The 494314-nt window shown below is 44.5% G+C and overlaps 2 protein-coding genes across 3 annotated transcripts; both read right to left on the bottom strand.

Moving 5' to 3' along the window:
- Nucleotides 1-60228: 60228 nt before the first annotated feature.
- CACNG3 (calcium voltage-gated channel auxiliary subunit gamma 3) lies at nt 60229-144361 on the bottom strand (the record flags this gene model as incomplete). The annotated part of the gene is made up of 4 exons (XM_082644938.1): nt 60229-60740; nt 65038-65178; nt 70804-70887; nt 144151-144361. The coding sequence occupies 4 exons, from the start codon at nt 144359-144361 to the stop codon at nt 60229-60231; spliced, it is 948 nt and encodes a 315-aa protein (XP_082501064.1).
- Nucleotides 144362-176049: 31688 nt separating this feature from the next.
- Nucleotides 176050-487291, bottom strand: PRKCB (protein kinase C beta; the record flags this gene model as incomplete). 2 transcript variants are annotated; one of them, XM_082600409.1, is made up of 17 exons in its annotated part: nt 176050-176641; nt 203105-203245; nt 208055-208162; nt 208444-208524; nt 212827-212965; nt 218100-218162; nt 219904-219995; nt 232624-232797; nt 253793-253939; nt 260870-260966; nt 267186-267320; nt 268504-268660; nt 315657-315785; nt 318524-318635; nt 353459-353541; nt 486053-486084; nt 487119-487291. In XM_082600409.1, the coding sequence occupies 17 exons, from the start codon at nt 487289-487291 to the stop codon at nt 176489-176491; spliced, it is 2016 nt and encodes a 671-aa protein (XP_082456535.1). In that variant the 3' UTR covers nt 176050-176488. The 2 variants fall into 2 exon arrangements, with proteins under 2 accessions (XP_082456535.1, XP_082456534.1); XM_082600408.1 differs by lacking the exon at nt 176050-176641 and adding an exon at nt 181183-182797.
- Nucleotides 487292-494314: the final 7023 nt, after the last annotated feature.

Raw genomic sequence — 494314 nt, forward strand, 5'->3', positions numbered from 1 at the left:
AGCCATCTAATCACTTGGTCTTTCAGGTAACCAACCCCGCCCTGAGGCTATCTAGGGGCCACAGCCTAAATCACCTTGTTAGTATAAACTAAGGTGTGCTTAAACAGGCTTCTTATGCATGACAAAAGCCATTCCTATCACTCAGGAAGTTCCAAAAGTTTTAGAAGCTTTGTGCTAGGACTGGGGACAAAGACCAGCTATATTTCTATTTCTTTTTTTTTTGGCTGCTCTGTGTGCTGCCCGGCATGCAGGATCTTACCCTGCATGGATCAAATCCATGCCCCCTGCAGTGGAAGTGCAGAGTCTTAACCAATGGACTGCCAGGGAAGTCCAAATATATTTCTTACACAGGACCAAATTTAAGAAGGGCTTTGTCTATCAAAATAAAAATATTGAACATTGGGACTTCTCTGGAGGTTCAGTGGTTAGGACTCCTAGCTTCTACTACAGGGGGCTGGTGTTCAATCCCTGGTTGGGGAACTAAGATCCCTCAAGTCACGGGGCATAGCCAAAGAAACTAATTAATTAAAAAAAAAAAAGAATATTGAACATTAACATGGGGCCTTAAGAAGCCCCACATGGATTATTTTAAAAGTTAATATATGCTCTTTAATAGAAAATGCTAAAGGAGTGTTTGAATAACCTCATGATTGGGGTCATATGCCATGTATATCTTTCCTAAATATCATATAATAGATATATATTATGTCACAGATATTGTTTTTATAATAAAATGTTATTCATCTTAATTTATTCAAGAAAAATTCATCATAAAATGAAATCACAAAAGAACTATGAGAAAATGTGTGTGATTATTTTATCAGATCCTAGGGAGGAAGAAAGGCTTTTTTGAGCATAACAGCAAGAAGAAAACCCGTAAAGGAGAATGCCCTTGGGTTTTACTACATAAAAATTCAAAACAGAGTTTAGAAAAATTACAAGGAAACAAGGATAACCTTGATAAACATAAAAATAATGGAAGAAATTGTGAAGGAAATGGTTGATTTCATTACATTATTCTTCAAGTATCTGTGAATCAAATATGTGTTAAACAAAATGAAAAGGCAAAAGGCACTGTAGGAAAAACACTTTAATATCGAAAATAGTCTTCCAATTCAAAGAAAATCTCAATTATATCCAAATATGAAAAATCAGCAAAGGACAGAGATTCGTGGTGTGCACATAAATAGGTAACAAACAATGAAATAGTTTAACCCTGTGATGAAACAAAATTCATATTTTATGGCTAGATGAAAAATTTAAACATAAAATGTTTCTTTGCCCATTTGGGCCTCCTCTCTCCCCTTTAGTGTGCTGTGTGTGTCTGTATTAACCAGACCTCCTTAGGAGATAACATTCCTTCTTTTTTTTTTTTGCGATATGCGGGCCTCTCACTGCTGTGGCCTCCCCTGCCGCAGAGCACAGGCTCCGGACGCGCAGGCTCAGTGGCCATGGCTCACGGGCCCAGCCGCTCCACGGCATGTGGGATCCTCCCGGACTGGGGCATGAACCCGTGTCGCCTGTGTCGGCAGGCGGACTCTCAACCACTGCGCCACCAGGGAAGCCCTAACATTCCTTCTTAACCTCATCAAGGGTCACAACTCCTTAGGAGATAACCTTTCTTCTTGATCTTGTAAGGAGCCATGATGACCCATGACCCATGGCTTCCTTTGTATGCCTGTAGATCTGGATTGTGTACACTGTCAATAACATGTCATTTACTGTATGGCCCTCTGTCTCAAAAACTTACACTGGCTCCTGTCTGATGTCTCTTCATCCCTTCTCAGCTCTGACCCATCTCGGGGGTGGTCATCTGAATGATTATTTCCCTTGTACTTATCCATGTCTATCTTTTTATCATACCTGTCAAGCCAAACTCAATTCAAATCCCTCAGTGAGGCATTTCTGCATCTCCTCTGGAGAAAATCACACAACTTGAACACTGATGCCTTGCAAATCCATGGCAACAGATGCTGGGCCCCCAGAGCCGCTCATAAGTCCTTTCACTTGTCTGCAACCAGTTTCTTCTCTAGTTCCTCTCAACCTGCATCCAGTGGGCCTGAAGCCAAGTCATGTTTGGACTTTGCAGTTACAAAAACAAATAATTCCTCTCCTGCCTAATTTGAATGTTTATTGAATCTGAATTGGGTTTCTGCCACTTGAAATCAAAAGACTCCTTTCAAATAGAATTAATGACCCTGAGCTCAGAGAAAGTGCTGGGGGAAAGGGAGGGGAAAAAACCCCCCTTCTGAATGGATATTATGTTGGGAGTAGCTATTGATTCACCTTGGTGTCTAGTCTCTGGAAATTCTGAGGACAAGTCTGGTTGTCTGGGAAGCCCAGGCAGATCTCATAGAGAATATTCTGGAAGACAATTGACAAGAGCAGCTCTGCCCTCTTCCTGTCTTTGCTCCAAATCCTCCTTAGAAAAGCAGAACTGCCTGAGGTTTGAAATGGACAATCAGACACTGCTAACAGCTGCAGCCCAAGAACTTCGGTTCTTGGCAAAAGGATCCTGACACAAAAGTATTTCTTTGTGGAAAATTATGCATTCATCGGGCTCATTTGAAACAAAATATGATTTGCATCTTAACTTCCTGTAACAAGCTCCAGTTCTTCTGTGGATTTCATAATGTCTGATTTCGTTGGACCAGATTGGTGGGGCACATGCTTTACCAAACAGTTTAAATTCAAGCCCAGGTTTTTCTTATTTTAAATAGCAACAGCTGCTAAGCATGATAATTATTGTATTTCATCAAAATAAACTCACTAAGTTGCTTCTGACTATTCCTTGGAGCTGCTCTGCTGGGGACTGGGGGTCCTCAGGGCTGTCCAAGATGGTGCATAGTTTTGATGTGAAAAACACAGGAGATGAGGCTGCAGGCTGGGAGGTGGGGGGCGTGGGAGATGGATGGACAATTCCAGAAGCAGAGAAAGGGAAAATTCTCTAGCTGGAGGCAGAGCCCGTGAGAGTCTTGCCTCTCAGTGTCTGGTTGGGCTTTCTCTCTGCCGTGTTCAGCAATTCCAAGTTTCTAAAAGATTGAAAGGATATGAGAGGGAAGGAAGAAAACATCAGAGCACTGTCATGGGAGCGTTATATATTCATAAGGCAGCCAGCGTGATCTCTCTTAAAGAGAATTCAGACCATGTTACTCTTTTAATTGAAACTTTCCCCCAGTGGCTTCTTCATCCAGCAGGCTCCACCTTGGCTGCCCATTAGAATCACTGGAGAGCTTTAAAAAAAACCCCAACTGCCCAGGCTGCACCCCAGACAAATTATATCAGAATTAGTGGGGTGGGGCTCAGACATCAGCATTAGTTAAGTTTCCTCGGTGGTTCCAATGTGTAGTCAATGTTAAGAACCACTGCATTCGATTCTGAATAAATCCAAATATCTGACCATAACCAGGGAGGCCCTGACTGATCTGGTCCCTGCTGCCTTAACTCAGCTTAAATTACTGGTCTTTTAGTTCTTTGGTCTCTGTGGATCAAAGAATCTTCTATACTTTTCATCATGGAAAGATCATACTTTCTATGTCCTGGATAACCCTGTGTGATATGGCCTCTGGCCACCTCCCCAGGCTCTCCTGGACCTCCTCTCATTCCTCCTACTGCCCTTCCTTCTGTTCTTTTCTGTTCATTAAATGCATCTCTCTTTCCAGAACCCCTGCACCTGCAGTTCCCTTTGCAAGCCTTCTATGACATCACACCTATAACCCACCTCTTGTTTAGTTTTCATCTCATTACTGCATTTGTTTCCTGTATAGCACATCATCGTCTGAAGTCATCTGGTTTGTCTACTTGTTCTTTTATTTATTTATTTATTTATTTGGTTGTGCTGGGTCTTATTTGCGGCATGCAAACTCTTAGTTGCAACATGGCGGATCTAGTTCCCTGACCAGGGATTGAACCCGGGCCCCCGGCATTGGGAGCGTGCAGTCTTGACCACTGCTGCACCAGGGAAGTCCCTGTCTACTTGTTCTTGATCTCTCTCTGAGAAGGTAAACTGCAGCCTTCTAGATATTATTCAGTTGATATGTAGCAGGTGTTCAGTAAATATTCACTGAACGAAAGAATGAATGTACAGTAGGTCACTCAATAAATATCGGCTGAATTAATGACCTCTTAGGATCCTTCTAACAACAGGTGTTGTTAGCACCATCTTGTATCGATAGATAATTCATCAGGCTCAGAGGTTTGGTAACTTTTCCAAAATCACAAATCATGGCATAATGCCACTGAAGGAGAGTGCGTGTTGGGGAAGCAGGGGAGAGGGATTATGGATTTTGGGGGACTCTGCCATCACTGGAAATGGCACCTCCTTCACTAATTGGCAAAGATATGTAATTAGGTTTTTTTTTTATTAGTTTCTGCTTTATAACAAAGTGAATCAGTCATACATATACATCTGTTCCCACATCCCTTCCCTCCTGCGTCTCCCTCCCTCCCACCCTCCCCATCCCACCCCTCCAGGTGGTCACAAAGCACCGAGCTGATCTCCCTGTGGTAATTAGGTTTTAATTGTGGGCTTCTGAAGGGACTATATTAAAACCACATCTGTGGCAGCCTTTGGTGGAGTCTGACTTTCTGACCTTCTAGAGGGTGATGGGAGGGCAATCACAATGACTTGGAAACCGAGGGAGAACCTCATTATTTGGGGGTGACATGCTCTCAGCAGCCGCAAAAGAGCTGGGGGCTGGGGAATGGAGCAGGTCTCCAAATCTCAGGGATTTCCCTGCCGTTGACTCATAGCAATCATTAGCTGGTCTATAGAGATCTGCACCCTGCACAGAAATCAGAGAAGGCCTGAGTCATACCGTGGTGGTCTCCGCAGCTGGTCAGTCCACGTGACAGGGCTGGAAGGAGTGTGGATTTTGGCTTCCTCTGCACAATTGGCCTGGGAGCCTTTATCAGTATGGAAAACCAAGGGCACCTTGCTTCTCAGCATCTGGATTTTAAAATAATAACAACAATAGGGGATGCATTAGTCTGCTCAGGCTGCCGTAACAACATACCACTGGCTGGTGGTTTAAACAATAGAAACTTTATTTCTCACAGTTCTGGAGGTGGGTGGTCCAAGATCAAGGTGTCAGCAGGTTTGGTTTCTCCTGAGGCCTCTCTCCTTGACTTGTAGACGGATGCCTACCTCGCTGTGTCTTCACGTGGCCTTTCCTCTGTGCACAGACATTTCTGGTGTCTGTGTATCCAAATTTCCTCTTCTTATAAGGACGCTAGTAAGATTGGATTAGGGCCAACCTAATGGTCTCATTTTAGCCTAATTACTTCATCAAAGGCCCAAATATAGTCATTCTGAGGGACTGGTTTAGAGCTTCAACACATGAGTTTGGGGGGGACATAATTCAGCCCATAGTGGGTGACATTTATTGACTGTTTATTGCATGTTAACTTCATGCTAATTATTTTGGAAACATCAATCACCTCACATAATTTTCCTACCAACCCTAAAAGTCCATACTATTATAACTCAATTTATTTAAAAAAGGAAAAGAAACTGAAACAGGGAGTTTAAGAAAATTATCCAAGTTTTTTTTGGGGGGCGGTTAGAATGCAAGTTTTATTTTTGAATCCCCATTGAAATAAATATGTTAATCTTTGAAAAATATTTGGTTATATGCCACTAAAATTATCCTTAGAGCCCCTAGTGATAGTCATGCCCCATTCTGGAAAAAACTACCATAGGGAATTACTGGAGATACCCTGGGGAGGTAGGATGAGGCCACTGTTTGTTGAGCAAGGGTCATCTGTGTCCCAAGTAAGCTGCTTGCTGCTGTTCATAATTCTCATCTTTCCTGGCTGGCAACACTTTGGTGGCTCCCTATCCTCTTCTAGATAGAAGAGTAAATGCCTTAACATAGCCTACAAGGTCTTTGGGGATCCTGGGATAATAGGCCTACCATGGCCCCATCAGGCTGGTGAAGAGAGGGAGACAGGAGACAGGGAGGATCCCCTGGAGGAAGTGGAAAATTGTCCAAGTTTACACAGTTAAAAATACCAGAGCTCAGATTCAAGCCTGGGTATCTCTGATTTCGAAGTCTGTTCTCATAAAATCTGTGCTAAATTGCTGAATGCTGCAATTCTGGTTTTTCTGTTCTCTCCATCTGAAATAGCTATTACATACATTTTGTGAATATCAAAAATCTAGCTTTCATATCTCTTAATCTGTCCTTGAATAGTTTTTATCTCTTTATTCTAAAAAAAAAAAAGAGAACTCCTAGGAGATTTTCTTGCATAAAAAAATCCACAAATGAGGTTTTCTCGCTTCCAGGTCATTTCCTATTCAAGGTATCCCTTTGCCATGGTTGCCTCTTCTTGCTTTTGCAAGAACACTAAGAAAGTGAGTATCAGCTGGGCACTATATATGAAACAGACATAACAGTCATGCAGCCATCTCTTCTGAGGGGAAAGGAAGGCCATCTGCTTTAGAAATCATCTCATGTAAATAAACACACAAACCAGGAGCTGCCTGGGGAAGCTGCCCGCCCACCCACAGAAAACTTACCCAATGTTCCGGGCAGGGCAGTGTTGGCCAATGAGGCCATGCTTGCTTCACTGCGTTCTCTGTACTGTTCACCAGCTCTCTCACTTTTACCCGTCTCTGATATTCAATCTCCTGGTATGAGACCAGAAATCTCCTCTAACCTGCAGGAAACCTGAAGGGCGGTGGGTTAGGAACACTGTAGGGTTTGGCAGCGTGGAGGTGGAAGAGAAGTTGAGCATCACTCTAAGGTTTAAGCCCCAAGGCTGAGAACTTAAAGCTCTGAATTACCTTGAACTTGAAGCACCAGTACAACGGCAAGGACCACTAAATTTTCCCTTCCTCTAAATGATCTCACGTCCTGTCTGATTTACTACAGAAGGAGGGGTTGCAGGCTCTCCTCCTAGGTAAAGAGAGCTGTCCTGTATGGAGCTTTCTTTGGCCTTCTCTGGAGTCCCAGACAGAAACAAAAAAAAAGGAGTGGTTTGGCTTATTTCCCTGCTGGAGAAGCAGAGGGTGGCTTGGTGAAGGTCTTTGAGCGCTCTGACCCTTGCCAGGATCCCTTTCCTCCTGTGGTCCAGATGTCTTCCCTGTCAACCAAGCTCCCCCTGGGAGGCATTTCCATTGCCTCTGGCTTCCCCCCCCCCCACTTCCCTGTGTGTTTGTTTAGATTCTAAAAAGGGATTTATTGCAGCAGCCTCTGGGCATATGTTCAAAAACACCCAAACCAGGAGGAGAAATTTGCCCAAGTTCACATTATAACCATCCACGCAGAGCTGCCTCCAGCTATACTGGGGGGGGGGGGGGGCGCTCTTCACAACAACCTGAAGGACAGTAGAGTCATCCTTTGCCAAATCTGAGCAGTTCAGGCCTCAGATCACTTTCTGAATACTCAGTGAGGTGGGTTCAGAGAAACAATGCTAACGACCTCCATCCAAGGGTGTGCGCATGGCTGATGATTACACCGGGATGACTAGGAGGGGGGGCACCTCCGTCACCCCCAGGGGAGATAGCCCACCCTCCAATTCTCCTTGATATTATTCATGCTGGTCCTGTGCTTTTCCTTTCAGTCCCCTTCTCTGCTGCCAAATTTTGACTACTCTATCTCAGTTACAAATTTTAGAAATCATCTGTGGTTTTTTTGTTTTTTTGTTTTTTGTTTTGGCGGTACGCGGGCCTCTCACTGTTGCGGCCTCTTCCGTTGCGGAGCACAGGCTCCGGACGCGCAGGCTCAGCGGCCATGGCTCACGGGCCCAGCCGCTCCACGGCATGTGGGATCTTCCCGGACTGGGGCACGAACCCGTGTCCCCTGCATCGGCAGGCGGACTCTCAACCGCTGCGCCACCAGGGAAACCCTAGAAATCATCTGTTTTTATGAAGCTTTCCCCTGTCATTGGCATTGTTTGCCCTGTTCTCAGAATTAACCTCTTTCTCGTCTATGCTCTGTTAGCATTGTGTATACACCTTTCACTCCTACACTTGATACATATTTATTCACCAGTTACTGGGTGCTGGTCTTTTGTTAGGCAATGGAGATATAGTGGTGTGTGACAATATGTGGGAGTTTAGCCTTCATGGAGCTTACTTTCTAGGTTGTAGAGACAGACCCAAAAACTCTCATTAAATATTTATCTCCCCCACTAGATTATGAACTGCATCACCATTGTAGTGGGCATCCTCCTCCTCATCTTACCAAACCCCGTATACCACTTGCTGTGTGCCTGGCTCTTCAGACACCACATATTAGCTCCCGTAAGGGAGGCACCACGCCTCACTCACTCTGTGTACTGTCCCCCACCCCTGCCATGGCCCATCATGCCCAGCATCATGCCTGCCACATGGTAGACACTCAATTCATCTCTGTTGAATTTGTGATTCATCTATATTGTCATGTTGATTAATTATAAAGAAGCCTGGGCAGGTGACGTTTATAACAGAAACCTTCAAATCCAATGGGAGCCCATTAGGAACAGATGTTTCCTGTTTTCCCTAACCCTTATCTTTCAAGCACATTCAAACATATGTGCAAAGTCTAACTAGGGAAACTATAATGACTTCCAGTACTTATCACAGAGGAAGTTTATGCAGGGGCTTGGTTACACAGGTGATGGAGAAGGTAATGGTAAGGTGTGGTTGATTTCAAAAATGGCCAGAAATTTTTTGTCTCCCATTTAGAAATGGAGTCTATTTCTTTATGTATTGAATTGAGGCAGGTCTCGTGACTTGCTTTGGGAAAAAGCAACGTTGTGTAAGTTCCAAGCTTGGGCCTCAAGAGGTCTTTCCTATTTCCCTTCTCTTTCTTGGAACCAGCTGCCAACTGAATATATCTGGGCTAGGCTGTTGGATGATGAGAGGCATATGGACCCACCATTGCCCCAGATGACAAGCAGCCAGCTCCCAAAGTGGAGCCCCCTGCTGATTTGGGCCGTGTGAGTGTGCCCAGCCAAGACCGGTGGAAGAATTGCCCAGCTGATCCCAGTCTAAATTGCTACCTCATGCTTTGTGAGCTACAAATAATGGTTGTTGTTTTAGCCATTACTTTTTTTTTTTTAATTTTTGGCTGCGTTGGGTCTTCGTTGCTGCGCGGGCCTCTCACTGTTGTGGCCTCTCCCGTTGCAGACGTGCAGGCCCAGCGGCCATGGCTCACGGGCCCAGCCGCTCCGCGGCATGTGGGATCCTCCCGGACCGGGGCACGAACCCATGTCCCCTGCATCGGCAGGCGGACTCTCAACCACTGAGCCACCAGGGAAGCCCAGGGCTTTCTTTTTTAGTTGCGGCAAGCGGGGGCTACTCTTCGTTGCGGTGCGCGGGCTTCTCATTGCGGTGGCTTCTCTTGCTGCAGAGCACGGGCTCTAGGCACGCGGGCTTCAGTAGCTGTGGCGCCCGGGCTTAGTTGCTCCGCGGCTGCGGGATCTCCCGGGACCAGGGATCAAACCTGTGTCCCCTGCGTTGGCAGGCAGATTCCTAACCACTGTACCACCAGGGAAGTCCAGCCATTAAGTTTTGAAGCAGTTTGTTTCAGAACAAAAGCAAACTGGTACATGGAGTAATCCAGAGATTAGCAACAGCAGGGAGTCACTACTATCAGAGGCTGTAGAGACAAAGGGAGGAGGCCATATAAAATGGGGCCCAGGGTAACCAGATCACCCAATGGAAGAGGAATAAGGGCAGCAGTGTCCCATGGAGGCTTAGAGGCACAGAGCAGCTGGAGTTGATTGAGGCAGAGAGGGGGGAAATACCCTGGCTTCTCTCTTCCCTCTGCCCTCCAATCTCCCACCAGGGCAGGACAGCAGCTGAGCTCAGCCGGCAGCCAGGAGGAACAAGAGCCTGGAGATGCAGGCTTCAGGGGTCAGCCCTTCTGCAATGCAGAGGAGAGGAGGGGAAGGGCTGGGAATGGATCCAAGTGCAAATAGGCCCAAGACTGATCTTACACATCCTTTGGGAGAAAGAAAAAGAAGTGGGATTACTTCTTTTTTATTTTATTCCCTATTCAGGAATTTAGCCCAAATTAAAAATGAATTCTAGCTGTTGGAAAATTGTCATTGCAAGTGTCTCAACTTGTTCTGGATGCACAGGCCCAGCGGCCATGGCTCACGGGCCCAGCTGCCCCGTGGCATGTGGGATCCTCCCAGACCGGGGCACAAACCCGCGTCCCCTGCATCGGCAGGCGGACTCTCAACCACTGCGCCACCAGGGAAGCCCAAGTGTCTCAACTTTTGACAAAATATTCCATCAGACTGTATTAGCTTACTTATAAAATGTTGTACCCACATTGGCCCATCAAAAACACATCATTAAAACATAGCCTGAACGATGCTCTTGTTAGGTCAAAAAACACAGACGTTATAAAACACTAATTTGATTAATTTCAATTCATTCAGCAAGCATTAAAAACTTTTTGTATGCCAATCAAGCACAGTGAAGGATGACACAACATATATGCACACACATATAGACACAGACAATTGCAGTAAAGTACAAATGTTGTCACTGAGGTACAAACAGAGTGGGGTGGGGTCATTTAAGCTGGGTCTTGAAGAATGAGTAAGAGTTCACCAGATGGAAAAGATAAAGAATAGTGTTTCAGGAGGAGTGTGCAGAGGTTCAGAGATAAGACACAGATGTCATATTTAAGAAACTCTAAGTAGTTAGTGTATTGTAGTTTGGTGTGGCTGAAACATTGACTGTGGAAGGGATATGGAGGGAGATGACGCCAAAGAAGTGGCAGGGGTTAGACCATGGAGGCCTTATACGTCAAGTTGAAGAGTTTGCCCTTTCAGGGTAATTGGGAGACATTTTAAATTTTATTAGATTTTTAAGAATTCAAATGATACATGCTTATTTTAAAGAGTTAAAAAGTGATGTAAAAGAAAAAAATGGTCACGATTTCAGTGCTCTCCTATATGGGAGGTAGCCAGGGCTAGTAATCAGGAGGGTATCCTGACATACTTTTCTCTATTTGCAGGTTGGTTGGTTTGCTTATTTGAGCTCACCTGGATTGCAAAAAAGATATACAGTCATCCCTTAGTATGGGGGAATTCGTTCTAGGGCTCCTGTGGATAGCAAAATCCAAGGGTGTTCAAGTTCCTTATGTAAAATAGTGTAGTATTTGCATATAACCTATGCACATTCTCCCATATACGTTAAATCATCTCTAGATTACTTATAATACCTAAAACAATGTAAATGCTATGTAAATAGTTGCTTGTGCAAGGCAAATTCAAGTTTTGCTTTTTGGAACTTTCTGAAATTTTTTTCCCCCAAATATCTTCAGTTCAAGGTTGGTTGAATCTGCCAATGCAGAGCGCAAGGCTGCAGAAGGCCAGCTGCAACTTATCCTGCAACTTGCTTTTTTCCCTTAACAATATATGGACATCCCTCCAGATGAGTTAGATTTAACTCATTTATTTATTCAACCATTCTCTTACTGGTGGACAAGTTGTTTTCCATTTTCAGCCATTACAAAAATATTGCAGTATGCCTCCTCAAGATGAGTCTGGGTATACTGGGGCTTTCATTTCAGTAAAACAGATTCTCAAAGGCAGGATATCTGGGTCAATGGATGTTTGCATTTTTACTTATAATGGATGTGTCCAGATTACTTTTCTAATAGGTTGTAGAAATTCCTATTCCTCAATTCTGTCAGCCGGAACTGGACATTATCACTCCTCCACTTGTAAATTTTGGTAAATATAATGAGTGAAAAAAAGGCTGCATTGGTTTAATTTGCATTTCATTGACTTCTACAGACATTGAGCATCTTATGTTTATCGACAATTTGTACATTCCCGTATGTGAATTGCCTGCTTATTTTTCTATTCAGTTGTCTTTTCTTAAAATCATTTGGTAAAAGCTTTTTGAATATTAGTAATTGTTCATCTTTATCTGTACGTTTTACAAAGGTTCCCTTTTATCCCAGATTATCATTTGTATTTTTTTAAAAAAAACATTTTATTTGGAAATATTTAGAGACTAACATGAAGTTGTGAAATGGTACAGAGTCCTATGTACCCTCCACCCCACTTCTGCCAAGGGTAGCATCTTAGGTAACTATAGTACACTATCAAAACTCCATTTGTCTTTTGATGCAGTGTATGGTGCTATTTTGCATTCAATAATTTTCTTATAAATTTTATTATCTGTTAAGGTAATTCCCACCACTTCATGCTTTTTCTTTATTTTCTTGGCTATTCTCAGATTCTTATTTTTTCCACTCAAAATTTAAAATAATTTTAGCTACTTACTCCCCTTGTCTTCCACCTAAAATTCTGATTACAACTCAAAGTTATATATTAGTTGGTGAAAGATTGACAATCCTGATTACAACTCACTTAAAGTTATATATTAGTTTGTGAAGGATGGACATTTTAAGATATCAATACCAAGTTTTCCTACCCAGGAATGTAATATTTCTCTCCAGCTATTCAGGTCTATTCCCTTCAATAAGAATTCAGTTCTCTTCATGTAGATCATGTACTTTCTTATTTATTTATTTATTTATTTATTTATTTATTTATTTATTTATTTATTCATTCATTTGGCTGCCATTGGGTCTTCGTTGCTGCACGTGGGCTTTCTCTAGTTGCAGCAAGCAGAGGCTACTCTTTGTTACGGTACTCAGGCTTCTCATTGTGGTGGCTTCTCGTTCTGGAGCATGGGCTCTGTATGCGTGGGCTTCATTAGTTGCAGCATGTGGGCTCAGTAGTTGTGGCTCGCAGGCTCTAGAGCACAGGCTCAGTAGTTGTGGTGCACAGGCTTAGTTGCTCCATGGCATGTGGGATCTTCCCAGACCGGGGCTCGAACCTGTGTCCCCTGCATTGGCAGGTGTATTCTTAACCACTGTGCCACCAGGGAAGCCCTAGATCATGTACTTTCTATGGATAATTTGTTTATAGGCATTTTACAATTCTTGTCACTGGTATAAATGATGTATTAGTTTTCTATTGCTGCTGTAACAAATTACCACAAATTTAGTGGCTTAAAACAACACAAATATATTATCTTACAGTTCTGGAGGTCAGAAGTCATAAAATCTGCTGTCAACAGAGCTGTGTTCCTTCTGGAAGCTCTAGGAGGAGGTCCATTTCCTTCCCTTTACCTGCTGTCAGAGGCCACCTGCATTCCTTGGCTCATGGCCCCTCTCTTGAGTCATTCCTACGTCTGCTTTCATCTTCAGATCGCCTACTCTTCCCTAACTCTTCTTGCCTCTTATAAGGGGCCATGATTACATTGGGCTCACCTGGATAGTTGAATAATCACTTCATTTCCAGGTCTTTAACTTAATCACATCTGCAGTGTTCCTTCTGTCATTTAATGCAACATATTCACACGTTTTGAAGATTAGTATGTGGACATCTTTGGGGGAGGATGTTATTCTATTCACCACAATTGAGGTTATGTTTCATGTCTTACTGTTTATTGCTGGCATGAAGAAAAATTTATTTATTTTTGTATTTTTAACTACTATCATTCACCTTACCAAAGTTTAATTACTTCAAATAGTTTTGGTAGAATCCTTTAGATTTCCTAAATATACAATTATATCACATGAAAATAATGTAACTTTTGTCTCTTTTTTCAATATTTATTTATTTAAGAATAATTAATAATTGGCGTATCACATTAGTTAAGGTCTCCAAACTAATGCCAAGAATGATGATTCTGACAGAAATGACCTCAGCTTTATATTATAGTTGCTACTAGTTTGGGGTAAATAATTTTTTTTTTTTTTTTTTTTTTGCTGTACGCGGGCCTCTCACTGTTGTGGCCTCTCCCGTTGCGGAGCACAGGCTCCGGACGCACAGGCTCAGCGGCCATGGCTCACGGGCCCAGCCGCTCCGCGGCATATGGGATCCTCCCAGACCGGGGCACGAACCCGTATCCCCTGCATCGGCAGGCGGACCCTCAACCACTGCGCCACCAGGGAGGCCCTAAATAATTTTTATCATTTTAAAATAGCTTTCCTTTTTGTGTGTTGGTGGGAAATGAGCTCATAAATGCTCTTTCCTCCATAGGGGGTTCAGGAGGTGGTGGCTAGACTCTCAAACCTCTGGGTCCAAATGGTTTTTTTTTTTTTCTTTTAATCACTCAAACTGAGATAAAATCAGAACAACTAGATATTTTCATTTCAGTCTACTGGGGTCAGCAAGATGGGGCAATCCCACTAAGGACCTCCCAGGGAACACCAGAGTCTATCATACATCTCTTCTCAGGGAGCCATAAAATCTTTCCCTCAGCCCATGAAGGAGAACTCTCAGAACAACTCCTGGCCTCACACACTGTCCAGTTTCCATCAGAACTCTTATTTTGGTATTTATGCTGCTGCAAAAACAGATCGCAAAGGGGAGGGACTGGGGATGTTCACCTAGTTTGTCATCTTCCTAGAATCTCCATAATTACGTCACACTGAAGTTTTGAAGCAGAGTAACATGATTAGATTTCTGTTTTAAAAAGTATTTCTGGAAGAAGCTTAAGTGATTGCTTTGAACAGGATCCCAGTTTTAAAAAAATATGACAAGGGGAACTGTTATATAAAATATGGTATATCCACAGAGGAGATTATACCAGGCTGTGAATACAAGGAAACAGGTCATCTTAGAGGGAGCCTGTCACACCATGGAACACTATGTAGCAGTCCAAATGAGGTGGTTCTGAATATACTGACATGGCAAATCTCCAAGACATATTAAGTGGAAGAAGGAAATAGCAAAACCATTTATGGCACCCTTAATGGTTTTTAAAAAAAAACATACAAAAAATAGTAAAAAAAGTTTTCTTTGTAGATATGCATAGAAAATATACAAAACACTCCCAACTGATTACCATGGTTAAATTTTGAACTTTTGATTATCTGTATTGTTTACATTTTAAAAAATGATAATATATTCATATTTTGTGCAATTAAAAATGTTTCAAAGAATAAATAAAACAGACTATTGTGAGTGCAGAAGAGAAATGAAGTAATATGAAGCTGGAAGTAATATGGCATTAAGGGAGATGCAGAAAAATGGAGAAGGGAGAGGTATTTAGGAAGTAATAACCAAAATATTTTAAAGCATCTGATAGAGGGAATTCCCTGGCGGTCCAGTGGTTAGGACTCCATGCTTTCACTGCCGAGGGCGTGGGTTTGATCTCTGGTCAGGGAACTAAGATCATGCAACCTGCACAGCGTGGCCAAAAAACCCCAACAACAAACAAACAAACAAACAAAAAACAAAACACAGCATCTGATAGAAAGGGAGGCATCTAGGATGACTTAAGGTTTTGAGCTTAGGTGATGGGGTGGATGAGATTTTGGGGGAGCTGGTGTCAGGGTAAATGTCCAAACTCTTAATTTCTTTAATAATCCCTTCCAAGCTTAAGGCATATAAGGCCACTGATACCTGTTGGTTCTGTATCTGGGGAGATGATTAAGAGAAAGCTGAGAAATAAACCTTCACCTAAATTCTTGCCTACAGTGCTAGATTAACCTTGCCACTCCCTAGAGGAAAATGCCAGGGCAATTAGTTATTATTACAATGACAGCTCTGGCCAAAGACTCCAATGTCATCCCCTTGTTGAATTAGGCTGGTGGGCACATGAGCCTAGAACGCATGACTTGCCTTGAGTGGTAAAGCCTAAATAAACAACTTCAATCTTCCTTTTCCCCCATCCCACTCTGAAACCCCCTTGGTTCTCTACCTAGAAGAAGCCTTGGACCCTTTCCTACCCCAGAGTGACCTGGGATCAAAGAGAAATGAACCAAGGTTGGAACCCATAAATAAGAATCCAAAGAGAAGAGACAAGCACCATGAGGATGCTAGAGCTTCTCGCCTCTCTCAGCTTTGCGCTAAAATACACACACACACACACACACACACACACACACACACACCATCCCCAACACCCTGGGGCTTGCACTACCCAGGTCTTAGTGCATAAAACTAATCCTCTTTAGGTGTGTGTGTGTGTGTGTGTGTGTGTGTGTGTGTGTGTGTGTATCTGTGTGTTGGAGCTGGCCTGGGATGAGGGTGATGGTTGGTGGTACTTAGAATTCAAATATCCCTTCCATAGTTTGTTCTCCTTTAGCTGGAGTTAGTTTGCCAACCAGACTGTGGACAACAAAGAGTGCTGTTGTTTTGATCACTTATCAGAGGAGATAATGCTCATGACTTCAGTCATGAAAATTTCTCCCAGCTATTCATCTGGAACCAATGGGAAATGACCACTGGATTTAACAAGAGCCCTTTCCAAATATCTCTTTGGCATTGGCCCCAGAAGCTGCTGAAAAATGTCAGAAAGGAAGTTAATAAATTAACCTCAAGGTCACACTCCACTGGACCTAGGAGCCTCTCTGGGTTAATTATCATCTCAATGGTGTTCGGTTATAGTGTCCAGTCAGGCCCCTGAGTTTAACATACTAAACAAAGTCCAAACCATGCACCACTTGTCACGTAAAATCTTTAGACATGCCACTACTTCACATTTTTCACACTCCAAATCTTTCTTTATCAACTTAATCCCTTGTTTCCACAGAGTAATTAAATCTCCTTTTCTACTTTTTCCACTTAAAAAAGCGAGCAGGGAATACCCCCCTCTCCCCCTACCCCAGGTTCACTGGCTGGAACTTGGATTCTTCTGCACTCACAGCAGGGACTCTCAGTCCAGGCCACACACTGGAATCACCTGGGAGCTTAAGAAGCCCCATTCCTAGAGACTTAGACTTAATTGCTTCAGGTAGGGCCCAGGCACCAGGATTTTAAAAACTTATCAGGTGATTCTAATGGGCAGTCAGGGTTGAGAATGACTCACCTACAGCCCAGACATGCTGCTCATGGACTAAGCAAGATACAGCTCTTCCAAGTGGATTTTCTCTAATTCCGAATCTCTCTTGGTTCCACTTTTCTAAAATTCTAATCTGATTGATAGAACATTCTGTGATGCTGGCGTTAACCTAAAACAAGAAAATAGCCACTTATTTTACCAGCAAAACAAGTTTATTTGGGAACAGCAAAGAAATGAAATTTGGGACATGCAACTATGGTGAACTACATGCAAGTCTAGTAAAGCAAAGGAGGGGAAACCCTTTTATAGAAGAAGGGGAAGTTGGGAGGGGCTGTTATGTCCACTGGAGGAAGCTGGGGGCTTGAAGTATAGTGGTTTTCCATTGGCTGACTTGTAACAGTCTCTCATTGGCTGACCTATTGCCAGGCAAGGAGATCTTTCTTCCTCCTGCTGGTGGTAGTAAAGTAGTGTCACTTCCTGCAGGGGATGCAAGGTAAGTGTCTTCCTGTTGGGATCTGTATTGATGTGGAATGGTACATGCATGAGAGCTCCCCCTTTGGTTTCCTGACTCCATTGTAATAGGTTTCTATTATTTATTTATTTTTATTGGAGTATACAATGTTGTGTTAGTTTCTGCTGTACAGCAGAGTGAATCAGTTACACGTTTACATATATCCACTCTTTTTTAGATTCTTTCCCCATACAGGTCATTACAGAGTATTGAATAGAGTTCCCTGTGCTATACAGTAGGTTTTTATTAGTTATCTATTTTACATATAGTTGTGTGTATATGTCATTCCCAATCTCCCAGTTTATCCCTCCCCCTCTTTTCCCTTTGGTAACCATAAGTTTGTTCTCTACGTCTGTGACTATTTCCATTTTGTAAATAAGTTCATTTGTACCATTTTTTTAGATTCTGCATATAAGTGATATCATATGATATTTATCTTTCTCTGTCAGACTTACTTCACTCAGTATGACAATCTCTAGGTCCATCCATGTTGCTGCAAAAGACATTATTTCATTCTTTTTTATGGCTGAGTAATATTCCATTGTATATATGTACCACATCTTTATCCATTCATCCATCGATGGACACTTAGGTTGCTTCCATGTCCTGGTTATTGTAAACAGTGCTGCAGTGAACACTGGGGTGCATGTATCTTTTTGAATTACAGTTTTCTCCGGATATATGCCCAGGAGTGGGATTGCTGGGTCATATGGTAGCTCTATTTTTAGTTTTTTACGGAACATTCATACTGTTCTCCATAGTAGCTGAGGTTTCTCTTTATTAATTTTCACAAGGGAAATGCTCATATCAGGACTGGAACTAGAATGAGGCAAGTGAGGCATGTAGGGTGCATGCTTTAAGAAAGCTCTTACTTTCAGATGCTGACCCTTCACTTGCACAATCCTGGGATTGAGTGCTTCCTTAAATTTTGAACATAAGGTGCCTCACCCTAATCTTGGACCTACTTCATATAGCATGTGCATTCTTCTTTTTTTTTTGATCACATTTTTTTTATACAGCAGGTTGTTATTAGTCATCAATTTAATACACATCAGTGTATACATGTCAATCCCAATACCCAATTCATCACCCCCACCCCCACCCCCGCTGCTTTCCCCCGCTTGGTGTCCATACGTTTGTTCTCCACATCTGTGTCTCAATTTCTGCCTTGCAAACCAGTTCATCTGTACCATTTTTCTAGGTTCCACATATATGCGTTAATATGCGATATTTGTTTTTCTCTTTCTGACTTGCTTCACTCTGTATGACAGTCTCTAGATCCATCCACGTCTCAACAAATGACCCAATTTCATTCCTTTTTATGGCTGAGTAATATTCCATTGTATATATGTACCACATCTTCTTTATCCATTTGTCTGTTGATGGGCATTTAGGTTGCTTCCATGACCTGGCTATTGTAAATAGTGCTGCAATGAACATTGGGGTGCATGTGTCTTTTGGAATTGTGGTTTTCTCTGGGTATATGCCCAGTAGTGGGATTGCTGGATCATATGGTAATTCTATTTTTAGTTTTTTAAGGAACCTCCATACTGTTCTCCATAGTGGCTGTATCAATTTACATCCCCACCAACAGTGCAAGAGGGTTCCCTTTTCTCCACACCCTCTCCAGCATTTGTTGTTTGTAGATTTTCTGATGATGCCCATTCTAACTGGTGTGAGGTGATACCTCATTGTAGTTTTGATTTGCATTTCTCTAATAATTAGTGATGTTGAGCAGCTTTACATGTAGCATGTGCATTCTGGATGAGGGTGTTACTGCCTCCAAGGGGACAAAAGTTGGTTCCTGGTTTGGGGGGGACAAAAAATCTTGCTGATTTTATATATGAAACACATATATACATATATGTATTATAAATACATATAATACATCTGTGTTATTAAAATTTCATGGGGGTGGCAACGAGGCAAAAAAAGTCTGCTTTTAGAGGAAGCAATAGTGAAAAAAAGGTGGGGAAACACTGATATAGAACATTGAGCATAATGCTGTTAAGTGCTTGAAATGGAGCTAGTGAGACTGAGAAACTGAATTTTAAATTACATTTAATTTTAATTCATTTCAATTTAAATACCTACCTATGGTTGCTGATTACTATGCTACACAGCTCAGATTGAGAGAATGGACAAGACAAATAAGATTATTACAATCCGTGCTCTGGTCCAAAGCACAAACATCCTGGAAACAAACAGGATCTCCCTGGCAGTTCACAGTATAAGCACTGATCCACTCACTCACATAGTATCTCAGAACCCAACGCATATTACCAGCCATGCACCAGGGAGGGGCAGACAAGAAACAGAGCAGAGGAAAAAGAAAGATCAAACTCAACAGGGATAAATGCACTATAAGAGGATAATGGGGGCAGTGTTTGGGAGGAAATGATCTCCAAGACACATGACCGACCTCATTGAGGGGTGCTTGAAACATACCCCTCACCCTCTCTTACAACCAGAACACCTTGCGTTTATACTTTTTTTGGCTGTACTTTGCGGCTTGTGGGATTTTAGTTCCCCAACCAGGGATCAAACCCGGGCCCACAGCAGTGAAAAAGCACCGAGTCCTAACCACTGGACAGCCAGGGGATTCCCACGCTTTGCATTTGTAAAAGGTAATTTTTCCATAAAATGTCCTGGCTTTGCCCTCCCCAAAGTCCCAGTCTTAAACTTGTATCCCTTTACTTGTCCATTGTCACCAGGATCCCCAGTATGCCTGATGCATCTGTTTCTTATTCTGGAACTCCCTGGGCCCACACATTCTGCTCCAAAGGTGCCTCCTGTTCCCATAGTTGTCCAAACTGGAGACACCCCTCACCAGTTCTCCAGCCTAAATCTGCTGTGCCCTCAGGAGCCCAGGAAGAACAGTATGTTTTCCAACAGTACTTTTCCTTAGCTTTTAAAAAAAATTAACAGTAAACATTTTTATCTCAAAAGTGTCTGTGAGTCAAGAGTTCGGGATCAGATTAGCTGTGAGGTTCTGGTGTGGGGTCTCTCATGAGGTTGCAGTTGAGATGTCAGCTGGAGGTGTTGTCATCTGAAGGTTCGATGGGGCTGGAGGGTCCACTTCCAAGATGGGTCACCTCATTCACACGGCCAGCAAGTTGGTGCTGGCTCTTTGCAAGAGGCCTCGGTTCCTTGCCACATGGACCTCTACCTAGGGCTGCTTGAGTGTCCTTCAACTTTTAACTCTTCAGTAAACTTTTTCTATTCTGAAAGTACTAAAAGTATTTTCTTTTACCCACCATTCTTCCTGCAGCAGAACTAAATGCTACTTCCTCTGGATTTCTAGCCCCCTTCCCCTCGGGTGCTTCCCTACGCTTTTTCAAGTGGATTGGTGAGGTGCATTTGTTCCTTTCTCTTTTACCAGAGTAGGGCTGATACTCTGCAGATCCAGGTGCCATCTTCCCACTTCCTCTTCCAAGCCCACAGTTCCTGTCCTGACTGCGAGATTAAAACCTGTTTGTCAAGCTAATTCCATTCAGCCTTGAATTTCTGATGTTCTCCTTTCAAATCCCAAGCAATCATTTGTTCTCCAGATACCAAAGTCTGGAGCCATCTTTCCTCTTAATAGATGATCCTGAGAAAACCTGAATTTTAGAACAAAATGGTCTTTTAAATCCCTAAAAGAAACTCCTGGGTGTGCAACAATTTTATTGAGTTTTCCTTTCACTTCACCTGAAGGAAATAGCACATCTCTTGTAAAGTAAGATCTCCCTGCTTCCTTATCTGTCATTGATGTTTGAACCCAGTCCAAGGGCCCCTAACCCCATGCCCATTATCTAGGCTTAGGAACGGCCAGCTCTGGGTGAGAAATAGAATGGAAACAATATGGATATTGCAGACCATACAATTTACCAACCTCCAAATCTGCACTCTGGCTCTTAGCCTGCTTTTAGCTGAGCCTGCACTGGTCCTGTAAGTGAATAAGATCTGGAGCCTCTCACTGTGTGACTGGGGTTTCCATCCCAGTGTTGAATCTGTCTGGTGTGCACTGGAGCTCAGAAGAGATGATGGTTAAATGTTCAGGATTTTTGCAAGCTGACTGTTAAGTACAGCCTTTATTAAAAATGAAGTTATACAAAGCAGTGGTTACCAGGGGAGAAAGGGCAGGGGGCACGGAAGAAGGAGGGCAAAATGGATAAAGGGGATCAACTGTATGGTGACAGATGGAAACTAAACTTTTATTTTGATGAACACATGATATGTCATACAGAAGTAGAAATATCATGTTGTACACATGAAACTTACATAATGTTATAAACAAACGTTACCTCAATAAAAATCTAAAAAATTCAGTCACATAAACTTATGATTAACTAAATTACATTTTAAAAGGTAATAAGTATTCAAACCTCATTGCTTCCAGATAATTTTATATTTTACTATTTTCTATACTCTTGAAGTATATAAATGCATACATACGTATATGTGTATCTATCTATAACATATATGCTATACAGTACTTAGCATACGGTCACAGAAATACTGTGAAAATACTACATAACAGGCATCTCTTTCCAACTCCCAACTCTGTTCAGTGACATCAGATTGATAGCTTGAAATCAGCTGCAGTTGAGTATTTGCACCATGGAAATCAGCCAATCCTTCAAATCAAGTATTGATTTGTTTTGTTGATTAGATGTCCAGACTTTAGAAAGTGATAAAAATTTTAATAATGCAGATTAAACATAAAGTGTGTTACATCTACAGTGGTTACGTTGTGAATACTACAAAATATTGTGAAATCATGATTGAACTGTAGCCATAAGTTGACTATAGATAACAAGATTTCAGCAAAATTCAACAAAAGCATTCCATAGGAATTAATTGCACAGTAAAGGAAACAATCAATAGAGTGAAAAGGCAACCTATGGAATGGGAGAAAATATTTGCAAGCCATATATCTTTTAAGGGGTTAATATCCAAAATATATAAGGAACTCTTACAACCCAACAGAAAATAACTAATAACCCAATTAAAAAATGGGTTAAGAATTTGAATAGACATTTTTTTCCAAAGAAGGCATACAGATGGCCAATAGGTATATGAAAAGATGCTCAATATCAATAATCATCTCCCTAAATGCAAATCACAACCACAAAAAAGATACTACCTCACTCTTGTTAGGGTGGCTATTATCAAAAAATCAAAAGACAGTTAAGTGTTTGTGAGGATGTGGAGAAATTGCAACCCTCATACACTGTTGGTGGGAATATAAATGGTTCAGCTGCTATGGAAAACAGCATGAAAATACCACAAAAAATTAAAAATAGAACTACCATATGATCCAGCAATCCCATTTCTGGTATTTATTCCAAAGAACTGAAATCAGGATCTCAAAGAGATGATCACCCATGTTCACTGCAGTATTAGTCACAATAGCCAAGATGTGGAAACAACCTAAATGTGCATCCATGGATGAATGGATAAAGAAAATGTGGTCTGTATATATAATGGAATATTATTCAGCCTTAAAAATGAAGCAAATCCTACCATATGCAGTAACATGGATAAACCTGGAGGACATTATGCTGAGTAAAATAAACCAGTCACAGAAGGACAAATACTGCATGATCTAACTTATATGAGGTACCTAAAATAGTTAAAGTCATGCAAGCAAAGAATAGAACTGTGGTTGCCAGGGCCAGCAGGAAAGGAGATGGAGAGTTTTTTTTTTTTTTTTTAGATGGAGAGTTTTTAATCAACAACTATAAAACTTCAGTTTTGCAAGAGGAGTAAGTTCTAGAGATCAGCTGTACAACAGTTGTGCCCAGAAATAACAATGCTGTGTTGTACACTGAAAAATTTAAGAGGATACATCTCATGTTACATGTTTTTAACTGCAATAAAATTTTGAGAAAGAATTAATCAGCTATGTGTAATTTATAGCAGAGTATTTTATATTTCATTATTATTTGCAAATTGTGTGATGCCCTTTCTTTATATCTGCAAAATGTATAATAAACTTATGTTTGTATAGACACACATGCATTTTTTTCCCCCTCAGAGCTGGTTGTTAAACATTTACCAGCACTGCCGAACCTGGCTGTCCACGCAGGACTTTGGGAAAAGGAGTGCTGCTGTGCGGTGCCAGCTCGGTCCCTGCCAAGTTCAGATTCCCGCTTCCTGACGGCTCTGTCCCATGGCAGGAACCGTACTTCCTCCACCTGGGACTTTGCCCAGAAGTGCAGTTTGGCTCTGACAGTAAGGCATCCTCCAAGGAGCTGGCCACCCACATCTCTGCCTTCTGCACACACTCGCTTCCCTCTGCCAAATCACCAGATGTGAGACGTGTCTCAGCACAGGAAAGAAACAGGAAAGATGGCGGAGATCCTGAGCCCCTCAGTCCTCAGCCTCCTGCTCTCTACCCAGATGTCAAGGGACTTGTATACAGACAAAAACAAAGGTTTTCTTTCTCTGAGAAATGTTTCTTCACATGTGGCCTCCAACTATCTCCTTTAGAACTGCCCGGTACATGTGTACTTTCCTGGACCCTATCCAGGCCTTCTGGGTTATCATCTCTAGGGTAGAGTCTGAACTTTGAACTGCTCTACTCATTCGTTCATCTACTGAGTGCCTGCTGTCTGCCAGGCACTGTTCTAGGATCTGGATATACCAGGGAACAAAACAGACAAAACCCCTGTTTGCATGGAGGTTATACTAATGAAGAAACACCAAATAGACAAGACATGTATGGAAAACATATAGTATATTTGTTAATAATAAGTGCTAGGGAGAAGAATAGGGGGTAGGAAGTATGAAGGGGAAATTTGAGTAAAGATCTGAAAGAAGATAGTGAGACATGTGGCTATCTGGGAGGAACAGTGCTCCAGGCAGAGGGAACAGCAAATACAACAGCCCCAAGGAAGGAGTTTGCTTGTGTAACAGGGAAGAACAAAATCTGACTCCATGTTGAATCGTTTCTCTTATTTTTATCCTTTGCTCTCCATTGCTTTTTGTTACTATAATCACTAAAAAGATGTTGTCTATAGGTATTGACATACATAATGGCCTCCCTCTGGGAACCCTGCCCCTCTGTGTAAATGTTAAACTTAAGTGCCTTTGTTCAGCTCACAGGGAAGCATCCTGACCCTGTTCACCTGTGAATGGCTGCAAGAAAGAAGAAATTAACACATCCCCTCCCCGAGGCTGACCAAACCAGGAGATGTTTTGCAAGACTTATGGCCTTATTACTTTACTTCCTCACCTCCTCCCCCTCTCTGTTCTATAAAAGAAACTAGCATCCAGACCCCGATAAGATGGTACTCTAGGACATTAGTCTGTTGTCTTCTCGGACACCCGGCTTTCTGAATAAAGTCGTTATTCCTTGCCTCAACACCTCATCTCCTGATTTATTGGCCTGCCATCCAGCGAGCAGAGTGAGCTTGGACTCAGTAACACTTGGAGTGATCAAGGAAAAGAGGGAGACCAGTATGGTTGAAGAATTCCCAGAGATTCTTCTGCACACAGAAATGGAGAACTCCTAGCAGAGCAAATGCCGCTAACTTTTTCATGTAAAGTCTGTCATCCTCTGCGCACTTGTGTTTCCAGACTGTTCCTCCAGTTCATTTGTTTCTTTCACCAAACATTTATTGAGCACTTACAAAGTGCCTATATTATAAGGCTGAAAGTCCTTCACTTGTAAACATTTTCTGGCATCTTTGCCTGTCAATCCAACACCCTCTGATTCCAGCTGGATTTCATTCTTCAGTTTCTTGAACCTTAAGTTACGAGCCTACTGCCATCCCCCAAACTCTCTGCAGTTACCCTTTATTCTCTGCTTGTGGCCACAGGATAACATTAGTTCCCCAAACCTGGGTCCAGTTCCCAGAACCTCCCTGTCCCAGCAAAAGGTTCAGGTCCTCCACTGGCCTGCAAGGGGCATCAGGAGATTGAGTTTAGTCTTGGACATTGAGCTTGAGGCACCTGGGATGCACATAGGAGGCCATGCACAGCAGGTCATTGGGTTGGTAGCTGTATGGCTCAGAAGAGAGGGCAAGGATGGAAGTAGTGATTGAAGTCACCATAATCATGTGTTGAACTGCTTCCATGTGCTAAGCTGGTGGTTCTCAACCCTGACTGTACATTCAAAGTGTCTGGAGAGCTTTAAAAATATATAGATACAAGGGTCCTACTGCAGACCAATGAACACCAAATCTCTGGGGGTGGGGCCCAGGCATCTGTACATTGTAAAAGTGTTCCAGGTGATTCTAACATGCAAGCAGAGTTGAGAATCACTGTGGTACATGAGCGGGACCAGTGATTCTCAACCTTGGCTATGCATTGGAATAAACCAGGGAGCTTTAAAAAGTGTTGCTGCCTTGGTCCCATCCACAGAGGTACTGCTGTGTTAAGTGGTCTGGGTGCAGCTGGGCTTGGGGAGTTTAAAAAGCACCCACGGTAATGAAGTCCAGGTTGAGATAAACCTTGGATACTCTCTTCCTCCATCCACTGAGCTAGGTGATGGACACCTGGGATGAGAGGATTACAAAGATGAACCAGAAATCGTTCCAATCCTCAAGAATCTCAGTCTGTCATAGAAGACACCTTAAACCAAAAGTTAACCATGGTACTTGGAAAACTCCCATCACCCTTTTTCTATGCACCTTGTTCTAGCTCTGAAAGTTCAAACTCCAATAGTCTATTTTGATGACATCGTCTGTCCTGCCAACCATTCTACCCAGTCAATCCCAATATACATGCTGTTTGACCTATTTGACCTTTCCATCCTTCAGTCTTTCCCAAACAACTTCGCTTCCTACCTGGATCCCACAGTCAGTCACTTAATGACACTCTCACCAGTCCTCAAATCTTTTGTCTCCTTGGCTTTCTGTCACTGTAATTCACCAAATCCTATTGAGTCTGGCTTCTTGCACTTAGCCTATTGCGTTTGACATTCATTCAAATTGTTGTGTATATCAGTAGTTCATTACATTTTATTGAGTAGTATTCCATGGTATGGATGTACCACAGTTTATTTAGCCATTGAACAGCTGAAGGACATTGGGTTGTTTTCAGTTTTGGTTAATGTGAACAGATCTGCTATAAACATTTGTATACAGGTTTTTGTGTGAATATAAGATTTCATTTCTCTTGGGTAAATATATAGGAGTGGGATTTCTGGGTCCTATGGTAAGTATATGTTTAACTTTATAAGAACAGCCAAACTGTTTTCCAAAGTGGCTCCACCATTTTGCATTTCAATGTATGACAATTCCAGTTGCTCCACATCCTTGCCAATACTCACCATTGTCTGTATTTTTAATTTCAGGTGGTCCAATAGGTGTACCTCAGTAGTATCTCATTTGCATAAATCATATATTTGATCATGTTCCTCCCCTGCTTAAAACTGTCTCCAACTCCCCGTTGCTTTTGGATGAAGCCCTAATTTGTTAGCATGACTTGGAAGAGCTAGTTGCAGGGTCCCTGCTGACTTCTGAGCCCAGCTGTTGCCATCCTGTTGCCCTCTTTGCATTTCATGCTCTAGCCACGTTGCACTATTTTCCATAAGCTCGATGCTCCTCACTTTTGCATCTCTCTGTATGCAATCATCTCTTCCTAGAACATTCCCCCCTCTTCTTTTATGTGGTCAATTTCTACTTATTCTCCTGTCTTTAACTTAGAGGTTACTCCAGATGTCACCGACCAGTTCTCTCCACTCCTAATCTCAGTCCTAACTTCATTTCCCCCTCCTACTCAGTTTCACCACCTGCAACCTGATGCACCCCATTCTAGCTGTTTCCAACTGTGGTAGATTTCAAAATCAGCCACCACACTTTGCAGCCATCAAGGGATGGAGTTTTTCTCAGATCCCTCGAATACTTACATATAAGGTAAGTATACTATGCCCGTTTTATAAGGAAACTGAGCACAAGATCACATAGTTTGTAAATAATATAGCTGTGTTCAAACCCAGGAGTTCTGGCTCTAGATCCTGAAGTTCTTACCACCATGCTGGGGAATCTGGCTGCCATGGACATGCCCATCTGTAGCTTTGCTTGCCCTGGACTCCTTTCTCACTGGCAACATCACCTTCCTTCTTTAGGGGAACTCCTCCTACTTCCATTCCAACAATATGGTCTTTAATGGACATTGCCAACCGTGACCTGCCCTGTTCCTTTGGCTACAGACCTGAGCCAGGAAAATCAGAACCCTCCTTGCAGTTTTCTGAATTAAAACTATGGGAAGTGGAGTGAAGCTGAGGAGATATGAACCTGGCAACCACTGATTGCCACGCTTTCAGCTTCATGGAGAAAACAAGTATGAAAAAGAGAAAGTACCACGCACCCAACAGGGAGTTGTGTGTGTGTGGCGGGGATGTGAGGGTCAGTGGGCAGATTGCGTGCTACACAGGAGCAGGGAGTATCTGAGTTCCCAGTTTTATTGTCAATGAAGGCAGCTGCTTCCTCATCTTCCCAAGATTTAGTTACCTTGGTCAATAAATTCCCCACTTTGCCTCAGTTAGTTGAAACTAGGTCACATGAAACAACTTAAAGAACCCTCACAACACACAAGCCTTGGAGGAATTAATAGAGGAGAAGGATTAAGGCATTAGGTAAAACCAGCCCCTTTGAGCTCAGGGGTAGAGTTGAGGGAGGGTCTGTTGATGACACAGGTGAGGGTGTAGCCTTGGACCCCCATCTAAAATGAAAGTCCTCAGTCAAAACCTCAACTGGATTACAAAGGCATTTAGGACTTGGGGGAGAAATGAAAATGTATTCTTCTATATCAGAGGGAAAAAGAGTGTCTAAGAGGTTGTGAATAATTCAGATTTAATTACTAGGAAAATGCCTTCTTTTTTTTTTTTTAATTCCTTCTCCTGTCTGATGCTTAGGCAGCAGGTTTAGGAGGTATTTTTGTTCCAGAAATTCTCCTTGAGAACTAGTGAGCCAAGTCCTCAGCTTTCTTCTTCTTGTGTGTGAAAGCCGGGGTGTTTGGATGTGGGCAGGAAGGAGCTGCAGGTATCCTGTAGCTCTTCCTACTGAATGCTGCCTGGCATGGTACCCACTCTGGGGGTCCCACTCCAATGCCTGGGACCTCTGAGCTTGTGGCTTATAAACTAGACGGTACAGGTGTGAAATTCTCCCAGCCATGCACATGGGTGCCATTACGATTCTGTGGTATTTCATCTCAGACACGGCCTCATCACTGCTCAGCAATCCTATTACACACCTACTGCCGTCAATTTCAAACCTCACTGCTCACTTGGAGCCCTCAATACTCTCTATTCCACGCCCACTCTCCCCTCCTCTCCAGGAGATGAATTTTAAAAATAACAGCTTTATTGAGATTTAATTCATATGCCATAAAATTCACCCCTTTAGAGTTTACAATTCAATGATTTTTAGTATATTCACAAAGTTGTACAACCATCACCACTATCTAATTTTAGAATATTTTTATAACTCCAAAAAGAAGCCCCATACCCATTAACAATTACTCCCCATTGCCCTCCTCCCCACAACCCCTGGCAACCACTAATCTACCTTCTATATCTACTGTCACAATAGGATTGCCTAATCTGGACATTTCATGTAAATGGAATCATATAATATGTGGTCTTTGTGTGTAGCTTCTTTCACTAGCCTGATGTTTTCAAGGTTCATTCGTGCTGTAGCTTGTATCAGTACTTCATTCCTTCTCATGAGTGAATAATATTCCTTTGTATGAATACATATTTGGCTTTTCCATTCATCAGTTGATGGACATTTGGGTTGTTTCCAATTTGGGGCTATTATGAATAATGCTGCTATGCACATTTGTGTACAGGTTTTTGTGTGGACATACTTCCAACTCTTTGGGGTGTATTTCTAAGAGTACCCTTGCTAAGTCATATGGTAACTCAAAGTGGTAACTTCGCTAAATCATATGATAACTTTTGAGAAACTACCAGACTATTTTCCAAAGTGGCTTCACCATTTTACAATCCTATCAGCAATGTATAAGGGTTCCAGTTTCTCCACATTGTTGCTAACATTTGTAATTGTCTGTCTTTTATATTTTAGTCATCCTAGCACGTGTGAAGTGGTATCTCACTGTGGGTTTGATTTGCAAAACCTAATGATTAATCTTTTCCTATCGAACTTACACACTTTGTCCATTGTAAAATTAGGTTTTTAAAACTTATTATTAAATTGTAATAATTCTTTATATAATCTGGATACAAGTCCCTTATTATATATATGATTTCCAAATATTTTCTCCCAGTCTGAGGGTTGTCTTTTTGTTTTTTGTCCTTTGAAGCACAAAATTTTAAATTTTGATGATGTCCAATTTATTTATTTTTTTCTTATCACTTTTGCTTTTAGTGTCATATATCTAAGAAACCACTGCCTAATCCAAGGTCTTGAAGATTTACTCCAGTGTTTTCTTTTGGAGGTTTTATAGTTTTATCTCTTATATTTAGGTATGATTCATCTTGAGTTTATTTTTGTATGTGGTGTGAGGTAGGGTCCAACTTTGTTCTTTTGCATGTGGAAATCCAGTTGTCCCAATATCATTTGTTGAAAGACTTCTTTCCTCATTGAATTGTCTTGGCAACCTTGTTGAAAATCAGTTGACTACAAATGTAAGGGTTTATCTCTAGTCTCTCAATTCTATTCCATTCATCTGTTCACCCTCTTGATAGTACCACACTGTCTTCATAGTGTAACTGTAGTAGGTTTGAAATCAGGAGGTACAAGTCTTCCAACTTTGTTCTTCTTTTTCAAGATTGTTTTGGCTATTCTGAGTTCCTTGAATTTCTATATGAATTTTAAGGTCAGCCTGTCAATTTCTGCAAAAAGGTTGCTGAGATTTTATAGGGATTGTGCTGAATCTATAGATCAGTTTGGGGACTATTGCCGTCTTAACAATATTAAGTCTTCTGATCCATGAATGTAGGATGTCTTTCCTTTTCTTTAGGTCTTCTTTAATTCTTTCAACAACGTTCTGCAATGTACAAGTCTTGTACTTCTTTTGTTGAATTTATTTCTAAGTACTTTATTCTTGTTGAGGCTATTATAAGGAGAATGACTTCTTAATTTCATTTTTGTATTGTTCATTACTACTGTATAGAAATACAATTAATTTTTGTATATTACTCTTATATTGTACAATGTTGATGTATCTGTTTGTTAGTTCTAATAGTTTTTGTTTGTGTGTGTGTGTATGTGTGTGTGTATTCCTAAGAATTTTCTATGTTTTCTGCAAATAAAAATAGTTGCACTTCCTTTCCAGTCTGGGTTCCTTTTATTTTTCTCTTGTCTAATTGCCTTAGCAGAAGAGTTTTGGAATGATTGAATATAGTTCTAGTGTGGTTCATGGACTTTGAAATCAGTCAGATATGGTTATGAATTCTAGCTCCACCACTCCACTCACTTTCTGTGTGATTGTAGGCTGGTATCTTGACTTCTTTGAACCTTGATATATTTTTTAAAATTTTTATTAGAGCATAGTTGGTTTACAATGTTGTGTTAGTTTCAGGTGTACAGCAAAGTGAATCAGTTATACATATATCATATATCCACTCTTTTTTAGATTCTTTTCCCATATAGTCCATTACAGAGTATTGAGTAGAGTTCCCTGTGCTATAAGGTAGGTCCTTATTAGTTATCTATTTTATATATAGCAGAGTATATATGTTAATCCCAATCTCCTCATTTATCCCTCCCCCACCTCCCCTCACCCCCAGTAGCCATAAGTTTGTTTTCTACATCTGTAACTCTATTTCTATTTTGTAGGTAAGTTCGTTGTACCCTTTTCTAGATTCCACATATGAGTAATATCATATGATATTTGTCTTTGTCTGACTTACTTCACTCAGTATAACAATCTCTATGTCCATCCATGTTGCTGAAAATGACATTATTTTGTTCTTTTTTATGGCTAAGTAAAGAGCCCTGATATTTTACCTGTAAACCCAACTTGCAAGATTTTTAAAAATGTATTTTTTTTTTTTTTTTTTTTTGCGGTACGTGGGCCTCTCACTGTTGTGGCCTCTCCCGTTGCGGAGCACAGGCTCTGGACGCGTAGGCTCAGCAGCCATGGCCCATGGGCCCAGCCGCTCCGCGGCATGTGGGATCCTCCCAGACCGGGGCATGAACCCGTGTCCCCTGCATCGGCAGGCGGACTCTCCACCACTGCGCCACCAGGGAAGCCCCTAAAAATGTATTTTTTAAAAAAATTATTTATTTATTTGGCCGTGTCAAGTCTTAGTTGCAGCATGTGAGATCTTCGTTTTGGCTCACGGGCTCTCTAGTTGTGGTGTGCATGCTCTAGAGTGTGCAGGCTCAGTAGTTGTGGTGCACGGTTTAGTTGTCTGGCAGCATGTGAGATCTTAGCCCCCCGACCAGGGATCGAACCTGTGTCCCCGGCATTGGAAGGCAGATTCTTAACCACTGGACCACCTGGGAAGTTCCTAAAAATATATTTTTTAATTAAAACATTATATATATATGTGTGTATATATAATAAAATGTACAGGTCTTAACTGTTCAGTTTGATGAATTTTGACTATTATATACATTTGTGTAACAACATCTGAAAATAAGAAATGAAGCATTTCCATCACCCCAGAAAGCTCACTTGTACCCCCTTCTAGTCAATCTATTTCTTCCATCATCATAGATTCGTTTAGCCTGTTTCATGTAAGTACAACCATATAGTATGTTCTTTTTTGTGACTACCTTCTTTTGCTCAGCATAATGTTTCTGAGATTCATCCATGCTGTTATGGGTATCAATGGTTTACTTCTTTATATTGTTGAGTAATATTCCATCGTGTGGACATACTACAATTTGTAATACATCCTCCACTTGATGGACATTTGGAATTGTTCCCAGTTTGGGACACTATTATGAATCAGGTTGCTATGAACAATTGTGTGCATGCCTTTTAATAGATATATGTTTTCATTTGTCTTGGGTAAATACCTAGGCACGGAATTGCTAGGTCATACAGTAGATGTATCTTTAACTTTATAAGAAACTTCCAAATAATTCAAAATGGTTGTACCACTCTGCATTCTCACAGCAATGTATGAGAATTCCAGTTGCTCCATATTCTTGTTGACATCTGATTTTAACCATTCTAATAGGTTTGAAGTGGTATCTTGCTGTGGTTTTCATTGGCATTGCCCTCATGGCTAAAGATGCTGAGCAACATTTCTCGTGCTTGTTGGTTAATGTATATTTCCTTTTGTGAATTTTGTTCATGGCTTTTGCTCACTTAAAAAAAATTGAGTTGTTTGATTTTTATTGTTAATTCATAGGTGTTTAAAATATATTTTGGATACTCTTCCCGTGATATATGCACTATGGTTTTCCCCAGTCTGTGTATGTAGGTTCGTTTTGAGATTCAAATGAGGAATGATATGTTAAGGACAGTGGTTGGCACATAGTAATTATTCAAAATAAAAAGAACAGAGGCTACCAGGGTATGATCTCCCTCAATTTTCTGACCATCTACCCTGAAACTCAGCTGCATCTCTACCCATCCTTAGCATTTTCTCCCTTGTTTTAGAGGAAGAGAAGAATTTCTCAACCTAATCCACCTCAGCAGAGATCTTGCTATATGAATTATGCCCTCCTATAACTTTTACATCTTTATCCTGTACTCATACATATTCAAAAATCTAAAGTTTCTTCCTTTAAAAATAAAAACAGGTGGGAGGAAGATAAGGAACAATGATCTTACGTGACCTTTTTCTTCTTTCTGGAAATTTTTAGGATTTTCTCTTTATTCTTGATGTTTTGCATCCACGTATGAGACTTTCAAAATTCATCTTACTTCTCAGTGTTCTTACCTGGTTAGCTTCTCACAGGCCTGGCGTCGTTGTTCTATCTCCCCAGTTAATCACCTTGACAAGTACTCCTGGGCCTGTCCTTCCTTCCTGTATCCCTTGACTCTGAGCTTGGAGCCCCTCTCCATACATTCCTACCTTCTCTGGAGATTCTCCTGCAAATTTTGGGGTGATGGTTCCTTCTAGTTTTGTTTATCTGTAGTGTGTATGTTGTCTGCTTCCCAGCTTCAGCTTTGACTTAAAATTTCTGACCATCTGATGACACTTTCTTGCTTTCCCATGCCTTTATGAGTTTGTTTCATGGGTTTGGGGGTAACAGAGATATAGGGGCTTATATTCAGTTCGTCATAATAGCCAATCTCCAAAGGAAATTTCTAACATGCTACTTATATGTTGAGTACGGAGCATGGTATTGGCTTATTGTAGGCAGTCAGCAAGTTATTTGCAGAATGAATCAAGGGACAGGTGTGTGGGAGAGAAGCTTCCAGACACTGTAAAGCCCACTAGCCTCCCACTCCTGACCTCCATATATAGTGTTCAGGAATATATACTGTAGAAATAGATGGACTAGTTAGGGGGCTCTGAGCAAGTTATTTTGCCTCTCTAGGCCTCTCATTCCTCATTCATAAAATGGAGATGGTAATAATTCCTACCCTGTGGGATTGCCATGAGGATTAATGCAGCAATGCACATAAAGTGCTTAGAATGGCATCTGGTGCATATTAATCAATAAGGATTGAGTTTCTTTTAAATTAACAATGAAATATTTCAGGTTCGAAAACATTTCTGAGTCACGTGGTCTATGTTACTTGCACTTTTACCAGCAGCCTCCCTTCCCCGAATCTGTGTCCTCATTCACCTTCACCTTCCTCTGCTTTACACCCATCCCACGCCCCCAGCATCTATGTGCAGTCTCTCCTTTCCAAGCAACCCAGAAGCTTGTCACACAGTCTTCCCTTTAATGGCCCTTAGTAAAAACCCTTAACCAAGCCTGTCATCACTGTCAGTAGGAGGTGAGTAAACCATTAGCATTCCTTACTTAATGGACCAGTATTTCTTTTGGGGGTGCCAGTACCAATAAAGAGATGGAAATAAAATTTTAATCTTGTTTCCTGATGGACATAGTACAATGTGTGGTAAAACACCTTCTCTTCAAGGCACCACACAGGTGAGTTTGAGAACACCTTTGTCTGGGGTGTCATCGGAGCAGTGACATAGAGGTAATCATCTTAGAAGTCAGACTTTAGAAATACAAATGCTTCCTGGGCTCAAAGAGTGGCCATATGGATCCATCTGGGCTAGGTTGAAAGGCATGAAGGTATGATTCTAGAGAAAGTGTTGGATAAAAAGGAACACAGGGGATGCATCTCTGACAATTAAGACAGCACCACATACCAAGAGATGCTTAGAAATATAGAGGATGTATTTCTGGTTGGATAAAAAAAAGCGCTCATTCATTTGGTGACTGTTTATTGAGCACCTACTACATGCCAGTCACTCTTCTAAATGCCAGGGTTACAACAGGAAAGAAAACAGACCCAAATCTCTTCCCTCATGTTACTTACATTCCTGTTTAAGTGTAACGGGGGACCACGAGGCCAGAGGAAAAGGAAAGTTTGGTTGGCAGATTGGAGACTTTTTGAGATGATTGATGAGCGTGATTAGAATTCTTTGAGGTAGAAATGCAGGGACAGATGAAAGACCTTGGACCTCTGATCTTGTGGGAAGAGGAGTTTAGAAATTCCGCGAGCTCATTCTCAGGGAACATGTGGGGAGGGGCCTGGGCAGGTCTGTGGAGGGCTGAGAGACAGCAAGAGGACTTGTTAGCTGGTTTGGTGATTGGAAGTGGTTCTGGAAGGAGACACGATAAAGTGTTGGCGGGAGGGGGTGATGTGAACTCACAAGCAAACTTGCCTTGCTGGGGTGCTGATGGTGAGAGGAATCCAGGGCTTTGGGAATGAGAAAGACATGGAATAATGTATTGGTTATGGGCATGTGCCTTGAGTCGGGGTCTGCCACCTGCTGTGTACATGACCTTGGAAAGTTTTCTACTTTCTCCTTCAGTGAAGACCTTAGTTTCTTCATCTTTAATGGGAATAATGCTGTAGTTTGTTGTGTGGATTTAGCAGGCTAATGCGTATATATGTATATTAATATATGCCTGGCATTATTATCCTGTTTGTAAAGTTGTGTTTCCACGGGCTGATTCATAGCCATGTCTGGAGGGTGACTGGAGGAAACATGTCTCTTTTTCCTGAGACCACCACAACCATCTTGCGGGGGTGAGGGGCTCAGCCATCTAGGGTTACTCTGGGTCTACTCCAGCCGGGCAGGGGCTCCTGGCTGCCTCTCTGCATCCTTGCACTTTGAGGCTTCTTTTCACTTTGTTTTAAAATATTTCCCGAAGCTCTAATTGCTACACTTCCTCAAATGTTTTTAATACAGGCAATCAGCAACTACTGCAATTAGGAGGACCTAATTACCATCGGCATTCTTTCTCTTCCCTCAGAAACCACCATTGGAACAGTCACAAATAAACCTTAATGAAGACCAAAGATCTTTCTTCAGTCTAAAGCCATTTGTAATCATGATCTGTTATTGTCAGAGCCAGCAGGCAGAGGAGTCCTTAGAAGGACTGTTGCATATTCAGCAGTGGCAGCAGCCAACGGCAGCAGCAGAGAGAGATGTGCTGGGGCCTGGGAGGGGGTGAGCAGGCAGGCGTGGGGCTGGGGGTCTGTGGCCCAGGCCTGAATGGGTTGGCACTCAGTCTATTGCTGTGCTTTCACTGAACCTTAAGAATAAGGTTTGAGGGACTTCCCTGGTGGTCCAGTGGTTAGGACTTCGCCTTCCAATGCAGGAGGTGCAGGTTCGATCCCTGGTCGGGGAGCTAAGATCCCACATGCCTCGCAGCCAGACTACCAAAACATAAAACAGAAGCGATATTGTAACAAATTCAATAAAGACTTGAAAACGGTCCACATCCAAAAAATCTTTAAAAAGAATAAGGTTTAACTATACTCCCATTTAAAAAAAAGGAAAAAAAAAGAATAAGGTTTGATTAATTTAAAAAAATATATACATATAGTCCCTGTGTAATCACGTCCCAGCTCAAGATATAGAACATTTCCAACATCCTGGAAGGCTCCCTCCTGCCCTTCTGTGGTGTGTCCATCAGGGTAAAATCAGAAAAGCAGAACCATGATGAATGTTAGGTTATCAGGGATTAAAAGAAGTTGACCGTACCCAACCGTGGGAGGAACTGGGAAATTAAAAGTTCAAAAAAAGGGCATAGAGGGATCAGAAAAGGTGCTCACTTGAAGCAAGGACAGAGGTGAATGAGTCAGAGGTTGTCTGGAAGCCTGGCAGCGGGCCATGTCCAGCTGTAGGAGTGAGACCACAGAGGAGCTGGTGTAGAAACCCATGGGAAGCTGTTGGTTCTTTAGCTGCTGCCTCTGTGCATTTGCAGTGAAGCATCCCGTGGTGATTGTGTCACTGTGGGTCAGCAGAGCCAGCATTCAGCAGAAGGGCTGAAGACGGCGTGCAGAGAGCAGAGCCAGGGCAAACTGGAACCTAGTAGCATCTGTTTCTCACCGCCGTGAACATTCAATGGGGGCTGCTTCACTCTGGGCAGCTCTAACCTGGAACCACTCAGGGAAGGTGATTCTGGGAAGCATGGACCCCTACAACCAGGCTAATAGAATAATCTGGCACAATGGAGAAATGTTCACATCCACTAAGTGGCTGGTGAGGTTGTGTCCTCCGGCTGTGAGGTGGCAGGGCTTTTGAGGGAGAGTCTGTATATTCCAGCTGCATGACACCAAGAACGGTATCTTCCCCAGAGCCGGTGAGGGGAGGAGGTCTCTGGCCCTCTTCCTTCCTGTCCGCATCTCTCTCCAACAGAAGGCAATGCTGATGGAGTGGGGTCAGATTCTTGGACAGTGGCCAAGGTCACTGTGCTTTAATGTGTGGGTGTGGCCTATGTCTGTAGGGTTAAGAATAGTGGTTCTCAACCTTGGCTGCCCAGTGGAATCATCTGGGGAGCTTTACAAAATGCTGATGCCTGGGCCACCCCCAGAGAGTCTGGAGTGCAGCCTGGGCCACCCCCAGAGAGTCTGGAGTGCAGCCTGGGCATTGGGATTTTTCAAAGCTCCCCAGATGATTCCACTGGGCAGCCAAGGTTGGGAATCACTGGAGAGGCAAGACCTGCAGCTTGGTAGGCTGGTTCTTCTCTTTCCAGTGCCTTTCTTCTTTCCCATGCAACAGAAAGGTTAAATGCCTCTGAGGCTGGCTTCCTGGGGGTAGGTCTCCTCTGCCTTCATTGCTTTGCCTAAGTGATTAGATTTGAAACACAGTGGAGTGAGACACTCTCCTTAGGCATTAAGGCCAAGTCGCTGACTTTAGTCCAGTAGACCAGATTCCTGCATGGGCCAAAATGCTCCCCCCTTCTCCCTACGATTGTAAGGGTTCTCCACAGGGTCAGAGAAAATCTATCTGAGTGTAGGTCCACTTATCTGGGTCAGAATTCTCAAAGCAGGCTGTGTATAAAATGCTCTGGTGTAATGTACAACATGTCACTATGGTTAACAATACTGTATTGTCTATTTGAAAGTTGCTAAGAGAAAAGATCTTAAAAGTTCTTAAACACATACACATGTTACCGAGTCCAAATACGTACTGCTCGCTGTGTGACAGGCCAATAAATTGAGAGACGAGTTGTTGGGACAAGGAATAGCAACTTTATTCAGAAAGCCATCAGGCTGAGAAGGTGGTGGACTAGTGTCCCAAAGAACCATATTGCCTGAGTTAGAATTCAGGCTTCTTTTATACTAAAAGGGGAGGGAGTAAAGTCAAACTTTTCCTGGTTCGAGTCACCTTCCAGATGGGATGTGCTAATTTCTTCCTTCCTGTAGTTGTTCACAGGTGGGCCTGGTCAGGATGTTTCCTGTGAGGTAAACAAAGGTATTTTAGCATAATGCTCATTATCTGGGATGCAGGGTTCCCAGAGATGGGCCACTATGTAAATTGCCCATAGCTTATGGGCAACAAGTTAGTGATTAACTTGTAATAGTATACAAAGGTTATTCCCTATTACACAGTTGTAACTGTATGAGGTGTTGGTGAAAAATTAATCTGTCAATCTAAGAAAGAAATGGAAAATTTTATTCAAGCCAAATTGAGGATAATAACCTGGGAACAGCATTGCAGAAAGCTCTGTTCTGCCTGTTAGAGGTCAAAGCACGGTTATATAAGTTTTTTGAGACAGAGGGCTGTACATTAAATGACGTATTATTGACAATTTACACAATCCAGATCTAAGTGTCTTGTGACCCCTTACAAGATTGGGAAGGAACGTTATCTTTTTTTTTAATTAGTTTCTGCTTTATAACAAAGTGAATCAGTCATACATATACATCTGTTCCCACATCCCTTCCCTCTTGCGTCTCCCTCCCTCCCACCCTCCCTATCCCACCCCTCCAGGCGGTCACAAAGCACCAAGCTGATCTCCCTGTGCTATGCGGCTGCTTCCCACTATCTATCTACCTTACGTTTGGTAGTGTATATATGTCCATGCCTCTCTTTCGCTTTGTCACAGCTTACCCAGGAACGTTATCTTTTAAGGAGTTATCTTGTTGGTGCTAGGAGAATGCTGGTCTTTATTGTTGAGCAGGTATTTCTGCTGGTGGGAAGGTCTGATTAATGCATAATGCAGATACACAATGCTCAGTAAGGGGGAGAGAGGAGGCTAAAGAGCAGAGATCATTTTTTATGTTTAAATTTTTCTTGTCTTGCCATAAAATATGAATTTTATTTCACAAGGTGATGGATGTGTTAATTAACCTTATTGTGGTAATCATTTTGCAACATATACATATATCAAATCATTACATTGTAAGCCTTAAACTTATACAATATATATGTCAATTATATCCCAATAAAGCTGGGAAAATGATCCCTATGAGACTCTTAAAATACCCCCTTGTCTGGGCCCCCCTCAAAGCCAATTGAATCAGACTCTCAGGGAAGGAGGGTCCTGGCTTAGGTATTTTGTATTTTATAAAGTTTTGCTTATTTTATAAAAATTTGTACTGAGCTATAGTATATTACAGGAGATTACACATATCTTAAGATTTCAGGAGAATGAAATTTTACATAAGTCTATACCCATGTACCAACATCCTGATGAAGCTATAGAACTTTCCAGCCCCTCCAGAAAACTCCTTCATGCCTCTCCGAGGCAGTAACTCCTCCCATCTCCCCATGATAGGGTACTTCTGTCACCTGAGATTCATTTTGCCTGTTCTTGAACTTCACAGATAGAAATGGGGCCAGGCAGCATGTGGTCTTTTGGATCTTAGCTTCTTTCCCTAAGCGCAGTGTCCGTGAGATTCATCCACGTTGTGGGAGTCAGCAGTTATTCATTCCATCAGCTGAATGTGCCACAATGTATGAATCCATTCTATTTCTGATAGAAATGTGGTTGTTTTCAATTTTTGGCTATCATAACGAACCTCCTATAAACCTTTTTTATGTGTCTTTTGGTGTACACACACTTGTCAGTGAACTCATCTTTCTTAGGCATATAATTAGAAGTGGAATTGTTGGGATATAGGGCAAATGTATGTTTAGAGTTTCTATATAGGGAATAGGATTTTTTCTTTTTTTCTTTTTTAAGCTCCTAAGGTAGTTCTAATGTTTAGCCAGCATTGAGAATAACCGATCTGGAGGGTAAGTAGAGGCACAAGTAGAGGCACTTTCCATAAACGTGTGGCTTCACTGTAATAAAACCCAAGTCAAAAGAGGGATTGCTGTGCCTTTAACATAATAAGGCCTGATTTGTTATTTCTCAAGGGATAAGGTCAAGGTCAATTCTTTTCTTAAAATTAATTAATTAATTAATTAATTTTTGGCGACATTGGGTCTTCGTTGCTGCATGTGGGCTTTCTATAATTGCGGCCAGTGGGGGCTACTCTTCATTGCGGTGCACAGGCTTCTCATGGCGGTGGCTTCTCTTGTCATGGAGCACAGGCTCTAGGCATGCGGGCTCCAGTACTTGTGGCACATGGGCTCATTAGTTGTGGTTCCTGGGCTCTAGAGCGCAGGCTCAGTAGTTGTGGCACATGGGCTTAGTTGCTCCGCGGCATGTGGGATCTTCTGGACCAGGGCTTGAACCCTTGTCCCCTGCATTAGCAGGCGGATTCTTAATCACTGCACCACTAGGGAAGTCCAAGGTCAATTCTTAAGAGACAAACACATTTTTCAGGTAGCCTAAATAGGAGTGGTTTACAAAAGGGAAATTAACCTCACATCTGATTTCAATTACCTTAGGAGATAGCAAGCCATTGCCTAGGGTGGAAATACCTGCTGCCCCCATCTTTCCCTGCACCCCTCATCCATGGGACCAGGACTCTTACTTCTCACCACCTGGAAAAACTAGAAGAAAGTATCAAAGCTCACTCTTTCCACCAGCATACGGAGCCGGGGAGAAATCTCTTCATATTCAGGAGGCACTTGAGATGGCACATTTTGTAACACATGAGACCAGCCTGGGTCTCATGGGGCTTTATTATTATGGGGTGGGGGTAAGCTATGCTTGAAGAAGGGGCATGTGGTATATTGGACAGACTCCAGGAGGAGAAGGAAAATAATACTATATAATATTATAGCTAATAACTAATATAATTACAATTAATATAAATATAATTAGTATATAATAATACATAATATAATAATAAAATAAAGGGAGTATTAGTGGACAAAGGAGAGGAATGCTTTCTTGAGACTTAAGCATTTGTGCTTGGACTGAGAAAACATACATCTGTTCTCCCCTCCCAGTCTGGTTTCCACATTAGTTGTTTATCTCCCACTGGCAAGTGAAAGACTTGGTTTCTATCCTGTTGGAAGGGCACAGAGAGGGTGAAACCTACGGAGTAAATTCCCTGCCAGGCAACTGAAATCCTAACACACCCAAGGCTGTCTCTGAAGAGAACTCAGCTTTGGTGTATGTGGCAGATGCCATGCCAGAAATTAGGGTCATTTTCTCTGCCCTAGTGGGAGAGGTAACAGAAGGTCATGCTATCACTCTTGGGCCTTTGTATTGTGATGCTCTGGGCCCCTCTGGAGGAAATCAAGTTCTATTCTCTGGGAAGTGGAAGTAATCACAGTCTTTAAGGAGAAGCTTCCAGGTGACTGGGGACCTTCTAGGAATAATCCAGGTACCTTTAAAGGGTGAATTGCCCCATCTTCCTGGAAGAGTGAAAGAGGAGCTCTTAAGGGCTCAAAGGAGGTAAACAACTCTTGGGTAAATCCCTGGGATGGATAAAAACACAGAACTTCCTGGGTGCCTGGTAACTTGGGGGATGGATTGAGGGGACTCTAAGTGGAAGATCTCCCTTGGAACTGTCACTGCTCAAAGGGCTGCCTTGACTTTGAATTGTGACAGCTGAGGTCGGTAATGGACAGCAATGTGGGCTGTCAAGGAAGGGTGTCAACAATGGGTAGGTGGTACACCAGGACATGGATGTTGTCTGTCCCCTAATCTTCTCCTATTTTCCCTCCCACTCTGAAGCCTGCTAATGTCACCAAATGTCCTTTCCTTAAAATTTGCTATCCCTCTGTTAGGGAACCATTCATTGACTGAAACTACCTGGCCCTGGCCAGGCAGGATAATAACCACTTGCATGAGTTGTCTCACAACAGGAGGTCCCAATAAGGAACATGGAACTGACAAGCTACTGTCAGCCAAAAGAATTCGGGGGGGGGGTCCAAAAGGAGGGAGGGAGATGCCAGGCCATAATATGTCCTGCCCACCTCCCAGAAACCCTCGCACTGGAAACTTGACTGACTGAGAGAGCCACGTGCCATCAGGAAAGGCCTTAAATCGGACCAAATATGGGTGCAGGTGATGCTAAAACTTGGCCTCTGTGCACCAGTGCTGAATCAAATCTCAGAGTTTTGGGTGAAGTAGAAAACAATAGCTTTATTGCTTTGCCAGGCAAAGGGGGACACAGCTAATACCCTCAAAACTGTATGTCCCAAACCAGGGGGATTTGGTGAGGAGTTTTATAGCAGTGGTTCAAGGGCAGGGTTGCTGATAAGGATCTGGGTGTGTGCAGGGCCTACAATCCTTTAATCTGGCCTCAGGTGGTCTCCTGATGAGCTTCTGTTGTTCTCAAGGTTATCGAACTGTGACCTTCTCTCTGGGATGAAGAATGCTTCATTAGGTAGTTAACACCTTCCATTTGTCGGGGGATTTATTTATTTATTTATTTGTTTGTTTATTTACTAGTTATTGGCTGCACTGCACAACATGTGGGATCTTAGTTCCCAGACCAGGGACTGAACCCATGCCCCCTGCATTGGAAGTACAGAGTCCTAAGCACTGGACTGCCTGAGAAGTCCCTGTTGGGGATTTTAATTCTGCAGAAGAGCTCAAAGATACTGTTATATATGTCCCTTGAGGGGGAACCAGGACCCTGCCCCGAGGCTGCACTATTGTTTCTTTTTTTTTTTTTTTTTTCTTTTTGCGGTATGCGGGCCTCTCACTGCTGTGGCCTCTCCCGCCGCGGAGCACAGGCTCCGGACGCGCAGGCTCCGGACGCGCAGGCCCAGCGGCCATGGCTCACGGGCCCAGCCGCTCCGCGGCATATGGGATCCTCCCAGACCGGGGCACGAACCCGTATCCCCTGCATCGGCAGGCGGACTCTCAACCACTGCGCCACCAGGGAGGCCCTGCACTATTGTTTCTTGACTGTTCCTCCCTTGTCTCTACATGTCCTCCCTTCCCTGATTAGCAACTGTTTGAAACTGCCCTTTGGAACTCAGGGAAGGTCATGGAGGCTGAAGCCTATTTCCTACAAACAAGAAATGGGGGACACAGAAAGACTTCCATGCCCAGGAGCCCCATAGGGTCCTGCTCAGTTTCACAGGTAAGATGATTGTCCAGAGACAACCTAGAAAGCTAGCCCCACCACCATAAACCCTGAGACTACAAGCCACATGGCAGAGAGGTTCTCCTGGGTTCCTGTATCCTACTGCTCTCTGCCCGGGGAACCCCATCCTAATAAAGTCTTTTGCTTTGTCAGTACATATGTTTCCTCTGACAATTCATTTCCAAGTGTTAGACAAGAGCCCACTCTCAGGCCCTGGAAGGGGTCCCCCTTCTGGTAACACCTCTACTGTCCTCTGCTCTCTTCTGCTGATGGGAGGGATGAGCTCTGATCTCCATTTCTCCTGGTTTCTCCACATGGAGAGAAAAAAGAGTGCTTGTCCCATGGAGGAAGGGTGCAAGGGTAGAGGGGATATTTTCCAATTCCACTGTGCCTTTGAAACGGAGCAGGACCTTGTGGTGCCCTCCTGGGTATATATCCTTTCAGTGTTCCCCCATTTCTTGTTTGTAGGAAATAGGCTTCATTCAGCCTCCTTGACCTTCCCTGAGTTCCAAAAGGGCAGATTCAAACAGTTGCTTATCAGGGAAGGGAGGGAATGCAGAAACTAAGGAGGAGAAGTCAAGAACAGTAGTGCAGGGGCTTCCCTGGTGGTCCAGTGGTTAAGACTCTGTGCTTCCACTGCAGGGGATATGGGTTTGATCCCTGGTCAGAGAACTAAGATTCCTGCATCCCACATGGCAAGGCCAAAAATAAAATTTAAAAAAAAATGCAGGGTCATGGTTCCTCCTCAAAGAATATACATAACAAAATACCTTTGAGTTCTGCAGGAACTAAGCCCCCACCTTGGTGGAGGATGGTGACTTCAGGCTGAGCACAAGATTCCTGGAACACCACCCTGTTACCTCGTCACCAACCAATCAGAAGAAAGTCTGTACACAGTGAAGGATGTCGAAGACTCTGTCCCACTCCCCAAATGATTCTCCTTTTAAAAGCTTTCATGGGCTTCCCTGGTGGCGCAGTGGCTGAGAGTCTGCCTGCCGATGCAGGGGACACGGGTTCGTGCCCCGGTCCAGGAGGATCCCACATGCCGCGGAGCGGCTAGGCCCGTGAGCCATGGGAGCTGAGCCTGCACGTCTGGAGCCTGTGCTCCGCAACGGGAGAGGCCACAACAGTGAGAGGCCTGCGTACCGCAAAAAAAAAAAGAAAAAAAAAAGCTTTCATGGTTGAGCAGAATCTTTGGAGATGGTTTTTGGACACAAGTCTACCTTCTCCCTAGGTTGCCATCCTCCTGAAAAAAGCAACTTTCCTTTCCAACCAACACTCAATACTCAAGTATTGGCTTTTGAACGGTGCCTTGAGTTCAGTAACACCTTGCTTTCTCCTCCTAAAGTAACTGAAATCAGAGAATGGATTCCTAGCGAAGATCCCCTCCCCCCCATTTAGTAGCCCTCAAAAGACTATATAGGGGAAACCTACAAAAAAAGAAGAGAGGTATGGGCTCATGCCAGTTTTGAGTTATTTTGTAGAAATATAAGACTGATGACTGTACTGACTCCTGCCCAATTTTGTGAAATATTTAAAATCTAATAGAGTGAATACCAACATCATTACTGGGGAATATGAAAGTGTTAAAGTATCGGAGCCCTGATGCTACACAGGCCTAATATTAATCATGAGGAAGCTTAATATTTGAACAGAATTGGAATGAACTGGGCTGCTTTAGAAGCCTTCCTTTGTGTTCGAAGAGGACATTATCTTCTGAGGGATGGAATGGGCTCCATTTGCATAATGTCTTTCCCTTTGTTCCTTCTGTTGTCCCAACTAATTGCTTTAGAATATCCGACCTCTGCTATTTCCCCTATCTTTCTTACCAATAATGATTTCCTCTTCCCTCTTGATATGTAAAATGTAGGTAAGCTGGGACACTTCAAAGCACAAGACTTCTTGTGAATCTCCTACAGCTGGGATGGCAATATGGACACATTGACCACGGGGTGCCCAAGGGTGGCTCAGGCTTGGGAACTAGAAGCCAGCTCCCTGGGGCTCCCTGCTAAAAGGAAGTGTCTTGGGAATTCCCTGGTGGTCCAGCGGTTAAGACTCAGGCTTAACCGAGTTCAGTCCCTGGTTGCGGAACTAAGATCCCACAAGCCGCGCGGTGTGGCCAAAAAATTTTAAAAATTAAAAATAAAAAAAAAAAATAAAAGGAAGTGTCTCGTTACGTGATGGGAGAGGGTAGGTTTGAAGAAAACATTATCAGATTTAGGTTGTAGAAGTTCCCCTTCTTGAGAGGTATTTGGAGTGGAGATTGCCAGTGTGAAATAAAATTCATATTTTAGGGCAAGACAAGAAAAATTTAAACATGAGAAGTTTTCTCTGCCCTTTGGCCTCCTCTCTCCCCCTACTGTGTGTTGTGTACCTACAATATGCACTGAGCAAACCTCCCCCATCGGCAGAAACACCTGCTCGACCCTAAGGAGCCATATTCTCATAGCACCAACAAGACAAGTCCTTAAAAGATAACATTCCTTGTGGATTTTATAAGGAGCCATAATGATGCTTACATCTGGATTGTGTAAACTGTCAATAATATGTCATTTAATGTACAGCATTTTGTCTCAAAAAACTTACATAACTGTGCCTTGACTTTCAATGGTCAGAACAGTTCTTGGAGATTTCTAGGATGCTCTTCCCAGGTTATAATCCTCAATTTGGCGTGAATAAAATTTTCCATTTCTTTCTTAGATCAACTGATTAATCTTTTGTCGATACCAGCTTCCTTGTGGTTAATAAAATTGGTTAAGTTTCTGTGACTCAGCTGTTTTCCCTTCTCAAAATTGTCCTGGGACCTTAAGAGGCAAAGATACCAGGACTGGGGATGGAGGTGCGGAGGGCTAATGATGAAATAAAATTCATGTTTTATGGCAAGATGAGAAAAATTTAAACATAAAATGTTTCTTTGCCCATTTGGGCTTCCTTCCTCCTGTTTGGTGTGTATTGTGCATCTGCATTAACCAGACCTCCTTAGGAGATCACATTCCTTCTTAATTTCATCAAGGGTCACAACTCCTTAGGAGATAACCTTTCTTAGCCTTGTAAGGGGCCATGATGACCCAAGACCCACTACTTGCTTTGTATTATACGTGTAGAACTAGATTGCATAAACCGTCAATAATACATCATTTAGTGTACAGCGATCCCTTTGTCTCAAAAAATTACATGACTGAGCTTGGATCCTCAGTTTGGCTGGAATACAATGTTCCATTTCTTTCTAGATTGACTGATTGATTTTTCATCAACAGTAGTATTGGTAATTATCTAACAAGTTCTCACTTATTAAGCACTGACTATGAGCTGGTCATGTGTTAAGTGCTACACAAGCATTTGCCTGTTTAGTCCTTACTGTAGCCAGTAAGGTGGATTCTATTGTGATTCACATTTTGCAGTATAGGGGAGGAAAAAACTTTTCCTCTACCCTATTCGATTGAGTGGATGGGGCTATGCAAATTAAACCGACAAAATACAGGTAACAGAAGAAGAGGCTGTCAAGGAGGAATACATTTTTCTCTTCCCTTCTAGGTTCTTCTGGCTGGTCTAAGAATTAAACTGACATGAGACAGATTAATAGGAGAAAACCAAACAAAGGGACAGACCCAGGAAAACTGAGTAATTTACTAAAATGACTGAAACCCTCACCTTAAATACAATCTTCAGTTTAAGACAGAAGAGGATGTTAGGGGTGGGGATCTTGGCCTTCAAAGGTAAGGAAGGCAATTCACATGGAGATGGAGAAGCAAATGTTTGGTAAATAAATGTTTGCTGGTCCAGGCAGAGGCAGTGGGACACAGATGAATCTTAACAGATGTTGTTATGTTCTTCCCTGTCTATATACTTACCTATGGTGATAGCTCCCTTCCTAGAACAGGTCCTCTATCTACATTCTTTAGGCAGCTAAGGGGTAGGTCAAAGCTCCTTCCTGAGTCTTCTGTTTCGTACAAATAATCAACCTAGGGAATTCCCCTGCAATCCAGTGCTCAGGACTCTGAGCTTTCACTGTTGAGGGCCTGAGCGCAATCCCTGGTTGGGGAACTAAGATCCCACAAGCTGCATGGTGCAGCAAAAAAACCAAAAAACAAAAAACTAATAATTAACCATTAATCCTCGTGCTGAAGAGACACATTTTGGGGTGGCAAATTTTGCTCCCTACGAGACATACAAATTTTATTTGATGTTAATATTTTATTTTTTTTACACGTACAAGGGAATCTCGCAGAAAGGAAGTAAAAACTCAGAGAGGTGGTTCGGTCTGAGAGTTTATATACCATTTTAACAAAGTGCAATACATTTGTAGAGAGGAGACAAGACAAAGGAAAAAGGTTTGGGCTTCTAGGGGCAGTAGATCGTGGGAAGGTAAATATATGGGGGGAAACAATGAAAGATAAGGGTTATTTCAGTTCAATTTCTTTATGCAAATTCAAGTTGGTGCCATCACCAGTGACAAGAGTTGGTTCCTCTTCCTGGTACAGGATCTAGGAGGGGGAAAGGGAATTTCCCTTTCCTCCCTCTTACCTTCACAAAGGGAAATTTATGCCTTGCCTTTAGGCAGAAAGGGGGAGGATAAAGAGCTTTCCCTGCATCTGCTGTTTCTTGATTGCCTTCAGCTCAAAATAATCCTTATGCCAAAGTGGCATATTTCGAGATGGTACATCCTGATTCCCTTCAGCAGCTGAGTAAACTGAAGCATGGAAAGCAACTTGCCTAAAGTCACAGAGCTTGAACTTGAACTGGGTCTGCTTTAAAGATAGGGAAGGCGGGGCCAGGGTAGCAGACAGAACTCCACCTGGCAAGGTGGTCATGGTCATTGTCAGGGAGGGGGAAATTTATCCCTCTCCCCTTCTTGAGTTCTTGTGGCTGGACTAATAAAATGGACACAAAGATGAACAGGAGAAAAAGAAACAAATTTTAATTTATGTGCACAAATTAAAGAGGCCTGGTAGAAATGGGATCTAAGAAGTGGCCAAAGCAAGCAGCTTTTATACTTTGTAGACAAAGAAATGATAAACGTATGAGGAATTGACAGGACAAAGAAAATTAGGCTTTGGGTTCTTAATTAGTGAAGAATCTAAACAGAGTTTGAGCTTGGGGTAGCAAATTAAAGAAGTAACAATGTTTGTTTAGACAGTTTTCTTGCCCCAATTCCCTTTCTCTGATGTAAAGGTGTCCTTTTATCTCCAGATGCAGGGAGTGAATTTTCACATGGGAAATTTAATGATTGATTGATTTGCTTTGACTTGGGGATTCTCTGCTCTCTTCTTTCTTTTTTAAAAAAGTTTTTATTTATTTTTATTGAAGTATAGTTGATTTACAATGTTGTGTTAGTTTCAGGTGTACAGCAAAGTGATTCAGCTATACATACATATATATCTTTTTTTTTTCAGATTCTTTTCCCTTTTAGGTTATTACAAAATATTGAGTATAGTTCCCTGAGCTATACAGTAGTAGGTCCTTGTTGGTCATCTATTTTATATATAGTAATGTGTATCACATGGGAAATTTATTTTCTGCTTCCAGAGAGACACAGAGGAGGGTCAAACTGTCCTTCTTACATCAGCTGTTTCTTAACTTTAATTCAAAAATAATCAATATATGATTGAGGCCTATTTGGGGAGACAGCCTGCCCTGGGCCCCAACATCATGTGGTTCAAAATTTGTGCTCTTTAGCCTTCAAGACACCCAACACAGGGGAAGAAACTGCTAGACCTCTAAGGAGGTAAGTGGTAGCAGGAGACAGAAAGAACCAGGGAGATGAGGACAAACCTGGAAACTTCCACCAGGGAGGCTGGGGAGTCAGGACAAAGGGGTCAGAGACCAGACATGAGTCATCACAGAAGTGGGGAATAAACCCTAACACTAATGTCTTTTAACAAGGTGGTGGAAGAGGAGGGGAGGCAGGAGCGGGAAGATACTGAGGGGAAGACTGTAAAGAGATGGCAAGGCATTGGTTTATGTGATTGTGGGGCAGGCTGGGCAAATCTAAGCTCTGTAGCACACGCTGTTAGGAAGGGCGGCTTGGAAACTGTTGGGCAGGAAGTGGTGCTACTGCCCACAGGCAGAATTTCTTCTTCTTTTTTTTTGGCTACGCCATGTGGCTTGTGGGATCTTAGTTCCCCAATCAGGGATTGAACCCCATGAACCTGGGCCCTGGCAGTGAAAGCACTGAGTCCTAACCACTGAACCACCAGGGAATTCCCCAGAATTTCTTCTTCTTTAGGGAAGCAGAACCATTCTACTCTTAAGGCCTTTCAACTGATTGCATCAGGTCACCCAGATTATTGAGAACAATTCCTTTTACTTAACGTCTACTGTAGATGTTAATCACATATGCAAAATTCCTTCACAGCAACACCTAGATGAGTGTTTGACGGGACTACTAGGATATTGTTACCGAAAGCTCAGATCTCTGTGCACCGGTGCTGAATCGAATCTCGGAGACAGAGTTTTGGGTGAAGTAGAAAAGGATAGTTTTATTACGTTGCCAGGCAAAGGGGACCACAGCAGCTTCCTGCCTTGAAAAACTGTGTGTCCCAACCCCAGAGGCTTTGATGAAGGGTTTTATAACAATGGTTCAAGGGTGGGGTTGCTGACCAGATTAGGGTGTGTGCAGGGTCTCAGGTGGTCTCTCCTAATCTTGATGAGCTTCTCTGGTCCCTTTAATCTTGCCTCAGGTGGTTTCTTGGCTGCTTCTCCCTTGATTAGCAACTGTTGGAATCTGCCCTTTGGAACTCAGGGAAGGTCATGGAGGCTGGAGTCTTGCCTACAAGAAATGGAAGACAAAAAAGGCCTTCTATGCCCGGGAGCCCCACAGGGCCTCGGTTTCAATATTCACATAAAACTGACCATCACAGTGCTCAATAAACACTGGCTGAATTAATCAGTAATAATAAGCCAATATTTATCGAGTAGTTAATAGATGCCAGACACTGTTCTGAGAACTTTGTATGTATTAATTTGTTTACTCTTCCCAATAAATTTACAAGGTCAGTGTCCAGCATTAGTGCTGTTTAGCAATCAATATTTCCTCTTCTCCTTTCTCTGGGCACGTGATAGGTTTTCACTTTGCCATCCCCTTTAAATTCAGTATAGCCACGTGACCTGTTTTGATCAATGAATTATGAGCAGGAATGATTTCTATCATTTCCAGGTAGAAATGTTTATGAGCCAGTTTATTGCTTCTTTCTTTTCTCCTTGTCATGTTGACCAGCAATGTCCAGATGGTGGGCCCTCTACCAGCTTAGGTCCCCCAAAGTGGGCAAAATGAGTGAAATCCTAGCTGACCACATTGGACACATAGCATGTATTTTAAGCCACTGATATTTGGGGGTTATTTGTTTCCACCTTATAACCCAATTTATCCTGATTATCTCCCTTTACAGATGAGGAAACTGAGGCATGGAGAGATTAAGTAACTTGTCCAAAGTCACACAAATAAAAATGGTGGAGCCAGGATTCAAACTCAACCATCTATTAGTTCTTGCTGTCTAGAACCCTACAACATCTCAGACTGATGCCAAAAACTCAGCCTCTGTGCACTGGTGCCGAATCGAATTTAGAGACACAGTTTTAGGTGAAGTATTTCTTTGCCAGGCAAAGGGGGACACAGTAGGCTCATGCCCTGAAAAACTGTGTGTCCCAACCCGGGAGGATCTGGTGAGGAGTTTTATAGCAATGGTTCAAGGGTGGGGTTGCTGATAAGGATTAGGGTGTGTGGAGGGCCTGCACTCCTTTAATCTGGCCTCGGGTGGTCTTGTCTGGAATGAAGAATGCTAACATCTTCCATTTGTTGGGGGTTTTAGTTCTGTAAAGACCTCAAAGATATTGTTATGTGCATCCCTTAAGGGGGAACCAGGACCCTGCCCCAAGGCTGCACTATTGTTTCTTGGCTGCTCCTCCCTTGTCTCTGCATCCCCTCCCTTCCCTGATTAGCAGCTATTCGAATCTGCCTTTTGGAACTGAGGGAGGGTCATGGAGACTGGAGTCTGTTCCCTACAAACAAGGAACGGGGGACACAGAAAGGCTTGGTCATGCTAGGTTTCAAGATTGCCATCTTTTCTAAGGCTTAGTTCTTCAGCTTTCCATTGAGAGTGGCTTTTAATCCCTCCTTCCCCCACCCCAAACCTTTGGTAATGTCTGGAGACATTTTTGGTTGTCACAACTTGGGGGGGGCAGGGCAGTTGTGCTACTGGCATCTGGTGGGTAGAAGCCAGGGCTGCTGCTAAACATCCTACCATGCACAGGACAGCTCCACAGCAAAGAGTTATCCAACCCCCAATGTCAGTCACACCGCTGTTGAGAAGCTCTGACTTACACGAAATTCCTCTGGTAACCAAAGTTAGCTTCTTTTGCTTGTCACTGGAGACCTGGTTGGGTTGTTATGAGTTAGTTAATTAATTAATTGAAAACAGCAGGGTGTCAGTGCTGGGCCTGGTCTTCGTTGACATTTGCCTGACTGATCTGGAGGAGTAACTGGTGAGAGCGCCGCATGTGCCCATGACACTTAGCTATGCCAGGGAGTGAAATGCCAAGCCGCTGGCGATACATCGCAGGAAGAGCTCACCAGGCTGCGTGAGTGGGCAGAGCAGTTGCCAAGGACAAGCTTCAGTGTGGGCATCTGCAAGGTGCTGTGTTTGGCAAAAAATAATCCAGGCTATACTTAGAGGTTGGAAGAGGATGGAACAGGATAGAAGATGAATAGAAATGGAAAGAATTCCAGAGAGTGGTTCCCAAGCCTGATTTTAAGACTTACCTGAGCTCCAGCTAACGACACTGATGCCGAGGCCCTTGCCCTGGATGTACTTGATGAGAGGTCTGGGCACTACTATCGGATCAACTTTTTATCTTCTGCAGGAATATAGACCCTGTTTCCCCAGATTTTCTGATTTTCAAGAGAAGCCCAAAATCCTGGCTTTTATATGTAAGTTCCCATCCCGTCCCCCCTTTCTGGTAACTTTTTTGATATAACGTCAAGCCTATAGAAAAAATGTCAAGAATGAAAAAAGAGCTCCTTCCCATACCCTTTATCCAGATTCACCAGTTGCTATCTCTTTGTCCCATTTGCTTTATCACTCTAAGTTCCCAATTTTTATAAACAACCTATGTATCAAGCTAAACAATAATGTGAATGGACTTTGTTCCTTAAACTGTCATTGGTGACTTCTGAAGCTCAGGCTCCCTTCTGACGAATTAAGTAAGAATCTCTGCTGGGGCACCTGGACATTTATATTTAATAAAATCTCCTCCAGATGGTGCTAATGTACATCCAGGGCTGAGAACCACTGGTCTGGGTCCCTCATGGTAATTTTATTCCCCTTATTGGTGACTGGCTTAATGGTAGACATGGAGCCTAATTCTGGCCAAAGAGCATAAGGGGAAAATCTAATGGAGTAACTTCTAAGAAAGGTTTCTTCCCTCTTACATACAAGAGGGACTTCCTCGGTGGTCCAGTGGTAAAGAATCCACCTTCCAATGCAGGGGATGCGGGTTTGATCCCTAGTCGGGGAACTAAGATCCCACATGCCGTGGGGCAACTAAGCCTACGTGCGCCAGAACTACTGAGCTTGCGTGGCTCAATGAGAGAGCCCGCATGCTGCAAACTACAGAGCCCACGTGCTCTGGAGCCTGCGAGCCACAACTGCAGAGCCCATGTGCCCTGGCACCGGGCGCCACAACTAGAGAGAGAAAATCCACACGCCACAACTAGAGAGAAGCCTGAGCACCGCAATGAAGAGCCCACACACCACAACAAAAAAGATCCTGCGTGCCTCAACGAAGATCCTGTGTGCCGCAACTAAGACCCAACGCAGCCAAGAAAATAAATTAAAAAAAAAAAAAGACACACAGGAAAGAGGCAGCTTTTGTGCTGGATATTGCATCTGGATATGATGGGATATTTAATCTTGGTATGATGGATACTGGCCCAAGGATGGAAGCGTGGAAGTATGGAAAGACTTTGGTTCCTTGGATTTATCTTTGAGCTGCTGAATTAACTAACCTGTGAGCCCCTTTATCTTGAGATCTCTTTTTACAGAGGAAACATTTTTTCATACTTAAATTGAATGGCAGAGATGACTAGTCACTTGCCAAATATCAATGAATATCTCATATTATGTAGAGATATTACTAGGAAGCAACTCTTCAGCCATGGATGATGTTTTCAGCATCACTTCCCCTGGAATCTAGATGGAACCATGTGACTACTCTTACTAATGGAATGAATGGGTTACTTCTGGGTCAAGGTAATTAAGTTTAGGTGCATGATCCTTCCCTTCCTCATCACCACCCCTCACCTGTCCTCCTCCCCCCATCTACCAAGGTGGATGATAGCAGACCACCCTGAAACCACAGGAGGGCAGAACTACAAGATAGAAGCAGCTTGGTTCCCTGAGTTACAGCTTGGAGCAGAGCCATCCAGGAGTGTTACTCAGCCAGAAACACCTACATTGGACTCTGTGTGAGCAAGAAATAAAGGTTTATTCGGTTAAGCCCCAGAAATTGGGGGGTTTGTTATGATAGCTTAATTTACCTGATAAATACAATCTAGTTAAGTTAGAATTGGGTGTTACTTTCAGACAAAAGGTTCTTACTTGAAGTGGGAAAGAAGGACCCATGAAATCCAGACCACCATCTTAAAACTGTTTTTTGTTTCTTTGGGTTTTTTTATATTTACAAAGAGGGAATCAGTGTTCCACAAATTTAATCTAACCTCCAGGAGTTGCTTGCTTTCAGCCTAGTAGCTTGGCCTTGCCATTGCCTTTATGCTTTATGGTAGCTTTCATTCTAGGCTGATGATTTACTAGCCCTCAGACACTGCCATGGTTTCTGGTCCCTGGTTCTTTCTCAGTCTTGGCTCTTTCTGAACTGAACTGGCTTTGAGGTTCTGATCTCCCTTCTGTAAACATCCTGACTAAATACCATTCTGGTCCAGCTGTCCTGCTGTCCCTAAGAGGGACTCTCAGCTGCTCCCATATGGCTGAGTGTTCCCCAGTTCTGGAAGCTTCAGAGGTTCTAGTCAATGTTCATTTGGTAACTAGGAGCAGAGACTCACTCAGGCTTGCTCAAGGCAAGGGGAGATTGTTGAAGGAATTTGGAAAAAGTCTCCCAGAGATCTGAGGACTACACCTGCAATATAGCTGGGCCTGGAGGAAATGGGACAGGGAAGCTATTAGAACCCAAGGAAACCACTCTCTTCCTCTCTTTGTGATATTTGCTTTCCCCTAAATAGTACTTAATGCATTCTCCTTCTCTCTTTCCTTCCTTTGGATAGCTGAGCACTTACCAGATGAGTAGCTAGAACGAGACAGTCAAGTACACCGCTCTCACAGAACTTATCTCCTAGTAAGTAAACAAACAAGCAAAAGATAAAATATTACACCCTTCCGAGCTATCAAGAGAATAAGTATGGACTATACTAAAGAATAACAGGGGATTTGCTTTTGAGAGTTGGTAAATGAAGAGGTGACTTGTCAGCTCAGACCCGAAGAATGAGAAGGGGACAGCCACATAAAGAGAAGAGAATTCAGGCAGTGGGAACAGCAGGTGCAAAGGCCCCGAGGCAGAAATGTGTTTGGCTGGATCAAGGAACTGAAAAGGGAGGACGTGTGACTGAAGTGTAGGCCATGAGATAAAAGGTGGCATGGAACAAAGATGGATAGGTTAGTATGATTTTTTTTTATTTAATTTTTTGGCCTAGCCACATGGCATACGGGATCTCAGTTCCCTGACCGGGGATTGAACCCATGCCCTTGGCAGTGAAAGTGCAGAGTCCTAACCACTGGACTGCCAGGGAATTCCCGTTAGTATAATCTTTATAATGCAAGACATTGGAGACCAGGGCAAAATTTGGATTTTATTTAAGTATAATGGGAAGGCTTTGCAGGGTTGTCTTCTCATGACTAAACAGTTTTTTATTTTTTTTAAATAACTTCAACTTGCATTTGGCCTATTGTTGCTGCCTGAGTCCCAAGGCTTCCTTATATCTTTTCTGTTTTGCTCCCTCTAGCCAACTAGCAACCTATTTCTGTGTCTCTTAGTTAAAATTCCCAGCAGAGGTCATCTGATTGTCTCAGTTTACCTTTTTTTTTCTCAGTTTACCCCTTTAAGTCAAGTTGCAAGTCCCAGGCCACTGGCCACGCTATGAATGGGTTGGCTAGCCTTAGATGAGGTGCAATCTATGATCTAATCAGCTGTGCCTAGGGACAAGGTCATGTCCAATTCATGATCATGTCCACCTACCAGAGACTGTGGATAAAGCAGGCAATGTGCAAGCTCTTAAAGAAGTACTTCTAAAGATAATATTTATGAAACTAGTATTTCACTGGGTGCCTAACATATAAAATTTCTGAAAATACATATTAGATTGTCTCTAATGTATCCCTAATTAAAACTCTTAAATAGCTTCTGAATGTACTTAGGATCAAAATTCAAGATCTTTAACATGCCTGTAATTTGACATCCTCTGGATCCAGCTTTTCTTTTAGTCTCATCTGATGCTACTCTTCCTGCATGTGCTCCAGCTTTACTGACTTTTTTGGAGGAGGGGTCTTTCCAGTCTCAGGGCCTTTGCACACGCTGGGGTTTTTTCTCCCTCCATGTGTCCATCTTTTATTTGGATAATGTTAGCTCTACCTTTAGGTATAACTGTAAATGCCAACTCCTGTTCCTTGACTCTCCATCAAAATTAGAGCCCTCTGTTTACATGCCTGTGTACTTTTTACTCTCTACCTTCCCTTTATGACACAGATCGCAATTGTAAATGATGTTGATTTGTGTGTTTACTTGTTTAGGACTTTAGTACTTGTTTAGTACTGAACTGGGACTTCCATGAGGGCAGTGGTCATATCTGTGGGGATTATGGTTGTTTCTGACACATAGTAGGTACTCAGTAATAAGTGCTAGATGAATGAATGAGTGAGTGAGTGAATGAATGAATGCCACGAAGTGAGAGATTATGTGGCCCGAGAAATCACTACAGACTTCATGGAAGGGATGAGGCTTAATCTTGGCCTTGAAGAATGGAGAATTTGGAGAATTTGGAGAGGACAAGGGAAAACATTGCAGGCAGGGATAATACTCATTGACAAAGCTAGAGAATTGGGAATAAGTATGTGGACACTGGCTTGATTAGAGCAGAAGAGTGTCAACACAATCTGGAAAACAAGGGGGAAAGGGCCCAGGAGGAAAAACGTAAATCTGTGAACAGTATTAAGTAATAATAGCTAACATTTATATGGTGATTATTGTGTTTCAAGTACAGTTCCAAATGCTTTATGAAAATAAGCTCATTGAATCCTCACCACAAACCTATGGAGTGAGGACTATTTTTGTGTCGATTTTACAGCTGGGGAAGTTGAGGCACAGGGAGATTATCTTGTGAAAGTTCTCATGGCTGATAAATGCAGAGTTGGGATTCAAATCTGGGCAATGCAGCTGCAGAGTTTACTTGCTTGAATGTTATGCCCTCTAGAAAGGTAGAGAAGAACTTGGCAAAAGATCAGCTCTCAGGGCTGCAGAATAGAGAAGTATAAAAGAGAAACCCCAAGGTTCTGGTCTTGAGATTGGCCGTAGGATGCTGCTGGTCCAGAAATGAGTGGGCTGGGAAAGGGAGCTGCATTGTGGGGAGAAAGAGGTTGGGAACTCGGCGATGGAGCAAGAGATTTGAGAAGTGTGACCAGAGATGATTAGTGAGTGGCTATTGCGTAGGCTTTGGAATTAGGTTGGAGTACCTGCTTTGCTTTCTCTTTGCAAGTTTCAACATCTATCCAATGGGTTAATAATAGTACCTACCTCGAATTTTAGGATTAATGAGACAAAATAAGAGAAGTTCCTGGCACATTGCTTGGCACACACAGTGGGAGCCTAGTGAATGTGAATACTCTTCACAGGGGTTTGAATGGCCAGGATTGCCCGGGGTCCTGGCTGTGGACCACGAGTGTTGATATGAATATTTATTTGATGTCAGCCAGCTGGGTCCAGCTGATCAGTCTTCAAGCAAAGGCACTCTGACAGCCCATGCACCAAAACCTTGCAGGGAGCAGACCTAGAGGTACGGGGGTCCTTCCAGGCGTCGGGTGCCTGCTTTCCTCCTCCTGCTCTCTGGCCTTTGCAGAAGGCTCCATACTGGGTCTCCAGAGCAGACACCCAGCTAGTTAAGCCCCTGGGGCCTTTCTCCCCATCCCCGATCATCTCCCCAGATGCCTTGTTTTTGACAAACTCGTAGTTCCCAGAGCTGCAGGTCGCTGCTTCAGAGTATTCATCACCTATTTACTCCATCTCCCAGATCCTTCCCTCTCCAAGGGTGCCTGGAGCCACTTTTCCCAAAGTGTGGGGTGAGATAACTTGATGTGACACACAGCTGCAATATTAGAGACAAGTATTAGTGAGAAGGTTTTCCCCTTTCTGGTTCTCCTGATTAAGCCAAAGCAAGTGTCTTCTCTGGTGCCAGAGTATCTTAACTAATCTTTCTAACATTTTGGTTTTATCCTTTTTACAAAGAGCAGGCAGCTGGCCTTCGGCTTAGAACAGGCAGCAGCTAGAGTATGGTGTGATTGTGTTGTTTTTACTGTATTTATTTTCCCAGTTACCATTTGCTTACGGCAAGCAATTCCAGTTTTCTTTTTTTACAGTAGTGGTATAAAGTTCACTTTCAAGATGTATTTATTGAAGTAAAAAATGAGTCAATTTAAAGAGAAACATCAAATAAATCATGGTTAATGTGGTATGTGGATGTGAAACACTTCGCAACGGTTGAACTCAGATGACTGAGATTTGGGAAATGCTGGCAGAGGGAGGAAATCAGTCAAATTAGGAAGCAGAGGCTTGCCTCTAAATGCTGGCTCTGTTCATCAGCCCCTAAGATACTCTTCTTGAGCCTCTATTTCCTCACCTGCCAAAATGCAGATGATAATTCCTACTACATGTGGGGTTGTCTTAAGGATTCAATGAGGTAATTTGATGTATGGGTGTAATTTGCATACAATGACTCTCAAGTGTCAAACAAAACAAATTGTTACTAGTCTGCGCTTCACGAGGGTGTGAGGGTAGGCACGTGACTGGCTTCCCAGGACTTCGAGGTTGTAGCAGGGATGAAGTGTGGGCAATCACATACCCTCTCTGGCCTCAGTTTCCTCCTTGGTAAAATGGGGATATTTCTAGAGGATTAAATGGTACAATATGTGTAAGGTTGTAGAACACAACCAGGTACCAACAGTGTCAGGTAAGCATGAGCTCCTATGACCATAACTCTGCCCCCTTGAGTGACTGAACCCAGAAGTGGGAAGCTCCTTGGAGATGTGACGAGCTGGCATGTGCCACAAGCACCCCAGGAGTCACTGTGGGCAGAGGTGACATCCATTTCTCATGCTTTTATTTATTTATTTATTCATTCATTCATTCATTTTTGGCTGTGTTGGGTCTTCGTTGCTGTGCGCAGGCTTTCTCTATTTGCAACGAGCAGGGGCTAGTCTTTGTTGCAGTGTGCGGGCTTCTCATTGTCATGGCTTCTCTTGTTGCGGAGCACGGGCTCTAGGCATGCAGGCTTCAGTAGCTGTGGCACGTGGGCTCAGTAGTTGTGGCTTGCCGGCTCTGGAGCTCAGGATCAGTAGTTGTGGTACATGGGCTTAGTTGCTCTGCAGCATGTGGGATCTTCCCAGTCCAGGGCACAAACCTGTGTCCCTTGCATTGGCAGGCAGATTCTTAACCACTGTGCCACCAGGGAAGCCCTTCTCATGCTTTCTGATATCAATTTTTCAAAATATTCAAATGTCCTTCCACTTTCTACCCCCCTGCCCCCATGCCTCTCAGAGCCTGTGCAAAGTACACCCTTCCCCCCAAAAAAGAATAGCTCCCATTTGGCTTCTCTCTTCCTGCTATCATGCTTGCTGGGGACTGAATGGGGTCCCTCCCCACCATCCAAATTCACTTATCGAAGCCCTAACCCTTGATGTGGCGATATTTGGAGATGGGCCCTTTGGGAGGTAATTAGGTTAGATGAGGTCATGAGGGTGGGGCCCTCGTGACGGAGTTAGTGGCTCTGCCAAGTGAGGACACAGTGAGAAGGCAGCTGTCTGCAAGCCAGGAAGAGAGCCCTTGCCAAGAACCAAATCTGCTGGCACCCTGATCTTAAACTTCCCAGCCTCCAGAACTGTGAGAAATAAATGTCTATTGTTTAAGCCACCCTGATCTATAGTATTTGTTATGGCAGCCCAAACTCAGATAATGCTCACTCTACCCAGAATTCATCCAAAAATTAAAAAATATACATATTGATTATTTGCAGTGTGCTTATCATTTTACACATGAAGTTTTATTTAAGCCTCACAACTCTGTGGAGGAGAATACTGTACCATGCTCCATTTTACAGATGAGGAGACTGAGGTTTGAAGGTCAGGTGGGTTTTCCCAAGGTCCTAGAGCTTCTGGGTCCCAGAGCCAGATTTTTGAACACATGCTTGCCCCCAGTAGCTTACCGGGATTTAGGTGAGAGACACACAGGCTCTGACATTGGTAGGAACACCTTGCTGGCCTCAAGAGGTAAAGGAGGATCCTTCCTAGTGGCTAGAGTGTGGATGAGCAAAGATCAGCTTCCAACACATACATGAGGCAGTTTGAGGGCAGGGCAAATGAATTTGTAAATCTGTGCAGGAATTACCCAGAAGAAACAAAGCACCCCAGCTCGGTTGGTTCCGACAAGGCAAAACCTTTAATATGTGAGTGCTTATTACAGTAGCTGCTTCAGGGCTCTGACATCTTTGATTTCTGGCCATGTTTTTCTAACACAGAAAGGTGAATGCCTCCCTCAGGGCCACCTGGGCTGTTGGTGTCCTGAGGATTTGGAGTGGACAATGGGGACAACTATGCACAAGTCTGGGGATTCGGAGATCCCCCCCACCCCCACCCCCCAGCCACCACCTGTGACTTTGAGTAAAGTCCTCTTCCAAGGAGGGAAGAATGTGGAGGTCCTTCCAGTAAAGAAGGAAGAAAGGAAAACATCTGGCACAGATACACAGAGAGAGACGTCATGGGATTGGCTTGAAAAGTCGGGGAGGGACAGAGGGTTAGGACCTGGAGGGAGAGGGGCGAACTGGGGGAGAGGGCTGAGTCCATTTGGTTTCAGTCTTTGTAAAAAGTAATACCATCACGAGGACCATGCCATGCAACCTCAGAGACACCTCTGTCCACTTCCCACCGGGCTGTGCTGGCGTGGAGGGCAGAGGGCAGAAGTCAGTTCAGACGGGCGTGGTGCGCCTGTTGGCCGGATTATTATGCAACGACTCCTTGAACTCTTTGGGCGTGGAATTGTGGAACTGTAGAAAAGCATGGTCCCGGTCGGAGTTGAGGAGGGTCCCCATGGTGATCTTTGAGGGGTCCCGGGAGAGGGTGAACATTGAGATGTCAGTGGAAGGGATGGTGTGGAAGCCTTTGCTGATGGGGGACAGGTCTCGGGATCTGGGCTCTGTGGAGCGGGAACTTGACCGCCTCCGGAATCTATACCTGTAGGGTGGAAGGCGAGCAAAGGTAGATTTCTTCAGGAGCTCCGAGTGGGATTTGGCACGTAACTGCTGATGTTTTTCTATATAGATGTGCACAGCGACTACTCCTACAATTTCCGCGATGATGAAAGAGAAGGCTCCGAAATAAAAGGACCAGCCATAGGAGTAGCTCTTTTTGGAGTCACGCTGCCCGGGGTCTCCAGCATTGGCTGATATATAAACTATGATGCCGATGATGTTGCTTAACCCTAAGAGAAGGGGAAAGAAAAATACATCCTTTATAAACCACAGAGGTAACTGTCACTTTTAGGCTGGAAATATCTATTTTAAAAAATGTGGAGTCAACAGGGAGAGAGGAGAATGGATTTATGGCCAGGAAATCCAGCTGCTGAGCTCTTCTTGCAGGGTCTGTCTCTTGGGAAATGAAGAATTCTGCCGCTCCATTCTGGGTGGGAAGCGTTCAGCTAAAGAATTCACCTTACTCTTTCCGCAAGTGCAGTAGAATTCAGAATGCACGTACTTTCCCTTAGAAGCAGTTCATTCCCTCAAAGCTTTATCTTCAGCAATAAGTCCTGTTGACGGTAAAATGAACCAGATGCAGATCCCTGCCCTTGAGATCCTTACCATTAGCAGAAGAAACTGACATGAAAATGCAACTATAGCAGAATATAGTAAGCGTTCTTCCAGAGACACATATGAAATTGTTCAGGAGCAAAGAGAGAAAGAGAGAATGATTAAACCCCCTTGTTCTGAAGACAAGGTGACATTTAAGCTGGGTCCTGAACATCAGGAGATGAAAGGTGATTGACAACGGAGTTGAGAGTGACTTATTAGTAGGGTTGTAGCTTGGATGAAGGGGAGGTTGATGGTATCTTGAGCTAAAATAAGAGGCAGCAGAGAGAATAGGCTTAGAGAAGAGGAGGTGGGTTGGAAGTGCTTACTGAGAGTCGGAATGTGGTTGCTGAGTGGACATATATGGGTCTGGAGCTGCAGTTTGGGGAACGAATGGGGAAGGTGCAGTAGCTAAGTCTTTTTTTTTTTTTTTTTTGCAGTACGTGGGCCTCTCACTGTTGTGGCCCTTCCCGTTGTGGAGCACAGGCTCCGGACGCGCAGGCTCAGCAGCCATGGCTCACGGGCCCAGCCGCTCCACGGCATGTGGGATCTTCCCGGACCGGGGCACGAACCCGCGTCCCCTGCATCGGCAGGCGGACTCTCAACCACTGAGCCACCAGGGGAGCCCATAAGTCTTTTTATCTGCACAGGATACGATAATGCTTTAGATTATCTGTTGTTCAAGCATCAAGAATTGGGCAACATGAAGCTGTTGTCCCCAGTAGACAAGGTCTGCCGACTGAGTCCCCATGTGCCAACAGAATAGCCCTGGAAAGAGCTGACTAGTCACTTGGAGAGAAATTGATTCTCCAGGGAGTAGTAAGAAGAAACAATAGAAACTGAGGGCCTGGGGGGTTGCCCTCAGTGACTACTTCTCTCACATTATTGCTCCAAAGGTAGAATGTCTCTTTGTGTCCTTTGCTTTAAGGGTCTCATCCGGGCCTTGTTACCAATAATGACTCAGGGAGGTTGGTACCTGAAGTCTCCTTGCCTCCAGATCCGGGCCACCTGTAGGGTGGTTCTGAATGGAAGCTGTTCCTCATTATAGTTCCCAGTACCAGTTGGTAAATAACCATTTCCAATGGCCTCCTGAGTATCCTCTCCATTCCTTGAATGCCCCATACTCTTCCTGGGGGTCCCCAAGATCTCCCTGGAGTCCAGCAACCAAAGGGTTAAAGCTTGGCATAGCAAGGGCCACCCCCACTCTGCTCCAGTGCTATCGTTCTGATTGGCTGGTGTTCATGCATTAAGGGGAATTCATATTTTGAATACTATCTCTGGCCATATTCCATCTAGGACTTACCCCTTAGAGGGCAGGGCCAAGGTCTGTTTCTTCCCTGTCTCCTCTTGGCCTTCCCCAGCGCAGGCCCTCAGCAGGTAGGTAGCGAGTTCTAATCACTGAGCTATTTCTTAATATGGGGGTTGACGCAGCCAGCGCTGTGTCAGGCTGCAGGAAACCACAGGATGAAAAACGGCTCCTCTTTCTAGAGTGTCAATTTGGCTTGAAGATGAGTAGGGAAGACACATTCTTTTATATTAAAATGAACATGAATATAATGAGGAGAGAGCAGAATTCACATGAATTTTTAAGTATAAATGGGAGACAGTCTTCAAAGACATTTCAGCTCATGGAAGGTGGCTTCTGGTGATGCCCCCTGACTTCCCAGGGCCCCATTTTCGCTCTCCTCTGCCCACAGGTAAATTTTGGTGGCAAAGTTTGAGAAGCCCTGAAAGGAAGTCTTGCTGGGAAAAAACAAAAGAAGCTCAAGGAGAGGCTCGGATGTCAGCCCAGGTTAAAGGAAGCGGCAAGCCAAGTGAGTTGCCACTTATTTCTAGGGCACTGGTGATGTGCCGGGCACTGGTGATATGCCAGGCACTGTGCAAAGTCTTTATATGCATGATCTCAATTAATCATTGCAACAGGCCTGCTTAAAAAAAAAACACCCCTCTTTTACAGATGAGGAAACTGGGACACAGAGAAAATAAATAACTTTCCAAGTCAACACAGCTGGGAAATGGCAGAGGTGGGATTTGAACCCAGGACTGTCTCTTGGCCATGGGTGGATTTAGATTTCAGTAAAAAAGCTTAGGAAGAACTAGATGTAAGTGGGTAATCACTTTCTCCCAACCATTAGACGGTAAGCTCCCTAAGGGCAGACCTAGGCTAGGTTTGTTCATTACTATGGCCTCCTCTCCTTGCCCAGAGCCTGACCCAAACAAGAGCACTGTGCATATTTGTTGAATTGCATCAGCATGAGAATTAAATGGCACAATGTGTATAGTAGCAGTTATTATGCATCCAGCAGTTACTGCGGGCTAGATGCAGTTCTAGGCTCTTTCCATATACCCTCTATTTAATTCTCTGAACAGCCTTAAATGGTAGAGCCATTATTATCCCCATTTTTCAGATGAGGAAACTGGGGCACAGAGTGGTTAAGAGACTTGCCCGAGGTTACCCAGCTGGGAAGTGGTGGAGCCATGATTTGCACCAGGCAGCCTGGCTTCAGAGCCCATGGTCTTGAGCATAATGCCCAGTGCCTGGCACATAGTAGGTACTCAATAAAGGGTTGTTGACTGCTTGCCTGAAACCACAGAACCTTAGAATAACTGAGCAAAAAAGAGACTTAGGGAGTGCTGAATCCTCCCAAATTTTCACTTTGTAGATGGAGAAACTGAGGCTCTTCAGGGTCCTCAGGGAGACCAGTGGCAGGGGATAGCTAGGATGAGACCCGCAGCTTCTGGCTTCCCCTCAGGGCTTTGCTGCTGCTTCCCCTCATGTTCCCCGGTTCCCATGTGTCTAATCTACCTGCCATCTCTCACAACACCCCTTGTGAGAAGAAGGTTGCTGGTGACACACTCTCCCTCAACAATCCCCTTGGGGGACAAAATAACGATCTTCTGTTTAGGAAACCCTCATATCAGCACAACCCAGCATCCTCTGGGTCAGTCAGAGCCCAGGAGGTCTGGAGGGGGCCACCAGCAACTAGAACGTGTCTCAAAGCACCACAGGTCCCTGGGTTTACCAGCTATTACCATCTGTCCACACAGAGCATCACCTTTGGGCTAATCTTATTCTCCTGACAAAATGGTGGCTTTCCCCCTGGTCTGTTGCTTGAGTTGGTTCCCAGAGACTATTTTATAGGGTTGTTGGAAGGAGGTTGAACATAAAAATCACAATATTATTTTCTAGCATTGGAAAAGCAACACAGTATAGTTCCGAAGTTGGAAGCCCAGCATCCCGGCCTCCTCCGAGATCTTGCTCAAGTTTCCTCTCTACTGTTTTCCCTTCTGTGGAATGGGAAAGGTAGATGGCATCCAGCTCTACAGTGAGAGGCCCGCATACCACAAAAAAAAAAAAAAAAAAAAAAAAATCACACTGAACCCATCTCTCAGGTCACACATTATACACACCATATATGCCCCCTGCCCACTATGTGCAGACATATACATGCACACTCTTTTTTTTTTTTTTTTTTTTTTTGCGGTATGCGGGCCTCTCACTGTTGTGGCCTCTCCCGTTGCGGAGCACAGGCTCCGGACGCGCAGGCTCAGCGGCCATGGCTCACGGGCCTAGCTGCTCCACGGCATGTGGGACCTTCCCGGACCAGGGCACAAACCCGTGTCCCCTGCATCGGCAGGCGGACTCTCAACCACTGCGCCACCAGGGAAGCCCATGCACACTCTTATTAGTCATTCTCTGCCTCTCTAAGCTGACCTTCTCATCATCTCCCCTCTGTGCATTCTCAGCTAGAATGTCAGCATCTTTGGTTCTCATTCTTTTTTTTTTTTTTTTGGTTCTCATTCTTAACACACAAGTTGAACGTTTTCTTGTTCCTTCCCTGGAGGGAACCCTGAATAGCATTGCTTTGTCCTGGTGGCCCTGCCTTGGGTTTGGTGTCTGTGATGCTCTCAGGGCTGAGACCAGATGCTCACCTGCAGAGACAAAAAAGATGCCCGCGCTGAGGATGACATTGTGTCTGCTGCGGTGGAACTCGCTGGCTGCCACGCAGAGTCCGCCAAAGAAGAGCAGCGTGACACTGAGGATGGGGAAGACGCTGGACGCCCTCACAGCCCCTGCAGAGAGAAAGAGAGAGGGTTCTCCCTGCACCCAGTCAGCCCCGGGATCCCCCCCTCCACGGGCATGGGGGTGCCTGGTTGGAGGACAGCCCCTGAGCAGGAGGACAGAGCCTGCATCTAACATGGGTGCAAGACCAGTTCGGTCGCTCAGGGCCCTGTGCTTGAGGTTAATGCTCTTTAGTCACCATCCTGAAATTCTTAATAGCCTTATCTTGAATGTGTGTTTTATAAGTAAGTCTGATGGGTCAATGGAGCATGTGCCCTGGGCTTGGAGCCTCTACTCATGTGGCATCCCACCCCCCATCACCTCCACACCTCCCGTTCTTCTTGGGATGGGTCCTCAGCTGCTCACTCCCCTGCCCCAACCAGAGACCACTGTCACCCTTGGCTTGTGGTGGGGGCCTGGGCATGGACGCTGGGAGAACCAGGGTTCTCTGAAAGCCCTAGGCACCTGCGAGGGTAGGCACTCACCCCTTGAGTGTTCCCGTGCCGGAGGGAGTGTGACATTTCATAGCAAATAAAAGACACCATGACAGATGGAGAGATGGCAGAAGAAAGGAGATAGCTTTTTTTGCCTGCGTTTTGAACCAGGAGCCCGGGATTTTCATTTTGCACTGGCCCCTGCAAATCATATAGCCGACAGGGCATCCTGGGACTCCCATTAGATCACAAGCTGTTCACCGACACGCAGAGTCTGCCCCAGTACACACCTACATTTGCATAGTACTGAGTCTGGTAATGCCCATTTGATACCCATTTAGTCACTGAATAAACAAATGAAGTTAGTTATTCATTCAACCATATTTTCGGGCACCTACCGAATGCCAGGCGCTGTGCTGTGTCCTGGGGTACTGGTGGAAATGTTTAACCACCCCAAGGGTCAAATGCTGCCCTTCTAAGGGGAGGAAGGGGACGCTGGTTGAGGGCTGGAGCAGCAGCGTCCTAGAGACCCATGTGTTAACTCTTCAGCTGCTGGATCACAGAGAGGCCCTAAGGCTCTGGGGTGGAGGGACCTTCAGGTGGGGTATTTACCCAGCCAGTATAAGAGTATTTCCTGGAACACCTGGGCCAGAATATCAGTTGGATAAATTCCGTGTCCATTGAGGTACGAAAGAGCTAAGGTCCTGCCCTTATGGAGCTTACATTCTAATAGAGGTGACGAGCAGGACCCGCTACCCAATTTGCAGGGCCCTGTGCAGAATGAAAATGCAAGGCCTCTTGTTCCAAAAGTATTAAGAATTTCAAGAAGGCATGGTAACTAGACTTATCATGGTGATCATTTTGAAATGTAGAGAGGTACCAAATCACTATGTTGTGTAATGGAAACCAACATAGTGTTGTACATCAGATATACATCAAAAACAAACAAACAGACTCATAGAAAAAGAGATCAGATTTGTGGTTACCAGAGGTGGGGCTGGGGGGAGGGGGAATTAGAGGAAGGTGGTCAAAAGGCATCAACTTCCAGTTCTAAGATGAATAAGCACTAGGGATATAATGTACAACATGATAAATATAATTAACACAGCTGGATGTTATATATGAAAATTAAGAGAGTAAATCCTGAGTCCTCATCACAAGGAAAAACATTTTTTTCTATATCTTTAATTTTGTATCTATGTGAGGTGATGGATGTTCACTAAACTTACTGTGGTATCATTTCATGATGTATGGACGTCAAACCATTATGCTGTACACCTTAAACTTATACAGTGCTGTATGTCACTTATATATCAATAAAACTGGAAGAAAAAATAAAGGATGACCATCAAAAGCAAATTAAAAAAAGAAGAAGAAGAATTTTAAGCTAGTGAGAGCAGAGCATGGAGCCAGGTGTGGGGCTCTTGAAGGATGGTAAGAACCCAGGCCTGAGCTGACTGTGCCTTGGACTGGGGTGGCAGACAGGTGGGGAGAGGTGTCGGACTCAGGATAGATCCTGAAGGTAAAGCCAACAGAATTGGGGGTGGGATGTGAGAGAAAGCGTTGTTGAGCACCATGCCTGGTGCTTGGCCGCTGAGCCGGCAGTGGCATCTTTAAAGTCCCGGCACGCGTGCAGGAGAAGCAGTGGGGCAGCAGGCAGGTGGTTGGTTCATCTTTGGCGTGGAAGTTCAAAGCTCAGTGTGCAGAACTTTATGTCCCTGCATTTATTGTGTGTTTTCCTGTGGGTTCAGCCGCAGCCCTTCCTATTGCTACTGCGTGGCGGTGCTCACGCTCCGAATGCAGAGGACTGGGTTTCCACAGCACCAGGACTGTTTCTGTTTGTTTGTTTGTTTTTCATTTTTATTTATTTATTTATATATATATATTTTTGGCTGCATTGGGTCTTCATTGCTGTGCGCGGGGTTTCTCTGGTTATGGTGAGCGGGGGCTACTCTTCCTCGCGGTGCGTGGGCTTCTCACTGCAGTGGCTTCTCTTGTTGTGGAGCACAGGCTCTAGGCACGCGGGCTCAGTAGTTGTGGCACGTGGGCTCAGTAGTTGTGGCGCACGGGCTTAGTTTCTCCACGGCATGTGGGATCTTCCCGGACCAGGGCTCGAACCTGTGTCCTCTGCATTGGCAGGTGGATTCTTAACCACTGCGCCACCAGGGAAGTTCTGTTTGTTTGTTTTTATGGGAAAAGTTTTCTGCAAGTTTGGTAGCTGACTTAGCCTATGGGGATTGCCTGGGAGGGCCAATGGAGAACGGGGGTGAGGGGTCGACGAAAGCAGACAGGGGTGAGGTTCTCTTCATGAGGAGAAGAAAATGAAAGAGTTCTAGCTTTTGCTTAAGGATGGCCACCCCAAGTCCCCCACCATTGGGGCTGGGCAGATCAGGGCCCCAGTAACTGTCCCTGCTGCAATGGGGAAGTTTTGGAAGGGGCTTCAAACTGCCTAGAAACCTTGATGGGAGAAGTGAGGCGTAGAGGGGGTGGATTCTGGCTGCCCTGACCCTTGGGAGCATGACTAAATCAGTCCCCATCCTAGCTTCAGGCCAGTCAGTCACAGTCCTGGCCCAGGCCCGGCTTGCTCTGTGCTTCCCTGCTCCCACACAGACTTGTAGGAGGGAGAGCTGGCCCCCTGGTTCATTTAGCCCCCAGGTCAAGGGGGGGATCCCTGGGAAGTAGGCGCTGGGATCTTGGGTGGCCATAGCTTATTTATAACTTCTAAATATTTACACATATGACCTACGGGTTTCCATGTGAACCTTGGCCCTGGGACCCACAAATATTAGGGATGGGTCTGTCCCCAGTGATGTCAAGCGTGCACAAATCTTTAAAGCGATCATTTGCATTGTGTACTTGATGGGAATTGCTCGAATATTCAATGTGATGAGTTCAACTGATTAAAGGAGAGCACCTTTAAAAATTTTTTTTAGTTTCAAAGTATGATTAAAGTATGATTATGCCTGAAGATGATTGGAACATTGGAAGCTACTGAACTGTGTTGGTTGTGTATATTTGAAATGTGTGGCTATGAGATATGGGAATGTGATTGTTTCCCATGTGGTGCAGGAACCACTTGGCAACCAATTGGTGGCCAATCCCACCTCTACCCCACAAGTGAGATAAGAGCAGCTTCTATAAACTGAGGCTACAGGTGTCGGTCTCACACAGGACATGCTCTGCTGCCATTTTCTCCTAACTCAGTTTACCCTGGATTGGTTCTTTTTTTTTTTCCGGCTGTGCCACGGGGCTTGTGGGATCTTAGTTCCCCAACCAGGGATCGAACCCGGGCCCCATGCAGTGGGACAACCAGGAAAGTCCCTGATTAAACCTTCTGCTGTAGGTTTAAGCTGCAGCCTCCCTAACCACACATGAGAAAGAGGAAATAGCAGAATAATCAATGTGCAGAATCCCACCCCACCAGGGTGTGGTCGCAACAGGAACTGGCAGCACCTGTGCTGGATGGGCCCGGAGACCCATGCAGGAACGTGACCCTGGCGCCACGTGACTGGCTCGGGGATTCCAAAGTTCCCGGCAGGAAATTCGTGTGCTCAGGAAGGTCCCGCCTTAATTTGGTTCTGTGGCTGATGGTGAGGACCTCCACCTTCCCAGAGGGGAGAAATATATTTTGTCAGAAAAGCGATGGATCTCTTGGAAGAAATTAAAATCAGTTTTGTAAGTTGTGAAATAGAGGTCACAGTTCTGTTTCGTCCCCAACAGGGCAAACATCAAAATAGGAAAGAAAAACAAAAACTACAGTCACTCTGGTAAAACCCCACTGGAGATGACTTTAAAATCATCTTCAAAAGGAGGTCCAAGTAATCTACCCCAAACTTTGGTCAAGCTACCTCTCTAAATGTGGCCTCTATTCCCACATCAAATCCTTTTAAGCTGCTCATATACGTTCTAGTTGGCATTTGGGTAAATCCTAGTAGATGGATAAGGACTGAAAAAAGAGAAATAATATGTTTATGTTTTAAAAATTAGCTTAGAAATGACTTTCTTTCAAATTGACCCCTCGCACCACTTCCATTGTTATGCGATTAAAGGCTCATATATAGACCCACTGCCCATCTGTAGACTAGCAAGCATAAGTAGAGCTAACAATGATTTTCATTGTAAAAACACTCTTCTTGAGCTACGAGTTACAAGCATAACCCGAATAGCAAAATTTCTTGAAGTTTTTATGTATAATAGCAGTTTTTAAAAATGTTACATTTAACACTAATAGTAAATTAGTCAATGCCTTAGAACTTTTCTTTTGAGTGAACTTGACACACCTCCCTGTTGAAGAAATTCTATCTAAATTACATTAAATCCCCAGTCCTCTCTGTGCCTGGATGAATGTCAGGCCTGTGGCTGCCACTGGGCCTTGACCATTGCTCATCCCATGCCCCAGAAAAGAGCCAACACGTATGGCTTCGTGAGTACATGTTGGCCCCGGGCGGAGTGTAATGTGCATCAGCTTATTTAATTTTCATGACCCTGTCAGATGGATGACATTATCATCTTTATTGCTGACTATGAAGAAAGGGGAGAGATGAGAGGTAAAGCAACCTGGCCCAGGTCCAGCCCAGCTAGTAGGGAGTCACCGGAGTAAAAGCCCGAGTCAACCGGGATCCAGAGCCCTTGCTCTAAGCCAGCACACTGTTGCCTCCTACGTGCTGCGTTTGTGACAGTTCCATGTCATATCCGGGTTACTGACCTTGGGACAATCTAGGGGGAGACACTAGTCCTGCCCCAATGAGATTGAAACTGAAGAGGGGTGAACCTTGGTTTGCTTTTATTCTCCCAGGCCTTGCCTCTTAGGACCTCGCCCATTAGCACCTCACCCATTAGCACTTAGCCCATTAGCACCTCAAATCAGCCCTCTGGGGAAGGTGAAAACTTGTATTCAAGTTGAAGAAAATCCTTAGATTTCCTCCTAAGCAGACTAAAAAGAACTTTTCAGTTTTGACACAGCTCCCGTTTTTGTTTTTGTTTTTTTCCCTATTTCTATTTCATTGAAATGAAAGAGATTCAGATGTCAGAACCACCTGAATGTCTCTGTCTAGTAGCAAAGATTTTCCTGAAGCTTCTTTGCACGTATCCATTTCTGGGGCTGGGTATTGGGGGGCCTCAAACTCAGAGGCAGCTGGACAACCTCAGGGCAGCCCTCCTCGCCCACCCCTCCCCGGGAGGACCCACGAAGGGGGAACTTACGCAGGAGATACTCAGCCGTGTCCTGTTCGTAGTCAGCATCTTCGGGGAAGTGATCAATTTTCTTGCACACGCCTCGGAAAGCCCCTGCGGAAACAAACGTGGCCCTGAGCTGGCGGGGGAGGGGTGGAAAGAGCCCCTGGGGCCCAGCCTGCATCCTCACCCCCACAGTGAAGATGCTTTATGGTTGTTGCAGGCTCTGCCTCGGTTGGCCCCTCAGCGTCTTTCTTAGGGCACTAAAAGGAGATCGGTAGAGGAAAAAAATAAAACTGAAGCCGAAGATGGAAACTTTCTGCTTCCTAGATTTTGCATGATGTTGGGATCTATTTAGAAGGGCAAAGAGCTATGAAGCATAAGGATTCATCAAGAGAACTATCTTGTCTTACCTTTTTCTTTTTTTCCCAATTAGTGAGGGGAAAGAGGAAAAGGAAGCGGAATATATATGTATACACACATATTCATATATACTTATATATATATTATATATATATATATATATATAAATTTATCTTCCCATTTTGCAGATGAGGAAGCTTGAGGCAGCTGGCCATAAGAATTTTGCTTGAAGTCATACGGGTAAGTAGTAGAGCCAAAATTCCAATCAAGGTCTGCTGACTCCTCGGTGTGGATTCCAGGCATGGATTCTGGAGTAACCCGCTCTCCCTGATTGGATAACGCTCATATCTGACACAGGACCGCCCCCTTCCTCGCTCCCCTCTCCCAGGACCACAGCTTGCTGTGCTCTGTGCCTTCAGGGGGCACAGAATTGTGCAGGTGCACCCTGGGGAAACTGTCAGCATTTTCTTTCCTTTTCTTTCTTTGACATCAACCTGACTTAACTTGTTGTGGGTGTTTGATAATCGCTGTGGTGTTTGTTAACTAGCCAATTAACCAATCTCTGGGGCAGCTAATGGCTCTGCCAGTTCTCATAAATGAGAAACAATTTCAGAACCTCTCACCACAACGCAGCATGAAATTATGCCTCATTGTTCTTGTCTCTGCCGGCAGAGCCGGCCTGGAGGTGAGGGGCAAGGTGGTGTCGTGGACAGTGGACAAGGTTTATGTTCACACATAGCTGGGCTTATATTTCAGAGCAGTTACTGTAAGAATTAAATAAGGCCATATATGAAGATGAGATAATTTTCGCAAAGCTCTAGGCACTTCATGATAATGGCCAGCACTTTTTAAGTGCTTCTAGTGGGCTAGGCACAGAGCTGAAACCTACATTCTTCTCTCATTTACTCTCATCCACTGCCTTAGGAGGTAGGGACTATTCACACTGATATTTGATGATAAGACAACACAGGATCACAGAGGAAAGAGAGTTGTCACAGCTGGTGAAGGGAAGAATCAATATTTGAATGGGCTTTACCATTACAATATGAAGGTAGCCGTTATTATTATGCCTATTATTAACTCATAATAATGAGTACCATGTATTTTTTAAAATTTATTTTATTGAAGCATAGTTGATTTACAATGTTGTGTTAGTTTCTGCTGTACAGCAACATGATTCAGTTATACATATATATACATAATTTTTCATATTCTTTTCTATTATGGTTTATTACAGGATATTGGATATAGTTCCCTGTGCTATACACTAGGACCTTGTTGTTTATTCATTCTGTATATAATAGTTTGCATCTGCTAATCCCAAACTCCCATTCCATCCCTCCCATACTGCCACCCCCCCACCCTTGGCAACCACAAGTCTGTTCTGTGAGTCTGTTTCTGTTTTGTGGAAGTTCACTTATGTCATATTTTAGATTCCATATATAAGTGATATTATATGGTGTTTGTCTTTCTCTTTCTGACTTACTTCGCTTAGTATGATAATCTCTAGGTTCATCCATGTTGCTGAAAATGGCATTATTTCATTCTTTTTTATGGCTGAGTAATATTCCATTGTGTGTGTGTGTGTGTGTGTGTGTGTGTGTGTGTGTGTATCACATCCTCTTCATCCATTCATCTGTCAGTGGACATTTAGGTTGCTTCCATGTCTTAAAGAGTGCCATGTATTTAACACATACTATAAATAGCCTCCAAACCAGAGGCATTTCACAATAAATGCAATGTGATATGAGCCAATCCTCTTGGTTCTGATTCTCTGCTTACCAGGCAAAGAATGGACTCAGAACCAAGAGGGTGGGGTCTTGGAGAGAAGGCTTGAAGACTCAAGGAAATTCTTGGAAGAAAAACAAACTCAGAACTCCTTCCCTGATATTGAAAGAAGGCCTTCATTTTTCTTGTTTGGATTTTAGACTTTCATTCACAGATTCCTGTTTGCTTTTAAGCCCCATTGCCTTCCAGCTGGCTGGTAACAAATCAGAATAAGTCACACACATGAAGCACTTACCATCTACCACGTGCCATTCTAAACACTTTACATGTTTTATCCTCTCTAGCTCTCAAGACAGCCTGGGGAGGTACCTGGTATTATGAGCCCTATTTTACAGATGAGGAAATCTGAAGTAAGTGATTTCCGCAAGGACACAGCTATAAGTGGCACACTCAAGGGTAAGTCTTCCAGACTCCAAAGTCAAGTTCATAGCCACTACTGTGAATTGCACTCTCTTCAACACATTTTAGAGTTGTAAGCAAAATCCTTTGCCAGATGGCTTTATGATAATTTCACGGTCCATCCACTGCTATGAATGGGACCAGTTGGTTTTTCCATCCACCGTGCTTTTTCCATGATGTGCATCAGGGGCCACAGAGCAGGACAAGGATGGTGGTTGTGGGACCACCTATCATTAGCTGTTTTACATTCTCCACAAAAGATTTCATAGGAAGGAAATGTTTAGCTAAAGATTAAATGTGAAAGCTACTGAAACAGACCAGTCAGAACCACGTGGGGATAAGGAACTACACACATGCTCACATCTGCTTGTGAAATGGGCCTTACCTAAGGTGGCTTAAGGCAGCCTGAAACTAGGATGTGGAGCCAGCAAACACCAGTAGCTCCTGGAGAAACAGTCACGAATTTTAAACGGTCTAAAGTGTCCCACCACCTCTTTTATATAACCCACAAGCTAAGGCTGGTTTTTGCCTATGTAGATGATTAGAAAAAAATTAAAAGAAGAATACTGTTTCATGACAAGTAAAAAAATAGATGAAATTCAACTTTCAGTGTCTATAAATAAAATTGTATTGAAACACAACCATGCCCATTTGTTTATGGTTTTCATGCCAAATGGCAGAGCTGAGTAGTTGTGGCAGAGACGGCAAAGCCAAAAATATTGACTCTCTGGCTAAGGAAAATTTTGCTGATCACTGTCCTGGAGATTTCTGTCCTGGGAAGTAGCACACACTCTGGGAGCGCAAAAGTGGAAAGCAAACAGGAATTTGGGCCTTTTGGGACTGGAGGACGTACTCCAAGCTGGTGATTCTAAAGCAGATAATGCTCATCTATGGCAAATCTGGACTGCAGAATGGCTTGTTTGGTGTATTTGTTTTGTTCTGTTTTTTACTTGTAGTATTTTATTGTATTTTTAAAAAATTAAATATGCTGCTGCAATTTAAAATTCAGGATATGTCACATGAATGCTGATTTGCAGCTTCTCTTGAAAAATGGGGCTCTCTGTCCCACATTTCCATGGGAGAACAATCCCTAGCAGCTGGGCATCAGCAACACCCCCTTTGGACTGGGTGCCAGCTCTCTAGTTGGCCAAAGTTCCCCCCACCTCCCCAGGCCCTATGTCACTTGAGGAACCTATGGCAAATTACCTCTCCAAACCTCAGTTTCTTCTTCTCCAGGATAAAGATAATAACAATAATAACTGCATGCGGTTGTCATCATAATTAATTGAAGCTGTAATAATAGTTACAGCACCTGGTGCTGTACTCAGCACTTTCCACAGGACTCTGTTAAAATCAGGTAATGACGTAAGGCCCTTAGTACGGTTCCTGGCATGTGGTAAGAACTCAATAAATTATAGCTATTCCTACCACTGGTTTTGGTAGGTATTTTAGGACCAGAAGAGACACATTGGTGCCATGGTGAGATTTTAAAAAGCAATATAAAAGGAAAGGGAGGGCTTCCCTGGTGGCGCAGTGGTTGAGAGTCCGCCTGCCGATGCAGGGGACACGGGTTCGTGCCCCGGTCCGGGAAGATCCCACATGCCGCGGAGCGGCTGGGCCTGTGAGCCGTGGCCGCTGAGCCTGCGTGTCCGGAGCCTGTGTTCCGCAACGGGAGAGGCCACAACAGTGAGGGGCCTGCGTACCGAAAAAAAAAAAAAAAAAAAAAAAAGGAAAGGGAATCAAGAAGTTCCCTGAGGAAGACTCCACACTGAAAATGAAGCTGCTGGCACAAGTCATACACTCATCAAAAAGTGAACTTGGCCATTCATATGAGTAGCATATTGCCAGCTCCCAGAAATAACCAGTATTTAGCATTTCTGTATGTTTCCTTCCAGGCTCCCCTCACACCCCCTACTGCTCCCCCTACCCCCAGGCTTTCACACACAAATTGTTTTATAAAATCAGGATCTTGCTGGTCTTCTTTTCACTTACATTTTCTCATCAATATTTCCCCACATCAGTAAATCTAAGAAAAAAAGGATGGGATTGGACTTGCCAATGAACTGCAGAGGCTGGAGCCAAAAGAGATGCTGAAAACAGGTACCCTGAAAGGATGAAGTCAGGATACAAAGATAAGCACTGTCCTAGCAGAGTTTAGGCTAAGGCACTGGGACAGAGAGAAGCAGAAACCAGGAACGTGGTAAACCAGGAGAAGGATCAGTGGTGGTTGGTCTGGGGGACAGATCCAGTGGTGACAGGTGAGAGGTGATGGGAACCCAGAGTAGAGCATGTAGAAGAGCTAGGCTGTGAGAATCCACAGACTCCAGGACCCCAGGAAGAGGTTTGGAACGGCAGATAGAGCCAGGAGAGATTTCCCGAAGTGTTGAAGTGTAATTACAGAGACTGGCTATGGGGTGACAACAAGCCTCATCCTGGGCAGAGAAGATTGTGCTAATGGTTCTTCTCTGGCTCAGACAATAGAAGGATACTTCCTTCCTGTGAGGAAGGCGCCTCCTTTAAACCAAAAATCCTTCTCAAAGGTCAAACCCTAGAAATAGTCCCATTACAGTCAAGAAGGAGATATGAATGCCCACAATTGCCTCTATTATGTACCATGATTCTATAAGCTCCAGTGCAAGAAGAAATAAAACGGAATTAAGAGTTATACGCAATAGAAAAAAAAATAGGGTAAAATTATCATTTTTCCAGGTGATAGAATAGTCTATTTGGGAAGCTGGAGGCAATTTGCTAGGAAAAAAATAGTAGAATGAATGAAAGAACTCAAGAAATTGGCTTCTTCTAAGACATTAAACCATACAATAAAGCTGTAATAATTAAGTCATTGTGGCACTGACATTTAAAAGGAACATATATTAGGATATTTTTTCAAAGAAGAGAATATTACAAAGAAAATAAGAAGCAGTCCATTATCCTGTATTCAGAGAATCCCTGTTAAATTAAAAGAATATATGTATGTAGTTAGAAAATTCAAACAGTATATACAGAATGGCACAAGATTAAAGTAAAAGTACTTCCCTCATCACCAAAAATTCTCTCACTTGATAACTTCGGAGAGTGATTTTTGTTAACTGAATGTTGAATGAAATCATGTCTAAGCTGAGATCTGAAGGTTAATTAAAAGTTAATCAGAGTAAGGGAGGTGTGTGCCTTCAGGCAGAGTGGAATAGTGTGTGAGGTGATGAGGGAGTGAGTGAGGTGATGGGAGTGAGTGAGTCCCCATCTGGGGGGTGGGGGTAGTAGTTCAGGGCTTTCAGAGGATCCGTGGTGGTTGGTCTGGGGGACAGATCCGGTGGTCACTGGTGACAGGTGATAATGTGATGGGTACCTGGGGTAGGGCAGATATGAGAACTGGGCTGTGAAGACTGATTGATTCAAACTTCTTCTCCTCTTTCCTTCCTTCCTCCCTCCCTCCCCTCCCCTCCCCTCCCCTCCCCTCCCTTCCTTCCTTCCTTCCTTCCTTCCTTCCTTCCAGCCTTACCCCAAATTTATCAAACACCCACAGTGTACCAGAGTTGTTTTAAGTCCTAGGAATTTGACTAGTGGCCAAGACAGAGAAGATTCAGGTCCTCAGAATTTACATTCTCACTGGAAAAGAGAGTCTATAAAGTCAATAAAAGAACAAGATAACTGTGCTCTGAAGGAAGCCCACAAGATGATGTGGTGGTGACTGTGCATTGGGTGGGGGAGATGGTGGGCAATTTGGGGCAGGGTGGTTCGGGGGGACAGGTGAGCTCAGACATGATAAAAAGCAAGAGTCAGTTGTGTGAAGAGCCAGGGAAAGAGCTTTGTAGGCCAAGGGCACTGCAAGCACACAGGCTCTGGAGTTGGGAATGAGCTTGGTTAGTTTGGGGGACAGAAGAGAGGCCAGTGGGTGGAAGAAGGCCTATGGTGGCGGCGTTACCGGGTCCCTCAGCTGCACTTCTAGCTGTCCCTTCAGGACTGAGGTCTCTGGAATGTCTAGGAGGTTGGGTTGCACAAGGACCAATGTCAACTCCATCTCTTCCTTAGGATCAGTGTAACCTAAAGGACCTATGTGGTCCTGAGTGGCTTCCAGACATGCAAGGGAGGCAGCCAGGGTGGGGAGGGAGCCCCTAAAATGGGACATTTTTGTTTTTAACTGTTAAGGCCCTTGTCCCATATCTCCAGGGAAAGTGGTGCTTCCACATCCCTGGGCTCAGTCTCCATCCTGAGTATTTCCTTTCAGATCCGAGTACTGCAGGCACCCAGCCTGATCCTGGGAAATGGCCATCAATGGTCACGAAGTGGGGATTAGGCTGTTTTGCTGTGAATTTTTACAAACAAGTCAGATTCTTGCAATCTGGAGAAACAGAGCCTGCCCCCTCTTCAGCATGTACATATTTGACCTGGAGAGAGGTCGTGTGGTGCAGTGTAGGAGCAAAGCTTGGAGCCCTCAGGCCTGAGTTCGAATCTCTATTCCACCACTTACTAACTCACTAATTGGGCAACCCTGGGTGAGTTATTTATTCCCTTGAGTCTTTGTCTCCTCATCTGTTAAAATATCAATAATCTGCAGATGTTAGGATTTCTCAAAGAAGTAAGTACATTATCTGCACTTTGTTTAGATGTACTCTGGGCCAGGCATTGGGTTAAGGGATCTCTGGGTACTGCTTACCACCCCATGGAGCAGGCACTCTTACTGGTCATAGGCTGGGGTGAGGCGTATGGATTCTGGAGCCAGACTGCCTGCATGTGAGTGCCAGCTGTGCCAGGTATTAGCTACAAGTTACTTAACTTATGTGTGTCTCAGTTTCCTCATCTGTAAACGGAGAATACTAACGGTATCTAGCTCGTGGGTTTTTTTGTTTGTTTGTTTGTTTGTTTGCTGTATGCGGGCCTCTCACTGTTGTGGCCTCTCCCGTTGCGGAGCACAGGCTCCGGACGCGCAGGCTCAGCGGCCATGGCTCACGGGCCCAGCCGCTCCGCGGCATGTGGGATCTTCCCGGACTGGGGCACGAACCCGTGTCCCCTGCATCGGCAGGCGGACTCTCAACCACTGCGCCACCTGGGAAACCCTGTGGGGTTTAATGAGGATTAGAAGAGTTAATATTTGTCAAGTGCTTTAGAGAGATGGTAAGTATTGTGCGTGTGTGCTAATTCAGTCAATCCATTTCTAGATGGGGAAACTGAGGCCTAAAACCAAGGTCTGTCTAACTAACCTCAGAGCCTGAGATCTTAGCAAAATCTCCTAAGTGGCACTAACACAGTGCTGGGCACCAAGAAGAGGGTTAACAAGGGACAGCTCTTAATGTTATTTGCGAACTCTGTTTCGAGCGTGGGGGGAGAGGAAGCCAGGGGGAAGCTGGAGATCGTGTCTCCTCCCTGCCACCCTCACATGGACATATCTACACATGGGTAGACCTGTGTGTGTGTGTGCGTGCGTGTGTGTGTGTGTGCACGTGTGTGCGCATGCGTGTGTGCGTGCGTGTGCACCCATACAGGGCTGGGCCAGGCAGGCAGCCTGAGGAGCTGGCCCACCCCAGCAGGAATAGGCCTAGACCACCTGCTGTACCAAGTTTGGGCAAGGGCCAGACAGAGCTTTTCTGGGTCAGCTAAAGACAGCTCTGCCTTTAGGAGTTTGGGCCTCAAGTCAGGAAATACTAGACCCAGAGCGGAAAGACCTGGGGAAATGAGAGAGTCATCCACAGCCCAACCTTTTCAAGTTTGCGGTCCTGAAGGGAGACCCTGAATGGGGAGCAGCTGTCCCCAGGATGTCCCTCCTCGGATGGGAGGAGGCCCCATTGGCAGAGCCTCTCAGTGGTCTTCAGGAGGAGCCCCATCCGCCTCCCATGGACAGTGAGAAGCCCACATTGACGGTCCTGGGCACAATTGGGTGGCTGTGGCACCACCCAACCTGACAAAGGGTTACTTCTGAGCAGTCTCTGGACCGTTATCATGTGCTCAGAATGAGGGTGGATCCTCCTAACCAGCCCACCGAGCCCAGCGTCAGTGCCCAGAACCTGGTCCAGCCCAGAAACACAGCTAAACCAGTGCCCAGAGCTTGGCCGCATCTCAGCCACGAGTCCAGCTGAAATGCCAGGCCCCTGAAATCCAGCTCAGAATCAAAACCAAGGCTTACTGGAGACCAGGGCTCTGGGTCCAGCGATATAGGTCGTTTAAGTCCCCATTGTGATGAATCCGCCTTGAGAAATCAGGAAAGAAGAACAAACATCAAGTTTGTCTGTGCCCCGGACGTACTTGTGTTAAGAAAGCAAAAGTCACCACCTGATTGTAAGAATGTTTGGTTTCCTGGTGTTAAAGCAGTGTTAAATATCCTCTTTATTACAGAGCATAAGTTACCTTAAAACGGTGGTTCTCAACATGGGCTGCAAATGGGAATTACGGGGGCTGGGGACACAGTAAGAAAATACCGATGCTCTGTTCTATCCCTGGAGATTCTTACTAACTAGTCAGGGCATCTGGAGTTTGCAGAGCTCCCCAGATGAGTCTAACTGTTCAGCTAAGGTTGAGACCCACAGCCTTTAGGGGAGTTCACTCATAAATATGGACCATTATTTCACAGAAAATAATAAAGTTCAAAGATGTACTTCCAGCTTTATCTTGAAAATGGAAAGATCATTTATGAGAATATGTTTATTTTGTCTTATCTTTTCTTACTATGCACTAGGGTGAACGAAAAAGTAAGTTATGTGGATTTTTGGTGGGAAGGGGCATCCTTTGTCTGATAAAATCACATGATGGTCCAGTATGAAATCTTTCACTTTCCCAGCTGGATTATAAAGTCTGACTTTCAGAGCAGGATCATAAAGTGGGTCATTTCTGCAAAAAATATTTGAGCATGTCATCATTTTCTCAAGGGCTTCTCTCAATCCTTTAACATTCAAATCACTGGATGCGCCTATCACGTCATCCCTCTTGTCGGTTTGCTCTTCTCCCACTGTTAACCAGTGCCCCTCTGCCAAGCTCTCGGCCGCCCACAGCTGGCATGTCACACCACGCCAGCAGATCTTCAGTGCCCCTCACATCCATCTCATGAAGTCCTGTGTATTTTGCGAGATACGCAATCTCACCTTGCAATCATTTTTGCCTCCTGTTTGCATTGCATGGTCACATGCTGACAAGAGCTGGCAATCAGAGAGAGGCTGCCCGGCAAAGACTGTGAATTGTAGGGTATTAAACGGGGGTGGGGTGGGGTTGGAGGTGTGTTTGAGTAGAGACTGGCTTTATAAATGGTCAGGTGATGAATCACATATGCACATTAAGATGGAGTTTGCTGGCTTGTCTGTGCAGCTGCGCATGTGCAGGGATTTGGATAATGAATTCACGGATAATGAGGACCCTGAACTACACTTGGTCTCTCTGAGCAAGATGAAGCACTTGGGGGTACAGCAATTACAGCCCACGGCTCCTAATAAGAGCACCACTGGAGTGAGTGAGCTAAGGAGGAATAAACATCCTCTTCTGAGGTGCCTGAACTGCTGTCAATGCACATCTGAATTCAGTCTTGTTCCACAGATGTCTACTGAGGTACCTGCTTTGCATTAAGCAGTGTCCTGGGCACGTCGGATTCATCAGTGAATGAAACAGTGTAGGTTCCGGATCTCAAGGCTATTACATGCTAGTGGGGGAGAGACCGAGAGTGAACAAATAAATGAACAAAACAAAGGTTTCTGTAAAAAGGAAGAGGTAATTGCAAATAGTGATAAATGCCATGAAAATAATAAACCCCAGAGAGAGAGAGTGACCTGGGGGCAGTGGGGGAAAATTGTGAGGTTGGGTGGACAGGGAAGGCCTCTCTGAGAAGGTGACCCGAGTGACAAGATGAAGCCACTCAAGGGAAGATTTGAGGGAAGAACTTTCTAGGAAGAGGGCATCACAAGTGCAAAGGCCCCAGGGAAGGATAATACTTAGTGTGTTTCTGGAACCAAGGGGAGTGCAGGGAGCAGAGTGAGTGAGGGGGAGGCAGGATAAGACCAGTTCCACGAAGGAGCCAGATGATGGAGTCCCTTCCAGGCCAGGGCTGGAAGCTGGAGAGGCGTGTGGTCCATGCTTTTGGAGGGCTTTACACATGTGAGAAACACAATCTGATTTATAGCTTTAGAAGATCTCTTAGAAGATGGCAGGGGCTTGCAGAGGAGCAGGAAGGGAAGAGCATCTTCAGAGGAATCACTGAAAGCCATCCTGAACCTTCTGAAGAAGTAACTGCCGATGGCGGAGGAATGGCGGTCCAGCCAGAGTCCAGCCACATCCACCCAGAGAGAGCTGCTCCGTCGAGAGAGTGTCCTGCCTTAGAGCCAAGCGCAGGAAGTGGAGCTCAGAGCAGGGCACTGTGGGTGCTACCTGTCCTTCTCTGCACCCAGTTCTAGGCCTGATTTATTTCTGAAGAGCCTGGTGTTGGGCATTGTGCTTCATCAGCCCCTCTGCTTGGTTTGGGGTAAAACCTTTCCCTGGTCCTTAATTATTTGGTTGATTGCAGGCCCAACTGGAACACCAGCCTAGCCCAAAACCCAGGTCCTAGCCGGTCCTGGATCACAGAGCCGAGAGCCCGGCCCATCCTAGCCGAGACGGCAGTTCTATCCAGTTCTGTGTTCTAGATCCCCTTTGCAGCCTGGCACCCAGCCTGGCACCTGGAACTTCACAGGCGCTGCTGTAGGATTAACCAACTACGCAGAATAAGCCACATGTTTGGGGTACCAGGAAAGCAGGGGTACAGAGAGAGAGAGAAAAAAAATGAGAATTGGAAATTAATTGATATTTGACTTTTACAAAAGAGCATTAAAATAGCACAGAAAAGACTCCAGAAGTGTGTTGATCTTTCTTATTTAATAGCTTAGTATTATTATTTTAGTATCGGATTATCTGTGAGGGTGGGGTGGCCACCATAATCATTTTAGTGCTTCTAAAAATCATCTTAATCCTGCCTCGGCAAGCATTGGCAGGAATCGAGAGCCCATCCATTTCCAGACCACACAGGTAGCTGTGGCCATGGCAGGGGCTCTGGGGAGAAGGCTGAGGCCCCTTCATCTCTGCTGCTTGTAAGTGGTGACATTTTTCCTCCAGAGGTGCCTGGAAATGTTGGACCCACCTGCATAAGAATCACCTGGGCTCTTAGGGAAAAAAGCACATTTCTCGGCCCCCTACATGACTTAGTGATTTAGGGAGAGTCTGAGAAACTGCTTTTTAGCAAGCTCCTCCAGGATTCTGATGAGCACCGGAGTTTGAGAGCCACATTCTGCAGCCAGATGGATGCGTGGTCATGGTCACACACACAGATGACTCGGCCTCTGTGGGTATGTGAGACCTTGGCTGGGGAACAGGTCCAGACAGGGTTTTGGAGGGTTTGTGGAGAGCGATTCCCTCTTAGAAGATTGAGGTTGAGGCCATACAAGACTTTTTCTCAACGAATGAGCATCACACAGTCCTGAGTCCCTGCCCCCGGCTGTGAGCTCAGAGCAGCCCATTCTTTGGACTTGGCCTTCACATTCCCAGGCGCTAGAAGTTCCCAAAGGCAGCGCCACACATGGTCACAGAGACACACTGACAGACCTGAGGGACATTCACTGTGTGACTTGGAATCTACTCCTCATTACTGGACCCCTTCATTTGTTCTTTAACTGCTGTAAGCAGCATGTAAATGGCACACTTACAGTATAACAGGTGGAGGCATGGTGTTCAAAAGGTTATTGTTTTTTGTTTTTTTTTTAATTTTTTGCGGTACACGGGCCTCTCACTGTTGTGGCCTCTCCCGTTGCGGAGCACAGGCTCTGGACATGCAGGCTCAGCGGCCATGGCTCACGGGCCCAGCCGCTCCGCGGCATGTGGGATCTTCCCAGACCGGGGCACGAACCCGTGTCCCCTGCATCGGCAGGCGGACTCTCAACCACTGCGCCACCAGGGAAGCCCTTATTGTTATTTTTTAATAGACTTTACTTTTAAGAGCAGTTTTAGGTTCACAGCAAAATTGAGGGGATGGTCCAGAGATTTCCCATATCCTCCTCCCCCAACACATGCATAGCCTCCCCCGTTATCTGCCTCCCCACCAGAGTGGTACCTTTGTTACAACTGATGAACTTACATTGATACATGGTTATCACTCAAATCCATAGTTTACATTATGGTTCATTCTTGGTGTTGTATATTCCATGGGTTTGGACAAACGTGTAACAATATGTATCCATCATGATAGTATCACACAGAGTAGTTTCACTGCCTTAAAAAAATCCTCTGTGCTTCACCTATTCATCCATCCCTCCACTGAACCCCTGGCAATCACTGTTCCTTCTACTGTCTCTGTAGTTTTGCCTTTCCCAGAATGTCATATAGTTGGAATCACACAGTATGTGGCCTTTTGAGATTAGCTTCTTTCACTTAGTAAAACGCATTTAAGATTCCTCCACGTCTTTTCATGGCTTCATAGCTCATTTTTTTAGCACTGAATAATATTCCATTGGATGTGCTACAGTTTATTTATCCACTCACCTACTGAAGGACATCTTGGCTGCTTCCAGATCTTGGCAATTGTGAATATAGTTGCTATAAATATCCATGTGTAGGCTGTTGTGTAGATATAAATACCAAGGAGTATTTGGGTAAATACCAAGGTGTGTGATCCAGAGTACAGTGAGAGGGAGGGGTGTGAGTAGGACAAGGTGGGACGGGAGAGGTGAGAGGAGGTCAGATGGGCTTTACTCTGAGGGCCTGGTTTTATTCCAAGTACAGCACAGGTACACATATACCAAAGCATCCTCCAAAGTGGCTGTTCCATTTTGCATTCCCACCAGAAATGCATGAGAGTTCCTGCTGCTTCACATCCTCGTCAGCATTTGGTGTTGTCAGTGTTCTGGATTTTGACCATTCTAATAGGTACTTGTAGTATCTCACTGTTTTAATTTGAATTTGCCTGAAGACATGTGATGTGGAGCATATTTTCATATGCTTATTTGCCATCCATATATCTTCTTTGATGACATGTCTGTTTTGGTCTTTGGCCCATTTTAAAATCAGGTTCTTTGTTTTCTTATTGTTGTTTTTTAAGAGTTCTTTATATATTTTGGGTAACAGCCCTTTATCACATGTATCTTTGGCAGATATTTTCTCCCAGCCTGTGGCTTATGTTCTCATTTTCTTGACATCGTCTTTACAAAAGGTTGTTTTTTCAACCCTAATTTGGCACTTTCTTCATTAAAAAAATAATCCAGAAAAGTTTTGTTTTTTGTAAAGTGGCATCTTTTAAATCGTGAGGGGCCTGGGCTCAGTTTCCGCCCCCCTGCAATCTCTGTGAACATGTTGCAGGATCAAACCCACAAACCTGGAGTCTATGTTGAAACTGTCCATATAGAAAACCACACTTTCGACATTTTGTGCCATTCTGACTCCACTAACCTGAGAAGGGGGAGAGAGAGTCTCCTGCATCTGTTTCCAGCTCCCTTGGACTGCTCATTTCAACCTTCACTGGGCAGCTCTGCCCAGCACAAACAGATTTGCTCCCAAGCAAATCCATCCTGGGCCCTGACATTTATCCAGCATCTTTAACTCTTTTCTATTCATTAAGCATGGGTGGTGGCCATGGCAACCATTAACTGCACCTGACATCCAGGAATAGTTCTGGCGTTTCGAGCAAACACCATCCTGGGATTTAGTTCTGCAAGGTACAGAGCCTGGCTGCCTCCCTGTAACCTGTGCGGACGTCATGGTTTCTCCCCTGAATCTGAGGTGCCCTCCAGGCCTCTTGCCTGTCTGGGCAGGAGAAAGAATGTGGGGCCTCTTCCTCCAAATCCCCCATTCTCACTGCCCACTCACCCACTAGAGTCCTTTTGAGTTGCAGTATGATGGGGGTGAGGCAGGGGGCATCTCTAGGTGGGATGAGTCTAAGGGCAGGTGTGTGTGTGTGTGTGTGTGTGTGAGAGAGAGAGAGAGATGGGTAGGGATGCCCCCACCTACCCCCAGGGGAGCATCTGGAGTTATCAGAGGTGGATACAAATATATTTTAGAAAAGCAGAGAAGGTAAATGGGCCTGGTGCCCAAGTGTGGATATGACTGTTTGCCTGTGTGCTGGCCAATGTGTGTGTTTTGGGGTGTGGTATATGTGTACCTGTGCTGTACTTGGAATAAAACCAGGCCCTTAGAGTAAAACACATCTGACCTCCTCTCATCTCTCCCATCCCACCTTGTCCTACTCACACCCCTCCCTCTCACTATACTCTGGATCAGCTATTCTCAAACTTTAATATGGGCACCTTGTAAAAATGGAGATTTGAAACCCGCAGATCTGGGAAAGGGGCTGAGATTCTGCCTCTTCTGGGATTTCTAACCAGCTCCTAGGTGGTGCAGATGCTGCTGGTCTGTGAACCACACTTTGAGTAACCAGGTCTGGCCCAGGGGCTCTCATTCCTGGCTGACCCCAGATCACCCAGAAGCTCTTAAATAGTACTGGTGCCTACATTGACAGACGAATGGATAAAGAAGATGTGGCACATATATACAATGGAATATTACTTAGCCATAAAAAGGAATGAAATTGAGTTATTTGCAGTGAGGTGAATGAACCTAGAGTCTGTCATACAGAGTGAAGTAAGTCAGAAAGAGAAAACCAAATACTGTATGCTAATGCACATATATGGAATCTAAAAAAATGGTACTGATGAACCTAGTGGTAGGTCAGGAATAAAGACGCAGATGTAGAGAACGGACTTGAGGACACGGTGGGGGGGGGCGGGGGGAAGGGGAAGCTGGGATGAAGTGAGAGAGTAGCAACGACATATATACACTACCAAATGTAAAATAGGTAGCTAGTGGGAAGCAGCCGCATAGCACAGGGAGATCAGCTCGGTGCTTTGTGACCACCTAGAGGTGTGGGATAGGGAGTGTAGGAGAGAAATGCAAGAGGGAGGGGATATGGGGATATACGTATACTTATAGCTGATTCACTTTGTTATACAGCAGAAACTAACATAACCTTGTAAAGCAATTATACTCCAATAAAGATATTTAAAAAAATAGTACTGGTGCCTAGACCCCAATGCAGACCAGCGGAATCAGAATTTCTGGATGTGAGGCTCAGTCTTTTTAGCTCCCCCAGGTGATTCTATTGTGCAGCAGATTGAGGAACACAGCTTTTTGCCTGGACCACTCTCTCCCGGCCCTTCACAGAGCTGTCTTGTCCTTAGGGTTTAGATCTCTACCTGCCTTGAACACTTTCAGTCACTTCCTTCACAAAGCTTATGATTATATGTGAGTGTGCTTGTTATCTTGTTTACATTTATTGCCTTGTTTAATTTCTGACTTCTTCACTAGAATATAAGCACCACTGTGTCTCAAACATCTTCTACGAGGCCTGATACGTAGTAGGTGATTCATAAGTATTTATCGAATGTCTGTTTGTTGTGTGTTGTATCTGAGGGAATTTTAGACAAGGTGGCTTTCTGTTGGATAAGGACAAAAGTCCTATGCAGTCCTCTGTGATCTGGACCTTGCCCATCGCCAGATTCTTCTCCCCACACTCCTCTTGCACTGGCTTTGTTTTTCTCACCTGCCTCAGGACATTTGAATCTATACTCTCTCTGCCTCATACATGCTTCTCTATCCATTCCCCATTTGATTAATTCCTACTTTTCCTTAAGATCTTACCATCCACACATCCTCAGGCTGATGCCATCTAATTATTTGCTCTCACAGCACCCCATGCTTTTCTTTTGGGGGACATATTATAAATAATTAATTATGGGTTTAATTATATGTCTGTTTATTCTATGCTACTATAAATTCCAAGAATGCATCTCCTTCTTTTTATTTATTTATTTATTTGTTTGTTTGTTTATTACTTTTGGCTGCATTGGGTCTTCGTTGCCGCAGGCAGGCTTTCTCTAGCTGCAGTGAGCCGGGGCTGCTCTTCATTGTGGTGCGTGGGCTTCTCATTGCAGTGGCTTCTCTTGTTGTGGAACATGGGCTCTAGGTGCGTGGGCTTCAGTAGTTGTGTTGCACGGACTCAGTAGTTGTGGCTCGCGGGCTCTAGAGCGCAAGCTTAGTAGTTGTGGTGCACGGGGTTAGCTGCTCCGCGGCATGTGGGATCTTCCCGAACCAGGGTTCGAACCCATGTCCCCTGCATTGGCAGGCAGATTCTTAATCACTGCGCAACCGGGGAAGCCCCACCCACCTCCTTGTTTACTGCTGTCTTCCCAGTGCCTGGTGCACAGTAGGTCATTAAATAAACAAATAAGTAAATGAAGGGATGAGTATTAAGTATCTCCTCCAAGTCTGAAGTCTTTTCTAAGCTTCTTGTGTTAGCATCTCTTCACTGCCTGAGACCCTCTTATCCCAGAGCCTTTCGGAACCTGAGCCCTTGAATTGCCCACTTTCCTTTTCCCTCTTCCTAAGTCTGTGGCTTTTTCTCTTTGGGTCCTCAAGCCAAGCCCACTCCTTAAATACATGCATCTCTCTCCAAGCGGGATGCTGAAGCTCACAGCACATCCACTGCACCCCCTTCAGCTGGCAGTGCTGTCCCCTGGTTGTGGCCAGCCAGCCTCAGACCTGGAGCCTACAGTCAGCTGTCACTAGCTAGGCTGTTCAGGATCCAGTGGCAGCGGGGAGAGATCATGGTGTGTCTCTCTGGTGATCAGGGAGGCTGAGGTCACTGATCAGTCCCAGCACTCTGGAGGGGACATCTGTTCTACCTGCCTGAGGTTTGTCCATTTTCCTATCTTCTGATATCAGCACCCTGGTTCCATTGTAGGAAATCATTTCTCCCTCACTTCAGTCCATCTATCGGGGTTGTGGGGGGAGAAGGGTGATGCCATTATTAGCTTAGAGGCGGACATGTGATGACCAATCAAAATTCTAAATTGGCCTGGCTGTTGTGGTTGGCTAAAGGGGGAGCCCATGACCTAGATGTGACCAGTCAACACATTCCACCTCCCTGATCAGAGTGATTGGCTCAGGGAAGGGCAAGTGACCAAGCTGGTCTATTGAGGATAGTCCTGGAGCCTTGGCTAAAACTGTTAAGGAAGGAAAATGTTCCTTCCCACTGTGTTGCTAAGGTAGTAAGCTGGAACTGGAGCTTGGCAAGGACCCCTCTTGGAGAGGGCAAGCCTGAGGGTGAAACTGAGATGAAAACGTATTGCTGAGAGGGGTTGACGGTCTGAATCTTGATGACATCATTTGAACCCCTGGATCCAACCATGCCTGAATTAGGTAAACCCTTTGGTCTTTCAGTTACATAAGCCAGTAGCTCCTCAGTCTGCTTATGATTATTGGAGATGGGTTTCTGTCATTTGCAATCAAGAGTGTTCACAAATATAAGATCACCTTCTTGGAACAGTAGTCTCTACTATACATTAATATATTTAAAATCCTGTTATTTGTCAATCCCAGTTCTAAGCACTTTTGGGTTTTTTTGTTTTGGGGGCTTTTTTTTTTGCAGTACGTGGGCCTCTCACTGTTGTGGCCTCTCCCGTTGCGGAGCACAGGCTCCGGATGCGCAGGCTCAGCGGCCATGGCTCACGGGCCCAGCCGCTCCGCGGCATGTGGGATATTCCCGGACCGGGGCACGAACCCGTGTCCCCTGCATTGGCAGGCGGACTCTCAACCACTGCGCCACCAGGGAAGCCCGATGATGGTGCCTTTAATGAAGCAGTTAGGTCAGGAGGTGGGAGAAGCTTTTGGCTGATTCTGTATTTTGAAGGCAGAGCTGACAAGATTTGGATGTTGGATGTCGGGGGAGAAAAGAGGCATCAAGGTGTCTAAGTTTTTGGCCTGTCCGAACAGGGTAAGTAGTGGTGCCAGGAAACGAGATGGGAAAACTGGACAAGGAGCAGGTTTCAGAAGGAAATTAAGAAACCAAATTCACTCTCAGAAAAATACAGTTGTATTCATGCAGACTTGGGTTTGTGGGCTGAGATCTGTATTCATTAGAAATACAAGCAAAGAAGTTGGAAGAAGTTGTGTTGGAATCGAGCTCCCCCACTTCCTGTGTGACCTTGGGCCTGAACTTCATTTTTCTATAAGTGAGGACACTAGTATGTTTCTAAAAGGCTTTACTGTTGTTGTTTGTCTTGGGGGGAATTCAATAAAATAATGTATATAAAGCATCCAGCAAGGTGCCGGACACATACTGGGTGCTAAATAAAAGTCGGTTTTAGCTTTCTTCACTTTGCCTTTCTAGGTAGAGGTCAGGTCTCTGTTTGTGGGTTGATATTTATCAATAACAACCTTGTGGAGGTGACGATCTTGACCCACACTCAGTATCAACTGCTTTACATAAACATGGAGTCAGAGTGACCTGGGATGGCATCCTGACTCTGCCACTTACTAGCTGTTCATCCTTGGGCAAGTTATCCCACCTCTCTGAGCTTTAGTTTCCATAGTTTAAAATGGGTATAATAATGTCCTCCTCAGAGGGCTGCTATGAATATTAAAGGGACTACGTAAGAGCCAAAAAGTTTGGAAATATCTTAGATGACTCTCAAGATGGGAAGGGTTGGATTCATTGAGGTGTAGTCATACTATGGACAACCAGGCAGCCTTTGCTCTGACTATATGGGTTGATCAGGAAAGATGTCCATAACGGATGCATTTTTTTTAAGTAGCAGTTTAATATGGAAGGTGTCATCTCATTTTTGTAAGGCAAAAAATAAGTGTGAGTGGATTATAAGGCAGTTTATCTGAAGAGTGGCTCTAGGAGTTGAGCAGTGCACCACCTGAGCAACTGTATATAGGTTATTTTGTGGATTGATAGCTAAATATGTACCTACTGATTTAGACATAGAATAGTCATGGATATAGATCTGGACATAGATTGTCTCAATAAGGATAGTAAAAGACTGAGAAGGTTACTTTCAACAGCGGTTATGTCTGTGGGGTAGGGAGGGACAGAATTTGAGTGGCAGAATGGGGGGACAACTTTTGCTTCTTACTCTATTTCTTAAAGTGGACTGAGTTTTACATTTTTGGTTCCATTTCCCTATATTTTTCAGATTAAACACACTCCAAAAAACAGAGGTTGTATGTAAGAAAATGTTTAGCTGATCACTGTCTGGGGCTTGTGTGTTCAATAAAAATGGCAACCAAAGGGGAAAAAGAGGCAATCGAGAGTGTGTTTGATGAGGAGGGGCAGGTCTGAAAGCTAAAAGAAACTGTGGCCATGAAGCTCACAGCTTGTCTTGGCAGTTTCTGGCAGGTACCCAAGAGTGACCAGGGCTCCTTCGAGGTGCTAATGAGGTCATAGAGCTGTTCTCAGGAGCTGGCTGGGCTTGTTTCTCTGGGGATTTGGAGACAGTGGCTCCTTTTTCTCACCTAGCTAAGGAGTGATGCTGATGTGAGAGCTTAAGTCCTAGTAGGAGAGTGGGAGCCATCAGCAGGGCATGGGGTGACTGTGGGGGTGGGTACATCTGAGTTCCAGGCCATTCTGCCCTCCTCCTCCAGCCAGTCTGGCTTCCAGTTCAGGTCCCACCATCACACTAGCTGTGTAACTTTGGCAAGTGAATTAACCACTTGAGGCCTCAGTTTCCTCATCTGGAAAATGGATATAATCATAGTCCTTAACTCTGAGGGTTGTCATGAGGATTAAATGAGATCACATAGGGGGAAGTATGTCACATGGTGAAATACTCATGAACCCCCAGCTAGAATTCGCATGAGTATTATTTCCAAGGTCTGCAATCTGTTTTCCAAAATTCTGAAATCTAAAAAGCTCCGAAAAAAAAAAAAGAAAAGTTCCTTGTTATTTATTTGGGAACAAAGCTGTGAGGTCATGACATGGACTCAGCTGATGGCAAAACCTGACCTGAGCTGACTTGAGAAGGTATCCATGGTCTTTATGGATCTCGCCTGTTGGAACTATTTTGAAGTTTTGCTGCAGAGTGATTAATGCATCTGATAGCAGGGTGCTGCCCAGAGGCGTTAAGCCACCTACGGTAAATGTACCCTAGTCCCTTTCTAAAATCCTAAACATTCTGATTCCTAAAATGCATCTGAGTACAGGTCTGTGGGTACAGCTACAGCAAAACACGTGTTCCCCAGCCTTCATGCCTTTCTCTGTATATTTATACCAGCTGTTAGTATTTGTCTGATAGGTCTCTTTAAATCAACTCGCTTTTTAAAAACCCAAATTTATTTAAAAGGAGACTTTATAACTTGACTGTAAATGGAAAGCTAGTATCACTGGCCATAAATAGAAGGCCACTTAGAAAATAAACACAATAAAAACAGAGTGATGTTGGGGCTTCCCAGGTGGCGCAGTGGTTGTGAGTCAGCCTGCCGATGCAGGGGACACGGGTCCGTGCCCCGGTCTGGGAAGGTCCCACATGCTGCGGAGCGCCTAGGCCCGTGAGCCATGGCCGCTGAACCTGTGCTCCGCAACGGGAGAGGCCACAACAGTGAGAGGCCCGCGTACCGCAAACAAACAAACAAACAAACAAAACAACAAACAAACAGAGTGATGTTATTAAATTCCAGCTAGACACTGTGAATTGAAAAGTAAATAGCTTTCTCCACATGTGGTGAGATGTTATTTAATACCATATCAGGATTCCAGGCATTAGCCATGGTAGGTGCCCCCTGAGGCATGGGGGCATGGGAGCTTCTGCTATGGGAGCTTCTGCTGGTGTGCTGTAATGTAGCCCCCAGGTAGAAGGAAGGGGCTAGGTAACCTCCCTTCCATCTGGGTTGGGTGGCACTGATTTTCAATGCTTCAAGGAACAGCATTAACAGGGGCCCTTCATGTGATTACAGCAGCCAAAATTTGCCCAAAGCCACCCTACCCCACCTGTAATAGGCAATTTCCTCCTGATCTGTAAGGCCTGTGTTGCTGAGACTTTGTGTTGAAGGGGCCACCGTATAATAACCAGTGGGTAGCAAGCCTAGAAGCTGGTGCCAGGCAGGTAGCTGGTGGTATTCATTCATTTGTCCATAAAAGGATCTACGGAGGGCCTACTATGTGCTAAGCACCACACCTGGCTCCAGGGAGGCAGAGGAACATTAGACTATCAAAATCTCCGCCCCTGTGGATGTGGGAGAGAGAGAGAGAAGGAAAAAGCTCGTTACTGCGGGGGTTGGCGGGGGCGTGCTGTGAAGGAAATCATCCAGGTGCCGGGACAGCCAGTCACAGTGGGAGGAGAGGGAAGCCTCCGGAAGGGGCATCTGAGCTGAGGCTGGATGCTGAACATGGACCAGCCACACCCAGAGCAAGAGGAGAGAATCCTCCCTTGGGGCGACCAGCAAGTGCAAAGGCCCAGAGGCTGGAACCCTTGAGGGCAGCGCTTCCCAAACTTCAGGGGGTGCAGAATCCCCTGCAGGGCTTGTTAAAATGCAGATTCCCTAGAAATCCTGATTCAGCAAGTCTGGGGTGGGTCCAAGGTTCTGCATTTCTAATGAGCTCCCAGGAGATGCTGATGCTGCTACTGTGGGGTCTTTCTATTCTGCATGCCCCACCCCGTCCCCACTTACAGTGCCCTTTGAGGGAAGCTCCTCACCTTCTTACAGCCACTGGTTTCATCTACAAGCACAGATCCCCCTGCCCAGGGTGGTGGGGTGTGCGGGCTCTCCAGGCATCCAAATCTGGACTGCAGACCAGGCTGTGTGCTCTCCAGCCCTCATTTTGCCAGGAGCCAGCCCTTGGCCCAAGTGGAAACAATGAGACTCATTTTCTCCAGAACTGTGGCTCCGGGCTCCACGGTAGCCCTGCCTGGGCCCCAGGGTTCACGCATCCCTGTGAGCAGTGGCTCTTCCAAGTTCTCCCTGGGGCCCCTGGAGCAGGCTGAGAAACACACCCATCCCCTCCACTCTGTCCACCTCACCTCCCACCATCGGTTTCTGCTACGATGCATTGGTGGAATCTAACAGCCTCAGTGACAGCCAGCCTGGCAGCATAACTCAGTGGTTAAGAGCTCAGACTCAGGCATAGCCAAGCCCAAGTTGAAACCTGTCCCTGCCCCTTCTTGCCCGTGCAGCCTTGTTCAAATTTCTCAGCACCTCCAAGCTGCAGTTTCCTTAACTGGAAAGTTGTAATGGCCAATTAAATGAGATAATATAAATAAAGCATGTAGCATGTCCCTGGGACATAGGCTATGTGGGCAATTAGGAGGATGATGGTTACTCTGCAGCTGGAGGGGTCACTTGTGGGATCCTTTCATTCTTGTTCCTTCATTCATTCCCTAGTTTCAGAAGCTGGTCCTACTTGTTGTGTGATGTCTGTGTCCTAGGTACTATACAAGGCATTTCCCCTGTTATGTTACTACTATGTTATTACTTGTGCATTTTTATCCATATTTCACTGGTGAGAACACGACAGGTCAGGGAAGATAAGGAATGCCTGATGAGCCAGCCAAGTAGCCAAGCTGGAATTTGAACCCAGGTCTGTTTCCACTCCCCATGGGGCTACCATACCAGAACCTTGGGGGGGATGCCAAACTGTCCCTCACCCACAGGAGCCAAGGGCAGACTAGGCACAGCCTGGAGCGAGTTGGGGGGGGCTCCAGGACTGCTGGGGGTGGGGTGAAGTCTTGGGTATCTCAGCCGGGCTGCTGGGAGGAGGTCTAGGAAGACGGCCAGAGCAGAACAAAACCACAGATGGGTCAATCCGTTGTCACCGCAGCGAGCAACATGGCTGCCTGCTCTGTGCTGGCTCTGTGGGGATGCAGGGAAGCAGGCCAGGACCTTCCCACAGGAGCTGTGTCTCACTGGGGCACAAGAGCACAGACTCGCAAAGAGGGAATCCAGCTGGAATGAGTGCTCGGTGTTCAGAGGAGCTCCCAGAGTGCTGGGCATTCGGGCAGGGGCTTGAAGAAAGGCCGAGACTGGGCCTCAGCTGGGGTGCTGCTGGGGGAAGCCTGGGGCATGTGTCGGGGGGAGCACAGCCCAGACAAACAGGAGGGGCTCCTGCCAGGGATTGGAAAGGAAGACGGTGACTGCTCTTGATGTCATGCAGGGTCGATAAAATCCAAAGGGTCCCTGAGATCCTCCAAGTGGGCAAGGTATTGCTCTAGCCTGGCTCCTGGGCTGTGTGGCTTTGGGCGAGTTACACTCTCTGAACCTCCGTTTCCTCCTCTGTAAGACAGGGATAATAACCATACAACCTCCCTAGGATTAGATGAGACACTCCTGTGAGGCACATAGCACGCTGTCTGGGTCATAGTAGTTGCTCAATAAATGTTATCGATCCGATGATACTGCTGATGATGAGGGTGGTGATCAGAAGAGGAAGAAGTGAAGTGGCGGGTGTGTTCTGACAGCTGAAGAACCACACCTGAGAAGCCCACATGTCCCTTCCTTGGATTCGAAGACCTTTCTCTTGGGATGGCTGGGAAAGATAAAAAGGTGGGTGAATCTTGGCCAAAGATACAAAGCGAGTTGGTAGTCTGACAATGTGGCCTGGCCCTAGATAAGCATTCAATGAATACCTGTTGAATAATAGAGTTCCAAAAATAATTCTGTGAGGTGTGGAGGAGAGGCCGGGGATGCTGAGTGAGGGAAGCACCAGCATGAGCGGGGCAGGGGTGGGGGGGGGTGTTTTAGAAGCTCCCAGATGGAGCCATCTCCTTAGGATCTTCAGGTGGGCAAGGCCACTCCCATGTTCTGGGAGCTTCCCTAAGAAAGCCAGCAGAGAATAAAAATAGCCCGCTCAAACCCACAGCTTCCTTATACAGCCTTGCAAATCTCTGATTTCTCAATCATTTAATGCTCAGACCACACGGCTCCTATTTTCCACTCCGTTCCTACCTGGATTTCCTGATTGTGGGGGGCTTCTGGATGGCGTGAAGATGAGGGAGGTTGGGTGGGGGGATGCAGGAGGGGAAGGAAAAGGAGGAGGGGGAGAGAAGGGGAGGGGAAGTCCTTGGAAAATTTGCCGGTTTTCAGAATGAAGCTGCCACAGGGTGCTGGGGAGTCAGTGGGAACACAGAGACATATATAAATGTCCATACTGTGAGGACCTGGGCGGCCTGTACAGGCAGAACATTTTTTTTTTTCCTGCGGTACGCGGGCCTCTCACTGCTGTGGCCTCTCCCGTTGCGGAGCACAGGCTCCGGACATGCAGGCTCAGCGGCCATGGCTCACGGGCCCAGCCGCTCCGTGGCATGTGGGATCTTCCCGGACCGGGGCACGAACCCGTGTCCCCTGCATCGGCAGGCGGACTCTCAACCACTGTGCCACTAGGGAAGCCCCAGGCAGAATATTTTGATGGCTAATAAATCCTGAGAAAAGAACTGGGCTTTGGCTCACACCAAGGAAGAGTCTGTTCTCTAGATTCATCCATGAGGGCAGGGCTTCCTACCTTTTCCACATCATGGTGCCCTGGGGCAAAAGGTCAAGGCCACTCACAGCCCTGAGGCATCAAGGTTCAGCCAGGGCCACTGGGCTGCCCTGAGGGCTGAGGGGATCCAGGCCAGGGCCAGCTTCAGGAGTGGAGGAATGGAACGGTCTCACAGTGTCCCATGCTCAGAAGAGTCCTATGCTTGGTTGAATGCTCTGCTCTTACTGTCTTGAAATTCTTAACATTTTTGGAAAAATGAAAAAATTTTTCATTTTGCACTGGTTCCATTAAATTAAGGATCTACTCCTGTTCTACACACCGGTAACCCAAGGCACATCTGGAGAGGAGCTCTGTTTTAAGGCATTGAGACATGCTAGATATACCTTTTTGGCCAGTTTCATCTTTTTTTAACTAATCCTGAAAGGTGTAGAAAAATGAAAGTTTTTTAAAAAATAGATGTGCTAGAGAACAAAAGGAAACAAAAAACCCTCTTAGTGTGGTATTATGAGCTTTGACTCTGGAGCCAGAGTGCCTGGGTTCAAAGCCAGATCCTGACAGTTCAAGCTGTGTAACCTTGGGCAAGGTTGCTTAACTTCTCTGAGTCTCATTTTTCTCATCTATAAATTAGAGATAATAACACGATTTATCTCAAAAGGGAACCCTCCTACATTGTTGGTGGGAATGTAAGTTGGTACAGCCACTATGGAAAACAGTATGGAGGTTCCTCAGAAAACTAAAAATAGAATTACCATATGATCCAGCAATCCCACTCCTGGGCATCTATCCAGACAAAAATCAAATTCAAAAAGATACATGCACTCTTATGTCCATAGCAGCACTATTCACAATAGCCAAGACATGGAAGCAACCTAAATGTCCATCAACAGATGAATGGATAAAGAAGAGGTGGATATACAATGGAATACTACTCAGCCATAAAAAGAATGAAATAATGCCATTTACAGCAACATGGATGCAACCAGAGATTATCATACTAAGTGAAGTAAGTCAGAAAGAGAAAGACAAATACCATATTATATCACTTATATGTGGAATCTAAAATGTGACACAACTTAACCTATCTACAAAACAGAGACAGAGTCATAGACATAGAAAACAGATTTGTGGTTGCCAAGGGGGAGGGGGTGTGGGGGAGGGATGGAGTGGGAGGTTGGGATTTGCAGATGTAAGCTATTATATACAGAATGGATAAACAACAAGGTCCTTCTGTATATCACAGATGACTATATTCAATATCCAATGATAGGGACTTCCCTGGTGGTCCAGTGGTTAAGAATCTGCCTTCCAATGCAAGGGACACAGGTTCGATCCCTGGTCGGGGAACTAAGATCCCACATGCTGCAGGACAACTAAGCCCGCACGCTGCGACTACTGAGCCTGCACGCTCTGGAGCCTGCATGCCACAACTAGAGAGAAGCCCGTGTGCCACAACGAAGAGCCCATGCACCGCAATGAAAGATCCCTCATGCCACAATTAAGACCCAATGCAGCCAAATAAATAAATAAATATTTTTTAAAAAATCCAATGATAAACCATAACAGAAAAGAATATTAAAAAAGAATGGATGAATATGTATAACTGAATCACTTTGCTGTACATCAGAAATTAACACAACATTGTAAATCAACTGTATCTCAATTAAAAAATAGGATTTATCTCAGAGGGTAATGAGAAATAAATGAGTTCATATAAAGTTCTTAGAATAGCCAATGTTTTAGCTACTATTATTTTAAAAAAGACAAAATGTTATACACACTGTGATTGCTATTTATTCAGGGCTTACTGGGTGCTAGAAGCATACTTTCATTCAGTCCTCACTACAACACCGTAAGATACATATTATTATTATCACCCAAGTTTTTACAGATGAGAAAACTGAGGCACAGAGAAGGTAAGTGACTTGTGCAAGGAAACATTGCTAACAAGTGGCAGAGCTGGGCTTTGAACCAGTCTGGCTCTGGACTTGTACGCTGTACTCTTCGTTACACAACTCACCTAAGCTGGGGCAGCACATAGATTGTTTTGATGGGAGGGAAGAGACACTGAGCTGGGTTCACACTCCGATCCGTCTTAGACCTGCAGCCTCCCAGCCAGGGGGTTGTGTTTCATCGTGTAAACCATATTTTCCTACTGCCTAATACAGTCCAGCCCAGCCATCAATGTTTATCTCCCTATTCCTTCTTGTTGACTTTGATTTCATATTTAGAGCAGATTGGTTGAAGGCTGACTTTAACATCTTTCCAAATCAACCCCCAAATATGTCAGTCCAGGGACAGACATGATGAGTGATCATCTTCGTCTGTGGACGATGGTCTTGGCTTAGAGAAGCATCACTTCTCCCCAGTGTGCCCTCACCCACTACCATTTTATTTCTTTAGCACACACTTAAAAAGCTCTTAGAATGTGCCAAGCACTTTTTAATAGCAATTTATATATATTAACTCATTATAACTTCATGGGATACTAACATTGTCCCCATTTTACAGATGGGAAAATTGAGACACAGAGAAGTCAACTAATGTGCCTTGAGTCTCTGTGTAGAGCTTTTGCTCTTAACTTTTGCCCCATATTGTGGCTAAAGGAGACAACCCAAGTGTCCTGTGGCTGGCTTCCTGCTTCCCAACATAGAAAAGGGAAACAGCCTGAAAATGCCCTAAGGACTGGGTCCCTTGTGTTTATGCTGGAGAGCTGGTCAGGAAGCAGAACCTGTGGAGTCTCTGGTTTTGTGCCTTGCCAGGACATCACCTGGAGTATATCTGGGAGGAGTGTCTGCTTCCATTTGAACTCTAACAGCCCCAGGAGAACAGCTATTCATCTGTATGTACTGACAGCTCACAGCAGGACGTAGAGAGTTCAGAAAGTCCCCTGCTTTGTGAACATTCTTCTTTGAGGAGAAGAATACATGGTGAAATGTCAGTGCATGGATTCTGGAGCCAGACAGCCCAGGTTCAAATCCCAGCACTCCCATCTACTAGCTTTGTGACCTTAGCAAATCGCTTAAACTCTCTGTACCTCAGTTTCCCCCATCTGTAAATGGGGATAACATTACCTACTTCCTAGGGTTGTTGTGAAGCTGAAATGAGGTATTACTATATGGTAAGAGATTAGAACAGCACAGAGTAAACACCATCTAAGTGACAGCTATTTTCATTGTTGGGTCTTCCCTATCTCAATAGTTGACTTCTCGATATCTTGCCCTCACTCTCAAATGTCCAATTTGTTAACAGTGTCTGTCAACTCAATGTCCAAAGCATGTTACTGTTCGGAACGCTTCTTCCTCACACTGGTCCAAGCCACCATCTCCTCTCACCTGGATGTCTCCTCCTAATGGTCTCCCTGCTTCCAGTCTCATTTACTTCTTTCCCACAGTGATATTTGACAAAGAAAACCACTTCATGTCACCCCTCTGCTTTAAAACCCTCCAATAGTTTCGCACCACATTTAGAACTACATCTGAAGTCCCCACCCCTTATGCCCTCCATGATCTTGTCTCTGTCTACCTCCCAGCCCTCATCTCCTACCATGCTACTCCACTGGTCACTGTGCTCTGGTCACACCAGCTACAAACACACTGAGATCTTTGCTGCCCCAGGGCCTTAGCACACCATTAGCATGCCATTCCCTTTGCCTGGAATACATCTCCCCTGTATTTTTTTAAAATATATATATATATTTTTTAAATTTATTTTTGGCTGCATTGGGTCTTCGTTGCTGCGCGCGGGCTTTCTCTAGTTGTGGCGAGTGGGGGCTACTCTTTGTTGCAGTATCTGGGCTTCTCATTGCAGTGGCTTCACTTGTTGGCGGAGCATGGGCTCTAGGCACGCGGGCTTCAGTAGTTGTGGCACGTGGGCTCAGTAGTTGTGGCTCGCGGGCTCTAGAGCACAGGCTCAGTAGTTGTGGCACATGGGCTTAGTTGCTCTGTGGCATGTGGGATCTTCCCGGACCAGGGCTCGAACCCGTGTTCCCTGCATTGGCAGGTGGATTCTTAACCACTGCGCCACCAGGGAAGCCCTCCCCTGTATTCTTACATGGCTGGCTTCCTCTTCAGCTGAGACTCAGGTCTCAGCTCAAATGTCACCTCCTCAGAGAGGCTCTCCCTGCCATCTTGTGGTGGGAATGATCTGATTTACTCTTTAAGAAGATCATTCTCGCTGCTTTGTGGAGAAATACTTATGCATCATGTCCTTCCACTGTTTCTACCAAGCCCCATCAGGCACCAGGCACCCCTGTATGAAAGTATGTGAACTATAATTCATCTGCTCATTCAACAGGCATTTTGCTAGGAACTGTGTGCAAAACCAAGACAAATGAGTAATATTCATGCCCACCAGGAGGTCACGGCCCGAGCTAGAAGCTCATCTGGTGGTTTTTGCATGCTGAAAACATTGTTTCTATAAAGAGTGAAGTTGCTCTAACAGGTGTCAGGAGGCCTGGGTTTGAATGCAGACTGACGCTTGCTGGGATGACCTTGGGCAAGTTACTTAAACTTTCTGAGCCTCTCCTAGCTCACTGTGCTGAAGTTCGGAGAAAAAGACAAAGTATGAGAAAGTACCTAGCACTAAATAGCATTTGTTTGCTGACTTCTTTTTTTTTTTTTACCCTACCTATCATTAGTCCTTTTTTCTTTGTCCAAATGCCCTAACTTTGTGCGCATTGGAGAGATATAAAGTGGTGCTTAAGCGCTTGTACTCAGAGGCTGATTCCACTGCTTGATTAGCTGTGTGGCCTCAGACAGGTTGCTTGACATCTCTGTGCATTAGTTTCTGCATCTGCAACATGAGAACAACTCATAGAGCTGTTGTGAAGTTTAAACGAGCTCATTCAGGAAAGGTAGTTAGGCCAGTGGCACCTAGTAAATGCTTCAAAACTGTTGGCTTTTTACCACTGATAATATTAATCGATTAAGTGCTTACAGTGAGTTCAGGCCTGGACAAGAAGATGCGGGAATCCAGACTCAGGTAAAACACAGGCCAGCTGCAAGGACAGCTGGTAGAGATGATGGATGGAGTGGAAGATACAAGGGCCCAGCCAGCGAAGTCGTACAGGCCGTTCAGATTCTCAAGTGCAAAGGAAGGAAGTGGGCGTACCGCCTCTGCCCTGGCCGCTGCAGACATTGGCAGAGCAGATGGCTTCAGGAACAGCCACACCCAGGCACGAAGCAATGAGGCGTGGATCTGCGCCTGCTCCCGAGGGGCGGGGACTGTGATAAGCGATGGTACGAGGACTGCATTGGGGCGATCCACCATCTACCCCCCAGCCTGTGAGGTCATTCCACCTTGATCGGCCTTCCTCCTGGGTCCCTGGCTCATCTGTTCATTCAGGCAAAGTTTTCTGAGTGTCCACAAAGTCAAAGGCCCTGTCCGATACCCAGGAGTTTCAGGTGCAAATAAGGCCAACTGGAGAGTTCAGCATGCAGCAGCAAGATGCAGATCAGAGAAGACAGGTCTCACACGCCTGGACCGACAAAAGGAGATCTTTCTGTTGCAGGCCCGGGGCTGCTGGAGGGATCATGACCTCTCCACCCAACCCCTTATTTAGGGAGATGCCACCAACTGCCCAAAGTAGAGCCATGAGTCAGAAAGGCAAACAATGCAGTGAGTCCTCAGGGGTTGAGAGTCCCTTCCCATCACACACCAGACAGGATTTCTTCCCTGCTCACATGGTTCCCTACAACCATTTTGTTGAATGGGGGACCTCCAGTTCTTCTAAGGGGTGCATGGAGAAGAGGCCGGCTTGGGTGGTCTTCCTGTCTCTGTCTGCTGGATACTGGGCTGGGGAGACTGAGGGTATAGTTTACAGAAGAGTTTGGAGTTTAGTGTGTGACCTGAAGTTGTCTTAGCTTGTATTCCTAGGACACAGATCCTAGAGGTGTGCACGCCAGAGGTTTATTGGGATGGGCTCTTGGGAACAATCCCCCAGTGGTAGGGGAATGAGGGAAGCAGGACTGGCCAGAGGGCGAATGGAACTGTGACGCGGGTGTTATGTGGCCTCAGCCCGCAGGGACTCTGGAGCTGAGATGGCATTTAGAGATGTCCTGAATGAAAGCAAGACCTATGTACCTCTACCTTGAGCAGCCAGTGGATGTGGGATGCCCCTTGGGAAGGAAGTGACCTCGGCTGAGGCAGCTCCTTATGCTGAGGGGAATTTCCAGGGGGGGCTCAGCTCTGAACTGGCTGTGTCAGCAGGTGTAATCCAGCAGCTGGGAGATGACGGGACCCCAGCATCTGTCAGTCAGGTCAGACAGACTGGGGTGATAGTCTTGGCTCTTCCACTTACTAGCTGAGACACCTTGGGTAAGTCAACCTCCAGGAGCCTCATTTTTCCCATTTGTAAAATGGGGATGAGGCCATGAGGGGCTTCATAGAGCTGGGGTGAGGGTGAGGGTGAGGTTCTAGCAGGGGACTTGGCACTGTTATGAGAGGTGTTGTTATGCATGAGCTAGTGCAGGATATCACATCTCATGCAAATTGTGGAATTTGTGTGTGTGTGTTTTTGAGGGGGGAGGGGCAGGAGTTGGGAGTTGGGGGGGACTGTGTCCAGGAAAGCCTCTCACAACTGAGGACATTGAATTTTTTTTTTTTTTTTTTTTTTTTTTTGCGCTACGCGGGCCTCTCACTGTTGTGGCCTCTCCCGTTGCGGAGCACAGGGTCCAGACGCGCAAGCTCAGTAGTTTTGGCTCACGGGCCCAGTTGCTCCGCGGCATGTGGGATTCTCCCAGACCAGGGCTCGAACCCGTGTCCCCTGCATAGGCAGGCGGACTCTCAACCACTGCACCACCAGGGAAGCCTGGGGACAATTGAATTTTGAAGGCACTGTGGTACCTGGCCATATAGGCAAAGGTGTGGAGTGGAGGAGGGGGGCAGCAAATGGCTAGAAGGAATAGTTACTGGGCGCAGTGGTGAGAAAGAGGCCACGGACTGCCGGTGGTTCCCGTCTTTTGGGGTCAGTGCCAGCGGCCTCCTGTCTTTGTCCCACATGCCTGCTGCACAGGAAACCGTGGCTTAGTACCTCTCTGCTTCTGAAACTGCCATTCAACCTTTTTACCTTGCTCAGCATGGCTGCTTCACCAGCCAGAGGGAAAAAACGAAAAGCCCACAAGCAAGAAGCGGAGCCCCGAGCTTCCATGTGGCGAAATACAAGCCCTAGTCAAATGCAAAGAAACCCAAAGGGCAGTGACCACAGTGACTCCAAGAAAAGCCCACCGGTGTGATAATTCCCACTCCTGCTGAGGGGAAGTGGTGCAGTCACCACCGGGAGGGAGGTACCAAAGCAAACCCGCCTCGCTGATTCCATCAAAAGACTCACACCAACCGGACCTGGGAAATGTGCCATCGATTGCCTGGCGTCCAAAAGGTGATTGAGGTCAGATCTGAGCCTATCGCATTTTTTTTCGTTGTTCAAATTAGACGGTTCACCCTCTGAGAGCCACCCTCTCTGGATGCCTCAGCAAGGGTGTGCACGGAGATGATAGGAGGAAGTAATTAATCAATGAACCGATTCGTTTGTTCAGCGAACACTGATCGTCCAGTATTTGCCAGGCACTGCTCTAGTCACGGGGCCACAGAGAGGACGATGTTGGATTACAACTTTCCAAAAACTCAGTCTGTGCTGTTAGAAGTCAGGGCTGGCAGTGACCAGAAGGAGTATGAGAGAAGCTTCTAGAAGCAGATCAGGTGATGGTTACACAGCAGTGTTCAGTTTAAGAAATTTCATTGAGTTTAGGATGCATTTCTCTGTGTGCATGTTACACTTTAATTTTTCTAAGTTTAAAAATTTAAAAGCTCTAAGTACTAAAAAGATGATTGGTATCTTTTCCCACGTGCAAATTTTTTTAAACTACCTTAAAATATGTATAAGGAAGTACAGCAGATTCTAATTTTATTTCCATGATGACTAACTTTGGTCAGTTTTTGAAATATCAAATCTCATTTAAAAAAAGCTTTTCTCTCTCTCACATCCCCCCACCCAACCTGTTCTTGCCCAAAGCACATGCTTAGTTTACCATGAATCCAGCCCTGAGGGTAAATAAAACCTGCAAGGTCTCGGTCTTCCTGAAACTGAAATTCTAATGAACAAAAGCAGCCATTTCACAGGCAAATAAATATAGAAGCACATTAACTGCAGATGGCAATAAATGTTATGAAGGCAATCGAACAGGGCAGTGGGGTACGGATCCGGTGGGTGGTGGGACTAGCCAGGGAAAGGGACCTGAGACGTTGATGTTTAAGTAGAGTCCTAAACGGTAAGAGGAAGACGACCACGAGAAGAGCTTTCTAGGCAGCAGAAACATGAGGGCTAGGGACTGGGGCATTTGTTAGAGAATGAAAAAAAAAAGATGGATGTGGGTGGGGGGTGTTGCAGGGATGAAGCTGGAGAGGAAAGGAAGGGTCAGGACAGGCAAAGCAGTTTTTTCACCTCCAGTTGTACCTTATAACCACCTGGGGAGCTTTTAAAAAATACCAGAGCCTGGAACCCACCAAAGTGAGGTGGGGCCCAGGCAGGGGTGTGTTTAAAAGCTCCCCAGGTGACTCAGTGTGCAGCCAGGGTTGAGAACCTCTAGTGTGGCACCTGGAAGCCCAGAGCTTCTTCAGCTTTGATGTGCAGCCCAGTCATCAGAGGATCTTGTGAAAATGCAGATTCTGGTTCAGTAGATTGGGTTCAGAAGCTGCATTTCTAACAAATTCCCGGATGATGCTGATGCTCCTGGTCCAAGGACCACACTTTGAGTGGCAAGGTTTGGGGCTGTGATTAGGAAGCTTTTTTTTTTTTTTTAATATTTATTTATTTGGTTGCACTGGGTCTTAGTTGCGGAAGGCGGGCTCCTTAGTTGTGGCATGCAAACTCTTAGTTGCGGCATGCATGTGGGATCTAGTTCCCTGACGAGGGAATGAACCTGGGCCCCCTGCATTGGGGGCACGGAGTCTTAGCCACTGTGCCACCAGGGAAGTCCCAGGAGGCTTATTTTTAAAGAATCATGGGAAGTTAGTGATGAATATTAAGCAGAAGGAGAGCTCGACTTTATGGGTGTTTTCAAAAGATTACTCAGGTGACAATGAAGAAAATAGATTGGAGGGAGAAAAGAGTGGAAGCCGGAAGATAAGAGATGAGGGAAAAATGGGGAAAGTTGGGTGCCTTCTCTTGCTTTCCATGTTGCTTGAAGCCCTAGGGATTCTGGGCATTGGGAGAGCAGGAAAGAGATTCAAAATTGACAGTGTCCCATGCTTTAATCTAGAATCGCTCTCTATGTCATCTCGCTAAACACTCAGAACTATTCCATGAGGAATGACTCGCCCAAGTAATGACTTTCAAACCCAGATCTATGTCCCAAACACAGGGATCTCGGAGAGTAGAAAGGAGGTGCAGATTTAGGGAAGTACAGAGGACCAGAAAAACATGCAGTTGTTTGAAAATTTAAGAAAACGATCATGAGCATCTCCACTCTTTGTTGCTAACTAAACGGGTCCTCTTGGGTGAAAGAACATGGTCTGCCTGCCCAGATGAACAAAAGAAGTACGGTTTTCATTTGGAGGCTGAATCTTGCTGGATAGGTAATAATTCCCCCAGCCCCATTCCCTGCCTTGCGGGATGCTTTCAGACCAATCCCCACAGCCCTGAAAGAGTCATGAGTCAGAAAAGCAAAAGAAGCAATGAAGACCACAGGGGACAGGGCATACACCTTTGCAGGGCGAGCAGAGGTCCCTCCCAGCCCACACACTTGTTGTGACCATGGTGGGCAGTGGGGTGCCACACTTCCTGCAACACGGCACGGAGAAGTTGACTTGGCTTGTCCTACCGCTGATGGTCTGCTACCTTCCAGTCTTAATCCCTCACCCTCCAGAGAATCTGGATTCTAACTTGTCTGGAAACTCATTGACCCAGGAAAGAAAGAAAAGTGAACATTTTTGCAAGACACAGTAACCCAGTGTAATTCAAACTTTGTAGTATGTGGGACCCCTTTATAATATAAAAAGAGGGTCATGGATTCCCACATAACTGAGTTGTTATGGTTTTCCTATGAACAGGAGAGTCCGATACCAAAGTCCCAAACAGGGATCCTGAAGGTCATATTATGCCAGAGGACATATTTTGGTTGGTTCTGACAGCGTTTTGGAAAGATCACCAATCATAGCCAATATTTTAAAACTGCAGGGGTTCGCACAAAAATCTAGATTTCTGGCTTCTTCAGAAAAATCAGAGGACCTGATGACAATGGGTCCACATTTCTGCAACAGGCCATGAGCTTTCCAGTTTGCCAGTGCCCCTTCCCTCATGTGTAACCCACCTGGCTCTGTAGGCACCTGAGTTTTCATGACCCTTTATACAGATTCCATAGTCCATTGTTTGCCCCATGAGGTCTCAGGTCCACAAGTTAGGAATAAAAGACTAACTCTTTATCTGGACTTAAAACCCACTTGGAAGCCACTCAGATCAAAAGATCTTGGTCATGGCTCAAAAAAAGCACTCTACAAAGTGAGAAATAAGCGTAGAAATAACCACAGCTTTCTACCTGGAGTGCTTCTCTGATGTCAGTGATCTCTGGTTCTCAAAGTAGGTGAGTTGTGCACACAAGTACTTTCAGATTTTGATCTCTTCAAGCAAAAAGGACTGCCAGTCCTTCACATAGCACAAGAAATGTTATCTTAGCATGCGTCATTCTATACTGTGTGTGTGTGCAATCAACTTTATTAAAACCTGATTGGCAGCAAAGAGGTTCAGGGCATACTTCTCTAACTCCTGTCCTCTCCCCCAGCCCTCGAAAAAGAAGTTCATGGAAGGCAGTATGGCAATATAAATCAAAAGTCTTTAAAATATAGCTATCTTCAAAGGAAAAACACTAATTCCAAAGGATACATGCAGACCAATGTTCATTGCAACAGTATTTAAACTAGCAACCTAACTGTGCATCTACAGATGAATGGATAAAGAAGATGTGGTACATATATACAATGGAATATTACTCAGCCATAAAAAGAAACGAAATTGAGTTATCTGTAGTGAGGTGGATGGACCTAGAGTCTGTCATACAGACTGAAGTAAGTCAGAAAGAGAAAAACAAATACTGTATGCTAACACATATATATGGAATCTAAGAAAAAAAAAAGTCATGAAGAACCTAAGGGTAAGACGGGAATAAAGACGCAGACCTACTAGAGAATGGACTTGAGGATATGGGGAGGGGGAGGGGTAAGCTGGGACAAAGTGAGAGAGTGGCATGGACATATATACACTACCAAATGTAAAATAGATAGCTAGTGGGAAGCAGCCGCATAGCACAGGGAGATCAGCTCGGTGCTTTGTGACCACCTAGAGAGGTGGGATAGGGAGAGTAGGAGGGAGGGAGACGCAAGAGGGAAGAGATATGGGATATATGTACATGTATAACTGATTCACTTTGTTATAAAGCAGAAACTAACACACCATTGTAAAGCAATTATACTCCAATAAAGATGTTAAAAAATAATAATAATAAAATAAATTTTAAAAAAAGATGTGGTACTACTCAGACATAAAAAAATGAAATCTTGCTATTTGTACAACATGGGTGGATCTAGAGAGTATTATGCTAAGTGAAATGGGTCAGATAGAGAAAGAAATACTATATGATCTCACTTATATGTGGTATCTTAAAAACAAACAAACAAACAAATAAATAGAATAAAACAAAAAACAGACTCATAGATACAGGTAACAAATGGGTATTTTCCAGAGGAGAAGGGGTGAGGGTTGGGCAAAATAGGTGAAGGGGATACAAACCTCCAGTTATAAAATAAGCCACAGGGATGTAATATACAGCATAAAGGGTATGGTGAATAATATTGTACTAACTTTGTATGGGGACAGATGTACTAGACTGTGATTATTTCACAATGTATGCAGATGTCAAATCACTATGTAGTACACCTGAAATCAACATAATATTGTATGTCAACTATATTTCAATTAAAAAATATACATAGCTAATTTCAAAAAGGAAGAAGGCTAGAGCAAACCATGTCATACTGGATTAGAATTGGAGACATGATTATGAACTCATGTTTAGCTTAATATAGATAGATAGATAAATACAGATAGGTAAATACAGAAATAATTACAGATATGTCCATACACATGGCTTAATACATACACATACATTTCCAAGCTCTGTCTGCCAGGAGGGCCTAGAATAAACGGCAATGAGCATAACCAGCACCCAGTCTTGGTTTCTAATCCCATTCTCCAGTAAAAGGAATCAGGAATCCTTGGAAAAATGACTTCTTCTAGGTCAGGGAATATACAAGATGAGCCCGGAGGATCCTGTATGCCAGAAAATGCGGAAGTTCTCAGATACAAACGATGCGGGAACGTCAAAAGGACACAGGAGCCAAGTGAAAGAGCTCCCAATGGCCAAAGCTGGGACAATTGGAGGAACAAAATAAATAATGGCATAATGGGTTATAATCCAAAGTATAAAATGTCTGTGAGTCCATATGGATATAAATGAATAAATGAATGAATGAATGGGGGAGAATGGACAGTTCTCCTCTACAGAAGGAGTCCAAATAATTTATGTAGGTACTGTCCCCTCAAGGAAAGGGAGCATAACCCCTCACTCACTAAGTATGGGTTGTGCAGAGTAACTTCCTTTCAAATAGCACAGTACGGAAGGTGGGGGAACAACTCTACAGTGGAGGAACCTGATAAACACAACCTCAGCCTGGTGATCAAGGTCAACATCCAGTGATGTCATGTGGACAACATGTACACTTGATGTGATGTGACAAGAATGGCACTTTTTGTGGTTTTCCTCTCAAAACTCCATAATCCTTGATGTGATCATGAGAAAAACATCAGACAAAGCCAAATTGAGGGACATGCTACAGAATTAGTATGTCACAAAACTATCAAGATATCGAAAACAAGGAAAAACTGTCACAGCCTAGAGGAGCCTAAAGAGATGTGATGACTAAACATAATATGAATCCTGGATGGGATCCAGGAACAGAAAAGGGACACTAGGTAAAAACTAAGGAAATCAGAATAAAGTATGGGATTTAGTTAATAATGTATCAATATTGGTTCATTAGTTGGAACAAGTATAGTAATGTGAGATCTTAACCACAGGGGAAACTGAATGTGGGGTATACAGGAAATCTCGGTCCTGTCTTTGCAGCTTTTCTGTAAATCTAAAACAATTCTAAGTAAAAAGTGTATTTAAAAATATGCTCGTCTCTTGACCCAGTAATTTCCGTTTTAGAAACTCTATCATAAGGAAATTATGATGAATGTGTGCAAGAATTTATTCACCACAATGTGTGTGTGTGTCTATTGCTTTTAATTGGAAGCAAACTAAATACCCAATAATAGGAGATTAACTAAATAAGTTATGGTACAACATACAATCAAATACTATCCAGTCATTAGATGATGCAGGAAAACATTTGTTGATATAGAAAAGGTGATCATGATGTTTTAGTGAATGAATAGTACGTTACAAAAAATGTACAGTATAATCCCATTTGGGTTAAAAATAAGGGATAACTACATAGAGTAGAAAATGTAAATATATATTCAATGGGGGTTATATCTGGTATGAGAATATGGAGATAATTATTGTGACTTTCAAACTAATTTTTATTTTCTAATTTTTCTGTAGTAAAAAAGAAAAGCCATTATATATATAATACAATTATATATATGTATATATATACATATATGTAATATGTATAATTATATATGTAAAAAACTACAGGCTTCCAGGCCCAGGCCGTGGACTCCCACTCAGCCCACGGTGTCAGGTGGCTATGGGGTCAGATCCAGTCTTTCCCTTTCTTAAGGTCACTAGAAAAACACAAGATCTTTTCAGTGCAAGAGTTTTGTGGCTGAACATGTCTGGGAAACAGAGCAAAATGGCCCAGGTGGGGTGGAGAGGCTCTAGAACCTTCCAAAGACCTTCCAACAGTCACTTCCTGTCCATCACTCTGGGCTCCTTTCTTGGGTGACTCTCAAGAGCCCTTAGACTCAGAGAGGTCTGCTCAGGCAGCCGAGTGCAGGGGACTCAGCAGCCTGCCCTGTGCATAGTGGGTCCTCAATATACACTTGTTGAGTAAACGGAAGACGTGTGCCTCCTCCCTCGATTATGGTTCGAATTGAGAGGATTGTCCTTTTGGCTTTTGGAGGACTTAACTCCCCTAGCACAGCAGTCCTCATCCCAGCTGCCCACTTCCATCCCCAGAGCAGCTTCCAAACAAGCAGGTGCTTGGGATTCTGGCTTAATCAGCTCTGGAGGAGTAGGCAGGCATCAGTACTTTCAAGCACTTCCCAGGTAATTGCCCGTGCGTCCAGGACTGAGGATGCCACTGCTGGCTGTGCTCTCAGCTCCTGTCCCTGTCTGAAGTCTGAAGCCCATTTGCAGACCCCAAACGACGGGCAGCCTCTGGATGAAGGACACGAAGCCCTTTTTAGCCCAGGCATCACCTCCTCGGGACTTTTGTGACTCACATAGGCACAAAGCAGCCTCTCTCTCCTCCCCTAATTGTATTCACAGAATTCTGGTTTTATAGCACAGTAGTAGTTGTCATATACAGCAAGGAATGAGGAGGGTTAATGGTTTAATACCTTCACTTAAGCGGGGGGAGAGAGAGAGAAAGAGAAAGAGAGAGAGAGAGAGAGAGAGAGAGAGAGAGAGAGAGAGAGACGTTATGGGGGAAACTGTAGATCTCAAAACATTCACCAGGATGAGCACACATCCCCAGCAAACCCAGCCTCCATTTCCAGAGAATCGTCGAGGAGTGTCTTCAGAGATAACAGCAGTATCACCACAGTCCCCTGAGCTTCTCCTTTGCAGCTCTTATCTCAAAAGTGATTGATTAATCTTTTGTGCACAGCTGGGTGTCTGGTGAGGAAGAGGTTTAATTCTGTTTTCTGCAAGAGAAACAGTTGATCTGTAGTTCTGGAAGAGCTGCACGTTCAGAGGACAAATTCACAGAAGGAGACCAAGACGTGAAGTTGTGGAACCCTGTTCAGTGCAAACTGGCCCAGCTGATGGTGCAGGAGGGCAAGAGGACCCCTAGATGGAAGTGACCCCAGAGCGGGGTGGGGGCAGGGCAGGGGTGGCGGAGAGGAGACAGGACCAGGACTGAGGTCATCAAGTGGGAAAGAGAGTCAGGAATTGGTGGACATGGGGAGCACTCCTGACCTTGCCATCCTGAGGGCAGACTTGAACTTGAATCTAAGATCTGTATGTTTTATTTTGGTGTGATGCAAAATTCTCCTCCTTAGCTCCTCCAGTAGAACTTGGTAGTTAGAGGTGATGGCTCTGGTTCGAATCCTGGCTCTGTCACTTAGAGCTGTGACCTAGGAGGGTTACTTAACCACTCCAAGCCTCAATTTCCTCCCCTGTAAAACGGGGATAATCCTTACTTCTCTCTTAGAGTTGTTTTAAGGATTCAAAGTGTTATTGTATGAAATATGCTCAGAATAATACCTAGTGCATAAACTGCTAAATCACTCAATAAAAGTCAGCTTTTTTTTATTATTCACACCTTAAAGGACCACAGCAGCCTGGGTAGAAATTGCACCGTCTCTGGAGACTCTGATCTAGCTGCTGTCAGTGCCAGGAGTAGCAGGTTGAGACTCTATAGGGGATTTCCCCCTCCCAGCAGCAGGCTGGGTGGCTTGGCTGCAAGGAGGTCCATTTTGAAGCTGGCGTCTCAGGTGGCAGCTGTGAAACACCGTAGCCTCCAGGGAGCATATCTGGGCTCCAGTTCAGGCTGCAAGTTTGGAGAAAGCTGAGTGAACATTTGGACCCCAGGAAGCGACCTGGAGACTTAGGAAGAGACCCAAGGAAAGAAATTGGACTTCCAGTTAACCTGGCAGGTGGAAGGCTAGGATTTGGCCTCTGGAGGGCGCTCCAGAAAAACCATTCCTCAGCTCAGACTGCAGTGGCACACCTGCCTTCCTCCACCTGCATGTGAGAGCAGGTACCACCTAGGGCCGCCCTATCCCCAGCTCCTGACGTCTAGTGAACACTCAGCATCCATCATTTGAATGAATGAAGAAGTGCAATATATTTCCCCAAGTCCTTTAATACTTACTATCTCATTTAATTCTCATAACGGCCCTAGGAAATATGCAAGGCAAGAATCATTTATTTAATTTTGCCAGATAAACCGGCATAGGACCCATAACTGGCCAGATTCCAGGTCTCAGACCCCTCATTGTTCTCTCTACTAGAGCATGCTGCTTCTAAAATCTCTCTCACTTGTTTGTTTTGCCAGGAGTTAAGGACAATATGGTTTCATCACCATCATCCACCTAGACTTTGGGGGAGTGTATAAAGTCACTTAACCTCTTTGCCAAGCATCCCCTGGCTATAAAGACAATTATGTCCTCCAGTGCCCTGGAACCTGGACCTCCTGCCCGTCAGGGCAGACGGACTTGTCTTGCAGCCTGCGGGCAGCATTAATGAACAGCAGCTGGGAACCGCTCTGGCACAGGTGGCTGTGCTGCCAGCAGGGATGGTGTTATGTCCCTTCACACTGACTAATTCAGGGGGTTGCTCACTCCCAAGCCAGGTGGATGCTGGCCCAGCTGCCTGGAGGGGAGATGTTTTGGTGTCTTCTTCCAACGTCCTTCCTCTCTGTTAAGAGTTTGCAGGTAAGCCGAAGGAAGCAATTTTACTACCTAGATTCGCCTTCTTGCTCCCGCATCTACCATCAGGTGCACAACACTAAGCTTGTGGGAAGAATACATCTTTTCAGAGGCAGCAAATTTTCTCAGAAGAGAGATAAGGCAAGCATAGTTTTCTATGAGAACACATTCCTGCAGTGGAAGACGAGGCTGTAGATCAGATGGATGGGAATAAGAAGCAGGAGGATTGGAAAGCTCTTGATTCAAGGGTTTTTGTTTTGCTTTGTTTTGTTTTTTGTTTTTTTCCTCCCACCCATAATATTTCCAGTACACACCCCAGAACCAGATGCAGGGTTTAGGAGTGAGAGAGGACTTCCCCTTTCTAGATCTCCCTTGGCACTTTGAGCAGGCACACAGAAACATCTGTTGGCTGATGCTGGGCAGATAGTTGTGCCTCTCTGGTCCTCAGCTTTCTCAAGCAGAAACTGAAATGGAACCAGATCAGAGAAGCCACCAAATCTCGGCTGCAGAATATTTCCCTGTCAACTGTAGAGGGTATCATGAGAATCTTATTACCAATAACAGTGTAAGTTCTGAAATGTGCAAGTGATGTACTTTTTACTTTTATAAATCAGAGCAGGTTCTGTTCTCACTCAGTTGCTTTCTGATATGCTCTGTTGAGTGGAGTCGGGAAAAAAAAGTGGAATGAACAACCCTATTGTTATCCATTTTACAGATGAGGAAACTGAGGACTCAGAGTTCAGAGTAACTTGTACAGATTCACAGCTGCTAGGGATAAAGGCAAGATTCAAATGATGGCAGTGTGGTTCCAAAGACCACACTCTTAACTGGCTGTCAAGTGGAGTGACAAGGTCAAAGAGAACCAAAGACTGAAGGTGGCAGTTGGAGTACCCTTGAGGTCATCTAGTCTAATTCTATCTTGTTAGGAAGGAAATAGGCCCCCAAAGGGCATGGTTTATTCCATAGCACAGAGCTGAGGGACAGAGCTAAGACTAGAGCTAAGATTCTGACTTTTCCAACAGAGAAGACTTCAATATTTTCTTGACAGCTCCAGAATCTTTAAATCCAGTGGACAAGGACTTCTGGACATGGATGGGGTCCCACATCCAGAGTGGCCAAGATCTGAAAGTCAGGTCTACACAAGCAATCATCCAAACGTTTCCAAGAGCCGGATATTTGACACAGGATGGGCTTGACATCCAAATGATTGAATAGATGTTTTACCCTCTCCCTGCTGACTTTCAGGTCTTCTGGTCAAGCACCTTGGTTCGGTTGTCTCCAACACACCAGGGTGCCATCCTCTCTGTCCTTCCCCATTCCCCATCCTGTCTGGGGAGTTTAGGCTCTTTTCCCTAATCCATTTCATTTTTCAGGATTATTGTTGGGTTCATTCTGGCTTAGCTTGTACCCAAATTTCTTAGGACTGACTCAAAGGAAAAACCATTTTGTTAAAATAGATGCGTTGCTTTTAAACAATTTGTCCTCCTACTCACTTTTTCTTTTTGGGAGACAGAAACTGAATATAGATTTGTGGGAGAGAGATAAAGAGGGAACTGGAGAAGAGGGGTAGAAAGGAAGAAGGGGAGAGGGGAGAGGCGGGGGAGGGGATGGGATGGAGGAGGGGAGGGAAGGACGGGCCGGTGAGCTCCAGGGATGATGCCAGGAAGTGAGCCAGGACCCTTCCCCATTTCTGGTTGTGTACAAGCTTCGACCCAAGACCAGGCCTCTTTTATGTCAGAAAGGAATCCAGGGCTTCCCTGGTGGCGCAGTGGTTGAGAGTCCGCCTGCCGATGCAGGGGACGCGGGTTCGTGCCCCGGTCCGGGAAGATCCCACATGCTGCGGAGCGGCTGGGCCCGTGAGCCATGGCCGCTGAGCCTGCGCGTCCGGAGCCTGTGCTCCGCAACGGGAGAGGCCACAACGGTGAGAGGCCCGCGTACTGCAAAAAAAAAAAAAAAAAGGAATCCATGCCCAGCTCCCTGCTGATCCGCTGTCCCTAAACGCCTAGTTTCATTGGACAAGGGGAAAGAAGGCCCCTCTCTGGTCTCCTAAAGGGGGCGGGAAGCCGGTGGCCTGAACCCAGGAGAAACCGGCACAGAAAGCCCTCCACACGGGGATTCCTGCTGACTCTGTTTCCCCATTCATGACTCCGCAAGAGGGCTGTTTGAAAAACCCAGCCGAAGGGCACCGCGGGAGGACAGTTCATGCATATTCAAATCCCTCCCTTCCAGCGCTAAACTTAGCAGCCACCTTGCTCATCCTGAATGCCTTCCACCTCCGCGCGCCCGATTATCTGCTCCACCTGTGCCCAGGAGCCCCGTCTGGTCTGTCGCCCCCATGTCCTTACCTCATCAATAGCCACCCCTCGTTTACCCGAGTCTCTCTGGCTGTCGGCTCACCCTGAAAGTCCACTCTGCCTCTCTTCGGAAATACAACCTTCTTAACCCTTTCCTCCACTGCCATACCGTCTTCAGGTTCTCACCTTCCGCTCACTCCGCGACAAGAACGGCGAACACTTAGGCTGGTTTTACCGCGTGCCCCTGTTCAACGCATCTTCCGGGTACCAATTCGCTTAATCCTATCACAATCATGTGGGGCTGGTGCTCTTATTGTCCCTCCCCTTTTGTTTAACAGATGAGGAAACTGAGGCACAGAGGGGTTAAGTAACTTGTCCCAGGTCACACAGCCAGTAAGTGAGAGAAGCAGATCTTGAACCCAGAACAGTCTGACCCCCAAAGCCATGCTCCTAACCATGAAGCCATAATAACTCAACCCTGCACAGCCGGCTTTCACCAACACGACTGGTCTAAGGAGGATACTGAAATGGCCTCTTATTCAGGCCCAGGGCCTTAGAGGGCACCTTGTCTTCTCCTAAAGGATCCTTCTACCCGCACGTGATTATTTAAGCCTGTGTGGTTTGTCCTCAGTTGACAAGATAAAAGAGCTGAACGTTTGCCTGAAAAATGCAGTCTTCAAGTGCGTCATCACACAGAGCAGACTCCCCAGCAAGGGCAGCAGGATGTGCAGACCACCACCCACCTCCCGGGTATTCCGAGTGTCCCTCTGGATGAAGCCAGACCAGCAGAGATGAATCACAGTGCTGTCAACATCAGCAACAAACAACAACACGGCCACAGAATGCTACCTACATGCCCAAACTATTCCAAATACCTTATCAATTATCATCTCATTTAATTTCCACAACAACCCTATATAAGGGAGGCACTAGTGTTCTGCCCGTTTACAGGCGTAGAACCCGACTCCCAGGAAAGTGAAGCGATGGCCCCAAGGTCCCACCACCATTAGTGGCAGAGCTAGAACTTGAACTTGTACTTCCCGTCGTGTTCCTCAGCGCCGTGCACTGTGGCTTTGGGGACTTTGCCATCTGCCCACGTTGAAGATACCACGTTAGGAAGGGAGACAGTCCTTTCTGATCTTGGTACCAAAGAGAGTGGTATGTATCTATATATTCTGAAATTTATTTATTTTGAAGAGTTACTAAGTGGCTGGCACTGTGATAAACGCTTTACGTCTATTATTTCATTTTACCCTCAAAATAACCTCATGACTACAATTAGTATCCCATGACAGGTGAAGGAACTCCAACTCAGGAAGGTTAAGTAATTTGCTCAGAGACAAGCCTTGGAGCCTGTCTGGGAGCCCAGCTAGACCTGACCAGAGGTCTGCTTAGAGTTTGCCTGCATTCTGAGTGCTGCAGCTGCACACTTGACCAGGCTTCCCCTAGTCCAGGGGCTTCAAGGAAGCCTGCTTTACAGGCAGCCTATGAACCTCCTCGGCAAGAACGTATTTCGTTATGAGATGCATTTTACTCTCATTCTTGGCTCGGTCCTGTCCCCATATTTTCTTTCTTAGTCCAGTTAAAAAATTGGACCTATCTTTTCTTATTTTGTGTACCTAGAAACTGCCTTAAATTCTTTCTGGAAGACGATGAGTATAAATCAACAAATATGTTAAATATTAATTTTGAATCCCCATAGAGCGTCTGACACACAGTAGGTCTCGATTATATCTATGATGATGTTTGTCATAATCTCACTCCTGACTGGCTAGATTCTAAACTTCTCTAATCCCCCAGCATCAGGCTTCCCACTGTTCTTGCCCCGATCCCAGATTTTTCTTTGTGGTTGAGTTTTCTCTGCTACATAATAGCCAGCATGATTTAATGTTTCCCATGTACTTGGTACTGTTCTAAGGCGTTTTCAAGACATAATTCAGCCCCCACAGCAATCCCATGAGACAGATATTGTCCGCATTTTACAGATGAGGAAACTGAGGCACAGAGGAATCAAGCAACTTGAATAAGGTCCCACAGTTTATAGGTCATGGAATCAGTACTGCAAACCCAGGTGGTCTGGCTTCACAGCCTGAGTCCTTAACCACTATGTTGTGCTCCCAGTTGTTCCAAGGGCAGCGGGGAAGCCTTGGTGGACTGAGCCGAGAGAGCCCCTGAGAATGAGTTCTGCAGGAAGCTGGAAGGGAGGCAAGGACCCAGGCACAAAGGGCTCCCTGTGAGTGGGTGGCCACCCATTGTGTTGATGGCTCAGGCCCACAGGCTTCATCAAATCCCTCTGAAATGCAAGGCTCCCACTCTTGTCAAATTGAACGGGCTTTGCAGATTTCAGTTTCAATCCTGCCAACTTGAAAGTTTTAGCATTTCAGCTGTTTCAGAATTATAAAAGCCTACAAATGCTAAGGCGCTTTTTTTAGAGTTTAAAAAAAATGTGTCTTTTCCCCACCATCACATAACAATCTGAAGGGATTTTTTTTCAGATTCTTGCCAAATGTGTATTTTTAAAGATTGCATTTGGCCAATGACCAGAAGTGAGACTCTGGGAGGAATGTTGAGGAAGTTCTAAGACGCGTTCAGAGGGGAAGCTCTTTCCTCTCTGCAGAGCCCCGGTTCTGCTGGGGTGGATGCTGTTTGTTTCAGCTTTCTCACTCCCTTTGGTGACAGAGTGTTTCCCTAGGACACTGACACTTCAGCTAGTTGGGTGGCCCAGAGGACATTTGGACTGCAGCCCTGGTCAGGGAAGACCACCATGGCTGCATGAAAATCTTCCGGCTCAGCAACTGTCACCAGGAGCCAGATGGCCCTCAGTGGACAAAGTTACTGCACCAGGTACCAGCTCAATCCCCACTAATTAAGTGTCTCATGCCTGTGTGTGTGTGTGTGTGTGTGTGTGTGTGTGTGTGTCACAGACTCTCCCCTGGTGTGAATCAGCTCAATCATCATTTTGCAGTGTTTCAGCTTCAGATTGCAAACATCCAACAACAAATAGGAGCCTTGCTGTCTAACGAGCTGGAGACGTGTGGAAAATAGAATCACAGTAGTAAGGAGCCACAGATGTTCCAGGGAGGCAGCGGGCTGTGCCAAGCACAGATGGTACGTGTGGCCATGAGACAGGATGCAGAATCTTGTGATGAAAGTGATGCCCACACAACCCAGAAGATGAAGGGATGAAGACGGGTGGGATGGAATCTGGTTCCTTCTTCCAAAGGCCTGGCCTTCTGTACAGCAGCATGACACTACATTCGGAAATGGTCCAAGAAGCTGAATGTTTAAATCTGAATAACTTCACTACCAAAGGAAGGGCTTCTAAGGAATCTGAAAGACCTGGGTTCAAATCCCAGCACCCACACTTACTAGTTGGGCGCCCTTTAAAAGTCACTTAACTTTTGGGGGCCTCAGTTTTCTCATCTGTAGAAGGGGGATAATCAAAGGATCTACCTGCTGGGTTGCTGTTAGGATTAGATGAGAGTACCAACAAAGCTCTTGACATGGTACCTACTCACAGCCGATGCTCAATAAACAGTAGTTATCATCAGCATCACCACCACCGCCACCACCATTTCTAGCTCTGCCATCCTAGCAAGATGATCCTGACTCTGCCAAGTTCCATTTTTCTCCTTTATACAATGGGAATAATGATGCCTATTTCACAGAGTTGAGTTAGTGTTTATCAAGTTCCAAGACAGTGCTCAACACACAGGCCCTCAAAGTTGGATTCATTTTCCTTCTCCCATTATTAGCCTTCAGCCTTACTATAAAACATCATTGCATTTAATTATCGAGAATCAATATTTGCCGGGCATAATGCAGGTTCCCTCAGGACCTGTAAACCAAGAGGCATGGGCATTGACTGGACCCCAGTGAGATGATGCTCTAATAGGTAAGACAAGATGCTGAGTGGGGGCTTCCCTGGTGACATAGTGGTTAAGAATCCACCTGCCAATGCAGGGGACACGGGTTAAAGCCCTGATCTGGGAAGATCCCACATGCCACGGAGCAACTAAGCCCGTGCGCCACAACTACTGAGTCTGTGCTATAGAGCCCACGTGCCACAACTACTGAGTCCGCGTGCCATAACTACTGAAGCCCATGCGCCTAGAGCCTGAGCTCCTCAACAAGAGAAGCCATTGCAATGAGAAGTCCGTGCACTGCAATGAAGAGTGGCCCCTGCTCGCCGCAACTAGAGAAAGCTGCGCGCAGCAACGAAGATTCAATGCAGCCAAAAATAAATAAATACATTTATATATATAAAAATAGTGCTGAGTGGGATGGTTCTGCTGCCCGGGAGACCAGGAGACTTCGAGAGTCTCATAAAACTTGCTCAAGGGTAGATAGCAGGTTGGTTTCCAACCCAGGTCATTCTGACTCCAGAGCCTATACTTTTAACCATGACTATCTGTTGGCTATCGTGAGAGAATGGAGAGAGGTCAAAGTTTCCCAGTTTCTCTTAGTTGCTTCAGTTTTTCGTTTTGAGAAAGAAAAAGAAAGAAAGTGGGGAGGGGAGGGTAGAAGAGAGAAGAGAGAGAGGAGGAACAGAAAGCTGGCTTTGGAGTTGTGTGCAGGGCAAACAAACGTGTCCACCTAGTATTCTGGGAGCCCACTTGCTCACTCAGCTCCCTCTGAGTAGGAAGCCCTGCCTGGATGTCGGGCTCACTGCTGTGTTCCTCCTCCCCATCAGGAGGCAGGGCTTGGCCTGTTCAAGGCGAACGTCAAAGCTCACTTTGTTTGACGTTTGCTCACAAACGTCATTTTGGGGCTCTGATAAAACAGTCTCAGCAATGGCTTGAAAGAAATCCCACATGGTTGAGAGCACAGATCTTGGAGCCATGCAGAACTACAGTCAGATCCCAGCTACACCACCTACTAGATGCATGACCTTGAGTCAGTGACTTCAACTTTCTAGGCCTCAGATTCCATTTCTGGAAATTGAGGATGGTAATGAACAGTGTCTCTCTCTTCCATGGCAGCGAGAGTGAAATGAAAGACGTCCACTTAAGGCAATGGCTGATTACATGGGAAATACTCAGTAAACGGCTTTGTTGTTGTTTTTACTGGTCTCAGAGCAGTGCCTCCTGAAGGCCAGCATGGAGATGGCAACAGCCAGAGCTACAGACAACTCAGGGCTATTCGTGTATCCAACCCAATCTAGAGAGTCTCCTTTCAAAGCAAAAGTCTTTGAATTTGTGTGTGGGGGTGGGCGGTCTTTTATTTTTAATAATTACCTGATAACCAACCCCCCTTGCTAAAATCTATCAAGATAATAATCTGTCAATATCTATTAAGATTATAAGACCATATCTCTATTGATCCCAGCAATCTCACTTTTGGTAGTCTAAAGTAGAAATAAAAACACCAGTACGTAAGGACATATGCATAAGAGTGACCAAAACCAAACCAAAACAAAACTGGAAACAAGGTGAATGCCCATCAATGGGGAACTGGTTGAATACACTGAAGTGATTCCATTCTGTGGAATATTATTTAGCTATTAAAAAGATTGAGTTAGATCTGTGTCTATCGACCTGGAATGATATCCATAATATATTGAGGGAGAAAAGCAAGTGGCAGCTAATATCTCCAGTGTGATTCAGTTTTTAAAATCAAACAATGTCCCCTCCCTTGTGCATGTACGTGTGTGTTTTGAGGGTGAAGAAGATATGGAGGAAACACAGCTAGCTGTTAACATTGGCTACTTTGGAGTGGGATGGCGTGGGGACAGGGTGGGAACTGAGCAGGGTATATTACTTCTTTTTCTGCTTTTGGAGAGTTTCACTGGTTACAGTAAACACATAACTCTTGTAATTTTTGAAGAGGGAACTTTATCTGTGTTTGCAGATGTAAGAAAAAAAAATGGTGTGAGGTAACCCTGTGAGATCACATAACTAAGAAAGTATTTTCTTCACAGCCTAAGTGCCTGAGGAAAGGGGCCGCATCTTTTCAGCTTTGTACGTCTAAGACCAGCAAGGTGCCTTCCTTACCCAGAGAAAATACTCAGTGAGTGTGAAATATATGAGTGAGTAACATTTACTCAGCCAGCATTAGGGGCTCTGGCTTTTCAGTGAGCTCACTGAACTTGAAGTGATTTTATACTCAGATGAATCTTCTGATGATGACTTTGCTGAGCTAATTCTTTACCACAGAGCTACGTTCTTGAACTTTTCCTTTTCAATGGTTTTATCAATAACTCTGTGAGAATTGCAGTGGCAAGCTAGTCAATCACATTGGCAGGGAACTTAACTGGGAACTCTAGTGCCTTTGCTGGATGAGAGTTGGGATCCCCAAAAGGACTTCTTTGCATTAAAACCTGCCAACCTGAATAAGATGAAACTTTAAATCTGGGTTAAAAAGTCCCAAGAGCAAAAACATGTTGCTTGAAATGCATTTGGCTAGCTGCCTTCAAATAGCTTTTCCCAGCTTCTTAAAAAATACATAAAAAACCAGAAAGAGATGAAAACTCAAAGTTTAAAAATTAAAGACTGAAAGACAACTCAATGGCACAATCTTGGAAGAAACAGCACCAACTATAAATGCAGTTGGAGACAAAATGATAAAATAGAGAAGAAAAAAGATAGACTTGGAAGAACATAATTTTTGAGCAATCACACTGTTCAACTCTATACCAAAACATTTATACGTTCCTATGAAGTGAATGATTTTCGAGGAAACAAAAATGACTCCAGAAAAAGGCCTGTTATAGACAAATAATACATGAAAGAAGTTGTCAAATAAATATTTTCAAAAGGCCCCAGGCCCAGAGGGTTTTACACGAAAATTTCCATGTTACTGAATCAATTTCAGAGCAGAGAAAATCATTTTATTAAGCTACTACAACTCTGATATCAAAACAACACAAATAACATATTGAAGACAGACTACAGATAAATTTTATTGACAAAATATAGAGAAAAGTCCTAAATTACATAGTAGCAGACCTATATCAGCATTATATTATCAAAAATAAAATATAGCCCAAAAGGATTTATTACAAAAATGAAAGATACTTTGTACTATGAAAGGTATTAACACATCTTATCCTATTAACAAACTAAAGAAGAAAAAGAGTGCAATCTCGGTAGATATCCAAAAATGTAAACCTCCATACCCACTTAAGATTCTTAGTTAGCTAGACATTGATAGAAACCTTCCTAGTATGATAAAGAAAACCTTTCTAAACCAATAGCAAATACCATGCTTCTTGGTGAAATCCTGAAGAGCAGGATTAGGGGAGCAGGAATCACCCTAGGAGTTTGCTAAAATGCAGATTACTGGGACTTCCCTGGTGGTCCAGTGGCTAAGACTCCACACTCTCAATGCAGGGGGTCTGGGTTTGATCCCTGGTCAGGGAACTAGATCCCGCATGCCACAACGAAGTTCCCACATGCCGCAACTAAGACCTGGTGCAGCCGAATAAATAAATATATTTTCTTAAATGCAGATTACTGGGTTTGCATAAGTTCTGGGATTTATACCTAGGTCTGTAACCACACTTTGAGAAACACTGTCCATAGACATCACAATTTTAGTGAGGAACAAGGCAAAGGTGGTTTTTAAGCACCACCACTCTTGACCACCATTCTCTAAGGCTCAGTCAAAGAAAAGAGAGTAGGAAGGAAAGAAGTTCTATCTATTATTTGCAGATGATATGATTGTTTACCTGGGAAACCAAATGAAATTAATTACCATGCAACTGGCACCAATAAGAAAGTTCAAGCAGCTTATAAATAGATAACTACAGATCGATAGCTTCCTCACATACCAGTAATATGAAATATATAGAAAATATCCTGGAAAACATACCCATTAACATTAGCAACCAGGAATATAACAGCTACCTGAAAATAATATACCCAATCAATGCACAGGCTTGAATGAGGAAAATGGCACAACTTTTCTAAAAGACATAAAAGGAAATATTAATACACGGGAGATTTATTATATTTTTAAATGAGGAAGATTCAATATTCTGAAGATGTCTATTGTGCCCAAATAACTTTATTAATTAAACTTTTATTAATATTCCATGTCTCTGGCAAGTTGACAGAATGGTCAGAAAGTTCACTAGGAAAATCAAAAGAACTAAGAACATGTTGGTAAAGAAGCATATTAAGGAAGCACATAGTAAGGAAGCACTTCTGGTATTAAGAATCTTAAAACCTATGGTATTAATTCAAACAAGTATGATAGAACCTCAGAAATAGAAGTATAGATTAAAGAATAGAAAGTCAGATACAGATCTATTATGTGTGTGTGTGAATTTAATCAAAGAAAAAGGTCATAATTCAATCCAATGTGGATGAACTATTTCATAAATAGCTTAATTTGTGGTTTAAATATTGAGGGAAACTTTGTGTCCAAGTTCTTGAGATTCTCATATCTGCCAACAATGAAAGACAGAAGGAAATTAACATGGTAGGGGTAAAGTGCACAGGTCTAGCCTGCAATGGACTCAATACGAGTCTCCAGGCCCATGTGGCTTCTTAAACATTTAATAAATTCATAGGCTACATTATTACCAGGTCAGAAAGGATGGATGTAGGATTTTAGTCCCCATTCCATTATTTGCTTGATGTTTGACCTAGAGCAAATCACTCAATTAACCTGAACCTCAATTTTCTCATCAGAAAATGGGGATAATGCACACAGGTCCTGATTCATTCATAAAGCTGTGAGGGAAAATGAAATCATATAAGAAAGCCCTCTGTAACTGTGAAGTGCTGAGCAACAGTGGACATCTGGTAACCCTATTCTAATTTAGGCTGGTGTCACAGCACAGGGGTTAGGAGCCCAGGCTGTGGTGAAAAGCTGCCTGGGTTTGCTGCATTGTGGCTTCGTCATCTACCATCTGTGGGATTTGGAGAAGGTTCCTTCACCTTTCTGTACCTTGGTTTTGTCATTTACCAGCTGTGGATCCTTGGGCAAATTACTTAACTTCACTGTATTTTGGCTTTCCTCATCATTAAAAGGGTAATAACAATAGTACCTACCCCAAAGTTTGTTCCAGGTAGCAAATGAAAAAGCATGTATACTGCTTAGACCAGTGCCTGACATGTAGTAACTGATGCTTGTTGCTTATCATCATAATTATCTCTGGGGATCTATGCTTCTTCTACTCCAAGGTTAGAGCACATAGGCCAGTCCACCCTTTGGGACCCCTCATCTACAGTGATTGGTTCAGTAATAGACATAGACCTAATCAGAGCCAGTGAAATACTATGAGACTTACACTTGCTGGGAAAGAAACTTATATTCTTCTGTTGAATTCAAGCAGAGAAACCTATAGCCCTGAGAGCTGCTGTTATGTATCTGTGTCTCTGAGCCTCTCATCCATTACTCTGAAATGGGGTCAACAAGAGAGGAAGCAGGGGAAAGGATGGTGAGAGAAATAGTGTATTTGTGAATTTGATACATCAAGTCATACCTTTACTGTCCAGGTTTGTGAGCCAATAGACTCAGTCTCTCTCTCTCTCTCACATCTATCTCTATGTCTCTATCTCTTTTTCTCTCTCATTCTTTAAGTCAGTTAGAATTGGGTTTTCTGTCACTTGCAATTGAATGAATTTTAGGTGATACAACAATATTATTGTACTATTATGACATCAAACAAAATGTTCCCCAATTCTCCAGAACAGAACAGATTGGGTCTTGTTAACATAAACTCTGCACTTCATAAATTTTTCATCCTCAGTGTGTGGTCACACAATTATGAATGACAATCCTTTATCCAAATGATGGGCCTCTACAAGATAAAAAACAACACTGCCCTTTTCCAGTTCTGGTTGAGAGCACAGTGCTAGAGACAAGTCAAGAGCTTCAAGCTCATGACCTTCAAGCAGCAGCCCCAGGGCTGGAATGAAAATTAACCAGAAACCAGCATTTCAAATTTCAAAAGGTCACCATTTATGAAAATATTCTTTAATGTTCACCCCAAACCAGATGATAAGTCAGAGATGGAAGGAGGGGGGCTGAAACAATGGTTACACACAACTTGCTTTCCACGACCCAGTAAACTCTATTTGTGCCCAATTAGACTGGCAGTGACCTCCTGATGTTGCATTCAGACTTTTAACATCAGTTAATCTGGCACACCAAACCTCATCTAATGACCTGTCACTGGGTGTCCCTATTAGAATTAACAGAGTTTGGAATGTACATGTTTGTTTTCTGATCAAAAAGCATAGCTACATATATGGGGAAGCAATTAGACAAGACATCTCTTACGAGTTCTGGATCAGTGTATCCAATGGCCCTCTTAACACCCGCACTTGAATATTAGATGAGAAGCTATAAATTCAACATGTTCAAAACCAAACTCCCCAACTCCCCCTACAAACTTTCCATCAGTAAGAGGCATCACTGCCCATCCAAAGGTGAAGCCAGAAACAAAATAGTCCCCTGACTTTATTTTTCTTCACTCTTGACAAACAACATACAGGAACTTCTCTGGATTCCAGCTTTTACACACCTCCCAAAGTGATGGCCTATGTCTCCATCAGCACGGCCACCTCCCTAACAAGGGAATCCATCATTGCTCCTGGATTATTGCATTAAAGCCTCTCAACTGGCCTTCAAATATTCCTCTTCTATTCCCACATCCACAGTCCACTCCATCTGCAATGAGCCTCAAAAATGAAAACTTTATCATGTCAGCTTTTTTAACTACCATTTTAAACTTTCTAAAGGATTCCTGTTGCCCCCCAGGATAAAGTCTGACCTAACACACTTTCCACGGATCTGCATGACTTGGCCCCTGCCATTCTCTGCACTCACCCCACCTATGAATGTATACTTTTCTACAGCCATTACTGAGTGTTTTAGTTCCCCTATTATGCCATGCTCACTTCAGCTTCCAGACATCAATATGTGCTGTTCTCTCTTCCTGGAACACTACCTCATCCCTTCATTTCTCTAACTCACATTCATCCTTCAGTTCTTGTGAGAGTTGTAGTTTTTTTTGTTTTTGTTTTGTTTTGTTTTGTTTTGCGGTATGCGGGCCTCTCACTGTTGTGGCCTCTCCCGTTGCAGAGCACAGGCTCCGGACGCACAGGCTCAGCGGCCATGGCTCACGGGCCCAGCCGCTCCGCGGCATGTGGGATCTTCCCGGACTGGGACACGAACCCGTGTCCCCTGCATCGGCAGGCGGACTCTCAACCACTGCGCCACCAGGGAAGCCCAAGAGTTGTAGCTTTTATTTTGGAAAATTCTTAGTCCCGGGATGCAGCATGGTGTTTAAGGAGAAAGGCTATGTAGTCATATCATTTGAGTTCAAATTCTGTCTCACACATTAGCTAGCTGTGTGACCTTGGGCCAGTTACTTAACCTCTCTGTGCCTAAGTTTTCTTATCTGTAAAATGGTGAAGATAAGCATTGTTAAATAGGTTAAATGTGATCATGTAAATGATTTAGCATAGTGGCTGGTACATAAACTGTCAGAAAATGTTAGGTATTTTCATTATTTTACATGCCATACATGGATGCTTCCAAAGGCTCTGTCTTTGATTCCATTCTCTTCTTTTTCACAGCCTTATTGGAGGCTCTTATTCTCATTCTCTTATTCTCTACCCTTTGCCACTGATGATTTGCAAATGTGTATTTCCAAATCAAACTTCTTTCCAAACTTCTAGAGTCTCTCACTGAGATTATTGCAGTAGCACTCACCACCCTCCTCTTGCGGCTTATCTCCCTGTTCCACTCTTACATCTCTAAAATCTGTTTCCACATGGCACCTGACTATAATTTTAAAAACGTCAGTTCAGATCACATCACTCCTCTGCTTAAAACCCTTCAATGGCTTCCTATTATCTTTTGGCTATCAACCCCGGCTCTGTTGACATGTGGGACTAAAAATTCCGTTGTGGTGGCTTTCCTGTGCATTGCAGAATGTTTAGCAACATCCCTGATGCCCCTAGATGCCAGGAGTACTCCCCAATGCCCCTACCAAGTTGTGACCACCAAAAATGTTGCCAGACGTTGCCAAATGTCCCATGGGGGGCAAAATTATCCCATACTGAGAACCACTGCTTAACCTAAATTCTTGATATCTTATGATAATTGTCCAGGTCACTCCTGCGCATCCTGAGGACCAGACTGGAGTCAGTTCCACTCAAACCACATGGACAGAGGATCGAGTGATAGGGTGACATAGTAACCCAAAAAGAAAGTCAGAGTGCTGTTACCAGAAGAAGGGGGATGGATGTGGGGCTGACACAACAACACACAAACAGGAGCAGACATTCCTGGCAGCATCCCCAAGCCTCCCTTCCATTTCCCATTTCTCTCTGTTTCCCAGTGCCTAGCACTGGGACTGGGCATGAGAAATGTTGGTTCAGTGGCTGCCCCAATAGTCCCTTCCATTCCCTAAACTTTTCATCTTCACACTCAGTCTCTCTAACTGATCATTTGAGGTAGAAGGTAGACAATTTGTAAATTTAAACCCCTATCCACCAAAAACTTGAGAACTCACAGCTCAGTTTCCCTACCATCTGCTTTGTCTCACATGTAAGGAATCTCACCACAAATCCAGAGTTTGACCTCTTCGTAGGGACATAACTAAGCTTTGTCGGTGTTTGTGAACAAAGACACAGGACACGGTGAATCCTTCAGGCCCTGTCAAACTTGATACCAGCAGGGTTGCATTTTAATCCAAGACACCTCTTTCAGCACCTGCCAAAATCTCACGTTGCCTCTTACATTCCAGTGATGGGGGAACAATGGCTGAGCTTAGCTGCAACTAAAGAGAACTCAAAAACAGATGGGAACCCGCCAAGGGACCGTGTTTCAGCTCCCAATGGAGAAGAAAAGACAGAACTAGAAGGAAATCTTCTGACAGAAGTATGAAAATGGCTTCTTTAGTTTCTCTCCTCAACCTCTTGAAGTTTGTCAACAGAGTGAAAATTCAGCTATCGAGAGATTCTCCAGTTTTGGGGTCTCAGGACTGCTTTACACTTGTGCAAATTATTGAGAAGTGTCTATGGGTTAAATCTAACAATACTTACTGTGTTGGAAAACAAAACTCAAAAAATTTTTAAATATTTATTTTTAAGTCATTTGAAAATAATGATAGACCCGATAGCATGTTAACATATGTAACATATTTATACAAAAAATAGCTATATTCTCTAAAAAAAAAAAAAGCGAGAAGAGTGGCATTTGGTTTTACATTTTTGCAAATCTCTGGCTTAATAAGAAGGCAGATAAATTCTCATATGTGCTTCTGCATTTGACCTGCTGCCAAATGTTTTGTTGAGGTATATGAAGAAAACCTAGCCTCATACAAATATGTGGTTGACAAAGATAGATGAATCTGAATAGCCTTTGAAGATAGTTGTGGATAGTCTCCTTTGATATTACACCAAAACTCGACAAGCGGTAGTTTCTTAACAGCCAGTTGCAATGTGGAATTTGAAACCATATTCATTAACTTGTTATGCTCTAGTACATTAAAATCCCTTGCTCTTTCTAATTCTGCATCTTGAATTAATCTTTTACCCAGGGATCATTTTTAACATCATGCATCGGTCATTTGGAAAATATCAGCTGAGTTATACAGATCTTCCAAATCTGGCACATTACACAATAGAAAAAAAATTACATTCACTCATGGGGGCAGATAGGAGCGAAATTGTAATTTTTACTTGAAACCTTGAATTTTTCCCTTGGCGATAAATACTGTCAGTTGTTTCGTTGAAGTGACAGGCTCACTTAGCTCATTTTCGAGAAAATGTCTGCCAAATACCCAAGCCTGAATAACCATAATTTGCCTGTCAGTCATCCTTTCAAGTAAATGTGGTGTTTCATGGGAAAAAAGCAGCTAGTTCAGCTCGCAACTCAGTTGCAAGAATGCCTTTGCTGGAGACCCACGGTGGCCTTTGGTTTACGACGGAAGTGCTTTACGTGTCTTTCCCATTTTGTTACATACAAGGTTCAGGATTTAATAAAATTAATACCTTTTTGCTGCTTCACCAGGGATGTTCCAAAGTGAAACTAGCACTTTCTTTCACTGTGAATGAGTGGTGGTGGTGATGAATATGATGAGAGCTAGAACCATTTGGTTCCATTGCTGTTATTCATGCTCAGGCTCCAGGAGTGTTACCCACCTTTGTTTTTGCATCATCTGTGCAAGTGTCAACAGAGTGAAAAAGGCAAATCACATCTTATTAACACTATGCAATAGTTTTGACTTTGCAGACCCCCATGAAATGGTGTTGGGAGGCTTCCCTTACTCCTGGGCTTAACAGAACACATTTTGAGAACACTGGGCTATGACATCAGCATTAAGGACATCAGTTTTCAGACTTAAAAGACCTGAGGTTGAATCTTCCCTCTACCACCACTCACTAGTTATGAGAATTTGGACAGTTACTTCTCTGAGTTCCATTTGCTCATCGATACAATGGGTATAATACCCCATAGGACTCCTGAGAGGACCAAGTGAGATAATGCATACAAGCACTCAGTATGCTCTTGCTACAGTTATTTACTGAGTGCTAATTGTTCCCCAGTGTGGCTCAGCTGGGGGATATTCTAGAATACATATTCCCTAAGGTTTTGACCACCTTCATCAACAAGTATGAAAGGAATCGGGCAGAAGATGTATCACCAAAGATCATGAATCTTGTTTCCTGGTAAGGTCTCTATCAGCTATGTCATTGGCTTTGCCTCAGGGAAGCAAAGACTTGTGAAGATTCTCGGGGACTAACAAAACAGTGGTATCCATGGCTGGGATGAATCCTTGCTGTTGGCAGAACAATGCAGATGGGCAGATTCTGTCTGATCTGTTTATCACAGGAAGATGGTAAAAACCAACACCAAATTAGTTCTTACGTGTGGCAGGCACTGCTCTAAGTGCTGTACAAAGAATAACTCATTAAATCCCTATAACAACCTTATGAGTAAAAATCCCCTTTTTATAGATGAGGAAATTGAGACACAGAGAGATTAGGTAATGCATCCCAAATCGCACAACTGTATGTGGTTGACCTGGGATTTGAGGCCAAGCAATCTGACTGTATAGGCTGAGTTCTTAACTACTACACTGCACTGAGGAAGCAGGAAAAAAAGGGAGGGAGGAGTGATTTTTCCAAAAGGCTCCTTTCCCCACCACAGGGCTTATGTTTAAAAAGCCTGATTTTGCTCTAAATGACCTGTTCAAAAAACCCTTTGAATCAATCAGAAACACCAGGAAAAATGAAAACTGTACAAAGCAAATACATGGCATGATTTTGAACAACTAGTTAAGTGTTAGAAAGGAGACTCCATCTTTGAATGACTCAGAGATTTCAATGACATTGAAACCAGAAAGAAAAACATGTAATCCTAGAAAATAACTTAGCTTTGCATCAGACATTGTCTACATAATCATAATAATGTTCAGTGGTTTTCAAACTCCAGAATCAATCTATAGCTCCAGCATGGAAGACATTAGCATATTTATAGAATAGAATGCAAAAGGAGTGAATCTTGACCATGAAGAAGTAAAAATATAACCAATAGACATGGGTAGGTGTGTGTGGTGGGGGAGGGTACGTGGACATCCTTATTCTACAAAGTGGGAAGCCAAGACATTCTACCCAAGGTGGTTGGGAAAAGAAATGAAGATTAATGTTATTTTTAGAAATTAGAAAGGTAATCAATACAGAGGGTGGAGTGAGTTAGCTAAATCCTCACCTATTATGGCAGGAAGTCAATAGATTATAAATCAAGAAATAGAAGATAAACATATTCTTTAGAGATGTGGATGTAACCACCAGAGGAAATGAATCAGAAATGGTTCTAAAAAAAAAAAGAGCTTGCTCTGAGGAGTAGGATTTGGAGTGGGGAGGGGTGAACCCCCTTGAGGTAGATGCTTGTCATTAAAAGCCCTTCCATATGATTTGATTTTTTAAAATAGTGTGCATGATTAAATGTCTTAATAAATTGTAAGATACTTTTTTAAAGCTTTTGAGTAAGTTATGAGTAATTTGACCTGGAAGAGAAAAACATACCCTTTCTAATCTCCTTGACAGAGTAGAGCAGAAAAACAGGGAAATGACATATATTAGAGATTCACCAAACTGGGAGTAGCAGTAGTTCTGGGGGTTAGGGGATGAAAACTTGCCTTGTCTATTTTACTTTAAAAGTTGGTATTAAGAATATGTTTTTGTATTACTTTTATGTTAAAAGTGTTTTAATTAAGAAAATACAGTAGGAAAAACATGACAAAAATCAAATATCCAGGATTGTCTGTAAAAAACAAAAACAAAAACAAAAAAAAAAACAGTTCAAAAACTTAAAAAAGAGAGAGAAATGTGTCATCACTCAGTTTGTCTCCATGGATCTCTAGAGGTAGGCTGTTTTCCTGTTCTCTTTCCCTTCTGCTTAAGGATAAGAGACCAGGGGGCTCTGAATTCATGTCCACTCCAGCCCCCAACACATGGGAGAGGTCAGTTCTCCTCTGTGTGCCCTACACAAGCCCTCCTCGTGCATTCGGCAAATGTGTTTTGAGCACCTATTGTAGGCCAGGCACCTTGGGGACACACAAGCCCTAAGAGAACATTTCTGTGGTGATTAGTCCCCCTGACTAATCCAGGACCCCCTGCCTTATGCACCAGGAGCATTCTGCACTGTTCGCCTGGGTGCACTCAGCTTCTTCCCTACATAATTGTGAACTTACCAAAGATGGGGCCGTGTCTACTTTATTCTCTGCTGAATCCTTGGCACCTAGCACAGTGTCTGGCACACAGTAGGTGCTAAATAAGCCCTCATAGAGCAGGAGGACCAGGTTGGAGCTCCCCTCAAGTGCAAACCACTTACTTCACAGCTCCTACTGCCTCTCCAGACTGAGAAGAGGGACCAGCATGGGAGAAGATGCCAGCTTGAGAGGGAGAAGGGGGTGAATCTGTGAGTCAGGAAGAGGTTGCCCTACAGGAATGATGACTCCAAGAGCTTTGTAAGATCTGGTAAGCATTAGAAACTTCCATGTCATTGTCATTTCGTTTAAACCCCGTTTCCCCATAATGAGAAATACACTACTGAAGACAGTAAGGGACCATGGCTTGTTTTCAGGGGAAGAAGGAAGGCAATGCTGAAGAGATGCTATTCCACTGTGCCCAGCCTTAGAGAAGCAAGAGGGCGAGGTGAGGCAAAAGCTTTAACGATTAGAGCTGAAGTTCTTGCCTGGGGGAAGCAAGGAAGGTCACAGGACAAACTTCTCTTTCTATCAAGCAGCAAATAATTCAGATGAGGAGAAGACTGAGACATGGCAAATTCAAGAACACATCATTCCTGGGATTAAACTCTTTCAAAGGCTTCCAGTTCACTCTAAGTCCAAGTTCTTACAGCTTCCTTCTGGCCTCAACACCCTCACCTATTCTCTTTTCCTCCTCACTCATCCTGTTCAACCCCACTGGCTTCCTTGCTCCTTAAACACCCCAGGCACCTCCCCACCTCAGGGCCTTTGCACCTGCTGTTCCTTCTGCCTGGAAGGAATGCTCTTCCCACCTGGCTTGGTTCTTTACCGCTTTCAGATTTGGGATTAAATGTCACCTTCTCAGGGAAGCCAAACTTGACCACACTGTTTAAAATTTCATCCCCTTTCCCCTCCCTACTTTAAGAGAGTTTGGAGAAAGTCCATGGTCTTGGGCTAGGACTCTCCATTTCCTATGCTCAGCCCCAGGGACTCCAACTGGAAAATCATCGTTGGGGGTGGCCCAGATTGAATTTTCCTTGGTTCAGACCTTATTATCTCTTAGAATCCAACCCCTGCCATTTTCCCACTGCTCAGAGCTAAGCCATCACTCACCACAGAGTAAAAAAGCAGAAAAGAGCAATTATTATGCTGTGCAGCAGACCTTTGACTCAGATTAACATCATTGCCTCTTGATTTGATCTTTTTATTTTTCTCTAAACACTTAGGGCATTTTGACTGCAAGCCAGATTCATCTTTGGTGAAAAGTAGTATTTTGAAAAACCAGAACTTACTCGATAGTACATATTTTAAGACATTTTAAGCTGATAAACAGCTAATTGGTTCTGCTGTCCTGTGATTTGCAAAAGGTCAAAATGATTTGTTGTAAATGTGCATCTGTATTAACTGCTCAATGCCAAAATCAATTTCCACAGGTGACAGCAGAATTTTATAATAGATGAGGTGATGGAAGGCACCTCAACAGTTACCTGTGAGTTTTTGAATCACTTTAATTTAGCAGGTAGGTATTATTGTACTCCAAGGAAGCTATGCATGATGCCGAATAGCATATGCTGTAGAATATAGAGCGGTGGAAATTCCATTTCTTAAACATGCAGGTATCCAAATATATACAGAATCTGAAGCACAAAGAATAGAAACAGCGCCTGCCAGATCTGTGCACAATATATCCCACACAACATGTATTTTCTTTTTTCCTTCCCCAAGTTTGCACCCAGGGTATTGAGGGAATTTTTAAATGAGACTGTTAAACTACTCTGGATCATTTCTGAGGGGGAAAAAATGGAAAATAAGTGACGGACAAACAATGTTGAGATCTTCAAGTCAGACTTGCTCAAAATACAGGCTGCTGAATTACCATCCATTGTGGCAGGGATTATAGGATATATTATTTTAAAAGTAGTTTGTAAGCACTTAATGGCAGAACAGTGATTGTTAGGGATTAGCATGGATTCACTAAGAGAAACTCAAGGTAATTAAATTACCTACTCACAAGCAATAAATTCAACGTATATTTATTAAGAATCGACTATGTGCCAGGCTCTTGTTCTAGATTAGTGGTTCAGGGAAATGTGGTGGATAAAGAGTATTTGGATGGCAAAACATATGTGATAATATTTCTTACAACATGCAGGTTAAAATATGGATAGATGGTGTTAAGTCACGCTGCCCCAAGCTCATCTCAGCTGCCCATTTCTAGCCTACTCAGGCCCAAGGTCACTAAGAACCAGACCTGGTGGTACACTATCTATTCCATGTCTGGTGTGGGTTGGGTGCTCTTCCAAGATGTTTTTGGCCTTGGCTGCTGCATGAGAATCAGGCTGCCGAACCCTAAGTACGAGAATTATCCAACCCAGAAAACTTGACTCCTGCCTGACACAGAGTATAAAGCTCAAAGAAGTCAAATGAATGATGTGCCCAAGTCTAGTCCTCAGGAAGTGGGACAGCCATGAACATAATGGCACCCTCAAGTTTTCAAACACCCCAAATCCAATGTAGAAGATGCAAGAATCTCCAATAGTCTGCTCACCTGCGTCTAGTTAGACTCTGGAAAAGAAACACTGTTCTTCCAAATGATTGGTGTTGCCTTTTATTTTTTATTTACATTTGATCCAGAGGTGGTGCTTCTTCACAACCTACTGCTATAATGTCTAAATCTTGCTAGCTTTACCATATCTTTTCCTTGACCTTGCTTTCTGGATGTGGAATAAAAATTGACATAGGCTGGGTTAATTATTTTTCACAATAGTTCCAGTCGTTGAATGGTTCAGAGCCAGTGACTGACATCAAACTCGCCTGGATATAGGAGTGGGCAGGTTGGAAAAACCCAGCCCACCAGCCCTGGGCCGTGCAGTGTGTGGTGATTAAGGTGAAGCTTCTGGTTCACGTCCAGCCCTGCCACCACCTAGCAGGTGATCTTTAATTCTCTAAGCCTCAGTCTCCTTCTTGGTGGAACAGCCCTGCTAATTGTACACTGGGCTATTATGAGAATCAGTTGTATCTGTTTATACTAGTGCTTATCCAAGCAAGTAGAGTACAGTAATGAAAGACAGCATAGGGTAGGGTTGGAAACCCAGCTCTGCCTCTTACTAACCACATGCCCTCTGGGTCCCCATTCCTTCATTTGTAAAATGGGGATAATAATAATGTCTACCGTATGAAGAAGGCACAAGGATTAAATGACGTTTGTCAAGTGCTCACGTAGAACAGTGCTTGGCATACAGTATGTGTCTGTTAAATAAATAAATAAATGCTCAGGAGTTAGCCCAGAAATGAACGTGCAATCTGCCCCAGTAATTGTAGCATGGCACACAGAAGGTGTTCATTAAGTGTTAGCTAATTATTATTTTTCTATTTCCTTGGCACCTCTTTCTAGGGTTCTCATGACCCATTCTCTCTTTCTGCAGCTTCCTTAGAAGCAGCCCCCAGGATCCATATTATCATCTCACCTGCTTACCGATCCCAGGAGGAAAGGCAGATCTACCCTGGAAGCAGGCCCTCTTGCACAAACCCAGGAAGTAGCCCACAGATGATGTAAGGAACTTACTTGTAAGGAACTGTCTTAAGCCAGAGAGCTTCTAGTGCCAGACATTTCTGTTCATCTGTGTTATTTTAGAGCAAGCCTCAGTAGACCATCAAAATGGTATTTAAATCCTGAATTCTTTCTCCTCCTTCATCTCTGTTTTTGTTTCTAGTTTTCTTTTCTTTTTTTTTTTTTTTCAGTTTTCACAGGTTCCTCTGTTCCTTGCCCCATAGTGTTAAGGTTACTTAGGGTTCTGTCAGTTTCCCTCTTTGTAGTCATTGGGGTTTCTCTGGCACTTCTTGTGTACTTCCATGTCTTCAATTACCATCTATGCTTGGATGATCCTAAGTGTCAACCCAGGTTTCATCTCTGTCCTAAACTCTATATTAGTGATTCTTAACACTTATGGAGGATGAGACTCTTTCTATAAAAGTGCCCATTCACATCATATTTTTCATGAAGTTTCATAATCATACAAACCTCATCTGTGGAACTATATGGATGAGTACCTCTGAATAGACTCCCAATACCAGCCGCCTGTTGTGGACCTCAATTTCTTCACCCTCACCCACCCAGTAACCATGTCTGATAGAGTTTACCTTCAATCTGTCTCTAGGGTCTTTTTTTTTTTCATTGCCATCAGAACACAGGTTACCAAAGCTTTCTTCTCTTGCCTACCGCAACAGATATTGTTCCCTGCGTACCTGGCCAGGGGCTGACTTCCCTAGAGACCATCAGAGGGGAAGATCTCATTGACTTTCTTTCAACCTCTCCATGGCTCAGAAAGAGGACAAGGACTGTCTGGGCAAAGAACTAAGTGAGAGTTATTCAGGAAAGAAAAGAGAACCCAACAGAATACCTGATCTGAAGAGTCTATGATAAAGGCAAAAGGTGTAAGAAAAAAAGAAAGCAATTCAACATTCTTGGGAAAACAAAGGGTACTTCTAGAAATAAAATGTTATTATCGATTCCTGCAATGAGATATAGCAGGGATTGGCTAACTTTACTTTTTCTGTAAAGGGCCAGACAGTAAATATTTTAGGCTTTGTAGATCAAGTAGCAAAATCAAGGATACTATGTAGATATTAATACAACAGTAGAGAAAACAAATTTCCATAATTTTTAAATTGACAACATTCAGAATTATAGATGCTGAAATTTGAATTTCTTATCATTTTTATGTGTCATGAAATATTTTGAGATATTTAATTTTTTCTACCATTTGAAAATGTACAATATATTCTCAGCTTGTGGGTTGCACAAACATAGGCAATGGGCCAAATCTGGCCAATGGACTGTAGTTTGCCAACCCCTGAGATGTAATTATGTATCACAGTACACATACATCATTAAGTTTTCAACTTTTAGAATTTTAGAGACAAAGCATGATGACATATATCCGTTTATTGGTAAGTCTCAACTAAGTGATATATAAACAGGCACTTGTTTTATTTTGGCTTTCAACTGTGTTATGTCCAATCCCTCATTTTCTTAGTGATATTTTGGGCCGATTTCATAAATTTACAGTCACTTTTGGTTGTTAAAACTTCCAGTTGCATATCTGATTGCAAAGCTGTATCCCTACTCCTCCCTCGTTTATTTTATTTTTCTCACTGTGTTTACTTATTTATTACTCCTCCCTCTTTTAGATGGGAATACCTTCAATATGCTGTGGCAGGGAACAAGAAGGAAAAAAAGGCCAGAAGTGCCACTTCACTTAGCTGGGTGAGGTTGCAAACCATTATTGTTCATTGCTACTGTTCCTCCAGCTGACACTAATGGTCCGGTTCTCTGCACACAGGAGTCTATATGTTGACTTTCCGCTGGAGGCACATGCATTTTTTATTGGAGGGCCCTGTGGGGTCTTCCCACTGCAACTTCCTTCCTGATGTGAAGTGCCTGAGTCTGGTCAGTCTTTTCCATCCCACCTTGGCTCCCATCACTGGCAACCCACAGCCCCATGCTGCTGGGTCTGCAGTTGGCCCATACAGTACCCTGTGAACATTTTTACAGGCCCTCCTCCGTTTGGATGGACTCAGTTCTGGACCAACATGCATGGTTTGGGAAGTGGAGCATGAGCTGATTCTCAGCTCCTGCTTGACCCCTAGGCCAGTTAGGTCTGTGCAAGACAACACCTTCATGAACATCATGTAGCCCTGTCTAGGGTCTTCTTGCCTAACAGCCTGCTCTCTTGGGTGGGCTATTGACAAAATGGCTCAAGCTCTCAAGTATCCACCATAGATCCACTCAACTCAGAGACCTCTCTATTCTAAACAGGCAGACCTGCTGCCATTTCCCTCTCTCAGCCCTGGTCTTGCCTCCCAGCTTCCTTGCTAAAATATGCACATGAGCAGATGAGCAGTTGTGCTGCCTAAGCTAATACCCAATCCAGGAATGAGATGCCAGTCTCTCTTTTTTCCAGCCACCCTCAATCTTTATGAATGATTCTTCTTGGAGCCACAGGTAAACTCACTGAGGAACTAAAAGTATTGGAAGAAAGGGTAGTGGTATAAGAAAGTGAACTTATCATTTGTCTTAGCAAATGGATCTTGTCTAAAATGCATGAATCAAGGACTACTGGTCAACATATTATTTAGAGGTATGAAGGAATGAAGGAACCACAAGACACAACTAAGAACTAAGGCAGAAACAGATGAAAGTGCTTGCTACTTTTGCTTCCTCATTGTGTAGGTAAGGAAACTCATGCTCAGAGGTTTAGCAACTTCCAAAGTCTTGTAGATAGTAAATGGCAGATTCAGGTAAGAACCCAGTTCCACCTGACCTCAAAGCCCCTCCTACTATCTGATATCCTTTGTGGCCACACATAAATTGTTAAAGGCCCATTTGCTCCTACATTGAAAAAGTAGACTCTGGCAGGGTCATGGGATGAAGGAAAAGAAAAACAACCTTGGAGTTTTTTAGGCTTCTTTTTAACCTCAGAAACATTGGTTTTCATTGCAGATAATTCCACATGTCGGAGTATAATGTTCAAATCGTTAAAACCATAATTCTCCTAAAATACACAGTGAGCTTATGTCAAGTTTTATTCATCAGTGAGGGAACCAGCAGAATGACAAAGCTGGCTCAAAGGAAGATGTTATGTACTCTTTTTTCAAAGAAAAAAAATCTGAGGGTCTTCCCTGGTGAGTCAGTGATTAAGAATCTGCCTGCCAACGCAGGGGACACGGGTTCGAGCCCTGGTCCGGGAAGATCCTACATGCTGCAGAGCAACTAAGCCCATGCGCCACAACTAATGAGCCTGCGCTCTAGAGCCTGCAAACCACAACTGCTGAGCCCGCGTGCCACAACTACTGAAGCCCGCGCTCCTAGAGCCCATGCTCCGCAACAAGAGAAGCCTGAGAAGACTGTGCACCGCAACGAAGGGTAGCCCCCACTCACCACAGCTAGAGAAAGCCCACGCAACAAAGGCCTAACGTAGCCAAAAATAAATAAAATTAAATCTTTTTTTAAAAATCTGAAATAATATCGTTACGTTATATATAAAACTGATTAATGTACTAGAGGGTGAGCAATAGTCCACAACATTTGAGGTTATCTCCTCTAATGAACAGAAATCATTTGTACCTCTACTGAACTAAAAAATATATGTGCATCTTCCCAAGTTTTCGACAAGTAAACATCTAACTATACAACTGGGCCTGAATCTGTAATAAAAGCTAAGTCAAACAAAGGTACATTCCCCCGGAGAATTAGATGACCACTTAAGTAAGCTTGTTAGATACTGCTCTATGACATTAAACATTAAAAGGACACACTCATCTTTTTGCCTGATTTCTTGTTTTATTTTTTTCTTGATGTGTGCTGGTTACCCACACCAATCATCCATGCTAATAGCTTACATTAGTCACCCAACCTTGGATGGCCCGTCATTTGCCTTTATTCCAATCCAGAGATAACATCTCAAATAATTAAGCAAAAAAAAAAAAAGTATTTCCAAGCTATCTACTTTCTAAGATGGGTAGAATCCTAGGGTCAGAAGGCTGGGTTTGAGGTAGAAAAAAGAGGAGTGTTTTCCATCAAGGATGACGCAGCTAAGAGTAAGATTCAAAACTATTTAACCACAAGTAGGACACAAGACGAGCCAATTAGAATGGATGCTTCCATAGGGCTGGAACATGATCGTGATGGCCCTGCTGGGCCAGGTTTTAACCTCTTACTTGGTGGATCTAGTGGATGTTTGAGAGGTTCCATGAAGGGCTTAGGGCTAGTGGTGGGGGTTTGGTGAGGGACTTGGACCAGTTGTTGTTTATCAACAGGGAGGGAAGTATTTCAACATTTTAACGAACAGTATGGCTATACAAACATGTTCTGGCTGAATATTAGTCATGCTCACACCTCAACCTCTGCCACCTTCCCCATCCTGACCTGCCCCCAAACACAGTCATGGTCAGTCTCCCCCATCCTGTCTTAAGACTCCAGCCAATTTCTCTCTTCTATCTGCCTCATGGGCTTTAGGGTCAAGGAGAGTGGAGAGAAAGGAATAAGGAGAGAGTCAGGAGTAGGGAAGAGAGTAAGAGTGTTCTAATGCATTCTGCACCCATGTCCAAGGGAAGGTGCAGCATTAAATCTAAGACAGGGGGAGCAGAAGTGACTACTTGGTACTGTTTCTAAGCTCTAGGGATATAGTAGTGCCCCAAACAGACAAGAATCCCTGTACTTATGGAGTTTATATTCTGCTGGGGGCAGATAGGAGATGTGAAAATTATGAGTTAATATATGTGAAAGCACCTAGCATGGGCTTGGCACATAGAAAATACTCATGTCCTTCTCCCAGCCTTGTCCTCAACCGCGCCTTTGAAGCTTCCCCGAAGGCTTCTGAACACATAAATAAAGCTGGAACCCCATCTGGCTGAAAAAGTCAACCATCTGGAGATTTGGAAATATGGGGGAATTTCTAATGACTGGCTAATTTTTTTTCAGTTTTTCAGCCAGATGTTTGATGTCATCCAGGCCCATTGTAGCAGAAATAGAAGTTTATTGAATCTCTTTTTCATAATTTTAAGTTCCCTGTCCTAAAATCCTAAGTGGGCTTTCTTTTCTTAGTAGGCAATATTTTAATGAATTGAATAAGTGATTATTGACTAATAAAGAGCAATTCAGGAATCAAAAACGAAAATATCAGAAATTTGGATTTAAAGGGGCTTTTAGATAATTTCCAGGACTCAAAAGGAAGCCCATGGGTCAAATGCAGCCGTAAAGTGAGTTTGGCTTGGCTGGCACTGCATGTTTAAAAAGTTAAACTAGTTGCCCACATTTTTAAAATCAGGAGATTTAACATCTAGCTTTTTAAAATTTGGAATATTGGGCCAAGTTTGCTATACATTTCCCCAGAGTAAAGATCGACTCAAGCCACGTAGTAATTGTTTCCAATGTGCCACAGTCCGCACCACTCTCTGTTGCCCACACACTGAGACCAGGTTTCAGTTACCTTATATCTTCTCAAACACACTCTTACTCCTTCCCCCACCCCAATATAACTGAGGTAAGAGGACTGTGAGATGTTTGTTTCACACTTTACATTACCTGCCGAGTCCACAGGGACCTTTGGATTTGTTACTTCCTAATCTTATCTGAAGCTCTCATTTTAGAACTGGGTAAACTGAGGTCCAAAGGAGGAAATAGCGTACACAATTCACATAACTATCAGTGACAGAAATGTGATTAGCACCCAGGGTTCCTTGCTACTAGGCCAGTGGTCTTTCCATGATCTAAACACATCACTTTGATTATAACTAGGACTTCAAGAGGTTTCTTAATGAGAGAATCACATAAACATGTTCTCATTCAAATTCACACACCGCCATTGAAATCACGCAGCAGGTAGGGGCACTGCTTTGTGAATGCCTTGCATGTTTTCCAGCTAATGAGTCAGGCATTCATTCTGGCTTCTCAGTGTAGATGTCTCTACATAGGTCGATTGTTTTTTCATTCAAAGAGTGTCCTTTGCTGCCTCTGAGTTTTTGCCTGTCTGGTGGCTCCTGCCCCCATGCAGAGGCAGCATAGACATGCTGAGTGTTCTGGGATCTGGGGCTTCTGAATGGAAAAATCCATGTGTCAGGGCATTCTCACAAGCTAATATTTGTACCAGTAGCAACCTATCCACTAGAGCATGAATTAATGCTCCCTAGCAAGTGCTCAGTGAAGCAACATGGCTTAGGTGAAGCAGTATCTGCTGAGTTTAGGTATGTGACCTTGGGCAAGTTATATAACTTCTCCTGGCCTCAGTTTTCTCATCTGTAAAATGAGGCTAATACTTTTACCTGCATCATTGAATGCCTTTGAAGATGAAAGTTATTTTTTCAAAATTCTTAGCACAATCCTAGCACATAATAAGTGCTAAATATAAATGACTTTCTGGTGAGTTATAGAAATGAAAACTGGAAACATCTCTTCTCTCACTTGAGAGACGTGATCCTTCCTAACACACATGGTCATTCCCAGACCCATTGTAAATACTCAGCATGTGTTGGCTTTAATATCGTAATTGCTTGGAGGAGTTTTAGAAAATTAAGATTCCAAGTGATCCACCACAGACCCATGGAGGCAAAGAACCTAGTTGTGGGGGCCTGATAATCTATTTTTTAAATCTCCCCATATGATTCTGTTGACTAGTTAAGACTGGAAACAACTGATGTAGTTTTCTTATACTTGAATATCTTTGGTGATAGACAACTCATAACTTCTGAAAGCTCCCCATGCCATATTAGATAGTTACTTATATTGAGGTAAAACCTGTTTTCTTCTAGCTCCTACTTTTAACCCCTTGAGGCCACATAGAACATTTCGAATCTTTTTTCCATATGACAGCCCTTCAGGTATTTGCAGACAGCTGTCATGTCCCTCTGGAGCATTCTCTTCTTTTGTATGAAATAGCCACATTTTCTCATGACTCTTGAAAAAGTATGGATGCCCGCCCCCCCCACCCCAGTTATCCTTTAACACTTAAAGGACCAGAAAAATGAGGATGCTAAGCCTTTGGGAGACAGGACATACTGAGCAGGAGATGGCTGTATACCTTCATTACAGCAGAGGATGGATGCTGCCTACTGCGTGTGTCTTCCCATGCAGAAAGCAGAGGTTCCTGCAAATTCCTTGAACACTTGATATGTTCATTACATGAAGGAAAATCTTGGCTTCAGATTTCAGCCAGGCCTATCTAGGTGTTGAGTATATGGGTGTAGACATAGCTAAAATTTTCTTGTGATTCATTAAAGTTTATGCATCTTACTGTATTAATACTTCGAAATGTAAAAAAAAAAAATAGCTGGGCCAAATTGCATGGAGACTGCAGGAAATTTTCTCAGAAGAATTCACCTGACCAAGAACATATCTTAGATTAATCTAATTTCTTCTTGATTCAAATTCTCACTTCTCCCACTAAGCCCACAGAATACCTGGGTGGGGTTCCAATTCCTTGTACAAACTGTGGGTGTAGGAGATGATGTTGGAGAAAAGAGAAACCATCAGCTGAGAAATTCTGAGCAAGGATTCAGGAATTTCAGGCTCTAAGGGGGGAGGTCAAAATTGGTGATTAGTTGTGAATTCCCAGGTTTAGGTCAAGGGGGCAGAAGAATTGGAAATAACTGAAACTTGGTCTACGTATGTGCCATTTCTGGATTGGGAGGCACCTCAGATTTTTTATGCCAACTCTGGAACCATGTAAGCATCAAAACATCCACCAAATCTCAACTTTATGAAAGATGACTCAATTCTTTATTGTTAACATAGGAAAGGGAATTATGATATTTCCTTAAGGTAAATGACTTCACCATATCTGATCACAAATCATCACAGATATTAGATTTTTGTCAATGTTTAGGAGAGAATTTCCATCAGTACCTTGTATACAATAAGAGCTTTGGAGAGTGCTAATTCATGACCACCTATTCCAAATTAATTATTTACCAGATTAACATACTGAGGGTTGGATGGGTAAATGTCTCAGCCAAGGTCACACAGATAGTTTGCAGCATTACCCAGGTGTTCAGACATCAAATAAAGTAATCCTTGTTGCATTTAAAGTAGTCCTTTCCTACCTGGGTTTCCCACCAGTTGCAAGTTTGCGATGGAAACAGAATCAACTCTAGTAGCGCTACAGTCAGGAGAGCAGTTGTTCAGAGTGTCGGAACATGGGAGGAAGGCCAGGCAACGAGGCAGCAGTACCCTAGCAAGTGGTGTAACAGCCTGATTTCCGAAGCAATTTACATAAATGCAACTTCTCAAGAAGCCCTGACAAATGCCAGCCAGTAGGAATGCAGTCATGGAGAACCAATGGCAGGCAGGGGCGGAGAGCACATAGGAAACACAGATTTCCTTGCTCATCACTATGACAAGCTTCACAGATTCCTCAGAAGCCTGAGAAAACTCCCTTCTGCCCCTCTAATCCAGTGCCTTCCCTCAGGCACATAGGCTCTAAAGAGCTTTGGTTTCCTTCTCTATTTTCCTGGTTACTCCTACTGACATCCAGGCATTGCCCAATGATGCTGAGAGTGACTCCTGGTGTACTGAAAGCAAGTTTAGTAGTGAGACAGGCTACCTAAGAGCTTGACATTCTAAAATTGGTCTGTCCTCTTCATTATAATTTAGAATGAATCCTCAGTTTTTTGAATGAGAAGTGGTATGCTGTGATTCTTGGAGAATCATTCTTATGCAAATGTCATAGAAATATATTTGTTGGGTTTGCAGATGCTTTAGGAAAGAAGACAGGTGGATACCACATACCAAGACTTCAGTTTTGTTTTATGATCTCAAATGGAGATGTATTAATAAGTTTTCTTAAAATGTGTGTATGTGGGGTGTGTGTGTGTGTGTGTGTGTTTAGAGGTTCATATATGTTAGTCTGGAACTTGTTGGCAATGGAAGTTCATGAAAATATCTAGTTAGACCAAACTCAGAAGAAACTGATGAGACTACGTTGAGAAATAAGGAAACAGCGCAGAGTGTGCCAGGCTAGGTCAGAATCAATCTGTCTCTCTCTCTCTGTCTCTGTCTCTCTCCCCCTCCCTCTTCCCTCCTCTTCTCTTCCTTCACCTCTCCCCCACTGAAATGCAACTTAAGCAGAGCCAAAGACCCCATCTCAAGCCAGAGATCAAAGCAAAGCAGTTCACAATATACCTAGAGATTTTAGATTTGAAGACATTTTCTCAACTGCAGAAGCTGCCTAGAGTGCCACAAAATCTCATCTCATGAAGCTTATACCAAAAACAATCAACAAGACCCAACCCTTTTATCCCACACAGCATTAGTCTTGCTTGGAACAATCTGGACATCTGCACATTCTCGGCAATAATTTGAACTAGCTCTCTTTCCCCATCACTGCCTCCATCTCCCCAACGACACACGGGAATAGCAGAATATCAGAAACTGGATTATTTAGGGCCATTGAGAGGAATTTGTAAATACCTTCTAGGCAGCAGGTCCTCCACAGCCCTGAATGGGTCATTACTTCTTCATTCTTCCTGCTGGTTTCATTATCACTTGTAGATTTAGTCCTGCACACACCTCTGGAATATAACCAGTAGTCCGTGCCCACTGCAATGGTCATTAAACTAAAAGCTGCGAAGGCTCCCACAGTAGTGATCAACATCTGGATTCCTCTGTCACACATCCTCATACTTCTTCATGGTACTCTAGATGGCTGGGGGTTGGAGAGGGAGGTTCAATGCCAGAGGGGAAAATCACTCTGCAGCTGGGTAACCTAGGACAGGCCCTTCCAAAAATTCAGGTCTCCTTTTGTCAGCATCCACAGGGACTTTGGGAAAGCTGGGATTTCCTGTCTGGAGCTCTCTCCAGTTCCCTGGGTCGCCTATGGCCCTCGGAAGGGTGCAGGCTCCAGGGGGTTGGTCCACATCACTGCTGCCTTCTGAGGGTCCCTGGGTTCCTTTCATTCCTCAGGAGCTTGGTGAGCATGAGGGTCCGTGCAGGGCATGGCTCTGGAGCCTGGAGCTGCCAGCTCGGTTTGAGATGCGCCTGGTTCCTCACAGCCCCGGGAGACTCAAGGCAAAGAAATCCAGAGAGGTCTGTGTGTGTGTGTGTGTGTGTGTGTGTGTGCGTGCGTGCGTGTGTGTGCGAGCGCGTGTGCTGGGGGTGAGGGCGGATGGCAAAAAATAGCGCTGCTGGGAGGCGAGTCTCTGAGAAGAGTGTTCATTGCTTCCCCAGCCTCCCAGGAAAGCTCTCCGCCAGCTCCCGACACCCCCGCTCAAACTGGAGAAAAGACAGTCCCGGGCGGGGGCCGAGAGGTTGCCTTGGAGGGCAAAGGTCTGCGGTGCTGAAGGGACAGCTCCCCGCCTGTTGCCCCGCCTCCGCCTTCTTAACGCCCAGTTTTAAGCCCGTGGTGCTGAAGGGACAGCTCCTCCGCTGCGGCTGCACCCCCCGCCTTTCCACCGCCCGGGCCAGAGACCTGGGGTACTGAAGGGTCTGTCTTCCCCCCGCCCTTCCCAGGCCAGCCAGCCTGCTCGGCTCTGCCTAGTCAACCCACGCTCCGCGCAAAGTTTCGGGAGACCAGGGTAGTCAGCGCCCCGGCTCCGTAGCGCTGCAGCACGACCCTGATCCTCCTCTCCCGCTCCCGGAAGGGTTAAGGAAAGGGGAAAGGGAAAGGAGCCCGCAGCGCACTCTGGCGCTCTCGCCGCTCCCACCCGACGCGGCATTCCCCCCCAACCCCCAACCCCCAACCCCCAACCCCCAAGGAGCCAGGCAAGTTTGCCTTTTGCTGCGGGCGCCGCTGGAGCCCATCGGGGAAGACCGAGTCTTCTTAAAGGGGCCGGCGATTCCGGGCGACGGTTCTATGGCTCACTTGGGCGGGCAAAAAGTGTTGTCATAGGCACATCTGTGGATAGTCTGTCTCAATTTGGTTCCCCAGAAAACAAACCAATATGTCTACCCTCCTTTCTCTGGAGCTCTGGTTTACACTGGAGACAACGTGCTCAGGCCAGACCCGGAGCTGTTCATATACATATGGTCATATATTACTAAAAGACAGAAGGAGCTAGAAGTATGTAGACTCTCTTATATACACATTAGGGATTTGGGCCGAGGGGGTGTGAGATTGTGGTCTCTGAAAACATATATTTTAACAACCCTACATTTTGGGGTTGGCAGTGGTGATGGATTCAAGGTGGCAGAGTCGCTGAAAATGTCAGATTCTCTTCAAAGGTCCCTGGGATGTTCATTTGTTAACATCCTTGTCTAAGTTAGACTAGGAGGCAGGTTAAGTTGGGTTTGCTTTCCTTGTTAGTCCAAAGTGCAAATGTCAGTTCATACCTGAAAGCTAGTGAGATGCTTCCTTAGAAATAGCCAGTGCTGCAAAGGATCAGCATTTAATTTAACTAGCTTTTTGTTACTATGTATTCTGAGCACACCGAATACACTAAGGACAGTCCACAGAATGCCCTCATTATTTTCTTTCCTTTGGCATGATGGTACAGATACCCAGAGGTCAGGTGTTTGGAATTGAGGCTGCTTGGGTTGTTTCTGCCGTCCCTGAGATGTGTTCATAACCAACTGTCATATTTGAATGTTACTTAACTGGACAAAAAAAGATAATGTGCCATCTCTGGCTCTCCATCTGAGAGCTTCTATCTAGGTGAATGAGTTAGCAGCAATGCATGGAAGAGTTCTCAAATGCAGCTCACAACTGCTTGGTGACTCTGCTACTTTTTACTTTTTTTTTTTTTTTTGGTTTGGTTTTGGTCTCAAGTTCACTTAAAGGCTTGGTTCTTGGTGTTAGATACACCTGCGCATGCATGTGTATGTTTGAATATATAGTCGTCATGTGACTGTGTTTGAATGTTTACCTGTGCCGTGTTCAATTTAGTTATGAGTTCTGAATGACTGGGAATTTGTTGTACAAGTAAAGCAGGTGTGTAAAGATATGTCTGTACCTGCAGCAAACTGCAGTAAGCCTGTTTGCTGCAAATGCATAGCTGTGTGCATTTGTGGGTGTACATGCTTAAGTATAGGTATAGTGTAGGTTTATGCACCTACATGCACTTACTTGCATATGCATGTGTCGTGGATCACAAACACTGATTTGTGGGCAGGAAATAGAAATACTGAAATTTTGCCACATAACCAAAATAGAACAGATAAACTTGGGGCCAAAACCACAGCTAGTCATATCCCAGAAGAATGATAGGAGGTAATGGGGAAAGATGTACAAGGCCTTCTATAAGTTACTTATTGTTTTTTCTTTCCTGAAAAGAAAAATTGCTTCTCAGTAAATGTCCTTTTTTTTTTTTTAAAGGAAAAAGCCATATGTAACATGGAGGTGAAGTTGGTCTTTCCTGAGAAGTGTTACTAAATTAGTGAAATTTTCTTTCCCCATCTCTGAAACTTAAATAATATGAAGTAATTAATAATGACCAAAGCAGCTGTTCCAGGATCTGTTTGTTTCTTCTCTTCTTCTGATAGGAGTGAGAAAGGTCTTTTCCCAAAACAGGATCATGTGATTGGAAAGTCAATGGGCTTTGGGCTTTGGAAGAGTGTGCTCCAATCACTCCATTCACCAGACGCACAGTAAAACAAAAGCAACTCCTGCTCTATCTCCTTGGTCTGTAATATAAGCCCAATAGACAAGGTATGGTTCCCAGAAGGTCCAGAAGAAAGGAATCAGGTATCCAGGTAGACAGTGTGGGGTTGGGGAGAAGGGTCAGGAACTCAGGCAGATGAAGGCGACAATCATGGGTCAGGATGTGGACAATTTTTCTGAAGGAGAGAAAGGGCTCAACATAACAAGAATGAAACTTTATACTGAGCCTCTGGCTTGGTTTGGCAGGATTATCCTTTACAGCCCCTGCCTAGGGCCAAAGCTGATCACAGAGAATGGGAAGACCTGAACCTGCATCTGGAGAGAGTCAGAACACCTGACTGGAGTGGGAGTGCAGAGACAGGGAAGCCGTCAGTTAGTTCCTGATGATGCCTCCCCACTTACTAGGGGGTGACCTCATCCTTTCATTCAATTGAATGTGTGGGTCTGTGTACATGTGTGCGTAGAATAGGCATCTAAGCCTAGATGTAATTGCTCATTTTCACCACTAGAGGGCTCTTTCACCAGATCCATAAGGGACCCAAGAGATTGAAAGCACATCTTTCCTTATAATGATGGAGCCAGGCTCTTTCTCTGTGTTTGCAGATGACCTTCTTTGATCCTACTAATGTGACAGGAGACTGGGAGGCACTTAAGCAGTTTGAAACTGATGTTTGATTCTCTTATTAAGGCTACTATCCACCCCTCCTCCATTGGATTCTTAGGTAGTAGAGTAGCTGGCAAGGTAGATTTGTGCGTTTTTCTGTTCATCCTCTCATAGTTCAGAACTACCCTCACGTCAGAAGGGGTCAGTGCCCCTGAAAGTGGCTGTGTCATTTAGGAATGAGTACCGGCAGCTGATTCAATTCAATAAATGCTTTGTGTGAGTGCCTACTATGTACAAAGCATTCTGCTTAGCAGTTTGGAGAATACACAGATATAGTTCCTACCCCCCAAGGAGCCCATTACATAGTAGGGGATTTTTTTTTGTTTTTTGAGGTACGCGGGCCTCTCACTGTTGTGGCCTCTCCCGTTGTGGAGCACAGGCTCCGGACGCGCAGGCTCAGCAGCCATGGCCCCCCGGCCATGGGGTTTTATGTCTCCTCTATCCAAGAGATCCAACCAGACTCAACTGGGCAGTTTTAGCCTCAATTTAAAATTTCCAGGGGAGACAAACTGATTGTGTCATGTGCCACTTCCTGGCCCATACTGCTGTGGTCATAGAGATAGGGTCGTGTAGTATAGACATGGCTATTTGGACCCGCCTCTGTGAGTTGAGGGAGGGAGAACAGTTCTCAAAGTAGGAGGAATTTTCGAGACATCTCAAAAGACTGCTATGAAAAGTCCATGTGATTCACTTTTGGAGCCACTCTGATGATGCCCAGGGACTCAGCAGTAAAACATGGTCATGAATGAGAGACAACATGGGAGGGCTCTGAAGATACCAGAGTCTCTGCTAGAGGTAGAACTGGGCTGGGAACCAGCTTCACCTTTGTCTATGCTCTTCTTCCAAGGAACATAAGTTGAAAGAGAAAAACTCTTCTGCTGTAAAGTCACCCACATGAGTGTAAGTTAAGGAGATGGTGAAGACCAAGCAGACACAGACCGAGGCTGTACTGTTTGCCATCCCGTAATTCCCCCTTGACTGTGTCCTCACACAGTCTAGTTATTAGTTTTCTACTTTTATTTATTTTTTATTTTTTCAGTACGCGGGCCTCTCACTGTTGTGGCCTCTCCCGTTGCGGAGCACAGGCTCCGGACGCGCAGGCTCAGCGGCCATGGCCCCCCGGCCCAGCCGCTCCGCGGCATGTGGGATCTTCCCGGACCGGGGCACGAACCCGTGTCCCCTGCATCGGCAGGCGGACTCTCAATCACTGCACCACCAGGGAAGCTCCAGTTTTCTACTTTTAGACTCAACCTATATAAAAAGCATTGAAAATGAAATATGGTTATAAAACATATCCTCATTTTATTACTTAAAATTTAGCCTTACTGAATTTCTTTCAGTAACTGAAATCCCCTATTCTCCCTGTCACACCCAAATACTTGAAAGTTAGGTCCCTACTGCTACAACAGTGATAGGAGTTGGATGGTTGAAGGAGGGGAGGAATGGTAGGAATGCAACATCCCGATATTATAAAGACAACAGCCAAGAGATACTGTCTATAGTTGATGGAAGCACTAGAGGCTTGTTATTGAAAGTTACAAAGATAACCAGTAGAGGAACCATAAATATTCAACAACTGTATTTGGAGTGAAATAAGTTAAACTAAGACAGAAATGGCTAACTGTGGTAACTTTTGGGGAGGGGGCTGGAGTGGGACGAGGAACTGCTTTTCATGACAGCCCCTTTGATCCTATTTGATTTTTTAAAAATCTTGTGCATATATACTTTGATAAATGTTTAAAGTCAATTAAAAAATAAATGAAAACAGTAAGCAACATGCCACCTGTCCATCTTTCCAGCCACCTCCTGCCTTATCAGTATAGAAATGCCAGGTGTTTCCTGTGATTCATCCATCCATTCCCTGTGCCTGGAATGCTCTCCCCTGAGATATCCTTCTCATAAGAAAACATTTATTTTGAAATGATTTTGAATTTACCCAGATGTTCTTTCTCATGATTCAATCCCTCGCTTCATTCATATCTCAGCTCAAATGTCGCCTTCTCAGAGAATCTGTCTTTAACTGCTCTAAAATAACACCTCGTACTTCTCTCTGTCCTCTCCCTCTTCTTTGCTTTTCTCCATAGCATTTATCAATATCTGACATCATCCTATGTACATATATACATAGGTACATATGAATGTATATGTGCCTGTGTGTTTATTGCCACCTCCCCAACTAGAGCAAGAGAATTCACATCTAAATTACAAGACATTGTTCTTGATCACTTGGAACTCTCAGTCTGATGGAGAGAACAGAGATAATTGAACAAATAAGAAAAATTGTAGTAGATGCTGCTAGTATTCCATAGATGCCTGGATCCCCTTTGCTAGGTTGGTGTATTTGCAGCACCAACCTTCCCACCCCCTCTGCCAGCCTTTGGTTGCCCCTTCTTGGGAGAATTGCTCTCAGCTGATAGGAGCTGCCTCACCCAAGGGATCCCTCCCCCAAGGGACAGCCTACCGCCAATGAGTGCTGATACAGAGATGCAAAATCTTCCCTCTTGCCAGAGGCAGGGACAATTCTGTGGTGCAGTTTATGCTTCAGAGTCCTCCATGGATCAGGACAAGGCTAGATTTTACCTGGGACCACATCCTTATTTTTATTTATTTATTTATTTATTTTTTACATCTTTATTGGAGTATAATTGCTTTACAATGGTGTGTTAGTTTCTGCTTTATGACAAAGTGAATCAGCTATACATATACATATATCCCCATATCTCTTCCCTCTTGCGTCTCCCTCCCACCCTCCCTATCCCACACCTCCAGGTGGTCACAAAGCACTGAGCTGATCTCCCTGTGCTATGCGGCTGCTTCCCACTAGCTATCTATTTTTCGTTTGGTAGTGTATATATGTCCATGCCACTCTCTCGCTTTGTCACAGCTTCCCCTTCCCCCTCCCCATACCCTCAAGTCCATTCTCTAGTAGGTCTGTGTCTTTATTCCTTTCTTGCCCCTAGGTTCTTCATGACATTTTTTTTCTTAAATTCCATATATATGTGTTAGCAGACGGTATTTGTCTTTCCACCTCCTTATTTGACTTTGTCCCCTTCCCCTGTGGTTCTCAAACTTAAGTGTGCATCAGCATCACTTAAAAGCCTGGTTAAACAACAGCTTACTGGTTCCATTCCCAGAGTTTCTAGGCTGGTTCGTGGAGTTTTTCACTTCTAGCAAGGTCCCTGGCAAAGCTAATGCTGCTTGCTCCTCTGGGAGGTCACAGGTGGAGACTCACTGCCTTTCATTATGCTTGTTCCCATACTCCCTTACAGGTTTTTCCTAAAGAGCACTCCTTCTAGAAGTTACATGTATCTGACTCCCTGCCTCAGGCTCTGCTTCCAGGGAACGCTACCTAAAATATCATGGAGGTCTGGTAATTACTCTGCTAGGGAGGTGCAAGTGAGGGACAATTAATATCACTGGGGGTCATCAAGAAAGGCTTCACAGAGGAAGTTCCATTTTAACTGAACCCTTAAGAATGAGTAACCAAGTAAGGATGAGGGAACACTGTGTTGCAGGCAGTTGGACCAATACATGCAAAGCCCTGGTACATGATGAGCTTGAGGGAATGACAGTATCTTAGTATGGCTGGAGTGTGATGTGGGGTTAGTGTGGTAGATTTTTGTGCTTGAATATTATGTATAGATGAGATATTTGTCCATGAATACTCTTCCAGAAAATATTTGAAGCTTATTAGATTTTGGAGGAACTATTTTGCCAAATATGACCCAAACTTGGGTAGCAACCTGTGACTATGACACCTCTAAACAGGTAAACCCCTGAAAGATTCTTGAGCCCAAGAGGAAGATTGTTCTCCCCCAGTTCCACCTCAGATGGATCCAGGGAGAGAGATGGAGAAAGAAGAATCTTCCAGAGGGCAGAGAGAAGATGATGGAAAATAATAGATAAGGGAGTTCCTCCTTGCTAGCCAGGAAACTTCTTCCATTCCCAGGAAAGAGAAATTTTGTTACTCCTGCTCAGTTGGGTTGGATAATTTCTATGAATGTGTGGATGCTCTGCGTAGCCCAGTCTCTGCATTGAAAAGAAGCTCTTAATGGTTATCTGGTTCCATCTGCCCAGTTGAATAATGGGTGTGCTGGTAGCAAGCATGTTGTCTTTTAGTTTAGACCAAAAGAAGACACACCCAGACCTGATGAAGAGGACTACTCACTGTTCAGAAAGCCTACCCTCTCAGGGGATGTCTTGGGATTGTTTCCTTTGGGAAAAGGTGAGTGTGTTCTCCATATGGAAAGACTTTTGCTGGCAAAAGGGTGGACTGTTGCAGAGGCTGCTAGTTGCTTCCCTAATGACCTTTCTTCATTTCTTTTTAACTAATAAAACTCCAGTTGTAGTTGGGGATGCTCTTTGTCTGCTTGAAAGAAAATTACATCTTTCAGTTTTCTGTGAAGAGAATGGTGGCCCTGTAACAAAATTTTGACCAATAAAATGTAATTAAAAGTTGTTTTGTGGACAATAGCCAGAAGGTGCAAACAACCCAAGTGTCCATCAACTGATGAACGGATAAACTTATGTGTTCTATACATATATATATAGAATATTATGAATATTTTTCAGTCAGGAAAAGAAATGAAGTTTGGATACATGCTACAACAAGATTGAACCTTGAAGATATTTTGCTTAGTGAAATCAGCCAGGCACAAAAGGACAAATATCATATCATTCCACTTATAAGAAGTATCTAGAATAGGCAGATTCATAGAGACAGAAAGTAGATTAGAGGTTATCAGGGGCTGAGAGAAGAGGGGGATGGAGAGTTATTGCTTAATGGTTAAGGAACTGTTTTGTGTGATGAGAAGTTTTAGAAATAGATAGTGGTGATGGTTACCTAACATTGTGGATGAAATTAAATTGTACACTGAAAATGGCAAATTTTATGTTACATAAATTTTACCACAATTTTTAAAGTGGGGAAAAAAAGAGTTGTCTGTGGTGTGTAAAATCTCCTTCAACGGGGCTGGTGGTCAGACTTTGATAACCCACAGTGTGTTGCCCTTACCTTCTCTTTCTTCCTGCCAGGAACTGGAACTCTGTGCCAGAGGTCAACCAGCTGACTTGTTACCGTAATGTGACAAGCACATTTTTAAGATAGCTGAAAATAAAATAAAATTGGAGAAGCCTGGGTCCCTAATAGCATTATGGAGCCACCATCCAAGGCCAGGATTGATTATCTCCAAAATCATTATTACATGACAAAAATAGACTCCTTAATTTATTTCACCCCTTTTCAATTTTAGCAGATGAAAGTGCACTTGACTCTCGACCAATGGAGGGGCTAGGGGCGCCACCACTCCGCTCAGTCAAAAATCCACGATTAACTTATAGTCTGCCCTCCTACACGTAGATGCAATTCCTCTGTATCCGACGTTCTTGTTCTGCATCCGCAGATTCCACCAACTGCAGGTCGTATAGTACTGTAGCATTTACTATTGAAAAAAATCCCCATGTAAGTGGAACAGTGCAGTTCAAACCCTGTTGCTCAAGAATCAATGGTAATTCCTAATTTGTACAGATGAAGAGAAGTGGAATTAGGTAGTCTATTGGTCATGAAGCTTCCTTTTAAAAAATATTTTATTGAAGTATAGTTGATTTACAATGTTATGATAATTTCCACTGTACAGCAAAGTGATTCAGTTATACATATATATGTATGTATATATATTCTTTTCCATTATGGTTTATCACAGGATATTGAATATAGGTCCCTGTGCTATATACAGTAGGGCCTTGTTGTTTATCCATCCTATGTATAATAGTTTGCATCTGCTAATCCCAAACTCCCAGTCCTTCCCTCTCCCACCCCCCAGCCGTGAAGCTTCTAGTCAGAGCTGACAGAAACCCAACTCAAAGGGTATACAACAAGCAAAAGCAATCAATCAGTGCCTGTGATTTAAAAGTACAAAAGTAGATAAGCTCATGAGCAACTGGACCAGGGCTTCCAACAATGGCATCCAGGATCTGCCTCTCCATCTCAGCCCTGACTCCATCTCCACCAGCTCCATCTTCAGCCTGGCTCTCATCTCAAGTACCAAGAACTACTGTTCTGCATTCTACCAGTTGAGCAACCTTAGAAGAAAGAGGATATGTCTCCATCAAGAGTTACAACAGGGCTTCCCTGGTGGCGCAGTGGTTGAGAGTCCGCCTGCCGATGCAGGGGACACGGGTTCGTGCCCCGGTCCGGGAGGATCCCACATGCCGCGGAGCGGCTGGGCCCGTGAGCCATGGCCGCTGAGCCTGCACATCCAGAGCCTGTGCTCCGCAACGGGAGAGGCCACAACAGTGAGAGGCCCGCGTACCACAAAAAAAAAAAAAAAAAAAAAAGAGTTACAACAAATGTCTTGGGGATGGTTTCTCATTGACCCATTTGGTTCAGACCTACCTGAGTCAATCGTGGTGGCCAGGAAATGCGATTCACTGACTTTCAGGTCTGTGCTATCATTCTGTCTCCAGACACAGAGGGAGGAAGATCAGCCTTACCTTAATCCGTGTGAACTGAGAGTGGGTAAAGGGCTGATTCTTTGAGGAATTTGAGGGTGTTACCAGAGGAAGGAAGAAGAAAATGAGATATTCACTGTGCACTGCAGATAGGTCAATGCCAGATCCTGCAGGGCCTTTTCAATGCTAGATCATTCAACAAATATCTATCAAGACCCACTTGTTTACCAGGCCCTGCTGTACGCACTGAGGATGCAGTAGTGAGCAGCACGGGTTCCCTGCACCTAAGGAACTTGGTGAGGGGCTTACCAAACAAACAAAAAAATGCAAGTAATGATGAATGCTGTGAAGAAAAGAAAATGAAATCAAGTAATTCGATAGGATAAGAGCAGTGTTGGCAATGGAAGCAGGACTGCTTTAGGGAGCACAGTCAAGGAGGGCATTCTGAGGAGGTAATTCTGAGCTGAAAAACGTCAAAGGTGGAGGAGGAGTTAGCCCGAAGAAGGTCTAGGGAAAGTATTCCCAGCGGAAGGATCATCAAGCGCAAAAGCCCTGAAAGGAGAATGAATGTGTCCTTGTTGAAGGACAGAATGGATACTGTGGCAGGAGTCCCGTGAACAAGAGGAAAAATGACAGCCAAGGAGGTCAGGGAGGTAGGCTGGGGCTAGATTACATAGAGCAAGTGTGCCAGGGTAAACAGTTTGGGTGTTCTTTAACAATGTGAAGCCATTGCACAAGTTAAGCAGCAGAGTAACATGACCTGACCTATACTTTGGAAATTTCACTCTAGAAATAGACTCCACCGGGACAAGAGCGAAAAACCAGGAGATGAATCAGGAGGCTATTGCATTTACTTGGGCTAGAGATATGGGCGTCCTAGACTAGGGTTGTTAGGGAATATGACTTTTTTCCTGAGGGTGGTGGGGAACAGTGAGAGGTTTTAGCAGGAAGTGAAGTGATCAGATTTGTATTTTTTTAGTGGTACATCAGAGCCTTGGTTCTGCTCCTCTAATTCTGAACAGAGTTGTGGGACAGAACCTTATATCTATGGAAACACCAAAAACGGTACTTGGGGCATGGCCAAAAGTATGGGGTTTGGAGTCAGTGAAACCTGGATTCAAGTCCTAATTGCATCACTTGCTGTGTGACCTTGAGAAAATTACTTAATCCTTCTTTGCCTCTCTTTCCTCATAAACAAAATAATAGGACCTATTTCTAAGGTCAATAGCACCTCCTTATTGTATAATGAGGATTACATATGATAATTCACACAAGTGCTTTACACAGTGCCTGACACATATGAAGTCCTCAATAAATGTCAGCTGCAGCTATAAATAAAATGATGCCAAAGAAGCCAGCTCTCTTAATGAGATTTGTTTTAATCTGCCACCTTCAGAGTAACAAACAGCTGACTATTACATGGTAAATCACTTTCCACAGGACTTGTGCACGAGGAAATCAAAATGACCCAAGAGGCAGTTAGAGATTCAAAAGGTGTCTTTATTGAGAGATGAGATAAACACCTCAATAGTCAACGAAGAGGCTTACAACTACTTTGGAAACCTTCCTAACTTCAGTAGAACAGGATGTGGTTTAGGGCTTCACCTGTTGGCTTGGAATGTTGGCCAAAGCCCCAAAGCTGGAAACAATAAACATGAAATATTCCCACATCCAGAGCCAAAGAGCTGCCAAATGAGTCCCCAGGGCTCCCCAGGGCTCCTGCGGTCCTCCCTCTGATAACTTCTGTCCAAATTATATGGACTGAGGATTGGAGTTCAATGAGGTGGGGAAACAATGAGCCATGAGCCTGGGGGAGGGAGGTGCTTTGGCTCTGGGTGGCTCTTCCCCATCAAGTCAAGTGAGAAGAGGTCCAATCCACTCATTGATGGGATGAGGGACCTACAAGAAGGGAGACTGACACCTCACTCCGTGGCTGGTGCTTGCTGATGTGGCCGCTCTAGGCTGGCACCTGGAACAAAATGGTGGGCGGGAGCCAAGCACCGAGAGGAGCACTTGAGAGAAACTAAGTGTCATCAGGTGTTTGGAGCATGCATGAACACATGAACATAGAGGCTGTGTCTGGTTCCTGCCTGGAGAACCTTGAAGGCAAGAGGCTGGCTAGAGCAGCCCTCGATTATAGGGTGAGGAGAGAGGGCACCAGGAAGGCAGCCTCGACTTCCAGCATTTGGTGTTGCAAAGATGCACATGCACAGTATCCATGTGGATACTGAGGAAACTAACTCAGCTCAAACTCTCTCCATGGGACCATACTCACAAGAGAACAACATTTGAATGCCAGCAATGCAGAGGGCATTGGCAGCCAAAAGAGAACCACAGATGGCATCATCTAAGTAAGAGAAGTTTTACCTCTTACCCCTCTATCCACCCCACTTCCCCCTCCTCAACCCCAGAGGAGCCAGCAGCAGGAGAGGAGGGGAAGCAGAGAAGGACACCCCAGTCACCTCCCCCTCCTACACGGAGCCCCTCCACTCATGATCAGGCCGGGGCTGGAGAGAAGGAAAGACTTTGAATGCAAGGTTCATATTTTGATTTCAACTGAATTGGACTTTAAAAACATTTTCATTATGAACAATTTTCAAACATGTATAAAAGTGGGGAGGAAAGTGTAATGAATGAATGAATGCCCTTGTACCCATCACCAACTGCAAGAGTCATTGACTCATGGCCAATCCTCTTTTATCTCTATGTCCCATTAACTGCCCCTCCCCACTGATTTATTTTGAAGCAAGTCCCAGATCTGATATTATTCCTAGATTGGGCTTTTGAATGCCTGTGAGTCCTCATTACAAAACTAAAGTTCTTAACATTGAAATTGACCAGAAGACCCTGAGTTCTGCCCATTGTTTATTTTGTACAATCTCTAGAACATACAGTTCACTGAGGGCAGAGAATTTTTCTATTTTATTCACTGCTCTACCCCCATACTTGTAAGAGCACATGACACATAGTAAGTGCATACTACGTATTTGTTGATTAAATGAATGAATAAATTATTTTTTCATAATTGTCCAGTCTTCATTTATCATGGCCTGAGAGGTGCTCAGATTGAGGCAAAAGATGACATTTTTAGGGTCTTCCCTGGTGGCGCAGTGGTTGGGAGTCCACCTGCCGATGCAGGGGACACAGGTTCGTGCCCTGGTCTGGGAGGATCCCGCGTGCTGCTGAGCGGCTGGGCCTGTGAGCCATGGCCGCTGGGCCTGCGCGTCCGGAGCCTGTGCTCCGCAACGGGAGAGGCCACAACGGTGAGAGGCCCGCGTACTGCAAAAAAAAAAAAAAAAAAATGACATTTTTATTCTATTTTATTCAATTGGCTTGCCTCGTGGTTACCCAAAGTTATTTGGTGAAATGTCCCACCTTGAAGGACTGACTGGGGTAAATTATCTCTTCTGAGAAACAGTTTTCAGAATGATTCCAGACAATGGTATAGAGGTCATCTCTTCCTAAATCCTATGTATTTATACATTTCCAGGAGAAACTTGCAAACTGGTAGCTCATAGGTTCTGTCCATTCTGCTGATGTTTTGCTTCACCACCTGACTTTACAATTTGCATTGCACTGAATTAAATTGTGGGCCCACATTTCAGCCAGCCACTGGTTGGAGGAGAGTAGCATCTGCCCCCTTCACTGAGGCATGCCTGCTTCATTTTACCGCAGTCTCCAGTCCTCCCTATGATCCTCCACCTGAGTCACTCCTGAGTCACCTGCCTGGCTCCAGTCGGACCTCTGGTTTAAAACAGAACAGAGACATGGAAGTATAGATTCTGCCAACTCCCTTCAGTTTTTTGTTTGTTTGTTTGTTTGTTTTGCGGTACGCGGGCCTCTCACTGTTGTGGCCTCTCCTGTTGCGGAGCACAGGCTCCGGATGCGCAGGCTCAGTGGCCATGGCTCACGGGCCTAGCCGCTCCACAGCATGTGGGATCTTCCTGGACCGGGGCATGAACCCGTGTCCCCTGCATCGGCAGGCGGACTCTCAACCACTGCGCCACCAGGGAAGCCCGAGTATAAATATTTTAAAGTTTCAAATATATGGATGGAAGCCCTCCATAATTGTCAGCACAGATAAGGCTTTACCCCTCGTCTTTAAAAACTAAAAAATACGACACAAATGAATTTATCTACGAAACAGAAACAGACTCATAGACATAGAGAACAGACTTGTGGCTGTCAAGGGGGCAGGGGGTTGGGGGAGGGATGGATTGGGAGTTTAGGACTAGCAGGTGAAAACTATTATATATAGAATAGATAAACAACAAGGTCCTATTGTATAGCACAGGAAAATATGTTCAATATCCTGTGATAAACCATAGTGGAAAAGAATATGAAAAAGAATGTGGATATATGTGTATAACTGAATCACTCTGCTGTACAGCAGAAATTAACACAACACTGTAAATCAACTATACTTCAATAAAATAAATTTTTTAAATACATAAATATATATAGCATATGTATATATATGTATGTATATACATATATATGTTTAAATATATATATATTTAAATATACATATAGGAGAAAGGAGGAGCAGATAAACCTTAGATGCCTGTGATCAAGTGATCAAGTTGCCTTCTTACCCAGAACTTTGTCTAGATTTTTTATTAGTTTTAATTAACTTTTAAATTATGTTATACTCTTTAATCAATCTGGAATTTAGATTGATGTATAGTGAGATGAAGGTTTAATTTTGCTTGTTTACCCCCCAATAGTAATCAATTGTCCCAGTGTCATTATTGAATATTTCTTCTTTCTCCATAATCTTGGATGGCCACTTTCATTATCTAATAAAGTCAGGTACATGAAAGGTTGTCTCAGAACTATCTGCCTATTCCATTGATCTATGTTTCAATATTTATGTACTAATGCTATTTTGATCTTTGAAAATTTCTCGTCCATTTTAATCCCTGTAGTCAGCATGTTCCCTAATTATTCCTCACTTTCAGGTTGTTCCTGGCTATTTTGCCCATTCATTCTTCAGGTTGAATTTTAGAGTCACGTCATCAAATTCTCCCCCTTCCCATCAAAGGAACACAAATATAACAAATATAAAAGTAATTGAATGGGGATGTTTATTAGAATTATATCAAACCATATGTTTATTTAAGAAGAACTGACATTATTAAGTAATAATACTTTGATTCCATTCATCTGATCTTGTTTTAAATCCACTTGATGAACTTTTATTATTTCTTCACATACATTCTGCGCACCCCTAGTTATATTTATTTCTAGGCAGGGACTGTTTTTATCCCCATTTTAGAAGTGAAGAACTCAGCCATAAAAAGAATGAAATAATGCCATTTGCAGCAACATGGATGGACCTAGAGATTATCATACTAAGTGAAGTAAGTCAGAAAGAGACAAATATCATATGATATCACTTATATATGAAATCTAAAAAACATGATACAAGTGAACTTATTTACAAAATTGAAATAGATTCACAGACAGAGAAAACAAACTTACGGTTACTAAGGGGGAATGGAAGGGAGGGATAAATTGGGAATTTAAGATTAACAGATACACACTACTATATATAAAACAGATAAACAACAAGGACCTACTGTAGAGCATAGGGAACTATATTCAATATCTTGTAATAACCTATAATGGAAAAGAATCTGAAAAGGAATAGATGATAGATAGATGACAGATAGATAGATGATAGATAGATACATAGATACATAGATAGATGATAGATAGATAGATAGATAGATGTCTAACTGACATATACCTGCTGTACACCTGAAACACTGTAAATCAACTATGCTTTAATTAAGAAAATTAAAGAAATTTAAAAAAGGGGGGGGAAAAAACAAGTGAAGAAACTGAGTGTTGCCTAAAGTCGCACAGCTAGTAAATGATGGAGACTGGATTGGAATACAGATCAATCTGAAAGCAGTCTCCACCCTAAATCACTATGCTACTTCATTTAAGATGATAAGATTTTAAGTATATTATAAAGATTATATTATACTTAAAATATATTATAATATTCTGTTATATAAGGAGTTTTAGTAATTATTTTCCAGAAAAGCATCATCTTCATCAAGATTTTCCAGTTTGCTAACAAAGAATTGTACATTGTACTTTCGCTTTTTTTTCTAATTTCTTGAGTTGGATGCTTACTTCATTTAATTTCCTTTTTCTTTTTTTTAATGAATAGAAACCATGATGGCGGCCCTCTCCTTTCCATGCCCCCTCCCCACTCTCTCTTCCTGAATTCAGAACTTCGTCCTTTGCGTTCCTCTGCATACTGTCTTATCCTCCAGTTGCTGGAGTGGAGAGATGGCCGCTCTGGATGGATAATGCTCTTGTCAGGCCAAGCAGGTCAAATCTTTGATCCCAGGGGTTGGATGTTCAGTTTAGTTCAGGGTTATATGGTTCAGCTCTGTGTCCTCAGCCAACACTGAGTAGACTCTCCCAGTCCACCCATCTCCTCCTTGGCTTAGTCCATGGAGCAGCCAGAAATGACACATTTTTTTTTTTTTTTTTTTTTTTTGGCGGTACGAGGGCCTCTCACTGTTGTAGCCTCTCTCGTTGTGGAGCACAGGCTCTGGACGCGCAGGCTCAGCGGCCATGGCTCACGGGCCCAGCTGCTCCGCGGCATGTGGGATCTTCACGGACTGGGGCACGAACCCGTGTTCCCTGCATTGGCAGGTGGACTCTCAACCACTGCGCCACCAGAGAAGCCCCAGAAATGACACTTATAAAAAGTTAACCAGATCATGTCACTATACTGTTTTTTTTAAACTTCCAAATTTCCCATTTTTCTTAGAATAGACCCACATTCTTTACCTTGGCCAACAAGGCCATGGGTGGTCTGGCCTCCTTCCCTCTTTGCCCTCATCTCTTACTCTATTTTTTCTTGTTGACTTCAAGGCTGGCCTCTTTTTTGTGTTTGTTTCTTGACTGTGCCAAACGCTTCCCCTAACCCTGGCTTTCCTCTCAGTGTTTCTGCCGCCCAGGTTGTACCTCCTCCAGAATCACATGGCATAGATCTCACGTCTTGTCCCTCAAAGGCCACTTCCTCAGCGGGGACTGATGGCAGTGCCTTAACTACTACCAGTCTCATCACTATTTTCCTTATAGCACTGATCACAATCAGCAATGCTGTTATTTATTTCCTTGCTTGCTTATCTGTTTTCTTGTCACCTGTCTGCCACATTGGAGTCTGGGGACAAGAACCATATCTGTCCTCTTGCGATGTCTCCAGGGCCTGGCACAGTGTGTGGCACATAGTGGGAGCTCAATCAATATGGTACAAGTCAACTCAGTGAATCAACGAAAACCCAGCCTTGCTGCATCCTAGCTGGGCGACTTTGGACAATTTCACTCCTTGAGCTCAGTTCCAAACCTGAAAGAAAAGACAATACCATGGGGGTGTTTTGAGCAAAAAAAAATGAAATCATGTGGGTAAAGCCCTTTGCTCTCTGTGTGGCACATACAAAGCTCTCAAGGAGGAGTAGCACAAATCATCATCACTATCATCATCATCATCGTCCCAATTGTTTAAATTTAAGAGCACTGTCAGAAAGGTAGGTGGAGAGTTGCCCAGACATGATTTTGTGGGATTGGAGTCTATTCAGTTTGGAATCAAATCATACAAGTCAAGAAGCTCATTTTTATTTTATTTTATTTTATTTTATTATTTTATTTTATTTTATTTTATTTTTTGCCAAAGTCCAAGAACTGATCATTTTTTTACAGGAACTAATTCACACTAACTGTACGTAATGACAATCATTTATTATTATCTCTCACTGTTCTGGGAATTGACTGGATCAGCTATGTGGTTCTTGTTCAGGGTTCTTCTCTGGTTGCAGTTAGATGGTGGCTAGAGTTGGAATCATCTCAAAGTCTTCCCCACCTGCACATCTGGTGGTTGATGCTGGCTGTGGCCTTGGACCTCAGAAGGAGCTTTCACAGGGAGCACCTTCATGTGGCCTCTGAGTGGCCTAGGCTTCCACACAGCATGGCAGCTGGGTCCCAAGAGTGAGCATCTCAGGACATGGAGCCCGGCAGAAGCTCCATAGCTCATTCTAAACGAGCCTTGGAAACCACAAGGCATTCATTCCATCACATTATATTCGTTAGGAGCCAGCCCAGATTCAAGAGGAAGGGAATTAATTCCATCTCTTGATGGGAGGGCTGTCAAAGAATCTGTGGACATGTTTAAGATCATCAAACTAGTCATATTGAGAGGAAATTGATGTATGGATCAGATGATTCTTTAATAATTAGCAAAAATAAATGCAGTTGTCAAAGGGCTCAGAACATTCATGTCAGCTCATCAATGCATTTTATCTCCTGGTTGGCATTTCAGTATGGTGATTCAGTTAAAGTGCTAGATTTATAGCCATCGAAGTTCAAATTCTGGTTCTGTCACCTATTAGCCTTGTGACTCTGGGCAAGTTTGTTAACCTCTCTGGGCTTCCTTCTCTGTAAAGCAAGTGTGATAAAAGTATAACATACGACAAATGCTGGTTCATGGGGAGCATTCACTGTATGGCGATGACAACCCTAAGCCCCACCTCCTCCTCCAAGTCCTTTACTGTTACAGACATTCCAACCAGACGCGGGGCATGCTCCTTTCAAAAGAGTGAGCTAGCGTGGAGGGCACCTTGCCCACACCCGGGTCACTTCTGGCACTTGAGTTCCGCTCTCCTCACGGTTCATGCAGCTCTCAACTGAGCGCCCCCCCCCAAAGGCTGGCTTCCAGGCTGCTAGGGTGGGTGGGCATAGCAACAGCCCCATCGCAGCCGGCGCGTGGCCAGGGACTCAGATCTGCCAGTGTGGGCGCAAACACTCCCTCCCCAGAAAAGCTGCTTGAAGGCATAGACTAGGGGAAGGGAAGGTTAAAAATAAAGAGTGGTCATGTTCGGTTTTGAAATTAAGGAGAGCCTGGACTCAAAGAACCCTTCGACTCTCTTGCTTTGGGAGAAGCAGAGTGTTGAGGTGGGGGGTGTCATGGTGCTTAGACCCCGAATTCATAGGAACACCTTAGAATTTGGCAACCACACCTCCTGGCTCACAGCCACGGTCTTGTCTGAAACATTCATGTTTCAACTGTTTTCCGGGTCCTGGGGAAATAGTAGCCCTTGTCCTTATTTTGCTTGTCCCTTACAGAGATTTTAAAATTTGAAGTTTGAATGTTTTGGAATCAGGCTTTTGCCCTCCCGGTATCTCCCAGCCCTCCCTATTATCTGTGTCCAGCAAGCTCAGCTACATCAAATACTTCCCTGGCTCTGATAGACACTCAATTTTAGTTTCCATCCCACTTATTTTGGCTTTTCCTGCTCTCCCAACAACAATAAAACTTACATGTATGATGCACACATGGTGTCCCCAGAACTGTGCTCAGTATTAATCAGTTATAACCTCAATTACTATCCTGGAAACCCTGCAAGAAAGATATTTCCCCTCCATAGAAGAGGCAACTTAGGATCAGAGGGGTTAAGCGATTTACCCAAAGTGACATAGTTTGTAAAAATGGCAGGGCTGGTATTTGAAGCCAGGTAGTAGCAATTAGTTAGGCTTTTTTTTTTTTTTTTTTTTTTTTTCCGGTATGTGGGCCTCTCACTGTTGTGGCTTCTCCCGTTGTGGAGCACAGGCTCCGGACGCGCAGGCTCAATGGCCATGGCTCACGGACCTAGCCGCTCCGCGGCACGCGGGATCTTCCCGGACCGGGGCATGAACCCGTGTCTCCTGCATCGGCAGGCGGACTCTCAACCACTGCGCCACCAGGGAAGCCCAGTTAGGCATTTTTTTAGTTGCCAGTGACAGAAAATCCACTTCAAATTGGTTTAATTCAAGAAAAAAATGATGGTGATCGATTGGCTCAAATAGAGTATGTCTGGGTGCTGGGGCTCAAATTCCATCTCTCAGCTCTGGTTTCTTCTATCATTTTTGGGCCAGCAATATCCTTGCAGTGGCAAGATGGCTTCTAGCCTTGCCCAGCCAACAACCTACCCTCTCACCAACCCCAGTCGAAAAGAAAGAGCTTTTCTTCCCCAGTAGTCTTTTTTTTTTTTTTTTTAACGCCCAGGATATGATGACTCTGATAAGAATCAAATCACACAATCATCTCAGAACCAATCATATGGCCAAAGGTATACGATGGGTTTAGGTTACAGCTTTATGCTTAAAGACTTGGGTGGGTGAGCCCCATTCTGAACCATAGTGACTGAGAATGAGGGATGGATAGAACCACAAGGGATATTGGCATGCTCTTTCCAGAAGGGGAAATGTCCATTACATATGCTAGCAAAGAAGTTTATTGCCTTTCTTACAGGCTTCAGAGACACTGAGAACCTCCCATTGAGTGACAGGTAACACACATCTAGGGACTAGATGGATCTATGCCTATAATCTTAGCATCCAAAAGTAGGTGACCCTATAGTCTGAGCTTTTAGGAGACACCTGTTATTATCTCTCCATTCCCCTTTCTTTTTAAAATTATATTACCATTTTCTTTTGGGAAACCATCCATCCCCATGTGATTCAAGAGGACTCTCTTACCTCCACCCTACTCCAGGGGCGAGCATGTGACCCAGGCTTGGCAAATCTATCCCTCTAGCTAAGATAATTAAGTTATACATGGATATTCAAGCCAAGCCAGTAAAACTCAGTCTCATTTTTATTGGGACTATTAGAAAAATTAAATTCTTCTCCCACTAGTATTGCTAGGCTCTGGGGGTAGTGACTGGAGCTTCTGGGGGCCACCAAGAAAATTAAGCCATGGAGAACATTAGATGAAGTCAGAGAAGGACAGCTTTCGATATGGTATGAGTCCCTGGACACATCTGTACCTGAAGCCAGACAGCCCAAGGCTCTTTTAGTTACCTAAACAAAAAAAGTGATTCTTATTCTTTTAATTACTCCAGTTTGAGGTGGGTTTTGCCACATGTAAACCTAAGAGGGTCCAACATGCAAGTTCAATATCCAACCAGGTTTGGGGTTCCAAGAGGTAACAAGGCAGAAGGATGCTCTTCACATTTAGCCAGAGGGAAGGGAAGGGTCTGTGGTCCTCTGGTTTCTGGGAGCAGGGTGTCTGTGGGCTGGGGTCTGTGGGGTGTCAGAGACACTCCTAGTGAGGCTCTATCCCAAACCTTCCCCCCTCAGGCACCACCCGGTCATGTGGACTTTCTCTTTGGAAACTCCCTGGAAGTTACTCCCTGGCTGATAAGCAATTAGTCCTTATCCTAGTTTTTTCCACCTCCCTTAGCAGAAGCCATTCTGGGAGAAACAAGCGTCTGAACATTTTAATGTGAGGCTTAAACACACAGCCTGTAGGGTCTGACAGACCTGTGTTCATGCCTTCATTTGACCACTTAGCAGCTATGTGACCTTATTCAAACCATCTCTGAGTCTCAGCTTTCTCATCTGTAAAATGGGTGGAATAATAACATCCAGCTCCTACAGTTTCCAAGAGGCTAATGTGAACTTAACACTGGTGGAACCTAGGAATAATTCCCTCCCAGAGCTAGCTATTGTCATCATTATAAAGCAAACTATATCCCCCCAAACCCCCACCAATGTTCAGTTTTGTCTGCAACTTCATTTGAAATCTCTCTTTGCTGTGTTCTTTCTTGCTCATGGGCATTTTTGCAGTGGAACTAACCACAGGTAATTGACATTGTCAATTGATTTATGAACAAAATGTAGTAGCCAAGAGCATAGACTCAGGGACTGAACTGCCTGGATTCAAACTCTGCCCCAGTTCGTGGCTGTGTGGACTTGGACAAATGGTTCCGTCTCTCTGTGACTCAGCTTCCACATAAAATGGGGATGATAAGAATAGTATCTGTCTCAATGGGATTAGGTAAATTAATATTTGTCGGGTGTTTAGAATAGGGACTAGCACATGGTAAGGGCTTTATAAAGGTTTGCCATCATCTATATGATTAATTTAGTGCCACGTCAACTACAAATATGGTTCAGTTGTCCCGTACTGACTTGCGGTGGGCACAAGCAACTCTGTGTATGTGGCACGGCTTTGCTGAGCTCTGTTTGCTTGGGTTCTCTCGTGGTCCTGCTAATCCCAACATCACTCAGTGATACACACCTTTATAAATACACACTTTGGTGACAGCTCTGGCCGTGCCAACATTCTGTGTGGGTTTTAAAATTTTTTATGTGATCCATAACAAATTGTTAAAAGCCAGCTTGCATTAAAATCGGGCTCTACCACCTGCTCTTTTGTCTTGAACAAGTTACTTACCCTCTGAGCTTCAGTCTCTTCCACTGTAAAATGACAAAAGTAATAGTACCTACCTTATAGGGCTGTTGTGAGGATTGAATTATTATTATAAAGCCCTAGGATAGGGCTTGGCACATTATAAGTGCTAAATTATTATAAATAATAATGTCCAGTTAATAAGTTCTGCAGATGAAATACTTTCTCCCTCAGATATCCTTAGAAGACTCTTAAAAGAGCTGAAAATGTGTACCCGCTTATCTTGAAGCCTGCCTGACAAATGTATTAAATGGACATATTTTATTTGCACAGCCCAGAGTTTCAAAAAATTAGAATTAGTGGTCCATATTTTAAAATCAGGACATTTTATATAAAAATCCAGATTTCTAGCTTCTTTTAAGGAATGGAAAATACAGCACTGTTGGGCTGCATCCTTGCAGGTTGTCTCTTGGAGAGGATGCCACAGTGGCTGCTCACATCAGACAGGAGGAGGCACTCTCCAGGTCAAAAACTCTTAGCTCACAACCCTCTTATTTTTCTACTCCTAGAATGCTTCATGCATTTGCCTTATCTGCCCAGCTCCTGTAATAAAGAAAATAATAGCTGACACATAAACGAAATAAACTATATTCCAGGCACTGTCTCACTCAATCTCCACAACAATTCTAAGGAAGAGTATTATTGTCCCCTCCCATCTTAAGGATGGGAAGCCGTGGCTAAGTAACTTTCCAAGGTTATGCAGCTGGTACAGAGCAGAGCTGGGAGTTAAATGCTCTGGATGCAGAGTCTGGGTTTTCGCCACCCCACTGTACTCTAGAGTAACCCCTTTATTCTAACCTAGGCAAAGTTTTCTGCAGTTGTATCAATGAAATGGGAACGTGTTCCAGGGGGTCGATATTCAGTTCTCATGGTCATGTTGGCCAAGAGGGCTTAGTTATGGGTGCCTAGGGTCATGATTTGGGAATTAGCTGCCTAATTTCCATGATACCCAAGGACTTAGAATAAGTCCTTGATACTCAAGCTTCTACTGAGAAGCTCCTGCTGGAAGGTATTGAAGTTGGAGCGAGAGTCTCTTCCAACCTGAGTACCTCCCAACTCAGCCCCTGAACTGTAGGGTATGGAGGACAAAACTCATGCCCGGAAGTTGGTACATTCTGCTTATCCTTTACATCCACTGACGCACCCCTTCCTAGATGGCTGTACTCACTTTCCAAACATTCTAAGAATCAAGTCAAGGTGACATATCCTTCTACTGAAGGTGCTACATAGCATTTTTTTTAAATGTGCCCCTTTTTGATAAACATAAAAATCTCACCATGGCCAGGAAATTCCAATAAATCCTCATCCCAGAGCCTGTGATTCTTGACTGAAAAACTCCTCCATTTTCTACACAGCCTTTCCAGCAAAATTTGGTCAAGCTTTCTTTCCTGAAGTCTGTATTATAGAAATAAGACATTTTCCCCTTTTCCGGTAATAAAGTTATATGATAATATTTGAAGATGTTGTTTCAAAATACAACTCATCCCTTATTCCAAACCCTGGAGAATCACTGATCTATGAGTGATTCTCCTGGATTTTTTTTTTTTTTTTTTTTTTTGCGGTACGCGGGCCTCTCACTGCTGTGGCCTCTCCGGTTGTGGAGCACAGGCTCCGGACATACAGGCTCAGCGGCCACAGCTCACGGGCCCAGCCGCTCCACAGCATGTGGGATCCTCCCAGACTGCGGCACGAACCCGCGTCCCCTGCATCAGCAGGCGGACTCTCAACCACTGCACCACCAGGGAAGCCCTCTCTTGGATTTTTAAAACAATGTCTTTACCCAAGTGGTAGCTTTTGAGATAATGTCTGACAACTGCTATCAAATGCTTAACTTTGAAAATAAATTTGCAAAACACAGAAGATGAACAGATGGTCTGTGAGTTTTGTCCATTCTCTGTAGCTTTCCACCACTCTCTGCAGCGTCAGACATAGAGGCATTTGAGCCAACCCCAAGTGGGTGTATTGTGAGGGGGAGGCAAGTTGTCCCCAGGCCTGAACCATACAAAGCAATGGCTGGCTGTCTTCAGGGGTCCTCAGCAGAAGGGCTGCCCCATAAATGGGGTTCTTGCTTCCGGTTTCAGCTGGTGAGGGCAGCACCAATGGGGAAGGGGTTTAAAGTCATCAGGGTCCCCTAGCTGTCAGAGTGACATTAGTTTCTTCTCATCTTGTTTCCTGGGATGATTGGGACTGAGATTCCATCTTCGACTTCACTTGCCTGGTGGCACGCCCACATTGGAAGGGTTTGTTTCAGAATTCCAGTTTGGCCCATTTATCAGTAGTTGAGTCAAACTCTACACTACGATCTTGTCCACACCAGGTGTATTAGCTTCTTAGAGATGCTGTAACAAATGACCAAAACTGGATGGGTTAAAACAACAGAAATTGATACTTTCATGGTTCTGGAGGCCAAAATCAAGGTGTTGGCACGGTCTCACTCTCTCTGGAGGCTCCGGTGGAGACCCCATTCCTCACCTCTTCCAGCTTCCAGCAGCTGTCGACATTCCTTGGCTTGTGGTCACATCCTTCTCTGTTCCTTCTTCATGCCACCTTCTCTGTGTGTATGTGTTACTGCCCTTTGTGTCTCTTTTGTAAAGATACTTGTGATGGCATTTAGGGCCCACCCTGGTAATCCAGGGTAATCTCTTCATCTCAAGATCCTCAGTGTAATTACATATGCAAAGACTCTTTTCCCAAAGAAGGTGAATTTTACAAATTCCAGGGTTAAGACTCAATACTTGGTGTGTGTGTGTTGGGGGGGGCAGTCCTCAACTTACTACCCCAGGTTTTCCCCATCGCTGCTGAAGCCCTTCCCCCACTCATCCCCATTCTGGTTCTTTATTCCCCCCAGTCCTTTATCCCAAGCATCACCCCCGCCCCCCCAGAATGGGGACTAGCCCCACCCTGCTTATGTCACTGGAAGGGATGTTTCACTCCCTTCCAGTCCAGGCCTCTTCCCTTCCGAAAAGCCACACAGACCCCAGAGTTCTCTAAAGAGACTGATGCTGGACTGGTTGAGCTTATTCAGCTGGGAGTCAGCACACCTGTTTGGCTAGATAGTCCTTCTCTGTGTTTTTCTCTTTCATCTCTACGAGGACCACAGCGGTCCGGCACCTCTGCTTCCCCCTGCGCTACTGCAATTGTCTCCGTTGAGCTTCCTTTCTCCCTCTCACCCTTACAGATCCATGTCTCTAAGGTAAATCAGATCACGTCAGCCTGTTGCTTCATGTCTCTGCGGGAGACAGAATAAAGGCCCTCTAAAGGTGTCCCCTCCTCATCCCTGAAACCTATAAATATATTACCTGACGTGGCAAAAGAGATTTGAAAATGTGTTAAAGATCATGAGATGGGGAGATTATCCTGAATTATCTGGATGGGCCCAATGTAATCACAAGGAAGGCAGGAGAGTCACAGGTAAAAAAGATATGACGACAGAAGCAGAGGATGTAGTGATGTGTTTTGAAGATGACAGAGATCTACAAGCCAAGGAACCCAGGAGGACTCCAGAATGTGGAAAAGGCAAGGAAACAGATTCTCCCCTAGAGCTTCCAGAAGGAACCAGCTCTGTGGACAACTTGACTTTAGACCAGGGAGACTGATTTTTGACTTCTGACATCCAGAATGACAAGAGAATACATTTGTGTTGTTTTTAAGCCACACAGCTTGTGACAATTAGTTACAGCAGCAACAGGAAAGTAATACAGTGTCCAGGGGATTCTCACTGAATTTAGAATAAAGTCAAACTTCCCATCAAGGTCTACGAATGCTTACAAGATCTGGCCCCTGCTTTGCTCTCTGGCTTCACCTCCCCCACTTGGCCGAGTCTTGCCTTTCTCCAGTGACATGGGCTATTTTCTGGTCTTGGGAGGCCAGGTCTCCCGCTCTGGAACTTGCTGTCCCTTCTGTCTGGAATGCTTTGTTCTGGCTCCTTATTACGGACCTCAAACTATCACCTTCTCAAGGAGGTCTTCCTTGAGTGTTTGGGTTAAGTAGCTGAGGACCCAGCCATCCCCATCCCTGCCAGTCTCTACCCACCACTCTGCTTTGTTTTCTTCATAGCAGGTACTGCTATCTGTAATGTTATTCGCTGTATTTAATATGTATCCCTCTCAGCACATCAGCTGCATGAGAAGAGGGCCCATGTTTTGTTCCCCATCTGGAATAGACATTAGTCCTAAAGAGAGATTTAATGAATGAATGAATGAAATATATTCAATCATATTCAGGTCTAATGATTTCTCTTTGCAGTGCAGTCATGGGCTGCCTGACACAGTTTCAGTCTTTGTAGCATAATAATGAGGAAGATGGGATCTGGAGGCTTGTTCTGCTTGCTCCTCTCTTCAATCAGAGTTTCCTCCCCCTTTACATCATTTTAAAATATTTTCACCTTCTTTCCCTGTAAGCCCGCCCCTGGGCTCTGTTCACTTACAACTAGTAGAATTTCCTGACAATGATCTCGGGGTCAGATATCCTTGGGGGCTCCTCAACTAAAGTTCCATGGTTCCTTTCAGCTTTCTGTTGCTTAACTAGGGCAGAGATATGAATCTAATGCCACTTGTCTTTAGGGAGGGTTCAAGGAAACTCCTCTGTTTTGAGACCAAGGGCCCTTCAATCTTGTGGGATTAAATAAATGCTGATTAATGTTCTATTTAGGAGAGGCTCAAATCTGTTGATGCAAGAAAAAAGTAATTTCCATTCAGATAAATGGTGTCAGTCTGGCCACCCACACCAGCTCAGAAACGCCCAGTCAGAAAAGGGATGATCACAGTGCCTCCTCCCCACCTTCACTTCACCTCTGAGGATGGGGTTGATCTGGTTGATCAAGATTGAGCACATTCATTGAACACAGTGGTGAGACCCCCCTCTGTCTCCTATACCCCATCCCATATTATATCTCTTAGAGGATACCCTTTACACCTATGCGGTAGGCAGCTTCTGATATGACTCCCAGTGGTCTCTGCCTCACTTATTTATGCCCTTGTGTAATCCCTTCTCCTTAAGTGTGGGCTGGACCTAGTGATGATTCATTTGCAAAAGAATGGCACTTCCCGCTTACTGGTATTCTCACTGTATTGCCTTCTTAGCTTGTACAATTTGATGAAGCAAGCCGACATTTTGGAAAGACCCAAATGGCAAGCAACTGAGGACAGCCTCCAGCTAAGAGCCAGTGAGGAACTGAGGTTCTCAGTCCACTACCTCACAAGGAACTAAATCCTGCCAACAACAATGTAAGTAAGCTTAGAAGTGGATGCTTCCCTAGTTGAACCTTCAGGTAAGACCACGGCCCCTGTCAATACCTCAATTGAAGCTTATAAGGCACTCTGAAGCAGAAGACCCAGCTAAACTGTACCTGGACTCCCAACCCACAGAAATTGTAAGCTAATATGTCTTGTTTTAAGCTGCTAAATTTTGGGGTAACTTGTTAACAGCAATAGATAAGTAATATAACTCACACAATATCTAGGAATTCTCCATGCAATCTAACCCACCTTGGGGTTAGGATCCCACACTGGGATGTAAAGTCAAATCTTCAAATATTGATCAGCTTTTCATTTACTAGGCACTGCCCTCTATGCATTATTTCCTTCTTGCACCTCGTGAGGAAGAGTGACTGGTTGAAAACAGAATTGAATGTTCTTGCATCTTTTGTTTAAACACCATTGTAATCTCAACCCTGACATCTGGCCTGGTATCAGCAGTCCATATGCCAGGGAAACTAGCATTCTATGGGACAAAATCCATAGTGGAGGGAGTGTGGTTCAGTCATTTGGGCAAGAAGTCTAAAGTGCAAACCTTTATTGTTTTGGGAAATCAGGATTCACTTTTGGAGCCACCATTGCTTGTTTAGGAAGTGATGAGCAGCAGAATTCCATGTAGGTCAAAGCAGTTCCACATCAAAATCAGGAAAGATATAGGACCTCAGCTATTTGGCTTTCGGGCTTTTAGAACCAGATATTGATAGGTGGTACTGGATTGGGTGTCCCAGATTTGGTTATTATTTATCTTTTCATTCCTCCCTGGTTTTTCCAGCATCTCAGCTTGTATGTGCGGTGAGAAAAAGAACCATGGCAGGAGTAACAGGTGAGGATCTCAGAACTTTGTCTTCAAGAACCTATAGCACCAGCTCTCAAGTTGACTCTTGTTATCCCACTGGCAAGCCTGAACTTTAGCACCGTATCTTTGTATGTTGAGATTGAAGAGACAAGTAGGGTGACTGACTTCTGGTGATCTATGAGACCTGACCATGGGGCAGCCCAGGAGGTTCCTGGAAGTTTCTTTCCCGTCTGTCTTATTTCTTTGATGTCCCCTCAGTTCAGGAAGGGTGCCCTTGTTGGACTCCGTGGTAGATATAAAGTTGGTCACACATTTTTCCATCCCTCTGTCCATTTGCCTTCGCAATGTGTTTTTACAGTGCCTCCCATCCAAAAGTAGAGTCCATTTCTCCACCCCTTGAATTTCTCTTATGGGAATGCAGCAACCATGACATAAGCTGAGGTTTGAAAAGTGCTCGTGCACTGGGGTTTGATTCGCATTGCTGCTCTTTGTAGTCCTCAAAACCACCACACGAGGAAGCTTATGTTCTAGCCTGCTGGAATGTAATAGAGCACATGGAGTAAAACCACACCATCCCAGCTGAGCCTTCCCTAGACCAGTCAGTCTTGCAAACTCTGTACATGTGAATGAGGCCAGCCTAGACCATCCAGTCACCAGCTGCCCTTCCAGGTGACTGAAAGTACACAGGCAAGTCTATCAGAGAAGCTGGGATGGCCAAGCCAGAAAAACCATTGTGAGTTAAATAAATGGTTGCTTTTAAAAGACACTAAGTTTTGAAGTGTCTTGTTACTCAGTATTAAATAATTGATGTAGACTTATACATATGTTTCTACCAACACATCTCCTTGGTGGATTCTGAGTCCCTGAAGGCAAAGGATTATAATTCCTCTGAACGTCAAATTCAGGCTCTTGCCTTTGGTGGTGAACTTGGCAATGAAACGATGGGGACTCTGTGGATCAAATGCAATGACAAGTGAGTCATTCCTTTAATTGCTTCTCAGTATTGACCTGTCTCTCAGCCTTAAGGAATCTTTGGGGTAACCCCAAATTCCCATCTTCAGAGAACCCACCATTGTGGTTTGCTTCCTCAACATACATTCCCCTTGTTCCGAGAACAGCTTCTGATTTTTATTCAGAGCGTGGTCCCTCACCCAGTCTCAGTTAATGTGGTTTGGGTGGCACTCTACCCCTAGCTCCAGAGGTGCAGCTCCTGATGTATGTAGTAAGCAGTCTCCAAGATGGCACCTAGAGGCCCCCACTACCTGGAACTCTCACCTTGTATAATTCCCTCCCTTTGAGTATGGGCTGGATTTACTGACTTGCTTCTAAAGAACAGAAAACAGTAATAGGATGGGATGTCACTTCTGAGACTGGGTTACTACTGAGATTATATGGCTTCCAGATTAGACACTCTCACTTGATTTATTTTCCCCCAGGGAAGCCGTGTCCAAAGACAGTTCTATGGAGATACCTATCTTGCTAGGAACTGAGGCTGCCAACACCATGTGATTAAACTTGAAGTGAATCCCATCTCCCCCAGTCGAGCCTTCATGTGTGACTGCAACCCTGGCCAACAGCCTGATTGCAGCCTTATGAGAGGCATTAAACCAATGAAGCCACACCACCCAGATTCCTGCCCACAGACACTGAGAGGTAATAAATATTTGCTGTTTCAAAGTTTTAGAATAATTTGTTACACAGCAGTAGGTAACTAATACAACTTAGGTCTGGCCAATCAAAGTGCCTCACCCACCATTCCTCTCCACCCCAGATACAGTGCTTGGTTCAGGGATGTACATGGGACCAGGCTGAGCCAGTCAGAGGAAACTACAGGGCTCTTACAGGAGCTCCCACTCTGTCTCACTGGACATGATCCCAGGAAGATAAGTGGCTGGGACTTCTGCAGTCTTCTTGTGCCTATGAGTGGAAAGTCCTGGATTTTGTTGGTCTCTATATGCCCAGCACCCAGAACTATGCCTGGCTCAGAGCTGGTGCTCAATATTTATGAAATGAAACTGGTTTATATCTAGCAGAGGGAGAAAATATGTGGAGCTGGCATGAAAAAGGGAGGAATCAGAAGTAACAATAGCAACCTCTTTTCTAATATCATCTTAAATGGAACATGCCATCACACATCTAAAGAAATCCACGTATTTTTGTTTTCTAAATGTGATGCATTGAATACACAGTTTCTTCTTTTAAGTTGGCTTTACCCAATTTTAACTGGCAGAGTTTCTAAAATTCTGCAGAGTACACTAAGATCAGTGGCTTCACTGTATCTGCCCAATGCCCATTTCCTGGGGGTCTTCCAAGGAGGGAGGAGATGAATAAATTCTGTGGAGTCATGATGTACTTGGTGTGACAGAATTGCTCTTTTCTGCTACCCTATGGCATTAGCAGCTACAAAGCCATGTGTTACCAATTGGACTACTACATCTTTCAAAAAGAAAAGAGAAGCATGATTTCATTCAGAGAAGGTGTCAGGCTCACGCCCAGTGATTCAGTAACGTGACAGTCTGATCTCAGAGAGAATTGGGCTCCTTATCATGCCATCAGCTTTTAGCAGTGATCTCCCTTATTTTCCCTTCCTCTTCTGACCTCCTTGGGCAAGTATGGCTGTTGAGAAAAGGGTAAACCCCTGTTTGTTTTGTTTTGTCTGTTGCAGATACTAATTTGGGAGAAAATAGTAAAAGGTAAGTAGTTTTACAAATATGAGTGATATCCTCATAGACCATGGAAAGGTTCTTTGTGTCCTGACTCCAGTCTCCTTGCTGACTTTTGTCATGGCAGCAATGAAATTATGTCCTGTACTTTGTGCTTGAGGATTTAATACACACAAACCACTCAAATGGATGACTGAGCAGATACCCTGATTATGGGCACAGGAAAATATGAAGGTCATTAAGCCTGTGACTTGCAAATGGCAGAGGTCTCAATCTCAAATGGCTAGAGAATCCAGAGAAGTGGATGAGAGCATAGTACAATAGGGGGTGGTGGAGACTGTGGTAAAATAAGAGGATGCACTGCTTTTAAAGGAGATAGCCATTTTTCAGTTCTGTTGAATTATTTCCACATGGAAATGTAGGCCCAATGCTACCAGTCTTCTGATTTTTTTTTAAAGTGAATCTGAAAGTCTAGAAATTTACATAAAACTTCCATTTTTTAATGTTGACAATGATTTCAATTAAATGAAATTCTGTGCAAGTGAAACGAAATTCATCTACGCATCAGCCTATGGCTCTCCAGTTTGTAACCTCTGTGCCAGACTCTATTTAAAAGCAGACATGTAAACAAGAGTTTGCATATATTAACTCAGTTTAATCATATCAATTTTTAAACAAAAAATTTCCTCCAAGAGACAATAGTTCACAGTAACTGCAAAGCTTACTCACAATTTAAAAATACCAGTCATGCTTAGCATTCAAGGGGGATATTATAGAATAACTGTAAAAACTTTTACCAGGAACATTAGCTTCTGACTTTAAAAATTACAAATGCTGAAGCATTTTGGTATCAGACACAGTAGTTCTGATACCGTCTGTTCATTTGATGAGTTTCTGGAAGTTTGGAAAATTGTACCTCTATAATTGGATAAAGCGCTTACTCTAAACTAAACATTTTCAGATGTAGAAAACAAACTAGCAAGCTACACATACAAAGAAAAGCCCTCTAGGACAAGCTCTCCACGTGTGGAATGCCAGCATATGCACCATGAATCCTGGAAGACTAGAATAGATACATACACTTGCCCTGAAGTCTTATACTCCAGGCTTACAGTGGAGTTTGCATTCACCTACACATTAATGACAAACTCTGGGTTAGTATAGGAGAAGCCAGCAAATTCATTTTGGTCCAAGTTCATGATGAAGAGTTTATCAGTAGGCGTGAGTTCCACAGGCTGTCTGGTGAACTCTTTGTCGAAATTGGAGGCGTCTCGCTTGTCTCTCTGCCAAATGGAAAGCAAACACATTAACACAGCATAAGAAGAAGGAAACGTGACCAAGACGTGCCAGTTATTGGGAAGCTGATGACGTCTCATGGGCAGAGTCAGGAGGAGCCCTGTGCTGACAGGGTTTAGCAGCTGTATTGCAATACTATCCCCTAGCTTCCATTTCACATTGTATGTTGGCTTCAGGAGAGAAAACTTGGTGGAAATTTTCTAAGAAAAGAAATGAGACCTTGACTTTCTTTAAGGATTGCCAGAAAGTGAGGTGTCTGTGTGTGTGTGTGTGTGTGTGTGTGTGTGTGTGTTGTTTTCCTTGGCTTTGAGATGAATTGAGTTGGAAACTACCTCTGACCAGGTATGATGTCATAGAATTAGTCATGCAGTAGAGAGTCCAGGAGGAAACGATCCAAGAGCGCCCCCTGTGGCTAGGAGGCTTCTTTCTTTAAAGAGGAGCGGAGCCACACGACCACTCAGCTCCCCAGAAGGCAGAGTGGCAAAATGGGGACATCAGATCACTGCTCAATGAAAGGAACAGATCACTATCCACCCCACATTCCCTGGTGCGATTTAGGCTTTGAAGGGATGCTCAGAAATCCACCCACAGACCAGAATTTTGGTCTTCAACAGCCAGAGTTTCTTCCAAGGATGTTTACAGCAATGTATCTAGTCAACAAACTCCTAGTCTGGAAGGGCAGCTTTAAAACATTCTATTCTAGTTAGTCTGGCATTTTCTTTTTTGGGGGGTGGGGGTGGGCATCAATCCCAGTTTACTAACTGCAGTTTGGGGCAAGTTTCACCAGGGAATGTCAGAGCGTGGGCTCATAACAAGATCTCACATCTGGATGATGCTCTCACCTCTTCAGGGTCCTTACCAGCCTATGATCTTCCCATCCTTACCACCCACCTAGGGGCAGGTAGAGGTCCTCGCCCCTGGTGCTTTGACATATGAGAAAACGAAGGCACCAGAAAGTAAAGTGACTTGCCCAAGACTGCACAGTGGGGCAGTGATTTTTACCCAACCACATCGCACCTAATTCTGCTTCATCTCGGCCTCTCTGACTGGGGGGAAAGCTTGATGGCTGGTTTATTGCAGGACAACCAAGGATAACGTATGGGTTTCACAGGTACTGGGCAGGTTACCTGGCTGAAGCCAGAGTGGTGTCAGATTGTAAAGAGGGGAGGGTCGGTGAGGATTGACTGATTTGCTAGAATTTGGTCAATGGCCATCCATGCTTTAGGTTTAACCCCTAAAGCGTACTGACTGACAAGGATTTCTCATTACTGGATTCATCTCCCTTTGCAAAATAATTCTCGCAAGAAGGCCTTCTTTTTGGCTGCTCCCCTGAGACAGGTAAAATGTCCCTAAGAAGTGCCTCAATTACTCTTCTGTAATGTGTATGTGTAGGGGTGTAGGAGTTAGGGGGACATGAATAATGCACTTCAGTAAGTGTGGCCAGAGGGGAGTGGGCTGAAGATGCCAGTGGAGCTGTTTTCTGGACGGTGGACCATCTCTTACCACGCCCCACCTACTCTGCTTTGTCTTGTCCTGCCTGCTGTCAGCCTGTCTTGTGTTGTCCCAGGCACTGAATGTGTTATTTTGCGGTGTTCAGAGAAAAGCTTGAATTCCACGCCATCCTTTCCTTTAATATTGCCTGTGCACCCCTCTCTGGGCCCCACAAGTCCTACTTTAGCATCTTTTTAATTGTCTTCATTGCACTTGCTGCTGTCAGGAACTGTCCTTATTATTTATTGCCTCTTTCCAGGAGGGCAAGGTCCTTGTCTGTATATTTCCAGTGCCAAGATTTGGCACATGGCAGGCCTTCCACAATTATTTGTTGAATGAATGAGTCAATGAATGAAGACTTTATGAAAGATGAGCCTCTTTGCTTTCTCCAACTTACAGTTGCCCCGAGGGCTAGAGATCATACTCTATAACAAAACAATGGAATTTGTTCCCGTTGATCCTATGGGTCTCTCACAGGGGCCCCTGTCCATTGTGAGCCCCAATATGGACAGAACTGTGTTAGGTTTCTTCGAGATCTGAGAGCTCCAGGGCTGGGTGTGGGCCCTGGGTATATCTGGGGCTAGAAGCAGGCAGCTGTCTCCTTTCAGGTCCCCCGCCGTGGCCTTCCCTGCCTGTGGGCATCCAGAAGAGGTTCCCTTCCCACCAGCCCCAATATTGAAGGCCCTTCCCCATGTGTTGTTCTGGTGATGACTCAGGCTTCCATCGTTCACATGGTCTAAATAGGACTGGCCATTATGGGCAGATCGTCATAGAAAATACCCCTGAATTTTATCCTAGCAGTTGGGAAAGAATGGGCCTCTCTGTTGGGACAATTCCTTTCTGGGTTGATAGTATCTGAAGCCACATGAGAATAGTTTCACTCCTCCAAGGAGGGTTACTGATTCCACTGGCTTCCTATTAATTCCCCAAGAAGGTCACTGCGACCATGGCCCTGTGCTTTCTTAGAAGAGAAGCAGGTTAGTGAGAAGTCCAAGAAATGAAAAGAGAGATTCTAAGATCCTGGTAGACAACTAGCCATGGCTGACCTGGACTGTGTTTTGGTTCCTTTGGATTATCTTTTTAGTTTCTTTTTAAAAACTTCTCTAATTTAAGGTCTTTTGGAAAATATCACCCTGTCTCATCTAGAAGAACCAGGTGGTGTTAAGCCAGGGGCAGTGTCTCCCTGAGGGCCAGAAAAGGTAATGCCTGCAGGAATCTGAGTGATGCAGCCCAAAGGTGAGATTCAGGACTCGGAACCGAGCTCTGAAACCAGTTCCCTCTCTCCATACAAGCATCTCCATACAGGTATCTCTGCTCAAATCTTGGTGATTCTGTGAGCTGTTCAAGTATGGAGACTGTGCCTTTGGCCTTCTGGAAGGAAACTCACCCCAGTTACCCTCTTGCCTCTCTTTCCCCACCATTGCACTATATGATTGTCCCACAAATCTGGGTCAAGAGGGCACTGCTGCATCTCCTCCTTTAGCCTCAAATGTGATGTCCAGAGAGAAAGCAGAGCCCCATAGGCTTTGGATGGCTTCTTCTTTCTTAAAAGAAGCCTTCCCTGATTAACCCAGAGACTAGTTATCTCTAGATTACATCATGCTTTTAATTACTTGTTTAATGACTGCCTTCTTGGATTGCATCTTCATGGTTCCCCACCATGCTCCTGGCACCCAGAATAGAGCCTGGCACAGAGTCGGTGCTCAATAAATGCTGGTTGGGTGAATGAATGGAAGGTGGAATACATGGGCGGTCGCAAAAATAAATTCAAAATCTTCCTTCTTGGATACCTTTGCAAAGTATTCCCCTGGGATTATACATGTTGAAAGCTCTGTTTCTCAGTCTCCTCTGCACTTGAAATGTTGATAGAAAAGGCAACTGCAGGAATTCTGACTAATGATCCCTCTCTTTCACAGAAGGCTTCCCTGACCAACCCTCAGCTCGGTGTGTTAGGGGAACAGAGACTTCAGCTCGAGTACCTATTTCTGCAAACTATTAAACTTTTGAAAAATAATGGCAGCAATTTGGAAAATGTAGAGTGCAGTGTGTGTGTGTGTATATATATATATATATATGTATATGTATATATATATATACATATACATATATATATATATATATATATACACACACACACACACACAGAGTATATTCTTTCTATTTATCTCTATCTATCTATCTAGTTCTATCAGTCCATCCATCCATCCTACATTGTTCTCTAAAGTTGTCTGTAAGCTTTTATTGATGGGCCAATATTTCTCCATCATTTTTAATCTTCCTGAGAGCATATCCAAGGAAAGGCCTGGTGACCCAACAGCCAGGTGAAGGACCTCAAATAACTTGTCTGTTGGTGGGCACAGCTCAGAGATGGTAGTAACAGAGCAGAAAGAGGCCTGCACCGAGAATCAGGAAACTGGGTTTGCATCCCAGCTGGCTGACATTGGGCAAGTCACTTCCTCCCTCCAGATGCTGGTTTCCCACCAATAAAATGAGGAGGTTGTGCCCCGATTTCCCTCCTTCTCTTGCCACCTGAGTTTGTCAGCCAGGACTTCATGTATGCGTCCCCTGACGTCTAGATTGCTACCACCGTGGCGGCAGCAGGGCTGGTCCCAAAGCCCGCATCAGGGAGACGAGAGCGGGCAGAAAGCAGTGAAGAGCAGGGGGCTTTGCCGAAGTGGAGATCAAATCATGGTTTGTTTAAAGATGAGAAGTCTCACTTCAAGGACATTTGTCAAGTCTTTCAAGTTCCCTTGATGGTCTCTTAGAAGCCTTGGCACTTCCAGAAATCACTGGACTTGTGACAAGAGTTGTCTTTAGGGCTGCCTGAGGACAGCAGGGGACAGGAGGCAGGGATGGGGGACCACCTGCTGTCCTCATCTGCTCAGATGGGAATGGGATTTCTTCCACCCAAGGGGTTTCCTTGGGCCTCTGGGGGCTCATAAACCTACTTGCTAGAAAGGTTGAGTGTGAGCTGGGAGGAGTAGCAATTTTGACAAGAAAATCAAGAGCCCCAGCCAGGCTCCCAGCTGGACCCTAAACTTGCCTCTGGTGGGAATGTGGGCCTTGAGCTCCGATATTGCTGGAGGTTCCCCTCACCAGCTCACCTCACCCCATCACAGGCCCCCAGGAGTCCCTGAATGGTCCACAGTCCCAGCCTCTCTGACCGGCTAAACACTGGGGCCAAGATTAAGTTCTGGGTTTAGTTTTTTTCTGTCGTGAAGCCTCAGGAGGCCCCATTTTGTAGTTTGGGTCCACGTTTTTCAAAGAGAGCCATTTTCCTTGAAATAGTATTTCTTCTTTCTTGCTTTTTTTTTTTTTTATTGTATCTCGATGCTAGAAGAAAAGTGGCACATAACAGACATCCAGATACGAACATTTCCACAAACATCTTGCAAAACAACATCAAAGTGAGGAATACAACTGTCTATGCTTTCAAGAAATGGTTTTTCTCAGAGCACTTAATTAGCTTTCTGAAGCCAATAACAAACCTAGACAAATCCCATCCACACAGGCACGGGTCTGCCAGGCTCCAGAGCAGTCTTCTTGGTAAATCAAAGCAGGTCATTGTGGTTAATAACATTTGGACACGTATTTCAAAGCATGTGTAACAAGAGTAATTTTTTTTTTTTTGGCATTTGAACAACAACAGAAATAAAACCCCAAAGCAAATAAACTTTGAAATGTAATGTAAAACCATGGCCCTTCAGGACCTTGCTAAAGTGACCATGTCTTTTCAGGGAGTGGGTCCAAATGCCCTTTTCAAGTAGTTTGGGGATGAAGGTGATTGGGGACACAGGGAATCAGAGCTTACAGCGTCGAGGTAGCACCCAAGCTGGTTGCCTTATGACTCCTTGAGGTGCCCTTAGATTGAAACTGTCTCAAAGCACAGTCTTAGAATTTTAAAAGGGCTTAGATAATCTTCTGAACTTTGAGTTTTAAAAAACAACAAATAAAATTTTATGTTTAGCGTGTTCTTTTCAAAGCTCCCAGTGCCTCCAAACCAGGCAGAACGGAGGAAACTCCCTCTAAGTCAAAGCAACCACCTACTTGGATACAAGCCAAGCTCCTAGTCCAGAAGTGGAAGAATACTGCTAGCATCCGATTATCCACTCATTTGGCAGGAAAAGTCTAGATTGGATGGTTGGGATTGGAAAATGTGTGAAAATGGCAGCGCAGGAAAAAAGGAAAGAAAGCAGGCATGTTCTGTCCCCACTGGATCTACTTCGCTGACATGCTGGGGAAAATAAGTGCTAAAAGGACTTTGATAATGTGCTAATTATGCAGCCACATTTTCAACATGCCATCTGCATAATCCCATCTCACAGAGATGCTCCAAACTACCTGAGGACATTTGGGTCCTGAAACATGGTCACTCTAGTTTCATCAGCAAATAAAACATGGATGCAACTTTGCAATAAAAAAAAAAAAAATGTCACCACAATAGCCGTTGAGCTTGAATGACAGAAATGAAGGACGGAAATCTACACATCTACTTAGCTCTTGACTTCAGGTTTTAAAAATTCAGAGTTAACAAAGGAAAATCCTTCGAATTCTGATTGGTCAATATTCCTGATGACTTCCTGGTCAGGAGGTGTTAGGACTGGTGGATGGCGGGTGAAAAACCGGTCGAAGTTTTCAGCATTTCGCCCACACTATGAGAGGGGAAGAGAAGAATTTGTGGTGGGTGGAAAAAAAAAAAAACAACCAAAACAAAACAGAACAAAATAAAACTGGGTGAGGTTTTCTCCAAACCCTTCCCTTTCACTACCTCAGAGAGGTTGTTTTGATGATCAGAAATGAAAGCAACATAAAATGCAAAATTTTCACGACCGTTGATTGGCACATGACGCTGGGCTCCCGACCTTCAGTTCCTGTAGCTCGTGAGCTGCCTCTGGTATCCTTCTGGGCAGTCAGGAGCTGGATGGCAAAGGCATGGGATGGTGGGGCTGGTGGCATGTGGCATGTTCTCCCGACCCCACCCCAAGGAGTCAGCCAAGCTCATTTTGAAGGAGATGTGATTAAGGTGCCTGAGATATTTCTTGGGCACAAGATGCAAAGTAATGACACATTTATACATCACCTTGGAGATCCCAATACTAAGCAGCAGGTCCCTCAAAGCACTGTCCTCTGGCTCTCAGTCATCTCTGGAGATGTCTCCAGTCAATGGAGAAAGAGCTCAAGACCTGGGTTTGGTGCCTGCAATGGCTGGGCAACCACCAGGCGTGATGTCACCGACCCTTAATTACAAGGTGCCAGGAGGTAAACTCAGCCATTCTCCCTCCAGGTGGGAACAAGGGGTGTGGGATGAAACCCAACCCAGTGCTTTGGTGAGGCAATCCAGCTCTAGAGGGAAAACCATCGCCATTTCTCACTCATCCTGCTGTCCTTCTCTATGAAAAGGTCCTGGTCTGAGGCAGAGTGATAACATATGTGTGTGTACGTACATGTATACACTCATGCGTGAGTGCACACACATGCACACGCCAGTTCTCATCTAATGAGAAGAGATGAGTCAGTAAATCTGGCCTTCTTTGTTCTTCACCAGCAAACCCGTTTACATGAAACCTCTAAGTGTTTCAGCATCTACAGGAGGCAACCACAGCCTAATAGCATAGTAGCGGCAGTAGTAATAATAATAATTATGATAGTTAATATTTATTATGCATCTGCTATGTTCTGGGCACCCTGGAATGCCCTTTCCTTGTATTATCTTATTTCATCCTCCCAATGATCCTATGAAGTGGGTATTACTGTCATCCCTATTGTACAGATGAGGAGACTGAGGCCAAGGAGGTGATGTCATTTGTTCAGGGTCCCGCTGCTAATGAACAGGAGAGCTGCCACATGAGCCAGGTCTGTCTGATGTCAGAGCCAAGCTCCCGGCGCCATGTGGCAAGAATGGTTGTTGGCTGGTGACTGACCGCATGGAGTGGGGTAGGGGTGGGGGGCAGGGGGGAGAAGCCAAGGATGGGGATCACGAGGTCTCTGGTTTGAATGACAGAGAATATGCTTATATCAATCACCAAGAGAAAGAATGTGGGAGAATTCAGAAAGATGACTATTTCCATTTTGGACATGATGACTTTGAGGGGCCACTGAGATTCTCGGAGATGATCTGGGGGAGTCAGAAGTATGGGTTCTGGAGCTCAGGAGAGAGGTCTTGAAAAAGTTTTTTTAAAGGACAGACTATGGAGGGTAGAAAAAAAGATAATAACAATAGTAATTAAAACCACTGTGCACTTTTTAGACAACTGACATTTGCTAAGCGTGTTGCATACATTAGCTTTTTAATTCACATAACCACCCTGTGAGGTAGGTATTTGATTGTCATTTGTCAAAGGGATTATTGCCCCTAACACTTAAAGCGGTAAGAAGAGAATCAGGAGAGAGCTGAAGCAGACAAGCTGAGGATGGAGAGGAATCCAAGGAGAGGGCACTGTTACAGCTGAAATATCTCCAAGAGGTCAAGCAGGAAAGTTATTGAAAATGGGCCATGGCATTTGGTAATTGGGAGGAGACTGATGAGAAAATGCAGGGCTGCTGCTGAACTTCAGTCCTCGGAAGAGGGAAGATAAGCTGAAAAGCCAAGCAGTACAAGCTCCTCTTTCAAGCTTATGATCAAGGGAAGCAGAGGTATTGGATATGTGTGCAGGAGACCGAGTTCTCAGAGAGCCTCGGCTCCTGCCCGCTTCCTATTGGGAGAGAAGGAAGCCCACGCACCTGCAGACATGGGTTTGAATCCTGCCATCACTGACCGCTAGTTGTACAACTCCAGTCAAGTCCCTTCAAGTCTTCGTTTCCTCTTTTGTGCCCTATGGGGACAATTCTGACTTACATTTAAGCAGCATCATTGGGGCTGTGTCTAAAATAGACCGATGGGTGGACAAGGGGAAAAGGTGGAAAAAGTGAGACCAGTCAGGAGGCTGTTGCATAATCCAGGCAAGAGATGATGGTGGCCTGGAGGAAGATGACAGTGGGGGAGATGGGAAGATGCATTTGATTGGGAGGGGGTCTACTTTGAATTTAAATTTGACATGATTTGCTGATGGATCGGACATGGGGTATGAGAGGACTTGTGGTCTGAGTTACTTGGTGAGTGGGGGACACGAGAGGTAAAGCGTGTTTGTTGGAAGACATTGAGCACTTGGTTTCATTCATGATAAATTGGAGAGTCCAGTGGAGGCGTCAAGGGTCAAGGAGGGAGTCCCCTCGCTGCGGTGTGGGGACTGAAAAGGAACCAGCGCTAGACTGATGGCAGAGGCAGCGGGGAGGGTAGAAGATGGTTGCGATCGATCATCCAGAGGAGAGAGATGGTGGATGGGAAAAGAGGGTGGAGCAGCAGGGATGGAGCTGGAAAAAACAAAGAGGTATTTGTGGCAGGGATGGAGGAGTGGGATGGCATGTTACGAGGCAGCCCGGCGGGTGTTTCTGGGTGTTGGGACCTCAGCCAGCCAGTGCAGGAAGCCTGTTAGCTGAGACACAGAGAGTCTTCAGGGGCCATTTTTCTTTAAAAAACCATCCATTTCCTATCCACACCAGAAGGCTGTTGCTCTGCCGGGGCCTCCCCAGAGGCTGTGATGGGAGACAGAGAAACAGCTTCTGGAAGCTCCGCAGCCTCCTCTCCCATCACTCCCCGCCCCTGCCTGGAGAACAATGAAATCTTTAAGTGAGATAGCAGAGAGGAGATGCAGGAACAGGGGTTAACCAAGGGGGCACAATACAGCGGGAGTGTGATTTCCTTGCTAATAAGCAGCTTACGAGGCTGGCAGATCACAGCCTCCCTAAGTGTTTCCGTGTTTTTCAAATGGAGCTGTCACTGCCCATTAGCTTCAGGAGCGCTCCCTAAATGGAGACGTCAGCCCTTGGGAGGCACGGCCCTGATCAGCTCTGCGCCTGCTGTGTCCTTGGAGAACAGGCAGCTCAGCGGCTGGGATCTAATTGCAAATGCAGCGTGGACCACACCTGCTTCTCTGGCTGTCTTGGGTGGATGCTTCAGCCTCACTCAGTGGTGAGAAGAAAACCCAACCCCCTTGTCATCACTGGGGCTCCTGGAACAGGAATGGGGGCCAAAGCCAACTAGGTTATTTAAAATCACATGGAACCCCTTCCCGGGTTGGAGAGGGGAGTGAGGATCGTGACTTGTTCCCTTGTGCCTCCGAATTTAAGAGCCAAGACCGTTTGAGAAGCTTATCCGTGAGCCTTTACATGTGAGCTCTTCTTTTCTTTTTCTTCTCTTCTTTCTAATTTCTGTTTCATTGTGTTAATAACACCTCCAAGTCTAGCTGTCTAATGTGGAGTTGGCTCGGTCACAGCAACCACAGGGATCTTTCAGAGACGCCAACCTGGATATGTCACTTCCCTGCTCTAGTCTGCGATGGCACCCCACTGCCCAAAGCCACAGTCCTCAGCATGGCTTACAGGCTGTTTAGGACTCAGCCCTGGTCACCTGGTCAACAGCCTCTTCGCTGCCCACGGTCCCGCAGGCCAACTTCTCCCACCACACACACCCACCAGCTGTCCTGACGTCCTCCCAGTTCCTAGACCCCTCATACACTCTCACCTCCGAGCCTTAGCACAGGCTGTCTCTTCTGCTGGGAACACGTGCCTCCCACCCTGTTCCCCATCATTGTCTACGCGTCCTCCTCTGTCTCCAGACACTTCCTCCAGGAGCTTTTCCTGGACTCCTGCTCTATCTATACCCCTGGGTTTATCCCATCAAGGTATAGGATGTTCATCAAAGGATTGTTAGAGGGAAAAAAAAAATTTTAAATCAACTCTCGGCCAATAGGGAAAAGAGTTAAATAAGTAATGATCCATCTATTTTATGTATCGCCATGCAAAGTGCTTTTAAAAATTAAAATAAGATGTAGAAGAATATTAAATAACAGTTATATATAATTAATGTCAGTGTGTACGATATGTTCCCATTCAATAAATTATTGACATAAATGTGTATGTACTATCTGCAGGCATATTATATATGTGCTTCTAGAGATTGGGAGAGTTACAGATTGTTTGATTTTTCTATCTTTTATGCTTATTGTGTTTTTGAAAATTTAAATAATAGTCAAGTAGTATTATTTTTGTGTACAATAAGGACAAAAACTACAAAAGCTATTTTAAATGAGGGAGCTATTACAGTGGAGGAAAGGGGGAAATAGAAATAAAGGGAATGGGAATATTTAGCCAAATTGCCAAAATCTGCCTGGCGCTCTTTAATGTACTTCATCTTAGTTAAAAACTCTAAGATCTCCCAAATGGCTGCCCTAGTGTGTATTTGGGGATGATGACAAAGGCTAATATTTAGGTTATCTAAATGGGCATCTTCTGTCCATCAGTGTGCTGGGCACCAAAAATATGATGACACATAAGACAGACCTTGTCCTTGCCATCATTGAGCTTACAGTCTAGCAGAGGAGACAGATGCACACACAGGCCATGGCATGGTGCCACGTGACAAGAGCTGCCCTTGAGCACAAAGGTGAGGAACGTGAGAAGGGCCAGGGAGACTTTCCGAGGAGATGACATCTAAGCTGAGTGGGACCAGAAAGAAAGACACTGCTTCTTTGGAGGAGGGAAAGGAAGAGCCCAGGGAAGAAATGGAGGTGAAAAGAGGTCAGGGACAGAGCAAGATGCTAGAGAAGGGGATAAAGGTCCACCCCATACTTCTCACTGATTAATCAAGTTTGATAACATGAGGCCAATGGCACAGGGGAGATTCCTGCCCAGCCTCCATCAAGACACCAGGGACTAGGTCACAGTGAACCGAGACTAGGTCACAATGAAAAGATACCCAAGTGATATGGTCCGACTAAAAGACAAGGGAGTCTCTCTCTCTCTCTCTCTCTCTTTTTAATGTGCAAATTCAGTGAAATTCGGGATCCTTTTTATGCCTAGGGTCCTCTGCAGCAGGAGAATGCAGGAGGGACCCACCCAGGGAGAAGCAGCCAGCCATGCCAGGCACACGCATTTGATCATTTTTAAAAGTTGTCTGTGGACCAAGGTGTTTCTCTGGAGCAGAGTCAGACAGTACTCCGCATGGCCTGGACTTTGGCAAAGAAGCAAAGATTCAAGCCTCCTTTCCTGATAAGGAAGGTCCCTTACAATCAGGAATATTTGATCTCTGTGTCTATTAAGGAGGAAGCTGGCAAGAGAGGGGGTCTTTTGTGCTTGACAGCAAGCTTCATTTTAAAAAAGATTTTCATTTAAAAACAACACGCAATGTTTTGTTTTCTTCCAGATCTCAGGTTAAATGCTACCTCCTCAGAGAAGGTGAGGTGATCCTCTGGATCACCTCCAAGTAAAGCAAGTTCACCCTTTCTCCTCTTGTTATTCTCAGAGCAATCTGTTCATTTCTTCCACAGGAAACAAAATACGTGAATATCTCAATCTACAATTACATGTTTATTTCTTTGCGTATCTGTATGGTCTATATTCCCATCTAGACTGTAAGCTCTATGAGAGCTGAAGCCACATCTGATTTGCCCACCCCTGAATTTCCAGGTCCCAGCACAGAGTAGGCACTCAATGTTGTCAAAGGGATGAATAGTAGCATATATTAAGTGCTTATTATTAGCCAAATACTGTATAAGTGCTTTACAAGCATGATCTCATTTAATCCAACAATTCTATGGAGTCTGCTCTACAATGAGGAATAGATTTAGAGCTTAAGTAACTGACTAGGATTTGATCCAAGATCTGACAACTGATCCGTTTATGCAGAAACAAATAACTTGTTCACAAGCACCAAGAAAAAGAAACAACAAAACCCTTTGTAATTCCACCACCCCAGTACCTTTATTATGTTAACATTTTGGTCTGTGTCCTGGACGGCTGGATGAATTGACGGCTGGATGTTTTTTACTTTAAAAAATGTAGATTCATCACTTTATTCTTTAGCCTGCTTTAAAAAAAAACTACATGAAATATATTCTAAGCTTTTTCCCATGTCAACAAAGTATCATATTGTTCTTATCTGTTCTTCACCGTTCATCCTAAACCTATGTTGCTGGCTTCAAATTAACTGCCCTCAAATAGTAATTAATCCTTTCACTTGCTTATGTTTTTATAGCTTTGATTCTCACAAGTTTGTAAGATAGGCAGGAAAAGGATTATCTCCACTTAACAGAAAATGTGAAAAGTTAACACTTTGGTCAGGGTCATACAAGGTAAAGGAGGAGAACCACGATTCAGAGCTTGCTTTGCTTGATTCCAAAGACCACAGGGCAACAGCGACATCTCACCGCCTAACAGACTGTATCCGATCATGTGGCATGGACTTAAAAGCTGACCTGGGGGGCTTCCCTGGTGGCGCAGTGGTTGGGAGTCCACCTGTCGATGCAGGGGACACGGGTTCGTGCCCCGGTCCGGGAGGATCCCACATGCCGTGGAGCGGCTCACATGCCGTGAGCCATGGCTGCTGAGCCTGCACGCGCAGCAGAAGAGGCCACAGCAGTGAGAGGCCCGCGTACCACAAAAAAAAAAAAAAAAAAAAAAAGCTGACCTGGGTACCAATCTCAGCACCATCAATCCCCAGCCCTATAATTTGTAAGCAGTTTAGCTAAATTCCCTAAGCCAGGTTTTCTGTTATGTCAAATGGATCTATCTTGCAGGATGCGGTGAGGTTGATTTGACAAAATGCCCATAAAATCTCTCACATGGTAGCTGGTAGCTGCTGTTGAGTGCTGGCTTACCGAGTCCTGTCCAATGAGCTAATCTGATGCGTGTGGCTGTACCCTGGCAACTGAGGGATCCTACAGGCCCTGCCACACCCCAGCCTATCCTAGCGAGGTAGAAGGTAGATGGGCCCCTGGGCTGGACAGCTGGAGTTTGTCCAGCAGAGTAAACTGGAGCTCTGTTTTCCCTAGACATTCCAAGGACAAAGCTGGTGGCAGGGGCTGAGCTCTGCCAGAGTAAAGAGATAAGACAACCACATCTATCACCTCCCCAGCTGCCCAACTGCACATACACAGGAAGGCTGCTCGGGGGTCAAAAAAGGAGAGGACGCCACCCCGTAATAGGTGCTGTCAAACCTCCCTCAGGCCTCTGCGCTGGAATCCATCTTGGCAAAGAACACGTGCACACATATTGGGGAGGGCCCTAGGACAGGTCAGGTGTGGAAAACAAGTGAGATAATTGGCCAAAGGTAAGCAAAGACCCGGAAGAACTGCCCTATATAAATGATTTAACCACCTCTTCACTGCACTTCTCCTCATTAGGGAGGACACCCACACCCTTTCTCTCAGGGTGTGTATTTCTGCCTTGCTTCTGTCCTAAATAAACAAGCTGTTTTTTGTGTGCTCTCCCACATGTTATGCTGTCTCTCTGATAATAAACTTTGTACATGTTCTTACAGTGTTTGCCTCTTTGAGAAATTCATTTTTCAAACAGGGCAAGAGCCATGGCAACTTTGCTTCTAGCCTCTAGCCCCTGGTGGACTAACAGCTAGGATTTCTGGTTTTCATCCACGCTACCCAGGTCTGATGCCTGGGCAGGGAACTAAGATTTCTCTTCTGGACTGCTCACCGCTGTCTCTCTGAGATCACGAGGATATTATCATTCACAAGTTACAGGCGCTTAAAACACGAAATCTTTCCCACCAAGTCTGGCAGGATATGTGCGAAGCCACAAGGTGAAGCCAGGCCCTGGGGCTCCTGGTTAGAGAAAGTGAGGAAAACGTGGGCCCAGGCACAAAAGGGACACCTCCCCTCTCCTGTTCAAGCCTCACTTCCTTGGAAAGACATTTCGAGCAATTTCACACACCACCTCTGAGCTGCTGTTTTTCATACCCTAATTGGAGGGCATTTTGCGATTGCTTTTAAGAAACTGCACTTGTAAATAAACAAAAAATACACTTTTGTTCTTTCCCTCTCTGGGTCATGGGCATGTCTTGATCCTCCAAGTTCAATTGTCATCAGAAGTCTTCATGCAGTATCTCTGCCGGGAGTGGTTATGGAGACAGGAGGAAAATCAGTCAACTCAGTGCCATAAGAACAAGGGAGATGAGGGGCCTGAAAAGGAGGGAGAGACTCTGAGCTTATCCTACAGATATACTCGCACATATAGGAAACTAGGAAGCTACTGAAAGAATGAAGTAGATTTAGACGTGCTGATAAAACCCTGAGAAAACCATAATTCAAAAAGAGTCATGTACCAAACTGTTCATTGCAGCTCTATTTACAACAGCCAGGACATGGAAGCAACCTAAGTGTCCATCATCGGATGAATGGATAAAGAAGATGTGGCACATATATACAATGGAATATTACTCAGCCATAAAAAGAAACGAAATTGAGATATTTGTAGTGAGGTGGATGGACCTAGAGTCTGTCATACAGAGTGAAGTAAGTCAGAAAGAGAAAAACAAATACTGTATGCTAACACATATATATGGAATCTAAGAAAAAAAAAAAAGGTCATGAAGAACCTAGGGGTAAGATGGGAATAAAGACACAGACCTACTAGAGAATGGACTTGAGGATATGGGGAGGGGGAGGGGTAAGCTGGGACAAAGTGAGAGAGTGGCATGGACATATATACACTACCAAATGTGAAATAGACAGCTAGTGGGAAGCAGCCGCATAGCACAGGGAGATCAGCTCCATGGTTTGTGACCACCTAGAGGGGTGGGATAGGGAGGATGGGAAGGAGGGAGACGCAAGAGGGAAGAGATATGGGAACATATGTATATGTATAACTGATTCACTTTGTTATAAAGCAGAAAGCAACACACCATTGTAAAGCAATTACACTCCAATAAAGATGTTAAAAAAAAACAATGATATCACTTATGCGGAATCTAAAAACAGTGATACAAATGAGCTTATTTACAAAACAGAAACAGACTCACAGACTTAGAGAAGGAACTTATGGTTCCCAGCAGGGCGGGGGGCAGGGAGGGATCGTTAGGGAGTTTGGGATAGACATGTACACACTGCTATATTTAAAATGGATAACCAACGAGGACCTACTGTAAAGCACAGGGAACTCTGCTCAATGTTATGTAACAACCTAAGTGGGAGAAGAATTTGAAAAAGAATAGATATGTGTATATGTATAAATGAATCACTTTGCTGTACACCTGAAATGAACACAGCATTGTTAATCAACTATACTCCAATCTCAAAGTTAAAAAGAAATAGAAAACAGCCTCCACGATGGAAGGGAGGCGTAGAGCCTGGCATGGGAATTGAACACGAGCACTAACGTCCTTGTGTGTGACGTGGAGGACTTCTGTACTTGCACACAGCATCTCCAGACGGTCACCCAAGGAAGCCGGTTGCAGTGGGTGGCTCTGGGAAGGAGAGCCAAGGAGCCTAGTTAGGGGTCTCTGGGGAGGTACTTAATTTCACTGCATAGCTTTTGATGCTGCTGGAAGTTTTTACTGTTTCAGATTTTTTCTTAAGGAAGGAAGATCCAAGTGCCCAATTTGATGAGGTCAAGAAAGATAAGTCCACGAGAGGAGACAATTTTGAGGTCATTGCTGACTCAAGGAGAGACATTTCAATAGAGTGGTGGTGGCAGAAGCCAGATTGCACTGAACTGTAGAAAGAATGGAAGGTAATCAAGTGGAGAGAGCAAGAACTCCTTCCAAAGTTTGTTTGTATGAGAAGATAGGGCAGTAGCCCTAGTGGTAGGATGGAGGGATACAGGTTTGAGGCAAGGGATTTTTAAGATGAGAGACTTAGCATGTTTCTGTGTCGAGGAGAATGAATCAGAATTGAGTCAGAGTGGATATCTGCTGGGCTTGCAGACACAGTGGCTTTATTTTTCTTGGAGGACCCACTCCTTCCCCTCTGCAAGGTGTCCACTTTAGATAGGGGCAGACCCAGTCACTTGGCAGGTGACCCGGGCCTGGCCAATCAGAACATCCCATCCCCCCCACCCCCAGGCCCAGTGATTGCTTTAGAGATGACCATATGACCCAATATCTTCCGAGAAGATTGAGTTCCAGGCTGCTGGGAAGTTTAGGAAAAGGAAGCTCTTTTTTTCGGCAGAAATTGCGAAAATAATGGGACGTAGTAAGTCTGGAGTAGCTATGTGCCCAAGAAAGCCTTCAGGGAATGAAGGATGAAATCAACAGACAGGAAAGCAATCCCAGGGAGACAGAGAAGTGGATGGCTTTTGATACTGTTGAGACCCTGGATCCAGCCACAGCTAAATACTTGAAAAAAATTTAGTCATTATGTCAGTTTGAATTGGGTTCCTATTTGTAACCGTAGGAGCTTTGATTAATATATAGAGAAGCTGTAGGCACAGACTGGCCAGAGTAGATGTGCAAAGGACATGGGAGAACAGGGGTTCAGAGCAGAAGGGGAAAGTCTTCACGGGGGGCGGGGGGAGGCACATTTTTGCTGACACACAGAGGGAAAGAGGTCAAAGAGGTCAAGATGACTCTACAGGAGCAGGAAAGCCACCCACCCATGGGCACCCATGGGCCTCAATTTCCCCCCGACTTAGGAGATGGGGCTATCAGTTGAGACCAAAGGGACTGGAACTTTAGTAGGGGGACCTTCAGAAAACAGAAGGTTTGGGGACTTGCCCAGGGGACTCAGAGGGATTGACAGGGCAGGCTTAAGAGCCCGACTGAGATTGGAGAGCCTGCGATTGTGGAGGCTCATCTTTACTCAGCTGCTGAATAGCGAGTCTGGTGTTTTGGGGGGTTTTGTTTTGTTTTGTTTTGTTTTTTGGCCACGCCACATGGTTTGTGGGACCTTAGTTCCCTGACCAGGGATTAAACTCAAGCCACAGCAGTGAAAGTGCTGAGTCTTAACCACTGGACAGATAGGGAAGTCCCAAGGCTGGTGTTTGAATCCTGGCTCTGTTGACTCTCTGTCCACATTCCTTCTGCTTGACCCAGTCTCCCTGGATCCATGTGTTCATCTCCTGAAGTTCTCCCAACCTTTGGTCAACAGCTTTCTGGGGCACGGTGACAAGAATTACCACCTGGGCAGGGTTGACGGGCAGAATCTAAGGAGCTGAACTTCATGGACATTCATTCAACGGAGCCCATCCCCCAGGAAAGTATTTAAATGCGGGACTGGACCAAGAGCAGCTCAAATCCCACATCTGTGCAGCTGAGTTTGGGAGATGAGAGAAGAAACATCATGGAGGCAAGAGTATGGGCTTCGGAGGTAAAGAAATAGGACTTCACATTAAATTGGCTGTGTGACCACGGGCAAGTTTCTTAACCTCTCTGAGCCTGTTTCCTTTACCTGTACGGGGGAGGTAATAATACCATCTATTTCCTGGGGTTGTTGTGCAGATGTCATGAGATCTATAAATTACAGTGCTTTGCTTTCTAGTGAAACTGAATAATTTCATAGAACATGCCTGACCCATTTTATTGTTACTGTTGTAAATAGCGTTATTAATAAAGTCCTTCATGCATTAAACGGAGGGCGAGTTTTCTTGTCCCGGTTCTGTCATATTCCCTGTGTAAGTCACTTGGGGAAATCTCTGGGCCTCTGCTTCCTCATCTATAGAATGGAGGGGTTGAATTCCACTTCTAAGGTATCTTTCAATTCTTGACCTCTGTCACATTTCAGTGGTTATGGCCAGACATATCCTAACAGATTCATGCTCTCTCTCAGCATGTGACCTTCCCGCCTACCATTTCAATCAAACCGTTGGCCCCCCTGCCAAGGGACAGCTCAAAGTCACGCACCTGGCAAATGATTTAGGAACCTCACTTGGCCCAGGAACCTGTCAATTTGAACCATCTTTCAAAGGGAGCCTGGCTGAATCCACAGTTTAAGGAGGCTCTCCATGGATGGATGGAAAGGGAGATAAACAGATACACAAACTCCAGGTTACATGTCCTAAACAACCCTTGGCTATTTGTTAGTCAGTGTATGGATGTAGCCTAATTTTTTTTGTTTGTTTGTTTTTTCCTGTACGCGGGCCTCTCACTGTTGTGGCCTCTCCCGTTGCGGAGCACAGGCTCCGGACGCGCAGGCTCAGCAGCCGTGGCTCACGGGCCTAGCCGCTCCGCGGCATGTGGGATCTTCCCGGACTGGGGCATGAACCCGTGTCCCCTGCATCGGCAGGCGGACTCTCAACCACTGCGCCACCAGGGAAGCCCTAGCCTAATATTTTGATTATGATCTCTGCAAACTCCACACTCTGGATAACCACTAGAACAAACAGAACTGGGTGGGAAAACGTCTACTTCTTAACGAGCCTGCCTTGAGTGCCTCATTTCGGATGCTGCCATGCCCTGCTTCCAGGGGTTATTCAATGTCTGCTATCTTTGCCAGCCTCGAAATCAAAGCCTTAAGGAACAAGTGAGATTTGCATCTTTTAAAAATCCTGCTAGTGAATTGTAAAAGGTGTGAATATGCTACACGTTTGTTGCAATATTTTAAAATAAATTTTAATTCATTTGAACTGTAAGAATACTTAGTCTTTTTCTATTATGTAACAGACACCATTAGATGGTGTTATCATGGTCCTCTCCCATCAGTGCTATTACAAACCTTATTAAAAGGGGCTCCAGGTACTTCTAAAAATCTTTCCAAGATACTGAGCAGATAAAATCCATGGTTCAAGTCCTGGCTTGGCCACCTCCAAGCTGCTGGACCTTGAGCAAATGTCTTAACCTTTCCAAGTTTCATGCCCTCATCTGCAACACAGTGACAATGACACTTACCTCATAGGGTTGTGAGAATTAAATGAGGTAATGCCTGGAAGGCACTTAAAACAGTGCCTGGCACAGACAAGACCTCAATATTTTTTCCAATGTATTTGAACAGTACAGGTTTTATGAGAATTATTCTAAATCCCAATATTCAAAATAATATCCTCGTGAGCATTTGGTACTTTGGGGGAGCTAGATTCTATTCTTAAATAAATCATATTAAGCAAAAGTTAGCTCCCTTTCTTAAGCCTTGAATTTTGAGTTTTAATAGCAAACATACAAAGGTTATGCTTTGTGGCTTCAATTCAGAAATGTCAGCACATCAAACACACGTTCAGACACACACACAGAGACACTTACTCATACAGTGTAAAGGGCAATTGGGTTTGGAGGAGAATGTCACATGAACAGAATTGCAGCCCATTAAAGCAGTACTTGAAGCTTCTGACCTCAGCTACATAAACAATGTTTTCAGATGACAGAATTACCAAGAAACCAAGTCCTGTGAGCAGTTCGGCATTTAGACACCCAGAGGATGCGAGTAATGGTATGTGATCCAGTAACCTATGCAGTATTTTGGAAAGGATATTAAATGAAAGGCTGAATAAAGTAGAATGGGGAGAAGGGGCTCTGTTTTTTTAGTTTGCAAGATTCCAAGAGTTTCCAGATGTGCAGATGCCTCAAAATTCTACGGGACTTTATGTAAAGTGATGAGAACAGAGAATAGGTAACCAGAGCAGAAATGATTGGCATCAGCCTATCATATGGGTGGGGCTGGAGTCTGTGAGCCTGACACCAAGGCTGGAAGGGAAGGAAGGAGGGGTGAGCACGCTGATCATGTCTAGACAGTGTCAGATGGCTGCCCTCGATGAAAGGATGTAGGGAAAGAGATGTTTCTTAATGACTAGACCGCCCTTGATGAAAGGATGTAGGGAAAGAGATGTTTCTTAATGACTATGTCCCGTCCAACTGTACTCAACCCCTGCCCAGAGTGAAATGACGATCAGATGATCGTGTCTTAGGACAAGAACAGAGCCACGCTTGCTAGTGGGCAGGTCTCTGTACACACACCCTAGCACTGCAGGCTCCGTGGACTGTAATGAAACGGCATCCTTGTCGCCTTGTTACTTTTCTCTCACTCTTCAATTTGCTGCATCTGTGCTGCCCGTTGGGTGAGTTGATCCAAGGGCTGCCTCCATGGGGCACCTGGAGCCTTGAGCCCGAGGTCTGTGTCCCTACCTCATTTTCAGGGCGAGCCCTGCGTTAGGTGTCATGGACACCACTGGACTTCACCGAGGCAATTCATACTGATATACGAACACCACTGAAACCTCAATCAGGCGTTTTGATTTAAACACCTTATGCTAGCCTACCGTGCCCTGTGACATTACAGAACCACATACCACAAGTTCTCCTGTAAGACAAGCTCACCCACAGTGTGGCCTCAACACACCCCCCACGGCAGCACAGCCACATTCCAAGCTGATCACCAGACAGCACCTCCCATCTGGATTAGCGCAAGAGTCTCATAACCCATCTCCTGATTTCACCCCTCCCCCCATAACAGTCAGATCAAGATACTTCTCTGCCCACCTTAGCTGCAGTAAAAGCCGCAGATCCTCAATGGCCTGTACCATCTGCCCCTCCTGTGGCCTCTCTGATCTCATCTCCTTTTACTCTCTCCCTTGCTGGCTCAGCTCAGCCACCTGGACTCTCTGCTCTTCCCTGAACGTGCCAGGCCAGCTCCTGCCCCAGGGCCTTTGCACCTATGACTACCACCCAAACCACTCTCTCCCCCAGATATACACATGGCTCCCTCCTTCCCTCACCTTCTTCCCATCTTTGCTGAAATGTCACTTTCTCAGTGAGGCTTTCCAACGACCCTATTTAAAACTGATGTCTCTGTGACCCTGCTCTCCCAATCCCCATCCTTCCATAATGCTTATCAACTTCTGACATAGTCACGGATTTCTATGTTCATTATTTGCCCACTCCCTCTAGAATATACAGAGATTTTAATTTTTATTGCTGTGTCTCCAGGGCCTAGAACAGCACCTAACATCAATAAACACCTGCTGAATGGATGACCCATAACGTCCCCACTAGAGGACGGAACCAGAACGCGCTGCTTCTCAACCCACCACTCCACCACATGCCCAGCCACATACTCCGCCCTTCAACCACAAACCAGCACCTCCCACCCACCGCACACTGACCTACAGCACCCTGCCACGTGTCCTAAGCCACATTCCAAGCACATTCTGTACTAAAACATATACACCCCTTCAGCACAGCCCTCACCATGCCACACTGCACACTGACTACAACAGGATCCACCAGTCAACTCACTGGCTGGTGGGACCCCACAGAACCATGATGTAGCCCCTGCTACACCGTGGTCCAGCAGCATCCTCTCACCTGGGATCATGCTAGAAATGCAGCAGCTCAGGCCCTACCCCAGACTGGCTGAATCAGAATCCACAGTTTAATCAGATGCCCAAGAGACTCTGTATGCACATTAAAGTTTAAGAAGCTCCGCTAGGCTGCATCATGGCACCTGTAGCATTGGCTGGGCAACGACAGACTGCGGAAGTCACAGCCCCCTCCATCCAAAGTCCAACAATTCATGCATTGCATCATCAGATCCTTCATCACACAACCAAACGATGCCATGACAGATACAACTCAGCACCCAAATTATAGCCCTTTATAAATAGGGTAGCTTACACAACAACCAATTTATTTGAGACACACTGCTGTACATGAGAAAAACACCCTGTGCTCTAATATATGTCTCTAAAGAATCCAGTATGTTCCTCAGCACAGTGCATTGCAGCATCCTATTTGACAGCCTTTCATTTAATCACTCATTTATTCAGTAAAAATGATTAAGCACATGTTATGTGCTCAACCTTATGCTAAGCACTGGGATCCAACCCTGAAAAAGACAGTCGCAATCTTTTAGTCTCGCCAAAAAGACAGACCTTACACTGAACAAGTAATTACGACAAAGTGTGATGAGTTTGTTGATGGGACACTAGCAGATGATCCCTACTCAGGAGTCGATAAGAGCCTCCCTGCGTGGGTGACGGTCTACCGATTTGATGAGGAGGAAGGAGGGAGGCACCAGGAGGATGGGGGATGGAGGGAGCATGGGAAGGCTTTGGGGTTTCCAGGTAGCTGGCTCCACGTGGGGAAAGCCAGGAAGGGAAGGGAAGGCACTGCATGTTTGAGGAACTGAACGACACTCAGAAATGCCAGTTCTCGAAGTAAGGAGTCTGGGGAGGCAGCAGAGACTGGACCTGGGGAGACTCTAAAAGCCATATATGCTAAGGAACAATAGACATTATCCCGGGGCTGGCAGAGAGCCATCGGGGGGCTTTAAGCAAGAGAGTGACACGATCAGATGCACGTTAAAAAAATTACTCTTGTACCTGAAACAATACATGGGGCTAATGTGTTTCAGTAGTTTCCAATGCTACTCTGCGAAGAGCTCTTGCCACAATAAACGAGAACGACTTTAAAAATCCATTTAAAATTATTTTAATGAACCTCCAATAATAGCACCCTTCACTGATGTTTGAATATAATCCTCTGTTATTGCCCCATGTTTTTTCTTTCTCTTGCTGCACTCTATTTAATAGCATGCGTGAATCAGGAACACTGACAGATACATGCATGCCTTTTAATATCCCGCGAGGCACATGGAACTCTGCACACACTCACCGCGGGCCTTTCAGAAGGTGTGGGGAGGGGGAAATGTGAAATCCGGGCGGGGGGGAGGGTGCGGGGGGAGGGGCTCTAAGGCTGGCAACTGCTGTGTGAAAGGCATATGCCCAGATTGAATCAGATGAGTGGGTGGTGTATTCATTATTATGTTTATTTCTAATTCACCCTCAGAAAATCAAGGGCAGTGCCTCTTCCCCTCAGAGCTGGTTGTAGAACATCTGGAAGTCTATAGCCCAGTCCAGTCACTGTACGTTGAAAGTCACTGTTAAACCCACATGAGGCATTTCAAGACATTGGCTGGTTGGAAACCATATCCAATATAGAACAGTTGAAGGATCCTGTAGACCATCACTAACTGTTGTAATCTTTTTGTATTATCAATGATAAGAGCAGCTTATTTTTCCTGAGCACCTCCTCTGAGCCAGGTTAAATATTCAAAGTATTTAACCAGTCAAAATGGGCTCTGGTTGTCAGTAGCCAGTACTAGCCGGCTAAACTTCAACCTGACTTTGAGTGATCATTATCCTAGAGGTTATAAACTGACAGCCACATATGGTTCATGGGTGTGTTTTATTTGACCTGATTTGTGTTTAATTTTTAAAACTTGTTGCTGACATATTTATAAAAATAGTGAGATTTCATATGAAAATCCCAATGAGGATGGAGCAATGCAGAGCCTGCATCCCCACAGGACCAATCTGGCTAGCCCAGTGCCTGGCTCATAGAAGGTTCTCAGGAGAAGGTAGCTATTATTATCATGGATAATATAAAAAGAATACAATAATTAGTAATGAGCCACAGGATCCTACAACTGGTCCGCTGGAGATGAACACCCACCGAGCCCTTGAGAGCCACCAGCTCCCCTGTCTGCCCCTCTCCCCACTACTCCCACCTCCCTCACTGACATTACCTGCCTGGCCTCTGTAGCTACCTGTTCCTGGAAGGTACCACCCCTCACTCAGACTGTGTGAGAACCAGTGTCTTCCTCTTAAAGAGATTTCTCTCCTTGCCACATTCCTTTGGCCTCTGTCTAGCTTCCCTCCCTGAGCAATTTTTTTTTTTTTTTTTTTTTTTTTTTTGCGGTACGCATGCCTCTCACTGTTGTGGCCTCTCCCGTTGCAGAGCACAGGCTCCGACGCGCAGGCTCAGCGGCCATGGCTCATGGGCCCAGCCGTTCCACGGCATGTGGGATCTTCCCGGACCGGGGCACGAACCCGTGTCCCCTGCATCGGCAGGCGGACTCTCAACCACTGCACCACCAGGGAAGCCCCTGCCTGAGCTTTTGACCATGAACTCCACAGCGGTGATTCCCAGCCTGGAGTGTTTATCAGATTCCTCTGGAGAGCCCCACCCCCAGGGTTTCTGATTCAGGAGGTCTGGGGCAGGGCCTGAGAATTTCATTCCTAAAGTTCCCAGTGATACTGCTGGTCTGGGGACCACACTTTGAAAAATCACTGCTCTACACGTAAAGAAGTAACCTCAAATGTCAGTGGCTCAATGCCGATGGGGATGGGGGCATTTGCATCTTTCCTCTGGCCAAGTGAAGAGAGATCAGTCCACATTTTGAGACCTCATGAAGAGCCCCACAAAACCCAAATGGGTTCTGTGTGCCACCTTCAAATTCCCAGTTTCCTGAATGGAGAATCCACTCTTCTCTTCCAGATTGCTTTTTGATCTTTTGTTATATAACAAAAGTGATGATACTGCCTATGACATGCAGGTGTACACATGAACCCCAAGTGTACACATGGACATTATCTTAGGGACTAGCACCAGCAGGACTCAACACTGTTCTGCCCCTCAAAGACTCTGCGCCCAACACAACGACCAACGTGTGACACGCCGCTAACAAAAATCATCAACTACCCCAGAGGGCCTACTGTGTACCGGGCACGTACTGAGTGCTTTATGCATTATAAGCCTCCTGTGATGGAGAAACTGTTATCATCGCTGTACTACAGACAATGCAGCAGAAGAGCAGAGAGGGGAAACGACTCGTCCAAGTTGTACAGATGCAGAATAATCAAGGGATGGTTTGTTGGACCCACTGTATTCACTGAGGGTCAGACACTATTAGGAATATTGCGCTCAATCCTGTGTCTGTATTTTAAGATGGATGTTGATTACCTGGAGGACAACAGGCACCCGAGGTGATCTCACACGGGACATGCTTGCAGGTGGAGGAGGGGCGTGCTTAGCCTGGAAATCACAGGATTCAGGAGTATAAGGATGTGCTACAGAGAAAGAGGCTCTGGTTGATAGAACAGGACCCAGTGATGGCAATTCTGGGGAGGCTGATTTGATATCAATATACATGTTGGCAACAATTAGAAGGACCACAATGTGGAACTGGCTGCCTCTAAAAGGACCCTGTATCTGAACACCAGGAAGTGTCCAGAGAGACACAGGATTCATCAGGGATGCTGTGATCCTAACCATTTGGGATGCGCAGGACCGGCGAGATGACAGAAGCAGCTGGGAGGCTTCCTTAAGCTACATGTCCTTCGCCCCGGGCATCCTGGTTTGCCTCTAACGGAGTCAGACTCTCTGAATCCTCGCCTCCTCACACACTGGCTGAGTGACCTTGGACGGAGTACCGAACCCCTCTGTGCTTCCATTTGCTCTTCCATTACATGGAGGCACTTGTATAATAGGTTGTTGTGAGGATTTAATCAGATGCTATGTGTGAAGTGTTTAATATGGCCAGATAAGTGGCCAAGAGATTAATAATAATGGTATCAAAACAAGCACCATTATCACTGTCATTTTCTTCATCTTAACATCTGAGACCCTCACAATTTCAGGTTTCAATGACAATGTTTATGCTCACTTTTCAGCCTCAGTGGGTAGTTTTACAACCCATAATAAAGTCACCAGGTCTCCGCTGTACTTAATCTAACAAAGAAATATCCTCCCAGTAGAACCACGGTTCCGATTAACTCAGGGGTAAACTCCTCCTCCCTGCCGAGTCTTTGGAGACGGAAGCACTACCGTGTGCACACAACTGCAGGAAATGTGAGACCTTTACTATTCTATTCTGACAGTTCTCTGAGAGCTGTATCTATGCCCAGAGCCTCCAGGAGGGCTACCAGCACGTCACTCATTCTGGTTCGCCTTGGGTGGGAGCTGGCTGGTGGTTCTGTCTTCTTTACTGACTCAGATGGAGTGTATATTTCAGAATTAAATTTAAATACTGTTGAGATAAACAGCATGCCCTTTTCAACGTCAGTATGAAGAGAAAATGACACAGTCGAACCAAGGAAAGAACGAGAGCAAAATTAGATTCTTTATCGCTGTCCAAGAATGGATCTGAACTCTGCTCACCCGAGAACCACTCCCCAAACGTTGCCAGCTCAGACAGTTACAATAATTCAATCGATAAAACAAAAACTTGATGTCCATGGTCTTTCCCACATTTATAGAGGCCGTGCGGATGGAAATCTCCGTTTTTGTACCCACTGCCTTTGAGTATAAATGTGAGCACTCACAGATCGAGGTCCACTCCTCGGAGGATACCGAGGGCACACGCATCGGAGAGAGAAAGAGCGTGTTATGACGTGGACCCAATAACCAGAGAGAACGGTTTACTTACGGCTTTCGGCTTATACGGGGGTTGAATCTCTTTGCGTTCAAGTTTCTCCCAGTCAATATACCGGAAAAACGCGTGCTCTTTGATGTCACGTTCACCTTCAGGTCCACAACCCAGACGTTTGCCCGGATGTTTGGTCATCAGCTTCAAAAGAAAGAGAAACGTGGAATTTAATGAATTTCAGAACAGGAAACGTGGGACTCTCAGAAATGATCACTCCTATGAATTAGGGAAGACAGTGCGAGGAAGAGTCCCAACTAATCTTTATTTTTTGCTTTTCATCCCAGCAGTAATTTCCTAGCCAGGTCTTTTTTTTTTTTTTTGCGGTACGCTGGCCTCTCACTGTTGTGGCCTCTCCCGTTGCGGAGCACAGGCTCCGGACGTGCAGGCTCAGCGGCCATGGCTCACAGGCCCAGCTGCTCCGCGGCACGTGGTATCTTCCCGGACTGGGGCACGAACCTGTGTCCCCTGCATCGGCAGGCGGACTCTCAACCACTGCGCCACCAGGGAAGCCCCCAGCCAGGTCTTTCTAATAGGAGGACCCGACAGTAGTGCCTGCTGCCCCCAGTCCCAGAACAAGATCCCTTATGGTTAATCAAACTTCAGCCTGAATGTGGCCCTGAACTTCAAGTTAGAAATGTCACATGATTCATTTTGATTTACGAATGAGGTTTACGCAGTTACTGATGCATTTAATGAGCACAGTTTCAATATCTTCAAATTCCCCTCCTGCCACCACGAGGAAACTGGAGTTTGACCAAAGCAAAGGGCACGTTCATTCAGATAATATTTGCATTTCTTAGTGAAGCACTTGTGAAAATGACAAGTCAGAAGAAAAAATATTAGTCAAATGGACCCAAGTTTCAAGTAATTACTTTCCAAAAGCTCATTAAATAGTCAAAACCTAGCCCAGCTCATTTCTCTTGTATCACACATTACAGTAAACTCCGCTGAGGTTTCTTTGGTGTCCCATTTAAATTACTTAATTATCAAAACCCTCCATCTTTGGGTCTCTGAGCCAGTGCTAAATAACAAGATGAATAGATGCTCCAAGATGAAACCAGACAGGCTTCCTCTTGTAAATGAACCCAAAGCAGCATGAAAATATCTCTGATCTCAAGACTTCAGCAAATGCACAGAGAGTAAAGACCGAGGAGTTGATGATTAATAAAAAAAAAAAAAAAAAAAAAAAAGATCGGCAAGAGGCCATCAAAAGAAGAAACAAAACAATTGGAACATACAAGACCAAGAAGCTTCCCCATGAGCTACCTGACTCCAAGTAGCTCATGACGGCACTCCTTAGATTTTTGCCCAGGGCTTCAGGATTATGGGGGAAGGGATGAATCCAGCAATTCACACCTACTCTGTTGTACATTTAGCTCAGCCTGATTCTTGCTACAGATAATTTGTCATCAGAAGCTACCCTCCTACACACACACACACACACACACACACAAGCACGTACTTTCCCTATATGCTTTACCTTCCAGGGGAAAAATAACTGGGCACTTAAGTTCTAAGCTACTTCTTTATTTATATATTACATGCCTGGTCTTACCTGATTCTCACAATAACCCAATGAGTTGGGTGTATTACTTTTTACCATTTGAGTGACAAGGCAACTGACACAGAGAGTAGATGGCAGAGCTGGGACTGGATCTCACCTCTGGTGACCTCTGAACCTTGAGTTTTTAGAGAAATAGATTACATGTGGTTCCCCAGGGATATTTGTGGCCTGGCTTGGTCAGGAAAAGTTTATGTAGGGCAAGGAAATTGGGCCAAGCCTTGACATTTGTATAGGATTAGGATGGCAGGAAAGAAAGGGTTACGAGGTCTTGGTTAGCACAACCAGTAACCCTATCAATAACGGCTTCCGTGTCCTGAGCACTCCCTGTGTGCCCAGGCTCTGTGCCAAAGGCTTCTCAGCTGTAACATATCACTCTTTCATCTCCACAACAACACTTTCAGGCCTCAGAAACTATTATCCTCATTTTCCACATAAAAAAACTAGGTCCTGAAAAGTAGTCACCTACTCAAGATCACACAGCTAACCAGCAGAACTATGCTTCGAACAGATCAGCCTGACCCAGAGTCTTGAAGCTCCATCTTACAGTTTCTTCTTGTTTTCACCCTAATGTGTGGCCAATTGGGGCATCTGTCTGCTTTAAGTTTGTACAAAGTGGGAATGGTGATCTGAGCAAACGTATACTAATTTTTTTTTTTTTTTTTTTTTTGCGGTACGCAGGCCTCTCACTGCTGTGGCCTCTCCCATTGCGGAGCACAGGCTCCGGATGCGCAGGCTCAACAGCCATGGCTCACGGGCCCAGCTGCTCCGTGGCATGTGGGATCTTCCCAGGCCGGGGCACGAACCCATGTCCCCTGCATCGGCAGGCGGACTCTCAACCATTGCGCCACCAGGGAAGCCCACTAATTTTTTTTTTTTGGTGGAAAATAGGGTCTTTAATGGGATGGAAAATAGGACATTTTCAATTGCAATGGCACTGTTTTCAAAAACCTAGCTCACTTTCCCTGTAGGCAGGAGAATGCCAGGCGAAAGAAAACCACTGCAGAAAACACCCAGCACTAATGCGAGGCTCTGCTCAGCTCTTGCACACTGAACTCCTGTGCCCAAAGCCAGCCATGCAGACAGCTGGATTTAATCACTCTTCCGATCTCTGATCACCTCCCAGACAGATCCCCTGGGGCCCGCAGTTCAGGAGGAAGCATTTGGCTGTTCACTTGAGCATCACCCCTTCTCTGGAGCATCAACCTTGAAGAAAAAGCCCACACGGGCCTCAGCCGACACAATTCAGAAAGGTCCCCAAACCCAATAGTAAGAAAGTCACCCTCGTTAATCCTGAAGGTTATGGGTCTGAAATTAATAGAAATCTGCTCTACCAGGGAAACTGCTAATTGGAGCTGAAGCTGAATGCAGCTGACCTGGAAAACCCTCTCCTCCATGACCCACTTAGAACCCCAGCTGTCTAAGCAGGCAGAGCTGTGAAGGGGAAGGTCTTGAGCATGTATCGAGCACCTACTATTGTGCCAACACCACGCAAAACGCTTAGCTTTTCTGTTACCTCATTTAACACTCTCCAAAACTCTGTTTAATTAAGGATTAATATTCCATTTTTGGAGATAAACAGAAGCCCACAGATGCAAAGTAATGTGCTCAAGACCACGCACCTAGGAAGTGAAAGGGTTGAAATTTGCAAATGGTCTTGAGCTCCAAAATCTGCCACTTTAAAAATCCCCGTCTCCGGCTTCCCTGGTGGCACAGTGGTTGAGAGTCCGCCTGCCGATGCAGGGGACACGGGTTCGTGCCCCGGTCCGGGAAGATCCCACATGCCGCGTAGCGGCTAGGCCCATGAGCCATGGCCGCTAAGCCTGCGCGTCTGGAGCCTGTGCTCCGCAATGGGAGAGGCCACAACAGTGAGAGGCCCGCGTACCGCAAAAAAAAAAAAAATCCCCGTCTCGGGAGATGCAAGCTCAAAACACAAGAGGAGGCTAGCATGTAACATAGCAGTTCCAGAATTAGTACTAGTAGGAGTAATAACCCAAGGGTTTTAGAGCAGAGTGCCAGACTCTCTTCTAAGTGATTTCCTTGTATTAACTCATCTAGTCATCAGAGAACCCTATGTGCAGTCCCATAGGTGTGTCCTCAATCTGTAGACGGAGTTGAACAACTTCCCGGTCATCATAGGGCTAATAATGCTGGAATTTGAACTCACATGGGGATTTTTGTCCAGAAAAATCAGGATAGGAGAGGGCACATTCTATCTAAAGAGACACTGGCTTCCAATTCAGCTGACTGATGTCTTACAGGAATGACGGACCAGGATGGAGAGATCAGATTTTTCAAGAGAAACTGGACAGCTGAATGTTTATGGGAAATCCCCTGATCTTTAAATGTTGGCAATTCTTTTTTTTTTTTTTTTTTTTTGCGGTACGCGGGCCTCTCACTATCGCGGCCGCTCCTGTTGCAGAGCACAGGCTCCGGACGCGCAGGCTCAGCGGCCATGGCTCACGGGCCCAGCCGCTCCACGGCATGCGGGATCTTCCCGGACCGGGGCACGAACCGGCGTCCCCTGCATCAGCAGGCAGACTCTCAACCACTGTGCCACCAGGGAAGCCCAAGGCAGTGGTTTTCAAGCGACTTTTTTTTACAATACAGATGCCCAGACTTACTCTCTGGGGTGAGGCTGAGGTATGCGCTTTCTGAAAAAGCACTTCGGGTCATCCTGATGGCACCAACAGGGAGGACCACTGGTCTCCAGGGACTCACCCAGGTCACTGTGAGCACATCCTGGCCGAACACAAGATGCATAACAAGCAATCCTTACCCCAAAACATGTGTCCTGCTTTGTTCACAGGTGCAATTTGCATACATCACAATGTACAAATGTGCGAATTTTTCAGCCATTTGTGGGTTGGGGAGGGAGTGCGGGTTTGGGGACACTCAGTTTGGGTCAACTTATCTAGAGAATTCCTTAAACTCAATACTGCTTGATATTTTCTTAGGACAAAAGTCACACACTCCTAGTATTAACTAAACATGTAGGCCCCAGTGCAGAGTGAAGCTGACGGATTCGTGCCACAGAGCTCTTGTGTACCTTCCCCTGGGTTCCAGCTCTTTGGCAAAGTCTCTGTGCTTCCTACCTCATTCATTCCATTAGCATTCCCCTGTGCTGGCTTAGAGCCTGGAGCCCAGCCAGCAGCAAGATGCTATTGCAGGCAGTCCTCCACGGTGCTTCTGTGCAAATTAGAAAAAAGCTCCCTTTCCTCTGGGCGGTAGCAGCTCTGTAGCAGGCTCACAGGCTGGCAAGTGGGTGAGGGGTGGAGTTCAGCCTCCACTGCCCCTCCCCCGCCCTGGGCAAAGCATCCTTGTGCAGGGCACAACCAGCACCCCTGTAGGTGGTGGTCCTGGCCGCAAGCTGTAAGGGGCTCACTCACCCCTTTGCAGATGGCCACAGCTTCCTTGGACATGGACTTTGGATAAGCCACGTTGTGTTCCATGATAGACTGGAAGAGCTCATCTTCATCCTCCCCTTCAAAGGGTGCCTGTGGGACAGAGGATAGGGCGGGAGAAGGAGTCCTTCCTGAACCTCCCCCAACTGCCCCAAAACAACAAGCGCTGCTCCCTGGGGTCCACAGCAAGGCCACACTTCCAGGGAGAAGATAAGGAAAACTGGTGAACAGACTAGGGTAATAACCCCAAGGTCATGGAAGTCATAGAGGTTCAGATCTATGAGCTGGTATCAAGCTGACACTTTCTCCTAAAGAAACCATGAGGATGGCGATGGGGGAGGACTTTCCTTACAAATCACTTAAAATTCAGTTACCTGCCCAGCCAACATCTCATACAGCAGGACTCCGAATGCCCACCAATCCACGGACTTCCCATAGGGCTGATAAGCAATTATCTGGAAAACAGAAGCCATCTGTCAGGGAGACTGCAGGTTCTTGCAGCGGCTGAGACTGAATATGCGGTTCTTTTACAATAAGAGTGGAGCATCCCTGGGGGCAGGGTGGTGGGGGGAGAGCTCCTCCTTTGCCTGTCACCTGCCTATTGTGAAAGATTAAATTGACTGTCGCAGTCCCAGATGTGGGTCTCTGTCTAAAAGAGTCAGCAGGGAGCCCAGTGTCCACCCAAGCTATTTCTTTACCTAGGAAGATGGACATCCTTTTGCAGAGATACGCGCAGGCGGGGAAAACATCTGTGGATGTCACATTGCCTTTTTAAAGCACCTAGTATGGTTGTGTTATTTTCAATTTTAATACAGTGAGCGTGGCATTTTAAAGAAGAAAACCCATCTTCGTTTCTCATTCCTAAAGTAATAACATTTACACAACAATGTGAATATATTTAAGGCTACTGAACTGTATGCTTAGAACTGGTTAAGATGGTAATGTGCTTTTTTGCCAAAATTAAAAAAAACCTTTTAAGTTAAAAAATGTAATAGCATTTATTACTCTTTTACTATTTATTTAAAAATATAGATAAGCTACGAGAATGTAATTAAAATCACCCATAATCCTTTATCAAGAGAGAAATTATGATTGACATTTGGTCTATTTCCTTCTAAGTTTTTTTCTATTAATATATATTAAGCTCTGTTTGTAGGTATGTGTTTTACATAAATACTTTAATGTGGAATTTTAATAAAGTATTTTATTCATTTAGAATTTCCATGCTAATATCTGTACATCAGCATAATCAGCTTTTACCTCTGCATAATGCTCCATTGGATGGATATACCAAAATCTATTTCATCAATACCCAACTGATTAGGTTTCTTCCACGTAATTAGATATCTGGACACTTGTTCAATTTTTTTTTTCCTTAAGATAAATTCCTAGGAGTAGAACTGGTGGGTCAAATGGTACACATAGTTTTAAAGATTTTGCTATTTATTACCAAATTTCCAGAGCATGGCAAAGTCTAGAACAGCTGTGTGACCATCCATCAGGATGTAGGGGTGTAAAACTAACTGTATCAAAGGGATTAGAAGGTGATACAGCAAAGGTTAAGGGCTGAGGATTGAGGGCCAGACAGTCCAGACTTGGAATCCTGACTGCTGTTTCCCAGCATGTGACCCTGGGGGAAGTTACTTAACTTCTCTAAGTCTCAGTTTCCTCATCTACAAAATGAAGTTTATAATAATATCTCTGTCATAGGGTTTTGTGAGGATGAAAAGAAATATGTGCCTCTCACTTATTATGCCCTCGAAATGTCAGCTATGACTCAAAAATTCTCTAATTCGGTCATGGTTTGTTTTACTCAACACATGTGTCTGAGCAACCTTGGCTATAAAGTAACTGTCCGTTTATCCAATTCCATCTCCCACCTCGGCTTCTGCCCTGAAATCAGAGGTGTCCTCTGAGGAAAACTGACCTCAAGGGATGAAGAGAAAGCTTTCTGGGAGAACACCTATTGCAAGTGTTTTCACACTTTTTTTTAATATAAAATCAATTTAATAAGTCTATTTAATAAGTATATGCAGCACACATTTAACTGTTAGGCATTCCATTTTTCTCCATTATTAGGAATAATGCAATACATACTCTTGTATGTCTTTTACTACACGCAGGCACTATTTGATTAAATACTAATTGAATAGAGAGGTGATCAGGTCGTTAAAAATATGAATCTTAAATTTAAGAAGAATTAAGAAGAAGAATTGCCAAATTAAACTCTCAAGTGGCTGTGCTAATATATACTCTCAGCGCTTGTGTGTTAGAGGATCTGTGTCCCCACACCCTCAACACTTTTAAAGTACTTCATGTCTCCTTCGATTCTCATGATAACCTAACAAGTTAATCCTTTTACAAAGGGAAATAGAGCCTGCGCGAGGTGAAAGAAGTAGCTGATACACTACCAAACGTAAGGTAGATAGCTAGTGGGAAGCAGCCGCATAGCACAGGGAGATAAGCTCGGTGCTTTGTGACCACCTGGAGGGGTGGGATAGGGAGGGTGGGAGGAAGGGAGACGCAAGAGGGAAGAGGTATGGGAATATATGTATATGTATAACTGATTCACTTTGTTATAAAGCAGAAACTAACACACCATTGTAAAGCAATTATACTCCAATAAAGATGTAAAAAAAAAAAAAAAAAAAAAAGAGCAGGGTGAAAAAAAAAAAAGAAGTAGCCAGAGGCAATGGGGTTAGTTATTGGCAAAGCAGGGGGACACCTGACCTGAGTTTATTCCCCTCACCAGAGGGCTGCGGGCTGTGAGCTGGAGGAGGATGCAGCTTCCCCAGTAACACAAGTCGGGGCTCCTGCTTGCCGGCATCATGAGCACCCGGGAACTTTTGAAAAGCACAGATGTGGAGGCCCACCCTGCAGGGATTCTGATTCCATGCATCTAGGGTGACGCCTGGACATCCTCATTTTAAAAGCTCCCCAGGTGACTGTTAAGGGCAGCAGGACTTGTGAACCAGAGATCACTGAACTCATGGCAGATCAAGGAATTGTGTCTGATGTCCTAATCAGCGAAATGATAATAAAGCAATGTATGTCACATGGGAATAACTCCATTGGGTCCTAATAAAGGATTAAGTGCTTAAAGGATTACTTTCCAATTCCTCAAGTAATATACAAATACATTTACCTTGTGAAAAATTTAAACAGTACACAGATTAAGCTAAATTCCCCTTTACGATGGCCTTATCCTCAGAGGTAACCAATGTTGTAAAATCAGTCTGTAATCTTCCAGAGTTTCTATACTTTTGCATGCATATCTACATACTCATAAGAAACATATAGCAGTGTTCTGTGCATTAGTGTTATTTTCCAGAAATGGTATCATATTGTATTTATCATTCTGTAACTTGCTTTTTTTCTCTCAATGATATTTCCATATCTGCATATACAGATGCCTAATAGTATTCCATACTATAAATTATTCAGTCTATTGCCCATCCCTTAATCAACAAACATTGTTCAAGGTAGTGCAGACAGGTGTGCTCTGATCTTTGTAAGGGCTGAACAATATTCCTTAATATGAAATGTAGCACTGTTCCTTTATTGATCGTCTTTGAGGTTGCCTTCCGTTTTTCATTATTTTTTTGTTAAGGTTTTTTTGATGTGGACCACTTTTAAAGTCTTTACTGAATTTGTTACAATATTGCTTCTGTTTTATGTTTCAGTTTTTTTCTTTTTTGGCAGCGAGGTGTGTGGGATCTTAGCTCCCCGACCAGGGATCGATCCCTGCACCCGCTGCGTTGGAAGACAAAGTCTTAACCACTGGACCGCCAGGGAAGTCCCTATTTTTCATTATTAAAAACAGTGCTGCAATGAAGAAAGGACTTTGAACACATATCCTTCCACGTATGGAGTGTGTGTGTGTGTGTGTGTGTGTGTGTGTGTTTTGCAAACCAGATTCCTAGAAGAGGAACAGCTTTGGTAACAGAGTATGCAGGTTTTAAATTTAGTGCCAAGCTACTTAGTGACATGGGGCCTCCCATCACCATTGTTACATATGAAGCCTTAACAGTCAAGAAAAGAGGAATTCTAGAATGTCCATTTCCAAGACTCTATGCCAAGCTCTCAGTTCCTTTCCATAAAAATCCAGTAACAGACTGCAGAATGCCACCTTTCTGAGCACCAATTCAGAGAAAAAGGAAGGCTATCATCTGGCACAAATTTTTGTACCACGACATGTTGGGGAAATCCATTCTGCAACTGACCGTTTCCTTTGGGAAGGAACGGGGAGGCGCTAAAATAAATCTTCACACTTTCATTTATATCTTAATCATAGGAAGAAAAATTCTGAGTCTTTTAGGATTTAGCACAACTGCTGCATACCTATTAGTACACAGATCCTGTGTCATAAGTCAGTCCAGAGAATCAATCAATCCCTTCCCCCCTCCCCTGAACAAATGTTTCAGTGTCATAATTAGGAGGTATCCTATGGCCATGAGCCATAGCAGCTTGATGAAGAATTTCACTGATGTGTGGTGGATGGTTCTTTTGAGTTTCATTTAAATTTTCTCCCAAACCTTGATGTATTTTGGGCCTGAGCTTCTGGATGTGTGCTAAGCTAATTTTCATGTGTGATAGCAAAGGAATAATTTAGAGGACAGGAGAAGGACCAGCCTGCGGTTTGCTTGTCAGGCACCTCCTGAACCTTTCCCAGCTCCTATGTGGCCACCTCGGGCCCCGGGGAGACATCAGTACATCAACACAACACAGACACACCTTAGGGGCTGGCACCAGCTCACCTCAGGGGCGATGTAGTCTGGAGTGCCACAGAAGGTCTTGGTTGTCACTCCGTCCCAGATGTTTTCCTTACACATGCCGAAATCAGCGATCTTGATGTGACCCTCAGAATCCAGCATCACATTGTCAAGTTTCAGGTCTCTGTGCAGACAGAAGATTTAGAGATTTAATTAAACGCTATTCATTTCAAGTCAACCAACAGCCACTCATTATGCGCCAGACACTACAGCAGGGGTGTTGGGGGCGCAGCCATGGGTACGACCCAGCCCTTGCCCTCCAACAGCTTATAATCTGGCAGGGAGATACAAGGGTGCACAAACCCCTGTGCTTTGCTTTTCCTACAGAGCCAACTGTGCCAAGCATCTCAGAAGGACACGGCGAGACAGCAGCTCTGAGAAGGTGACCCACAGACAGCTAAGTCAAGGGCAGAGCATCCACAGAAGCTTCCTGCATCCAGGAGCATCTCCAGAGTGCACCTCTGCCACTTCAGGACCGCTTAACGTTTCGTAGGAAGATATGTTTTACACAAAATGTTTATTTTTACAAAATCTCTGAAGATCATGGAGAAAAAAACGGATTGAGAGCATCTTATTTAACACCAAGTGCCCCAAGCTCTCCTAAGCCAGTTCCTAGGCCATGAACCCAGGAGTTTCTACTGATTCTTTCAACCAAAAAATATGTGTTGCACACCTACTATGTGACAGACACTATGCTTTGAGTGAGGTATATACTATGAACAAGATAAACAAGCATCCTGCTCTTGTTAGGATTAAATTCTAGTAGAGGGGAAAAGACAAGTACCAAGTATTCAAATCTATAAGCATGCTTATTATAGCTTCTGATGGATGGTACGAAGGAAATAAAAAGAAGGGTGAGATGGACAGGAACTGAAGGAGGTTACTGTAACAGAGTGTCAGGAAGGTGTCACCTCCATGGAGTGATGTCCTAAATGACACGGGCTACACTCCTATTCTTTTATTTCATCCATGTTGATGAGGAGAGTTTGATGTCTGGGGACCCCTGCACACACCCAGTGTATCCAAAGACTCCAATATCATCACACTTTCCTCCTCCCTAAACATTGACTCCAGTGTCATCACTTGGTGTTTCAGCATCAATGAGTAGGGACGATCTATGGGCCAGACTTCCTTAATCCCATTAGAAATCCAACTTCCTCAGAGGTAAAGGGATCTACTGTTCAGTTCTGATCTCTCCTTTAAATCGTCTTCACTGGGTGGTGGACATCTGTGGCTTCTGCCTATTCTAGCATCCTGGGGTGAGAGCATCCTATTATTCCTTTGAAGAACCACCTTCCCTGATTCTCAAGCCATTCTCAAGCATCCTCATATTCCTTTAAAGAACCATCTTGCCTGATTCTCAAGAACCACCTTCCCTGATTCTCATGGTTGGTGATGCTGCTTTTAACTTCTAGTTCCAGGAGTGGTCATGTGGCCCTGTCCCGGCCAGTGGAAATCCTGCTGGTCACAGTGACTGGTTCAGGAATGGCCATGTGACCCACTATGAGCTACTCAAAGCCTCTGAACATCAACATCAGCCCTGGCATTTTCGCTGATACCATCAGGAAAGAGATGAGCTCTTTTTACACTGGGATTGCTCAGGTGGTAGAAAGTTAGTCTAGAAGTGCCAGGGGTCACAGATGGAGAGAAGAAAGCTAGTATAGATAAAGCAGAACCTAGAGAAAGAGAATAAATGCTCATAACATCATTTGAGCCACTGGATCCATCCAGGCCTGAAGTGAGATCTGCCTCCTGGACTTTTCAGTTGTGTCAGCCAGAAAATGCCTCCTTTAATGTAAGTTAGTTTGAATGGAGTTGCTGTCATCATCTTCAACTAAACAAATACAACCTGAAAATATATCCTGGCATCTACTGTCTGTGTCTGTGAGGTCTCTTCATCCAAGGGGAAGCTCACTTGCACCCCTGTTTACCAGCAGCAACATTCCACAATCTCTGGTGCTGTCCATGGTGCTACCCACATCCAGCCTTCATGCTTCTCTACAAGCCACAGAGGTCTCTGAAGGCCAGCTTGGAACTTAGAAAAGCTGACTTTGCAGAAACTTGTTTCACCTAAACATACCAGGTCTGCATGTGATTTGATTGACAGAGATCCATGACATTCCCCTCAGCTTGACCACATGCCCCCAGAGAGGCAGCTGGGGCAACTCTGGAAGTGAGGACACCTTCATCTATAATAGAAAAGGAGCTTCAGGTGCTAAGGGCCAGCAGGTCATGGGGCTAGAGCACGCCCTGGTCATATTCTCTGTCACATAATAGTGTTTTGATAGTCCACTCCATTCTTTTGTTTAATGTAATAAATCCTCATTTCTGCTTCTAAAGGGGGCTGGTCAGATGTTTCATGTTCACAAATCCATCAAGGGCAAAATCAACACACATTCCAGAGACGGCAATCTACAAATCAGGCACTAAGTTTGGAAGGGTCGTTTGTCCTCCCCACAACCAACATCTCCAGCCATGGTCCTCAGAGAGCGCAAGTCTAGCATGATTCCTCATCCTCTTTACTTGAGAACTGTCCAAATAACTAGAGATCCAAATGAAGAAGAGGGGGATTTATAACATTTAAAGACTTTACCAACATGAAACCAATCTCTATGAAGTTAAAAAACCATACATCTTCTGTCATGTACATTTTTTTTACAGTTTTCACTTGATTATCAATTGCAAATACTGTCTCCACTGAAGTTCCTGATTGTGAGCAACAAAAACCAACTCTGACTATTTCAACCGGAAAAGGAGTTTTTTAAAAGGGAATTGGGGAGCTCAGAGAATCTCCAAAAAGGTGGAAGAACCAGATTTGGAGGCTACACAGCCAGGAACAATGCCTAACTGCGGCACAGAGATGCCCCAGAGAAGATGCCACTGACGTCACCACTGGGCACAGACATCCTCCCTTGTTCCATGAAGCCCTAACACTGGGCTCTGGATGCTGTTGCTAAGAACTGCTTCCCCTCACGCCTCTGGAAACCAGACATAGCTGATTGACTATGGCCCCTCTTGATTCTACAGCCTCTGTTTTCTTGGTCACTAACTTCTGATTCAAGGTCTTCAGTGAGTGTGATGAGCATCAGAGCCTGAGTTGTGTGTCTGCTCTTCCTACAGAGAGGCTGTGAAAGTATCTGGCACACTAAATCTTTAGAGGAGGATATGGACTCCATTACTACTCACAAATGAAAGGGGTTCAGATGTTGAGTGGCTTAAAAAAGTGATAAATATGCCCTAAATGTATAAATAATGGAGGAAGGGAGAATGTGTCGTTAGCAGAAAAAGCTTTGCATTTAAGCACGGTCTAGCACCTAGAATGTTAATCTTTGCATTTTATGACTTGGACCAAATGGACCCCAGATCTCAATCCAGCTCCCTGCTAGACTGGAAACCTTGCCTTCAATCCCAACCCTGTTGGCAAGGACTCTAATCATTTCATCTCCTGTTTCCTCCACTGGGATTTTCTTCCAATAAACTTACAGTCCACTGTTTTATCTTCTCAGCAACGCTTGAGTGCCTTGATTCTATTCTGGTGGAGGCCCATCTTGTATAGGAGTTAGGTTCAAATGTCAGCACATAAGGTGAAAACCATGTAGAGTGAACAATTACCCATGATCCCCGTTTTTTTGGTTAAGCACCAGCTGAAGTCACGGCCTTGAATTTAGGGGCCACGTCGTATGGAAGATAATGTGTACCTTTCAACACCAGAATTACATTCAGCACAAGATGCTCCCACCATGACGGTCAAAGGAGAAACTGGGGGAATTAGAGGCTTCACAGGTCCGTCTCATGCATACGTGGTGACACATATTCATGGAGGACAAGCGTGGGCTGAATGACCACACAATTTACAGTTTAAATTATTATGGTTACTCTCTGTTTCTATTTCTTCACTGAGATCACACTGTACCACGTAAAGCCACTTGGCTTCCTGACCTTCATTCTTCCATTCGGGAGCACACAGGCAGAGCGGGGACTCAATGCATTCCGGATTTGCTACTTCATGGAGTGAAAAAAAGCCCCAGGACTCTGCAGGCTTCTGGCAAGGCCCTCACCTTCCATCCCTCCATCCCACCAGGGCCCATAGCCTCACTTCCAGTTTCTGCCTTGAGATCACCAGGGCTGATCTCTTTATGCCTTTTAGTCCCATATCCTTCAATTGCTTTAGGAAGACCAGGCCTCTGAGGGTCTTCCCTAACTCTTCAGACCCTAATCTCATGCTCTGTACAGAATGACAGGCAACCCACCACCACCCAGCCCACACCAGCCCCCTCCCCTGCTTGACTTTCCTCCATAGTACTTCTCACTACTCGACAGACTGTATTTGTATGATTTACGTATCTGTCTTCCACCACTGGAATATGAGTTCTACAAAGGTGGGGCTTTGTCTGTTTTCTTCACGCTGTATCCCCACCATCTAGACTAGAGGCCAGCACATGGTAGGCTTTCAATAAATGTTTGTCAAATGAATGAATGAATGAATGAAACGGACTTTGATGACTCTTCAGGATCTTTTAAATAGACCCTCGCCCATGCCAAGGGCCCTTTGGAAGCCCCGTGCCACGCGCCAGCCTCCCTTGCATAACAAACCAACGCAAGCCTGCACTGTAATGCCATTTACATCCGTGTAGTGTAAGGAGAACTGTACACCCCGGACTCACTGACAAATAGCAGCCCCAGGCTCCATAGTTTGCTTGCATGAGATATAAAATGGGATGACTCATCCGGCTATGATCATACACCTGCTCCTGCAAAAACGGGCAAATGCCAAGTCCTGAGCTTAATCCTGTCTTTCAGGGCAAGCTACTCAGAGATCCATTTCCGAATTGTAGTTACATAGCAAAAAAAAAAAAAAAAAGAAGAAAAAAGGAAAGAAAGAAAGAAATTTGTTTCCTAATAATATGATCCAGCACATTCTGCCAGCCATGATTCTTCAATTGCTCCCCAAATGTGGGGTCCACGGGTGAGAGAAAGAAGGGCTGGGTCCCCAGGGGTGAGTTCCCTCCTCTGAGCAAATGGTCTCACATTCGAGGCTCTGAACCATCACTGGAGGAAGATCTTCTGTCATTGTATAGAGCTGCCCAAACTTTGCCAGGGCAGTGGGCAATGCTGCCTGGCAGAGCACATGCCCAAGTTAGCACTGGAGGATTCCTCCCCCACCGTGGGTTCTAATTTTAAAAGCAGTTGAAGAAAGAGGCAGGGAAGGGAGGAGCTTAGGAACCAAGGAGACGGGAAGTAGAGCAGGGTTCACTTACCGGTAAATGATGCCCTTGCTCTGTAGGAAGAACAGACCGATGGCAATTTCTGCAGCATAAAATCTGAAATTAAAAAAAAAAAAAGCAATGGAGAAATTCAAGGACACCATATGCTTGGCAACTCTCAGAACTCAATACAATATTGAACTGGGCATAGGACATTAATGTTCCACCATGGATGGTCAACCGTACGTCTCATAAAACGAAGTATAAGAGTTTGGACGGATGAACAGGGTTTAGAGAGCTGTGAGGCTAAGGACAAAATGCGGTGGGCAGAGGTTCAGCACCTGCTTAGCGGGGCGGAGGCCACGGGATATGATGAACTGGCTGGAGAAGGATCATTTCAGACTCCAGCATGATAACGGCTAACATCTGCTGAAGGCTTACCATCGACCTTGCATCATTTCAGGTTATCATCTGATTAAATCTAAATAACAATCCTATAAGGTAGGTGATACTACTACTTCCCTGTTCCTCAAATGAGGAAACTGAGGCTTAGTGACATGAAATAACTTGACCAAGTTATACAGCTAATGAATGGCACAGCCAGTATTGGAAACAGCATCTGGCTAAAGCGTAAGCTCTTCATGAAGGCCCGGAAAGAAACAGATTTTTGAGAGAAGCAGAAAGCCCCGTTACAAAGGTTAGGTGGGCCTTTGGGGAACTCTGTAAAATGTCCTGACACTGTGTCTTGTGTGATAATGGAGTGAAGGTCAGTGGTCAATTAAATGTCAGAAGTACAAGAAGAGCCAACCCATTAGGACTGTGCCAAGATACACAAATGGCACGACCTGGAAGCACGAGAATGCGAACCCTACCAGAATTAGTGCTCATGACCTGGGCAGGTGGGAGGAGGGGGGCAAGGCTGAGCTGAACAGGAGCCAGCAAGCCTCTGCAATGATGGGATGGCGCCTTAGATGAGCTTCCAGAGCTTTCTAGCGGGACGATAAGAGCCTGGCAAACTCCCTAGGAGAGGTTAGCTCTGCTGATCCTATGACTGGCTGTGCTCCTATTCTCCAACAGCCGGGAGAAACAGGATGAAATTTGTGTTCTAAAGAGAAGAGACCAGCTGCCTTATGGACTGAAGGGGACAGAATGAACTCAGCAGGGGAAACAGATTTCCAAAGACCCAGAGTCAGTCTCTCCACCCCAAGAGCCACAGAGCGTAGTCTCTATGCAGCTTGAGCCTTCATCTCCCTGGAACGAGGGCATCTAAGAGGGAAAGTGGTGTCAGACAGAGAACGTGAGCAAAGAAGATCTGGGTCAGAATTCTGGATCTGCCTCACACTAGCTCTGTGACCTTGAGCAAGTCTCTAAAAACTCTCTGGGCCTGGCACATAGGAAGCTCTCAATAAATATCAGCAAAGGAATACACAAAACCTACAATGACATTCCCCAAGGAAGCTATAGGGCTTTCTTTATGAGCCAGGGGCAAAACTTAGAGATAGGGACTTCCCTGGAAGTCCAGTGGTTAAGACTCCGCGCTTCCAATTCAAGGGGCGTGGGTTCGATCCCTGGTCAGGGAACTAAGATCCCACATGCCATGCAGTGCAGCCCCAAGAATCTTAGAGATAAAGAAACAGCTGTGGCTTTCAAGCTTCAAGTTCTTAGCTGGTGTCAAGAAAGAAAGAAGTATCCCATCTCAGCAGAACACCCTTTGCTCCAGCCATGTATTTCTCAGAAGCCCAAGATGTTTAAAGAAAAACTCGAGATGTTTTAAATCTCTATTCGACTAAGAACCCCAAAGAACTAACAACCCACCCATTTATCCCAAGGGAAAAGCACAGCACCAGTTCTCACTTACACAGCGTGAGGTTCCTTGAACCGGCCCACTTGTTGGATGTGGTACATGAGGTCGCCACCATTCACATACTCCATCACAAAGTACAGGCGGTCCTGGGAGAAGACAGCAAAGAGCAAAGTCAGCCTCTTACAGTTCCTTGGGTTCCAAATGGAGAGCAGGTAATAGCTGGGATTTATGATCAAAACCACCAGGACTCTATGACAGGTTGGGTGCACTGTTTCCCCAAGTGGAGTATTTGTGCCACTGGAAGTATGCAAATGACCACAGGCAGCATGTGAATTGTTTTTTTAAATTAATAACGCTAACTTTATACTTGTCGGTACTGGAAAATATAATTAGCACATTAATGTCGTGACTTAGTGGCTATCATTGTTTAGTAAATCTTATTTTAATAAACAGTGGAGTCTATTAACTGAATCATATACCCATAATAGGTAAGCTGCAGGAGCCAGTCTCCACCATGTCCCCTGTGGTTTCCACTGCCCGGTGTTCACATCCTGGTGTAGTCCCTTCCATCTGAGAATTGGACTGACTTGTGTAACCAATAGGATATTGTAAAAATGACAGTGTGTGGCTTCCGGGACTGGTCGCGTTGTGAAATATGTGCTTCTGTTTTACTTATATATTAGGGTGGCTGGGTCACTGTGTAAAAGGGGGTTTGCTGTCAAAAGTCGCCAAGCTATGGTACGGGGCTGTAAGACCAGGAGGGGGGTAGCAGAGAAGTGATGTGTAGGGCAAAGGGTCCCGATGAAATCAACATAGGATTTGAAGTCTCTTTCCACTACTTACTAGCTGTACAACAGCTGTTACTTAACCTCTCAAATCTCCAGCTGTCTCTCTACCTGTAAAGTGGACACAACCCACCTGCCCATAGAGTAAGTACCAAGATGACGTATGTAAAGTGTTCTAACAATGATGGCGGCCATACAACAAAGGTTTAATCCACCACTAAAAAAAAAGTCTTCCTTACAGTGCACAGAACTTTATCTTACATATAACAGTCATGTGTGCATTTATCAAATGTGTATTGAGTGTATAATAATTAGAATAAAAACAATGAAACGAAGCTACCACCTTGCAAGCACTATGTGACTAAGCTGAGCGCTTTACATATTTTGTCTCATTTATCTCTCTAAACAACCCAACATGACAAACATTACGTTTTCCCCCAGCAGGATTTGAACCCCGGGCAGGTTGGTTTCAGAGTCTACACTTGTAACCTCGTATTATGCAGCTTCCCGTGTAAGGTTCTGACCCAGACATTGTATTGGATGTGTGGGTGTGTCCTCCCTTCTGGGAGCTTCCAGTCCAGGCCAGAAGAGAAGGGATGTCAGAAAAAGCTGGCAGACCACAAGGGACGGGTACAGGTTATTCAATTATTTTTGAAATGTCGAAGGACTTTCTCAGCCCGACTCTACTTCACCCTCTCAGCATCTCTAATGAGAGGCAGAACCCTCCACTCCAAGGCATATGAGGTTTGCAAAAAGGTCACTTACAAGTTAGTGGCAGAGTGGAGACAGTCAGCCAGAACTGCCGACACCCTGCCCCTGGTTCTTTGGGGGTTTTCTGATAGAAAACAAGCCTAAAAATAGCATCTGTCTTTGCTGCATGTTGAAGAGAACCAAAACACTTGCTTTTAAAAATTATTTTTAAAACTAGCAGATGGCATCGGCCACAGAGAGAGAAGTAAGTGAGGGAGAGATTTCAGTTGCTTGCTTTCTGCTTGGAAGAACTCAACTTGCCCCCCCAGACTCATTAGTCAGAATCCCAACATCAGGGAGAGAGCTCCACAGTGGGTAATGCCACGCTCTGTAGTCTGTTCCTACCACTCACTGTATTTGGGGCAACCCTGAGATCTGTCATCTTCGAACTGTACTGAGCGTGGCGTTGGCACACCAGTTCTTCAGCTATTAAACATTATGGTTGGCATCTTGCTGTCCTTTCATTTTCCGAGCAAATACTTAATGATGCCCACTCTTTGCCAGGCTCTTCTACTGCCAGAGATGCTACTGTGAATGATCCATGGTGCCCGATGTTAAGGATTCCCCCAGGCAAGTGGGGAGACCAGATAAACTTCCAAATGGCAATGTTTCCCCAAATGGGGTGGGAGATCATTTTAGGTGGGCTATGTTTTTACCTTTAGAGTTTTGTGTTTATTTTAATGCATATTATTAAAAATATAACTAGCACCTGAAGCCCCTGATTTGATGGCTATTATTGCTGAGGAGGGAGAGTAGAATGCATGGAGTTACAAAAGAGGAGGTGTGAGCAAGACATGGCCCTATGAACTGCATAAGGCCATCCACCCAAACGTCAGTCACCTCACTTACGTTAAGATCTTTACCATGTTGTTCTAAATCATCTCCTAAAATTTACTTATTTTATAATGTTTTTTATTAACTTACCTTTTTTTTTTTTACTTAAACACAGTTATTTAAAAATTTTAAAACTTCATACCAAAGTCATAAATGGAGATTGTCTCTGTAAAAAAATAAATGCCTCTCTGGAGTCTATTGACTCCATGCTATCACCAGTCTGGCTTTGGTACATCAATCCCTTAAATGACTTATTTTTAACATAAATGCAATTTGCCCATGTACTTCATCTCCCACTCCAATGCAGGGAACATCAAAATTTGGAAAACACTGCCAATGACAACCTAGAGCCCATCTTGAGCAGAGAAGTGAATTTTAGAACTTTTATTGAGCATTTATGTTTGCAATTCATGGTATTAGGTGTTAAAAGGGCAAAAATGATAAGGTACAGGTCTTGTCATCAGAAAATTCAGAATCTTGGTTAATTCCATAGGAATTCAGAATCATGGTTAATATACAACTAACTAAAGCCATCATTGAAAGTAGGATGTGTTCAGAGAAATTTCATGAGAAGGACTTCAGCTCACCCACTACCTCCAATTCTGACATAATTATTCCCCCCACAGTGCCCTGAAATCTGACTTTGTTCCCCACGCTTCCTATAAAATTATTCCAAGGCTTCACAGATCTTTCTCATAGTCATGTGCAGTGGGTTTGGATCAGGACCTACTTGCTGGCCTCTCCTACATGGACATCAGAAAGTATGTATTGAACATGGACTCCAAGTCCAGATTGGCTCCTGCTACTTGCTCTGTTTTCCAAAGAGGACTTGTCACAGCTCAAAACATCAACTCTCATCGTTCTAGGCTGATGAATCTCGACTTCAATTTCTATCCTCTCCCTTTCTCCTGAGCTCCAGTCAGCTCCAGCTGGCTACAGGACGTTTCTACGTGGGTGTTCCACTGTCAACTCCAATTAAAAGCTCTGAAAGGCAAGCTCACCATCTTTCTCTTCAAACTAGCCAGTCTGCTCAACTTTCAGTGTTTCTTCCAAATTATCACCGTTATTGCGGTTATTCTTCATTTACACACTGCCCTTGTCTCTGAAGCGTGAAACGACTTCAGTTAATTTTAAATTTCCTTTCTCCGTGACCCCTCATATTCAATCAGTAAATAAATAAAATTAAATATCTGTCACCGTAGCGTGCAAAATGGTTGGATAGAATTTTTCACATGTGGAGTGTGAATATGAGGATAGTCTGATTTAAAACGATGGCTGGATTGCATGTGCAGAATTCACCAGGGGAGGCCCTGGAGAGGGCAGGGCATTTAAAGAGATAATCACTGTGGCTCCAAGAGAGCTGAAAGTGGGATGTGACACAATGCCCGTGTGACTGCCAGGAGGACATTTGCCCCTTTTAATAAGATACCATGCACAGAGAAAATCAACAATGTGGGCAACTCTAAGTGTGTACCCTGCTCTAAGGTGAGTTGCATAAGCGTTAATCTATTCAATGATCTTTAGTGATTTTCCAGGCTGGTCAGTGAATCAATCCTGTCTGTAAACTGTTCCTCTTATTGCAAAGACCCATCTGTTTCTATCAAGAAGCTGTGCAGTTAAGAGCCTTAGCTGTGGCGTGAGCTAGTACTGGGTTCAAGTACCGGTTACCCTGCTTACTTACTCTGAGACCTTGCATCAGTTACTTAAACTTCCCCTGCCTTCCTAAAGGGGCAGGAATAGCTTCTCTTCCATATGGGTTTGCAAAGATGTAACAGATAATGCATGGAGTCCATGCAAACTCACAGAGGCTCACTCAAGTGAGTGTGTGGACACCTTCTTTCCTCTGTATTCTATAGCCTAAGAATCACTATCTGAATCAAGCAACTTGATGCTCCTCTAACTGTATTTTCTGCTTTCTAAGCTTTGCCCTTCCACATAGAGAGCAAAGTTCTCAAGGGCTAGGGCCATCTCTCTTCTTCCTTGGAATTCTATGGACCTTTGATTATTGAATGAATATGCAAAGGCCACCATCAAGAGGGCAGAGAGAACCAGGCTGTGTCTATTCCTCCCCACCCCAGCTCTATATGCCTGGGTTGCATTCCTAGGTCCTTTGCTGCACTCAAGATTCTTGGATGGCTTTAGTTGCCTGAGGCCCAGACACCTATCAAGTTCTCTCCAGCTTCCTCTCCTTGGATGCATTGAATACCATGTTTGCATTGCTAGCGGCAGGCTATGTCCTGCTCCAACCCAGTTGGTCTCCTTGGATTCAAGGTGGCGTCTCCCACCTGACAAGAGCGCCAATTATTCCTTTCCTGTAGATACAACCCCTTCTTAAAGGTTCCTGCTGAATTAGTAGCCAATTACTAGGTGATTGGGCTAGGAATAAAACAACTGACCTATGCTGAATCAATCAGATTCTCTTTCCTGTGTATGAATTGGAATTCAGGGAATTTGGTGGATAGGCAAATTGCAAGGGACTAGGGAAGCCATGTTACCATGAGCAGGGGAAAAACAAAGAAAGCAAGGAAAAAGAAACAGAGATCTAGAAAGTCTAGAGTCTAGAGAGCTTTGATGTTACAGTTTCTAGATCTTCATGACGCTCAGGTACATCTTTGCCTTTGGGTTGTTTTTCTTCCAATGATTCTTTTTTTTTTTTTTTTTTAACATCAGCTAGTTTGGAAGAGGTATTCTGTTTCCTGCAACTCAACCATGGCCAACTGAGACTACGGCCAAGAGTTTCCTATAGCAACGCCCTTACATTAAACTATATCCTTGGATACTGCTGCCAACCCAGAGTTGACCCCGAGTTACCAGGACCCCTTGGACACTCTCAGTGCTCAATGGACATGTCGTCAGGGGCCAACTCTACAAGTGGAATCATCCTCAACCCCCTCCCTGTCCCTTTTTGCATTCTGGGTTGACGCCCCTCCCGGCATGCCTTGCAACTGAGTTCTTGCTGGGCTACAACAGCAAATTTGGGGAGGAAGTAATTCCTGTCCTTCAATGACTCATAAAATCTAATTCTATTTAAAAAAAAAAAGAAAAAAGAAGTGCATATGTTCAATTGAAAAGAAAACATTTAAAATAGATGTTTTGCTTAGGAGACTTAACTGCCTGTGCCCACTGGCGGCTGGGAAACTGCATGAATGTGCTGGGCTGACAATTGTACCCGGGAAAAACTGCAAAAGGGCTGGAGGAAACATAATCCTTTTGTGCCCCTCCAGCCAGGTGCCCTTCCAGCCCAGCTCAAATAATGCGGGTAGCCTCCCTTTTTGTTTGTTCTGCACTTTGTACACCACCTCTTTTAATCCTCACTTCTTATGTCACTTTAAAGATGATGAAACGAATATGCAGATCTGTTAAGTGACTTCCTGGAGGTCACACAGCCAGTAATCATAGACCCAGATTTATCTGACTGAGAAGCTGGTGCTTATCCCTTTGTGCTTCTAGAACAATTGGCCTAAACCCCATTCTCCGAAGATCAGTTCCTCTAATGAGCAATTCTCTAAAAATTCAACCCCCTTCTGATGGCTTTTGTATCTGTGTATTTGAATATTAACTTTTGCCATCTTGTGGCACATTCAACACTTTTAACGTGTTTTATTATCGACTCTCCTGAAATAATATAAATTCAAAATGAAGACAATTACCCACTGGCCCCTCCCTAAATCAAATCAAAGTTTCGATTTATCTTATCTGTGTCTCTGATTCTTTTCCATGTGTAGATTCAATTTTAACACATTTAGAATAATCTCTTAAATAGAATGTAATATCTTACATTTTCTGTTAACATTGCACCATGCATACTTTTCAAGGATCTTTAAAATCCAGTTGTCTAATAATACTTCTGATGTAACTTTGCTTTTCTAAACAAGTTTTTAGAAATTAAATTTGTATCGTTTTAAGAATGACAAAAATTGTTTTGTATATTGGTAGGGTGTCTTTTTCCTTTTTATCTATTCTGACCACCTTCAAGATTTTTCTGTTTTATCAAGGATCTTTTATCTTCCAAATTCTAAGTCTCTAGCAAAAAAAAACATATCAAATTTGCAGCATGTTATAATAAATTTGTCATTTTTTAAAGGTAGCTGATTCATAAAAGAATTCTGGGTCACAAAATACAAAATGACGCTCCACTCAGGCTACACTGGCCTCCTTGCTGCTCCTCAAATACGCCGAGCATGTCCCTGCCTCAGGCATTTACACTCACTCTCCCTGCTGTCTAGAACACTTTGCCCCTAGACATCCACGTGCCTCGCTCCCTCATTTGCTCTGGTCTCTGCTCAGATGTCATCCTTATCAGAAAGACCTTCCTTGATTATCCAATCAAAAATAGCATCTCTGTCTTCATCCATCTCTCCCCCCTTTATTTTTTGTTATTATTGTTTATTATCTGTCTCCTCCATTCGAATGTAAATTCCAAAGGAACAGGGGACTTTATCTCTTTTGTTCACTGATGTACCCTCACAGGGATGCAGCTGGGTCCTGACACATTTATGTCAACAAATAAATATTTGTTGACAGAATCAATAAGCCTTAGTACCCCCTGTAGACTGGCAGTAATGATCTGACTTTCAGGGATGCTGGCTTTAGGGATACTGCCTATTCCAGCCAGGACGCCTCCACCTCTAGAGCACCAATCTAGGGGTCAGGGGATATGCAACTCCAGAAGGTGAGCGTGAGACGATGACCACCTTCATGGGCCTTCCTGCTCACCTGAGCCAGGTTAACAATGGTTTGTTTCACCTATAGGCAGGGCTCCCTAAATTTGAAAATCACTCCCACCATGAAATCTTTCCAATCATCGCAATATCCTTGTGGGGGTAAGTAGGTGACTCTTTCATAGTGAAAAGAACACCTGAAGGGGCATTAGGACACCTGCCACTTACCGACAGTGTAACCTGAGGCATTTCAAATTTCTGAGGGTTCGTTTCATTTGCAGAAGTGTGGACAGTAATACGTGCTTGTGGTGTTCTTGTTAAAATTAAATGTGATCATGACAATGAAGATAATTTCTAAACTAGAAAAAGGAATCTGGAAGTAAGGCAGAGGCAGGATAGCAAGGCTTTGGGGTTTGGGGTTCTAGAGTCTTACAAAACAAATGCCAATGCCATCCCCTCCCTCACTGTGTGTGGCATTGCTCAAGTTACTGAACTTCTCTGAATATCAGCGTCCTTATCTATACATTGGGGGTAGTCACAGGGCCCACCCAGTCAAAGTGTCAGGAGGATAAAATGAGAGGTTACCTGTAGAGCACTGAGTACAGTGCCTGACACAGGCTGACGCACTAAGGCTGCTGCTTTTTGTGGTTTTGATCATCCCTGTTGAGGCCATTTTGGTAGCAACTCAACATAATCTACTAGCAAAAGCTTGGGCTCTGGGTTCAGTGGGCCTGTGACCCTGTGCTGTGTCTGGGGAAAACTACCTGACATTCCAGTTCTTCAATCCATTCACCTGCAAAGTGGGGTGTCAGATAATCCCTTCCACCCAAGAGGTTTTGTGAGGCTGGAACGAAACAGAGTTTTCAAAGGCCCACAGGATGGCAGCTGCGCAGACAGAAAGTCAGATCCACTCCAGGGATGGGAAAGCTGAAGGAGGGAGTGCCAGGTGAGGGATGCGGTCGGGCCCCTGCTGGAGCCTGGAGACAGGCTGGCTGCTGGCAGTTCTGCCCCACGTGTGTCAGGTAGAGTGGAAATCGGGTAACGTACACTCAAAAGACCTCATAGTGCAGTGATTAAGTGTAAAGCCCCTTGGAGCCAGGCTGCCTGGGTTCAAGTCCTGGCCCTGAAATGTACTAGCTGTATGGCCTCAGTGCCCGTCTGTGACATTGGGATGATGTCAGGACCCATGCAAGGGCTGTCACGGATGTGGCTTATGATGGTTGGTCCTGTGCCTCACGTACAGTAGGCATTATTAGGTCTTTGAAATAAATTTATGTAAAATTAAAATATATGTGCTTAGCTAAAAGAAAAAGTAAATGAAAAAAATTTTCAGTGGGGGCCTTTTACTCAATGAGCATCTGCTGCTGAGTGGACGTGAGATGGGAGGGTCTCTGCTCTCCCCTCAGCCAACCCCGCTCAGCCCCCAAGGGCCTCGAGCTCAGCTGGCAGTGAGTGTATCTCCCCAAGCCAAGCGTAACTCTGCTACCCTGGCCTTGCTGGAGTGGGAGACCGTGGGTTGGTCTTCAGTAGGAGGCCTCCATCCCCATACAAGACTCGAATGCACTTAATTCTCGTGTTTTACGTTCTCTCGGTTCTTAATCTCTCTTTCCTGGCAGGTGACAACTCCTGGAGGGGACCCAGGGTGCTGCACAATTTCCATGCACACCCAGACGTTACTCTCCAATTCCAGAAAGCATAATGAAATACAAGGCTCAATGTTCAAAGAAGAGCCTCACATCCACTCTACTCTATCGTGTTTAAAACAGTAAATTACAAATGAAGATACTGTACTTAATGAATATTAGTCACAAATGACCAATTTCCCCCAATCTCAACACACCCAACTGAAATTGAAAACTGCTGCTCCAAGTTAGCCCAGCCTTGAGAACAAGATCTCCTTCTTGTTTACCACTCATTCTGTTTACCACTGAGACTGTCCTTTATCTGGTGATGTCCACGAGTCAGTTTGGGAACCACCCATGGAAAAAAAGAGAAGATGTGAGAATGAGAGAGTCTAGAGGTCTAAGAGTCTAGTCTAATCCCATTTCTGTCACTACTTGAATACCTTTAGGCCTTAACTCCCCAAGGTAACACCAGGGATTTGGACTTGTAAGATGTATGCCCTTCCCAATCTTTGCCAAGTCCCATGTAATGTGAATTATTGCTCACTTAATATTTTTCTTTACAAGGACTCTATTCTTTTTTTTTTTTTTTTTTTTTTTTTTTTGCGGTACGCAGGCCTCTCACTGCTGTGGCCTCTCCCATTGCAGAGCACAGGCTCCGGACGTGCAGGCTCATGGGCCCAGCCGCTCTGCAGCATGTGGGATCCTCCCAGACCAGGGCACGAACCCATGTCCCCTGCATCAGCAGGCGGACTCTCAACCACTGCGCCACCAGGGAAGCCCAAGGACTCTATTCTTTTACTCAGAAATTTTATTTTAAAAGCAAGCTTTTGTCACCTTTGGGGCATAACAGTGAGCCAGTTCATGAAAACTGTCAAATAACAAAATAATGTGTCATGCATCTATCCTGCCTTTCCTATATGAACTGTATCACCAGGGGACCAAGCAACAGATGAGGGAAGTCTCTCTTTATAAAAGAATTCCAACTAATAAAGAAAAAGGAATGACAGAATTAGGATATCACCATCTCACAATCCTTAATGAATTCATGGACCTAGGCACAGAGCATCACTGGTTGCCAACACTTTACAAAAACAGAGACAACCGGACATCATGTGACTTTGGATGAAAAAATACACAGCCATCTATGGTCTTGCCAAAGGGATCAAACCTGGGTCTGATGGAACCTCTAGGTCCAGCTACCAATTTGCAGAAAACACAGAGGACAGAGGAAACATGTGGAGGGGCCCCATGACTATGCACTCAGCAAAATACAGACTGTGAAAACGCTGTGGGTCAAACAGCCCAGGATCTTTAGCAGATAAAAGAAAGGGATGGAAGGAATGGAGAGGGAAATCACCCTATTAAAAGACAAATCAAATTTCTACAAATGGGAAAGAGTAAACTGTCTTATCAAGGGATGATAAAACTTAAGTGATAAAACTATAGAGACAGGCAAGGAAGTCAAGCTACCATTTGGGGGGAGATTGAGATTGGGACGCAGAGAAGCTTCTAGAGTGGCTGCCAAAGTCCTTTCTCGACCTGGATGGTGGTATGAGGAACTTAACATTGTAATAACTCATTATTAAAATATCAACTGTGTGTGGTTTCTCTATATTTGTCTTATAATATCTCAAAATTTAAAAATGAAAAGACTTTATATTGTCATAAATGAAAGAAATCTGTAAAAATATATAGAAAATAAAAGCAAAACAGCGACTTAGAAACTGCTATTTGCCAAAGCTCAGAACCTGAAGCTTGGTCCTCTTTCTTCATTAAAAAGTCAAGTGTTTGGGCTTCCCTGGTGGCGCAGTGGTTGAGAGTCCGTCTGCCGATACAGGGGACACAGGTTCGTGCCCCGGTCCGGGAAGATCCCACATGCTGCAGAGCAGCTGGGCCCGTGAGCCATGGCCGCTGAGCCTGCGCGTCCGGAGCCTGTGCTCCACAACGGGAGAGGTCACAGCAGTGAGAGGCCCGCATACCGCAAAAAAAAAAAAAAAAAAAAGTCAAGTGTTAGAAAGATGTTAATGGCCATGCTAGCACCGAACAGAAACATTCTCTTCAAGGTATCAGAAGAAAAGAAAATGAACTGAAAAGAATGTAACTTAAAATCCATCACCACCCAAAATCCCCCTTTGAACTACCCAGGACCATTCTGCATGGTGGTGCGCGCTCTATACTTTGGCAAACACGATTTCAGCTCTTAGCCCTGCCTGCAGTGGAGTGAACAATGTTCTTGTAGCCCCTCATCACCAGCAGACCCCAACAAGAGGCTGGTGGGCCAAAGCCCCACAGGGGAATACTGTACACGTTTGCCTAGAATGTTCCTTCCCTTGATGACCTGTGGTAGGGAGATTGTCTGGGATTCAGGGAATGGGCACCAGCAGAAAATCATCCCTGCACCCAAAACATAGATGCCCCTGTGGCGATCAGGCAACAATCTCTCCAAGTTCTGCTATCACAGCCCCCCACTGCATTGTTTTGTAACTATCCCCATGTCTGTTTACTTGGCTTTAAGAGCATGACCTTCTCAGAAACAGGACCCAGCTTACCCAGCACTATACCTCAGTACTTGGTCCAGGCCAAGGCCAATGCTAAATGTTTGTGAAGTGAATAACTGGCATCTATGAGCATTTACCAGGTACCAAGCACTGTGCTAAGTGTTTCTCATGTATAATCTCATTTCCTCCTCATAGCAACCTTGGACGTAGCTTATTCACAAATGAGGAGACTGATACCAAGAGGTTTTGTAATTTTCCCAAGGCCACTCAGCCAGAAAGTGACAAAGCTGGGATCTTAACCCCAAATGTATCAAGAGGCTACTTAGAACAGGGAAGGGGCTGGGTTCTGGCTCTATCCCTTTCCCAACAGGCAGTTCTATGCCTGGCGTATGGTCTGCACTGAGAAAACCCACCCCAAACCCAGTTCTGCGTCTTGCTAGGCTGGAGGGACTCAGTCTAACTTAGCAGAGCACAGGACTTGGTGATGTTGGAGGAGAGAGCAAGTCCCAAGCTTTAAGGTAAACGCAACTTGCAATAGTGTCCCATCTCGCACAGGGGTTGGGCTCTACAATCAGGATGTAGGGTAAGAACTGGAGAGAGTCAAAATAATTTTGAAAACGCCCTTAAAGCATCTTCAAGACACTCGGCCTTTGGCCCTTAGAAGCTCCCAAAGCAAGAATTAACTTTGTATCTCTTTGCCTTTAGGCTCTGCCTCATCTCCCCCCTGCCCCCTGCCCCGCCCCGCCACAGTGCCTGGTACCTGGGAAAGGCTCATACATGAGGTATAGAGCTGAGTAAGCTGGGTCCCGTTTCTGAGAAGGTCATGCTCTTAAAGCAGAGGAGACAGACATGGGGATAGTTATAAGACAAGGCAATGGGGTCTGTCATAGCAGAACCTGGAGAGGTGAATGAGTCCCCAAATTGTTGCCTGATCGCCACAAGTACCCCCCTAGGTATGGAGACCAAGGTCTAGTCTGAACAGGGGAAAGGTAAGAAGTTGCTTGAAGGGACATCTCTTATTCTCACAGATAGAGGTAGAATCGCAGTCAATAGCAGATAGTGCACAGATGCCCCCTTCTTCTTAGGAGCCTGGTTCTGATCTCACTAGTCGCTGCCCAGGCTGTGTCCCCTGCCCCGGGAGTCCTCTGAGGGCTGTGTTCTCAGGCAACCCCTCCTCCAAGAAGGTCCATGCAACCTGCAACGTGAACTCGTGCATTTATCTGAAGAGTCCAGAGGGCCGACTGTGACGCTCTGGGGGCACATAGGAGGACCTTTTCCCTCGTCCCCATCTGTAAGTTCTGCTAGTGCATCTCAGACTGTGAGTCCTGAGTTCCCGTCCGCAAGTCACCTCTTGCTGCCAGAGGAAGGCCCTGCTCCATTGGTTATAAAACCAATTGCCTGAGTTCTTTATCTTTGTTGAAACGGCATCTGCCTCAGGGGAGAGTGCTTCTCAGCAGCAACCCCAGAAATTCTCCGCGGCCAGCTGTCCCTGGGCCCTGACAGCTTCCTGTCTCTAGGAGGGGAAGGGCCCGGGTGTCTCTTTGGGGTGGCCGCTGCCAGGACAGCTCTGGCCAAAGCCTGAAGCCTGGAGATGGAGTGGCCCAGGCCCCCAGGCGGTTACCATGGTCTGGAAGCAGGAATGCAGCTGGGTCAGGAAGGGCGGCTTCCCGGGCAGGGCCAGCACCCGCTTCTCTACCATCGTGCATTCCACGTCATCATCTTGAATCACCACGTCCTTCTTCAGGATCTTCACGGCGTACAGCTCATCTGTGCCCTTCCGCTCTGAGAGCATGACCTGCAAGAGAGCGGGCACGTCAGTGTAGTAGTCAAAGGGGCCCCGGGGAAGCCATAGGCGGCTGACGGTCACTCAGATCCGCTCCAAGCTTAGTCCACGTGCCCTCGGTGGATGCTCATATGACACATGAAGTTTCCCATGGACCTTGCACCTTGAATGGCTGAACCCAATCAACAGAGGATGGTTCCAAAATAGAGACAGACCCACAGACGTAGAAAACAAACTTATGTTGACCAAAGGGGAAAGTGGTGGGGGCAGGGAGGGATAAATTAGGAGTTTGGGGTTAACTGATACACGCTACTCTAAATAAAATAGATCAATAAGGACCTACTGTGTAGCACAGGGAACTCTATTCTGTATCTTGTAATAACATATAATGGAAAAGAATCTGAAAAAGAATAAAGGTATATAAACTGAAGCACTTTGCTGTACACCTGAAACTAACACAACATTGTACATCAATTATACTTCAATTTTTTAGAAAGCATATCGCTAAAAAAATTTTATTTTAATTTTTTAAAAATAGAGGATGGGGCCAAGAGTGATGAGCAAGTATTCGGATATCCCTTTGGGATATGTATCAATGCCCAGCCAAACATGACTAGAATATAAACCCCATGAGGGCAGGTATCTTTGCCTGTTTTGTTCACTGGTATAACCCAAGAGTCTGGAACAGTGCCTGGCACACAGTAGGTGTTCATGAAGCATTTGTTGAAGGAGGGAATGAGTGAATTCCTGAAAGAACTGAATTTGGGGCAATTGTTCCCTTATTCTTTCAGTTGTTTAATATTCATTAAGAGCCTGCTAAGCACCGGGGAAGCAGCATTAGATGAGCAGGCACGTTCTCTGACCCTGCATTCCAGGGAGGAAGGAAGACTTTGGACGTTAATTACAGGGATGATTAATGTAATATTTTAATATCCTCTCCTGTTGTCCTGGGGCTTCCTTTCATGCAGCTGTGGTCACAATCTGAGCATGTTAATCAGTGTGGCTTGTGACACATCATTATTTTCACTGGCTGTGACTATGCCAGAGAGAACAGTGACCAGCAGGTACCATTCTCAAGAAGCCTCTTAGGGAGCATGGGGCGGGACCACATTGTACAAGACCTAACTTGGTCTGGGGGCTTCTGAGATGGCTTCCCGGAGGAAGAAGCAATCAGACTGAAGTAACTATATACTGCGTGTACTGTGTCAGATATTTTGCAGGCAATAATATCAATCACCACAATATTTTGAGCACTTACCAGGGTGCCAGACAATGGTTTTCACTTACTATGTCTCATTCACTTTGCCTAAGACCCTAGGAAGTCGGCACCATTAAGAACCCTATTTCAAGGGGGGAGGAGCAACGGGGTGGGGGGTTAACAGGCACAAACTATTAGGTATAAAATAAGCTCCAAGGGCATATTGTACAACACAGGGAATATGGCCAATATTTTATAATAACTATAAATGGAGTATAACCTTTAAAAATTGTGAATCACTATATTGTACACCGGTAACATATAATATTGTACATCAACTACACTTCAATAAAAAAAATAAATAAGTTTAAAAATTAATTAATTAATTTCATAGGAGCCCGGGGCTCAGGGAAGCTAAGTGACCTGTCACACCACAAATTCAGTTAGGGACAGAGCCAGGATTTGAACTCCGGTTTACCTGATCCCAAGGTCTCTGCCTTTATACACTCCACTTGAGAGAGTTCCAGAAGAATCCTCAAGGAGTTTAGGTGGCTGAGGAAATGAAATGCTCGTATCTGACTCAGCTGGAGGACCAGAGAGAGCAACAGAGGCCCGGGGCCAGAGGGAGTGACGCACAGAGGGAGCCCCGAGGCAGGAGGGCAGCTTGCACACTCCGCTCGACTCCTGCCCTGATGGTAAGAGGCCTGACTGGACTCCTGCACAGCAGCTCTGGGCTTCGCTCACCGCCCCTCACAGAGGCCCGTCTCCTGCCCGCACCACCTTCTCTCTCATCACAGCCAGGGGTGACCATGGGTGATTCAGGCCTAGGAATTTAGAGCACTTAGGGAGAAAGTCCCTGACGCACACCTCCGCATCAAGAGGACTTCTCTGACTGCTTTCTCCCCCAGCCTCACCATAGAAATAGGAGCTGTCCAGGAAAAAAAAAAAAAAAAGGGCTTCCCTGGTGGCACAGTGGTTGAGAGTCCGCCTGCCGGTGCAAGGGACATGGGTTCGTGCCCCGGTCCGGGAAGATCCCACATGCCGCGGAGCGGCTGGGCCTGTGAGCCATGGCCGCTGAGCCTGCGCATCCGGAGCCTGTGCTCCGCAACGGGAGAGGCCACAGCAGTGAGAGGCCCACGTACCACAAAAAAACAAAAAAACAAAACAAAACAAAACAAATATGAAGGATAGGAGGTGTCTAGAAGTAAAACAGATAGAATCCTTTTATTCTGAGTGTCCCAACGCTTTCTCCGCAGTCGTTACCAGGGGTGAAAAGGGAACTTTGGTCTTAATATTCAGATCAAGCTTTCCTTTCAACAGGAATCTCTCTGCCCTTGGAAAGCTTTTTGAGAGCTTCCTGAGAGCTTTCCCGGTATCATGAAAGAAGTGATATTCTGTGGTGGTTTCAAAACATGTCTGTAAATATGTGACACTCCTCAGTCAAGGGGCAGAGTCTGTGCCTTCTGCTCTTGAACCTGGGCAGCCTCTGTGACTGCTTCAATGAATGGAACACAGTGGAAGGGATCCTGTGTGACTTGGGAGATAGCAGCTTCTGTCAGTTTCTCTTGGGACACCTGCCTTTGGAGCGCTAGGCCACTGTGCTAGTGAGGCCACAGCATGAGACCATGTGGAGAGGCCTGGAGACCACACAAAGAGCTTGCTGCCTAGACAGCACTGGGTGCTCCAGCCCCAACTGTTCCGGCTCCAGCCACTGCAGGACAGAGCCCAAGCCACAAGCAACCAGTGAGACTTCCCAATCTCCTGACCCACATACACCATGAGAGATAATAATATACAAGTGTTGCAGTTTTAAACCTCTTGAGTTTGAGGATGATTTGTGATGCAGCAACAGGCAACTAGAACAGATTCTTCTGAGTTCATATGTGCCCTAATGCAACCCAGCCTTGTCAGGTGTGACCCCTGTTACCTTGCTTTATTTATTTCTTGTGTTTGGTTATGAACACTCTTTTTAATCAAAAAACTTTTAAGGCTTCAATTGAGATGGGCAACAGAGATGGAATTCAGTCTGCCTTCCAAATGTGTCACCTTTCCTAGTCTCACCCAGGACTTGCAAGTCTGGCCAATTCATTTATTCATTCAGTAAACATGAATTAAGTGTCTGGGATGTGCCAGGCACTGGCGATGCAGAATGACAATCCCTTCAGGAGGCTTACACACTGGCACAAATGAGTCCAATTCAATTATGATTAAACTCCTGAAAGAGAAGTTCATGGTGCCCTGTGAGTATTCACATGGAGGACTTAACCTGATTTGGTGGGCCAGCAAAAGGTACCCTGGGGAAGTGATGGTTAAGCTGAGACCTGAAGAATGACCAGGACTAGCACAGTGGACATGGGGGAGGCATGTTCCAGCCAAAGGGAAGCGAATCATATTCCCTTAGGATTAAACTACCTGGATCCACAAACCTTGGTCTAGAATCACTGTAGGAAGTGAGCTCTTAAGCTCTAGAACTCAAAGTCCAGATGCCAACTCCCAGCCCTCTGAGATGTCTCCAGCAGAGAGAGCAGCACTGGCACCAGGTCAGGTGGCTGGACAAAGAACGGGTGACATTCAAAGGGAATGGGCCAATGTGTGTGCCAGGGAGAAAGAAGACCATGTTGGGATGACCAGCATGTGAGAGAAGGTGGCCAGTTCAGGGCTGATATGATAACCACCCCCATTTCTTACCTACTCTGGGCATTATTTCATTTAATTCCACACAGATGGGTAGTATAGGTACTGCTACCATCCCCATTTCACAGGAGAGGAAGCCAGGGCTTAGAGAAGTTAGGTGAGTGGTCCAAAGTCACTCCTACTAGGAAGTGACCCTTCTAGGTCACCTATCTCCAAAGTCCATGCTCTTAACCATCTGATTCTCTGAGCCCTAAGCACCAAGTGTTGGGTCATGAGGCTGTACTGTCTGCAAATTATTGCTGAAGTGTTTCAAATTCGACTCCAGATCCTGGCCCTGTTCTCCTTTTCCTACCCATCCTACCTGTTGAGACTTCAGCCCTTGTGGCCTAATTCATGGTCAAGAACAGAACACTTATGTCCTTTCTCCATTTCTTATACAACCACTAACAAGCCACTCATCTACTTGTCGAGATGAGCTTGGTCTGAGTTAGTGCTGTGGTCGCGACCCCAGTTCATCCATCTAGTCCAAGAGCTCTATTGGGAATTGTGTGCCAGGCATGATGCTAGGCACCGGTGATGCATCCACGAATAGGACAGACGTGGCCCTGCTTCCAAGCAGTAAGTGGCTTGAGAAGATCTTACTCCCTCCATCTGCGCCCTCAAGTGTTGGTACGAGAGAGAAAAATGACAGAAAAACAGCCATAGCACCAGCAATGGCAATGGCCATGATCTAAAATGCTCCTTTACGTAGACATGATTTTTTTATCAATTGTCTCTCGCAGTTTCTGGAACTTCCACTTCAGTTAATACCAACATCGAGGGCATGGGCTGTTTGTTCAGCTCCATCTCTAGGGTGAGGATTCCAAACAGATTGAAAGGCTGTCTTGAAGTGACGTTCTTATCAAATTCCAAGCCACATCTGTTCCCCAAGAATCTTCTGGTAGAGATGTGATCAGCAGCAGCAGCTCTGGTGACAGCAGATAAAATGGAAAGTAGCCCAGGGACTCCTAGCCAGAAAGCTGATGGAGATGAACTTAGCTGGCAAATCCAGATGGCCAAATGTGCCTGGAACCTTGGCCCTTGACCATGGGACAAGATGGCATCATGGTTAGGGCAGGGACTTTAGAATTAGGAGAACTGGTACATATCCAAGTTCCACCACATTCTAGCTGCATGACCTTGGGAAAGTCACTTAACTTTTCTGAACCTTAATTTCCTCGTCTATAAAACAGACACACTAGCAATGCTCCGCTTTGGGTGGTGCTAGGGGAACTTTGGGGAATAAAGTATGCAAACTGTACACCCTAATTCAGCTCCGTGCTGGGCAAAAGATGAGTACTTAGGGACTTGTACTACTTATAATAACAAAGAACCAGAAACTGTGTGGCATAGAACAACAGAAATCTATTCTCACGGTTAAGAAGACCAGAAGTCCGAAATCAAGGTGTTGGCAGGGTTGGTTCCTTCTAGAGGCTCTGAGAGAGAATCTATTCCATGCCTCTCTCCCAGCTTATGTGGTTGCCAGCAATTGTTGGTTTATGGACACATCATTCCAATCTCTGCCTCTGTCTTCACAAGGCGTTCTTCCCTGTGTCTCTGCCCCCATTTCCTCTTCTTATAAGGAGACCAGTCATTGGATTGGGGCCCACCCTAATCCAGTCTGAACTCTGAACTTGATGACATCTGCAAAGACCCTATGCCCAAATATGGTCGAATTCACAGTATCAGTAGTTAGAATTTGAAAATATATATTGAGGGGAGACAATTCTATCCACTACAGTGGTTATCATCAGCTTCATCTTTTCAGAGAAGGACCAAGGGGACCACTTGTGATCCCTGTACACAGCATCAATTTCCAGCTCTCAACTGGCTAAGGAGATTTGCCCCGAGGGACTTGTGTGTCCATGTGCTTACTAATGGGAGAGGGCAGAGATAGTTAGGGACCAAGGCCCCGCTCCCCACTCCCCCAACTTCAACAGACACCTGTCGCAAGTCCAAAGCCAAACTGAGCCTCCCTCAATTCATCTCTCTTACATCTCTCATCCAGTGCACCAACAAGTTTTGTTAGCTCTGCATTCAAAGTACATGCCATACCCAACCTCCTTCCTGATCTAAGCCACCACGATCCCCACCCTGGTCTCCTGCAATTGTCTCCTAGATAGTTGTTTCTACTCTACTTGCTCCCAACCTCCACGTACACTCTGTCCTGCCTGCAGGACCCTTCCCCCAGATACACCCAAGAGTTTGCTCCCTCACCTTGTTCAGTGTGACTTCCTTGCAGAGATCCTCCCTGACCACCTTCTCTAAAGTTGCAGCCCCTTTGTCACTCCCCATCCCCTTCCACTACTTTGTCTTTCTTCCCACACCTGGCATTCTATTAACCGCCATTTGTTTCTTTTCCTCCCTCCCTAGAATGTTAGCTCCAGGAGAACAGCTGTTGTTTGACTGGTTTGCTGTCACATCCCCAACGTCTAGACACTCAATAAATATTTCTTGAATAAATGAATGAAAATATCTGAGTGAGGGTGAAGTAGTTTAAAAAAAAAATCCCTAGATCTAGGTCACCAACGATCTTTAGTTACTTGGTTCTCAGCATTGTTTAATTTATCTATGGCTACATCCAACCTATAATTCACAATGAATTTGAGGTAGCATTCAACATTATATAATATTAAACACGTAGATTTTATGATATGTAAATTATACCTTGATAAATTTGGTTAAAAATGAGTATATAGCATATAGTGTGTATGTATATGCATATATTATAAATATAGTGTGTGTGTTTGTATGTGTTGTACTATCAGCTTCCTAGAGGCCAAAGCAACCAGAGATACATGAAATGATAATGGAAGTTCATATTTTCTATAGGGAAAATCACTTTTTTTTTTTTGCGGTACGTGGGCCTCTCACTGTTGTGGCCTCTCCCGTTGCGGAGCACAGGCTCCGGACGCGGCCACGGCTCACGGGCCCAGCCGCTCTGCGGCATGTGGGATCTTCCCGGACCGGGGCATGAACCCGTGTCTCCCGCATCGGCAGGCGGACTCCCAACAACTGCGCCACCAGGGAAGCCTGGGAAAATCACTTTTTGAGGAGAAAAATAAGCTTTCCCTAGAATTTAGGTCTAAAGGAAATGTCTCACATGGATCCTGAACACGCGTTGCCGCCGTGGACAATGTTCTTAATGACATCCCTATGACGGGGTCAGAAGAGGAGGAGGAGGAGAGAGCATCCATCTAGCACTGTCGGAGCCTGCAAGCTTGACTAACACACGGGTGTCTGGAAAAGATGCTAACTTGATGAACTCAGATGGTGCATCTAAAATAGAGACAGAGAGAGACACATTTGGGGCTCAGAGCGTCCCCAAACACTAATTTGAGAGGAGAGGATCGGTAAGGTGCAGGGAGCTGAGGGTGCACGGGAGAGGGATGGAGAAGCAAGTTAAGCCGGGTGTGTACAGTGCAGGCCTCCAGGGGGACCACAAGCCCCTCTCCCTGCCTCTCCCACACCCGCCACACTAGGGAGCTGGCTTGTGGACAAGGTGGGGTGCGGGTCTGATCTGCTGCAAGGTGTGTACCCTCCTCTATTTGAGGGTTCTGTCTCTTTGAGCGTCCCCCGCCTTCTGGGACTGTCTCCTGCTTGGGCTCCACCCAGTCCCTCCGAAGACCTGAAGAGCAGAGAGTACTTTAGATCAGCTCAGTTCTAAGTCTTAAGGCAAATCCGGTCTCTTCCCCTCCCCCACCCTTTCCTTGGGTTTGCCTCGCCTGGTCGTACTGAGCTCCTGTTTCTCCAGGCAGCACATGAGAATTCTCTGCGGAGCTTTTACAGGCTGATGCTTGGGCCACACTCCAGACCAATTACATCGGAACCTTCTAAATATCTGGGACCTTCCTGTGTGGCCTGCCCTGGGGGAGGACGAGGTGATGAGCTGGCCAGAGGCCATCAGGATGGCGTTGTAATCAGGGGCTGGAGCGCTGGGCAGACACTGGCCGCTGTTCTTCCAAGGGCGTCTGCTCACTGGGGAGTAGGATTTTGAGAGAGACTTGGGTGCAGCCAGGTTACTAAATGAAGGTGAGTGTCCACATCCTCATCTCTTTACAACATGGCAGGTATCCTGACAAGCTGTTTAACATAAGAATGCGATTTTGACCTTGACAGAATCTGATAAGCTGGAAGTTCCTATCTAATTAGAACTGTAAAATCACAGTAGGTACAAGTTCATCTCTGGAACCACGAGTTCAAAGTTTAACTCTATCATGTGCTTGCTGTGTGATCTTGGGCAAGTTACTCAGCCTCTCTGAGTCTCAGTTCCCTTATATGTAAAAGGGGCATAATGATAGTTCCTCCCTCAGCAGGCTGTTGTCAGAGTAAGTGACATAACGCAGGTAAAGCTCAGAGCCTGCACACAGAAAGCCATATTGTTAAAGTGAAAGAATAAACACAGAGAATAAGAGGAATGGTGGGTACAGTGGTTCTTTCCCCCAGTCTCCAGGTGGCAGAAAGTGAACTAGAGCAATAGACCAAAATTTCTGCAAAATCTATTTCCCAGGAGATCCTTATGTGAAGCCCAGAATGAAAGGCAAGGTCGTACCATCTGTGTTTAGAGGTGGGGCTGGCACGAGCCCTCCGGGAGAGGCTAAGGGGACTCTCCTGCAGGGAGCTACATGCTCAGTCCAGACGGGACTTCCCTGAGGAATCAGCAGACCATCTGTCATCTTCTGAAATTCTGAATGGGGAAGCGACAATATACCGTGGATTCCAGGCCTTCACAGACTCATCCTCTCCAGCAAAGCCCTCCTTCAGACTGAGCCGGGGATGAAGAGATGGCTTAAGCCACCCAAGCCCTGATAACCAGAGGCCTGGAATGAGGGGCAGAGCCATTCCTACCAGGAGACCTTGTAAGTGGATGTGGGGATAAATATAGACAAGAGTCCACCGATTCATAGGGCCATGACGATGCTTCAATGATACGTGTCATAAGTGCTTAACATATAGACAGAACTCAATATACTACGTTCATCAGAGTTGATGAATTCTTTACCTTTTGAGGTTCTCCTAACTTTCAACTTTCACCAGACACGAAGATGTCCTAACATGTTCTAGGTTATCTTAAGGCCCTAATTTTAATCCCCCAAAGTGTATTGTTACTGTTCAAACTTTGGGTCAGGTTTTCTAAGCATATGTATCCACACATATGTGTGTTTAAATTTTATATTTGATGGTGGACACACTAATCGAATATGAAATCATGTGGTTTGGGGGAATCAAATGCATTCGCCTCTAGCAGCAAACTGGAAGTTAGCAGTCTAGAAATGGTTCCTGGCTTCTAATAGCTTGCTTTGGAGGAGCAACTGGGTGGACTCGCAAATTGAGGAAGTACATCAGGAAACATTGAAAAGTGGTATAGTGGGGAAAAGGTGCTAATTGGGAGTTCATAGTGTGGATCTGGGTAGGACTGAATCACTTTGCGGATACAACCTTCAAGTTGGTAAGACAAAAATAAGAGCAGTGATAGCGTGCAGATCAACTGGGTTATTTCATGATTTATTATGTAAGGTTTTCCATATTTAAAACAAAATCTCTTTATATGGTTACATACTGTATGATTCCAACTATATGACATTCTAGAAAAGGCAAAACCATGGAGACTGTAAAAAGATCAGTGGTTGCTAGGGGTAGGGGGTGGGAGGGATGAATAGGCAGAGTGCAGAGGATTTTTAGGGCAGAGAAACTACTCTGTGTGATACTATAATGGTTGATGCATGTCATTATACATCTGTCCAAACCCGTAGAACGTACACCACCAAGAATGGACCGTAATGTGAACTGCAGACTTTGGGTGATGATGATGTGTCAGTGTAGGCTTATTGACTGTAATGAATGTACCACTCTAGTGGGGATGTTGATAATGGAGGAGGCATGGAACTGGGTGGCAGATAAATTGAGTTTTCAGATCAGAGGTCAGGGTGACACGTGTTATTAAGATTTAAGCCTCTTAAAATGATGCCATGTCACACATTAGATTTAATCAAGTTGAGTTTTTGCCCACTAGCAGAGAAAGCCAGTGGAAGTGTGAAATGAAGTTTAGAATGAAGGTACTTTCAGCCGAGTCATCTCCGGCTCATGTGGACTTGCTATTGTTAAGCAAATGTCACCACTACACCCATGGAAGGAATGACTCATAGTCACTGCTGGAAAGAGGGAGGAGAGGGAATAAGAAGGTTTAAACTTGAAACGCTGAGCCCTGAGTTTTAAATGAAGAGGCTTAGCTGGATTTAATAAGAAGTGTTTAATTGTTTGATTGGGTTGTAATAAGAAATGCAAAAGAACTATTATTTCAAAACTCTGGGTTGTATCACTTCTAATTATTGATATCATAGAACTGATATGGTGGAATCGATCGATAGGTATCCATTCGAGTTATTGAAGTGTTCTCTTGAGCTCAAACCAATGCTGGTGTCCTGTAGGTTTGCTTAGTCAATTTTCTTTGAATCACATGTTATATTTGACAAAGTTAGATGGTTAAAATAAAAGCAGATTTAATTTGACTCTTTTTTAAACAGTTCCTGGGAAAACAAACCAATAATTGATGCCTTTTACCAAAAGAAAACGCAATGAAACCCTTAAGGGTCTGTCATTCATTTCATCTATTAGGCGCACAAAGGAAGTCTGTTTCCCTATAATCTGATCTGCTCTGTGCACACAAGCCTCCCTTTGATTGGTGTCACAGACTAATGGAGAATGGGTTTTCTCCAAGGCAGGAGTGGAGCATGTTGAGGCTGGGTGGCACAGTGGTCATGTGTTCGGGAGCCAGACCCTCTGGGTTTGGACCTGCATCCACCACTGCATGAATCTGGAAGTCTCTCAACTCTCTGAGCCTCCATTCCCTCATGTAAAATGGGGATAATGACAGCACACACCCTATAAGATCGTTGTGAAGATTAAACAAGCAATGCATATAAAACACTTAGGTTCTCAGCACTCAAAATACATTACCAATCTCTGCAGTGATTTTTCAATGAGGTAAATACATAATATGAAACAGAGCTGAGGGGCGGGAAAGGACTGAAACAAACTATGGCATGTTTAATTATATTAACCATCCGTAGGTGTACGTTCAAAATATTTACCATGGGTATTGGATGATTAAAATCTTTAGGTCTCTGCTATCACGTTTGTTGTAGAAAAGATTATGGGTAATGTTGTTAGTAAACAGGGATTCAATATCTTAACAGGAAATTTTAGAATTTCTGAAATAGCACATAAAGATGCAGTTGAGATGGATGTGTGGAGGGTGAACTATGACAGCACAATAATTGGACCAGAGGCCGTGAATTATCGCCCAAGACACAGCTTCCCTGTTAATAGGCTCTATGTGGCCCTTCAGTAAGAGGACTAGATTTAACTTTGTATTATTTTTCCCAAAGAGCCAGGCAACGTTTTGAAGATATACAGACTTAAAGGAAACACTGGCCTGTGTGCCAGACAGACCATATTTTCTTCCTTCTCTTCGAGGAACTGCCCACATCACATTTGCTTTTCAGAGAGGCTGTTCCTGTTGTCCTTCCTGACAGATGGCTGGCAAAGTGACCTGTCCCTTTGGCCACAGCTAATTGGATCACATGATCACTGAGCCATACTGGTCTATCAGTCTCTTTCCTGGGGTTTTAAATTCTAGACTATTCTAGGTTTGGGAATTAGACATTGAGAACTGAGAAGTGACATAAGGCTGAAGGAGGTAACACTGATGCACATCCACAGTGAGAGATGTCAGTCAGAAGCCAGGGTGACAGATTGGGGTCTCCAGGATGGAGACAATGAATGCTGGGCTCCTGGAAGCTTTCTGGTCCCAGCTGCACTTCCTGCCTTTGGATGTTGGGAGATACACAGGAACATGCCATGTCTGTCCAATAAATCCCCCTTTACTCCCTGTGGCTTGACAAGAAAACTTGAATTCCAGACGTTTCACTTTCCTTGATATAATTAATTCTATTGGGAAAACAGAGCCTTACGCTTTTTTGTTCTGTAATTTACTATCCTCTGAGGGGTGAATGTAGGAGCTACAGAGAAGCAGTAAGTCACTTCATTGATGAGAGACCTGGACGAATTCAGGAAGTGGAAGGGCCTCACCGTGACTGGGGAAAATGAGTTGGCAAAAAAAAAAAACACAGCAGTCAGAATTGCATACGAGAGACTGGAGGCTGGGAGGAAGGTGCCATAATTGGGATAGAACCAAAGAGAAGGCAGGAATCCAAGATCAGACAGCAAATGTCAAAAGGTTCTCTGGAAGAGGATTAAGGGAACAGGTAGCAAAGACTTTGAGCTATCTGTGAACCATATGATAAAGGACTCACCATATGGTGCAGGAAGATAGCAAAGCAGGTTGAAGTAAAGGGAAGAGCTTTTGTCTGTAGGATTATATAACCACCTCTAATGTGTGGACGTATATGTGTGCATGTGAATCCACACTACTAATGAGATTAAAATTAGGATAGACTCCCACAACGGGAGTTCTGAGACTTCAGAAAAGGCCTTTGTTACTGGTAGAAACTAAACTGCCTTCTTATCTCCTCAGGCAATTTCTTCCTGTGGTAATTCAGTGCTGCACTTGGATCCAGCAGAAGACACTGGAGTCTGGGGCTTGGAGCTCTGGATTGTTCTCTTGTGCCCAAACTCAAAGCACACACTAGTTAAGTACCCCAGTGGCTTTTGGGGAGACAGCTTGGAGGTTGTGCTATTGGGGAACTAGTGTTAGCAACCAGGGCCAACTTCAAGCGCACTGGGGACCACGATCTCTGTAGGGGCTCATGAAAGTGTTTTAATTTCTTTTAGAATCACAAGAAAAAAAAATGAACTTTTAGGCTGAAGAAACTGCTTTAACATGCAATATTAATACATTTGTCCTTATACCAAAGCAGTCGTAAGATACAGTTTTCAACTTTTTTTGATGGTGTAAGGAAGAACCCACAAAAGTCTCCATAGCAGTTTTGAAACTGTTTCAAAAACGAAAAGACTAGCAGTTTGGTGGAGATGAGTGGACCCAAAAGTAGAGAAGAGTGCTGTTAGAGATGGAAAGAGGCAACTAGAATCACAACACCTGATTTCAAATCCTGGTCCTGCCTACTCCCAGCTGTGTAGTCTTGGGGAGGTCACTCAATCTCTCTGACTTATAATTTCCAAATAGGTGTAATAGGGTTAATATCAGTAGCTACCTTGCATGACTGTGGTAAGAAATAATATGATGTGTGATGCATATAAATCCATAGCATGATCCCTGGCATTTAGTATGAGCTCAAAAGTTGGAGGCAATGGAGATGGGCAAGTGGAATTGTAGAGGGTGGGGATGGGAGATAGAGCTGGTGAGGGTTAGAAGAAACGGAGGGTGACGGTGGAAAGGGAACCAGCTGAGGAACCACACACACTAGAGGTGCCTCCAAGACTTGGAGGACCCCATGAGCTGAAGCCTGTAGAGGAGGTGAGAAGGGCAGGCTCTAGAAGAGAGTAGCCCATCCTCAGGAGCCCTCCCAGGAATCCCTGTTGATGGCTCCCAGTTCCGACGGGTGTTTGCACATGCATAGGTAATTGACAAACACAGAGTGAGGAGGGAGAACAGAAAATCTGGAGGCTTCCATCACCATGCACGTGGCATTTGTCTAATGGCAAAGGCTCAGAATGAAAACAAGGCATGCAAACTCTGCTTACGCTTATAGGCAAAGAGCAGAGAGGTGGAAATGAGAAAATAAGAGGGGAAAACAGTTAACCTTCTAGAATATGTTTGTGACATGGAAAAGGCGACCACTGTTGAGACTAGAAATGCAAGTTTTAAGTATCAAGGCAACCAAGAGCCTAAGATCACATGCATCTAAACCAAACCTGGTCCGTTAAATGCCCCTGACGAGCTCTGTGACTTTACCAACTTATTTCAACTTCCTGCATCTCCTTTCCTCATCTGTAAAATGGGGATATAAGTAGCTACATCACAGCATAAACATGAGCCAAAACATACAAAGCACTTACAACAAAGTCTGGCATATAGTAAGGACTCAAAATGTTAGGTGACATCATCATCTTCATCACAACCGCCACCACAAGAATATACGTTCCATGAGGGCAGATATTTTTGCTGTTTTGTTCAAAGCCATTTCCTCTGCACCTAGAACAGTGCCTGGCACATAGTAAATGCTCAATACATATTTGTTGAATGAATAAATCCTTACTCATGCTGTCAGTGGGCAGTTATTATAAAAGTGATACTCCTCCCCTGTATGGGTTCCAATCTTAGTCTCAATTCCTTTCCCTCATGTCTGCCCTCTGCTGTCATAAGCAGCCACCATGCCTTGTGCTCAGATCTGGAGAGTTAGGAGCTACGAGATCACTGATAACCTGGGAGACGGGCGATTCAGAAGTAGCTGAGAGTAGAAGTCACAAGGCAAAAGGATAAGGCACAGGTGAGTGGGGAGGAAGTGTAGGCAGCAAATATCAAAAGAGCAGTTTGATTCTCTGGATATAGTCAGTGAGTAAAGGACAGAGAAGGGAGAGTCAAGGTCACAGAAAACATCTTTAAGGATACGGGAAATGCTGAGCATGCTTCTCATCTAAAAGAAAGGAGATAGGGGAGAGGGAAGATCAGAGACTTTCTGTAGCTTCGACATATACACAGAAAATGTAGCAAAAGACTTTATGTTCTTAGGAATACAATGGTAATTGAAGTACCAAACTGTCATGTGACTGTAAGATCTTGAAGGCAGTTTTTCAAAAAATGTGGCACTTCTACCATTGGCAATACAAGGACAAAATTATTTTTCTTTTAATAAATTCTCCTAAGAATATATTAAAATAAATATATGACTGCTAGATCAAGCCTGTGATTTCAAATACATTATCACTTAGGGCAATGCTAAGAAGAAGAAAAGGAAGTCAACTAAATCAATTAAAAAAAATATTTAAGGGGAATTCCCTGGCAGTCCAGAGTTTAGGACTGCGCTCTCACTGCCGAAGGCCCGGGTTCAATCCCTGGTCAGGGAACTAAGATCCCACAAGTCACACAACGCGGCCAAAAAAGAAAAAAAAAAAGAGAGAGAGAGAGAGAAAATATTTAAGATAGTATAAAGGAAGTATGTACATGCTTAAAAAAATAAACAAAAAAAATAAAAACAAGTGCATAAATAGGTAATAGTTGGGAAACTTGGCCAAGGCTATACTCAACCCTTTTGTACAGTCTGAATCTTGAGCCAAGGGAGTTGGTGTCAGCACCTTGGAGAGTGGCACCCAAATGCTGAGTCTCTGCGGTGCCATAGGAAAGGGGCCACTGGTTAACACTAAATGGCCTCCTTAGTGACACTCAGGCACTTAATATCATCAGCCTCTTGGGCATTATTCTAGGAAAGTCAAACACCAGAAGAGGAGGCTTAATGGTTTTGTCTCTCACCTCTCAGCTTTTTATTTTTGATCATCTTCAATGCATACAGAGCAGCAGACCTGAATGGGACTTTTTGAAGAGATAAATGTAATACCGGGACACTCAGTTTCTAAAGACTTGCCACTTTTCCTTTTAATTTTATAAGCTGCTGACTTCTTCCTACTTGATTTATTCCTGGCTTATGCTATGCTTCAGGAAAAGCAGCACTAACACCTGGCACGTTCCATGATTTGAACACAAGGAAATGTCATCGAGAAGAGAAGATTAAAGTTTTTTGCTTGTGGGGCATGAAAATTGGGAGTTCTAAAGGTTAAAGTCAGAAGGTCTTTCATGTCACCAAGAAGAATTCCAACCACAGCTGAAAAGTAGGGCATATGGCTGAGGCCACTATCTTTCCATCAAAATTGTTCTCCCAGCGTCCCTTGCACTGAGTCATGTGACTAAATTCTCTGTAATAGTGTGTAGGCAGAAGTGATGGGCGCCACTTCCAAAGCAAGGCTTTTATGAAGCAGCTTGTGCCTCCTCTGTACTCCTTCCCCCCCGCACTCTGAGTATAGACAAAAACAAGGCAAAAACAAGGCTGTAGGGATTGATGGGGCTGCATAAGATGGAAGGAACCTGGGTCACTTAATCACCATATGGAGAGCATGGGTGAGGCCAGGAACACCCATCTTGGACTGTTACATGAATAAACATTTAACTTCTATTGTGTCGGAGCCAGTATAGATGTAGGGGTCTTTTTGTTATGGCAGTTGGATCCACCCTAACTAATAAAGGAGGTTAGGTGTGTGGGGTCTGGAAGAAGAGATGTTCTTTTTTTTTTGCCACGCTGCATGTGGGATCTTGGTTCCCCAACCAGGGATCAAACCTGTGGCCCCTGCATTAGAAGCACAGAATCTTAACCACTGGACCGTCAGGGAAGTCCCAGAGGAGACATTCTGAGATTTCCATTTACTCCCTCCCCTCTTTGCACAGTTAACTTAGCTCATCCTTTAGATAAAGCTCAAGAGCCTCTTTCTCCCAGAAGCCTTCCCTGACTTTGGCCAGGGCCGATCCCACTCCCGCAGGCTCTCCCAGCACACGGCAAACATCAGAGCTGTACTTTATATCTGTTAGTGTGATTTTTTTTTTTGATTAACGTTTATACTCCCACTGGGCTTCTAAGTATGCATTTTTCAAAATTCATAGAATGATACACTTCCTTGTGCATTTTGTTGTATGTAAATTTTATTACCTTAAAATGATCAGAAACAAATGTTGAATTCTGGTTAAATGATATGCATGCTGAAGAGTTCAGATGTGAAGTGTACCGATATCTGCATCTTGGTTTGAAACGATTAAAAAATGGGTTGACAAAGAGATGGAGAGACATGTGATCACACATATACAGTCAAATGCTGGCTGCAGAATCTAGGTATTGGGTATTATGGGTGTTCATTGTATAATTCTTTTAACTTTTCTGTATTTTTAAAGTTTTTCCTAATAAAATGTTGGGGGGAAGTTCAAAGAGAGTAGGGACTATGAGTACATTACATAAATAGAATTATTCTATGTACAGTGTATTTTATATTACTAATCATAATATTCTGTGATTTGCTTCTATTTTTACTTGATACTATGTCATGGATATCTGTCCATGATGACAGATAGACAGACAGACAGAGATATGAGAGACACAAAGACCTCATCCTTTTGAAGGTATCATGGATACACCATTATATGTTTAACTTTCACACTACTGATAAACATTTGGGCTATTTTCATTTTTTTTCTATTACTGATCTTTTCCTATGATAGCTCTTCTGTGCTGCTGGATTTGAGCTTCTTTATGTTAGCTCTAGGTCCACCACAACATGTTCCTGCCCTCCCCACACCACCAACCCCCCAGCAGGCCAGTATCCTCCACAGGCAGGAGTCCACGAGTATAAGAAAATAATAAGAAAGCCCTCATTCAAACTTCCCAGCATGATTTTCTAAAAACATCTGGATCATACAAATCATTACCACAAGCACATCTGAAGTCTCAGAAAGCAAGTGATACTAGCATTAATTAAATATCCAATGGATATTTATTATGGCACTTTAGAATTAGGGGAATCAAGTCTGTAATGTACAGAGTTGTATTTGTGCTGTGTATACACGTTATCAGAGACTTGCTGTGTTTATAAGCTCCACTTGTATAATCAGTCTGAACAGTGCATATCTGCCCAATATATATACCTGGAGCACAATTTTAACTGCAGAAATCACCTGACAACCACAGAGGTAAAATTCTTGAAAAGTGAAAGGTTGGCAAAGCAGAAGTCAAAGGTTCAAGAAATCAGAAAAAAATAGAGAGGATAAAACTATAAAAATAAACATTAAATAACAAATGAATAATACATGCAAATGTTCTGCAACAAAAGTTCTAGAGGGCGTCTATCTCCAAGTAAGCCAGACATGCCAAGAGGCCCTGCCCTGGTGCAATAATGCTCCCAGGGAAATGCTTTCACATGGTCAGGAAAGCAAACTCTCCAAATTTTTCTTCTTTTTAAAGTTTTTGAAACAGGGTTTACTCGTTTGGAACTCAATGGCTTTCACACTTGCTTTGTCCCTTGTTTCATTTTCATAGGTCTTAGCAAAATGCTTGTGTCTCTCCCTAGTCGCTCCACAAATTATTACTGTCTCTAAGAGCACGTTTTTCTGGGCCAGATCTGATACAGTGGGCCTGCGGGAGGGGAGGTGTGAACAGATTACCCAACGGTCCATGTCTTTCATCTTTGGCGGGGGAGCAGTTACTGCTGCTGTGTTCTTCCATTTAAGGGGGTTGATGTATATATCCCACAAGACTGAAACATGGTAAAAGTAGGCATTCAAATATAAAACCACATTAATTTAAAACCGCGACTGGCAAAACAAGAGCTGCAAAGGATTACTCTATGTTTTAAAGGATGGTAGAGGCTTTTGTTATTCTAGTTTGCTTTCATGACATACTGTTGTTTTCCTCTGTGATTTATTTGATGCCACATCCCCAGTCTGGAACAGAACTCTCAATTATTATAACAGTTTCCATGGAAACATATGATCTATTCTCTCTCATTCCCTCACTGTTCCCCAAGACCCATTCTCCCACTTCTCTACCCACCCCCCAACCCCAATCCTTTCTGTAAGACCCTCCAGAACTTCCATTCCTCAATCAAAAACTCTCCAGTCTGTACTGCTGAGTGATCAAAAAGGTGAAGAAATATGTGTGTGGGCTGCTAACTTTTGAGGCAACAGGACAAGAATAAATATGCATATTTATGTTTGTTAAATTAGCAGAGAGAAACTGGAAAGATGCAAATTAACAGAACAGTTTGTATACGGAGGGCAGTAGCAGCAAGGGGGCACAGAAGGATGTGAACCTGAGTGGGAGCAAGACTTCTCAGTGTTTATCCTTTTAATATAATTTTAATTATGAACCACGTGAAAACACTGCTTATTAAAAATATAATTTAATTCTTTAAAACTCCCCGACAGCCTCAGCTTATTAGAACCTCCTCTTCATTGAGGCTTCATTCTTCCTTGTCATCACGGAAACCCCCCCATCTTTGAAATCTAAATGCCCTTAGTCTTCCTAGCATTTGAAACCTCTTGGCCTCACCCACTTGTTTCTCATCCCTAGGCCTCTAGACTCCTTCTTTCTCCCCAAGGTTATAACCCTCTTTCTGCTTTGACTTCCTTCCAGTCTGGATGTCATTTTTATTCATTTATTCAGTACACTTTTGCTGAGTACCTGCTAGAACGGGCTCTGTTGGATCTGCAGTGGGCACCCCTCTTCCCAGAAGCCTTGACTCCCTTATTACTGTGATCTTCTAGGGCACCGATCCTGCTAATCACCATCCTTAGCTCAAATCCACCATCTACTTCTCCATCTCCACCCCCAGGCTGCTCAGAGCTGCTGGCAAAAAGGGCACAGTGGCATGGACCTCTACCATCACTACTGCTTATTCTCTAGCCTTTTGGACCTCCAGGCTGCTCAGCAATCTTATTCCGTGTTCCTACTCTCTATTCTCACTCCCTGCCAAGGCTCTTCAAACTTTGGGCCACCACCTCAGGTTCCTTAGCCCATCACAGCAGATGGATGGACCTTGTGGCCCATAGAGAAAATTCACGCATTCAGTCTAGACCCTGAATGAATTCAATCCACAGGCACTGGAAGTACAGTGGTGAACATGACAGAGCTCCTGGCTCTTGTGGAGCTCAGATCTTAGAACAAGGAGACAAACCAACAAACAAGCAAGAGAAGTATCATCTGGTGATGGGTTCTAGGAGACAGTTAAATATAATGGAGAATGAATGAGTGGCTCTTTGAGTGGTAGTTAGGGAAGACTTCTCAGAAGAGGTGGTATCTAAGTAGAGATGGGAATTACAAGAAAGAGCCAGCTCTGCAAAGAATAAAGGGAACAGCATCACAAAAGCTCTAAGAGAGGAGGGAGCTTTGTATGTCTCAAAGAACCTCTTGTGGCCCAAGCCCAATGGGTGATGGGGAGAAGGAAAGGAAAAGAAGGTATCAAACAGAGAACAATTTAAGTTGATCAGAATTTAAAGAGTGATGTAAGCCAAGGACACAGTATAGAATTTAATCTACTTGTGAAGTCATTGAAGGGTTTTAAGCTTGGGAGTGATTTGACCTAATGTAAGTTTTTAAAAATAACTATGGCTGCTGCATAGAAGTGTATTAATTATAGGTCACAAGAGTGGAAGCAGGGAAGCCAGTTAGGACTGTCTGCAGTGGTCCAGACGGTATTGTATGGCATAGATTAGGGCTGCATTAGTGAAGATGGAGAGAACTCAGTAAATTCATGATATGCTTTGGAGGAGGACCTGTCCAGACTAACGAATGGATTATGCACGCCTGGGGTAAGGGGAGGACAAAGAGGAGGCAAGGATAACTCCCAGATTTTTGACTTAGGCGACAGAGATGGGGAAGAAATTTGATACTTTTGCGCACCTGAGTTCATGGTCTGAGACTGATATGAGACATGCTGGTGGCACACACAGGGATTAAAAGACTCACAACACTAAACAAGTCAGGAATACTTATGACACAATCTCAACTTCAGTAAAACAGCATCTCCTAGTACGTATAATAGCATCCAGAATCACTCTACGAGTCCCAGGGTCATCCTTCGATTGTGCTGCTGTTCGAAAAGAACCATCTCCATTCTCAGCTGCAAGAGTAATCTTTTCCAAAACCAAATCCGATCATGTCACGTCTCTGCTTAAGACTTCCAGTGGCTCCCCCGCTGCACTGTGAATAAAATCCTAACTTCTCATCGCAGCTTCTAAGGCTTTGCATGATCAGGCCCCTCCCACCTCTGCAACCTCACATCCTGCAACCTCCCCCTGCTCATGACATTTTGGCCCCAGCACCTTCTGATGGTGCCTAGAATGTGCCCAGCCCTTGCCTACCTCAGGGCCTTTGCACTTGCCGTTCTCTCTCTCCGCTGCGAACATTCCTTCCTAGCTCTTTGAATGTATGGCTGGTTTATTCTCATTCTTCAGGTCTCAGTTTCTACGTCACTTCCTCAATCTGAGTGGGTCCCTTCTTGATCTGTCTGTGACACAGCACTCCATTCATTTCCTTCACAGTATTCGTTACCAACGGTAGTGTAGCTCTATTTACTTTTCACTCTCTCCCTCACTGGAATGTAAGCCCCATATGAACAGCAAAATGTGCCGGCCTTGTTAGCTGTTCCTTCTGGAGCAGGTGCCACCACCCAGCTGTACTGTACCTTGCCAAAGCTGCCTTTTCCAAGCACCATCAGGAAGTTAAAATCGGTCAGTTTCATCCGGTCCCTGTTCCCATTGTTGTCAAATTTGGATATGGTGTTAGTCGTCTTTTCTTCAGGAGTCTTGGTCCCCTGATTGATCTTGGCCCTCTGGAGGGAGAAGCACACAGAAAACATCATCAGAGCTTGAGGAGGCCCTTGTACATGCTCAAACGCATGTATAGGCCGCAAGCTGTGGTTCCTGCAGCTCATGCCCCCAGCTTGGTGAAAAGCATGGCCCAGCTTCCACAGTGCAAACCCAAAATGTGGAGGCCAGCCTTGGCACCTCATTTCTCTTTCATCCCTCATGTCTCATCCACCACCAGGAACGGTTACTGCTTCCTCCCAGCTGTCTCTAGAATTCCTTCTTCTCTCCATCTCCACCAATACCACCTGTCATCACCTCTCACCTGGACAACCCACCTTGGTTCCCTCCACACTGGGCTTTACATGTAGTCACAGTGATCTTCCACTTCTTCATACTCAACCAAGTCACCACCTGCTTAAAATGATTTGGTAGCGTTTTTAGGATAAAGACTTTGGTGCTTTCACTGGCCCAGATGGCCCAGTATGACCAGGCTCTACCTGCTTCTCCAACCTCTTCAGCATTTTCTCGGCTCCTTCTTCCCTGAAACACAGCTTCATCCTCCTTTCACATCTTTGAGTCCCAGTTCCCTCCCACTTCAGGGCCTTTGCACCTACTGCTGCTCCTGTGTGGATGACTATTCTCTCCCCTTCGCCAACCTAGTTACCTCCCGCTCCACGTTTTCACCTCCTCGGGGAAGCCTTCCTTGATTCTCTCTGTCTGGATGGGCTGTGCCTATCTGCTCCCTTCATCCACCTCACTTCCCATTTACACTGCATGATAATTGTCTGTTCACTTGTTTTCCCCAACAGACTGGAAACCTGCCAGGGCAGGGAATAGGTCTCATTCTCTGCAATTTCTCTGACAACGAGCATACTTTCCAGTTAAATATTTTGTTGGATAAATGGATAGATGAGGCCCATGTTTGTCCTCAGTGCAACGGGGTAGGGGCCTGCTGCTGTGAGCAGCAGAAGGATGAATCAGAATGGCAGCAAACGCTGTGAAAGCAGGGGAGAATGGGAGGCCGGAATATTTGTGATTGGAGTCTAAAGTGGGGGATGTCTTGTAGGACTGAGCCCTTAACCTATGGGGTCTGCACTAACTCCAGGTAGCTAGCGTCAAAACGGAATTAAATTGTAGAACACCTAGTTGGTGCCCACAGAGAACTGGAGAACTTCTTGGTGTGGAAAACCCACACACTTGGTGTCGGAAGTATTGTGAGAGTGTCAAGTTTTCCTCCATAGGGTATGTAGTTTTTAGCATCCGGCTTTTTTCACTCATCCTAATGCCCTTGAAATTCACTCACGTTGTTGCTTGAATCAGTGATTTGTTCTTTGTACTGCTGAGTAGCATTCACTGTTTACATTTATTCATTCTTCTGTTATGGGCATTTGTGTTGTCTCCACTTTTTGGCTGCTAACAAGGCTGCTGTGAGCATTCTTGGTCCAGTTATCTTGTAGTAAAGATATGTTAAGATTTAAGTGTCTCTGGGACGATTAAGTGTAAATAAATACCCAGTAAACTGTTGTATTATGTGGTTTTCGGGTTAAGAAATGACATAAGAACTGGAGACAGGGACTTCCCTGGTGGCACAGTGGTTAAGAATCCGCCTGCCAATGCAGGAGACACGGGTTTGAGCCCTGGTCCGGGAAGATCCCACATGCCGCGAAGCACCTAAGCCCGTGCACCACAACTACTGAGCCTGTGCTCTAGAGCCTGCAAGCCACAAATACTGAGCCCGAGTGCCACAACTACTGAACCCACGTGCTGCAACTACTGAAGCCCGCATGCCTAGAGCCTATGCTCTGCAAGGAGAGAAGCAACCACAATGAGAAGTCCGCGCACCGCAACAAAGAGTAGCCCCCGCTCGCTGCAACTAGAGAAAGCCTGCACGCAACAACAAAGGCCCGACACAGCCCCCCAAAAAACCATTAAAAAAAACCACCAAAAACTGGAGACAGATTTGGGGGTTAAAGCCTAGAGGGGGTAGTTAAAACCAGATCATTAGGGAAATTGCAAACAAGAAAAGAGCCTCAAACAGAAATTGCATTGCTTTTTCAGGGCCATGTCCTCCCATAATCCCAAATTCTCACCCTCCAGCCCCCAGAGATTTTCCCAGGCTATCCCAATCCAAACATATCCCTCCCTCCCTCCCACCATCCTTGCTTTATTATGATGTCTCCCACCTTCTCTGAGTCCCAACTCAGGACCCACCCGATTCACACACTCCAATCTCCAGTCTGTGAAGATCCACATCCTGACTGCCCCTGGTCCCCAGTCTCCGTTCCAGCCCTGAGGTTTGCTTCCATCCACCTGCAGGTCCCAGCACCCCCTGCCAGTGGAGCATGAGTGAGGTGCACACACTTCCCCATTTCTCCATCTGCCTGCTTAGAGGAAAATTTTTTCCCTGTTCTTCAAGGAGCAGCAAGTGTCCATCAGCTTGATTCCTCAGTCCTTCAAGCAACCTTCTCTCCTCTGAATTCTACACTCCATCTCAATTTGCTTGTGTGACTCTTCTCACAGTTACATGCTATAGACCGAGAATGTCTGTGTCTCCTGAAAGTTCATATGTTGACATCCTAACCCTCAAACTTGATGCTATTAGGAGGTGGGGCCTGTGGAAGAGATTAGGTCACGAGGGTGGAGTCCTCATGGGTGGGATTAGTGCCCTTGTAGAAGAGACCCCAGAAGAGTCTCCTTGCCCCTTCTGCCACGTGAGGACATAGTAAGAAGAGGGCCATGGGGTCTTCCCTGGCGGTCCAGTGGTTAGGACTCCAAGCTTCCACTGCAGGGGCCGTCTACCCCTGGTCAGGGAACTAAGATCCCACATGCTCTGGGCGTGGCCAAAACAAAACAAAACAAAAAGAGGGCCATGAAGCAGGAAGCAGCCCCTCACCAGACAACGATTCTGCCAGCACCTTGATCCTAGACTTTCCAGCCTCCAGAACTGTGAGAAATAAATGTTGTTTAAGCCACCCAGTCTACTGTATTTTTGTTATAAGAGTCTGAACTAAGACAGAATGTTATCTCAGCCTCTAGATGCTAGATCAGAAGTCTAATAGCCTTATCGGTCTGGTCTGCACTAATATTTAAATTAGTTGAGATCTGTTAAAAATCAGGAGATGTCCTACAAAAACTCAAATCCAGGCTTCTTCTAAAGAAGCAGATCTGGCAAAACCGGGCCCCATCCATAGGGCTGGGGCGTTTAGACGGGACACGGGGTCTCCAGTTGACCGTCATCACCACCACATCCTGCTGTCTCACACTAAGCTTTTCCCCCTTCTTGTTACCTTCCCAGTTCTAAAAACATCTGGGACAAGAACCCTGTCCTGTGTTCCTCTGAACGTCCCATGTCTCCCAGCGGCCTCATGCCTAGCAGGTCCTCCATCAAAGAACAAACATTTTAAAATTGAGGCCCAAATTTAAATGATCCTCTATCTTGCTGCGTTGGATACGGCTTCAGAAACAGGAATACACTAATGGTTGCCTTTTCATGTATGTAATTTAGAGCCCTAGGACTTGGTGCTCAAAGATAAAGCAAAGAGACACGCTTCTGAGCAAAGAGCCCTGCCTGTTTCCAGACTGCGCTACCGGAGAGTGAAGGCGTCCCGGCTGCCTGGCTCCAGGGCCCCATCTCAGATGAGGAATGCCTTTCTTGGCTTAAACTAACCTCCACCCCCACAAGGAGCTCCAACGGCACTCCCATACCCAGCAGTGGCGGGAGACACCTCTGTAGGCTAGCGGTCCATGTAGATGCTCCCCAACCCCCAAGCAACCCTTCCAAAGACCAGAAGGAGCAGGTCCTGAGCTTTATTTATTCCGGGGGGTGGTGAGGCAGGGAGAGGGCTGCTAAGGATAACAACCACCTGACATCTGAATGCTATGACATGCCAGACACTGGTTTAAATGCTATCTCACGCACTCTTCACATAACCATGGGAGGTCAGAAGTGCCATGATACATACAGGTGGGGAATCAAAAGCTCAGAGAAATAAAGTCACCTGCCTTCAGCACCGAGCAAGGAAGGGACAGAGCTGGGATTCCAATCCAGGCAGGCTGGCTCTCGAACCACCTGAACAGAATAGGCTACGCTGCACGCATGTGGCTCCAGGTATCCAGCCAAGATCCCTCGGCCCTCTCCTCTCTATACCTGGGGCTGCTTGCCGCTTACACCTGTGACTCTGCCTGCAGGCTCTTTTCCTGGTTGCAGGGGCAAGCACAGCCCACAAGCAGGCCAAGTTGAAAGTGCTGGCAAGTTAATACCGCTGGAAGCAGCCTTCAGCCAGTGATGGAAGGGGACCTCGTGGATAATACTTCAGCTGCCCGCCCCTTGACTGGAAACCCTGCGGCCCGGTTAATCCCCGGCAGGATTAAACCCCAGCTGCCCACAGTGGTAACTTGCTGATCATACTTTTCCAGCTTCCTTCCTTTCCCTGCCTCACTTTCCCACTGCTCTAGATGCTTCTTGGGCTCGCCTCCCAAAGAAACCACCTGCACTTGAATCCTTAGGGTCTGTTTCTGGGGAAACTCAAAGTTAGACAATGACCAGCTGAGGGATATTAGAAAGTTGCTTAACCTCTCTGGGCCTCAGTTTCCTCATCTGTAAAAGATAAAGGGGGATGATAAAAGTACTGACCAGTCACGGTGGTTGTAAGGACTAAATTAAATGACTTAATATTTCTAAAGCACTTAAAACAATAAATGGCACATAGTAAGCATTTTATTAAATTAAAAAATTCTAAGCCTGTCAGAAGACAGGCTGAACCACACAAAATAGAGTCTTCCTTTCCCTGGCCCATCGGCAAGGCCACAGCCAGACAAAAGTCCCCAAACAGAGCCTCCTCCAATGTTCTGAAGCATACCACATGTGGTAACTTCACCAAGCTCACCCTACCGTGAAATTCTATTACCCCAATTTCTGCAGCTCGATTTTACTGTCACTCAGAATTTCTCCAGATAAGAGGCTTGAAAGTAATTTCTGAGTCATTCTGGGTGCTAATTGGTTATTGCACAGGGATTACATTTCTCACGTCCAAGGTCAACTGAAATTCCTCTATGTGTCTGAGAACAATTTTCGGTCTCTTGGAAACATTTTTTTAATCAACAAACTATGGTGTGGAGCAATTACCACTCAGGCATAAACAAGCGTTTGCAGGCTCTTGCGGGAAATAAAGGACACATTTTGTTGCACGCAGATAAAACAGTCCTTTCCTTCAAGCCAATAACTGGCCCAGACAAATGTTCTGTTCATGTAGGAAATGTTTTCCTGGGTGTTCTGAAATGTCACCCTGGCTGCCCTAAGACAGAAGAAATCATTTTGCAAAATTGAGACTTCATTTTATACAAGAAAACACTGGTCTTGGTTTTTTCACCCACAAGAGGACATTTTTAACTCGGGAGCAAACGGACACCACTCCATCAGAAAGTTGAAGGAAGGAGAAGAAAAGGGTTCTCTGGAAGGCCTGCCCTCCTGTCCTAAAACAGTATCACTGTCCAGTTCTTGACTCTCCTGGGAGGGAAAGTCCTTTCATCAACTCATTTGGGCTTGAGTGAGCTGCTCTGTAAGGATGAACCTCAGTGATCCAGTTCACTGGAGAATGACTGTTAAGTCCAAGGCTAACATGTTTATTCCACTTGTTTCCATGAAGGGAAGTCCCACTGGGTCAGAACTGTCACCAGGTTTTACGGAGGGCACAGGCTCAAGACAAGGGTCAGTACACAAGTATGAGTCTTATCAAGTTGAGGGGACACTAAGATGGTTCTTGGAATAAATGCCAAAACCCTTGCTAAAGTCAGCACAGTCCTTCTACTCTGACCCCACCCACCTCCCAGCCACACCGTGAACTCACCCTTTGCTCTCTCTTCTCTACCCACACTGGCCTTCTTTCAATGTCACAGAGTTGCTATATAACTCCCCACCACAGGGCCTTTGCACCTGTTCGCCTTTCTGAATGGAATGCTCTTTTCCCCTCTTTACTTGGTTAACTTCCCTATTGTTTCCTCAATGACTCATTCCCTGTCCTCTCAGACAAGGTTACATTTCCCTCTTATATCTTCTCAGAACACCATAGACCTCTCTTTCACAGAACTTTACCTGGTCATATTTTGCTTCTATTTGCTTGTGTGATTACTTGATGAATAACAATGACAGTAACCTATTTCATTTTAGCTATTTTATACATTTTTCAGAGTTAGTAGGCCATCATTACTTATCTAGAATTGATGATTTCCCATCAGACTCAGTATATTAAGTTTCTGTGAACAAAATAACGTGTTTTCCCTTATGAAACTACTTTAAAATCACTCAATACACATATAATGAAGGGACTCAAACCCATTTTCCCCAAAACGTTTTCTTTGTAAAACTGGGATGTGTCCTACATACCTGCTAGTCTCAAATATAGAGTTTATTTGGCTCCACAGAAGGGAAGGGGCTTATCTGGGGTAGAAGCAGACCAACGCTACGGCCCAAGGTCAGAGCCAAGGGCTCTTAATCTTTGAAAAATGCATCCATGGGTATTTCACAGAGTCACCAGCACCATCAATTCCATTTGTTAATACAGCACCATCCTGCCGACAGGTCCAAATCCAGATTCTATCCCTCAGCAAGCCTACTTGACTGAGCTTCCAACATATCTCTACCCTGTCCACTGCTTTCGTTCACCATTACTAACATCCCTGTCCAGGCCACCATCAGAATGACCTGGGTAGTGAATGAACACTCTCAAGGAAAAGTTTAAATCTGAATGAGGACAGGGAGGCAGAATGACTTTACAAGGCAGGGGACACTTAACTGGGGTCTTGAAGGATAAACAGGAGTTTTCTGGAAAGCAGAACAACATCGCAAAGGCACAGGGTCAGGAAAGGCCTCGGTGGAAACCACACCATAAACAAGAAAAACAATACAGAGGCAGACTCAACCGGTTCCCACTGATGCCGAAAGAAAGACATCTTACCTCAAATTTCTGCCGCAGTTCCTCATTGCCCTCACTGCCTTCCGGTGGCACAGGTACGTTGAAGTACTCGCCTTCCTCCTGGCTCAGTAACTTAAACCTAAAGGGAGCAAAGGAAAGACAAATTCCATGACTCTACTTAATATCATTTTGTTGATTAGGATAAGGGAGGGAAGTCTATAGAAAGTTCTGCTTTAAAAACATGTGTTGGGCTTCCCTGGTGGCACAGTGGTTGAGAGTCCGCCTGCCGATGCAGGGGACACGGGTTCATGCCCCGGTCCGGGAAGATCCCACGTGCCGCAGAGTGGCTGGGCCCGTGAGCCATGGCCGCTGAGCCTGCACGTCCGGAGCCTGTGCTCCACAGCGGGAGAGGCCACAACAGTGTGAGGCCCGCGTACCGCAAAACAAAAAAACATGTGTTGAGGGTTTTTTGCTTTGGGGTATGTGTGTGTGTGTATAGCCAGGGACACTATATATTTTTATAACCATCAGAAACACATCAGAAAAAAATGGGTTTATAGGATGCAAAGTTCTCTGCCTCTCTAAACACACACAGACACACACAATTTTCTTGATTATATCATTCAATGTTTCTACCTACTTTTTTGGTCCATTATGTGCTTTCTGATTCTGAAAGAATGTTGAGGAGCTCCCACTGTCAACGTATTCCTATCATGCTGTCCCGGCATTTCTATCCCCTTTCACTGTACCATGCTGCCACCCGGCCATCCCAGCACTTGGATGACTCTGGACTTGTCTCACTGATGCCATTTTTCTATGCAGAAACCTTCCAAAGTGCTCAATAGTCAAGCTCCTGAGAAAGTACACAAGCCCTGGAGTCAAACTATGCCTGGGTCCAAATCTCACCTCTTCCCTTGCCTCTTTGGATAATTGAATAAGCTAGGTAGGCCCTCTGAGCCTTGATTTTTCTCATCAATAAATAGGAATAGAAGTCTTTTTCCATAGGATGACTGTGAAGCTGAGACATGATGATGCATGTAAAATGGTAAGCCTGGTGCCTGGCATTTAGCAAGTGTTCAATAAAAGGTATCATCATCATTGTTACTGATATTAATATGACTATAATAAACAAGATGGTTTCAGTTTGTTTCTAGACCACAAAGATGTTTCCATCTAGTCAGACTGAGATGAGTGTGAGGAAGGAAAAGGGACACTCCAAAGGCACTGGAGTCAGCAGGGGGAAAAGAACCCCAAACTCCTCACCCCCGGAGACTTTCTAATCAGAATTTACAATTTTCATCACAATTTTTTTCTCCATTCACAAATCTTCCTAGGCAGCTTCTAAAAACAGAGAGATAGGTGACTCAAAGCAGAGATGACAATTTGAGCCTGGACACCTCCACATTTAATATTCAGTGCTCATCTTCCAAACTGCCAAAGAAATTACCAAAATAAATACAAAAATAAGAGAACATCTGTATCTTTGCTGGAAATCAAGAAGGGTGCTATACACATAGCAGGGACTTTCAGGAAGTTCTGCAAATTAAAGTATTAGTAAGAGAGCATGGAGCAGTGTTTGGCAAAATTCCTCCAGCTTTGTGGATTTTGCTAAATCTGGATGTTATTTTTGACAATGCTTTTCATTAAATCAGCTTTTCAAATAATAAATTCACTTTAAAAAGACACTTTATATCTCTTCTTTGTAAAGAAAGCCAACAACACTTGTTACAAGCAGAAAGTATGTATCTGTAAAAGATGAAGCATACGTGAATCAAAGTTACTCAAAGCCAAGTAGATGGTGTTGCTTACCAAAGGCCCTGAGACTAATACCTGCCCCTTTTATTAAAATGGGAGATCAGCAAGCAGCAAGGGTTAAAGAGTATTAAGGATACACCAGCGCCCTCTGAGACTTTCTCTGTAGTAAACTCAGGAACTGAAGCAACACCAACAAAAGAATAGTTTTGGGACTTCCCTGGCGGTCCAGTGGTTAAGACTCCACATTCCCAATATAGGAGACACGGGTTTGATCCCTTGGGGAACTAAGATCCCGCATGCTGCATGGCGCGGCCAATAAATAAATAAATAAACTAAATGGAAAAAAAAAAGAATAGCTTTGTCAGGGTACAATTCAATATGGCTGATGCCCCAACCATGTACTACGTAAGCCATTTGGGGCCCCATACCTTGGAAAATACACATCAAAGAGGATTGACCAGCTGTGATCAGCCAGTGGGAACCTCAACAGGACCCCACTAACAACCCTGGAATAGACCAGCAGGGACTGGACGAGGGTCCAAAATTCCGATCCACATTCAGCAAGTACAGGACACGTCAGCACCTGGGGCATTGGTTAGAGCACGGCACCACCACCTCACGTTTGCTGTGGCCAGTACGCTGTCACTATGGCCTCCAAATACTGACAACTGTGCCCATTAGAAAAGAAGAGCAGGAACCCCTTCCGACTATGAGATGCACAAAACCGACAGGGGGAAGATGCCCCTCCCTGGGGCAGTAGGGCTGCCTGCCGTGCAGCTGACTCTAGCCGTAGCCCTCTCCCAACTACCTACAGGACCAGGACCATCGAGCCAACAGAGAAGAACCCAAAAAAATACAAAATGCTCCTTTCTCCCTTCATCTGGACGTGAAAGATTAGAACAGGGACACTCAACATTTCTGTGTTCACCCTTTTATAAGGAGTGCATGTGGAAAACTCATTAAAATAAAGAGAAACGATGAGGATCGGATTCCCATGAAATAGAACTGGTGCCAAAAGAGAGAAAATTCCAGAAAATATCTAACTCGTATTTTCAGTGAGATCCAAGAGGTTGATGCATCTATGAAGCGGCAACAATCTGAGCTTAGGAAAGATGACGTTCAGAAGAAAAATATAATCAGTAAATTTTAAAATCCATAGGAGACAGTAAACGCTAGGATGGATAATTCAGAAAACAACTAGTGAATCAGTGGACAAACTAGAGAACTTTTTCTGGCAGTTGGCTTGATATTTATTATATTAATTAGAGTTGAATGGAATGCTGTATATACCATTAAGAAAAAATGCATATTACCAAAATTAACCTACAACATCAAAGAGGGGAATATTGCAACATATATTTCAGCAAAGATATAGTATTATCCTTCTTACATAAAAAGTTCTTCTAGGGCTTCCCTGGTGGCGCAGTGGTTGAGAGTCCGCCTGCCGATGCAGGGGACACGGGTTCGTGCCCCGGTCCGGGAAGATCCCACATGCCGCGGAGTGGCTAGGCCAGTGAGCCATGGCCATTAAGCCTGTGTGTCCGGAGCCTGTGCTCCGCAACGGGAGAGGCCACAACAGTGAGAGGCCCACATACCACAAAAAAAAAAAAAAAAAAAAAGTTCTTCTAAATTAATAAGAAAATGATAGGCAAAACACTGGAAATAGTCACTTATAAATACAAAAATAAGGCAATATACAAATGAAAACATTCAACATAATTAGTAACAAATATATGTATAATAATAATAAATACTTATATTATAAAATAAGAAAAGTATACATAAAAATGTGTATCATATTTTGTATGTATATTATGTAAATATGTATAATTAGTAACAAAATAGGTATAGCCTTTGCATCGTCTTTGAAATTTATAATACCAGATGTTGACAAGTGTGGGTGAAATGAAAAGTCTCACACAGCATTGGTGAGAATGTAAACTGACTGAAAAAAATTACAGAACATTATGGCAAATACTTGAATAATGCATATGGTCTCAAAGCCATTGATTCCAGGCTTAGGAATTTTTTAGGAAATAATTAAAGCCATGCACAAAGGTTTCACTATAAGTATGTTTACTGTAGAATTATTTATATAGGTAAGTATTGCACATCTTATAATAAGAATATGATTTATGTACATTGAGGCTGATCTCTAAGAATGGACTATATGAAGCTACTAAAAATGATGTTGCCTAAGATTACTGAATGATAGGGAAAAGCGTTCATAATACATTGTTAGGTGAAAAATGCACACTGCCAAACAGTATGGACAGTAAGTTTTCATTTTTGTTTCATACACACACACAGAAAAAAACTCTAAAAATGGTCAATAGTGATTATCTCTGGGCAATGGGATTCTGATAATATTTTGTTTGCTTATTTATATTTTTCTAATAATTATTCAATTAATAATAATGACTAACACTTACTGAGTGCTTACTATTTACCAGACACTGGGCACTTCACTTATATTAACTAATTTAATGTCACAACAATCCTATGACTTAATTACCACTATTATCTCCAAATGAGGAAAGAAGGCACAGAAAGGCAAAGTAACTTGCCCAGGGGTACACAGCTAGGAAGTGGTAGGACAGAAATTCTAACCCACGAAGTCTGATTCCAAAGCTTTAGTTATTTTTTGTGTGTGATAAGACCAAAACATGACTATTAGTAATAACAAAAGAAAGCTTAAAGAAATATGACTTTGGGCCTCCCTGGTGGCGCAGTGGTTGAGAGTCCGCCTGCCGATGCAGGGGATACGGGTTCGTGCCCCGGTCTGGGAGGATCCCATATGCCGCGGAGCGGCTGGGCCCGTGAGCCATGGCCGCTGGGCCTGCGCGTCCGGAGCCTGTGCTCCGCAACGGGAGAGGCCACAACAGTGAGAGGCCCGCGTACCGCCAAAAAAAAAAAAAAAAAAAAAAAAAAAAAGAAATATGACTTTAAGGTAACAATGATTTAGGATAATCTGTTCAGCTGCAGAAAAAAAAGAAAAGAATGAAATAGCAAAGGAAAAAAATAAAACCTTTAGAAACAGAAACACCATGATAAAAATGGAGAAATTAAGACCAAACATGTTAAAACACTTCCCTACGGAAAAGAGGAAAACACTTCCAGAATGACGTTTTCTTTTTTCTTTTCTTTTCTTTTTTTAAATCCAACAACATGTCACTTTCCTTACGGAAAAGAGGAAAACACTTTCAGAATGACGTTTTCTTTTTTCTTTTCTTTTCTTTTTTTAAATCCAACAACATGTCACTTTTTACACAAAGCCAGAGGACTTGGAAAGACTGAACATGGAAGCATGGAAAATGATCGACTAGGCAAGAGGTCCCTACAATTCTGCAACCAAAGTGGACAGGTTAATTCTCTCTGTGTGGGACAGTTTCTCCCTAAATCTTCACATGGTCCATTCCCTCACCCCCATCAGGTCTTGGCTGTATGTCACCTCTTCAGAGAGTCCCTTCCTGAGCACGCTATTAAACCAGAATGTCACCGTCCCCTGGCAGTCCCTACCCCTGTTTCTTGCTTACTTTTCTCTATAGCATTCATCAGCATCAAACACTATTTTCTACTATTTTTGTATCTCTAGTGACTAGAACGGAGTGGACACTCAATATATATTTGAATAAAAGCCTACGATAAATGTGGAGGAGAGACAAGGAAGTTGTAAGGAGGACGATGGAAAGGATGTGAGGGCCCAGTGATCCATTCTCTTTCTTGCTAAACCAGTTTGATTTTGATTGTCTTTCACTTGTAACTGAAAAAGCCCTGAGCAGGGACCATTCAGAAATGAGACAATTTCTCTTAAAGAGATAGGAGCACCCCTAATTACTACTTCTCCCAAAGTTCTAGTGCCAAGGTGGGCCATCTCTTCTGACTCCTTTACTCAGATAACTGGGAAAGAAACAGTTGCCAAAGAGGACTTATCCAGCCTCTTTGATGGGAATATTGGGGCAGGATTTTTTTGCCATTAGAAGGGAATAAAGCAAAAATGTCAGAACAAAGGAGATTTTGCAGCTATGACAGCAACCTTCCAGCACTTTTGTGACCAGCCTTGGTCAGCAGTCCCAATGAAGAAGCATCTTCTAATGGAGTCAAAAATCCGACAGTGGATTACACATATCTTCTGGGTAAAGTGTGAGCGCCCTTTTAGTGCCCATGGGGCCTGTCAAGCCATATAATTGTGTAAAGTGGGGCAGTGTAAAACAATAGGGACTGGTGAGGACTGTGGCAAATAGAAAATCCACATCCTGTCTAAAGGGGGTATTAACTATTCAACTGTCCTCATTTTTGCCCTCTAGGTCCAGATTTTTATGGGAAATTTCCTGATTTTGAAAACATTGGCAACTAATTCTTTTTTCTTTTCTTTCTTTCTTTTTTTCTTTTCTTTTTTCTTTTTTTTTTTTTTTTTTTTTTTTGCATAAGGACTAAATAAAACTATCTATGAGGCAGAACCAATCCACCAGCTTTCACTTTGTGTTTCACTTTGTGATTCTGCCTTAGTGTTTCACATTTAGGAGAAAAAAGGAAACAGACTTGCTCCCACATTTTGATGGACCAAGCTGTACTGTTGCTTTCAAAGTGAAATTTCCCTTACCAGCCATCAACACCAGCTTTCTGCAGTTCAGAAATCCCAAATGATAAAGATCCCATGAAGTCATTCCTGCTGGTCAGATCCCAATCCCAAATCTCTACAGACAGTCTTCTGTCTTTGTCGGACTCTTTCAGCTGGCTGCAAGGAGAAAAAAAGAGAAGTCGGTGGAGGTTATGGTGATTTCTCAAGCAGATGAAATGTACAAGAGGACAAAGCCTGAAGGTAGGAATTTTTAAGGATTACAAGCTGTTCAGTTTCCATCCCAGGCAAGCTCCCCAGGGAGGTAGAGCTTTTCCTGTTTTACAGCCTGTGGTTTAAACAGGTGGAGGACCTAGGCCAGCTCTGACAGGGACAGTTCTAACTACTTCTGCTGCCTTATGTCCTAACAGGATCCATGATGTTCAGGAAATCCTACTGACACAGTCACTATAAGAACTATAGATGTCAATCATATAATTGTGTGAGTGTTTGCACACATGGGGGTTGAGGATGAGGCTGAGGAAATGTATGAAGGAAAGAGTCTTGATGGTGCCAGTCTAGGAGAAATTGTTCTAGGGCATGGCCTTGACTGAGGCTGAGATAGGCCCCCAGTTTTGCCCTGAGAGGGGAAACAAGGAATGAGGCACCACAAGGAATCATGCTTTTGGCCCATGGCCCTTGAAGTCAGACTGTCTGTCGCTGAATCCTGCTCCACCCTGTATTTGTTGTGGGACATTGGCCTGTGCTTTAACAACCTCTTTAAGCCCCGGTGGTAAAATGGGGATGAAATGACCAACGAAGCTAGATCAGTTAATACAGTGCTCATTATACATAGTACATGCTCAATAAATATCAGCTGGTATATGTCATATTTGTTGGCCCAGATGCATCAAGAAGTGAACCCACATTCTTGAAGCACTAGCCAGGTAAAATCCTCCATGGCAGCTGGCAGAGAGCTCCCAGCAAGCTACAGGCCCAGCATTATCCACACACCCAGCCCTAGAGAGGTCATCCCCACACCCTATGGGTTATGTCCCATGTTTGCCAAGACCCAGAGCTTCTCCCACAATTTGCCTTCACCTAGCAACACATCACACTATTTTCCATCCCACCCACTCTCCCACACCAGAGACATTCTCAGCACTGTATAAAAAAAAATTCCAAGTTTTACTTGGCTTGCAATGCAAAAATGCAGATGGAGGGAGGAAGGAAAGGAAGGAAGGCAGGAGGGAGGCAGGGAAGGAGCAAAGGAAAGAGAAGCTGGGAGAGGACCTCCCCAACCTCAGGTGGCCCACAACCCAACCTGCACCACCCAGGCTGGGCTGCAATGATTTTAACTTACAATCTAAATGTCTCGTTCCACTCCGGGTTGAGGGAGCACTTGATGGTTTTGGTCTTCTGCTTGCTCTCACTCTTGGGATCAGGAATCAGTTTCAGTTTCACGTAAGGATCTGACAAGCCATTAGGGTCCATAGGTACAAGGTTTTTAGCATCTCTTACTAAAAACAGAAAAAGCAGTTTTAGCATTAATAGCCCCAGAATATTTAAGCACCAGCTACTGATGGTTGTAGAACCTGTGAAAAGATCACTGGCATCACACTTACTTAATGGGAATTTTCATTTATTAAAAACAACAGCTAAGAAGCGCACAAAATGAGATAAACTGAAAAGATGTAGACTCTGCTCTATAATGGTTTAAAATTGATTTCGGACTTTCATACTGCTCTTCCCACTCTGCCCTGTAGATTAACTGTAAGTTCTCTAATCTTATTTTCCAAAAAGTCTACAAGAAAGATTGGCTTTTTCCATCTAGCATAATGCTTTCAAGGTTCATACACATTGTACTTCATTTATGACTGAACAATATCCGCTTGTATGGATATATCAAATTTTGTTTATCCATTCAACAGCTGATCAATATTTGGGCCATTCCCACCTTTTGGCTACTGTGAATAGTGCTGCTATGAACATGTGTGTACTCTGACACAAAAGGTCACATATTCTATGATTCCATTCATATAAAACATCCAGAACAGGTAAATCCAAAGAGACAGCAGACTAGTGGCTGCCAGGAGCTGGTGGTAGGTGGAATGGGGAGTTACTACCTAATGGTTATGGGGTTTCCTTTACAGGTGACAAAATTCCTTGGAACTAGATAGAAATGATGGTTGCACAACACTGTTCATGTACTAAATGCCACTGAATTGTACACTTTAAAATGGTTAATTTTATGTTATGTGCATTTTACCTGAATTCAAAAAGAAAAAGCTAAAAGACAAAGAGTTGCCCTCTAAACCAAAGTGCAACTATTTTCCATGTGGCACCCATAACCAGTATCCAGACAGCCCATAGAGAGAAAAAGAGCAGCATTACCATTAGGCTCCACCCTCAACCAAGAACACCCTGGGTAAAGGAGGCTTAGAGAGGGGAAAGAAAGCAGAGGTCAGCAATGCAGATGCAACTGGGAATAGGGAGGATAAGGTAGAATAAGACATCAACCTGGAGAAATGGGAAGAAGTTAGTTAGGAGTCAGTTCAAAACCAGTAATGCAGACAGCCAAGGGAAGGAATGTATTAGCAGACTCAATCAGACTATCTGCTAGAAGGCTAATAAATAATGACTCCTACCAGGAATGCAAAGATGGCTCAACCTTAGAAATCTATTATTAAAATATTCATCATATTTATAGGTCAAAGGAGAAAACCATAGGATCATTGCAATTAGCTAGAAATAACAGGAAATTTTCTTCACAGGATAAAGGATATCTGAAATAATAGACACCAAAGTTAATGATAAATGCAATCCCATTAAAGTCAGGAATAAGACAAAGATACCCATTACCACAGCCATCATTCAACATCTTTTCTAAGTATTTCATAAGTGTAATAAGATAACAGAACCAGAAATGTAGGGGTAAAGCACCCCCCATTCCCTGCAACCTTTGCTTCCACTCCCATCACCTCCTCCCTGGTGCTTATCATCCAGCAATTACACTACTTTTTCTTTTTTTTCTTTTTTTTCAGTACGAGGGCCTCTCACTGTTGTGGCCTCTCCCATTGCGGAGCACAGGCTCCGGACGCGCAGGCTCAGCGGCCATGGCTCACGGGCCCAGCCGCTCCGCGGCATGTGGGATCTTCCTGGACCAGGACACGAACCCGCGTCCCCTGCATCGGCAGGCGGACTCTCAACCACTGCGCCACCAGGGAAGCCCTACACTACTTTCTTAAACTCAGTTTCATGTACCCCACGATCTTATGCCACTTCCCATTTTCCAGTTCATTAACTCTAGTACCCCACTGCTACAGGCCTTTCATCACCAATCAGTCTATTGAGCACAATATATTTTCTCTTTCTCCCCATTCCCTCTTGCCTTTACTCCATTCACCCCCAGTTTAGAGTTTTGGGTGCATTAAAATCACTCCCTGAAATTACTGTCAACTCCCTTACTCCTCTTTCTTTCTGTTTTATCTGACAAACACAGCCTTAGTTAAATTCAAATATTTTCCCTTTATTTTCCTACATGCAAGCAGCTAACCACTGCTGGGGATGGGAGTCAGGGGAGGCTCACTTGCCTCAGATCATATAGCTAGTAAAGGGTTGAGACTGAATAAATGAAATGAGGAAAGGGCTGGGTGGACTGTCTGAGGAGTGACAAGGGACCCCGGGACGCAAGTTGTAACTTATTCTGCATTGACACTGTTCTGAACTCTAGTACATGGCCCTTTCTTCCATTTATCCACAGGCTGAATTCATGTTCCACCTCAGCTTGCAAGTTGTATCTCATTTTTTGCACCAAAAGCAAGAATTTTTCCTCTTTGATTTGGTTAAGCTCAATAAGCAGGTCCCTGGGGCTTCCCTGGTGGCACAGTGGTTGAGAATCTGCCTGCTAATGCAGGGGATACGGGTTCGAGCCCTGGTCTGGGAGGATCCCACATGCCGCGGAGCAACTAGGCCCATGAGCCACAACTACTGAGCCTGCCCATCTGGAGCCTGTGCTCCGCAACAAGAGAGGTCGCGATAGTGAGAGGACCGTGCACCGCAATGAAGAGGGGCCCCCGCTTGCCACAACTAGAGAAAGCCCTCGCACAGAAACTAAGACACAACACAGCAAAAATAAATAAATTAATTAATAAACTCCTACCCCCAACATCTTCTCAAAAAAATAAATAAATAAGCAGGTCCCTAATGTGTTAGGCATTCTGCTAGGTACTGGTGACAGGGGGGCCAACATAAGATGTTGATCCTGTCCCCCAGGAATATATAAAACCAAATTTATTCAAAGTGTAGTTGATTTCTCATGAGACAGTAGCCAGGCCATTTAGTGTAGTGGATACAGGGCTGTAAGACGCCAGGGTCTGCATCTTGCCTAGCAGGTATTTCACATGTTTTCTTTGTGCGGTCGCGGGCCTCTCACTGTTGTGGCCTCTCCCGTTGCGGAGCACAGGCTCCGGACGCACAGGCTCAGTGGCCATGGCTCACGGCAGGCGGACTCTCAACCACTGCGCCACCAGGGAAGCCTGGCATTTCACATTTTTAAACCTCAAATTCTTGATGAGTGAAATGGAGATAATACATACCTCACTGGGTTATTATAAGAGTACAGTCAGACAAGGAATATACATGTTTAGCACAGAACCTGGCACCTAGGGAATAGTCAATAAATGCTAGCTATATTATTGCTATTTCATTGTTATTAAAATTCATATGCAGTGCCCCTTTTGCCACATTTGTCTATTTTTATTATGAAGACTTAACCATTTCCAAACAGACTGATATTAAACAGAACCACTTGTGGTTTTCCTTCTTGAGAATAATGCATCCGACTTTTCCATTTGAACCCTTCTAGAGGAATGCTTCTCAACCCTCAGCGTGGATAAGGGTCACCTGGAGGACTTGTGAGACACGTGTTCCCACAGATAGATTCTGATTCAGTAAGTCTGGAGTGACACCTGCTCATTTGTTTCTCTATCAAGTTCCCAGGCGATGCCAATGCTGCTAGTCCACAGAGCACACATTAGGTAAAACTTTCCTAGATGATATAATTTCTTAATATCCCCATGCATGTCCCCCATGGAATACAATCTCCAACTGTTACTTTCATTTATTGAGCCTTCCAAGGAAAACAGCATGTGCCAGTTTCTAGGCTGGGATCTTGGAATGACACATCTATCACTCTAGGGAGCTGCATAAAAACATGGTTTGAGACGCTCTGAAGTGCAAGAAACTTGTCTGTCTGGTTGATTGGCAACACATATGCAAGTGGAAACAGCTCGTCTTTCTTCAAAGACCACACTCCCTCCCCTGACTTATGAACTGACACCACAGGACAATCACCAGGACGTTCCTCTATTGTAAGTTTGCAACCTCACAGCTCTTTCAGAGTGCTCTTTGCAGGACAAGTGTATGTTGTATTCTTGAGCCAATCTCATAACTAATGATTTAAGAATGACCTCTCCCTGGGCACCTACTTCCCCTGAACAAAACATTCCTAACTGAAGCGTGACTCCATCTTTCCCCCAACCCTTATAGAACCCTTTATTCTACTTCTGTCCTTTTGGGTCTCTCCTCTACCAAAGGGGCCAAAAATTTCTGTGGAAAGGTACGGAACAGAATTGATTCTGGGGCTGTTGGCATTCGTATCTCCAAGAGCTCTGGCTCCTAGAGCCACTGTATCATGAGCAGTTGACAGTAGCTGCAGGCTAAGATCCAAAGGCCTGTCCCTCCTGAAGCTTTTCAAAGTACAGTCATGTTTCCCAGCAGCAAGAGAGCTGCATATGTATCGAGAAAGCAAATCTCTCTAGACCACACTTGGCGAGACTGACTTTGATTTTTCTTGATAAATGTTTCTTTACTATCTTTGTTGAAATTCAGCCAGCCCAGATGGTACAAAATGCTTCACACAAAGCAGAAATAGCAACCTTCCCCCCTGGTGGAAGTCTGCTAAGTGCACAGGAGAAAAGTGTCCCAATCAAGAGAACATTGCTTGCCTTGGAAGTGAAGCTGGCTGGGGGGTAAGATCTGGCTGCTTCCGTCAAAGGGCCTTCAGAGCAAATGAGGCCTCTGCATTCTGGTGCAAGTTACCTAACACAGCGCTGAATCCATAAAAGACAGCACTACTGTTAACTATTTTCCTAAGAATCGTTCTTCACCAAGAACTTTCCTAGTCTTTTTTTTCTGAACCAACTATTGGAAAGTCTGAATAACTGTGTTGCTTTATAGCCATTATCCTCCACTGTGTGAACCAGGAGCTTCTCTTCATTAACTCCTTTTGAAGGTACTTTCTTCAACATCACGAGTCCTCATTTGTCCTCATTACATATCCTCAGAACAGTTATTCAAAGCAACACCCACCAACATTAAGTTATGTTTGAGGATGTTTGCAATGACAAAAAGTAGGAAATAATCTGAGTGCCCATCAACAGGGGAAGGGGTAAATAATCTACAGCATATTCACACTGTGAAATACTATGTACATGTCAATAACACTGGGCTATCTACATGCACTAATATGTTGAAGAAAATAGCAAGATGAAGATAGACAATTACAGTATAATGCTTCTTTATTTAAGAAAAAGGTCTGAGGACATCAGTGGTTCAATTGATGAACTCTGGATCGGGACTGTGAATTAGATAATAGCATTGGGTCAATGTGACATTTCCTGAATTGGGTAACTGTACATATGCAAGAGAATGTCCTTGTTCTTGGGAAATACACACTGAAGTATTTAGGGGCAAATGAGAACCATGACTCCAACCTATTCTCAGATGGCTCGGAAAAAATATACACACATATAAAAATATTTAATAGAGAGAATGATAAACCAAATGTAGCAAGATATGAACAAGTGGCAAATCAAATCAGGTAAAGAGCATGCAGATATTCCTTGTACTGTTCTTGCAACTTTTCCGTAACTTTGAGATTATGTCAAAATAAAAAGTTTTAATAAACAAGGCCCTCCAAATCTTCAAGAGACAAGTGTAATAAAATAAATTTTCTACAAGGTCATATATGAATGTAAATATATAGAAAAGAGTCTGGAAGGATAAACCCAAAATTGGCCTGAAGTAACGCTTACATCTGTGGAAGAGGTAAAGGAATCTGGTTTGGGGGTTGTGGGCAAAAGAGACTTTAGCCTTAACTGTCATATTCTGAATTTATTACAAAGAGAATGCATTCTTGTATTAACTGTGTTATTAAGACTTAGTTTAAAAAACAATTCAGTTGTGGTGCATGTACAGCCTCCAAGAATCCATTGCTCTGGCCTTCAGAGACCTGCACCCTGTTCCCCAGAGACTTTTTAGAGCAACTAGATCTGCAAAGATCATGGTTTGAATCCCTGAGCCCTTGGTGAACCATGCACAGACCCAGAATGACCTCATTAAGATCAGCTGGATGCCCCCAGCACATATCCCAGGACCAAAGCAGGGTTGGAGGAAAGAGACTAAACACGTGAAGAATTTCAGAACCATCCACCTATTTTAGCTCTGCACCCCCCTTTCCATGCCAGTGACCTCCTGATGGATGACAGTTCACTGGACCTTTGGTTAACCCCAAACCCCTCTACACCGCCCTGCTGCCCCTTAAGTTGGAAGCTTCTTCAGCCCTCTACTCCTAGATCCGCATCCTTTTGATTCCTGTTCACTTATTACTTCTTCTAACCTCAAGGTTCTCTGATGCTACAGCTTTTGGGAGCCATGGATCCATCAGACTCCCCTTCCAGTCGTCTTAACTGGCCATCCCTGGCCTCACCTGATGGAATCTGATTACAAAGTAAGCAAAGCTGGGGTCTTTGGGCAGCCCACATGCAGCATCTAAGGCATCCCAAGCACATCGTGGCCAAAGGCTCCTAGAACAGCTGGCTTCCCGTCACTGCTGGCGATGGTACAGTTATCACACATCCATTTATTTGTGTTGAGACAGACTTCCAGCTGGGACCGTCACAGTGTCTGTCTGGAAGAGAGCCTGTCAAGCCAAGGCAAGTGAAACGATAATGGGGGAGCTAATGCAGGCGAATCAGGAACCAAATTAGCAATAGTTAGACTGTGGAGTCACACACACCTTCAGGTCTGAATCCTGCCTCTGCCTTTACTCTCACTAACTGGGTGCCCTTAGTAAAAAGACTTCTCTGAGCCTGAGTTCCCCTGTCTTCGAAATGCTGATAAAGTCACATACAACTCAAAGGGATGTGTGATAATTATAGGATGGCCATCCATGCCAGTTTACCCAGAACAGCCTCAGTCTCTATCTGTTGTCCTTCTACTCTCAAGAGAGTCCAGTTAGGACAATAAATTATATGGTTCCCCTAATTATAGAGGATAATGGTGTTGAAGTATAGTGTAAAGCACACGGCAGAGGTTCAACAAACGTTGATTTCCTTTCTCCTTTGAGAGAATTTAGATCAAATTATATAACTATTAAGATCCATTTCAAGGTTAAAAGAGCATCTCTCCAATGTGATTTTCATATAAATGAACCTAGAGGAGGTAGTCAGAGTATGACAGATGATCTGAAGCCAAATGTGATAGATCCCTTCCTTCTTCATATATTATGGCTTCCTCTCCATCCCAATCCAGCCACGTGGAGTCTCACCTGGAATGGCTCTTCCTCTGAACTCCCCAATAACCTTTTATCCTTTTAATCCCCTGCTCCCTTTACACCAATTTATTTTTTTAACCTCATCAAACCCTCAGATCCCTCAACTCTTTCCTTTCCTCCGGTCCATCAGTGTGCGTCTGAGTTATTACTTTTTTCCTAACCCTACCAATGTGGAAAGCCTCCAATCACTTCTGGCCACAGGCTTAAACTTTTTTTTTTTTTTTTTTGCGGTATGCGGGCCTCTCACTGTTGTGGCCTCTCCCGTTGCAGAGCACAGGCTCCGGACGCACAGGCTCAGTGGCCATGGCTCATGGGCCCAGCCACTCTGTGGCATGTGGGATCTTCCCGGACCGGGGCACGAACCCGCGTCCCCTGCATCGGCAGGCGGACTCTCAACCACTGCGCCACCAGGGAAGCCCTACTTTACTTTTTACATTACTTTTTATTATCATAACATGAGCTCCTTCTTGCATACATCTTCCCCTGAGCCAGCTCCTCTTTCATCTCAGGCTATTGCCTTACCTTCTGTCCTCCCCTGCTCTCAGTGTCTCTCTCTCTTCCTCCCTCCCTCCCACACTCCTTTCCTCTCCTTACCTTTTATCTGTTTATTTTCTGCCTATGGCATTTAATTTTTTAAATTAAATACAGCATACAGTAATACTGACTTTTTTTATTTTGGTGTATAGTTTTCTGAATTTTAACACATGTATAGATTCATGTAACCACCACACTACCAGGATACAGAACAATTCTATCATTCCAGAAAAAATCCCTTGTGCTGCCGCTTCGTAGTTACAAACTACCCCCCTCCCTCAGTCCCTAGCAATCAATGATCTATTTCTCATTTACTACAGTTTTATCTTTTTAAGAATGGTATATCCATGGAATCATACAGTATGAAACCTTCTGAGATTGGCTTCTCTAACTCAGCAAAATTCCTTTGAGAGTGAGCAAGTTATATGTATGAATAGTTAATTCCCTTCTATTGATGAGGAATATTCCACTGTATGGATGTACCACAGTTAGTTTATCCAGTCACCTGTTCAAGGACATTTGAGTGGTCTCTAGTTTTTGTTGATTATGGTAGAGCTGTGCAACTATTCATATGTTTTTGTATGAACAAAAAGTTTCATTTCTCTAGGGTAAATTCCTAGGAGTCAGATCATTAAGTCATATGGTAAGTGTATGTATACATACATACATACATATATATACGTCAAAAGGTTTTCCAGAGTGACTGTACCATTTTGCATTCCCACTAGCAATGAATGAAAGTTCCTCTCACTCTGCATCCTGCCAGCACACTGTATCCACAGTATTTATTATCGTTATCATTTTAGCCATTCTAATACGTGTATAGTGGTATTTCATTGTGGCTTTAATTTGTATTTCCCTAATTTCTAGTGATACTGAATATCTTCTTGCGAATGAATTTGCCATGCTTATATCGTCTTTTGTGGTGTGTTTGTTCGAGTCTTTGGACCATCTTTTTCGTGGGGTTGTTTTCATACTTATGACTCTGAGAGTTCTTTACTCTGGATTCAGGTCCTTTGTCAGATGTGTGATTTGCAAATATTTTCTTCCAGTTTGTAGCTTGTCTTTTCATTCTATAACAGTGTCTTTTGCAGAGCATACTTTTTTAAATTTTAATAAGGTCCAAATAATCAGTTTTTTCTTTTATGAGTCATGTTTTTAGTGCCATGTTTGAGAATTCTTTGTTTAATTCCAGGTCATAAAAATTTTCTCCTGTTTTCTAGTTTTATACCTTTATATTTTACATTCAGATCTATAATCCATTTTGAGTTTATTCTTATATAAGGTATAAAGTAGAAGTTGAGGCTCATTTTGTTTGCATATGGATGCCCAATCTTTCCAACATCATTTGCTGAAAGACTGGATAGTCTTTCCATTTCTTTGTTTTTATACTTAAAAAAAAATCAATGGGCCATATTTGTGTGGGTATATATCTGGACTCTCTATTCTGTTCCAGTCATTTATGTATCTATCCCTTTACCAAAATCACACTGCCTGATTACTGAAGCTTTATATAGTAAGTCTTAAGATTGAGTACTATGATTCTGCCAACTTTATTCTTCACCTTAAAAATTGTTTTGGCCCTTCTAGTTCTTTGGCCTTTCCATTAAATTTTAGAATCACCTTGTCCATATCAATAAAAAAAATCATGCTGAGATTTTGATTGGAAATTCATTAAGTCTACAGATCAATCTGAAGAATTGACAACTTTCCTGTATGCTGAGTCTTAAAACATGGTATGTCTTTTCATATATTTAGGTATTCTTTGATTTCTTGCAGTGTTTTATAATTTTCGCATACAGATCCTAGACATGTTTTGTTAGATTTATAACAAAATATTTCATTTGTTTTGAAGTTATTGTAAATGATATTTTTAAAATTTTAGTTTCTAATTGTTAACTGTTGATATATAAAAATACAAATGATTTTTGTGTGTTCACCTTATATCTTGCAATTTAACTCATTAGTTCTTGGAGGTTTTTAGGTAGATTCTTTTGGATTTTCTACATAGACCATCATTTTCTATGTACAGAGACAGTTTTGTTTTTTCCCTTCCAATCTGTATTTCTCAACCTGTTTTTCCAATCTTTTGTTTATTTTTATTCTCTTACTACACCAGCTAGATCTTCCAGTATGATGCTGAATAGAGTGGGTGAGGGTGGACATCCTTGTCTTGTTTCATAGCTTAGGGGGAAAGCATGCTGTCTTTCATTATGAAGTACCTTGTAGATTTTTCTCTAGATGTCCTTTATAACATCAAGAAAGCTTCCTTCTATTTCTACTATGCTGAGAACTTTTATCAAAAATGGATATTAAATCTTTCAAGTGCTTTTTCTTTCTTTAGATTTTTAACATGGTGGAACACATTAATTGATTTTTTAATTATTGAACCAGCCTTGCATTCCCAGGATAAAATTTACTTGGTTGGGGTGTATTATTCTTTTTACATATTTCTGGATTTGATTTCCTAATATTTTGTTGAAGATTTTTGTATTTATGGTCATAAGGGATAACTGTAGCTTTCTTGTACTGTTTTTGTCTGACTTTGGTATCAGGGTAATGTTAGCCTCATAAAATAAGTTAGGAAGTGTTCCCTACTCTTCTGTTTTCTAGAAGAATCAGTGTCGTTTCTTTTTTTTTTGCGGTACACGGGCCTCTCACTGTTGTGGCCTCTCCCGTTGCGGAGCACAGGCTCCAGATGTGCAGGCTCAGCGGCCATGGCTCACAGGTTCAGCTGCTCCGCAGCATGTGGGATCTTCCCAGACCGGGGCACGAACCCTTGTCCCCTGCATTGGCAGGCGGACTCTCAACCACTGCGCCACCAGGGAAACCCACTTCTTTTTTAAATGTCTGGTAGAATTCCACAATATAAATTTCATTTCAAGCACTTCTTTATCTGGATTCCACAAATTTTGATGTGTTGCTTTTCATTTTCTTTCATGGGTTCAAAATATTTTTTAATTTTCCTTGAGATTTCCTCTTTGAACTACAGATTAAATAGAAGTTTGCTTTTTAATTTCCACATGTTTCCAGGGTCCCTACTCCCATGATTTTAATTTCTACCTAAAAGCTCTTTATTGAGCATTATAACAGAACACACAACTGTCTACCATATATCTGGTACTGGATATCCCATAAGTACATCAACCCAAAGCATGTCCAAGAATACTCACTCTCATGAAGTAAGTCAGAAAGAGAAAAACAAATACCGTATGCTAATGTATATATATGGAATCCAAAAAAAAAAAAAAATGGTTCTGAAGAACCTAGGGGCAGGACTGGAATAAAGACACAGACGTAGAGAATGGACTTGAGGACATGGGGAGAGGGAAGGGTAAGCTGGGACGAAGTGAGAGAGTGGCATGGACATATATACACTACCAAATGTAAAATACCTAGCTAGCTAGTGGGAAGCAGCCACATAGCACAGGGAGATCAGCTCAGTGCTTTGTGTCCACCTAGAGGGGTGGGATAGGGAGCGTGGGAGGGAGATGCAAGAAGGAGGGGATATGGGGATATATGTATATGTATAGCTGATTCACTTTGTTATAAAGCAGAAACTAACACCCCACTGTAAGGCAATTATACTCCAATAAAGATGTTAAAAAAGAGAGAAAAGTTTCCTGTGAACCACTAAAAAGGAATAAATGAAAATGAAGTTTTTTAAACATTCTTTTCTTAAAAAAAAAAAAAGAATACTCCCTCCCTGTCATTATCCCCCATCCCCCACCTACCTACCAGCATACAGAACAGAGCATATGTGCTGCCCCTCTTTCAATGCCATCCTTGATGAGTGCTTAACCGTTCACCCAACTGTGGTGAGAAATCTGGAAATCACCTTGGTCGCCTCCCCTCGGTAAAATCTTTGACTGTGTACTATTCATTCTACCTCTTTATCATTTTATGTACCTGAGCCCTTCTTACTATCCACACTGTTACCACCTTAACAGTAATAATTGTGTCATAGGGTTATGTGATTACTAAGTTATATCTGAAGCATGTAAAGTGCCTGGTATCGTCCTTGGCAGGTAATGAGTGATGGGTAAACAGCAGTTGCACATGGTTGTTGTTTGCACATTCCTTTTTTCTCTCCTAGCTGGTTTCTCGCCTACAGTCTTGCTCCTTTCTGCGCTTCCTCCACGCCCCTACATCAAAGAGATCTTTCAAAACCTCAAGTCTGATTACATGCTCTCTAAACAAAACACTTCATAGTTTTAGAAAATCTATTAATATTATTCACTATAAAACTAGGTCAAAGGAGAAAAAACATGTCATTATCTCAAAAAATGACAAAAAAGACAGGTGACAAAATTTAATAATCATTCTTTTAACCCTTAGAAAAATAGGAAGAGATACATGTTTTTCTTGGTATAATAAATGTATCAAAGGCTTTCATCGTGCCTACTGGTGAAACTCTAGAGGCATTTCTAGTTCCCTTAAGGCTGCAATCAAATTAAAAATGCCTACCATCACCACTATAATTTAACATCATTCTGGAAGTACCAACCAATATAATTACATAAAAGAAAAATATTAAGAGGCTTAGATGTTGGAAAAGAGAAGACAAAATTAGCTTGTATTGTCTCAACTGTATCTTAGAGAAATTCTTCAGTGGTTCTGGCAAGCGACTGACACTCTCTGGTTTGCAGCCCTGATAAATTTTTCCCTTTTTTAATCTCTTAGTCATTCAGTGGGAATTTGGAAGAAGGAGAAGTTAAATATATGGTCTCAGTTGAGCATGAATTACTTTTTTAATTTAAAAAAGTTACTCTAGGGCTTCCCTGGTGGCACAGTGGTTAAGAATCCGCCTGCCAACTCAGGGGACACGGGTTCAAGCCCTGGTCTGGGAAGATCCCACATGCTGCGGAGCAACTAAGCCCGCGCACCACAACTACTGAAGCCCACGCGCCTAGAGCCCACGCTCTGAAACAAGAGAAGCCACCGCAACGAGAAGCCCGCGCACTGCAATGAAGAGTAGCCCCCACTCACCGCAACTAGAGAAAGCCCGCTGCAGCAACGAAGACCCAACGCAGCCAAAAAATAAAATAAATAAATTTATTTAAAAAAAATAATTTAAAAAAATTAAAAAGTTACTCTAAATCTGGGAGTAAAATATCTTTGCTTAATGGGAGGCCAGTCTTGTGCACAGTTACGCTCAACAAACTTGAATTGGATACAACTTGGATGCCCCAAGATCCAGTCAGCTGATTCCCCCAAGCTCGGAGTCTGTACATCACTGCCAAAACCGCGCAACTTTCATGCTCTGTAACTGGTTTCTTCTTAGAGCCAGAAACTTGGAAAGCTGGGCATTCTATAATCCACTGAACCCAGTTTAGTGTCATCTATTTTCTACAGAGGTTTCCCTGGTCACTCAGGGTCTTGCAATTCCCAGGGCTGCTCTGCACCTGCTACGACTCTATACAGCCTCAACCCCTAGAGGTCCAGAGACCACTCCACTCCCCGGAGAGGATCTGGGTTGGTCACCCTTTTGAGATCTCACAAGCGCAGCCTGGCACTCCCCAGTGGTGTGGGCGATGTCACCGGGCCACCCTGGTGATGCAGGGAGAGTGTGCACCATGTAGATAGAGGAGGTGCTCTTCAGACCAGCTTGGAAAAACAAGCATAAACCCTGCCCTCATGAACACCTGTTGCCCTCAGGCCGGCCCTGGGGGTCTTTCCTATGCCTAGGACAGATGGTTTGTGAGTAAGGCACCCAATAAGCTAGCTTTATTTCTTGTTTGGAGACTACCTCATGCCTCAAGTTGAGAGAAAACAGAGAGACGAGGCTTATGGCTTCTCTGCCTGCATCTTCAGGACAAGAACTCTGATGGTGTGCCTGTGCCCAGCACCCCACCCCTCCACCAACCTGTGCTGAGCAAATGCAGCAGAGGCACCGGGCGGGTGGCGTCCAAACCCTGAGCTGCAGTGGCTGCTGACATGGCTTTGGGCGCTGCTTCACAATGTGATTATTTCTAAAGATGTGACATAAATACTAACATGGGGTCCCTGGAGCTGCAGAGTCACTACTCGGCAGCTTAATTTCGACATTCAATCAAAACTGTCCGGCGGCGGCTTTGCACAGCCCAAGTAGCAACGGCCAGAAGCCCCACAATCTGCTCTCTAAGTGATGGGTTTAATTTCCAGAGGCTCGGGACGAAAGCCTTCCAGCTCTGAGGAAGGCAGGCTTAACCTCCCTTCTCTAGAGAACCAGTGCATATTTTCTCATTTCTTCGATGGGCACCCCGGCTTGATAGAAGAGTCCTATCTACATTAACCACATCACTGAATCATGGGACCCAACGGATTTTTTAAAACCCGACACCCACATTCTCACGCCATGTTCCCCAGGCAGTCAGAGGAAAGGGCTGTCATTTGAAGATAAGTTTTCTGTTTCTTCTACTGTCATTTGGGGATGATGAGGGAAGAAAACATCTGTTCAGAGAAGTCCCAACAGAGGAATATTCCCCGTTATGTACTGTCAAACATCCTCAATGGCACAGAAGCACTAAAAGAGGGAGAATTTTCCTGCTGGACCCATTTATCCTAAATGGATGGATGGATGATTAAAGCAATGGGTCTTAACCAGCCTGTAGGAAACAGGCATCCTTCCCACTTTCTGTTTATTATAATTTTACCAAACTATTCATATCTCAAGGTCATTATAGCACCTACTAAGTCCTCCCCACCTTCCCCCACTCTTCACCACTGTACGTAAACACACACACACACACGACACACACACACACACAATTATATTCAAAATACTTCCAAATGCCATAACCCAAGTACCAACTAAACAGTACTGATGCCATCCTCAGAATTAGAACAGGGTCTTGAAGGCCCCTCGAGATGCCCAGGTGTGAACTTTAGTTGCTGGGCTGTGGGGAGGTCCGGGGAGGATCTGGAGAGCAGCTGGGACAGCAGGGAAAGCCACCTCAGGAGAGTCACAGCTACTTGTCAGCTGGTGCGAAGCATAATCTGGAAGAATGTCCTAGTTGTCCTCAGACACTCATGCACATCCAATGACCATCTAGAAAAGGGCGCACAGCTGGCGTGGGAGAATTTTCTTGCTTCTGGTCTATCACAGCCCTACCCTATGTCTCTGCCTGATACTCCAAGCTCAGCTCAGACTCAGGTGAACATTTCGGGGACCCTGCCCATCAGCAGATGCTGTCCTCTGGCTGAGAACAAGCTCTACGATGTTTCTTTCTATAGCTCAAACCACAAGTTTGAGGCACACTTGTGGCGGGTAATATGTTGAGGTTTAAGTGATGTGCTTCCCCCACTTCGCACTTCATTGAATTCTGTCATTTATACCCCAAGGCCCTTTGCCCCAACCCAACCCAACCGTGCAGCTAGACTTGAGACATTCATGCCTCAGGGAGAAAGTTGTCGGGTAGGACCCAGGGACAGAGGCAGCGCGTTCTGGTCTGTTCAGTTGTGAAAGCATCTGTCTCTACTGTCCTCTCCATCAGACGTCAAAAGCAGAGCCCCAGGAGGGCAGGCAGAGCACAGGAGGCAGCAGAGATCGCTCTTCGCTACCTGATCCGTCTCTCTGTTCTCCAGACTCCCAGTGAGGCCTACTTTCTCCTCCTTCAGCCAAGGCTCCTATACACCTCCCTTCACGAAACAGACCCCCAGGAGCACCGCCGCCTGCCTGTCTCCTGTCTCGTAAAGAGACAGAGTCCAAATCCCAAACAGGATTAGCTGGGACGTATAAACAAGACTCGCAGGACTGTCAACAAGCTCGAAACAACTCCCCTCTTCCCTCACACCAGGAACTGGAAAGCGGTGTTCCAGAGAGAGGGTTCTCCAAGGGGGAAAGCGAGGGTGTTCCCAGACCAGGAGCATCAGCATCTCCTGGGGACTTGATGGAAATGCAAATTCCCAGGCCTCCCCCACCCCACCCCACCCCACCCCCTGACCTCCTGAGTCGGAAACTGATGGGAAGGGGAGGGGAGCCCAGCAATCTGGACTCTAATGCATCCTCTAGGTTATTCTGCTGCACACTCAGGTGTGAGAACCACTGCTCTCCACCAGCACCATCCAACAGAAATTCCTGGGAGGATGGAAGTGTTTGCTGCCCCACATAGCAGCCACTAGCCACATGTGGCTATTGAGTATATTTCACTTAATTTTAATCAATTTAAATGTAAGTAGCCACGTGTGACTAGTGGCTGCCATACTGTAAGCACAGCTCAGACCACCGCGTCGGCCGCCCCTTACCGTCTCTTCCTTCCAGGTCAGCCTGTGAGCTGCAGACACATTAATCTTCCTAAAGCAAAGATCTTATTGTGTCATTCCCACTCTCAAACAAATCCTCAGTGACTCACCATTGCCTACTGATTTTAAGTCCATGCTCTTTTTTTTTCTTTTTTCGGAAGCCAAAAATGATTTATTCCAAAATATGATAGAAATCAAGATTAAATCCTAATAGCTAGTGGCAAACGAGCTCTTACTATGAGCCAAGCACTAAGTGCTGTCCATGTTCTATCTCATGTAATCCACATGGAAATCTTATGACGTGTGTATTACTGTTCTCCCCATTTTACTGATGTGGAAACTGAGAGCTGAGGAGGTTAAATGCCTTTTCCAAGGTCACATAGCTGGTTAACGGTAAAGGTGGGATTTGAACTCAGGCCGTCTGGCTCTAAAAACTGCACCCTTAACTGTGACATCACACTGCTGCTGAAAACCGAAGCAGGTCAGACCTTTCCCCTCTGAGTGTGCCTCTTATTGAATCCACAACTGTGCTCATATGTTCTGCGGCAGCAGCTTCCAGGTCTGTCTTAAACATAGCGCTTGCCCTTCTATAATGAACGAGCAAAAGCCACCTTCAGATGTCTTGGGCTCCTTCAAGGGGAAATCAACATATTTTTCCCCAAAAGAGCATCCTTCCACCACCTCAGAAGGTGTATTGGGCACATTTTAGGTGCAGACAGCACATCATTCAGAAAAGTATTTTAAAAATGATAGGGGGAAAATACTGAACTTCAGACTAAGACATGTAAAAAATGGTAAACCGGTTGAAGGCAGGTAGGATGCAAAAAGGTGAGCAATGGAAAGCAGTCTTTGGATGAGGAGAGGCTCTTGCATCTGGAAGAATTCCAATCCTACCCTCCACCACAGGGCTGACAGGCAAATACCGAGCAAGCAGTGCTACCCAGCAGCATGGACATAGCCAAAGCCCTGGAGTGGATCTGAATTCTCCCCCCCACCCCCGGACCAGATGTTAGACTTTTCATTGCTGGATCAGGTCCAAGGGGTCCTGGAGAGGAGACCAAGGAGGCCAAGGAGGCAGAGGGCACTCAGGTTATTGATTATTTGCAAACTGATATAGAAGTGTTTAGATGTTGTGACAACCAGCCTTGATCTAGATGACCAAGCATTACATGATTATCCTCTTCTTTAAAGATACTTGAGGTACCAAATAGTTGTGTTTTTTTTGTTTTTTGTTTTTTTTTTGCAGTACACGGGCCTCTCACTGTTGTGGCCTCTCCTGGAGCACAGGCTCCGGACGCGCAGGCTCAGCGGCCATGGCTCATGGGCCCAGCCGCTCCGCAGCATGTGGGATCTTCCCGGACTGGGGCACGAACCCATGACCCTTGCATCGGCAGGCGGACTCTCAACCAATACGCCACCAGGGAAGCCCATAGTTTAGTTTTTAAACAGTCTTAAAAAGAGAGAGTTCAAGAAAGCAGATCGATGGTTGCCAGGGGCTGAGGGCAGAAAGGAATGGGGAATAACCGCTTAATGGGTATGGGGTTTCATTCTGGAGCGATGGGAATGTTTTGGAACTAGATAGAGGTGGTGGTTGTACACACTGTGAATGTACTCAATGCCCCTGAGTTGCTCACTCTAAGATGGTCATGTTAATGTTATGTGAATTTCATCTCAATAAATTAAAAAAAAACAAAAGAGAGAGCTAGACAGTGGGTTAACCTCAAGGCAAATTGCCATCAGCCCAGAAGAGAGCAGCAAGCTGAACTGGGCACCTTCGTGAAGATAATAACACCCTGGCGAGACCCTGGAGCAGGGCCCAGAGATGCCTATGATCCCTCCAGAATGCGTCCACTGTGGTAACTGGTTCCTTTCCCCGCTATAACTCTACAGCCTTCCCTGCCACTTCCTCCTCACATGTATCCCAAACTCCAGTCATACTTGACTGCTTGCTGCTCCCCGCAAGTTCCCGTCTCTGTAGGAGGAGACGGACACGATCTAGTGTCCAGAATCGTGTCCCACAGCAACTTCCCAAGGGGTACGTGCAGAGTGGCTGAGCCAGGCAGATAATCACTCTACTACACTAGGACCTTCACCCCAAATCACAAGGACAACCAACAGCCCTGGTGAGTTGGGCTGGACCAAGAGTTCTTAACTCTAGACACACGTTAGAATCACCGGAAATTGGATGGGCTCCTTTTGCTTCCTTTCTCCTACTACTGTTTGTTTTCCTGGTAACTCAGAGAGAGTAGTGTCCCAAGCAGGAGATAAGTCCAGACTCCTCTCCACTCTAGCTATCTGGAGCTCTGAGAGGTCTGAAGACAGAGTAAGCCTCAAATAGAAGCCCAAGAAAGAATATTATGGGTGTATCATGATGATGAAGTCATTAAGCTTCCCCTCGTCTCTCTGAGCCCCACCAGCCCTCCAGCCAAGGCTCATGAACCAATAGCATCATCCAGGTCCTTAGCCTTGACCCACATCCCACATCAGCCGTGGCATAGAGAGGAGTTTCCAACCCCCCCCCCGGAGGCCAGAGTGTGCACTACCCTCTGCCCAGTGAGTTCCCTCCCTTGGCTCTTTGCTCATTCTGGCAGTTAGATCTCTAATGCCACCTCTTCCCAGAAGCCTTTCGTGACTTCATCTGACCTACCAACAGGATTATTGCTTTCTTATGTTCAGCAGCACAATATACTTTAGGGATATGTTTGCTTGCCTTGTTCTATTATATTTAATAGAACTCTTTAAAGGAAGGAACTGACTTTAAGGGAAGGAACTGACTTTCTAATATTACTGGAAGGAGCACAGTACCATGGCTAAGAGCAGACCTGGATTTGAGTCCAAGTAATGCCATTTTCTAGTTGTGTGACCTTGCAAAGTTACTTAACCTCTGTGAGCCTCAGTTTCCTCATCTGTAATACAAGAACAGTCATCATGCCACCTCACCAGCTTGAGAGGGTTTAGGAGCTATAATACATGCTAAGGGATCAAACCTATTATATACTCAAAAGCCTAGGCATTATTATTACTCTAACCCATTAAGTGCCTAGAACTGGGACATGTATTTTGTAGGTGCTCAGTATCTGATTATTCAATCAGAATGATTTCCTGCAAGGTTAAAAGCTTCAAGAGAGGAAGGTCTGTTTCTATTGTGGTCACTTTTGTATTCCCAGCCCCAGCACAGCATCTGACATGTAGTAGATGGTGAATCAATGAATGAATTAATAAGGGATGAGTGAGATGTTCCCTTCTCTCCATGTCCTAAAACCACTGTAGAGCTCCAACGGCAGCATGGGTCGGTGCCCCTCCTGTGGTTGTCCTGATGTCTGGCACAGGACATGTAACCCTTCACTGTGATTATCCATGTACCTGTCTTACTGATGGTGGTGACTCCAGAGCCCAGCACAGTGTGAGACACTCGCTGAAGGAGAGAATGACCATGAATCTTATCACCTTGGGAGGATCCCAAGGCCTCAAGCCCAGAGATAAGTTACAGGTTTTGTGATTTGGGTTGCTCTGGCCTATGATGCTGCCGATGCTGACAACATTCATTGAGCACATGTTATGCGCACTTTATACACATCACGGTATTGCCCGTCCCCAGAGCCTAAGTTCTTCACTTCCACACTTTGCCACCTCTCTCTGGGAGGCAGGAATCCAACCTGTTCAGAAAAGGCAAGTCTTGACTGATTTAAGAACAGACTGTTCCGGGAACTTCTGCTTCATTTGCCCCAAGATGTAGGGACTGGACTAAACTCTTCCTCCAGCACAGCGCCTCCTGCATTTCAAGGACCTGTATCTGATCTAAAGCCACTGTCCTTACCAAATTAGTAGAGTTGGGTGGTGAGAAGCTCAGTCAGAAAGCTAGAGATTTTGGGTTTTAATATAAACCCTGCCACTCAGTGCTATGTGCCCTAAATGTCACCGAACTTCTCAGTGACTCAGTCTCCTTGTCTAAGATATGGGGCCAACAATAGTCTCATAAGGATGTTGTAATAATTAAATGAATTCGTGGAATGTCTGGCACATGGTAAACATCCAGTATGTGCCAGGCTGTTATTATTGGCTATTGTTCTGTATCAGTACTCCCATGAGATACTTATTGACTTTAACTTCACTGTCTTCATTCCCCAGAGTTCTTAGGGTCCCCCTACCAGGACCTAGAAGAAATGGGCATTCTTCACTCTATCACTGATGCTCTCCCCAACCCCTCTTTTTAAAAAAGTTTTTTAAACTTAATTGCAGATGTAACGGAACCCAAAGCACATATTGTCTTTGATTTTATCCTAAAATTAAATAATGCTTTAATTTGTACATTCACCTTCTGGTCTTTACCCACATTAACATTCTCAGCACAGGGCAAGAGGATGAGAAGCCAGGCAGACGGCAGCTGCTGAGAAGCAGTTAGAAGCCTCAGGGCCAGGAATAGAACTGTCAGGGAAAGCAGGACTTGGGAGACCAAGATACCAGCGAGAAGAGAAGACCAAAGAAGCTAACTCGACCCTAAGCATCGGTTATCCCTTGGGGCTTTGCCAATTCAAATACAGAGGTTGAGACACAAAACAGAAATCTGCTGACGGTTTCTGGCAGTCTCGTGGTGCTGGAGAAGCAAAATCTGGAGTGCAGGACCTTACAAGGAGGAGGGCCCTAGGAAGTCTTCAGCCTCACAACTGGAAACCTCTAGTGGCTCCATCACTGGACTGGGAATGAACCAGAGGAGGAAGATAACTTCATCCAAACCTCTTTGATTTGGCATATGAAATGACTGGAATTCAAACCAAAGTTCCAAATATGCCAAGAAATAGGACCAGAAGAAAAAACAGGCAATAGGACAGATCCACAGGTGACCCAGACACTGGATTTTAAAATAACTGTGATTGAGAGGGTTTAAAAAAAAAAAAAAAAGGATGACAATATGGAGAACTTCACTAGAGAGCTATAACCTATAAAAAAAGTGACCTTTAGAATTTAATATACAATCATTCCCAAATTGAGGAGAACTCTACAAAACACCAGACCAGTACTCCTCAAAACTGTCAAGATCATGAAAAACAAAGAAAGACTGAGAAATTGTAATGAACCAGAGGAATCTAAGAGGATATGACAACTAAATAATACTTGGTATCTTGGATGGAAACCTGAAACAAATAAAGGATATTAATGAAAAAACTAGTTAACACCCAAATAAAGTCTGGAGTTTTGTTAACAGTAATGTACCAATTAATGTTAATTTCTGAGTTTTGACAAATGCACCATGATAAGGTAAGATGTTCACAGTAGGGGAAGCTGAGTGAAGGGTTTATGGGAACTCTGTACTATGTAACTTTTCCATATACCTAGAAGTATTCTAAAATAAAAAGGTTTAATTACAAATACAATAATTAGAATTAAGAACCCAATATAAGGGTTTAGCAGCAGATTAGAAGCCATTGGAAGGCATATTAGTGACTGGAAAAATAGCTCTTATTATTATTATTTTTTTTTGGTGGTACACGGGCCTCTCACTGTTGTGGCCTCTCCCGTTGCGGAGCACAGGCTCTAGATGCGCAGGCTCAGCAGCCATGGCTCATGGGCCCAGCCGCTCCGTGGCATGTGGGATCTTCCCAGACCGGGGCACGAACCCGTGTCCCCTGCATTGGCAGGCAGACTCTCAACCACTGCGCCACCAGGGAAGCCCAAAATAGCTCATTTAGAACCATCAGACTAGGGAATTCCCTGGTGGGCCAGTGGTTAGGACTCCGAGCTTCCACTGCAGGGGGCACGGGTTTGATCCCTGCTCAGGGAACTGAGATCCCACAAGCTGTGCCTGGAGTGGCCAAAAAGAAAAAAAAAAAAAGAAAGAAAAGGAAAAAAAAAAACAAAATAGAACCATCAGACTAAAGCACAGAGAGCAAAAAGGATGGAAAGTTTTGAAGACAGTGTCAGAGACCAGTGGAAAGGTCTAATCTATGTGTAATTGAAATCCAGGATAAAAGAAGATAAGGAATAGGGCAGAGAGTGGCCAAGAATTTTCCAATACTGATGAAAGATGTCAAGCTAAAAAATTCAAGAACAGAATAAATACATATGTATGTACACACACACACACATTCCTAAGAACATCATAATCAAACTGTTGAAAATCAAAGATAAAGAGAAAATCAAAAGCAGCCAAATGAAAATAAGGCACATTACCTTCAAAGGAGTAAGAAAATAAGAATATGAATAAGAATAAGAACAATGGGGTAACATCTTTAAAGTGCTGAAAGAAAACAACTCCTGATTTTGAATTCTATACCCAGAAGAAACATTCTTCAAAAGTGAATGTGAAATAAAGGTATTTTAAAATTTATTTCCAGCAGGCCCCAATTAAAGTAAACGTTTAAAGGGGTTCTTTACAGAGAAAGATAATGATTCCAGATGGAAATGTGAGTATGTAGGAAGAAACAAACAAACAAAAAACCCCCAAAACAAAAAGGATAAATATATTAGTAACTATAAATTAATACTGATTGTACAAAGCAATAATAATAAAGTATAATTTAAATGACAAGTAAAATTAAAACAGGGTGAGACAGGGTAAATGGAACTCAAATGTTTAAGGACCTAGGGTTCTTTGGTAATATAATGGACTCTAAAAAGTCAAGGATGTATGTTGAAATCTGCAGAGCCAACATAAAAATAATAACAATATATGGCTGACAAGTTAATGGAAGTGAAACGATAAAATATACTCAAGTGATTCAAAATGAGGCAAAAACAAAGAGGAAAAGGGATACAAAACACATGGGACAAATAAAAAATAAATAGGAAGATCACAGACATAAACTCAAATATATCAGCAATTACATTTAATGTAAATGGTCTAAATGGTCAAATTAAAAATCAAATAGACTGGATTTTTAAATTATGCTTATAAGAGACACATCCTGAATAGAAGGATTGAAAGCAAAGGGAAAAGAATATACATTTTTAAATGTTCTTCCTTTCATTTTCAATCATTTTCACTTTACATATTTTTTTTCTTTTCTTTGCCTTTCGATCTTTCCATATCCTTTTATTTAGGGTTTTTTTCCTTTTTACTTCCAGTCACTCACTGTCAACCACTTTCATGAGAGAGAGAGAGAGAGAGAGGCAGAGAGACAGAGAGAGAGAGAGACAGTCTGGGAAGATCCCACATGCCGCGGAGCAACAAAGCCCGTGAGCTGCAACTACTGAGCCTGTGCTCTAGAGCCTGCAAGCCACAACTACTGAAGCCCGCGCACCTAGAGCCCGTGCTCCGCAACAAGAGAAGCCAGCACAATGAGAAGCCCGCGCACCGCAACTAAGAGTAGCCTCTGCCCAGCACAACTAGAGAAAGCCCACGCGCAAGAACGAACACCCAATGCAGCCAAAAATAAAAAATAAATAAAGTAATCTTAAAAAAAAAAGAGGAAAATGCACAATCATAATAGGAGGCTTGAACATAGCTCCTTCAGTAACAGAACGAGCAAGCAAGATAAAAATCAACAAAGATACCGAAGACATGAACAGCACAATGGCACAACCTTAACCTAATTTGCCCACATGAATACTACAACTGCAGAATATATATTCTTTACAAGCGCACAGAGAATATTTCCCAAAATTTCAAGAGGATGAAATGATGTGTGTTCTCTGACCACAGTGGAAACAAACTTAAAATCCATAACAAAAGATAATAAGAATATCCACAAATGTTTGAAAATTAAAGACACTTTTAAAGAGCCCCTAGGAAAAAGAAGAAATCATAATAGAAATTCAAAAGCTTCAAACCTTGTGAAAGCCAGCTAAAGCTGTGCTTAGAGGAAAAAGTTCATCTGAAAATCCATGATCTAAGTATCGCAAAAAGTTAGAAAAAGAAGAGCAAATTAAACCCGTGCACTTTCCCATTGTGCTAGTTTTTTCCTCAAGTTTTCCTCCCCCATCATCTCCTGCCCTACCTTCTCTTCCTCCCCACACCCAACACCCACCCCAGCAAACCCAGACTGACAACCTGGTGTTTACCCTTCCACACCTTTCCCCTTGTGGTGACAATCACTTGGAAACGAAGAGATCGGGAGAGTTATTCTACAAAAATGGAATCACATTGTACCTATTACCCGGCAAAGTGCTTTTCCTACCTCACAATACAACTTGTCTATTTCTCCATGTCAGTCAATTGAGAACTAACTCATTCTTTTCAAACTGCCTATTATACCACCGCATGCATGGACCACAAACTATTCAGCCATTCATTCTTCCATCAACAGGTATTCAGGACGCTATTAGCTTTTTGCCACCACTTGGACGACCTTCCCAGAGTCCTCAGAATTTCCTGAACAAAGCCTAGACAATGGGAACCCTCACACTCTAGTGCTGAAGTTCTCAAACATTCTTCCTGCCACATGAGCATTTTTGGAGGCTACACACTCCTTTTCATGGGCATGCCCAGCATGAAACTCGGTTCCCCAAATCACAGGCTGCAAACTCTATTTCCTTCTTCCTTTATAAGAAAATGCAACCTAATGAAAGTATATCCAAGTAGGCTCGAGCAGGAAACAGAATTCAATTCAGATGGTTTAAGAGACTTTAATTAAGGAACTACTCAGAAATGTGAGGCCAGGGTTAAAGGAATCAAGAATGGATGGTGAGGGGCTTCCCTGGTGGCGCAGTGGTTGGGAGTCCGCCTGCCGATGTAGGGGACACGGGTTCGTGCCCCGGTCCGGGAGGATCCCACATGCCGCGGAGCGGCTGGGCCCGTGAGCCATGGCCGCTGAGCCTGCGCGTCTGGAGCCTGTGCTCCGCAACAGGAGAGGCCACAACAGTGAGAGGCCCGCGTAATGCAAAAAAAAAAAAAAAAAAGAATGGATGGTGAGGCACCCAGAGACTAGCAATGGTGAATGTCACTGCCACTCTTAGGCTGAAAGGCAAAGGGAGGAAACAGTGTTACCAGAGCCCGGTGCACCTTGGAGCTGGGGCCCAGAGCAGGGGGACTGGGAAAGAACACCTCACCTTCTCTCTCCTTCAATCCTCTTGCCAGTGCTCCTTACTGCATGCACTCAAGCAGAAGCTAGAGGGCCCACGTGATGCCCTCCGCAGGGGTTAGTCTCCTGAGACACAGGGAAGAGCAGAGAGTGGATGGGGACTGAGGAATGCAAGTACTCAGCACAGCAGGCAATTGTTAGTACTAATTGGTAAAAGGAGAGCATCGCTCCAAGGCTGAGTGAGGGGCCAACCAGTTAACAGAGGCCACAGGGAGCTGCCTCCTGGATATCAGGGTGGTGGAGGGAATGAAGGAAGGGGAGACAGCATGTGGCAGCACAGGGTGAGTTCACCCACAATGGGCTGGTTACAGGGCGGGTTCTTGGCTTGCTGTGTGACCTCAGGCCAGTTGCTCAACCTCTCTGATTCTCAGCTTATTAGCTATAAAATGAGACTACTCGGTATCTTCCCTGCCTACATACTCCTATTTATGCCAGTGAAAGAATGAAAGTCTGTTTTTCCATTCTCTGAATGTAGACTTGGTCATGTGAATTGCTTTAGCCACTGGGACATTAGGCAGTGTGATATAAGCAGAGTCCTAAAAAAGTGCTTGTGAATTGAGGCTTGAGCTGAAATGCTCTCACTTACTGCTTTTGAGACGCCTATGACTACAACCACATGAACAAGCTAGAGCCAGCCTGCAGAATGGTGAGAAACACAAGGCTAGGTCAGCCCTGTCACTCCAGCTGACACTGAGCAAACCATCACGTGACTGAGGCCATCCTAGACCTTTCAGCCCCAGACAAGCCAGCCCAGGTCAGAAGAACCTCCCAACAGACTCACAAGATTGAGAGAAAGAACGTTTGTCCTTTTAAGCCCACTACATTCGGAGTGATTTGTTACACAGCAAAACCTTACTGATACAATTACTAATGAGATACTGGCAATGCATCTCCTCCCCAATAGCAACACAGTAGTAGGTTGGAGTACCAGAGGTACAAATGGTGGGGCAATGCTCCAGAATGTCCCATGAAGCTTTCCATAGTGAGCCTTCTCAATAGCATGAGTGTTTTCAAAGTCCAGAAAGCCTCAAATTAAAACAAACCAAAAAAAGGAGGAGTGGGGGCTGTGGGGAGATACAATCTAAATCTTTAGATTGCTTTGTCTCATCTCTCCAGGCTTCCTTTTCTTCTCTTTTTTAACAAATTGACCAGCGTAAAGAGTTCTTTTCTTTCTTCCCTCCCAGGAAGTTATTTACTTTTATGGGCTTCTTTTGGGAAATAAAAATCAATTTTGGGTTGCAAGTGATACATTTTACTCTCCCAATAATGAAAGCTAGAAAATTAAAGGCCCTAAGGAAAAACCTCTCTGTACAAAAATGATGTTGAATGCCGCCCTAATATTCTTGTGTGAACATTTTATAAATTGTGACCACCGTTTGCTGACAGAAACCTGGAAATCACTCACCGAAGACACAGAGCTACTGTGAGCAATGGCTTCATACCGCGTGGGCCCAGGCAGGCTCACATGCCCACAGAAAGGCACTCATGGAGAACTTGATCTGTAATTCACAATTCTAGAAATCTGTATATATCAGGGGACTCCTGTATGTGTGTCTAGGAAATCAGTTCATTCATTTATTCAACACATAATTAATGAGCATCTACTATGTGCCTAGACCTGGTGATACGATGAACAAGACAGAGTCAATGCCTTCAAGAAGCTTACAGTTCCGGGGAAAGGTAAAGACATTAAACAGGGTGTCTTAAGTCAGGTTCCCTGAAAACAGACTGATGTGAAGACTTGTGTGTAGGGGTCTTGCTGGGTCTTACCCTTGGGAATAACCCCCGCAGGAAATGAGGGAAGCAGGACAGACAGAACAGAGGGAGGAGTGAAATGGCAATGCAGTCAGAACAGACCTCACCCAATCTATTAGGGAGCTCTGAGGTCGGGATGTTCCTTCAGACATGTCCCCAGTGGACACGTCTGTACCCACCCCCCAACCAGAGACCAGTCCTTGGGTGTGGGCTGTGCCTGGACAATGCAGGTCTCTTCAGGGTAATTCCTGGAGGACTAAGCTGTGAGTCGTCAGCAGCCAACGCTCCCCATGCCTGGGGCAGAAGTGCCTCAGTTATGAAAGGGGGATCTGGGTGGCGCCCCACACTACCCACTACACAGAGAATCATTATAAGTGTGATGTGTGTCGTGAGTTCAGACTTTAGAGCAGGAGGCACCTAACGTGGACCAAGGGTTAGTGGGCGTCACTGTGGTCTTTTCTAAATGGCATCTATAAAGGAGCTTGAGAAGAGTCCACTAACTCAAAACTCTCCAGGTACTAGGCACGGTGAAAGGTCCCAATACACACTCTCCTGGCACCCCTGCCATGACCCTGTGAGGTGTGTGCTCTCACTGTTGGGCAGCTGAGGAAGCAGAGTCTAAGAGGGGCTGACTCACTTGCCCAGAGTCCCACAGCTGGTAGCTGGCAGAGCTGGGATTTGAACACCTAACTATGTGACGACAAAGGCCTAGAACCTCTTCTGCATACTTCCTGCCCCCTTTCCCAAGCATCCTGAGCCCTTCCTTCACGCTTGCTTCCATTCCCACTATAGAAATGATTGAGTTTTTCTCATAAATGACTTTCTCTCAAGCTTCCTCTCCTGACCGCTTCCTTTTACAACCCACATCCTCTTAAGAGCTGTCTACACTTCTCTTTCCACCTCCCCTTTCTAACACCCAGCATCCTGGCTTTTCCTCCCACCACGCCACTGAACAAGCACTGCCCAAATCCCTAAGTTAAATGACCAAATCAGGAGGCTGTCTCCACGCTCAGCCTGTTCTCTCTACCATTTCCAGTTGGCAGCCCTAACAGGCTGGCCACGTTCACTTTCTTTCTCTCTTTCTTTTTTTATGTGCACCTTTTTTTTTAAAGTCTTTTTTGAATTTGTTACACTATTGCTTCTGTTTTATGTTTTGGGGGGTTTTTTTGGCCACAAGGCATGTGGGATCTTAGCTCCCTGACCAAGGATCGAAACTGCACTCCCTGAATTGGAAGGCAAAGTCTTAACCAATGGACCTCCAGGGAAGTCCCTGCTTCACTTTCTTGAACTCTCTCTTGTTTTGGTTCCCGGGACCCTCCACTCTCCTGGCTCTCCTTCTTTCTCTCAGAGCACCATTTTTTTCTCTCCTTCACTGGTTCCTTGAAGTGGCTCCATTACCCAGGGTCCCACCCATACCGTTCTTCCAACTCCCTGCCTTCTAATACCTGGCACACCCAACAGCTTTGGCTCCACTGTTAGGCTACTGACGCCTGAACCTCTGCTCTCGGCTCTAATTTCTCAATTGGGTGTCTGGATATATAGATCCACCTACTGGACGTAGTCACCCATGTGAGCCCAAAACGTCGCAGACCCAGCTCGTACAAACCCAAGAGCATCGCCTTTCCCTCCAAGTGAGCTTCTTTGACTTCTAACCCTGACTGCTTATCACTATGCACGCAGCTTCCAGAGCCACAAATCTCAACTAATCCTTGACTCCTCCATCCTCTCCTTGACTCTCCACATCAATTGACTCTCATCTGTCCCTTTCTGTTGTCACTTCCTTAACTCAAGTGTGCATCTTCTCATCCATCCTCCTGAGATCCTTCTCTTTCACTGCCACCAGTGGTATCTAGATTAGGTAATTACCACCCCAAATGGCTCATCAACTACTGAATAACGTCCAAAATCCCTAGAATGCATGAACCATTCTTCTGTGATATGGCATCGACCTGTCTTCACAGATACACTCTGTAGTCTCAACACCCCAGAAATCCAATGGCCCTTCAGGCCCAGGGTCTTCACTCATGCAAGTCACTTCATCCTGACAGCCCACCATTTAACCCACTTTTCCACCTGTTTAATCACTTGTTCAGTACACATTCACTGTGCGTCTGCACATGTCAGTTGCACACTAGGCGCTAGCACATAGTGGTATGAAAAATAAGACTGGTTCTTCCCTGCATCCAGTGGAGGGAAACAGGTAAGAAGCAAAGAAACAAATAAACAACATAATAACAACACGGGACAAATACCAAGACAGTGTTAGAGAGGGTAATGGGGTACAGGGACTGGGAGGGGATTCATTCTTTGGATAAGGCTCTGGGGTGCCCTTTCTGAGAAGGTAACATTTGAGTGGACAACTGAGGGGTGACCGGAAGCCACCACATGTAGAGCTCAAGGAAGAACAATCCAAGCTGAGGGAAGAGCAGGTGCGAGAAGGAAGGACACTCTTTTGGTGGAGCAGCAAGGAGGCTATCACGGCAAGAGGACAAAGGAAGAAGCTGAGGTTGGAGGGAGAGGCTCTGAGAGAGAAGCAGCCCCTGCAGGCTCTCAGAGCAGGGCCAGGGGTCTGGATTTCAATGGAAAGCTCTGCGAAGCCTTAGAACAGTTTAAGTAGGGGAAGGGCACTGTCTGATTTACATTTTAGAGCGCTCCCTCTGGCTGGGTGTGAAGAGTAGATTTCAGAGGGCCAAAGCCCATGAAAGTCTCTATTCATCTTTCAACCTATGAAACAGATGAAGCTCCCAGCTGAGTCCTAGCAGGGGTTAGTCCTCCCCCTCCAGAGCGAACTCCACTGCCTTTGCCTCTGTGAAGCCTTTCCCAGCCCCACTGGGTGGAATACTTGTCTCCTCAGCAGTCACCTCCCACAGTACTTGTCTTCAAGCTGGGTTATCACTTCACCCATGGCCCCTGATAGAGTCGGTTCTCTCTCCCTTGCTCTCTTAGTAAGTTGTGAAATACTCTGTGCACAAGGGGTCATACTCACTCACAGAGCCCTCTCGGTGTCCGGCAAATGGCCTCCCACACAGGAGAGACTCAAAGAACAACGGAAGGAGGGAAGGAAGGTGGCGGGGAGGAGGGAGGGAGAGAGGCTCAAAGAAAATATCTTTGTGTTCCCCAGGAATGCTGCACATTAAGAGCCTAGGTTTACAATCAGTCACATCTATATTTTAATTCAAGCCCCGCTGCTCACTAGCTGTGGGACTTTGGGCAAGTAAATTCACCTCTCTGAGCTGCACTTTCCTCATCTGTAAAATCAGAATAATAGTAGGAAAGCAATAGGTATTATCTCACAGGGTTGTGATGAGGATCTAATGGGACCAGAGAACACCAATGTCCCTCCCCTTCTCAAAAGTATACCTGTTTGGGAAGGGCAGGGGTGGAGCAATCCAAAATATGCCCCCATGGCTATAGGACACTGTTGACAAGGTTCCGTCTTCTTCAGATTTTCTTTTCTTTCTTTTTTTTTTTTTTTTGCAGTACGCGGGCCTCTCACTGTTGTGGCCTCTCCCATTGCAGAGCACAGGCTCCGGATGCACGGGCTCCGCGGCCATGGCTCACGGGCCCAGCCGCTCCACGGCATGAGGGATCTTCCCAGACCGGGGCACGAACCCACGTCCCCTGCATCGGCAGGCGGACTCTCAACCACTGCGCCACCAGGGAAGCCCCCAGATTTTCATTTTTAACAAACGTCTGTTGAGTGCTGACCATGAACGCCAATGCAACCATCACCCCCATTATATCTGCTATAAACAGTTGGGGAAAGACACATCCAATGTGCTCGTGGATGAGGGTTGAGTCTGGCCCCTGCCAATGTGCCATGGACCCAAGAAACGCCTGAAACAAGGCCATGGAAACAGGCCTTTCACATTAACTTTCAGACCCCGAGCCTCAGTGAACAATCCACTCCCTGGAGACCTGGCAGGCAGCATCCCTGCTAAAGTAATCTGAAGACAAGGCATTTCAAGCCCAGGATCTGCTTACCCATCCATCACCCCCATCTAGGGGAACCTGTAGCCCACAAGCCCCAGGAGCTGCCTCTTGAGCTAATGATGAGCAGAGACAGTGATCAGCCCAGGTCAGTCTGACAACAGGAAGCCTGGATGGGGAGGCTTAGGAAATAATGAAAGCTCACTCATCCCTCAGCTCAAGTCACCATTTCAATTCCTAAATCCTCAATTTGTCACAGTGGTTAAGGACTTCAGGGATCAAACGTCAGTTCTGCCACCTCCAAGCCAAATGACCTTGGGCAAGTCAGTTAAACTCCCTGGGTCTCAGTTTCTCCGCCTGTAAACGGAGATTAAATGTACTAATACAGGTAAAGAATTCTGCACTGTGCCTGGCACTTAGGAGGTCCTTGCTTTGTGCATTTTATATTTATATTTAGAGAGATGGTGATGATTTTGTCAAGGGAACTGCACTGTACAAGCCCCTGCAAAACTAGGAGAAATAAGCAGAAAGATACCAGGGAGCATCCTTTGGGTCTACTGGCTCTTTGTGAATATACCCATGTGTCTTTCTCCACTGTTTCCTAATTTCCTGCGGTTTTGTCCATTTTTCTCTCCTTGCTCCAAAAGGCTGCTTGGATTGGGATTTCTTAAGCTACAAGCGAAGACAGTGGGTTAGACTGGAAGAAGAAATAAAATCAAAGGATCACTGATCCTCAACTTGGTGGGGGCAGGCTCTTAGCTCTTATTCCAAGTCCCTGGGGAGACCCATGTTCTGAGCCGAGGCAGGCACCCAGCGAGGACCACGGAAACTGGCGTGAGAGCCCAAATCCAGCCATCCAAGGCTGCGTCACGCAGCTCCACGGGGGGAGGAGGAGCAGACAACAGCAGTCTGTTACCGCCATTTCCCTTTCCTGCCCCAGCCCTTCTCAGAGCCCAGCAGGCAGCTGATGATAACTCGGAGTCTGACAGCCCGTGCAAAGCGCACAGTCTCTCCAGCTTCCAATCACCAGGTGTCTGAAGGGGTTGCAGGAGTAGTCAGCTTCTGCCCTCATTAAAAGCCCTTTGGTGGGCTGAAAAGATGATTGTCAAAGGAACTGCCAGGTTCACCAGCCTACTGATGAGGAGGCGGGCAGAAGTCCCCAGAGCTCTGACATCCCCACTCAGCCAAGGCGGTCCCCTCATCTGCATCTCATTTGCATGGCATACTTAACAGGACTCCAGCTTACACTGTCGTGCGCTGAAAAGAGGCTCTGCCGTCATGTTTGTGCAAATGATCCCTCAGAAGGGGGTCCACAAAGCAAGCCCCCACGACGGTCTCGGCCCTCCAGGAAAATAAGACCTCAATCGGACCACAGTGATGCGGGCAGATGTAGATGGCACTATTCTGGGACGGATGACCCACTAAATAAAGCCATGGTTACATCATGCACAAGGCCAGACAGGGAAAATTCCAAATGTTTTCAAGAAACTGTGTTAGAGCGATTCAGGCTAACTGCATGCAAGTCTTGTACTAGGAATGTCAGACTACACCAGCACCACATGAATGAGCTGTCAGAGGTTTGGTCAGAGTTCCCACAGAAAAGAACATTCCCCTCTTTCAGAATAGTTCCTGTTGTGCTTGACTGATGCACACACATCTCTCCTTGGCAAAGGTTTTCCATTTTATTGTCCAGAGCCCACAGTTTCCCCCAATACCTCTGAAGGATTACAGCATTGCCTCTCAGGATAATGTGGGTGCTAACATCTCTAATAAAGGCAGACCTGGGTTCAAATCCAAGCTCTGGCACTTACTAGCTGCGTGGCCTTAGCCAAGTCACTTAACCTTTCTTGAGCTTCAGTTTCCTCCTCTACAGAATGGAGAAAATATTAGTCTCTGTCCCACAGGAATTAAATGATGTATTGCATGTAAAAGTGCTTGGTACAGGGCTTCCCTGGTGGCACGGTGGTTGAGAGTCTGCCTGCCGATGCAGGGGACACGGGCTCGTGCCCCGGTCCGGGAGGATCCCACATGCCGCGGAGCGGCTGGGCCCGTGAGCCATGGCTGCTGAGCCTGTGCGTCCAGAGCCTGTGCTCCACAACGGGAGAGGCCACAACAGTGAGAGGCCCGCGTACCGCAAAAAACAAAACAAAAACAAAAGCATAGAGCTCAAGTACAAGAAGAAAGAATTTCAAATGGTGTCCTCCAAGGCAGCAGTGCTCAGAGCATGGTCCCCTGGAGGGATGCTACATCGGCATCCCCTGGGAACTTGCTAGAAATTCAAATTCTCAGGTGTACCCCAGATCTGCTGAAGCAGAATCCCTGGGGTAGGACACTCTGTGAGTGATTCTGGTCTCAGAAGCACCACTCTAAAGAGAGGAACTGGGGGTGGGAGAGGGGATGCTGCTTTCCATCAGAGGCTCTTCAATGCACATGGGGGTTTTTAACTCTGTACCTAAACGCGTTTGATAATACCATTAAATAAAAAGTTTTAAATGTATTAATCACAGCTTTTTACTTTCTGTGTTTCTGATGCTTTGACATCTGGAGCCTTGCTGACCCCAGAAAGACTGCTCTTCCCAAGGCTAGCCAATTCCTAGAGATAATAAAATCAGCTGCAAGTGTATCTTTCAGAAGCAAAGCAGCCAATCCAGAGCCCATGCCTCCAACCATCTCCTTTATGGAGCTCTTACACTCCAGGCCACTATTCCCCTGCACTAATCACACCAGGGCTGGACAACTAGAGACAGTCCCTTCTCTCTAGAACCTGCTGAAATTATTCAAACTAAGCCTGCTTAACCTGCTTCAGCCTTTCCTTCCCATGGAAACCCCAGGAAAGGCCCCTCCCACCCCCTCTGCCTCCTGACTGACCCTGGTGTTTCCCCGGGTGGCCCTGTGTGGTGTGGCATTCCCTCCTGGGAACTACAAGTAATAAACTATCAACATCTTTTCACTGGCACCTTCTCCTGATCCACTGGCCTCACCATGCCTGAATAAGACCTATATTTTAAAACAAAAAAAATAAACAAATATGGGGGAGGGGTGAGGAAATGGCACTGACCCGATACAAAGAACAGTGTCAGGGAAGTGACATCCAGAAGACACTGGAACAGAGCGAGAGCTTACGAAAAGCTCTCAACACAGCCCTAGAGCAAAGGGCCAGATCCAACAAGATGAAATGCATCCAGCCCAACATCAAGTCTGAAAGAAACCCCAAAACTGCACAAGGATATAGGAAACATAGGCTACAAGCACCTGGTGGAGTTGGCATAAGAGGTTTAACTGAATGTAAACCTAAAACAAATCAACAGTGTGATGGGGCTGGCCTTACCCCAAACCCCCAAAACAATAATGTCGTCTGAGGATGCAGAAAGAGAATGATGTGGTCCAGGACAGTGTCGTTCAAATGGTGGGTCATGACACACCTGTCAGCGGTTAATGAAATCACCTGAGAGTCAAGACCATTTTTCTTAAAGGGTTTATTAAAGGAACAAGAATACAACAGAACAGGAGAGAGGCTGTAGAAGAGATGATACTGTATCCAAGTGCACAGTTAGCATAAGTAGGGGTGAGTATTATTTCATGATGGTTTGGTATCAGTTGTGAGTGTGCATGCCTGTGTTCATGGTGGGTAAAACCTATCTCTCGTAGCGAGCTGCCCTCGGAAAAGTATGAAACTGTGGATCTAGAACGAGGAAGGGGACAATCCCTCTCTCCTCTGCCACCCCTGGAGGGTTCTCTCTCACTCAGGTCATGCTTGATAAGGACGCTACTCTAATTAGAGCACCGTCTGAGAGGAGTTCTGGATCTGTATTGGTGAGGGGACACACAGCTCTATCATGTGGTGTTTGAAATTGTTGTTTGTAGGTTAGGGGTTAGATAGCAAATGGCTGAAGGAGTTGGGGCAGCTTCACCTGGGAACTGAAGGATTCTGGGGCCCCCAAGAACTGTCTTCAAATGAGTAAGAAGCTGTCGGCACACCTGTACTGGGTGACCCAAGAGATGATACTATCAGAAGCTTCATGAGGTTAATTAATATACCCTTTGGTAGCCCGACGTGCCTGGCTTACTGGATTCCCTACCAACTGCACCCTGCCTGCCTGGACCACTCACTGCTCTTCCTCTGATCTCCCAGCACACTGTTGCCATCCCCAGCTTCTCCAAGCCTGTGTAAGGTCAAATTCCTCCAGTAAATCCCTTGTTCCATTGTCTTCTTGGTGACTCTGATTCTCTGAATGCTACAGGAGGCTTGCAAGGCCCAGCATCCATCCAGGTGGGAAGTTGGTTTTCCCATGAAGACCTGTTCCTCCCAGAAGCTCAAACCACCTTGTATCCTGATGTTTCCCTGTGTAACCTGAACACCTTTTTATTTTTAAGTGAAAACGCTTTCTCAAGCTACTGCTATGAGCTTTATTCTATCCCTCTCCCTCTGACCTTCTGGATGCCCTCAGTTCCACCAGCTTGAGCACCCAGGGAGGCAGGATGGGGTAGGGGTTAGGCGCACAGGCTTTGGAATCAGCCCGGCTTTGAACCGTAGATCTGCCACTTCGTGACTGTGCAACTTCAAATGAATTACTTAACCTCTCCAAGCTGCAGCTTCTTCACCTGAACAATGGGGGTGAAACCTCAAAGGTTGGAGGTGAGCACGACATGCGACGCTTCCCTTAAAGCACCTGGCACACAGTAAGTGCTTAGTACATGTTGGCTGCATATATAAGCGGAACAGTGTCTTAAAGTGGCAGGCTTAGCAACCAGGTCCTCTGAACTCAGCTGGGCAGGTACCCCCTCTCGGGCCATTTCAGTGGAGCCAAATGCCTCACTTCCTCATCAAAGAGTCAGCTTAAGTGTTGTAGGTTTTCCAGGACATATGGTACCCAGGAGGGTAGTAACAAGAGAGAAAACAACAGCTGACGTTTATTAAGGGTGCCTCTGACCCCTCTCTCTGCCTGCCCATTACAGTCTACAAGACGCTGGACTTCTCACCCAAGAAACCATGTCCTGAAAACATGCCACTTTGGGAGGAAATAAACAGCTCACTAAAGAGGGAACTCCAAATTTGGCAAATCCAGCAAAAATCAGCCAGGGAACTTGTAAAGGGTTGGGTAAACCACGCCGACCAGACTAGCGGCAAATACACAATGGCGCCCCGAGTATGTCCCAGGTGGTGTTCTAAACGCTTGCACACACAGCCTGTGGGGTTCCCACAGCCACATGGCTCTGAGATGGGTACTTCCGCCACCTTCAGCTTGTCCTCCTGAGCCATCCAGGTATTCCTTACCTTCCAAGCAGGAAGGGAGAGCCCCTGGCCCTACCACAGTGAGGTCTGAAGAGAAGGCCTTCCCCATTGGTCCACCTCTCACAACCTAGGAACTCAGCCAGCCTCTTGGGCAGGTCGTGGCCAATGAAGCCAGCCTTTCTGCAAACAGGCAGGCTGATCTGAAGGACTGGCATCATCATCAGCCTCATAGTCCAGCAAATACTGGCTCAAACGCTCCTGGAGGAGAAAAATGGGCAAGCGGGGGGTACTGGGAAAATGGAGCCCTGGGAGGCAACGTCTCCATCAGCGCAAGGCAGCCGGGCCCTGTACCCACTTCCTCCTCGGTGGCCTGGGGAGAATCACTCTAACAGCGGAAGTTGTGCTTGTGTGGTCTGCGGCAGGGCCGCAACACAGGAAGTGTTTCAGAAAAGGGAGCTGCAGCTGGTGTTACCCCCAACCCCAAGGAGGGACAGAGGTGGTGTTCAAGAGCCTCATGCTCTGGAACCGACATGGGTTCACGTCCCAGCTCCACCCCTTCGGAGCTGAGGCACTTGAGCAAGTCATAAACCTCCCTCTCTGTGCCTCAGTGTCCTCACCTGTAAAATGGAGATGATGTTAGTAACTCTCTCACAGGGCTATTGATAGGATTACATGAGAACACTGGGAAAGTGCTAGCCCTCGGCCTTATTTTATTTCCTTCATAACCTTTATCACATAAAAAAGGATTCTGTTTGCTCAGTGGTCGTCTCCCATCATCAGAAAGAACACAGATGTTCATTGCAGCTCTATTTACAATAGCCAGGACATGGAAGCAACCTAAGCGTCCATCAACAGATGAATGGATAAAGAAGATGTGGCACATATATACAATGGACTATTACTCAGCCATAAAAGGGAACGAAAGTGAGTTATTTGTAGTGAGGTGGATGGACCTAGAGTCTGTCATACAGAGTGAAGTAAGTCAGAAAGAGAAAAACAAATACCGTATGCTAACACATATATATGGAATCTAAGAAAAAAAAAGGGTCATGAAGAACCTAGGGGCAGGACGGGAATAAAGACACAGACCTACTAGAGAATGGACTTGAGGATACGGGGAGGGGGAAGGGGAAGCTGTGACAAAGTGAGAGAGAGGCATGGACATATAGACACTACCAAACGTAAGGTAGCTAGCTAGTGGGAAGCAGCCGCATAGCACAGGGAGATCAGCTCGGTGCTTTGTGACCACCTAGAGGGGTGGGATAGGGAGGGTGGGAGGGAGGGAGACGCAAGAGGGAAGAGATATGGGAACATATGTATATGTATAACTGATTCACTTTGTTATAAAGCAGAAACTAACACACCATTGTAAAGTAATTATACTCTAATAAAGATGTTTAAAAAAAAAAGAAAGAAAGAAAGAACACAGGACACAAGAGCAGGCGCGGTCTTGTTCATGATGGTAAGGTGCCCGGCACACAGGACGCACCTGACAAGTGTTTGCTGAAGAAGTAGGGGAAGCAGGATTCGAACCCAGGCCTGACCCCAAAGCCCTTGTGCAAGCTCTGGGATCTCAGACTATATTGGCCTGTATATTGGACTACATTGTACAGACTTGCCTCAAGTCAGTGAGAAAAGCAGGTGGAGCTAGTGACTGAAAAGCAAGGTGTGCCTTCTCCCCCTGCGGCAGGAGACAACGGCACAGCAGAGAAGGGCTCTCTGGTCATTTTCCACGAGCCAGGGGCTCCGTGCTGCGTGAGGACTATTTCAGGGCACGCGGGGAGGTTCAGGCGGTCGACAAAAGGGGGTTCTGGCCCCTGAGATACTAACACCAAAGCTTCACAACAGGCGAAACGTCATGGCCAAAGTGGGCTGGGAGGCACACACCACCCAGCCTCCACCTGTGGCCGTCCCTGCAGAAGCAAAGCACGGTAAAGCCCGCCATCTAGTGGACGAGGTGCATCCCATTTCACTGAGCTTGTCCGCCAGCAAGGGGTATGGGACTTTAAAGTGCACACAGAGAGAGACCTTCGAGATGGCAGAGGAGTGAGACGTGGAGATCACCTTCCTCCCCACAAATACATCAGAAATACATGCACACGTGAAACAACTCCTACAGAACACCTACTGAACGCTGGCAGAAGACCTCAGACTTCCCAAAAGGCAAGAAACTCCCCACGTACCTGCGTAGGGTACACAGAAGCCCCACACCCCCAATTTGATTCACCGTTTTCAACAACTGCATAATACCTCATAAAATGGATATTAGCCCAATTAGGCTGATTCCAATTCTTTGCCACTGCAAAGAAAACATCAATAAACATGCTTATTCTGGATGTTATTTCCTTTGATGCTAGTGATTTATTTCAATAGGATAGATTCCCAAAAGGGAAATTTGAGAGTCAAAGTGTGTATATGTATATATATTTTAATAGATATTGTCGGACCACTTCCCCCAAAGGCGGTAACAAGTCACAGCCTGCAGGTCCTGGCAGGGCCCCCACCAGTGCCATTCAGCAGGCATTTAGGAACAATGACCGCGTACCCAGCACATCTCGAGGTTTGGGTGCCTCAGACAGAGGTCTGGGTTTGACAGTTCTCACAAGACTTAAACACTCAGGGAACAAGAGAAGGAACACTGGGTAGAAAGACTGTAGCTCCCTCCATCTTCTCAAGTCAACTCCACCTCCTTCAGTGTCCACACACCAACTACCACCTCCCAAGTCAAAAGGCTTCCCGTGAAGGGTGGGCAGGGGATACTTGCCCTGGCCTCAGCAGTGTGCAGACAACTATCTATAATGCATTGAGAAAGATGGTTAGAGTTCCATAGGTAGAGACAGGATTTAACTCAACTTCATTACAAAAACACTAAAGAGAAGCAAAATAACATGGGTGTCTTGCTAAGTTTGTTTTAAGGGGATGTGCTCTCCAGTGAGTACACAATGAAATGGTTTGAACAGATCTATTTTACTGCATTACAGTTAACACACACACCCCAAATTTAACAACTATCAAGTGTAATATAATCTAAAAGATCTTAGGTGCCCTGGCGCCCTAATTCCTGGAGTCCGCGGGGGTGGGGGGCATGCGTGTCGGCATACACGGGGATTGCTCTGAGAATGGTGTTCACAGCTTTCACCAGATCCTCAATGGCAGCTGTGACATCAAAAAAAAGAGGGTTGGGCTTCCCTGGTGGCGAAGTGGTTGAGAGTCCGCCTGCCGATGCAGGGGACACAGGTTCGTGCCCCGGTCCGGGAAGATCCCACATGCCGCGGAGCGGCTGGGCCCGTGAGCCATGGCCGCTGGGCCTGCGCGTCCGGAGCCTGTGCTCCGCAACGGGAGAGGCCACAGCAGTGAGAGGCCCGCGTACCACAAAAAAAAAAAAAAAAAAAAAAAAAGAGGGTTAACGTGACAGGAGATAGGGTAACACATCTGTCAAAACTTAGGCATTGTACACTGAAGATGTGTGCATTTCATTGTATGTAAATTTTACCTCACAAGTTTAAATGAATTGTAAATACGTTTTGAATTCTTGTTGATGATGTGCAGGCTGAAGTGTTTAGGGGGAATTGATGTCTTCAATCTACTTTGAAATGTGTCAAAAATAAGACAAACTGATGGATGGAGAGCGAGATGGATGGACACGTGATTAAGCAAATGTTAATGGCAGGATCTAGGTGGCAGATAAATGACTGTTCACTGTAAAATTCTCTCCACTTTGCTGTCTGCTGGACATTTTTCATAATAAAATGTTGGGGGAAAAATACTAACCAGTAGTATAATAAAGGAGTGGGAAATCCACAAGAACTGGGTCCTATCCCCACTCCAGGATGTGTGGCCTTGAGAAGTTATTCCTTTTTCTGGCCCCCGTGACTCACCTGTTTAATGGGGGGAGAAGGGGATAACTGTTGCTGTGACACCTTCCATTACGGACAGTGATGGTGTTGTGGTTTCACTTTGTTCTGCAAGATCTGGGCATCTCTTGAAAGAGATTCTTATATATAAAATACATAACTAATAAGGACCTACTGTTGCGCACAGAGAGTACTCAATACTCCGTAATGACCTACATGAGAAAAAAATCTAAAAAAGTAGATATATGTATATGCATAACTGATTCACTTTGCTGTACAGCACAAACTAACACAACACTGTAAATCAACTATACTCCAATAAAAAAATTTAAAAAAAAAAAGATTTTGGGGGGAGGAATGGCTTTGAATACGAAGCCTGCCCCCTAGTGGCCTAGCTTGTGATTTTTTTTTTAATTGAAATACAGTTGATTATCTTTTTGAATTACAGTTTTGTCCTGATATACACCCAGGAGTGGGATTGCTGGATAGCTTGTGGTCATTTTATATCCCTGCAACTGATGCATGGCTGGGTAGTATTTTGAGATATTAATCCGTCTGGGTTTTTCTTCATTACATTTCCTTTTTCTTCCCTCCTTCCCTTTCCCCTTAAATCAGAGAGCTAGCTCGGGAAAGGATGTGACAGGGCAAAAAAGCAGAAATAGCCTTCAGGTCATTGTGGCTCTGTGTCCCAAATTCCCAAACCTCTGAGGTTTTAAAGAGGAAATGGACAGAGAGTGTCTGAAAAAAACTCGAAGGACCGTGAATGTAACCTGACAAGAAGGAAATTCTCCATGGCAAACAAAAGGAAGAAAGATGAGAAAAAATTCCAAGAATCCTAGGGAATTGCCATTGCCATTGTGATGTTTGTCCAGGAAAAGAGATTTGTCTTGTCCCCTGTTGTATCCCAATGGTCTAGAACATGCCTGACAAACAATGGAAATTCAATACATATTGTTGAATGAATAAGTGAATGATTGGCAAAGTGAGTGAACACATTCTAGAGGAGCTTATGACTAGAACGTAGGGAAGGGAAGTCACACTCAACAGCTAACAGCCTCCCTCAACCCCTGCCATTTTTCCAGCCTCCAGGCTTTTGTGCACCATTTTCCCTCTGCCTGGAATGCAGCATCATGGTGAGACTGAGGGCCATCGAACTGAACTGCCTGGGCTTAGATATGAGACTCACCACTTACTGTGCAATTCTGGGAAAGTTAGTTAACCAGCTCTGTGCCTCAGTTTCCTCACAGGTAAAATGCGGATAATAATAATACCTACGACAGGGGATTGTTCTGAAGATTATGAGTTGATCTGTGTAAAGCTCCTGGCATGTAATAAGAACTCAATAAACAGAGCTGATATTATTTTTCTTATTTACCCTGACACAAAGCTTGCTCCACCCAGATAATTCCTATACATCTTCCAGACTCAACTCAGCCATGGCTTCCTTCAGGAAGCTTCAGGTGCCCCTCTGAGGGTTCCCATGGTACCATCACACCATCTGCCACATTGCAATATAATTATCTATGTCTATCTCTCCCACTAAGCTGTGAGCTCCCCGAGGGCGAAGATGAGATCGCATTTGTCAATGGATACAACCTGGTAGTCAGGCCCTTCCTGAATGAATGAATGAATGAATGAATGAACATCTGTGCTTACTGAGCCCATCTCACCTTCCTACCTGTAACGTGCCACCTTTCTCACACTGTAAACACCTAAACACCAAACTACCCCCACCTCCCACCTCATCCCTCAGGTACACCATACCCAGGCCTGCCCTCTGCTCTTCTGGTCTTGTCCTGCCATATTGGTTATGGAAGGAAGATACCCAAGTAGAAGGGCCCTCACTGGTTTCCTTGAACTCTTCCCCCCCTTGTTAGGGTCTCCATGATGGGCAGAACCTTTTCTACCTTGAAACAGTTCTTTACATAACAAGAGGGGCTTCTCTGAGCCCTCAACATCAGTTTCCTTTCTCCTAAGAATGCTTTTAAAACTTCTTTTGGAACCTAGTGTACAGGTGGCTGTGATCCTCAACCTTTCCCAATAGCCTGTCAAGGATTTATGTTCCTCTGGTGCTCTTCTTTTGATGTGTGGATGTCAGATCTTGGGAAGGATTTTAAATACAAAGTATTGGGAGTTCCTAAGTCTTTCTGGGAGATGCTTCAGTCTGAGAAGGTTGTGTACAGCATAATACAGTGTAAGAACACCGAATGGGTGTCCCAAAGAGAAACATCCAGAACATCGCTCCTCTGCTATTTTTTAAGAACAGCCCCAATTTTTGTGAGATAGAACTATGGATATGGTTAAGGATTTGCAGACTGCTGCAATGTAGATGGAAATGTTAATAATGGGATATTAGTTGCTATGTTAACAGGGAGATACTGAATTGAAAAGGGGTATTTTATATACAAGGACAGGGGCTTCATAACCTCCAGGAGCACTTTACAACTTTGATCAGGGCTTCTGATTGTACTGCCCCCACTCCATGGTAACACAGGGCATCATGATGCCCATGTGATTTCCTGTGATTCTACAAGTCCCACTGTTCTGTGTCTTTTCTACATTATCCAGGAAATGAGGGTAGTTATAGCTCCAAAGGGTGAGTCCCAGTCCCAGTAATACCTGCTGTTGACCTTGGACCTGGTCCTTTGGATTTTCTGCATGGTCTCCTTCTTTAAGGATGATGGTGTGAATTGGATTATCTGCTGAACTTTAGCTCCTCACTGTGGAAGGCACTGATTTGGGGATCATCTGTGAGTTCTGGTATCCATCAGGATCCTCTAGCGGTATCTCCTTCACACATATATCCACTGATTCCACAAATATTTAGTGATGTCATCACACTAGGTGCTGGGATACAGTGGTGAGTCAAGACAGACACAGCCCTGCCTTCACCGAGCTTAAAGCCCAGAGGGAGATGCAGACACTAATCAACCCAACATAAAACCACAATTGACACAAGTTCAAGTTCAGGATACCATGAATGTCTACAATAAAGGGAGGTCCAGGGAAGCTTCCTTGATTGTAAGAATGAGCTGAGACCTACAGGAAGAGGAAGAGTAAACTGCTGGAAGAAGACAAAAGGGCAAACACTCCAGATGGAGGAAAGAGAGTATGCAGATGTCCTACGGTGGGTGGCAGCCTGGAGGGGATGAAGGATTAAAGAAAAGCAAGGAGACAGAGAATAGATAATGGGATTACCACGTTACAGTTAGTCTGTCCTAAGGGCAATGAGAAACCAGTGATGAGCTTTTTAAAGAAAGAGAACTGATTGGATTTCCCTTCTGAATTTGACCTGCAAGATCCCTGACAGCAGATATAAAGCCAGGATTTCATGAGCCAGAGATGAGGAAACCTTCAGACCTTTCAGTAGCACCTGTAGCCTGGTGCCTCTGGAGATGGTGGGGTTTCAAAGAGCATGTGGCATTCAGGCGTCCTGGGCTGGTGAGTGGCAAGGACCAACACTGGATGTGCCTCTATGGTCTGAATGAAGTGGGGCAATTCAACACCACAGGTCACGTTTGGCCTTACACTGCTGAGAAGGGCCCTCTTCTCTCTGATCTGTCTGGCTGAGATCAAGGAGGAGGGCCTGGAGTCCCAACAATGAAACCAGAAGGATGCTTGGGAGATCAGAGTATACCCAGGAGACCCAGACCCTGCCAGCTCCCCTCCACTCGGGCCAAGGCACCCAGCTCCTGGCTACCGTGAGTGTTGGCTGTTAATGGCTCACAGTTGCCCCATGTCCAGATAGCTGCCCTCAGTCTCACAGAAGCCATGGATTCTGGAAGGTACCATCCCACTTTTCAATCCCAGTAACCTGGAGCAAAGACTGACTGTCTTAGCCAGCCCCAGGCTGCAGAAATAAAATACCGCAGACTGGGTTACTTAAACAACAGACGTTTATTTCTCACAGCTCTGGAGGCAGGAAGTCCACTATCAAGGTGCAGGCCAATTCGGTTCCTGGTGAGAGCCCTCTTCCTGGCTTGCAGGTGGCCACCTTCTTGCTGTGCCCTCATGTGGCCATAAAGCCACCAAGCCCATCATAAGAACCCCACCTTCATCTAACTCTAATTATCTCCCAAAGGCCCCATCCCCAAACACCATTTCATTGGGTTAGGGCTTCCACATGTGAAGTTTAAGGGGACACAATTCAGCCCACAGCAGTGTCTGACCCTAACAGAACAGCCCTCTTGCCTCGAGGAGGGACTGACCCTGTGCTATAATCTGTGGTCCAAGACTCCATGGGATCCAGCGAAAGCTGCTCTTCAAGGGAGACCACACTCTCACTCAGCTTTTCCCTGCTCTGTCCTCACTCCTCATCTCATGAGCAGCCCCAGTAAATCACTTGAACAAAAATCTCCATCTCGGCTCTGTGTTTAGAGAACTGCGGTCAAAGCATCAGGTTCTTCTATCATCAATCAATCAACGATCCCACACCAGGTACTGACCGTGCCTGGCACGGTGAGGAGGCAATAGCAGGGCACAGTGACCTGCAGACACGAGGCCCAGGGGCTCATCCCTGCTCTGCACGAGACATCAGGCAAGTTGCCCAACCTCACCGAGTCTTAGTTTCCCCTTCTGTATGTTGGCAACACCACTATCTCCATTGGATGACCCAGTACCAAAGCACTTGGAAAACCACAAAGTGCTCTTAGGGTATTGGTAGCTATTCAGTTAGTGCTAGCAGAACCCTGAGCATGCAGATATTCTGTCCTTAACTTTAAAGGGGTCCTAACTTTTCTTCCTTCCCCTTGTTATGGGTTGAATTGTATCCCCCTAAAAGATGTGTTCAAGTCCTAATCCCAATACATATGAATGTGACCTTGTTTGGAGATAAGGTCTTTGCAGATGTAATCAAGTCAAGATGAGGTCATACTAGATTAGGGTGGCCCTAATCCAATGCCTGGAGTCCTTAGAAGAAGAGGAAATTTGGACGCCGAGACACACAGGGAAGAATGCCATGTGATGATGGAAGCAGAGATTGGAGGGGTGCAACTACAAGCCAAGGAGCCCCAAAGATTGACAGCAACTACCAGAAACTAAGAGAGAGGCATGGAACTGACTTTCCCTCAGAGCCCTCCTGAAGGAACCAACCTTGCCGGCACTTTGATCTCAGACTTCTGGCCTCCAGCCTCCAGAACTGTGACTGAATAAATATCTGTTGTTTGAAGCCAACCAGTTTGTGGTACTTTGTTACAGTAGCTCTAGGAAACAAATATACCACACCCTCATTGGGATTGCCTGAAAATCATCAGCTTGTGATCAAGATATAAGACAGCTACCTGTGATTAAGGGGGAAGACTTTGACCTCGAATTGGAAGAGACGTTGTATTGTACCACGTGAAACAAAGTGCCCAAGAAACACACATAAGAGGTAATGCAGCTAAACCACAGAGGGAATAAATAAGGTATGGGGGGAGATTTAGTGCAGGGAACTAAACCAAAAAGTAACCTAGTATATCACAATAGTGAACAGACCTAGGTGATGCCGTGTGTGACTCTCTAAGCCTGTTTTCTGATAAAACGATACTACTACCTAGCTCATTAGAGTTACTGAAAATTTTTCTATAAGATATTGCCATAAGTGCTTTGCAGAGTGATTAACACACTTAAAAACTCAAATGTTAGCTACTTTTGATGTAGCTAACTGGATGATGATGATGATTACAAATGGTGTGAGCTCTCGGAAGCACAGCTTCTCTGAGCCTCAGTATCTTCATTCATAAAACAAGTATAATAGATTTTTCACAAGGCTGTTTTGAGCATTGAAAGAGATAACATGTAAGTCTTTTCTATTTAACTGAAATATCATTGACATATAACACTGTGTAAGTTTAAGGTGTACGGATGTGTCGATTTGATACATTTGTATATTGCAATATGATTACATCCCTGGCATTAGCTAACACCTCTATCACCTCACATAATTATTTCTTTTTTGTGGTGGGAACAATGGATGGACCTTGAGAGCATTATGCTGTGGTTTGGTTTTGAGCACCGCGCATTCAATGGGTTCCTTGAAGGCTGGCTGGCCCTAGTAACATCTGAGCCAGTGTAGTTCCTAGAGAATAACAGTAGAGAGCAGCAGGGTCTCATTTTTGTGCCCCTCCAGCCCAGGAAGCTTAGACAGTGTGGGAAACCAGCTTTTCATGAGGCTTTTCCTCCTCGGGGGACCCTCAAGCATTTCACTGGGAAGAAGTCAGGTCAGCCATTGCCTTCCTTTCAGAGGATAAAACAATTCAACTGAATACACGTTCCATAAGAGCCCACTGGGTGTCATGAACCTCAGTTTAAAACAGGGATTATATTTTACAGGGCTTTCTTTCAACTTTTATGTGGTGTAGGCTCAGTGCTTCAGAGCTGCTGAACCATTCATTCCAGGGCCTCAGACCAATCTTTGCAAAATCAATCCCTTCTATGATCAATTTCCTAAGATATCAAGTCATAAAACCTTGTTTAAATTAACAAATTGTAAATTCTAAGAAGTTTGACACAAGCCTCTGGGGGTAGAATTCCTGCAAAGTTCTAGTCCCAGTCTGGGTACTTCCCTGGAGGTCCAGTGATTGAGACTCTGTGCTTCCAATGCAGGGGGTGAGGGTTTGGTCCCTGGTCAGGGAACTAGGACCCCACATGCCGCACGGCGCGGCCAAAAAATATATAAAAAATAAAATAATAATAATAAAATAAGATAAATTAAAAAAAAAACAAAGTTTTAGTCCCATTCTGGTCCAGTTCAGTGTTGCATTTACCGTAGCATTATGGCTGAGCAGTTACCCATCCAGCACAGACAGATTTCCATTTTGTTTGAGCTGCACATGTCAGAACCAAGCATTCTGTAAATGCTCCATTAGGAGGGACAGACACCATGCTGCACTTCTCATAAGAGGCTGTATTATCCCTCTTTCTTATTACTATGAAGTATTTCAGAAGTGCGAACAATATGGAGAATAACAGAACAGGGACCAGTGAGGCCGCCGTCAGGTTTAAGAAAGAAATACTTCAAATACATGGAAAGCCCCCAGGGACGCACAGTGCCATAAAATTAAGGTGCTCAGCATTTTGTCTGCTCTACTGGCTCCTTTGAGGTCTTCGAGAAAAGTAATGTACTGCTGGTGTCCCAGCTCTAAGCTCCAGCGCACCAGAGGTGCTGAGAGCTTCACCCTGCGGGGATGCAGTCTCTAAGGATGCCTACAGCGGGGATGGGCTGTAATGGGGGGCGGCGGGGGGGGCGGGTAGAGGAGGAAGGCAGTGTGTCACCGCACCTCTCGCCCCGCCCCTGCACCGCCCATCCCTCCACCAACCTCCCCTCCCCTAACTCAGCGGTCCAGCCAGGTCCGGGAGCCCAGCGCCACCTACCGACAACGATAAGGACCTCCCTCTCGATGTGGGCCTGGATGTAGATGCGGCCGCGGCGCTCCGTGTGATCTGTGCCGCAGAGGCTGGGGACGTTCATCACGCAGCGCTTGTGGACGTTCATCATGCAGGCTGCGGGAACAGAGGGAGGGTGCGCGGCTCAGGCTGGTCCAGGCTGGACCCCTCCTGTTCCCCTCCTTCCCTCCGAAGCTGGCGGAGACCAGCCGGCCGTGCCCGCCCTGCCCGGGGCTCATCAGAAGGGCTTCTCCAACTCTCCCCCGCCCCCCGCACCCCACCCCAGGCCCTGATGGACAAAGGAGGAGGTACATGCCCGTCCTCCCGAAAGGCTGAGGCACCCCGCGCACCCCCGACGGCTCTGAAGCCAGAGGCACCAAACTCAGTGGCACGGGCAGCAGGTAACGCAGCGAGAGAAGCTGCGGGTGTGGCGGGACCTGACCGGCCAGGGAGTGCAGTGTCCCCACTCAGGAGCAGCCATGCAGGGTGCATGCCCCATATTGCTGAGATCGCCCCGTTTTTCAAGATTAAGCAGGAATCCTGACTTGTATGTGACATCTCCCGATTTTTAAATATTGACGGCCCATAGGTTGGTTTCCGTGGAAAGAGTCTGAGAATGGGAGTTGTGAGCCAGCAGGTTTCCCGCAAGGGCTCCTGGGAGGGAGGAGCTCGCCCACGAGGATGCACTGAATCTGACAATTAAGGGAGCTCTGGACCTCCAGTGACCCTTCAGAGTTGTCCCAAACTGATACAAGAGGACCAGGCCTCTGCACCCCTGCACCCACCAGGAACCACCCCCTGGGAGGGGCATCATCTTGGGACCTGAGCAGAGCCCGCACAGTATCCACCGAAACTAACTGCAAGAAAAAGAATTAGATGCAGGGTAAGACGAATGGAATAGGTCTGCGAACTGAATCGGACCTTCATGTCTCCTGTGTGATACGGTAAATATAGGCTCCCTTCCCACACTCCTGTAGTACATCTGTGCTTCTTTCAGTGGGTGGCTGGTTTCCCCTAAGTCCCACGGCTGCTCCAGGGAGGTGTGCCTGCAGTCCAGTGTTCTCTAGGGGACCCTCGTTCCAGTTTGACAAGCCAGGAGGAGAGGCTAGATCACCCCATGGGGCCTGCATTTCAGGAGATTCCCCGGGGAACTGGGGGCACGGCATCCCCAGGGGCAGGGGGTGCTGAGGACACCCCTTCTCAGCCCGCCCAAGCTCCAGGAGGCAGCAGGCAGATTACAAAACTGGAAATGAATTGTGGGGAGAGAAGGATGGTGGGGAGGAAGGGAGAGCCCCCTGGAACCTGAGTGCCCACGTTCAGGGCTCTGCGTCAGCCCAAGCTGCCTCCCACCCACCCCTCTCTGTCCTGGAGGCCCACTTGGGGCCCCACGTGCGCTAAGAGGGATCAGTGTCCCACAAGCAGAAGGCACCTGCACCCCTCTCTCCCCGCCTCTGTTCTGTGTCTACTGGGAGCCCCCATTCACCACGCATGTCTTTGTGGCTCTTGCCCTGTTTCTGTTTCTGTCTGCCTCTCGGTACCCATATCGGTGAACGTCTCTTTCCTGGTCTCTGCTCCTCTGCGTCAGCATGTGTCTCTCGCTGCCTCGGCTGCATCTGTGAATAGGTCTGTTTCATGCTCTGTGCCTGTGCCACACCTCTGTGTCTCCATCTCTTTCTGTGTCTCTCCATGTGTGTGTTTCTGCCTGTCTCTGCTCTCTCCCTCTCGGTATCTCTGCAGGAGCCTGACTGAGTGCATCTCTCTCTGTGTCACTTCCAATCATTGTGTCTGCTGGTTCGTCTGTCTGTCCCTCCTGCTTGAGTCTCTCTCTAGCTGGGCCCCTCTGTGGCCTCACCCATCGCTCCCTACACCTGGGCGCACGTGTCGTCTGCCCCCTGAATCCGTCCCTGTCAGTGCTTGTGTGTTTCTCTCTGTCTCTTGCCCGCTTCCTCCCCATCCACACCCATACTCCTCTCTGTCACTCTCTGCCCCTGAGAGTTTCTCTCTCTGTCCTCTGGGCCTCAGGACCCCTGTGACAGGGACAGTCTGGCCTCATGACTGCTCAACATGCTGGGGTCAACAGGCCCCTGGGAGTCACCAGCACTGAGCCCCCCATCTCCACCCCATCCCCTTTGCAGCTGCAGCTCTCAAAGCCTGCTTGCTGGCTCCCCCACCCCTCGGGCCATTCAGTCCTTCACTTAATAAAAAGAAGTCCTGCCCCCTCCTGCCTCTTCCCACCCCGGCCTGGTCAGAGAATCACACGCCCGCCCCACTTCTAGCATAAACTGTAGGTGCTGAAGGGAGGCAGATTTTCTCTCTGCAGAGAAAGGCATCAGCCCCGCATATCGGTGCTGGCAACAGCTGTGTGCGTGGCTGCAGGAGTGGCCCCGATTTGACCACGCATCCCTGTGTCCACACCTGTGGACTGTCCCCTCCCACATGGACTGTGAACCTTGCCATGTGACTTGCTTTGATCCATGGGACTTGCCCTCTTAAAGCACTTGGGACCTCCGTGTGAGCAAGCCCAGGGTAGCCTGCTCAGGACGAAAGACATGTGGTCCCCCAAGCCCCGTCATTCCCATCACCCAGGTGACAGTCAGCCATCCTTGCGGACAGGTGGGTGAGGCCCTCCAGGCCCAGACAGCCCCTCACCAACCTGCTAACCCACCACATAGGCATGAGTAAGCCCAGCCCAGACCTAAAGGACAGCCTTGCAGAATCATGAGCTATATAAATGCTTATTGTTACTCAGCAACAAACAAGTGGCACCCAGCCCACCCAGGACTTGGCAGAATGTTTTGTAGACCACGAGGAAGCAGCCCAGTCAGCAGAGGCTGCCAGAGAGCAAATGTACTTACTGTCACATTTCATCCCCTGGTGGATGAGTCCATACAGCAGTGACCCACAGTGGTCACAAAACGTGGGGCTGGAGTATGTGTGGATCTTGAACTTGTGTTTGCTCCGGGGGTCCTAAGGTCAAAAGAAACAAACAAAAGAGGTTGGCATCAGTGTGGCATGCCCCGGTTTCACACTGCACTGAGCATCACTGGAGAACTCCTAGAGAACTGAATTTGGCCCCCAGCATTCATCATACTTTTTGGGACCATCACTGGAGCTCTGTGCCCAAACATGGTGCTTGATAAGTAACCACTGAATGAATGAATGACTAAGAGAGCTGATGGCTCCCATCCTGCCCCAGCACACTCACTGTGCCTGCAAGTCCTCCATCTGGGAACCCAACCGACTCTTATCTGCAGCAAGGACTCCACAGATGGCAAACAAAACACCAGACAGATCAGGTAAACAGGTCCCCTTGCTCCTACTTCTCTCTCCTCTATCAGCCAAGCAACTTCTGGATGATCTAAAACCCAAGTCTGGGCATGAAACCTCCCCAACAGGACCTCATCATCTATGGGACAGAATTCAAAGGCCAATGAATAGTCTACAGGTTGTGGCAGAGACTACTAGTTTTCCACCAATACCCATTCTTCCTTTCAATAACAGAACCCTTGAGTCTTAGCAGAGACCGTGGCTGCCCAACTATAGACCACATTTCCCAGTCTCCCTTGCAGCTTGGTGTGTCCATGTGATTGGGTTCTGGCCAATGGGATGTACGTATTTCAGTCATTCCTTTAAAAGGAAGGTGTACAGCCTCCAGGGCCCCTTTTTCCCTTCCCATTATCTGGAAGATGGTGAGAAGTGGAAGCAACCACCTTGGACCCAAACTTGGACCCACCAGCCCTGGACTTTGTACTTTTGGACAGACATCTGAGAGAAAACCTACCTTCTGTCTTGTTCAAGTCACTATATTTGGGGCCTATTTGTTACAGCAGCTTACAGCATTCCTTAACTAACTAACATGCCCTTCCTAACCTGGCAATGTAGTGCAGTAGTTAAAGGTCCAGACTTTGGAGCATAAACTGCCTGGTCTCTTCTTTGATGCATAATTTGGGGCAAGTTATTTAATTTCTTTGTGCTTCATTTTCGTTGTCTGTATGATGGAGAGAATGATATAAGCTAGACGACCATTGGGAAGAATGAATGAATTAACCTATGTAGAGATCTTAGAACAGCCTGGCACACAGTAAGGAGTATAAGCTTTTGCATTATTATTACTAGATCCCCCATGTGATCCCAACTATGCCCCCAAACACACACAATGTTTTCAGTACCCAGGACTTGCTCATACTCCCAAATATGCCATGCCCTTCATGACTCTCTGGCTCTGCATGATGTCTTTCTCCTTCAAGAACTTCCTTCCTTCAAGGAACTTCAAAAAGTTCCTTCTTCTCTTTCCCATCCCAGCCTGAAAGTTGCTTTCTCTGTGAAAGAGGAAAGTTAAAATGGGCCCTAGGTTCCAACCCAGGGCTGATCTGATGTTCTAGCCTTTGCTATATGCTACCCAACTCCTAATTAATTAATTAATTGATTCATTCATTCATTCATCCATTCACATTTATTTATTGATGCAGGTGCTTTTAAAAAACATATTCTAATAGAGACAGAAAATGAACAAGTAAGCAAATAAATTGACAGAATAAGTAGAAATTATTTTATGTGCTATTAAAATGATGAGCATTTCTCCTTAGGAAACTGTTATTTACAAAATTTAAAAGTAATCCTTATATCTTCCAGAATGGCTAAAATCTTAGAAAATTGATACTGACAATACCAAGTGCTGATGTGGAGAGAACACTACTGGAACTCTCCTACAATGCTGGGGAGAATGCAAAATGGTAACACCTCTTTGGAAAACTGTGTGGCAGTTTCTTATAAACATACCCTTATAATATATGACGTAGTAGTCCCACTCCTAGGTATGAAATGAATACATCTATCCACAGAAAAACCTGAAAGTTTATAGCTACTTTACTTATAATAGCCAAAGTCTGGAACCAACCAAGTATTCAACATTCAACGTGTGAATGGATAAACAAAGCGTGGTACGTCCACACAATGGAACACTTCTCAGCAATAAGAAGGAATGAACTACTGATACAGGTAACATTCATGAATCTCAAAAGAATTTGGGTAAGATAAAGCTGTCAAACACATGCTGTTTGATTCTGTTTAAATCAAAGGCTACACGCTATATGATTCTATTTAAATGACATTCTAGAAAAGGCAAAACTATGGGGACAGAAAACAGATCAGTGGTTAAGAAGGACTGGGGGTGGAAAGGGGGTTGACAACAAAGGGACAGCATGTGGGAACTTTTATGGGGTGACTGGAATGTGCTATATATCAACTGTGGTGAATTTTACTGTATGTAAAGAAAGTGAATTTTGCTGCATGAAAACTCTGTCTCAAGTAAGCCTGCCTAAAATCCTGTCCATCCCTGAAGGCTTTTGCTGGCCTGCATCTTCTTAATGAGCTACAAAGTTTCTTTGATGACATTCCAAGCCTCTGCGGTCAGGCAGACTAAGTGTTGGCCCTTGCACAGCTCTGAACCACCAAGTTTTAGAGGCTGGGTCAGCTCTGCTCTGGCTGTGGGACCCTGCAGGGCTCCCAGGATGCAGAAGGACCCCAGGAGCCCCTTGTCCTGCTGGAGGATTGAGGTGCTACCCTAGTAACAATTTTTTGGAAATCAAAAAAGGAAACTAAAGGCTCCCAGTCGATGGCTTAACCAGCCATGTTTCCATTCTTAGGCAATGAGATGCAGAAATACATCTGGTTCCCGGAAATAGTCCCAGTGCTCTGTGCCATAAAACACATCCCTGGCCTTTGAGAATTCACCTTAAAGTTGAGAAATGAGTGTCTCAAATCTGCCTAAAAAGAAACACCTGTTCACTACTGGCATTGGCCTGAAGGGGGGGCTCAAGGCTTCTCTCACTCCCCTACTCAGCCTCGAAGGAGGAGAACCTATCTGGCTGGTCAGAGTCCAAGACACTGATTGGCCCAGCCTTGGGGGGGGTGGAGCCTTCACAGGCTTTAAAAGCTGCACCACCATCTTTCTCTTTCTCTCCCTCTCCCAGGAAGCTGCTAGGCAGCCGTGGCCTCACCCTAAGAAGGTTGGGCATGAATGGTCTGGACCAGCTCCACTCCAAGCCCTAGGACAAGTTCTCTCTCTCCTCTTGGTTTTGTATTTCCCTCTGGGTTCCCTGATATGTTAACCTATAGGAGCCAAGAATTAGTTTTGAGTATGTTTTAAATGTCCTTAGGCCTACCTAATATAGAAAAAAGGAGTCCCCAAGGGCCTCATGAGCTCTACTTCGAGATTTGAAGCAAAACCCCAACTAACAATAAAGTTTCTCTTTGCTGGCTTTGCACTTTCCTCCACTGATAAATCTTAGTGAGGAATCTCAGGGAGAAGGATTCAAGCATTTCTGACCACATACTATTGAAACAAGCAGGACCCTCTGGGGCTCCTGGGCACGGGAGCCTTTCTGTTCAGCCTCCATGACCTTCCCTGAGTTCCAAAGGGCAGGTTCAAACGGTTGCTAATCAGGGTAGAGAGGGAATGCAGAGACAAGGGAGGAGCAGTCAAGAAACAATAGTGCAGGAGGGAGAGTCAAGATGGCATTGTGGGAAGATGAGGAGTTGGCTTCTCCCCACAACTAGGGTTCCTGCCGGCCACTGGTGGGGGACTCTGACACCCAAGGAGATGGAAGGAACCCCATAGCGAACCAGTAGGATGTAGGGGGACTGAGAGGGGGAGGAGAAGTGGAGGCCAGAGAGGATAGGCACCCCTGAGGCTGGGGAGATCAGGAGAGGCATGTGGGAGGGACTCTCCAGGAGGAGCAGAGGGTGACTGCCCTGCCCACTCGGGCCTGAGGAGCCTGCTGAGCTCCCACGCTGATCCCCTGCACTTCAAAGCCCCCTCCAGGCCACGTGGGTCCTTGGGGGCATAGGAGGGAGGCCAGGGAGATCAGGAGAGGCAGACAGGAGGGGCCCTCCAAGACCAGAGGAGCAGGAGAGGAGAGGAGGGTGTTTGCCCCGCCCACTAGAGCCCAGGAAGCCTGCTGGGCTCCCAGGTGAGGTCCCCTGCCCCCTGAGACCAGGGGTGGGGGGCACGCCTGGGCCCCTTCTGTTCCTTGAGCCTAAGCCCCACCCCCCACAGCTCCCAGGGCCTTTTCCTGCCCTGTGGGTCCTGAGCCTAGGCCCCACCCACCGCCCAAACCTCGCCCTTGCTTAGGTCTCACTCTCCACAGCCAAGGCCTTTCCCCCCCCTTTTTTTAATTTTCCCTCCTCCTCTTTTTTACTATTGTGATACTGACAAACCTTTCAGTTGTTGATTCATCTATATTTTTATTTTTGTATTCTTTCTAACATATCTGTTAGTTTCCTAGTATAATTTTATTTTTTACTTTGTTATTGTTCTTTTTTTCTTTTTTTTCTTTTTTTTTTTGCCACCCCATGCAGCTTGTGGGATCTTGGTTCATGAGCCCAGGGTCGGGCTGAAGCTCCTGCAGTGGGAGCTCCGAGTCCAAACCACTGGACTAACAGAGAACCTCAGACCCCAGGGAATATTCATCGGAGTGAGATGTCACAGAGTTCCTCATCTCAGCACCAAGACCCAGCTCCACCCAATAGCCTACAAACTCCAGTGTTGGAAGCCTCAGTCCAAACAACCAGTAAGACAGGAACACAATCCCATTCATTAAAAAGAGAGAGAGAGAGAGAGAGCAAAAAAATATGTCACAGATGAAGGAGCAAGGTAAAAACCTACAAAGCCAAATAAATGAAGAGGAAATAGGCAATCTACCTGAAAAAGAATTCAGAGTAATGATAGTAAAGATGATCCAGAATCTCAGAAATAGAATGGAGGCATGGATTGAGAAAATACAAGAAATCCTTAACAAAGATCTAGAAGAACTAAAGAAGAAACAGAGATGAACAACACAATAACTGAAAAGAAAAATAAAAATACACTAGAAGGAATCAATAACAGAATAACTGAGGCAGAAGAATGAATAAGTGAGCTGGAAGACAAAATGGTGGAATAACTGCCGAGGAACAGAATAAAGAAAAAAGAATGAAAAGAATTGAATACAATCTCAGAGACCTCTGGGACAACACTAAATGCAGCAACATTCAAATTATAGGGGTCCCAGAAGAAGAAGAGAAAAAGAAAGGTTCTGAGAAAATATTTCAAGTGATTATAGTTGAAAACTTCCCTAACATGGAAAAGGAAATAGTCACCCAAGTCCAGGAAGCACAGAGAGTCCCATACAGGATAAACTTTAGGAAAAACACACCAAGAAACATATTAAACTAACCAAAATTAAATTCAAAGAAAAAACACTAAAAGCAGCAAGGGAAAAACAAAAAATAACATACAAAGGAATCCCCATAAGGTTATCAGCTGATTTTTCAGCAGAAACTCTGCAGGCCAGAAGGGAGCGGCAGGATATACTTAAAGTCATGAAAGAGAAAAACCTACAACCAAGATTACTCTATCCAGCAAGTATCTCATTCAGATTCTATGGAGAAGTCAAAAGCTTTTCAGACAAGCAAAAGCTAAGAGAATTCAGCACCACCAAACCAGCTTTACAACAAATGCAAAAGAAACTTCTCTAAGCAGGAAACACAATAGAAGAAAAAGATCCACAAAAACAAACTCAAAACAATTAAGAAAATGGTAATAGGAACATACATATCGATAATAACCTTGAATGTAAGTGGATTAAATGCCCAACCCAAAGACACAGACTGGCTGAATGGATACAAAAACAAGATCCATATATATGCTGTCTGGAAGAGACCCACTTCAGACCTAGGGATACATACAGGCTGAAAGTGAAGGTATGGAAAAAGATATTCCACGCAAATGGAAATCAAAAGAAAGCTGAAGCAGCAATTCTAGCATCAGATAAAATAGACTTTAAAATAAAGAACGTTACAAGAGACAAAGAGGGACACTACATAATGATCAAGGGATCAATCCAAGAAGAATATAACAATTATAAATGTTTATGCACCCAACATAGGAGCACCTCAATACATAAGGCAAATGATAACAGCCATGAAAGGAGAAATCAACAGGAACACAATCATAGTAGGGGACTTCAACACCCCACTTACACCAATGGACAGATCATCCAAACAAAATAAATAACAAAACACAACCTTTAAATGACACAATAGACCAGATAGATCTAATTCATATTTATAGAACATTCCACCCAAAGGTGGCAGAATACACTTTCTTCTCAAGTGCACACTGAACAGTCTCCAGGATAGATCACATTGTGGGTCACAAATCAAGCCTCTGAAAATTTAAGAAAATTGAAATCATATCAAGCATCTTTTCTGACCACAGCGTTATGAGATTGGAAATCAACTACAGCAAAAATACTGTAAAAAACACAAATACATGGAGGCTAAACAGTGCACTACTAAATAAGCAATAAATCACTGAAGAAATCGAAGAAATAAAAAAATACATAGAAACAAATGACAATGAAAACATGACAACCCAAAACCTATGGGATGCAGCGAAAGCAGTTCTAAGAGGCAAGTTTATAGCAATTCAATCTTACCTCAATAAACAAGAAAACTCTCAAATAAACAATCTAACCCTACACTTAAAATAATTAGAGAAAGAAGAACAAAGAAAACCCAAAGTCAGTAGAAGGAAAGAAATCATAAAGATCAGAGCAGATATAAATGAAATAGAAACAAAGAAAACAGTAGCAAAGATCAATAAAACTAAAAGCTGGTTCTTTGAGAAGATAAACCGAATTGATAAACCCTTAGCCAGACTCATCAAGAAAAAAAAGAGAGGACGCAAATCAATAAAATTAGAAATGAAAAAGGAGAAATCACAACTGACACTGAAGGAATACAAAGGATTATAAGAGACTACTACAAACAACTATATGCCAATAAAATGCACAACCATGAAGAAATTGACAAATTCTTGGAAAGGTACAATTTTCCAAGACTGAACCAGGAAGAATTAGAAAATATAAACAGACCTATCAAAAGTAATGAAATGGAAACTGTAATTAAAAATCTTCCAACAAACAAAAGTCCAGGACCAGAAGGCTTCACAGGCGAATTCTATCAAACATTTAGGGAAGAGCTAACACCAATCCTTCTCAACTCTTCCAAAAAATTGCAGAGGGAGAAACACTCCCAAATTCATTCTACGAAGCCACCATCACCCTGATACCAAAACCAGACAAAGACACTACAAAAAAAGAAAATTATAGACCAATATCACTGATGAGCATAGATGCAAAAATCCTGAACAAAATACTATCAAACAGAATCCAACAGCATATTAAAAGGATCATACACCGTGATCAAGTGGGATTTATCCCAGGGATGCAAGGATTCTTCAATATATGCAAGTCAGTCAATGTGATACACCATGTTAACAAATTAAGGAATAAAAACCATATGATCATCTCAATTGATGCAGAGAAAGCTTTTGACAAAATTCAACACCCATTTATGATAAAAACTCTCCAGAAAATGGGCATGGAGGGAACCTACCTCAACATAATAAAGGTCATATATGACAAACCCACAGCAAGCATCATACTCAATGGTGAAAAACTGAAAGCATTTCCACTAAGATCAGAAACAAGACAAGAATGTCCACTCTTGCCACTCTTATTCAACATACTTTTGGAAGTCCTAGCCACAGCAATCAGAGAAGAAAAAGAAATAAAAGGAATACAAATTGGAAAAGGAGAGGTAAAACTGTCACTGTTTGCTGATGACACGATACTATACATAGAAAATCCTAAAGATGCCACCAGAAAACTACTAGAGCTAATCAATGAATTTGGTAAAGTTGCAGGATACAAAATTAATGTACAGAAATCTCTCACATTCCTATACACCAACAATGAAAAATCAGAAAGAGAAATTAAGGAAACGCATTTACCATTGCAACAAAAAGAATAAAATACCTAGGAATATGCCTGCCTAAGGAGGCAAAAGGCTTGTACTCAGAAAACTATAAAATACTGATGAAAGAAATCAAAGATGACATAAACAGGTGGAGAGATATACCATGTTCCTGGATTGGAAGAATCAATATTGTGAAAATGACTATACTACCCAAAGCAATCTACAGATTCAATGCAATCCCTATCAAACTACTAATGGCATTCTTCACAGAATCAGAACAAAAAATTTTACAATTCGTATGGAAACACAAAAGACCGTGAATAGCCAAAGCAATCTTGAGAAAGAGAAACGGAGTTGGAGGAATCAGGCTCCTCGACTTCAAACTATACCACAAAGGTGTAGTAATAAATAAAGACGGTATGGTACGGGCACAAAAACAGAACTATAGATCAATGGTACAGGATAGAATGCCCAGAGATAAACCCACACTCATGGGCACCTAATTTACGACAAAGGAGGCAAGAACATACAATGGAGAAAAGACAGCCTCTTCAATAAGTGATGCTGGGAAAACTGGACAGCTACATGTAAAAGAATGAAATTAGAACATTCCCTAACACCATACATAAAAATAAACTCAAAATGGATTCGAGACCTAAATGTAAGACCAGACACTGTAAAACTCTTAGAGGAAAACAGGAAGAACACTCTTTGACATAAATCACAGCAAGATCTTTTTTGATCCACCTCCTAGAGTAATGGAAATAAAAACAAAAATAAACAAATGGGACCTAATGAAACTTAAAAGCTTTTGCACTGCAAAGGAAACCATAAACAAGATGAAAAGACAACCCTCAGAATGGGAGAAAATATTTGCAAACGAATCAACGGACAAAGGATTAATCTCCAAAATATATAAACAGCTCTTGCAACTCGATATTAAAGAAACAACCCAATCCAAAACTGGGCAGAAGACCTAAATAGACATTTCTCCAAAGAAGACATACAGATGGCCAAGAAGCACATGAAAAGCTGCTCAACATCACTAATTATTAGAGAAATGCAAATCAAAACTAGAATGAGGTATCACCTCACACCAGTTAGAATGGGCATCATCAGAAAATCTACAAACAACAAATGCTGGAGAGGGTGTGGAGAAAAGGGAACCCTCTTGCACTGTTGGTGGGAATGTAAATTGATACAGCCACTATGGAGAACACTATGGATGTTCCTTAAAAAACTAAAAATAGAATTACCATATGATCAAGCAATCCTACTACTGGGCATATACCCAGAGAAAGCCATAATTCAAAAAGACACATGCACCCCAGTGTTCACTGCAGCACTATTTACAACAGCCAGGTCATGGAAGCAACCTAAATGCCTATCGACAGACGAATGGATAAAGAAGTTGTGGTACATATATACGATGGAATATTACTCAGCCATAAAAAGGAATGAAATTGGGTCATTTGTTGAGACGTGGATGGATCTAGAGTCTGTCATACAGAGTGAAGTAAGTCATAAAGAGAAGAACAAATATCGTATATTAACGCATGTATGTGGAACCTAGAAAAATGGTACAGATGAACCGGTCTGCAGGGCAGAAGTTGAGACACAGATGTAGAGAACAAATGTATGGACACCAAGGGGGGAAAGCCATGGTGGGTGGGGATGGTGGTGTGATGAATTGGGCGATTGGGATTGACATGTATACACTGATGTGTATAAAATTGATGACTAATAAGAACCTGCTGTATAAAAAAAATAAAATAAAATTTAAAAATTAAAAAAAAATCTTAAAAAAAAAAGAAATGGGTTAGAAACTGTCATATCCCTACCCCAGCATCACCACTTGATTTCTAGTGTCCCTGGTCATCTCTCCCACCCTTAGGAGCCAGGTTCCCACAGGGTCCTGTCATGATTCTTCTACCCACTGTTTCATGGGGTTGAGCTCCATCATGCTTTGTACTAGGCAAACTTGGATTCCAAGTTTTCTTCCACTTCTGATTTTGATCCGAGATTGCCAAATAAGAACAACAAAATGATAATCAACTACTGTGACTCTTACTGCCACCATGAATTCAGCAGACTCTCTGCCAAGCACTGTGCTAAGGGTTCCATATAACATCAGTAAAGCTTCATAATGGCCAATGAGGGAGGAGTTGTTATCCTGGTATTCCAGATGACTAAACTGAGGCTTAGAGAGGTAACTTGTCCAAGGTCACAAAGTAAGGAAGTGGGAGAGACAGAAGTGAAATCAAGTTTGTCAGGCTCCAAAGATGCAGGCAACAGAGTGGGGACACCCGAGTATCACCTGGCTGCCTCCCTGCTCCTCAGCCTTCCCAGAGGGTCTCCCACCCAATAGGGGGTTATAGATAATGACACCCTTCATCCCACACAAATGCAGCACCAGCCAGAGTCAGGTCACTCAGAGCTCCCCACCCCCACCCCCAAACCAGAGTCTTCACTGTGAACAGATACTCCCCAGGACCAAAGGACAGGCTGAACCCAGCTCAGCATCTTCAGTTCATCACCTGACTCCAGGTACATGCAGCTAAGGAGGAAGGAAGCAGAGATAAGAAACCAAAAAAAAAAACTTTAAACCTCTAAATCAAAACCTAAAATAGCCTTTCTCCATCTGAATGGGCTGTGTGGCTTTGTGCACAGGTGGGCTGAAATCCAGCTGAGCTGAGGCAAAGCTGCAGGAATACAGAAGCTGTGTTGAAACACAAAGGTCGTGAAAGCCCACACCAACAGCACCAGTCGGAGTAGGAAGTCAGAGCAACCTGTAAATTCAGACTGTGTCATCTCTGGACCTTTACAGGCTACAAAAGCCTGGAAGGTATGCTTCCTGCCAGGTCGACAGCAAGGCGAACCTGGAGATCTCGTTTGAAAATACTGTCAGAACAGGAGGAAGTTTACAAACACGGGCTCTGGAGTTAACTGTGTGGCCTCAGGTAAGTGACTTAACGACTCTGAGTCTCTGGCTCCTTGTCCATAAAATGGAGATGAAAACAGTACCCACCTCATAGATTGGTTGTGATGGTTAAAGCTCCCAGCACAGTGCCCTGTACACAGGAAGTACAGGCTCCTGATTTTATTACTCCAAAGAAAAAATATAATCATGGTAACACTTCCCAAACTTCAGTCTGGAGTTGTCATATTTTTGCACGTCTACATACTACCTATAATATTATTTATTACTTGTCGCTTTTCTTTAACTCGGCTTGCCACTTTTACTTAAACCTATTTTAAAATAAAACTCTCTAAGAGTGTGAACTTGTGGGATTGATGCGCAAATTATATTTTTTCTAATGCACCTTAAAAATGAAATAGACAACTCTTAAAATAAAATTTTAAGATGTTCATCCCAACGGTCGCCATTAACAAGCTGTGGGAACACAGATACACATATTCCTGGTAGGTCGGCCGACTGGTATTACCCTTGGGGGCAACTGGGCACGTCTATAAAAATTCCAAATGCTTCTCCCCTTCTGACCCAGTCGTTCCACTTCTGCGAACTGATCCTGGAGATAAACCCACATACATAGGAAATTATATACGTACACGGTTGTTCACTGCAGCATCATTTATAATAGCAAAAGACTTTAAACGAGCCAAGTGTCATAGGTGAGGGGGTGCTTAAATAAATCATAGTGCAGTTACACAATGGTCTACTACCCAGGTATAAAAATGAAGAATTCTCTGCACTAATATGGAAAAATCTTAAGGGTTTATTTTTAAATGAAATCGAAAAAGGAAAAAAGCCAAACCCAAGATGCAGAAGAGTGTGTGTCGCATACTACCGTTTGGGTGAGAAACTAAGGCAGGATAAGAAAGTATATTCTATGTGACTCACACCTGCATAAAAATATGCTAGAAGGAGAGGCTGCAAGAGAAGCTAATAAAAGTGTTTCTCGGGCTTCCCTGGTGGCGCAGTGGTTGAGAGTCCGCCTGCCGATGCAGGGGACATGGGTTCGTGCCCCGGTCTGGGAAGATCCCACATGCCGCAGAGCGGCTGGGCCCATGAGCCATGGCCGCTGAGCCTGCGCATCCGGAGCCTGTGCTCTGCAAGGGGAGAGGCCACAACAGTGAGAAGCCCGCCTACCGCAAAAAAAAAAAAAAAAAAAAAAAAAAGTGTTTCTCTAGGAAGGCAGGAGGGAACAAAGTGCAAGGGAGTACTTCTCCATATATACCTCTGTAAAGTTTTGATGAAAGTAGAATATTTTCGTGTTTATCTGGGTACCACGAAACTCCCACAGCACGTACCAGCACACTGGGTAACCCGACAGCACCACCATGCCCCAGCCAGCAAACAGAACGCCAAGAATTCCCGAGAGACAAAGAGGCAAGAAAGCCTTAATTGGGATGATGTGGACTGAGATTCTGTGCACATGAAATGTGTGCAATGTTAGAAGCTGTAATTACACAGTTGAAAGGGGGACACTGTAATTTGGTGAAGATCTTTCATTATGTTGCCGGAGAAGAGAGTGAATAGTACTGATAACGCTGTGCGGATGCCCGCGTGCCTGGGGAATGGTTTGATACACCATGCCTGCTACTACCCCCGCCCCTTGGGCAAATAAGTAATTGTTCCATTTAAGGACAAGCCTCTGTTGTGTCAACTTTGGTAGAATATTTTTTAATTAATTTATTTTTTTATTTTTATTTTGGGCTGTGTTGGGTTTCGTTTCTGTGCGAGGGCTTTCTCTAGTTGTGGCAAGCGGGGGCCACTCTTCATCGCGGTGCGCGGGCCTCTCACTATCGCGGCCTCTCTTGTTGCGGAGTACAGGCTCCAGACGCGCAGGCTCAGTAGTCGTGGCTCACGGGACTACTTGCTCCGTGGCACGTGGGATCTTCCCAGACCAGGGCTCGAACCCGTGTCCCCTGCATTGACAGGCAGATTCTCAACCACTGTGCCACCAGGGAAGCCCAACTCTGGTAGAATTTTAAATATGATTTCCTGGGTTACAATCTGCACTGGAGTCAGTGTCTGTATTAGGGGTTAATTAATAGCCACGTTCAAACTTAAGGCCCAGCTCTCACAGTTATTACAATAGCTTTTGGACTCTGAGGTCAATTACTTAACCCTTTTAAGTCTTTGTTTCTTCATCTAAAAATGGGATAATGATAATATCTAATTCCTAACTTGATGGGAGGGTTCAATGCACTACTGCATGAAAACTGCGTAATAGTCACTGGTGGAAGTAAATATTTTTAAATGTTCACTGTTATTGTTAATTTTCTGTCCATATTCTTTGTCCATGTTTAAATTCAAGTTGGTTTCTTTCTAAATTATTTGTAACACGTTTCCTATACAATTTTAAAAAGAATATTAACCACTTATCTATGATCTATTCAGTAAATATTTTCCCAGTTTTTCATTTGCCTTTTAATTTTGTTGATGTTATTTCTTTCAACATCTAACACTGAAAGTGTATTTGTTTGTGTGTGTTTAAATAAAGTGCAATTTCTCCCTTTTCCTTATGGTCTCTGTCCCTGCTGCTGTATTTAGAAAGTCCTTCCCAGTATTTTCTTCATTCTCTTACAGTTTCACTTTCTACATTGAAATCATTATCTCAATGATTTCAATGAAATCCATTTTCAATTCATTTTCAGTGGAATTCATTGAGGGCAATGAATTCATTCAATGGAATTCATTTTCAATTTCAATTCAATGGAATTCATTTTAGCAGGAGCTTCTTGAAGAAAGGCCTTTATTTTTTCTTACTGTTTAGCAAGTTGTAACAACAAATGTATGGAATGCATCTTCTTGTGCTGATTTAAAATGCCTCGTTTATCATACACTAATTTCTCTTGTATCCTTTGTTCATTTTAAAGTTTCCTCTTATGCTCCACTGATCTGTCTCTTAACTAAGAGATGTGCCTCAGTACCATACTATTTTAATAGATCATAGGTTTATAATATCTTAGTACCTAAAAACATGCATTGTATACCCACCCACCCCTACCCCAGCATTACCATCCACTTTCAAAATTTTCTTGGTTATTCCCACCCACATATTCTTCCAGATTGTGTGGAAATGCCAATCTTAGTCAACTCTGCTTATTGTCCCTTCTACAAAAATTCCCACCTACAGCACCAGCTCAGTGGGCAGTAGAGCATCTGACCTCATGCTTCCTGCCAGCGCTGAATGGACCAAGGTCTGGTCAGTGACATGCAATTTATGAAGGAAGAACTAGGCCAATCAGAATTTGGAACAAGGAACGGTGCAGTGGCTGGGAGCTGAAGCTCAGTTAAAGGGGTGGGGTGGGGGGATGGAGAGAGAAAGAGAAAGGGGGGAAGGAAGTCACATGTAATTTGAGCCTTCCTTTATGTGCTTCCTGAAAAGTGTTGTGTTTTCTCCCCCCTAAACTCTTCTTGGTTGTCACTAATGTTAAGCTAGTCTTCTCCTTTCCAGGATTTATATGTTATTTAGACGAGTGATTTCAATTCATTAGCTAAGTCAGCGGTTTTTAACCTGGTCATGCCATCCTCCAGGGCATACATGCAAATCTCACAGAGAGGTATTTCCAGGCCTCAGGGTGGGACTCACAGCCACGGAGCCACAATTTTACGGGGGTATTTTACGGGGGTATTGTATCCCTCAGATTTACACAGAACGTTTGGTGAAGAGCTCAGAGCTGGCAACACTGGGCCAGCTGTCCTGAGGGCAGCCCTGGGCCGGAGCCGAGTCCTGGCCACACCCTTTGGGTGGGGGACAATGGTCCCCACCCAGCACACTTGCAACTGGTGGGTCCCTGCAGGCATCTGAGTTTGTAACTCCTGCCAGATCCCAGCTCCAACTAGTATAACCCACCGACTAGTACAACAGAGGCAGACCATAGGAAACAGCAACTGTGTACATTCATGGAGCCTCAGGGAGAAGTGTAGACCCAGCCTCAGGTACAAGTGGGAGTCCTCATTCTCCCAGCAAACAGGAGCTGTCTTCCTTCTTCTGGAAGGCTGTGTGTGTGGACAAGCTAGCCCCAACTCTAAGTGGCTTCAAGGCCTCAGGCATTGGACATGCAGATTCAGCTCCAGTTTGGTGTCTGAGTTGGCAGGGGATAAGAAGCCACATCCCTTCCAGCAGGTGAGGCCTAGACCTGGTCGGGTGACCCTCAGCCTGGTATAGGGTGCAGTTCACCATGAAGAGGAGGTTTAGTCGGGTATTTAAAAGGTGAGGCTCCAGGGATGTCCCTGGGGGTCCAGTGGTTAAGATTCCACGCTTCCACTGCAGGGAGCATGGGTTAGATCCCTGTCAGGGAACTGGGATCCTGCACGCCGTGCGGCGCAGCCAAAAAACTAAAAAATAAAATAAGACAAGAGGTGAGGCTCCATGTCAGGTTGCCTGGATTAAAGCCAGCTCCACCATTTACTAGCTGTGTCCCTTGGCCATAGCCTACACACTTCAGTTTCCTCATCCGTTAATCAGGGACAATAATGATAGTTATTTCCTGGGATTGTTATGGGGAGTGAATTAGTTAAAACTTTAACAGCTGCCTGACACAAAATCTCATAGGATTATGAGATTTTAATGAGTTAATATTTGTAAAGAGCTCAGCACGGTGCCTGGCACTTAGTAAACACTGTGCGTGTGGAATAACAATAAATAAATAAATAAATGTTTCTGCTTTCTAGATTTGTGAGGGTTCATGAAATCATGATTATATTGTGCTTAGCGCAGGGCCTGGCAGGTAGCACGCACTTGATCGATGTTAGCTTAAAATAAAAACTACATCTATGCTCTTGGCCAAGTCACTTCCATGCTCTGGTCTCAGTTCCCCCTTCAGAAAACAAGGGGGTTAAGCTGGGTATTCCCCAGGGGCCTTTCAAGCCCTGACACCCTCTGCCGTCCAGGCTGTTCACACAGCTCTGCCCCGCCTCTTCCTGTGAATTCACTGCTCAGAGTGTACAGCAGCCTCTCGGGGAACAGACACACTGCCACGGATCACACCGTTGCTTTATAAATAAACCCTCCATCAGCCACAAAACACACATACCCATCCTCTCCCCTCGCTGCCCCTCCTCCCCCGACAGTGCCATCAGCCAACAGGAGGGGCACCTCCTCCCCGCGGTGAGTGCAGGTCGCCCAAATGCAGGACCAGGACATGGGGCTATTCAACTCGCAAAGATGCTGTCAGCTTGATTCCTGGACTCAGAGCACCGTGCTCAGCTTCCTGACTGCTCCCTCTGCCACAGAAGCCCTCGGCACTCCCAAGCCTGCATTTCAGAAGAGCAGAAAGAGCCCTTATGTAGAAGGACACGCAGAACACTGCTGAAGCGAATGCCTGTCAGGCCACCATTGGCACCTGGGACACCACAAGCCCACGTAGGTTCTGATCTTAATAGTCCTAACTCTGGGCACTAGAAACAAGGGTCCTAAACCATTAGGTCCATAGAGACAAGGAACCTAACTGAGGAAGACGAGTCCTGTGCATGCCGACCTGTCACCCTGTCACCAAGAACATCAGTGGGACACCACTCTGCTCAGCAGCCACTTGCCATGCACTGTCCTAGGTGGGGAGTGATCCACAGCAGACACTATCCCCACCTTCAGGGATTTCTAGATTCCAATGGGGGATGATAATTATTACTATTACTATTATTATTATTATTATAGTACACTTAAGTCCCCAACATATGAACGAGTTCCATTCCGAGAGCACATTCGTTAAGTGCAATTTGTTCGTAAGTCCAACAAAGTTAGCCTAGGTACCCAACTAACACAATCAGCTGTATAGTACTGTACTGTAATAGGTTTATAATACTTGTCACACAAATAATACATTAAAAACAAACAAAAAATAAAGAAAACATTTTAAATCTTACAGTACAGTCCCTTGAAAAGTACAGTAGTCCAGTACAACAGCTGGCACACAGGGGCTGGCATCGAGTGAACAGGCAAGAGGAGTTACTGACTGGAGGAGGGAGAGGAGGCGGGAGACGGTAGAAATGAAGGATCGTCAGCAACAGGAGACGGAGGGCAAGCTGCAATGTCACTCATGCCTGACGTTGATGGCACAGGTTCTGGTTCCTTGCTGGATTCAATTCTATCTACCCTCTTGCAAAAGCAATCCAGTGATGTCTGGGTAGTAGCTCTTTTTTTCTCATCATAGAGGACATGGGAGCACTGGATTGCATGCTGAACGGCTGCTGCAATCTTCGTGTACCGTTCTACGTCCGGGTCCTGTGCCTCAAAAACTAACAGTGCCTCCTCAAATAAAGAAAACCCCCTTGCCATTTCCTGCATCGTGAATCTCTTCGGTTCTTCAGTTACTTCTTCTTCCTCTTGTCTCTCTTCGTCCTTTCTTAGCAGTACCAGCTACCTCACTGCTGCTTTTACGCTTGCTTCCGGACATCCTGGGCTTGAAATAAAGACACTGTACTACTGTACTCTATACAGTACTGTAAAGTAAAGTACGCAAAAGCACAACGCACGTGACAATGTATGCCAGACACGGGAACTAACTTAGTGATTGGACATGCGAACGCACATTCGAATCTTTGACAGTTCACAACTTGAAGGTTCATATGTAGGGGACTTACTGTAACAGCTAACATATGCCAGGCACTCTTCTAAGAGCTTTACATATAATTAACTCATTTGACCCTCACTGACCTTGTACAATAGGTTTATTATCCTCATTTTACAGGGGAGAAAACTGAGGCACAGAGAAGTTAAGTAACTTGTTCAAGGTCACACAGCTGGTGACTTGGACCCAGATTCTAGGCTCTCTGTCATCCCATAGATAAATGTTAAGTGACCCTATGATGTGTCACAGCAAGGAGAGGTATATGGGGCTATAAGAGTGCAAAATAGGAGGAACAGACCTGGTCAGGGAGGTCAGGGAGGGCTTCCCTGAGGAGGTGAGCTGTGGCCTAGAGGATGAGTACAAGTCAACCAGGTTTTTTAACCTTAACATACATTAACATCAACTGGGAGGCTTTGAATCAACAGAGATTCTAACTTCATTTGTCTGCAATGGGCCCAGGCACCAGTATTCAGTTATAAAGCTCTGCAGATGTTTCAAACATGCAACCAGGCCTGAGACTCACTGAGTGCAAGGGCAAGAAGAGACAAGAAGTAGCTGGTAGAGGTAAGAGCAAGGCAAATGCCTAGTGGTGGGAGAGCTGTTAGGGAGGACAAGAGACTGAAGGAAGGAAGCTCAGGGGTGAGGAGTGAGGGGTCAGGAAGAGGCTGGAGGGACAGACGGGGCCACAGCATATGCAGGGCCTATGAGTAGGGTGGCCATATCATTTGTCTTCCAAAGGGGACTCATGAGAATGGCGGGAATGGCAGGGGCCACAGATCCTTTGAGATTCCAATGCAACAGAATAAGCAGGTGTGTTTATGAGTAAGCTTGACATAGGAAGATGTATGAGGACCCTGTTAATAAGCCACATCAGAGAATCAACTTTGCCTCAAAAACAATGGGAAGCCACTGACGTGTTTTCAGCAAGGATGATGACAAGATCACATCTGGTCTTTGGAAAAATGACTCCACAGCAATACAGAAATGACAGGCTGATGAGACAGAGAGGAATCAGGGAATCAGGACAAGAGACTACTTACTGGTCCAGGGAGGGTGGGTGGAGCCTGGACTAAGGTCCTGTCTGTGGGGATGGAGAGAACTGGGTCACGCATATCATTTTGAAGAGCAGACTCTAGAGCCAGACCAAGTTCAAATCCATGTTCAAATCTGCTTATTCGTCATGTGACCTGGCAAGTCAGATGACTTCTCTGCCTCAGGCTCCTCCTCTATAAAATGGGCATACAAATAGTATCTTTCTCACGGGGTGAGGACTCAATGAGTTAGTGTATGTAAATCACTTAGAACAGAATCTGACATATGATAGGTGCTAGTGCAGGCACACACCGTTTCATTGCGCTTCGCTTTATTACACCGAAAAAGTATTGAGTTTCTTACAAATCGAAGGTTTGTGGCAACTCTGTGTCAATCAAGTCTATCGGTGCCATTTTTCCAACAGCATTTGCTCACTTCCTGTCTTTATGTCACATTTTGGTAATTCTTGAGATATTTTAAACCCTCCACCAGCAAAAAGATTATGACTCACTGAAGGCTCACATGATAGCTAGCATTTTTAGCAATAACATACTCCAAAATTAAGATATGTACATTGTTTTTTAGACATAATGCTACTGCATACTTAATAGAATACAGTATAGTGTGAATGTAATTTCTATATTCAGTGAGAAATCAAAAAATCCATGTGGGGACTTCCCTGGTGGTCCAGTGGTAAAGAATCCGCCTTTCAGTGCAGGGGACACAGGTTCGATCCCTGGTCAGAGAACTAAGATCCCACGTGCCGCGAGGCAACTAAGCCCGTGCACCACAACTAGTGAGCTTGGGCGCCTCAACGAGAGACGCCATGTGCTGCAAATTACAGAGCCCACGCGCCCTGGAGCCCGCGCACCACAACTAGAGAAGAGAAAACCCACGTGCCACAACTAGAGAGAAGCCCGTGCGCCACAACAAAGAGCCCGCATGCCTCAACGAAGATCCCGCGTGCCACAACTAAGACCCAACACAGCCAAAAACAAACAAACAAATAAATAAATAATAAATCTTTAAAAAAAAATCCGTGTGATATTCGCATTATTGCAGTGGTCTGGAACCTAACCCACAATATCTCCAAGGTACACCTGTAAATGTTAGCGATAATTATTTAGGAGGTACAACAGGAGTTGGCAATGGAGAGAATATTAGGGTGGGGAAAGTCTGGGAACACAGGACAGGTCCCAAGAATTGACCTGTGCTCAGTAGAATTTGGGAGATTCACAGTTAAGGGGTAAAGAGGATCGAAGACAGAGAGTTGCTCGAGGAAGGGCTGAGACGCAGAATTAAGGAGCAGAGCCAGAACCTAGAGGCTGCGTCTGAAGGCGATAACAGGTCCAAGATTCTGAGTCAAGCAAACACATGACACGCAAGACACTGTTTTTTGTTTGTTTGTTTTTGTTTTTTGCAGTACGTGGGCCTCTCAGTGTTGTGGCCTATCCCATTGTGGAGCACAAGCTCCGGACACGCAGCCTCAGCGGCCATGGCGCACGGGCCCAGCCGCTCCGCAGCATGTGGGATCTTCCCAGACCGGGGCACGAACCCGTGTCCCCTGCATCGGCAGGCGGACCCTCAACCACTGCGTCACAAGGGAAGCCCAAGACACTGTTTTAAGCTCTTTGCATGAACTAGCTTATTTCATACAACATCCCTAGAAAGTAGGTAGAGTATCACCCTCATCTTGAAAATGAAGAAACTGGGGCACAGAGAGGTTAAGTGACTTATCCAAAGTCACGCAGCCAGTAAGTAGCAGAGCCAAGATTTGAACCCAGGCAGACCGGCTCCAGAGTCCATACTTTTAATCAACAAGCAAGACCAGGCACCTGAGCCTGAACATTTCATTCTGCCCTCATCTCCAAACTACCACTGAAAGTACCAGAAGGAATTGTTTAAAAATAGGAGAATCAGGGCTTCCCTGGTGGCGCAGTGGTTGAGAGTCCGCCTGCCGATGCAGGGGACGCGGGTTCGTGCCCCGGTCCGGGAAGATCCCACATGCCACAGAGTGGCTGGGCCCGTGAGCCATGGCCGCTGAGCCTGTGCATCCAGAGCCTGTGCTCTGCAATGGGAGAGGCCACAACAGTGAGGGGCCCGCGTACCACAAAAAAAAAAAAAAAATAGGAGAATCTATTTCAGCCCAGAAATCAGGGAAAGGTGCCAAGTAAATGACAAAACCTCTTGAAATCTTTTTCAGTATATAGCAAAGGTGAGACTTGATTGAGAGAAGGGCAGCCTGGCCTGGTTCTCCTTATTTAAAAGAATGAAGAATGGCAAGGTCTGATGGGGGTGGGGGGCAACTGAGCAAACACAGAAAGTCGAGTTAAATCCTCACCTTGCTGTCCCTGGCAGCAGCAGGCACTTGAAAAACATGTGGAATAATGAATAACCCCCTTGAAGATTGCAGGTGAAGCAAGTGACTAACGGACCCCATGCAGTTCCCACTAGACACAGAGAGTGCAAGGACAGCAGGGGGCGCTGCAGCAGCTGCTTCCTAATCAGGGCTCTGCCCCCGTCAATTTACAGCTCAACCACATGGCCAGGGAAAAGGGCCCTCTGCATACTTTGAAGCTCCCTGCCTTGGACTGTTGCTCCCTCCATACTCCCCAAAGAAGGCTGATTTGACTAAATCTATATTTTACCTCTCCCTTCATTGGCCGGGGCGGCAGGGGGGGTGGGAGCACGGGGTGGAGACACGACCTTCCACTGATAGTTCCCACCTACAGAGGTTATAAACTGGTGGTACACAGAACGAATCCAGTGCAAAAATATTTTTAAAGTATACCACACATGTAATTCTCGAATTATTTGTCAGCATCCACATTTGGGGGATTCAGGCATCTCCTGAAAAATTGGAAAATCTGGATCTTGGTCCTTTAAAGAACAGGAAATTTTTTTAAATAGAAAGCTGAGGGGCTTCCCTTGTGGCGCAGTGGTTGAGAGTCCGCCTGCCGATGCAGGGGACACGGGTTCGTGTCCCGGTCCGGGAAGATGCCACGTGCCACGGAGCGGCTGGGCCCGTGAGCCATGGCCGCTGAGCCTGTGTGTCCGGAGCCCGTGCTCCACAACGGGAGAGGCCACAACAGTGAGAGGCCCGGGTACCGCAAAAAAAAAAAAAAAAAAAAAAAAAAAAGATAGAAAGCTGAGTAATGGCTGCCCCTTTCGGACAGCATGCACACACCCCAGATGGACACTCCCTGTTAGCACTCATTTACTGCCTGGTCCTGGCTGGCTTTGAAGTCAGACCTCCTGATAAATGGAATACTATGCATCCTTTCAAAGTCAGGTGGCCACAAACAAAACATTGAGGAAAGCAGCCAGACACTAGGGAGGGTCTCCTGTACAATTCCGTTTGCATAGCGTTCAAAGCAGGCACTCTCTTTTCTATAGTGGCTGCACTATTTTGCATTCCCTCCAAGGGTGAGCAAGGGCTTCTCTACATCCTCACCAACATTTGTTGTCACTGGAGTTTGTTTTGATAATAGCCAGCCTGCCAGGTGTGAGGTCTCACTGTGGGTTTGATTTGCATGTTCTGGTGATTACTGAGCATTTTTTCATACACATGTTGCCCACTTGTATGTCTTCGGATGAATGTCAACCCAAGTCCTTAGACCATTTGGAGGTTCCTCAAAAAGTAAAAAATAGAACTACTATATGACCCAGCAATTCCACCTCTGGGTATTTATCCAAAATAATTGAAATTAGGATGTTTGAGAGACTTTAGCACTCCTATGTTCACTGCAGCATTATTCACCATGGTGAGGAAACAACCTAAATGTCCACCAACAGAGGAATGGATAAAGAAAACGTGGTATATACATACAATGGACTATTATTCAGGCTTAATAAAGAAAGAAATTCTGCAACATGGGATGAAATAAGCCAGACACAAAAAGACAAATACTGAGTAATTCCAATCATATGAGGTATCTAAAATAGTCATATCATAGAATCAAAGAGTGGAATGATGGGTGCTAAAAGCTGGGGTGAGGAGGGGAACGGGGAGTTACTCATCAATGGGCATAAAGTTCAGTTTCAAGATGAGTAAGCTCTAGGGACTTCCTTGGTGGTCCAGTGCTTAAGACTCTGCACTTCCACTGCAGGGGGCACAGGTTCAATCCCTGGTCGGGAACTAAGATCCTACATGCCGTGCAGTGCAGCCAAAAGAAACATTAAAAAAAAAAAAGTATGAGTGAGTTCTAGAGATCTGTACAACACTGCATCTACAATCAACAATCCTGTATCATACCCTTAAAAGTGTATTAAGAGGGTAGATCTCATGTTAAGTGTTCTTTTCCAAAATAAAATAAAAGAGTTCAATAAAATAAAGAAAGCAAGCAAATGGCTGTTGGCCTGGGTAGTTGTTACCTTGATGAAAGGGTTTGGAGGTGTAGGGATTACAAGGGAGCACAGAAGGGCTTCTGGGGTTCTGGTTACAGAGAAATGTTTGCTGTGTGAGAATTCATCAGGATGGACACTTTTCACGTATAATAGACAGTTTTCAAAAACTATATGACCAGCCCAGACTAAAGGCAGCACCTTTGAACCCAAATTCTAAATTCTTAGAAGAGGGAGTCTGATTGGTCCAGTTTGGGGCAGATGTCCACATGTATCTGGACCCAGCGGAACTGAGGCCATGGGTTCAGACAGCCTCTGGGAGCACAGATCTGGGAAGGCAGTTCTCAGAGGAAAGGGTTGTCTGCTTCAGTTAGATTTTCCAGGTGAACAGGGTTGAAGTAACAAAGCAGTTTGGGGTGCTGGATAAGCGCACAGACCTGGGGCCAGAGTGTCTGGGTGTGAATCCTGGCTCAACCACTCACTGGCCATGGAACCCTGGGCAGGTGCCTCAGTCTCTGAGAGCCTCAGTTTCCTTATCTGTAAAGTGAGATTGATAACAACGGGAATCACCTCATAGAGTGTAATGAAGAATAAAGAGATATTACATATAAAGTGCTTAAAACAGAATCGTATCTATGAATGTTAGTTCTTAGATATTATTATTTAAGTAAAATACTTGGACACCCTAGAATCCCAGACCACTGAAGTTGGGGAAGGACGGGCCTTCTGACTCCAGGACCAGCTCCTTTCACATCCCTCCAGGCTGCCTCTCTCCAGGGTCATCTGCCTTTGATTTCTCTATTTCCCCCAAGTCTGCAGCCTCCACAGGCTGAGGTCTTCTGGGAAATTCCCTTTATCAGGCTCTGAGGCTGGTCCCACCCCACAACCAGGAGAAGCCAAACTAACGCATAAGACAGGACATCCCCACCTCATTTAGTCCCACCACCTGCCCCCTTTGTGCAGGAGAGAAACAGTTGGTTCCCATCCCCCAGATGCTGCACACCGTGGATTTGCTTCTTCCTCCACAGCATGAAGCTCTGTGTCTTTGTGACAGTGAGGGACAGAGGGCTGTTGAGAAGCAATTCATTCTGACCTTTACATGTTCATTCTGCACTGTGGATGCCATCAGTGGCACATGGCAAATGGGAGCAGAAGAATCTGGTGGAATTCATTTCACAGTCAAAGAATTGCATTTTACCACATTACCATCATTTTTATTAGACTTTTGCCCCGACCAGCCCGTGGGAGGTGCCTTTGTATTTCCATTTTGTGACAAGCAAGATGGAAGCATGCAATGCTAAAAATCAGGCTAGACTTTTGAAACTCACCCTCTAAGATTCGGAAGAACCATTGGTGGTAAGAATATTAATTAGCACTTACTATGTGCCAGGCACAGCAAGAAGCCCTTAACATGGATTAACTCATTTAATCCTCACCTGAACCCTGTTAGGAGGGTGCTATCTTATCCTCTTCTTACAGAAGAGGAAACTGAGGCAGAGAGGTTGGGCAACTCGCCCAAGATTATTCAGCTAGTTAGTGGCAAACCTGGAATTCAAACCCCACCATTCTGGTTTCAGAACCACCCTACTATAGGACCTTTTGTTGGTTTCCAAACTTGGCTCCCCTGCAGAATTACCCGAAGGACTTCAAAATACAGACCCCCAGACCCTTGTCTGTAGCTCTTCAGGTGAGGTCTGTTCTTAACAGGTTATCCAAATAATCGTTAAGCATGCAACCTGTCTGTATTCTGCAAAGTAGCATTTAGAAATGGTAGTGGACATGTGTTGTTTTGATCTGCAAATATCTCTGCCTCCTTTTGGGGTTAGCAGGGCCTCAATTCTCCATCAAAAAGCCATCCAACTCCCACTGTATTTAGTTCCCTAAAGAGGGAACACTTTCAAGTCCCAACCAAGGGCTGGTTAGGTAACTTAAGCTTCACCACATAATGTCTCTCCTTCCGGAATTTGAATTTAGGGACAAAACAACACAAGAACCAAAATCAAATACAACTGGTCTGGTTGTTTGGGAAGGTTTCTTCCAATTCTCTAAAGTACATTATACCCTTTTCAATAAATTTCTTTATAACAAGCTAACTCAAGGTCGTTTCTGTTGCATGCAACCAAACAACACTAATTAGTAAAAGAATAACCAACTTGGGAGGAAACTCACACCTACCACAGATATCACCTCTACAGCATCCGTGACAACTGGTCTTTGCTCTACTGGGAGGGGAGCTAATATCCGTATACAGGAACCAGGTGGTCAGTTTGGGCTGTTCTTCCTTAGCCTGCACAGATGGTCCTCAGTCCTGATTCTGTCCTTTGAAGCTATACCAAAAATCTATACAGTAGCTCTTTAAATGTTTAATGACAGCCTAGCCTTTGAGCTATCCAGGCCAACCCTCAGAGTGCATCCAGCCCCCTTGTAAGGCGTCCTTTTGCCCTTTGGAACATACACCTGGTTATTGAGCACTTTTGTTGTGAATGTAGAAGTTATAGACTGCAGGGTTTAGTAGTAAATACTAGTCCTGGTGCACTGCCAGATTTAGATAGGTAATAGATAAATGAGAGAGATTGTGTGTGTGTGTGTGTGTGTGTGTGTATGTGTGTGTGTATCTGTACTGTTTAGGCTGATCTGCCCCTAATATAATTTGTCCTTGAGAGTTATAGATGAGTTTTGCCCTCAGGTGATGATGAGATCTTACCATGATGCCAAGAGGGATATTCAACCTTAACTGTTGCATCACGTCCTGGAAGGAGTCAGACAGTCCTGGAGCATCATCAGAACTGAACTGTGGGTGTCCCCGCTTGGGGTTATGAAAGACTACACAACCCAGGCTTTGAGAAGAGTGCAGTTGACTGTTATGTTGCTTTTCCTGAGCCAAGGAGACCAGACAATGCTGTAAGAGGAGGTGGGCCCTTCCTCTGATGATAGGGATGCTCTACTGCCACTAGCGCTCAGGCAGGGAATGGGTGGGGCCTGGACTGGCAGAGCTAGGATTTCCCTCCTCTGGGGCCAAAGGTGAACTGACCAGCAGGGGCCAGAATCTTACCAAGAACACCTGAAGATTCCCATTTGGAGGACTAAGCTGGTTCCCAGCTGATGGAATATATTAAGAGTAACCACATCTAGGGACTTCCCTGGTGGCCCAATGGTTAAGACTCCGCACTTCCACTGTAGGGGGTGCGGGTTCTATCTCTGGTTGGGGAACTAAGATCCCGCATGCTTTGTGGCCAAAAAACAAAACAAACAAAAAAAAAGAGTAACCACATCTAGAAGCAACTATAATTGCTTACAGTTATACCCAAGCCTTCGCTCAGGTTTGATTTTAACCAAATTAAGCGGGAAGGCTGAGTCCATGCTGGAGGTGAAGTGGCACCAAAAACAAGACTGTATTGTAGAAACCAGTTACAGAAGTTCCCAAAGTGACCTTCAGAGTTCTGCAGGCAGCAATCTGGAATAAAACACTGAGCAGAACTGACAAGTAGCCACCAAAATGTGTTTAGGAAATGTGGTCTTGTGTTTTTCTACATGTGTGTGTTTTTTGTATATTTGTTGATATATCATACCATACATGTCCTTTGTTGTCTGCTTTCTTCATTCATAATGACTATATAGTCCCATGTCAATAACATTTTAATCACTGTGACTTTTTATTGAAGTATAATTGACATACAGTAATGTACAGATTTTAAGCATACAGCTTCATGAGTTTTGAAAAATGTGTGCACCTGTCTAGGCACCATCCCAATCAAGACATAGGACATTTCCGTTACCCCAGACATTGTGACATGTTAATCACTGTACAGCATCCCATCACATGGATATGTTTTACTTACAAAAACCCTAACTGGAAGTCATTCAGGTTGTTTCCAATTTTTCATTAGTATTAAATACTGAAACAATGAATATCAATTTAGCTAAATATATACACATATTCTTAAATAATTCCTTAGTAAAAATTCTTAAGCCAAAAAGGTCATTAACAATTTTGGTACATATTGGTAATATTCTCTGGAGAAAGATTAGACTAATTTACACACACTGGTGAGTATGTGAATTAGTCTAATCTTTTCCCCTCTTCCTCCTGTTTATGCTTTTTACTTTGAGTCCTATTTCTTTTGATATTATTATTAAGGCCCTGTTTTATATGCATGTGTGTTTTGGGGGTATATCTTTGCCTCTTTTATTTTTAACCTAATAAGTTTCTCTTGTACAATGCCTAGAATTATACATTTATCCAGTCTGATAAGTCTTTTCCTTTTAGTAGAGAATTTACATTGGGTTAGGTAACTGAAATAAACTGAAATGTATACTTCCTAGATTTCACAGTTCCTTGCTGGCTAATTTTTATCTTTGTTTTTATATTTTGTTATATTGACCAAAATGTTCTTTGTTATTTTTATCTCTAGATTGCTTCTTTCACACTAAAAAAAGTCTATTTGAACCAATATGTCTATGCCAAGAATTAAATAGTATTAAATATTTTATTTAGGATCTTTAAATTTAGACTCTAAGTTTACTATAGTTTTAGTTTTGTTTTAATTAACGAATTAATTATTTTGGCTGTGCTGGGTCTTAGTTGCGGCACGCAGGATCTGCGTTGCGGCATGTTTAGTTGCAGCATGTGAACTCTTAGTTGCAGCATGTGGGATCTAGTTCCCCAACCAGGGATCGAACCTGGGCCCCCTGCATTGGGAGCACAGAGTCTTACCCACTGGACCACCAGGGAAGTCCCTAGTTTAGTTTTTTATGCCAACTTTATTGGGTTATGCCGGTTACCATGGTCAAGGTAGCTTATAATAATAAACTGTGGCAGCTATTAATTTTGTCAGCTCCTCAAAGTTTCCCATCCTCTCTTCTTATAACTTACATCGCTCTCTAAGCCATAGGGATGCTATGTGATCCAGGCCTGATAAACTGTAAAGAGTTCATTCCCTTAACAACTGAGGACCAACCAATCAGAACCCTTTCCTGAGACTGATTATGAATACAGGAAGAAAGAAGGCCACTTCTTCCTCTAGGGTTTCCATCCTTTCCTGGGGTCAACTACAACCAGGCTGACAGACATATTTACAGACATGTTCTGTCTACAGTAGGCACAAATGAGGCAAGGACAAATCAGTCAGGATCCCAAAAGGAAACAAATGGCATATTGAAATTAAGAGAGTTTAAGGCAGGTTTCATGAAAGGACTGTTTAGAAAGGTGTGGGCATGGTGTTGAGAAACCATGAGGGAGAGTGCAGTAAATGGGGGCAATTAAGAGCAAAGGGACAAGGGAAGAGAGTAGCTCCTGGAACCCAAAAGGAGAGAATTGTGTAGAGGTGACTGCCGTCAGAGGAGCAGCAACCTTCAAAGAGCAAAGCCAAGAAGACCTCATGATAAATACCCTGGGCTCACCCTCCAATCTCCTATCAGTCCCTCCCCTTGAGTCAGAGGGTAAGGGAACCCCAACGGATGCAGCCCTTACAGGTCAGTCTCTCAGGGAGAAAGCAGAGAGGATCTGGAAGGACAAATGAGACAGCTGGCACAGCCTGCAAGGGCCAGTGTGGTAGACTACAAAATGGCCACAAATCTCCCCTTCCTGTACGCATCTCTGCAGTGCGACTTTGCAGGCCCTCCCATCCAGAGGTGAAGTCTATTTCTCCACCTCTGCGTCTGGTCTTGGCCATAACCACTGTGACACAAATAAAAGCTTGAAAAACACCTGTGCTTTGGGGATTTCCCTCTCTTGCTGTGCTTGGAACCCTGAGACCAGTGTGTGAAAGAGCCTAAACTTGTTTACTGGAGGAAAAGAGACCACGTGGAGGAGGAATGAAGTGTACCAGCCAACAGGCTGCCAAGTGTCAGTCATGTTCCTGAGGCTATCCAAGGTGATCCAGCACCAGCCAAGTCACTAGCTGACCAAACACATGAGAGAGCTCAGCGGTGATCAGCTGAATAGACCCAGATCAGAAGAATGACCAAAGCAGCCCACCCAATCATGAGAAATAATAAATGATTATTGTTTGAAGCCACTAAACTTTGGAATGGTCTGTTATACAGCAAAGCTAACTGATACAGCTGATAATGAGAAAGCATCTTGCAAGTACTGGATCCTCAGTTCCAGTGTCTGAGGCCCTTGTCTCTGAAGCTCTTACTCCTTCTCAGTGTCCTTCCCATGAGCCGATCTCTTTTCCTAGTGCTGATTTGAGTTGGATTTATCTCATTTTCAATTTTTTAAAATTGTGAAGGTTTACTTTTTCTCTGTAATTTGATACAGTTTAAAATGAACAGATTAGGTATAAAATAAGCCACAAGGATATATTGTACAACAAGGGGAATATAGTCAATATTTTATAATAACTATTAATGGAGCATAACCTTTAAAATTGTGAAGCACTATATTGTATACCTGTAACTTACATAATATTGTACATCAAAATATACTTCAATAAAAAAAGTAAAGCATGTCAAAAATAAAGAAACATAAAGATATTTTAAGGCTCACTGTTATGAAAATCAAAATAAAATAAAATAAAATGAAGAGAAATCCTTCATATTCTTCTAAAGTTGAAAATAATTTACCCATGAAGCCTATTATTCTGGAGCTCTGGGAGAAGAAAAGCTTCTTGGGCTTTTATGAAAGATCAGGATAGAATAAAATAAAATGAAGAGAAATCCTTCATTCTTCTAAAGTTTAAAATAATTTACCCATGAAGCCTATTATTCTGGAGCTCTGGGAGAAGAAAAGCTTCTTGGGCAATGTTCTCATTTCTCTCTTGATTATTCTCCTGTTATGGTTTTCAATTTCTTCTTGAGACAAAATTGCCAATTTAAAATTTCCTAGAAAATCATCCATTACAACCAGATTTTCAAGCCCATTAGCATTTTTATATGCATATTCTTTTTAATGTATAAATATAACATTCTTTTAAATTTTTCTTTTATTTCCCTTTTATTAAATCTTCAACATCTAATACATGATTTATCATTTTTAATATATTTCTTCATAAAATAAGACTTGATTAAGAAACACAAAAGGATACACTCAACATTACTGCCCGTGTCTTTCACTGACTGATTTAGTGATGGAATCAGGAGGGCACAGGGCATAACAGTGAGTTTTATTCAGTACCTTGATATGAATGATAAGAAATTATTATTTCTAAAACCATAAAATGTTGAAGACATTATCTTCAGACAAACCAGCTAAAGAGTCCTTTCGTACTTTTGTACTGCCTGGCACAGAGCCTCTGCTCAACAAAGTTAGCTATTATTATTACCTATTATTCCTTGGCAGGTCCCTTCTTGAGTAGGAGAGACTCTTCCAAGGATTAATAATAATTTAGAAATCATTTACTGAGTGCCTTCTTTGTGCCAGACACTATTCTGGACGTGGTTCAAGCAGACTCTCATTGAATGCTCACCAAAAAAAAAAAACTATGACATACGTACTATCTTCCCCATTTTAAAGATATAAACTAAGGGTCACAGAACTGAAATTATTTTACCAAGATCAATGGAACCGTAAACGTCAGCACTGGATTTTGACACTGAGGTTTTCTGGCTTCAAAGTCTAGGTTCTTTTCTCAGCATTGCACCATAGAATTTGAGGTTTTGTGTAAAGTAACGGAAATGGAAACAGTCATTATGTCCTAAGGGAATGATCTGGGTGGAGGCATGAACAGAATTATCAGTATATCCCTGATTAGGGAGGTAAGTAGAGCAATGGAGCTGCCCTCAGCTACCTGCAGCAGGGGCTTACAAGGGCACTTGTGCTTAACACTTTCATGCAATGACTCCTTAATCCATTTGCTGTTAATCCTTTTGTTGTGGTTGTAGTTAACTCTTTTTCATTTTAAGGATTTTTAAAAATTTGTTACAACAAATCTATGTGGTTGGTACTAATATCCCAGTTTATGGATAAGGAAACTGAGCCATAGAGAAGGAAAATGACACACCCAAGGTCACCTCATGAGTAACTGGCAGAGTCAGGACCTGAACTCAGGTATGACTGACTTCAGAATCCACACTCTTAACCACCATTGTCTCTGGGCGTGATCCTTAAATTGCCCAACTTCCCATTTGTAGCTGGAGGGCACTAAGTCAGCCAGGGACCTGGGGCAGGCAATAAATGAGGTCTGTTCTCCTACTGAGGCCACCTGTGACTCTCTGAACTACAGTGAGACCCACAGGTCTTTTATGAAGTCCAGTGTGATGGCTTCCAGGGATTCTGTTCCACAGTGGTCCCTTGGGTCAACAGGACCTGCAGTAGTTTGACCAGAGATTCTTTCCCCTCAATGAAGAGTGAAGTCTATTTCTTTACCACTTGAATTTGGGCTTGACCATGAGACTACTTGATCCAGTGGTACATTATCAAACATGGTGCAGAGGCTGAAAAAGCACTGATGCACTGGGACGCTTGGAACCCTGAAACCTCATGTGAACAAGGCAGAGCTGGCCAGCTAGAGGATGAGAAGCCATGTGGAGGAGAGCCAAGGCACCCAGGCCACCAACCAGCTCACTGCCAGTCATGTGAATGGGGCCATCCTAGATCATCCAGGCAACAGACATCCATAGACACAAGCGAGAATCCCTTAATTTTTGTGCCCAAGACAAGTACCTCACTTGACTCATCCTAGTCCCAGCCCTCAGAGACAAGTCCTCTCTTTCTTGTTCTGAGAAGATCTCTCAGGACACTGTGTATGTGGTCAGTATTCTAAGTGCTGGGTAACTGTAATGTCCATATGTAATGCTTATGGCAATACCAGAGACTTGGTCTCCCTGAGAGGTCGAAGAGACAGCAGGATTGAGAGTTTCCAAGCAGATGAGACCAAGAACCAGGAGGATGCCTACAGATGACCAGAAGTACCACCCAGGAACTCTGCTGTGTTTTGAGGTCCCCCAGTGGTGGGTGTCCCTACGTATTGCCTGTTCCCATGGGCACTGAATGGTTGGGTCAGTAGCTGGGTTCACTGGGACAAAGCCTGGTTCATAAAATTCCCTCAGGTAGCCTAATATGTCATGATGGAGACCTAGAAGGATGCCAACCACACAAAGATCTACTAATATCCAGAATATTCCCTGACTCAGACTGGACTTGGAATAGCAGAACGTAGAGGACAGAACCTAGCACATTCCCTTTTCACGGATGGAGACTGTGCTTTTCTACTCCATGAGCTTGCTGCATGCCAGCTCCTCCAAGGTCACAAAGGAGGAAGGCACTCCTCCATACCCCAGAGAGCCTGGCCAGGTCGGCAAGTAGGTGTGGCCAGATCTTTAATCATGTCTCCACCCATGGACAGAAAAAGGTCAATGAACCAAGTCAAGCCAGTTCAGGAGTCTGGACCAATTCATCATTCTCAGTGCCAACCAGCCTTCTTGGAACTGTGTCCAGAGATAGTATCATTTCAGGTAGGCTGCCAAATCCTATACATGCTGGCTGCAGGCAGTACTGCCTGCTCTCCCCATGCCCAAGGCAATGAACGTCTACATGGCTCCATTCACAAAGAGCAGGGTCTCCTACAACTTATGGCGCCTACACACTCCTAGGAAGGACAATTGCCAGGTGGCAGGCAGAGGACCCATTCATTCTTCAGACATATTTGGTAGACATCTGTCCTTGCCGTCTGCCCAGCATGTATTCACTGTAATTCATTAGCACTGTCATTATCATCTTCACATACGTACCAGACACTGTCTTATATGTATACACTGGATACTCGTAGCAAAGTTATAAGGTAGGGTTTTATTCATTTTCAGCTGAGGAATATAAAGCACAAGGGAGTTAAGTACTCTGCCCAAGGTTACACATGTCTAGGCTCCATCCATAGCCTATGATTTTAAACAGTCCACAATACTGCTTCTCTAGTTCTCCTCTGAGGGACCACCTCTCCCCCACTCTCAAATCATGGGGTAGGCACACCAGCCCTCCTCGCCAGGAGTAAGCACATAACCAGGTCTGCCAATCAGCATGACCATCCTCTGGTTACATATGATCCAGGGTCCAATGAGACTTTAGCTCTTGTCACTGGAACTGCAGCACTGATAAGACATTACGACTAAAGGTACCACAGCCATCATGCTCTCGTTAGGAGAAAAATCTTCTTGAAACAGAAACCAGGACAGAGGAAGGCTGGGCCAAGGCATGGAGAAAGAGATTCCTGAAGACCTCATTTCGGCCCCTTGATTCACTATGTCTGAAGCCAGTCTACCCTTGGAGCTTTTCAGTTTCAGGGACCAAAATTTCCCTTTTCACATAAAACAGTTTGAGCTCTTTCTATCTTAGGCAACATAAAAAGTCAATGAATAAAGACAGGATATGGGAAACACCATCCTCTTGGCTGCTCTTTGAGTACCAAGCCTTGGTCTGCATGAATATTCAGAGCTGCATAATGGAGCCATGCTCTCCCCCCAATCTTCCCTGCCTGCTTTCCTGGGGACAAGAGATGGAATTGCACTAAAAGGGTCAGGGAGTGTGATCTGAGAGAACATGAAGAATGGTCCCATCTTTGTCTCTGCAAACAAGCCTGTGAGGGCTTTGGTTATTCTCTGTGGCCTGGAGTTTTTAAACCCAAGTATCACAGTCTCCAAGCAAAGCAACTTCAGTATTAGCTCTAGAGTGTGGGTGGTATGCCCCTGATTTGCAGCAAAATGGCAGATGACCACTTATAGAAGGCCAGCAAGAACATATGCAATAACAGAGGTAGTTATCACCACCCACTTCAAGCAACCTCAGGTCAGCTGTCAAGTCTAAGGGACCAGGACAGGACCAGTGGGAGACAAAGCCAATGGGGAAAATTCCAGGAAGGTGAACGAAAGCAGGAACAAAATAAGAGAACCAGGGGTGACAGCTGCACAGAGGGTACACTGAACGCAGTTCATGACTGGGCCAATGGAAGAGTGTGCATGGTGGAAGGTCCAGGACAGTTTCAGCTGCATGGAAAAGAATAACGCAAACAGTGAGACTTTACCAATAAGAGGTGCTTCTTGTCTCACATACAGAGTCTGGGCATAAGAGAACTCAGCGTTGGCTCAGCAGCTCACCAATGTCATCGATGACCCAGGTCCCTTCAACTCTTCCACCCTGCCATGCTCAGGATGTCAGCTGTGTCTCCCTCATTGACTCACAAAGGGTTGCCACAACTCCGTGCATTATATCCTCCCACAAAAATGTCCAACAGAACAAAGTAAGGAGTGTCTTCCCTTATCAGAAAGGAAAGTCTTCCTAGAAGCCCTGCCCAGACTTCCCTGCAGTTCCCACTGAGCAGAATTGGGTCACATGCTCACTTGCTAGCTACAAGGGAGCCTGGGAAAGCAAGTATCAGGCATCTTCAACTTTTAGCGTGAGAGGTGGCCTCTGCCAGAAAAAGAGCGGGGGTTAGGAATGGCTGTTGGGTAGGCAATTCACATGGTACCCCAAACTTTTGGTAAACTTGCACCAAGACTTTGTCATATCCTTAGAGCACTCACACTGTCATTCACTTAATATTTTCCTTGAGTCAATTTATCTTTTGTTTAACCTAACTACCTTTACCTAGATAGGAAATTTTATATCCCCACCATAAATGCAAAACTATTACTAGACACATTTTCCAATCCATATAAAAATAAATACATAATGATCAAAACAAAAATTGCCAGGTTTACCCAGAAGCATCCCTTGTCCCACCAGCAGTAATCATACTTTGGGGTGCACAGTAGCAGGGTAAGCTCACTTCTTCCTAATTCTTGGGCCCTAGTACAAGAAATTCCCTACCAAAGAGCTAAAAAGTACACTGTAAGGTACCATCCTAACTACCTTTTTATAGTAGCCATAAAAATTTAGCCGCTGCCCACCACTCTCATGTCTCAGCCATAAACATGAAGACATTTTGCAGAATCACAGTAGGGAAACTAGCTGGTTTCTTGAAGTCACACACCCCTCTCAAAATGTTTTGTTTTGTTTTGTTCTTTCCCGTTAAAATGAAGATAGTCTCAGAAGCTATAGGACCATGACATCCTGACTTTTTTGTCTCAGTGTACGCATAGTTACCCAAAAGGATGCATTGACTGTGGACAGAGGGAGGTGACCAGGGCCCGTTACTTACATCGGAGGCTGGACCCTTGTCAGCTCCTGGGCAGGAAAAAGTGACGAACTCATGGCACCGCTTGTGCACGACAAAACAGCAGACTGCAAAAGAGAAAATAAGGGTAGGAGTGGGGGAAAAGGAAAGTGGAGAGTAGGGAAGGAGGGGAGGGGAGGAAGAAGTAGTTAAACCTGGACTTCACGACAAGCAAAGGCTTTATACCAAAATAAACAATGCCTTCAGCTTCTGCACCTTGTCTTTTATTGAAGTCAAACTCTTGGGTACACCGATGTTACAACTTGCAAATTACTTCGCTTGCAATGTTAACTAGGGTTCAAAAGATCACAAATGCTCAAAATTACACACCCCTGAAGATCGCTTAAGTTGTATGATCTTCCACTACTTTTGGAACAGAATGTTGTTTTTCAGATCGGGCACCACAGGAAGCTGTTGGCTTGTGTTTAGGTCCATAACGCTTATGAAGGATGTACATTTAATCACTAGAATCACACTTAGAGAGATGTGCATAATGTGAAGGGCATGTAGAAAAAGAGTGAGCAGGAACGGCGGACCCACACCTGCATCTCACCCAGGAGCAACTGTCAACTAAGTGGAAAAAATAGGCTACATGTTTACATTGTTACTTTAGCAGTCTGAAGCCAAATGTGTACATACATATATGTAAATTTGTATGCGTTAAACGCTCCACTATTTGGGGACCATATTACTTAGTGGGAGGGACAATTAGAGAATACATACAAAATAAAACTATTTTTTGGTGTTGTTCAAATCTATTTTTATAAACTCTAGACTGTGGACTCCTGGAGGATGGGCACCATGCTCAGAATCTTCCTAAAGGACATTCTCAGTAAATGAAAACAGGACAGGAAACCTCAAGGTTACCACTAGTGATATAATGGACCTGGGCAACAATCATCAATGCTGCCAACATCAGAAAAAGACACTACCTGCCTGCTGATGAAAGTACTATGAAGAATCCTGCCACCTGTGAAGTATTCTTGCCAAAATAATCACACCTGAATCAGTTCAAGAATCTTCATCCAACTACCAATTTACCACAACAAGTGACAGAGATGCATTTTAAATGACACCACAGAGAGGCAATGAGAAAAAAAAATTAAATACACAAGAATGTGGTAAGCTACAAGATGTTTTTTCAACAAATAACCTGGAAGAGGACAGGAGAGCATCTGTCCTCTTCTGGATGATACTGTAGCGATGGCTGCATTTAGAGAATATATAAAACAAAAAGTGAACCCTAGTATAAACAATGGCTTTTAATTAATAACAATGTATCACTATTGGCTCATCAATTGTAACAAATGTACCACACTAATGCAAGATTCTTTACAAGCACTGTACATATATCATTCATTTAATACTCATAACGACTCTAAGGCATGCCATTTCATTTTTTTTACATTCTTTTTTTAATATTCTTTTCCATTATGGTTTGCCATAGGATATTGAATATAGTTGTCTTCATTTTTTTAATTGAGATATAATTGATATAACATTATATTAGTTTCAGGTGTACAACATAATGATCCTATATGTATATACATATATATATATATGACCATAGCAAAATGATCATCACTGTAAGTCAACATCCATCCATCACCAAAAATAGTTATAATTTTTTTCTTGTAATAAGCTCTTTTATCTACTCTCTTAGCAACTTTCAAATATACACTACAGTACTATTAACTATAATCACCTCGCTATATATTACATCCACAGAACTTATTTATTTTGACCACTTTCACCCACTTCACTCACTACCCACCCCACCCCTGGCAACCACCAATCTGTTTTCTGTATCTACAAGTTCGCTTTTTGTTTTTGGTTTGGTTTTGTTTTTGTTTTAGATTCCACATATAAGTGAGTTCATATGGTGTTTCTCTTTCTCTTTCTGATTTATTTCACTTGCAAATGTTAATAATAGGGGGAACTAGGGTGGAAAGGGGGTTGAGGGAGTAATATGGAAACTCTGTATTTTCCAATCAATTTTTCTATATGCCTAAAACTGCTCAAAACAACAACATACAAACAAACAAAAGTGGAAAACTGCAAGAGGAAAGTAGGAGGGCAGAGGAGAAACATTCAAAGAGATTTAAGAAACATATCAACTAAATGCAATATGTAGACCTTGTTTGGATCGTAATTTAAAGAAACTAATAGTTTTTTAAAATTATGAGACAATCAGAAAGGTGGGTATATTCACTTTTTGATGTTATGAGAGAATCATTGTTATTGATATTAGGGAATTATAATTTTAGATGTAATAATGGTATTATGATTATTTTTGTTAAAGAATACTTACCTCTAAGAATACATCCTATAATCTTTATGGATAAGGTGATTCTATTCAAAATAATTCAGTGTGACATAAAGGAGATAGAAAGGGGAGGGTTATAGATGGGGAAAAAATTAGTCTTGACTGATCATTACTGAACCTGGCTGATGGACACAGAAGGATTCATTATACTAATCTCTCTACTTTTATGTATATTTTCTATAATAAAAACATTTTAAACGCTCGTGGTTTAAAACAAGAGTTCCAAAGGGGCCAATTTCTTTCTCCTTTGTTTTCTCCCCTTTCTGTTTTAGTATTTACTGTATTTTATAAATAATATATGCTTTGTATGAAGACATTTGTGTCAAACAGATCCAAACAGTGTGTTTGTGCTGTGTATGTGGGGGGGTGGTCCCTCTCTGTGCCTGTATATCTGTGACTGCTGAGAGAAATTCATGAGCAGTGGCCAAAAAATGCCACTGATGGTTATCTCTGGGCAGTAGGACAACAGATTATTTTTACTTACAATCTTTTTATTCTTTTTTTTTTTTTTTTTTTTTTTTCAGTACGTGGGCCTCTCACTGCTGTGGCCTCTCCCGCTGCGGAACACAGGCTCTGGACGCGCAGGCTCAGTGGCCATGGCTCACGGGTCCAGCCGCTCCGCGGCATGTGGGATCTTCCCGGACTGGGGCACAAACCCGCATCCCCTGCATCGGCAGGCAGACTCTCAACCACTGTGCCACCAGGGAAGCCCTTTACTTACAATCTTACATCTGTATTGTTTGAAATGTTGACAATGAGTATTAATTATATAATCAGGGAAAATAAGTCCACTTTCATTTTGAAACAAAACGAAGAGTCAAAGAAAAACAAAGGTCAGGAAATGAAAAATATGACTGCCCAAATTGGAAACTCAGTGGTTGGGCTGATATAAAATGGAGACAGCTACAGAGGAACTTAGCAAACTGAAGTCTAAATTGAGTGATTTTCCCAGAATTCTGCAAAAAAGCAAGAAAAAATAAAAGAAACGATACAAAACTGTAGGATAGATCTAACATCCATATAGAAGGATACTCAGGAAAGAACAGAGAGAATGGTAAAGAATGTGTAATTAAAGAAAATAGAAGGAAGTCCTCTAAAGATTAAGAAGAATTTGAGTCATTAAATTGAAAGAAACTATCAAGTGTCAATAGATGTGAATGAAAAAAACAACTAATGGTGAGGATTTTCAAGGCTCTGAGATCATTGTGAGGACGTGTCCAGCAGTGGCAGGAAGAGAAGAGGAGAAAGATTACTGACAAAGGAACAAAAATAATTTTAACATCAGATTTCTCGTCTGCAACTTTGAATTCTAGAATACAATGGAGCAATGTCTTCAAAGGTTTAGAAAAAGTCATTTGAACCTAAAACCCCATACATAGCCAAACTACCATTCAAGTGAAAGTACAAAATAAAGACATTTCCAGAATATAAGAACTTGGAAAATTTACTTCCCACAAAAGAAGTAATAGAGAATATACACTCCGCAAAACAACAACAAAATGAATGAACGGGGCATAACAAACAGTGGTGAAAGAAAGAACAAAAAGAAAAGCGGGGCGGGGGAAGAGAGACTTAAGTCATAAGAGATGGGGTTGGCAAAAAGGCTATAAAATTGCAATATGCTAAGAGTCTTGTCTTATCCCTCAGGAGTTTATAGGTATTGAGAAACTGCATTTAGGACATTATAAGCTTAAATATGTGTGTTAACAATTAAGAATAAAAATAAGAATAGAAGTATTATATATAACTTGCAGACCACTAAAAGAAAAAAATGGACAAAGAAAACTTAATCCAACTACACTTCAAAAGGACTTCCCATATGACCCAAATTCCTATAAATACAATTCTTTTTTTAAACTTTTACATGGCATCATTTGCACTTTAAACTCTTTTATCCATCTGTAATTTCTTGGTATCTGAAATGACATGGGAATCTAATTTGCCATTTTTTTCCAAATAGATAATCAATTGTGCCAGCACCTTTTACTGAATAATTCATCCCCTCTCCACTGATCTCAAATGCCAACTTTATTATATGCTAAATAATTATATACACTGGGGTCTGTCTTTGGGCCTTCTGTTCTGTTCCACTGATCTGTCTTATAATAAAGCAATATGGGATTTAATTATAGTGCCTTTATAACATGTTATATCTTGGTTGGGCAAGTCCTCCCTCATTATCCTTATTTTCAACATTTTCTTGGCAGTCACGGAGAGTTCCAAGTGAACTTTAGAATCGGTTTATCAAGCTTTTAAAAATACCGATGGAGGGACTTCCCTGCTGGTGCAGTGGTTAAGAATCCACCTGCCAATGCAGGGGACACAGGTTCGAGCCCTGGTCTGGGAAGATCCCACATGCCACGGAGCAACTAAGCCTGTGCGCCACAACTACTGAGCCTGCGCTCTAGAGCCCGCGAGCCACAACTACAGAGCCCACATGCCACAAATACTGAAGCCCACGCACCTAGAGCCCATGCTCCACAAGAGAAGCCACCGCCAAGAGAAGCCCGTTGCACCACAACGAAGAGTAGCCCCCGCTCGCTGCAACTAGAGAAAGCCTGCACGCAGCAACGAAGACCCAACACAGCCATAAATAAATAAACAAACAAACAAGTAAACTGATGTAATTTTTATTGGAATTATATTCAGTCAATTCCCCACCCCCACCCCCAGAAAAAAAGTTTATTGGGACTTTGGTAATTAGCACTTTCATAACAATGAGTCTTTCTAGCAGGAATAGGGTGTCCCTTTGTTAAAACTTTATTTTATGTCTCCCAATAGACTTAATTTTCTCTGTAGTTCTACAAATTTCTCACTTACTATTATCTGAGAGGTCCTTTTTCTACGCTATTATGATTTTTGAAATCTTTCCCATTTTGTTTTCCAAGTGGTTATCGTTTACAAATAGGAAAGAAATAAACTTTCAGTGTATTTATTTTGTAAGTATTTTTTAAATTTGTAATAGTTTTTGTAGGTTTTCAGTTGCTTCCGTTGAGTTTTCCATGTAGAGAATCATATTATCCCCAATAATAACATTTTTCTCTTCTCTTCCCTGATAGATATGCCTCTTTTTTCCCCCTTATATTTCCATGTCAAGAATTTCCAGAACAATGTGGAATAAAAGGGATGACAGCAGACAGTCCTGTCCCATTTGGAGCTTTTACCAGCTTCACCTCTCCCTCACTCTCTTCTCAAACTAACTTTTGGAATTTATATTTTCCTTTGGAATTATCCATTGTGTTCTCAGTGTGTTTCAACTGCATCATCTTATCTGGGATGGTGCTGTGCCCTTTCTCATGCTCTCTTCACATTGTATTGTTAGGGAATCTCTCTTTTTATTTTTTCCAGAGGTTCATCTTCCTTGTTGTCTATTTTATTATTCTTTCATTTTAAAGAAGCAAATCATGGACATATTTCTCAATTCTATTGTTTTTTTCCTACTTGATTAATTGTTAGTTTTACTCTCACTTGTCCTACTTCTTTTATTTGTATTTGTACTTTTATTCCTTATTAGTTGGGAGTATCTAGAGTCAAATGGCCAGGTTTGGATGCATTCATCATTTGCAAACTATAGTACTTGGGCACATTACCTTATCTCCCTGTGCTTCAGTTTTCTCTCTGAAAAATGACAGTGATAATAATAATACCCATATTACAGTGGTGGTGTCAGAATTAAACAAGCTAATCCATGCTCAGAACTGTGCCTAGCATATCATGAGTATTCAACAAATGTCTGCTGCTTTTATTCATTATTCTTTTTAAAGCTTCTTGAATTGACTGTTCAGTTAATTTCTTCCCATTCTTCTTCATTAAAAGATTAAGATTTTAAAGCTAAAAACTTTCCTTTCAAGCACAGCTTTGGCTGCATCCTATGTTTTATATTTAGTGCCATCACTGTTTTAAGTTTCTAAGTGGCCTATTACTGTGGTTTTCATTTCTTCCTTAACCCAGAGATGTTTAGGAAAGTTCTCCTCCCCCCTCCATTCACCATTTATAAGCAACTACTTTAGTCTAGAACCTTTCTTCAAAATATCCCAAATATCAGTTATGATCTTATTCATCCGTACTCTCTTTGAGGGAAGGAGGGGGGGCTCATCTCTAGTTTCCTAGTGTCTACCACAATTCCTGGTACATAACTGATATGTAAATAAATGTTTGGTGAATGAATGAACAAAAGAATGAATATCATCAGTCACAGAAAAAGAAGAACGCCCAATCAACTTCATGGTAGCTGTAACACCTGGCTGGCCTTCCACATTCTACCACCATAGACAGGGGTAGGAAGACACCAGTCATCAACTAGGTCTCTTTAGGCAGCCTTCCAATTAGCCACAAAATAAAAAATCCATCCCCACCAAGGTAGACTCAATATGCCAAGGAACTTGGCTATACTCCAGCGTACTCTACAGAGAAGCTGGGAACAGACTGGAAAGTTGATGAGCTTTCAGTGCAGGTACTTACTTTGCACAACGTGCTTCTGAAAAGTTCTGCAAATCACATTTCCCACTAACTAAAACACTTCACAGAAAAGTAGTAGGGCTAGCTATTTAAAGAAACAAACTAAACCCTTTTGTGATACAAACAAACACCCCCACATTTCTGTTTGGCAAATTCAGGATAAAACTAGCCTTTCTTAAATAAGAGCCAACATTCAATGAGCTGCTGAAACACGTACCAGGTTCTACTTTCAAACAGGTACCTCGTAAGAGCCAAGAATTCCTAGATGCTTCACAGTTTATTCAATAACTCCTTGCTCTGTAGAGGTTAAAAGCCTGCAGCCTATAGCCCTCTGAATCCAACCCGTAGCCATGCTTTCTTAGGACTGCACAATGCGGTCTCAAACTCAAATGCCTAAGGGACAGATAAGCAATGAAAATGTTTGAGGGTCAGATGGGAGAATGCATGCAGGACCTGTTTAAAAGGGGAAACTGCTACTTGGCTCCAGCAGAGAATGAGATTAAGGTCCCAAGTACTATCCTCCTCCACTCCTCCCGTATTACATGTAAAATCACAAAGGTCACAGGCCTGTAGGTAGAATAACATCTTTCCCCAACCTCACCAAAGATGTCCATGTCCTAATCCCTGGAACTTGTGATTATGTTACTTTACATGGCAAAATAGACTCTGCAGATGTGATAACATTAAGGATCTTGAGAATGGGAATTATACTGGATTATCCTGGTGGGCCCAATTAATTGTAATTACAAGGGTCCTTATTAGAGGGAGGCAGGAGACTCAAGAGTCAGAGAAGGAGGTGTGACTATAAAAGCAGAGGCTGGAGTGATGCCATTGCTGGAAAGGAACACAAGCCAAGGAATGTGGACGGCTTCTAGAAGCTAGAAAAGGCAAGGAACAGATTGTCCCCTAGAGCCTCCAGAAGGAATGAAGCCCTGCAGACATCCTGATTTTAGCCTCATGAGACCCATTTTCAGACTTTTGACCTCCAGAACTATAAGGTAATAAATCTGTGTCATTTTAAGGCATTAAGTTCATGGTAATTTGTTATACCAGCAATAATAAACTGATATACCAGCCAAGGATCAGAAACAGCTCATTGATCCCAGGAGACCTCTCTGGAGTATCTGGCCCCAGAAAGCAACGGGACCCCAACTCTACCTCATACTGCACCCACTCCCAAATGCCCAACTCTAGCCATTATAATTTATTTGTTGCATCCAAAGAGAACTAGATGAAGTCATTAAATTTTTATTTTCCCTCTTTGGAGTTGATCCACCTCTTGTACCCTATTCTCACCAGGGTCTAAAATGGAAAACTGACATCTTTGGGAAGCAATCTTTGTCCCTGAATCCATAGTTACCTGAGATAGATATCCCAGCACTAGCTACAAATGTCTGTGTTGGGAGAAGAAAGAGAAGGACCCTTAACACTCTCCTCAGCTCTCATCTCTCTCAGGAGGCCCCCAAACAGCTGTTTCTTGAGAGAGAAATCCACAGTCTGCAAGAGCTACAGGCCAGGCCTCTGGATCAGCTGGACCTCCGTTTGAACCCTCATTTTACGAGCCATAAACTGAAGGACATTAGCCCAATTACTATGCCAATACCCTCCCAATTACTATTACTATGCCTCTCTGAGCCTCCATCTCCTTCTCCAAAATGGGAATGATAGCAGTACCTACTCTGAGAAGGCTGTTGTGAAGCTCAAATGAGACAACACACACAAAGCGCTTGGTGGAAAGAGGCAGTTGAGTTGGAGGCACCGGCATCGCAATTTTGCTTTGCGATGACCAGGGAGGACACTTCTTTCCTCCCAGGTCAAAGCTGACTCACTGGCACGAAATTCTGCCTAGTGTCCAAAATGAGGTGGGGCTCCCCCACATGCTTTCTGGAAACATCTCCATGATCAAAGGCAGAAAGGCCTGGTGACCATCTCCACCTAACACCTGGCCTCACTGGCATTCAGAAGAGTGACTCACATGGCCATGGACTTGAGTCTGGAAGGGCTTTCACATCCATGGTTTCACCTGAGCCACATCACGGCCCTGTGAGGAAGGGGTTTTGATCTACGTTATAACGACAGGGATGCTGACACTCAGAGAGACATGACTTGCCCAAGGGTGTCCAGCTAGTCAGTGGCAATGCTTGTATTTGAAACCAGGTTTGTCTTTCTCTTGAGCCCACACTCTCAACTCACATGGCGTGACTGCATTTGTGTTTGTCATTCATCTCACTGTTCCAGAAGAAATCCTCCCCCGCTTTCCTCACCCCAGCCATCCAATCAATTGCTAAATCCTACTGATTCTTCCTTCGCAACATCTTTCATACCATATCCTCCTGTATACTCCCCACTGATTCCACCCTAACCGCCCTCAGTAACTCAGATGTGGAATTTTGCAATGAAACCTTAACTGGTCTCCCCCGAAATTGATGAGCCAAAGTTTCCATAACCACAGAGGAGACAAGACCACCAATGTTATGTGATTGCCATGATATCTAAATGAGACATGGTGTACAGATGCACAGCATCAGGGCACAAAGTAAGCTCTCAATGAAGGTTTATTTACTTCCTTCCAGGTTAGAGGTTTACAGTCAAAGCTCTGCAGCCAAGCTGCCCGGACGCTACACCAGGCACCACTATTTGTTAGCTCTGTGACCTTGAATAAGGCCATTGACTTTGCTGTGTCTTGGTTTCCTAGTCTATAAAATAGAAATAATAACAGTGCTTTTCTCATAGAGTTGTTGTGAGGATTAAATGAGGTCATCTTAGCACAGTGTGTGGACACAGTAAGAGCCTAACATATAATAAATACCGTCAATATTATTCCTACCTACTTCCCTCCACCCACTACAGCCTACACACTCCTGGAAAATTCATCCTGTGAAAACTCAGCTTGATATTATTTCCCTGCCCCAGCGCATTCACTGGCTGCCTATCATCTAAAGTTGCACTGTCCAATATGGTAGCCACAGGTGACATGGGGCTATGCCAATTTAAATTAATTAAATGAAATTTAAAATTCAGTTCTTCGTTCGCACTAACCACATTTCAAGTGCTTAATAGTCACACGTGGCTAGAAGCTACCACATTGGGCACTCATCGTAGAAAGTATTATTGGACAGCACTGGCCTAAAGAATAAAGTTCAAATACCACAGGCTGACATCCATCCATCCACATATAACCACTGTTTAACTTTACTCTTATCTCCTCTCACTCCATTACCCCACACTCCTGCCAGTCTGGATGACTGTCCCTTTCTATAATCTATTTTAGTCATTCCCTACTGTGCAAATCTGTTCCACAAATATATCACTACTAATAGCCCATCCCATCATGGCCACAAGGAAATTCAAGGCAGAGAGCTTAGTTCTCCAGCGAGCAGACTGAAGGCCAGATTGGAGTAGAAATGACACATTCCACAGGATACTTCAGCTCAGGAGCCCCATGGGACAGATAATAGTTGGCTCATCCTACCCACTTTATCGCAGGGGTTACAAACTTAAATGCCTACAAAGGCCAGGCCTTGTGACTAAGTGAAGCCAGCCTGGTGTAATACAACAGGGATGGGTGGATGGGATGAACTAGAGAGCACATGTCCATCCCTGGGATACTCAATTCCATTCAACAATGGCCCTGTGCGCGCTAGTCCGGTGCTGCCAGATGGGAATTTTTTTAAGCTCTGTGCAGACCATCCAAAAACATCTGAGTCCCACCAGTTTACAAGCTCTGTTTTAGCTGGTCTTCCTGACTCAAATGCTTTCACCATGATTACTTATTATCTCTGAGCTAAAATATCTCCAACCACAGAATGGGGATAAGATCACCTACTACACATGTAGTTGTGAGGATGAGACCAGATTCACGTGCTTGGCATGTACCTGCCCCATATCTAATTCTTAATAAAAATATGAATGAGTGCATTAACAATGAATGAATAAATGAATGACTAGACTTTTTTGGTCACCCCGTCACTCAGAAATCACCCACCACGGCTGAGTCAAGAGGAAGGCAGCTGTGGCCGGGGCGGTGGGTGGTACGTGTGCATCTGTGGGCGGCTGGCCCCAGCATAGTCAAGCTGCGTGAGCTCAGAATCATCTCACAGCCCTGCCTGGCCGGCCTTGGGTGTGCAGTGAGGATTTCTTTTTAAAACTGTATACCATGCTTATGGCTTAAAATTCGAACATTACAGATGAGCATATGGTTGAGAATCACTGCTCTATTCCATTATTGGAGGGAACTATTTCTTGTCTCTCCTTCTAGAGATATTCTCTGCATGTGTGTCAGCACATGTGAGTCTCTACCTATATATGTAGTATAATTCTCTATTTCCTTTTTGTTTTTTATCTATGTCCCTTTTGTTTCAACCATATGATACAATTCTACACCCCTGGTTCTCAGCGCTGGCTGCACACTGAGTCATTTGGACTTTTCAAAACATATCAGGGCTCAAGTCCCACCTCAAGAGATTCTGAGTTATTGGGGGGAGGCTGGGAACAGGTGACTCAAATGTTGAAGAGCACTGCTGATCTGCACACTCGACCCATGCTTTTTCCCAAACTAGCACAGCTGGAGGTCCATTCTATCTCAGTATGTAGAGAATGACCTCATCCTGTTTCCATAACTGCATCTTATTCCATCATATGGGGCTACCATTTATTTACCCAGCGTTAAAGGGAATTTGCAAAATTGTGATGATGATGATGATTGCCTCCTGTAAAAGAGGAGGGAGCAAGAGCAAACTTCATTTGTTTAGCAACAGCCCAGCGCTACAGGGAGAACTCAAAAGCAAAAGCAATAGCCTTGCAGTGGTCAGCAAATGCAGGAAAGGAATGTTTTCATTTATAATGTTACCAAATTTATTTAACTAAGCCAGATAAAGCAGTGGAGCCAACGAGAGGTAAAGGACAGGCCTCAGAAGTAAACAAACCCATGAGAAGAAAGCTGCCCCACACCACCTTCTGCTATACCAACCCTGGGGAGACGGGCCTGGGCAGGACGGCTGCTGGGAATATCCTGCTTGTTTGGATAACACATGGAGACTGTTCTTGACCCCTTGGCCTCCCCATTTTGATCAGGCCCCAAAGGCGGGGGCAGTAAGACAAAATGCCATGGCCTAAGGGGAAACATCAACATCCCTTCGTTCACCAGCTACATCCCACCCTAGAGCTCTCAGACCAGGAGAAGAGCTGGTCCCGAAACCAAGTGTGGTGAACACGCCCAACCAGCATCAATCCTCTCTGCTTCTATTTGGGGCATCTGATCCCCAGTTCCCGTGAGCTGGCTAAGAATGCCCTCACGCCCAGCTCCCAGGGTGGGCATAGGACCCAGGCCACAGTGTGGATTCAGGGATGGGCATGTGACTCAAGGCGCCCAGTGAGAATCAACTTCAGGACTCTTGCTGGAATTTATTTGGAAAGATTTATTTTCCAGCAGTACTGCTAAGCTGGTGGGGAATGAGTCTGCATCTGCCATCTTTATTATCACTAAGGAAAAGCTTTTCTGAGAATGAAGCCAACAAAGAGAAAAGCAGAGCCAAGAGGTATCTGATAACCACATATGAGCACCTGGATTCAACCAAGCCTGAAGGGAGAACCCCTTGACTTTTCTGTATAAGTCAACAAATCCCTCCTTGTCTAAAGCAACTTGAATTTCATTTTTATTTCTTGATACCAAAGAACGTATGACTAATAAAGCAAAGGTGAGAAGTTAGAGGATGGGCAGTGAGGGCCCTTCTTTTGTCCTGTGTTTCATGTGTTCCTGTAAATAGATCTCTTTTCTTTTTTATTTAGGGGCTTGATATTAAGAACATTCAATTCGATCAGTCCGTGTTGGTGAATTGAGGAAAGATGGGATACAGTGTTTCACCCTACCCTTATCCCTCTAAATATCGTAGTCCTATGAGGATGGCTGCACCTAGGAGTTTGCTCAGGTAAGAGAAAGTACCAGGAGGTATAAGATTTGACAGGTCTCCTTTACCCACAGGCGCCTGTTACTTGGGCTTCTTTTCAGTAAGTGCCTGTAGGATGGGCACACCCACCTCGCTGATGCAACAGAGATTTATACCATCTGTCTACTACCGGCTCCTACCCTTGCTCATGAAAGAGGGGCCACATGGCCACAAGGCCAAGTCTTTTCTTGACTGTCATATCAAGAAATAACATGAGTCATATCTGCCAAATTGTGCCCCCAGAGCTAGTGGCTTGAAGCCCAGAGATAAATTCATGTCAATCCCAGTCCCCTAACTTACTCTAAAAAGCAAACAGAGAAACTTAATCCCCGACAGGCAAAACACTAGCAACAGCTCTGCAAGAAGGGGTGGCCTATTATGTGAACATTGCAAATATCGCCCAATGAAAGACAGGGCCATGGAGATTATAGTGGGCATCTGTTGGTTTTGCCTGCACAGCATCCATTCTCCATTCTGGTAAGTGGCATGTTGATTTTCCTTTGGGAAACCAGCCTTGCTCCATGATGTGCAGTCTTGGTGGTGCTGTCAATCAAGGTGCCCAGCTCTCCCCTGGCCAAGGGGGTGGGGGGGGCATGTGACCCAAGATCAGCCAATCAAACTCTTGCTTGAATTTGATTCCTGAATCAGTAGCGTTGCCATGTGAAGGTAGCCCATTAGTTCCTGCCACCTAGATCCAAGAGCCACTGTCCTGGACCCTGTTCCAGGGTCCACTGTTCAGGGTCCATTCTTCTGGACCCTGTTCTTTCTAAGGCCTGGCACTGCGTGAATGTAGAAACCCATACCTTTCCACTTGCTTTTTAAGACACCTACAGTCAATTTTTATTGCTTACAAAGAACTGAACAACTCTGGCCAATTCAAAGACATCTGATCTCACCCCCTTCTACAACATCCCTGAGGGATGGTCACCAAGCTTCTCATTGCACACCTCCAGGACAAGGATTGCTCCACCTCTAAGAACAACTCTAAGACTAGAAAGTTCTTTAGACTGCACAGAACTCAGCCTCCCTGTAACTTCCTGACCCTGCCCTCCGTGGCCCCTCCCCCTTTCCCTGGCTCCTCCTCCTGTTCTCCCTACCCCTTAACCTACTGGAATTCCTCAAAGGTCTGTCCCAGGTGCTGGTCTCTTCCCTGTGGACGATCTCTCCCCAGGCCATCCTGTCAATCTACAGACTTTGTAAATCTGTTCATGCTGGTGACCCCCAAATTTGCACCTCTCAGCCAAGAGCTCTCCCCTACTTGCTCAGCACCACGATTTGGATCTCAAACTGAAGTTGCCCCAAACCAAGTCCTTGTTCTTCTGCCTCATTTCTGTTGTTGCTGCTTTTATAGAACAATTTATTAAATATGATAATATATATACTTTAGAGGAAATGACGGTTACATTCAAAAGGTCTTTGAAAAAATCATGTAGTATCGAATTTTTTTAATTAATAACATTTACATTCCTTCGCCCTGTTATTAGACAAGTTTAAATTCACATAAAGTAACATGATATCTGTAAAGCTGAAAATTTTCCAAGCATATTGATATATTTTTCTTTACCACAACCTTAGCACAGGTAACAGTGAAGATATATACACAAAAAACTCAGTCCCTTGTCTCCATCCCTACTTTTATTTATGCTTCCCAGACTCTACAAAAAGGGATTTGAATATTCAAATAATAGCATCATAAATCATCAAAGATCTTCAAAGGGAAGTAAAAAGGGAATTTTAGGGAAATGATTGGTGTTTCAACTAATTTAGTCTCCATTTGTATCCACCTTATATTCAGTTCAACCCTGGAAACGAGTGTGTTGGGGAAACAAAGTTGTTATTGTTCTATTTCAGGGACACATTTGTAGTTCTTTACATTAGACGTCTGTAGCAACTCACCTCTGAACCCAAACTTAAAGAATTAACCAAAGGTAATAAAGTCAAGGTTTCTCCAGTTTTCAGAGGTTCACTGGTGTTCACAGGAAAAAAATAAGGATTATGTTGATATTGACCCTCTGAATGCAGCGTTTGTATTTTTGACAGAGGGGGGAAAATAATCAAGATCTCTGGTGAGAATCTAAATGCTACTTAGTTTAAACTTCTCCCTCACTTCTGATGTTTCCTCTTACTCATCCTGGGAGCCACCCTTGGTTTCTCCCTCACTACTCACTTCCAGTCACCAATTCTGTCACACCTGACCCCAAATTATCACTCAAAACCAGCCTACTTCCCTCAGTGCAAAAATAGCCCCTGTCTGCGTTCTCCGAAGCTGTCATCTTGTTTCTCTAATGCCTGTCATCCCTCAGATCTCAGATGAGATGCCATTTCCTCCAGTTCTCCTGACCTACCAGCCTGGGTTTAACCTGCTTCTTGGGCAATCCCACTGGCCTGAAACTTTCTAAGCCACTTTATTATTTCCAATCATATAATGGGGATAAAAAGAGTACCTACTCATAGACTGCTGGGAGATTAAATGGAACGACATATTACAAGCTTGAAGAGAAAAAATAAGCCTTGGGCTTCCCTGGTGGCGCAGTGGTTGAGAGTCCGCCTGCCGATGCAGGGGATACGGGTTCGAGCCCCGGTCCGGGAAGATCCCACATGCCGCGGAGCGGCTAGGCCTGTGAGGCCCGTGAGCCATGGTCGCTGAGCCTGCGTGTCCGGAGCCTGTGCTCCGCAACGGGAGAGGCCACAACAATGAAAGGCCCGCGTACCGCAAAAAAAAAAAAAAAAAAAAAAGAAAAGAGAAATAATAAGCCTTAATACCTGGCACATAGTAGGTTCATCATAAATATTAGTGACTGCTATTGCCATTGTTATTACTATTAAGAATAATACCCTTCCCTCCCAGACTCACTCCAAGCAGAAGAACCACACGCTGTGTTCACTACCGTACTACCAGTGCTGGCTCATGAAAGAAGTTCAATAATATTTAATTGACTGATTGACTGATAGAGATTTGAAGCCAACGACCGTGCCCCGCCCCAACCCGACCCATCTCCCCTTCAGCAGACTAAACATTTTCATTTCCTCCCAATATATTTGGGATGCAGGATACAAGCTCCTCACCATTATGCTAGGTGCCCTGAGGCAAGTAAAGTCATAACAAAAATGCCCTCATGATGGAGACTTTGCACTTGCTTTCTTTTTTATCTGAATAAGTCTGCTGAAGGTAGAAAATCTAAGTACAGAAGAAGAAAGAAAAAAAAAACTGGGGGGCTTCCCTGGTGGTGCAGTGGTTGAGAGTCCGCCTGCTGATGCAGGGGACACGGGTTCGTGCCCCGGTCCGGGAAGGTCCCACATGCCGCGGAACAGCTAGGCCCGTGGGCCATGGCCGCTGAGCCTGCGCATCCGGAGCCTGTGCTCCGCAATGGGAGAGGCCACAACAGTGAGAGGCCCGCGTAACACACACACACACAAAAAAAAACTGGAAGTAAACACATAACACCTGAAATGTTGATGGGGGGAGTGATGTCTGGTTATAAGGACTTTGGGGTCTTGTTCTTCTTTTTATAATTCTTTATTCCTCTAATATTTTAAAATAATAAAGCAAATGTAGAACTTAATAAACTTCATGAGGTTGGGGTTTTTTTCACTAGACAAAGAATTAAGCAAACTTTTATTGAAGCTTAAATTATGGTATGGAAATACATTTCAACTGATTTAAGTCCAACACCATGAAGAGAGAAATTATGGCACCCAAATTTTCCCTCCTCTATCATACATACTAAGATGAATTAGATTACTATTCAATGTATAGTTTTCATTTTTCTGGGCTTTTATTCCATACAAATTTGTGCAGTTTTTCAACATTATATAGAAATCTTAAATCTATTAGAAAAAATATATACTATAAAATATACCATTCGAGATGTACAGTTTGATGTGTTCTGGCAGATGCATTACACCCGTGTAATTATCCACAATCAAGAGAACATTTGCATCACCCCAAAAGTTCCCTTGTACCCTTTTACAGTTAAATCCGCTCACCCCAGCCACAGCCTTTGGCAGCCATTGATCTGCTTTCTGTTAGCATAGATTAATGGAACCACACAGTATGTACTATTTTGTGTCTGCCTTCTTTCACTCAGAATAATGTTTTGATTATTAGTGATTAATAATGCAGTTGTCAATATCAGTAGTTAGTTCATTTTTATTGCTGAGTAGTATTCCATCATATACTTATTCCCAGGTTTGTTTATACATTCATCTGTTGATTGATATTTGAGGATTTTTTCCCCCAGTTTTTGGCTATTATGAATAAAGCTGCTATGAATATTCATTTATGTCTTTGTGTGGGCATATAATTTAACTTATCTTGGTAAATACCTAATAATGGTATACAGTAATTCTATGTTTAACTGTATAAGAAACTGCCACTTTTTTCCAAACTGGTTGTACCACTTTATTTTTTAGAATGCAAACAATCCAATACATTATTTTTTAATAGGTGTATAGGTCTCTTGGGGTCTCAGCAAGAAATGGAATTCACTCTAGATCTTCAATTAAAAAACACTAGTGGGCTTCCCTGGTGGCGCAGTGGTTGGGAGCCCGCCTGCCCATGCAGGGGACACGGGTTCGTGCCCCGGTCCAGGAAGATCCGACATGCCGCAGAGCGGCCGGGCCCGTGAGCCATGGCCGCTGAGCCTGCGCGTCCGGAGCCTGTGCTCCACAACGGGAGAGGCCACAACGGTGAGAGGCCTGCGTACCGCAAAAAAAAAAAAAAACACTAGCAACTGTGGAAAACTGTTACCACACCTAGGGTTACAGGTATAATCTAATGAAAAAGAATAACAAGAGGCCAGTGAGAGCTGAAACCAAGGAAGAGGGACCGCTGGCCAGGAGCTGGCACTGCAGAAGGAGGCCAGAGATGGAGGGAGGGAGCAGAGGGTGGAAATAACCCCAAACTCTCTCTCCTCCTGCCCTCTGGTCTCTGGCTGCCACCTCCCATTGGCCCAACTCAAGACAAAGCCATCAGCAGGGGAGTCCAGGAGATGCAGTCCACTGGGGTTTACCTCCCCACACACAGGGCAGGGCAGAGAAGGGTGGAGAATGGTGGCCCTGGAGAAAGGATCTCGTGGAGAGTAGCTAGACACTGTCTGTCCTCAGAGGAGGGGAGGAACAGGGCAAAGATTGCTGTGCTGCCAGAGGTCAACATTCCCAAACCAGCGGAACCGTACCGTCACTATCGCTACCACCGCAGCTGCACCAACGACTACCGCTGCTCCTGGTACTGCAGCACCAGTAACGCTACGAGCAATGACAACAGCGACGTCACTGCGTGCTCACTGTCCCACAAGCACGTGCTAAGTGCTTGTAAGGTGATCGCGTGTAACCCTCACGACAACTATAGAAAGCAAGTCTGTGACTACCCCCCAGTTCACAGAGAGAAAAAGTGAGACTTATGGAGGTTTAGAAAACCTGCCAGGGGACTCCAGAAAGTGGGTGGGCCCTAACCACTGCTCCATACTGCCTCCCTCGGAGGAAGGCCTGGAGACTCAGGTCCCAGTGCTCACCCTGTGCAGTGTGCACAAGCCACTCTGCGCCTAAGTCTTCCCATGTGTGGAAGCAGGTCTCCTTATCCTCCCTTTGGGACTATTTGAGCATTGAATACAACAGGGCAGTTCCACAAACATTTTTTGAGTCCCAGGGGCCTTGCGACACCATGATCTCTAGTCCCGTAAGGGCTGCAACAATTCCTTTCAAATGAAGAAACAGTGGTTCACAAAGACTCCTGGAATCTTAAAGCTACTTGCCCAAGATTAAAGAGCGAGTAAGAGGCAGAGGAGGGACTGGGACTCAGGTCTACCTGTCCCCAAGGTCATTCTCTGCCCTTCAGGGAAGAACAGGAAGGGTAAATAAAATATCACGTTTGTAATAAAATGCACAAATGGTGAGGGTTTGGTGACTTCACGCTCAGATCCACATATTGGCCCGCACGCTGTGAGACTCCAGTGTGGGGCTTTGCATCAGCAGCAAAGCTCCAGGGCAGCCAGTGCTGATGTGCTTCCCTCCATCGCCAGCTGTTTCACCTGCAGAACCCTGTGGCCCAGAGTCCAGGAGTTGCCCGGGCAACCACCCACTCACTCAGGCATCCTTTACTGATCTTCCGGAGTGTATTTACCGCGGGGGAGGGTCACGGGGTGTTTCTACCCTTTGGAGCCTTCTTAGAGATGACGTTAGACTTTGGCACCTCCACTAACTTCCCAAGAAATCCAACAAGATCTAAATACAAACGCACAAGCTGCTACAGCCTCGAAACTCAGCATTCTTGTCACGTCTTAATACCCTGTCATTTGAGCAACACTCATCCTCCATGCACTTTGAAATCTCTTTTGCTTTATACTCTGCCAAACGGTTCTGATGTTTCTGTACTGGCATTGACATGACGGAGAAAGGAACATGTGAGCCATGAGGGCTTCAAAAATAGCCTGGAACTTTTCAAGGAAGGGGCTCGTAGTGGGATGACAGGCAAGTTATTCTGCATAACAAAGCACTGTGTCCCCGGAGTCAGGCACAAGCCCACCCTCCCCACGTACACTCACACACACCCATCAATCACTCCCTGAAATATCATATCTGTGGGAGGATGAGAGGATAATGGTATGATCAATGAAGCTCCCGAGAGGGCTGGTGGATGGACTCCATCCAGTGGGAAACTCTCTATTGACAACAGGTCAGTTTTGCTTGGAGTTAACCCATCCTGATGACGATGATGATGATGATAATGATGATGATGATGATAATGATGATGATGATGAAGAACAAGGTGGGGGGAGAAGGAAGGGGGAGATGGCAACAGCAACAATAGTTAGTATCTATTGATTGTCTACTATGTGTCAGGCACTGTTCTAAGCTCTTTACATAGATTAACTCATTTAATCCTCACAACCCAATGAGGTAGGAATTACTAACAGCCCCATTTTACAGGTGAAAAAAATGAGGCTTGAGAAGTTAAGTAACTTGACAGCAAGTGACAGTCAGGCTGGAACCCAGATTATCTGGCTCCAGAGTCTTAATGCTTAACTGCTACCCTCCACCTGTACTCCCCCCAAAAGAAGCCATTATCCCAGGTCCCCATTACAGGGGATGGAGAGGAAGCTTCCTTCATCTGAAAATTTTATGGAGAGACAGCACACAGAACCTTTTTCTCTGGACCCTCATCCCCGAGGAATACCTTGAGACCCACACTGAGTCTCAGCATTTACTGGGCAGGCACGTCCCTGAGTGAGTACTTTCACCTCAAGAACGTTTGGGGGCAGGCTGCCATATTATCCTCCACTTTCAAGATTAGGAAACCAAGGATCAGTGTGCCGGTCTTCCCTGCTCCCCGCCCAGATCCATTCTTCACCGGACTCTGCTATGATCTGAGCCCTGGAGGGCTGACCCCTGCAGAATTAATCACCTAGTCCCCCTGCCTCCTGGTTTCCAGCTGGGCTCAGCCAATGGGTGGGACAAACAGGTGACTGGAGAGGAACGAGGCTAGGCTACTTCCTCCCCTTCCTCCTTGCCTTGATGCTGCCATTCGGGAAGCAGTTACCTCCCTCCAGGACCACCGTTCATGCTGGCAAGCCCTTCTTCCTTAGCTCCAGGGTCCCCACACTATTTCCTCCACTTGCTTCTTCCTCCCTAGAGGTGTTAAATAATCCTTTCATTAAACTTGCTTCATTGACGCTGCCTGAGGGATTTCTGTTTCCTGCTGGGATCCTGACAGGTACAATCACAAAGGTAGAAAAACTTGTCCAGAGACACACGGCTAATAAAAGGCAGCTGAGGCTGGTTTTGAGCCTTGAGTCCACCATCTCAAGCACTCTTCCATATGGCTTCCTCAGAGCAGAGGCCACTAGCTCTAAGGCCTATGAAGGTAAGGCTAGTGGCAGAAATGAGTTAAGCAAGTGGCTGAAGTACAATAGGGGGTGGTGGAGACTGAGGCAAACCAGGGAGCACACACCCCACTAACAGGTAACCACATGTAAAAGTGAGCACTGAAGCACCGTGCACACTGAACACAAAGTACCTCCATGACCTTTTCTCACATTTTCCCCGGAATCTCACCACTCCCTCTCCAGAAGCCTTCTGCTGTCAGAATTACTCCTGATAGCATCCTAAAGTTCTTTTCTCCTCAATCCTATTCCCAATCCTCCCCACACAGGCTTTTAAATCAGTTCTCCACTTTTAAAAGATGCAGGCAACAAAGATAATTAATTCTTTGGCTTCAAAGCCTGCTTCCCGGACCCACTGCATTTCCTGAACGTCACCACTGCCACCACCACCAGCCTCTTGCCCCCATGGGTAACTATGTGCACTGCTTCTGTCCTCCTGATACATGCTGTATGGGGACTGGGAACCCAGCCACAGCTGCTGTCCGAAGGAAGGATGAGAGAAGGAATATTCGATCTCGCTGCCTGCAGTCTGCAACGTAGCAGTGTCATCTGCACTGTGGGCAGAAAAGGCACGGGAACCTCCCCGCGGGAGAGAGAGGAGGTGCCCTCTGCACCGATGACCTTGACATCAGCCCAGCTGCTGGTGTCCAGAGCAGAGACTCCCCTCCTCCCAGAGATATTGGTTAAGCATCTCACAGTGGGGGGCTGCAAACTGGTGGCCTCGGGGCTCCCTGGGTTTGGCCCCCACTGTGCTTCATAAAACAATATAAAACCATTGCCAATAAATGCTGGAGAGGGTGTGGAGAAAAGGGAACCCTCCAGTACTGTTGGTGGGAATGTAAATTGATACAGCCACTATGGAGAACAGTATGGAGGTTCCTTAAAAAACTAAAAATAGAACTACCATCCAGCAATCCCACTACTGGGCATATACCCAGAGAAAAGAGTCATGTACCACAATGTTCATTGCAACACTATTTACAATAGCCAGGACATGGAAGCAATCTAAATATCCATCAACAGATGAATGGATAGAGAAGATGTATATACAATGGGATATTAGCCGTAAAAAGGAACAAAATTGAGTTATTTGTAGTGAGGTGGATGTACCTAGAGTCTGTCATACAGAGTGAAGTAAGCCAGAAAGAGAAAAACAAATACCATATGCTAACGCATATACATGGAATCTAAAAAAATGGTACTGATGAACCTAGGGGCAGGGCAGGAATAAAGACGCAGACGTAGAGAATGGACTTGAGGACACGGGGGGAAGGGGAAGCTGGGACAAAGTGAGAGAGTAGCACTGACATATATACACGACCAAATGTAAAATAGATGGCTAGTGGGAAGCTGCTGCATAGCACAGGGAGATCAACTTGATGTTTTGTGACGTCCTAGAGGGGTGGGATAGGGAGGGTGGGAGGGAGGCTCAAGAAGGAGGGGATATGGGGATATGTGTATACGTATAGCTGATTCACTTTGTTGTACAGCAGAAACTAACACAACATTGTAAAGCAATTATACTCCAATAAAGATGTTAAGAAGAAAAACATTGCCAATACTTAAATAGGAGAGTTCATGGGGTTTTTTATCATTTTATTGAAGTATAGTTAATTAACAATGGTGTGCTGTACAGCAAAGTGACTCAGTTATACATATATATTCTCTTTCATATTCTTTTCCATTATGGTTTATCACAGGATATTGTGTATAGTTCCTTGTGCTATACAGTAGGACATGCTACATATACTAGTTTGCATCAGCTAATCTCAAACTCTCTCGTGGTTTTTAAAAATCTGTTTCTGGCTTTTCTTTCCAAAAATCGAAGTTATGGCAACAGTGGGCGCATATTCTTGTGTGGTGACAAAGCAGTTAAACCTGAGTCCTCTAACACGGAAACTCCAAGAGGGCCGGGGGTTTTGTCTGGTTCATTCACTGCTCTATCTCCACGCCTAGAACAATGCTTGGTACGTGGGAGATACTCAATAAACATGTGTTGACTGTAGGAATAATTGCTCCCCCTCCAGACCACCTTGTATTCTCCACTTCACAGCAGTCCCCATTTGGCTCAACTTACCCAATTAAGTTCTCTTCCAGGCCCCTGCAGACAGCTGAGTTTGAGACCCCCAACTTACAGTGCAGAATTTAAAGGCAGGCAAGACACAGTCCCTGCTCGTCGGAAATGAAAGATGAGAGGAGAGACTCACCATTACCCCTTATAGAACGGGTTCTACGTGCCAAGCATATATCAGCTCCTTTAATCCTCACAACAGCCATGTAGTTGGCTGTTATTATCCCTCCCAGGCAGAAAAGGAAGGTGAGCACAGGGAGAGAAAGTAACTTGACCAAGGAGATTACACAGCAGCAGGTAGGGAAGGCAGGATTCAAATCCAGGTAGGCGACCTCCAGAGCACATGAAAAATAACCCTACAATGATGAAGGAGGGAACAGCCAGGCCACAGAGACCCCTTGGCTTTAGTCCTCCGAGCCCTAATGAAGCTACTCCTCAGCAGAGACGGAATTCTGGGACTCCATGGCTTGAAGCAGTGATGCTCTGGATTCATTTAATGCATCTTCAACTCAGTTCAACAGGAAGCCACTGTGAGCAGATGCTCCATGAGGAGCCATCTGAGAAGGTGCTTAAGGAGTTTCACTTGGCCTCTAGCTTCTCAGCTAAAGATACCCCCATGGTCCCCTTAGTTTTGCTCTAACAAAAATGTCAACTCACAGATGCTCTTTCCTCAAACCGCATGAGTTGCAGTGGCCGAGAGAGATCATTCAAACTTGGCCGACCTACTTGGACCCAAGTGCCTCAGCAGCAGAAAGGAAGCTTCCAGCCCAAGAGCGCCACAGAGCAGCTAAAGCTGGCAGCTGGAGATGAGGACAAGCACTGCAAGACAAACGTCTCGCTGCAGCAGGGATAGGGGAGGCCCCGCTCTGCATCTGGGCAGCTTCCGGAGCGGGCGCAGTGGTGGAGTGGAAGGTTTAGGAAACACACAGACTATTTCAGCTAAAATCCCAGCTCTACACGTCCAGTCGCCTACTGATGAGGCAACTCCCCTCTGAAGGGCCTCTGTTTCCTCAGCTGTACAATGCAGCTGATCAGATTTTTATATTTGTTCGTAAAGTCATTTATTCAATTTATTTATCCATTCATTGTTCACCAAACACGTACTGAATGTCTATTTTGTGCCAGGCACTGCCCCAAATATAAGAGTAAATGTATATATTATACATCATTAAAAGTTTATATATCTTTAAAAAAAAAAGTAAATGATGAATGAGATGGATGAGGTGTTTGCCCTCCTGGAAGTTATTGTAAAGAACTCTAGTCCAAGTTTTCCCATCTCTGGGATGGAGAAAATACTGACTTTGAAAGGTTATTTAGAGAACTAACGTTATTTTTTTATAAATAAAAAATAGCAAGCATTTAATTATCAAGTGCCAGGCAATGTTCTAGACCAGAGGTCAGGAAACCTTTTCTTCAAGGCTAAGGGAGTAAAGGGACTTCCCTCGCCGTCCAGTGGTTAAGACTCCATGCTTCCAATACAGGGGACACGGGTTCAATCCCTGGCTGGGAAAGTCAGATCCCACATGTCACGCAGCGTGGCCGAAATAAATAAATAAATAAAATTTCTAAAAGGTTAAAGGAGTAAATTTTTTTTTTTTTTTTTTTTTTTTTTTTTTGCGGTACGCGGGCCTCTCACTGTTGTGGCCTCTCCCGTTGTGGAGCACAGGCTCCGGACACGCAGGCTCAGCAACCATGGCTCACGGACCCAGCCGCTCCGTGGCACGTGGGATCTTCCCGGACCGGGGCACGAACCCATGTGCCCTGCATTGGCTGGCGGACTCTCAACCACTGTGCCACCAGGAAAGCCCTAAAGGAGTAAATATTTTAGGCTGCACAGGCTGCCCAGTCTCTGTCGCTACTACTCAAATCTTCCTTGTAGCACAAAAGCAGCCACAGACAACATGTAAACAGGTAGACACAGCTGTGTTCCCCTAAAATTCTGTTTACAACTTCAACCAGTGGATCCATGAACCATAGTTTACCGACTCCTGTTCTAGACCAGCCCTGTCCAGGAGATCTTTCTGCGATGAGAGAAACATTCTATACCTGCACCGTCCACTTGGAAGGTGGATATTGTGACTGAGAAACTGGATTTTTTTTTCATTTCATTTAACTTTCATTAATTAAAATTTAAATTTAAGGGCTTCCTTGGTGGCACAGTGGTTAAGAATCCGCCTGCCAATGCAGGTGACACCGGTTCGAGCCCTGGTCTGGGAAGATCCCACATACCGCAGAGCAACAAAGCCCACAAGCCACAACTACTGAGCCCGCGTGCCGCAACTACTGAAGCCCGCATGCCTAGAGCCCGTGCTCCACAACAAAGAGAAGCCACTGCAATGAGAAGCCCACACACTGCAACGAAGAGTAGCCCCCGGGCTTCCCTGGTGGCGCAGTGGTTGAGAGTCCGCCTGCCGATGCAGGGGACACGGGTTCATGCCCGGGTCCGGGAGGATCCCACATGCCACGGAGCGGCTGGGCCCGTGAGCCATGGCCGCTGAGCCTGCGCGTCCGGAGCCTGTGCTCCTCAACGGGAGAGGCCACAACAGTGAGAGGCCCGCGTACCGCAAAAAAAAAAAAAAAAACAGTAGCCCCCCGCTCGCCGCAACTAGAGAAAGCCCGCCCGCAGCAACAAAGACCCAAAGCCGTCAAAAATAAATAAATTTCTATACACACACACACATAAATAAATAAATAAATTTAAGTAGCCACATGTGGCTTGTGGCTACCATATCTCACAGGAAGGAGAGAGATGCCTTCTAACGCGTTTAATCCCCCCCAGCAGCCCTAAAGTACACAAAATGCTAGCATACTGTCACAAGCAGATCCTCAAAAAATCCAAGTGAGGGTTTATTGTGATGTTGCTGGTGTTGATGGTGATGATGGTGGTGATGCCAGCAGTTCTCAAACCGAGAGCCACGCCCTAGGATTACCCATTCCCAAGGCTAGCCAGAGGGAGGAAGATCGTGTAGAGATCAACAACTAATTGAGACAAAATGAGTAAAGAGGACGGCCTCACGCGGCTGCCCCAGGCAGCCCTTGGAAGTCCTCGGAAACATACCCCTCACTAACCTTAATGAGCCTCTTCCCCAGGAGGGGCAAGGCCACCTCCTTGGATCAAACAGGCCAACAAGTGCCGGCAACAGTCCACTGGGCACCACCCCCCCACGATGTGCAGCAAACGAGGCATCACAGCCTCTTTTATCCCCCCCCCGAATTTTCGAAATGCAAGTTTCAACTGTCCAATGAGCCTGCTATGTTTCAGGTTCTGTTCCAGGCTAAAAAGAGCTATTATTTGTTGAGAGTGTATGATGTGCTGGACACTGGATAAGGTAAAATAATTTGTAAGTAGAAATAATCACAGTTTGCAGGGATTCCATGTTGACCACGTGCCAGGCACCATGCTGGGCACTTCCTATGTGTGATGACCACTCACTCCACACAGTGGCTCAGTGAGGAAGGGACTATCTCCATTTTATTATTATTTTTTTCCCCCCCGCACTGCACGGCATGTGGGCTCTTAGTTCCCCGACCAGGGATCAAACCCGTGCCCCCTGCAAAGAAAGCTCAGAGTCCTAACCACGGGACCACCAGGGAATTCCTCATTATCTCCATTTTAGACAAGAGAAAACTGAGGCTTGAAGAGGTGAAGGAATTTGGCTATGTTCTCACAGCTCAGGAGGGGTGCAACCTGAATTCAAACCCAGGTTCCTCGGACACTAGCCCAGACTCGAAATCCTAATTCTGGACCGCTGAAGATAGAATGATGAACCAGACAGATGTGGCCCTGCCCTGGCGGGGAAGACAGACGATGGCACAGGTCACTAGAGGCTGAGTCAGAAGCCCAGTGGTGGAGGAGGAAAAAGCCCAGTGGAGCGCAGGGGATCTAACAAAGACTTGGCAGAAAAGGGTGATCAGGGTGGAGGTCCCACCAGGAATGACTTCTGAGCTGAGGTCCAAATGGTGGGTAGGGGTATGCCTAAGTGGGCTCCATAATTAGGAAAATCACGTGCAAAGTCCAGAGAGTGTGTGGCACATTCAAGGAACCCAAAGAAACACAACGTGGCTGCAAACCCCAATGTGGGGGTAGGAAGGAGGGAGAGACGGAAACCTGAGTGGTCCCAGAGGTAAAGAGAGATGTTAGGAATAGGAGCCAGTGGGAGGTGGCCAGGGCTGGGGCATGCTGAGTTTCACATCTAGGTGGCACAACCAAATGGAAATCCCTAACTCTAGAGGGTGGGGAAATGGAGGTCTCATCTCAAAAGTGAAGTCAAGACTGGAGATAGGAGGTCAGAATCCTGCCCAGGCAGGCAAGAGCAGAAATAAGGAGAGGATTCACAGAGACGGAGGAGAACAGAGCACTGAGCCCAGAGACGTGGTGTACGGACGTCTGTTGTTTCTTTCTGTCCAGAATCCATTCCATCCTGTAACAGCACTTTGGTCTTCCTTTGCGAAACCACCTCTCCTCACTCTCAGTCCTGTGGTTCAGGTGGAACTAACTCTAACCTTAGCTCCAAGGATGATTATGTGGGCCAGCCTGGCCAGTGAGAATACTGCATCCTCCTGGCCACTGGGGTCGGTTTGGGGGCGTATACATGATCCAAGACAGGCCAATGAGAATGACACTGAAAACTTCTGCAGGGACTCTCAGGACCGAGGCACTTTTGTTCCACTGATGGAGCTAAGCTGATGGAGATAAATCTGGACCTACCAGTTGCCACTGACTCATTAGCAAAGAACACACCTGAGAATAAAGCAATGCAGAGGAAAGCAGAGTCATGATGTGGACAGAGTCAGATGGCCGATCATCATCTGAATACCTGGATCACACCTTCTCTGAAGCCAGTGTATCCCGAGATTCCCAATTATGTGATCCAATAATTTACTTTTTTGTTTGTTTCTTTGTTTGCGGTATGCGGGCCTCTCACTGTTGAGGTCTCTCCCGACGCGGAGCACAGGTTCCGGACACGCAGGCTCAGCGGCCATGGCTCACGGGCGCAGCCGCTCCACGGCATGTGGGATCCTCCCGGACCAGGACACGAACCCGTGTCCCCTGCATCGGCAGGCGGACTCGCAATCACTGCGCCACCAGGGAAGCCCCAATAATTTACTTTTTTACTTAAACCAGTTTGAGTTGGATTTTTCTGTCATTTACAACTGAAATACTGAGACACTTGGAGGTACCTAAAATTGGGTAATCAAAGAAAGAAGAACCAGTGAACAAGGAAGAAAAGGAGGCATCAGAAGTAGAAAGAGAATTGTACCAGGTGTCACAGAAACCGAAAAGGGGAAGAGTTTTAAGAAGGGACAGCCATCCGTTGTGTCAAACGCCACAGGAGGATGAAGACATAAAAGGCTATTGAAGTTAGGATCCTGGGCGACTGTTTGGGACACCTCAGAAGCAGCTCCTAAGATGCTGCTTGAAGTACAAGCAGTTCATCTGAGAAGTGATTCCTGGGAGCACCAGTAAGGACTGGGGAAGTGAGACAGGGGAGGGAAGACAGCCTAGAAAGGATGTGTTTCAACCTCATTACCACTTTAGGCAACTGGATCCTAGTCCTGCTCCAGGAATCACAAACCTCAGAAGTATTTCTCCCTAACTCCCATCAGTTACTGGTTGGGGGCTGCTCCTGGAAAGGGACCATCAAATTCCCCACTCCTGGGCTTCCCTGGTGGCGCAGTGGTTGAGAGTCCGCCTGCCGATGCAGGGGACGCAGGTTCGTGTCCCGGTCCGGGAGGTTCCCACATGCTGCGGAGCGGATAGGCCCGTGAGCCATGGCCGCTGGGCCTGCGCATCCAGAGCCTGTGCTCCGCAACGGGAGAGGCCGCATCAGTGAGAGGCCTGCGTACCGCAAAAAAAAAAAAAAAAAATTCCCCACTCCTCGCATGCCCAGTCTAACACGCATGTAGACAGAATGAGCCAATGGCCAGAGCAGGCTCGCAGGCAAACAGATGCAGGTGCTGCCAGGTGGGAGTCAGGCCGGAAGGAGAAGGGACACGAGCGGGGACCCCCAGCAGTGTCTGCACAGCATGTTGCCAGTTTCTCTGCACCTCAGTATCCTCATCTGTAAAATGGGGGAAATCACCCAGAACTGCTGTGAAGATGAAATGAGGATAAATCCATACTTAGCCCGGCACCTGGGAGATGGTGCTAATAAGCACTTGCTAATATTTTTTACTTTGGGTGACCTTTGGGGGAGTGATTTCTATACAGGGTTATGGAAAGCGGGACCACAGTGGCAGCAGAGAATGCAGACTGCTAATTAGAGGCAACACCACACCCAGGAGACTCCGGCTGGATAATCATCGCTAATATTCTATTTAAACAGCAAGCAAGCTTGTGTCTATTTGTGTGCAAAAGTCCTCGATTTAGCAAGAAGGCTTTCCTGCTCGGCACTGCCTTTCCACCCATCCCTTTGTAAACCACCAGTCACTCCCACTACTGGAAGCAAAACAGCAACAGTGCATTCACTCAGTTTTCTTTGGTCCTATCCCGAAGTTGCATTAGTGAAAGGTTTAGGAAGATCAAATAGAGAGACGAAGAGACTCAGGAATTGCCCCCATGGTATCAGCTTCTCAACAGTCAGGGCTCCTTTTTTGGCCAAGGTTGATTCTAAAATTAAAAAATGGAAAGTGGCCAGGCACGTAATGATGAATCACCATAACACCTCTCACATGCACGCAGCTCACCAGGGTCTTCAGCATACTGTTTGCTTTATCCTTGACATGATCCACAGGGGATAAGTAATGTATCTAAGTGTTTATTTTGTCATTATTTTGGCATTTACATAACACTTACAATGAGCCAGACACTCTTTATCTGTTTTATAAATATTAATTCATTTAATCCTGCTAAGAACTATGTTCCCTTATTACCCTCATTTTACAAATAAAGAAAATAAGGCACAGAGATGTTAAGTAAATTGCCCAAGGTGTACACAGTAATAAGTGGCAAAACCAGGATTTGAATGAAGGCAGTCTGGGTCTAGTACCTGGCTCTGAACTACGCTGCTACCTCTAAGGTAATGAGTGAACTTGAGCTCTCCTAAACCCTGGCACTAGATCAATCTATTTCTGCAGGCGTTGGTAAGGAGGCATTTAAAGTAACAAAGAAAGAGAAGGAGAAGAAATAACAGTTGCCAACAATAGCTAACATTTACTGAGCATTTCCTACATGCCAAGTGTTGAGCTCAGCAATAATAATGACAATAATCTTTATCCCCATTTTGTAGATGAGGAAATTGAGACTTAGATCTTGTATAAGGTCACTCATCACAAAAGTGGGAGAGCTAGTAATTGAAGTCACGTCTGCCTGCCTACTGCTAAATGTACTGCTAACTTTAAGACCAGTGACCCCTGCAGGTAGAGAATAATGGAGCTTTGAATTTAAGGACAGTGGGACCACATGCTCAGTTCCATAGACCACAGTTCCCGGGTGATGGCCAGACAACGGGAAAAGTACAAGGAGGTGCCTTCAGGGCTGATTCAGAGGGTGGTACAAATACTGAGGTGAAGGGTGGGGAAAGAGGTTTTGCTAAAACTGCCCAGGAACAGCCTGAGAGACCCAGACTTCAAGAGGGCCAGGAGGGCGTAGGCTTCACGTAGGACCAGACACAGAGGGAACAAGTGCTGTGCCCTGCTGAGTACTAGAACATGTGGCTGAAGCTTTGTTTTGATGGAGTGTTTTTGTCTCCTCTCTCCTGGGATACCTGAGGCTTTGGGTGGGTACTCAACTTTTTCAAAACAATAAAAAATAAAAGAAACAGAAAACAACATTTCCTTCCCTTTTCTGTACTCTTTCAGAGCTTACCAGGTTCAGGGGCCATACAATTACTAGTTTATCATTTAACTCTACTTAGAATAAAAGTCATAGAATTCCAGTCCCTGACCATAATCTCTCAGACACATGTATGTCCTAAAACTTTTTTCTTTTTTTTAAAATATGCAAATGTTTATAGCACCTTTTTTTTTTTGAGGTATAGCTGATTTACAATATTATAGCTGTTTTGGATGTGCAACATAGTGATTCAAAATTTTTATAGATTATTCTCCATTTAAAGTTATTATAAAATATTGTCTATCTTCCCTGCTTATTGACTTCATACATAGCAATTTGTACCTCTTAATCTCCTCCCCCTCCCCCTTTCCCTGTCCCAACTGGTAACCACTAGTTTGTTCCCTATATCTGTGAGTCTGCTTCTTCTTTGCTATATTCACTAGTTTGTTGTATTTTTTAGATTCCACATATAAGTGATAACATCCAGTATTTGTCTTTCTCCGTCTGACCTATTTCACTAAGCACAGTACCCTCCAGATCCATCCACATTGTTGCAAATGGCAAAATTTCATTCTTTTTATGGCTGAGTGGTATTCCATTGTGTATGTATACCACATCTTCTTTATCCATTTGTCTGCTTATGGACACTTATGTTGCTTCCATATCTTGGCAATTATAAATAATGCTGCTATGAACATTGGGTGCAGGTATCTTTTCCAATTAGTGTCTAAATTTTTTTCTTTATTAACTTCAACTTTATTCATATTGGACACCACTGTACATTATCTGCTGGGTCTATTTTTAATAGTATTTCTTAATTTAATAAGCAATTCATGAATACATTCTCCTTTTAAAAGGTTGAATTATTTTTACATAATCAAAAAATGTCTAATCTTTTCCTTTATGGCTTCTGGGTTTCCCTCACTCAAGGTTATAGGTATATGCTCCTAAAATTTCCCCTAATATTCTTGATTATTTTTACTTTAAAATCGTTACTCTGTCTGTAAATTTACTCCATTCGTAATTTCTTCTTTTATAATATGTGAGTTAGGAGTCAAATTTCGCATCCTTCCATGTGGCCACCCAATTATGCCAGTACCATTTATTAAATAAACCATTCTTTTCCCATTGAGCCAAAATGTCACCTCTTAATACATTAAGTTCCCATGTTTCCCAAGACCTTTCAGTCCTCTTTGGGACTGTAGCTTCTTATGCCACAGCTGGAAGAATTTTCAGCAATCATTTGAAGTGTGTTTCATGGCTTAACAATAGGTATTTTATCTTTTAAAAGACATTTCTTAGAGGCACTTTCACGCGCTGCTGGTGGGTGCATAAGTTGGTACAACCTTTTGAAGAGCAATTCAGCAATATCTACTACAACTGAAAATGTTCCCTTCACTTCTTTTGCCCTAAAAACCCTCCTTCTAAGAATATTCTACAGAAATAGTTACTGAAGTGCCCAAGAATGTGCACAGATGCATTGCTCAACAAGAGAAAAAACTGGAAACAATCCAAATGCCCATCAATAGGGTATTGGTCAAATAATAAACATAAATATAATATAAATAAATATGGCGGTCACCATATTATGGGATACAATATAGCCATTTAAAAAAATATGGTAGATGTAATTAAGGCATTGATAGAGGAAAAAGTCCAAGAGGTAACAAGTCAAAACACTGTAGGCTGTAATATATAGGATATGTTTTCATTTTTGTTATTTAGTAATATCTGTTTATATTTACAAGTAAAAAATTTCAAAGGATAATACAGCTAAATGTTGTCTGTAGTCTCTATAAGATAGAAACTTTCTATTTAGATTACATAGTTATACATTGTTACATTCTTTTATAATAAGTGTTTTTTTGGTGACCAAAAATACAAAAATATTTGGTAATTAAAAAACACAGAAATGCAGACAGCCTGTGAATGAGTAAGTATGAAGTAGTCCCATTTGATGAATGAGGATCCCATGGTACCGGAAGTCAGCATAGGAACAAAACTCAAATTCAAAGGAAAGTTCCTTTAAGCCCTGTGGTGCCACCCCAACCCATGGCATGCCATCCCCTCAGGAGGAGTCAACCTCTCTCTGGCCTGGCTAGAGCTGCTTGGCCTTGGTCATCCACATCTACCGTCTTCCCCTCTGTCAGAACCCCCTGGTCACTTGCTCAGGGCAGAGGCAACACTTCCAAGGTCTTACCCATGGTGGGAGAAGTAAATGCCTCATTGACACCTGCTGAGAGTCATCAGTGGCATCCAGTGCAGGTAAGTAGACAGGCTGAGTCCAATACTTGGTAACCAACACTGGAGAGCCAGGAGCCTGCACCTTCTCCCTCCATGTGCTTTTGTGACGTTATAGGCCATCTTAGGCATTAGTGCTGTTGCTCCCCAGAGAATACCTCCACCTGCCCTAATGCACACATATCCCCAGATACAGAACACTGGGCCAGGCTGAGACACTGTTCTGTGCTGGGGATGGGGGCAAGAATGGGGCCTCAGAGTCACTGAAGAACCTGCCTGGGAACAGGAATGAACTGAAGTATGCAGATAGGAAGGCTGGATATATCATAAATGTGGTATGAAAGGACACAGGTATAGTCCACCAAAGAAAGAGCTGTCAGAAGTAGGCAAGACTGGCTGACACCATATAATAATCATGATACTCAAACTAATGACTAGCATTTCTTAAGTGCCTACTTTTATCCTGTGCCTGGCATTGTTCTAAGTGCCTTACATCAACTCATTGAATCTTCACTATAACCCTATGACATGGGTATTTTATTCACAATTTACAGATGAGGAAACTGAGGCAGGAAACCACAACGTCACATAATAGGCAGTGCAGCTGAGTTGAACCAGGTGTTCTGGCTGTAGTGCCCAAGCTATACCGTCAGCTCAGAATGTGTGTGCTCATCACTGACCACTCCCAAACGCTTTCATTACTCTCTTTACTCCATCGTCTACAATGACTCTCATAAAAGGGTAAAAGTAAGCTTACCCCGATTGGAGAAAATGTCTAGCCACAGGTCTTGATATAAGACACCTCCCAGAGGTACGGAACAGGCCAGGAAGTGCACAGAGCCTGCAGAGCCCACCACCCCTTCTGAGGAATTTCCCCCTGGAAGGGTCTTCTGCAAAAGCCCCTGAGGCTCCTGTCATGTAAAACTAACAGAGCTCCCCTGGTCACAAAAATTAGCCTAGGAAGATTTCCCTAATACCTCCTTCTGTCCACCCGCTTATATCCCTCTTATAAGTCTTAGATTTATGTATTTCCTTAGTCCTTTTGTAGCATTCATCACATTTAATATCTGACTGCCCTCTGACTGTATACTCTTGGAGAACAGTGACTGTATCTGTCTTATTCATTACTGTAAGCCTGGAATTCAGCATAGTGTTTGACACTTGAGTAGGTGCTAAATTAACATCTGTTATGGAATTAGATGGATGGATGGATGGATGGGTGGTTGGATAAATGGATCATGTGGCCTGGCATAAATTTTCCATACCAGACAGTGTCAAATTTAAACAAACCAGGGTCTCTCTGGGGTGGAGAGATAAGAAACACAGCAAATAGCTTTGGTGAGCTAGAACGTACACGGAGAGAAGCCCACAATCCCAGCTCTCTAAGAGAGGTGATAAAGCATCCTGCCTTGGTATAACCATGTGGCTGATGAGACCGTTTCCCCCTCCATCCTATTTCCCCATACACACCTGCAGTTAACCTTCACTCTACCTAAGGTATTCTAGACAAGCCTTTCCTTTGCAATCTGAAGAATCCATCTAGCACTCCGGGATATTTCAGTGCGTTCTAACTTCAGACCAAACTTAAAGCTAAAAGAATAACTCCAAGGGGCAGAATTTCAAGCAAAGGGGAGCCAAGTAGGGGAGTCTTTCTAAAAGTCCTCACATCACACAAGGAGAGATGTGACCTACCAAGCCAAACCTAATAAAGCTGGCCTTGGCTGTAAAAGGATCTCTAGAGCCCCTAATGCTGCTCCCAGATTTAGTTCTACTGCACCCTGGGGGGCTGTATCCCCACCAACCTGACAGCCCTGTGCCCAACAGAACTTGGACCAGGAGATATGAGTGACGTGTGATTTTACTCATAGATTGAGTACCCCCAAACACACACACACACACACACACACACTGCTCCAGCCATACTGAACTCTCGGGCCTTCTCCACATGCATCATGCTCTCTCCTTTCCACCAGCCTGAAATGTTCTTCCCCTAATTATTCTTTGCTTGGCTAACTGTATCCACCCATTCTTGATTATCAATAGATATTACCTCTTCTTGGAAGGCCTCCCTGACCTATCCCCAAGATCTGAACAGATGTCCTCTTATACACTGTCAGAATTGCATGGGTGCACCCCAATCATGGCATCTCTGAATGGTTTTGTAATGCCAGTTTACATCTCTCCCAGTTAGATGGTGAGCTCCTTGAAGGCAAGGCTATCATTTATTGTAACTGCAGTACCCAACACTCAATGAACAGGCTATCATTTATTGTAACTGCAGTACCCAACACTCAATGAACGTGTTGAATGAATATACGAATGAGTGAACGAATACACTAACACATGACATCTCCAGCTGAAGCCCTTTCTTTCTTGCCATGAAGAGCTTCAGTCAACCACCCACACATTCTTGAGACCACAGGAAGAAAATCAAATAATCCCCAAAGCCCTGATTGGCAAATGAAAACAACAGCTAAAGGGAAACGTAATTTCTAACAGGATGAACGCTCTCAGCAGAAAATTCTCAATTGATTCCAACAGCCCCTGAGTGTGATGCCCAGAGCTCTCTCCCAGTTGCAACAGGGGGTTGCCCAGTGCCGGCTGGAGAGCGGAGGCCCCAGCTGAACCGGCCAGCTGCTGCGGAGCAGACACTGGGGAAGGGCAGACCCCAGGCAGCAGCCAGATCATCCACACTGTCAAGAGAAGCTGGAAACTGTCTATGGTTTCTGAATGTTGGCAACAAATCCAATGCTGAAAAATAAAACCCCCTGTGGACGGCTAGTTACCCTTCTCTGGAGTAAATCATGGAGAAAAGAACAGCTAGGTGGTGAAGGCTCAGGCTCTGGAGAACCACAGTCATGGGGCTCTGCCATTCACTGACTGAGTCCCTTCCAGCAAGCTGTTCAAGCTCTGTGCCCCCAGGAAACCAGGAGGATAATGCCATCTCACAGGGCTGGCATGAAGATTAAATGCAATAAGGCACACAGAAGGCTCAGCACAGTACCCACAGCACCCTGCACGGGGTAAGCAGTAAACAAATGCCCTCTCTCTACAGACCACCTGAGACCAAGGTTTGCAGCCTCCCCCAACTGCACTGCGACTCCACACCCACAGCGCTCACTCCTGAATCTGCCAATTCCGGCCTCAGCGCATCCGGAAGCTCCCACAGCTCCTGAGCCAGCTTCCCTCCATCACTCAGGTCTGCGTGCAGAGCATTTCCATGGCAATCACCTGCTCCACAAAAGGTACAGTAAATATTTACTATTTTTTCACACATTTCTGCTTATTTGGGTCTAACAAGCTAACTGGCATTCTCCACGGCTTCGGAAAACGACAACGGAGAAGCCAAACCTCTGGGAGCTAAACAGAGGCACCTTCTGCAACAGGGACAGCAGCCAGCCACGTGGATGAGGAAGAACATCACGTAGCCACAGATTCAGAGACTTGAGGAAGCTCGGCTCAAGGATGCCTCCCGGACCGCTTAACCTTCTCCTGCCACCCCAGCCTCCAGCATCACATGCGGTGCGTGGCAAAGATTCTTAACATGCCCTCCGCCCTCTCTCTCCCTCTCTACTCAGACCCCCGACACCCACACATAAGCAGAGGTCCTCTCAGAGCATTTTTCAGCCTCGTTCACACATACACAGAACACAATACTTACTCAGGGTTTTAAATGATAAACGCCCAAACATGCACATGTACACGCACACACACACGTGCTCCTTCGACAATGGTCACTCCTCCGTCCTCCCCAGAGGCGACCCAGGGTGCTCGGCGTGCCTCTCGCTCACAGACAGAAACCGGGACCAGAAAAAACGGGTTTGTATGTGATTGTTCACCATGGAGAAGAAATAGACCAAGAGGCAAAAGGCAAAGTAGAGAGCAAGGAGAGGCCTTTGCTAAAGTGAAACTGCAGAGAGGCACCGCCCTGGAAGGCAGAGCCAAGCCTTAGAAATGGGGGCACCAGGCCTGAGGGCCCCCCGGCAGAAGACCCCTTCTGTTCCACCCAGTAATGGAAATAGCCAACACTTACTGTTTACTGCGTGCAGGGCACTGAGCTAAGACCTTCAGGTGCCTTATCCCTACAGCCCTCTGATGGAGGTACTCTCATGCTTATGTGACAAAGGAACTCAGAGAGGTTAATCAACTTGCTTGAGGCTACACAGCTTGTCAATGGCAGCACTGGGATTTGAACCTAGGTCTGTCCAACCCCAGAACCCTCTACTCTTAACCACATTGTTTGACTTTTAGCTGGTGTAATACTAGGAAGGCAGGTCTCAAGGAGGAAGTCCTGCCCGACAATGGGTTGGGACCGGAAGGAGGTTTATCCACCACAGGAAAAGCAGGAGCAACGGGGGGGTGGAGGGTTGGGACATCCAGTGAGCCAGGCACCTCAGAAGGGAGTCGCTATCACCATTCAGGGCACAGAAAGCCTGGAACCTGGGTTACTTCCGGGCTTAGGTGAGTGTGGGTGTGCCCCACCATCCTCCCCACCCACATCTGTTTCCCCTAGGGGGATCAACAGGAAAAAAAAAAAGAAAAAATTCACATCAGAAGGGCTGAAGCTGCTGTTGGCAGAAGCAGCAAGGAAGTGGGCCGCTGGGGGGACCACATCCGCCCCACAGCCAGGCTCCTTGGGACATAATGGGTGTGGCAACTGGGAGGGTAAAGGAGGCTGGTCCTTCGGCCCCAGTGAAGAAGGATAAAGAGGCTCTGAGTCCCATCCCAGACTGAGATGCAATCTGGAGTCAGGTTTAGCTGGACTCGTGTGGCTCTGACAGATCTCACAGAGATCTGGTCTAACTGTGAGACCTTGAGCAGTTGACTCAAACTCTCCAGCCTCAGTTTCCTCATCTGTGAAATAAGGATGAGAATGGTGTATTCCTAGGGAGCAGGGTTAAGACTGGGAGTGGAGATACCACCACTTAAATCAGCTTGTACCTGCTGGCTTTTGTGCCCACCAAACCACCTCCTCTGCCACTAAATTGGAAACTATGAGAGTTTGCTTATTTCACTGCTGTATCTCCAACACCTACAACCACGTGTGGCATACAGTATGCACACAATAAATATTGATTGAATCAATAAATGCCAGGTGCTAAAAAGGAGGTAAAGAAAGAGAGAAGAAGGGAGGAAGTTGAACCCCCAGGAGGTTCCCAGCCCATGAGAAGCAGCTGAGGTCGACCAGTTAGCCAATCCGCCTCTTTTGGAGTATTGTCCACAAGAATATTAACCGCTGTGTTACAGTTAACAGGACTCGGTACTGCTGATCAGTAGGCGGAAGCCAGGCTTACTTTCTAACCGGTCTCTGGGCTTAAGCGAAGACTTCCTTTCCCTTTCTTTTTTTTTTTTTTTTTTTTGCGGTACACGGGCCTCTCACTGTTGTGGCCTCTCCCGTTGCGGAGCACAGGCTCTGGACATGCAGGCTCAGCGGCCATGGCTCATGGGCCCAGCCGCTCCACGGCATGTGGGATCTTCCTGGACCGGGGCACGAACCCATGTCCCCTGCATCAACAGGCGGACTCTCAACCACTGCGCCACCAGGGAAGCCCTCCCTTTCTTTTCTAAGAAAGCCCCAGAGGACAGTTCTTTCTTTCTCCTCTGAGCTTCAGTCTCATTCTTTGTCCCCAGCATCTACCTGTAGACCCTGGAAGAGTATAAACATCCTAATGTTCATCTGTGGTCTCACATAGTGCAAGCTCCAGGCCAAAGTCAAGTGTTTATGTCTGAATCACTGTCACTAGAACAGTTGCCTCTATTACGACTCCTCGCATTGTCAGTGAAAACCCAACAGGCGTGCCCAGTCCAGGCCTTGATCTAATGAACCCTGTACCACTGACGGGTGATCTACAAAGGCCTTTCCACACGCACGAATCTCTTACAGAAGACGGGTAGTGGTTTAAAACAGTGGTCCCCAACCTTTTTGGCACAAGGGACCAGTTTCGTGGAAGACAATTTTTCCACGGATGGGGGTGGGGGCGTTCAGAAGGTAATGTGAGCGATGGTTCAGGTGGTAACGTGAGGGATGGGGAGCGGCAGATGAAGCTTCGCTCGCTCGCCCACTGCTCACCTCCTGCTGTGCAGCCTGGTTCCTAACAGGCCGCAGACCGCTACCAGGGGTTGGTGACCCCTGATTTAAAATATGCGCTTTGGGGCTTCCCTGGTGGCGCAGTGGTTAAGAATCCACCTGCCAATGCAGGGGACACTGGTTCGAGCCCTGGTCCGGGAAGATCCCACATGCCGCGGAACAACTAAGCCCGTGCACCACAACTACTGTGCCTGCACTCTAGAACCTGCGAGCCACAACTACTGAGCCCACGTGCCACAGCTATTGGAGCCCACGCTCCTAGAGTCCACGCACCACAATGAAGAGTAGCCCCCACTCGCCGCAACTAGAGAAAGCCCATGCACAGCAACAAAGACCCAACACAGCCAAAAATAATAAATAAGTAAAACAAATAAATTTATTTTTAAAATAATAATAAATTAATTAAATAAAATATGCACTTTGGGGCCAGGTGACCTGGACTCAAATCCTGGCTCCTCCACTTACCAGCTGTGTGACCTTGGGCAAGTTAGTTCACCTCTTCATGCCTCAGTTTCTTCAGTTGTAAGAAGAGGGTAATAATGCTACATCACTGGGTTACCATGAGACTTAAATCAGATAATGCACTTTAAAGTGTTGTCAATAGTCAAGATTCTTATTTACAAACAACAGAGCCACTATAACCAGTTTAGGTGGGAAAGGCAGTTATTCTCTGGGAGGCCTAGAGAATCTGACTGGAAGCCACACAGCCCAGAGGAACATCTATACCACAGCACAGAACCCGTCAGTAGAGGAATCACTGCCGCCACCCTAGAGTCTGCACCACAGAATATTCGATATTCGCATGCGATGGATCCTGCTAGAAGCCTTTCCACAGCTGCCTGCATAGTCTGGATACATCTACCACCTCTCTCTCCAGAATGGATTGCCCAGTGTCTGCTCTTTCTCGTCACTAGCAGCCAATTCAAAGCCCAACCAGGATGCAACCAATCAGCAGATCACAGGTCACATGTCCGTGCACTAGCTGCAAGAGAGGCTGGGAAGGTGAGTTTCTGAATTCTACATTAAGAGGGCAGAGGTTTCTAAGGTAAGGAATTTTCCAACATAAAAAATGATGTTTAAGAGGCCAGAAAGCATGACAAATGTCCCCTATTAGTTCTTGGCACACTACCTGGCACATACATGCTCAACAATTAGTAGCCATCCCCTGGAAATGTGTTTTAGGAAATGTGCTTTGTGCCCCAAAGCAAGGAGGTTCCTGTGCCCCAGGCTTTCCTCGTCACCTCTCGGCCCATGTGTTATCCTTCCAGAAGGTCTGGATTAAATCCTTACCCTTCCTCCTCCTAAGTCCTAACTCTACTGCTCTAAATGTCTTTGGAGACCCTACCAGAAACCTAGAGCCCCAAAATGGAGTCAAGCTCTCCTATGACCTAGAGGCAGAATGCATCAACCAGCTGGAAACACAGATTCACAGAACTTCAGAAGCCCGGACTGGAAGGTCACTCTGTACTACTGTCTTATTTTGCAAATATAGAAATTAAATCCTAAAGAGGAGAAGGGATTTGGCAAAGATTGCGCCGCAAAGTCCTGGCAGAAACAAAATTAAGCTCAAGGAAAATGAAAAAGAGGGGAAACCAGTTTCCAGATTCCCCACAGCAAGCTGCTACAGCACAGAAGATGTCCGTGGCAGGGCTGAGCAGAGGGCTGCTCCAAAGGAACCAGTCTGGAACGAAAAGGATCCTGCCCTGTGAAGAGCAATCTTGGAGGTCATGAGGAGAGAAAGGAGAGAGTTTTAGCAGCAGGACACCAAAATGCTCTGTCAGGGTGTCCTAGCCCCTGGCTACTCAAAGTGTGATCTGTGAACCACAGCATCAGCATCATCTGGGAGCCCGTTAGAAATGCCGAATCCCAGGTCCCGCCCCAGACCTGCTGAATCAGAATCTTCATCTTAACTAGATTCCCAGGTGATTCATGTGCACGTTAGAGTCTGGCAAACGCTGAAGAGGAATTCAAGAAGAAAAAGTCAGGCTGCTGAGAATCAGCATTTCTGTGCATCTACCATGTGGCAGGCATAATGCTAAGTGCTTTATATACTTATCGCATTTAATCCTCTTAACAAGCCTTTGAAGTAGACTTTCAGGGTCCCATTTTACATATGGGGAAACTGAGGGTTAGACAGGAGATGTAATTCACCCTTCACCACTATGTCCACCTGGTCACCCACCTCTATGCCGTCTCTGGGTGGCCTCTTAGGTCACCTCTTTAGCAAAGCCATCCCTGAATGGAGCCTCTCTCCAATACTGTCTTGGAAGAATTAGCTAGCCCTGTTAGTCTCTGGTATTCAAAGGTGCCTTATGAAACGCATTCCTTGACCTTGACCTTGAGCCTCGACAGCCCAGGGAGGTAAGTAGAGAGGACACAGACCTTAGAATCCACTCCACTGCTGATTACAATAACAGATACATTATTTAACCCCTCTGAGCCTCAGTTGCCCCATCTATAAGAGGGGGAGATAAATACTAGGTTCCAGTGTCCGCAGTTGTGCTGGGAGAGATCAGAGTGAGTTTTTTTACTGCCATTCCTGTTGCCCCATTCACACTCCCTCCTCTGGGGGTGAGCTAGAACCAGTTCATGCATCTCTTTTCCGTTTTCAGGCATGTCACATGAAATTGACTATGGCGGGGTATTTACACCATGGGAATTGGCCATCAGCCAGCCTTATATACCAGGGTTGTATTTTTGTTTTTTAACCAGAGAGCCAATTATTGAACATTTATGAGCATACCACTGCTTCCTCCATCCCTCCCTGATCCCCAGATCAGTAGGAACTGCCAGCACCAAGATTCTATGGCTCCTGGTCTGTGACTTCCAGGAAGCCAAGAGGTCACTCAGTAGATTTCTCATTTACTCACTCAACTGATACTTATTGGACACATATGTGCATATGTGCTGGTGCCCTGCCATCTGTCATCCATCAAATCAGAAGATGGGTTTTCACAGCTGTGACAAGTGGGGGGGGAGGGGAAATTAACAATAAGTCCCAAAGGTGGCAGGGGAAGGATCACACACATCATTTCCGGATCATCCCCCATCAGTGGTAAATTACCTCCTGACAACAGAATAACCTTTCCCCAGACTCACCCACACTCACCACACACAGCAGGAATTGAGTGAAATAAAGAAAGACCTAGCCTTTCATGTTTCCACTGCCAGAATCACCAAGGTGCCCCTGGAGTGCCTGGAAAGTCCAAAAACTTGGATCTCTAGTCACTGAAATGAGGGAGCTGCTGTCCCATACTGCTCAGAACCCTGCTCTCTGCCCCTCAATCCTGCCATGTCCCCTCTGCCCCTCATCCCCCTCGATAGCCTCCTCTCTGCCCTCCAGCCCCTTCTCTTTTTGCTCATCGGCACCCCTCCTTGACCCTCAGTCCCCTCCTCTCTCTGTCCTTCATTATCCCCTCTCATTGCTTCTTAGCCTGCAACAACAGGGAACAGGGATGGAGACAAATCAGGCATTCCCTAAAATGCTGGTATAAAGCTAGTCAATTTGAATTAATTTCAGCAAACTGGTTTTTGGAAGGTTGACCTAGAGCTGCACCATGAACTAGAACCCATGAGAGTTTATGAACAGGTGATGGAGGAAAATTACTCAACTGTCAGAATCCAGTCCATCAAGAACTGACTCTGACCCCTGAACACTGTCACCCTTTGTAGCCCTCCCTCCAGCCACCCAAGGACAGTTGTCAGCAGGAAAGGGACCTGGCTTGAGTAAGGCATACATATTGGAGTCCACCTGCACCCCTAAGCCCTGCCAAGAAAAAATGTTGGCCAAACAGAACCATCTGAGACCATGGAGACCTTGGCTTCCCCGGGACGGCCAGAGTACCCTAACATTTGACTTGGATGACTCAAGCAAGTGTGTGTCATTCCAACTCGCCCACAGCAGGGCGAATAAAAAAATCTAAAGATTTAACTTAAAAAAGTTTAACAAGTTAATTTTCTAAATTTAAAATGTTTCAGAAAGAAACACAACCTACAGAAGGATAATTTTAAGCTATATTAAAGCTCAGAGATGACATCATGGAATTCTAATTATACAGACTTTGAGGCAATAGAGTCAGGCAACCTTTCTGGATACAGTTAGAAATTTTTCACAACTTGCCGACTCTATGCTGGTATCCCATCTTCTGGATACACCAGAAGTCTCTCTTGTAGAGTATTTGGAAAAGTGAAAGTAATGGCACCCTTCTGAGACCACAGGCAAGACTGGGACTCTCCAGTTTCAGTGTTTTCTCCAAATTTTTCTCCTAAGATAAGATTATTTCTACGAGCATATAGGAAGATGAGAGTTGAGACCAGACCAAAACAATCATGAGTTTATAGATCCGTATGGAACCAAGCTGTTACCTCTCCAGAAAAAAGTGCCAGCAGTGACCTGGGGCAAAATCTGGGGATCCAATGCCTTCCCCCGTCATCTCTTTCCCTCCATATTATAAGGAAAAAATGAATTAATTCATTAACAAGATCCCAGAACAGCACCTGACATGTAGTATACCCACAATAAATGTTAGGTTTGATGATACTGATGATGAGGATGAAGACACGAAAGATGATATAACCAAGCGGGGGAGGAAGAACCGCACTCCTAGCTGCCTGTGGGGTTCATGCCCGTTGCTATTTCATGCAAGGGTTGTGTGGCAGGGTGGAAAAAATTTTTATCACTCCATTCAATAACTTTTCCTATAAAAATACATTCCCTGTTTCTGAGATGTCTTAGGCAGCTCAGAAAGCTTTACATTTTTAAAGGCACGTAGTCTGTATATTACATGAGCTATTAATCTACAGTATTTATATGTATGTAACACAGTTAAATAAAACACATTCACACATGTGTAGCCTTTATAACAATGTCCTAAAGTAGATGATACCATTTTCTCATTTTACAGTCCAGAACACTCTAAAGCTTCAGAGTGGTTTAATGGAGTTTCCCAAGCAACAAAGCTGGTAGATTGTAGAATAAGGACTTGAAAGGCCAACACTCAAAGACAACTGAGTCCATGATCTTTCCCCATCACCATAACCTCTCCAGTTTCTGCTGTTCCTCTCTGCCTGACTTTATCTCTACATTCCTATCCTCAGAATTGCCCTGAATGCTCCAGGGGAAACAAGAGGATGGAAGAGGTAGTCACTGCCCCCAAGAAATGATAATTGTGAATAATTTCTTTTTCTCCTTTCCTGAAATGAGAGCAAACTTCAGAAGCAGGAAGCAGTTAACCAGACAAGGAGAGGTTAAGATGCCTCAAACTCTCGAATCCATGCTTAGTTTCCAAAAAGGAGTTTAAGGCCAGGCTTCCTGGTGTTTTTTTGTTTGTTTGTTTTTTGTTTTTTTTGTTTTTTTTTATTAGTTTCTGCTTTATAACAAAGTGAATCAGTCATACATATACATCTGTTCCCACATCCCTTCCCTCATGCATCTCCCTCCCTCCCACTTCCTGGTGTTTTTAAAGGGCCAAGGGAATTAGCCAATCCAAGGAAGGCAGCAGAAAGGGAATTAACTTTTAACGAGCAGTTGTTGAGGTGCCACCTCTTACCAAAAAACAAAAAAAAACCAATCATAGTTAATGCTACTCTACCCTAGGAGAGAGGTTTGATTATCTTCATACGCAGGCAATGCAGCGGACATAAGGCAGAGGTGGCTTTGCCAATCCATGGTTAACATTCAAGTTTCCCACATGTCCTTCTGTTATAGAGGGCTACAGCACTATTCTCTGACCTTCTGTCAAGTGTGCAGATGTGGAAAAGGAGCTGGTGGGCAGGGTGGTGGCACTGGAGATCAGAAGGGATTATTTTTCCATTATGTCATTCATCCAACAACTTAGAAAGTCATTGACTTTGGTTGATATGTTTTGTAACTAGCCCCTTACCTGTAACTCTCTTATTAGTACTAATAGTTTTTCAAGTGATTCCTTTAGCGTTTCTAAAATAAATACTAATGTAACCTGTGAAAAATGTTAATTTGGCATTCTTTTTTCTGGTATATAATTACTACTTATACCTGTTTCTTGTTTCACTGACTAGAACATCCAAAATGACAAATAACAGAGTTGATCCTTCAACCACCCTTCATTTATTCTTGACTTTAATGGGAATGCCTCAAATATCACAAAATTAAGCACATTTTTGGCTATTGGTTGGCCATAGACAGTCTGTATCATGCTGAGAAAGTACATTTTTATTCTTAGTTCTTTCTCCAAGAGTTTTTACCTAAAATTAATATTGAAATTTTAACAAATTCTTTTTTGGCATCTATGAAGATGATCACACTTTTTCCTCTGAGATACTGATGGGATTTATTAATAGACTTACTAATAATAAACCATAATGTACTTCTAGAATGAACCTTCCTTAATCATGATGCAGTGTTCTTTTAACATTCAAAAAATTCAACTTGTCCAGGTTTAATTTAGGGTTTCCTGTGTTTACAAGTGAGATTATACTATGCTTTATTTTTTGTGTTATCTTCATCAGGTTTTTGTGTCTGTATAATGCTAGGTCAGAGGAAAGAACCGAGATAGTTTTCTGTTTTTCTATGGTTTAAAGAAATGTTTTTGAAAACCAAAAGGATCACTTGTCCTGGAGGTTTTGCTAATGGATTTGAAAACTTTCATCATTTCCTTCCTTGCTCCCGGTCTAGACCAGGCGCCAGTAAACTACAGCTTGCAGGTCTGCCGTGTTTTGTTTTGTTTTGTTTTGTTTTGTTTTTATTACTTTTGGCTGTGTTGGGTCTTTGTTTCTGTGTGAGGGCTTTCTCTAGTTGTGGCAAGCGGGGGCCACTCTTCATCGTGGTGCACAGGCCTCTCACTGTCGTGGCCTCTCCTGTTGCGAAGCACAGGCTCCAGACGCGCAGGCTCAGTAGTTGTGGCTCACGGGCCTAGTCGCTCCGCGGCATGTGGGATCTTCCCAGACCAGGGCTCGAACCCGTGCTCCCTGCATTAGCAGGCAGATTCTCAACCACTGCGCCACCAGAGAAGCCCTGCCGTGTGTTTTTATAAATAAAGTTTTATTGGAATATAGTCATGTCCACCCTTTTACAAATTGTCTACGGCTGCTTTCATGCTACAATGGCAGATATGAGTTGTTGCTACAGAGTGCCTCACAAACCTAAAATATTTACTATCTGTCCCTTTAAGAAAAACTTTTCCAACCCCTAGTCTAGACAGGCTCTCTTTTATGGTAGATAATTAGGGCATTTCTGTTTTCTTAGATTTTCAAATTTAATACCAAAAATTAACAACAGCTAACCATCTGAATTCTACAAAGTGCCTAGCAATGGGTTGAGCTATTTACATGTATTGGGTTGGCCAAAAAGTTCGTTCGGGTTTTCCATAACATCTTTTGGAAAACCCAAATGAACTTCCAACCCAGTATTATTTCACTGAATCCACACAAACACTGCATTTTTATCCCCATTTTACAGTGGAAGAGATTGATCTTAGAGAGAGTAAATAGTTTGCCCAAGATCAGAAGGGTGTAGTAGAAAAGCTATGACATAAATCCATGTATACCTGTGCTGGACACCCTTATAGTATTATGTCATAATTTTTTCTATCCCTGTATTCATGTCCTTTTTCATTCCCATTTGCAATATTGTGGATATATATATACTCATTATATGTATTATATATTCATTATATATATTCATTATATATATATATATGATTAGTTAAACGTAGATCTATTTTATTGGCTTTTGTTTGTTTTGCTTTGTCCTGTTTTCCAGGGCTAATTCTTCGAGTTATCAACACAATGCTTCTTATACATTTTAATGCTCTATTTCAACAGAATATAAAATTTTATACATTCCAATGTTATAGTCTAATTCTGCATTCTTACTCCTGCTTTCCTTAGGTTTCTCTTGTGGAGTTTTTCTCCCTTACCTCTTGAGTGGAATGCTTAATTTATGGTTTGTTAATATTTTAAAAAGCATTTATGACTATGAATTTGGGATATTGATTTTACACTATCTATAGTTTATAAACTATACTAAATAGCCTAAATTTTTAAAATTTTAACTGAATTTTTTATTTTGAGACAATTGTAGGTTTCCATGAAGTTATAAAAAATAATAGAGAGATCCCATATATCGTTTACACAGTTTCTCCCAAAGGTAACATCTTGCAAAACTATAATATGATTATACCACAACCAGGATATTGACATTCATATAGTGAAGATATAGAACATTTCACAAGGATGCTTCATGTTGTCCTTTTATAGTCACACCCACCTCTCTCTGCTCCCACCCCCTCCTCACTCCTGGAAATCACTAATCTGTTTTCCATTTCTATATTTATATAATTTTGACATTTCAAGAATGTTATATAATTGTAATCATACAGTATAGTATTGAGCTTTTTTAACTTGGCATAATTCTCTGGTGATTCATCAGGTCGTTGAGTGTATCAGCAGTTTGTTCCTTTTTATTGCTGACTAATAGTACATGGTGTGGACTTACGACAATTTGTTTAGCCATTTACTTATTGAAGGACATTTGGGTTGTTTCCAGCTTTTGGCTATTATGAATGAAGATGCTATAAACATTTGCACAGAGGTTTTTCTGTGAGCATAAATTTTCATTTCTTGGGGATAAATAAATTAAAGTTTAATTCCTGGGTCATATCACAGTTGCGTGTTTCATTTTTTAAGAAACTGCCGAACTATTTTCCAGAGTGGCTCCCCCATTTTACATTCCCACCAAAAATATAAGAGTGATGTAGATGCTCCATATCCTCATTAGCATTTGGTGTTGTCATTATCTTTTTATTTTAGCCATTCTGATAAGTGTGCAGTAGTATCTCATTGTGGGGTGTGTGTGTGTGTGTGTGTGTGTGTGAGAGAGAGAGAGAGAGAGAGAGAGAGACTGAATATCTTTTTATGTGCTTATTTACCATCTGTATCTCCTATTCAGTGAAATGCCTGTTTATATCTTTCGCCCATTTTCTAATTAGGTTGTTTAGTTGAGTTTGGAGGGTTCTTTATACACTCCAGATAATAGTACTTTGCAGATAAGTGGTTTGCAAATATTTGGTCTCATCTATAGTTTGTCTTTCATCCTCTTAACAGGATCTTTCACAACGCAACGGTTTTAAATTTCGATGAGGTTCAACTTACCGATTTTTCCGTTTATAGTTCATGCTTCTGGTGTCGAGTCTAAGAACTCTTTGCCTGGCCCTAGATTCTGAAGATTTTCTGCTATGTTTTCTTCTAAAAGTTTTATAGTTTTATGTTTTATGCGTAAAAGTCCATGATCTACTTTGAGCTAATTTGTGTAGAAGGTGTGAGACGTATAGGCCAAAAGGTTCGTTTCTTTGTCCATTGGTGTACAGCTGCGCCAACACTACTTATTGAAAATCTATTTCCTACACGGAACTGTTTTTGTGCCTTTGTCAAAATCAATTGTGTGCACTTGTGTGGGTCTATTTCTGGGTTCTCTATTCTGTTCCAGCAATCTATGTGTCTATCCTTCCACCAGTACCACAAAGTCTTAATTACTGTAGCTATATAATAAGACTGATTCCTCCCATTTTATTCTTCTTTTTCAAAACTGATTTAGCTTTTCTAGCTCCTTTGCCTTTTCATATAAATTCTATAATAGTCTTGTTTATATCCACAAAATAATTTTGTTGGGATTTTGATAGGAATTGCATCAAACTGTATATAAATTTAGGGACAACTGATGTTTTTATTGTTTTGAGTCTTTCATGTTATTTGCTACTATATAAAAATACAGTTGATTTTTTGGTATGTTTATCCTGTACCCTGCAACCTTGCCAAGCTCATTTATTAGTTGTGGTAGGGTTTTTTGGTCTTGCTGTTTCGTAGATTCCTTGGGATTTTCTGCACAATCATGTCATCTACAAACAAGGACTGTTGTATTTCTTCCTTTCTTATATGTATGCCTTTTCTTGCTTTATTACACTGCTTAGAACTGACTAGAACATCCAGCACCATGTTGCATATGTCCCTGGGTTATTAAGGAAAGTCGTTTTCTTTAAGTCCTTGAGTTTTATAACTGTTTTTCTTAACTTCTAGTTTTACTTCATTTCGATCAGAGAAAGTTGATGGCATATTTTCTGATTAAGTCTTCCATATAAAAGACAGTAAATTAAGTAAATTTTCCTTATCCTCACTCCCCTGCTGTCTACTTTGCAGTCTTCATTAACATAAACTAGGATTTTAGACTCAATCTTCATAAAAGATTAAGAAGTTATTTTTATATCATATTGCCTTTCATTCACAAATATTTTTGACATCTAACATCTATTTTATTTTAAGACTTTACTTTTTAGAGCAGTTTAAGGTTCATAGCAAAATTGAGGGGATGGTACAGAGATTTCCCATATCCTCCCATACATGCATGGCCTCTCTTATTATCAACATCCCCTCACCAGAGTGGTACATTTGTTACAACTGATAAAACTTCTGCCATCTATTTTAATGTGAGACTTAAAGTGATTATTTGGACGCAATATTATGTTTAATTACTTGAAGGATTCATCCCAGTTCCTCTATACTGTAACTCCATCCTTAAGTTCTTAGTATTAGACCTTCTGTCAATCAGATAGAGGACATCTTCAAATAACTCTTTCATTGGTGGTAGATTTCCAGTCTTTTTTTTTTTAATTACTTTATTTATTTATTTTTATTTTTGCCTGCCTTGGGTCCTTGTTGCTACATGCAAGCTCTCTAGTTGCGGTGAGCAGGGGCTACTCTTCGTTGCCGTGCGTGGGTTTCTCATTGCAGTGGCTTCTCTTGTTGCAGAGCACAGGCTCTAGGAGTGCGAGCTTCAGTGGTTGTGGCTTGCGGGCTCAGTAGTTACGGCTCGTGGGCTCTAGAGCGCAGGCTCAGTACTTGTGGCTCATGGGCTTAGTTGCTCCATGGCATGTGGGATCTTCCTGCACCAGGGATCGAACCCGTGTACCTTACACTGGCAGGCGGATTCTTAACCACTGCGCCACGAGCAAAGTCCCTCCAGAGTCTTTTTATATCTGAAAACTGGCTTTCCATGCAGTCACACGTTAATGACAGCTTGACTGAGATTCAAATATGTAGATGATAACATTTCCCCTCAAAATTCTGTAGACACAGCTGCACTGTCTTAAATTCTGTGTTACTCATTGCAAATATACATCCAGGTCCTGTATTTGCCAAAAAATAGTTTGTGTCGATTATCTTTGGTCCTGCTCTCTGCCCACTTTGGTGATGGCTGAATCCCCTTCTCAAGCCAAACTGGAGGGCAGGCTAATGTACACAGCACCAGGTTTTTAGCAAGCACTCATCCACTGCAGCTCCGTTGTCTTGAAACAGACTCTTCTCCCTCCTCTGCTACTTGGTTCTCTGATCCCAGGATGCACTCACACCATAGTTCCTTTGGTCTCTCTTATGCACCTTACCAATGCAAGCCTCACTACTCAAGGTTCAGTTTGCCACCAACAGTTCCCTACACACACCAGTGCACAAGTAAACTGCCTCCTTCACCTTCTTGGCTTCTCTGAATGAATGTACGAAGATTAGGGGTTGTAAGAAGCCTCTGGTTATTTCAATAAGTGATTTTGAGCAGAAGAGGGACTTTTTACTTGGGTCTCTTAGTCTAGGAATAGGACAGTGGAAGAGAGACAAAGGGTTTTTCTACTGCTTCCAGTTGGTCTTAGTTTCTGGAGGTGATGCCTGGAATGAGTGGACCCAATTCAGCCCCATGTGTCTTACCATTAATAGAGAGTTCACGGAGATTCCAACAACTGGTTGTTTATTTTTAAGTTGTCAGTAGTGTTTCCCCTATTCTATGTTATCTTAGTCATGCAAGGGCAAAGAGGGATTGATAGTCAAATGTTACTTTCAGCCTATGCCACGGCCAAGTCTTTACTTGGAATTATAGAGCTTTCAATGTTCATGGCAGTTACAGATCCTGTCCGGGATGAACCAGAGTGGCCTGACTGTGTAATCACATGAGGGGGTTTCCTCCCAGGACACTGCTCCACAACAAATTCCCTAGAACAGTGGTTCTCAAAGTCTAGTGTACAGAAGCATCACCTGGGGAGCCTATTAAAAATTGATCAGGGGCTTCCCTGGTGGCGCAGTGGTTGAGAGTCCGCCTGCCGATGCAGGGGACATGGGTTCGTGCCCTGGTCTGGGAAGATCCCACATGCCGCGGAGCGGCTGGGCCCGTGAGCCATGGCCGCTGAGCCTGCGCGTCCGGAGCCTGTGCTCCGCAACGGGAGAGGTCACAACAGTGAGAGGCCCACATACCGCAAAAAAAAAAAAAAAAATTGATCAGGCTCCACCCAAAAGTTCTAGTGGAGTCTTGGGTCTGCATTCTTAACAAATGCTAGGGGATGCATGCCGATGGTCCAAGAACAGGCCTTGGAGAACTGAAGCACCAGAAGCATCTCCTCTAAAACCACCAGATGGGAAATTTTCAGCTGTCCCTTTTTTTTTTTTTTTTAGCATTTTTAGCAACAAAGTTTTCTTTTGTTTTGTTTTTTGTCTTGCTGGACTTTTTTTTTTTTTTTAACATCTTTATTGGAGTATAATTGCTTTACAATGGTGTGTTAGTTTCTGCTGTATAACAAAGTGAATCAGCTATACGTATACATATATCCCCATATCTCCTCCCTCTTGCGTCTCCCTTCATCCTCCCTACCCAACCCCTCTCGGTGGTCACAAAGCACCGAGCTGATCTCCCTGTGCTATGCATCACCTGCCCCTTCTGATATTTCCTCAGAGACAATGGAAAGAAACTCTTCCACCTACTACAATTCTGAAGCAGAGCTGCCTGGCGCAGCAACACTGGATAACGTGATACCTTCTCAAAATTCTTCATTGCCAGTTTGACTCCAGCATCTGCCCTTTCACCAATACATAGAGGAATTCTACTGATGAATTTCTACACATCTGGAATGGCACATTGACCACATTATTCTTAATGGCATTGTTTGTAATAGCTCCAAATTGGAAATAACCTAAAGTCCACCACCACAGGGCTGGTTAAATAAATTATGAATCATCCATACAATGGAAAGCCTGGTATCTAATTTTTTTAAGTTTAAGGAACCTCTCTTTGTACTGACATAGAAAGTTCTCCAAGATGCAAGGTTGGGGAGGTAGGCGGGACTAATTCAAATATGTAAAGACTGGCATGGCATGAGCCCCTGCCAACCAGTGAGGATACCCAACCAATCAGAACAAAGGCCAGCCATTCCAGCATATTGGAGCCTACTAACCAAATATTAGCAGAAAGAGCAAAGTGGAGAATATGGGTTGTAGTATGCCACCTTTTCCTGTGAAAACAAGGGAGTAGAAGAAAAAACTTCTGGAAGGATACCCAAAGAAGGGGTGGGCAGGGGGTGGATGGAGGACAGACATGAATGAGAGACTTTAAAACTGTACACTCTCTTGTATTTTTTGAACCATGTAAATATATTATCCAAAAATTACATTTTAAAAAAGTGTGTTTTTTTAACTTAAGAGATTTGTGATGTGGAGAAGGGATATGGGTGCCCAAGGCTGATGTGATGTAAGTTTCATTTTATATTCCTTTTGGGCTCCTGTGGTTTGCTATTTCTCCAATGTGCCCATTAGTAAGCAGTTTGCTACAGTCATGAAGGTGGGGTGAGCCTGCCTTGTCTATACTGGTAAGTGGCTATGGTCCAATCAGTGATGCTCAAAAGACTGACTGCATCAGGCTTTATAAAAAGTACAGATCGTCTCGCCCAGTGGCTCTCAAACCTGGCTGCCCCTTTTAGTCACCTGGGGAACCTTCAGTAAAGGCTACTGCTCCAACCCCACCCCCAGATATTCTGATTTAATAGGTTCGAGGAGGGCCAGGGCACTGGGACTTTTAAAAGCTCCCCAGGTAAACCTAACACACAACCCCAGCGACAGCCTCCTGACTGGGCAGATCTGAGGTGAGGTTCCGAATCTGTATGTACGAACACGTCCTCCAGGTGACCGGTGTTCAGCCAGGTTTGTGACCAGCGGTTCCAGATGTTCCTGCTGCCCAAAACAACATCCTCTTACCCAGCCATCACTGCACTCAAGCAAGGACTCAAGCATTAGCAAAGGCCAGGTTCAGAAAAGAAAAGCCCACTTTGCTCAAGAAGAACTCTGTTTTCTAAATGAAATCACATTCGGTTATTCCTGAGTGTGTGGTTCACATTCCTATCACCCTGGGTTTCTTCCCCCTTCTCTTTCCTCCCGAAGGACTTACAACCCCAAGGACCTCAATCAGAAATCACGGACATGCTACCAGTGCTGGCCTCCCAGCCTCAGGGACCCCCCTCACCCCGACTCCAGTAACAGCCAGGCCGAGAGGGGGTAGGTACACATACAAACACGTTCCATTCTAACCTGAAGTGGACAAGAGTCCAAGAAACAGAAAATATTTTACGGAATTGATTTTTGTAACAAAAGCCAGTGCACCTACTTGAGCAAGCACAATTCCTAAGAATCAAAAATTAAAGAATATCTTCCCCTTAAAGTTACTACGCAAATAGTAATTACTCCCTGAAGGAAGCACTCCTGAGGCAATCCCACACCATTTTTCTGCAGACATACCCTGCCTGGCGCTTTCCAGCCAACAGAGCCAGGCCTAAAGCTGACAGTGCTTGAATGTCTTTGAGGAAGCCACAGGGAGTGAAATAAGGGGAAGTGGGAGTTTTTAATGTCCTAAAAACAGAAGAAACACTTTTTCCCCAACATCTAAAAATCAACATTTCTCTTAAAATGCCAGACATTCTGCAAGACAAGGTGTCCCTAGAGAGAGCCTGCAGCAGAATCTCCTTCACACCCTGCTATGACCACCTAATCTCATTTCTCTAAATGTGACCTAATTGGAGAAAGAAAAACATTTATACCAAAATGACAACAGACAGAATCAAGCAAGGCCAGGAAGGAAATCCTCCATTGTTCAAAGGGAAAGTTTCATAAAAAGAAAGTCAGGGAGAGAGGCGGACAGATGAATGGATGGACAGATGTTGGATGCCTGCGTGCATGCATGCATGATGTATGGATGGGTTGATGGACAGATATCAGTTCACACAACTCTCAATGTCAGGGCTTTACAAACCAGCCTTTAATACCAGAGCTAAAGGTCTTCATGTGGGAAAGCACTAATTTTCTGCTTAAAAAGATTATTGTACATGCCTTTCACCTTGTTTTCCTCCCAGATCTCCAAATCATGAAGCGTAACTGTATCAATTAAGATGCTCTGGGCTTCAATTAACATAACAGCCAAGTAAATGCTGCTTAAACAAAAGGGGCTTATCAAAAAATATCACACACAGGGTTTCCCTGGTGGCACAGTGGTTAAGAATCCGCCTGCCAGTTCAGGGGACACGGGTTCAGGCCCTGGTCCAGGAAGATCCCACATGCCGCAGAGCAACTAAGCCCGTGCACCACACCTGCTGAGCCTGCGCTCTAGAGACCGTGAGCCACAACTACAGAGCCCACATGTCACAAATACTGAAGCCCGCACGCCTAGAGCCCGTGCTCTGCAACAAGAGAAGCCACCGCCAAGAGAAGCCCGTTGCACCACAACGAAGAGCAGCCCCCGCTCGCCACAACTAGAGAAAGGCCACGCACAGCAGCAAAGACCCAACACAGCCAAAAATAAATAAATAAATAAATAAATAATTTTTTTAAAAAAATATCACCTACAGAAAATACTTGAAACAGGAGGTTTCTGGGGCTGTGAGTGGTTCAAGGCTCTCAGCACTGCAATTCTAGGGATCCATTTATAGTCAGAAGGTGGTCGCCATAGCTCCAACCATTGTTTTCATATTTGACAACCTCCAAGGCAGGAAGAAGGGTTGAGACAAAAAAAGAGTTCTTTTCTCTTTTACACTGGCCAAAACTGGGTCCCAAGGCCACCTCTAGACCAATCACTGAGAGCGGAAATAGAACTATCTTGCATCACTCATACTTTGTCCCTTGGACACATTTTCACTAAACAAAACCAGGAACGATTGGGGAATGGCTGTTGGATGGACCAACATCATCTGCTATAGCATCTGTTCCCATTTTTCAATCCCCAGATACCTACAAGACCCCCTCCAATCAGAAATGCACTCTAATAATTCCCAAAATGTGCCCTCCAGAGAGATTCCAATAACCTCATTCCTTTTATGGACAAGTTTTCCACCTTCATCTTGTCAGCCTCTTCCTCAGGGCACTTAGGATTACAAGTGTCAGAATTCCACTAAAACTAGTTCAAGCAAAGAAAGAAGTTTTGTTATAAGGAGACAGAGTAACTCACAGAAGCCAGGGGCAGCGACGGTAGTCTGGCTTCAGTGCAGGATGGTCAAGAAGCAAGGCAGCCACTTCCGTCTCTCTGTCCACACAACCTCTGAGCCTGCTACAGAAGCAGTGAGGCTTTGTTTGCTTTTCGGTATACATCGCACAGTCCCTGAGACCACACAGCCTTCCAGTCTGGCGTTGACAGAGGCTAGCTGGCATCTCTAGATGCAAGTCCAAGTCCCAAAGAAAGAATCAGGTGAAGCCATACCTGGTCCATCAGCAATGGGCAGGAATCCCAGTCACATGGTTCAAAGGCAGATGCCAGGGGCCACCCCTTGGGGCCTGTTTGCCAAAAAGTAGGGAATGCACAGACCTCAAAGTCACCCTAAAGGGGTCTGTACGAGCTCACTTTGCAGGAAATTCACCCTTCTCCTGGGACATCAGCCTCTAAGACCCAGCAGGCCAGAAGGAGGGGAAGGAAAAAACAGCAGTCATCCCAGTACGACCACCTGACCCTCCCATCTCTGGGTAGCACAGCTGGTGGGCACAGCTGGAGAGGAGGGAGGAAGCCATACAAATGCTCACCACACTCCGCCCGGCAGCCACCCTCTGTCTTCCCTCCTCCCTGCTGTCTCACGTTGGCTCCCGCCCAAGGCCCTTCTCACACTCTCACACCCACCTAACTACACTCACCCTCACGTTCGACGCTCCACTCTGGGCCCCTTTCTGCCAAAATGCTTTCCCACACAGGGGTCCCTGTCTTCCAGCTCACTCTCCACGCACATGTCTACCTCAGAAGTGAGCTCGGTCTATTTTAAACTCCTATAGCTGTCTGCCATCTGTCTCGTCTGGGGGCCTCGTGGTCTACTGAAAGAACAGAACTGAATTTGGAAACACGGAAACTGAAGTCTGGTTCCGGTCCCACCATTAGCTCCAGGACCTCGGGACAATCATGGACCCCTTCCCATAGCTGACAAAGAAAACTCTCTCTTGGTTAGTTCCTGGGGCTGTGGGGAGTATCAGAGGAATGAAAGATAAAACGCTTGGACAGTGAGGTGAGAGTGGACAGAAAGGTCTTTGAGGGCGTCTTCACCGACACCCAGCCATGGCAGGCACTGTTCAGGAATTACTGGCTTCCTTTACTTCTCTGACCAGACACTCCCAGTGTTCTGGGGGACCAGCCAATGCCAGACTGGGAATCCTCAAGTCCATCCGGGTGCACTGATGCTTGGAAATGGTTACCATGGCAATCAGCTCTGCCACTTGCTTCGTGAGTGATCCTGAGCAAGTCATCAACCTCCGGGAGCTTCAGATCCCTTCAAACATGACCACGCATCTGTTCAGTCACCAGGTACGACCACAGTATTGTCAAGGTGTGTCTCTAACATTGACACCATAATAGAAATGACCACACAACGTTGTTGCCTGCATTAAGTGGACGCAGGCCTTAATGCATGCAATTAGTAACAATAATAAGATTAATAACAATAATAATATTAAATGCCATCTATGTTTCGGGTCTTGCACTAAGAGCTTTGCATGTATTAATTCATAACAACCCTATGAAGCCCATAATAAGTACTAAATGCCCTTTGTCTGGAGACATAACAACCACAATAAGTTAGAAGGAAGAAATCTAGAAAGACAGACACTGAAAACCACATTTAACTTCTTTCCTAGAATCTGCAGACAAGTCATTTAAATGCTCTTCAAAAGAGCAACTCCATAAGCTCAGGTGGGAAAAAAAACATCCACCTTGAGCACCTGCTCATCCACACAAAGTGAGGCTGCCTCGCGGGCCCATCATTATCCCTCCCCACACACTTCCTGCCATCTTTCCTCAAGCTGTTCTCCTCCCCCAGATGCAAGCTTCCCACATCCAGAAGACACCAGCTGGCTGGGAGACAGCTGCCTTCCCGCGGAAGCAGAGTTACTAGGAGGTCTGATAGTCACATGAATCTCTACAAATCCCATATCAACCACAGCAGATGGCAGATAGAAGCATTACAGATGCAAAACATTACAGAAGGTTTTTAGGGGGTTGCATGTGGGGAGTCACATTTCACAAGACACTGTCTCCTATCCCCTCACCAGTCCCCCTCCTCACTGTCTCCCTCCCCGATGGGCTCAGGAACCCCCAAAACCTTCCCCGTCAATTCTGCAGGAAGGTCGACCTCTCCTGTCTGAAACCCAGGCACCAGAAGAAAGGGAATTTCACCTTCTCCCGAAGGCTTTATCAAAGTATCAAAGTATTTTCCCACATAAAATAAGATCCCTTCCCAAACAAAACTGACGTAATTGATCTTTTATCCAAGAAATATTTGTTGAGCATCTATTATATGCCAGACACAATCCTAGGCCCTGAGGCTACCAAAGTATATAAGTCAAGAGGACAGCCTCCGTGCTTTTGTGGGTATGATCATGTATAAAGTGTTATTACGGTAACATGTGTTGAGGGACTGCTGTATTCCAGACATTGCCGAGTGCTTTCTATACGTTATTTTACTTCATTCCTCACAACCTCCTCTGAGGTATTTCATTCCTGTTTGACAGATGAGAAAACCGAGGCTCAGAGAGGTAAATACACTGCCCAAGACCACACAGCTAGGAAGCAAAAGAGTTTAAATGCAACCCCAGTTCTGCCTGATTCAAAGTTCACACTTTTAGCCAGTGTGTTCTGAAGGCCACATCGGCCTCTAGTTTCTAATTACTGAATAGCTCCCCTCTGCCTCCATGATGGACCCCAAACTCTGCAGCAAACCTTCCTACGATTTTCTATTATGGTTTCCCAAAATGCTTTTCAGCCACCTGGATTCCTGCCATGAGGAGGGACTCACGTATCCTGAAAACATCCCTCACGCTTTCTCTCTCTCATGCAGTGCCCACTCACTCACCTGTCCTCCCCAGTTCTCCATTCCGAAACTCCAGCTCCACCTGACAAAAGATCTCCTTACACAAAAGTTTAATACAAAAGGCAACTTCTTACTTTTTGCTTATGAGAAAAGAGCAACTACTCTATTATTCACATCCAATGCCAGGCCAGAGTACAAAATTAAAATAATGTATCGAGGTTATTTTTCCAGGTTAAAAAGAAAGTCACCGGGCTTCCCTGGTGGCGCAGTGGTTGAGAGTCCACCTGCTGATGCAGGGGACGCGGGTTCGTGCCCCGGTCCGGGAGGATCCCACATGGCGCGGAGCGGCTGGGCCCGTGAGCCATGGCCGCTGAGCCTGCGTGTCTGGAGCCTGTGCTCCGCAACGGGAGAGGCCACAGCAGTGAGAGGCCCACGTACCGCAAAAAAAAAAAAAAAAAGTCACGTTCTCCAGGAAGCCCTCCAGTCCCCCTACAGAAGTGTGTTTTCCAGCCTATATTGCTCACTGCCCTCTTCTTCTACCTTGCTCCCAGTCCTTATTACCGTCTCTTGCACACTATGGGCATCTATAGAAAGCTCTATGCCCCTAATAGCGATCACTTCCTTGCACGATGCCGAGCTCCATCCATCAGAGGCCCCCCTACAACATACGTGCCTCTGTGCCTTGCACAAGCTCTTGCTCAATAAATGTCTGCTGAAATAACTCTGTAAGTGCTTTCATTTCAACAGTATTTCCAAAGCCAGTGTCCCCCGCCTGGGGCCCGCTTCTCCTCTCACCAGAGTCGACGTGAGCTCTTGGGGAAAGCTCATCACACTCCGTGACTGCAATTACCACTGGTAGGTAACTGGGTCCCAATCTCTGTCTTGAGCCCAGATCGAGGCCCAGAGCCCCAGTTCTGAAGATCACATGCCAACTGATCTGTGCCACTTGGACATAACTAGGCATCTACAAGGGAAACTCCAAGCTCCTTTGAAACATGTCCCTCTTCCCATGGTCCCCATCTCTGTGAACTGCACCACCAGCCCACCCCGCACCCAAGCCAGAAGCCTGGGAGCCACCCCTGACTCCTCTCACTCCCAGTCAATCACCAAGGTCTCTCAACAACACTCCCTAAATATCCCTCCAAGCCTCCATCCACCTCTCCTTCCTCACTGCAATCCAGGCATCCTCAAGTCCAGCCTAGATCACTACACCTGCCTTCTCCCACCAAGTCCCCTCCTCCAGCCTTGCCACCTGGAAACTCACCTTTCAACTGCAGCCAGATTGGTATCTAAAAGGCAAATCTAATCATGTAATACTTTATTTTAAAAAAAAGACATCTGTACCCTCAGAATAAAATCTACACTCTTCCGTTGGACATATGAGCCACTTATAATCCGGTTCCTGCCTTCCTTTTCCCTAACCACATCCCCACCTTATAAATATACAAGGACAGATGCTCTGTGCCAGCCAAGCCAAACTGAATCCTCCTGTGCCCTTGCATACGCTATTCCCTCTGCCTAGAACCCCCTTCTCCTTCTTTCCACGCCCTCCATTACTCAATTAAATCTATCATCCTGAAAGCTAGACTCCGAGATCATTTGGTCCTGGAAGCCTCCCTGATGCCTTCAGTTAGGTGCCCCAACTCTGCACGCCTCAGAATCCCACTCTTACAGTAACCATAGCACCGAGGCCCTGTATGGCGCCTGCCTGTTTATGAGTCTGTATTCTCTACTAGACAACGCTTCTGTCATGGCAGGGACTTGCCAACTGTGATCACTGTTTCACTGTTGGACATCCCCCACCACCACCTGACACAGCAGGTATTCAATTCATACCTCAATGGATAAATAAATCAGGTAACATGCACATCAAGGCTTTTGAGAAAACTCTTGACTAAAATAATCTTGCAGGGCAATATTTTGAAGCCTGGGAGCTGCCTGGCAGACTGAGATGCTTTATTCAAGTTTTTAAGACGTCTTCTTGTTTGGAAAAAGACAGGACCATCTCAGGCAGGGTTGCTAGGGTTTAGCATTGCAGAGCTGACAGGACAGTGTCGAGAACAGAGTCTCTGGTACTCTGCTAGAAACTGTGGGAATACGAGCTCTCTTTCCAACCTGAAGAACACACACGTCATGGTTAATGGGGGAGAGTCAAGGAGTGACTAAGACGGAATGAGCACCCATGGCCACAGATACCCAAGGACCAGCCCGGCCTGAGAGTACCCCAGGGGCATGTCCTGCAGAATGAAAAGGGAAAGGGATGCCTCTTCCTGGGTAGGAATGCACTGAGATATTCCCAGAGCAAAGGACAGGGATCCCAATGGAAGGCACCCCAGGCAGAGATTTTATAAGGAGAAATAGCCCCCAGAGGGATAACGTCAGTGTTTTCCTATTTGGGGCACTTTCTGTCTCATTCCCCTTTCCCTCCTCTCAGCATCCTTCTAGAAGCTGTGTTCCCTTCTTCCTCCATTGAGTGTTTAGGATTTGAGGTAAATTAGAAAGTGGTTAAATAACTGTATCCAAAATATACTCAGTCAGATGCTGACCTAGAAGGCTTTGTCTAATAGACTGCAAAAAGGTCCAAGGAAATAGCCAACCTCAATAGCCTGTTAAATATTGATAGTTTTACCCAGATCCGGAATGAAGCTATATGGGGTCTACTCTCTAAGTGTGCAGATGATGTGCAACTAGGTGGGCCTAGGGAGGCTTTGAATTTTAAAATCAGGATCTATTTAGGAAGTAATGAAACTATTAGGAAGTAGTGAAACAAAGATGACTCTTAGAGTCTTGTGTTGGGTCTTGAAAAATTATTTATACATGTCCCTAGAAGAAACAGAAATGGGTTAGCAGAACGAACACAGAAATATAGAAGGTCAGTTGGATAGTGGACACTAAGTCAAAGATTCTGATTCTCCCTGCTTCCAAGCATAGAGCAGTATGGAACCCACGCACCTGCTTTGAGGTTAGATATGGCCATGTGACTCACTCTGGTCAATGATATGTGTTTGGCAGTGATGGGTACTGCCAGGGAGAGCTTCAAGAACTACAAGACTTGCCAAGGTCCCCTTTCCTTCCTCAGTGATTATGGAAGCATACTTCAAGTTAGAGTGTCTGTTGGCCAGGTCCCTTTTGTGAGCACAACAAGAAACCTCTCCCCTCCCACCCTAGCCAAACCATGTTGATCGTGGTTGGGACTAGAAAGAATGCCAGGAACTAGAGTGATACCAACATCAGCTCAGTACTCGGAGAGACTCTATGATGACTAGAGCTGCCCAAATATACCACTTTGAGAGCAGTATGTTAGTAACTCAAGACTGGATGGTCACCACGATATGCTGTGAAGCATTAGATGGTACAGTGAGTACTTACTTGACCTTCTTTTAATAACAATAACACATATCCTGCTGAAGAACTGTCCCTTCCCCACTCTTAGCCCACATAATTCAAATAGTGTTAATTCTACTCGAATTCCAAGCGTGCACAAGGCTGGCCAATCAGAGCACTACTTTCTCATTGGCCCTGGTAGCCAATTCAGAAGCAGTGAGATACAAGAGAGATGAAGCTACTCTTCCACACGTGAACTTGAACCTAGAGGAAATGTGAGGAGAGCTTCCACTGCCATCCTGCGATAGTGAGGGGAGGCTCTTCTCTTTGAGAGTGGAGCCAATAAAGAAGAAGTAGAGATGAAATGAGAGAAACCATGTCCCAGTAACATAATGAGTCCCTGGATCAAACTATACCTGAGCAGATACCTTTAGATTTTTCAGTTACATAAAGCAACGAATTTCTTTCTTTCTTTTTTTTTTTTTAGGACTGCAGGCAAAGCTGCAGCCTTTTTTTTTTTTTTTTTTTTTTTTTTTTGCGTTACGCGGGCCTCTCACTGTTGTGGCCTCCCCCGTTGCGGAGCACAGGCTCCGGACGCGCAGGCTCAGCGGCCATGGCTCACGGGCCCAGCCGCTCCGCAGCATGTGGGATCTTCCCGAACCAGGGCACGAACCCGTGTCCCCTGCATCGGCAGGCGGACTCCCAACCACTGCGCCACCAGGGAGGCCCCGAATTTCTTTCTGAATTAAGATAGTCAACTGGTACCCCTTTTAATAAGGCACCCACTCTCCAGCTCAACACAAGCCCGACCACCATCACTGCTTTACACCCAACCCACTTCACTCATTTATGCTTCCTGCCTGGATCCTGTAGGATTTGATTTCAATCCTTTTACATTTACACGTGTGTCCACAGATAAATATGAACATGTTATTTTAATCGGCGAACATCTTTTTTGAACATTGAATTTCAATGTTTTCATGATCTTACATTAGTGTTCCATGTACCGTACACTAAACATCTCAATTGGTAATTAACCATGAACTATCATGGCCGCAAGCCTTTGCCCTGCCTGCACTGCCCTTTCCCTAAGCTTTGCGGATTAGAACTCAACTGATCCTGCAAAAGTCAACTCAAATGCCTTCTTCTTGTGAAGCCCGCCTTAATGACTGCCCTCCAAGAATTATGATTCAGAAGTAAAGGTTCATTCCCCAGCATTCTTGTAACCTGAGAGCGTATCAAGTCTTAGCCCTTATTTCTTCCCACTCTGCATTACACTTTTGTAGGAACGAGGCTGTCTCTTCATGAGACCAGCGGATTTCCAAGGGCAAAGATTTAAGTCTCTAGCACCTTCATAATAACTTACTTAATCACTCACTAGGTGCCAGCATTTTACCCACCTTTTCTTGTTTAAACCGTATCACAACCCCTATAAGGTGGGTCCTATTAATGTCCCCATTTGAAAGATGAGGAAACTGAGGCCTAGAAAGACTCAAAGTCCAAGAGCAGTTTTCTTAACCACCATACCACCAGGGCACACTGCTTCCATTACCCTGTACTTAGAAGGAAGTAGAATCTGTAGGGTGAAACAACATTTCCACCAAATTCTGCAGGGCTCCTGAAGGATTGCCTTTCCCCTCTTCCATCCCCCTTCCCCAGACTCTGATCCAAGCCCTGGGGGGCCTGCAATGGGCTGTCTCACCCACTCCTCTCCCTTAGAGACTGCAGAGAACACTACTCTCTGCTCCCACATGTCACCTGACAGCGGAGCTGGGTAACCTTCCCTCATCACACAAGCCTTTCCAGCAGCTCTGCTTCCCTCTGAAATTATATTAAATTGTTCCATTAGTGTCAAAAAAGGAAGATGCATGATACTTTTATGAATTTCCTTTTTTAAAAAAGTTATCTTCAGAACTGTGCTCGTGCTGACTGCTTCCAGAAAGTTGGAGGTTATTTGGGTGCAGAATTTATTTGCAGAAAACCACAAGATCGGTCTAAATGCCAGAGTTTACTCTAGTTGACTTGTCTGAAACAATACAGATGTGATAATGCAAAGTCACGGAAATCGACTTGAACAGATATTTCTCCAAAGATGATAAGATGTTCAACATCACTCATCAGTAGGGAAATGCAAATCAAAATCACAATGAGATACCACCTCACATCCATTAAAATGTATACTATCAAAAAAAAAGGGGACTTCCCTGGCGGTCCAGTGGTTAAGACTCTGCAGAGGGCATGGGTTTGATCCCTGGTCAGGGAACTAAGGTCCCGCATGCCACACGGCACAGCCAAAAAAACAAACAGGGACTTCCCTGGTGGTGGAGTTAAGAGTCCTCCTGCCAGTGCAGGGGACATAGGTTCGAGCCCTGATCCGGGAAGATCCCATATGCCGCGGAGCAATTAAACCCGTGTGCCACAAAGACTAAGCCTGTGCTCTAGAGCCCAGGAGCCACAACTACCAAGCCCACATGCCACAACTACTGAAGCCTGCGCACCTAGAGCCTGTGCTCCGCAGCAAGAGAAGCCACTGCAATGAGAAGCCCGCGCACCTCAATGAAGAGTAGCCCCTGCTCGCGGCAACTAGAGAAAGCCCGTGGGCAGCAACAAAGACCCAACGCAGCCATAAATAAATAAATAAATAAATTTATTTTAAAAACAAACAAGGAAAAAAAACAGAAAATAACAAGTGTTGGTGAGGATGTGGAGAAATTGAAACCCTTATGGACTGTTGATGGGAATGCAAAACAGTGCAGCCACTATGGAAAACAGTACGGGGATTCCTTTAAAAAATTGAAAATAGAATTACCATATGATACAGCAATTCCACTTCTGGGTATATAGCCAAAAGAATAAAAGCACAGCTTGAAGAGATATCTGTCCATCCATGTTCAAAACAACATTATTCACAATAGCCAAAAGGTTTCAGAAGCAATCCAAGTGTCCAGCAATGAATGAATAGCTAAACAAATCGTGGTATACATATTCAATAGAAAGAACATGGATGAACCTTGAAGACATGGTGTTAAATAAAATAAGCCAGCCACAAAATACAAATAAGGAGCCTGGAGTAATCAAAATCATAGAGACAGAAAGTAGACTAGTGGTTGCCAGGGGCTAGGGGGAGAGAGGAATAAACAGTTGTTGTTTAATGCATATAGTTTCAGTTTTGCAGGATGAAAAGAGTCCTCTACACTTAGAAATGGTTAAGAAGGTCAATTTTATGTTGTGGGTATTTTACTACAAGTTTTAAAAATCATGGAAATCAGTAAGTATTCTCTCTTTATGATAAAATGGTACAACCCGGAAAGGACCTCGGGAGTGCTGCATCGATGCTCTGTGGAGTAGCGGGGTTTGGGTTTATGTTGGGGGGGGCGGGGTTGGAGACAAGTTGTTGGGAGCAAACTGCTGTTCCCAATGAGCCTCCATCCCAAATACCAAAGACTATGAGGCTCAGAAATCTCGCGGGAGTCCCTGCAGCTCCCCACACACGGCACACGTGGTAGAGGAGAGATGCTGAGTGGAACAGAGGCACAGCCAAGAAACATCATGGCGGCAGGAGAGGGGCTGCGCGCTCCAGCGGCTTCGAGCTGCAGAGACAGAGAAGGAGGGATGGCTTAAGGGAGACTGATGAAGGAAAGCACGAATATAAGTCTGTACCCCTCCATCTCGGCTCCCTCTATCCCCTGCCACTTCTGGGTATCTAAGCTGACAAAGAGATTTCTAGAGATCTAAACTTTCCCTTCTCCTTTAATCAGAGACTGAAAATGGTGAAAAGAGAAATGCCCAAACTCTTGCAAAACCCATCTCCACGGTCAATATTGGACCAACGTAGACCAATTCTGCATAGAACCGGAAACAGGAAAGCCCCTTTGCCTCTGTGTGCATTCATTCACTCAGAAGTATTATCTCCAATTACAAATCAGAAATGATCTTGGTCCAATGAAGAAAACAGACAAAAATCAGTCATTTTTTTCTGGTAAAACTTAATAATTATAAAGCCACAATGTAAAGAAAATGCTGTGAAGGAAACAAATTTGTCACATTAATGAAGAGTACGGGCGGGCGCAGAGTCCTCCTGTGGCGGATCTGCTCGGTGCACACCCCATGTCCATCTCCCCTTCCCTCTCACTAACAGAACCCTGACATTGCTCAATGTTCCCAATAAAAATATTCTAACTTACAGCTTCCCCTTCAGTCTTGGCCAATAAAGATATACATGGATCCCCTGGGAAGAGTATCATTATCCCTTCTGAAGTGAAAAAGACAAAGCCTTGCAAGGAAAAGACTTGTGGCCATTCCATATTCTGCATGCCTAGAATGTAGACTGAATGCTGGGAGGTTCTGCAGCCGTTCTGTGACCATGTGAAAGAAAACTACCTGCTAAGGCTGGTGGAACAGGAAGAACAAAGAAACCTGAGACCTTAATGACATCAGCCAGCTGCTACACAAGTTCTGGTTATCTACATTCTTACCTGCCTTTTTTTTCTTTTTGCTTGATCCTATTTTTTTTTTAATTTTATTTATTTATTTTTGTCTGCATTGGGTCTTCGTTGCTGCATGCTGGCTTTCTCTAGTTGTGGTGAGCGGGAGCTACTCTTCGTTGTGGTGCGCGTGCTTCTCATTGCGGTGGCTTCTCTCGTTGTGGAGCATGGGCTCTAGGTGCACGGGCTTCAGTAGTTGTGGCTCGCAGGCTCAGTAGTTGTGGCTCACGGGCTCTAGAGTGCAGCCTCAGTAGTTGTGGCACACAGGCTTAGTTGCTCCGCAGCATGTGGGATCCTCCTGGCCCAGGGCTCAAACCCGTGTCCCCTGCACTGGCAGGCGGATTCTTAACCACTGCGCCACCAGGGAAGCCCAATCTTATATTCTTATTACTGCAACGGTATTATGTTGCTTTTGTGTGATAAGAAAAACTAAGTGAGGCTTAGAAATATATTTGATGGATAATATAGTTACATGACTCTCTAAACACATGTAAGTTTAAACAATAAAATGAATGTTTCACATTCAAAATATTCACCTTAGAAGGTTTAATAAAGAAAACTGGGTCTACCTGAAATTCCTAAAGAGGTATACCAGAAACATTTTCAAGCCATGACAGGTGCATTAGAATAAGTGAGTAGCCAAATTATGTTCAAACCACAGCATCATGCAGATCTTTAATCATAAAAGTGTTAAGGCTATAAACTTCTCTCTAAGCACAGTATTGGCTAATCTCCTAAATTTTTTCGTATAGCACTCTATTTTTCTTCATTTATAGCCTCTCTGCAATTATAGTTTTGAGTCCTATTTAATCCAAATATTAAATATTTATGTTATTTAAGAATGTAAATTTTAATTGTTTGATGGTTAAATTTGGTTGGATATTTGTTTCACTCCATCCCTCACAAAATAGGTAACATAATAAAGAATGAGTCTTTATTCTCGACTTGATTCCTTTTTCACTCAAGTAAGGAAAACTTGGTCATGTGGAATTGACTGAAATTCAGGGGGAAAGTAATAGAGCAAGTCTCTCCTGGTGGATCTAGCTTAATTCATCAATGATAGATCATTACTCCCTGGGTTTTCCCATAGAAACCCTGTCAGCTTCTCCATCACCACCATCCCAGTTTCCTTTACATCCTTGTGGGCTCCCTCCCATCCCTCCAAGTGTGGGAAATGCCCCATTCCCAAGTCAAATCACCTCTCCTGTTTAGAGAGTCATGAGATTCATTTACTTATACAAAATGACCCCCACCATCTCTAGGAGGTTTTCACTGTCCTTGCTAACAAACCTCATTCAGTAAGACCCCCATATTGTCCTCTGATCATACTAACTTGAAGTGTTTCCTCGATCTATTCAAAACATTCTGGGCTAGCAATGTAAGACCACCAGGAAAGTCAAAGATGTCAGATGTGAAATGCTTTGATTAGTCCATCACATGCCTTCAATTTGGAGGCAAGTGGATGTTTCTAAAGCAGACACAGAATTCTTTCTCATTTTGAATCAGCTTTATGAGATCACTTACCCTGTGACACTCCTCAACCTCTTGCCAGAAAGTGTAAGAAACATCTGATCCTCTGTCTGGGCCTCTGCTGAAACATTTTCACAACCAAGTATAAATGAAGGTCAGTGCCTCTGTTTTAAGTGTGGTCCATCTGGAGAATGGCAGATAGGTCACAAATGGCCTTTTGCCAGTGACCGCCACCTGGCATGCGGCTCACCAGCTCTGTTCTTTGCCTTTGTCACTCAGATCTGTCCAGGCCAATCCCATTCAAAATCTGGACCTGCAGTTCCTCCTCATCTCTGAATGGGCATCCTTCCTTTAGCTGCCCCTGGCCAGGCCATATGGACAATGAACTTGGACAAAACCACAGGAAAGGTTTCTCTGAGTCAATACACACCAATTTAAAAAACACTCCAGGGATATCCATACCATGGACCATGATGCGGTCATAAAATAGAATAAGGACATTCTTCAGGTACCAATATGGAACAAACTCCAAGATATATAAAGTTTAAAAAGCAAGGTAAGCTAACATTTGAATGTGTGTGTTTTGGGGACAGAAAATAAATATATATGATTTGCACGTATATTATGGGCTACTTCCAGAAGCATACACAAGAGATTGGTAATATTGGTTGCTATAGGGAGATAAATTGAGTGGCCAATGACGAAGGGTAGGAGAGACTTTTCAAGGTAAACCCTATTGCACATTTTAAATTTTGAACCTGTGAGTGTATATAACTATTTGAAATTTAATTTAATTTAAACTTTCTCGAAAAGTGATCAGCCATATAATAGGAGACAATGATGCCTGATAAAAGATGCCACTGATCTGTATTTCTTGCCTTGGAAGGATGTTATATTGTGTTCATTGCAGGGGATGAAAAGCAGATTTCAGAATAATGTGTTTTAATTTTGGTTTCTAACTTTAATTTAAAATGCATATAAATGTTGATTAAAATCTGCAAAAATATAAACCAAAATGTTAATAGTCGGTTTTTTCCTGAGTGGTGGAATTACAGGTGATTTTTACTTTCTTCTCTTGGTACATCTTCATTTTCTAATTGAGAATTTTTTTTTAATATTTTTAAATTTTTTAAAATGAAGAATCCATCTTTAAGCTTTTGTCCTACACACACATGCCACTCCTTCCTAGGGAAGGCAGGGGTTCCTACACCACAGGACCTCGCAGGGAATTACCTTATTTGGAGGAGTGACAGAAGGCTGCCAGGAAAGAGCTCCTTGGCCAGAAGCCGAGGGAGGAAGGCAGGACTTTTCAAGGCAGAGCCATAAACCTCAGCATCAAATAAGCAGCCAGGCTCTCATTTCAGCCATGTAAACAGTAATGTGTATTCATTAAAACTGCATTAGTCTAAGGAGTCCCCAGAGATCGGGGCTAACAGGCCGGAGGTGGGGAAAGAGGCTGCGAAGTGCACCTGCTGTTTCCTAAGGCAATGCAAACAAGCTGAAAACAGCCAGGGCAGGGCCACCCAGAGGGGCTTCATGGCTCTCCTCAGTTTTGTTAAAGGTAAACAAAGACTGAGAAAAGGAAGCATCCAGGACCCCAAACATCTGGCTTGCCTGGCCCGAACCTTTCCTGTTAAATGGTTCTTGAGGAAAATGTAGGCCTGGTGGGCATCCCTAGCACGGTCCACTGCACAGCTGGACTGGACCACGAAGATGGCATCACAGGCAGGCTACTTCCCCTTCCCCTAGAGGCCAGGCATCACCTGAATGAGTGAAACCAGCCAGGCAGAAGAGTTGTGGCCAACATGTGTTGAGGCTTACTCTTCAAAGGTCTGTACATGTCTTAACTCATTTAAACCTCCCCAAAAGTGCCCACTCTGTGAGGTGGATACTAGTACCATCCCCATTTATAGGTTAAAAAAATGAAGCATAGAGAAGTTAAATAATCTGCCCAAGGATACCCAGCTATATGGCTGTGTCCAGACTTGGAAGCATATCTCACTCCCAAGCTCATAATCTTGGTCACAACACCATTCTGCTAGTTCCAAATCTCGCCAAGCATCCAATGCAAACCAAAGCTTTAAAATGATGAGCCATGACCCTGTGCCAAGGATCTTCTGAGTAGCTAATGAGAGTAGGAACCACAGTTATCAAATCCACAACTGCAACCGGTGAGCTATATTTGCCCCATTGTATAGATTAAGTAACTAAAGCTTAAAGGCTTGGGTGTATTTCCAGGTACTGGGGAGCATTCTCAGTCCCTCAGCAGGAATGGAGAGTGACCCAGCCTCTGTGCCCAGGAGGGTGGCACAGCAGGGGCACAACTTAAGCTAAGGAAACCCAGAAGAGTGGCAATAGCCCCCAGCTGCAGGGAACAAAGATTCCCTCTCATTCCCGGTGCACAAAGCCAAAAACCACCTGAGCGGGAATTCTGAGTTGCTCCAAACCTTCCCCCACGGAGCCAGAAACATGAGAAGAGCTTCGTGCCCCAGAAGTGGGAGCCAACCCGCAGCTTCATGCCTGCCTCTCCCTTCCCTAAGACATCTCTATCTAGAGCTTTCGAGGTTAGCAAGTCTGACGTTAACTGTTTTTGTCACATCCCGCCCTTCTCCCACACTCCCAAATGACTCCCCTAAAGCCTTGGGAAGGAGCAGCTGAGGCTCACAGCTCCAGAGCTGCTCCTTCGCCCAAGAATGAACATCGCCGAGGGCTCAGCTCCAGGGACCCCACCTTGACTGCCTCTCTGCCCCATAGAACTGCTGTTATATGACCCCGCCTGTCACCCCAGTTCACCAGCCACCAGATCTAAGCTGGGACAATCAGATTCTTTTGGAGACTTTAGAATGGACGCTGAGATTCAAGGGGAGGGACACCAGGCAGCTATGGGACGTCATCCTCCATCTAACACGTAGAGTAAAAGACAAGGCGAGCAAGGAGGTGAGAATGGTGAAAACAGATGAGGAGAAGTGGAGATGAGAGATGGAGGTCCCAACAGTCTTCCAGTTCCCAATTCTTCTCCCTCCCTTCAACCGGGCTGACCTTTCTCTTGGACCCAAGCAATGTCCCTACATTCTTACGCTAGATTTCCCTTCTAGCGGTAGCTGACTCGAGTTGGTTTCTGTTTCTTACAACCAAAAAAGGTTAACTAACACACCCACCTCTCTCTCTCCTGGGACCTCTGGCCGATGCACCCAAACAGCTGGAAATAAGTTAACTGAAGGAAAAACTGCAAGCTAAAAGTAACACAAACAGAGCGAGAGCCAACCCTGGGGCTGGTTCCAGGCTGGAGGGAGGCTCCAAGGAAGGTCAAGTCACCAAGTATCTATTAAGCACCTATCAAGTAAGGCTGCACTGTGAGGGGAACAACGGACCACTCAAATACAGACCCTGTCATCAAGAGCTTATAGTGGAGGGAAAAGCTTCACCAACAGAGCCATTAGTAAGAAATAAGAGGAAACATGCAATTAAGGGTTAAACTGTAGATTCTAAGCAAAAGGTGAGTTCTGAGAAGTCTAGTTCTCTGGAGGATGCAAAGGGATGGATCACATCCCAGGTCAGGGCAAAAGGCAGCATCTTTGAGGAAGGAGCGCTTCTTAGGGGCAACGAGAAATCTACTTTGGCTGCACTGAGGCTCCACGGAGTGGAAGGACATAAGGCTGGAGAGACATGTGGGAAACAGTGTGAGGAGGGGGTCACATCCACGTTACTCTCCCATCACTATACCCCACCGTCCTGATATCTGCCATATCCACAAACCGTTTGCAATATGATTCATGTTTTTCTTTAAATTGACTTATTCTTTAAAGCATTTTTAAAATGGAAATTGTCTGGAAAAGTTAAACATAGAACATAACTCATATGGCCCAGCAATTCTACTCCTAGGTAAATACCCAAGAGAGTTAAAAACATGTTCACACAAAAATTGTATGTGAATGTTCATAGCAGCATTAGTCATCATAGCCAAAAGGTGGAAATAACCCAAATGTCATCAGTTGATGAAGGGATAAACAAGACGTGATATATTTTGATGGAATATTTTTTCAGCCATAAAAAGGAATACTGATACATCTACAGCATGGATGAACCTTGAAAACATTAAGCTAAGTGAAAGAAACCAGTCACAAAGGACTGCACATTGCATGATTCCATTGATATGAAATGTCCAGAATAGACAAATCTAGAGACTAAAAGTAGATTAGTGGTTGCCAGTAGCTGGGGGAGGGAGAAGTAGGGAGGAAGAAATGGGGAGTGACTGCTAATGTGTCCGGGTTTCCTATGGGGGTGATGAAAATGTTCTGGAATTTAGATAGTGGTGATGACTGCACAACATTGTAAATATAAAAACGACAGAATTTTACATTTTTACATGGTTAAAATGGGGAATTTTATGTTACGTGAATATTTATAAATTTTAATAAAATTTAATAATTTTAATAATAATAATAATTTTTTAAAGGAAACAGAATGAAAAACCAGCATCTCTTAACATAACTAGAAGCCAACCACAAACATAAACACAAAGAAAACAAAACAATGTTAGTTTCATTCTGCCTTAACATGATTCCATGAATGGGTTTAGTACCCTTATAAGAAGAGACCCCAGAGAGGTTGCCTCCTCTCTCTCTGCTCTCATCAAGTGAGAATATGATGAGAAGACGGCTGTCTGCAACCCAGCAAGACAGCCCTCACCACGCTGGCACCCTGATCTCAGACTTCCAGCCTCCAGAACTATGAGAAACAAATTGTTGTCGTTTAACCACCCAGTCTGTGGTATTCTGTTACAGGAGCCCGAAAGGACTAAGACATTTGTGATAGAGAAACGTGGAAAAAAACTCAAAGAGCAGGAGGACTTGGTCAAGCAAAATAGGGCCATCGGGGCTTCCCTGGTGGCGCAGTGGTTGAGAGTCCGCCTGCCGATGCAGGGGACACGGGTTCGTGCCCCGGTCTGGGAGGATCCTACATGGCGCGGAGCGGCTGGGCCCGTGAGCCATGGTCGCTGAGCCTGCGTGTCCGGAGCCTGTGCTCCGCAATGGGAGAGGCCACAACAGTGAGAGGCCCGCGTACCGCAAAAAAAAAAAAAAAAAAAAAAAAAAAAATTGGGCCATCATCACAGCACAAGAGTCTGCACCATGGGGGCTTCCCTGCTGGCACAGTGGAATCCACCTGCCAACGCAGGTGACACGGGTTCGAGCCCTGGTCTGGGAAGATCCCACATGCCATTGAGCAACTAAGCCCGTGCACCACAACTACTGAGCCTGCATGCCACAGCTACTGAAGACCGCACGCCTGAAGCCTGTGCTCCGCACAAGAGAAGCCACCGCAATGAGAAGTCCGCACACCGCAACGAAAGAGTAGCCCCCGCCCACCACAACTAGAGAAAGCCCGTGCACAGCAACAAAGACCCAACGCAGCCATAAATAAACAAACAAACAAACAAACAAATAAGTAAATAAAAAAGAGTCTGCACCATGAAAGACTTGTGTCACGGAAAGGTATCTACAGACAAGGAAAGTGGATCATGAACCATGAAGTAAAAAGGATAAGTGACATCAGTTTGCAGTCTGGATTTGTTCATCCCCCAAATAGGTATTAAGAGTCAGCTCTATGCCAGGCACTGTTCTAGGCACTGTGTACAAATCAAAACAAACTCCTGTCCTCTGGGGACATATATTCTAGTGGTGTGAGGTGACAGCACCCTAATGACATGCAGGAGGAATGCGGGTGGTCCCTGGGGGGGCAGGGGGGTGACAGTGGGCTGTTCTTCATCATCTTCTAGTTACACAACTTCCTCCTATGTTTTCTCTATATTGAGTACGTGAGGGGTGCTTTGAAATAAAAGAAACCCCAAACCCCTCAGCAAGGCATCCTGAGTCTGGCTCTCTGTCTCCCATCAGAAGCTGCAACCCGTGTTGGAGCCACATCTGGGGAGGATGTGTGTTGGTTCAACATGCTCCACACGGGTGCCTCTGCAAAAGCTGTTCACCTGCCAGAGCTGCCCTCCCCACACTCTGCCTGGCCCATCAAACTCCAATGGGACCCCCTTCTTCAGGTCACTCTTACATCTCGACCGCACACGATAACAATCATTCCTCCTCTGCAGTTGTCAGCAGTAATCCAGACCCCACCTCTAACTGGCTAATCTTCGGAGCCACTGTTCTCCTCTGCGTTTCTTCCTTCTCCCAGGCCCCAGGGACTTCAACCACCTCTCTCTTTCCTCTTCCCTCTCACTGCCACACCTGCCTATTCAATATGGAATTTCTCTCCCCACCTGCTACCCCCAATCTCCCAAACACATGACCCTTTTACTCCTAAAACAGTAAACTGACACACCCTCAAGTCACAAAACATCTGCCACCTCAGGTTTCAGAGTCACTGCTCCTGGATGCATGGCCAGGTGAGGTCCTTTGCCTGGCAGTGCACTTGGCAGGGGGAAAGGGTCAGGCTGGGCCCAAGGGAGTTCTGGGAGATTCTCTGCAGGGTCTGGGGGGAACTGGGGTCTCTAGTCTGTGAGATAGAAAGGCATCTCCCTTCCTGGCTCCTAGATGTCTGGCACCCTTGAGATTGTGGATGACGGAATCTTAGAATAAGAAAGGGCTTGACGTGCATCTAATCAAGAGTCTGCTCAACCCAGGTCTGATAAAGCAGCGGTTCTCAACTGGAGACAATCTAGGGCCCCGGACATTTTGGTATGCCTGGAGACGTTTTTGATTGTCATAACTCAGGGAAAGGGTTATTAATACTGGCATCTAGTGGGTAGAGGTCAGGGATGCTGCTAAATATCCTACAATACACAGGACAGCCTCCAATACTTATTCAGCCCAAAATGTCGGTAATGCGGAGAGTGAGAAATCTTGCTCTAACTAAACCCCTCCCACCACTGGGAACTCACTTTCCCCTCCCACTGCCCAGGCAACCCACTGCTGCTGCTCACGGTATCTCTGGCCGAACCTGAAACAGGCGGGCCTTGGTTCCATGTCTTTACTGTCTAAAATCCTTGCTGTCTAGCTGACTCCGGAGGCTCTCGGAAAATGAGTACAAAATCCCTCCTCCCTAATTTAATATATGATAAAGGCGGCATTTCAATTCTGTGGGAAGCGATGGATTATTCAATAAATGGTATTGGGACAACTGGCTGGCCATCTGGTAGAAAATAAAGCTAGATCCTCACCTCCCTCCTAAAGCCAAAATAAATGCCAGATGGATTAAAGATTTAAATGCAAAAAAAAACAGTTAAAGTAGTAAAGGAAATTGTGGGAGAACTGCTCCATAATCTCATTGAGGGGGAGGCCTTTCTAAGCAAGACACAAAATGTAGAATACATGAAAGAAAAGATTCATAAATCTGACTAATTAAGAATGTTTAAATATCTACAGAGTAAAAAAAATTCCATTATAAACCAATTTTTTCAAAGTTAAAAGAACAATTTTATATACTATACTATTATATCACATTATATATGAAACATATGTCAAGGCTAACATGTTCTTTTAATAATAAAAACCTCTTAAAAATCAATAAGAAAGTAGGAGAAAAAACAGGCAAAACACAAGAGGCAATTAGTTCACAGAAAGAGAAATACGAAGAGTTTTCAAACATAAAAAGCTTCTCATAAGCAAACAAAGGCAAATTAAGGAGAAAGTGAGATACCTGTTTTCCATTGATCAAATTGGCAAAATGAAAAAATCTGATACTATTTTGTGCTGGTAAGGATCTAGGGAGAAGCTGTCTGATGCAAGTGCAAACAGATCTGCTATGGAAAGAAATTCAGAAGCATCAATCCACATTTTAAAGCACATACCCTGAGCTTCCCTAGTGGCACAGTGGTTAAGACTCTGCCTGCCAATGCAAGGTAAACGGGTTCGAGTCCTGGTCCGGGAGGATCCCACATGCTGCGGAGCAACTAAGCCCGTGCACCACAACTACTGAGCCTGCACTCTAGAGTCCATGAGCCACAACTACCGAGCCCACGTGCCACAACTGCTGAAGCCCACGTGCCTAGAGCCCATGCTCCACAACAAGAGAAGCCACCGCAATGAGAAGCCCACGCACCGCAAGGAAGAGTAGCCCCCGCTCACAGCAACTAGAGAATGCTCACGCGCAGCCAAAAATAAATAAATAAATAATTTTTTAAATTAATAAATAAACCACATACCCTTTGCCCAAGTGGTCCCAATGCTATATTTATCCTTGCATAGTATCCAACACACATAGGTAAATACAGAGAGGAATGTTCGTTACCATATTGTTTGTAATAGCAGGAGACTGTCAACCATGTCAATGCCCATTGTCAAGGGACCATAGTATTCATCAAAGAGAATACTATGAAACACTTAAAAATAACTGAGGCAGCTCTATCAATCCCATGAGATTGCAATACCAGGAGGAAAAGCAACATATGAAATGGTATTATATTTTCAATTGTGTAAAGAAAAATGGGTGAGTGCATTCAGTCATTCATTCAACCAATACTTATTAAGCACCTACAACATGCCAGGTACTGTTCTGGATGCTGGGGATTCCCCCAGGAGTGAGTCCATCAAAGTCTGTGTGGGGTGCACAAGCTTGGAAAATTATTAGAAAGAAACACAGGAAACTGATAACAGGGGAGGCTCTGGGATGTCAAACTGGGCAAATCAAAAGTTTATCCTATGCAATATTGGGGACATACTTATACAAAGTTATTCTTTGTTTATCCAAACTTTAGATTTCACTGGGCATCCTGCTAACTGGGCAACCCTACTTTGGAGGTGCGGGGAGGGGGATTGAGGCGTCCAGGATAGAAGGGAGATTGCCTTCATGCTCCTGTACGTGGAAATGTATTGCACAGTTTGGAATAATAATCAGGCGTATGTATTGCCTTTATTTTTTTTTTTAACCTGACATGACTGAAGAAGAAAAGAGGAGAAGTTCCATGGATGTGAGGCCCAACTTTGCATAAGCTGCAAAGTGCATTCCTGGGCAGCCCTCGGAGCAGTCTGGCTGCCCCACAGCCGCATTCCAGGGCCAGCTGCTTCTCTAAATGGAAGCGCTCTGCTCTGTCCCACACCCAGGCAGCAAGTTAGCAAGCAGGATTCCGAGCTGTGCTATTTAAAAAAAAAAAAAAAAAAGTCCAATGCAAAGAAACAAATGTAGAAAACAGTGGGGGAAAGAAACACCAGGCAAGCTAGAAACTAGCTTTTTCCAAGAGAACAGAGAGAAATAAAATGTCACCTTTCTTAAACAGCCTGGCTTTAAGGATCTTTTGGCCCTCTCAGATCATCTCCATCTGTCCTTACCTCTTTCTTAGGAGAGATTTTATCACTCAAAGAGGGTAAGTGCATTTTATGTAAAGATCTCCCAACCTTCACGTCCCAAACATATTTTGAGCACTAACAACAATAACTGATGTTTATGAAACACTCACTATATGCCAGGCACTCTTCTAAGTATTTTAACCAATATTAACTCATTTAATTATCTCAGCAACCCCATGAGACAGATGCTATTATTATCCCTTTTGTACACATGTGGAAATTGAGGCAAAGAGGGGCTCAGTAACTAATGAAGATCACACAGCGGGTAAGCAGAAGATTTGAACCCAGACAATCTGACCCCAGAGCCCACACCCTTCACCACAGGCCAGGCCTGTCGTAGGCACTGGGTAGTGAACAAGATAGACACACTCCTGCCCTCGTGGGGCTTACGGTTTGTGAGGGCATCTGATCCTCCACAGGAAACAGACAAGCTAGTGGCAGAAGTGCCGAGTTCTAGGACAAATAGGACTGGGAATATACCACCATTCATTTAGTCAACAAATATGTAACAAGGGCCTAATACGCACCTAGAATTGCTCTAGGCCCTAGAAGACGCAGCCTCAAACAAGACAAGCAGATCCTCAACATCGTGACACTTATGGTTCAGTGACTGTGCAGGAGGAATTGTAGACACCATGTCCTCAAAGGCCTGTCTGGGGAGGGGCTGTTTGAGCTGGGGGGACACTGAAAGCTAAGACTGCACAGCAAGGGCTCAGCATTTGAAAAGTATTCTAGGCAGAGGGACCCGCATGCCACAAAGACCCTGGGTGGAAAATGAGTTCAGGTTGATCCCCATCCCCAGCCTCAAGAACGCTTCCACTGCCTCCTTGGCCCCTCAGCCTTCTCCTCCTCCCAATCTTAAAACCATGGGCCGCACTTTGCTTTTATACTGATTTCCCCTGCCAGCTATCTGCAAGATCTAAGGCAGAAACAACTTAGCCGCTTACAGTCCGGAGGCATGTGCTTGCTGGATGAATTCAAGTGTTGTGTTTTTTAACTCCCCAAATTAAGGCACTCTGGGCACTCTGACTGTTCGTGCTCTGACCAAGCTTTGAGAATCTTTACCGCTGATGAGAGAGGAAGGAAGCGGCAATACCAGTGGCTAGATGTACAGAGCAGACCTGTCCAAATACACAGGGAAAAAACCAGGACTGAAAGCAGCAGAATCTCCATCTCTCTCCCACTCCACCTCTCTCACTCAACAATCTCTCTCTCTCCCCACCAGATCTCTCTCCCTCCCAGACACACACACACACACACACACACACACACACACACACACACAGAGGTAAGGTGTTCTTCCTGCCCCTACTCACAAAATCCTGGGGCCCTGTATCTTTCTCCTAAGCAGGAAAACAAAATCAGCACTCTTCACCACAACCCTCTGAGTGAGAGAAAGAGTTTAGAAATAATACCTGTCAAACCTCGAGTCCAGTTCCTGAGCACATACACATCAAAAGATGACAGCTATTATTGTTATTGTGCAGAAAATAATGGTGGAGAGTGGAAGTCTAGAGTCAGACAACTTCAGTTTTAGTCCTAGCCAGAAGATAGCTGCGTGAGCTGTCTGTCCAACTGCTCTGCCTCAGCCTCCCCATCTGTAAAATGGGTACCTTTATAGTAGTGCCTGTACCTCGCAGGACAATGAGTTACTGCAGGGGAAAAGGCTTAGAACAGTGTTTGGCACTGAAAAAGTACTGTCTTCATTCCTAACTTCCACTACTGCCACTATTATTATTACTATTTCGTCATTCTTATTATTAAAATCCAAATCGAAGTCACTGGTGAATTCTCAAAGGATTTTTGATCAACTACAAAATAGCAGCGGCAAATATGCCATAGTTATGCAAGATTAGCATCAGGGGAAACTGTGTGAGGAGTGTATACAGGCACTCTTCTGTATTAACTTGGCAACTTTTCTGAAACCTAAAAGTATTCCAAAATAACAAGGTTCTTTTTTTTAAAAAAAGGCAGAGGCAAACATTTTCTCACTGCCTCCTCAGGTCTTCTCCCTCATCAGCAGAGAAGTCCAAGTTTCAGAAAGGACAGAACGTCATCCACACAGATACACACACACACACACACACACACACCCCGCCCCCCTGCCCCGCCCACCCCACAGCAGCCCGCCCTCTGCTCTGCAAAGCCATTTATCAACTGGCTGTGAGTTAAAATCAGGTCTCTCCGCAGGGGTAAAAATCCCAACAGGCTCAGACCTCTACTCGCCATCAGGTTTTCTCCTTTTTCAATGAATATTTATCGAGCGCCTACTGTGTACCGGGTACCCCTCCAGGAGCTGGGAAATACAATGAGCAAGACACACACTCAACCGAGGTATCTTTCTGCACCAGCGACAGGAGCTTAGAGAATCTATTTGCAGGCCAGCGTCCTGTGGCCTCCAATACTGGGAAACAGTCACTGCAGGGTTTCTTTTTGGCCCCTTGAACCTGTGGGACCTCAGAGCATGTGCTGCTACCAGCCAATTCCTGCAAGAGAGACTCTGGGAGTGGCAGGGTCGGGGGGGATCCTCGCAAGCTCGGACAACAGTCCGCAGCCTGGGGAACCCAACCAGGCTGGCTCCCGGGCAGGTCTGGCAGAAGCGACACAACGTCTCATTTCACTCCTAATTCACATTCCAAAGAGATGGGCAGAGATGTCTTTAAAAGAAGACATTTCTCTCCCACGGCTTCCTCCTCTTCTAATTCCCTCATCTATCCTTCTCTCTCTCCCCTTCCGCTGCTAGCTGTTTCCTGCAGATAAAAACACCCCACAACTTCCAGTCTGCATAGCAAGATTGCAGCCAGCAGGCTCTAAATGCCGACGCTCCCAATCAAACAGCAGGCGCCCCCGTGGAGTTAACGATATTTTTTTTAACCAAGAGAACCCATGCCTTCTACTTACCCTTAGGAGAAAGTCCACTGGGGAAGGGGGTGGGTGCGATCGGTCAGGATGGATTGGCTGCAGAGAGAGGCTCTTGCTGCGCTGTATGAACCGTGCTCAATTTGGAAAAATTATACCCCAAACCATCACAAAAGCTCAGAATGACAGACACAGTTTACATTTCCAAACCATCCTTGGGCATTGCATTTCGATTAGGGAAGAAAGCTCACCTTATAGATTAGAGAAATCAATTCCAAAGCGGGGAGAGGTAGAGGTTCCACTTTCAGCTCAGAAACCCACAGGAGAAGGGGAGAGTCAAGGACCAGAAATAGGGCCCATGAAGAAGTACACACAGAGTCAGATCCCGTTGTTATCAGAACTCTCTGGCCAAGTTTAAAACACACATGCCTTTTTGGCCAGCAATTCCATTTGCAAGACTTTGGATTAGAGATGTACTAACACATGTGTGTCCACAGTTGGGTACCAGGATATGCACTACAGCCTTGTTTGTTAAGGCAAAAGACTGGAAATAGCCCAATGCCCATCACCAGGACACCAGGAGACATGGAACATCCGTAGAAGGGAACACTGTGCAGCTATTAAAATGAATGAGGCAGCCCTATGTGTGCCCGAAGATCTCTAAGATACATTGTCAAGTAAAAAAAGGCAACAAGCAAAAAACAATGTGCATAAGGCGCTGCTAAGGGTATAAAAAAAGTCATATGTGTAATATCTCTTTACTAATACATGCAAAAGTAGCAACAGTGCTGTCCTTCCAGAGAAAGGAATTGGGGGCTTGGGGACAGAGGTGGAGGGGAGATTTTTTGCTCCTGTATACCTTTGTTGTACCTATAGGATTTCAAACTTTGCATTATATACTCAAAACAAACTGTTTTAATGGATAGTAGATAAGTAAAAATACCTAGGAAAAGAAGACAAAGGAAGTTATATAATTAAGATCAACAGATGCATACATACACACACACACACACACACACACACACACACGATTCCCTAGAAACGGTGATAATTGATACCCGCTTCCCTCCATTGGTTTTACAGAATTGGTACTTCATAGGATGAGATCAGGGTTTCTCAACCCTGGCACATTGACATTTTGGACTCTACAATTCTTTGTTGTGAAGCTGTCCTGTGCATTGTAGCATGTTTAGCAGTATAACCTGGCCTCTGCTTACTAGATTCCAGCAGCAACCCTCCAGTTGTGACAAACCAGACACAACCAACTGTCCCCTGGGGACAAATCACCTGAGTTAGGAGATAGGGTCCCAAGGAACAATAACTGTGCCTTCTTTATTTCCTTCTCTCCATACTTAATGATGTACCAAGAGTTCTTACGGATAAATAATGACAAATGAACAAAAGTAATTTACAAGGCTTTTTCCAAATTTTTACTTACACGTACATGTGCACGCGCGTACACACACAGTTTGGCACTGGGGCTCTCTGAATGCTGAGAAGGGCACATCCATCATTCTGTTTACACCACTAAGTTGATATTTGATGTTTGTAACCAGGGAAATGGCCCTGGTTCTCAGCAGAGAGATTTAGGGGAAATGTCTTCCCATCAGTGAAAGAACAGGGAATGTATTGGTCTCACCAACAGATAAGGAATGGAATGTGCTATCTGCCCTAAGCTGTCTGTTCTTTGATAATGACTATCCCTGACCTTCCATGCCCTCTGCAATGCGGACCAACGTTACAAATGCCAACAGCCAACCCCTGATGTCCCTGCTGCCTGAAGGCCAACATCTCCACCCCCTCCTTCCTTGGGAGCAGACGAAGAAGCAGTTGTTTCACATGCTTGGCTGTGCTGAGTGGCAGACTTCCTCTTCTGCAGAAACTCCAAGAGTGACCCCAACAAAGAGGTCATCAGGAGGACAGAGGACAAGTCCTGAGCTCCAGTGAGAACTACCTCTCACCCAATACTCTCCATAAAAGAATAGTAACAACTACTGTCTTTGGGGCACTTACTATGGCCCAGGCGTGGTGCTAGGAACTTCACAGACACGAATTCATGGGATCCTCAAAACAACCCAACGAAGTAATAAGTACAATCATCATCACCCCACTTTACAGATATACAAGTTAAGACACAAGGAGGTAAAATGGCTTGATCGAGATCACACAGCTAAGGATTGCATAGTGCCTGGCAGACAGTAGGTTCTCATAAAGTAGTTGTATTATTATTTTGTTAATGTTGCCACACTCCTTCCTATCTCAGGGCCTTTGCACAGGCTATGCCCTCTGCCTGGAATGCTTTTCTGCCAATCTTCATCTAGTTTTTTTTAAACTTCCCTTTGTCAAGAAAGATTTCTCTGACCCCCAAAATAAGACAGATCACCTTGAGACACATTCCCACCCACTCTATTCTTCTTACTTATAGCACTTACCACAACTGTAATTACGTTATCTGTATAATTATTTGCTTGTTTGTCTCCCATATGAAATGGTAAGTTTCATGAGGTAGGGACTGGGTCTAATTTGCTCACAATTTGGTGAGCACCTATAGCACAGTGCCTGGCACAGAGCAGGCACTCAATGAAATAGTGGATGGACATGAAATAGAAGGAAGGAAGGGCCAGAGGGAGGGAAGGAGGGAGGGAGGGAGGGAGGGAGGGAGGAGGGAAGGAGGGAGGGAGGGAGGAAGGGAGGGAGGGAGGGAGGGAAGGAGGGAGGGAGGGAGGGAGGGAAGGAGGGAGGGAGGGAGGAAGGGAGGGAGGGAGGGAGGGAGGAGGGAAGGAGGGAGGGAGGGAGGAGGGAAGGAGGGAGGGAGGGAGGGAGGGAAGGAGGGAGGGAGGGAGGGAGGGAGGGAGGGTAAGCAAATAAACAAATGACTAAACTTTAAAGATAAGCACAGTTGGGAACTCCCTGGCCGTCCAGTGGTTAAGACTCTGCACTTTCACTGCTGAGGGCCTGGGTTCGATCCCTGGTTGGGGAACTAAGATCCCATAAGCTACAGAGTGGCCAAAAAAGAATAAAAATAAAAATAAATCAATAAAGATAAGCAGGGTCTTAAGAGATCAAGTAATCCAATCCCCTCCTCATCTTACAGTTGAAGACAGTAAGGTTCATGCAGGTTAGGGTCAAATCAGACAGGATCCAGTATTAGGATCTCATCAGTTGCAGAAAAATGGGTCAGTTCCAGGAGCAAGAGCTTCCAGGTGACAGATGGATGCACCAATAGCAGGTGCGCAGGAGAACCCTCAACAGGTAATATCTGCATTCAATTAGGGCTCTACCCAATACAATGGGTGCATTTAAATTCATCCCAAGTACCTTCTTCCAGGCTTATAAAATCAGTCTGATTATCCCTTCACAAAGTCTAAAAAAGAAAAAAAAAATTTCTTTCACACATCAACAAGCTGTAGTCTTTAGATTCAAAATGCCCTTGCAAACCCACAGGAAACGCTGTTCTTGTGTATCATGTCACAGCACGAAGTCCCCACTTCCTTCGGGGGAAGAATGAAGCCATCTGGCAGGAGTTGCTCTCAGCTCTTTCCCGCCACCCCCCTCCTGCTCAGGGCTCTGCAGAGCTCGCACATGCCTCCCCACCCCCTGGTCCTTCCCACTCCAACAGAAGCACCGAGCTTTATCCTCATGGGCCCTCCAGCCTGTTTATACAACTAGGTTCTACACTCTAAGGGGTGCATATTTTATATGGTCAACACCTCGCACAGAGCCTGGCACATAGTAGGCACTCAGTAAATAGTTATTGGATGGATGGATGGATGGATGGATGGATGGATGGATGGATGGATGGATGAACACTCCATCTGGCTTGCGGATGCCCTCTCCAACTCTTCATTTGATAACCTACAAGAAATTAACTGTGCTTCTGTGTATTCCTTTAATTCAAAAGCTAATTGTTGAATATTAAAAAAAGAATTTAATGTAAGCAACATTAGACTAAGGCTATTTCATCTCTCGGGGCCTTTGCACATGCTGGTCCTTATGCCTGGAACACCCATCCTCCTCTCTTCATTTACACAGCTAATTCCACCTCTTCCTTAAGGTGCCAGCATTGCTAAACAGGTATCCCCACACATGCTCACTATTCTCTCCTCAAGCCCCTTATCTGTTTCCTTTATAATTGTTTTTAACTTTCAGTCTATTTTTCTGTTTACTCTTTTTTGTCTCTCTCATCCTCTAAGGAGGTTTGATGAAGTCACAGACTAGCTCTATATGACACACTTTTTTCCCCAGCACCTAGCATAGTGCCTGTGTATAGTATGTGTTCAATATCTGTTGATTGCATTAATGAATCAATCAATTAACTCATTAAAAGGGAAATGGATCCTCCCAAAATAAAAGGTGAATATTAAAACAAGTAAATTTTAGGAGTCATAACTCAAAAAGTCTTCTTGAATCATATAAAATAATGCAAATATCAATAACAATTCATGTGAAATCAAATACATTCCAATTTTTTCATAAAATACTGGCTGTTAAATCTTCAAAGGCAGGAGAGTAGATTGAGAGAGGGAAGTAGAAACTTGTAAAATCCCTTGTCTTGCAAATATGTGAATGGGTTGAATTATCCCACTTAAAGACAAAGATTTATAATTTGGAGAAAAAAATCAAAATTCAAATATATACAGTTCATGAGAGACTTGCTGAAGATAAAATGATACAAAATGAAAATGAAGAAATGAGAAAGCTGCCATGAGTAGAAATATTAATATCAGACAAAGAAAATTTGAAGCATGAAAATACTACACAGGACAAAGCTAGGTGTTTTGTATTCATAAAAAGTACATCAGTAATAACAAAACCAATAGTGATATGGATTCCATGTGCCCAGCATTATGTTAAGCACATTATATTGACTACATCATTTAATTTACATATACAAAAGAAAAAGTTACACTGGCATCATTATTACCAGTAAGCTTTTAGGAGAATATAAAACTGGCCCATCATTTGCTAAGAGCAGCCAAGAAGGATTTAACAGTGAAGACTGGAGAACCATGAAGCTCTGACTCCAACAACATGGAAGTAAATTCAAAATACATAAAGCAAAATTTGTTTTAAAAAATCACTATCAGGAACTTCCCTGGTGGCACAGTGGTTAAGGATCTGCCTGTCAATGTAGGGGACATGGGTTCGAGCCCTGGTCCAGGAAGATCCCACATGCCATGGAGCAACTAAGCCCGTGTGCCACAACTACTGAGCCTGCTCTCTAGAGCCCGTGAGCCACAACTACTGAACCCACGTGCCACAACTACTGAAGCCCGCATGCCTAGAGCCTGTGCTCCGGAACAAGAGAAGCCACTGCAATGAGAAGCCCGCACTCGCCGCAACTAGAGAACGCCGGTGCACAGCAGCAAAGACCCAACGCAGCCATAAACAAATAATTAAATAATATTTTTTAAAAATCACTATCGTAGTGGGAGACTAGCATACTATCCACTCTTTGACAAATCAGTAGACATTATTAAAATTATATAAGGGCATTTAGCTCAAGAAACTAGGAAAAAGTCATAAAACTGAGAAAAGAGTGAGGAGGAAAACAGGAATTAAAATATCAGGAAACAACTGGAAGATAAATTTAAAGGGTGGTTATTTGAAAGGGAAAATAAAACTAACATTCTGGCAAAGCTCATCAAAAAAATTTCAAAAATCAAAAATAGGAACTTCTCAGTAAAAATGAGAAAAGAGACAGAACTGCAGGTGGCAAGGAGATTTTTCAAATCACTACAGAACAACATATACAGTCCCATACTTCAATTAAATAATCATTCCTCGGAGAACTTAACAAATTTGAAAGCATATCAGTAATGATCATGGAATAAATTATAAAATTTGTCAAATAAGTAATTCCAAAAAAGGGCACTAGGCCCAAAAAGCTGTCTTATTTGGAGGTACTATAGAAAATTAAAGAACATTATAAACCCTTTGCAATTTAGACTCTAAGTAGAAAGAAAGAAAAGACAGAGAGAAGATAGACCGTAATAGCGAACCAAAAAAAGTAAACTACAGACCAATTTCACTGATGAATATAAGCTCAAAGATCCTATATATAATGTAAATAAATTTAACCCAATACCATAGTACAAGAATAATACCAGAACGAATCAAGTACTGGGGAGACAGCAACAATAAAGGTCATACATTGTTTTCGTGTTTTACAATGAGCATGTATTTTTCAAAAGCAACAATGTGCTTTTCTGTGAGAAAATTAAAGCAATGATTATATCCAGTGATCAAGAAAATTTGGAAATGCATGTACTCTAGGTGAGGGTATAAATTGCTTACAGCCTCTCTGGAGAGCAACCTGGCAACAAAAGCCTTTAAAATGGCCATACCCTTTGACTCAGAAATTCCAATTTTGGGAACTGTGACGGGCTGCCTGCAATAACGGTCCCATTTTTTTATGCCTCTGGTAGCCATGACCTTTGGCAATGCCCTCTGAAACTAGCTCTGAGTTTGGCCATGTCACGTGTTTTGGCCTATAGGACAGAAGCAAACTTGTCACAAGCACAAACTTGAAAATAGTTTGTGCACTGGGGACTTCCTGCTGCTCTTGCAGCTCTGTGACTGCTAGGTAAATTACCAGGCTGGCCAGCTGGAAGATGATACCATCACCATCCAGAGCAATCCACCAGCTGATTACAAATGCATGCACGAGCCTAACTGATTCCAGCAGAGACCAAAAGAACTGCCTGGCCCAGAGTGCAGACCTGCAGAGCTAAACAAATAGTTGTTGTTTTACACCACTAAATTGTGGGATTATTTGTTACACAGCAAAAACTAACTAATACACAAACTTATCATTTGGAAATATTCAGAAGTAGCCATCTGTAAAGATAAATATACAAAGATGTTATTTATAACAGTGGTTAAATAATGTTAAATAATATGGGGCTGCTTAGGTAATTGAATATTTATTCAATGAAAATCTATGCAGCTATTAAAAATCTTTTATAGCAAAATTTGAGGTGGCAAAATATTTATAAGATAGTAAATATTCTTAGTGCAAAAGAAGGTTATAAAATCTATAAAATAATATTATGGTATAAGACTTTTTGTAAAAAATGAAAATAAGTATACGTCTTTATATGCATGGAAAAATACTGGAATGACAAAAATGTTACCTACCAGTCTTCAAACATGATGGCTTTTTTCCTTTGTTTTTTTCCTACACTCTTCATATTTTCTTCATTGATCCTAAGTCAGGGTTTTGTTTTTTTTTTAACTCATTTATTCATTTATTTCTGGCTGCATTGGGTCTTCGTAGCTACACGCGGGCATTCTCTAGTTGCAGCGAGCAGGGGCTACTCTTCATTATGGTGCGCAGGCTTCTCATTGTGGTGGCTTCTCTTGTTGCGGAGCACAGGCTCTAGGTGCACGGGCTTCAGTAGTTATGGCACGTGGGCTCAGTAGTTGTGTCTCACAGGCTCTAGAGCACAGCCTCAGTAGTTGTGGCACACAGGCTTAGTTGCTCCGCAGCATGTGGGATCTTCCTGGACCAGGGCTCAAACCCATGTCCCCTGCATTGGCAGGCAGATTCTTAATCACTGAGCCACCAGGGAAGCCCATAAGTCAGGGTTTTTAAACAGTCACTGGGCTGCTCTGGGAGCTGAACCTGGAACACTCTGAGCCCACCAAAGGCCACTGCTGAGAAATCAGATAAGGGGTAATCTACGCATGGATGTTAGAAAATCCTCCTAGTATAATCCCTATTAAAGCACCCTAAGCATGGTGCTTGTCAGCATAGCTGGGAAAAGCAAAAGGAAAAAGATCTGGAACAGGCCGCCATGTTGCTGGCAAAGGCCTTCACCATGGCCAATTTACTGAGTCCAAGTCCAGCAAGGTTACCTGGCTTCTTCCTTCTACTCAAGTCTCATTCTCTCTTCCAGCTTCTCCCTGTCATGTTCCCTTCTTACTTTTCCCTTTATTTACTCTTCATTTGGATTTTCTCAGAGTCCCTTTGGGAGAAAGAGAAAGGGTTCAGGCAGGGGGCTGGAGGGGAGGTATCCAAAGATGAAGCACATCCAGGGTCTTAGCATGGCTTCCATTACACTCCATCAGACCATCCCTAGAATTCAAGAATAAGCACCAGAGCCATTCCAAGTTCACCCTCTAGACTAAGTGACCAAGGGAGGTAGATTTCCAGTCCTGCTAAAAGGATGATGATTTATTTATCCCCATACTAATAAGCTGGTTCCATTCACATGCTGTTGTGGAGATAGGACCTGGGTCAGATGATAGGCTGAGATCAGAAGACTTGGATAATAGTCTAGTTCTGATGCTAACTGGATATCAAACCTAAGAATTCACTTCACCTCTCTGGGCGATCTTTTCCTCCTCTGCAAGATGGGCCTAATACACCCCCTTAGACTGTGTTAAGCTCCCATAAGAACTGATGTTTGTCTCATTTGTTCGGTGCTAGATACCAACAGGTACTCAATACATATATGTTGAACAAAATAAATAAAACATTGATCTATTCACTCACACAGGGCTTCATATGAAGAACAGATAAATGGGAATGCGAGTGCTTTGGCTGTATAAATCACATTATAAAGACAATGTATATTTTAATATTTTTTTACTAATATAAAATAGAAATAACATTATCTTGGAAATAACATGCTCATGCCTTGAGGTAAAAGCTCTTGCGCTTTGCAGAACAAGGTTTGAGAATCACTGAAGTAAGAATTAAAGCTCATGACCTTAAAATGATTGAATCCACCAAATCAGCCAACACTGCATCCTGAAGCAACGGAGTTTTTTTTTTTTAAACCAACCATGTTGTCAGCCTTTAAAGTCCAGGGCATAAAGCACAGAAGGGCAAAGGGGGTGCTATTTCACAACATTCTTACTGAAACAGTTGTGGGGAAAAGTAAGCTTTCCCAACACATCTGTCTACCACCAATTAAAATGTGAAATGTTGAGGCCCTCACCAAAGACCTCCTCTCAAGGGCTCCCAGTAACAGGTACATCTTTATCATCAAGACCAAGGGAGTCATGCCACTTATCAACAGGCATTTGTTTCAGCAAATGTCACAAGGAGATGTGGGATCCAGCCATCTCCCAATTTGCACACACTTGAAAGCTGTTGGTGTTACAGCTCTGGGAGCGCGTGGGCAGGGGGCCTATGGTTTTTCACACATTACACTGGAAAGGATTCTAACTGCACAAGAAGGTAGGTTGTGGGATGCCAGCCAAGCTAAACACTGACAAATTCCCTTCTGGTCAGAGCCTTCAAAATTTCTGTGCTGTCTTGGGTGAAAGCTCCTTTCCTGGGTCAATGTGATGGGCAGACACGTGGCATCCTCATTCACAAACTGCTTCCCTTAGATGCTCATCAGCCTCCCCAGGTCATCTACACAGCCCCCTGCAACTGGGCGTTGGATCTAGAGCCAAAATCACCACAACTGACCAGTTCTTCTAATTAAAAATTCATGCTGCTTTTTTGTTGAACTGGCGATTCTAGAAAAAATAATAATAATAAACCCTGACAAACTCCTGGAGACATACCCAATACAGGAAACTGGGCAATGTACCTTAGGAAATACCCAAGAGAGCCCCCGTCCCTCAGTTATGATTTTTATTATTTAAAAAAATATATATTTATTAGCACATGCTCAAAGGGAAAAAAATGGAGAACATAGATGCATGCACCTGCAAACATATATATATATATACACACATACATACACATATACACATACATACACATACACACACATACGCAGACAATAGGACTCACAACCTTACCGCTCAACAATAAGCACGTATAAAAACATACAAGAACAGGGCTTCCCTGGTGGCGCAGTGGTTGAGAGTCCGCCTGCCGATGCAAGGGACACGGGTTCGTGCCCTGGTCCGGGAAGATCCCACATGCCACAGAGCGGCTGGGCCCGTGAGCCATGGCTGCTGAGCCTGCGCATCTGGAGCCTGTGCTCCGCAACGGGAGAGGCCCCAACAGTGAGAAGTCCGCGTACCGCAAAAAAACAAAACAAAACAAAGCAAAAAAAACATACAAGAACATCTTATGACCCTTTGTTTTTTCCCTAAGCATACACATAAAAATAAACATCCTATTTCATATCCTGATTTTTTCCTACCTAGCCACGTGTCATGACCATTTTTCCAAGGAAGGCAACAAGTATTTTTTGTAACAGTCTAAAAATCTATCATATGCTTTAGCTTTATTTACCTATTGGATAGTTTTGATATTTACAATTATTCTCTGCTACAAATAGCAGCACACATCTTTATACATATCTGTTTCCTAAATGGGCTCAGGGAGTGAAGATAATTTAAGTAAGGAAGTACAAAAATGATAAAGCCAGATATGCCTTCATGGATATTAAAATATCCTAAGATTATGGTAGGAATTGCTGCGGGAAGAAAGATCATGAATCAGGTCCCGGTGTCTTCAGTAAATGGGAGGAGAGACTGGTCTGTAGATGAAAGAGGGGAAGAAGCAAGAGGGCAGAATGGTCATTGAATATGAGGCTTAGAGGAGAGCTCTTGAATGAGAGTAGGATCTTCAGGAAGCAACGACAAAGAACAAGAGGAAAGCAAACTTCTGACTCCAGAAAGATTGTTGTTCCTGAATGGAATGACCTCCCCAGGAGGAAGTCAGGATCCTCTCCAGGCAGGAGTAAGGGAAAGCATTCTACAGAGTCAAGTCCAGAAGGCAGAGTGGAAAGAGTCAACAAAGGGATCAAGAGAACAAGGACCCAGGTATGAATGAGGTGATGACACTGGGACTGGAGCTTGCCTCTCCGCCCATAAATGAGAATTACAAAGATGGGAAGCGTGGTTGGAGGTGACCAGCCTCCTAAGTCCTCAGTGGGGCACAGGTCATTTTGCTTCCAGAAATAGCTAAGGGTCCTGGGTAGTGTTTCTCCTAGTTTCAAAGAAGTGGCCAAAGATATGTTAGGCTTAAAAGACATTCTGCTCTGGGTGACAGCTGTCACAGAGAGGACAAAGCCCCCTACAAAGTTCTGAGCAAGAAAACATAGCCTTGATGTGGTCAAGGACAGTCTCATAGCGTTCAGGGTAGCTTCTTGCAATAGACTAAGGACATTAGGAGGCTTGCAGAGAGACAAAGAGATCTATCTTGGGGATTTTTTTCTTAATTCAGGCAATAAAATTGGAGAATGAAAGGCCAGTGTGTTCCTTCTCAAATATTAGCTACCTCAGTAAGGATTTTCAAGGGAGCTGTAGAATATAGGATTCAGTAGAACTTCCTAAAAGTTAAATAGATCTATTCATAAATTGCCTTATTTAAAGAATATGTATTGAGCATCTACTATGTGCAACACTCCATTCTAAATACTAGAACAAGAGAAGTGAACAAAAGAGAGTACATTGTATATAGTTAACAACAAATGAATAAACATATAATAAAATGTCAGCTAGTAACAGGTGCTATAAAGTAAAGGGAAAGGAAATAAAAAGACTATGGTGTTATTGTACACAGGTAGATGAGAGGTGAGAGAGGACTAGTCAGGAGAGCTGGGTTATATTGTAGTAATAAACAACCCCCAAACAGGCAAAGGTTTCTCTTCCTCTCACACTACATGGTCATGCTAGATCGGCTAAGGGACATGTTCTATGTCTCCAGGATCAGGTTGATAGAGAAGCCTTTAACTCAAAGATTGCTCTGGAGAGTCTAGAACCAGCAATGAAATGCTTTGGCATAAAGTGACATACGTCACTTCGGAATATAACTCATTGTCCAGAACAACTCATATGGCCCTACTCACCCACAAGGGAGCCAGAAAGTGCAATCCTACCATTGGTCTGTAATGCCAAAACCCAGAAATATTTAGTGAAGAGCATGAGTGCTTATGAAAGATGATAGTTAAATGGATGGATAGATGTAATAATAGTAATCGTTAACACATAGCACTGCTATGAGGCAGGTACTATGGAAAGCACCTTACACATACTGACTTATATAACCCTGGTAACAATACTATGAGGTAGGTTCTATTATTATTTTCAACATCATCTCATTTTTGAGATTGGATGGATGGATGTGTAGGTGGGTGGATAGATGGATGGATAGGTGGATGGATGGATGGATGGATGACCAGTCATGTTGACTGGCAATAACAGTGTCAACTAGGAAAATATAAGAGCTTGACTCATGCCACCAGTAGAAAGGGACACATACACCTGCAGGTCTCACATTCATTTCACCAGTCTTGGTCATCCAACTATGTCACCACTTACATTCTCAACAGCTGCAACAGAAAAAAAAAAGAAAAAAAAAAAAAGCTGTCATAGTCTTCCAGGCAGAAGGCCAGAGGCCCATGTAAACATACTGCCTGCTTGCCACTGAAACCCTTCCAGCCGTCTTGGAACCACAAGCCTGGTACCCAGTCCCCACACAGAAGCTCCTTCTTGGCAGGTGGGGAGCAATAACTCCTCACAAAGACGGGGACGACTCAAACAGGCTGAGGTTGAGAACAAGCAGACGTGACTAGGGCGGTGGAAGGAGGGGGAACAAACTGGCCGTTACGGCAAAACCAGTGGTGCCTGAGTCAAAAGCAGTAGGTTTTGAGGATTTCCCCTGCTCTGGCCCCAGCACACACTTAAAATGGGAAACAGTTACTGAGCAGCATTGTGCTTGCTAACAACATTCAGCTTCCTGGATAAAGAGAATACAGAAAGGCAGCAGGGAAGATAGCTTTGAATGTTCTACCCCAAAAACATGGGCCCTGCTATGGCCCATGAAGGCCCATCATCTCCCAGGGGAGGAGGGCTTGTCTGCCAACTCATGAAGCCACCAGGCCCACCCAAACAGCTTTTACGGAGCTTCCTCTAGCTGAGCCGAGCTGTGCTTTCCACGGCTCAGCCCAAATGTCTCACCAACTCAGCAACTTCAAAAGCCACCCAGATTCAGCATCTGCCTTAGGAGGCAAACTGAGTCAAGAGAGGGGATCAATTTACCACTGAGGTCGCAGCAGTCCATCATGGAGAAAGGACTTGCCTGAAGTTCTCTAGTCAGGCCCTGCTATAACCAGGCTGGGAAAATGGAAATGGGTGGGGGTACGTGATGCCCTAAAGGAAAAGGGGGAAAGCAGAGTAAAGCAAGTCAGATTCTTGTAGTTAGCTGTAGGAGCTAGGAGCACTCAAGAAAAAACCAGACCTGGGAAGATGCCTGGAACCCAGCTGGGGAGAAAAGAGCTAAAGCCACACAACTGCTAGCCATAGGGGCCGGCACCCCCAACTAGAGCATCATTCAAGGGTACTGCCTGCCAACCACTCGGTTTATGCAGTGCCTGGGGACTTGGGGATTAGTTCCAGAATCATCTTTGGGAAGGGAATGGAATGCAATAATGTCCATGGCCCAAGCGACCCCAGGCTGAAAATGGAGCTTCTTTTCCTAAAGTCCAAGATGACAGGTAGAGAACTGAGTCAGGCTGAAATGTAGGAAGGAAGGAAGGAGAGGCACACACCCAAAGAAAAGAGACCGCCTTTGTGCGGTGCTCCAGGCAGAGAAGAAGGGGAGAGATAGAACATGAGGCACCAAAGGAAAAAAGTGGGAGCGTAATAATGATAACCCTTAATTGAGCACCTACTGAGGCCAAGAACTCTTTTCACTCCTTAACATGTTATATGCCAACCCTCACAAAGACTCTAAGAGGTAAGATGGGGTTGAATGCCTTGCCCAAAGTCACACTGGCTGCAACTGGAACCTCAGTCTGTCACAGTCCAGAGTTGGGTTTCCTAGAGTAACAGAAGCAAGGAAAGGAACCAGGCAAGAGAAGCCCCTCTCAAGAGAAGAGGTGACCCATATACAAGTTAAGATGACCTCCCATGACAGAGCCAGTCAAATGCCAACAAACAGCAGAGAAGGTGGTTAGAGACACTTTTCAGTGTAAGGTTTGGGTTCAAATCCCAGCTCTGTGACCTCCAGCAAGTCTGTCAACCTCTTAAAACCTCAGTTTCCCCATCTTTAACACAGTAACAACATATTTATCTCAAAGGGTTGGTTTGAGGATTAAAAGAGAAAACAGATGTAATATTATAAGCACAGTGCCGGCACACGGCAATCACTGAAAGTTAGCTAATGTGCTAATGTTATTGGTATCATGCTCCTCAGACCTGCTGGTGCCTGATATAGGATCAAAAAGTAATACTCCAAGACCCAGGCCACTTTATCACAAGGTCAATTTGGTGGGGGCTCAGAGGAGCTTAAGGGTCCTAGAAAGACATCCAAAAAATACTTTCCCCACCAGCTTTCTACTTGTCTGAAATATACATTTCCCAGCACACAGGGCTTTCATTTCCCCGTTTAAAAACAAACTCAGGGGCTTCCCTGGTGGCGCAGTGGTTGAGAGTCCGCCTGCCGATGCAGAGGACACGGGTTCGTGCCCCGGTCCGGGAAGATCCCACATGCCGCAGAGCGGCTGGTCCCGTGAGCCATGGCTGCTGAGCCTGCGCGTCCGGAGCCTGTGCTCCGCAACGGGAAAGGCCACAGCAGTGAAAAGCCCGCGTACCGCAAAAAAAAAAAAAAAACTCAGCGCAGAAGTAGGTTCTCACTGGTGGGAGCGTGGGTGGCAAAGCTGAGGGCCAATCAGGAGTGTAAAGAGTGATTTTTAAAAAAAGACACTGAGGGAACTTCCCTGGTGGCGCAGTGGTTAAGAATCCACCTGCCAATGCAGGAGACACGGGTTCGAGCCGTGGTCCGGGAAGATTCCCACATGCCGTGGAGCAACTAAGCCCGTGTGCCACGACTACTGAGCCTGTGCTCTAGAGCCTGCAAGCCACAACTACTGAGCCCGCGTGCCACAACTACTGAAGCTCGTGCACCTAGAGCCCGTGCTCCGCAACAAAAGAAGCCACCGCAATGAGAGGCCCGAGCACCGCAACGAATAGCAGCACCTGCTCGCCGCAACTACAGAAAAGCCCGTGCGCAGTAACGAAGACCCAATGCAGCCATAAATAAATAAATTTATTAAAAAGAAAAAAAAGACGCTAAGGAAAGTGCTAAAAAGCCTCAAAATCTCCAGTCTGCCTAAGAAACACAGGATTGATTGGGTTAATAAAAAAGCATAATGATTAGTACATTTCAGTCTTAAAGAAATAATACGAGTAAAGAGAGGGAAGGTTAACATCATTGGGACAGTGGCTGGCACATAGCTGGCTCTAATGAACAAACTTTATTATTATTATCATTATTATTATGTAAGACTAATAAAAAGTATTATCTTTGTTATTATTATTTCTGTCATTATTATTATTGATTCCTTTGAGTGATACTTCACATGTATCATCTCACATCATCTTCACAATAACCCCTGAAAGGTAAGTACTATTTTTTTTTCTTTTTTGGCCACACCGCTTGGCATGCGGAACTTCCCCGACCAGGGATCAAACCCGTGCCCCCTGCAGTGGAAGCACGGAGTCTTAACCACTGGACCACCAGGGAAGTCCACTAAGTACTATTATTATCTTCAAATTACTGATGAGGAAACTGGAGTCCAGAGAAATGAAATAACTTGCCCAAGATCATCCACCTATTGGACCTGGTTCTCAAATCCAGGTTTGTCTGATCCCAAAGCCCCTACACCTAATCTCTACCCTACTATATCCATTCAATCATCAATATTTGCTGAATGAATAAATGACTCCATGGAGAAAAGGGCTGCTAGGATGCCCCAAAAGAAAAGGAGATGGCCAAGCTCCCGGGATCCTCAGGATGCAGTGCTCAAACAGAAAGGCAAAGAGAATGTTCACATTTTTCTAATGAGGTAATCTTTGCAAAGAGGAGCTTGGGCCGAGGGAAGGAACTTGGGCTTGATCTCCTTTGTAAAGGAAAATGTAAACATATGACAAATGTATGTTCCTGGGTCCACATGTATACTATATGGCGGAAGTCTACAGAACTTCTGATGAGGTTTGCTTACATCGAGAAGGCCTTAGCCACTGGTGATGGACACAGTGCCGCAAGCCCAGTATGGGTGTGAGAGTCAAGTTAGGGTCCAAATCCCAATTCTGTAACTTGGAGTAAGTAACCTATACTCTCTGAGCCTCTGTTTCCTCACCTACAAATGCTGCCAATACAGTAGCCACGAGCAACATGTGGCTATTGAATACCTGAAATGTGGTTAGTTTGAATTGAGACATGCTGTAAGTGTAAAATACATACCAACATTTGAAGACGTGGTCTTTAAAAACAGTTAAATATTCCATTAATCATTTTATATTGATTACATGTTGATATGATAATATTTGGGATATAATGAGTTAAAGAAAACATTAATCAAAATTAACTTCACTTGTTTCTTTTGACTTTTTTATGTGGTTACTTAGAAAATTTTACATTACATTGTGTGACTCATGTTATACTCCTATTGGACAGCAGTGATCTACAAAATGTTAGGAGGTTGATATGAAGTTCAAAGAAGATGTCATATGTTAAGAGTTCTAGGCGTCCAGTACTGTGTTCATTTCCCTCCCCCACCTACATCTGATCCAGAAAGTCCTTTCAACTCCCAAATCTGCCAATGTCTCTCCAAACATATCATGTCTGTCTCATCATCTCTCACCTGGATATCTGCAGTGGACTCCTAACTCATCTTCTACTTCCACTCCAGCCACCAAGAATCTATTCTCCATTCAACAGCCAACGGGAGATGTTTTAAATACAAATCCAGTCCTTTCCATCCCCTACGTAATAACCTCCAGTGGCCTCCCACTGCACTCAGCACAGAAGCTTATCCCGGCGTAAGAGGCCCCATGTGATATGGCCCCTGCCCACCTCCCCACCTGCTTCTCCATCCACGTCCACTAGAACCCAGATACAAGATCATGCTGAGCTGGTTTCCTCCTCATGGCCTTGACACTGCTCATCCCAAGGGCCCAGAACCATACTTTGCCCCATTCTGCATGGCTGGCTCCTTCTTACCTTGTGGTTCTCAGGTCACATGTCACTTGGTCAGGATGGTCTTCCCTACCTAAAGAAGACACTCACCACACCATTCTGTTGCCTTCTCCTGGTTCAATCTCTTCGTGACATTCACCACACACTGAACTCATTGTTTTTTCAATTCGTTTACTTGGATATCATCTGTCTTCTTGCTGGAGTATCAGCTCAGTGAGGGCAGGGATCTGTCTTAGCCATTCTAGCTCCACAGCCTAGACTGGCGACTAGAACATGGCTGGTGCGCAATAAATGCCAAGTGAGCAAGTGGTTGTGCCAGCTGGAGCTGTGGAGGAATTAGAAGCCAGGTCCCCAGAACAGTCTGACAGAGACGCTTCCACTCCAGCCATGCCACGTCTGGGTATAATATCCAAAAGAACTGAAAGCAGGGTCTCAAAGAGATATTCATACACCCATGTTCACAGCAGCATAATTCACAGTAGCCAAAATGTGGAAGCAACCCAAGTGTCCATCGACTGACGAATGGATGAGCAAAATGTAGTGTATACGTAACACAGAATATTATGCAGCCTTTAAAAGGAAGGAAATTGACATGGATGAACCTGGAGGACATCATGCTAAGTGAAATAAGCCAGCCACAAAAAGACAACTACCGCACGATGCCATTATACGCCACATCTAGAGTAGTCAAGATCATAGAAACAGAAAGTAGAATGGCGGTTACCAGGGACTGGTGGGAGGGGTTAATGGGGAGTTGTTTACAATGGGGACAGAGTTTCAGATTTGCAAGATGAAAAAGCTCTGGAGCTCTGCTGCACTGTAACATGAATATGCTTAACACAAGTGTACTGTACACTTAAACATGGTTCAGATGGTAAGTTTTATGTTTTTTACCATGAGTTTAAATTTTTAAAATATTTTTTAAAACAATAAAACTTCCACCTATCTCAGGGAACAAAGTATAAAGCTATACCTAAGTCAGCTAAAAGGAGAGGAAAAAAGAACAAAAATTGGGGAAAGAGCCAGAAGAAAAGAAGTTAACACAGAGCCCCAAAAACTGTCCTGTCCATTTTTTGACATTCACCTTTGGAAGGTGGACACAGAGACCCATGGATCTGGGCCCCCATGAGCATCAGGGGAATTCAAGAGGAGGCAAACACTCCTATTAGCACGACTACTAAAGACTTCCTAGAAATCTGCTCTGAGGATCTAATTAGGGACGCAGGCGCGGGATGTGCTTATAATAGTGAGAAATGGAAACACCTCCATGACCATCTTGGGGCACCTTTTAAATAAAGTATGGTCAAGCCACGCAATAGAGACTACGGAGTCACATTAAAAAAACAATGATGAAATCTGACTTGACAAACGAGCAGTCTTGAGTGTCACCATGGCCCCGTTTGTGTGAGAGAGACAGAGAGGGATATATACCTAGGTACTGACATTTGGGGGAGGGGTGAGATTATTTGCTTTCTGTGTATTTTGTAATGCTCCCTAACGAAGATATATTGCTTCGGCAGTGAGAAGGCGTTATCTTTAAGAAGAAAACACGGCAGAAAAAAATGTTTACAAGAAAACACTGGGGATCCCAAAGAAAATTCTAGTACCCTGAGAGTCAAATTATAGCACAGCAAGAACGCCCGGCAAGGAACAGAAAACACAAAACTTCAGTTACGTAATTCAGGAAGGCCCGCAGAAGCTGCCGGACACCCGCAGAGACCCAAACAGACCTTTTGGAACTCAAACCAGGGCGGAGAAAACACACAAAAAAGTAACAGGACCCATCCAGAGATGAAAGATTAGGTGCGCAGAATCACAGGGACAAAAGTGAGTGTAAGAAAGAGGAGGCAGGAAACAACATTCAGGCTTCTTTCAGGGGCCGTGGGGGCTTGCGGGGGACGGGAAGGTTGGTAAGCATACTCCCCACACCCTCTGCCAGGGAGCCCCTATAGTTAAGCTAAGGCTAAGAGGAAAGAGCCCTTCTATTTAGCCTCATCTGCGTGAGCACAGGAGGTGAGTCAGGCAGCCCCTCTAGCAGAGTGGAAAAGCCACAGGAGCCTGCCAGCTGACCTAGCTTCCACGGTGATTTCTGAACTGGGTGGGGATACACACAACAATGCTTAATAGTGTGACTCTCAGAGCTGGGGACAAATAAAAATAGTAGTAAACACATTCACAGCATGTGTTCTGTGCCAAGCATTGTTCTAAATTTTATATATATACATGTATCCTCATTTAATCTTCTCAATGACTCTATGAGATAGTTATCACTCTTATCCCCATTTTACAGATGAGAAAACCGAGGCACAGAGAGGTCAAGTAACTTGCCCAAGGTCATACAGTTAATTAATGGCAGAGCCAGGATTCAAACCCAGGAAGCTGTGGCTCCAGAGTCTATGCTGTGAACCATAGGTTGTTCTCTCTTAGCTATCCAAAAGACCACAAACAAGTGCTTTTCTCAGACTACTCTGACGTCTGTTTGTAGGAAATTCACCTCAAGGAGAAATTACACAGAAAAACCTCAGGGTTGAGTATCGTTGCACCTCATCACAGGCTATGAAAACAGCCCAAGCTTACCCTACGAAACCACTTTCCCACTCCCACCTCACCTCCTTCTTCAGACCATGGCCCTCAGTATTCTCTGCTTCCTAGGTACCCACAAAACATGAAAACCAGCTCTCCGCAGGGGCCACACTGCACTCACCACTACACTCCACTGTCTTAACACATGCTCTGCAATCAGAGTAAGTCAGACCCTGCTCTACACTCCCCCGCTACATTACCTGAGGAAAGCTAATTAACCTCTCTCCACCTCCATTACATTCGTAAAACAGGAAAAACAGTGTTAAAGTCTATACTCATTACTCACAGATTCCATATTTGCAAATTTGCCTACTTGCTAAAATTTATTTATAACGCCAAAATCAACACTCACAGTATTTTCATGATCGTTCTCAGACACATGCAGAGTGATGAAAGATTTGAGTCACCCGACGCACACATTCCCAGCTGAGGTTGAACAAGGCTATGCGCTGCTTCCTTGTTTCAGTTTTCAGGTTATAAACAAGTATTCTTTTTGCGGGAAATCGGTACCACGTGTTTCGCATTTTTATGCTTTTTTTGGAAACTTAGCTGTTAAAAATGGCCCAAAGGGTGTGTTCCTAAGGGCAAGAAGGCTGTTATGTGTCTTTCGAAGAAAATACGTGTGTTAGATAAGTTTCATTCAGTTGTGGTCCTGTTGGCCACAAGTTCAATGTTAAAAAGTCAACAATAAAGTGACTTTAAACAGAAACACACATAAAACAATGTTACGTATCGATCGGTTGACAAAAATGTCATGGCCAGAGGCTCACAGGAAGCTGACCCCATATTTCCCCTAGGAGCAATAGTTAAGTATTCACTAATTTGGCGTTTGCAGCAACTTTATAGGACATACCAACCGCAAGTAACGAGAATTGACTGTACCTCATAGTACTGTCAGTCTTAAATGAGCTGATATCACTAAGGCACTTAGAATAACACTTGGACCATCCGATGGGCTAGGTAGGCATCTTCCTTTATCACTTATACACATTCTTAGCTTGAAGACTGAGGTGAAATAAAAGAGAACTAGGGCTCCACCCAGAACAACAAGTGTTCTTGACTTGAGTTGAATGGATGAAATGAGTCGGAAGACAGAAGTAGCATCTTAAACACATGTGACTTCCCAGAAGTCTTCCCATAAATGTTCTGATTTCCTGTCTCTGCTGAAAAAATGACAAATGAGTGGGCCAAATATTCAGAAAGAAGCTTTGACCATGTGGCACACCATTGGTGATGAGCTCAGAGTTGACAGTGGTTTTACGTTGAGGAAAGAAGACTCCAGGGAGCATCCACGGTGTTCACCCACCTAAGATCCACTCCCCTTGGTTTTCCTCCTTGGTTTTCCTTGAGGAGTATTACCTGGGGTCTTGGTGGGGGTCAGCAATTCTGGGATGGTCATGTGACTTCAGGTAGGCCAATCAGAAGCTCACTCTCTGGATTTTGCATCTAGAACAAAGTTATTCATCCTGCTTATGGTGTCTTGAAGGAATGAACCATTAAGTCTTGCTTTCTAGATCCCCAGAACGTCTCTGGTTCCAGGACTTTCCAAAGCCTACATCTTCATCTTTTCCTTCACATCTCCGATTTCTCTCATATCCTGCTAATAAATTCATTTCTGCTTAAATTAATCAGAGTCAGTTTATGTTACGCACAACCAAGGATCCTAACCAAGACAGGAATTTCAAGGGAGAGCCTTTTTTCCATCCCCCTTCCCTTAGACTTACACCTCAGAATAAAGGAAATTCCAGCTATTCATGCACACAGAGGTCTCACAGAAATGGGACCTAAGAAGTGGCCAAAGCAGGCAGCTTTTATACTTTTTAGGCAAAGAAATAATAAATTTGTAAGGAATTGACAGGACAAAGAAACTTAGGTTTTGGACTCTCAATGAGTGAAGAGTTTGGACTTAGGGCAGCAAATTAAAGAAGTCATAGGTTTCTTTATACAGGCTCTCAGCCTAATTCCCCATCTCTGGTGATATAACTGAGTGTCTTCTACCTCCAGATGCAGGGAGGGTACCTTTCACAGGAGAGATTTATTTCCTGCTTTCAGGGAGACAGAGAGAAGGGTCAGAGTGTCCTTCTTGTGTTGGTCGTTTCTTAAGTAACTTTAATTCAAAATAATCAGTATGCCATTGAGGCACATTTCGGGGCAGCCTGCCCTGGGCCTCAGCAAAGCCAAACATATGCAGGGCCACTGGTGAGCTCTGCTAAAGGGGGACCCCGGCTGCTGGGCCTCGGTCCTGTCTCTTTCACTATTTTCATGATATGACTTGAAGAAAGGATCAAATGAGTTGGAAGACAGAAGTAGCATCTTAAACACATGTGACAGAATGGATTTAGCACAAGCAATCAGAAGGTCCAGAAACCCAGTTTCTGAGTCCAGGAAAGCAAGTTGGATTAACAGGGTTTTAGATTAAGCACTTTTGAATCACTTAAGGATTTCATCAGACAAAAAGCTAGTGAGTCAGCAGTACGAGGGGGCTGCCAAAAAACAGTTAACGAGTTTAGACAAATTGAAGTATATTATCTACATCAGTGATTGCAAATCGGTGGCCCACATATTGTTTGGCCTACAAAAATTGTTTTTTAGTTTTAAAAAAGTAAATAAATTACCAATACTCCCAAATTAGAAGTCTTCCCATAAATATTCTGATTTCCTGTCTCTGCTGAAAAACAAAAAAAGAATCTGGCAATGCTAGGCCTGTGCTGCCATACTGGCAACAATTGGCTTGAGCTAAGTGGCCACTCCTTTGAGATGGGGCACACTCCCTTTATTTTGCCACTGTCCCTACCCCTCCCTGTGGTCTCCCCATTACCAAGACTTGCCAGTTGCCAATTCTCATCACACTTGGATGGTTATTTTCCCTATGGTACAATTAAAAAGATATAGTCTTCTGTACCCACGTAATAAAGGCTGTATTTTTTTTAAAAAGGGTGTGTTTCCAAAAATGACATACTTCTTTGTAGAGTGAAGAAAATTCTTATGGTTTAATATACAGGTATTTCTTAAATCTAGGATGTTTCATGCGATCAAGTTATCTGCCTGTGCTCCTGTAGGAATTTGAATTTGTGAACCCCAATCTATAACATGAGATGTCATGGTTCATCTCTATTCAGGGATAGGCAGACTCTTGCTGAAGTGTTACACAGGATTTCAGAATCCATTATTTATAAAGTACATGGACAAGCTGGAAATTTGAGGACAGGTTCAAGAACTCTTAGCTCACACATACAATGAAATTCACTCATATGCTGCCCATTCCTTTTAATGCCTATATGTTGACATGGAAAGATTGACATTTTTGGTAAAATCAGAAACTTGTGGAAATGAATGTTTAGCCTAATACTATTTTAGTTAAGTATATGAATATGTGGGTGTAGGTATATATTTGTTATAGGCATAGAAGAGCAGTTTTCCCATCCAACCTTGAAATTCAGAGATTCTGTGACATTTCCATATTCATGACAGCCAAATATAAGATCAGGAAGTGAGCAAGTGATTTACAGAGGCAGAAGGCAAGAGTCTAGTGTAATTAGAGGTTAAGAGTGCTGGGGAATACTTTAAAAATAATGATTTTTATGAGACTGAGTGGGAATATATGTTTGAGAGCCTCAACAGTAGGCAGAAAAGCAGCCTTGAAGTAGATATACTGATAGTAGCTGCCTCTAGCTGACATTTTTTGGGTTTCTTCCCATCCCTGACTTCTCTAAAACCTATAGAGGCGGGATCCCAGCTATAGTGTCTTCCACATCCATACCCTCCTACACGCACACACACACACGCACGCACACAGCTAAATGGCCTGAGTGTAGGCAACCGACCCAGTGGGGGCCATCAGATTATCCCAAGAAACTTAGAATTAGACCTAAGAGATGCTATCTGTCCCAGTTGGGAAATACTATGAATATGGCCAGAAAGAGCAGTTGATCCAGCGTAAACATAAGCCAAGAAAGCCAGAGAAGGGAGAACAAGGCAGATGCATAGGAAGAACCCAGGGCCCGGAGACAAAGAGAGGCTGAAAGGGCTCAGCTGCCTATGCTCTTGATGGCTGGTTTTCCAGTTCTTCTATCCAGTCACTCATGAAGCTAGGCTGAACTTCCTGCCCTTCGATCACAAAAGAGAACCTCCAATACTAACAGTAACAACATAGGCAGCGGCTCACGTTCAGAGATGCTTACCATCTGCTCAGCAGTAAGTGTTCTACATATATGAACTCATTTAATTTTCCTGAAAACCCTATGAGACAGCTAATAGTACCCCTCCTTTTAACCCCCCCATTTTTTATAGGTGAGGAACCTGAGGTGCAGAGAGTTTAAGTAACTCCCCAAAGAGCACCCAGCTAGGAAGTGGCAGAACCAGAACCGGAATCCAAACAGTACAGCCGCAGAGGCCTTGCATTTAACCATTAACTGTTCTACCTCTTGGCCTCAGTTTGCGTGAGTGAATTTCCATCACTTGTGACCCAAAAAGCCCTGCCTGAGACATAGAGAAGCCACATGGACTTGGGGAAAAGTAGCCACCTGGAAGGCACTGTCACGGGAACCCTGCCAGTTCTTCTTGCTAAGTTGGCCGGCAAAGGACTCTTTCCTGCATCAAGATGGTTGCTGGACCAGGGCCTTCGGACACAAGCAGAGCCGCAGGGAAGCCATTCAGGCACTGATATAGCATCCCTTGGACCAATCTGTGTTGGGTACCCACTCTGTGCCAGCTTTTGTTCTAGGAGCCAGAAAATTAGCAGAGAATAAGACAGGCAAGGGCCCTGTTTTCCCAAAGCTTACTTTCTAGAAGAGGGAGATACACGAATGATTCTACATGGTGACAGATGCCATGAAAGGAAAATAGGAGGGTGATGTAATAAGAATATTGAAAGGGATACTTTTAGGTAGGGTAGTTGGAGAAGGTTTCTCAGAGAGGCAATGACTGAGCTGACATGGAGATGATGAGAAGCAGCCAGGATCCTAAGAAGATTCAGAGAGGCACCGTGGTGGGAAGAAGCGTGCGATCTCAAGGAACAGAAGTGGGTACGGTGGCTGGAGCACACGTCCGTTCCACCCCTCAGTGGACCGGGCATGTGGAGAGAGAGGTGACCCTGCTCCAGAGCCTGAGAAGGAGCGAGTGGGGTAGGCTGCCAAGACGGCCGGGTCTTCATTCCCCCCCGTGTCCACGCCCTTCACAACGTGGCTTTGCGGCTCCTGTCCTCCACTCCCCACTTCTCAAAACTGGGATGGCCTGTGACTGGTTTGGGGCCAGTGGAAGCAGCAGAAGTGACAGTGTGCCAACTCTGAAGCATTTCTCAAGAGTCCTTGCATGCTTGCGTCCTTAGAACCATGGAACCTTGCCCAACTGCCCAGGAACAAGCCTGAGTAGCCTGCTGGATGGGGAGACACACAGGATCCATTCTCTCTCTTCCGCTCCAACAAACACACATCCCAGTGCTGGACACATGCGTGAAGCCGTCCTAGACCTTCCAGGCCCCAGGTAACCTGCCAGCTGACCACAGACACACGAGCGAACCCAGCCAACATCAGCAGAACTGCCCACTTTTGTGCAGTTTGCGGGTAGTCTGTAATAAAGAAATAGCTAATTCATACACCTAGGGTGATGCCCGGACAGAGAGAAGCACTGTAGGAACAGTCAGAAACAGCCCATGAGGTAAGACAGGAATAAAGACACAGACCTACTAGAGAATGGACTTGAGGATATGGGGAGGGGGAAGGGTAAGCTGTGACAAAGCGAGAGAGTGGCATGGACATATATACAGTACCAAACGTAAAATAGCTAGCTAGTGGGAAGCAGCCACATAGCACAGGGAGATCAGCTTGGTGGTTTGTGACCACCTAGAGGGGTGGGATAGGGAGGGTGGGAGGGAGGGAGACACAAGAGGGAAGAGATATGGGAACATATGTATATGTATAACTGATTGACTTTGTTATAAAGCAGAAACTAACACACCATTGTAAAGCAATTATACTCCAATAAAGATGTAAAAAAAAAAAAAAAAAGAAAGAAAGAAAGAAACAGCCCATGAGAGGCTGCTTTGTGGCTGTGCTTGGCAGCCCTGCCAGGGTCCTGACAACAGCACTGCTGCAGGGAGGCTCTGCCACAGCCCCAGGCTGATGCCCTGGAGCAGCAGCTGCTCTTGACACCAGGAAACAGCAACACCCAGTGGCTTCATTCACTGAAACTCTGCAGTGAGAATCAGACACACTTGGCTTTAAATCCCAGCCCTGCCTCTTACCAGCTGGGATAAGTAGCTTAACCTCTCCCATCTCTGTTTCCTCACTTGATAATGGAGTAAATATATAAAGCACATTAGAGAGTACCTGTCACATAGACATAGCACTTTTGTGTTGTGTAAGTTTACAATTATTACATATAAACAAAAGCGAGGGAAAGTCCCCACGTGAGGCCCATATCACTCACTGGCGGTATGTGAAAGAATTTTAGGTGGAATATAGACGTGGCATTCAATCATGGCAAACTATAATAAGTAGTGGTTGTTCCCTTTTCAATTTTTTTTCAATCCTCGTGATTCTATCAAAGGAGAAAGTCTCAGTTTGGTGCTTATATGTTTTGAACACCACTCTAGATTTGCTAAATTCCCTTTTGGAACAAAGCAGGGGGGTGTTTCAAATTCAGATCCTTGTCAGCCAATAGTACCTTGCTAGAATTTCATATTTTTTAATTATATTCATTTTATAGTTACTAGTTCTTTATGATGTTATTGTTTTTCCATTTATATAGTGATAAAGTTTCCTTTAAAATAAATGTGTTGAAATGAAAAAGCAGACCATTAAAAAATATTTTTTAAAAGACAGAGTGCACACAGAGCAAATATTATGAAGAGCAGAATATTAGGGAAGACGGAAATAAGGAAAAGAACATGGGTAGAATATGGAATTCAGCCTGGTTCAAAGTCCAGCTTACCCAAGTTAGCAGCTATAAAACTGTATTAGGGCCTCCCTGGTGGCGCAGTGGTTGAGAGTCCGCCTGCCGATGCAGGGGATACGGGTTCGTGCCCTGGTCTGGGAGGATCCCATATGCCGCGGAGCGGCTGGGCCCGTGAGCCATGGCCGCTGAGCCTGTGCGTCCGGAGCCTGTGCTCCGCAAGGGGAGAGGCCACAACAGTGAGAGGCCCGCGTACAGCAAAAAAAAAAAAAAAAAAAAAAAAAAAACTGTATTAGTCAGCTTTGGCTAGGTAAGGCTACAATAACAAGCAACCCCAATATTCCATGGCTTACGACATGCAAAGTTTAGTTCTTGCTCGTGCTACATGTCACTGCAATTGTCTGTGGCTCTGTGGCTTTGCCCCATGTGTCTTTCATACGGCAGGATATAAGCCAAGGAAACAGCCCTTGCTTGGTCCTGGGGCAGAGGGGAAAAGAGTAATGGCCAAACCATGCAATGGCTCTTAAAGCTTCTGCTTAGATGTACAGTATGTGAAGTCTGCTCAATTCTACTGGCCAATGTGTGTCACATGGTCAAGCTCCACATCAACAGGAACAGGAAAGTTCATCCCTCCTGTAAGTAGATACTATACCTCACATAGCAATGGATGGGGATACATAATCCTCTTACATGGAGAAAGCAAATAATTGACTCAATAATATAATCCACCATAATGACCCTGGGCAAGTCATCTCATTTTTACTGCCCCATTTTTGAAATGAGAATACCTACTTCAGAATGAAGCTCAATAAATATGAATTCCCTTCCCCTTTCCCATCTTCTGAGATTCATTCAGAGCAGCTCAAACCAAATTTAGAAAGACCTTGGTAGACCAGCTGTATTCAAATGTTTAGTCCAAGACCTGTAAACAGCTAAAAACAAACCCAGTGATTATTCAGGTGAGATGAATGTACTCCCTTCCTAAGCAGGGACTTAGGGGACTGTCCCTCTATGCCACTCATGTCGCCACCTTATGAAAATCTTACTGGAAAAACACTTACCAGTTCCAGAACTAAAGAGAAAATGGAGAGGAAATGGTTATATTAATTGACATCATAATATTAGTGTAGTAATTAAAAGCATACATTTTGGAATTGGAATCATGGCTCTGTCATTTGTATGTGACCTTGAGAAAGTTAAGTAACTGAGCCTCAGATTTTCCATAAAATGGGACAATAAACTATTTAAGTCATAGATTACTATATTGAGATAATTCATATGTATGGCTTATTACTGTGCCAGGTCCAAATAAATGCTCAATAAATAAAAACCCTTATTAATGCTGGTACATGTCCCAAAGTATAGATATTCAAGCATTTCACATCAACGTTTGGCATCCAGTATATCCAGTACCCTTGCTTATACCAGTTGTATAAGCCTGAGTTCAATTTTTATTTCCCATTCTTTGATATGGGACACCGCACTGCTCCCTGGAAATCCTGTAGAAATTCCCTGACCTTGCCTCTATCTATAAAGGATTTTCAATTCTTTTTAAAGAACCTGAAGAAACAAAAGGTACAAAAGTCATTTCTGAAAGTGATAAATGGATGTGGACCATGGCAACATCAGTTTCCCCAGCCTTCTGTTCACAGGGCATTTCAGCAAAAGGCTGCTGTCAGTATACAAGGAGACCCTCACAGAAAAGACCCTCAAGGACAGGATCTCCATTTACTCTTTTTTGGAGCTGGATTCCCTGTCTTATGTGTGGTGGACATTTTTAGCAACAAAGCTTATTCCATCTCCCAGCTGGAGGACTTGTCACCAATTACTTGGAAAAGAGATGAATAATTAAACAGACTTTTCTCTCAAGATACTAAGTGGAAGTGTCTGGGTAATAGTGAAAGCTTAGAGATAATAATCTCCCTGTAGCTCACAGCAGTTTGGTCTATTTCTTTTTTTTTTTTTAATTTATTTTGGCCACACCCCGTGGCCTCCAGGATCTTAGCTCCCCGACCAGGGATCGAGCCCAGGCCATGGCAGTGAAAGCTCTGAGTCCTAACCACTGGACCACCAGGGAATTCTCAGTTTGGTCTATTTCTAAGTCTGCTCAAGCTTTCAAAGTTTCCTTCCTTGTCTGCACAAGTTATGACCCTGAGTTAATCACGTAAGCTCTCTGAGCCTCAGTTTTCTCACCTTTAAAGTGGGAATGATAGATTGCTTGGAAACACCTTGTTAGACTTCAAGAGCCAAATCAAGATAAGGGAGTCTCTCATCTGGACATTAGAGTGACACAGGAGTCAGGATTTGAGGAAAATAGACCTGAACAAACACAAACACAAATAACTAGTGTAAAACAAAGAACGTGGCTCACCAACCAGTTCTACAAGTATGGAGCCATCAGCCACTGCAGTCGCTAACAGTGCACCCAGAGAGGAATTCAGGTTGAGAGACAGGAAGAGGCACTCAGCCTTGAAAAAACGGCCCCTTAGATAGTCAGGTGTGTACCTCAGGAAGAATTTTAATGACCCCAGAATCTTGCATCTGCCCATACATAGAAAAGCACTAAAATCATTGACATGAGATACCTGTTCCTTGTGACTACAGTAATCTTTTACTGAGATGTGTGCTTGACAGCTACTCCCTAGCCAAAAATCATATATACAACTGGCTTCTCCCCCTACCTCTGCAGGGCTGGTCCTCAGAGCTGCCAAAAGGCTGTCTCCCAGGCTGCAGTCCCCAGTAAGGTCCCTGAATAAAACTTAAACTCACAACTCTTAAGTTGTGCGTTTTCTTTCAGTCAACACTAGTGAAGGACTGGTGTTTAGTAGATTAAAGTAAAAATTCCTACAAATCAACAAGAAAATGTAAAAATGGGGGTGGGGACATTTATAGAAGATGAAATGCAACTGTCCAAGAAATACGTAAAAAAGAAACCTCACTAGTAATCAAGAAAATGTCTATTAAAATTAAATGTTGGGCTTCCCTGGTGGTGCAGTGGTTGAGAGCCCGCCTGCCAATGCAGGGGATACGGGTTTGTGCCCCGGTCCGGGAAGATCCCACATGCCGTGGAGCGGCTGGGCCCGTGAGCCATGGCCGCTGAGCCTGCATGTCCAGAGCCTGTGCTCCGCAACGGGAGAGGCCACAACAGTGAGAGGCCCACGTACCACAAAAAATAAATAAATAAATAAATAAATAAATAAATAAATAAATGTCATTTTTCTCCCCTCAGATTGGCAAAAGTGTTAAAGCTTGACAATATCATAATTTAAGGAAGATGTAGTAAAACAGAAACACACACTGCTGGTGGGAATGACACCAGTCACTCTGGAGAACATTTGGCAGTATCTATTAAAATCCAAATCGTGTACCCCATTACCATGCCATTCTACTTCTCAGTAACTAGAGAAACACATGCGTGTGAGACATGTACAAGGATGCTTATTGCAGTACTGTTTGTAATAGACACCACCCCTAAAAAAATAGAATCTAAATGTTCCTCAACAGGGAGTGGCCATAAAAATGGGAGAAAGGTCATACTGTGGAATACTAGGGAGTATGTAGTTAAAAGTATAACAACAGAGATTGCTCTTCAAAACACTGTGAAGTGAAAAATCAAGTTGCAGTATGATGAGTGACGTATGACACCATTTAGCAAGACGTATACGCACACATAAACTCTACCATATAATCTGTATGGATACAAATATGAACAAAGAAGAGGTTCTAAAAAGAGACACAAATGGTGACCTCTGGGGAAGGGAGAGAGGACCTGGATTGGAATGTCAAAAAAGCCAAAAACGTCTTTAATACCTTATCTATGCTATTTAATTCATCTTAATGAGATTATACTTATGCATTTCTTATGAATTTAACGTTTTCCTTTAACACAGCAGGACGATCTCACTGCATCATCCGTGGTGGGTCACAAGGTCTAAGTTGACTCCAGAATCAACAGAAGAGATATGCTTATGGGGATAAATATGGCCATACTTATTACCACATGACTGAGGCTTCTGTCTCCCCAGATGCTTTCTCTTTACTCTGAGAAACAGGAAGCCAAGGCACACCTAGCTTTTTGCTATTCCAATAGCCTAAAGACCTACAGGCTTAATCCCTTCCCAGGGGCGATAATTAACATTTTTAATGCAGGCACTTTACTATCAATATAACTCTATTACACAACTGCTGCTCTTATCTACTTAGGTGTGAAAAAGAAGAGGAGATGCTTTAAGGGTGGAGGATAAGCAGAAAGGATAGAATTCAAAGGAATTCACAGAGCCTGGGGGCAATCTGGCGAGGTAGAGGTTCTGAACCCTGGAAGAGGTGGGTGAAGAGTGAAGACAAAGTTGAAAAAACAGATTCTTTAGCATGACATCCAGAGCCTTTCATATTCTGGGCTTAAGTCTACCTTTCCAGAACCTTCACTCAGTTCCATCTAGCCCAAGGGGGTGTCAAGTGTGAAGGGTAAGACCTCTGACAATGGAAGGGGGTAACCAACCAGCCCAGAGGCATCAGCTGAGACACAGGGACCAGCCCAAGAAGTGCATTCAGGGACTTCCCTGGTGGTCCAGTGGTTAAGACTCCGCGCTTCCACTGCAGGGTCCATGGGGTTAGATCCCTGGTCGGGGAACTAAGATTCCACATGCTGCATGGCGCAACCAAAAAAAAAGGAAGCGCATTCATCCACAGTTTCTTGCATTAAGAGACCTCATGGGATAAGAACTATCCTATCTCCACTAAAGGGACTAAAGGGAGGGGAAATGGAGAAAAAGGCACTACCTTATGTTTCCCATTTGATCACAGCACCCCTCAAAAATAGGTTTCTGCTTTAAGACGTCTCTAAGTTTTTCTCTTTCCCAGCACTTATTACAATCTATAATGATCTTTTTTCCTTGTTTACTTGTTTATAAACAAGGAAATGTAAGTTACATGAGCAGCAAGGACTTTCTCTGTCTTGTTCACCACTGTATCCCCAGTATCTGGCATACAGTAGGTGCTCAGTAAGTTGTTTGTTTTTTGGGTTTTTTTTATCTTGAAGGTGGAGATATTTCCAGAAATATAGCAAGAGGCTTGAAACATAGTACCTGAGTGTGGCATAGATTGCTGAGCAGAAAGAATGGTTAAGAAAGAGCACTGGAAATGACCATTTTGGAGGGGACTTTTTTGTTCCTAAAGTAAAGGGCATAAAACCACAAGATTTTATGAGGATTCTTCTCTGTGACTCTGTAGGTTGTTTAAAAGTCGGAAACACCATGCCAGCAGTTCCACGGAGGAGAAAAGGAGATCCTTATGACAAACTTTCAAAGCTTGACCTCAGCTTAGCTAAGATTTTATTCCATATCCATTAGTGACAAGGCTGGTACAAAAATAAGAGCAGTCACTTCCTCTTTTATGTTTTAAACAGAAAGAGAAGAGGGAAAAAAAACTTACTGAACTCTGAACTTCCTCTCCTCTAACCACAACTTACTACTGGCTTACTTTGGTAAAATAATTGCCAAATAAATAATACTTAGGTATCTTATTGGCGCTGCAAAGTTTCTATCCGAAAATCTGCCTGGAACATTGCCTACTGATTCCAACCTTTTCAAGGAGCCCATCCAGGGATCCTGACTGAGAGGGGAAAAAACTGTCCAAAGGCTGCCAAGAAACTGCTGAGTTCAGCTCTGTGGCTGCTGCAGCTCTACTCACAGGACAGACATCTGCCACGCCAAAATGAAACTGAGCCCAAACTGGCAGACTACTCCGAGGCACAAATCCACAGCCAGATACCCTGGAGGAGCCTTGGACATAGGGTGCAGCAGCCTGAGTCTGGGCGCTGGCTCTACCACTTACTTACCAGCTCTGTGATGTTGGGGAAGTGGCTTAACCTCTCTGGGCATCCGTTTTCTCATATGTTAGAAAGAAAAAAGGCTTCTGTTTCTGATATGGTCAAGTAAACTCCAAATGGACCCAAGCTTCCTGCAGATAACAAGTTTAACTCTGGACCAAAAAACAAAAAAAATTTCTTTTATTTAAAAAAATTTTTTAACCTGAAAGCACTGGAGAGTGAACAAAAGAAGGCAGATTCTGGAGTAAGGGAGCTGAAATCTGAAAGAAGAGAATACCATTTCACAGCTTTTACCCTGAGAATAGGCTGCAGTCAGCATCAAGTGGCAGCTAAAACTCCAATATAAAACCTTAAGTCTTCCTGGTTTGCAGAGCCAGAAGACCAATTTCAGGTCAACCACAGCTACTGGAAAGTGAGGAGGGAATCCAAGGATAGAGAGAGCCCACAGAGGAGCCCCAACTTCTGAGTACAGGCAGACCTGGGAGATACTGCGGGTTTGGTTCCAGACCACCGCACTAAAGTAAATAATGCAATGAAGTGAGTCACACAAATGTTTTGATTTCCCGGTGCATATTAAAGTTATGTTTACACTATACTGTAGTGTATTAACTGTGCAATAGCACTATGTCTATAAAAACAATGTACATACCTTAATTGAAAAATACTTTATTGCTGAAAAATACCAACACAATTACAGTAGTAACATCAAAGATTACTGATCACAGGTCACCATAACAAATGTAATGAAAATGAAAACATTTGAAATATTATGAGAATTACCAAAACGTAACCCAGGGACACAAAGTGAGCAAATGCTCTTGGAAAAATGGTGCCAACAGACTTGCTCAACGCAGGGTTGCTGCAAACCTTCAATTTGTAAAAAACGCAGTGGGAATTCCCTGGCGGTCCAGCGGTTAGGACTCTGCACTCTCACTGCCAAGGGCCCGGGTTCAATCCCTGGTTGGGGAACTCAGATCCCACAAGCCACACAGTGCAGCCAAAAGAAAAAACAGTATCTGAGAAGCACAATAAAGCAAGGTATGCCTGTATAAACTCTTTCCAAGTGTCTGGCTGACTCTTGAACCATGCACACATGGGGCAGCCTCAAAGATAAAATAAAAAACAGAACTGACATCTGAACTAATGTCCAAGAGACAGTTTACTGTCCAACCAAGTCAATAGCTTACTAAGATGAAAACTTCAACATTCCTCAGAGAAATACAACTGAATCCAGAATCTCCACAACATAATACAATGTCCAGGATACGATCTGAAATTACTCGACATATGAAAAACCAGGAAAATATGACCCAATCTCAAGAGAAAATACAACCAACCAAGGAAAACAGGGAGGAACAATTCCTACTAGGTTAGGGCAATAATCTGAAATTGTATGAGACACAATGCATTCAGCTGCAAGTAACAGAAAACCCATCTGAAATGGTTTAAGCAGTAAGAGAATTTATTGTCTAACAAGAACAAATTTCCAGAGATAGGGCTACATCAAGGTTAGCTAATTCAGTGGCTCAACGACATCATGAAGGACACAATTCCTCTCCATCTTTCCACACTGCCATTCACAGCATGTCAGCCCTGTCCCTCATGGTTAAAAGACAGCTACCACAGTTCCAAGCCATGACATGAGGTACTTGAAGAAAAATCCTTTATCCTGGGTCGCCTTCCTTCCTGATTTGTATGCTGTCTTGTGAGAATATGACTCTTGGTACTTACCACAGTCTTCTTGGGACCAAGAGGGGAGATACTGATGACACTTGGAGGATGGCAGAGCAAATAACTGGGAGAATCCCCAGTCTTTCATGACCCTGTTAAGCCTCTGATTAAACAAATCCTCGAATCACCTACCTCCAGACAGCTTAAGTGTTCTACTATTAACAACCAAAGCGTCCTATCTAAAACAACCACCAGAATTGGAAAGCCAGTAACATTTGCTCTAAATAGAAGACAAGCATGAAAAACACAATGAAAATTATAATTATTAAATCCCAACAGCCACATAGCTCTGAGCCTGAGGTTGCCTCATTCTTTTTTTTTTTTTTAAAGAGAAATTAGCATGAATTCAAAAGATGTCTGAGACACGGTAGCACCACACTGAGAAATCCTCCTTAACAACCAGAAGAATTAAAAGATAATTGGAGGTAAAATATATATATATATATATACATACACTCACATAGACGTATTTCCATGATGTTTAATGTCACACACAATTAAAATCTTTGAGTACCACCAGTAATATGATTTAGGTATTTTGAAAAATACAGCCCTATATTAATAACTCCCAAATATTTACCACCATGCCTGACTTCTCATTATTCCCAATTGCCTTTTGGACACCTACACCTGGATATAGCACAGGTATCACAAACTCAACATAGCCAACGCACTATCTTCACCCCCAAGCCTTCTCCTCTTCTTGAATTTTCTACTGCTCTTTATGGTACCCCTATTCACCAAGTACCCAAATGAGAACTCCCTTAACAGCTGACAATTATTCATACTACTTTTATTGTTCGATGTGCCAGGCAAAGTGCTGCCCTGCCCCACACAGACATTATATCTGATCCTCAGAAATCTCTGTAGAAGGTACTACATTTACCCTATCATTTACCCCTTTTTAAAAACTAGGAAGCTAAGATTAAGAAATTTGCCTGGGGTCACAGGATCTGAATCCAGATCTAATCCTCTTTTTTCCAACTTCACAAAGCAAATAGAGACCATCAAGCAAGAATTCCTCAACTGGCCTTAAACTTATTTTATTTCCCACTCATTTTCCCTTCTTTTCTCATTTCCACCTGTGCTCTCCGCTCTCATCTCCTGGGAAGCTATCTTCCTTGGAGACACCTTACTTTACTGCGCTTTCATCAGCACTTAGCGCTTTCAACCTCACCAGGTTCAGGAATCCTGGAGAGCTTTCTCTCTACTTTCAACGTTCTCCTGCCTTCTCTCTGCCTCTCCAAATCTTCTCTTCTCCAAGCTTAACATTCCGAGTCCTTCAAATGCTGCCTCTTAACAAGTGTCCCTTCTTTCTCTGGCTTCTCCTCCACCCTCGCTGACACTCTTCTTCACTCTCTCACCTCTTCCGCTGCCTCAAAACTCAACTTAGAACTTGAGCTCCTCTGTGCAGCCTCCCAGGACCCTGGGACTCGAGCTGCTCCCAGAATCCCCACCTCTATCACCATTATAGTGCATATCACACTGTGTTATAAATGTTTGATTTATGGACTTTCCTATGAGAGTGGGGGCTGCTGGAGGGGAGAAACATGCCTTATTGCTCTGTATTACCCCCTGCACATGAGGGGATGGCCAAATATGCCAGCTGGACCACACTGTGCTATTATTCCTTTTATATTACTCTCCTCTATGTGGATTTTGGAAAATACACAGGAATGTAAATGTCAAGTGAAAAAAAATGCACAACTTAAAAGTTGAGAATTATGTTTTATTTGGCAGACAAAACTGAGTACTTAAGCCCGGAAGACAGCCTCTCAGATGGGTCTGAGGGAAGGCTCCAAAGAGATAAGGGATCCTGAGCTCTTCGCAACAAAATGCAGGTGCAGACTGCTGCCCTCCACCCAATCAGGAGCTCCACAGGATGGGCTGCCCTTTGGTTTTCAGAAGCTGCCAGTGGGTTCCGGTGTGTTGTGTTATGATATCAATGATTTTTTTATTATATTGTTTTTCTTCTTGGTTTGTTTTTTTGGTTTTTTGGGTTTTTTTGCGGTACGCGGGCCTCTCACTGTTGTGGCCTCTCCCGTTGCGGAGCACAGGCTCCGGACGCACAGGCTCAGCAGCCATGGCTCACGGGCCCAGCCACTGGGCAGCATGTGGGATCTTCCCGGACCGGGGCACGAACCCCCGTCCCCTGCATCGGCAGGCGGACTCTCAACCACTGCGCCACCAGAGAAGCCCTCTTCTTGTTTTTTTTTATATTACATATTTAAAAGGCAGTATCTTTTGTACTGTGAATTTGCAGAAGATGCATAATACACTTTTTTTTTACATCTGTTGGTGTGTATGGTCTGTGTGCTTCTTGTGATGAAAATAGAACTTTTTCTTTATAAATGCAAAAAAAAAAAAGAGGTCAGGGAGCAGCCAGGATATATAGGGGTCTTTGCAACAAAGACCAGGTAGTGGAACATCAAAAGACTACTGTTAATTAAAGAAAACCAGATATCTCGAGGTAATGAATTTAGTGCTTTTCTATGTATGGGAAGATGCAAGAGTCTGGGCTCACTGAAGTTATTCGATGATGTGCACCTCAGCTGTCTAGGGCCAGCATCCTGTTCTTTCCCCTCTCAAGTCCCCTCAGGGTACAACTTTGGGGGCGGCTGCAGTGGCTGAGGGCTTGGCAGCAGGCAGCCCATTTTCCTCCATCCTGAGTTATGTGGCTGACGGCTCGATGGCTGCAGCATCCTTTGTTTGCTGATACGTCAGGCAACATTTTTCACTCACACAAACCACACCTTGATATGTCACTATGCCCTGGCCAAAGGCTGATCAAGGGTCCTGGCAGAATCCTTGAACCACAAGCTTCATAATCAGATGGACTGGGTTTATCTCCCTCTTCAAATACTTCTTAGCGTCAAGTCCTGGGTCAAGTTTCTTAATATCGCTGAGCCTCCGTTTCCTCATGGAGGGAAAATGAGACTTATCTCCTAGGGTGCTGCAGACTTTAAATGTGATCATGTGTGAAGCATTAAGCTCAGTGCCTCAATAAATTAGAACAGCTCTTCGGGGAAGTTCTATCATTTCATGGACATGTCTGCTGTATGTGAACACTTCCTTCCAAATGATGCAAGGACTTCGTGCTTTTCAGTCAGTCCTCCCAGCTCAGCAACTCATGCACAAAGAAATCAGCTGACTGCAGTCACATGACTACCAAAAGACCTCAGAGCGGAAGCCACTTTCTGAATTCCTTATTCAGGGCCACAGCTAAAAATCTACAGATGTGCTAACTCCCTCATTGGACAAAAACAATTTATTGATAATATTTTCTCCCACTAGGGCATTTCCTCATCCTGTCAAGTCTTGCCAGTTTCACCCACTGCTGTAGCAAGCACACTTTCCCAGCTCTGAGGGATGAGCCAGACCACCGTCAAGCACCCCAAACCTGCCTGACCGCTGTTCCCCCTCACTCTGCCAGGGGCCCTCCCCGCCCCCACCCCTGCACCAATGTTCTCTCCCACCCCAAGCCCTTCACCTTAGTGACTGGGAACTCAAGAATCTGACTCAGACAGTCCTGAATTCAATCTGGGCTCTGCAGTTCTCAGGAAAACTCTTTATCCTTGCTAAGCCTGTTTCCTCACCTGTGAATGGGGATAATAATAATAATAAATCTTAGTGGAGGATGAAGATTCAAAGGGATGAAGTTTGTGAAATCCCCAGCTCATTGCAAGCCCTCAAATATTAGCTGTCACTGTCATCACTGTCACCAGCACCATCTCGACATTCCTTTTACACAATCCTAAACTCAAATCTATGTTTGAATCCTAACTCTATGTAACTTTGGAAAAATTTCTTAACTCTTTGTGCCTCAGTTTTCTCAGCATAAAATGGGAATAATAACAGTAGCAACCTCATCGGGCTGTCGCGAGGATTAAAAGAGTTAATATAGGTAAAACGTTTAGAACAGTGCCAGGCACATAGTAAGTACTAAATAAACGTCAGCTCGAGTCAGCAGCCTTTGAAGGCCTTATTTGAAGACGTCCACGAAATGGAAATTTCCCTGGCCTGTCTCCCCAGCTAAAAGAGACCCTGCTGGGGACACATACACTCAAGCCCGAACAGGTCTAGCCCAGATTTCATTTTTCTCTTGAACCTGACTTTTTTTTGTCCCATCTGGAGTGCCCCGGCCTTAGACCCCAAATCAGAGAAGGCCAAAAGGGAAACACAATGAGGCCAACTGTCATTTCAGCCCCCACCTATCGAGGACACCAGAGAATAGAAACACACCCTGAATCCCAGCCCTTGGAATGCCCAGCTGGAAGCTGACCTCAGCAGAGGGCCACCAGGCTATACGGCCCACCTCCATGCCTGCACCTGAACACCTCCTCCTCCCTCCCTCTGTGCTGATTCTGTTCATAAAACGCTTCTTTCTCAACCCACATGATCCCCCAGGAAAACCAGTTCTTTGTCTGCACAAGAGGGACAGCTCTCTGCCAGCACTTGACACAGCGCTGGAACACTTCACCCAAGTGACAGGTCAGGCCAGGCAGTTCTATTTGAACCAATAATTCCATTTTAAAAAACTCTTATTCCACACTTAGAATTCTATTTGGAAAAATAACTCTTATCAGTGATATGTTTAAGGCTCAAAGATGATCATCAAAATAATCTTGGGATAGTGTGATGGGGTGAGAATAAAACATCTAATTATAAAGAATTCAAAACAATGCATTTATATCATCTCTAAAAATAAATAAAGCCTCAACAGTCCATGGACCTCAAAAGTCAACTTCATGAGCCTCCAGCACCTCCTGTCTATACTTTTCACAATGACTTTCAAACTGTGCTGACCATCACCCACAGTGAGGAACACATTTTACATCTGACCCAGTTCACACATGCCTATATATGTATACATGAAATAGAAGTTTTATGCAACAATACTTATGAGTGTCATGCATTCTATTTTCAAGTTTATTTTTTCATGGTGTTCATGACCTACTAAATTGATTTCATGACCCTCAAATGAGCGATGATCCACAGTTTAAAAAACACATTTAAAGGAATTCAAGAAAACTCTCTCCAGAGTGGAGCTGCAAGGAGGTGTAAAGGTGAAGGTCAAGGCACTGAGGTCACGGAGTCCAGGCTTAGAATAAAGAGGGAACCTCCTGTGACTCAGGAGAGCATGGTAGAGGGAAAGTAAGGGGAGGTATGTAAATCCAGGTCTCCTCCCCGGTAGCTAAATGACCTTGGGCAAGCCATTCCCATGTCCTACTTGGATTAAGGCTCTCTGTAAATGGTATTTCAGTGCTGGAAGATACGGTCTATGAATCTACATAGCAACTAAATCAGTTCTGGGAAGAGGCCAAGGATGAAGGCCCGCAGGGTTACGAACAGTCGAGGACATACGGTTTGGAATGTTCAACCTCTAAGAGAGAACCGGAGGCATGTTGTGGACCCCGTAGAGCATCCCCTAGACCCTACTCACACCTGTAGGACCAGGACACACCCTGCTGGGAGTGCTGAAGACCGATGATTCACAGATGCATCCTCCCTGGGACTCTTTCCTTAAAGAAGAAAGCTGCCTTGCCCAAGGTAATGCCAGCTCCCCAGAGCAGCCCACAGCCAGTGCCCACTTGTTGTGGGTCCCCACTGTTCCAGTTCTGAAGGGCCATCCCAGCTCCAGCCACGGGATTGGCTTTGGCCAATCTATTGCACTGCAGTTCAACTTCTCTCTTCCCGGCCTCCCTCCGTCCCTTACAGGTGTTGTTCCCAAGAGCTCCTCCTCCCATAAGCCACCTGTTTGTAAATCGTCATCTTTGAAGACAAAGCAGCAGTGACATTGGCCAGAGTCACAGGAGGAGACTGAAGTAAAAATGGTGCCTTTAGGACACTTCTCAAAGGTATTTTTGAGAATTGTTTTTCAGAACTAACATTTAACAAGCAATCCTATGTTCCTTGCATGCCAGGTCTCATTCAATCCACACGGCATCCTAGGAGGTGGGCTCTGTGCTGTTACCTGCATTTCACAGATGAGGAAACCAGAGATTAAAGAGGTTAAGAAAGGCACCCAAGCCCTCGAATGTGCAGCAATGGAGCTGAGGTCTGAACCCATGCCCTCGACCTCATCCCACTCCACTGCAGCTCTGTGATCACACGTGCCACACTGGATGACACGGATTCACTCACGTCTGTTTCTTTCTCAGATCTCTCCCTCCTCAAGGGCAGGGGCCTCACGTTATGAATTTTAAGCACTTAGTGTAGAGCCAAGTCCACAGCAGGACCCGGGTGGTAGTAATGACAATACTTGGTGGTGTATTCGGTAGTGATGGTAGTGGTATTCAATAGTGATGGTGGTGGTAGTCAGTGTTTCATGTGCACTAAGCCTGGGCTGTGCCCTTTCCTAAAGCATTTGGCCCTTTCACTTCCCTATGACTTGAGTCCTGTTATTAGGTGTAAGCGGTGAGTGCTCACTCGGGACCCGCCGCAGATTCAAGGTCAGTCCAGCAGATGCACACTGTACTGGAACTAAGCAGCCATGAGGGCCACGTTGAAACTGGTCTACTAGGTCCCCCAAGATGCCACATGGTATATGCAGCTTCTCCCATCAAGAGGAAGAGTCTCTTCCCCCGTCTCTTTCCTCCTTTATTTCTGGGATGGGCTTGTGATTCCCTTTCACTCATAGAATATGGGAGCAATGACACTGGGCAAGTTCTGAGCCTAGAGTTCTAGAGGCTGGGCCCCTGCTCGTGCACTGGGACTGCACCCACCACCACGTGACCAAGCTTGGGCCAGCCCACTGAAGATGAGAGACCACCTGGAGAAAGGCCCCAGGTGGCCCAGGTGTCCTAGCTGAGGCCCCAGACACGGGTGAGCCCAGCCACGAACAGCCAGTCCTTGCCTAGACCAGAAGGACCACCCAGCTGAGCCCAGTCCAAATTACTGACCCACAGAAACAAGAGCAAAATAACATGGTGGTGATTTGAAGCCACTAAAGGTTTGAGGTGGTTCGTTAAACACCAGATAATTGTGTCCAGTCAAATTTGGTGTTCAGTCAAACATCCAAAAGTAGAACTAACAAAAGATTCTTCCGTAGGAGAGATGACAAATAAGCAAAACACTTTCCCAAAAGAAGTAACCAGGTGAGCTTATTCCTGACTCAAATCAAAGAGTTTGTGATGTCCACCGGCAACTAGAAGCAGCAAGAATTCTGACTGGCTGGAAAACTGGAAATTCTGACAAGAACCAGATTGTTCTACCAGCTAAACATAAAAAGAGTGTCTCTTTATTTCACTCTAAGCAACACAAACAGACTGTGTTCTCCCCCTAACATCCCCTCCTATGTTTGATAAGATAAAGAGGTCTAGAGTTTCACCTCTCAGGTTTAAAGAAGTCAAGTTAGAGGTAAAATTGGATACACCAGCTCCAAGGAAGTCAAAGGAAACCATGGCTTTGTGAACTAGAGTAGGGTTTGCTGTTCTCAACACTTACCTGCTGTCTTTTGCTCCCGAGCTGGCCAACATGCAGTTGACGCAGCCCTGTGCCCAAGCTCCGGCCACGAGAATGTGAGCAGAAGTGATGTGTGTCCCCTCCTGGCTGAAGTGGTTCTGAAATGAATGTGCTTTCTTGTGTTCCTTCTCCCCTTCCACCTGCCCAGTGGAGAGTTACCGGGAGCCCCAGATGACTGGGCGGGAGGCTGCCTGACCAGGATCGCCTGCAGTGGTCTGTGCCATGAGTGAGAAATCAATCCCTTCCTCTCAAGCCAGAGGTTTCAAGGCTTATCTGTTATAGTAGCTTTCACAGATTCTGACTAATACCTTAGCAAATAGAGAATGTTTTAAATGCAAGCCATAAAAGTAGTTTACGAGCTCAAGTTTTCCTGGTATTAAGGGAGCTACATTACTGGGTGGGAAAACTGTCAGAATGTCCTGGCTTCTTTGTTCTACAGTTTGCAACCGACAGGCAACATTGAAATGGGAAGCAGATGTCCCCCCAAAAAGGCAAACAGCACCATCCCTCAATGGGTGACTGCAGAAGGCGCTTGTCTCCTGTACAGATTTCACTTCTGTGTGCAAAACTGAAAAAGTCCCCACTAACATTTCTCAGATTCTCAGTGACTTAAAACTATGTACTTTTTTTGGCCACGCCATGTGGCTTGTGGGATCTCAGTTTCCCGAGCACGGCTTGAACCTGGGGCCTCGGCAGTGAAAGCGCAGAGTCCTAACCACTGGACCGCTAAGGAATTCCCAAAACTCTGTGCTTTTTAGTTGTTTCTGTTAAAGTGGAATATATGTTACAGAAAAGTGGGTACGTGTCTATAGCTCAATGGATGGTCACAATCTGAACCCACCATGTAACCAGCACCCAGATCAAGAAACAACATCGCCAGCACCCTAGTAGCCCCTCCTAGTCCCCACCAGCCCCCCTGTGGGTAATCACCATCCTAGCTGCTATCGCCTATGATTACTTTCACCTGTCCCTGACCTTCAAGGACATGGAATCATACAGAACATCCTTGCATCTTAGCTCACAGGTTGTTTGTGAGAGTCATCTACGCTGTGTATAGCTGGAGTCTGTTCATTCTCGTTGCTGTATGGTATTCCATTATGTACCCACTATTCTACTCAGATGGCCATTTCAGTAGCCTGCAGTTTATATTACGTCAAAGGTAATTATTCTCACTCCAGTCCACCAGGGTCCCAAAGAAGGGACTTCAGTGGAGAAACTCTTTATCTTCACAGTGAAACATGGCCAAAGCCTGAGGCTCTGCCCAAAGTTAAGACTGCAGCATTCACATACTTCTGAAAATCACTTCTCAACAGGCTTTAATGAGGGCAATTTTTTTTTTTTTGGTTCAAACAAAAATGACCAGAGCTTGTAAACTAGGAAGTGATACACTCTTTATAAAAATCACAGATCAAGCTATACCAAAACTAGCACCAAAAGCCAAATCAAATGACTCTCTCAATGGAGTTATTCTCCCCTATACCATTCATTCATTTAAAAAGTATCTACAAGCACATACCATATGCCAGGTATGGAGCCAAGTACTCCAGAAACAACATGAAATGAGACAGATGTGGTTGGTCCCTACTCTCACGAAAATTACTTTCTTGTGGGGAAGACAAACACTAAACACTCAAATAAATATACAATTAGAAAACGTAAAAGTGACAAGGGGTTATGAGACTACAGGGGGAACCTGATTTGGAAGATCAGGGAAGGCTTCTCTGAAAAAGTGACATTTGAGCTAACTTCTGAAGGAGAAGTAGGAGGCGAGTGGGGGAAGAGGAAAGGGAAGAGCAATTCAAGCTGAAGACAGAGCAGGTGCAAAAGCCCTAGGTTGGGCAGGGCTGTGTCATACTGAGAAAGACCACCAGCTGGGTCTTCAACCAGAAAGTGAAAAATGCAAGTGGAAGCGTGGTACAAGGGGAGGATTGTGAGGGCCCAGATCAGGCAAACTTGTAACTCATGTTAAGGATTCTGGACTTAACCCTGGGAAAAACAGAGAGCCAGCCACCAAAACATAGACCTCTAACCAAAATAGAAAACGGTCCCTCACCACCACCCTATATGCCAATCCTGCATCCCTAAGTGTACTGGTGGCCCAGATCGACTTATTAATACCTCCAACCATACATTTTGCTACGCACACAAAAAAATCCAGATAACTATCAAAATTCTCATTTGCCGCTTTGCCTAAACTGTAAAGAATGATCCCCCCCTTTAGGGAGGGAAGGTCTTCAAAACAGGGCTATTCCATAAAAATCCACCACAAGAGACCATCCTGCAGAGCTCACCCTCTACCTTCCCCCACATTATTAGCTAGCTTCTTCAACCCAAAAGAGCACATGAATGTCCCACGCAGAGGCTGGAGGGACCCCCAAATTTTAAAGGTGAACTGGTCAGAAATCTATTTGAAGTTGAAACGCCGTCAACACGTTTCCAAAATGAGGCAGCGGATGGGGCAATCACAGATTTCCATTCAGCTTTCTGAGGTTTCCCACAAAATTAAAGCATCAAAAGCCAGGAAACTGTAGCGCAGGAAGCACTGCGCTCACCTATGTTCAGATCACCTCTCTGACGGCAGCTGAGCACTCCTCCCTCAGATCCATTGTCAGTTTCCCTGAGTGCTCTTGACCACGACCTGTAAGCACATTCATTCTTGCATCATGTCCTTGACTCAGGAGCATTCATCTTGCCTCCCAAGACTCTAAACTCAGTAAGGACAAGACAGTGCCCAGCCCTAGAAATAATGGAAACAGCCCTGTTCATCAAGTACTCACTGTATGTCAGGCAAGGTGCTCAGGAAGCACCTGCCATGTGCCCTATAAACTAGGTTCTGTCACTGCCTTTGACCTCTGGAAGAACCAAATTTCAAAGAGTTTAAGTAACATGTTCAAGGTCCCAGAGTAAGAAGCCAAGATTTATACCCATGCCTTTCTGTCTCCAAAGCACAAATTCTTCACCACCGGTACAGCATGTGCTCAATAAACACGAGCTGGGTGCACGATAGCAGGAGAGAAGGCGAAAAGGAGTGGGAGGATTCCTTCTAGAGAAAAAAATCACTTCTGGGGCCCTCTACGGTTAAGGATGCAGTGAAGAGCAATATCCCTATTGTTAGAACCATAAAAACAACCCAGTAACCATCTCCCAAAATAGGATAATCAACAGTATGACTGACACGAACGTTGAAACATCTCTTTAGGATGTGAAAAATGGCAGCAGCCCCTGGATGCTCTGGGAATGTTCCCCCACTGCTCCTAAATGGTCATTTCCGCTCCTCTTACCTGACCTCCAACCCTACCAGCCTGGAATTTCAGGATCTGAGTCACGGCAATTATGGCCTCAGAATGCATCTCATGCTCTTTTTCAAACATTTCGCCATTTCACTCACCCACACACATCTCGCTCGAAAGCAATGACAACAGCCACTTCCTAGTCACTACGCTGCCTTCACGAGGTCCAGACCCCCGACAGGACGCTCCCCTCCCACCAGCTCATCCCTCACACACCCTCCTTCCTGTTCCCCGCATGAGCCCCTTTCTCTTCTCCAGGGCTCCACTTGTGCTGTCCTCTGCCTGAAACACCCTCCCCGGCCCCCGCCCCCGTGTCAATCTGGGAACTCCTACTCCTGCTGGAAGATTGTTCCCAAATGTCAGTTCCTGTGTGGAATCTTCTCCACCCCTCCTAGGAGGAAGGATGTCATTCAAAGCTTTTTCACGCCCTCGGTGTAACACTTCTCATTTATGTACCAGAAGTAATTGGCCATGTGCTGTTCTCCCCTCAAAAGACGAGGGAGATTTTCAAGGAAAAGCATGGTGTCTTATTTCTCTCCAAAGCCCATATTGGAACCTGACATTATACAATATATTTCTAAGTTACTTGTTAATTGCTATTCTTCTACTAAAATGTATTAATTGCTATTCTTCTACCAAATGTCTCTGAGGGCAGGGATTCTGTCTTGTTCACTGCTCTAGTTCCAGTGCTTAGAACAGTACCTAATACATGGTAGGCACTCAGTAAATATTTACTGAATGAATGGATAGATGGACAGATGGCTAGATGGATGTGGAAGTGGATGGATGGATGGATGGATGAATAGATGGACGATGGATGGAAAAACAACTGGGTGGATAGAGGAATGGATTGGTGGGTGAGTGGGAAGATGGATGGATAGATGGATGGGTAGATAAAGGCAGGACCATGTTTCACCAGCCCAGGGTCACAAAGCCATGGAGAAACAAAGCCAGGATAGGAAATCAGGTCTGTCTGATATTTGAACCTTCATTCTCAAGCCCAATTTTTACTGCCTGTCTAGAAGCCCAAAGTCTGGTCACTGGGCAGTGGCAAGGTAAAGGAAGAGTCTAGAATTCCCCCCAGGAACATGGTTATTGTTGAGCAAAGTTAATTTCCATTTACTTAGCAAATGCCAAGACTCAATAAGGGGGATCAGAGCCCTCTTAGTCTGGGTCTGAGTTCCCCTTCTGACCGGGTAGGGCAAATTTCTGCGCGTGGGCTGAGGGAAAAAGAGACCTCCAAGAGATACAAACAAGCAGGCCAAGGACAATGAAAAGGTGACAACAGCAACAGTAACAACGGTAATATTAAAAGACTGACACTCCTGAATGAAGGCTACCCTCTCTTCCAGAGCCTGCGGTGGCTGTGCTTGTCAACCCTCTGTAACACAGAGCTTCCTTCCAACACCAAACAGTTCCAGGGAAGACACTGAACTCCCCTTCCCTACTCACAAGGAGGAAAAGCCAGTAAGAAATCAGGCCCAGAGGTAGAACAGCATGAGGCTCAACATTAGGTAAAAGTGGGTTAGTGGTAGAAACTAACACATCTTTATGTTTCCATAATTCCCTGTAGTCCCTTTATAATAAAAACAATAAAGAACATTTACTCAGTACCCAGATTTGTATTAGAGAGACTGAGACTTTCTGCTTGAAGGAATCAGAAAAATGGAAAGAGAATTGACAAAGGATCTTTTTCTATGTGTGAGTCAACGCTGCTTATTGCGAAACTACTTAAAAATTATCTTCCAAATAAGAGAAAACACACTGCCTAAACCAGTGGAATGAATGGTTGTAGAAAATCAGACATGGACCCAGGATGAGGAAGGTATTCAGGAGAAAATGCAAGTAATCCTGTGCCCCTGAAAACTGGCTTTCAGCTCACAAATGCCTTTCACTGATGGATTTTGCTCTCTCTCTTTTTTTTAATTGAAGTATAGTTGATTTACAATGTTGTGTTAGTTTCTGGCGTACAGCAGAGTGACTCAGTTATACACTTTAATACCTTGCAATAAACTATAATGGAAAAGAATCTGTGTGTGTGTATATACACATATATATGTAGAACTGCTCTCTCTTTTTATTTATTCTCAATCTATTGCCTCAGACTTGCCCCTCCACCTCTGAAATGATCTGATTCTTCTCCTTTAGAGCAGCCACCTCGAACTGCAACCCCTGAACAAAAAGGAAGTCAGCTCATTATGAGTTATTAGCTAAGAGGAGATGACGTTCTCTGTCAAACTGAGAAAGAAGCCATCTTAACGTAGCTGTCTAACTCTACTAAATATTCATCTTACTTGCAACCATGGCACAAATAAAGATTCAGGGCTTCTCCACAGGACGTCACAGAGATAAGACCTCCTGCGTATCTTTATCCAGGTTATAAGCAGCTTCACAGTACAGATTTTTAGCTCTGGCTCCTTGACAACTCAGACTTTCTCCAATTACCTCAAAGAATGAGAAGTTGTCTGCTTTTTGGTTTTTGTTTTTGTTTCTGTGCAGCATGTGGGATCTTAGTTCCCTGACCAGGGATCGAACCCGAGCCCCCTGCATTGGAAGCTCAGAGTCTTCACCACTGGACTGGCAGGGAAGTCCCTGGTTTTTGTTTTTAATTCCCAGGCCCAAGAATTCCCTGACTCCACCCCAACCCTTACATAGGTTAGCATCCCCTACACATTCCCATAGCACCCTGTACATTTCCTTCCAAGTACTTAACAAGAGTGAAATTAAATATTGGTGCAATGCTTTGTAGAATGTCTCATCTCCCCCATTACACTGTAAGCTCCGCGACAGTAAGGATCCTCTCAACCTCATTCACCCTTGTATTCCTGCCGTCTAACGTAACTCCTGACGCAGAGAGCTTAATGAGTGAATATTTTTTGGAAGGATGGATGGATGGATGGACAAATGGATGTATGTGGTAAATATATAAATTTCCTACCAGACTGTCAAGCAGCCATCACACCTCCAAATACCACAAGTAAACATTGTGATTTTTGTATACTCTATAAAAAAGCTATCACACAATTTCAATGGAGAGATAGGATGAATGAAGTCAAAGAATCCTTGAGATTAGATCAAATGCCAAGAATAAGGGACCAAGCTTTTGAACACATCAGCCAGAGATGATGAACTGTTCGGCTGATCCCCCTCCCCACCCAAGAATTAATTGGACTGCAAAGACAAAAGACCAGAGGATTAAAAATTGTACTTAATAATTTAACGACCTGTAGCTGAAAAGCATCAAAAGGAGATGCATAATCTTAAAATTGTGACGTACTGATCTATTTGCGTGTGTGTGCACATGTGTGTACATGTGTGCACGTGTGTGCATGTGTGGAGAAAGAACGAGACAGACGGAGGAAAGAGGACCCCAACAGCAAGAACGTGTACAATTTATTTTCAAACCTCCAAACCTTCAAACCTTTTGACCAGTTAACGTCTCTATATCTTTTTCTTTATTGACCCAAATACACTATAAACATGCTATATCTGGTTCTGGGCAGTACCTGAAGTATCACTGGTAGTCAGAAATAATATATTTTTTAATGAGTTTCTAATAACTGGTATATCATATCAACTAGATTTTCAAAGGTCATGTTTTCCATATTTACTTGGAAAGGCATTCTGTTGCCCAGTGACAGGAATTGGCTGTTGCCTCTTCAACAAATCAACCCTCCTTCTTGCTTAGACCCAGCATTAACCTACCCTTAAATTTTTTTCTTTCATTTGGGATTTTGAGCCCCAATTCCCACTTCAGGTGGAAACAATTAAAAAGTCAAACCAACAAACACAAATTCAAAAAGCCTCTACCTTTTATCCACATGGAACCCCCAGGACACATTCAGAAGAGCCAAGAGCTATGTGGAGTCTCACTCACAGGCCTCTGGGATCTGCTTCCGAGAAGGGAGGGAAGTGGAATAATAGAGGCTTGACTGCACACAAAAAAGGCCCTATTTATGATTCTACTGAGAAAGTTCAACCTGAAATTCAGGATATCATAGTTCCTAGGGAAAAATATGCCAAAAATAAAATGAACCTTTGATTCATCTTTGACTATTGTTTTTAAAAAGTACATATTCTAATCTCAAAGTGTTAACTACAGACTAAAATAAACTTGTATCCTGTAAAGTTGATGTTGATGAAAGCAGCAATGGTTGTATTCATGCAATACTTTGGGGATTTTTAAGAATAATGTCTATTAGAAGGCTTTAAAAAGCACAGGGAACTATATTCAATCTCCTGGGATAAACCATAATGGAAAAGAATGTGTAAAACAAGAATGTCTCTATGTGTGTAACTGAGTCACTTTGCTGTACAGCAGAGATTGACACGGCATTGTCAATCAACTCTACTTCAATTAAAAAAATAAAATTAAAAAAAAGAAGGCTTAAAAACTTGTTCTCTTAATCTATACAGGAAAGGAAAGAGCTGGTTTACTCATTATAGTCATCAGTGCTAGGTCTACATAGTCAGAAAATTAGTGCACTGGGGTTCTTCTAGAGGGTCCATGGCAAGTTTAGATTTTTCTCACAAGAAGGGTGAGAAAAGACAACCTAAACAAGCTGGCTCTCTGGAGCTAGACTCACTGGTGTCACCTAAAGTCTATGAAGAAACATACCGAAGAAGAAACCCATCTAAGTACATGAAAGAGACATAGTCATTTAATGAGTTCCCAAATTAACTCTCTCCCCTTTTGACACAGTTTCCTACAGCTAATCAAGTAATAATGATCATCTCACTTAGAGTTATTGGTAGTGGATATTTCTCTTGTACCACCTCATTACTCCTCACCGTAACCCTATGAGGTAGGTACTATTAGCCCATTTCACAGATGAGAAGACCGAGGCCACTACAAATGGATGACTTGCCCAAGTTCACACAGTAAGTAGGTGGCAGAGCACAGATTCAAACCCAGTTCTGACTCCAATCCCATGCTAGGAATTCTGAATCCCTATATTTTATTGCCTCCCTATTTCTAATTAAGTGACTTCCTTAAAAAATTTTTTGCTCTCTCTGCCCAACTGTAAAAGTTTCTTTGGGTAAGAGCTTAATTCCACCCAAAGCCTTGTCTTAATTACAATGACAGCACAAATGTTGGTCCGTGGCTCCTCTAAAGAATGTCACAGAGAGAAGTCTGCCTTGCTTATCTGAGTGGTCCTATTTCTAATCCAGAATTTAGGGAGTTTCATAATAGAGATTCTCAGCTCCAGTCCCCTGTCACCAGAGACATTCTTAAACTACCTCACAGAGAATGGTTTTATAGAAAATACAGAGTGGAAACAAAAAGGGAGAAATTATGTAGCAGTCAATCTAGAGTTCTGTACAAAAGCAAGAAAGTCTATTCTTAAACTCCCCTGAGCTCACAGAAATCCACAATTTCCTATGGTTTACGGACTTTCCATCCTTCCTATCTCAAGCCATCCCAGCACCCCCAATTTCCATGGCAGCACCATGGAGCATGGGGCTCAGTGGTTTCCTTGCCTTATGATCATCCTACACAACTCCTACCCAAGAAAGGCAGAGACTAGATCCTCTCTCCACTTCTACTTTTGAAATGGAAAACCCCCCACCATAGCTTTTATCTGGGAACATGGCTACCTGAAATTAACCTTACATTTCCCACATACTCCTTTGCAGCAAGGTGTGGGCATGTGATTAAGTTCTAGCTAATAGCATATAGGCAGAAGTATCAGAGGCAACTTCCAGGACAGTGAACATGTGTCCTTCACCTTTCTGTACCTTTCCTCCTCCTGCTGGCTGAAATAAGGCTGTGATGACTGGAGAGTCCAGCATCCTTCTTGGACTCTGAAATAATTTTCACTCCTGGGATAGTAGAGCAGAAAACTGAAAGGAACATAGCACCTTGGGCTCTGAACTTCTGACTTTGGTGAGAGAATAAAACCGTATGTACTTTCTATAACATACTGATCCCATTTTAATTAGATTCACTTTAAGAGGAAAAAATGTGGTACAAAAATACTCAGATAAGGAACTCCTCTCTGATTCCAAAACTAGTCCCAGGTATCTCTGAGCACATCTGAGGATAATCTGTCACCTTCCAGGATATCCCGAAGCATGAGATCCTAAGCATCTCAATTTCAAGGGCTGTCAATGTGCCCCTTCCCCTCTCTTGCTCCTTCCCACTCCAGCCCAAATGGAATTTACTACCAAAGCAGTGACACAGGGTGACCAGAAGTTCACAGCTGGATTTAGACTCTCACCTGGCAGCCAGTTCCATAGCAAATCAACCCTGCAGAGCCAGTCTCCTCTCACACCAGCTGCCCCACCACTGGGTTACTTTGGAGACAATCATAGGAGCTGATATTTTCTGAGTGCTTAGTCTGTGCTGAACTCTGGTCCAATCATCTTATATACTGTAACAACTTGGAGCCGCTCAGCAATTTTTTAAGGTAGGTATTGTTACATGGACCCATTTTATACACAAGGAGCCTGAGGTACAGAGAGGCTAAGTAAAATGGTTGGGAACCCTCAAGCCAAGATTCAAACTCACAGTGGTAGCCTGATAGCCTGTGCACATGTTCACTACCCTACCCTGCCTCTCAGGGAGAGGAGAAAAAGAAAGGCAATTAAAAAAAAATTTTTTTTAACATGCCTACCTCTAAAGCTGCCATATTTCATTAGAAACTTTCATTCTGCTTTACTCACTGCACCAGAAAATGCCTACCATTTTCCTGGCTTTGAAAAAAACAGATCTGCTGCTTCAGATGTGTCATTACCTGCACACTGAGAAGTTAACTTTCCCAACCGTTAATAACTGCAGAGCAGGTGGGATAGGAAAGCAGCAATAAAAATGTTCAAAAACCACCCCTGACCTCAGCAAGAGACAAAGACAGAAAGCGACTCATGGAAGTGAGAGGTAACCTCAAAGATCTTCTACGTGTTCCCACGCTAAGGCACCCCTGGCATTCTGCTTAAGGAGTCAAAGTTCTAGAAAACAATCCAACCGTGTGCACCAAGGCCGAAATTACTGCCATTTAAAGGAACGTGGGAAGTCCTCTGGTGCAGTGCATAAAATTGGGGCTCCAAACCTTGGTAAAAGAGGGCAGGGGTTGGGGGTCTACGAGGCTCACTGGCTGAGCGGGCTCTACCCAGATCTCAGGTGAGAGGTCATAGAAGTCTCCGAAGAAACCAGTGCCACGCTGCCAGCACTCCACACAACTGACAATGCCACTCACTCTCATCAGGGATCACTTTACTTTCCTCTGGAGGGTGGAGGTGCTACAACAGAACTGTCAGTCAGTGCTAAGTCACATCTCAGACTCTTTAACATTCAAATGTTTTCTTCCCCTGATCTAAACCCAGATCGCCAGGGCAATCAACTTGCCCCTAAGACACTCCCCAGAAATGTGATATTTCTCACCAAACTCAACCACATGCACCTGGTCTAAAATGGGGGAAAGGGGGGACCTTCCAGACCAGAGGTTGCAAACTCAAATGCCTTACAGGGGCCAAAAATGGATGAAGCAGGCCTGGTTGGGATCGACTGAGACAAAATGGTGCATGTGCACCCTGTCCACAAAAACTGCTGCTCTCAGCTCCAAATGATGGTTCTAAAAAGAAAGTGGGACCAATGCTCAGCAAACTTGAAGCTGCAAAGTCAGATACTTTATGAAATCTCCCAGTTCTAAAATGTTGGCATCAAATTCAAAAAATGTTTGACAGGGCTTCCCTCGTGGCGCAGTGGTTGAGAGTCCGCCTGCCGATGCAGGGGACTCGGGTTCGTGCCCCAGTCCGGGCAGATCCCACATGCCGCGGAGCGGCTGGGCCTGTGAGCCATGGCCGCTGATCCTGCGCGTCCGGAGCCTGTGCTCCGCAGCGGGAGAGGCCACGGCGGTGAGAGGCCCGTGTACCGCACAAAAAAAAAAAAGTTTGACACCCTAAGGGCTAAACAAAACTACAGATGATTTGGCATCTGGAGAGCAAATCCGCAACCAGAGACGGCCGAGTCACCACTAGGCTGGGCATCCCTGGCTAGGGTCAAGGATCTCAAACCCGATGCAAAGACCCAGTCACTTGGAGTCCTTCCTGTATCTAGCCAGAAGATAGAAAGGGCAATTTAAACCAGGATCTGAGAAGCATGCCAATAGGAACCACTTCTTTCAGAGAGGGAGGAGGCCCAGGGGACAACCACAGTTGCCTTCCTAGGGGATGCACCATCTGCAGAGGCAGGGGCCACCTGTAGAGACCTCTATGAGGCAGGGGAAGTGGAAGGACACATGAACAGGAATTGGGGGGGGGGTATCTCAAGAAGAAGTGGCCAGGCAGGATAGGTTCAGGAGAACCTATTTTGACTCTTCTGATGCTGGTTAGGGAGAAAGGGTGGATGCACTTCCTTGGCCAGCTGAGCCTCCCAGCTCCACTGGTCCTTCCTGGATGGCGCATCTTTGCCCCATGTACACACACCACTTTTAAAGACCTTTCTGTGGTGAATTCCTAGTTTGGGAGGTCACTCTGACAAATGTAATTCCTTCACTCTCTGCCTATCTCAGTCACTTCTAGAAAGTCTTTTTCACCTTCTCCTCCCGCAAACAGCATCCTTAGAACGCCACAGCCTACCTTGGCACTGGAATCCTTGCTTCCCGAAGCCCCTGCAAAGGCAGAAGGAGACATGTCAGGCAGCCCGAGGGGCCCAGCCACCAGTTAGTTCCCCCCTAGAGTCACCCCACTTCCCCCTGCCCCCCTAGCCCAGGTGCAACCTCCCAGCCACAGGCGGGTGCCCAAGAGTCTTCCGCCTCTACGGGGGAGGGGGTAGGTGGGAGCTCAGCGGTAACCTCCACCTCCCCTCAAAAGGCAGAAGAGAGAAGGCTGCGACCACCAGGTGGCGGGGTGGGGGGAGCGTTTCCGTCTTGGTGGGAGGCGGCGGGCAGGCGGGAGTTCTGCCCACAGAGATGCCCGAGTGCCCTCGGGGGAAAGAGAAAAAGACGCATCGCGAGGGAGGAGGGGAGAGCCCCCGCGGCGGTGGCATTCCCAGGGGGACTGGGAGAGAGAGAGGACTCCCCATGCCTAGAGGGACCGGGGAGCGGAGGGTCCCCGCAGTGATGTGAAGGGGGGGAAACTGAAGAATGGAAAGGGGAACCCAGGCCCTCAGGGAGAAGCAATAAGAGATAACACGGGGCGCTGCCCCCGGAGACACAGAGGAGGAGGAAAGAATGCCCCATGCCCGCAGGGAGCCAGAGAAAGGACACCCAGGGCGCTGCCCCCAGAAAGGAGGGAAGGGGGTGAGGGTGCCTCGAGCCCGGAAGGAGACAGAGAGATAGGGAACCCCTCACGAGAGGGCACTCGAGGCGCTGCCCTCCCGGGGAGGGAAAGCTGAGCCCTGAGCCCTGTGGAGAAAGGGCGCCCGCGCCGCGACCCCTAGGCGCTCCGAGGCAGCTGGGAGGAAGAGAGGGCACGAGGCACCCGCGATCGGCTGTCTAGGACCCCGGAGAGCGGGAAGCCGCAGGACTGTCCACCGGGGAGTCCGGGACAGAAGGGTCCGGAGCGGGAGCCCGGGATCTGGGGCCGCGGCGGGGCTTATCCTCCTCGGAGGCGCGGGGGGCGCGGAGGACGCGAAGAGGGGGTCCCCGCGCGCGGCGCTACCCTCGGAGCCCCGGGAAGGTGCCCTGAGCCAGCGCGCTCTCACCAGATGAAGTCGGTGCAGTGGCTGCAGAAGGTGGGCTGCTTGAAGAAGCGGGCTGTGAATTTGTGGTTCTTCACCTCGTGCACGTTCTTCTGCCGGAGGGCGCCTTTGCGGGCGAAGCGCACCGTGCTCTCCTCGCCCTCGCTCGGCGGCGGCCCCGCAGCCGGGTCAGCCATCTTGCGCGCGGGGAGCGGGAGCCCGAGAGGTGCCGGCCAGGGGCCGCGGTACCGCGGGCTGCGGGCCCGGGAGGCGCGGGAGAAGGCGGCCGCTCTGCCGCCCGGGGCCGCGGACGCTTCTCCTGCGCCGGCTCTGGCGGCCGCGGCGCGCGGAGCTGGGGCTGTCACTCGCCCAGCTGCAGCCACTCGACCAGCTGCGCTTGGCACCGCTGGCCCCAGCTGCGGGGGAGGGAGGCGGAGCCGCGGGCAGACCCCGCCTCCATCATTTGCATCGCCCCCGGGCTCCGCCCAGAGCCGCCAGCTGCTTTACATACTGGCACCCCGAGGCTGCCGGCCTCCCAGAGAAGCGTTCTCAGCCGCAGCGCTGCGACGCGGGGACCGCAGCCAGGGACCGCCAGACCTGAGCCTCGCCCGCTACCTCGTCCTCGGCCTGGGTTGCATGAAGGCGATGAGCACCTTGGGTGCGCCCCGAGGGAACCGAGAACGGGGGCTGAGGCCTGGCGGGGGTAGGGGGTGGAAAGGGTGGGTGCGACGGTTTCCACCCAGGCCACTGCAGAGACTGGTACCCATCCACCCTGTATCCGTGCCATTGGTCATTCTGCACGCGTCTCCTGGAGGGATGGGCTACCGCTGTCACTCATTCGGAAAGGGCTGTGGATCCACACACTTACACACACATACGCACACACTACTGCAGAGGGAGGGGAGGGGCAATCTTTACTTTATATATACACGTCTAACTCCACCACAAAGACAATTCTTGGCTTTGCTTGCCTGACCATTTAGAAGAAAACTCCCTGCCTTCTGTCCATCCCCTCCACAAACAGACTCAGCTTCCTCAACTGTGATATGGGGCCATTAAAGGGCGTGGGGAGAAATGTAAGAGGCCAGTACTTCCTCAACTTTCATTCATTCTTGACCCCTCTTCACAAATGCTGGTAATATTTGTGCACCATCTAGAAAAAAATCTCTATCTAGTTTCTGAGTTCAAATAGCAAGACGTATCCTTACTATGAAAATCTCTCCAGATGCTGCCACTTGCCCAAAACACCAGCATCTGAGGCCCTCTTTTGTTTGTTAAGGGAGATTCACAAATTTTAGAGAGATGTTAAAGACATTAACATCCAACTGGGACTCTCTCCTGGATGGAATCTGAAGGATGGAAAGGTAACCAAAAGAGTAATAATTGTCTACATAAGCAATGCAGTGTGATTTAGTGCCCCATCCACACACTGCATCTAAACATCCCCCCACCATGCCCCACACTCTGGGAACACAGTGCTGCATTAGACTATGAACTCCTGCACTAGACCTAGGCTCTGAGAGGAGGCTCTGCTCACCATTGTGTCACCTTGCGCCCAGCTCTGTGCCTGACACCTTCTCAGAGCTCAATAAATATTGGTTGAATAAGTGAGTAATTGTGTGAACAAGTGAGTGAATGAAAACTTAAAGGACATTACCCCCTACCCCCAACCCGTGTCCAGTAGGTGTTCAATAATAATAAACATCAGGTGCTAGGAGGGTGTCAGAGGTACTTGCAGTGTCTTATTTAGACCTCTCAACAACCCTGTGTAGGTCTAGTAACTTTTATGATGGATAAAGACAACGAAGCTCAGAGTGTTTAAGATAGACCTCCGAAGTCACATTGTTGTTGAGTGGTGGTTAAACCTGCCTAAGTACAAAGCATACCGGTGACAAAAGGGTGAAGGAAAACAGGATGGAATTGAACCAGCTATGCTGAACTTCTGCCTAGTGAAGCTCAGGTCCTACTAGGATGATTTTACCTGGAAGCTGCTGAGTCTAAGTCGTTATTAAGTGGCATGTGGAGAGCAATGGCTGTCATAATAGAATGTCCTTTTCCTACGTAGTAACTCAAAGGAAACAAGGAAAAAATAGCATTCACTTTTAAGGTTGACATGTTTGGGAAACTGGACGTGCCTGTCTATTATTAGTCCTTTAAGAGGCCCCATCATCTCCCAGGGAAGCTTGTGAAAACATCCCAGGAGACACTGCTGCTGAAGTTGATTTTCTTTGAACTGATGAGCTGGAAGCTTGAAGCCCACATCCTGCCTTTTGAACCAAGAGCTCTGGATGACTTTGGTCTGTAACAACAAACAGTACCTCATGGGGCCTGGGCCTAAAGATACAAGGGCTGGTAGATCCTGAAGAACCACTCAATTCCTGGAGGGGCTGCACCATCTGAATATGAGGAACACAGTTCCCATTCGACCCAGATCCTATAGGGCAGGGGTCTCAAACTTGTGGCCCTTGGACACATTCTTTTAGCCAGCCCAGTGAACATTTATTTTTTGGTTCACATTGGTAGAATTTCACCTAAATATCCAGATTCTGACTTCTCTGGGAAAAAAAGTTATGGTTACATGGAGCCTGCATTCCTCTACTTCCCCATTCATTTGTTTACTCATTCAGGATTGAATTTATTGAGCACCTGTTACGTGCTGTTCCACACACTGTTAAATAAAACAGACAAAAGTCCCTGTCTTCATAGAACTAATGGGGAAGATGGACAATAACCTAATAAACTAACAAATCTATACTAGGTGGCATGGAGATTCATGCTGTAAAGAAACACAAAGCATAGTAAAGGAATGAAGAGTGACAGCCACCAGGGAAATCCTCTATGAAAAGCAAAGACCTGAATGAAGTGAAAGGATGAGCCATTGGGCTATCAGGGTAGAGAGAGTTCCAGAAAGAGAAAAGAGCAAATGCAGAGGACCTGGAGAAGTAGTGTGCTTAGCATGTTGCAGAAGCAGCAAGGAGGTCTCTGTGGCTGGAGTGGAGAGAACAGGTACAAGACAAGGTCCATAAAAGAGCAGGGCCTTGTAGATGTGGTAAGGAGATTGGACTTAAGATTACCCTGGATACTATGCATAAAATAGACTGAAGGTAGAAAAAGTAGAAGCAGGGAGAGCATTTGAGGTCATTTGAATAGAGGAGGCAAGAGATGATGACAACATGGCATGGTGCCCCTTGGAGAGAAAGGGCAGTGGTTCTCTGTACAATGGGCATGGGCCCTCTAGGTCATTAGAGCCCTCACATGGTCCACTCTGCTTATAAAAGAATGAATGCTGGCCACTTGAAAGATTTCAGAGGCAATGAGAAGGCAGGTTGCTCTGGGTGGAAATGGAGTCCAAGGGCTCTTAAGCTTAGGCTTCAAACTTGCTGTATAGATTAGTTTCCTGTGGCTGCCATAACAAATAACTGGAAAACTAGGAGGCTAAAATAACAGAAATTTAAATGCCAAAGGTCAGAAGGCTGAAATGAAGATGTCTGCAGGCCTTACTCCCTCTGGAGGCTTTAAGGAAGAATCCTTCCTTGACTCTTCCAAGTTCTGGTATCTCTCAGCTTTCCTTGGTTTCCTTGGTTTCCTTGGTTTATGGCCACATCACTCCCATTTCTGCCTTCATCTTCACATCAACTTCTCTCTGTGTGTCAGTCTTCTCCTTTTCTGTCTAATCTCCCTGGTGTATCTCTTACAAGGACACTGGTCATGGGATTTAGGGTATGCCCAGATAATCTGTAATAATGTCTTCATCTCAAGATCATTAACTTAATTATATTTGCAAAGACCTTTTTACCACAGGAGTTAAGACATGGACATGTCTTTTGGAGGGGCTACAATTCAATCCACTACAGTGCATAACCTTGGGCAAGTCACTTCTTCCCTCTGGGTCTCACTTTCCTCCATTATAAAATAGGGGCAGAGATGTAGTTTGCCTTCCAACTCTTTCATTATAAGGCAACCCTCTCACCAATACAGTAGTCACTAGCCACGTGTGGCCACTGAGCATTTGGAATGTAGCTAGTCTCAACTGAGATGTGACTGTAAATGTAAAATATATCCTAAAACATCAAGTACTTAGTGTGAACAGAATGTAAAATATCTCATAAATAATTTTTGTCTTCAGTGCATGTTGAAAATATATTTTGGATATATTGGGCTAAATAAAATTTCTCTCTAAAATTAATTTTAGGGCTTCCCTGGTGGCGCAGTGGTTGGGAGTCCGCCTGCCGATGCAGGGGACACGGGTTTGTGCCCCGGTCCGGGAAGATCCCACATGCCTCACAGCGGCTGGGCCCGGGAGCCATGGCCGCTGAGCCTGCACGTCCGGAACCTGGGCTCCGCGACAGGAGAGGCCACAGCAGTGAGAGGCCCGCGTATCACAAAAAAATAAATTAATTAATTAATTTAATTAAATTAATTTTACCTGCTTCTTCTTACTTTTTTAATGTGGCTACTAAAAAATATAAAATTACATATGTGACTTACATTATATTTCTTTGGACAGCTCTATTCTAAAGAATAGATTTTTAAATAAATTAAAATTGGTGAGTAGATAATATAAATAAAAATTCATTTCTATTCTATGTAGAATCAGTAGTGGTACCTTGACTGGAGGCTGAAGAATCTGCTTTCAAGATGCTCACTCACAGGGCTGATAAGTTGATGATGTTAGTTGAGAGCTCACCCAGGGCTTTGAGCCAGGGACCTTGGTTCCTCTTTAGGTGAGCCTCTCCACTGGCAGCTTGAGCTTCCTCAGAACATGGTGGTTGAATTCCAAGAGTGAGTGTCCCAAGAGATAGAAAGTGGAAGATGATAGTTCCTTAAAGCCTGATCTGAAAACTGACACAGTGTCATTTCTGATATATGCTATTCTTCAAATAGCCACAGAGCCTTTATTCAAGGGGAGACTCCATGTCTCAACGAAAAGACTGACAAAGAAATTGGGGGCCACCTAGGAAGAGCTCAATAAATATTTATTACATTAATAAAATTATTCAAATTAATAAAATGTAACAATTCCCATCTGACATATAAGGAAACAGAAATTTGAAAAAATTAAGTCACAGTCATTCTAGGACTGCTACTATTAATAATTAAAAGCTAATATTAAGAAACGGGAAAGTGTGGCCCAATCAAAGGAAAAAAATGAACCAGCAGAAACAGTCCCAGTGAAAGACAACACAGAGAACCTACTAGACAAACACTTTAAAACAACCATCTTAAACATAATCAAAGAACTAAAGGAAGACATAAAGTCAAGAAAATGGTGGATGAACAAAATATAAATATCAAGAAAGAGATAGAAGACATCAGAAGAAACCAGAAAGAGATTCTAGAGCTGAAAAGTATAGAAACTGAAATGAAAAATTCACTAGAGGGACTCAAAGGCAGATTTGAGTAGACAGACAAAAGAATCAGTGAACTCGAAGATAGGACAATTGAAACTATTGGAGAACATTTCTCCAAAGAAGCCATACAGATGGCTAAAAAGCACATGAAGAAATGCTCAACATCATTAATTATTAGAGAAATGCAAATAAAAACTACAATGAAGTATCACTTCCTACCACTCAGAATAGCCATCATCAAAAAGTCTACAGAGAAGACCTCAGACTTCCCAAAAGGCAAGAAACTACCCACGTACCTGGCAATGTGGCTGACAGGGTCTTGGTGCTCTGGCTGGGTGTCAGGCCTGAGCCTCTGAGGTGGGAGAGCTGAGTTCAGGACATTGGACCACCAGAGACTTCCTGGCCCAATGTAATATCAGTCGGTGAGAGCTCTCCAAGAGATCTCCATCTCAATGCTAAACCCAGCTCCACTCAGTGACCAGCAAGCTCCAGTGCTGGAAACGCCATGACAAACAACTAGCAAGACAGGAACACAACCCCCATTAGCAGAGAGGTTGCCTAAAATCATAATACATTCACAGACACCCCCAAAACACACCACAGGACGCAGTCCTGCCCACCAGAACACAGGCACTAGTCACCTCCACCAGGAAGCCTACACAAGCCACTGAACGAACCATACCCACTGGAGGCAGACACCAAAAACAACAGGAACTAGGAACTTGCAGCCTGTGAAAAGGAGACCCCAAACACAGTAAGTTAAGCAAAATGAGAAGACAGAGAAATACGCGGCAGATGAAGGAGCAAGGTAAAAACCCACCAGACCAAACAAATGAAGAGGAAATAGGCAGCCTACCTGAAAAAGAATTCAGAGTAATGATAGTAAAGATGATCCAAAATCTTGGAAACAGAATGGAAAAAATACAAGAAAGGTTTAACAAGGACATAGAAGAACTAAAGAGCAAACAAACAATGATGAAAAACACAATACGTGAAATTAAAAATTCTCTAGAAGGAATCAATAGCAGAATAACTGAGGCAGAAGAATGGATAAGTGAACTGGAAGATAAAATAGTGGAAATAACTACTGCAGAGCAGAATAAGGGAAAAAGAATGAAAAGAATTGAGGACACTCTCAGAGACTTCTGAGACAACATTAAGTGCAACAACATTTGAATTATAGGGGTCCCAGAAGAAAAAGAGAAAAAGAAAGGGACTGAGAAAATATTTCAAGAGATTATAGTTGAAAACTTCCCTAATATGGGAAAGGAAATAGTCAATCAAGTCGAGGAAGTGCAGAGTCCCATACAGGATAAATCCAAGGAGAAACACACCAAGACACATATTAATCAAACTATCAAAAATTAAATACAGGGCTTCCCTGGTGGCATAGTGGTTGAGAGTCCGCCTGCTGATTCAGGGGAGACGGGTTTGTGCCCCGGTCTGGGAGGATCCCACATGCCGCAGAGCAGCTGGGCCCGTGAGCCATAGCCACTGAGCCTGCGCGTCCAGAGCCTGTGCTCCACAATGGGGCACAAACCAGTGTCCCCTGCATCGGCAGGTGGACTCTCAACCACTGCGCCACCAGGGAAGTCCAAGGTACATTAATTTTAAGGCTACAGCAGGATATGTTTTTACGTACCTCGACACTTATGTAAAATCCACCACCAAAATACAGAAAAGTTCTAGCTCTCCAGAAAACTTTCCTGCACCTTTTCCCAGGAAATATTCCCTCGAGAAAGAGCCACTGTCTGACTTCTATTGTCATAGATTAGGTTTATTTACTTTTAAGAATTTTTTTAAATTGTGGTATAGTATGTAACATAAAATTTACCATCTTAACCATTTCTTTTTTCCCAGTTTTACTGA

The sequence above is a fragment of the Mesoplodon mirus genome (genome assembly GCF_964341445.2).
Source record: "Mesoplodon mirus genome assembly, chromosome: 15".
Lineage (NCBI taxonomy): Eukaryota > Metazoa > Chordata > Mammalia > Artiodactyla > Ziphiidae > Mesoplodon > Mesoplodon mirus.